General features: G+C 44.2%; 5 protein-coding genes and 4 long non-coding RNA genes across 18 annotated transcripts; 4 read left to right on the forward strand and 5 right to left on the reverse strand.

Annotated features, from left to right (window-relative positions):
• The first annotated feature begins 7,503 nt into the window (after positions 1-7,503).
• On the forward strand, positions 7,504-41,844 carry Nrde2 (NRDE-2, necessary for RNA interference, domain containing). Its single transcript, XM_048449430.3, has 14 exons — positions 7,504-7,720; positions 13,170-13,278; positions 14,230-14,463; positions 18,904-19,059; positions 23,625-24,075; positions 25,720-26,125; positions 27,948-28,081; positions 30,071-30,191; positions 31,281-31,456; positions 32,798-33,184; positions 34,098-35,023; positions 35,971-36,109; positions 41,087-41,158; positions 41,574-41,844. Exons 1-14 carry the CDS (start codon positions 7,657-7,659, stop codon positions 41,697-41,699), a joined length of 3,501 nt encoding a protein of 1,166 aa, XP_048305387.2. The 5' UTR covers positions 7,504-7,656; the 3' UTR covers positions 41,700-41,844.
• Positions 41,845-44,059: 2,215 nt separating this feature from the next.
• Positions 44,060-58,056, reverse strand: Psmc1 (proteasome 26S subunit, ATPase 1). The gene is made up of 11 exons (XM_048449429.3): positions 57,979-58,056; positions 54,629-54,682; positions 53,773-53,869; positions 52,404-52,528; positions 51,759-51,944; positions 51,461-51,589; positions 50,536-50,632; positions 47,960-48,149; positions 47,080-47,231; positions 46,110-46,264; positions 44,060-44,402 (listed from the first exon to the last, which is right to left on the reverse strand). Exons 1-11 carry the CDS (start codon positions 57,979-57,981, stop codon positions 44,268-44,270), a joined length of 1,323 nt encoding a protein of 440 aa, XP_048305386.1. The 5' UTR covers positions 57,982-58,056; the 3' UTR covers positions 44,060-44,267.
• A 52,126-nt stretch (positions 58,057-110,182) lies between these two features.
• Positions 110,183-214,435, reverse strand: Kcnk13 (potassium two pore domain channel subfamily K member 13). Its single transcript, XM_048449425.3, has 2 exons — positions 214,102-214,435; positions 110,183-111,841 (listed from the first exon to the last, which is right to left on the reverse strand). Exons 1-2 carry the CDS (start codon positions 214,433-214,435, stop codon positions 110,958-110,960), a joined length of 1,218 nt encoding a protein of 405 aa, XP_048305382.3. The 3' UTR covers positions 110,183-110,957.
• On the reverse strand, positions 121,133-140,569 carry LOC125410077 (uncharacterized). The gene is made up of 2 exons (XR_007234975.3): positions 140,430-140,569; positions 121,133-123,780 (listed from the first exon to the last, which is right to left on the reverse strand). It is a non-coding gene; the product is annotated as an uncharacterized LOC125410077 (long non-coding RNA).
• A 1,361-nt stretch (positions 214,436-215,796) lies between the features above and the next one.
• On the forward strand, positions 215,797-228,557 carry LOC125410076 (uncharacterized). Its single transcript, XR_007234972.3, has 4 exons — positions 215,797-216,198; positions 217,685-217,770; positions 220,240-220,432; positions 226,160-228,557. It is a non-coding gene; the product is annotated as an uncharacterized LOC125410076 (long non-coding RNA).
• On the reverse strand, positions 217,925-223,812 carry LOC148120467 (uncharacterized). Its single transcript, XR_015739210.1, has 2 exons — positions 221,782-223,812; positions 217,925-220,830 (listed from the first exon to the last, which is right to left on the reverse strand). It is a non-coding gene; the product is annotated as an uncharacterized LOC148120467 (long non-coding RNA).
• Tdp1 (tyrosyl-DNA phosphodiesterase 1) lies at positions 223,956-296,071 on the reverse strand. Of its 8 annotated transcripts, none has more exons than XM_087911579.1 (17): positions 290,364-290,518; positions 288,300-288,865; positions 286,052-286,095; positions 284,532-284,587; positions 281,352-281,448; positions 277,362-277,396; positions 273,973-274,065; positions 273,102-273,269; positions 272,615-272,693; positions 270,750-270,935; positions 270,134-270,182; positions 268,322-268,388; positions 266,900-267,007; positions 245,305-245,407; positions 233,394-233,502; positions 225,527-225,606; positions 223,956-224,064 (listed from the first exon to the last, which is right to left on the reverse strand). In XM_087911579.1, the coding sequence occupies exons 1-16, from the start codon at positions 290,453-290,455 to the stop codon at positions 225,533-225,535; spliced, it is 1,926 nt and encodes a 641-aa protein (XP_087767705.1). In that variant the 5' UTR covers positions 290,456-290,518; the 3' UTR covers positions 223,956-224,064; positions 225,527-225,532. The 8 variants fall into 8 exon arrangements, with proteins under 8 accessions (XP_087767705.1, XP_087767704.1, XP_085553953.1 ...); XM_087911578.1 differs by lacking the exon at positions 223,956-224,064 and adding an exon at positions 224,075-224,401; XM_085697827.2 differs by lacking the exons at positions 223,956-224,064; positions 290,364-290,518 and adding an exon at positions 293,435-293,475 and having other exon boundaries at positions 225,297-225,606.
• A 982-nt stretch (positions 296,072-297,053) lies between these two features.
• Positions 297,054-463,906, forward strand: Efcab11 (EF-hand calcium binding domain 11). Its single transcript, XM_048449426.3, has 6 exons — positions 297,054-297,243; positions 297,699-297,794; positions 301,732-301,777; positions 320,957-321,058; positions 321,867-321,957; positions 462,566-463,906. The coding sequence occupies exons 1-6, from the start codon at positions 297,169-297,171 to the stop codon at positions 462,642-462,644; spliced, it is 489 nt and encodes a 162-aa protein (XP_048305383.3). The 5' UTR covers positions 297,054-297,168; the 3' UTR covers positions 462,645-463,906.
• A 68,606-nt stretch (positions 463,907-532,512) lies between these two features.
• On the forward strand, positions 532,513-537,288 carry LOC125410072 (uncharacterized). 3 transcript variants are annotated; one of them, XR_015004358.2, is made up of 4 exons: positions 532,514-532,625; positions 534,933-535,081; positions 536,450-536,602; positions 536,750-537,288. It is a non-coding gene; the product is annotated as an uncharacterized LOC125410072 (long non-coding RNA). The 3 variants fall into 3 exon arrangements; XR_015004357.2 differs by having other exon boundaries at positions 532,513-532,625; positions 534,948-535,081; positions 536,450-537,288; XR_007234968.3 differs by having other exon boundaries at positions 536,450-537,288.
• The last annotated feature ends 39,428 nt before the right edge of the window (positions 537,289-576,716 follow it).

Consider the following 576,716-nt stretch of genomic DNA (forward strand, 5'->3'; position numbering starts at 1 on the left):
ATCTCTGTGTTATGTGAACTCAAACCATGGAGCCCAGAGCAGGGTTAAGAGCCCTTCAGGGCTTAATTAAATAGTCAGAGACAGTGTCTGCCAGGCCACACAGTCTTAGTGTGGAGACTTAGAGTCATTCTGACAGTTCTAGAAGCCTGCAAGGAGACATGATAAGACAGAGCTTCCAAAACCCCAGTTGCCTCTGGCCAGGGCTTAGGAACCTAAAGAGTCTTGCTTTCTAGCTCCATGGATGATGGTGGTACCAGGTCTTCAGTTACTCAAGGGCAGGAGGCTAGGTTTTCCTTGGATACATTCCTACATTGCAAGCTTTCACAAGCCCACTGTCATGGACCCCGGTGAAGCTGGCTGGCATATTAGAGATACTGATTCAATATTTTATTATCGTTACGTGATACCATTCAAAAGAAAATCTGCCCGGTACATTTCTGACTTCACTGGGTTCTCACAGTACAATGTATGGAGTTTTATAGCAATTTAAAACATAATGGGTGCCTTTAATCCCAGCACATGGGAGGCAGGGACAGGCAGATCTCTGTGTGTTTGAGGCCAGTCTGGTTCTACAGAGTATGTTCTAGAACAGCCAGGGCTACACAGAGAAACCTTGCTTTGAAAAACCAAAAAAAAAAAAAAAAAAGGAAAAAAGAAAAGATAATGGGTAACACCCAAGACAGTAAATAAATGACTGAACTCATTAATTCATAGCAAAAATGTCAATTCATAGAACATGATACCATGCTGTAAAATGACATTAGCCAGCAGCTTAAGAATGAGGTGAAAATTAATTTTATTCTAATTTTTAATATACTTTTGACTGCTCAAAAAATATATTAAAGATTAACATAATGTAATGTGTACGTTGGCATTTATTAAGCCACTGATTTGGGAGCAAAATAAGCGATGTATATGTTTAAAGTATTAAAGATTCAGTAGTGATAATTAACTGGAAGGTCACGGAGGAAGCCATGATCAGCGTCTCCCGCAGAAGCCCCCACAGCCTATGCAGTCATATGCTGCAGGAGTGGCGGAAGCTGAGATCGGCAGCTCAGCATTCATAGGAGACACTGAAAACCGGCTCGGATGAATCAGTTAGCTAAACAGCTGAGGCTTGTGAGCAAGCAACAGACTTCCATCTTCCACGCAGCCTTTTAATCTACCCAGGAAAGGTCTGACTCTTCCGGCACAAGTCAATTAAGCTGCACGATGAAGGTTCTATGACTTCAGCATCACTGATGAGGCTGAGGATTGCTTTTCTGTTGGAATGACAGTCACTACCATATGACTCTTCACTGCTGAGGTCTTTGAATTTGAAAGCCCTGACTTGAATTCTTTCTTTTTTTTTTTCTTCTGTTCTCTTTCTTTCTTCCTTCATTTTTTTTTAAAAAGAACTTGTAAATCAAGGGCTGTAGAGATGGCTCAGAGGTTGAGTGAAGGACCTAGGCTCAGTTCCCAGTACCTATACCAGGTGGCTGAGGACCGCCTGGAAAACTCCGCCAACACCTGTACTCACGCGCACATTCCCCACACAGATGCAGACACATACGTGTGTGTAGATAGTTGGCTACAAATTTGGGACTCCTCACAACGGTCTCGGACTCAATAATTTGCTAGCGGGACTTGCAAGACTCGGGAGTGGGCTCTGAAGATGGCTGTCTGTGTCCTAGAGATGTGAGGAATCTAGGGGGGACTCCAAGACTGCAAGAGGTTGTGTGTGGATTGTGCAGCTTGTGCGGAAATGGCATGTATGTCGTTTTATAAAAAGGAACCCAGGGATTTTTGTATTCATGGAGAGTCTGGAACCAATCTCCCGTGCATATTCATGATTGTACTTCCTATTACAGTTTTATAATATGTTAGACATCAGGATCGGCCAAAGTGAGAAGACACCTGGGCTGAGGACTAACAGGGTCCCAAACATGGAGCTTGTGTGCCCTCTTCCTGTGGAATTGAGATGTGGCACTCCTGGCACAGGACTTCCTGCCCAGGAAGCTCACTCAGTCTCGTTGTGGGGTTTTTTTGGTTCTTGCTTTTTTCATTATCCAGACATGGTTGGATTCAGTCTCCAGTCTCTCTCCAGTGAAAGGCCATGGCATAGCCCCCTGGCTTTCCTGGCATAGCCTCCTCCCTCAGAGGATGCTGTTAGCTTGAACTAACTATAATGAAGGCCTACCTATTCTCCTATCACATTACTTGGGGGAAAATCAATTTAATTAAGATTATTTTTTTTTTTCAGGAGAACTGCCAGAGAAAGAAAAGCCAGCAAGATGGAGATTTTAAATGGAACCTGGGACCGACTCACTTCTTAAAATGTCACTTTCCTAGGACTGGAGAGATGGCTCATCAGTTAAGAGCACTGGCTGCTCTTTCAGAGAACCCACATGGTGGCTCCCATTATCTGTAAGATTAATCCCAAGGGATCTGATGTCCTCTTCTGGCCTCCGTAGACACCAGACACAAGTGGTGTTAGACACACAGGGAGACAAAATACCCATACAAATAAAAATAAATAGAAAAATTCAGCTCTGGTTGTCCTGGAACTCACTTTGTAGACCAACCTGGCACCCAACTCGCAGAGATCTTCCTGCCTCTGCCTCTCAAGTGCTGGGATTAAAGGTGTGTGACACCACCACCCGGCAAATAAAGACTTTTAAAATGTTTCAAAATGCACTTTTCTATTCAAAGAAAGGCAGTCTGAATAGCGACGATTCAACTCAGCATTGTCAACCAAAACCAAACTACATATTGTTTTGGGAAGAACAATAGTTTAAGAGTGATCTACCCGGGGCTGGAGACATGGCTCAGCAGGTTCGGTTCTTTGTATTTCTGGGGGTTTCTCAAAACCTTTTGCATTTTAGACAGACTGTAGACTATGTGAATTGTAAACTATGTATATAAACAGGCTGTTTTAACCAAAGAATGATCCTTGGGATTGTCTGGTCACGAAAACCTTTCTGGGCTGGAAAGATTGCTCAGTGGATTTTTGTTGTTGTTGTTGTTGCTGTTTTTTTGGGGGGGGGATTTATTTCTTAGCATCTAGAACAGGTACTCATAACCAGTAGATTTAATGCTCTCTTCTGGAGAGAGCTCTCAACTGCATACGTGTGGTACACATACAGACACATACATACAAAAAAAAAATAAATCTTGATGAAACCAAAAAACAACTTTTCAACCTGAGGACCCCCCCACTGCAATACCCCCACACCACCACCTCCACCCCCATCCCCACTCTCTCCCCATCCCCAACCCCACCCCACAGTGTGAAGCAGATCTGGATCTTGCTGTTGAGTGCTGGTTTCCCAAGGGCACATTTTCCTTTACTTCATAGGGACTAACAGAAAATTCCTGAAGATTGAGTGGGTTGATAGACCCGTTTCTCCGGTTTCCCTGAGTTAGTGTGAATTCTTCCTCCAGAGAGATGAAAGGGAGTTTGACTTCGACCTATTCTGGGTAGAGCAGTTTAGAAGTCTCTCATCCCTCAAACTAACTGGGAACAGATCCAGGTTCTGGGATCATGATTCTGAGTGTGGAAATTCACGCATTCATTTCGTATTATCTAAGACACTTGGGTTCCAGAGGCAACAAATGAGCTGGAATTTGATTACCAAAATGGGAAAAATGTGGGGGGAAAGTATTTGGCTGTTTCCTAGAGCATAGAAATGCAGGTGGGTTTCAAGGACAAGAAGAAGCAGTTCTTGGAGACCCCTGGGACTCCAGCTCCCATCTGGCCTTTCTTCTCTGCTTGGCTGGTATGTTTCAGCTGAGCGCTTACAGTCTGGTTGCACACTGAGTGACCCGCTTTTTGTTTGTTCAGTTCTGGTTTGAAATCCACGGGAAAGCTTGGGCATGCTAACACGTACCAAGCTGAGGCAGGAGGGTATTAAGTTGAAGGCTAGCCTTGGCTATGGAGTGAGACCCTGTCTATTTTTAATTAAAGAAATTAAAAATAAATAATACAAATCAAGCAAATTACAGGGAGAAACCTTGGCTTGGGCCTGGCTTGAGTCAGAGCAGGGCGGGACACCTATCTGCTGAAGACTTAGCTGCGCTGGGCCGTGCACTTATCATGACATCACAGGTGACAGGGCTGGATAATGAGGCCATATCGTATCGACGTGGGCTTCTTGATAAAAACATTTCCTTCCGGAAGGAAATAGGAGTTATGCGGGGCGGTGGTGGCGCACACCTTTAATCCCAGCACTCAGGCAGTGGCAGGTGGATCTCTGTGAGTGAGTTCGAGGCCAGCCTGGTCTACAGAGCACGTTTCAGGACTGACTCCATGGATACTGGCAAACCCTGTCTTGAAAGAAAAAAAGAAAAAGAAAAAAAATAAAAACGGAGAAAAGAAAAGAAATGTAGGCATCGTTTTGCTAACAGACAAGCACTGAGTCGCTCCTTATTTCTGTGTCTGTCTCTTAGTGATTTTCCTGTTCATATCCTGTCCTCTTATACTTGGAAAGGAGAGGGGGGGCTTTACAATTTTTATTAACTATTTGATCAACTAGTTAATCTATTGTGAGTGTATGTCTGGACTTGTGTGTGTCACAGTGTGTGTGTGTGTGTGTGTAGGTCAGAGGACAATGTGTGGATGTTGTTTCTCTTCTTTCACCATGTAAATTCCAGGGATAGAACTCAGGTTATCAGTCTTGGTGGCTAGCACCCTTATCCACTAAGCCATCTCATTGGTCCCAAAGGCTGCTTCTGATGACTTTCATCTGATGCTTGCCTACCTCTTTCTCATTCCTCACAGCCACAGTGGCTGTCCCTTCTCTAAATTCCAGCCTGTCTGTCTGTCTTCTAAGCCCTCTGCAATGAACTGGAACCTTCTGCTCCCCCTATCTTCTTCCAGCTTCAGAGATGTTCAGGGGCAACCAGACAAACACAAGCTATTGAGACGAGGCCAGAGTGCCAAACAGATGCCAGGACAGAAGCGTGCCAGGTTAGTGTGAGTTTTTGTTCCCTGCCTCCAACCACAGAGATGCTTAAGAAGTGGCTGAGCAGTTCACCCTCTGCCTTTGGCCATGGTACCTACAAAGCCAAGTGGTGATTTGAAACCGTTTCTGGCTTATGTTGAGAAATCCCTGTCACATGCACTGGAAATACCCAGAATAACAACCAGAGCTTTGTTCTCACACGCTTTGCGGTGGTTTCTGAACGAAGAAAAGACTATTTAGGAGCTGGGGAGATGGCTCAGCAGTTAAGAACACTGACGGCTCTTCCAGAAGACCTGGGTTCAATCCCCAGCACCCACATAGTAGCTTAAAGCGTCTGTAACTCCAGTTCCAGGAAATTCGGTTCCAGGGGATGTGACATCTTCACAAGTAAATGCAGGCAAAACACCAATGCACATAAAATAAAAATAAATAAAGTTTTAAAAAAGAATATTTAAAACTTACTGGGGAAAGTTAGGGGCTGGAGAGATGGCTCAGGGGTTAATGGCACTGGCTGCTCTTCCAGAGGTCCTGAGTTCAATTCCCAGCAACCACATGGTGGCTCACAACTATATGTAATAAGACATGGTGCCCTCTTTGAGCCTGCAGGGATACAGGCAGGCAGAACACTGTATACATAATTAATAAGTAAATCTTTAGAAAAAAGTCCTTTTTAAATTTTTTTTTCTTTTGGACGGGGTTTCCCTGTGTAGCCCTGGCTATCCTAGAACTCCCCCTGTAGACCAGATTGTCCTGGAACTCAGAGATCTATTCGTCTCTGCCTCTGAGTGCTGGGTTTAAAGGCGTGCCATGCCCAGCTCAAAACTTCACTTTTAGTTTAACAGATGAGTAAATTTTGCAAAGGTCTAGCAGATACAACTATGGGAAATTAGGCCACCGCCAACTTGTGTGGTTCATGTAGCTTTCACCCTTATAAATGTTAAAAAATAGAAATAATAATATTTCATAGCATTTGGATTCTTTTTTGAGACAGGGACTCTTTATGAGCCACCAGACCTGGCTCATTTTTTAAAAAGTGTTTTTTTTTGAATGTGAAAAATCATTTTTAATCAGGTATAAACACCATTTTCAAGAAAACGATAGTAAAATGATAACAAGTTACATGTTTGTAAATACACAAATACCCACTATACCAAGATTTCTTATTACCAATACATTATCATGGGTTTTAAAAACAATTCTGGCCAGGCGGTGATGGCTACAGAGGTAGTTCCAGGACAGGCTCCAAAGCTACAGAGAAACACTCTCTCAAAAATACAAAACAAAACAAAACAAAACAACCCAATTCTGAAGTCTTTTATATTTAGTTCTTATTTTTCTGAGCAGAAAGAGATGAAGTGATGGCAAAAGACCGTTCCCATTGCCAGTTACTGGAAGTGAAAGCAGACACCGTCCTAACCAAAGGCTATTGTACTGCCTGAGATTTGGCTGGACTTGAGAGGCACAGTTGCAGACAACTAACTCTATGGGGGGGATTCTACTACCTTTCCTTTCCCAAGTGCCTTTAGGAACCTGCAAACTTAAAGGGAATTCATCTTGGACACACACAATCTAAATATTATGAAGGGTGCTACTTTGAAAGATATCCACCTGTCTTCTGGTTAGATGATGAGAGACACATCTCTGGGGTTAAAATGTTTTACCTTATTGCTATTGTGGGGCATGCGCACACAACCCTGCACACTTGGAGGTCAGAGGACAACTTGTGTGAGTCTGGTTGGAACTCAGGTAGCCATGCTTGCTTGGCAAGTGACTTTATCATATGTGCCGTCTTGTTGACCCTTTCCCCTCCAACTTTTTTTTTAAAAAGGGAAATGTCAAAAAAAATACTTTATAAATACATAATTATACATATAACATAAAATAAAAATAAATAAATAGGCAAGTACATGTATTTACTATAACAAGACCTTTGTTGGAATCTTGAGCTACTCTGTATTCCGAGAGCATTAATTACTATTATTAATATTATTTATTATTATTATTATTCCCGAGACAGGGCTACTCTGTGTAACAGCCCAGACTACACTGGAACTTGCTTAAGTAGACCAGGATGGCCTTGAATTCAGAGATCCGTCTGCCTCCCAAGCTTAAAGGTATGCATCACCACTACACAGCCCCAGCATTCTGCGGTATTTAAAATGGCAGCTTAAATTTGGGTAGCTCATATTTTGCCATGGAGTTTATTAAATGTCACAGAAAAGCTAACTTTTCTTTTCGTTCTAGCTCTCCCTTTCCTCTTCTCTCTTTGTCTCTCTCTCTTCCCTCCCTCCCCACTTCTCTTGGAGACAGGCTCTCAATTTAATTCTGGCTGTCTTGGAACTCACTATGTAGACCAGATTAGCCTTGAACTCATGGAGATTCACTGTCTCCACTTTTACACACACAGTGGCAGTATGAGTTTAGGGGTTCTTTTTTTTTTCCTCTGAACTTCCGCTTCCGGTTTCTGCTTTTCCAGCTTTCACTGAAGGCTTGGGCACTAACTACCCGGAAACTGTCCTTCCCCGTCCTCACCCTTCCCCTTCCTTCCCTCTCCACCCGGCGGGTCTCTGGCCCGCCTTGCCCAGGGGTGAAGCTCCGGTGGAGTTCAGGAAAGACTACATTTCCCAGAGTGCATCGCGGGACAGAGTCCTCCAACCAGAGCGCTCCAACCGGCGCCATATCTGTGGAGGGAGTGGTGGTGCGGCCTGTGAACATGGCGCTGTTCCCGGCCTTTGCGGACGTAAATGAGGCCTCCGGTGGTGGGGCATCCAGGAAAGGTAAGCAGCCAAAGAGAATCGAACGAGACAACCGATGATATTAATGGCAGTTTTCCCGGGCCCTGGCCTTTGACCGGTGTCTTGGATTTGTTTATCCATTTGTGTCCCAGAGTTCTTCGCGGCGCTGCAAAGCCTTCTGGGTCTTGTCCGAAGTGTGGAGCCAATGGCTCTTTTAGGCACTAAGGTGGTCAAGTTAGGGAAGGGTTAACCGAGACTATGGGGTTTATCATATTTTTGGACCTCATTCTCCTAGAAGCTGCAATGATACAACCCCATTGCACAGAGAAACCCACTTCAAACACTTGTAATTGTGGCTAGTGTAATTCTGGTTTCTCTTTCCTAAATTGTAACCCCCAACAAAGTCCGAGTCTGTCTGTTCGTTGTAGCACTCTTACTTGTCAGCACAGGTCCAAAATATAGATGTGTTCAGAGTGTACAGAATGTGTGTACGGATAATGCAACGTGTTGCATAAATGAAGCAAAAACTACACAGTATAAGGTTGAATGCTGCAAATGTCATAGATGAGCCACAATTAGCAACATCATAGAGTGGAACGTTCCAAGGTTTTGTAAGCGTTGATTTTGGAATGGGTAGGATTCGAACAGATAAGAGCATTCAGGGACCTTCAAAGGCCTGTGGAAGAGAAACAATACTTATTTAGATAAATGTAAACCCAGCTATCATAATGAAATTAACTGGTGTTTAGGTGCATAAAATATATTTAATACTGAAGTGTAAGATCCAGTTTGAAGGGCTGAGGGAGGTGGCACACGCCTTTGATCCCAGCGTTTGGGAGGCAGAGGCAGGTGGATTACTTTGTGTTCAAGGCCTGCTTAGTATACATGGAGAGTTCCAGGTAGCTGGGGTTATATATAGCGAACTCTCTTAAAAGCCAAAAACAACAAGAAAATTAACTATATTGATACATCATATAGCTACAAGTCTATACAAGTTTAGCTTTTCCAGGTTTGTCTCAACTTTTTACAGTTGATTTGCTTGTGAGGATCCAAAAGAAGTCAGAATCCTCATTGTATTTTTCTTTTCTAGACAGGGCGTCAGTTTGTAGCCCTGGCTGGCCTGGAACTCACAGAGATCTGCCTCCTTAGTGTTGGGATTAAAGGCCAGTGCCACCATGCCAGGCACACTGCATTTTCCTCGTGTAACCCTTTGTTCTCTTTCATTCAAAAACAGTTCACGCTCTCGTATTTTCTCAGGCGATTTATTTGTTGAGGAAACTGGTTGTTTGTCCTGAGGATGTTTCCCACCAAATCTTTATGTAACATGCTTCTTTATCCCATTTCCTACAAACTAATGATTAGATCTCAAGAACTGAAGAAATTTAGGTATAATTTTTTGTCGTTGAAGATAGCATGTTTGGAGTGCTGCATGGATGATAGGAAATCATTTTAGGAGGATCCAGTCTTTGATTTCAATGCCATTAAGATTGCCCAGTGAATTCATATGTTCCCAACTCATATCTCTTGGAAAGTTGCCCACCAATCAAACTTTTTAAGTTTTTTTATTTGTCTGCATATATATCTGTACCATGTTCATGCCTAGTGCTCTCGGAGGCAATATGAGGACACCAGCTCCCCTTGGACTGATGTTATAGATGGCTGTGTCTCCATGGGGGTGCTGGAAATTAAACCTGGGTCCTCTGAAGAACAGCCAGTGCTCTTAACCACTGAGCCATCTCTCCAGCCTCTCCCTCGCACTTTTATCTAATGATTTTGTGGTAAAGATGTTTTTTATTTTCCAGGGACTCACGGTGGGACCCAGACTAGCCTCCAACTCGTAATCGTCTTAAATGAACAAAAGAAGGAACATAGGTTCTCCTGATTCTAGGACTTGCATTATGAACTGTATTTTTTTTTTTTATTGCAGTGCTGGGGGTATTGTAATTTAAACATTATCTTTGCAGTTGCTGGGCTGCGTCATAGGGTAGGTCAATTCCCAGGAAAGCGTCTACTGTGGCCATCTTGCGTGCCATTCTCAGCTCTGTTTGCTGATATTTTTTTGTATAAGCGAGTTTGTGCTCCCAGCTTCTTTGCTGGAAAGTGGGGGCTCTAGAGCAAACGAAGGGCTTGGCTTATTCTTAAAAGAGTAAACATCTTAATATCCGTGCTAATGTATTTGTATCATCCACCCTAGAAATGCTGTTTGAAAGGTCACCCTGGAAGGGTGGCCACTCACCTCTGGAGGCCACTCAGACAGATTAGAAGCCAGTGCTACTTTGCAGAAATGGATGTTGAACTTGGATATGTTATCCAGTTGCAACTGAAGACCTATTCTTAAAGCTCAAGCTTATTCATGTCGGTTTGCTCCTCTGCCTGTGGTGGAACTGAGCAAAGGCATTTCCGGTAGTGATGGAGAAGTAGGTGCCATGGTAAACACTCCTCAGAGGCATGTCAGTGTTGAGTGCTTGCTGATGGACCGTCACCTTGCTTCTGTCAGGTTTCCCTGAAGGGGTAGGGCCCGAGGGTCCCAGCAGCAGGTAGGTGGAAGGCAGGAGTGGTTTTTGTGTGGGATATTTCCCTCTCTTTCTTTCTTACCTGTGTGTATATGCGAGTATGGTGCCAGGCTCTCAGCAAGTTCTAACCTGAGATGTCTGTGTCGAGGCTTGTGTTTCTTTACATTTCTTCCCCTGCCATCCCTGTTAGAGTGTTGGTGGTATGAAGGTCCACCGGATGCTCTGAGACCATCTCTCCTGCACAGTTTGTTCCGTCTTTCCCACTTTTCCTTTGTTTATGATGGAATCTGATCGCTGTGGAAATGTTCTGATCTCAGTGAGCAACGAGGACTATTTTTACCTAGCTCGTGCCAGGAATGAGGCCCAAGGGAAAGGAACCAGTCTCAGAAAGGACATGGAGACAGGAGGAGAAACAGCGTGAGCCGTTGGTTAGCAGTAGGTAGGACCTTACAGAGGACTTACTCCCTTCAAGCACTATTTCCACAAAAATACTGTTATAGTACTTCCCTAGAGCTGGCCTGTTGAGATTTGAAAGATGGAAAGGCCGTATGTGCTTGTCCTGGTGTTGACGTACTCTGGGCACTTCCATTAGTTTCTCCTTCCTTGTTTCCTGTGCTTTTTAATATTCCCTTTCTTCTTTGGAATCTTCCAGTCCTCATTCCTCTCTTTCCTACAAATATTTGTTGAACACCTGCTATATGCCAAGTATTGCCGTAGCTGCTGGAAATAGGGCAGTAAGTTAGGCAAAGCACACATCTTCTGTAAGCTTGCATGCTGCCTGTCTCTTTTTATTACATGTTTACATGAGGGACTAGATTCCAGAATATATAAAGAACCTGTGGAACTCAATATTAAGAGGACCCAATTTAAAGATGGGTAAAGAATTTGAATAGCTGTTTCTTCAGAGATGATCCATAAATGACCAATATGTAAGTGAAGAGGTGTTGATGTTATTGTCATAAGGAAAGTGGAGACAAAGCCACAGTGAAATAATCCACCTGCTAGGCTAATTGGAAAACCAGCGGAAGTGTTGGTTAGATGCCTAGAAATGGACTCTTTGTGTGCTGCTAATGGGAACTGGATGATGCAGCTATTTGGTAAAGTACATAGTCTGGCAGTTCCTCGGAATGCTAACATGGCTTTATGATCTGATCTAGCAATTGTCTAAATATCCACTCAGGAAGAAATGAAAGCACTCATGGAGAACCTGTACACATATGCTCTTAGAAGCATGGTTGAAATAGCCACAGAAAAGAAATAACTCAAGTATCTGCCGGCTGATGAATAGACACGAGTGAGTTGCATCACCAGATGCCATATATTTGGCAATAAAAAGAACGATGTAATGATACATGACTGTAGTTTGAATGAACCTTGCAAACCAGAAAGTGGAAAAAGCCAGTTACAAAGCGCCACATTGCACATGAACTTTTCATATAAAATCTGTACTACACAGGCAGATGAGTTGAGGCAGAAAGTAGACAAGTGATGATATAAGGCTGAGGAGGGAAAGAGGGGCATGGTGGGGGCAGTGAAGGAATAGGAGATAACACAGACGTTTCTGAGGATTCTTCTGTATGCCATCCATGCTTTTTTCCTTCCTTCACAGTTATGATTTAGAAAGTTAGAAGGGACTCTGTGGAGGTATAAATTAGGGAATGTAGGAACAGTTCCTAAGAAGTTAGAGGGACAAAGAGATGGCTATACTGGTGAAGGCGTTTGTCGCCAGGTCTAATGACCAGAGTCCAATCTCCTGGCCCTCCATGTTGGAAAGAACTGACTCATATAAAAGCTGACCCTTCTACTAAATATATAATGCAATAAAGATTATTTTAAAAGAAGTGGGGATCTGGAGAGATGGCTCAGTGGTTAAGAGCACTGATTGCTTTCCCAGAAGATCCAGGTTCAATTCCCAGCACCCACGTGGCAGCTCACAGTTGTCCGTAACTCCAGCTCCAGAGGATTTGACACCCTCACACAGACATACATACAGGCAAGATGCCAATGCACATAAAATAAATAAATCATTAAAAAAAGAAGTTAGAAATTGTAGCTAAGCCAAAGTTTTTAAACATTTAATCATTCTACTCAGATGTAATCATTATTAATGTTTATATATTTTACTATTAAAGTTTGACATTTTATGGGCTTTTTTTTTTTTTTTTTTGAGACAGGGTTTCTTTGTAGTTCTGGCTGTTGTGGAACTGACTCTGTAGACCAGGCTGGCCTCGAACTCTCAGAGATCCCATTGCCTCTGTCTCCTGAGTATTGGGATTAAAGGTGTATGCCATCACTCCTGGCCCTTTTATTTTTATTTCCAAAGAATATTGCTGTAAGAAGAAGTTTGCTCTTGACTACACTAGTGTAGAACATGGAGCGTTTCTTGAGTGGTACATTCTCTCCCCTCCTGGTAAGCGTGTGGACTTTTCCTGTTTTGGAAACAGGATCTTGCCATGTTACAGAGCTGGGCTGCACACTGTAGCTCAGGCTGGACTTGAGCTCATGGCCCTTGTTTCTGCCTCCCACATGTCATGCTGGGTTACAGGCATGTGCTGCCATGGACGGCTGGCTTTCTAGTTTTTAGGAGTTTCCAAATAAAATTTGAGGGCTGGAGAGATGGTGCAGCAGGTTCGATTCCTAGGACCCAGGTCCCGAGACCAGCTGTGTTGACATGTTCAGACCCATTAGACGGCGGGTAGAGTGCATGAGCTCTTGCTATCTTTTAGGCCACGTTGGGTGTGTGGTTTTTGTTTAAGCCACAGCCCAATATTGCAATATCAATCTTAAATATTTTAGAATGTGTTAAAGCGTGCTCTGTGAAATAAAAATTTTATGGATTCTACTCGGTTCTGTGGACTGCCCAAGATTCTGGCTGATGATGGCTGTGATTACGGATGCAGGGTAGGATGGGCGGTTTCCTGGTCTAGAAGGTCTATGGCACTAATGTCATTCATCTTTTCTCTCTCTTGCATGTGCAGAATTAGACTGGCTGAGCAACCCAAGCTTTTGTGTTGGGAATCTAACGTCTCTGAGCCAACGGACTGAAGAGGTCACAGCCCTTGCTGCTGAAGGGTCACCACTGACAAGGTATTGTTTGACAGGTGGACTTAGCCTTGTGAACTGTTCATAGCCCCAGTGGTGCTCCCGAGAAAACCCTGAGATGGAAGAACTGGTAGAGTTCGTCTTTTTGCTCAGTGTCCAGGGAACCCGTGACCGTCTTCCCTCACGCCCCACCCCCGCCTTTGTATGGCAGTGACAGAAGTATGTGACACAGTTAGTGCCTGTAATTAGGCCAGGAGGGAAATGGCATCGTTGTGACTCTCCAGTACCTTCATTGACCTCATTAGTGACCTTAAGAATATTGTTAATTTGGGTATTTCTTTAGTTTCATTTTCAACATTTAGATAAAAATAGCTGATATAAGGTAACAGAGGCTAAAGTCTCCTAGGCTCATTGGGGATCTCGATGACACACATCTTCCCTGGCTGTGAAGGCAGGCTTTGTGTATCGTTGAACTGAGAAATGTGCGTTCGCAGTTAGAGACTAGATGGCCTCATTAACATGGTGAAGACCTCATTCATACTCCGTATACACAGTAAGCCCCTGGAAATGATGGGTGATGACCAGGATGGAGTTTGTAATTGGTACAGTTCTGAGGAAGAAGAGCTGTTGTCACCTTTACAAAGAAGGACCACAGTTAAACCTTTTTTCCTCTAGGATGTCCACTGGGGTAGTAACAATCTCTAGTAATGCTGCCAGACAGTTTGCTGGAGGGACTAGTAGGTCACTTTTTCCATGAAAGCCGTGGACACAGGAAAGCACAGGTGTAGAGTGTTAGGATGGTGTCCTCACCTGTTTTGACTCTGGGTTCCGTCCTAAAGTCTCTAAGGTGAGTTTAACTCAGGAAGGTATTGTGTAGTGTACGGGTTAGTAGTGAGCATGTGTCAGCATTTGTGCTGCTTTGCACATTCTTTACTTATGTGTGATTTCCTCCTTCTTCTCTTTTGAAAGTCATCCCAAAGTTGATCTTTCCAACAGGAGTCCTCTGAGGTCAGAACTCTCCGGTGAGAGTGACACTAGCAAAACAGCCCCCCAGGTTAGCAGAAAAAAGAAGAAAGAGAAGAAGAAAAAGAGGAAACATCAGCACCGCAAGAAAACTAAGAGGAGACACGAGCAGTCGAGCAGCGGTGGGTCTGAGTCAGACACAGATTCTGGGAAGGACGGATCTTCCAGAAGCATCAAGGACAGTCGGAAGGAATCTGAGAAACCCAGGTGGGCGCTGCTTTCAGATACAGTGGTCTTTTAATTGTGATAGTTCTTTCTTGATTATTGCCACAGTTAGACATTTGAATGACTCTTTAATCAGTTGATCCAAAGAGAGGCCTACTGTGGAGCAGAGACCAGCCTTGAACTCCTGATCCGACTGTTTCTCTCAAGTGGTGGGATTATTGGCAGGTGCTACCAAACCTGGCTTGATTCTGGGACGTGGCATATGTGCCATGCATTGGTGTACGGCCCGTGGAGTGGTAAGTTCCACACTTAGAGAGGGGCAGAGAAGTTCTGCGTCCCTCCCCTGGGTGTGTTCAGTCATTCCTGTGTACACACATGTACTACTTTGTTTTTGGTTAAAGTTAACCCAGTTTTTAAATTGTTCTTTTCCTTTTTGTACTTCATGTTTCTCTGGAAGCTCTGTTCATGACTACATTATTCCCTTCCGTATGGCCTTTATTTATCTCCATTCCCTTCTCTGCTTTCTACCTTGAGCAAGGTGTTCAAGTCCTACCTGGAACAGCGTGAGTGCTCAGCATAGCTTTCCCTGTGCTTAGGTGGATATCCTCCTCCATCGAGATGGATATTAGGTGGTATGTGTGAAGGCACCTGGATCAGGTGCTGGCTTGTTAAGATAAAATACCCTAACCAAGCAACTAAAGGAGGAACAGTTTATTCCTGCCCACAGTCTAGAGTGTAGCCCATGGTGGCCGGGAGGTCACGGCAACAGGAGCTGAGGCGGTAAGTCAGGTTGCATCAGAAGGAAGAGGGAGATGCCTGCTGCTGCTTGGCTCTCTTGTTCCCTTTCCTTCGGTCCAGGGCTCAGGCCATGGTTCAGTTTTTGGGTGAATCTTCCCACCTCAGTGAACCTGGTCAAGAAAATGGCTACCAGGTGTTCCTAGAGGCTACCCAGATCATCTAGATGATTCCGTACAGTTGTCTGACTTGACAATCAGTGTTAACTATCACACTCCCTGATTTATTACTCATTTAACCTTTTCTTCTTGTGTGTTTTATAAGAGAGACATGACAGTTTTTTCCTCAATGGCACACATTAAGAATGTAATGCCATTGAGATTTTTGCATCTCTTTGGGGATTGTTTGCTTTTGTTATGTGCTTGGGAGTCCTGATAATGTTAGAGAGCCAGGTTTCTTTTTAATTTTATGTGTAGGAGTGTTTTGCCTGCATTTCTGTATTTATGCCACATGTGTGCCTGATACCTGTGGAGGTCAGAAGAGGGTGATAGGTCCCTTGGAACTGGAGTTACAGATGGTTGTGAGCTGCCATGTGGGTGCTGGGGACCAAACCCAGGTCTTCTGCAAGAGCAGCCAGTGCTCTTAACCATTGAGCAGGTTGAGCTACTGTGTTGTAGCTTCCGGAAACTTTCATTTCTCTCTCTTTCCTAGAGCTGGGGAAAAGCGATTCTAACAGATTTCCTAAGACCATGCAGCTGCCATGAGAACTTGAAGGGTGGTTAGTTTCAGCCTTTGATGGACCATGTCCAAGGAAGTCTCTACAGCATGTTTGTTGTTGTAGTTGGTAATTTTTGAGACTTGGTCTCATGTAGCCCAGGCTGAAATGAACTCTTGCCCCCATCTGCTAAGCCGAATCTCACAGGTGTGCACACCACATCCAGCTTCAGATCCTGATAACATTGCTGCTGTTCTTGTGTGAGAAGGCTAGAGGTCCATGTTGGGTTTCCTGTTTGATCGCTGTCCACTTTATCCTTCGAGAGAGGTCTCTCCCAGAACCTGGAGCTCATTGACCAGCTGGACTGTCTGACCAGTGAGCTTCAGGGAACTGTCTGTGTCCCAGCACTGAGGTTAGAGGAGTGTGCAGTTGTAACCAGTGTTTTTTGTGGGTGCTGGGGACCTGCAATTGGGTTTCATGTGTTTGCAGCAAGCATTTTACTCAATGGGCTATCTACCCATTTCCCTGGTATATTTCTTTTAGATCATTTTATTGAATAATTTTATTAAGATAAAAGATTGTTCTAATCTTATGCTTTTGTTTTCTTATCAACTTCTTTAGTTTGGTTCTGGAAAAGCTGAGTTGGAGAAGTGTTTGTTTCCATACAGTAAGGACTAAGATATTAGTGAGTTGTGAATGACTTTCCATGATGTCAGGAAAGTGGGTTCATGGAGGGTGGCACACCATGCGGGACTCTACTTCAGGGGATCGAGGGACAAATTCCCCAGAGGTGACAACCACTAATTGACCTTTGTTTCCTGGGGTGAGCTCTTTAGCACTGTGTGGAGGCAGCACGTGTGCACAGCTGAAACCACACCCCTCATCCCTCTTCCCAGCTCCGATCCTCCCTAGGGAGAGCAGGGTGCTTACTTCCTCCCTCGGGGTGGCTGTTACCGCCCTTTGTGTGTCCTCTGTGGGTTAATGTTCCTTCTTTTGTATATATATTTGCTTGTTTCCAACAGGCTTGCCCTCCTTTTATTGCCCCTTAGGGTTTTGTAGAGAAACCCCACAGCTGTCCTGCAGGCAGTTGTAATTTCCTACACTATGCGTTTTAACCCAAGTTTGCCATTCAACAGTTATTTAGTGAGTAGTTATTTTATGTCCCTAAATTACCATTCCCTTATATTGCCTGCCTTGAAGGACCTAGGAATCTTCAAAATCTTTCACTGTGTCTGGGCAGAGCTACAAAAGGTGGTGTTGCACGCCTTTAATTGCAGCACTTGGGAGGCAGAGGAGAGGCAGGTGGATCTCTGTGAGTTCGAGGCCAGACTGCGCTACAAAAGCTAGTTCCAAGACAGGCTCCAAAAGCTACAGCGAAACCCTGTCAAAAAAAAAAAAAAACCAAAAAAAGAAAAAAACAAAACTTGTAGCCTTATGAATTCATTTCTGCAGAGGAAAAAGGATGTTAGAGGCCAGAAAACCTTCCTTTCTGCTCTTCACTCCTCGGAGGTACTGCGTTCATTTGTGTCAGTTCAAGAGACAATCAGGGTCTTATCTTACCGGGAACTCTCACCATTCTGCTCTTTCTGTAGAAGGCCCAGATGTACACAACACTTAGATGAAGAATCTGAGACCATGCCACAGCGATACTGGAGATGCAGCAAGTCAGGGTTATGGCATGTCTTAGTTAGGGTTTCTATTGCTGTGAAGAGACATCATGCCCACAGCAGCTCTTATAAAGAAGACATTTAATTGGTACTGGCTTATAGTGTGAGAGGTTTAATTCATTATCATCATAGTGGGACATGGTGGCATGCAGGCAGACATGGTGCTGGAGAAGGAGCTAAGGGTTTACATCTTGATCTGCGGGCAACAGGAAGTGAACTGGGTGTGGCTGGAGCAGCATATATGAGACCTCAAAGTCCACCCCCATAGTGACACACTTTCTTCCACAAGGCCACACCTCCTAATGGTGTCACTCCCTATGGCCAAGCATTCAAACACAAAAGTCAGTGGGGGGCCATTCCTATTAATACCACCACTTGGCATTTTTTAAAAGTATTCACTTGTAACAAAATTCACTTAAAATAAAATAAAGACTTTTAAAATAAGTTAGGTGCGGTAAGGGCAGTGCACTCTAAAGTCTTGTCACCTTTGGCCACGTGGTTGTGTCGTTTGCCTAGTGCTCTAAAGTGTTTTGGAGCAGGAATAATTTTTCCCTAAGCATGGTTAGAATGAGAATGGTCTCCACAGGCTTCTATTTACTTTGTTCCCAGTTGGTGAAATTGTTTGGGAAGGATTAGAAGGTTTGACTTGTGTCACTAGGGGAGGGCTTTGCGTTTCAAAAACCCCACCATGAACAATTAGTTCTCTTTCTCTGCCTCATGGCTGTTATCTCAAGTTGTGAAGTCTCAGCTACTGCCCCAATGCCATGCTCCCTGCCATGATAGTCGTGGACTCTAAGCCCCCAACAGACTGGTCATGGTGTCTCTTCACAACAATAGGAAAGTATCTAAGACAATAGCTATAGGCATTTAAATATTTGTATACGTTTACTTGTTTATTTCCCAGGACTTCCTGCCTAGGACCAGTAAGCTGGACCTCTTTTTTTTTTTGTATTTTTTTTGTTTTGTTTTGTTTTTGTTTTAAGACAGCATTTTACTAAGTTGCCCAGCAGGCCTAGAGCTTATGATCCTCTTTCCTCAGCCTTATGAGTAGCTCGGATTGTATAGGCCTGTGCTGCCAGATCTGGCTGACATGAAATCTTTCAAAGGAATGCCTGTATCCTTCAGGGTTCTTACTGAGATGGCTTCTCTGTTTGATCAAGTATCATTTTGTGGTTGTAGGTGTGGCCTCAGTTTTGAGCCCTTCCCATAGAGAAAGCCCTCTTCTGTTCATTGCTGGTGTGGTTATGTGTGTACCTGGGTGCGTTTGATATCATCAGGGTTTGGCAGCTTTAGCCTGCGTATTTCTGAGGATGCCAAATGTTTCCACAGTAGTTTTAAATCTCCTCTCCCTTCTTTGTCTGATAGTCAGGGAAGTGATGCTGTTGGTGCTGCTGCTGCTGCTGGACATCGCTCCATTTGGCTGGAAGACATTCAGACTCTGGCAGAAGTCTTCATGACAGATAGGAAACCAGATCCTGCCAACTGGGAGTATAAATCTCTTTACCGAGGGGATATAGCAAGGTAAGTATTGTATCCCTGGTTTGCTTGGTTGGTCTCTCTCTCTCTCTCTCTTCTCCTTTCTCCTCCTCTTCTTTTTTTTTTTCTATTAGAAGTAACATCTTTTTTCTTTGGCTGTCTCAGTACTGTCTATCTGTCTTTCTCTCACGATTCTGTTGTGTTTTGCCCATTGTCAAGTTGTAATGGCATACGTCCCTTCTGTATTTTAAAATGAATGCTTTAGCTGGAAGGTCATTTTGGGTTAATTTTATCCCTGGCACATAGCATAGTGCCTGGCCGAGTGGGTGTTCAATAAATGTTTGTTCAGGAATAAGTCTAAAAATATCTTATAATAATTAACTTCGGTAGGGTATCCAGGAACTATTTGGTCTGATCTATGTGCCATATGAGAAAGTGGCAAGATAATTTTTATTTATTTATTCAGGCCCACACATATGCCATTTAACAAATGACATTTGATGGTAATGCCTTTGTCACATTATTTCTAGCAGACACCAGCAGAGAGTCATAAAAGTAGGGGGTGGCATTTTGCTTCAGTAATGGTTAGAACTCTTTCTTGTAATCTGTCAAACATATTTGAAAAAAATATGCAGGGTGGTACATTCCTTTAATCCCAGCTTCTTGTGAGGCTAAGGCATGATTGTCAGTCTGAGGGGACTGCTGCCCCAAAAGAATAGCAACAGTGAAGCAAAATTTGAGTGTTTACTGTCTCCCTGTAGACAGTTAGGACTTTGTAGGTCTTGGTACATAAAGGACAAAGGTGCGACCCCTGCTCCGAGTTCCCAGGTCTTGAAGACTCAAGGTATTGATCCTGGGATTTAAACTCTGAGACCTTGGCATTCAGTTTTCTTTTCTTTTGTTTGATGTCTGTTTTGAATGCCCTCTAGCCCAGGCTGGCTTCACATTCAGTCTGAGGCCCAGGCTGGGTAGATTTCAGCCTCCAGTGTGTGACTGCATCTCCTGTGTACTCGTGGCTCACTCATCTTGAGGAGCCGACCCTGCCAGTGTCCTTCATTCTAATGTATAGGGCTGTGTTTGTTTACCTCTTCTTCCTACACCCTCCCCAGCTATCTATTTTATTTATTTGCTCTGGATTCATTTGAATTAATGTCATTCATTGAAATTCTTAAGTTTGTGTGTGGGTTCCAGCTTCTGGGGTCAAGGGGGGCCAGTAGGTGATTTGATAAGGATCTTATAGGAAACATACTTTCATTGGAGGGAACGTTGCCTTAATTACACAGTAAGTTCTACTCAACTCAAGATTCTTGGACAAGTGATAAATGAGATGTACTCTAATGTTGAACAGTATGGAAGTAGTTAAATTATGCTTCACCGATACAGTTTGAAGGCAATAAAAACTATATTCTTGAGTCAGTAGGTAAAGGTCCTTGCCACCAAGTCTGACAACCTGAGTTAGAGGCTCAGGACCCACATGGTGGAAGGAGAGAACCACTTCCCACAAGTTGTCCACTGACCTCCATGGGTCACTGTGGCATGTACCTCCCCACAAATGTAATTAGGGACTGGAGAGATAACTCAGCGGTTAGGTCCTGTGTTCAATTCTCTGCAACCATATGGTGGCTCACAACCATTTGTAATGGAATCTGATGCCCTCTTCTGGTGTACAGATGTGCTTGCACACAGAACACTCATACATACAACACTTACATAAATAAATGTAATTAAAAGTTGTAGTCTTTAAGGGACTGGAGAGATGGCTCAGTGGTTAAGAGTGCTGGCTGCTCTTCTGGAGGACCCAGGTTCAATTTCCAGCACCCATGAAAGAAAAAGAAAAACAATATTCTTGAAGAGTAATTGTGTTGAAGTGTATAAAAGCAGTGGGGAAGGCTCAGGCTATATGATAGCTTTTAAAAGAATGTGTATATACAGCCGTATCCAGAATTAGGTATCTGTAAACAGTGGGACTTTATTTTCCTTCATGTCTCCATTACTTTGTTATTTATTTTTAGTTTTATTCTATGTGTAAGGGTGTTTTATGTTGATGTGTATCTGTGCACCATGTGTGTGCAGCGCCCATAGAGGTTAGAAGAAGGTGTCAGATCCTCTGGTACTTGAACTACAGATGATTGTGAGCTATACCATGTGGGTGCTGGGAATCAAACTCAGGTCCTCTTGAAGAGTAGCCAGTGATCTTAACCGCTGAGCTATGTTCAGTCCCCCAACCCCCTAGTTTGTCCTTTGGAACTGAAGAGTCTGTTCCATCAGGATCTCGTCATGGCTGCTGTGGTCATGACCTTCTAGCTCTGCTGATGAAGTTGCTCTGCATGGAATTCCATGGTAATTCCGCCTTCCTATAAATCTTTTCTTTTGGATAACACTGGGCTTTTCAGTCTAATTACTTTAATACTCAAGATTTGCTATCATGGTGTTCAGACCTTGGCAAGATTTAGGAGAACTTGTGTGTTTGAGAAAATATTTCCCTGAATTGGGATTCCCACCATTGGAGCAGTGATGGAGGGACAAGGCACACAGAAAAGGCAGCTGTTGACAGTGGAGAAAGCAAGGAGGCGGGAAAGCCCAGGCTTGCCTGGGCATCTTGGAGCTGACAAGGTGGTGGCATTTCTCCCCTATCCTTTTTTCTTTCTGTGTGGCATTTTATTTTGCAGAATTTCACATACATGGCAAAAGTAGGAAGGATTTTATACTAGAATACGGCTCCAACATTCAGCCTCTGATCCGTCATGCTTGCCTCCTGACCACCTGTCCTTCAACCCATCTAAGGTTTTGATACATTTCAAAATGAGCCACAGACAGTAGTACACTGTCTCCTAAGAATGCATGTTAGTAACTAGACTTCAGTAGTTTTTTAGGGCTTTTCTTTGGTCTAAATTTACGTGCAATTAATCTCTAGTCTTGCATGTTGATGAGTACCTACACCTGTGTAACGGCGGTCTCGTGCCACCCACACAGCTCTTCGTGCGAGCAGCTCCCACCCATGGGAGGGGGAGCGGTGTTTGCTGCTGTCATGAGTCTCATCCTCTGTTGGTCTTGTCTGCCTAGAATGCTGTGAGTGGGATTACACAGCATGTACACTCCTGTGCCTGGCTTTTTTCACTCAGCATGATGTTTCTGAAATCTAGCATGTGGCATTTGTCAGAAGTTTGTCTCATGTATTATTCTATTTTATGATGTTACGACTACTTGTTATGAGTTCTTCTGTTGATGGCCACCTGGGTTCTTTCCATTGTCTAGCTGCTGAGAATATTTGAGTACAGTCTTTGTGTAGACATGTGGTTTATTTTCTTTTGGGCAAATACCTTGGAATAGAATTGCCAGGTCACGGGGTGTGTGTTTAGTTTTTATTTTGTTTTAAAGATTTATTTATTATATATTATGTATACAGTGTTCTGTCTGCATATATGCCTACAGGCCAGAAGAGGGTGCCATATTTTAGTATAGAGGGTTGTGAGCCACCATGTGGTTGCTGGGAATTGAACTCAGGACCTCTGGAACAGCAGACAGTGCTCTTAACCGCTGAGCCATCTCTCCAGCCCATGTGTTTAGCTTTTTAAGGTACTGCCATACCTTTCCCCACTCATTACTTTACATTCCCACCAGCAACAGGTGAGAGCTGTGCTCACAGCATTTGATGCTGTCCATTGTGAATGGTTCAGTCACCTGGGGTGTGTGCTGTGCCCCAGCCTGGTTTATTTGGGCATTTCCAGGAGGGCTAGTGATACTGAGTGTTTCATGCACGTTTTGCTTCTATGTCTCCTTGTGTGAGATGTTGGTTCACGCTCTTGCCCTGTTTTTAGTTGGGTCATTTGCTGACAGATGTACACAGGTTTTGTCAGTCTCTGTCTGCGTGTTCTGTAAAAACACTGTAGAGCCCAGCAACCTCTTTTCCTTTAGAGTAGAAAACAACCAAATGCTATTTCCTTTAACTCACTTAAAAAGAAAGAATCTTAAACTGTAGGCTGCCCCCCGAAGCCTGAAGCAGGGTATAGCATAGCACTGGGGAGGGGAACAATTGACCTGACAGACAGGTGCTCTGGGTTCTTGGTGTCAGGATGCTCATTTAAGAATGGGCGTCCTGTCCTCGTTAGTATAGTGGTGAAAAAAAAAAAAAAAGGAATGGGCGTCCTGGCCGGGCAGTGGTGGCGCACGCCTTTAATACCAGCACTCGGGAGGCAGAGTCAGGTGGATCTCTGTGAGTTCGAGGCCAGCCTGGTCTACAAGAGCTAGTTCCAGAATAGGCTCTAAAGCTACAGAGAAACCCTGTCTCGAAAAAACAAAAAACAAAACAAAACAAAAAAAAGAATGGGAGTCCTGCCTTGCCTGCCACATACGGCTGTGATAAGCAAGTGATACAATGTATGTGACAGGCCTTATAGAGCTTCAGAGTCTTAAATCCTTAGAGGTGTTACCAGCAGGTTGAAGAACAAGGAAAAGTCAAGCCAGGCAGAGTAAGGCTGATGGCTGATCTCTTGGAACTCTTAGTCTATTCAAGGTGAATGCATAAGAATTAGGTCTCAGGACGTTCAGCTGTACACAGGGAACAGGACACACATTTTTTTCTCAACTGCTTGTTTTCTTTTTCTAATCAGGTACAAGAGGAAAGGAGACTCCTGCCTGGGCATTAATCCTAAGAAACAGTGTATATCTTGGGAAGGGACTTCTGCAGTTAAGAAGCATGCACACAAGCACCTGGAGCGCTATTTTACCAAGAAGAATGTGGGATTAATGCGCACTGAGGGGATTGCTGTGTGTGCTAACACCGAGCCTCCCTCCTCTGAGCCAGTCACATTTATCCCAGTGAAGGACTCTGCTGATGTGGCTACTCCTGTTGCAACATGGCTGAATCCTCTGGGGATTTATGACCAGTCAACTACACAGTGGTTACAAGGACAGGGTCCACTAGAGCAAGAACCAAAGCAGCCAGACTCACAGCAGGACAGGGAGAGCGCTGTTCTGAAGGCCAGAGTGGAGGAGTTCAACAGAAAAGTGCGGGAGAATCCTCGTGATACTCAGCTGTGGATGGCCTTTGTAGCCTTCCAGGTGAGTGTCCCTGCCCTGGTTCTCTTCCTTTGAAATGGGAATTCTGATTTGGAGCTGATCTGTTTACTCTGTAGCATCCATGCATGCATGCATGCATCCACCTGGTGGTACTGTGGATTGAACCCAGGATCTTGCATATGCAAGCATTCTACCATTGACCTCCCAAGCTCTTTTTTACTTTATTTTGAGCCAAGATCTAAGTTGCCCAGGCTGACTTTGAACTTGCCATACTCCTGCCTCTGCCTCCAAAGTAGTTGGGGTTATAGGTGTGCACCACTAGGTCCTGTCCTGTAGCACTTTTTGAACTGCTCTGAAAAAGCTTGGGCCTGGCTTCTTGTTAGTTATAGCCTTTGACCTGAGCTTGCTCAAAGTTCAGTGAAGAAGCCCAGTCCTCTGAGGGATACATGCAGCGTAGAGTAGGGATGCTGTGTTATCTGGGAGAGGAGTTAACAGCCTTGTTTTCACCATGTCTCTTTATTGCTTTATGTTTTCGACTTATTTATTTATTTTTAAAGATTTATTTATTTATTTTGTTTACAGTGTTCTGTCTGTATGTATGCCTCCAGGCCAGAAGAGGGCCCCAGATTTCATTACAGATGGTTGTGAGCCACCATGGGGTTGCTGGGAATTGAACTCAGGACCTCTAGAAGAACAATCTTGACCTCTGAGCCATCTCTCCAGCCCCCAGAATATTTCTTTTTTTAGTGGGAGTTGGGGTGTGGAGTGTGGTTGGAGGGGCTGGGGATGAGCGTAGGGTTGAGTGGCTGTAGGGCTGATGCTGGGATGGCACCCAGGGCCACATAGATGAGCACTCTCTCACTGAATGGGTCTCAGCCCAGGAATGCAGTTTTGGGAGAAAAGCTGAGGACAAGGCAGCCCTGGAGTGCAGAGTACACGAGCGAGGGCAGACTGGGAGGACCGGTCTGCTCGGGATTCCTGTCTTAGAGGCTGTGCCCTGTGCCCTAGTATGCACAGCTGTGTCTTGTCATTCGTTCCGTTTTTGAGTAGTTAGTAGACTGTGTCTGTTTATTGGTAAGATTGATTCTGCCCTGTTCAGTGCCCTGTGCTAGTTATTGATGTATAAAACCATGTTAAGAACGACATGGAGGCTAAAGAGATAGCTCAGTGGTTAAGAGCACTTGCTGCTTAGTTATGAGGACCAGAATTCAGATCCAGTACCCATGTACCAAGCAAGACATCTGTGTATACCTGTGATTCATCTCTTAGATTGTGTCTGTCTACAGAGAAAAGAGGCTTGCTGGAGAGACCCTGTGTCAGGACTAAGGCAGAGTGTGATAAAGGAGGACAGCTGACAGCCTCTGCGGTCAACATGTGTACACAGGCACATGTGCCTACACACACAACATAGGAACACACATGCACATGTAGTAATAAGTCTCAAAGCCCAGAATGACAAGGGCAGACAGCTCTGTCTGGAGATATAAAGGTAGAAGACAGCAGGTGTCACAGACACCCAGGAACTGTGTGTTTACTAAAAGGACTTGTCATAAGTAAGTGGTTTGTTTATCAATGGAATCTCACTGGAAGCTGGAACCCCCTGGGAGTCCTGCAGGCTGAGCATGGTCGAACTGAGGAGCATATGCGTGTAGTTTGCATTAGTAAGCTGTCATCCTTGTTGTTTAGGATGAGGTCATGAGGAGCCCTGGCCTGTATGCCCTTGAGGACGGAGAGCAGGAGAAGCACAGGAAGTCCCTGAAGCTCCTCCTGGAGAAGAAGCTGGCCGTGCTAGAGCGGGCCATTGAGAGCAACCCAAGCAGTGTGGACCTGAAGCTCGCCAAGCTGCAGCTGTGTGCGGAGTTCTGGGAGCCCAGTGCACTGGCCAAGGAGTGGCAGAAGCTCCTCTTTCTGCACCCCAACAACACAGACCTGTGGCAGCGCTACCTCTCCTTTTGCCAGAGTCAGTTTGGCACCTTCTCTGTGTCCAAACTGCACAGTCTGTACGGCAAGTGCTTGAGTACCTTGTCTGCTGTTAAGGATGGCAGCATCTTATCCCACCCGGTACTGCCGGGCACAGAGGAGGCCATGTTTGGTAAGGAGATACACAGAAGTGGCTGTGTGGGAGGATTTTGTTTTTGTTTGGCTTTATGCTTATTTTAGGAAGGTCTAAATTATCAGAGCAGATTTTTTATTTCAAGCATTACCACTCTGGCTAACTGTGACAGGGTGGGTAGGTAGGATGCTCGGCTCATAGGGTGGGCTGGTGGGGTGTTCGTCCGGCTCACAGGGTAGGTGGGTAGATGTTAGAGCCAGCGGAGTTAGAAAAAGATGGACTAGACATCTTTTCTATTTCATCACTAAGTAAACTTACTCAGTCTTAATTGCTTTGGCTGCCAGTGGTCATATCCATTGAGACCCCAGTTACAGGGCGTCTGGCAGGGAGGGACGTGAATCCTTACTACGTACAAGTAAGTGACTAGGATTAAATGTTAATGTTTTTGGTGTGTCCCTTAAGGATCTTGGCAGCCGTGAGGTACAGCAGGCAGCATCTTATGTAGTAGGTGGAGAATGTCACTCTTCAGCTTGGGTTCTGGATTTATCCTTTATTGTGACATTGTGCAGATTCTGATCTGGGACAGTGTGCACATTTCTGAACCTGTTCGAGCTTGTTCCTTATCGGGAACAGTAGGATAACATTTGCTTTACAGGACCATTGTGAACACGAAGTGAGATAATGCATGGTGTACCTGCATATGACAAGCGCGTATTTCTTTGAAATCCCTGTTAGTAAGAATTAATTATCATTGACATTTGGAGACACATGCATTGCTCTAGAAATAATAGACATTCCCCACACTGACAGAGAGTCTTGTATTTGGGACTAGAAGGTACAGTTTCCAGGCATACGCGATCCCCTAGGTCTAATCCATAACACCAAGACTAAATAAATGACATGGAATTTTCTTTTGAAACGTATCTCATTTGATATTATTCATGATATGCTTCTATGGCTTAACGCTACTTAGAAAATGAAATTACACCACCATTAATATGAGCTGACCGTTTCAAATGTGGAGTTGTGGTCTGTTCACTCTTAGCTGAACATTTGAATGAATGGTGAATAATGCCATCTAGTGATGGACCGAGTTCAGCACTTCGCCTTCTCACAAACATGGATGCCATTCCTTTCCTGCCATTTCTCTTGTAATAGTGAACTTTGAGTATTGGATAGCTAACATTCAGGCCTACATTTTTAGCTTATTTTAGAATATATATATTATATTTTATATATATTATAGAATATATGTATTTTAGAATATATATATATATGGCTATATTTTTAAAATTTGTGTTTTGTGTAGTTTTGTACAAAGCATAGAAAAACTACACTTTAATTATAGTACTGTTACTATTTTATTTGTTTATTTAAAAAAATTTAAGCTGAACATAGTGGTGCACACCTGTAGTCATAGCACTATGGAAGCGGGGCAGGAGGATCTCTTGAGTTTGGGGCCAGTGTAGTCAATGGAGTGAGTTCGAGGACAGCAAGGGCTACACAGGGAAACCCTGTCTCAAAAACCAAAAAGAAAAAAAATGACAATTTTCAGATTTATTTTTGTGTGTGTGTGTGTCTGTGTGTATGTGCGCATGTGCACAGGTACCCGAGGAAAGCAGCATTGGGTGGCAGAGCCTCTGGAAGTGCTTTATAGGTGGTTGTGGAAGTTGTCTGACATGGGTGCGGGAACTAAGTTCAGGTCCCCTGGAAGAGCCGTCCCTCCAGCCTGTTGGTTCTTTTAAGTCAGGACCCTGAAGATATAGCAGCAGCTTGCAGGTGTTCAGTTGCATTTTGGAAAATTCCGTTTTCTCGCTGTGCCGTCAACAAAGACTTGTCCCCTTTGTGCCTCCGCTTGCAGCGCTCTTCCTGCAGCAGTGCCACTTCCTGCGGCAGGCCGGCCACTCGGAGAAGGTCGTCTCTTTGTTCCAGGCCATGGTTGACTTCACCTTCTTCAAGCCTGACAGTGTAAAAGAGCTGCCTACCAAAGTACAGGTACAACACACTCTGCCTCCCCAGAAGTACTCCAGTGACCAAGGAGAATCCCTCCATGACGCAGTGACAGCAGTGACAGCAGTGGGATGTGCTGGGTAGATGCTGGCCCCTTCCTCTCAGATACAAAGTCCACCGAGAGGGTGGCCTCCTTCCTCACCACCCTGTTTAAATGCAGCCTTGTTTCCACGGTTCTAATGCCATTTGGAGCCACATGTCTTTTACTCTGTCTTGTCTGGGTTGTGATGCTGCCTCTTCATTGCCTTAAGTCTCTACTTGTACTGTAACTGAAGTCAGACCTGGCCTTCTGTCAGCGGTCCTCTTCATCTGTGAGGTGACAGGAGACACTTTCAGTCTTCTCTCCACGTGGTAATGTAACACAGCCTAAGAGCTATGCGGTTATGGAAAACAACCACTTCTGTCTGTCCACTGAAGAAAACTCCATTTTCTGCTTTGGGAAGGGGCCTGGGGGCAGATGAAGAGAACATCTGGATTCGTGGTAGGCCCTCGGAAGAAGTTTTGAAAACTCAGGTCTCGTGTGAGCTGCCAGGAAAGACCATTTTTATCATGATGTTACATTTAGACAAACAAAATCAGGTTTAAAGAATTCCACCTGTTAATACTGGTACAACTGCTGTTTAATTAGCCTTTATATGAAGCAAGTTAAAAATGTGCTGCGATGTTTTAATTCTATGCTGTGCTTCAGAAGTGGCTCTGGGGTACTGTGGTGAGGATCTGAATCTTCCTGTCCTCACCCCTCCATGAGGCTCTCGATCTGTGATGAGAACAGTCTCTGGTGGAACAGCACTGCCCACACTAGCTAGCAGTGGTCCCTGCTGTGTTGTGTTAGAGCCCCAAGCCATGTCCGCAGATGCTAAATCTCAGCAGCACAGTTCCCTAAGCATCTGCATGCAGCTCAGGAAGGCCACCTATTCAGCAGTGTTGCACATCTGCTGTCTCACTGGGAGATGACATCACCATGACTGTAGTAGGGTAAGATAAAACAGGTAGAGGCTGTAACACTGGTCTGTTTCGGTGGAATAAACACGCTTGTTATACACACATAGCATACTCTTAAAAAATCAGCCTTTGCTTGAGTGTGCGGTTTATTTGTTTGTGGCAGTACTAGGAATTGAACCCAGACCTTTACAATTGGTAGACATTGAGTTTTTGCTTGTTTTGTTTTTAATATCACTGTCTCAAAAGCCGATCTGTAGTCTTTCCAGCCCATTTCCTGAGGGTGACTGGCACTCATTTGCTGTCCATGGCTGGTGTCAGCACACTCACCCTGCCCTGTGACCCTTGTAGGGATTGTTCCCTGAAGGCATGTCCTGCGACTGTCAGCCTACGATGTGTTTCTTCAGAAAGTTTTCATTAGAGTAGGTTTTTGGCTGCCTTAAAGTCCTGTTGCAAGTCGATAACAAGATCACTAGCAGGACCGTTCCCACCCAGTGCTACACTCACTCTGTTCTCGGGGTGACTGCCTGCCTCTAAGTTGCTGTGCATGGCAGATCCCATGTCCAGAAGACAGCAGGGCCCGACCTTCAAGTGCAGATGGCTTTGCCCCACAGGTACGTCCCTCCACACACCCGTGCCTAAGGCATATACTGAGTTCCTGCTATGTGCTGAGCTAGATGTTAGGGTTAAGGATGATGGGAGCGGACAGTGGTTAGACTGCACCAGCGGGGGCCAGAACTGGGAGACGCTTTCCTACTCAGCTGCAGACCCTTGTCACCAGACCTTGACCAACCATTCACGACCTGATCTTCGAAGTCACTTATACCAGGAGTGGAGTAATGGGTTTTGGAGGCTGCCTGCCAAAATAATTCCTTTTTCTGTTTTGCTGTGTGTATAATGAATTGACTCTAAACATCGGTCCTATGATGTTTTAGGGATCCTATGCTCCCCAGATAGCCACCAGGGCTTATTTGGCCTGATGACTTGGGAGTTTTGCTTGTGCTTGGTCTAACTTCTGTATTTAAACTTAAACAGGTAGAATTTTTTGAACCCTTCTGGGACAGCGGAGAGCCCCGTGTTGGGGAGAAGGGCGCCCGAGGCTGGCGGGCGTGGATGCACCAGCAGGAGCGTGGTGGCTGGGTGCTTGTCAATCCAGGTGAGTGCTTCCAGGAAGTTAGGGGCATGCCTTCTCTTCTGGGGTTAGGTGCCCCTTCATGACTGTTTCCCTGTAGAAGCTGCTTACCTGAGGCGGCTCTAGAGCACTGTACAAGCATCAGAATGTCAGCAGGACTTAACCAGGGCCCATGGACTGCTGGAGCCCCAACTCCCATCTCAGCGTGTAGCATTGGGAGCATCTGAGCGTTCTACAGTTGCTGTCACCATTTTGTGCCCCTCCTGCCAGGTCCAGTTTCTCCATACCCACAGCGTCACTTGTTTTCGCTGTTCATTTCTTCCTGAGCTACAGTTTGTGTACCCTTCCCTGAGAAGTCAGGCTCTTGTGTTGGCTGTGATGAGTAGGACTGCCCTGAGCACAGACACTGAGGCCGTCCGTATTTGCTTGCCTTTGTGTGCATGTGCGTGAACCTCAGTTCTCACCTTTCTGCAGCTGGGGTGGGAGCCTGGTAGTTTTATAAGATGCAGCCAAACTCTTTCTGGATGTGATCACTCTGTTTCCCAAAGCCCTTCTTTAATACTACATGAGCAGACTTAGGAAACACAGTGAAATGCAATGTCGGATACCCTAAATTAACAAACAGTTTCAAATCAAACTATAGTTATAAATCATAATTAAAGGTATAAGGCCACTGGCTAAGAATCAGATAGGTTAACCAATACAGTTATACATTTTCATTTGTTCAAACTAATTACCTCTAGCTAGCTGTTCTTAAAGTGAATTAAAATGAAATAAGATTAAGAATCCAGTGAGTCACATGTAGATGGTAGCAACATTAGCGCAGATCACGTTTTTGTCATCTCAGCAAGTTCTTTTGGGCAGTGATGTTCTAGAACTCCATTCTCCATTCTTGGTCCCCCCCCCCCCCCCATTAACCCCATCACCGTCCATCCATTATCTACTTGTTTTTCCTGGGACCCTCCCTGCTTCACGAGATTCCTTGGGCCAGGGAGGCAGCATGGTTGTTCTGTCTGTGTGCCACATGCCCAGTGTAGCTGGCACACAAGACTGGGGTGGGGGTGATGTTGGCTGTATTTTCTGCTCCAGTGAAACAGATGTTTCCTTCTCTAGATGAGGATGAGGAGGAGCCAGAAGAGGATGACCAGGAGATAAAAGATAAGACTCTGCCCAGGTGGCAGATCTGGCTTGCTGTTGAACGTTCTCGAGACCAGAGGCACTGGCGGCCCTGGCGTCCAGATAAGACCAAGAAGCAAACAGAAGAAGACTGTGAGGACCCCGAGAGACAGGCATGTACCCTTCACTACAGCAGAAAGCACTCTCTCTCTCTCTCTTTCTCTCTCTCTTTCTCTCTCTCTCTCTCTCTCTCTCTCTCTCTTTCCAGTTATGCCTGGTAGCCAGAAGAAGACATCAAGTACCCTGGCCTTCTTGTTCTCCACTATTTCTTTGAGGCAGGTCTCTTACTGTTTTGATGTCTGGAATTGATCCAGTCGTCACAAGATACCAGCTCATTGTTTGGCTTGTGATATAATGTGTGTGTATAGACTGAGATTTTTCTCAGTGGATGAGGCTGTTGTGACCCTCTCTTGAGGCCCCGCTGCTTGTCACCTGAACCTACAGGCTGTCCTGTGGCAGTGCTCAGGTAGTGAGGGTTAGTGGATGCTGAAGAGTGTCAGATGCTGGAGCCTGCAGGCCTCGGTGCTGACAGCGTTTGAGGCCAGGCTCAGAGTAGGGGTGGATCAGAAGATTAGCAGCCTCTTCTGAGACCTCAGCAGGCCTGGTGCGGGGAGCAGAGAGCCTGGGAACCCCCAGACTCCTTTGTTGGTTGAAACTTTGGGATGTTTAAAGGGAGGATCATTGTTTGGTGTTTGAGGATTTCAGAGAGTTCACAGTCGAACGGATTTCTGGAGCAGACTGTCTGAGCAACTTCCTGTCATTTTGTATTTTCTCTAAAAAATCCCAAGGAGAAAAAGCTTTCTGGTCAGTTGATGGTTCAGCTTGTTGAATCCTAGCATTCCAGTTTTATTGTGCTTGGACCTGATTTCCTTTTCCGAGTGGCAGAGAAGTCAGTCTGTGTGAAAGCGCCGTGGGCAGGGTAGTGTCCTTGGCTGTGGGTTAAGTAATGTATGAAGTCACGTGTGAACTCTTAGAGCTAGCATCGGGCTCCTAATTGCTCTTTACAGTCCTTTGCTTCTGCTGTCCCTTCCTCACATGTACCTGTGTATCTGTCTCTGAGCAGTGTTCTTTTCTGAAGCAGATTTCTAGAAAGAAACAATAAAGAGTAAGTCTTCCATCCTAAAGTTAAAGGTCTCTGTAATTCTTCTCTGCCTGTGTAGCTGCGAAGTTGTTTGCTTCTGAAGTGATCGTGGGTCTAGGTTTTCTGAGTTCAGCAGGTTGCTCTGGAAGCTGTTGACTTTAGCCTATTGGTCTTTCCCGCCTTCCCTGCGCTCCCTGGGTGTGCACAAGTTCTCATGGTACCTTCAGGCTGCGGCTTGCTGTTGTCCAGCGCTCATGTTGCCTGGGGAGGCCTCTTGATTTTTTGTTTTGCAGATAACTTAGCTGCTGATGTCTGTAAAGAGCCGTGAAGCCTGTGACAGCTCTGGTCCCATTGGCTGTGTCTTGTCTTGCAGGTGCTGTTTGATGACATTGGGCAATCTCTGATCAGACTTTCCAGCCCAGATCTTCATTTCCAACTCATTGAGGCCTTTCTGCAGTTCTTGGGTGTGCCTTCCGGTTTCCTTCCTCCAGCCTCCTGCCTTTACCTGGCCATGGACGAGAGCAGCGTCTTTGATAGTGAACTTTATGATGAAAAGCCCTTGACTTACTTCAACCCTTCATTTTCGGGTATTAGCTGTGTTGGCTACATGGAGCAGTTGGGCTGTCCTCGCTGGACCAAAGGTCACAGCCGAGAGGGCGAGGATTTTATCCGCAATGTCTTCCACCTTGTGCTGCCTTTGTTCTCAGGCAAGCAGAAGTCTCAGCTCTGCCTCTCCTGGTTGCGGTATGAGGTTGCCAAGGTAACTGCAGCTGCCTCCTCCCATTTCATGTCAGTGTCTCAGGGGATCACTGTCACAGAACTTCCTCCTTCAGTGGCTCTTGCCGTCACCACAGATGTGAAGGCACAGCAGGCAGGCAGGAGACAGTCCAGTGCGTGGTCTGTTGTCGGCGATTATCCAGGCACTTAGTGCTAAGAACCAGCGCCAGCCTAAGCAGGGTTAGAGGATCTGGGGCTTAGAGCAGGAAAATAAGCTGCTTACCCCTGTACTCTATAGCTGTCGGCCATGCAAGGTGAGGTCCCAGACTCTACTCTGCCCTCTGCTGGCCAGTATTAATACTGCCGCTCATGGATATTATGTTCTCAGTTCATTTTTAAAAAAAATACATATCCTTTGGTAATTTCATACATGTATACAATGTATTTAGATCACATCTACAGAGTTACCCCCAACTCTTCATGGAACCCCCCACCCCCACTTTATGTCTTCCATCTTTTAATATATAAGTCCTAAAACTATCTGCAGCTAACATACACCAGGTTGTATGAAAATTGTGTCTTTGAAAAGTTCCATTCACTGGATAATTGAGTCATGACAAACATGGAAGAGAGATGTGGGGTCCCAGTATATTTCATCGTTTTCAGCCCGCAGTGAGCTCTTGCCTTAGACAAAAGAACAGTGTGGCCCATCTCTTGGAGATGAATATTTGGAGTGGGTTGGGCCTGTCTGTTGGGAATTCAGGTGAAAACCAGGTTGTATGCATGCTGGCACCTGTGGTCATGGTAAACCCCAATTTCATTTCTAGTTCAGGGAGCTGGTGTTAGCCAGATTTGACAGGCAGTGTGGGACTGCTGCCTTGCCAGTGCCTCCTCAGCCTGACAGGACAAAGGAAGTGCTTGGGGGACCCAGTGTTGTTCTTTTCTTTTTGCTATAGGTCGTTTGGTGTCTACACACTAAAAAGAAGCGATTAAAGTCGCAGGGAAAAAACTGCAAAAAACTAGCCAAGAATCTCCTTAAAGAGCCAGAAAACCGCAACAACTTTTGCCTCTGGAAACAGTATGCACACCTGGAGTGGTTGCTTGGCAACATAGAGGATGCCAGAAAAGTGTTCGATACAGCACTCAGCATGGCAGGCAGCAGTGAGCTGAAGGACCGTGAACTCTGTGAACTCAGTCTGCTTTATGCCGAGCTGGAGATGGAACTGTCGCCCGACTCGCGAGGAGCTGCCACAGGCCGATCTGTCCATGTGTTAACGCGACTGACCGAGAGCAGTCCCTATGGGCCCTACACTGGGCAGGTCATGGCCACTCAGGTTCTGAAAGCCCGAAAAGCTTATGAGCGCGCTCTGCAGGACTGTCTGGGTCAGACTTGTGCCTCAGAGCCTGCTACTGCAGAGTCCTTGGACTGCCTGGGTAGCTTGGTCAAGTGCTTTATGCTTTTCCAGTATTTGACTGTCGGGATCGATGCTGCTGTGCAGATATATGGACAGGTGTTTGCCAAGCTGAAGGGCTCTGTTCTCCCGGAAGGCCCTGGCCCAGAGGACAGTGCCGAGTCCCAGAGTTTGAGCAGTGTTCTTGAGGCCGTCACCCTGATGCATACCAGTCTGCTGCGATTCCACATGAACAGTAGTGTGTACCCTCTGGCTCCACTTCGAGAGACGCTCTCAGAGGCTCTAAAGCTGTATCCAGGCAACCAGGTTCTCTGGAGGGCATATGTACAGATTCAGAATAAGTCCCACAGTGCTAACAAGACCAGGAGATTCTTGGACATAGTTACCAGGTCTGCCAAACACTTGGAGCCTTGGCTGTTTGCAATCGAAGCCGAGAAGATGAGGAAAAGACTGGTGGACTCTGTTCAGAGGTAATTATGCAGTCTCTGCATGGGCCTCACAGACCTTTAGGGATGGTTACTGTTCCCAGCCCCTTGCCAGGTCTCAGGCCTGCAGATGCAGACAGGGCACAGGCCCTGCACACCTGCGCGCTGCTCTAGATGTTTCCATTAATAGACTGAAAAGTGAGTGAGGCACTTAGGAAGTAACCACTGGTGACCGTTCCTGCGCCAGGCTTGAACCTGACCCTTGTTTCTGGTGTATCTGAGATGTAATGGGAGCACTGTGCCCTCAGCCATGGACTCTAGAGCTTAACTCCAATTCAAGTGCCCGCTCTGCCACTCGTCACCTGGGTGACTTTGGGTAAGCACTTCATCTCTTGGACAGTTTCTGCTTCTGTCACATGAGAATCATGGAAGAATTTTCCTCATGGGGTATCCTCTCAGGTCCAGTGCAGCAAGTGTGTGGCCCGAAGATGGACCCAGTGCTCTGAGCTTGTGGCAGCATTCATTGAGAATGGCGTCATGCTCCACATGCCATCTTTGACATAGCTAAACGGTCATCCTGGAAACATGTAGATTGGGAGTCATTGTTCCTTCTGGAATGTGTGCTGCTGCTTCACGTTGGGCATATGTGTTAGGATTGCTCTAAAGATACCTCATTTTGCTTGGGTTTTGTTTATTCCTTTGATTTCACTCCCTGAGTCTTGTCTACTTTAAATTGAAAGACCTTTTTCTGTCCCCAAGGAGGACTTTGCATTCTGATTACAGGGTGAGTTTGTGTACGATTGCTAGGCAGGCTCAGCATAGGGCAGGAACAGCTCTGGCCAGTGCCTTTGCTCCACTCACACCTGGGGACAGTGCCTCCCTGAGAAACTGATGGATAGGTGGTGCTGACATTTGTCGTTGCTGGTCTGTCTTCCTGCTGTGGTGCTGGGAACAGAATTTGTCTTAGAATGACCTGAGTTCTTTCCTTGCAGGGTAGGTGGTAGAGAGGTCCACGCCACCATCCCAGAGACTGGCCTTACGCATCGGATCAGGAACTTGTTTGAAAATGCAATTCGGAGTGACAAGGGCAGCCAGTGCCCCCTTCTGTGGAGGATGTATTTGAAGTTTTTGGTAAGAAAATATTTTTTGACACTCTTCCTTTTGTTTTGTCAAAGCCCTATGTCTAAATTTGTGAGTCGGACAGATGCAGCTGTCTGTAGCCACTGCCTGGAAAGGAGAGCCTGTTGTCACCTCTCACTTTGGCACTGGTTAATCTTTATTGAACCCGGATGAGTAGTGTCCTCTCCTTCAAGGTAGATATCTGGAGAATAGAATTCAGGAGTAATCACTGGGCTTTTGTTTTCTATGAAGTGACTTCTTAAAAATTGCAGCTTGGAAAATGTTCAGGGCTTTTCATTTCAAAGAAGCTGATATTCTTGCCACTCGATCATAGGATTTGCTGGTCTTTAGTTATTTAATTTTGTTATTAAACGATAAGGTTCAGTCAAGAATGTGAAGCTTTGAGTGGGGGGCATGGGGCTCCAGAGCACAGGCTCATGCAGAGGAAGGCAGGGGAAGACAATCTATCCTAGCTCTTAGAAGTCACGTGGGTGCCTTTCCGAGGGACCCAGAGGACATGCTACCTAGGACAGCTTGGAGCTGACATTCATAGGTCAGAGCTATGCCAGTCCTCATCACCAGAGGCCGTGCCTTCGTCTTCATGAAGTCTTTTGTGTCTAGATGTGTTCCCATGGTATGTGCGTGTGTTCATACGTGTTGCACATGGAGGCCAAATGTTAGCCTTGGGCGCCATTCCATTCCTCAGGTGCTGTTCACGCCCTCCCACCCTTTTATTTATTTATTTATTTATTTATTATGTATACGCCCTCCCACCCTTTTTTCTATTTATTTATTTACTATGTATACAATATTCTGTCTGTGTGTGTGTCTGCAGGCCAGAAGAGGGCACCAGACCTCATTACAGATGGTTGTGAGCCACCATGTGGTTGCTGGGAATTGAACTCAGGACCTTTGGAAGAGAAGGCAATGCTCTTAACTACTGAGTCATCTCTCCATCCCCCTGTCTCCCCCTTTTTAAAAATTGAAATAGGGTCTTTCACTTGGGTTAGAACTTGCCAAATAGACTAGGCTGGCTGTCCTGAGAGCCCCAGATCCCTGTCTCTGCCTCCCCAGTGTTGGTTTAACAAGTCTCTGCACCACACTCATTTTCTTTTTGTTTTTTTACATAATGTTCTAGGAATCATGTTCCTAGTTCACTTTACCAGCTGAACTGTGTCCCCAACACTTACAGTACTTCTTTAGAGCCAGAAGTCCAGGTTTATGGCTGACTTCCATGCGGAACAGAGGGTTATATGCAGAAATGGTATTTGTGGTGCGTCCTGATTTGACTGCCTGGCAGCCTGGCGCAGCTAGCAGGAGAATCTGGTTTTAGACAGACCCCCTCCCTGACTTGCCTGTCTCCTCTCCCTCGTCTTTCCAAGCCAAGGAAGGAGCTTTAGAGTGAACAGGGGACACTTGTGCATTCTCCAGTTTCATGTCCCCAGTGTTCAGATGAACACAGGGAAAGGTCAGTTGACAGACTTTTTACTGAGACTGCAATGAGCCAGACTTGCGTGGGTTGTATACAAAAAGCTGCTGTTGACTTGAAAGGTCTGGCCCTTAAGGAATCTATGACTTTGATGAGGTTGTGTAAAGCAAGGACTGGTGAGAGCAGTGACATTGCCTGGCCGTTCTGAGGCAGCTGGGCTCTGTTAATTAACTACAGGAAAAAGGACAAAAAAAGCTCAATTACGAGTTGCGGTCAGCAAGTGTGGGGGTTGGGAGAGACTGCTGTGACAGGCCACCGGAGGGAGGGAGGCTTGTTTGTATACTGGGGCGGGATGGTGTGTAGACATGCAGACTGTTAGTTTTTCCCTGCAGAAATATTGAGGACAATAAAGCCTACTGTTGCTTGGATATAGGAAGAAAAGGAATCAGACAGCAGCTAAGTTTTCCTACGTAAGTTGCATGTTGGCAGATGGTAGCCTCAGTTTGAGGGACATTCCAGCTGTTACTCTGTGCACATCAGCACTTTGAGCCAAGCTGCTGGTGTTGAGAAAGTGACAGTAGATAAGGCAGTCAGCCATTATGTGACAGCTGTGCCCAGTGCAGGAAGTCTCACTACGTGGAAAAGGAGCTGTGGCATTTCTGGGTTGTCCCCATTAGATTTTCTTTACCTTGCATGTAGTTTGTTGTTCATCTCTTGTCTGCCCATAGGTCTGAGGCCATTCAGAAAGGCCTTCATTTTCAAGGCTGGTGGGAGGAGAAGACTCTGCATGGCTTTCCTCCTAGCACGAAGGACGAACCCCTCCTGAGCCTCAGTCTCACCTCAGGAGGTCACACAGGCAGTACTAGAGAGAGGCGACTCTTACATCTGGGGGGAGGGGTTCGATTCCAGTTTCTGTAAATTGCTTAAAAAAATGACATAAGCAAACAGATAGTAGTTAGATGCATGTGTTTTGAGGTAAGGGTCAAATTTTGCAAAAGCCTGAAGGCTTTGTCCTTTTATTTTTTTGAGAGCTGTTGTATCCTCCGTCTGAAGGCACACATCAGCTGGGAAGGCATGAAAATGCCAAAGCAGGTGATTGTTAAACTCTAGTTAGCGTCTACAGACGGGTGACAGTTCTTGTTACTATTGTCCTGGCTGGCCTGGTGGTAGCTGCCCCTGTGGAGAGCAGAATGCACACTTGTCCGCTCTGTGCGTCACGTGGTGCCTGTGAGTGCTGGTTCCTGGGCTAGAAGGTGAGCCTCTGTGTGAGCTCTCCTTCCTCTGCACCAGGACTCAGGTACTCAGAGACGGGGGAGTGTGCCAAGCCAGATCCATCTATATTTTCCCATCCACAGTTTTTCTAAAGAGAAATTGCCCACTGAGAAGTAGACTGAGCAAGGAAATGGGAGATGCACACTTCAAATCAGCCTCCCTAGAATGGGGATTCGGGATATTCACGGGGTAAAGAAACACGGGAACATGCTGCATGGGTAAGGTGATGCATTGTCTGCACTGTGCAGTCAGACCTCACTGTTCTCCTCGGGATGCTGTTCTCAATATGCGCAAGTGTGGCCTGAGGGCTGGAGTGTTCTCAGCCTCCTGATGTCCAAGGTCACACTAATAAGACACATGAAGAGCCATGGCTGTATCAAAAATGGCCTTCGAGCCCCTAAACAGTAACTTGGCAACACATCAGAGGTGCTGTCTGTAGCTACACTAGTAGGAGACTGATAACACAGTCAGCTGTGGGACTCACAGAACTGGTGACTTAAAGCCAACTGAAAACAGGCAGCTAGAAGTGAGAAGCACTGGTGTGGCAACAGGCCAGCTGTAGTTGGTGGCAGGTTTTCATTAAAGCGGGGGTCCTGACCTCCCAGGTCTAGGAGATTGTTTGATAGCTGCGTGTCGAAGAAGGGCTCTCCCATCCTCAAAAGATGCTTTTGAGCAGCGAAACATCCACATTTACAGTAGTAAGCCCTTCCTTTAGTGAATGCCGGGCGCATGATTGTGTTCACTAGTCAAGGCTGTGGCTTTGGAGCAGCTCCCTTCTTTGTTAGCTGTACTTCCTTTGGTTTGCACAGAGGCTGTGAGTGCTCTGAGATGTCCTTGGTCTGCCTGTGGAGACATGGTTTCCTAGGCACAATACCATGGGCTAACAGGGAGTTCTGGGAAGGAGGGGTGGCCCTAGCATGTTGCAGCCCTGACAGAAATGAGCAAGGACTCGTGGACATGAAGAAGGTAGGGTCAGAAGATGCAGGTAGCATCCAGGAGAAACTGCTCTAAGAGGGGCAGGTGCATGCAAGGCCACGCCTTAGAGTGTGACATCATGGAAGGAAGACAGGCTCTCTTGGCTCTGGGTCCTTCCACACCTGATCTAGGAAGGCAGCTTCCTGTGGTGACTTAGGAAGGAAATGCCAGAGAGAGTTCCTACGTGAGGCTAGCCTCCTTGTGCCTGGGCTTACTGGGGTTCAGGATTAGCTGTCCATGACTGAGAAAGTACAGTAAAACAACATAATTTTCTTCTTCCAAAAAAAAAAAAAAAAAAAGAAAAAAACAAAGGCTTCCACCTAAGTACTTAGAGAGGTCATTGAAGTGTGTTGACTTGGGAAGGAAGGAAGGAAGGAGAGCATGTACATTAGCTGGAAAATTCAGAGTCTCACCCTCAGATCAGGAGTCTCCTGAGCCACCACACATGTGACCATGGGAGTCATAGTCTTCCTGTGACCATGAGAATCCAACTTGGAAAAAAGAGAAAGGGTGGCAGAGGCTGAAGAAATGGCTTCGTGGTTAAGGACACTTGCTGCTCTTTCAGAGAACCCAGGTTCCATTTCTAGAACATGCAGCAAGTGGCTCACATCTGCTTGTAAATCCAAGAGATCTGAAACTCTTAAACACACACACACACACACACACACACACACACACACACACACACACACATCCAGGAGATCCAATAGAGCAGCCTAGGTGAGAGCTATAGAGAGGCCAACATCAGGCTACCTCTAAGGCAGAGTGGCCTCTGGGCTCTGACAGAAACTTTTAATAAAGCAATGGGCAAATTTGCTTTTGAATCTTTATTCATTGTTTTACTTTAGATAGTCTTCTTACTTAGTCCAGGCTGGTTTAGAATTTGTCATCCTCCTGCCCCAGCCTCCCTATGTGGATGTGCCATTATCCTTGTCTTGAAGGCCTTTCAGAGAAATGACTTAAGTAGTACCCAGGGGTCCTGGTTCTTTCTCTCTGAAGGTAATTTTCACAAAATGGCAGATCATTTTCCATGCTTATGAGGTCATCAGCCTCATCTCATGGACTTGTCTCATCCTAAGCACTGTCACCAACACCCAGACACAGGGCTTCAGAAGTTAACAGTGATGAACGATCCAACACAGCCGTGGCCTAGAGCATTCTCTGGCACTTGGGAGCCATCCCACGGGTTGTCAAGATGGTGTCAGCCCACACAGACCAGCTTTGGTGTCTGAGGGCAGGTGCAGACTGCACACTATAGTCTTAGCCTCCCTGCCTCCACTGCCCGCCTTAAACGATCTCTCTCCCTAACTTAGGTTTCCTTAGGAAACAAGGAGAGAAGCAAAGGTGTCTTCTACAAGGCCCTCCAGAGCTGTCCCTGGGCAAAGGTAAGCTTTCAGTTTAAACAAAGAGCTATCTTCAGCTTCCCAAGGACCTTCCCGTGGGCCTCTGCCCAGAGGTGTTAGGGTGTGGCTTTGCAGGCCAGTGCCATAATCCAAAGGCTTTTCCTAGTGACTGTCCTGAGATGGGGCTCCATGGGGTTAGCTGCTTTCCCAATATTCCTCTGCAGTGCCCAGATGCCCATGCCCTACTCAGATGACGAGGTGTTGGGAAACCAAACTGAGGGTGAACTGTAGTGCTGCCAACCCTGCCAGCCACATAAGCGAGGGCTTCACTCTGTACCTGCTGCTGTTTGCAGTTTCCTCTGGACGTGCCGAGCTGCCTGAGAGGGCAGGGACTCACCGGGACCCTCCTTGCTCTTGCTCCATGCTTATGGCAGTGTTGGTCTTTCTCTGCTGCTAGGTGCTATACATGGATGCCATGGAGTACTTCCCGGATGAGCTGCAGGAGATCCTGGATGTGATGACTGAGAAGGAGCTCCGTGTGCGCCTGCCCCTGGAGGAGCTGGAGCTGCTGCTGGAGGACTAGTCAGCCTCCAGAGAACGGGGCCCAGCTGTGGAGGGCTTTCTCCGCCGTTTGGGTGGGGTTTGGACTTCAGTGTTTTACATATTATATATGTGACCAACTATGTACAGATGGAGCCATACCAGTGATAAACCTTTTATGGTTGGAATGTGTGCAGCTTCTTATTTCTTCTGCTCAGCCCCGTTCAGTAGACACTGGCCTGTCGCACTGCTTGTGTTTATGATCCTGGGCTAGGCCTCTGACCCCAGCTATAGGGGTTACTTGACATTGAGACCTTCTTCCTCCCCTGGGCTGGTAACCATCCAGCACAGTAGATGGTTATTTAAGCGTTTCCTGTCTGGCTCTGGTGACCAGCAGTGTTTCCAAGGCCTTTGGGTCAGCCTGACACTGCTCAGAATCTGCCTTCCACCAGAATCCAGGTGCCCATGTGCTCAGTGGGCAGGGTACCACCACCCTCTGCAGGAAGCTAGAGAAGCCTGAACTATGACCACAGCTGCTTCTAGTTCACCTTTTTTTTTCTTTTTTCCCTTTTATTGCTCAGAGAGCTCTGTAGCACAGCCTTTCCAGTGTTGGCCTGGCCAGGAGGATGGCTTGTCTGTTGCTTGGATGCCTGCAGAGTCTCTTCATGGCTTTTAAAATGGTCTCCCGCAGCCCAGGCTGACCTTGAACTCTTGCTTCTCTTGCCTTTGCCTCTATTAATAATATTGTACTTATTTTCTGTGTCTACCCTTCCATGTACACATTTCTTACCCTTGGTCTTCCACATTCTCGCCAGGTAGCACCCTCAGTGCTAAATTTTGCTGCTGTGTAGCATCTCATGGATACCCCATCTCTACACAAATAAACATATCCACTTAGGGCTACCCATGTGCAGGTATCCTTTGGTAGACAGAACTCCTCACCCCCATGATAACCACACCCTAAACCTGGAACCCATGAATAACCTATGGAGGGTTCTTCAAGGATGGTGTCAAATGCTTATAATCCAAGCGAAGGTAGAGGATCATTGAGAATTTAATGCCAACCTGGCCAACACAAGTTCAGGTCCAGCCTGGACTCCAAGTTCTTAACAAAAATAAACAGAAGAATCTCAGATAGCTGGGCAGTGTAGGTGCAGGCCTTTAATCCTAGCACTCAGGAGGCAGAGACAGGCGGGTCTCTGAGTTCAAGGCCAGTCTGGTTTGGCTACACATAGAAACCCTGTGTTGAAAACAAAACCAAGAATCCCAAATAAAGTGGGTTATCTGAGCAGGCGCAGTATGGTCTGAAAGTGAAAGCAGAAGGGGGACAGACACAGGAAGATGGACGAAGAGCCGGACTGCTGTTCTGGCTTTGAAGATGGAGAGGCCTGCGGTACAGGAGTAAGAGGCCTCTACAAGCTGCAAAAGGTCCTCGAGTGACAGCAAGTGCTGGCCTCTGCCCTGCAGCTACAAGGAGCTGAATTCTGCCAACCTGGACCTCAAGGAAACTGGTTTACTGCTTGAGCTTCCAGAAAGGAGTGCAGTGGATACCAAATTTCTAGCTTTCCGAGTGGTCTTTTGACCTGTAAACTGAGATATTTGTATTTCTTTTAGGGCTTCCCAGCCTCATAGGAACATGTATTGTCCACTATGGGGCCCTGCCGTCCACAGAGCAAAGCGGTCTCTGAAAACACAGCCACATTAACATAGCTTTTACTAGTCAAAGACTACTGGTCTTGTGGCTCTGTCTGAGGCACTGGCTTTGGAGACATGAAGTGGGGGCCAGGGCTGTGGTAGCCAATAAGCTTCCCTAGTGCAGGATCCCCGCCTCTCGTGCGGGGAGCTACAGGTGTGCAGCCAGTCCTTGCTGATGCTGACGACTTCTGTCAACCTGACAGATGCTAGAATCATTTGGAAGATACAACTTCAACCAAGGAAATGCCTCCCCCTCCATCAGACTGGACTACAAACCTGCTGGGTATTTTCTTCCTTCCTTTTTTTTTTTTTTTTTTCCCCCAAGACAGGGTTTCTCTGCGTAGCTTTGGAACCTGTCCTGGAATTCACTCTGTAGACCAGGCTGGCCTCAAACTCGCAGAGATCCACCTGTCTCTGCTTCCGAAGTTCTGGGAGGACATTTGTGCCACCACTGCCTGGCATGGGCATTTTCTTCATAAACAATTTATGTGGGAGGGCCCAGCCCACAATGAGTGGTGCCATCCCTAGGCAGGTGGTCCTGGGTGTATGAGCAAGCAGACTGGATGAGCCAAGGAGCAGCCTCTTCCAGGGCTTGCTTCAGGTCCTGTCTCCAGGTTCCTGACTTGCCATCATGGACTGTAAGCTTGAGATGAAATAAACTCTGCCCCCACCCCCAGGTTGTTTTGGTCATGGTCTTCAGCACAGCAGTAGAAAGCAAACCAGACAACCCTTTATTGAGAGCAGAGAGCACAACACGATGACCGCAGACGGAGACGCCTGATGGGTACCCTGCACAGCATCCTTCAAGACAGGTTGTCTACTAGCAAACTCACTGGGAAATGGATTCCTTGGGCAGCTTCCCATCCTCCCAGGGGTACGGGGAACTCACTAACTTCCCTGAAGGAACTGTGGGTCACTAGAGATACAGCCCCTCAGGGGTGCCTTCTTGTTTTTTATAAAGAACGTTCTCTTTAGATTTTTTGAAGTCTTCATTTGTAACTTTCATCCTGCGTTCCCGCAGGGCCATCAGGCCAGCTTCTGTACAGATTGCCTGAAAGAAAAAAGAGTATGAGCCGGGCATGGTGGGGCATGCAAGGCCTTAATCCCAGGTCAGTCTGATCTACAGAGTTCAGGATAGTCAGGGCTACACAGAGAAACCCTGTCTCAAAAAACCAAACTAAACTAAACCACGTCAAAAAAGAACAGTATGTGCAGCCTGAAATGCTTATTTTTATCTTTTGGAATTCAGAGACATATTTTGAAATAAAGTAAAAGACAGACTAAACACAAGTTGCTCATTTGGGAACAGGTTATTTTTTTTAAATGTCTCATGCATCATAATTTCTGAAAGAATCCAAGATGTATAAACTGGGAAGATTTTAAGGGAATCAACTGGCCCAGGGACCTGGGGTTCTGAGCTGTGGCTCAGGTTCTGACAGCTGTTGTGGTTTGGTAAATTCTTGTAGCTTCACTTTCATTACAGGTAGTTCTAGGAGGTGGAAAAAGTGATACGCCAAAGGCAGGGAGTAGCGTGTGTGTCTATTTCATTTACTTACAGTTGAAACACATCCCCATTAGATACATTGGTGAACAGTAATCATGCTAATGTGTTTTCTTGCCAAAAGTCAAACAAGAGCCCTTGTAACACATGCATTAAAACACTGGGCACTGGGGAGGTGGCTCAGGAGTTAAGAGTGTATGTTGCTCTCGCAGAGGACCGAGTCTGGTAGCCACTTTGGGCCCACGACTATCTGTAACTCAGCTCACCGTACCCTGATGCCCTTCTGTAGCCTCTGCAGGTACCTATGCTCCTGTGCACATTCCTCCCCCACATGATTAAAAACTTAAAAAACAAAACAACCCCCCCCCAATTCCTAAACAAACAAACTAGCAAAGTGAGAATTCCACAATCCTGGCACTGAAAGTTGTTGTGGAAATGGCCATCAGATTATTTACTTTACATGGTTCAACCAAAAAGTGGCTATGTATGAGGATAGGAAAGGTCAGCCATTTAAATTTAGGTGGCGGGCATGTAGGCATACACATACTGGTGTCACAACTTTTCTGAATGCTTGAAAATTTTTAAGAAAAGAAGTTCATGTAGTACAATTAAAAAGTATTTTTTTAATGAAAAAAAAAACCCTATTAAACTAAGCTATTTACCCTACTTTTGCAGGACTGATGCTAATGACCTCAGTGCAGGCACTGGCCCACAAAAGCACCCTGTGTGTCTCTTCTACCTAACCAAGGCACCCACAGAGGAGCCCACTCTGCTCCCACATTCATTGCTCAAAGGCCTTGATAGAATTGGGCAGCAGGAAAACTGCTATTAACTCATATTTACAACAAAATCAAAAGGTAAAATCAAATAGTCCATCAATACAAGGTGGGAGTAAGAACACAATGTGGGGGACCCTCTGCAGCTCTGGGGTGACCTTTCCCAGCATGCACTTCCCTGATAGGACTAAAGAAGTCTCACTTAAAAGATCAGGTCACTCAGGCCCGGTACAGTGAGTGGGTGATAAACTTAATGTTAGTGACTGATCCTTGTGGGTTCACAGGGGTGGGGTTATTTACTTCATGGAGTAATGTATTAAAATGGCTTCTAATAAAAAGCAGATCTTCCATCTGGATGTAGTATTAAACCCACAAACGGCTGTGATAGTAAAATCCACATATTGGCCTAACTGCCACCCCTAGAATCTGCAGTCTTTCCTAACAGGCCAATTCCCAGAGGCAAGCCCACCCAGGTACTCACCTTAATGTCGGCCCCAGAGAGGTCATCCTTTGCCATGATCAAGTCATCCAAGGTTACGTCATCAGCCAGTGTCATCCTGCTTGTGTGAATCTGAAAGATCCGCTTCTTGGTCTTCTCGTCAGGCAGGGGGAACTCGATCTTCCTGTCAATGCGGCCTGCAGGTACAGAGCTTTCAGTCGCTTCCATCCAGACCCAGACTTGGCTCCCATCAGGCCTCAGCCCACCCCCACGGGCGTCAGGTGAGTGATATCCTAACATTTACTCCTATGCTTCGTGAACATCTGTATCTGAACTCACCCCACTTGAACCCCCTGATTTGCTACCTTCAGGAATAAACATAGGGACATCTTGAATGACATCAGTGACCTACCTTAGAAACATCACAAATGATAACAGCATTTATGGCTTCCAGCGCCATCTGAATGTAAAGACTAAACCATGGCCCAGGACTCTTTTCTTTAAGGATGAAAGCAAGTGCTTGAGGCTAGAAATTCTGAGTCTGGGAAGGAGAAAACTAACAGTACAAACCTAGACTGCGAAGGGCCAAGCTGCAGAGCGTCACCCTCCTAGCCAGGATCTCCAGGACAGATTTGAACTCGTATGTGCGTGTGGAAAGGACTTCAGGACCTACCACCTTGTTTGCTGAGATCAGGGTCCCTCACTTGGAGCTTGCCAAAAGCAGTTTACTAGGCAAGGAAGCTGGCCAGTGAGCCCACTATCTGTCTCCACCTCCTCAGTGTGGGGGGTCACAGTTGCAAACCACCCACCCACCTTTATATGTGCATTCTGCAGATTAAATTCAGGCCCTCCTGCTGATAGGCATTTTTCTGATTAGGCCATCTCTCCAATCAAGGAGACATGTTTTTAGTAAATTATGGTGCACTATGGTATAACACCCCCCCACCAAGCACATTTCAATCACAAACCCATTAATTTTACACAAGGAAAAAAAAAAACAGGAAAATTTGACCTGGTCTGATAAGTGCTGGATCCAAAGTTTCTATTCGGTTTGTGGCCATGATAACTTTTACATCTCCCCTCGAATCAAATCCATCCAGCTGGTTCAGCAGCTCCAACATTGTTCGCTGAATTTCTCTCTCACCTCCAGAGTTTGAATCATATCTTTGGAAAAAAGAGAATTGAAGACCCAGCCATTCTGTTACAAGAACAGGTACAGCAAACATGCAGCATGAAACTCAACGTTCTTTTCTCGGCCCAAGGCCACTCCCTATCACTCTGGCAAAACAGTATCAGCATCCATGCTTTGGTCAAGACTTGCTTCTAAAGTTTACATCTAACAATGGCCACTGCAATGGATTAGTGATTAATGCCTTCTAAAGGGCTAGCGGGAGCTGGCATAGGCCCCTTTTCTCCACTGTTCTGTTGGATGTTGGAAGATCCCGGACAGAAGCAACCCTGAGCAGACACTGATGCTAGATCCTGGTTTTAGACGTCACGGCCCAGAACAGAGGGGAGACAAATTTTTGCCTTTTTACCCCCCGCCATGGTGTTTTGTTTGCAGCAGCACAGATGAAGACGCTTTTCAACTATTACAGATCACGAAACTGCACAGCAACTCTGTGCCTCAACTGACACCATTTTTTCTGTCTCCAGGTTGGCCCAACCTACTAACTGGAGGGCAAGGACTACCATCATTATAGCAAGTCCCTGGAGTCTGAATGGCCCTGGCTCCATCCAAGTGCTATGACATGATGGTTTCCAGCCATCGTGGGTGTTTAGGCCCATGGAGGTCAGAGAGCAAAGTATACAGAGGCCATGCACAGCAGGGACTCGCTCCACAGGAAGGCCTATCACTGTTTAGCTCACAAACAGTTCAAGGGTGAGTTTACCTTTTGGTCCCAATGGCATCGATTTCATCAATAAACACAATGGATGGTGCATGTTCTTCAGCAACTCGGAACAGCTCCCGAACGAGCTTGGGCCCGTCGCCTAGGTACTTCTGAATAAGCTCTGAGCCAACCACTCTCAAGAAAGTGGCTGAGGTTTGGTTAGCTACGGCTTTGGCCAGTAACGTTTTACCTATTTTAGAAAAGAGTAGAGCAAAGGAGAAAGCCATGTAACTGTTGCTAAGAACCCTCACTCACACCCCCAGCAGCTGTCTGGTGCTCTGCTCTCCCAATCTAACTATATACTGTGACTACTTTGAACTCTCCTGAAAGTCATGATCATGTCAGCAAATACCTTATACTTGGTTATTTTTTTCACATTTAAACTGTGTGTGTTGTGCGTGTGTGGAGCATATGCCACCGACCACATGTAGAGGAGAAGACAGCTTTGCAGAGGCCATCCCTTCTTCCACCTTCCCATGGGTTCTGATGATCAAACTCAGGCTGCCAGGCTTGTGCAGCAGGAACCTTTATCACTGAGCCGTTTCTGTGCCCTACTCGGTTATTTGTAGACTACTAAAACAGTGGCTCACCATGGGTCACACACTGGCTGTCCTGCATAGCAGATGTTTACATTATGATTCATAACAGTAGCAAAATTAAAGATATGACATAGGAACAAAATAGTTTTATGGCTGGGGGTCATCACAACATGAGGAACTGCACTAGGATCGCAGCACTAAGAAAGTTGAGAGCCATGGCCCTAAACAATCACGGTAATTACCTACAGAAAGAACAGCTCTGCACTCGCAATACAACAACCTGGGTTTTTTTTTATGAAAGGCAGCTTTTTCCTGGGTCCCTTCTAAGTTGTATATAAATTTAACACAACCAGATATGGTGGTAAAGGTCTAGAATCTGGCATTTGGGAGGTAGAGGCAGGAGGATTAGAAGCTGAATGTCATCCTGAGCTATACAGTGACTTCAAAGCCAGCTTGGCCTTTATGAAGCTCTATGTCAAAACTAATAAACGAATAAACAAAAAAACTTGACCCATCCAACCCAGTATTAAAGACCAAATAAACTCTGATGAAATCATCTGGGAAATACTCTGGGAATCCTAGGCCTGACCCTAGGACACAAAACAGCTTCCAGCACAGGCCACAGGGCCCATTACCAGCAAGGCGGTACTGGGGGAGCTTGTGAGTGGCCAAAATACTGGAAGACCAGTCAATGGAGCCCACAGACGTGAGCTGGGGAAGCTCAGGAGACTTCTCAGTCTGTGGTATGTCTTTCCCAAGGAGGGGGGCAGGGGACAGGTCCTCTCATGGATTTCAAATAGTGTTCCCAGTGTTTCTGGTCCCTGCTATTTTTCTTTCAGGACACACACACACACACACACACACACACACACACACACACACAAAACAAATGAGTTCTCAACCTTGGTTGACCGTGTACACTGAATCTACTTTGGGAGCTCTAAGCAATGTGGGTCCCAGCTCCCAAGACCAGTCACCAGAGTGCTCAATTCAAGGCTTTTAGAGCTGTTAAGACCGTGGCCTTTTGAAAGTGAGTGAGGAGGGCTGGCTGTTGGCTCAGGGTGCTGAGGCAGAATTGGTACCCTTAAGCTGCTGGAAAATGACTGAGGGCCAGGCTTTGTGACAACATGTGGTAATGACGCTCTCCTTGGTCATGGGGAGAATGGCGGGTGAGAAGTCCTAGGAGGCCAAACAGGACAGTACAGACAGGGTAGGGCCTTTCGAGAGGATGAGATCTTAGTGTCCAGAAGCAGCCAAGGAAACCTGCCAGGTTACAGGGAATCACCGAACCCCTCCACCTCCCCGGCCTGCCCACTCATGACCACAGTGTCCACATCTCACCATTACATGCTGGTGGATCAGGGTTCTGCACTGCAGCTGCAGCCCTGCACCAGCTCAATGCTCTGTGGCCCTGGACTCAACTCCAGCCTCTCTGTAGCTTTACTTTGTCATGAGATGAAGCAAAGTGGTGTCTTGTAGCTTCAGGCTTCTGGGGAAGGGACTTCTCAGTCCCTTGGTAGTTGTTTACACGGGTCAGTTAGAACTCAACGCCAGTTCTCTCAACAAATGACCACTTTTGCTCTAATGTGCAGAGAGTAACCAACTGCTAAGTATTGGTCTCCACAGCTTAGGACAACTAACTGCAATGAATTAAATGTGTATGCATGCTTATCATCATCCAACAAAAACTTACTAGCACTACAGCACTAGTATACATAGACCTGATCCAAACAGCATGGAATAACTGAGCGCCATCTCCACTGCGGGTCTGATGTTTGGCCATGTTCCAAATCAATGTGTGCATGCCTTTGAGGCCGGGACGAGCACGCTCAATCAAGGCTGAGAACTTGTTTACGTTGTGTGTAACGGGTGGTATTGGTTTGCTGGCCAGAACCTGTGGTATTTTGCATGCTAAGCACTATGTTTCACCTCTCCCTCCCACCCAGCCAGAGTTAAACTAAGGAACTGTAGTGTTGTCTATCTCGCCAGTGCTGCTGGAGATACAGTGATGTGTCTAGAGCGTCTAGCATGGCATACCTGTTCCTGGCGGACCATAGAGAATGACCCCCTTAGGGGGCTTTATTCCCATCTCCTCATAATACTCAGGATGGGTAAGAGGAAGCTCCACAGATTCCTAAAGAGAAGAAACATTTGGTAAAAATTAAAGTCTAAATGAAGTTATTAGCATGATTTGACATGAAAATAACTTGCTTTTCACAAAAATAATGAGGGACTCCCCTCTTCTGAAAGGAACTACACTTGACTGCCACTTGAGCTAGGCATGCTGAAAAGGACATGCATCTCACTTAAGTTTCTTATTGTCTCCCTTTCTGAGCCATGCTGTTTCCATTTTTCTTTTCCAGAAGTTAGCCTTAAGCATCATTTAAGTCATTCCGGAGCAAAGTTAAGACTGAAGAAAGTTAAAACTCACCCTTTCTGATTAAACTAGATTAAAAGCTAGAACCCGGAAAGACATCCCAACGGCTGTTCCCACCTACGGTATTACATTATGTGCTCAGCTCAGCTATCTGAGAGGTCAGCAGTGGACATCTGTGTAGCCCTGACTGACCTCCCTAGGGAAAGCAAACAGAGAGCTGGCCCACAGTCACGGAATAACCACCTCTCCCCAGGTTCCAAGACCACAGAGGCACAGGATTATGTCCTAGGTGCCAGTACCTATGAGAGTCTGTGTAAGTACAGACACCTCTATACAACAGCACATGTCAGCACACCTAGAACATCACACTCTCACAAAACAACACTAAATATGCAAAGTGTTACAATGCTGCAGGACTATCAGTTTACTGTGACGTCAGTTCCTAACAGTACAGAACTCACAGACTCACAGCTGAAATGAGTCAATAAAGAAAAACAAATATGCGAAACAACTCCAAAGCATCCTAGACATGACAGCTAGAAGAAACCAAGAAGTCTGGAAACCCGGAGCTGGTCCCTGCCATACCTTAATTTCCTGGATTTGGTTGTCCAGGCCCCCAATATCTGCATAGGTCTCCTGAGGGGCCTTTTCCACCTTCATCACTGTGACCAGGGGATCTGTGTCATCCATTAGCACCCCTATCACAGCATGCACCTGCAAAGGATCAAGGCGCAACGTGATCGTGAGGTCCCTTTACCCTGTTTATGACAAGCAGTATCAGTTACACTATCTTTCTCTCCTGGTGATCTACTTCTGGGACAAACAGCCAGGTCTAAAAGGAAGAACATACTCTTCTGGGTTTCCTTAAAGACCAGCAACTCACCTTGTGGTTGAGCAGGACTGAACAGCCTGGCTCCAGCAGATCCTTGTCCACAAATGACAGGATGCTGACGTAGTGTTCTGAGCCCACCGATGTGGACACAATGGCGTGATTATCATCAATGATCTCTTCCAAGGTTCCTACAGACATGGGAGTACCCCTGAGATCGTCCACTTTCGATCTTTCCTCCTACATAGTGAACCAGGAGGGAAAAGCACATTAGCTCTTAGAGCAGATGGTCCGTTTGTCTGCTAGTCACAAAGCAGCAAAGCCTGCTTCTGCATGGATTCATTCCTGTTCTGTGAATGTGCATCTGAGTGTGCAGAGACCACAGACCTTGCTGTGTGCACACACATGGCCCCAGAGGGCTCTGGGTGGTTCTCTAGCCTCTGCTGCCTAGCTTGCTGTAGGGTGCCAGGACTACAGATGCTGCTTCTCCTGGACTTTTGCCTCTTCAAGGGTAACCTGTTTTCCAGGGTGCGCAGCCAGTGCTCTTACCTGCTGTGCCACCTCCCTGGCCCAGAGCAACTGATGCTTTTAAAAGCTAGCCAGTAAGAGGCCTGCCTGCCTGGTCAACTACGTGAATCCTGGCTGCGTGAATCCCACTCACATGGTAAAGAAGACGGTCGTGGAAACTTCTTCACTCACCTCTTGCTTTTCTTCCAAAGGTTTCATCTGCTCCTGATTTCTGATGAACTCTTCCTCCATGAGAAGATAATCTTTTATTCTCTCTAACTTCAGCAGCTTCAGGCGGCACTGAGTGTGAGGCGTTACTGGAATTAAAACATAGGGCTTAATTTAAGGAGCCTAAAAATTTACAACCAAGTTTTACTTTATGCTCATCAGAAAGCCAGTAAGGACCTGAAGTGCAGGGCTGGCAGCATGGCTCAGTGGTTAGAGTGCTCACTGCTAAGCCTGAGGACCTGACTCTATCCCTCAGACTCACAGTGGAAGGACAGAACTGAGTCCTGTCAGCTGTGCTGTGACCTCCACATGCTCACAACTGCATCTGAATGTGCATGCACACACACATACACACACTCTGTGATAAAGGAGCTGAAAAGATGGCTAGCAGTTAGGAGCATCTGTTGCTTTCCCAGAGGACCTGGGTTCAGTTCTGAGTGTCCATATGGCAGCTCACACAGTGCTTGGCACACACACAGAGTGCACATATACACAGGCACGCAAAACACTCATACACACAAATCTTAAAAAAAGAAAAAACCCAAACTAATAAAGAGTAAACTTAAGTTCAGACATGACCCAAATTTCTATATTGTAATACTTCATTTTACAGAATGAAAATGTTTCTGGGACTGGATTTGTAATTTAAACTGTATTTAAATTGTGGGGCACAGTTAATCCCAGTCCCCAGGAAGCTAAGGCAAGGGGATCATGAACCTAAGGACAGCCTGGACAGCACAACAGACAGGGCCATTAGAATAGAGGCACTTGCTGTGCAAGCCCAATGACCTCCGTTCCATCCCCAGAAAAGTGACAGGAGAGAACCAACTCCCAAAAGTTGTCCTCTGATCTTTACACGCACACTGCAGCATGTGTGTGCCCCCTGTAAAATAATAAAAATCAACAAAGCAACAAATGATTTACATTTTTAATACCTCCGTGGGGCTGGCTATTTAAAGACAATGAATGGAATTTCTTTCTTTTATTTTTTGAAAAAAGGTCTCTATGTAGCCCTGGCTGGTCTGGACCTCAGTGACCTATCCACTTGTCTGTGCCTCCTGAGTGCTGAGATTAAAGGCATGTACCACAGTGCACTGTGAATGGGATCTCTTAGCATATGACAAACTCATGTAATATTGCATTTTAAGAAAAAAATATAACTTCTACACCAATGTAGTAGAAGGCTCCACATGAGCTAAGTAGAGCAGGGTCAAGAAGCCCGTGCTGATGCTTCAGTCTCCCGACACTTCATGCCCCCCCCCCCCCCACGTTCCACGCTACATGCAGAGTAGCTTCCTGGGCTGGGAAGAGAGCAGAGGAACAAGGTCATTACCCAGTGGCAGTTTGCTGGCAGCATCTGGTCCCTTTGTTTTCTTCTTCTTTTTCCCCACTCTAGTTGGGACAGGAGGTTCATATTTCTTTTTCTTATCCTTGAGTTTTTAGAAGAATAGGAAAAAGAAGTCACATGGAAATCATAAAATGCACACTACCATCTATTTCTAGGGGTAAAAATGTTTCCATCTTTTAGGATATTTAAAATAATTGTCCTTTTTATTAATACTTAAAAAAATTAAATTATATTAAATTAAATTATATTATTTCCCCCTTCTCTTTCATCCCTCCAATCCCTGTCAACCCCACACTTAAACTGATGGCCTCTTCAATTACTGTGACATACATGACTACAACCCGCTGACTCTGTAAAATCACTGTCTTTTAAAAAGCAGATCCACATTCCTGCACTCCAAGATATAGCTGCACTGAGCAAATGTAATCTCCTTAGAGAGATGGCAGTGACTCAGAAGTTTTCCAGTAAGTAGAGAGATCAGCACTGAGTTACTTGCCTGAAGTCTGAGTACGGTGAGGCCCTTCTCACACCCAGTCTGTTGCACACGCAGGTGAGGCCCTTTTCTCATACTCAGCCTGTTACACACTCAGGTGAGGCCCTTCTCACACTCAGGCAATTTACTGTAAACCTTCCACGATGTTCACACTTTAGAAATCATTACCTCAGGCTAATACGCTTCTCAAAAACAGGAAGCAGCTGATCCATTTGTATTCTGGGTTACTGAAATAACACCACATCACTTTGATTTTTAAAGTTTGTGGCTCTAGAAAGAACTCACTGAGACCTAATGGTGGCTTCCACAGCGTGATCAGATCACGTAAGTATCTTGCTTCTTATTTACCTTGTCATCCTTCTTGCCACCCCCAGGACCATGGCCACCACTCTGACTTTGACCCTGTTTAGAAAAAAAGAGAAGAAAATAGAAATTCAGAATACAATCACTTCATAAGAACACCCTACTGCTACTATGATTCTAAAACACAGCACTTCCCATTGTGACACTTGGAAGCCCATGTGCCTTGCAGCCCAGGTATGCCCTCAGTGTGGAGAGATTCTGCAAATAACCCAACTCTCAGAACCAAGAACCACTCTATGATGTGGCTGTCACTAGGGAGGCTGAACCAGGACATCCTCTAATATAAACTCCACCTCAGACTCCAGGGAAGCTGTCGCACATACTCCGCAGTCACTTATCTCCCCAGAAGACTTTCCACAGCAACTACCGTGCTCCGGTCACGACAGCCTGGCTCCTACACAAGTTTCTCTTCCCCACCTGAAAAGCTCTCACCTGAAGGTGTTACTTAACGTATGAAAAGCTCACTGGGATTTCTGATTTGAAAACTGCTTAACACAGGGCAATGACTCAAACTGAGGTACTTTAAATATCTTTGTAGAAATATCTTGTTCAGTGCACGTGTGGGTGCATGTGTGCATGCCAGAGGACACATGTGGAAGCCAGAGGACAACTTGTGGGTCCTAGAGATAAAACTCCAGTTGTCAGGCTTGACGCCAAATGCCATCCCATCAGCCCAATGATGGTGTTTTAAAGATGAGTAACAATGAAGCTACTGACCAGAGAAGCCATTCAGGCCCCAGCCAACCCCAGGCAGGCACCGCTAACTAATAAACTGGCAGTTTCATTATCAAGACACAGGGTTACTGAGCAGAATTAATGCCAAACATATCCCACCACACTCAAGGTTCTTAAATCTTTGTGTTTTACTCTGAATGTAGTTAAGGGCTGAAAAGAGATTCTGGGAGACAGTTCTGCTGAAATAGGATGTACAAGTTCGAGCCTTTAACATTTCCTTGCTTTCTAGGGAACTTTGCTCATGACTGGGCAACCAGCGCCTGGAAGGTGTCTATTATGGGCCCAACTCTGTGCTAGCTATTTTTCCTTCACGGCCATTAATTCAACACAATCTCAACATAGGTCCAAGCCTGAAAACGTGGCCTGTGGAATTTGAATTCTGGCCCCATCACTACAGACTATGTGGCTGTGGTTAAGTCAGGTTTCTCCACTGAGCTTTGGTGTCCTTAAGTGGATGACACTAGCTCCTTCCCCCTACTGCTGAAGATGAATACAGCAAATATGGCCTTAGCACTTCTATGAATTAAAGTTCTAGCGATAGACTACTGTGCCAGGAGTCTAACCAACACTGTGGCTTCACGGGTGTTGGTTCAAAGCCAACCTGGTTGCATTCCTCACACTCTGTCTCTCTCTCTACCCCATCCCCATTCTCTTCCAGTTCATGCCTTCTTATGTGGCCTTCAGCCTCCCAAGAGAGAGTTAGTACCCTTGAAAATAATCAGTTTGTTGAGGAATATTGTTCTGAGGTATTTTGTTTATGTTGCATTTGTTTAACTCTGTGAAGCTGTGTTACTCTGCCTGTCTAAAACACCCAATGATCTAATAAAGAGCTGAATGGCCATTAGCGAGGCAGGAGAGAGAAATAGGAGGGGCTGGCAGGCAGAGAGGATTAATATGAGGAGAAATCTGGGTGAGAGAGAGATCTGGGAAAGAGCGAGCAAACAGGAGGACTTCAGGGGCCAGCCACTTGGCTACACAGCCAGCCACGGAGTAAGAAGAAAAGAAAAGGTATACAGGAATGGAGAAACATAAAAGCCCCGAGGCCAAAGACAGATGGGGCAATTTAAGTTAAGAACAGCTGGAAAGCAAACAAACTAACTAAAACAAAACAAAAAATGCAAGCTAAGGCTGGGAAGACATTCAGAACTAAGAATAAGTGCCCGAGTGCGATTTATTTGGGAGCTAGGTGATGGGCCCCCCAAAAGCCCATAAAAGCAAAAACAACCGACAACAATCAGCTAATCTGTCAGTCCTCCTCAAAGGCATCAGTTGCTCTGTAATGTCCTTAGCTCAGCATGACTAGCCTTCGTCTACTTGGCTACACAGCAGCAGTCCCAGGTTCACCTCAAACCTTTCCAGTCTGGCTCCAGCGGATGACATTTTCCTCACCTCCAGGACATCTTACATGTCTCTCAGTCTCAAAGAAGAGCTACACCTTTAATAAAGCTCAGCTAAAATATGCTGGGCAGAGCGCTAAGCATTCTTGGAATATTATCTCATTTGATTTTAGGAAGATTTCTTAAAAGTGTGTGTGTGTGTGTGTGTGTGTGTGTGGTGACCTGGCATACCAGAAGATGGTGTTAGACTTCCTGGAGTTGGGGTTACTGGCGGTTGTGAGCATCCTGGCACGGGTTCTGGGAGCAGAACCTGGTCCTCTGGAAGTGCAGCAAGTGCTCTTAACCCCTTCTCCTTATAAAGAGACCAAGGTCCAGAGAGGTTAAAGGACTTACATATTGTCACAAAGCTTGTTAGATAGAAAGGCAGAAATCACACTAGGGTGTTTCTTAACTGCTCTAGAAAAGACGGGATCTGTCTTCCACCAATGGCCACTTGACTGCACTTCAGTTTCCTCACTAAAACGGGGATATTAATAATTACCTTCGGGGTTGTTCTAAGAAATAAGAACTACGGAAAAATGTCCGTCGCACGTTCAGAATACTTTCCAGGACCTTTGTGTGTTCAGATCTTGCAGCTCAGGCTGACCTCAAGGCTGTCTCAAGTTCTTGGCATTTTCTGCTCCTTCTGCCCGGCCCCTGCTTCCCTCAGATATTAGCACGGACTACTCCCCTACTCCCTCAATCTAGGCCTCTACTCAGATTTCACACCCTCGGGGGTCCTTCGCTGACACCCAACAAAAACAGCCACTTCTCACAACACAGCTCACACCGCTGGCTGGCCCTGCCCTGCCCGATCCTGCTCTCCGACGTGTTTACTGTCTCCCTCCTCTAGAATGGAAGCGCCATGGAGGCGGCGACGTCGTCAACCGTGCTTCCCCGTTACCCTCACTGCCTAGACCGGACTCCGGGTCGACAAGCCAAACGGGAGAGCGCCGAGTTGTCGGCGGATTAATTCGACGCTGGTTTCGGGGTTCAGTCACTGTCACCCGGCGTCGGCCAGGCTGCCCCGCTCGGCTCCCAGCAGGTCAGTCCCCGGGATTCCGCGAGGCGCCGTCCGTTCCGCCCGTGTCCGCCAGGGATCACGAACCGCTCCGCCCCGCCCCACGTCCCTCCGTCCGCCGTGGGGCCCAAGCGTGGGCCGCGTCGTCTCGTCCTCCCGCTTTCGGTGCCCGCGACAACCGGTCGAAACCCTTAGTCACTCACCATCTTTCCCCAGTCGTCTGAGCGGCCACCGCCGGAAGTGCATCCACCAAAAACGACCCCGTCAGAAGCGGAAGTGACTAAGGAAAACTACGGAAGCCTATAAGTACCAACTCCTTCGCAGGCGCAGTTGCGCGCGAAGGGCTGGTCCCAGTTTGGTACAGAGATTGGTTAAACACTTGTGGACCGAACTTGAAAATAGTTTACTTGAGGGAATTCTAAGTAGCTACTGTTGGGCTATTGTCAGTAACTTAAGACAATGATCTTGGCTGTCAAAAAATTAGAGCAATTTGAAAATTAAAAAAAAATATGCAAAAATTATAACCGGAAAGAAGTTTTGGCCCCAAGAACTGGAATGATAAAGTTGATGTGTACACAACATTTAAGTTCTTTTGTTTCTGGAATTTGCCAAATCTCCTGAAAATGCTGAAGTTATCTAAACTTGAGAGATATCTGCCCCCCCTCCCCCACAAGTGACGATGACTCTGGCAAATACTGTGTTAAAATTACCTTTGAGGGACTGGAGAGATGGCTCAGCAGTGGTAAGCAGGGGACACAGGTGGCAGCTGACAACCCTCTGTAACTCCAGTGCCGTGGGATCTGTCGCCCCTGTCTGGCCGCATCATGCACTGCAGGCACATGGTGCTTGTAATAAATGCAGGCAAACACTCATAAATCTTTAAAAACATTAAAAAAATTATTCATCTATCAGTATTGGGAACGTTTATTATTGATGTATCCATGGTGACATCATGAAAATGTCAACTACCCTTTCTACTTCCAGAAATTTCCATTAACAGGTACCCAAGACTGTGCATTGTGTGATTGCAGCCAAAAACAAAACAAAGTCTTTAAGCCACCAAGAGCATGAACTGAGAGCATTTAGAAAACTGTCTTCAAGACTAAGTCCTAAGAGACCAGGGTGTTTTATAATGAAAATTTTCAGAGGAGAAACACATGCCCCCCCCCCGAACATAATGTTTTTACTAATTGTTTAGGAATTTCATACATGAATCCTGATCACATTTGAGTTCCATTCCTCCCAGGTCTACCCTCCCACCCTTGTGCGCCCCCCCCCCCCCCGCAAAACACACCTCGTCAAATTTGTGTTGCCTGCATACGCATCAGAGCATGGTCAAACTCCCAGTGGCCGGCTCCTTAAAGAACACTGAGTCCTTCCGCAGCACTGCCAGAGCCAGCAGCTGTGAAGGGCTCCACTTCAGCATCTTTATCACAATTTTTAAAGACTCTCTTCAAAAGCCACATATCCGGACTGGAGAAACACGATCTTGACACTATTCCTGCACTGGCTACCAAGAACAAAGCAGGCCATTGGGGCTGGAGAGGTGGCTCAAGGGTTAGGGGCACCTGCTGCTCTTGCGAGGTTAGTCCTAACATTCATAGTGGGGTGGCTCACGGCTTCCTGTAACTCCAATTCCAGCGGATCCCGTGCCTTCTTTGGACATCGAGGGGACCTGCAAGCATGTGGTATGTAAAATAGTTAAACATTTTTAAAAAGAGATTGAGGACACTGAAAATGGACAGAGTCCCAGTGAGACTGAGGAGGGACACCCACCCGGCTTGGGACCCTGGTCAGGTGTTAAGCATTGCTATTAATTAGTGCTATTAGTATTAATGAAAAGCTCTTTAAGTTCTTAATGTAAGTGTTCCTTATGCTCTTTTTCCTAAATGAGGAGAGAGTTTGGGGGAGAGGAAATCTGACTTCCTGATTAGCAGCCATTGAACTCTGTCCTGGTGTCCTGGCTGCTTTGAACCAAAGGACTGTTAGCCAAAGAGCCAGCATCTTGGGTGTTTTGAATACCCCACACAGACACCTTGAGAAAATGATACACAATTACAGTTGATTGCCTTGGTTGTTTCAAACACTCTGTACCGGGCTTTTTGCTATTACCTCTATGAACTCCAGATGACCCTGCAATCACGTCTACCTAGGCCAGTTGGGGCTCATTTCCCCTGATGGTCTAGCGGAGGGATTGCTGTTAAGAGGGATGTTAAAGAGGCAAGATGATTGGTGCAAACACAAGTCTTCATCAGCACACGAGGTGTATTCTGCTGACCGAATCTCCTTCTCTGCCTATGCAAACCGGCTGTTCCAAGCTTGCTCACTGAGTTGACCGGTCGACCCTCCCTGTGCTGCTGCCCAGGATGTGGTAACATTAGACTCAATAAAAGGCTTCCTTTGAGTGGTCTTTTCTTGCCTGCTTTAGTGGTAAAGGAAGGAAGTTAAATGTACCCTTGAGGGGCTGGAGACGAACTGGTAACACAAAGAAAGAACAGTAGAGACAGCAGAGTTGTGGTGATGGCAAAGGCAGAGAACCCACAGTGGCAGCCACGGCTTAGATCCTGCCGTTGACAGTTGAGCAATCGGTAGGTGGCGACTGAATAGTTTGACAACAACCAGAGCTGGATGAAGAGTGATGTGAACAGAGACGCAAGGAGTGGAGAGCTGAGGCTGTGACAGGCTTGCCGGGACAGTGAAGGGAGGCTACAGCTACTGGTGGCTAGGAGAATTCCAGAGAGCTGTCACGTGCTCAGGGCCAAAGGTCTCAGATACCCCAGCTTTAAGAGTGGCTGGTGTTAAGTACTAAGGGACCCTGGTTTCTGAGGTCTACACCAGAGCTGTACTAACATGGGATGCTGTCAGCTGCTGAGCCCCAGTATGCAGGCTCACGTGGATGTTGCCACGCCAGCTGCAGCCAAAGGTTGTGGGGTTCCTGATGTCCCCAGTATACAAGAGCTATCTATGATGCTGGTGGAGCTAAGGATCTCACTATTCAAGAGCTATAGCAGGATTAGAACACTAGAGGGCACCACCTGCTGCCGCTGCCACCCCCTGTCTGCTGGGCCTCCTACGGCTGCAGTCCACTGAAGAGGACCAAGGGAAGCAAAAGCTGCCAGAAGCTAGCAAAAACTTAAAGCACTTCTTCTTGTCTATGTGTGATTTCTATCTAGGTAGAACAAAAGGACCTAATCTGGACACGGCGATAGGTTACTCCACAAAATTACATAAATAATATATACACACATATTATATATAATATATATAACATATACATATTTGTCTATATAATTATACACATAATATGCACACATTATATACATATAGTATATGTATATAAACATGTGTGTGTATATACATATGTACACATGCATACATACATATAACATTTAGAAGACTATGGCCTCCTTAGTACACAGGAAAGAAATGTGGAGTCCCCCTTGTGTCCCCTCACTCTGATGATTAAAGTTGAAGTCGTGAGTTAAAGATGAACTCGGCCAGGGCAATGACATATACCTATAATCAAATCATAGAGGCCAGAGGATTGTGAGCTGGAGGCCAGTTGGAACCTCACTGAGAAATGGATAAACAAGGACTTTTTCTTAAATAGGCAGACAGAGTTCTGTGAGTTGGAGGCCAGCCTGGTCTACACAGCAAGTTTCAGGCTAGCCAGGGCTACATAGGCCTTGTCTCAGAGGAGAAAAGACGGCCAACGGGAAAGCTTAAGGAGCTCTGCCTGTGTTAAATGTGATGTACAAGACAGGCGATTGCTGAGAGCAAGGCCAGCGCTGCCTGGGATGTGGAGGAAGGTAACCATAGTATAACTGATAGGACAGGAGGGGGTCAGTCCTAAGAGGCCAGCACACTCAAAGGACACGCAGGTCATTGACGCTTCAGACTTGCCTTCTGCGGGACATGCACGGCAGAAGTACCTCAGTCACACAGTTTCCATCTTGTCTTTTCTCCCTCTTCCCATTCTCAACTTCCAGCCTCCACAAGCATCAAGGTCCTTGTTAGCCGGGCGATGGTGGCACACACCTTTAATCCCAGTACTTGGGAGGCAGAGGCAGGCGGATCTATGTGAGTTTGAGGCCAGCTTGGTCTACAAAGGACAGCCAAGGCTATACAGAGAAACCCTGTCTTGAAAATCAAACAAAACAAGAGCAAGATTTTACTTGTCTGTTATGTAGTAAACTTAACCCTTTTTGTTCTTTCTATTTCTCTTTCCTATTTCTTGGTTTTCTCTTGAAAGAGGTGGTGTGGACACTGATCCAGGCAAGGAGAAGCTGCAAACTTTAGAAGCTCATATGGAGGTGGGGAGAAGGGAAGAGGGTAGGGGTGGGGAGAAGGGGAGAGGGTAGGGGTGGGGAGAAGGGGAGAGGGTGAGGAGAAGGGTAGAGGGTGGGAGGAGAAGGGGAGAGGATAGTGATGGGGAGAAGGGGAGAGGGTAGGGGTGGGAAGAATGGGAGAGGGTTGGGGGAGAAGGGGAGAGGGTAGGGGTGGGGAGAAGGGGAGAGGGTAGCAGTGGGGAGAAGGGAAGAGGATGGGGTGGAGAGAAGAGGAGAGGGTTGGGGGAGAAGGGGAGAGGGTAGGGGTGGGGAGAAGGGGAGAGGGCAGAGATGGGGAGAAGGGGAGAGGGTAGGGGTGGGGAGAAGGGGAGAGGGTAGGGGTGGGGATAAGGGGAGAGAGTAGAGATGGGGAGAAGGGGAGAGGGTAGTGGGGGGAGAAGGCGAGGGAGTGGGGGAGAAGGGGAGGGGGGAGAGGGTGAGGCTCACGAATAGTTGTATGTGGTGGTTTGAATGAGAATGTCTTGGCTAAAGTCACCACATTGAGACCCAAACCAGAAGAAGCTGTCACTCCCCATGCCTGGGCATCTCAGTGGTCATCTTGTGGCTTTCCCTCTGACCCATGCCAGTGTAGCACCTCTTCTGTGAATGTTGTAGCTCAGATCTCTTGATCTTACCATGATATCCATGTGGCAGCTTGTTTGTGAGCATTCGTGATACTCCAGGTTTTCCTGGGGGCAGGTGAGAATACATTAATGAGCAGGCAGAAAAAAATTTTTCCCTAATGGATTTTATAATAAACAAGCAAACAAACAAAATATATAGCATGCTGTATGATAATAAATTCAATAGAGAAAATGAAACAGGATGGTTGGGTGGTCCTGACTTTAAGTAGCCGGTGTTGATAGAAACCACTGGAATGTCTTTATCACGGGCCACTTTTTCTTCATAGGACACAGAGAATGAAAGAAAGGTAAAAAAGCCCCAAGGCAAAGCATAGATGAAGAGAAACAGGGCAAATTAAGTTCTAAGAGCTAGTGGGACAAGCATAAGATAAGATCAAAATTCATAATGAATATCAAGTCTCCGTGTCTTTATTTGGGAGCTGGTTGGTGGCCCGAAAGAAAGCCTTCTACATGTGTGCGTGTCTGTGTGTCTGTGGGTGTCTGCAGGTGTGCACATGCCACAACATGCATGTGGAGGTCCGAGGATGGCTTTCAGGACTTGGTTCTTGCCTTCTATCTTGTCAAGGCAAGGTCTCTCTTGTTTCTGCCACTGCACGGCATACAGCAGGCTAGCTAGCCCGCATGCGTACAGTGGACTCTTCTGCTCCTGTCTCCTACCTCACTATAAGAGGGCCGGGATTGCAGGCACGAGACACAGTGTCTGGGAAGGGGTCCCAGGGCAATTTTAGTTACCATGGTGTATGTTTTGCATTAAAGAATTTTGATATTTTTATTACATGCACTCTTTTAAATGTAATTTGGGTAAAATGACCTGAGATGATAATCTGGTATCCTTAGTAAACCCCAGCTTCAGAGCCCTGGCTCTACTGCGTTCTGTGAGGGAATATATTGTCCTGGTGCCTGACAGGTGCCTGCTGTTCAGATACTCATCAGCAGAGGGCGCGCTGCATCCAAATACCAACTCAGGGAAATTGCTTTCTAATGAATGCCCTGTGTGCAAGCCTTTAATCCCAGCTGTTGGAAGGGAGACAGGTGGATCTCTGAGTTTGAGGCTAGCCAGGCCTACTAGTTCCAGGTCTAGATAGTTGCAGGACAGCCAGGAGCTCCACAAAGGAAACCCTGTCTCAAACAACAACAGCAACAACAACAACATAGAGGGTTTTCTGGAATCTTCTCTGCTCTTGGGCCGCCAGGAGACCCAGGAGCTCTCTCTACCCTGGCCCACTCTTTCTCCCTGTGGCCCCAAGCCCTTTCATTCAGAGGCCTCATGTGGTGGTTTGAATCGAAATGGCTCCCATAGACTCCTGTGTTTGAATGCTTGGCTTACAGAGAGTGACACTATTGGCAGGTGTGGCCTTGTTGGAGTAGATATGGCCTGTTTAGAGAAAGTGTGTCACCATGGAGGTGTGTTTTGAGGTCTTATATGCTCAAGATGTGCCCAGTGTGGTACACAGTTCACTTCCTGCTGCCTGCAGATCAAGATGTAGAACTCTCAGCTCCTTCTCCGGCAGCATTGTCTGCCTGCGCACTGCCCTGCTTCTTGCCATGATGGTAATGGACTAAACCTCTGAACCCGTAAGCCAGCCTGAGTAAATGGTTTCCATTATAAGAGATGTGGCAGTGGTTCACAGCAATAGAAACCTTGTTGCATGAGTTCTAATTGGTCTTAATAATAAAAACCCAGAGTCAGATATTGGGGTAAATGATGAAATGTCAGAGAAGTAAAGGAGCCAACCTCTAGAGAGACCTTTTACCTCTATCGAATCCTCAGACCAAAGTGGACAAGATCCTGTCTCCATGAATCCTCAGACTAAATGGGCTGAACTCCTGTGTCCTCTGTCCTTATCTTAGTTTTAAAAAGATTTATTTATTTATTATGTATACAGCAAAGGAGAGGGCACCAGATCTCATTCCAGATGGTTGTGAGTCACCCATGTGGTTGCTGGGAATTGAACTCAGGACCTCTGGAAGAGCAGCCAGTGCTCTTAACCCCTGAGCCATCTCTCTAGCCCTCCTCTGTCCTTATAGTCCCCTCTCTGCCCAGCCATATCCCTTCCTGTCTTCACCTTCCTAGTGCTGGGATTCCAAGTACTGTGATTAAAGGTGTGAGCCACCACTGCCTGGCTCTGTCTCTGTCTTAGACGGATCAATCTTGTGTAGCCCAGGGTGGCCTTGAACTTGTAGAGATTCATCTGTCTGCCTTTGCTTCCCCAGTTCTGGGATTAAAAGTGTGTGCCATCACTGCCTGGTCTCTATGTCTACCTAATGGCTCAGCTCTGCACTCTGATCTTCAGGCAAGCCTAGTTTGTTAGATCACAAACAAAATATCACCACAAAACTCTAACTAGGACACCTGGTATTTGTCCCCTCTTATGCTCAGACCCTGTATTTGGGCTCTGCTTTCTGGAGTCGGCCCCCTTCCTCATCCTTCAGTCCTGGTTCAGGCTCTTCCTGGCTGGGGCCACTAACGCTGGACAGGTCAGACCACCCCAGTTCTGTCATCACTGTATCCCCTCATCCTCATTGTCTCTGGAAACCCCAACTCGGGCATCTGGTGTGGCCTCTCTGTATGCTCATGGAAGGATGAGTATCTTGCTCCGTGTAGATAGTTCTGTGCACCCCATGGCCTCTAATGGGCTAGGAGGCGCCCCAGAAGAGACAGTAGATTTCTATTCTCTCCACGCTGTTTGTCAAAAACCTTTATTTTCACACCAGCAGCCCCTCAGGTCTGCTAAAGTAAATTTAAATGTAGAGGAAAAAAAAAAAAAGAAACGAAAGAACACAAGCCAGCCCTTGTTCTTCCACGCTGAGAACACCGGAGTCAATTTGGTGTGTTCCTTGAAGCGTTTTCCTTCCAGTTGTATGATCAACAACTATTGCAACCCCACTGGATGGTGGCATAACCCTCCCTCTGTTTTTCCTTTTTGGGACAGACCTCATTCCACGCCCCGGGGTAGCCTTCCACGCACAGTCTGACTGCCTCAGTGTAGAGAGACTGATAGGCGTGAGCTAACATCCAGTTGCTCTCTCTGGTATGTTTTATAGGTCAGAGGTCAGCACGTTTTGTGTTGTTTCCCAGTCGATCTCCAACTTGCTTTTTTGAGACAGGGCTCCTTGACCTCGTAGCTCACTGATTGAGCCGGGCTGCTGCTAGGAGGCCCCAGGGACCCTCCTGCCCTCAGCTCCCCAGCACCGGGGTTACAGGTGTCACTGCCATGCCTGGATTTCTTTTTCGTGGATGCCAGAGTTCAATCCCAGGTCCTCATGCTTGTGCGGGAAGCACTTTCCCCACCGACCCATCTCCTCGGCCTGATTTTCTGCGTCTAACTGAAGTATCATATTACCGTAAATAGCTCCTCCATGGAGGAGCTATCAGTTGTACGTTGAAAGCCATTTATCGACAGCCCTGTCTCACTGTATGAAAAGGGAAAGGAACTTGAAAGTTGTCAGATCCAAAAACTGAATCCTTGTGCCATCTTTAACCTAAAGGAAGGTAAATACAGGAGGCACCTTAGGCATGGTGGTCTGATAGACTGTTGCCATGGCAAAGGACTCTGCCAGAGCCACGAGGCTGCGTGCAGGCCAGCTCAGCCCCACTCAAGGAATACTTGTGTCTGCCCTGTCTTAGGCAGATGCCCCGTTATAATCCTATGACCAAGGACGGCTGCTTTAAAATGCCCGCTGTAAGCTATTTCTCTCCTTCCCACCTTTAAGGCGCACCCCCGTGGCAGCCTCTTTAATCCACCAGTGGGTTATTCGCGCATATGTGTTCCATTGCAATGCTTGGGGATTCCCGAAGATGCACCTGTATTCTTTAGAGACCTGCTTTTGGGCTTTTAAAAAGATTGACCTTTAATACGTGTGTATCTGAAGTCTCTTCCATGCCAAGCACTGTTGTAGGCATGGGAGAATCCAACAATGTCACCGCCTTATAAAACCGACCTTCCAGCAGTAAGGAAACACCCCACAAAGTCCTGGTCTCCCTGTTGGGGTGGAGCCTGAGATCCCAAACCTCTGTTTATTTAGTATTTTGGATCATTCACAACCAGAATATGTGGACGTTGACTGAAGACAGGAGGATGGCTGGATCTTGCTGGATAGGAGCCTAGCTCCAGGTTCAATGAGAACCTTGCTTCAGAGGAATCAGGTGGAGAACAACAGGCTAGCAAATGTTCTTCTCTCAGCTCTGTGCACATACACACAGGTATGAACACCCTTACACATGTGCTCACACCACACACACACACACACACACACACACACCAAAACACCCCAAAGGAAAGAGAAGGGCACACACAGAAATAGCAAGTAAGTAGAAAGTTCTGGATTCCTTGCCCTATCTGCTGTTCCATAAGTGAGACTCAAGGAGAATCACCCTTAGCTACTTGGGTTCCCGTAAGAAAGGGGGCTGGTGTCTTGTTCCCCGACATAGGTTCCCAGTACAGACCAGTGTGTGCCAGACGGCAGTGCAGAGAGCTGCTGGTGGGAGCTCAAGTCAGGGACTCAGAGAGACAGAGAGTCTGCTCCCTGGCTCTCACTGCCCTGACCGTATGTGGCAGTTCACGGTGGCAGTGGGAGATGACAGCTGCTGATTTCCTGCACACCTGTCACTTGTCAGGCACAAGTGGAAACCACCCAGAGCAGCTGCTGGAGATTTCTGTGGATCCCAACCAAGAGACTTTGTTGCAGCCCTGGCAGGGAGAGGGCTGAGAGGCTGACCCTTGAGGGAGGGGCTGGTAGGGATCACGAGAGGTCATTCACACGTCATAACGTCAGAGGACAGGCCACGTGGAGGTCCCCAGTGGACTCTGTAGACAGAACCTAACGGAATTTTTGAAGAAGCAGGAACTTTGGCCAACTGAACTCAGTTAAGAGAATGCGGGAACATTTCCCCCCAAGACTTGATTCCTAAGGAAAGGTCACTTATGTAGAGTGTGTGTCAGCAGGAGGGCTGGTCTTGCTCTCAAGACATCATGGGTGTCCCTCTGAGAACAATACTTCTGCTTTTCCTCTGTCCCTCGGGCATCTGTGGCTCCACTGGAATGCTGGGGCATCAGAGGGTGTAGGGGCGGGGCAGCTGCAGGGATGTGGCAGTTTCAGGGGCGGGGCAGCTTCAGGGGCGGGGCAGGTGGGAGGAAAAGGCTCCATCTCCGCACGGTGGATTCTTGAGCCAGGGCTTGGGTCTGACTGGGGGAGGTATTTTGGAGCAGACTGGACTTCTTAGACATTCTCCCCAAACATGTGACCATTCTTACTACTGGAGATGGTCAGAAACCCTGCGTGGGAAAGGACGTGGCTCAAGGTGGGGTGAAGGAAAGCTGAGGCTGGAGCTCAAAGCCATGTCAGCTTAGAACTCTCCTGAACTATATACTGAGCCAGTGTCCATCACCTGTCCCTCAGTGTCCATCGCCTGTCCCTCAGTGTCCATCGCCCGTCCCTCAGAGTTTATGGAGCATCTATTGGGGCCAGTCTCTGGGCAGAGTGCTGAATGGCTAAGCTCCTGGGAACACATCCTTGTCCCTCAGTATCCCATGCTGTGGCCATGTTCCATGGCTGTGCTTTTGTATAGGTGGCGCCTCAGCCTGGAACCTCTGGCTCTTCAGGTCAGGCCCACTTCTGGGAATCCCTTTCATTCTCTCAGGACAATACTGGTATGCTTCAGTCACTGGCTCAGGTGTCATGTCCTCTCCAGCATAGGCTCCCTCAGTAAAAACAGCTATCAAAAGTCAGGGGTGGTGTTGCATGCATTTAGTCCCAGTGGGAAGCGGAGGCAGGCAGATTTCTAGAGAGTTCCAGGACAGCCAGAGCTACATAGTGAGGCCCTATCTCAAAAATGGATGTAATTATTAAGAATGACTCTGACATGGCCTGTGAGTTCGTTGGGAGAACCTGGCTCCTCCTTCTTGTCGTTCTCAGAGCTTCACTCTGGAAACCCTGAGTGGCCCTTGCTGCCTCTCAGATGCCATGAGGAAGAAATAGGAGAGAGCATATTAAAGGGATCCTGGGTCTGCGTGGCTCGGCACAATGGTGTCTTGGGGTAGAGGTGTTTCTAGCCAAAGTTAAATGGGTCATCATCACTTGACAAAACCTCTGATGAGCATCCTATACTCCATGAATACTTGTGGATTAACAGCTCATGGGAATGATGAGGATGGTGGTGATGATGGTGGTGATGGTGGTATTGGTGATGGTGGTGTTGGTGATGAAGGTGATGGTGGTGTTGGTGATGATGGTGATGATGGTGATGGTGGTGTTGGTGATGGTGGTGATGGTGGTGATGATGGTGATGGTGGTGTTGGTGATGGTGGTGATGATGGTGATGGTGGTGTTGGTGATGGTGGTGATGATGGTGATGGTGGTGTTGGTGATGGTGATGATGGTGGTGATGATGGTGATGGTGGTGTTGGTGGTGATGATGGTGATGGTGGTGTTGGTGATGGTGGTGATGATGATGATGGTGGTGATGGTGATGGTGGTGGTGATGATGATTGATGTGGGATTCCCCACTGTATGCTGTGATTACCATTGATCAATAAAGAAACTGCTTTGGAACTATAGCAGGACAGAACACAGGTAGATGGGGGAAACTAAACTGAATGCTGGGAGAAAGAAGGCAGAGTCAGTGAGAAACCGTGTAGCCCTGCTGGAGACAGATGCTGGAACATTACTCGATAAGCCGCAGCCTCGTGGCGATGCACAGATTAATGAAAATGGGTTAAATTTAGATGTAAGAGTTAGCCAATAAGAAGCTAGAGCTAATGGGCCAAGCAGTGATTCAATTAATACAGTTACTGTGTGATTATTTTGGGAGTCTGGGTGGCCGGGAAACAAACAAATGGACTCCTACAACAGATGATGATGGTGATGGTGGTGATGATGGTGGTGATGTTGATGATGGTGATGGTGATGATGGTGATGATGGTGGTGGTGGTGGTGGTGATGATGATGGTGGTGGTGATGGTGATGATGTAATTTGTATATATATATATGCATTACATATTACATAAATCTAAATATATATTATATATATATTTATTTTTATTTTATGTGTTTGTCTGTATGAGGGTATTGGATTTCCTGGAACTGGAGTTACAGACAGTGTAAGCTGCTATGTGGGTGCTGGAAATTGAACCCAGGTCCTCTTGAAGAACAGTTGGTGTTCTTAACCTCTGAAACATCTCTCCAGCCCATGTATTACATATCTAAATATGTAATAATTACCTCTCTATTTGCTTTTCCTATAATTCTTGCTTTTCTGTCAAATTTGAGCAACCCTTGTTTCTTACATCTATTTTGTTTCTCATTTCCCTGCTCTTATTTATATGTCTAATTCTCCCTTTAATTCTTAATTCCTACTCAAGATCTGCATCAATGCTGCATGTCACCTGATCACTCCAGAAGGCTGTGCCCCTGCCCTCGTCTTCTTTTTGGACAATTTCATACATGTATGCAATGTGTCTTGGTCATAACCACCGCACACCATCTCCTCTCCTTCCTGGAAACTTACCTCAACATGTTACTCTTGCACCGTTATACTCTCTTCATTTTATGAATTAAGCCACTGAGCTCAGTTAGTACTTTCCTCATGCACATGAGTGTGGGGCCGTTCACTGGAGCACAGGCAGTCTACCATGTGTGTACATGTGTGCCGCAGTGCACATAGGAAGGTCAGAGGGCAACCCTCTGGAGATGGTCCTCTCCTTCCGCCATGGGCTCTGGGGATAATACACAAGCCCTCAGGCGAATGGTCTCACCCATTAAGACACCCTGCTGTCCTTTATGCTATAAATTAATTACTAAGTTAGCTTACAGTTTAGTGAATTTCCAAACGGCTTTCCATATAAATCCTTAACTTTGGTTAGCCTTCTCCTAATCTCTTCCTCCCCCGTTTTCTTGCTCCCATCCCCACTAAAACCTTTATCATCCCTCTCTACTTTCAAATCACTATATATTCTACTATCCTCATTCCCTCCCCTCCTTTCATGGGCCATGTCTAGCCTCTTCACCTGCACAGATCTCTCCTCTTACCTGAAGACTTTTCCATTCATGGCTTATGGAGACAGTTGGGGGTCCCATTCTCTTTCTGAGGCTGTGCTTCTTTCTGTTTTTTCCCTGGAACCCATGAGTTTTGTGGCTCATCTGTAAAGGAAATGCAACGGGCTTCCCTGACCATGGGACAAGTCCCCAAAGGGTCTTGAGTACATCCTGGGACGGGAGCTAAGCAGCCGCCATCTGAATGGCTCTGCCCTATCCCAATCCAGGCTGGGCTTTGCCACACCAGGCCAACAGAACCACCCACTAGCACATTCCTGTGTCCCCACTGACCGCCTCCCACCCTCAGAAGATATCAGCTGTGTGCTCGGGGAAGTCCTCGTGGGGGTAAGGTTAGGTGTGATGTGTAAACAGGAGTGTTCCCCAAATGTCAAAACGTGCCACTCTAGTTGTCTTGGCAAAGGCTTCTGGACAGATTAACCTCCCTGGGGAACCTCAGCAAGCAGCGAGTCCCTGTGGTATTTTAACAGCAGAAGCACCAGCTGCTTAACGGATTCCAGGCGGCGGGAACGGAGCTGTCTATGGAATGCTGCTGGCAGTAGGCACAGGGAAGGCCCCAATTCAGGTGTGTCTGCTGGGGTAGAGCAGAGGTGCCCAGGCCTGGCTCCACTCAAGCCAAGCAAACGCTACCTTCGGCTGTGCCTAGTCTGCCCTAGCCACTCCCCAGCCACAGACCCTTTCGTCAGCTTATTGCTGTTGTTTCCTTTGAGGCTTGAGACTCGTACTATATTGGGTGCTATTATATGTTTATATGCAGTGGCACTATAGCATGAACAAGCAGAAGGGCTGTAGTTCAGTGGGAGAGCCCTTGCCTGGCGTGTGTGAGGCTCTGGGTTCAATCCCCAGCACTGCCAGAAAAGAAACAAAGAGATACAAACTTCCAGGGATTCCTTTCTTTGTATCCAGTCTTAAACGGCTCTTTAGTCACGTGGAGTCACTTGGAGTCATAACAAGGTGTGAGACTCACAGCAGGGCAGATGGCCCTTGGGACCTCCATAGGTCCTTAGGGAGTGACCAGCAGGGCTGGGAGGCTGAATATGTGTCTCTGGGTTTCACCTAGTTGTCGTAACACATTTATTGAGCCTTTATTGCGGGCACAGTACTCTGGTTCAAGAAGTAGAAAACTCAGTCCTGACATTGGGGAGGATGCTCAGTGCTGCCTTGGGGGCCTCAAACATAAAGTGGGGTCACAGTGGTGGCGTTGACAACAATGGCCTCTGTTTGATGAGTGGAGCCAGGCTCCGCGGTGAGCGGAGAGGGTACTGGGTGGGGAGGTATAGGGAAGTGGCTCAGTCAGCACAGTGCTGGATATACAGGGAGGAGGACCCAAATCTCATACCCTCAAACCCACACAAACCAGAGCCAAGCTTGGCGGCGCACACCTGTAATCCCTGCTGGGGAGGACCCTGAGGCTTGCTGGCTCCAAGTCAGTGAGAGACCTTCTCAGAAATAAGATGGGACAGAGGAGGAAACCCAAGCACGGCCTCTGACCTTCACATCATGTGCACACACATGTGTACAGACCCTCACGTGCACCCATACACCTGTAAATACACACGGTCTTCCCCCACCCCATGAATGAATGTCAGAAAGTGACCTTATTTGAAAATAGGGACATTATAGAGTTTATTCGTTCAGCTGGGTGGGTTAATATGGAATTATCATGGGGGCAAAATGACCCCTTATCCCAACACGATGGGCATCTTTAAAGAGGGCTTCCGGTTTCCAAACTGAGGGAGACCGTGTTTCTATTGTAAATCACTCTGGTGGGGATCATTTGTAAGAGCAGATTTAGGAAACAAAACCAGAGAGGTTAGGTAAGTTGCCCAGGTCACACAGCAAGAAAACAGGTCCCCTGGGATTCCCAAACAGGTTCTGACCTGATTGCTCTAACTCATCATTGAGAGATGAGCCGACACTGAGCGAGCCAGTCGTGTTAGTGTGGGAGCAGAGCAGGAGTCAAAGTGGCGCTGGCTCTATTATCACTGCCGAGGTAATTAATTATATGTCATCCCCGGGTTGATGTGGAGATCAGAGAGATAATGAGCGCCTTGTTCTCTTTCAAGGCCCAGACAAGGGCAAATTATATTATCATTAACGGTATCACCAGAGCAATGGAAGAAAGAAAAATACAGCTAACATTCCCCCCCCACCCCCACCCTCTGCAGTGTGTTTATCAAAAGCAGTAACAGTTTGTCCTGATTGGGGTGGGGGAGATGAGGAAATCAGCCACTGTGGGTCCCTGGAACTGTGGTTCATTTGTGTCACAGAGGAGAGAATGACCCTGAGCTGTCACTCTTCCTGCGGCCCCTCCTACGGCCCCACCTTCCTCCAGCTGGCTCCAGTCTGCACCAGCAGGTCCTCAGCCCTTCAGCGTTATCAGTGCTCAGGGTTGTTGCCTTTGAGGCCTGGAGAGGTTTGCTGTGTAGCAAGAGTAAACTGTCACAAATGTCACACCTCTCATCGGTATCCAGGTGTGCAGATGCTGCTGCCATCACCTGGAGCCACGACTCCAGCAGGACTCAGGATAGCGGTTCCCTTGACTCTCCAAAGGGACATGAAGGAATGGTCACACGAGCGGCATCTCACGACGACGAGACCCTTGGGCCTCTCTGGGTCCGGTTTTCATCTGTAAACATGGGAATAAGGATAGGTTCCTTTGGAAGTTCCTTTGAGCCTAGTGTGGTGGCACACCTTGTAATGCCAACACTCAGGAGGCCACGGGAAGCTAACGAGGTCCGGGCCAGCCTGACCTGTGCAGTGGGACTCTGTCTCAAGAAGCAAACAAGTCTGGCTGCTTTGAGCAGTAGAAGAAGGAACTGTGCAGCTCGGTACCCGGCATACAGGACACCAGAGTAGTGTTGGCCGCTTAGTGCGTGGGATGGCTGCAGGCCCTTTGGTGGTTGGATGCTAGCGCATAGGCTGGGCACATCTTCTTGGTTTTCAGTCCAAAGGCGGAGAGGGAAGGAGGGCTGTTTGTAGATGGTACCCAGGTGTCATTTGTTCGAGTCTTTATAGGGTCTAGGCTTCTTCCCCACTGCCTACTCTATGAGACAGGAAAAAATTCAACAACAGTTAGTTAAACGTTAGTCTGCACTGCACTAGATTCCCTACTCTGCCACAAGAGAAGGGGAGTGGCTGTAGCAAAGTTACCTCAGCCCTCCGGGCCTCTTTCCTCTCCTGCCAGATGCAGGTAGCTCTACCTTCCTCCTGGGATGGCAGTGAGGGTAAATGCTGTAGTGTATGGATGCGTGTAGTACAATGTCCCCATCGCTAACCGACGGGGCGGGTCAAGCCATTGTCTCTTTCATTTTAGTGATGCAAACAACCTCACACACCTGGACACACCTGCTGGTCCACCTGGAAGGAAGAAGGGAGATGAGCCCCGCAGAGGTGACGTTAGAATGTTTCTGGCAAATGGAGCAGCTCATCGCTTCTCTGTCTGTCCTTTTGTATCTGTCTCACTCCCTTGCTTCTTCTCCAACCTGTTAGCCTGCTGTTGCTATGGCAGTGCACCGCATTGAGTCTGTTTAGAAGAAGAAGAAGCGGGTGATTTTGCTCACAGTCTTGGAGGTCTCAGGCGATGTGACTGGCTGGCCTGCTGCTTGGGGGGTCTGTGGTGTGGTCAAACAGTGCATTACGGAGGAAGCACGGAGTAGGGGAAACTGCTTACGTCACAGTGGCCAGTAAACACCGAGGGGTGGAGTCCCAGTATCTCCTTTAAAAACATGCCTCCAGTGACCTAACTTCTTCCCACTAGGAACTTTTAAGGCTCACCTGCCTGCCACTAATATGACAGACAAGTTACCAAACCTGAAGAGGTTTTTGGGGGACACCTATGCAAACCATAGCACTGATGCTGTGACTCCTGGCCCTGAAGCTCATGACGAAGTGCAGGAACCCAGAAAAACCTAGAAATAAAAGGATGACCCTGTGACTACCATGCTCCGGGCTTGGGGCCAAGCAATGTCTCTGCGTTGACAGTCTGTGTCTTATCTTACATAGGAGGAAACCGACTGGCCTCCCATGTAGGTGTAAAGGGAGAGGTTGCTATGGCAGTGGGTAGGGCTAGGCCACGAATGGAAGATTTAACATTACATCTCATTTGGGGTAGAGGATTAGGAAGAAAGGGGTGGGGACAGAGATGGAGAGACCAGAATGACTGAGACAAGAAAAGTATACAATGGGTCCAGGAAAGCAGAATGCAGGGATAATGCTGAGGTCAGAACCCCTACTGGGATTCTGCAGCCCAGACCAGTAGAGCCCTTGATGTTGTGTGCTACTGAGACATCCGTTTAGGCTGTAGTAGTGATCACTGTAAATTATAAAGTGGCTTTTTGTTAATGACAATGATAATAATACAGTCAGATTACTGAAATTTATGAAACCTGCCACCACAGTTATCAACAAGCAGAGACAGGAATTGAAACTTTATGTTGCGTTTTATGCAGAGAACTAAGAATCAGAGAAGACCCTGGATTAACATCCTGAAAACTGGCCTTTCATCTCACCTCCAACCCCAAGGATTTTGTATATATATGGAGAGCATGCAGGGGTAGCAGGGTGGGAGTGGGTGAGAGGGAGGGCAAAGGTCATCAGTTATTTTGGAGCTCAGGGCTCAGACAAGTGTGTGTGTGTATGTGTGTGTGTGCAGTATGTGCATATGTGTATGTGTGGTATGTACACATGTGTATGCATATTTGCATGTGTGTGGGTACATGTGCATGTGTTTGTTCACGTGTGTGTGTGTGTGTGTGTGTGTGTGTGTGTGTGTGTGCATATGGAGGTCCAAGATTGCATTGTGAGTCTTCCTCCACCACTCTCCACCTTATTCACTGAGGCAGGGTCTCTCAGTTGGATTCAGAGCCTGTTGATATGGTTAGTCTGGCTAGACAGATCACTCAGGGGTGGAGTGGGTCCTCTGTCACTGCCTTCAGAGCTCTGGAATTACAGGCAGGCTGTCATCTCTACCTGGCACTTATGGGAGTTCTAGGGAACACAGACTCCTGCTGTAGAAAAAGTAATAGATGATAAAAATTAGTCACATAAAGATGGACATATACAGAGAGTCTGGATTATGTATATTATTGTGTTGTCTTCAAATCTTTTGATTGTAAAGGAGCTAAGTAACCAACATATATATTTTAAAGATATCTTGACTTCAGAATTTGGGTCTAAGGATATGTTGCTTTGGAAAAGAGGTTCTGCTTTTGTTTCCACAGAGGATGGCAACCTGTGGATTGCTTCTAGACTAATATGGTTTGATGGATCAAGACCCCCTGAAAGGTCTCTGTGAACATCCCCCAAAACTTACTTCTTCCAGTAAACAGCAGGATGCAGTTTGGAGAAGAACTACGCCTATATTTCCAAATATTGTTTATAAATGTTTATTTACATTTAAAGTGGGATATGCTATAGAGATTTGCATTGGTATGGATCTCAGTTTATTGAAACAACTTTAAGGTCAATTTTGTTATACTGTGTATATATATTTCTTCTCTTGACTAAGGTATTGTGTTTGTACAGTTCATTTGAAAATGTACTGTATAAAATTAAGAAATGTAGGTTAATAGAGAGTCATCTGTAATATTTAAGTTTGTAGTCATGTTAGTTGGGTTTTCTATATGTACAGAGATGTATCTCAAATGGATAGGCATTGTTCAACCATTTCAAAGACTACAGAATATGGCATTTAAAATGTTTAAGAATTTAGGACTTTTCATGACAGCGAGACACATTTGTTCCTAGCAGCACCAATCTACTTCAAGAGGATGATGGGCATCGAAGAGACTCCTTATGGAGTTTGTTAACCATTTTGACAAGAAACTGCTCTTGCCTGAACTATTTGGTGATATGCTGAGTGAACTGGACATTCAGGACCCACAGAGAAATGACTGCTAAACTTGCTTAATGGTGAGATGATCCTTCAGGGTTCCGACTTCATGAAAGATTCTGCTAGACATTCTGCAGGACATAGAAGAAAGTTATTGACAAACTGCCAATATAGGAAGAACTGTCTTTAAAATTTCTTACTTCATGGAAAAGTCTGCCAGAATCTATGGGCCTTTAGGCTGAAGATGGATGCCCCAATGGTACAGAAGAACTTTGGGTGACTGTCTAGGCAGCATTTTGTCTCTATCAATTCTAGAGTTTTGGAAGTTATTTACAATATACTTCTTGTTTACTTAGGTAATATTATATCCTTCTGGAGTCTTCAATGGAGTTAAAGAATTTATAGTTATAATTATAGTTTTTCTTAGTTTTGACAAAAGATAAAGTAGATATAAATATTGTAACTGTAATTCTTGCTTGATACCTGCTTTGTTATATGTAATTTTACTATGTTAAAGTTAAAACCTTCCTTTTCATGTAAACAGAAAAGGGGAGGTGATGTGGGAATTGCCTCTGTATGCTGTGAATACCATTGGTGAATAAAGAAATTGTCTTGACCTGTTGATAGCGCAAAAGAACAGACCTAGGTGGAGAAAACTAAACTGAATGCTGGGAGAAGGAAGGCAGAGTTTGAGAGAAGCCATGGAGCTGCCAGAGACAGACACACTGAAACTTTGCTGGTAGTGATGCACAGATTGATGGAGATGGGTTAAATTAAGATGTAAGAGTTAGCAAATCAGAAGCTAGGGCTAATGGGTCAAGCAGTGATTTAAATGATATGGTTTCTGTGTGATTATTTCAGGGCTGAGCAGCCGGGAACCAACAATAGGCCTCTAACAACAGACTCCTGTTCTCATTTTTGCACAGCAAGTGCCTTAATACCGAACCATCTCCTTAGCTCAAGGTCAGATGCTTCATGAATTGCTAAGTCTAGTAAGTGTCCATTGACATCAACTTTATATTCTTCCAGGGGCTTCTTGACTGGGAGGGCTTAATGCAGAATAAACAAATCATTAACAGTGTGCATGTTCTAAGCTATTAATAAAACGTTCCTGTAGATTTCTTTCTACAATATGGAGGATGAATATATCTTTATAATTCAGAATAGGAATCGCCTCCATGCATCCTGTCTTTCCCCCTAACAATAGTAGCAACCGCCTCCATGGAGCTGAGCGCTGTTGAGTCCATCTTCTTGCTCCTGTGTAATCTCACAAGGCTGTGAGAGGTCAGTGTCTCCACACCCATCTTACAGGTCTGAGGGTCTAGAAGCACAAGTGGTCGCAGACACTGAGCCTCCTGACACTCAGAAGGGTGGCAGATGGGGGTGAGAATGCGGCAGGATTATCTCCACACACCCTCCGTTTTCCTACCAGCTCTCCCTGGAGGTTCAGGCTGGGCTCCTATCAGTGCAATCTGGCTGGGGTGCCAGGCTCCTCAGGGATGGTGGCTGGGGGCTGGCAAGGATCCAGCTGGTCTTGTATTTGAGTTTAGGACCAGTGTGCACACCACCTGTGTCTACTTTTCTCAGTTACCTGCAAGGACTCCTGCCTGTTTTCTTTCTGCTGCTCTGAGATCTTTCTGTAGGCGGGCTTGAATTACTGTCATGGCCGTGTTCTAGGTTCTCTCTTGTGTGCTTATCACAAACTAAGCAATGAACATATCCACTCATCCATCAAACTGTTCATCCTTCTGAACAGTCATTCCATGTATAATTCCCTCCCTTCCCTCAATGTACATATTCATGCACCAACACATCCCATAAGTGTTTATGAAGCTTACACTATGCTGGGGACTCTGCAGGATGCCCACTCTCCCTGGGGCTCCCATTCCAGTGGGGAGCTGTAATGGAGAGATAAATCCATTACAAGATAAATCCATTACACATAATATCAAGGTCAGTGGAGGGCAGAGAAAGTCTGCTATTCCCCAGCTCCAAGCCCCCATTTCCTCTTTCCAGTGTTGGTAACAGCAGTAATGGCTGCCATCTACGATGGCTTTCTCTACACCGGGCATTTTACCTGCATTAGATTAGTGTATCAAAACAGCATATTGGGAGACTGGGTTATCATCATCTCCAATTCACGACTGCAGAAAGGCTGTGTCAGTAGCCCAGGGTCACACAGCTCGTAAGTCAGGGACTAAAAGAAACACAAACCTAGGATCTTTGTCCTCCATCTACTTCCATTTCAGCCCTTTTCCAGCCCGTGTTGCAGCTTTGAACATAGTCACACTTTGAATGCAGCCTCTGGGGGGACTACACCGTGTACAAATCCTTTCAATGCCCAGGCACTGATGTGTATGTTATTAGCATATGTGTGAAGGCCAGAGGACAATCATGGGTGTCGGGCCTTTCCTTCCACCTTGTTTTGAGATAGAGTCTTTTGCTTGTTGGCTAACTGACCCATGAGCTTCTGGGAGTGTGTCTCTACCCCCCTTCTCACCATAGGAGAGTCACACGCCACCTTTTGCAGCTACCCGGAAACAGAGTTGTCAATAACTAGAGGAAGGCTCCCATCAGGTCCTTGTGAAATGTGCCTTTCTTGGAAGGATATGGTACTATTGCATCTATTTAAAGATGTGGACCACGTTCTTATTGGTGTTACAAGTGTGCGTAAGGAGGGACCCTAGAGTGGGGACAGGAGCTCTTCTAAGTCCTCTAGGAAAGGTAGCCATCATCCTTGTAGGTGGATGAAGTTCCTCTTTCTAGCCTTCCAGGTGGGATGTCCCTGTCCTTAGGACTCTGGTCCTTAGGGCCTGGGGAGGTTTGGCCCTGGGGTACCACATTTGGGAAAGACAGTGCCACAAAGGCACCATGGCTCTGCTGCTGCTTCTCACAGCATCCCAGCCCAGCCGCTACCCAGCAGCAGAAGTAGACAACCTCTGCCAACTCCCAAGGGATGTGAGAAGGTGGGCTGTTGTGTGTAGCCCCACCTGCAGGGAACCAGTCAATCCCAGGCCTCTTAGTTGCACTCTGCTAAGGTTGGGTGGCAGCCTTGGCTCCAGGGACCCCCTGGAAGCACATTGAGAGGCTTGGGTTTGCACAGCACCCAAATAACTGCCTTGGGAACCACCTCACAGCAGCTGCCCTGCCCTGAGGAGCCACATGCAGGGCAGAGGCATCTCATGCAGGGGGCTTACTTAGCCTCCTTATGTCGGCCCTATAGTCTCACTTCCAAGACTGGAAAAGATGGAGCTCTGATACTAGCTGCCTCTTCCAAGCCCTCCTAGCTGGAAGGGGGAGTACATCTTGCTGCCTTTCTCAAAACCAATCTTCTGGCTGGAAGCTTTTCCCTTGATGGCCTAAGCTCACTGCCCAGAACACTAGAGGTTAGTGGTTTGACTGGTGGGATTAGGTGCAACCGAGAAACCTTGAGACTGTGGCCACAGTCTGCCACTGCCGTGTGCCTTCTCCTCCTTAAGGCTATTTTCTGAAGAGCATGGGAATCTGGAGACTCCAGTGATCACCCTCTTTATTGAGCCACAGGGCCAGCGTGGGGAGCCACAGAGTTCCCAGGGGCACCTGCTCAACTTAGCGGGAACCGAGCCTCTTCCTTGACGTGTGCCCTGCCTTCCATAGCCTTCCCCTTCCTAGCACCGTTAGGGGTGGAAGTTCCATTTTGGTGTGTGATGTTATATCTTCATCATCCACCCACCTCCCTTGGGACATACTAGGACCCCCAAGGATGAGGACATCCAAGTTTGTTTTATCACTATGTCCTGTTATGTGGCAGAGAGAAATAAAAAAGGATGATGCATGATCCAGGCTGTGTGTGCTGCCATTGGACCCCTCTTCTTGCTCCTGGATGGAGGGAGAATCAGGTTGATGGTGGTGGTGGAGCACAAATTCTAATTGGTCTTAATAATAAAAACTCAGAGTCAGCTATCAGGGGTGAAAGGTGAAGGGTCAGAGAAGCAGAGTGGCCAGCCACTGGAGTTCTTACCTCTACCAATACCAAAGACCAAAGGGGAGATCCTGTTTCTACTAATCTTCAGACTGCACCGCAGACTGCTGACTTAGTCTGTCTCCTCCCACCTTGTATTCCTCTCTCAGCCCAGCCATACACTCCTGTCTCCACTTCCCTAGTGCTGGGATTAAACACATGTGATCCCAAGTGCTAGGGTGACCTTTGTGTGAGCTCTCTTTCTCTATTAGACTGGATCAATTTCGTGTAGCCCAGAGTGGCCCTGAACTAATAGAGCTCCGTCTGCCTCTCTCTCCTGAGTCCTGGGATTAACTGTGTGTGCCACCACTGCCTGGCCTCTAGGGGTTTAGCCCTGCACTCTGATTTTCTGGTAAGCTTTATTTGTCAAAACACAAAGTATCACTACAGAGTGGACTTTGTGACATGGTGGCAATGAGCTAGGGACGTGTCCTCTGATACTCTGAGCCTGATGGAATTTGCGTGCTGGGAGCAGGGATTACCCTAGAAGCCACAGACTTCGGAGAGCTGTAATCCAGGTTCTGAAAGTCCAGTGGCGGTTCTAGAAATAGAATGTACCCCTGTTCCTGTGGTCATGTCTCTTACCTGGCGTGGTTTGTAGGTGGTCCTGGTCACTGTGACAGGTGGCTTAGCTCTGAGTTACAGAGTTGCCCACCATGAACCACAACTGGAAGATGTGGCCATGGGTCTCTAATCTCTCTTTACTCTGATCTTTCCTCCTCCATTATGACCCTCTGATTTCTGATCCTTTCTCTTGGCCAACTCTCTCGTCCCTGCTTTCTGCAGGCAGACTGTTGTATTGGACTTCAAACTTCATCTCATTTCTGTTAGTCTGTCCAACATTCCCCACCCCCCATTCTCATTTCCAAGGATGTGGTAGAGAGTTTCCACTTGTCGACAACTTGACCACTCGCTGTAGCTGGCTAGTAACAGAGCGTTGACGAGACACACTCTTAGATGGATTGTTCTAGCAGCCACCGAGGCAAAGAGACAAGTGGAACCATCACCAGGCTCAGGCGGAACGTGACACCTACACATGGGTGAAGACTGAAGAGGCTGCCTCTGTGACGTTCGCGAGAAATGCCGAGCTCTGGGGTCACACACTGAGATCTCCCTTCACAAGTACTTGGCTGGGGTCCTGGACTCCGGAGATGCTGTATAGGAACCCTTGCTGGTCAAGTCTAGTTACTCAGGCCTGTAACCTCCTGTGGGGAGGCTGAGGTGGGAAGATAGTGAGCTCAAGGCTTAACTGGGCTATCGAGTCAGTTACAGGCCGACTGAACAATTTAGAAAGGAGCTGTCTTCAAATGGAAATATAAAACAGCTGTGTGTGTGTGGGTACAGGTCAGTGACCCAGAGCTTGCTCTTGGTTCAATCTCTAGTAATGCGAAAATAAAAAAAAAAACAGACTTTGGCTAAGCCCTGACTAGAAACATCCCCTGATTGAGGACAAGATGTTCTCCAAAACAGGAGTTGAGCATGTAGGAGATTTGAGAAAGGAAGTGTTGTATGGTGCCAGGCTGAGGAGAACCTTCTAGAAATGTGGAAGTATGATTTACAGCTACTGTAACTTTTCTCCAGAACCATGACATGGCAAATGTGTCACCCTCTTTCCCAACAAGGGACAGGAGGAGCCTGCACGGCTGCTCCTTTTGATTTGTGTCGTGGTCATGTGACGGCGTCCTCACACAAAGTAGCTCCAGCAAGAATGGCTGATGTTAGCTCACAGCTCCGGGTTACAGTCCCTCACCGAGGGGAAGTCATAGCAGTGGGGAGGTTGAGACAGCTGGTCACCTCACAGCCAAGAGTACAGAGAGCATGAATGCATGCATGCTTCATGCCAGGCAACTTTCTATTTGGAACTAGAATCCTGATGAAACAGTCCGATGTTAAGCCAGTGTGGTGGACCCGGGCCCCATTCCTCCAGGCGACAGTGCTGATTCTGTAATCCTTGGAAGATGGCTACACCACGAGGATCCCACTTCTTTCTCTGCAAGGAAGCAGGGCTTTCTAAAGGAGAAATTGATTCCAGCATGTGTTGTGCAAAAGAGGACAAGGAGGTGGAGTCTGAGACACCAGAATGTAGGGTTTTTTGTTTTTGTTTCTTACTCTTTGTGTGTGGGGGGCTACAATCCAACTCCCAAATAAACATACAGAGATTTATTCTTATTTATGAATGCCCAGTCTTAGCTTGCCTTGTTTCTAGCCAGATTTCTTAACTTAAATTATCCCATATACCTTTCACCTCTGGACTTTTACCTTTCTCTAGTCAATATATTCCTCTTCCCTTCTTATTCCATGGCTGACTGTGTGGCTGGTTGGCTGGCCCCTGGTGTCCTCCCCTCCCCCTTCTCTTGCTCCCTCTCTTTTCTTCTCCTATTTATTCTCTCTGCATACCAGCCCCACCTATCCTCTCCCTTCTGCCTAGCTATTGGCCCTTCAGCTCCCAATCAGGTGTTATAGACAGGCAAAGTAACACAGCTTCACAGAGCTAAGCAGATGCAGCATAAAAGAGTGCAACACGCCGGGCGGTGGTGGCGCACGCCTTTAATCCCAGCACTCGGGAGGCAGAGGCGGGCGGATCTTTGTGAGTTCGAGGCCAGCCTGGTCTACAAGAGCTAGCTCCAGGACAGGCACCAAAGCTACAGAGAAACCCTGTCTCGAAAAACCAAAAGAAAAAAAAACCAAAAAAAAAGAGTGCAACACATCTTTGCATCATTAAACAAATATTCTACAGCGTAAATGAACGCCACACATTTTAAACTAATATTCCATGATACCAGAAGGCTTGGGGGATTGGCTGCCCAGGTCAGCAGCTGAGGACCACTTGTGAACACCAAGCTGAGCTATCTGTTGAGGGAACACACGGTCTAGCCCTGACTAAGATCTGTCCTGTATGCTGTGTGTGAGTGTCTAGGGTCATTTTATGGGTAGGTGTGATATCAGTGCAGTTCAAGCTACACCCCTTCCTGAAACGCCCACTGTTTACCTTCCCTGGGCCAAGTGTCTCAGAGAAGGCAAGAAGGACACAGGACTTGCCTTGATGTCAGAGCTCAGGGCTCAGGGGAGGAGACAGAGCACTCGCTGAAGAGGAAAGTACATGAACGCTTTGTCCGCAAGACCATCCTGAGGGCCAGTGCGCTGTGGGCAGGGCTCACAGAACTCACAAGAGCTGATGTGCTCACAGTTCCAACTTATTTTGGTGAAAGGAACGAGTAAAACCAGAAAACACCAAGGGAGGATATAGGTGAGGTACATACAAGAGATGCCAGATGCCAGCTTTCAGGGTCCTGTCCCAGAGGAGTCCCAGACTGATTCTCTCATCAATGAAGAGATAATCTGTGCAAAGCTGGCCAGGTGGACCTTGGCATTCAGAGGTTTACATGCAGGTTGGTTACAGGACCTGGGGCACCCATGTGACTGATGAGTTTCTCAGTCACTGGCCTCTTGGGGACTCTGGAGCATGCTGCATGGCCCAAGGCCTCCACTCCTAGTTGTATTGGCAGCATGAAGTGTCTGGATGGCCCAAGACTCCTGGTCAATGTGGACACTCTTAGTAGGCAGGGCATAGTCAGGGTTTAGAGGCTATCTCCAGGGAGCTGCTTAAAAGCCAGAGCTTTCTCTGGAACGTGTCAGCCCTTCTTATTTTCACACCAGTGCGCACCCAGACCTGGTGTCTGATTGGATGTGGGGTGCAAAGGGGAGGAGTCCAGAAGGATCCTCTGGTGGATTCTGGGTGGACTGGAATGGACATAGAGAAGGTGATGCCGAGTGGATGCCTGGCTCGTGCAAGTTTACAAATGGGCTGCTCTAGCTCCCCCTAGATCATAGGCACACAATTATTTAAAAATTATTTACAATTGAAAAATGGGGAGAAAATGACATCAATTTCCCAGTATCCTCCCCTGACCTCTCTCTTGTTTATGGAACGAGTCAATGGCTATTCCAACATCCTTAGCTCCCAGAGAGAATTCCAGATAATATTCATAGACACTGTCCCCTGAAGGGAGCAGAGGCAGTTCCTCATTCGTTATGTGTGGTGGGCCTTAAATATAACCAAGGACAGCAGCGTCTAGTCAGTAGGACAGAAGACACCCCATCCACAGTGGTCCTGTCCAAGGAGGGACTAGAACTGTTGAAAAACATCCCACTTGGGAAGCATGGATTCTTATAGGCTGCCTTTTTCAGGGCAGTGACATCAGCAACCAGGGTGCTTCCTTCAAATGGGTTTTGTTTAATATGGTACCAGAACAGGGCACTGCATGTAACTCCTGGTATACTCCGCGGCGGGAGAAGTGAGGAAGAGAATCAGGGGGTAGAAACAGAGGGTGTTGAGCACTGTCCTCCCATCTGTGAACTATTTCAAGGCAAGTCACACCCATGCTCGTATTTCCAGAACAATTCCAAACAATACATAGACATATTCTCAGGCGTAGGAAGCAGCGTTTCGTTCTCCCTCCTGGTGTGTGGGCTGGACATAGTGATGTATTCCAAGGAACACAATATGGAAAGTGAGAAACACATTTCACAGTGGACAAACACAGGGACGCTGTCTTATCCAAGGGTCAAAGTTAACATCAGCTGTGACGAAGTATATGGACGTGGTGCCTCTACGGGCTTCTTCCAAGCTTGTCGCCTCAACCTAATGGCAAGAAAGCCTCAGACCGACCCAAACAAATGTCTTTGTTAGGCTTTCCCTTGCTGTGATAAAACAGTGTGACCAAAAGCAACTTAGAGGAAAGGGTTTATTTCAGCTTATGGCTCTCAAGTCACATGAGGGAGTCAGGGCAGGAACTCAAGGTAGGAACTTAGAGGCAGGAACTGAAGCAGAAGCCATGGAAGAGTGCTGCTTACTGGTTTGCTCCTCATGGCTTGCTCATCTTCCTTCCTTCCTTCCTTCCTTCCTTCCTTCCATTTCCTTCCTTCCTTCCTTCCTTCTTTCCTTCCTTCCTTCCTTCTTCCTTCCATTTCCTTCCTACCTCCATCTCTTTCTTCCATTTTTTTTTTTTTTGAGACAAATTAACCCTGGCTGTCTTGGAACTCACTCTGTAGACCAAGCTGACCTCAAACTCACAGAGATCACCTGCTTCTGCCTCCCAAGTGCTGGGATTAAAGGCATGCACCCCCACTACCAGGCTTAGCTTGCTTTCTTGTACAACCTAGGACCACCTGCCCAGGCCTGGCACCATATCAACCACTAATTAAGAAAACGAAACCCGAAGACCAACAGGGTTGGGGGGCATTTTCTCAATTGAGGTTGCCTCTTCCTAAATGACTCCAGTTTGTGTCAAGTTGATATAAAACCAGTCAGCACACTGAAGGACATTCCACAAGAACACCTGAAAAGCTGTCTTCAAACAGATGGGGCCCAGGAAAGCAAAGAAAGAGTGAGAACCATTATAGAGCAGAGGAGACAGGAAGAAGAAATGCAATGGGTAGCCAGGAGCAGATGCTGGAATAGGGGGCAGGGAGGGAGGGAAGGAGACGGGAGGGGAGCAGAGGAAGAAAGAGATAACTTAGAACTTATCTCTGAGTTACAAGCACCAGGCAGAGAGAGGGAGAGAGGAGAGAAAGGGGACAGAGAGAGGAGAGAGCGAGAGAGAGCGAGAACAAGAGCGAGAGAGAGAGAGAGAGAGAGAGAGAGCAAGAACGAGAGCGAGAGAGAGAGAGAGAGAGAGGTTTAGTTACTAGCAATGATTCATTAACAGCTCAGTGTTGCCACTTTTAGGATGGGGAACTATGAGATGCAAGCACATAAGGAAGTAGGGCAAAGGTCTGAGGAACTCTGTGAAATGCTGCAACATCTCTGTAGCTTTTCTGTGAATTTAAAATTATTCCAAAAATAAGATATTTGTTTTAAATTTAAAATGCACTTGCTAGGTGATTTTATGGCCTCAGGAAGTTTTGCCTTTCCTAAAGGGACTGTTTGGGGTTCAGTGCTTGTTTGGTTTGTTGACTGAATCTGGGCTGCTGCTGGCTTCTTCCTAGGCCTTCATTTTTTTTTTCTTTTCTAGTTTCTCCTGTAGTTTGTTCGATTACAGTGGTTGATTTAATTAAACGGTTAAATGTGCAGAACTTTGACATCAGCCAGACCTTCCTGTGAGTGACTCTAACTTAAGGGATTGGTTTTTGTCAAGTATTTTGTCACAGGGAGGAAGACAGTGAGACAGACAGACAGACAGTCAAACATACCCCCCCCCCCCACGCGCGCACACACACACACACACACACACACACACACACACACACACAGAGAGGAAGAGAGAGAGAGAGAGAGAGAGAGAGAGAGAGAGAGAGAGAGAGAAGAGAGAGAGAGAGAGAGAACCTCTTTGCCTGGAGATTTTGGTGGTGGACATGATCGTGTAGCTCTGACAGCCCAAGCTGTTGGTGGTTAAATCGGTTCAGGTCTACAGGACACGGCAGACATGAGCTTCTGCAGTGGGAGGCAAGGTGATCAGGAAACCCAAGAGCAGGAGAGGAACTATGGAGCTTAAATTAATGAAGAAACTGGATAGTCAGGGTGGGATGTCAAGGTGATAACTCCAAAATGGGCAAGCTATGTGCCTGCCTCAACTGTGGCAAACTGTGGCAGGCGCAGGCTACTCAGGAGATGGAATGCAATCAAGTGACTGGACCAGAAGCAGCCGCCAGGCCTGCCCTCCCATGACCCCGTCACTGAGCATGGCGAGCTACTTCCCGACAGTGTCCTCTCCTCAGCCCATCCATTTCCATTCCCAGAATTATTTAAAAGAAGCTAACAGAGTGTTCTCTGAGGTGGGGCTTTCAAAATGGAACTGATTGAGGACACTCTGCTCAAACTGTCTTTGAGAATCCCTGGGTAAGAGGCGATTTCAGTCGATAAGAACAATTGCCTCCGCACTCCAGCTCAGAGAATGCGTGCTTCAAAGTTTCAACAAGCAGCTGCCTGCCTGACAGGAGTTTCAAGTTATATATATCATCAGCCCCCTTCCCTCCCCCACACTGAGCAAGGACCCAGTTAAATAAACAAAATGGGAAGTGTTTGGGATCAAAGACAATAGACAGTTGTAACGTGATGTTCCCGCCCTCAATAGCTCCATATTCGAGAAGGATGTTCGACTACAATGTATAATGACGTTCTCATGGAAAGTAATTTTAAAGAATTCTTCTCCTCTGTGAAGCTAATTAGAGATGTTTACTGGAGACAAAAGGCGTTAGGCCCACTTTTCGCTGAAGGGGTTGAATGCGAAGTGGAAGTGAACAGAACAGTGAGCAGGACAGCTATGCTACTCCACAGAGAGGGAGAACTACCGTTCCCAGAATAATCCAGGAGGTCGGTGCAAGTGAGGAGGTGAGGGAAGAGAGAGAGAACACACACACACACACACACATACACATGCATACACACGCACACACATGCGCACATGCACACACGCATGCACACACACACGCACACGCATATACACGCACACATGCACACACGCACACTCTCAAGGGAAGACACTTAGGCATCCATTAAAAGTCACCTTTTAGACCATTCAGAATCTCAGAGTCAGAGAGGATCACAAATCAATAGACCCTAGACTGGCCACACGGTCCAGTTGGCAGAGTGTTGCCCCCCTGCTCAGCATGTAAAGTCCTTGTCTTGTTCCCCGTGATCTCATGAAACAGGATGTGGAGGTATACACCTGCAATGCTAGTGCTCAGAGATAGAGACTGGGTGGAGTGTGGGGAGTTCAAAGCCATCCTCGACTACATAATAAGTTTAAGGACAGCCTGGGTTACGTAGGTCCCTGCTCACTCTTCCCAACTCCCCAGAAAAGGGCCGGCTTTTATCCTAGAACCCACAGCCACTGCAGGAGATGGACAATATCTTAGAATTCATCTAGAACACCAGTTCTCAAGCTTACCAATGCTGCGACCCTTCAATACCCTCATGTTGTGGTGACCTCCTGCCACAAAGCGTTTTTGTTGCTATCTCGTAACTGTATTTTGCTGTTATGAATCATAATGAAGGTATCTGTGTTTTCCAATAGTCTTAGGTGACCCCTGTGAAAGGATTGTTGACCCCCAAAGGGGTCTCGAGCCAAGGGTTGGAAATTGTTGATTTAGACCCTAACGGGCTAGAAATCCCTTCGTTTTTTCTTCACTTAAAAAAAATTACTTTATAAATAATACCATCCAAAATTTCCACTTCCTCCCTTCCTCCCAGTTCCCTCTAACTCCCCCACTCCTTCTCCCCCTCTCCCCCTCCTGTGCTAAGAGAGGGCAGGGTAGCCTGCCCTGTGGGAAGTCCAAGGCCCTCCTCCCTCCATTAAGGCTTAGAAAGGTGAGCATCCAAATAAAATAGGATCTCAAAAAGCCAGTACAGGCAGTAGAAACAAATCCCAGTGCCATTATTGTTGGCTTCTCAGTCTTCCCCAATTGTCAGCCACATTCAGAGGGTCCAGTTTGATCCCATGCTTGTTCAGTCCCAGTCCAGCTAAAATATGAATATGTATGTACTCACTCATTAGTGGATTCTAGCCATAAACAAAGGACATTAAGCCTATAGTTCACGATCCTAGAGAAGCTAAGTAATAAGGTGAACCCAAAGAAAAAACATATATAGATCCTCCTGGAAATTGGAAGCAGACAAGATAACCAAGCAAAAGTTGGGAGCATGGGGGTAGGGGGTGGGGGAGAGGGAGAGAGAAAAGGGAGAAGAGGAGGGTTGGGGAGAGCTTGTGGGAGTGGGAGGGTTGAGATGGAGGAAGGGCAGATATGGGAGCAAGGAAGAAGATGTCTTAATTAAGAGAGCCATTTGGGGGTTGGCAAGAGGCTTGGCTCTAGAGGGTTCCCAGGTGTCCACAGGGATGTCCCCAGCTAGAACTCTGGGTAGTGGAGGAGAGGGTGCTTGAACTGGTCTTGTAGTCAGACTGATGACTATCTTGAATATCACCATAGAATCTGTGTCTGGCGACAGATGGAGATAGAGACAGAGACCCACATCAGAGCATTGGACTGAGCTCCCAAGGTCCAGTTGAAGAGCAGAAGGAGGGAGAATATGAGCAAGGAAGTCAGGACCACGAGGAGTTGGTCCACCCACTGAGATAGTGTGCCTGAGCTAATGGGAGCTCATCAAATCCAGCTGAACTGGGACTGAACGAGCATGGGATCAAACTAGGAATCCCTTTTTTAAATCCTTCGACGTCTCCTGCAATCTTTCATATTGTGGGATAAGGGCTGAAGGATGTATGTAGTTCTCAAAGACTGGACCCTCTTTTATTCACCTTTTTGTTTCTGTTGCTGAGGGCCGCACCTTGCAAGTGGCAGGCACTTAGTAATTGTTTGCTAAATGATTGGATGATTGGGTGGACATAGCTGCTCACAGATCTCGCTCTACGTTGCTGGAAAACACTCTGGAAGCCCACCAGCAAAACCAGGAAGTTTTCACTCACATCTTTTTTTAGTCTCATTAACTTGAGTTAAAGAACTAATTTAAAATACATTTAAGTGTCTTGTTTTTGGAGCACTGGCTAGGAGACTAGTGGAGAGGGCTGATCTGGTAGGCACAATGGCACTCGGGAAGAGACAACTGCAGCATTGTCATAGGATTATAAGTGGACAGTACTAATGCCTTTAATAGCAGAGTCAAACTACCCTTTTGTGGAGACTGAGTACTCCTATGAGCCAAGATTTTCTAGTCCTTCGACAGGCTATGTATTTATATCAATATCTACATATATGTTTTGGGCTTTTTGAGACAGGTCTTGCTATATAGATCAGGCTGACCTTGAACTTGCAGCAATCCTCCTGCCTCTGCCTGCTTAGTGCTATGGTTACAGGCACCCACTGCTGTGCTTGGCCAGTCATTGTATGATTCAAGGTCTTCAACCCAGCTGCAGGGGCAGCACAATTGCTATTTTCCACTCTGGGGCCTGATCTTTTTTTTTGTTGCCGTGGTGAGGTACTTTGATAAAATTACCTTAGGGAGAGTTGCAAAAGGGACCTGACTTCTGAAGACAGGATTTTCAGGTGCAGAAATTGGCCTCAAGTTCCCCACATCTGAACCAACTAGAGTCCTTGTGACTGGAGTAGATGGTCAAATTACGTGTCCACTCTTGGGCAGTGTTGGACATGGATCTCTCTTCAGTAAAGACCAGGCTATGATTCTTGGGCTGTTGGGTACCAGGCCTGCGATGGGTGTTCTGGATGGTGTCCTGTATGAAGCTGTAAAACTGTACCCATCTTCTCCTGAACGATGTCATTGCAACAAAGAAGAGGTTGCCTTCAAAGCCCTGGATGTGATTGTCCATGCCATGGAGGGAAGGCATGGAGAGAAAAGACCAGCTGAAAGCAAATGGAAAATCTATTCAATTTTCTACACTACAGCACTAAAACACTTTAGTCTATTTTATTTTTAAATATTTCAAAATAGTAGTGAACTTCAAAGAAGCAATTAAGACCCAACCATGTGTCTGCAACTCAGAATTAATGAAAATTAGGATCTTAGTGTTTGTTTTTCCCCATTAAAAATCCCTCCACTAGATCTACAAAAGTGTTCCCCATAAGGAATGAAAACTGCAGAGAAATTCAAAAGTTAAAATTGCCCCAAATCCATCAGCTCATTAAAAACATCATTACTGTTTAGCAAATATAATTTCAAATATCATTTAAAGAGGCTGAATATAGCTTTATAAATAGGTGGGTGAGTAAATGGATGCATAGCCGGAGAGACAAAAGCTATTGCAAAACAGGATTAATCTATACATGACATTTTAAAACTTTAATTAGCTTTAATTTTACTTCAGTTCAACAGGAAAAATAACTGTCAGGAAGTAGAAGTCATTGAATTTCAAATTCGTGTTTCTTCTCTTAAGAGACAATATTTCTCAGAAGAGCCTCATGACGTTAGAGAGTTAAAAATTCCTCAGAGGCTAGCCGCAATCTCAGCTGAGGCAGGAGCATTGCTGCAAGTTTAAGGCCAGTCGGGGCTACCTAGCAGGATCCTGTCTCAAAAACCCAACAGACAGACAGACATAGCTGGAGACAGGTAGATGAGACAGATGGTGGATATACGATAGGGTTTGAGATTGTTGGTTTCTTTCTTAATTTTTTTTTTTTTTAACTAGGGAGATGACTCAGCATTTGCCTCTTAAGCATGAGGACCAGAGTTCAGATGCCAATCACACAAGTAAGAAGCCATGTCTGGTGGCACCAGCTTGTAATCCTGCCACGGCAAGATGTAAAGTAGAGACCGGCAGATTCCTGGAGCTCACTGGCCAGGAGAGACTTTGCATCAACCAAAAGGTGGAAGACACCTGAGGTCATCCTCTGACCACCACACGCACACACGCACACACACACACACACACACACACACACACATTTTATTAGATGGTTTCCTGCCATACATTGACTGACCCCAGGGTTCAAAGATAAGTGCACTGGCATTTCATGTTTTCTTTCATCCTTTCCCCAAGACTTGAGTTTTTCCAGTATCTTTCATCTTTACACTGTTCCCATCTATGACGCTCATGTTCTTTCAGGTAACCATATATTCTCACGGTCATCTTAGCATGGGAGTCATTACCCTCAGCCGTCGTCCCTGTGACATCACACCTGGTTCTTTGCTGGATTCCATAGCAGCAGAAATAGAAGTTCAGTTACTCCTATTTCCTGCCAATCGCTTCTCCCATTAAACTGAAGTAAAGTTACATTTAATACCTGTGTTCTTGAGGGCTTTTGTAGAGCCAAACATCTGCTTGCCAGCATGCTTGGGTCCTGTTGTAGTTGAGTTTTGTGTTCCTAGGAAGCACTTTTGGTCCTTTGGGGGATGGCAGACATCACCTTATCACATCTTGGCATGAGGTGCCGTGGCGAAGTTAAGTCCATCCCCTTTCTGGGCAGTTTTGTTTTTCTACATATAAAACACCCCAAGTGTCGGGTTGCCTTTCCTGAGCCTTCGTTCTCTTGTGTGTGAACTGTGCATGTAAGCGGCTGCTCTTGTTGGTATTAAATGAAATCATTATTTAAAGACTTGGCACCGTGCCTGGCTCAGAGCTAATACTTAATAATTGTGAGCTACTGGTGGTGTTATAATGAGGGCGCTGAAGTTCAAGAATCCACACAGGATTCCTCTGAGCTGGGGCTCTAGAATATCCAGTGACTAGGGCTGGCAAGGGCCTTAGGCAATTAGGGGCAATAAAAAGATTATTAAGGCAGAGCAATTAAAGTGACTAGAGAAAGGAAAGGGATAGAAAGAGTCTGAATTAAGGATAATTAAAGACCTGAAATAAGAAAACTCAAGAAATGGTCTATTTAGGATAAAATAAAGGTAAATCCTCCAAAATGTCAAAAAGAGTGAAGAAATATACTTCAGTCTAAACCAAGAACAACAAAAGATAGTGTGTGCCAGGCTTGGAAGGCTAGCAGTGTGGGAATGTGGGTTTGTGTCCCATCCTCTCTGACTCCTTCAATTGATGGCATGTGGTCCAGGGTCACTCAGTAGCCACAGGGCTAGAACATTTTTTATGCTTTTGCTTGTTCGTTTGGTTGTTTTTTTTTAGTACTAGCCATGGCCATGCTTTTTGTGAAGAGTCTTCATTTTGGTTAAACAATGTCAGTCATTGAGACTTAAAGTAATTTTGGGTCCAAGGATTAAAGTAACTTACTTTCCTAACTTTTTGGCATTCCCAACATTGCCAAACTCTTTTTAATGAGGCTACAATTACCCTGATACCCAAACCACACAAAGACATTACTAAGAAAGAGAATTACAAACCAGTCTCATTCATGAACATTGATGTGAAAATGCTAAATAAAAAAACTGGCAAATCAAATCCAAGAACACATCAGAAAAATCATTTACCATGACCAGGTAGGCTTCATCCCAGAGATTCAGGGATGGTTCAAAATACGAAAATCTGTCAATGTGATCCACCATATAAACAAACTGAAAAAAAACCACATGGTCATCTCATTAGATGTTGAAAAAGTCTTTGAACAAAAGACTACATCCTTTCATGATAAAGGTTTTGGAGAGACCAGGGATACAAGGAACACACCTAAACTTAATAAAGGACTACACAGCAAGTCAACAACAAACTAAATGGAGAGAAACTTAAAGTAATCCCACTGAAATTAGGAATAAGACAAGGTTGTCTACTCTCTCCATATCTAGTCAATATAATTCTTGAGGTCCTAGCTAGAGCAATAAGACACCAGAAGGATATCAAGGGGATACAAATTAGAAAAGAAGAAGACAAACTCTCATTATTTTCTGATGATATGATAGTTTACATAAGTGACCCCAAAAATTCTACCAAGGAACTTCTACAACTCATAAACACTTTCAGTAATGTAGCAGGATACAAGATTAACTAAAAAAATCAGTAGCCCTCCTGTACACAGATAATAAATGGGCTGAGAAAGAAATCAGAGAAGCATCACCTTTCACAATAGCTAAAAATAACATAAAGCATTTTGGAAAAACTCTAATTAAACAAGTGGAAGACTTGCATGACAAGAATGCAAGCTGGTACAGCCCCTTTGAATGTCAGTGTGGCAATTTCTCAGAAAATTAGGAAACAACTTTCCTCAAGACCCAGCAAAACCATTTTTGGGTATATATCCAAAGGATGCTCAATTGTGCCACAAGGACATGTGCTCAACTATGTTCATAGCAGCATTTTTTGTTATAGCCAGAACCTGGAAACAACCTAAATGCCCTGCGACCAAAGAATGGATAAAGAAGATGTGGAGTATTACACAGTGGAAAAAATGACATCTTAAAATTTGTGGGCAAATGGATGGGTCTAGAAAACATCATTTTGAGTGAGGTAACCGAGACCCAGAAAGACAAATATCATATGTACTTGCTCATAAGTGGCCTTTAGACATAAAGCAAAGAAAAACCAGCCTACAATTCACAATTCCAGAGAACCTAGACAACAATGAAGACACTAAGAGAGACATACATGGATCTAATCTGCATGGGAAATAGAAAAAGACAAGATACCCTGAGTAAATTGGGAGCATGGGGACCATGGGAGAGGGGAGAGGGAGAGGGAGAGGAAATATATAGCTCAATAAAAACAATTAAAGAACATTCTTGCCCTTCCTACCTTATTGACACCCCCGTAATGGCTGCCACAGAGATCCCAGACACCCGACAGTCTTTAACTTACCATTTACCTTATTATTTTCCCAGCTACCTTTGGCAACAGCCAACCTTAAGCCAAAAAGAGAGTTTTTCTTTCTCCATTTCTCTTTTCTGTTTTATAAACACCCCTCCTGTAAGCAGCCCATGGGCTTTGATCTGATGCCAGAGACCCCTCCCAGACCTCCTCCAGAATAAAGCCTTCTTTGGCACTGAGTCCTCACCCCCTTATCCTCTCTTCTGCCAGTCTTACGGTAAAGCATTCCAACTTACTTGCTATGGTTTACCGTTTCCTTGTGAAGTTCATTCTGCTGTGCTTCTTCTTTGACTTCCAGTTTAATTGATGTTGTGTTCTTTTACCAGTTTGTTCTGTGAAACAACCCTAATAACTTTGGTCCATTTCATCATCGTCTTGCTCGTTAGGTTCTCATCTCTTCTTACCCTGTGGTCCGGGTTCCTGTTTTTATCCCAGGCTGTGATGTTCTCGTTTGGATATTCCTCTCCACCTCCCTTATGAGGAGATTTTTTTCTTTTGGAGGGTTTCTAGCAAGGTAGCCTTTGATCTGTCTTCCCATCACAATGGAGGTCAATTCCTTTGTTTTTAAGCATCCGAGTCTGGTTGTGACGATTCTTGTCCTGAATACTTTGCTATGGCACGAGAACATGTGATGTTCTCGGCCCACTGTCTGGGACCCAGTTCTCTCTCTTCACTGATGTTTTCTTATGTGTCTTTTAGCCAAGATATATCTTACCTAGTTATTTTGATGTGATGCCCCTAATTATCAGCCTGGAGTCTTAAAAAGTACCCCATAGTTTATTCGGCTTGTAGCTATTTCTTTGCTCGTGTAAGAATAATAAAAGTAGTAGCACTTTTGGGTATATACCAAAGGATGCTCAATCGTGCCACAAGGACATGTGCTCAACTATGTTCATAGAAGCTTTGTTTGCCATAGTCAGAACCTGAAAACAACCTAAATGCCCCTCGACCGAAGAATGGGTAAGGAAAATGTGGTACATTTACACAATGGAGTACTACACAGCAGAAAAAAAACCCTGAGATCTTGAATTTTGTGGGCCAATGGATGGACTAGAAAACATCATTTTGAGTGAGGTAACCAAGACCCAGAAAGACAATTATCACATGTACTCACTCCTAAGTGGTTTTTAAACATAACACAAAGAAAGCTAGCCTACAAACCACAATCCCAGAGAACTTAGACAACATTGTGGACACTAAGAGAGACATACATGGATCTAATCTACATGGGTAGTAGAAAAAGACAAGATCTGCTGAATAAATTGGGAGCATGGGGTCCTCGAGAGAGGTTTGAAGGGGGGAGCGGAGGAGCAGGGAGGGGAGCATAGAAAAATGTAGAGTTCAATAAAAATCAAAAAAAAAAGAATAAAAGGGGATGAACCCTGGGTCATTTTGCTTCATCTTGGATCTACTCTTATTCCTGAGGCTCTTGGCTACATATGAGACAGATGTTCAAAAACACTGCTAGGTTAGATGCAAGAGCCAAGATCCTTGGAAGTAGGGTCATCTTTCTTCTTCTATCGCCCTACCTTTGCCTACTGCCGAAAGCTTTTCACTTCCTGTGCCCACCATCCCGACCACAGGCAACCTCTTCCCTGACTGTCTGTGAGACTCTTGACCCCTTCCCGATCACTCTGGCACCTTTTCTGGAGCCTTCCCCCAACCCTCAGTTATATAATGGGGCTGCCCCTCCTGAAGCTGGCACTCTCGGGACTTGTTCTGAACCCTCTGAGCAGCTCCTAGAGGCCGCACTGTGAGTTTCATCCAGTCTTGAGCAGAACTCACTCCCAGGAGGCTGTGGGAACTCAGTGATGAGTGGCTTGATTATACAAGGAAAGCAGGAAGGGGTGGTACCCAAGATCACACTGGTGGAGAGATTCAGGAGGCACTCATGGTCCCCTGGGGTGGGGCTGGGGACTCCTGAGGGGTTGGTGTCTTAGTGGTGATGCTCCCAGGAAAGCTACTGCATGAAGCTGACAACTGTGGTGCTCCTGGTGTCTGTGTCAACTTGTCATATTAAGTCGGGAGGCAGATCCTGCAACTTCTGTGAGGCGGTTATCTTTGTTCCCTCACTGTGTCCCACACAACTTGTGTTCTCAAAGGGTTTGCTTGGTGGGGAGAGGGGTAGGTGTGAATATGGAGATTCTCTGACTTCGCTCTAAGCCGTTTTGCATCAGAAGATTTGGGGAACACATGAACACCCTCGTCTAGAAAGATGTAACTCCTGGGGCTGAGGGCACTTGCTGCACCAGCACGAGGACCCGAGTTAGGATTTCCAGCACCCACGTGCCTGCATGCCCAGTTCTGTAGGGTGGCTGCGGCGACAGAGGCAGGAGGACCACTGGGATTTGCTGGCTGAGAACCTAGCTCCAGGGTCGGTGAGAGACCCTGTCTCAAGTGAATAAGACAGCATGACAGAGGTCACCCCATATCCTTCTCTGGCTTCTGCACTTGTGTAAATAGGAACACTCCACACCCCTTTCCCAGGATTTGTGTGCCTTTGTGTGTATGTGTGTATGTGTGTGCACACACGCGTGTGCATACATGCATGCACACATATACACATATAACTCTTGGACCTAGGCATGATGGTGCATACATTTACTCTCAACACTCAGGAGGCTGGGGCAGGAGGCTCACGAGTTCAAGATTAGCCTGGGCCACATAGCAAGACCCTATCACAGGAATAAAACAAAGCAAAACACTCACAAGAAGTGCTGAGCTGGGGGCCTGCCAGCATAGCTAGTGCAGAGGATCAGAATGTGCCACTGTGAAGTATGTTACTTGGGCATGACAGCTATTTTGAGCTGAAGTCAACTGAGAAATGATAGATGGGGGAAGAGCTGATAATCTCCCCCTTTTCTGTCTGAAAGCAGAATATAAATGTCCTATTGTCAATATGCCCCCCTCCTCTACCAAGGAGAGGAGGGGCAGTTACCACTGGAGATGACATTGACCGGAAGCTACATACACGAGCATTGCTGCAATGACATCATCCCCCTCCATTCCCCTCTACATCAGTCGGTCCCCAGAGAGCATCCAACCCTCGTTCTCCTGTCTTGTCCTCTCCACCATGTGCCCCTTCTGCTACATCAACTCTCAGGCTTAGCTGCTTCCTGTAGGCTATTCTCTTCTCCATGAACACTGTGTGGGGTAAAAAGTGCTAAGTAAGTTCTTATCAGATACCAATGCCACGCTTTGTCTTTTGTCTGCCTCTCTGTTGTCAATTTAATTTGTAGGCCCCAGGGACTGAATAGAAGCAGACAGGAGAAAAAGCTGCTTCTTTCTTTTTTTTTTATTAATTAATTTGTTTGTTCATAAAAATTTCCACTTCCTCCCCTCCTCCTCCTACCTACCCTCCCATTCTCCCCACTCCTTCTCCTCCCCCCCCACTCCCACCCCTCCTTCCTCTCCAGTCCTAAGAGCAGTCAGGGTTTCCTGCCCTGTGGGAAGTTCAAGTTCCTCCCCTCTCCCTCCAGGTCTAGGAAGGTGAGCATCCAAACAGACTAGGATCCCAGAAAGCTAGTACATGCAGACAAAACAAGACCCAGTGCCATTGACAATGGCTTCGCAGTCAGCCCCCATGTCAGTCACATTTAGAGACTCCGGTTTGATCACATGCTCGTTCAGTCCCAGTCCAGCTGGCCTTGGTGAGCTCTCATTCGATGAGTCCCCTTGTATCCGAGGGTGAACGCATCCCACACGGTTCTGAATTCCTTTCATGATCTCTCTCCTTCTGCTCCTCATTTGGACCTTGGGGGCTCAGTCCAGTGCTCCAATGTGGGTCTCCGTCTCTATCTCCATCTATCATCAGATGAAGGTTCCCTCTAGTCCTGCCTTTCTTGCTCACATTCTCCCTCCTTCTGCTTCTCATTTGGACCTAGGGAGTTAAGTCCAGTGTTCCAATGTGTGTCTCTATCTCTATCTCCATCCATCGCCCGATGAAGGATCTATGGTGATATACGAAATATTCATCAGTATGGTTATGGACCAGGGCCAGTTCAGGTACGCTCTTCTCTGCTGCCCAGGGAACAATCTGGGGACCTCTCCTTGGGCCTGGGAACCCCTCCAGAATCAAGACTCTTGCAAACCCTAAAATTGCTCCCTTAGTTGAGACATATACTTCCCTAGTCCCATATCCATCCTTCCTCCCCCCTCCCATTCCCTCAAGCCATCTCCAATCCTCCCCCTCTCCCTTCTCTCTAACCATCTCCCCTTACTTCCACCCCCACCCCACCCCCCCTGCACCCAAGTTTGCCTGGCAATCTTGTTTACTTCCAACATCCAAGAGGATAACTATAAGATTTTCTTCATGTTCACCTTCTTATTTAGCTTCTCTAGGATCACGAATTATAGGCTCAAAGACCTTTAACTATGGCTAGAATCCACTTATGAGTGAGTAGATACCATTTTCCTCTTTTTGGGTCTGGTTACCTCACTCAGTAAAGCGTTTTCTATTTCCATCCATTTGCATGCAAAATTCAAGATGTCATTGTTCTTTACCGCTGAGTAAAACTCTAATGTGTTTATGTTCCACACCTTTTTTAACCATTCTTCTATTGAGGGGCTGCTTCTTTCTTTAAGAATTTTTTTTTCATACTGTATATTCGGATTACAGCTTCCTGTTCCCAGATCATTGCAGACCCTCCCCATTCCCCTACTCACCCAAATCTACATCCCTTCCTTCTCTCTTTCATTAGAATACCAACAGGCATTATTATTAATAATATAAAATAAGCAAATACAACAGAACAAAACATACAAACAGGAAAAAAATTAAGCAATGAAAAACATACAGATGCTGAAATACAGACATTCACACACACAGAAAACCCATACAAATAAAATAGGAAGCCATAACAAAAAGATTTGGAAAGTTAAAAAAAAGTGTAGACAAGGCATTTGAGACAAAATTTTTTTTAAAAGCTGCATTGAATTAGTTTTTGTGTTGGTCGTTTACCTCTGGGCCTGGGCCTGCCCTTAAGTGTGGTTTGCATTCTCAGTGAGCCTCTGTTGGAGAAAATGAACTTTTCCTTTGTGAGAGGTTGTCAGTTGGAGGTAGCTTCTGGGCTAGGGGTGGGGTCTTGTGTCTCCTCCCTTCTTAACACTGGGACCCCACCTGGCTTAGACCTGTGCAGGCCTAACTCACAGTCATGAGTTCACGTGTTTGTCAGTCCTGCCATGTTGGAAGGCCTTGTTTTCTTGGTGTCTTCCATCCCCACTGGCTCTTGAATTTTTTTGGCTCCTATTCCAGAGGGTTCCCTGAGCCCTGAGGGGAGGGATTTGATGCTGACATCCCATTCAGAACTGAGTATTCTGAGGTCTCTCCCTCTCCGCACATTGTCTAGTTTTGGGTTTTGTGTTTGTTTTCTTATAATTCTGCTCAAGGCCAAGTAAGACCCTGATCTACGAGTATGGCAAAATGTCATTAGGATGTATGTGTTGCTTTGTTCCTTTTGCAGAGTAGTAGTTGGTTTTCCCTTAGGTCTATGGTCTATCTAGTTTTAGTCTTTTGGTCACCCAGACAGTGTTGGGAATGGGTTTCATCTCATAGAGTGGGCCTTAACTGTAATCAAACAGTGGGTTGGTTACTTTAGTCAGACAGAGTGTTGGTTACTCCAATCAGACTGTGGTTGGTTACTCCAGTCAGACAGTGGTTGGTTACCCCAGTCAGACAGTGGTTGATTACTCCAGTCAGACAATTGTTGGTTATTCCAGTCAGACAGTGGTTGGTTACCCCAGTCAGGCAGTGGTTGATTACCTCAGTCAAACAGTGGGTTGGTTACTCCAGTCAGACAATGGTTGATTACCCCAGTCAGACAGTGGTTGGTTGCTTCAGTCAGACAGTGGTTGGTTACTTCAGTCAGACAGTGGGTTGGTTACTCAAGTCAGGCAGTGGGTTGGTTACTCTAGTCAGACAGTGGTTGGTTACTCCAGTCAGACAGTGGTTGGTTACTCCAGTCAGACAGTGGTTGGTTACTCCAGTCAGACAGTGGTTGGTTACTGCAGTCAGACAGTGGTTGGTTACTGCAGTCAGACAGTGGGTTGGTTACTCCCAAAACTTTTGTGCCAGTGTTTGCACCAGTGTATCTTGCAGGTTGGTCACCATGGTAGACCACAGGTTTGCAGCTGGGTTGGTGTTTGACTTTATCCTCTGGTAGTATGCAGAGTACCTTTCAATATCATGAACACCAGTTAGTAGGGATGAAGGCTCTAGGTAGGCACCTATTTGAGTTCTCTGTGTTCAGTGATGTAGGTGCTGTCTTCAGCAATATGACCTTACCATTAATTTATAGAGAGCAACCAATAGCTTTGGCAATAGCCTGGGTTATTTGGGGGTTCCCACGGGACCCTTTTAGCCAACAACTCAATTCAGTATAACCCATTCCTGGTTATATCTGGAAGCTTCATTTGGTGATGAGAGATGTCTAGTTTGGAATCTGTCTCTTTCCTTGTTTGTTGACTTCAGTTTAGATTTCTTCCATACATGCGTCTATTTGAAAGAGCTTTACTGTACTAGGTTTCTATATAACCCTACAAGGACAGTTTTAGCTGTTCTTCCCTGTACTCTCTTCCTTTCCCGCCTCCTCTCTTCTCTTCCCATCTGATACTACCCATCCTTAACTCTCTATTTCTTCTTTCTAGGGAGACCTTTCCCTCCCAACGAGTCCTTTACTCTATATAGTACACCTGTAGTAGCTATATGAGCTTCCTTATTGAAGCCCGAACAGCTAACACCCACATGAGTAAATACATACCATATTTGTTTTTTTGGGATCTGAGTTATTTCACTCAGGATGATTTTTTTTCTAGCTCCAATTACTTACCTGTGAATTTCATGATTTCAGGACTTTTTTAAAAAAAACCATCCGAGTAATATTCCACTGTGTAAATAAATGTGCCACATTTTCTTTATCCAGTCAGCCAATGATGAATATCTAAGCTGTTTTCAATTTCTGGCTCTTATGAATAGAGCAGCAATGAAAATAGATGAGCAAGAGTCTCCTTAGTAGGATGTAGAGAGTCCTTTGGTTATATGCCCAAGATTGGTATAGCTGGATGTTGTAGGAGGGCTGTTAGTTCATTCCCACTGCTCAGCCCTGAAGTAACCATTCAGAAACTATATTAATTAAAATGCTGCTTGGCTAATAGCTTAAGTGTATTGCTAGCTAGCTCTTACATCCAGAATTAACCCGTTTCCATTATTTTATATTTTACCATGAGGTTTGTGGCCTACTGGCAAGGTTCCAGCTGGCAGTTCACGTCTTTCCCCTCTGGTGGCTACATGGCATCTTATGACTCCACCTTCTTTTTCCCAAAATTCAGTTTAGTCCCACCTCCCCCACCTAGCTCTACTCTGCCCTATCACAGGCCAAGGCAGCTTCTTTATTCATTAACCAATAAAAGTAACACATATACAGAAAGACTTCCTACACCAGCTGGATCTTGAGGTAGACTTGTTTCCAGCTTTCTGTGGAACTGCCACACTTATTTCTACAATGCCTGTATAAGTTTGTACTTCCATCAGCAGTGAATGAGGGTTCCCCTTACCTCCATGTCCTTGCCAGCATGAGCTGTCATTTGTTTTATTGACCTTGTCCATTCTAACTGATATAAGATGAAATCTCAAAGTATTTTTGGTTTGCATTTCTCTGACGGTTAAGGATGTTGAACATTTCTTTTAAGTGCTTCTCAGCCATTTGTGTTTCCTCTTTTGAGAAATCTATTCTAAATGGAATCTCTACTCCCTTTTTAACTGAGTTTTTTGTTTCCTTGAATTCTTTATATATTTTAGATACTCGTCCTTTATTGAATATTTAGTTGCTAAGCATATTTTCCCATTCTGTAGGTTGCCACTTTGTCTAAATGATGGTGTCTTTTGCCTTACAGAAGATTTTCAGTTTCATGAAGTTCTATTTATTAATAATTGCTCTTAGTGCCTGTGCTAACAGTGTTCTGTTCAGAAAGTCTTGCTGATGAGTTCAAAGCCATTCTCCACTTTCTTTTCTATCAGTCTATCTGATCTTAGGTTGAGGTCCTGGATCTGTATGGAGTAGAGTCTCATGCAGGATAACGAATACAGATCTATTTGCCTTCTTCTTCATGCAGCCATTCAGTTTGAACAGCATTTGTTGAAGATTCTGTCTCTCCCCCACCCAGTGTGTATTTCTGGCTTTTTAGTCAAAAATCAGATGTCAAAAATAGTGTGTGAACTTATGTCTGGATATTCAATTCAGTTTCATTCAATTGTTTCTGGTTGTATGCCAATGCCATGCTGTTTTCATTACTGTAGCTCTGTAGTACAGTTTGAGGTCAGGGATAATGCTGCCTCTAGCAGTTCTTTTATTATTCAAGATTGTTTAAGCTATACTGGGGTTTTTGTGTTTACATATGGAGTTAAACATTTTCCTTTCAATTTCTGTGAAGGATAGTACTGGAATTTTGATGGGGATTGCACTGAATCTGTAGATTACTTTTGATAGGGTGACCGGAAAGCTTTTTTCTTCCCTTTGTCCAGGTGCCAGGGGCTCGTTTCTTTCTGTCTGGCAGGACTGATGTCCAGAAGCACATTGCTTGATGGAATAGGGCTTTTTATTTTCCTGTCTCTACGCAGTTTTGTCTTAAAGTACAATAAATACTGAGAAAGATAATAACTGTGGCTTCTAAAATTCTAGTCTGGGTCCCTTAGATCTTTTCTTCCAAGGGTGAATAAAAGACTATTATTGATCCCTACATGGGCCAGCAGGAGAGAGATAAAGCCAAGTTATAACCTTCAAAGAGCTTGTAGATTAAAAAAAAACAAACCAAAAACAGGGCCCTAAGCTAGCAAAGAAGAATATTCTACCAGAAGTCTGGGACAGAAATGGATAAAGCATGACAAGTCTGTCGACGAGTGAGCAGGTGGCCTAGGGCACGGAGAGTCAGGACCCTCGCAGGCCAAAGAGGACCCTGTTAACGGAGGAGGTTGGTAAAGAGATGAGAGAAAGTTCTAGAAGGCTGAAAGGGGGACTCAGAGACAGTGATACCTTTAGAATTTTGGTGGAGGCTGGTTCTCAGGGCTGGGCGTCACTCCACAGTTGTCTCCTTTTAGGTGGACATTTTCAACAACAATTAGACCCTTAGTCTGCCTAGAGACAGTGGGATGGTACTGGCCTGTGAGAGGAGAAGTCTGTGCCCATGATACAATGGGGGCCATGTCTGCCTTCTTAACACATGGCTAATAAGGTAGGAATTATTTATTATTTAATTTACAGTTCTCTCTCTCTCTCTCTGCCTGTTTCTCTCTCCCTCTCTCTGTGTTGACACAAGGTCTCATGAAGTCTAGGCTAGCCTTAAAATATATAGCTGAGGCTGGCCTTGAACTCCTGACCCTCCTGCCCCAAAACAAAACAGAACACTCCCAATAAATTCAAAACAATATCCCCCACACAGGAAAAGTACATCCAAAAAAAGCATCATTTACAAAAATTAGATTTATTTTAACCAGTGACTTCCCAATTTTAGCCAACTGAAGGCTTGCCTTCAGGGCTTGCTGACACTGGAACTTGGAGTTTCTTCCTGGAATCTGAGACTTGAGACTTTGCATCTGTAACGAGCTTTGGTCACCGATGCTGCCGCCTCTGGCCTGAGAACCCGCCCCTCACCCCAGACTTGACTTCAAGCTGGTGGCCCCACCTGCAGAGGACATGAGTGTGAACTTGAGTCTCAGCTGTGAGTTCCAGTCACACCCCAGTCCAGGTGTGCCTGGCTGTGCCAGCTGCAGGAAGCCTTGTTTTGTTTCTCCTTAATTCTTTTACTTTGAGATAATTTTAGACTTATATGCAAGCTGTAAAAATAGCGCTGAGTGTTCCCGTATACTTGTTACCCAACTTCCCCTTATGGGAGCGAACATGTTACATAACCACAGAACTCTCATTCAGACTAAGGCTTCAAGCATGGGGCAATGCTTTTAACAAGACCACGCCATTTATTGGACTTCATTCTCCTTTTAGTGTTCCCTTCATACTCCATGACCCAGCCCAGGACCCTAAACTGTGTTAGTTCCAGGGCCAATACAAACGACACCATTGTGCGTTCTCCACATAGCTCATCGGTCTCCATGACGCCGAGCCTGAAGAGTCCCGATCAGTTACCGCACAGGATGCTCTTCAGTGTGGCTTCCGCTGATGTTCGCTTGTGGTCAGATGGTGGTGGCGGGCCACTGCGAACACAGGGCTCTCTGTTCAGTGTGTGTGTCAGATAACACAGACGCCACACGTCCCACCGTGAGGTTAGCTTTGTTCTCTTGAGCAACGAGGTGTCTGCCAGAATGTACCTCTGTGGTCATTGTTTTTATAACTAACAAATGGTTATCATTTTCTGGCATTGCTGGAGGTTAAAGCTGGGCCTCACATGTGCTAGGTAATCATATAATTCTATGTTTGAATTATAGTTCCAGCCCTAACTACCAAATTCTTTAATAGCCACTCCTTGAGATTGCAAATACACTATTTTTGCTTAAACTTTTATATCGTTAATTTTAATATTCATTGACGGATCTTGCCTGTGCTTATTACTAATCTTGTGTCTCTCTCACACACACACCATAGACAAAGTGTAGGATAAAAAACACAAAGAGAAAATATAAAAAAACCAGCTAGAGTCAAAAGGAACACTAAATTCTCAAGAATTAGGAAAAAGACTATAGCAACAGTCTTATTAGGTACCGCACAAACCAGAAGACAGCCGTGTGGTCATATCTGAAGGGCTAAATTATTTTCTAAAACTTGGCAGCATAGACTTCTGTCAGTCAGGATTATTTCCAAAAGTAGAGGAGAGGGCCGAGGAGACGGTGTAGCGGGTAAAGGACTGTGTGCAAGGGTGACAGCTGGAGTATGGGTCACCAGCATGCACAGAAATGCTGGGCAGGAATGTGGCCCACCTGACACCTAGTGCTTAGGAGGTAGAGAAAGACCATGCTTGGAACAAGTTCAGTAGCCGAACTAACCATATATGTGAGCTCTGGGTTCAAGTGAGAGACACAGCTTCCATATATAGGTGGAGAACAATTAGAGTCTCTGGCTTCTGTATGTACAAACATCCACATACATGTACCTACACATGTGAACACACACACTCACACAGAAACTCACACACAAATACAGAAAGAGGAGGCGAAGCAAAGACTTTCATCAGACAGAACATAACTGAATTAATTCACTGCCATCAAAGGTGCCCCAAAAGGAATGTTACAGAAACTTCCCAACCATTTGAAAATAATTCAAGATGGGAGGAGAACCATTTCTGTGTAGAAGAACTGTAACTAATATCTGTAAGTAGACTTAGAGCAATAGAGAATCGCCATCAGAACACAGAAGTAAATAATTTCCAGGCATATTCTCAAACCCCTGTCAACCCAAACCTCGGCTAACTGGCCCATAGAGCGGGCTCATTACTCTCTGTATTTCAGAAAAGGCTAAAGAGAATTTGAAAATAAGTACCTCCTACTCCACAGTATGGTATGATGTCCCGCGCTACCTTCTCGCCAGCAAGAACGACGCGGGGCACTTAGGATACTTCTGCAGTAAAGCTTTAATGCCCCTTGGGAGAGCGAGCATCAGCCAACATGGCGGAGACCCAGAATGAGGGGAACCCAGCCCTTATAAAGGAAACAGTCCTTGCTTCTGACGTGTCACTCTTGGATTGGTCCGCTGCCCATTATCCCAGGTGATGCCTCGGAAGTAGGCAGGGACGCAGCGGTAGAGAGTTACCAAGCACGTGTGCTGGGATTAAAGGCGTGTGCTACATCACCTTGAACTCACAGAGGTCTGTCTGTCTCTGTCTTCCAGGCATCGGGACCAAAGGCGTGTACTACCACGCCTTGAGGTTGCAGAGGTTAATCTGCCTCTGCCGCCCAGGCATCAGGACTAAAGGCGTGTACCGTCACACCTTGGGGTCACAGAGGTCAATCTCTACCTTCGTTCCTAGAAGCAATGGAGAATGTGGTCCGGCCCTCCACAGTATGAACGTCAAAATATTACAAATATGAATGAGTAAGCTTCAAGATCTTAAAATTGTGTGTGTGTGTGTGTGTGTGTGTGTGTGTGTGTGTGTATGAGAGAGAGAGAGAGAGAGAGAGAGAGAGAGAGAGAGAGGGAGGGAGGGAGAGAGAGAGAGAGAGAGAGAGAGAGAGAGGGAGAGAGAGAGAGAGAGAGAGAGAGAGAGAGATTGAGATTGTTTTTAAAGCATTGTATTATATCAAACGGTCTGACGAGGTCAGCAGATAAAAGAAAGCTCCTTGGACTAGACACAGGGATTTGGGGGTGGTGGGATGGAGGTGGTAACCTAAAGTAATACCATTGAACAACAGAGGAAGCACAATCGTGTAATCACTCTCAGCCTTCCTGATGCTCTGACTCTCTAATACAGTTCTTCATGCTGTGGTGACCACCAGCACAAAATTATTTTCCCTGCTACTTCGTAACTGCAGTTTTGCTAATGTTATGAACCATAATGTCAACATCTGTGCTTTCTGATGGTCTTAGGCGACCCCCCAAGAAACGGCCATTCGACCCCCAAGGGGTCTCAACCTAGAGGTCGAGAACGCCTGATTTAAATGCTATAGCAAGCAATGAGTGCCAAGTGCTGGAACCATGCCCAGTCTTCCCTGGCTGAATGTAATGTGCCTCCTCTCCTGAAAACAAGCAGGCCACTGCCCATATAGTTCCTGAGGATCCCAATGCCTTCCCCGGCCGTCACCTAATTGGATCCTCCCACCAGCTTGCAGAGGAAGCTAGCCTTCCTGGCATTTCCACAGAGATGGGGTTCAGTGAAGTAAGTGGCTGGCTCGTACACAGAGCTGCTGTTCACACGTTGGCCTGACCTCAGAAACAGTACTTTGTTATCTGTGTGTTGTTCCGGATGCGGACACCAAGGGGTACGGACAGAGTGTGAGATGACGTTAGCGGCCTTCAGGTAGGACATTCACGCAGAATCACAAGGTGAGGGTCACTTCCTTCCCAGCTCCCTTCTGGTCCCCTTGGCTTCATCGTAGAACAAGCCTGATGCAGGTGTGCCTTACCACCTCCTGATACGTTGTCTGTTGTCGCTTAAAAATGGGAAATGACAGAGGGTTTTCTTTTGGTGCAAGTGTGTGCTTGTACGTGGGTGAGTGTGGCGTGGAGGTCAGAGGACCACTTGGAGCCAGTGTTTGACTTCTACCGTATGGGTCTCGGGGATTGCACACAGGTTGTCAGGCTTGGCAGCAAGCTTTTACCCCCTGAGCTATCTCACTGCCTTTTGTTTTGGGACAGGGTCTCATGTGGTGTCGGCTGTCCTGGAACTTACGACCCAGCCAAAGATGGCCTTGGCCTCTGGATCCTCTCACCTCAGCGGTACCACCGCAGCCACCTATTCCCCATTTTTATTTTCAACAGAGAAAATCCTTCAGGCTTCGAGCCTTTGCTAGGATACAGGATCTGGATAGAACTAAATAACACAGTCTGAGCTTTCCTTCATTTCCCCTCGTTTCTGGATTTCCTAATTATAGCAAGTGCTTACAGGCTTTCATTTGGTATGACAGTCTCTCTGAAAAACAGAACGAATTATAAGCTGAGTTGACGAGAATGCCGAGGAGACGGAAGCATGGGTCCTGCCACGGTTCAGGCAAGCCACGTGGAATGACGCTCCCAAGAGAAACAGGCAGGGGTGCTGGGTCACACTCCTGGGTCTCAGAGAACCCAGGACCCTCTAGACAAAGCCTGAGATCATCATTGGTGGGGGAACCCTAAACCCTGACACAGGATCCTGGGCCACTTGCAATGCCTTCTGGGAATAGCACTTTTTCTCTCAGCCAAAGGCTTCTAGGGGGGCATAACTCCCTGAGATCACAGGGTAACAGCCTGAGGGAAGAGTCGAGAAAACGGCCAAGGAAAGCAGAAGACATGCTGGGTGGGAACAGAGGTGACCAGAGGAGGAAACTGTAAAGAAAACCATGGTTGTTGTCACCTGGAAGCAAGTTTGCTTCCTTGCTCTGTGTCCCTGCCACTCCATCAGGAGCCTCGTGGACTCGCTCCCATGATTACTGGCTAAAAGCTCTCCTCTCCTCTCCTCTCCTCTCTTCCCCTCCCCTCCCCTCCCCTCCCCTCCCTTCCCCTCTCCTCTCCTTCCCTCCCCTCCCCAACCTTCCCCAACCCTCCCCAACCCTCCCCTCCTCTCCCCTCCCCTCCACTTTTCTTCTAACATTAATTTTCCAGGATTCCCATGAGGGAATCCTCAGCCCAGACAAAAAGCAAGCTCATTCTCTGATACTCAGAGAGGAAGTTTAGGAAGCCCAAGTTCAATTTTCCTAAGCTTTATCTGACTTGGGCACGGAGGCTCACACCTGTAATCCTGGCATCTGAGAGGCTGCGACAGGAAGATCATCAGTTCATGGCCAGCTGGGGCCACGAAGCAAGAACCTGTCTCAACAAATAAGCAAACATGGCTGAAAAGCTTACGCCGGTGTTGGAGCCCACTTACAGGAATCCATGAGTTGTGATAGAACAATACTGTAAGCATCCTCTTTCAAAGTGGACCCTCTTGGAAGATGAGCCGTGATTACGGTGGGCCTCCTGGTACACGGCCGTAGTTTCTAGGGGCCAACACAGAGAAGCAAAGACCTGCGCTATGCTCGTTCTTGCACCACAGATACGGACACCAATAAACTGCTAAGGAGCAGCACCCAGTGGCTGGTGGCACAGAGCTCAGGGGCAGCTTGCTTCCTGGTGACAGGTACCTGCCAAGATATTAAAGAGCGATACAGATACAAGCGGGAAGAAAGAGAAAAGGCCTCTCTGTAGGCAGGAAAACAATTCAAAGTTGGGAGGAAGAGGGGCCAAGGGACCCACTTTCATCAGGAGACCCAAGTGCTTCTTCCAACTGCAGCCAGCTAGGCCTGAGTTACCATTCCCCAAGGAACCATTCCCTGAGTTACCTACTGCTTCCTTTGTAAAGTCAAGGAGGTGGAACAAGATGGCGCCCAGGGGTCTGCACAGCTCCCAGGCTCGGTTCGCCCTTTTCTTGACAGTCTGGTTTTCAACTGTCTTCTTTTCTGGTTCACCTAATCGCTTCTGAAAGAGCTGTGTGTACCCACTCTAATCTTGCAAAAAAATAACCCCTGAAGCTCTTTACAGGTTCTCTCTTGCATTTATGAAGGCCAGCAACCTCTATTCCCAGGACAGATATCCCATGGCCTGAGAGGTTTGCATCACTGGCCTTGGTACAGCCCCAGAAACCAGCCCTACAATGTATGAGACAAGAAAGCCACACTTCATTATGTGACCTAGATTGTTGCTGCTCCAGCCCAGACTCCAAGATGAGGCTCATATTTCTGGCTTCCTTTCCGCTGTCCACAATGATTACTCATGGCCTCTTAGTTAACAAAATGAGAATTTATTAAAATTTCAGTTCTAATAAATAGTCAGTTGCCTCTACAACAGGCTCGAAGCCCTGGTAAAATGATAGTCTGTGTAGTCATTCAAAGAGAACACATTAAGTAAGCTGAGGGCTTTAGTTACACAGGGAGCTGCTTTCCTCCCTTGACTCCCTGCTGTCACCCTACTGCGGCTTAATGTCTTGAAGATGAATTCATTTTCTTATTACATAAGATTCCCAAAGATACATTAGCCAAACAGGAAACAAAACAAACAAAAGAAAACAATAAACAAAAGACTCCTAAACCGAGAAGCGGGTATAAAGAGAAGACTTGATGCTTTTTCCCATCTATGGAACCAACAACAAATATGCGTGGGAGGCCCAGATGGGGGTTGGTGAAGTGCTGAATTCAGCCATTCACAGTTCCAGGCTAGAATTAGGCTCTTCAGGGCTTTCCTTCCCAAGTGATATCCCATCATGGGGAAATTAAAGCTGAAGGGAAACCCTTCTCCTGCAGACAATTAAAACTCTGGGGGATGGTGAGGACCTCAGCATTATAAAACTTGGAATTCAAGAGTAAAAGAAGAGCAAGGAGGCTCCAGTCCCTAACCTTGAGAGGTTGCTGTTGCCTGAGGTCAAGATCAGATTTCAAAAGCTGGACTTGAGAAGCGAATAGCAACAGCCAGGCACACAGCTCAGCTCACTGGGGGCTTGACAGTGTCTTGTCCTCCACCTGTCCCTGGGTCTCTTCATCTAGTAGCTACTCCTGGTTCCTACGTATCTCCGCTTGTCTCTGCCAACCTGTTATTCATCACTGCAAAGGCCCCCACACCCCCCGAGAACTCATCATCCCTGAAGGATGCATTGGACTGGTGGGGTCCACCATTGGCCATCTCGGACAGCTGCTTCTGCAGGATAGCCAATGAGACCTTGTTGGTGTCCTTCATGGAGATCATCTCCCCCGAGAGACGTCGCCCGTCCGTGTCACTCTCCATCATCCCATCCGTCTCTATGGAGATGTTGCCCCTGTTCCGGATGTTGCCGGGCATCACCGTATTCCTCCTGGACCGCAGGAGTCCTCTTTGACATTGTGGGAAGTACCCACTATCCAGCTTCCTCAGGATCCAGTTCACAGTCTGCTTGATCAGGATGGAGATGACATTAAACAAGGAGTAGATGCAGCAGACGCCTGTGAGGATGAAGAAGAAGTTGGCAAATCGGTAGAGTCCTTGGCTCTCATACTGAGCATTCTGGCTGCTGACCAGGTCCCCAAAGCCAATGGTGCTGAAAGCGACGAAACAGAAGTAGAGAGAGTCAAAGTAGCTCCAGCCTTCCATGGTGGCGTACAGAGCCGAGGCTCCGCAAGAGATGACCACGGATGCCAGGCATAGGATCAGCATGACATAGTACACAGAGGGCTTCCAGCCGGCCAGGCTGTCGACCTCACGCTTCTCAGGGGCCTTCATGTTGTCCTGGGTCACTACCCCACGTCTCTGCAGCTGCTGTTGGTGACAGGATCTCATGACGTAGGCGATGACTGTGATCAGCCGCTCTAGGAAGAGGTTGAAGAAGAGGATGGTGCTTGCACATCCAACGAGACCGTAGAAGATCAGAAAGATCTTCCCTCCTATTGTGGCTGGTGTTGTCATCCCAAACCCTGACGAAGACAAAAAGCAGAGGAGACAAGAGTGAGCGAGAGCTTGACTGAGAGCGGGGTTGGTGTATGGGCTTGCAGGCTGCTGAAGGGCTGGAAAAAAACAGTGTTTTAAAATCCCCTAGCCCCAACCTTTCTCAGAAAGCAGAGAACCCCCATCTCCACTGGAAGGTTGTTGTTCGGCATAGAGCTGCCTGCCACAAACCCATATGGTGCTATTGTGCAAGGCAGGAAAAGGCTCCTCTTCTCTGAGTGGATCTTGCCAGAAGAAAAAAGGCTTAGAGACGAGGATATGCCTAGGTTTCAGCCTCCTGCCCTCCTTTTGTTGGATGTCCCTTGAACACTAAAGAACATGAGCAGCCACAATCAACAGACCTTGCTCAGAGATACAAAGACTCCTACAAAAATAAAGGCTTATGCAGACTCAAAAAATTCATTCATTTTACAAACATAGGACTGAGGATAAAACCAGAGCTCCTGTCTCCCTGAATCTCTGGTTGTGCAAGACAATTGGTATAGTGTATGTTAAGTACTGGGCTTGGAAGTGGTACAGGGCTCTGTAGCAGCTGCTGCGAGGAGTACCCACCTAAGACCTAGGGTTCTAGAAAGATTACACAGAGGGTCCTTGAAACCAAGGAGGCATTGCACAGGCAGATGGTACATACAAATAGTAATGGCAGTCCTTTTCTTCCTTCTCTTGCTTGTATGTGCATGTATGTGGTATGTGTGCGCACGTGCATGTCTGTTTATGTGCAGTTGGGGACCAGAAGTTGATATTGGGTATCTTCCTAAACTGCATCCCACTTGAGTTATTAAGGCAGGGTCTTTGACGGAAAGCGGAGCTCACTGATTGCTGCCAGTTTAGCTGGTCAGCTTGCCCTGGGGATGCCCAGTCTCCCCTCCTGAGTGCTGGGATCACAGGCAGTTGCCATGCCTACCTGACCTTTTCATGAACTCTGAGGATCTAAACTCTGGTTCTCATACATTTTCCTTCATTTTCAAGTTCAGCTCTCTCATTGTGCCCATCACAATGAGAAAGCCATCATCCTTTTCTTGTAAATCCCGAAAGCCAGTCACTTTTCTTGTTGCTATGGGTCAACCAGTGGCTGCCTGTCATAGGTTCCCCTGGGAAATGGTTATATCAGATCTTTGGATGTGTGGCCTTCGGGGGTTATGAGCTCATGGTAATGAAGGGACCACTTTTCCCAGGCACCTGATCTATGCATTCATAACTATTCAATTATCCAACTACAGTCACAGTTCTCAGCATGCATGGTTCTCTGCTATGTCTAATTGGGAAACTAAAGACCTCAAGTCAAGATAATGAAGGAAAACATTGAGTTTTGCTTCTACAAAAATAGGATACAGAGAAATAGATGGGATAAGGGTAGGGAAGGAATGAGGGGCAGGGAACAATGGACTGGAGATTTTGAGGGCTAGGATCCTTAATGGTGGAGAAAAAAAATCAGGATATCATCTCTCCTTGCTTTTAAAACCCAAGCCCCCTCAGTCACCTCGCAGTGGAGGATCTTATGTATCTCCATCATGTAAAGCAATGTGTTGCTCTCTTTCTGGTTAGGATATTCATTTGTATCCCAAGCTCAGATGAGGTGGTTAGGGCTGTAGAAACCTGAGTTTGATGAGTTAAGTGCACTGAGTTTAACAAGTAGGTTTCAAATAACATTGTGTTCTATGCAGTGCAAAAGAACACCACCACCGAGTCAGCAGTGTGTCAGGCAATTAGCTCCCAATGGTCATAGGAACTTGGTGCCACTCTGATGGATTCAGTGGAGTCCCTGGACCAGGGGAGCTTGTGACTGCTTCCTGTGGAAGACAGAAAGCAGATGGCTGAGCCCACGCATTATGTGTCCAGGTCCCTGCTATGATAGGAATGGTTTATCACCCCAAATTCCCCTGCTGATCTTCACCCACAAGGTGATGGTTTTAGAAGATGAACCTTTGTGAGGTAGTTAGCCTACGGGGGCAGGACCTTCTGGGAGGGCATCCGAGTCCTTGAAAATGATACCTTGGGGGCTGGAGATGTGACTTAGTTGGTAGGGTGCTTGTCTGATAAACTAGGCATGGTAACAGGTTCCTGCAATCCAGCATGCAGGAAGACCAAATATCTTAGATAACACGGAGTTCAAAGGCAGCCAGGCCTAGACAACAGCAACTCCAACAGAAGACACCCCGGAGAATGTCACCCTTTCTGCCATGTGAGAACACAGCAAAGATTCTATGAGAGACTTGACTTTGAACTTCCAGAACTGTGAACAATCTATTTCTCCGTTTAGAAGCCAGCCTGGGGCATTTGTTACAGCATTCAGAATGAATTAAGACAGCCATCTAAGATGACTCAGATAAGCTCCTCGTGAGCTCCTTATAAGAAGTAAACAATGTCTATTTCTTGCTTATGAGGTCCCAGGGACAAATCAAAATATGATCCTGCTTAGAAAGTCCCAGTGACAAACCGGGTTATGATCCCACTGAACTTCATCCCAGGGGAAATAGAAAGTTTTCTGGGCTTACCTAAAGCACACAGGGTGAGGGGTTGCTTACACTAGAGTGGAAAGTCCTCCCCCAGCCTGGGTGGTGGTCTTCCCGTAGCCACATCAATGGAGTCCTCAATTCACCTTCTCCAGCCTAGCCACTGGAGTATCTTCTGAGACTCCGAGGCCATATGCAACTAGGGCGGAATTGCACACAAGTGGCTGAGAGGAAGCGGCGGCCTCTCAGACAAGGTCCACTAATCCACTCCACCTCTCCTTCTCTAGGGAAGGTAACTGTCACCAAGCTGCATGTGACGGTCTCCTGTAAGCAGGCACAGTTGATCTAGGGAAAATGGTGACCCTTGACCTCTGAGAGCCCACATCAAGGCTAGGACAAATGAGCTGTTCACAAGAGAAACCATGATAGGACAAGGAGTAAGTGCAAGCATAGAGTTCTCTCATCAGAGGGGGTCCGATGAAGCCTCACTCCAGGCAGTGTGACCTCGGCACCTTTGTGTACAGTGCAGTGGACACTGAGAAGCTGGGGGAATTGACTTCTCCCCAACGAACAAGGCTTTTATCGACTCAAGGGACTTGTTCCAAGAATTGAGCGTTTCTGAATTCCATCTGTTGATTTGATTTTAGAGGAGTTCTAAATTAAGGAAGAAATCGTTAAGACTTTTGGTCACCTGCTGGGCTTCCTAGATCACAGCTATCTCTTCAATTAGTCAAAGTAACAGAAAATGGTAAGAGCGGCGGCACCGTGGGCAGCTGAGCACTGAAGACTTGGGAAATAGTGCTGCGGAGAAAGTGCAGGGCCTGAGCTCAAACCCAGAACCCATGTATTAACCCAGAACCCATGCATTAAAGAGCCGGGAGCGGCATGTAACTGTAATCCCAGCACTGGAGAGGTGGACACAGGTAGATCCCTGAGGCACCCTTGCCAGGCCAGCTGTCCTACCTGGTGATTTCCAGGTCAATTAGAGACCCTGTCTAAAAACCAGTAGTGGATAACCCCAAGGAACAACACCCATGGTTGATACACACACACACACACACACACACACACACACACCACACTCAGCAAGATGTGGTCATTATGCTCTTGAAACCTTAGCATCCCTGATTCTCAGTGCAAGGGCCGCACAAGGCTAGGCCCCTTAGCATTCTGTCACAGAGTGGGGAAAGGCTCACGAGGCCCCATCCCTCCCCAAATAAATACAATTAATGGTTGCTGGGGAAGAAGAGATGTTTTCTTTACTGGTATAGCCACTGATAAGTCGCTCATGCTCCTGTAAGAAACCCTAAATTCAGGGGTCACGCTGCCCCATCCAGCTTTTACCTACTGGCCTGAGTTGCAGACAGTTTAATCATCTGGAAGAAGGATTGGCAATGTTTACACTGACCTGGAATAATTGTCCATAAATGTTAAAACAAAAGGATGACGTGGATAGTGAATAAGAGCCCCCAGGGATCTTCTTGGCAGAGGACAAGGCTACCTGCCTTGCCACCAAGGCCTTCATCATGCTTGGCTGGCTCCTTATATGGTGCCACAGGTTTGCATCGAATAGGTATGTTCCAGGGCCTTTCCGGAGAGCTCTCTCTTGCCGTCACTCCTTGCTGGTGGTCTGTGTTCCCCCTCCCCCTGTTATTGGTGTTGTCACTAGTTGCTGACACTAGCTTCTTACCAGTCCAGTGTGAAAACACTGAATCTTCTGGGCATTTAGTACCAAAGTGGGACTTCTGAGGTAACCGGCTCTGTGTGTTCTTATCTCTTCAGCATGTAAACGGCCAGTGTTGAACGACCCGGGGCAGTATCCTGTAAGCCAATCTAATAACACATTGCAAGATGTATTTATTCTGTCAGTCTGTCTCTCTGGAGAACCCTGACTACTTGGAACAACTTTGCGGAGGGCTCTTCTGCCCTGCAGCATGTGATGCCGGATGTTATTATTGCGGGAGCAGGTGTAAGAGAGAGGGAGCGATCGTGTGGCAAGACAGGAAACAGAAGCGAGGATGGTGGCCATCTTGCTTTTTTGTTTGAGACAGAGTTTCTCAGTGTAGCCTTGGTTGTCCTGGAACTCACTTTGTAGACCAGGGTAGCCTCGAACTCCGAGATCTGCCTGCCTCTACCTCCTGACTGCTGGGATTAAGACCGTGATCTTGTTTTGTTTTTTCTTCAATAGTAATTCTCTCATGAGAGCTAACTAGGGTCTCATGAGAAGAAAACTAATTTCTTATGGAGGGCAACACATCCTATGGCTTCCCACTACAAATCTCAGCAGTACTAGGGACCAAGCCTGAACACACAAACCCCTGGGGACACAGCCATCTAGACCACTCTATTTGCCAATCTACCTTCTACAGTGCAGATCCATTCCCGTGTTGTAGCTTATAGGAGATGAGAAGGAAGAAGAGAGAGAGAAGAGAGAGATACAGATGTGTGACCAAGGACTGCGGTGGACACTGGTTCTAAAGGGGGTTTCCGAGTGGGTGTCTGCTTGTGGGTTTGTGCCCCATGGTGATCAGTGTGGGTTGTACTCTAGGTTAAAAGTGACTTGTTTTAATGCAGGTCCTTGACTCTTCCTACATTTGGGTCCAAGTCCAGTTCCTCGCTTGGACGATAAGGACAGCCTTGGGGTTGAAGAATTACTGAGACGTTTCCCTTCCAAAATAGAAAAGCTGGTGATTTGGCCACGGGGGGCTTGGAATCTCATAACTGAAGTTGATCATCACAGTTGCAGCTACTCTGTGTACCAGAGAAGAGGGGCTGACTTAAAGATTTTTCTCCTTTGTTCTGTTCTGTTGGTGCAGAAATACTGACCCTCTCCAAGTCACTGAGAGGAAGGCCTCTTGACTGGCATTTCAGCTCTTAGGGGCAAAACAGCGTCACGAAGAGGAGGAGGAGGCACTGTGATGACAGATTACAAAGGCAGAGCCCGTGGCTGGAGTCAGACACTGTGTTCAGGGGTGGTGACCGGGTTTCACATGAGACTCCCTTGCCCCATCACAGTGAATAACCCTGACAGGCTGAATCCTACAACCTGCTCAGAGCCACCACACTCGTTTGGTGGCACTCTGCAATCCCGTCCCAATCATCCTTACCCTAAGTACGTCACGGCACATATCTTGTTCTGGTCTTCCCTTTGATAAAATGAGGGTGGGGGACCTAGGTGAACTCAAAGACCTGTGGAATTCAAATGTTCTGTGGTTTGGATGCTGAGGCATGGATCTGGCTCATTCTGTTTATTTGCTCAGCACAGAAAGATCAGACCTGGGCATCTGTCGGGGTCTCACCACGCCCGCCAGGCAGATCGCTTTTCTACCTGAAGACCAACTCCATCCATGACATCTCTCAAGTGAAAAAAGCATTGCAGGCTGATTGAACGTGCTCTCCAGGGTCCTCAGTGAGCCAGAGGGAAGCAGTGTCTCTCTCATCCCTCAAGCACTAACGCCCCACAGTAAACACTGCGGATGTGGATGTTACATGTCCTTTCTAAGGTTAGACGTATTTTTGGAATTTGATATTCTTAAGGTCATGACTTCTCTTTATTTTAATAACAGCAAGCCATCTTTGACAAAGGACTGGGAATTCTTTTAATAGAGTAAGCCATTTTCCAGGTAACTTCTTGATTTAAGAACTAAAGACTTTAGCGGTGAATACTTTACAAGTAAGGCTTAAATTATTGCTATTTAAGTATAAAAGCTGATAACTGGAATGTGACAAATTGGGGTTTTCTAAATCAGTTGCCTTACTATGGATTATAGTCATTTTTGTATTCAAGTTACAAAAACTGGCCTCCTGGGAACCAGAACACAGCAACTCCCAAGGAGGAATTTAAAATTTCATTTCCTCGAGAGAGACACAAGAGACAGGGGATTCTGGTTATGTGTTTCATGCTTTCGCAGACCGTTTTCCTCCTCGCAAACATTTGCTGGAATGACTGCTGAAATCGACTCTGGCGGCAATACATTCCGTCATTATTTCTGACTTCACCCTCATTTAAAACGGTGGGGTGAGGTGGGGGGAGGATCATATGATTTACTTATCTCAAGGCAGCATCCTGATTCTAGCGCTTCCTAACTTTTAAATCTTGAAAGTACTTCTTAAAAGCAAGTAGATATAATTATGTTCTCTCCTGAACTAAATTGCCCTCCCCCAGACTTGGAAGAAATGGTTCAATTAAATAGAATGTTACCAGAGTGCCTGGCACATGATGGAGGGAGGCTGCCTCTTCCTCAACTCCAGGGAGACGATCTGGCCAAGGTATCTTGAGGAGTTATCAATTCTTTATAGAAAGAAGACAGCTTTGTTCTATGGGCTGCTGGGTAAAGCCTCTGGAGCTCTGTCTGCCATTTTGAATTTTCTTCTGCATAGCATCATCATGGAAGGGTCCCCTAGATTGGTCCTTGGTACCCACAAAACTGACATCTGCTGCTGGATCTAGGATGGTCCTTACCCCACCCTGCTCAGAACCCCATATTTCCTTTCTAGAAGCCTCTTAAATGCCTTTAGGGTACTCTCATGCCCTCAGAAACCTAGCTTGAAAGCCAAAGACAAGGACAATGCTACAGAACCTACAGAACCATGAAGCTCTCTGCCCTTCATGGTTTAGTTTCCATGTGCCATCTTATAACGAGAGCAAGGATGGCTTAGGGATGCTGGGTGACACCACAGGGATGTAAGGTAGAGAATTTTGCATTTATGGAACAGGCATGCATGCAGGATTCCATGAGGAACCCGAGTCCACAGTTCCTGCGTGACCTCTTTTGATAGCCAGGGCCTTCATTGAAGCTTAGTCTCCAGCAGCATCTCTACCCCCCAGAGGATGGATCTAAGACTCAGCTGACAGCTACTACAGCAGTGTGGCCACAGATTCTGCTGTTGGGCACACACTGGCTCATACCATCATTGTGGGCTACACTGTGGGTGGGTACTCTGAGCCTAGCAGACATGGCATTGCCTACCAGGAACCCCAGGGTACAGGTTGGTGCATCCACAGCCTGGTGGTCCTTGGTTCTCAGGAGGACACAGTTCTTAGAGTGTGCCAAGAACCAGGGGGGTGTCAAGTTCCTGGGGGGGGTTCCAGTGAACTGCTGAAATAGTGCAGACATGCAAATTAGTTAGTCTAATCAAATTCAGGCGGAAGAAATGGAAAACCATCATTGAGGACATTTTGACTGCAGAGAAGTTCACAGAGATGTTGTAAGCAGGGGTTTGACATTTTGACAGGATGTCATCATGTATGAATGTGTTGTACCACCTTAATAGATATTCCTGGACATGTATGACCCTAGGGCACAGGTTGGACACATCTGGATGGAGTTTGGAGTAGGCATATGATTTGAGGCCTCTTTAGAGAAGTCAGCTGTGTGATGTTCTTATTTTATAAATTATTCAGAAGAAAGTATTTTCTTTTTTTTTTTAACTTTTGGGACAAGGTCTTACTTTATAGTTCTGGCTAGCCTGGAACTCACTAGGTAGACCTGGTTGGCCTTGAACTCAGAGATTTTCTGCTTTTACCTCTGCCTTCCCAGTGCTGAAATTATAGCGGTGTACCTTCACACCCAGCTAAAGTGTTTTTTCTTTTAAAAAGGAATTAGCAGCAAATGAGTTATCATTACACTGCCATTCAAATACTTTCCCACAATGTGGTAGTTTGAATGTAATTGGCCCCCATGAGCTCATAGGGAGTGGCACTATTGGGAGGTGTGGCTTTGTTGGAGTGGATGTAACCTTGTTGGAAGAAGTATGTCACAGTGGAGGTAGGATCTGAAGTCTCACATATGCTCAAGTCACACCCAGGGTCTCAGTTCATTTCCTGTTGTCTGTGGAACACAGATGTAGAATTCTTAGCTCCTTCTCCAGCCCCACGTCTGTCTGCATGCCCCCCTATTCCACCAAGATGATAATGGACTGAACCTCTGAACTGTAAGCCACCCAATTAAATGCTTTTCTTTAAAAGAGTTGCCATGGTCATGGCGTCTCTCCACAGTAGTAGAAACCCTAATTAAGACACACAGTCTTCCTTATTTCCTTCAAACATGAAATTTCCTGTTGCCATTCTATGACCAAGTCCATTTTATGTTCTGGGAATGTGAGGCAGACTCATGTTCACTGTGACGGTAGCTCTTGAATCAAAGTTCTTGTCAGAAAAAAATTCTTCCTTTTCCTCTCGCCTTTCCTCATTTTCTCATTCCCCCTTTTATACCTTTCTCTCAATTTCTCCCCTCCACTTCTTTGAAGGATCCTTTCACAGTACACAATGCTCCTCATTTCTTTTAGAGGTAGCAGAATGAGTCACTGCGCTGTACTCAACTGGCCTTCAAGGGAGCTGTGTTCAGACTTTCTCTTTACAATGTTTAATTTTGATAATATTAGTTTCAGAAAATAGTTATGGTTTTCTTTTGCTCAAAGCCACAAGAGAAACTATTTTAATTAAAAAACCCCCCACACTTATTTATTTTGTGTGTGCCTGTGTGTTCACAGGCACCACCGTGTAGATAGGGAGATCGGAGAACAGCTTTCTGGAATGGTTTCTCTCCTTCGGCCACAGAGGCTGCAGGGATCCTAGTCAGGTCATCAGGCTTGGAGCTGAATACCTTTACCTGCTGAGTCTGTTGCCAGCTCACGAGAAACCATGCTAAAAAGTATTATGATGTTTGTGGTACAATTGGGATCAGCCAATATAACTTAGCTGCCAGAGGGAATGTTCAAAAGTGTGATAATGCCGTGGCGTGTTAGTTACTTACAAAGAGAAAAAAGAAAAGGGTGCGGGGAGAGGGAGAGCCAGCACAAAAGAGGTATTTGCTAGGATTTATTTTAATACAAAGGGAACAAACAATGACCTCAGCCACTTCTGTGAACTTCGAGCTGGTAACATAAATGCCAGGGTTTCAAGTGAGTGACTTCAGAAGTCCAAATGTGAACCCTCTGGGGAGGAGAGATGGCACATTGTCATCCACTGAGGAATGGAAGGGATAAAATGCTGGGGGCGGGGGTGGTGGCGGTACCAGCCACAGATGCAGACAAAGGACCCGGAAGACAATGGCTGAGAGCATCTTCTGAGTGCACTGCAGTGGAGGCTCTCTGTAACCGACACAAAGACATGTTCTTCCGATGACATCATTTCTAATTCTGCTGGCAGAATAGGCTCTACCACATAACTTCACCTAACGTGCCCTCTTCCCCATAAAAACCATTCTCTACCCCCACTTTTCTCCTAACTGCATCTTGGCTGTATCTTCAGCTTGGCAGGTCGCCCGCATTCTTTATCTCCACATACCTATTCAACACGCATTCGCTGAACCTCTACCTAAGGCCAAACCTTGCCTCGCCAGGGAAGATGCGGGCACTTGCTGTGCATGACTGGACCGACCTCTGGATTTCACCTTTTCCGCCTCTGCATTTCCCACTCCAGTCCTTGTATTGTCCCTCATGTTTTGTTTCTTCTTTTGTGAGTTGTATATTTTCATCTTTAGTCCATTTCCTATGAAAACATTTATCCTTTTTATTGATTTATAGGAACCCTTCATATGTTAAGAAGGTTTAAGCTCTTCTTTTAAGAATATGCTATTTTATTTATTCTTTGAGAATTTCAGACAAGCATACAATGTATTTGGATCATATCCACTCCCATTCCTCCCAGGTCTACCCTGCCTTCCCACCCCTTTCAACTTTTATATGTATTGCAAAAAAAATTTTCCTGTGTGTGTTTGTCTTTTATTTTGACATAAATGTTTTGTAGTTAGACAGAAGTTTAATTTCCACACAAACAAATCAATTTGTTCCATTATAGCTTTTGACTTGGAGGTCATGAAAAATCCTTCCTTGCCCTGGGAATATACTTAGGGTTCTAGTATTTTAAAAATATAATATTGGACCGAAGAGATGACTCAACGGTTAAGATGCTCTTGTTCAAGTTCCAGAACCCCATGTCTACTCATAGCAATCTGATACTCCAGTTCCAGTGGATCTGATGCGCTCTTTTGGTCTCTGTAGGCACAGCGCTCATGTGGTATACATATGTACAGGCAAGACATTCACTTACATAAAATAGAATTTTTAAAAAATTTTAAAAATAATAAAGATGTTAATTTAAAATTTCAGCAGTCTAATGTTTTAAAATAGTTTATATCATTTTAATTAAAGGTTTTATTTGAGATAATTGCAGATGGACATGTATTTGTATGAAGTAACATGGGAAGGCATTATTTCCCTTTTACTCAGTTTTCTCCAATGATAATTTTTTTTTTTTTTGCAAAATGACAGTGTAATCACACCATTGGGACACTGGCATTATCCCGCCCTAGGTGTCACTCATATGCTTTTAGTAGAACTTTGTTCTGCACAATTTTGACACAAATGTAGGTCCCTCAGCACCATTTTAAAAAGTGTTCCATTTTTTGGCTAATCTCTTGAGATACAGCTTTTTATTAAAAGCAATTTTTAAAATTTGTTTCTGGATTCTATATTTCATTTTACTTTTTATTATGAGGTTGGTACCCCAAGAATAAATGGTTATTTTTTTTAATGCCAGTAAGAACCTCTCCTCTAACTCCTTCCCTGCTTCTCCTTCTTCTCCCCTCTTCCCTTTCCTTTGCCCATTTTCTTTATAGAGCTGCTCTTGCTTATTCTGTGCTTAGTATTTATGCTAGGCTGTAGAGTCGTTTGGTTTAGTGCCAAAACGATATCTGGGTTTTGACTGGGGTTGCCTTATATTTAGAGACGCATTTGTGGAGAAATGACATCCTTACCAAATTTGAGTTTTTCCACCAGGAACATAGTGTCTCCCCCTCTCTCTCCACTAATAGAACTCTTTGGGAGCCTTAGTGAAATTTTGTGATTTCTTCCTGTGGGTTCTTTCCAGATCTTGTTACACTGATTCCCTCTGAAGATGCTGTGGATGGTGGGAGTGCTCTTCCCTGCCTATACATAGTTCTTTTGCTTGGCTATTTTATTACTGTTTTTTTTTTCTCATCATGGTAAAACATACATACCAGGAGATTTACTCTATTAAGTTTTAACAGTTCACAGTGCTACGAACCGTAGCCACGATGTGTCTTTGGAACCTGTCCATCAACCCAAACGCAACCTTGTATCCATGAATTGCTTGCCTAGTAGCCTCGATTCTGTCCTCACGACTCTGTCCGCTCTAAGAACCCGCCTAAGTGGAGTTATGCAACTTCCATCCTTTGTGTCCAGCTGCTCTCCCGGAGCACTCTGCTTCCATGGTTCAGCCTGTTGCAGGATGTCTCAGAAGCCCACTCCGCGTTCTGGCTGAGTGAGAGTCTGCCCTGTGTGTGCTTGGCCCTCTGGTTCTCCACTCATTCACCAATGGACCCTCGGGCGCCCTGCTCCATCATGGGCTCTTTGCTCCTTCTGGCTTTTTGGAGAGCTTACACTTCTGTGGATGTGGGCATGCAAATATCTTCTTGAATTTTTGCTTCTCACTGTTTCAGGAATATGATAGCAAATGAATATTTTGTTCATTTTATAGCCAACTCCTGGTAGCACACAGCTGAAAGATGGTCTTAAATGACTAATTACAAAAATTTTAATATCTGTTCCCAATTAAACAAAAGAAAGGGTTTTTTTTGGATAGGGTCTCATGTAGTATAGACTGTCCTTTGGCTTGTAGCTAAGGATGGAATGACCTTGAACTTCTAATCCTCCTGCCTCCATACACGGAGTGCTGGGATTATAGGCTTGCCTCACTGCACCCAGTTTTTATACAGCTCTGGGGAGGCAAGCTCTCTACCCACAGAGCCACATTCCCAGCCACTCAAGGCTCCTTATTAAAGTCTTTTCTGCTTCCCTTTGGCTATGATTGCCCATGTCAGTAATTCACAAACTATTGTCAGTTCCTAGCCCACGAGAATAACACATTCTAGATGCTGGGACTACCTAGGTTCCACTGCTCATGAGAAATCACTTTTCTCTTTGTGCTTTTGAGTCTTCCAGATGAGGTTTTGGTTTTCTTTGCTTTTCTCTTTTCAAAGAACGGCAAAAGGAAGGGTTTGGGAGGAGGTGCAGCAGAAAGCCACTTTCAACCCTGCAGAAGCGGGCTCAGCTTGAGGCCACCTGAAGCAGGTGGGTTTATCTGAAGTGCCGCCTATTTCTGTCAATGTCTAGGTATTTAAGTGCCGGGTAATGAACTTAGAATATGTTTCTCTTCTGCTTTCTCCCCAAGAAAGGCCATTTCTCTTTCTAAATTGGGTATTCTTATGTCGCGCTGGACTGGAGAGCCTGGAATATGCTTCCTGGACAATATATCTTTGCATTCTTTGTTACCTCCTTAAAAGCAGGACATCAACCCTCAGCGTCAACCCCCCACCCCTGCAGATTTCCTGGAGTCTGGGTGGCTGTCTGGATTCATTTCTCAGTCCTGTTCCTTACCCCAAGGACACCCAGATATCGCCAGGAGGATGGATAATTTCAACCTGGGCAGTTTGGAACATAATTTTAACCTTAAAAAATTTACCCTCGCACATCTTAGTTTTGTCATCTGTAAACCAGGATGACATTAGCACCCGCACAGGACATTCGTAAAGGTTGAATAATCCAGTATAAGTGAAATTCTAAGAGGGGAGGGGTTCTAAGAGCCAGGCTTTGCATGTAATGTGTGCATGCGTGTGTGTCTCTTTGTTTGTTTCTGTGGTCTTGGGGATGGGACCCAGGGCTTTTTACACACACACGCCAGACAGGAGCTCATCCCTGAGCTATGCCCCAGCCTGAGTCAGCTCTGCCGAGAGTAGGTGCCCTGGACAACCGCCTGAGATGTCACACAGTCCTCACCCTAGAGCCATGGTGACCCTGGAAAGATCTCTTATGCAATCACACCCATGCTGTGCCACGTCTAGAAAAGTGGGTGCCAGTTATCAATAACAGACAGCACGAAAGTGAATGAATGTTGGCCCGAACTGGCTGTGTTCACCATCCTGGCAGCAGCAGGCTCTGGGGAAGAGAGGAGAATCGTGCCCGTTCGGTAGGAAGACCATGGCTGTGCTGCATGGGGGCCCTAGAGAACCTCAGACATTTACCGAGCGTGGGACCAGTGACCCCCACTGTCCAATAGGAACAACTCCCCTGCTCTGTATCACAAAGCTTTTCTTGTAGGATCTGCTCAGTGTGTTTGTCTCCCATGCGCGATGTGACAGCATTTCAGATAGGGAGAGCCCCTTACCAAGACCTTGCTCCATCCTCATCTTCCAGCCCATGGCAAGCAAAAGACCCACATGGAAAGGAAGGAGACAGGCGTAGAAGAAAATTATCTTCTCCTTCCTGCAACCTGCTCCCCACCCACTCTTGTCTCACTTGCTGGTTCTCCACCCCTCCAGAGAAGCAAGCCCCTTAATCTCCACAGTGTCCCTAGTTGGTACCAAATCCCTAGAGGGCAAAAGCCTGAAGTCATCGACTATTGCGTTTTCCCTCCCCAGTATGGGAGGCATGCTTTTCTAGTTGCTGGGAGTCAAGAACAACAAACATTAAAAATGTCTGGCAACTACTCAAAAGCGGGACTGGACCCATCATTCTTTGATGTCCCCGACTCTCTGGCCCAGCGCCTGGACTGCTGCTGGCCACGGTTTCCAGGTCAAGACTTAACTCAGATCTCACATGCTTCCTTTTAGAGAGACTCACTCACACTTTCTTTTCCATCAAGGACAGAAAATAAAACAGATAATCCCTGCTCTTCCACCTTTTTCTTAAAAGGTATCAGCCTGGAGGGCATGTCAGTCTCCAGGGCCATGCCAATGTTAGGGTGGATGGAAACCTCCCAGCCCAGATTTCAGACCGCTGTCACCCTGAGCCATGGTCACATCTGCTCTGGCTGTGATCACTTCGCCTCTGGTCCAGTCCATCTCCAGCCTGGGCATGGAACCAGACCTCAGCAGCAAGTTCTCCTGGGATAGACCACCCATGATCACTCCCGTTTGGACTTTCATAGAAATGAACGCCAACAGATTTTCCTTCGTTACAGTGAGCTTGACTCCAAAGATGAGGTACCTGTAATGTTTTAGACAAGGCCAGAACATGGGGCTGGGAGAGTGTTCGATTGGTAAAGTTTCTGCTGCTCAAGTGTGTGACTTTGCTCCCTAGGACCCATGTAACAGATGCAGTGGCGTGCATCTGTAATTCGAGCACTGGGCAGGCGGGATAAGTGGGTCTCTGGATCTTACTAACGAGCTACTCTTGCCAAGTCAGTGAGCTCCAGGTTCGGTGAGAGACTCTTTCTCAAAGAAATAGTTGGAGAGTAACAGAGGAAGATATATAACAACCACCTCTGGCTTCCACATTCGTGCATACTCATGAACACATGCAGACAGACAGACAGGCAGACAGACAGTAGATAATCAAATAGAGCCAGCATATGTATGGCAGGATAAGGTCAGATTCACGTAATATTTTTGCTAAATGGGTTATCACAATAGACACTAACACGCGATTGTCAGAGTATACCAAAATGTGCTCATCATACACATTCTTCCGGATTATATTTTAAATATTCTTGATGATCCAGATGGTAGTTCAGATTCTTGCAACACATCAAAAATCATCAAAATGAGCACACATTATTTCGCAATAGCACTGATGGGAGTGTCTGATTGCATGAAGTTTCTCCCTGCCTGAATCCCAGTGAATGTATTTGGTACATCTATTTATACAGAGAATAGACTCTGGTTTAGCCATCATACCCAGAATCAAAACATACACGTGGGATGTAGTGGGAGTAAGTATAGCAATGGTTTGGAGACCAGGCATCCCATTGCAAAGATGCCCTTGAGATGCAATGATAGCCAGAGACTGGAGGATCCAGCTGGGGAAAGGGAAAGGGAGTGTCTGATAAGTGAGACAGGAGACTGACGGGGTGAAAAGCATGGACCCACATCTTGCCTCTGCTACCATACAGAGACTGGCCTTGAACATGGACTTGAACCTCCCCATGCCTTCACCTCTTCATCTGTAAACTTGGGTGATGATAAAAATGCCTACTCCTGAGGACGGCTCATCAGCGTCAAAGAGGTGAAGGACATATTAGCAATTTCTGCTCTTCTTTGTTTTGGAACCCTACTTGGGTTCTCCAGATAGACAGAACCAATGGAGAATACACAGGGGAATGGTCCTAGGTCTTTCTGCACATACCCAAGTCTAAAGATGCTTGGGTACAAGTAGAGGACACCCTGAGTAGGTGAAGTACTAGGTAGATGTGTATTGCTGGCCTGCATACAGCCATGTATTGCTGATATGGATACAGCCATGACAAGGACCAAGGCCTTTAAACCATTCATTCCCAATCTTCCTAGTGCCATGACCCTTTAATACCGTTCCTCGTATTGTAGTGACCACCCGCCCCCATAAAATTATTTTCATTCCCACTCCATAACTGTATTTTTGTTACTGACATGAATCATAATGTAAATATCTGATATGCAAGATATCTGATTTGCGACCCCTCTGAAAAGGTTGTTCAATTCCAAGGGGGTCACGACCCCACGTGTTGAGAACCACTGATTCAGAATGAAATTCTGTCATTGTTTGCAGCAGTGTGGAGCTGGAGAGTGTCCTGTTGAATTTCATAAGTTCAGTATACAAGAGACAAATGCTGCATACTCTCACTTATTTGTATGAGCTGGAAAGTTGACCTCATAGAAACAAAAACAGAGTAGTGGTTTCCAGAGCTGGGAAAGGGAATGGAGACGGGGAAGATGAAAGGGGGAAGGGAGAAGGGTTTTCAGTGTTCCAGAGTACAGCAGAGTAACTGTGACTGATAGCAACCAACAGCTGTGTATTTTGAAATAACACCTACAGAGGTTTTTGAATACTATCAGCATGAAGAAATATGAATGTTTGAGATGTCATATATGCCAATTACTCTGATCCGGTCACATCACACACATACCACACGTTGAAATGTCACATCGTGCCTCTATAAACACGTACAGTTGTTATGTGGCAATAAAAGTAAAACCAAGCAAATGTTAGGAAACACAGATTTCATTTTCACTTGGTCATCAAAGATGTGGAAATGAGAACATTTCTATCTGTCAAATTGATGAGGATTTTTTCCATTGCCGAATTGTGTATTGACAAATAATATATTTCTAGAAAACAATTAGGCAATGTGTATACACATTGATCAAGTGTCTGAAAAACAGTCACTCCCTTGATCACTTGGCATTTGTTCTAGAAAAATGAGAAAGCCAGATAGTGATTTGAAAAAATTTACGTAAAAGTCTGGGTGCAGTGGGACCTACATATAAATCGGGAGGCAGAGGCGGGAGAATCCCTGGGGCTTCTGGCCAGCTACTCTAGTCAAATTGGTGAGTTCCAGGTTCAATGAGAGAACCTGGCTCTAAAAATAAGACTGCCAGTAACTGAGGAAGATGTTCAGTGTCAACCTCTAACCTCTGCATACATTTGCGCATGCAAGCATATGTGCCCAGCGCCAACACGCAACACATGCATACACATAGACACATATACAAGATGCCTAAAAACTCAAGAATGTTATCAACAACTTATGAGCAACAAATTCAACAGGTTGTATAAAATTTATTTAAAAGAAGCAAACTAACAAACATCACCAAGGAAACTGGCACCATAGTGTCATATATATCATATATGCCAATTACTCTGATCTGGTCCTCGTTCTAAGGAAACTGGATTTATTATTAAAAATCTTACGAGTCAGTCATGGTAGCACACCCCTTTAATTATAGCACTCAGGAGGAAGAGGGAAAAGGATTTCTGTTTGGTAGAGTCTAGCCTGATCTACACAGTGAGTTTCAGGTTAGCCAGGGCTACCAAAAATGTATCAGAAATTCCAAAGCCAAATGGCTTTATTTATGAATATTACTGGATATTTTAGGGACTGGTAATACAAATTCACAAAAACTTGCAGAACACTGAAGAGGAAGGAATACTTTTCAGTTCATCCTATGATGTCCGCCTTACTCTGCCATAATAAGCAAACTGGATACCTATTTCTCAGCTCATACGCACAGGCACTGTGTGTGTGCAGGTGCCTACAGAGACCAGAATATATGCTTGGATTCCCTGAAACTGGAGTTACAGGCAGTTGTGAACCAACATGTGGTGTAACACGAGGGCCGACTTGTTGGGGTTTCTGTCCCGCCCAGTACCCCAACAAGCCAGCAAGTCCCAAGGAAAATCACACACAAGACTCCATAAGGTTATAAACTGATTGGCCCATTAGGTCAGGCTACTTATTAGTTCTTATAACTTATCTTAACCCATTATTCTGATCTATGTTAGCCATAATGGCTCCGTACCTTTCTCATTGTGACAGCTTACATGTTGCCTCTTTGGTGGTCTGTACAGGAGTGGCTGAGGAAGCTCTGCTTCCAGAATGTTCCCAGTCTCTTTGCTCCACCCCTACTTCCTGTCTGGCTTTCCCCGCCTATACTGCCTGCCTGGCCAATCAGCGTTTTACTAAAATACATGATTGACAGAATATAGATAATTCTCCCGCACCATTTCCCTTTTTTTTTTTAAACAAAGGCAAATACCCATAGTCCATTTGTTGGGAATGTGGGCGTAGTATTTCAGGCTACTTCCTGCTGGTTGGGGGCGCTGATAATCTTATGGGGACCTAAAGAAAATTTAGAGTTATGATCAAGTCCTGACTGAAGTATCCTGTGAGTCTTGATCATCTCAGGCAGCAGTCTTGAACCTGTTCAAGAACTCAGACATCCGGATCATCTGTTCCTACCGGAGATTGCTCAGGTGGTCTCCCTTGGTCAAAGATGATTTTTCTTAACTCTGAATAAATCCAGAGCCTCTCATTTTCTGTGGAAACAAAAGCAAAATCTCTTCTCCAAAGTAACATACCTTTTGACTTCAATTTTGAAGCCAAGGTATTTTCAAAATACCTATCTTGGATTAATTCTGCAGCATTTATAAGCAAATATCTTTTAGCAGCTGTTGCTCCTTCCTCAGCATTCAAACAATTTAAAGAGAGCATAATAGCATACAGTATCAAGATTCTCTGTGTATTTTCCATCTTTACGTGGCTTTATTTTAACCTCTATTTTTTTTAATTTCTACTTTTAACTTTTGGCTTTTTGAGATAGGTTCTCTGTATATATCTTTGTCCTGGAATAACTCTGTAGACCAGGCTGTCCTTGAACTCACAGAGATTCTTCTGTCTCTGCCTCCCCAGTGCTGGGCTCAAAGGTGTATGCTACCACACCTTGAACTCACAGAGATCTGTCTGTCTCTGTCTTCCAGGCATTGGATTAAAGGCGTGTGCTACCACACCTTGAAGTCACAGAGGTCAATCTCTACCTCTGTCCCTTGAAGTTTCAGAGGTCAACGTACCTCTGCCTCCCAGGCATTGGGATTAAAGGTGTGTTCTACCACACCCAACTACTCTCTTTCTTCCCTTTTTACCCTAAGAACTTTAACCTTTAGCCTGTATATATTTTTAACACATAGTAAACCATTTAGAGGTTTTTTTCGTCTTTGAACCTCTCTTTACTGTATCTCTCTCTCTTTTTTTTTTTTTTTTGACCACATGAGTCTAAAAACCATGGCTTTGACGGCTGGATCTAGGCCATTTCTTAGCTTTCCAGCCTCATGGCAGAGGTACTGCTGAAGCCATTTTTATTGCCACAACTCTGTGGCATTTCAAGGTCCCTGCTAGCAAGCAAGCTGCAGCATTCTGCTCACAGACCACACTCAGTCGGACTGCCTGCCTGAAAGAGTCAGAGATTGCCTTGGCAGGACAGCCCAGAAAGCCGGCATTTTAAAACAGCACAGCTTTTTTCCTGCTACTGCTGAAAACCCGAAAAGCATGCGTTCAGCTTTTCACCAACACCATTTAAGTGTTTCGTGGCAGGACCTCTTAATGAGCTGCAAGGTTTTGCAGCTAAAGCTGAGTCAGGAAGCCTCTCTTAGATGAGAGCACTTGCTTGCCTCTAGCAAGCAGAGCAGACCTGAGATATTGCTGCTACCAAGAAGGCATGATTTACTCTATTCTTTCCCAAGCTTTCTCAAGCTTTCTGTGGATTCAGTTATCCACGTCTGGGCGCCATATGTAACACGAGGGCCGACTTGTTGGGGTTTCTGTCCCGCCCAGTACCCCAACAAGCCAGCAAGTCCCAAGGAAAATCACACACAAGACTCCATAAGGTTATAAACTGATTGGCCCATTAGGTCAGGCTACTTATTAGTTCTTATAACTTATCTTAACCCATTATTCTGATCTATGTTAGCCATAATGGCTCCGTACCTTTCTCATTGTGACAGCTTACATGTTGCCTCTTTGGTGGTCTGTACAGGAGTGGCTGAGGAAGCTCTGCTTCCAGAATGTTCCCAGTCTCTTTGCTCCACCCCTACTTCCTGTCTGGCTTTCCCGCCTATACTGCCTGCCTGGCCAATCAGCGTTTTATTAAAATACATGATTGACAGAATACAGATAATTCTCCCGCACCAATGTGGGTCATGAACCAAACCCAGGTCCCTTGTACCTTGTAGGCAAGTGCCCTTAACTACCACATCATCTCTCCAGCCCCAGACAATACTTCTTAGCATGGTTTTAGCAAATCAAATCACACAGCATGTAGAAAGGATACAATCATGCTGGAGTAGAGTTTATCCCTGGACTACTCAGTTGATTTAATATTTGAAAAATGGGCTTAATTTACTAGATCAACAGAATGGAAAACAAAACTACAAGATCCCTCTCTAGGTGCCAAGAAATTATTTGAGAAGATCTGGCATCTGCTTCATGGTGACAATGGTCAGAAAACTAGGACTATAAAGTCTTGTCGCTGGAAAGTAAATATGAGAATTCTACAGTAACTGAAGCTTCCCCATGATTATGAATGAGGATAGACTCTCTGACTCTCTTCTGTACAACATTGTTCTAAAGGTCCTAGGACTGACAGACATATCATAGTCACAGACAGCTCTGAAAGAAGAGGGGTGTTCTTTATTCACCAAGAAACACAATTGTCAATGAAAACACATCCAGCAGCATCTAGAAAACAAATAAGAGCTAATGTATAAGCCTAACAATCAGGCAGTATTTGGCTGTGGACAACAAGTAAGTAGACTAAGGGACTGGATGTACAGATTGATGGTCAAGTGTTTGCCTCATATGTCCAAGACCCTGGGTTCCATCCCCATTACTGTGAAAATAAAAATAAACTAAGATTGCTTGCAATGTTATAAAAGATATGAAATACTTGGGGTAAATTCCCAAAAGGCATGCAAGAACTATACATCGAAAAATCATACCATGACCAAACAGAGAGATATTCAAGATGATCTGAATGTGTGGAGGGCAGAATCATGTTCCTGGATCAGATTTGCTATTTTTGTTATGACTTTTATCCTCTTGAGATTAATCTATTAGTTTAATGAAATCCTAATTACAATTTCAGTTGCATTTCTTTTGGGGGGGTAGCAATTGACAAGCCAATTCTAAAGTCTTGTTATGCCTGGTTTCCAGACTTACAGTGAGCTGCAAAAAACACACATTTGCACTTTGTGTAAAAACATTTAGATTTCCTTTGATGATGAAGTGTAAGTCAAATAAACTCTTTCCTCCCCAACTTGTTTTTTGGTCATGGTGTTTCATCACAGCAGTGGAAACCCCAACTACGACAAATTGGTACCAGGAGTGGGGTATTTCTGTGACAGACCTGACTATGTTGTTTTGGGGAGGACTGTGGAGGGACTTGGAACTTTGGGCTAGAAAGGCCACTGAGTATTGACAGCTCCGTGCACTTTTCTGTAGGAGCTTAGCAGATAAGAACGTTGAGAGCAGTGCAAATGATGGCGGCCGGGCTTGTGAAGTTTCAAAGATTCTGCCAGCCTTTTTTTGTGAAGAATCTGTGGGTCTGGTTAGCTGGGGTAAAGAATCTGCTGTGATTGACAGAAAAACAGAACTATTGAAGTGAAGCCTTTCTTTTGTTGGGATGTTCGACGCTGGTTGGCTGGAGTTGGGAAATTAGTGGTGATTAAGAAAAGACCAGCATCACTGACGTTAAACCTTCTGGAAAGAGTTTCCTGAGAGTCAGCACATAGAAGTTGTGTTCCAGAGGTGGCCAAGGTTGTACCTTGTGCTGGCAGTTGAACTTGGTAGTGTAAGAGTCACCCAGATGGTACTGGTTTTGAAGACATGAAGGGGTCATGGAGAGCACCTGAGAGCTTGACACTGTAAGGGACCAGTTGGTTAAGATGCAGCCTCAGGAGCAGTAAAAGGCCCAGGATTGAGGGGGTGATTATCAAGATTACCATGGGGAAATTGGGTTGCTTCTCCATAATGTAGGGAAGAAAGATTATGTCTGGAGCGCAGGAGATCTGTTAGGGCATCTCTTGGTGCTCCTATGTCCTGTGATTAAAGTAAGTGGGAAGCTACAACAGCCTAATCCAGACAAGATGGCAAAGGGCATAGACCCATAAGGAAGGAATGTATGGGTCACTCCTCCAGGAAATGAGCCTAGACCCAATGAGGTTCTTGCAAAGGGTGGAGAAAATACAGAATGGGTAGAAGAGGAAGGTAGTTATAAAGATCAGCTAAGGCCATGTGACCACTTACAGAAACAAGGATTGTAGTTGACATGAATGTTTCTGTTGTAGTTGGTTAAGAATGAATTTGTACAGATGTTTGTTATTCGATGTCTTATTTCCTTCCTTCCTTCCTTCCTTCCTTCCTTCCTTCCTTCCTTCCTTCCTTCATTTCAGTTTCCAGAGACAGGATTTTTCTGTGTAACGGCTGTGAGTGTCCTGAAACTCACTTTGTAGATCAGACAGGCCTCTAACTCATAGACATATGCCTGCCTCTGCCTTCCAAGAGCTGAGATTAAAGGCATGAGCCACCATTGCCTGGTTCCTTTCAATTTCTTTATCATGTGTTGTAATATCAATTAAGAGAATATCAATGGTTATCATATTTGTTTGAGATACTAAAAGAATATTCCCAAGGGACATTGCCACCTATTCTAAATTTATAATGTGTTTGCCATCAAGGGATAGTTCTATTATGTTACATGTAATTATGACCTGGTTAAACATATAATGCATTTGAAATTGTATGTAGGATAATTATATTATGCTTAGATATTATTATGATCTGGATATTTTCTAACTTGGGACTTAATCATGACATAAGAAGATAACAATTTTGTGTCAAGTTGACAAGGGTTGCATTGTGATGGCTATACTTGGTTGTCAACTTGACTACATCTGGAATGAACTACAATCCAGAAACGAAGGGCACACCTGTGAGAGACATTTTTGCTTGGTTTGAAGTGGGTGAGTCCTTTTCTAATCTGAATCTTTGAGATAGGAAGACACAAACTTTTGGTGTGGAAGGTTCTTCTGTCTATGTGTTGCTTTTATTGGTTAATGAATAAAGAAACTGCCTTGACCTGTTGATAGGGCAGAACTTTGGTAGGCATAGGGGGGAACTAAACAGAATGCTGGGAGAAAAGAAAGGCAGAGTTAGAGGAGATGCCATGGAGCCACCACCAGAGTAAGTCATGCTGAAACTTTGCTGGTAAGCCACTATCAAGTGTCAATACACAGATTAATGGAGATGGATTAAATTAATATGTTAGCCATTAAGAAGCTAGAGCTAATGGGCCAAACAGTGATTTAAATAATACAGTTTCCGTGTGATTATTTCGGGGCTGAACAGCCAGAAACAAACAGGCAGCCTCCTTACAACAAACTTTGATCCAGATCTTGAGGCAGGAAAACCCAGAACTTTAATTCAAACCTTGTGGTTCCTCGCCTTTAATATGAGTCACACTTTCTGCTGGAAGCCTATATAAGGACATGGAAGAAGGAAGCTTTTGCTCTTCACCTGCTTGCTTTTGCCTTAATAAGAAGTCCATTTCTTCACCAGCACTAGAGCTAACTTCTTTGGGATCTAGCATCTGCTGAAGACCAGCTAAGACATCCAACATTGTGGATTGAGCAAGCTAGTAAGCAGCACCTCTCTATGACCTCTGCATCATTTCCTATTTTCTGGTTTCTGCCCTGTTTGGGTTTGTGTACTGACTTCCTTTGATGATGAACAGTGACTTGGGAAGTATATGCCAAATAAACCATTTCCTTCTTGTCTTAGTTATGGTTTCTATTGCTGTGAAGATAAACCATTTTCAAGGAAAACATTTAATTGGGGCTGCCTTTCAGTTTCAGAGGTTTAGTCCATTATCATTATAGTGGTAAGCATGGCAGTGTGCATATATACATAGTGCTGGAGAAAGAGCTGAGGGTTCTACAGCTGGATCTGCAGGCAGCAAGAGTGACTGCCATACTGGGCATGGCTTGAGCATCTGAGACTTCAAAGCCTGCCATACTTTGACTACTTCCTCCAACAAGACTACATCTACTCTAACAAGTGACATACTTCCTAAAAGTGCCACTCCCTATGGGGACCATTTTTATTCAAACCACCACACTCCCCAACTTACTTTTTGGTCATGGTGTTTCATTGAGGCACTAGAAACCCTAACCAAGACGGATCTGCAGCACTCAGAAGAGTCTAGAAGCAAACCCTCACGGACGTGGTCAGGGAAATTTTTTTAGCATAGGTGTCAAAGCATAGGCTATACCAGTCAGCTTTTCACCTCTATAACATAACACCCAAGACAGCGTAACTCGATCAAGAAAAGTTTCATTTTGCTCATCGTTTTGGAGTTCCAAGGACATAGCACTTGTACTGACTCATCTCCAGTGAGGACATTTGGCCATGTCACATCGTGGTGATTCTCGATGAAGGGACCACATGTGAAAGAAGAACATATATTTCCGAACAAGAAGCCAAAGAGAGAGGGAGACCACAGGGACCAGGCTCTTGCTTCTGTGACAGTCATCTCTGAGGAACCAACCGGAACTCAACAGACAATCTCTTATTCAAAAAGATATTATTATCCTCTCTGTCTCTGTCTCTGTCTCTGTCTCTCTGTCTCTGTCTCTCTGTGTGTGTGTGTGTGTGTGTGTGTGACTTGTGGAAGTCAGGGTCTCCTTCCACCCTGGATTCTGGGAATCGAGCTCAGGCTGCAAGCTTGTACGGCAAGTATTTTCACGCACCGAGTCATCTTGTAGGTTTTCATGAGAAAATATCTTCTGATGAGTGGTCACAGCACAGTCCCTCTGATAACCAAGATGGCGAGACACCAAGTGCATGTGTAGGTGACATATATAGGGCAGACAGACTAGAACCCAACATTCATGTTCCCACGGGGAGAGGGTGGATGCTGTGCGATTTCAGCATGCCATGCCATTTATTAAAAACAGTTTCCACTACCAATTAAATTACCTTGACTCCAAAGAGGAGTCAGCCCTCCAGCTGGCCCTATATTATCCTGACAAGAGGAAAATCCACGGGTGGGGGGAGGACAAACTAATATGAGCATCATGCTCATGTGTGGAAGCAGTGAGGGATGACCAGGACCTGGGAGCAGGGGAGAAAGAACAAAGGAAGAGGAGTTTAAGTTTCTAGGGTGCCAAATTGTGGAGCAGAAAAATACTTGGGAGACACGAGAAAGGGTGAAAGGTGTGAGTAAGGTTTATTCTGCGGATCCCTATGGCACTGTCTTTGGGTTAATATGGTGTTAATGTTGTCTCCCTTGAATAACTTTTGCCCTTCCTAGCAGAGAGAGGAAAGGAAACACTTTCACACTTATACAAATATACAGCACTCTCTCCTTTTCCATGCTTTCACCTCCTGGAATTTCAGTTCCCGACAGCTAATTAAATCCAAAAATACTGCATGGAAAGTTCTAGAAATAATTCTTCAGTTTTTAATTGTATGACATTTAAAAAATTGGATAGCCAACTGGGCAGTAGTAGCAAACACCTTTAATCCCAGCACTCTAGAGGCAGAGGCAGGTGGATCTCTGAGTTCAAGGCCAGCCTGGTCTACAGGTGAGTTCCAGGACAGCCAGGGCTGCACAGAAAAACCCCGTCTCAAAAACCAAAAGGAACAAAAAACTGGACAGCCAATACAAACACGTTATGCTTGCGACGACATAACTGAATCTGAAGATGACTAAGCTGGGTGAATGGAGTCAGTCCCTAAAGCACAGATGTGCAGTCGAACCACACATAATTCTAGAAAATGCAAATGATTCCCAGGGATCCAGAGCAGGTGGGCGGTGACTGTGATGGGGGAGGGAGGGAGTCGCCCAGCTCTTAAGGACAGCTGGGGGAGGGTGGTACCTCCCATTAGTTAAATTGCTTGGGGAATGAGTTCATGGACACACACAGGTGCATGTATTCACAGGTTCCGTGGCTGTCCATCTTCCATATGTGTGACTCCTTTTGCGTTAAGTGTAAACTGTTGAGCCATGAACAATGCCACTTCCTTATACGTGTTAATGGCAGCAAAAGGGATCCTAGGACTGTGGTCAATTTTGAATCACTTCCTGGGGAAGAGGCAGGGACTGGTAGGGAAGGGTTGGGTGGGCTGCTAGCAGAACCTGGCTCTTGTGACTTTGCACGGGGGGGGGAGCTGTAATGTCCAGAGGCCTCCTGTCTATGGGGACAGGGTAGTGAGTAGTAAAGGGATGCCCTTTGTTCTTTGTTGATAAGGAACTTCAACAGGTCGGGTTAGGAATACCTGACTGATTCTTTCCCCAGAATGAGAGCTGGTGGCCATGTGCAGAAACAGGCTCTAGTTCCGCCAGTACACGGTTGTAGTAGTCAGGGTTCTGTAGCAGAACAGAACTTATAGATGAATGTGTATGTATATCTATACACACATACACATCACACACACACACACATATAAAGGGGATTTACTAGAATGGCTTCTCTAGGGGAACAGAACTTATAGATGACTGTGTATTTATATCTACACACACACACACACACACACACACACACACACACACACACACACACAAGGAGATTTGCTAGAATGACTTACAGACTGTGTTCTAGCTAGTCCAGCAGTGACTGTCTGCCAACAGAAGGTTCAAGAATCCAGTAGTTGTTCAGTCTACAAGGTTGAATGTTTCAGCTGGTCTTCAGTATTCGCCAGAATCCTGAAGATGCTGGCTCTAATGCTGGTGAAAGAGTGGACTTGCTAGTGAGAGCGAGGGTAAAGAGAGAGAGAGAGAGAGAGAGAGAGAGAGAGAGAGAGAGAGAGAGAGGCATGTCTGTCTCCCAGTCCCTTTATCTAGGCTGCCAGCAGAAGGTGAGGTCCTGAGCACAGGTGGACCTTCCTACCTCAAAGATCTGGATTAGAAGTGGGCCTTCCCACTTCAAATGATATAATAATAATAATAATAATAATAATACCCCTCACATATGTGCCCAGCCCTTTGGGTTTTAGTTAATTCCAGATGTTGTCAAGGTGACACATAAGAATGCCATCACAATACTATTTTTAAATTGCTGTGTTTCACTTAGCTGAAGAATACCAGAGTTTGCCCCAAAGAGTCCAGAGGATCATAAAGAAACCCCCCAGCCCTGGGGGAAGGGGGACTTTGATTTATTTCTTGGATCGGAACCTAAAACCCACAGAAGTCACTGGTACACTGTCCTTGGCCCCACCCCAAGGCAATATGATTCATTAACCAAAGACCCCTCAGAGGTACAAGAGGACTGAGCAGGAACTCTATGGGTTCAGGGCTGGTGAGACAGCTGTTGTGATGGTTGGGGCTGCATAAATGTCATGACCTGAGTTTGATCCCCAGGACCCACACAGAAGCTGGGTCCTATGGTCACACTTGGATCTCAGTGCTGGGGGACGGGGAGATAGGAGGATGTCTGAGGCTAGCTGGTTGGCCAAGTAGCCCAGCCTCATTGGTCATCTAGATCAACAAGAGAGAGGCTGTGTCTCAAAAAATGAGGTGCATGACTCCTGAGGAAGAATAGCAAAGAGATTTGCCTCTGGCCTCTACATACGCATGCATTCATGAACTCTCTCTCTCTCTGCACACACACTAGAACACAGCATTCATGTTCCCAGGGGCGCCCTTTTTTTTTCCTCTCTCTCCCCCTCCCTCCCTCCCTCCCTCCCTCCTTCTCTCCTTCTCTCCCTCTCTCCCTCCCTTTCTTCCTCCCTCTCTCTCTCTCTGCACACACACTAGAACACAGCATTCAAGCATTCATGTTCCCAGTGGTCTCTCTCTCTCTCTCTCTCTCTCTCTCTCTCTCTCTCTCTCCCCCTCTCTGCACATGCAGTTAAAAACTTATGGATTAGTTCTGTAACTTTCCATGTTCTAGAATTTGGGAGAGGGAATTGGGGTATTCATTCCTCATCTGGAAACCTAAACCCCAGAGAAGCTACTGGCGTACTCTCTCCTCAGCTCTCATCCAAACTTCTTGCTCCCAGACACGCTGCATGGGATTCATTAACCTCAGGCCGTCAAGGGCTGCCTCAGGCTCTCCTGGGGAGCCCTGGGGCCTTTCCAAGGGGGTGACTTTAAAGTGAAGTGGGTTTCAGCTGGTTCTCACCAGGCCCAGGTGTGACCCTCTACAGAAGGGGTGTGCCACGGAAGGAAGAGACAACAACTCACAGCTGGGTTAAAGGACCCGAGGAGCGACTCTGCAGTGTGTGTGAACGTGTTCAAGCTCATGGTTCTGGGCCAGGCCTTCCTGGACCCTAGTGCCATGTGCTATAGTTGCCTGCTTATCTTCATAAATGCCCCAAAGCCGGGGCTTGAGCCCACCCTCCTATCTTATCGGGTAACATAACTCTTATCGGGGTAACATCACTGGTCACCCCGAGAACACTTTCTGGTCCTTGAAATCTCAAATCTTGAAGCTCTCCCACCTGCATGGCCACCCACAGATGAAGGTTGGACTCCTGCAGATCCCAAGAAATCTTCTGCTTTTCCCTTTGGCTCCTGCAGGCTGCTTCCTCCCGGGGCCCACAGGAAGCTACTTTCATACTATGAAAATGATCATCAAAGAATAGGAATCAGAACTCGTGCTGATTCCGCATAAAGTCTTCCAATGGCACCACGCCACTACGTAAAACAGGTAGCTCCAGCCCCTTGGCACGTCTTCCAGGCCTCTATGCTCTGGCTCTTTCTGTCTTCAGTCCTCAGCAGGAAGAGGCCCCTGAGCGTAGGGTGTGGAGCAATGCAGACTGGGTTTCAGCTCTTACCTGTCAGCCTGGGACCTTGGCACGACGCAAACACTATATACCACTGCCTGTGGCATCTCTGCGTAGTCATTTCTGATTTCCCACATTCGGCTCAGAGGACGGATTTTCAGCTTCCTTCCCATGAACATCTGTGCTATGACATTTGTACGTGCACTCTGGTCACCCGTGGTAAATAAGGAACGGGGATTTGAAAGTCAAACACATTTTGCTGACACATCACTAGAGAGCATTAGTGCATTACTGTGCAAAAATGAAATAAAAACATCCCACGGAATACAAAAGGTTACAATCAATCCCACTGGAAATACGAAATTGTCACATAGGTTTTATATACACAAAGGAAGCCTGGGGGAATGGACAGAATTTCTTAACAGCAATTGCTCATGGGAAGTAGGATTTATGTCAGGGCCTAACCCTTGATATGCGCCTAAATTGTTTAGCTACTTAAAAGAATTACACTTATTTACTTATCTGGTGTGTGTATGTGTGTAAGGAGCATTCCACTGAGGACTGTGCGGACTTCACAAGACAACTGATAGGAGCTGGTTTTCTCCTTTCACCATGGGTGAGATATAGAACTTCAGTATCGGGCTTGGCAGCAAGTTCTTCTACTCCCTGAGCCATCTCCTGGCCCTGTTTAGTTATTTTTACAGTGAATACCTCCTGACACTTTTGTGAACACATAATAATAATAATAATAATAATAATAATAATAATCTATCTCCATCCTGGAAAAGGCAGCACGGAATAAAAAGCTGCATAAAAGATCAAATCAATTGTTTCAAACGGCAAGTTCTCGACTCTGCCGTTGATGCCCTGCTGCGGTGCAGGGAAGTCACCCCCAGCGGCTCAGGAAGAGATGCTGTCTGTCAGCTATTAATAATCAGCACTGAAAGTCGCCCACCCTGTCACTGCCGCTGCTCGGAGGCAGAACCAACCGACTGTTTGCCCTGGGAGCTGAGCCACTTGCCAGGCTAACGGTGAAACCTACCTCTAATTATTCGGAGCCACAGGCTTTTGAAAGGCACAGTCGTGTGTGTGTGTGTGTGTGTGTGTGTGTGTGTGTGTGTGTGTGTGAGCGGCTCATTACCACTGCGCCAAACCACCGAGCAGGAAAATGAATCCTGATGCTTGCAATTGTGATAAACACACGGCTGGGAGTCAATTATACTGTTCACATTTTTACAACTCATTTATTTCCTCCATCTTTCGGAACAACTTCAAAACTAGTGGGTTTTGTTCATTGGTTCCCAGTGTGTCATATAAAAACAAGAACAGGAATACTGGCCACGAGACAGAAAGCTGTTAAAGGGAAGAAAGAAAAGCTGCCATGTTCAGAGCAGACCTTGTTATCAGAAGGTTAGGTAGTCAGGGCCCCAAGGGTAGAAGGAAGAAAATCAGGGGCCACCCAGACAGGGGAGGAGTGCATGTGGCAGAGGAGGAGTGTATGTGGCAGGGGAGGAGTGCATGCAGCAGGGGAGGAGTGCATGCGGCAGGGGAGGAGTGCATGTGGCAGGGGAGGAGTGCATGTGGCAGGGGAGGAGTGCATGCAGCAGGGGAGGAGTGCATGCAGCATGAGAGGAGTGCATGCAGCAGGGGAGGAGTGCATGCGGCAGGGGAGGAGTGCATGCGGTGGGGGTGTTTGGCGTGGCTTCTCTCCATCTGAGCCCAAATACACCAAGGAGAAATACAAATCAGAAGACCCCTAAGTCACTTGGGATCTGCAGGGCACTCTCCCTAGACACTGTCCCCACTGCCTGTGGTGTGGTAGGCGACCTTCTCTTTCCTCTTCCATTGTTCAACTTTGCCAGAGATGTACACACAAAGGTGCTAGCAGAAGTCGCCTATTGAGAACCAATTAGTGACGGCCTGTCAAGGTCCCAAATGCAAGACCAGTGGAGGGCTTGAGCCACAGTCAGTCAGCTGCTCACTGTGGCATCATGAGGACCAGAGCTCGGTCCCCAGAACCCATGGTATCATTTACTTGCAGCCTTGGCTCCGAGGCAGCCCCAGACTGTGGATCCCTGGGTCTCACTGACCTACTTGTTGACTGCCTGAGGGCTGACCTCTAAGGTTGTCCTGTGGCTTCCACACATGCATGCACACATACACACAAGGCTTAGTGGGTCTGAGAGTCCCCTGGAAGGTCGGGGCAGCAAAAGGGAACTCCTTCCCTGCCTCACCTTCCGCCATTTTAGCAAACTACCATGTCTGTCCAGCTGGGACACGGAGCCAGCGGTAATCTGCTGGGCAAGGCTTGAATCAGAGCTGGAGGGCCCACCAAAGGAGGAGCTGTTGATCACATGGGCTGGGTTTATTGGAACAGTCACCCCCAGCACTGATTATTTTATTTTCAGTAAGACCTCAGACAGTGCAGGCTTTGCTATAGCCTCCTGCTAAACTTAAATCACAGCAGACACACCCGCCTATCTCTGTTGATACACTCCCAGGGGTGTGGACAGAGAAAATATGGTACGTAGGTTCAGCGGAGTTTTGTTCAGTGATAGGGAAAAGCAAAATGTTTTCATCTGCAGAGAACTGGCTAGAACCGGAGATCATCATAGGAAATAAGACAGACTCAGAAAGACAACATTGCATTTCTTCTTTCATACGCAGGACCCGGAGTATTAAAAAGCTGTGAAAGCAGGAGGGGAAGCATTGAGGAAGAGGAGGAGGACCAGCATGGAGGAGAGGAAGGCAGCAAGACCAGGTAATGAGAGGGGCAATATGTCACAGTACATTCTGTGCCTGTACAAGAGCATCACAAGAAGTCTGTGATATTTATAGCTAATGTGCCAACAAGAAGAATGTAGGGAGAATATGGGCAGAGATGTTACAAGTCACCTGTATTTCCCTTTATGTGGGCTTTGTCCTACCTTCTCAGAGGTTTGAGAGCTCCCTCCTTTTCTGCCCTCAGGGTCTCTCTGGAGAGACCTTTCAGGCTGCCTGTCCTCAGACACCCTCCTTCTCCCAGTAGCCACCTTTACTCATGGCCCACTCCCCATGCCAAGTGATTGACAGGGCAGTGGGTCTGTGAAATACACCAGGGATCACCTGCCGGTCGACTTCATTTTGCAGCAAAGGAGGCTGAAGCAGACCAGAGGCATGGAGCACACATGTAAGGTGGACAGACTTCCTGCAGACTCCTCCCTTTCCTGTCCTCAGCTGCCCATCCTCATCCTGGTCGCTTTGCGTGGCCCTTAGGCTAACCCCACCCTTGGATGACAAATAACCATTTGTGGGTACCTTCTGAAGATCTAGTCACTGCACAGTTGCCTGGTGTTGACATTTTTGGCCAGGAATGTGTGCCTTGGTCATGGCATAATGGGGATAAAGCTGGCCTGGGACATGCTCTGGGGACTCTTAGCACCTGTGGATGGGCTCCTTTATGGAGTGGTGAAAACTGGTGTACATTCTTGTACGTTTTGCTAGTATTATACAGTTATCATGAAGGCAGGGAGGTAGTGGGTGAACGAACGCTCCTGATGAATTGTTTTAGCCTCTCTCTCTCTCTCTCTCTCTCTTTTGTGTGTGTACACACACGCACACGCACATGCATATGTGCAGAGATGCAGAGATTCACATTGGGTGTCTCCCTCAATTACTCTTGACTTTATTTTTGAGCTAGGTTCTCTCATTGAACTTGGAACACATAGACTCTGCCAGATTGGCTGGTCAGTGAGCTGCCTGTCTTTGTCTACCTGTCACTTGGGGTTACAGGTACCGCCTGCTACACCTGACTTTTTATAGAAAGACTGGGGACCCAGCGTCAGGCCTTTGCAGCAAGGGCTTTATTGATGGAGCCACCTCATCTTGACAGCCCCTGTGAAGATTCCGTTAATGCTGTGTGAAGAAGGCAAAGCCCTTGTATTCAATCAGGCATCTGAACTTACACACAGAGTCAAAAGCTTCCTCCACTTAGGGAAACCGATCAGCATGACCCAATGTTAAACAGTGTTGAATGCCCTGCCCCCACTTTCTCCACACAGAAGCTCTTCCCTCCATAGCGACACCAGGCCACACATCTATGGGTCCGTGGAAATCACCAGCCATATGGGAGGAAGGTAGAATGTTCTCAAGTTCTGACACGGGGACACAGTCATCAAGCAGAGAACAGTGGATGACCCAAGTCTTGGTGTTGGGAAAATCTGAAATGTCATTTATGGAGCCCCTTTCCTCAGCTCTGGGACTGGAGGAGGCAGTGGTGAGCCTCAGCGGCTCCTTCCCTTTGACCCCCAGGGAGACAAATGCTGACCTCAGCTCTGGGAGTGTGCCATTGTCCAAGGAGTTGCTGGTGGGCGGCTTGCTTCCTCTTTTTCTTTGCCAAGAGGTTATCCGTGTAGGGAGGTTTACTTTTTGTTCATAAAACCCACTTTATCCTTATCTTTGTTTCATTATTGAATGATTCCCAGTTGTAGAATTTAGCACAGAGTTGCATGTTTTTCTTAGAAGACCCCAGTCAGCAACTTGGAGGTGTCCCCCCGAAACGAGCCACTGGATCCATTCCTCTGCCGTTTAACAACACGCCACATCAGGTTTCTACAGATGACTTCATGAGGAAGTTTGGGGTCAAGGGGGTATCTTGGTGGTAGAATACATGCCTTGTAAGCATAAAGTCTTGGATTTGATCCCCAGACAATGAAACAAAAAAACAATGCAAGTTGAGGCGCTTCAGCAAGACTCACAACGGTAAAGGCCCCCATGGCATTATAGCCATGGTTCACAGGCCGTCTTCCACTCCCGTGACCCAGTTCAGAAGGGTAGCTCTATCTTGTGCTCTTCCCAGAAGTTTCTGCTTTTATGGTTCTTTCTGCAGCAGAGGGGATGGAACTAGGGCTTTGTGCATGGCAGGCAAGAGCTCTATCGGCGAGCCTCGCCTCCGCCCTTTCTGTCTGGTTTTAATTTGGTCTTCTATAGATCTAGGCATTGAACTCAGGCCTTAAATGTGTTAGGTAAGTGCTCTAGCATTATATACGTTCTTTGTCCCTTGTTTTGTTTTTGTTTGTTTTTGAGGTGAGATTTGGCCATGCAGTTTGGGCTGGCTTTGAACTCACAATCCCCTGCTTCCATCTCTAGAGTGCTGGCATGACAGACATCCACAACTTCTCCTTTGGTTTTGGTATCACTTATTTACAATATTTAATATGCATCATTCACATTAGCATGCTTGCTGTAGAAAATGCAGGACGAAGAGTCATGACAGCCAATTGATGCCAGCCTGCCAAGAGACCCAACGCATCTCCCTGGTTCACTCTCCCCATTCGTAAGGTGGGAGGCAGAGGACAAGAGGGTCGCATGGGTGTTAGCTGAGAGTGTGAGCAGAACCCTCAGCTTGGGGTAAAACTAAATAGAGCCAGCTGCTCCCGTTTTCACTACTTTGGCATATTTCCTTTCAGACTGTTCAAGTGTCCCAAACATCATGTCATCTGCTCTGGCTCTTTCCTAAGGAGATGTTTAATCTTTCTTAAAATTTCCATTGATGTCTAATTTCAGCTGGGTTCTGACAAATCTTCTAAGGTTATGTCCCATAGTGGGATGAAAAAAAAAAAAAAAACGGGCTGACTGATGCTTAGGGAGAGTTATAAATCATTATCTCTCAGATAGGAAAATGATGTTTGTGTCTACCGCCTGGACAGGAAATTGCAGGTGTTTTCCCACCGGCAATAATGAGCTCTCTTGAAACACACCCAGTCTCCCATTTTATCAAAGGCAGAAACTTAACCAGACAGCGAGCTGAGGTGAGGAGGGCAGTCTGCAACCACAGGAAAGAGAGCACGGAGCTGTGACCTCATAGAGATTAGACTGGCACCTTGGCTTCATTAGTGGGCACTGCTCATCGGCCAAGACCATCAACCCAGCTCTGCACACCACTATCCCATGTGGGTCAGTTCCCTTGGAGGCCGTGTGTGTGTGTGTGTGTGTGTGTGTGTGTGTGTGTGTGTGTGTGTGTGCTCGCATGTCCACTCATTCTTACAAGTGTGGATCTGCTCTCCCCCAAGCATAACAGCTATCTTTGTTGCTGAAGCAGTTGTGGCCACTTGCAAGAGCCCCCAAGATCAGGTTTATTGACTGATAACATTTCTTTATAGAGGAGGTGAGGAAGGCCACTGAACCATCACCTGAGATTCTGACCGCTCCCTCCCATGCCTCCCACTCATCTATGTTTCTGCTAATGTTATGTGTCCTTGCTGGAAGAATATGACAGCATACACAGACCGTGGGAAGAGTGCGTTCAGTCTCTGCAGCTTTGAGGAAGTTATCATCACTTAGGTGAGACTATCTGGTTGTAAGGATGTTTTGGGGTCACCCAGGCTACCATAGGTAGCCCCTTACCCATGTAAGTGAGCCCCAAAATCTTACTGGTTTCACAAGTTTAATTTTGTTGGACAGTATTTGGGTTTGTCACTGAGATAGAGGCTTGTTGGGTGTCCCTAGGGAAAGAATTCTCATAACTGCATGGGCACGTGTGTGCATGTGCACCTAGAGGCTAGAGGTTGATCTGGGATGTCATTCTTCAGATACCACCAACCTTGATTTTTAAGACAGGGTCTCGCAGCTGACCAATTAAGCTAGACTAGATGGCCAGTGAGCTCTAGGTATCTATCTATCTATCTATCTATCTATCTATCTATCTATCTATCTATCAATCTATCTCCACCTTTTCAGAACTGGCATTAAAAGCCCATACAACCACGCTCAGCTTTCAAAATGTGGATTCTGAGAATTGGACTTAGGTCCGCATGCTTATGTGGCAAACACTTTACTGACAGAGCTTTTCTCCTCGGCCTCTCAGGTGTCTTCTTCAATAACCATGTCAAAAGATGGGGAAGACACTGGAAGGCACGTGCCACTTCAACCACAGTGTCAGGTCTAAACTCCTGGGACCCACAACAGACAGGAGGCTCTGGGAATACGTGACGGAAGGCACCCGTCTCTTGGGTTCAGCAACGCACAGGGTTACACTGAGCGGTGGCACTGTGCACGGAGGAAAGTGTATCAGTGGGCTTTTTAAGCCCAGCAAAGCCTGGAAGAGGGAATATGAAGGTTGTGAGAAAATCATGGAAATCTGCAGAAGAGGCAGCTTTGAACTGATTCTCAGAAAGAGCTAAGTTTGTCTGGGGGAAAAGGGAAACAGTTACCCAGAAGTGTGGAGTCCAGCCTCAATGTACCTAGTCCATATCCCACCTCAATTGCTTGCTAGTTCTTTAATTTGTGGCAAGTTCCTTGACAGATCTATGCTATTTTGCTTTTGAGAAAATCTTTTTTTGGGGGGGGGAATTTTTTTTAATGGGGTTTAATTCATGTGCCATTAGTAGTCACATTTGGAGTACACAAATTGGTGGCCTCCAGGCTTTTAGGGTTGTGCAAGCCATTGCCACAAGCTCCACTGGAGGACACTCTGGTCTCCCTTCAAAGTAAGCTCATCCCGAGAGAGAGAAGTGGGAAAGTCAGGCAGAGCGACACACACTTGTTTGTGGAGGAGGGCTGCGAGTTCAAGGCTGCTCTGGGCTATGTAGTGAGCCCTTGTTAAAACAGAAGACAGACAGGAAGAGGGAGAGGCAATGGGGAGATAAATATGATCAAAATAAATGGTGGTGATGAGAGTAGAGATTGGGAAGGAGAAGTCGATGGGGAGGTTGAACCAGATCTAGGATACAGAAAAAGTCATGTGGAAACCTACCATGCTGTAAGCTAATTTGACAGGAGTTTGAATAGACAGACATAGCATGTTGATTGAGAAAGTGACTAACGCTGATACTAGAAGCCATGGATTATTTAACAAAAATCCCAGTATCAAGAATGGGCTATCTCCCTAGGAACTGCTTGTCAAGGAGGCGTCTTAGGCCCTTTAACCAACACAGCCCATCTGCCCACTCCTAGCTGCCCAGTAAACTATGTATTAAGCCCCCGCTGCTGAAGACACACGTGTGTTGGTTGCTGGATGCAGAGAAGCTGAGCTATAGCTGAGCTGAGAGTTTCCTCACTGCTGGCTAGCTTCCACAGTGCCGGCAGCTGCTATGCGGGGTGAGGGGAGAAAAAAATGCCCTCGGCAGTCTTATCCAGCTGTGGAACCAGTGTGCTGCACAACTGAGCTGCCAGGCGAGAACAAGACTTTCTGATAGGATTTGAGGCCCCTTCCACAAGAAAGGACTCATGCCTGCTACTATAAACCTGGTCAAACCCTTAGCGGGGAAGGCATCGGCCCTAGAGGGTAACCTGAACCTGCTGGTTTGCTAAATGGACATGTCGCACGTGTCAAACTTTCTTCTAGATTTTTATGTTTGTGCCTATGGGTTAGTGTCGTCTTGGCTGGAGAAGCAAAGTTTTGCAGAGCATGGGAGAGGGTTAAAGGGGGTGGGGAGAGGCAAGAAGGGGAGCAGAGAAAAAAATGTATAGCTCAATAAAATCAATAAAAAAGATAATCCACAAAAAACATAACACACACACACACACACACGAAGGCAGCAACAATGAGGTGAATGTGAGCAAAGTTCCTCCTATTCCTGTATGAAAAGTCATATAACAAACCCCCTACTTTATACAATTAAGATATGCTCTAACAGAAAGACACTTCATCCCCCTGAGGAGTCACCCACTGAGGACCTGATCATGCATGTGCTCAGCACTTAACATATTATGTAAACCTCAATGGCCTCATGGGGTAAGCCAGAGTCATGCAAAATGACAGAGGAAGAAACTGAGGCCCAGGAAAGACCACGTCATTTGTAGCGGTTCTTATCCTGGGAATTTGCTACTGGGATGGGATTCAGACTCAAGTCCACCTGAGATCCTTTCTGAGTGCCCTACTTCACCCCCTTCAAGTGTGGAGTAACTGTGCCGTCACCTGCACAGAGATCTGTCTCCTGTTGGAAAATCCTCGCGTCCTTCCGGCAGGTGACCAATCACACCCTATGCCTCTTACCTGTCACCACAGACCGAATTTCAACCACACCTTCCCCAAGTCTTTGTCCTTTCAAACTGAGGGGTTTTCCAAGTGAACAGCGGCGTCACGCCCCACAGAATCATGGCATCAGGACTGGGCATGTGGTAGGTGCCAGATATGAACTGACAAAAAATGGCTGTGGGTGGCTTCGGCTGTCGGGATCTATTTCATTCTATGACTGCTCGGAATGAGCCTCACGACGAAGCCATCTGCTTTCCCCGACGCTGGCAAGGGACACTCCGCAGAAGTTCTATGACTTGCTCTCTGTTTATTTTCCCTGGGAAACCTGTCAGAGTCAAGTCTTTCGTGTGTTAAGGAAACATGCCTAAAAGATGTAACATGCTCACATTCATTAAGTAAAGTACAAGACAAGCCCGTGTCTGTGTAGGAACCTGTTTCCCTGCTGCCTCAGTCATGATGAGCGTAGAGCAAGTAGATGAGCAACACCAGGGCCTGGTCAGTGTGTGTGGTTCTGACATGGGAAAATAAAATGTCACAATTACGCAGGAGATGTCATCATCATTATTAGCCCCCACCCCCCTCTCTCTCTCTCTCTTTCTCGTGTGTGTGTTTAAGCCAGAGGCCAGTATCTTGTGTCTTCCTGTCTTCCTCGGTCTCCACCTTAATTTTTGGGACAGAGCCCCTCCCTGAACCTGGAGTTTATGATGTGGTTGCCTTTCTGACCACCGAGCTTCAGGGACCTGCCTGTCTGTCCGTCCCCAGTGCTGGGATTACAGATATGTGTCACCACGCCTGACATTTAGGATAGCATTGGGGTCTGAACTCAGGTCCTTGCGTTCATACAAGAAGTGCTTTTCCGAGCCATCTCCTCAGCCCTGGACATTATGTTATTATATGGAGCATGTACATTCCTACATCCCAGTTAGTCCACTCCTAGGAATTGATTCTGGGACCGTGGCTCTCAAAAGGCCCTGCTCCAGGAATACCGCATCACCTGGCACTGTACTAGAAATGCAAATCTTTAGCCTCATCCCATGCCTACAGAATCGGGTGTAGAACACTGGACTCCCTCCTGATAATTCTGATAGCAGCTCACACTTAAGAGCCATCACACCAGAGAACACTTCAATGTGTGCACCAAGGAGACACTCTCTAAGAATGTTCACTGTAGTGTGAACATCACGAAAAGATGCAATGTTCTGCATCAAGAACAACCTGGCGAACTGTGAAATGTCCAACGACGACACATGACATCGACGCAGGAATAAATGAACACAGCACGGCCTGAACACAGTGGAAATGGATCTTGGAAGCACAGCATAATGCTGTGCAAGAAACTGGCCATTGACTAAGTTCAAATGCTTTCTATGAATGTGAAATCCCCAAATGAAACAATACATTACTTACAGTTGTACACATATGTAACTGAAGTATCAGTTTTGGAAAACTGGGGCGCAATAACCACATGAGCTTCTCTCCTGGAGTGGGCATGGGGACAGATAGGGAAGAAGAACACAGGGATATAACGGTGACAGCAGCACCCGCATCCTCGAACTGGTAGTGGGTCTATGGGTATACATCTTATGAGAAGCATTCATAGTGCACGTGTGAGATCTGGACCAAAGAGTGAGTTTTAAAAGAGGAAAACAGAAATGTTTTGACCAAGTTAGGAAAAATGTTCTGCAAGAGAGAAAATGTTCTATATGATTCTAAAGAGAACAGCTAGCCTAGACAAATGTGTGGCCTCCAAGAACAGGCAGAATGCGGAAGAAAACGAAATCATGCGAAGGATTCCCTTGTCTTGCCTTCTTGGGGGCTCCCATCTCCAGAGTGGTACATTTCCAGAGCTTCCTGCTCAGATCTCACCGCTTGTCTGAGTTATTCATTCACCCAACACTAAAGAGCCTGCGACGTGTCATTCTGTGAGCTCCTACACAGCGAGCCCATGGTGACAGGAAGCAAGATGAGAGCGAAGAGCGGCTGACCTAGGAAAGATGTCTCAGACACAACCAGAACAAAATACACAGGTGATTTCATGCTTAACTTTCTTTTTTTGTACACTATTAAATGACTTTTCTCTGGGATGAGAAGTAAATTGCCGTTTGGAAAATTGCAAAATCTTCCCCAGAATGGAAGAATGAATTTCCTTTGAAGACAGGGTACTTACCCACCTTAGGAAGAACTTCAATATTTGTGCTGAGCCTCTCGCTAAAGATTAGGTGCCGACTAGATGGATTGACACCGGTTTTAATGTTTCTTAAAGATGTATTTGTTTAGTATGTATACAGTGTCCTTCCTGCATGCATGTCTGCAGGCCATAAGAGGGCACCAGATCAAATAGTCCCACCCACCTGTCTGCAGGTTGAATTCCCAATCCCCAGTGCCTCAGAATGTGACTGACATAGAGTGTTTAGTAAGGTTATTAAGTTGAATAAGGAAGTGGCCATGTAAAAGCCAAAAAAAAAAAAAAATGCAGTCTCCGAAGGATATAGCCCTGGTGATAGCTTGCTCCAGCTCACTTTTAGTTTCCGGGTTCCAGGTTGTCAACATCTGGCACTGCAGCTGTCCAAGCTGGGAAACTTTGCCTGTCCTCTCAAACTCATCCAGATGTTGTTCACTGGGTCTGTCTGTGCTTCCTTTAAAAGAACAAACTCCTAGGCAAGGACTTGCATCTTGTTCCTCGACAGGGCAGTGCTGCATGTTAAGATATACAGCCAAAGCAACACGAACTGAGGCCACGCCCCAGCACCACCGCAGTCTGGCTTTAGTCTTGAAGCTTCATTGTGTGACTCTGGAAGAAGCCTCGTGGGACTGCTGGGAGAATGTGAGCTGAGAAGCCTGTGACTGAGAAATCTACCCAGACCTTCCCAGCACCCACCTTCCTGGCCAGGATGAGAAGGTTTCTCAAGAATGTACTGAAGGGAGAGCGATGTGGGATTCCCTTCTGTATGCTGTGAATATGTTTTTATTACCATTGGTTAATAAAGAAGCTGCTTCAGGCTGGAGAGATGGCTCAGCCATTAAAGGCTACGCTCATCAACCAAAACTATAAGAATCTTATTCAGCCTATGGCAGGGCAGAATAGATCTAGGTGGGGAAAACTAAACCGAATGCTGGAAAAAAGAAGGCAGAGTCAGACAAATGCCATGTAGCTGCTGAAGAAGACGCTGAAATTTTACTGGTAGGCCGCAGCCTCGTGGTTATACATAGATTAATAGAAATTGGTTAATTTAAGATGTAAGAGTTAGTTAATAAGAACCCTGAGCTAATGGGCCAAACAGTGCTGTAATTGATATAGTTTCTGTGTGATTATTCGGGTCTGGGCAACCGGGAACAAAAGGACAATCTACATTTACAGGCAAGCAGTACCACAGAGCAATGCCATGTATTTTTCCCTCTATCAGCTCTGCTGTGACTGTATGTGTTCACATGTGTGCCTATGTAGGTGTAGGAATGTGTGCATATCCATATACACATGCATGCACACAGAGGCCAGAGAACAAACCTTGGCTGTTATTCTTTAGAGGACATATACTTGTGGTTTTTTTTTTTTGAGGCAGGGTCTCTTACTGTAGGCCTAGAATTCACCAACTTGGTTGTCTGGTCAGCAAGCCCCATGGAGCCTCCTGTCTAACTTTCCTGGAGCTGGGATAATAAACGTGTTATAACTACCCCAGGCTTTTGAATTTTAAAAAACATGGGCTTGGGGTATCAAATTCCAGTACAATCTTTCCAAGTTACCACTATGATTTTAAAATATACATATTTTATTTTACTTGCACGTATATATGCCTGAGTGCATGCATGTACATCGTACATGTACAGGAACTTGTGGAGGTCAGAAGAGGCATCGGATCCCTAAAACTGGAGTTTAGATAGTTGTTAGATACCACATAGGTACCAGGTACTGAATCTATGTTCTCTGTGCAGCTGTGGAGCCTGTCCTGAAGTTCGCTCTTTAGACCAGGCTGACTTTGAACTCATAGCCATCCACCTGCCTCTGCCTGCTGAGTACTGGGATTAATGGTGTGTGTCATCACCGCCTAGCTAAAACAAGTGTTCTTAATTGCCTAATCATTGCTCCAGCATCTCCTGCCACACCCATGACTTTTACAAGTTACTGGTTTGTGGCTCTTCTATGTTTATTATGGCTTTAGGCAGTTGGTGGATATCTTGTTCCAAACAGAGCCCAGTGTTTCCCACACGATCCTTTAAAGGATCAATTCTCCTGCAAAGCGATGCCAAATTATGGGGGAAACATTTTAAAAACATTTATACTGCTAAGAGGTGAGTGGCACTCTACTCTCTAGGATCTCCACATTGGGACAAAACCTTGGGCCCCTCCCGCAACTCCCTCGACTTTTCTAGCCAGGCAGCAGAAGAGTTTCCAGCATGTAGGCTCCCCCAAAACCCAACTCCATCCACCAGTCCCTCCAAGATGTTAGCCCCACACTGCTCCCCAATTGCCTATCCTCCTACAACCTTGGTGGAACTCTGAAACACAGCTTGCTCCTGAGGGGACTTAAGAGACAGTCACTGCAAAGATTGGACCACGTTGCAAAGACACTTCTGGCCTCATTTGAAAGAAAAGATTGATGTAGGAGGGTCATCTGTTTATATGTTACTTTCATTGGTTAATAAAGAGACTGCCTTGGCCTTTGATAGGACAGCAGCTTAGATAGGCAGAGTAGACAGAACAGAATGCTGGGAGAAAGAAGCAGAGTCAGAAAGCTGGCTGCCATGAAGCTGCCAGGTCAGACATGCTGAATCTTTCCTGGTAAGCCACAACCTCGTGGTGGCATACAGATTATTAGAAATGGGTTGAATCAATATGTGAGAGTTAGCCAGTAAGAGGCTGGAAACAATGGGCCAGGCAGTGTTTAAAAGAATACAGTTTCTGTGTAATTATTTCGGGGTAAGCTAGCCAGGGAGCTGGGATTCTGGTGGGAATGCAGCCCACTGCTCCTTTTAAAAGATGGGTAGGCACCATTGTAAGAATTCACCCAACAACCTAAAAAGAAACATAGCAACACCAGAACCTGGTGGTCACACAACAGGAAGACTTGATAATCCTAACCCAAAAGAAGCAGAAGAAAACGACTTTAAACCTAACTTTGTGAAAATGATAGAAACCTTTAAAGAGGAAATAAAAAACTCCCTTAAAGAAATGGAGGAGAAGACAAACAAAAAATTGGAGGAAATTAATGAGTCCCTCAAAGAAATGTAAGAAAACGAAGAAAAAACAATCAAAAAGGTAAAGCAAACAGTTCAAGACTTGAAGACTGAAACACAGGCAATAAAGAAAACACAAACCAAGGGAATTCTGGATATGGAAAATCTAGGTAAATGAACAGGAACTACAGAGACATGTATAATCAACAGAAAACACGAGATAGAAGAAAGAATCTCAGGTGCTGAAGATACTATAGAGGAAATAGACTCATTAGTCAAAGAAAACATTAAACCCAACAAATTCTTCACACAAAACATCCAGGAAATCGGGGACACCATGAAAAGACCAAACCTAAGAATAATAGGGGAAGAAAGAAGGAGAACTCCAGCTCAAAAGCACAGAAAATATATTCAACAAAAAACATCTAAGTACTTTCTTTAGGACTGGGTTTGTGGATACATATTATTTAAATCTGTTTTTGTCATGGAATATCTTGTTTTCTCCATCAATGGTGATTGAAAGTTTTGCTGGGTATAGTAGTCTGGGCTTGCATCTATGGTTTCTTAGTGTCTGCAGCACATCTGTCCAGGTCCTTCTGGCTTTCATGGTTTCCACTGATAAGTCAGGTATAATTCTGATAGGTCTTTTATATGTTACTTGACATTTTTTTTCATTTGCAGTTTTTAATATTCTTTCTTTATTCTGTATGTTTTGCCTTTTGATTATTATATGGTGAGGGGATTTTTTTTATCCAGTCTATTTGGTGTTATGTACATTTCTTGTACCTTCACAGGGATATCCTTCTTTAGCTTGGGAAAATTTTATTCTATGTTTTTGTTATTTGCAGATAATATGATAGTATATATATATATATATATATATATATATATATATATATATATATATGTGACCCCCAAAACTCTACTAGAGAACTCCTACAGCTGATAAATACCTTCAGTGATGTGACAGGATACAAGACCAACTAAAAAAATCAGTAGCCCTCCTATATACAATTGATAAAGAAGATGAGAGGGAAATCAGAGAATCATTACCTTTCACAATAGCCACAAATAACATACAATATCTTGAGGTAACACTAACCAAAGCAGTGAAAGACCTATTTGACAAGAGCTTTAAGTCTTTGAAGAAAGAAATTGAAGAAGATATAAATAGAAAGATCTCCCATGCTCTTGGGTAGGTAGAATTAACATAGTAAAAATGGCAATCCAACCGAAAGCAATCTATAGAATCAATGTAATCCCCATCAAAATCCCAACACAATTCTTCACAGACCTTGAAAGAACAATAATCAGCTTCATATGGAAAAACAAAAACAAAACAAAACAAAAAAACAGGATAGCCAAAACAATCCTGTACAATAAAGGAACCTCCAGAGGCATCCCCATCCCAGACATCAAACTCTATTGCTGAGCTACAGTAATGAAAACAGCTTGGTACTGGCATAAAAACAGAAAGGCCAACCAATGGAATTGAATGAAGACCCGGATATTAATCCACACATATATGAACACCTGATTTTTACAAAGAAGCTAAAATTATACAATGGAAAAAAAATATCTTCAACAAATGGTGTGATATAACTGGATGTCAACATGTAGAAGAATTAAAATAGATCCACATCTATCTCCATGCACAAAACTCAAGTCCAAATGGATAAATCTAACCACATTGAACCTGATAGAAGAGAAAGTGGGTAGTAGTCTTCAGTGTATGGGCACAGGAGACCACTTCCTAAATATAACCACAGTTGCACAGACACTGAGAGCAACAATAAATAAATGGGACCTCCTGAAACTGAGAAGCTTCTGTAAAGCAAAGGGCACAGTCAATAAGACAAAAAGGCAGCCTACTGAATGAGAAAAGATCTTCATAAACCCCACACCAGACAAAGGATTGATCTCCAAAATATATAAAGAAATTATGTATCAAAATTCTAAATAACCCAATTAAAAATAGGGCTCTAGAGGGGTTCCCAGGTGTCCAAGGGGATTTCCCCAACTAGGTCCGTGGGCAGCAGAGGAGAGGGTACCTGAACTGGCCTTCTCCCATAGACACACTGATGAATATCTTGCATATCACCATAGAACCTTCATATGGTGAGGGATGGAGATAGAGACAGAGACCCACATTGGGGCACTAGACTGAGCTCCTAAAGCCCAGATGAAGAGCAGAAGGAGGGAGAATATAAGAAAGGAAGGCAGGACCACGAGGAGTGCATCCACCCACGGAGACTGTGGAACTGATCTAGTGGGAGCTCACCAAGGCCAGCTGGACTGGGTCTAATGAGCATGTCATCAAACCGGACTCTCTGAATGTGGCTGATAATGAGGGCGGACTGAGAAGCCAATGATAATGACAATGGATTTTGATTCTACTGCATGTACTGGCTTTTGGGAGCCTAGTTTGTTTGGATGCACACCTTTCTAGGATGGAAAGGGGGTCTTGGACTTCCCACAAGGCAGGGCACCCTGACTTCTCTTAGGACTGGAGAGCGAGAGGGAGGGGGAGTGGGGAGAGTGGGAGGGAAATGGGCAGATGGGAGAAGGTGGAAATTTTAGATAAATAAATAAAAAAGAAAGAAAAAAATAGGGTACAGAACTAAACAAAGAATTCTCAACAGAAGAATCTCAAAAGGCCAAAGGATACTTAAGGAAATGTTCAACATCCTTAGCCATCAGGGAAATGCAAACCAAAACAACTCTGAGATACCATCTTACACCTGTCAGAATGGCTAAGATAAAAAATGTCAATGATAGCTTATGCTGGAGAGGATGTGGAGTAAGGGGAACACTTATCCATCGCTGGTGGGAATGCAAACTTGTACAACCATGAATCAACCTACCCCAGGATCCAGCAATACCACTCTTGGTCATATACCCAAAAGATGCACAATCATACTACAAAGGCATTTTTCAACTATGTTCATAGCAGCATTATTTGAATAGCCAGAACCTGTAAACAACCTAGATGCCCCTCAACCAAAGAATGGATAAAAAAAAAATGTGGCACATTTACACATTAGTGTACTACTCCGCGGTAAAAAAAAAAAAATCAATGATATTTTGCATTTTGCAAGCAAATGGATGGAATTAAAAAAACACTATCTTGAATGAGGTAACCCAGACTCAAAAAGATGAATATGGTATGTACTCACTCATAGGTAGATACTAGCTATAAATGAAGGATATTGATCATGATCCTAGAGAAGCTAAGCAATAAGGTGAACCCTAATAAAAACATATATAGATCCACTTGGAAAGTGGAAACAGACAAGATCGCCTGACAAAATTGGGAGCATGGGAGTGGGGGAAAAAGGGAGGGTGGAGAGGGAGAAGGAGAGGAGAGAGGGAGGGTGAGGAGAATGAGGGAATGGGATGGTCAAGATGGAGAGGGGTGGACAGAGATGAGAGCAAGGTAAGACATATCTTGATTGAGGGAGCCATTATAGGGTTAGCAAGAAACCTGGCTCTAGAGAAATCCCCAGGAGTCCACAAGGATGACCCCAGGCTGGACTCTAAGCAATAGAGAGGGGCCCGATCTTGACTTGCCCTATAGTCAGACTGATGAATATCTTAAAATCCCCATAGAGCCTTCATCCAGCAATTGATGGAAACAGAGGCAGAGATCCACATCAAAACACTGGACTGAGCTCCCAAAGTCCAGCTGAAGAGTGGGAGGAATGAGAATATGAGCAAAGAGGTCAAGACCATGATGGGTTCACTCACTGAAACAGTTTACCTGAGCTAATAAGAGCTCACCGACTCCAGCTGGATAGGGAAGGAACAAGCATGGGACCAAACTGGTCACTCTGAATGTGGTTGACAGTTGCATGTCTGGGGCAGACTGGGGGGCCATTGGCAGTGGCACCAGGATTTATCCCTACAGGCTTTTTGGGAGCCTATTTTCTTTGGATGGATGCCTTGCTCAGCCTAGTAGTGGATGGGGGTGGAATGGGAGAGTATGTGGAGGGAGTGGGAGGAGGGAAGGGGGTGGGAACTTGGGTTGGTGTATATTATGGGAAAGGAGGGTTTGTTTTCTTTTTTAAATAATAAATAAATATAATAAAAACAAAAAGACCCCCCCAGAACATTCATACCTATGCCAGGCACAGTGATTCACACCTTTGATTCCAGCACTCAAGAAGCTAGGATGACTGGTGTTCAGGGCTATCCTGGGTACCAAGCCATCCAGGATTTCATAGTGAGGGCCTGTCTCATGCATATTGGTAAGTCTACCCACATAAATCAATTCTTCCATCAGCTCAGCTGTGGTGTGTGTGTGTTCATGCGTGTGCCGGTACATGTTTGCACACCCTAGTATTCAGAGATTTCACTTCTGCTACTAAGTTCTGGAGAGAAAATGCTTACTCCTGAAATAGCTTTACTCAGAAGCACATTACTCATAACATTCTATGTGATGGTGGGGGGCCAGCTCCAGTTTCAATGTTCCATCTGGAGAAGGGCAAAGAAATATGGCACATGCCTGTCTGTCACAGACTATGAGGGAGCCGGTAATGTGAAAGATATTTGGAGATGGTGCTTGCATTAAGAAAGACACACACATACAGGTTAGAAGTGAAGGAGAGAGCGTGAGCAAGCAGGCTGGAAGGATTCTGATTACGTGATAGTGAAGCAAAGACGTGGACAGTGAGTCAGTGGACAGAAGTCCCCCTTTCTCCTTTCACTTCTCCGAGTTCCCGGTATTGGTTCTGAAATGAACACACACATTTATTATGTGGGGAAATAAAATACAACTAGTGTAAAATAACCAATGGCAAATGGTAGAAAGAGGGCCGAGTGCTCATTTTGCTGAGGGATCCGGCTTTCCCTCCACAATACATTAAGCGATCAGATGCCATTTAATGTGACCATGGCACAGTGGCATCCTGCCCCAGGCTTTCCTGCTGTGGGGGTGAAACACATCTTTAGGAAACATCAGTGTTAACGGGAGCAAAGGGCAGACGCTGCCAAGTGTGTCTTAACAACTTGTCTCCTTCCCCTTTAGCAAAACACTCTCCTTAATTGATTTAACAGAAACTTGGTCACGAAAACCAATATTTACATAAGTCCACAGCTCTGATAATGGGCATTTACCATCCGTATACTTTCTAGCATGCTCTACGCAGAAGTTCTTGCTCTGTAGTGAGTCGGGAATCTAGGCATGAACTTGTTCCTTCTGCTTTCATCACCAAGCTAGTGCTTCAAGCCCTGTTGAGAAAGGGCTGCAAAACTCCCACATTCAGTCCAGTAATCTACAGCTAGTGTCATCACCGTCTTCCTCCAACAACTGTAACAGCTTCCAAACCAGAGCTAGCCCATCGGTCGGTCTCCATCACTGTTACAAAATACCCCAGACAATCAGTTTATAAAGTCAGAAGGTTTATTTCAGAGGTTCCAACCTATGATCAGTTGGTTCCATTGCTTTCGGTGTGTGGAAGCAGCTGGAGGAGCAAAGCCCCTTTCCCAATGGTCAGGGATCAAAGGAAACAGGTTGGAACCTCACGGTCCCCTTAGAGGTCATGCCTCTGAGGATCCATGAGCCACCAACAGGTTCCCAGGAATGAAGCTTTGAACGCTCAGGCTGTTGGGGGAGAGTCAAGATGCAGTCTTGAGCATTGTCCTTGCTTCCGAATACATCCTCCTCTCCTCATGGGAGGAGCTCCTGAAGAAGAAACCAGGCACTTGTCCACTTAGAACAAAGCCTGCATTTCCCGTTTCCTCACAATGAGGGAGGACATGTGGACTGGGGGGTCATTTCTGGGTTACCTGGGCTCTCTTCATCCCATGAAGGCTGTGGCCTCTAATTTTTTAATTAGTACCTCAATTATTAAAATCAATATTTTCCTTTTAAATTTGAAATGAACCCTGAGTTAGCATACACAATAATGAATGTAGGGCAACATTTTCACACACACACACACACAAACACACACACACACACACACACACACACACACACACACACACACATTGCTGCACCCTCCCTCCCATCTCTTCTCTGTCCTCATTGGTTCCCTCATCCCTGGAAGCAGACCCCTTTCTGTTTTCAAGTTCTATATATGTTCAGATTGTTCGTGAGAGAAAGCCTGTGATTTTTTTGTCTTTCTTTTCTCCTATTACCCTATTTTGTTCTCAATTCCCTCATTCCTTTAAGGCACTCCTTTCCCTTTACAACCCCCCTTGCATGCTTATCTTAAATTAATATTATTTGAAAATGATGAATCCAAATGTATATCTATAGGCTGCACTGTGATACATATAGTCATTGTGGGAGGGTTCAACCAAGCCGACAAATCTGCCCTTCACCTCACGTAACATTCTTTGAGGAGTTCCATCTGAAATCTTACTGTCAGTTATTCTGAATTACACGCCATCACTTGCCACAGTCTCCATGTTTGCCTGGCTCTCACAAAGTTCTTCTTCTCTGGCTGACATTTGTCTCAGACCAGGGACTCCCCATGTGGCTTCTCATCTTTGGACTAGCAGGGCACGTTTGAGCGTCAGTGGACAAGCCGTTGTATTAGAGCCAATGTCTTCTCTAACAAATACAAACACAATAACTTAAAGCAACACATTTGGAGGGCGGGTGATGATTTGGAGGTTAGAAGCCTCAAACCCAGTTTTCCTGAGCTAAAGTTAAGGGGTCAGCAGGACTGATTGTTTTGGAGGTGCTGAAGAAGGACTCTTGGTCTTTTTGCGTCTGTGGCTGGGGTGGTTTGAATGAGTGTGTCTCGTAGGCTCAGATGCTCAAATACTCAGTCTCCAGTTTGACAGTGCTGTTTGAGAGAGTTTAGGAGGTGTGGCTTTGCTGGAGGAAGTGTGTCACTGTGGGCATGGGCTTTAAGGTTTCTTCTGTTTACAATACCATCCAAAATCTCAGTTGACTTCTTGTTGTCTGCAAGATGTAGGACTCTCAGCCACTCCTCCCGTATCATGTCTGCCTGCATGCCGCCATGATCCCCACCATGATGATAATGGACCGAATCTCTGAAACTGTAAGCGAGTCACCCAATTCAATGTTTCCTTTGTAAGAGTTGCTGTGATCATGATGTCGCTTCACAGCAATAGAAACCTTCACTCAGACATGTTTTAGGGACCAGGATGCAGACTTATAAGAGGACATTATTTAGGAAGAGGGACACTCAGAAGGTACTCAATGAATTGAGTGGCATCGTTAGACAAAATCACTTTCCATCTTCATTGGCCCATTTATCTAACAAGCCTTGTTAGTTGGAAAATATGAGTAAAAGTGAACCAAAACCTAACCTCAAAAAAATAATCAGTTGATAATATATCAACTAGAAAAGTTGCAAAACTCTAGCAGGGATGTATTTTCAATGAAATTTCATTTTTCAAGTAAGTTTCCAAATATTTATGTGCTTTTGATCAATACTATCGAGTAAGGAATTGCTAAATTAAAAAGAAGTCTTTTAGAAAAAAATTAAGCCTTATAGGCACAGAAAAAATTTATGAAAGATACATTTCAACTTACACTTTTGTTCTACTGTAATTGTACCAACAACAAGCAAGTACAAAACACACTGTGTCAGCATGAATTTCTGGAGAGACGGGAGGATATCCAGGCTCAAAAAGAAAATAAGACAATATAAAATTTATGTTAAAATGTTTGTTCACATATTTTACAAGTGGTTCATAGATACCACGTGGCTTTGATAACAAAATTTTATTGGGTTCAATTAAAAGAAAGGTGTTTGTACCTAAAAATCCATTCTACCAATTATTTTCATGCTTAAATCCTGGTTGGCAACTTAAACAAAGATGTGTGTGTGTGGTGGGGGGTGAGTTTTCTAAAATTCATTAAAGAGTTACAAGAACCAAAAGCCTGACAGTTACTGCTCATGGGTTGTGATGGCCCAGAGCTGCATTGCTGCATTGCCGCAGGAGCACAGACCCCAGGGATGAAAAATTCTCTTCGGCCTTTGGACAGACACTCCCTCCAAATGGTCACTTCGGCTGCACTGAAAACAAGAAGAGCGGCTGCCCAGATGCCCCGATTTCACTTCCCACTCGCTTTCTTCCCTCTTCTGCCCAGCCAGAGCAGCTTGTGTGCAGCTAATCAGAGCCATGGGCCTCACAAGGGTGGTGAGAGGAGGATTTCCAATGACACCAAATGCTAATCCGTGTACAAAGTGCACAGGACTAAATAAAAAACCTGCCAACTCTGCTGGTGGCACCAGAAAACCAAAGTCATATTTCCCTGGCTCATCTCCAGGCCTTTTATGGAACTACTTTTATGAGCACAAGATAGATTCGATGATTATTCTGGGTAAAAAGAAGTGGCTGAAACTCAGACTGAAACTCTTGGCAATGGTCGCTTGGCTGTCTTCCCTGGGATGACACAAGTCCAAATAGCACACACACATCCACGTGAACAATAGCAGACAACTGAATTTAAAAATAGACAAAGGATATGATTAAAAAATTTCCCTCACAGAAGACGCACAGGCAGCCTACAAACATTTGAGAAGAGACGCAAAACCGTCAATGACCAGGAAATCATGTTACAACCACAGTAAGATACCATGCATACATATTAGGATGGCTATGAATTTAAGAACTGAAAACAAGTGCTACCAGGAATGTGGAGAAATTAGAACCCTGTGTGTTTCCAGATGTTGGTCTGTCAACTTAACACAACATAGAAATCACCAGAGAGAATCTTAGTGTCTCTATCTATCTATCTATCTATCTATCTATCTATCTATCTATCTATCTATCTATCTATCTATCTATCTATCTATCAGGCTGGCCTGTGGGCATGTCTCCAAGGGTTTGTCTTGATTAGTTAACTGATAGGCAAAGACACACCCTGAAAGGGGGGTGGCATCATTCCCCTGTTTAGGGCTCTGGGTTGTATAATAATAGAGAAAGCTATCTGAGTTCTAAGCAAGTATGCGTTCATTTTCTGTTCTTGACTGTGAGTATGGCCAGCAGCTTCTAAGCTCCACCTTTATTTCCATGGTGAACTATATTCTGGAATATAGTCTTGAATACTAGGTCTCTAGTTAGTGGTGCTGTTCGGGCAGTTTAGGCGGTGTGGTTTCGCTGGAGGAAGTATGTTAGGTGGGGGTGGGCTTTGAGAGTTTAAAGATTTGAGTCCTAGTTTGCTTCTTTCTGTTTAGTGCTTGTGACTTTTGCTCCTGCCTCCATGCCTCTGCTCTACCATCATGGACTCTTATCCCTCTGGAACTGTAAGCCTATGTTTCTGGAAATTTTAGAAGGCTGGAAAAGGATGAAGACTCCTCTGAGTATTTTTTTTATTTTGATCTGAGAAGTTACAAGAAAACAATGAAGAGTTTAAGCAACAGCGGCACAAATTCACCCAGTGGTGTACTTCGGATTGATATGTTTGGCTGTATATATGTCATATCGCAATAGAGATACGTTCTGGAAGGCAGGCATAGAAGAATGTGCTTGGACTCCTTCCAGTTAATGGAAATAAATCCCACAAAGAAAACAGCAAGCCTTTTGGAGCAAGCTAAACATTGCAGAGCAGGACCTTGCTCTTCAAACGACCTATGCAATGACAGGGCATGACCACAGTAGTTCTTAATCCTGGCCAATTGAAAATCACCTGAAAAGCTTTTAACAAATGCCAATGCCTGGCACCACCCACAGAGATCCTAATTTAATTGGCCTGAGCACAGGAAAACATTTCAGAGCTCCCCAAGTGATTTTTTTTTATTGGGATGAATAAACCATGGCCCATGAGCTAAGTCAGCCTGCTACCTATTTTTGTAAATCAAGTGTTTTGGGAACATAGCCATGCACATTCATCTAAGTAACTCCCCAGCTGCTCTCAGCCATGATGGCACAGTGGAGCAGCTGAAACAGGGACCATATGGGGTGCAAATCTAGAATGCTTACCAGTTGTCCCATTACATGGAAAGCCGCCCGACATCTGGGACTCTGCACCCGGGGAGTGTGTAAAACACACAAAGGATTGTCCAGTACCACCTGGACCCTCTGGCTCCAGCTCACCAGGACTGAGGTTCTAGCATGAGTTCTTTACATGCTCCACACCAACTTTCCTTGAGGGGTCCCCATTCTGAACTGGTGCTCTTACGCACTGGGGTGATGAATTACCCAAAGAAGCTCAGACACTGTTGGTAGAGGCCTGGCTGTTCCAGAATAATCCGAGGAATGTCTACAACTCAGATTCCTAGCAACCACCCTTCCTTCAGCAGCTTGGAGACTGTGGGTCTTTTGTCATGGCTGCTCTAGATCAAGCAACGCCCTGAGAGCAAACAGATGAAGCTCTCCCCTTTGCATTTGGGAACATTGCCATGGAGGAGCTGAGATGAGGCCAGTTCCGGCCTCAGTTAAAAAATACATGTGGATGTGGAGGAGCAGCCAGAGGTCAGCCTTGAGCTGAGGAACAGAGGTTGTTCCTCAGGAGCCATCTTTCTTAGTGTTTGTGACAGGGTCTCTCACACATGGAGTTTACCAGTTCAGTGAGGCTGTCTGGTCAGAGAGCCCCAGAGACTCTCCTGTCTCTGTCTCCCCAGTACTGGGATTACAAGAACACACCACCACACCAGCCATGTATGTGAGCACTGGTATTCAAACTCAGGTCCTCATTCTTGTAGGGCGAGCAGTTGACTGTGAAGCTCTCTCCCCAGCTACCAAGACTTGGTATTTTGTAGAGACGATTTCAAGTGGACACCAGTGTTCACACTGGGATGGTAGAAGCCAAGTGACTTTGATGGATGTCAAGTTTAAGCACAAACAAGAGAGGTGGCTCTGCCCCAGGGCACAAGTAGCTGCTACTTAGACAGCTTTGTTCTGCACAGGCAAGAATCTGCAGAACCATGAGGGCCACTTAGCACAAGAGAAAATCAGGCTGAGAGGTTGCTCTACAGTTGGAACTGAGACAACCAGCTAGTAGCGGGCCTCTCAGGATGGGCATCACCATCTTGTTTCCAGAAGAATCTAGTAATCCTCTCCTCTCTCTCAAGGTTGAGACACAAAGGAAATCCAGAGAAAAAGGAGCCTGTACCTCCTGGTGGAGAGATGGAGAAGTACAGGACCAAACCCCTGCCATGGACAGTGTGTACCATGCCCACCTACAGGTGCTTTAGAAAGAGGATGACTCATTGGTCCTGAGGATGGGGACTGACTGCTGCCACGGAGGCAGAGCTCTCTCGGGTCTTTCAAGGACTACCAGAAATTAGAGCTATATTGACAATGGTTCCCAAACCTTGGCTGCATTCTAGGAACACTTAGAAAGGGTTTCAGACTCCTGGAGGACACGCCAGATCATTTAAACCAGAATTTCCAAGATCCACAAGCAGTCATCAAGATTGTTGACATTTCTTTGGTGATACCAACATGCAGTGGGGTCTATATGCCTCAACTATGCCCCCTGGATGTCAAGGCTTGTGAATGAAAGCCGTCTGGGCAGGCATATGAAGAGATATGATCCTTTAAGAAACACTTGGGATTTACCTGACTCAACCAATGAATTCCATGGGGCAGGGAGACCAGCTGCTAAGAGCAATAGACATACTGCTCTTGTTTCTGATATAGGACATTTTGGAGTTGCTGTATGTTAGGGAATGGTTTTTAATCGACAGAAAAGTTGCTCAACTAGTACAGAACATTCCCAAGCAACCCTCACACCATCTCCTCCAATGTTAATATATCGTGCTACCATGACACACTTGTTACAACTGAGACACAAAGCAAAATGTTAGATTTCACCCTCGTTAGCATCAATATCACTTTTTTTTCTGCTCAGGACCAAAATAAGATAGCACACCGCATTTAGTTAAAATGTTAGCCATCGTTTTTGATTGTTCAAATCCAATTTTTTTTTCCGTCCTCGTGAATATGTATTTGAATTTGACCAACACTGAAGAAGTTTTGTTGAAAAAATATTCTCTTTGGGGAATACTGCTGCGGGAATACCTTCCGCTGCTTCAGCCAATAGTCGCTGAAGTACGAGCCCACAGTGCTGCAGGAGGGCCTTCCGCTCCGTCAGCCAATAGCTGCTGAAATACCAGCCCACTGGGGCGTGGTATATTTCTCTTTAAAAGAAGAGCGGCAAGCCTCAGCTCGGACTCTTGGTTCTGGTGCTTGGTTCCGGCTCCTGGCTCCTTTCCTGATGGTTTATGTGCATGTAAGTTTTACCCCCCAAAATAAATACCCCTTTAAAATCTAACTGGTGTGTGATTGATTCGCCATTATTTGGCGCCCAGCGTTTGGTTTAAGAACCACCCCACAGCCCCCAACCCCTGGCTCAGCTGCTGGCCTCTGGCTTGGCTGCCTGCCACCAGCTCGGCTTGACCAGCTCGGCTTGGCACAAGCCCTCCCTCAGCCATAACCTCCGCCTCCCAGGATACACAGATTCGGACAGTCTCTGCTGGCCTACTTTGCTCTGTTCTGCACAGATTTTTAAATTTTTCCTTGCAACGTGAGTCAAAGAGCTCACAACGCAAGCTCCCTTTGAAGTTCCAGCAAGCTGTTTGAAACTCCCGCCATCCGCCATAACTGATTGGGAGCGCTGTAAGCAGCTTGACCCTTAATCCCAGTACAGGGACACGGGGCCCAAAGCACTAGGCCTCTTTAGCAACAGCATAGTGGCTGTGTCACGACCCTCTGTATCGGGTTGAACAGAGCAGCCGGGCAGGAGAGCCCGGCCTGGGTAGGCCAGGCTGCCTTGTTTATTGGCCACTAGGAGCTCTCTGACCTTTTGTGCTCTGTGCCTGGCCTCTGGATTTTGTCTCTGTGTACATCTGACCTCTCAATTGACTCAGTTTCCCCAGTTTTTAAACGAATAACAGAGCAGATTTTAAAACAGGATTTGTCGTGAGGCCTACAGTGGTTCCAGTCGCAACTCGGAGACATCCCCATCTGGTGGCTGACAGGTAAAATGGCAGGTTTCTTTTTTAATGGGACTCTAGCTGTAGCTTTTGCTGCCACTTTGGTAGAAATCACAAGTGGCCTATATGCCTATGGAGGTACCTCGATTTACTGGTTATTAGGTTTTAGTTTCCTTCTTAATGTTATATCATTGTGGAAATATGTGGCATTAATTGATAGGATTAATACTATGATAGGCAAAATTGACTCCTTATCTAAGGGCACTAAGAAATTACCTGAAAGGATCCAAGCTGCTGAATTTGACTTTGAAAAGTTATCACGGAGTGTTGATAAGGTAACAGACAGAATATACCTCCAGGATGGCAATTTACATGATATTCAGGGGCAGTTCAAGGAGGAGATGTTATCTTTGAAAGAAACCATTAAGACCTTGGAATAACAAGTGAAAAATGGGGACCAAAAAAATTGATACCTTAGTGAAATCACTAGAAACACATGCAGGTCAGGAGATTCAGGATTTAAGAGAGATGATGATACAAAGATTTGAAATGATTGAAAAAATTATTGGAACTGTTGATTCGGGTGAGAAGACACAAGGGCAGGATACAATTCCACCACTACCTGTTAGAACTGGCTTACTCAGGGTTTTAGCAACATACCCTGTAATTTATTCTGACAAAGCATCAACTTCTAAAGGCTTAAAGGGAGCCAAAGAATCTAGATGGATGCCAGTAGGTATGAATGACCTAAGGGAAATTAAACAAGCCGTTGTTAATTATGGCTTGCACTCTACATTTGTTAAGGAAATGATAAGGACTTGGGCTTCTAATGTCAGGGCTATCCCCCACGATTTATCACAGTTAGCTTCAGTGGTCCTCGAAGATGGACCTTCCTTGATGTTTGGAGTTTATTTCAAGGAAGAACCCAAACATATGGAACAGCAAGGAAGAGCAAAAGGTGTAGAGGTTTCACAGGATCAAATTCTTGGCGTAGGAGCTTACGCTGATCCACAGGTTCAAGCTCTTTATGATGATGAAGTATTGTCTCTATGCCACAAGGCAGCTTTAAATGCCTGGGGTAGATTACCAGAGCCAGGAAGAAAGGTAGAGTCATATACTAAGGTTAGGCAGGGACAGGGAGAACCCTATACTGACTTTTTGCAAAGATTAATTAAGGCTCTGAACACAGGAATAACAGACCCAGAAGCTAGACAACTAATTCTTGAATCACTGGCTTTTGAAAATGCAAACTTAGACTGCAAAAAGATAATTGGACCTTTAAGGTCTAGATTAGCACCTATTGATGAATGGATCCAGCATACCATGAATTTTCAGACCTTTAATTACGATGACGAATCTTGGGTAGGAGAAGCGATTTCCAAAGTGATGAGGGGAAATCAACCTGCCAAATGTTTTAATTGTGGTAAATTTGGACATCTAAAAAGGGATTGCAGGCAAGGTGTTTCTAGGAATAGCACTTCATCTGGGAATGGCAGGAATAGGAAACCTCAGCCCTCAGGTATATGTAGGAAGTGTGGTAAAGGAAGACATTGGACGAATGAATGCAGATCAACAACAGACAGACAAGGCAACCCGATACCATTGGGAAACTCCCTGAGGGGCCTCTTGCAGGCCCCCAAGCCAAAAGTGGCCCAGTCATTCCCAGTAACCGTGGAGGACATGTCACAACAGGAAAATTAAAAACTCTAGAAACTTCTGTACAAGATCATAAGGTTCTAAATGATGCAAATTTGGAGGATAAGTCAGAAATTCAATTAGGAAATAAAAAACATGTATTTTGGCAAACTTCTATAAATGATCAGAGACCAAAGCTGAGAGTATGTATAAATGGAATTGTGATTGTTGGCTTGATAGACACAGGAGCAGATGTGAGTATCATCACTCCAGAATCTTGGCATCCAAATTGGCCTCTTCAAGAGGTATATGTTCAATTACTAGGAATTGGAACCATATCTCAAGTTAAACAAAGCACGAGATGGGTTCAGTGTATTGGGCCAGAGGGTCAAAGAGGAAAGTTAAGGCCATATGTAGCTGATATTGCAATAAATTTATGGGGCCATGACCTGCTACAACAATGGAATACCCAGATTAACATTCCTGCAGTCTCAGGAAGTCATGGTTCTGGGAAGGATGTAATAAAGTACTATGCACAAAGGTCACCAGCCATTCAGGCTGTACAAGAACATAAAACAACTAACAAACCTTTACAGGTACCTACAGCCCTACCTTTAAAATGGCTAACTGAAAAGCCAATATGGGTTAAACAATGGCCTTTAGCTGAAGATAAATTGCAGGCTTTAGAACAATTGGTACAGGAGCAATTAGATGCTCAACATATTGAGGAGTCCACTAGCCCTTGGAATTCTCCTGTGTTTGTTGTAAAAAAGAAATCTGGCAAATGGAGAATGGTGACAGATCTAAGGGCTGTCAACAAGGTAATTCAACCTATGGGCCATCTACAGTCTGGACTTCCTCTGCCTTCTCTGTTACCCAAAGGATGGCCTCTTATAGTTATTGACTTGAAGGATTGCTTCTTTACCATATCATTACAAGAAAAGGATAGAGAAAAATTTGCCTTCACAGTGCCTACTTATAATAACTCCCAGCCTACTAGGAGATACCAGTGGACTGTCCTCCCACAGGGAATGTTCAATATCCCAGCCTGTGTCAATACTTTGTAAGTCAGCCATTGGAAAGAATACGTAAGCAATTCCCTAAATCTATAATATACCATTACATGGATGACATTTTGCTATCCAATTCAAACATAGATACTTTAGGAAGAATGTTTGAGGAAGTAAAGATAATTTTGCCTAAATGGGGATTACAAATTGCTCCTGAAAAGATTCAAAGAGGAGATTCTGTTAATTACCTAGGTTACAGAATAGGTTTACAGAAAATTAGGACACAAAAGGCACAAATTAGAAGAGACCAGTTACGGACTCTTAATGATTTTCAGAGATTGTTAGGAGACATTTCCAGTCTATGACCAGCTGTTGGGATAACACCTGATCTAATAATTCATTTAAACAAAACCTTAGATGGTGACAAAGATTTGAATAGTCTCAGAGAATTAACAGCTGAAGCAGAAAAGGAACTGACGATGGTTGAGGAAAAATTACAGGAGGCACATGTAGATAGGGTGGATCCAAATCTTAGTTGTATGCTGATCATATTGCCTTCCAGAATTTCTCCTACGGGAATTTTAATGCAGAGGGAAGATACTATTTTAGAATGGATCTTTTTACCACACAAACCAAGTAAAAAATTGAAAACTTATGTAGAAAAGGTCTCCAAATTAATTATAAAAGGTAAACTGAGACTTGGTCAACTAGCAGGTATAGACCCAGCAGAAATTATAGTGCCTTTCACTACTGATGAAATAAAAAAGTTATGGGAAGACAATAAACCATGGCAAAGGGCTTGTGCTAATTTTTTGGGAGAAATTAATAGCAACTATCCAAAAAGTGGTAGACTTAACCTTATAAAGAGAACTTCTTGAATTCTTCCTCGAATTGTATGTGATGCTACAATAACTGGAGCCCGTACATTTTATACTGATGCTAATAAATCAGGGAAGGCTGGTTACAAATCAGATGAATTGAGTAAGGTGGAACAAAGCCCTTATACTTCTGTCCAGAAGGCAGAATTATATGCCATTCTTATGGTGCTAAGGGATTTTAAAGAACCTCTTAATATTGTTACAGATTCACAATATGCAGAAAGAGTTATCTTGCATATTGAAACTGCTGAATTTATACCAGATGATACAGAGTTGACTTCATTGTTTATCCAGGTACAAGACATAATCAGGAATAGGCTTTGCCCCATATACATAACACACATTCGGTCCCATACGGGTCTGCCAGGTCCTCTAGCACAAGGTAATGCAGAAATTGATCAATTATTGATTGGAAGCGTGTTGCAGGCCTCAAAATTTCATAAAAAACATCACGTCAATAGCAAAGGTTTAAAGAAAGAGTTTTCCATTACCTGGCAACAAGCTAAGGAGATTGTAAAGAGATGCCCTACTTGCTCTTTATATAACCAAACACCATTACCTGCAGGGACTAACCCGAAGGGTACTCAAAGGAATGAAATCTGGCAGATGGATGTCTTCCACTTTGCAGAATTTGAAAAATTAAAATATGTACAGCACACCATTGACACTTATTCAGGCTTTCAGTGGGCAACTGCTTTAAGCTCAGAAAAAGCTGACTCAGTAATCACACATTTATTAGAAGTTATGGCCATTATGGGTATACCTGCACAAATAAAAACAGATAATGGTCCAGCTTACGTCTCTAGGAAAATGAAACGTTTTTTTTTTTTTTTGCTTATTATAATATTAAGCATGTTACAGGTATACCATACAATCCTACAGGTCAAGCAGTCATAGAAAGATCAAATCAAACTATAAAGGATATGTTAAATAAACAGAAAGGGGTGGAAAATGCCCCCAGAAATAGATTACATAATGCCTTATTAACCTTGAATTTTCTTAACGCTAATGAGAAGGGAACAACAGCGGCAGAAAGACATTGGATAATGGAAAAGTCTGCTGAACTAAATCAACCGGTTTACATCAAGGATGTGCTGACCTCTCAATGGAAGCCAGGAGATGTGCTCTGTTGGGGAAGGGGTTTTGCTCTTGTTTCCACAGGAGAAGAAAAATTGTGGATACCATAAAAATTAATAAAGGTTAGATTTGAAGAGAAGAAACCTCTTGAAAAGGAGAAATGACAGCATCTACAATGATGATAACCATACAGGTGGTAAGAAAAACATAGAATGGGGGCAGGGTTCTGTTCTTATCTCCACAGGAAAACACTCGTCTTTGAAAATTTCAAAGGACCCTGGATATTTGAATACTGACAGATGGAAAAATAACTACCCAATATGGATTATCAAGAAAACTGAATAGGTTCTGTGAGTATGAAGCTCTGGAATATACTAAATCATATTTCTGAATTTATAGAGCTAGTTTTGGAGTTGGACTCTTCGCTCGGTCCCTCTCTAATTACAAGCCTGTTGTTAGAAGAAAAACCCAGAGTTTCTGGAGTTATTGTCTTATGTCAAGAGCCATGATATGAGACAGAAAGAAATATGAGTTTAGAAAACATCTTTGCTTTTCTTCATATCTATCATACCTTTCATTGAATATGTCTATCATACCTTTCATTGAATATATGTTTGTATATGTCTATATAATTAATGTTTAAGTTTTTCACAGTGAACAATGAGTTTTTCTGCACTGACATTTGACGTTTCCAGGAAGAAGATGGGACCCCCATAACAACAACTCCACTCGGTTGATATGACGTTATGATACTGATAGTGCTACTACAAGTCCTGTTCCGGGTATCAGCTGCACAGATGATTCCAACTTGGTTAGCTGAAATGGTGCACATCTTGTACAACATTCTGGCCAGACTTCCACAAAATACACAGAGACTGTTTGCAATTTTAAAAGACATTGATCTTGAAATTTAACCATCATTTTACTTTCACAGGATCCTCCAGAAAGAACCTTACCCCCATGACAGCTGGAAGTAATTCTAGAGGACGATGTCCCCTCTCTCAGCAAAGTTTGTCCTCAGGTTTAGGAACAATATTTAGGGATTGATTATAATTAGTATATGGTTGAAAGTTGGGAAAGGAATTTTATAAGCTCAGGGATCTTTTTGAAAAAAAAGGGGGAAAATTGGATAGATAATAATGGTATTTGTGAGTTATTGTTTATAGATAATTACATTGGCATAGATTTTTGTATATGGATACAAAGTTAAATTATATTGAATATTGTATGTATGCATTCTTCTACCTGTTTAAAACATTTTTATGTATTGATATATGTATACCATATTGCAGTGTACATTTCTACCTCTGATTAAGATACTCATATATTGTTTATGTATTGATATTTATTGTTTACATTTGGAGGTCATTGTTCTCATTTATTGCACAGTTGTTTATTCTCTTAGTCTTTAAGTTAGATACATGTTAAGAATTGTAGATCAATAGTCATCTATGTCTGTCATATTTATGGTTAGACTAATCAGGTTCTTTAGATACATAGAGATTATATATAAATAGTCTTCAACTTCTTCGAAGAGCTGTAGAAAATGACATTTAATTTAATCTTAGAGTTCTGTGTAGTGAGATACAATCACTCCTGGCAACACTGACCTATTCCCGAGAGATTGTTGAGCACCAAAGACATTCCACTTGGAGCTTGTCTTCTTGACAAAACTGGCCTCTGGGCAAGGAACTGCCCATACCTCCACTACTGACAAATACACAGTATCTGGAAATGGATAAGCAGAACTGTCAAATCTTACCAAGACAAGGTAAGATGGTTTTGGAAAATCTCTTGCCTGTTAAAATCCGGAAATGGATAAAATCTGGAAATGGATAAACAGAACTGTTAAATCTTGCCAAGACAGGGTAAGATGGTTTTGAAAAATCTCTTGCCTGTCAAAAATAATCTGTCAGTTATTCTAGGCCTTAGTCAAAGTTGGTTGCTTCAACGCTGCAAACAGGTCTTTGGTGATTGCCCAGGTAGCCAGTTGTCTCTGTGATTTGTTGTATGTTTTGGAAGTTCTTTGATTGCACTTCCTAATTACTCAGGTAACATTATTTCCCTTCTTGGATCTTCTGTGGGGTTGAAGACTAGATAAATGTAGCTACTTTCCTCTTATGACTTGGCCAAGTTATTTATTATACAAGACTTTAGCTAGTTAGAATAGGATATTTGTACTTATTGTATATAATTTTGTAGGTTTGTACTTACTATATATAATTTTGTAGTAGGCTTAGAACTCTCTTACTTAAACAAAAGGGGGAGGTACTGCAGGAGTACCTTCCGCTGCTTCAGCCAATAGTCGCTGAAGCACGAGCCCACAGTGCTGCAGGAGGGCCTTCCGCTCTGTCAGCCAATAGCCGCTGAAATACCAGCCCAATGGGGCGTGGTATATTTCTCTTTAAAAGAAGAGCAGCAAGCCTCGGCTCGGGCTCTTGGTTCCGGTGCTTGGTTCCAGCTCCTGCTCCAGTGACTAGGCTCCTTTCCTGACGGTTTATGTGCATGTAAGTTTTACCCCCCAAAATAAATACCCCTTTAAAATCTAACTGGTGTGGGATTGATTCACCATTAGAATACTAGTACAAGCTGCTTGAATTAAAAAAAACATTTTCCATTCTTTTTCAGGTAAACTGTTTATATATTTTCTCATTGAAATAGAGCTCTTGGGTTGGGTCAGGCTTGGTCGACCACTTGATTGGTATTTGCGAGGCCCACTCCTAGTTTTAATCCCTAGTTCACTCACAAAAAATGCTCCTTTCTGCAGAGGTTCTCTTACAACATAATGATACCTGACTATTTGGTTCACTGACTTTGTTTGTTCCTTTGCAGATGCTACTCATCATGAGGCTAGACAAGCGGTTCTCAACCTGTGGGTCCTGGACATTGGAAAACACATACTTCCAGTGGTCTTGGGAACTAAGAAACCACTTAGTAGCGAAATTGCAGTCATGAAGTTACAACAGAAATAAAATTTATGGTTGGGGGTTCCTAAGACCATCAGAAATATGCATTTTCTGATTTTAGCAACGCACAGGTTGAGAACCGCTGGTCTAGATGGTCTGAGTTTTCTTTGACATTTCTACAGCCCATATCCCTTTGAGCACCCTGGGAGACATGGATCTGACATTAGGAAGTTGAAATGTGACCTAGAGACTCACTTAGGGCACCATGACAAGGGTGGAGCCCTACAACTATTAGCCGGGTCCACTCATCTGAGGACAGCACAGTAGTATTTTTGCAGGCAGAAGAGTTCTCATGAGAAGAGATGTGGAAGCCCACTGCCAGAACAGAAGGACAGCGGCTTTATCGCCGTGACTCAGTCCTCTGAGGCACAGTGCCACCATGGTAAGGGAGAACGACGTTTGCATCCAGAGGCAGAGAGACTCAGCACCCCCAAATGACCTTTCCCCAAGATGTACCGGTCAAACTCTCTTTGCTTGATCCTGAGACACAAAAAAGGCCGGTTCTCTGTGTCCCTCAATTGTCCTCTCCCGCTGTCAGATTATATGAAATCAATAGAAAAAGGACCCAGCTGGGAAAGAAAAAGTAATTGGGCTGAGTAGCCGGGAATAACTCCCTTCATCCTTCCCTGAGTTAATTGACTACATCTATTGAAGCCACAGAGAAGAGAGTTTCTTGGCTGTGTGGATGTGAAATGTAACATATACTCAGCAAAGAGAATAAATGAATAGGTGGCTTGAGCATCTAAGTATCCACCATCCAATGAAGTCATAGATAAACTCCGGAACTTCAGTTACGTGATCCACTCCCCAGGCTTGGTGGAACATCACAGAATATATCGCCTGCGTTTTGAATGGAGGGCGTGGTGGCTTGAATAACGGCCCCCATAGGTTCATAGAGTGAATGCTTAGTCACCAGGGAGTGGCATTATTAGGATGTGTGGCCTTGTTGGAGGAAGTGTGTCACTGGGGTGGGCTATGAGGTTTCAAAGGCATGAGCCAGATCTAGTGGTTCTCTTCTTTCTGCTGCCTGGGGATCTGGATGTAGAATTCTCAGCCCCTCCAGCAGCATGTCTGCCTGCATGCCGCCATGCTTCTCTCCATTGCTGATAAAGGACTAAACCTCTGAAAATGTAAACAAACACCAATTAAATACTTTCTTTTTATGAGAGTTGCTATGGTTGTGGTGTCTCTTCACAGCAATAGAACACGAAAAGAGAATAACAGGACTTTGTTCCTCAAACATACTTAAGATTATGGGGGTTCTTGACTCTTGTGGGATTGACTGAGACAATGCTCAGGAAATTAAGCACTGAGACACAGATGCAATGTGCTTCTGATTTAGCCTAGGAGACCCAGCAATGCACATTTTTGACAGAGACCCAGGAGATTCATAACAGGTGGTTCTCAAAGGGACCACACTTGAGAAAGACATGAATCCTTAGACACTTGGCACAGAGACATTTGTGGAACTTCCTGTAACTCAGGGAGTGGTCCCAGATTAGCGGCAGTAACGTCACTTGGAACGTGGTGCCGGTGCCATAGCTGCCTACCCTCAGCTCCTTAGTCTGACACATTTTATATGATTTCCCAGGTGGTTTGTGCACATGCCTCTGGATTCACTAGAGACAGAGTTGTCAGTTGGGGACAGTACTGCCCCCACAAGACACTCAGAAAATTTATCTGTCAGATGGTTGGCAGTTTTAATGATTTGGCATTTAGTGGGTGGGAGCCAGAGATTTGAGATTTTTCAGGACATTAAAGAATTAACTTACATTCTGAATGACTTCCAGAAATCTGACTGGGTTTTCCAGCATCCGGAAAACCTGTTAGCACTGAGCTGAGCCTACCTAATTCTTGTTTCACAAATAAACACTCCTTTAACATATATTGACATTTCCAGGAATGCAGCTGCCAGATCAGTCAACATTTCCTGGTGGCTTTCTGTTTCCAGGGCTTCCATAGCTGAAGATTCACCCAAACTTTTAAAAAAGTATTTGGGGGAAATGTCTGTCCTGAGCATGGACAGATCTTTTTCTCATCATCACTCTCTAAGCAATACAAGTTGATGGCCAGGGGCCTGCCATGGCCACTGGACAATGGAGATGATGGAAAGTGTAAGAGAGAATGGTGTAGGTTGACTGTGATTACCGCAGCATTTCCTACAGGGGACTCTCCGGACTTCCAATGGGCCCTGGAGGACATCTGTGCTTAAAGTGTGATCAAGTGTTGTAGACTAGATGCCAGAGAACTGGCTCAGCAGAAGAGAGTGTGCGCTTCCCTTTCTGAGGACCCAAGTTGGACAATATCCACATTGGTTGGTTTCCAACTGCTTGTGAATCAAGGTCCAGGGGATCCTGTGCCTCCGGCCTCTGCAGGTACTCACACTCATAGGTATGTATGTACCCTACACAAGCAGTCACATCATTAAAAATAAAGTCTTCTAAGAAGAGAGTTGTGCACCCAGCCAGGCAATGACTGCTGCAGTGGTGTGCATAGGACACACCCATCCTCGCTTCCTGTAGGTTCCAGCTTCTGATAGCTTCACTAAAGCCAGAGCTTAGCAGTTATGCATAAGATCCATACTATTTTACTGTGAAATGTGTTATGTCGCCTCTCCTATACAAGCAAGGCAAAATGCTATCTTTTTGAAATTATATATACCTATAGTTCATTTAATCTAAAGTTGTCACTCAGGATAGTAATATTTTATTCATACTGTACATGATGGTTTCTATAGATTGTCAACACGATAGGACATAGACTCACCCAGGAGACAAGCTTCTGGGCGTACATGTGAGGGATTATCAGATTAAGCTAACTTTTGGACATGGCTATGAGGGATTATCTTTTTAATTTTTTAACATTTTTTCTCTCATGTATTACATCCCAACCACAGTTTCCCCTCTCTTCATTCCTCCCCAGTCCACTTGTCCCTCAGATCCACTCCTCCTCCCTTCAAAGACAGAGCAGGCGTCCCAGGGCTATCAGCTGAACGTGGCATAAGTTACACGAAGACTAGGTACACCCCCGCATATCAAGGTTGGATGAGGCAACCCAGTAGGAATAAAAGGGTTCCAAGAGCAGGTCAAAGAGTCAGGGACACCCCCACTCCCCCTGTTAGGAGTCCCACAAGAACACCAAGCAACACAACCATAACATACATGCAGGGGACCTAGCTCAGACCCATCCAGGGTTGGTGATTTTCACTTCAGTCTCTGTGGGCTCCTAGGAGCCCTGCTTAGTTGATTCTGTGGGCTGTTTTTTTTTTTTTTACAGTGTTCTCAAACACTCTGGCTCCTGCAATCCTTAACCCCCATGAGAAATTATCTCAATTAGGTTAATTGAGTAGGAGAAGTCCCACCCTAAATGGACTTGAGTTCAGGGTGACCTAAGAAGAAGACCAGCTGAGCATCAACACTCGTCTCTCTCTTCTTCTTGGTTACAGATGTGACTTGTGATCCACAGCTTCCAGCTCTTGATACCGTGACGACTTTCCCTCAATAGTGGACAGCGCCTCAAACTGTAATCCCACATAAACCCTTTGTCCCTTAAATTGCTTCTGTCAAGCATTTTTGCCACAGCAAGGAGACAATAAGACACTTCATGAGACATTTTTCTACCTGTAGACGTGCTTGTTAGCTATGACAGGGATTGAGAAGAAATACTCAGACCCAATCAATGAAACCCAGGGGAGGTGTAGTGTCCAAAGCTGCAGGGGAAAGGGCAATGAGGACCTCCGCCGATTCACCCCAGCTGGTGCTTGGCCTCCTTGTCTCCGTGCTGCCAGTCCAGCCTGCCTTGCTCTCTGGAGAGTTCCTTGTTGCCACAGAAAACCGTCTTCGCTCTGCTCTTGCCAAGGCCTGGACAGTTAGACCGTGATTTGTTAAGTTACACAGCCCGACAGGAAAGCACAAAACCTTTGCTTGACTCTCTCATTATATTTAACTCGGGATCTTCTTGCAGATACAGAAATCGCAAAACAAACAGAGCCTTTGTTCCTGGCTCTCTGTGGACGCAAATTACTGCTTGTCCTTGTCTGGAGTTGGATTTGAGGGACTTTACAGAAATGGCAAGAAAAACAATAATTCCCTTGGCTCTGGAATGAGTGGCTTTTGTATGTAACAAGGCAAAGCTTGGCTCTCTAACCCGCCAGGAGAGCAGATGCCCTCAGTGACAGCAATGCAGGGCCATGGGATGGGTGGTGACTAGTCTGCATACTCCGTGTCCCCACAAACTGGGTAAGCGTTTAGGTTGTTCAGATGTTGGTGGCTCTGCCACTTGTTGCATGTGGGAGGGTGCCCTGGTGCCCCTCCACCGCTTTAGCACCCATAATTTCGGGGGGGGGGGATGTCAAGTAACGGCATGGGTGCTGGAGGAAAGAGGAGTGTTCTTAGTCTTCACGTCCAGGGTGGTGCCATTTCTGAAAGAGCCCAGAGCAGAAGTTCAAAGAGTCTGAAGTGAGAAGGAACGAGGAGAATTAGGGCAGAAGTGAGAATACCGAGTGTGGAAAATGGTAACACTGGGAGCTCTAGGAGTGTGGGTAGACCCAGCTGTCCCCTGACTTATACATAGCAGCACAGAACTGAAGCAGTCAGTCCAAAATTCAAGACAATGACATCTCACCAAGGAGGAACACCCCAGCCATTCCTATCCTCTTTGCTCACTGGGTATTGGGTAGGGTGGAACTTCCCTTGGGCCTAACCTGGCCATCCCATGAAGACATGTGGGCTGGCAGAATATTATAGGATGTGTCAACCTTGCAAGCAATTCTAGAACTCAGATTATCATTTCCAAGAATGAACAAAGATCAAACTGCCAAGCAAATACAGGAGTCCCCAAACATGGGAGCCTGTGTTGTAACACACAGGATGTGCCTTGCTGCCATCTGGTTGCTTGCTGTGCCAAGAGACAGAAATCTTCAGAGAATTTGTGCTTTCAATAAGGTTTTCAGAAACTCCGAGTATAGCCTATAAAACAACACATTTTATACAATATTAAAATAATGAGTGTTATTGCAGTATATAAAAAAAAAAGGCCCCATAGAGGAACCTTGAGAATGACTCATCACTTGACACCAGAAAGAACACAAGGGGTAAATAGTCAAAAGACACGCAAAGAAGGCGGTCAGGCTTTTGTTGAGATGTCCTTGAGGGGGAACAAGATTAGGTGACTGAGCCAAGAAAGGGAAATTGATGTGGAAGGAAAATTGGGCAGGTCAGTGAGGTTTTTGAGTTGTCAGGGAGGGAAAAGATCAGAAGAGAGAAAGAAATAAACTCTAGAGAGGCTGCTCCTAAGGAGAAAAACAGGACAGGTGCAGGAGGTTCTTCTGGAAAAGCACAACACCTTTGCTTGGCCCTCTCATTACAGAAAGGCTAAACTCTGACATCTTGGTAAGGTCTGTGCTTCCTTCAAACTGGAAGACCAGAAGTCAGAGTGAACTCTGGCAAGAGATGCACCCGTAGATGCCCTGGCCCGAGAGAGGAAAGAGGAACCCTTTCTTGCAGGGTGGGTCTAGTTTCCATGTATTTCTTATCTCCTAGATATATCCTCGTTATCTTCCATACATAGGTCCTGGATAAAAAAAAACAAAAACAAAAAACAAACCAAAAAAACCCCCAAAACAAACAAACAAGCAAAAGCCCAGGTGACCAAGGATTTTGAACATTAATAGAATCTCAGTTCCCTAAATCTGATACCTCACATCTACCACTAAAGCTTCCCAATTCAGTGGGAAAGCAACAGACACTGAGATTAAACAACTCCGCTCACTTGGAAGCAAACACGAACATGTTGATTTGTAAGATTCCTGGGTAGCTTCAGTTCCCAGGGGCCATGTCTAGATAAATGGAGAACTTACACAGGCAGACATGGGAGAGAATATTCATCCAAGGGATTGAGTTCAACAACCAGGACAGGGATGGGACAGGAGGCAGCGCTGTGAATGTGGCTGGGTTGGGAGGAGTGGAGACGATGGATCCTGAAGTCTCACCATCCAGGCTTGCCTCTTGTCCTCTTCACTGGGAATTTATGCATGTGAAGGAGTCTTCATTTTTCTAAGCTTGAACTTTTATACCCACAACTGAAGACCCTCTAGTCCAGCAGTTCTTAACCTGTGGGCTGTGACCCTTCAGGGATTGAGCAATTCTTTCACAGGGGTCACATACTAGAGATACTGCATATCAGAGATTATATTACAATTCATAACAGTAACAAAATAACAGTTATGAAGTAGCCACCAAAATTATTTTATGGTTGGGGGGTCACCCCAACATGAAGAACTGTACTAAAGGTTGCAGCCTTCGGAAGGCTTAGAACCACTGGTCTAATCAATGAAAGAGCCATATACTGGGCCTGGCATACAAGTGGTATGGGAGGATTGTCTGTATTCTGTCAATCATGTTTTAAATAAAACGCTGATTGGCCAGGCAGGAGGTGTAGGTAGGAAAACCAGACAGGAAGTGGAAATGATGCAAGGAGAGCAGGAGAATTCTGGGGAGAAGGAAGTTGATTCTTCCCACTCCTGCCCAGACTACCGAAGCAGCAGGATGTGAGCTGCCCCACTGAAAAAGGTACTGAGCCACATGGCTAAAATAGATCAGAATAATGGGTTAATCAAGATGTGAGAGTTAGCTAATAAGTAGCCTGACCTAATGGGCCAATCAGCATTATAACTTACGGAGATCTATGTGTGATTATTTTCTTTGGGGTTAACAGCTGGGGGCTGGGCAGGACAGAAAACACAAACAAGCAAGCAGGCCCTTCATGTTACATACAAGGAATTCTCTGTATGTCAGCTGCACTTGCAGCTGCTTCTGTACTGTTGTTGACAAATGCTGGGACTTCTGACCGAGACTTACAGAATTTCACAGTCATTTCATCCCGGGACTAAAGAAGAAGCATATACGATATGCACACAGACAGGGTTCTGAATGCTGTTCCCATGTTGCTTTCTTTCCTCCCTTCAGCCACTGTGATGTGATTGTCACCAACCCCATATTACAGATGGAGAAACAGAGGTGCAGAGGGAGCAAAGCACCTTGTAAGGGCACTTTCCTCCATATGCCGGGGCTAAAAGAGCAAAGGGGCATCTATGGGGGTCAAATACCAAATTCTCAGAAGCAAAGAGAATTTTGAAAGGACAGTACCCCTTTAAATATTTTTCAAAATCATTTTACTCTTTCACATGGATACACCAGAGCTATAAAAATCATCATGACTCAACTGACAAAATTACTGTTTTTCTTTGTGTTTTGCATTCTGAGGCCACCTACCTCATACCCTTGGGGCTGAATAGGTCTTTGAGAGTCTATTTGTTTAGATAGGCAATCCTCTTTGCAGAAGAAAGACCCACATGTCCACTCAGAGAATGCCTTGTTCAAAGGCAAGTATCATTCTGTGGCGTCAACTTCCAATTTAGGTTTTATCAGAGCCAACACCGATGTGATGAGATGATTGGCCAATGACAAAAATGCTGGGATAGAAATTCCTGGCATGAATTTTGGAGTTTCTTGGGTGGCAAAGTGGATTCATTTCTTTGGAGCAGGTTTCCTATGTGCAGGGTTGTTCAGTCTTTCTGAATGGATCCAGTCCCTGCTTCTCTGTGTGGCTCACCTAGTCTCTGAGCCCCCAAAGTTGGCTTAACTCCAAAGATAAAGGGTTTTACTGACCCTTAGATACTTCCTAATACACACAATGCACTGTGACTTTAATATTGGGCTGGGAAGGAAAGAGAAACATGAGCCTTAGTTGCTGGTGGAACGGCAGTTGGAGAAGAATCCAGAGTGGCCTGGTTAGTCCTACGAGGGATGGGAATCTTACCGTGTATATATGTCAAAAACTACACCTGGGGTGGGGGCTGTTGATACCAAAAGCCTCCCCTGAAGGGGAAAATTACACTTGTTTGTTTTTAGTTCGGTGACTTTGTCCTTGAAGCAGATGTTCAGAACCCTTCTAAACAAGTATGGAAGTATGCTGTCCGTCTCTAGTCTATCTACCCCCTACATGGTGAGCTTTTCACCCGTGTTCCTCATGCAGGGTTCACTTTGCTCGGTGATAGCCATGGTCTCATCAATAGCCCATCAGACTTGCCTCCACCAACAGCTGCCTCCAACAGGAAACGAGATACATCCAAAGCCGACCACTGAACCCGAAGCTTCTGATAGCTTACTGTGTAGATACATCCATATTCAGTTTCTTGGAACTCTATCAATTAATATTTTTAGTTTTGAAATTTTCATACTCTCTTTTTTTTATGGAAAGGAGACCATTAACAAGAATACTGATGCCCCAGAGATTTCTTTAGGGCGTTAGCCAAGCTACTGAGAGGGTGACTTGAACTGGAGTGGGCTGGCCCTTTCTACACCTGCTCTTGTCCACAGTAAAGTCAGAGGCCATGCACCACCCAGAACATTCCTCATGCACAAAGTGAACGGCATTGGGAACCCCTTCTCACTGAGGAAGGATGCTCAGAGAGCTTAAAACCATCTCTCTGCAATTGTGCTGAAGCCCTCCATATGGTGCTTTGAAAGAAAAGGGACACATACAAAGTTGCTTAGTAGTTTTACTTATATTCAAAAGGAAACACAAAATTATTTTCTAAAGATTTGTAGGGGATCCCTCAACTGATGAGAAACCCCCAAGAGGCTTTTCTGTGGCCCAGAAAGTCTCCCTGAGGTGGCCATGCGGACCTTCAGCCTCAGTAGCCACATCCTTAGTGTGTTATAAAAACTGTAGCAGTGTAAGATCCTAACAAGTCCTCTTCCTGAGCAATGAGAGCCAGGCAATCACAGAGCACGGACTGACCATGGTGAAAATGCTTGATCTGCGTTAGATCTCTGGAACCCATGGAGAGGTAGAAGGGGAAAGCTGACTTCTCCGAGTTGTCCTTGGACCCCCACACATGAACTGTTGTATGTGTGTGCCCCCTTCATACACACACACATGCACATAATAATAAAAACAGCAAAATGAGAAATCTGACAGAAGAAATCACAGAATTTTTTTGTGGAAATTTTAAATAAATAACAAGGAAAATAAAGGGCAAAGAATTAAGCATTTAGGGGCTGGAGAGATGGCTCAGAGGTTAAGAGCATTGCCTGTTCTTCCAGAGGTCCTGAGTTCAATTCCCAGCAACCACATGGTGGCTCACAACCATCTGTAATGGGGTCTGGTGCTCTCTTCTGGCCTGCAGGCATGCACACAGACAGAACATAATAAATAAATAAATAAGAATTATGCATTTAAATAAGTGCGATATTTTCTGTGTGCTACCTAAAATGATGTGTAGCCTCAGCATGATATTTAGAGAGCCATGCAGTAGGTTCCAGATCCTCTGAGTTCATATTTTACTTTTAAATTATAAAAATGTGTGTGTGTGTGTGCGTGTGTGTGTGTGTGTGTGTGTGTGTATGCGCCTGTCTGTATGTATGCCACATGGGTGCAGATAACCTGCGGAGGCCAGAAGCGTACATCAGGTCTCTTGGAAATGGGTTTTCAGATGATTGAGTAACGCCACGTGGGTTCAGAGAACCGAACCCAGGTCCTCTGGAAAAGCAGCAAGCGCCCTTAACCGCTGAATTGAATTTGTATTTTTTTTTAAGATTTATTTATTTATTATGTATACAACTTTCTTCCACGTATGCCTGCAGGCCAGAAGAGGGCGCCAGATCTCATTATAGATGGCTGTGAGCTACCATGTGGTTGCTGGGAATTGAACTCAGGACCTCTGGAAGAACAGTCTGTGCTCTTAACCTCTGAGCCATCTCTCCAGCCCCCCTGAATTTGTATTTTTAAAAGCATTTTGGAACGCTTAAGTTAGTTATTAGTGCAGGAAGCAGTCAAGAGGCCGTGAAGAAGAAGGCCCAGAGAGAGTCCTAGAAGGTTGTCTCTGCAGCTACAGTCCACTGATGGGTCTGCTGGCTACTGAGAGAGCTGGAGTCTCATGTGTGAGTCAGTTAGAACGCCTGGATTTCAGAGTTGCCTCTCACCGTTGGCCTTTGGATACTGTCTATGCTCTATGCTAGTGGATATGAGAGATGAGATACTGGATATGAGAAAACATGGGGGCTTCCGAAACTCCATTTCTCAAGGGGTTTTCTAAAAGTCATTACTTTTTAAAGCTAACATACAAAGTGCTAGGTTTTATTTTAATATGTTCAAGAAATTGTTTTAAATAATAAATATATTTTTCAATGTTTCTGTTGATTCTGTCCTCTTGTGGTTTGCATGGGACTGCCCGTCACAGGCTCGGGTATTTGAACCTTTGTCCCCAGCTGGCGGCACTGTTTGGGGATGTTTGGAAGGTATGGCCTTGCTGGAGGAAGCATGTCTGTCACTTGGGGATGGCTTTGAGAGTTAGAACATTGAACCACTCCTAGCTTGCTCTCTCTGTTTCCTTCTTATACTGGAAGACGTGAGTTCTCAGCTGGCTACTCTGCCTCCCTCGCATGGACTCTTATTCCTTTGGAACTGAATACAAAAATAAACTCTCCCGTAAGTTAATTAGTTTTACTACAGATAACAGAAAAGTAACCAATATACTCCTTTCTCCCACACCCCCTGCTCCCCTGCCCGTCGCGGGAGTCTCCTTTCTATTCTCACATCACATGTGTTCTATTGCTTCCCACTTCCCTAATACCTCGTTGTTCCCTCTCGTGGTCCCATACCCCCCTTCCAAAGCCTCTACTCCCATTCAGAACCACACATGTACATCCACACTGAAAGCTAAGACCTGCATATGAGAGAGAGTGTGAGATTCTGTCTTTCTGAGTCTAGGCCACCTTGAGGATCCATCCCCTTTTCTGCAAATTTCATTTTCATTTACTGCCGAATAAAGTTTCATTATGTATACACCCCATGTTTTCATTATCTAGTACTTGTTGATGGACATCTAGGCGGATTTCAGTTCTTAGCTACTGTAAATGGTGTACCAATAAACACGGATGTGTAGGTATTTCTCTGGTAGTATATAGGGGGGATTTTTGTGGGATTGTTTTCTCTTCCCGTGTGGTATTCTGGTGTGTTGTAGGTAATGGACAGTCATATTCAGGATCATGAGCCTTCCTGTTGCAACTCAATAGCACGTGAAACATTCTCCATTGGGGATGCAGAGACTCGTGGCTATTGATAAATGGTTGGTCTTTATTGGGAGAGAAGTGTCTAGGTATACAGAAAGTAAGTGTTATACTTAGAGGTACAACAGAGAAGATTTAGGGATTTGGCCCTGTTTCTGCCCACAGTACTTAGTCTTGGTGGGCATGTATTTTATGTTTGATCCCAGCCCCAGGAGTCGCTTGATTGTACAAGGCCAAACAACTGACACATATTCACACACCGGATCCTCCCAGGAATGTAGACTTGGGACCAAGAAATAACAGGCAATTATTGTTAGTTGCTTCAACTGGGGAGATAAAGCTCAGTGCCCGAGGAGTGAACACCAGCACCCCAGGGTGACGAGACACGGAAAACCGAAGTCAAAATGAAGGGTTTAAAAATGACGCAGGCATGAATCGAGAGCAAAGGAAAGAGGTTGAAAAAAATGGCCGCCTATTTCTGCTGGCTGTCTGCTCGGTTGAGGGCTCCCATGAGGCTCACACGTGCTTTTCTGCCCCCCTCCTAGTTCCATGAATGACTCTGTGTCCTTAAAGTGAACTTGATAGATAATTTCAAGCCAATTAGAGTTTGCCCCTAACACCTTCGAGCAGAGAGGCCCTGACGAAGGCAACACAGAGGACGCCACCTTTTTCTGACAACACAACTCTTCCTGCATTCACCAGACAGTGCTGTGTCACAAAGCCTTAGAGTTTGCAGGGCCAGTGAAGAGAATCTCGGTGTCTCACTAGCTGAATGAGTTTGGGAACCAGTCCTCCAATTTGGTGGAAGAAGCAATTCTTTCGGGACGCTCACCCCCAAACATTTAAGACTAAGAGGGCATCACTCTCCCTGCCCTCCCTCAAAAAACAACCCAGTTAATTGGCTGGCCATGGTGTTCACTCTAAGGAAAAAGAAAAAACACAGTTGCCTAAGGAAGTTTTGGTCTTTCCCTTCTCTCTCTCTCTCTCTCTCTCTCTCTCTCTCTCTCTCTCTCTCTCTCTCTCTCTGTGTGTGTGTGTGTTACTATGTATGTAGGTATATGTGTGTGGGTATGCACGCATATAAGGGCCACAGAGTGATGCCGAGAATCATCTTCAATAGCTCTTTCTCCTTACTCATTGAGACAGGGTCTCTCAATCAAACCTAGAGCTCACTGATATTGTTAGTCTAGATAGCCAGCTTGCTCGGAGGATCCCTTGTCTCTACTTTCCTTGGCTAGAATTACAGGTGGAGCATTATGTCCACCCAGCAGCACATACATATAAGCATATACATACATATACCCCCCCACACACATACATGGGTTCTGGGGAATCCTAACTCTGCCCCCACACTCACGCCAGGCAGCTGCTTTAACCACTCTGCCATCTCACCATCTCCACAGCATATGTTTTAAATAGAGCTACCAAAGTCCTATTGAATACTAATCAAATACTCCAGTCAAATAGCCCAGACAGTTACCATTTCTGAAAGGTTTCCTAGGAGATCTTGAGATGTCCCCTTGGTCTGAGTGTAAGGGGACATCTGAGAAAAGGAAGGACTTTAGAGACAAGAGATGAGTGTGGGGACAAATAATGCTGACCACGGTTGCTCCTCTGGGGTAACAGGCAGTGATCACAGTCCTTTCTGGCTCACACAAACTCACTTTGCTGTGCATCATGAGCCCCAAACATCCCAAGGACTTTAAGCGTGAAGACATGGGGTAAGACGCGATTCATTTATGTGCTATCTCTAAAATGGGCAGGTGAAAAATGTATGAATTTCTAGGCAAAACTGTAAACCCTTCCCCCACAAAAGTCCTTAGTGATGAAGCATCTTGTCCGCAGGTGTTGGATACACCCTGCAGTGCCATGGAGTACAGACAATGGGAGGTGGGTGGGTGAGTCCCATCAGTTGATTTGAGATGAGACATTGGTTAAAAAGCAGGAAAAGGAAGCAAAGTAATCAACCTTCTCTACTCTGGTGTTTCCTCTGGTTCATGATAAGACTAGAATCAGCTTTATTATTAAGAAAAGGGACCTCAGTCTTGCTTTGCCTGTTGTAGTCCAGCTGAGCAACCACTGTGATCCCATATTACTGATTTCTCTGGCTGTTGGAGGACAGGGTTCACTGGAGAAGCCATACTGTCACTAGTGGGAGGGAGACACAACCCAGCTTTTCCAGTACCCTGAGGAGTCCCCACACATACCAGTGAATTCTGCTCCAAACCCCTCATTCCTAGATCTTCTGTGAAAATATTTCAGCCCATTAAGAAGAGGACGTCTAAAAATCTGACACCTTATGGATCCTTCAATACTCATCAAGAATGATGTTGATCTTCATGGTCCAGTCCCTGTGTGATGTTGGCATTTCTGGGCATTCAACATTTCAGGCTAGAGATCAGTCTTCCTCCAAAGCACTTGAGTATTTTCCAAAATCAACATGGACACCATCCAAGGAGACCTCAGAGATGCTATTTTTCTTGCACCACGATCTGTCATCTGCTCACTGTACAGGACTTGATGCTTTCTTAATTACTGTGCTGTTTCCTCTGAACTTGTCACTTCTCACCATTTCCGGCTGGTGGGTCCTAATTTCCCTATAGGGAAATCTTTAGCCTGCCACAGAGTTCATGATTTTCTGGATGTGTCTCACTAATTAAATACTCTAAGTAGAAAAAGCACTTGTGCCTACTGATTTGGAGGGCCAGAAGGAAACCAACAAGAATGGAATAAAATCTTCATGCATCTTATCAGGAGAGCCCTGGCCACCCTGTGATTAAACTGGAAGCAATTAGAAACAATATTATGTGGGAGGTTTACTGGGCAACCCTTTCTTGAGTTTTTGATCCAATGCCCAGTGATGAGATTGCTTGTTTTTTTTTTAATATCAAACTTAGTGCTTAGACCAAGGGACAAGAAAGAAGCCAAGCACAGGGATGAATGGCAGGTGCCATTGAGCCATGGGCAAGACCATGGGACACAGCAAGCAGCTCAAAGGGAACATCCATGGTCCCTCTTGAGTAGTTAACTTCTGCAAATTTGAGCCTGTTATGACTAGATTTCCTATTTTCTCAAGAGAAGTTGGAAGTCTGGCTTTTGATCTGGAATCGATTTCCTTAAAAAGTTTAGCACATAGTCAACTTTCCCCAAACACCGAGGCTCCTGAGAGCTGGTGATGTTCATTGCACTCTGATCTGCCTTCTGCCATCAGTGGCTTCATCTTGGAATATTTACACCATAAGAACAGCTTGGATCAGCCACATTCACTTTTCCTTTGAGATAGTTGTTAAACATTTGCCTTTTTTAAAAAAAAATAATCTAAATAACACAAATTGTCTTTGGCCTAAGACCTGTTGGTTATAAATACTATTTTAAGCATGAAGCAAGAAGTTGTGTTAAAAACCACAGAGAAGAATTGCACATTCCCAAATCAGGATTTGCAACAAAGGGCACCCGTCATAGGACAGGTCATAGGACAGGTGGTGACCAGAGGGACCCCATCACTAACTGAGGATGAAGGGCAAGTCCCAAGGGCAGCTATTGGTCTCCTGCACTATAGAGAGTTCACATAACCATAGCACATGGAGTGGTGCCACAGCCCCACTCCTCTGAAGGCTGTGGCAGCCCATACCCCAGTGGTGACCTCAAGACCTTGCAGGAGTCTGGAGTAACGTCTGAGCCATCAGAAAAGGAGGGGACGTTAACTAAGTTGAGAAACAGGCACGTCCCAATGCCTTTCCAACTGTTACAGGCAATAAACGTCCTTCAATAACCACAGACAGCAGCCACGGTGGTGAGGCAGTTCCCCCTTCCTCTTCATACCCAGTCTAGTTTCATCCAGGTTTCGATTCCTATTTCCGTTACAAAGAGCCTTGGGCAGCCAGGGCAGACCTATCTGTCAGAATTGTTTTTTTGTTTTTGTTTTTGTTTTTAAGCAAATGGGAGCCCAGGATGAACTGAGCCACCATCCGAAGTCACAGTTCCCAAACTATGGAACAAATAAGAGACACATTGTATGTGCCTCATTGCGAAAACAGAAAGACAGGTCAAGCCCAATAACTTCCATGAGTGTGAAGTGGGGGTGAGCATGAAAGATGAAGTCTCTGACACGGCTGTAAAGTGGGTGGAACAGATCTGTGATTTCCACAGGTGACAAAATGACACATGCTAGGAGCTAGGCAGAGACTGGCAACCACAAAGAGCGGACTGATATTTCTGTACAAATTCACACACACACCTTTAGCCCTATCCTTAAATGAAGAGTCCGAGAGTTAAGCTGATCACATAGTAGGGACTCAATCGATTCCAATGGAACCAAACAGAACTTTTGACACGAGGTGGGAGCTGGTTATAGGAGACAAGAAGGGACAACCCCCTGTGAGGGTTATCCAGACACTTATATCCTAGTCAAGTGTGGTGGCACATGCCTATAATCCCAGAACTTGGGAGTCTAAGGCAGGAGATTATCTCAAATTTGAGGCTAGTCTGGGTTGCACATCAAGGTTCTATCTCAAATAATAATTTGTCTACAATATCAAATGCAAATACAGTGATGGAAAGCACAAAGAAGCAGGGTCCTGGTTTTATTCCTGTTTCCTCCAAAACTTTGGCAGTCTCAGGGCCTGACTACCAGGCTCTATATATATTGGGGTGAATGAGGTTTGAGCCACAGCACCACCACTTACTAGCCACGTGACTTGGGACAACTTATCTACCAACTGTGCCTCAGTTTTCCCACACAATGGGGGCAAAGATAGTCTTCAGTCACAGGAGAAAGGATTCATTTTAAACCTTTAAAGACAGGACTTCAAGTAGCCTAGGCCAGTCTTAAACTATGGGTCGAGGATGGCCTTGAGGTTCTGAGCCTCTTGCTTCTACCTCACAGGTCCCGGACTGACAATCATATGCTACCATGCCCAGGGTAATGTGGTAGAAGTAATTGAGCCCAAGACTTTGTATAGAGTAGGTAAGAACTCAACCAGCTGAACTACAACCTTAGCCCAAGGACGCAGAACTATACAACTTGCTACAGTTCCAAAGAAGAGCAAGAATACAGCACATGCTGACTGCGAGAACAAGATCCTTTCAAGTTCAGTATGAGAATAGTACCTCAGACTTCCCTTAGTCCTGCTGCAGTCTGCCCGCAGAAGTTCCTCCTTCTAGTTCACTTCCATACCCAAGGGACTCAGGCTCTTGGTGAGATCAAGGGTCCCCCTGATAGCCCTTTTCTAGTCTTTCCTTCTAGCCAATCTTCAGTCCTTTGTGACTCTGTTGACCTGCAGAACTGTTCTCTCAGGGACCTACAGCTGCCACACTAGGTTGAAATTCAAGTAGGGGACCTTCATCTCTCTTCCTGTCTCTCATTTCAGTCTCTCCAGACTGACTCTCAGCCCTGCCGCAGCAAACCTGCCTGACACCTTCCTTCCGGTCTACCTCCATTCTCTTGAGATGAGGCCTCTTGGTGACTCAGGGACCCCCAATTATTCTTCACAGCCATCCTCAGCCTTTTCTTCAAGCCCATCTCCATTCTTTGGTGACTCCCTGATGAGCCACAGCTCATCTACCAGTGACCCCACACCCATCACTCCGCTTGGACTGGAACAGCTCTCTATCAGGGATCTACCATATCTGGCCAGGAACCAAAGTGGGTAACAACAACCAAAGAATGGACTACCCACTCAACAAAGATGGACTCAGACGTCTAGTCATAGAAACACTTCAAATGTTACCATTTAAAACACTTAGATCCCAGTGCAAAAAAAAAACCAAAAAACAAAAAACAAAAACAAAAAACAAAACAAAACAAAAAACCAACCAACCAAACAAACAAACAAACAAAAACCCAAAACATGATCAATTATGACAACATGCCTTCTCCAGAAACTGGCAACCCTAGGCCCCAAGAAAGGCAGTATAGCTGGAGTACAAGATCAAGACTTCAAAATAGCAATTATGAATATTTTTAAAGATCTTTAAGAGTTTATGAATAGATGTCATAATAAAGACCTTGAAAACACAAATGGAAGAGTAAAATAAAACAATTCTAGACACCAAAGTAGAATTTAACAAAGAAATAGAATCACTGAAGAAAACCCAAACTGAAATAAAACCAGAAATGAAAAGCTCAGAATGTCAAACAAAAACCTCAGAGGCAAACCTCACTAACAGATTAAAAGACATGAAAGAGAGAATTTCAGATCTTGAAAACAAGATAGAAGGAATGGATAGCTCAGTCAAAGGAATTATAAAACCTAAAAGTTCAAGGCGTAAAACAAGCAGGAAATCTGGGACACTATGCAAAGACCAAAGCTATGAATGCTAGGGATATAGGAAAGAGAATACACTCAAGTCAAACACTTTTAACAGAATCACAGAAACTTTCCCCAATCTAAAGAGAAAGAAATACTTATCAAGGTACAAGAGGCATATAGAACACCAGATAAAGAGACCAGAAATGAAACTCCCCATGACAAATAATAATCAAAACACTAAATGTAAAGACAAAGAAAGGATATCAAGAACTGCAAGGGAAAAGATGAAGTGACTTAAAAAGACAGGTCCACCTGACTTTTCAATGGAGACTTTGAAAGCCAGAGGACTTGGATGAATGTCCTAAAAACTCTAAGAGACCACAGATGCAAGTCCAGATTACTATTCCCAGAAAAATTTTCAATCACAATAGACAAGAGCCAGAGCAGGCCTGAGGCAGTGAATTCCATAGGAACAAGACTGAGCCAGCGACTTAGCCCAGAGCACATCTGAGGCAGTGAACTCCATAGAAGTAAGACTGAGCCAGTGACCTAGTCAGAGCAGGTCTGAGGCAGCGAACTCTAAAAGAACAGGACTGAGACAGAGACCTGTGCCGGAGTGGGCCTGGGACAGTGAACTTCATGAGAGCAGGAGCAGATCCAGATCAGGGACATTTACAGAAACAGGTCTGAGCTGACAATCTAGGCTAGAGCAGGCCTGAGACAGCAAACTCCACAGGAGCAGAGCAAAGCCCAGGAGTGCTGAGAGACCTCTGGGAACATGGAAAACCAACAGGGTAACTAGAACTATGGCACTGACTGTATGACAAGGAACAACCATCTGAGCCTTGGATTCACTGGCACCTAGAAGATTAATCACCAGAATCACAGACAGCCCCAACTACACCAATTAGAGAAAAAGATGGAAAGACAAAGTAAGAACACACGCAACACCACAAAGAGCAACACGGCACCAGTGAAATCTAGTGACCCTACAACAGCAAGACTTGAACAACCAAATATAGATGAAACAGAAGAAAATGACCTAAAATAAATTTCAGGAGAATGTTTGAGGCCCTTAAAGAGGAAATGAGAAATTATCTCAAAGAAATGGAGGAAAAGACAAACAAAAAAGTGGAAGAGATCAACAAATCCCCTAAAGAAAACCAAAAAAAAGTAATCAAACATATGAAAGAAACTATTCAAGACTTGAAAATGTAAATAGAGACAATAAAGAAATCACAAGCCAAGGGAATTATAGAAACAGAAATCATTAGAAAACAATCAGGAACCACAAATGCAAGCACGAACAGCAGAATACATGAGATGGAAGAGAGAATCTTAAGCGCTGAAGATGCAATAGAGGAAATAGACTCATCAGTTAAAGAAAACATTAACTCTAACAAAAGCTTACTTAACTCAAAATACCCAGGAAATATGGGACACCATGAAAAGACCAAACTTAAGAATAATAGATATAGAAGAAGAAATTCAACTCAAAAGCACAGAAAATATATTTAACAAAATCAAAGAAGAAAACTCTCCCAGCCTAAAGAAAGATATGCCTATGAAGATATAAGAAGCTTAAAAAACACCAAATAGAGTGAATAAAAAGAAATCCCCTTACCACATAATAATCAAAACACTAAACATACAGAATAAAGAAAGAATATTAAGAGCTGCAAAGAAAAAAAGGCCAAGTAACATACAAAGGCAGACCTATCAGAATTAATCCTAACTTCTCAATGGAGACAATGAAAGATAGAAGGTCCTGGTTAAGTGTTATGCAGACATGAAGAGACAATGGATGCCATCCCAGACTACTATACCCAGCAAAACTTTCAATAACCCTAGAAAGACAAAACAAGATATTCCATGACAAAACCAGATTTAAACAATACCTAGCCACAAATCCAACCCTATACAAAGTACTAGAAGGAAAGCTCCAAACCAAGGAAGTTGGCTATATCAACAAAAATACAAACAATTGATGATCTCACAGCAGCAAAACCCAAAGAAGGGGAAAACACACAAATTAACATCACCAACACCGAAAACTAAATTAAGCAAATTAAACAGACCTATAACTGCTAAAGAAATAAAAACAGTCATCAAAAGTCTCCCAGCCAAAAAAAGCCCAGGACCAGATGGTTTCAGCTCAGAATTCTACAAGACTTTCAAAGAAGAACTAATACCAATACTCCTCAAGTTGTCCCAAACAATAGAAATGGAAGAAACATTGCCAAACTCTTTTTATGAGGCTACAATTACCCTGATACCCAAACCAGAGAAAGACATTACTAAGAAAGAGAATTACAGACCAATCTCACTCAGAAACATTGATAGAAATTCTAAATAAAATACTGGCAAATCAAATGCAAGAACACATCCGAACCATCATCCATCATGATCAAGTTAGCTTCATCCCAGAGATGCAGGGATAGTTCAACATATGAAAATCGGTCAATGCAATCCACCATATAAACAAACTGAAAAATAAAACCACATGATCATCTCATTAGATGCCAAAAAAAAGCTTTTGACAAAATACAACATCCCTTCATGATAAAGGTGTTGGAGAGAGCAGGGATACAAGGAACATACCTAAACATAATAAAGACAATATACAACAAAACAGCTAACATCAAACTAAATGGAGAGAAACTGACAGTGATCCCACTGAAATCAGGAATAAGACAAGGTTGTCCACTCTTTCCATATCTATTTAATATAGTTCTTGAGGTCTTAGCTAGAGCAACAAAAGGAGATCAAAGTGATACAAATTGAAAAAGAAGAATTCAAACTCTCACTATTTGCTGATGATATAATAGTTTACATAAATGACCCCAAAAAATCTACCAAGGAACTTCTACAACTCATCAACACTTTCAGTATTGTAGCAGGATACAAGATTAACTCAAAGAACCAGTAGCCTTCACTTACACAGATGATAAAAGGGCTGGGAAAGAAATCAGAGAAACATCACCCTTCACAATAGCCACAAATAGCATAAAAAAACTCGGAATAACTTTAACCAAACCAGTGGAAGACTTGTATGACAAGAACTTTAACCCTTTGAAGAAAGAAATTGAAGAAGACACCAGAAAGCGGAAAGATTGCCCATGCTCTTGGTTATGTAGAATTAACACAGTAAAAATGGCAATCTTACCAAAAACAATCTACAGCTTCAATGCAATGCCCATCAAAATACCAGCAAAATTTTTCACAGACCACAAAAGAACAGTACTCAACTTCATATAGAAGGGCAAAAAAACAAGGATAGCCAAAACAATCCTGTTGTATAAAGGAACTTCTGGAATCATCACAATCCCTGACTTCAAACTCTACTACAGAGCTACAGTACTGAAAACAGCCTGGTACTGACATAAAAACAGATAGAAGGACCAATGGAACTGAATCCAAGACTTAGATATTAATCCACATACCTTTGAACACCTCAGTTTTGACAAAGAAGCAAAAAATATCAAATAGAGAAAAGAAAGCATATTTAACAAATGGTGCTGGCATAACTGGATATCAACATGTAGAAGAATGAAAATAGATCTATATCTATCACCGTACATAAAACTCAAGTCCAAGCTGGGTGGTGGTGGCACATGTCTTTAATCCCAGCACTCGGGAGGCAGAGGCAGGTGGATCTCTATGAGTTCGAGACCAGCCTGGTCTACAAGAACTAGTTCTAGGACAGGCTCCAAAACCACAGAGAAACCCTGTCTTGAGGAAAAAAACTCAAGTCCAAATGGATCAGAGACCTCAACATAAAGCCAGCCACACTGAACCTCATAGAAGAGAAAGTGGGAAGTACACTTGAACACATTGGCACAGAAGACCACTTCCTAAATATAACCCCAGCAGTACAGATACTGAGAGAAACAATAAATTAGACCTCCTGAAACTGAAAAGTTTCTGTAAAGCAAAGGACACGGTCAACAAGACAAAACAACAGTCTACCAAATGGGAAAAGATCTTTACCAACCCCACATCAGACAGAGGTCTGATATTCAAAATAAACAAAGAACTCAAGATATTGGTCATCAAAATAACAAAAAATCTAATAATAATAATTTTTAAAAGTACAGACCTAAACAAAGAGCTCTCAACAGAGGAATCTAAAACAGCTGAAAGACACTTAAGGAAATGCTCAACATCCTTAGCCATCATAGAAATGCAAATAAAAACAACTCTGAGATCCCATCTTACACCTTTAAGAATGGCCAAGATCAGAAACACTGATGACACTTATGCTGGAGAGTTTGTGGGGTAAAGCCTGCATTGTTTTCTTTAATAATTTTGGTGAATATGTTTTCTGTGACTTTGAGCTGTAATTCTTCTCCATCTTCTACTCCAATTATTCTTAGGTTTGGTCTTTTCATGTTGTCCCAGACTTCCTGGATGTTTTGTGTTAAGAATTTGTTGGATTTGCTGTTTTCTTTGATCAATGAGTTTATTTCCTCTATAGTATCTCCAGCATCTGAGATTCTTTCATCTATCTCTGGTATTCTGTTGGTTATACTTGTCTCTGTAGTTCCTGTTCATTTGCCCAGATTTTCCATATCCAGCCATCCCTTGGTTTGTGTTTTCTTTATTGCCTCCATTTCGGTCTTCAAGTCTTGAACTGTTTCCGTTACCTGTTTGATTGCTTTTTCTTGGTTTTCTTGGGTATCTTTGAGAAATTTAATAATTTCTTCTAACTTTTTGTTTGTCTTCTCATCCATTTCTTTAAAGGAGTTTTTCACATCCCATTTAAGGGCCTCTATTATATTCAGAATGTTACGTTTAAAGTCGATTTCTTCTACTTCTTCTGGAATAGGGTGTTTTCAAGTCTTCCTGTTGTGTGTTCACTGGATTCTGGTGTTGTCATGTTGCTTTTCAGGTTGTTGGAGGAATTCTTGCATTGGTACCTGCCCATCTCTTCCTTCAAATGCAGCCAGGAGAGTCTTAGCCTCTTGGTCCAATCTTTGCTGTGACTGACAGTGTGCTTGGGGGATTTTCTTGTTCTGCCCTCTCTTAGGGCCTCTCAGCACTGGAGCTGGCTGTGCTGGTGGATCTAAGAACCCTGCAAATGGAAAGGAGTGCTTGGGGGAGAGATGGGATTATTAGAGAAAGCCAGTAGCCAGGGAGACACCCCGCTGAATGGCCAGAAACGTTTAGAGAAATGAGGGGGGCTGTACTCCTTTCCTGGGACCATTCAGCCAGTCGGGCACACTCTTACCCCACCGAATGGATCTCCTCAGTACAGGAGCGGGTACTCTTGCTAGGCCAACGACCTCACAGACAAAAGGGCAGACTTGGGGGAAACAGGGTCGTGTGGAACAAAGAAGCCACTGCAGCACGAGCTGGAGGGGTCCTGTACTCCATTCCCGGAACTTTCTGGCTGAGCGGGCACACACTTACCCCACTGGATGGATCTACTCAGTGCAGGAGTAGGGTCATGTGGAACAAAGAAGTCAATCTTGGCCATTCTTACAGGTGTAAGATGGAATCTCAGAGTTGTTTTGATTTTCATTTCTTGATGAATAAGGATGCTTAACATTTCTTTAAGTGTCTTTCAGCCATTTTAGATTCCTCTATTGAGAGTTCTCTGTTTAGGTCTGTTCTCCAGTTTTTTATTGGATTATTTGTTCTTTTGATGAACAATTTCTTGAGTTATTTATATATTTTGGAGATCAGACCTCTGTGAAGATCTTTTCCCATTCTGTAGGCTGTCATTTTGTCTTGTTGACCATGTTCTTTGATTTACAGAAACTTCTCAGTTTCAGAAGGTCCCATTTATTCATTGTTTCTCTCAGTGTCCGTGCAAAAAAAAATCAAATGGAAAAAAGAAAGGATATTTAACAAATGGTGCTGGCATACCTGGATATCAACATGTAGAAGAATGAAAATAAGTCCATATCTATCATCATGCACAAAACTCAAGTCCAAATGGATCAAAGATTTCAATTTAAAGTCAGCCACACTGAACCTGATAGAAGAGAAAGTGGGAAGTAGTTTGCAACACACGGGCACAGGAGACCACTTCCTATGTATAACTCCAGTAGCACAGACAATAAGAGCAACAATGAATAAATAGGACCTCCTGAAACTGAGAAGCTTCTGTAAAGCAAAGGACACTGTCATTAAGGCAAAAAGGCAACCTACTGAATGGGAGAAGATCTTCACCAACCCCGCATCAGACAAAGGCCTAATCTCCAAAATATATAAAGAACTCAAGAAACTAGACATTAAAACTCTGAATAATCCAATTTAAAAATGGGGTACTGAACTGAACAGAGAATTCTCAACAGAAGAAGTTCAATGGCCAAAAGATACTTAAGGTCATGTTCAACTTCCTTAGCAATCAGGGAAATGCAAAACAAAACAACTTTGAGATACCATCTTACACCTGTCAGAACAGCTAAAGCCAAAAACACCAATGATAACCCATGCTGGAGAGGATGTGGAGCAAGGGGAACACTCATCCGTTGCTGGTGGAAATGCAAACTTGTGCAACTACTTTGGAAATCAGTGTGGAGGTTTCTCAGGAAACTGGGAGTCAACCTACTTCAGGATCCAGCAATTCCACTCTTGGGAATATACCCAAGAGATGCCCAATCATACTACAAAGGCATTTGTTCAACTATGTTCATAGCAACACTATTTGTAATAGCCAGAACCTGGAAACAACCTAGGTGCCCCTCAATAGAAGAATGGTTAAAAAAGGTGTGGAACATATACACATTAGAGTTTTACTCAGCGGTAAAAAACAATGACATCTTGAATTTTGCATGCAAATGGATGGAAATAGAAAACGCTTTACTGAGTGAGGTAAGCCAGACCCAAAAAGAGGAATATGGTATGTATTCACTCATATGTGGATTCTAACCATAATTAAAGGTCTTTGAGCCTATTATTTGTGATCCTAGAGAAGCTAAATAAGAAGGTGAACTGTTGAAAATCATGTAGCTATCTGCCTGGAGATTGGAAATAGACAAGAGTCCCAGGTAACCTCGGGTGCATGGGGGGTTGGGAGGGTTGCTGGAAGGGGAGAGGGTTAGAGAGAAGGGAGTAGGGGAGGAATGGGGAAAGCTCGGTGGACTGGGAAGGGGGGTATGGAGGAAGGATGGATATGGGATCAGGGAAGAATATATTTCAACTAAGGGAGTCATTTTAGGGTTTACAGGAGACTTGATTATAAATGGGATCCCAGGTCCAAGGAGAGATCCCCAGATTGTTCTCTGGACAGAAGAGAGGGTGCCTGAAACGGTCTAGGCCCATAACCATACCGATGAATATTTTCTTATCACCATAGAACCTTCATCTGGCGATGGATGGAGATAGAGACAGAGACCCACATCGGAATACTGGACTTAACTCCCTAGGTCCAAATGAGAAGCAGAAGGAAAGAGAACGTGAGCAAAGAAGGCAAGACCAGAGAGAACCTTCATCCGACGATGGATGGCGATACAGACGGAGACTCACATTGGAGCACCGGACTGAGCCCCCCAAGGTCCAAATGAGGAGCAGAAGGATGAAGAAAATGAAAAAGGAAATAAGGACTGCGAGGGATGCGATCACCCACTGATACAAGGGGACGGATCTAATGAGAGTTTACCAAGGCCAGTTGGACTGGGACTGAACGAGGACGTGATCCAACCAGATTCTCTGAATGTGGCCGGATTCTCTGAATGTGGCTGGCCCGGAGTGTTTCTGAAAAGCCATTGACAGTGACACTGGGACTTGTTTCCTCTGCATATACTGGATTTTGCGGATCCAGTCTGTCTGGACACTCACCTTCCTGGACCTGGAGGGAGGGGGGAGGAACTTGAACTTCCCACAGGGCAGGAAACCCTGACTGCTCTTAGGGATGGAGAGGGAGGAGGAGAGGGATTGGGGTGAGTGGAAGGATGTTGGGAGGAGGGGTGGAAATGGAAACTTTTATAATTTAATAAAATTACTTTAAAAAAAATAATATACTATAAAAAAATAAAAAAAAAGAACGGCCAAGATGACAACTTATGCTGGAGAGGTTGTGGGGAAAATGTGACACTTCTGCATTGCTGGTGGAAGTGCAAGCTGGTACAACCCCTTTGGATGTCAGTGTGGCAATTTCTCAGAAAATTAGAAAACAACCTTCCTCAAGACCCAGTAATACCACTTTGGGGTATATATCCAAAGGATGCTCTATCGTGCCACAAGGACATGTGCTCAACTATGTTCATAGAAGCTTTGTTTGTCATAGCCAGAACCTGGAAACAATCTAAATGCCCCTCGACTGAAGAATGGATAAGGAAAATGTGGTATATTTACACAATGGAGTACTACACAGCAGAAAAAAATAACGACAGCTTGAATTATGCAGGAAAACGGATGGAGCTAAAGAATATTATTTTGAGTGAGGTAACCCAGGCACAGAAAGACAATTATCACATGTACTCACTCATAGGTGGTTTTTAAACATAAAGCAAAGAAAGCCAGCCTACAAACCACAATCCCAGAGAACTTAGACAACAATGAGGACACTAAGAGAGACTTACATAGATCTAATCTACATGGGAAGTAGAAAGTAGAAAAAGACAAGATCTCCTGAATAAATTGGGAGCATGGGGACCTTGGAAGAGGTTTAAAGGGGGGAGTGAAGAGGCAGGGAGGGGAGCAGAGAAAAATGTAGAGCTCAATAAATATCAAAGGAAAAAAAGAAAAAAAGACAATTGAGGAATATTAAGGAGATTCACACAGGAAAGGAAGGAGTCAAAGTATCCTTATTTAAACAGATGATATGATTTTATGCATAAAAGTTCCCAAAGATTCCACCGGCAAACATCTACAGCTGAGAAACACCTTTAGTCAAGTAGAAGAATTAACATACAAAATTGAAACACAAAAATTGATAGCCTTCTTTATAACAAATGACAAACATCCTGAGAAATAAATCAAGGAAACAGTACCTTTCACAAGAGCCTAAAAACAACAACAACTTGGGATTACTCTAGCCAAGCAAACAAACAACTTGTATAGTAAAAAATCTTGTAACGGAAGAAGTTGTAGAATACATCAGAAGATGGAATGATTTCCCATACTTGTGAATTGGTAGTTATTACTAGAGCAAAAATGCCCATCCTACCAAAAGTAATCTACAGATTTAATACAATTCCCATCAAAATTTTTACAAAACTTGACAAAACAACCAATTTCATATGGAAATACAAAAATTATTCAGGATAGTAAAAAAAAAATCCTGAATAATAAAAGAACTGCTACAGGTATCACCCCATCCCATTTCAAGATGTATTAAAGAGCTCTTATAATAAAACAGCATGGCATCGGCACAACACAGACACATTGATCAATGGAATAGAATTGAAGATCCAGACAGAATTCTGCACATTTATGGACACCTGATTGTTTTTATAAAGAAGCTAAAGATACACACTGGAGAAAAAGGCATCATGTTTAACAAATGTTACTGGTCAAACTGGACAGCTTCATGTAGAAGAGGAAAAATAGATTCCTATCTATCATCGTTCACAAAACTCATCACCAGATAGACCAAGGACTTCAGCGTAAGACCAGACACCATGAATCCGATAGGAAAGAGAACAGGGAGTAGACTAGAACTCATTGGCACACACAGAAAAGGACTTTCTGAACAGGACACTGGTGGCACAGGTGCTAAAACCTACCATTAATAAATGGGATCTTATGAAGCTGAAAACTTTTGTGCCACAAAGGACACCACCATTTGAGCAAGCAGCAGCCTAAAGAGCAGAAAAGGTCTTTACCTGTTATCTATCTGATAGAGGGCTATTATCTAATGATGTATGCTGTGAACATAAAGAAACTGTCTTGGGCCTGCACAGGGAATAGAGGTAGACGAGGAAAACTAAACTGAATGCTGGGAGAAAGGAAGCAGAGTAAAAAAGAAGCCATGTAGCCCTGCCAGAGACAGATGACAGAACTTTAGCCAGTAAGCCACAGTCTCATGGTGATACACAGATTGACTGAATTGGATTAAATTAATATGTAAGAGTTAGCCAATAAGAAGCTAGAGCTAAGGGGCCAAGCAGTGATTAAGTTAACATAGTTTCTGTGTGATTATTTCACGGCTAAGCTTCAGGGAACTAACTAGCGGCCTCCTTACAACAATCTAGAATACATAAAGAACCAATGGTGGCACAAACCTTCTTCCCAGCACTCGGGAGGCAAAGGTAGGTGGATCTATGTGAATCTGAGGCTTGCCTGGTCTACAAAGCAAGTTCCAGAATAGTCAGGGCTATACATAGAAACCTGGTCTCAAAAACAAACAAAAAAGCCAAAGAACAAAAAACACAAAATAACAACAACCAGATAGAATAAAGAACCAAAAAAAACCCAAAAAACAAAACAATAAAACAAAAACCACACACAAAAAACCTTGAACATCAAGAAAATAACCCAGTTAAAAATGGGACATAGAACTATATAGAATTATCCAAAGATGAAATGCAAATCACTGAGAAATACTGAAAAAAATGTTCAATATCCTTAGTCATTAGGGAAACGTGAATTAAAACGACTTTGAGATTTCATCTTACTGCATCAGAACGGCCAAGACCAGTGAACGAAAGCACTATGACAGGAACACATCTTTGATGCTAGTGGGCACGCAAACTTGTGCAGTCACTATGGAAATCAGTGTGGCGCTTCCTCAAAAAGCTGAAAATAGTTCTACCACAAGATCCTGCTATAAAACTCTCAGACATTTACCCCAAGGAATCTACATCTTACTACAGAGATACTTGATTATCCACATTCACTGCTGCTCTGTTCATAATAGCCAGAAATTGGAAACAACCTAGATGTCTATCAACCAAGGAATGGATAATAAAAAGTGGTACATTTGTACAATGGAATATTGTTCAGCTATTAAGAAAAAAATGGAATTATAAAGTTAGTGGATAAATGGATGGAGCTAGAAACAATTATCCTGAGTGTGGTAACCCAGATCCTAAAGATCTCTTATATGTGGATTTTGACATATAAGCTCTAGATATGTGTATTTCAACCTGAATAACTGCAGATGTTAGGGAGCTTATGAGAGACCAGGGAGGAGGAGGGGATCATCCAAGGAAGGGTAGACAAGAGTATAGTGCTCAGGAGAACTGAATGGGGAGGGAGATGGGAGAGTGGAGTAAAGGAGGCAATATGGGGAGGGGCAACTAAGCATAGAGGCCTTTTACAAAGCCATATGGAAATCTACGACTGTAGAAGCTTCCTAAAATATATACATATATGAAAGGAACTAAATGGAGTCAACATATAATGAGGGAGACAGTGCCTCAACTAGGCATCTTACACCACCAAATAAAAATCTTCAGTACCAGGAATGGGTTATATCTTGTTGGGTCATGGCTAAAGGGGTCCCATGGACACCCAAACATCATAGGCTATTGCCAAGGCTATTGGTTAGTCTCAATCTGCTGGTGTTAAGACTCTTTTGCTAAAGACACTGCTTATTTAAATCATCTGGTAGTCAGCTGGAAGTTTCACCCCTATTGACTAACATTCACGGAGCTAAGAGGTACTTTTTACACTACATAAGGAGAAAAGCAATTATCAGTATCACCCAGCTGTAAACCCTCTGACCTACAACAGAGACCTGTCTGCAAAATGTGCAGATGCAATAATGGCACAGATGTTATGGGAATAACCAACCAGTCTCCTCTTAATCTAAGGTCCACTCCTTGAGTGGAACCTATACATGCCAAAGTGGCCAAGAATCTGAGACTAGATAGGGCCTGGGTCTAGGAGAAAAACCTCAGACTATTATTCTGCTAAAGTAACATAGCAATAAAACAGATCAGTGCCTCACTCATCCCTTGTCAGAGAAGCTTCTTGTGGAAGATGGGAACTAACACAGAGACACATAACTGGACAGTGTACAGAGCCTGAGAGATTTTTTGGAACACTCAGCCCTAAGTGAAATGTCTTCATCAAACCCTTCTCCTCAAGGCTCAGTGGTCTATGCTGAAGAGAAGGTGGAAAGATTCTAAGAATCAGACACGGTGGATGACTCAGGAAACAGAATCTTCCAGACACAATAGGACTGACACACATACTGAATTCACAGAGACTGTGACAGCAGGCACAAGACCTGCACAGGTTCAAACCGGACAAAGTCCTGGCACTGGGACAGGAAAGTGGACACAGTGTCCTACCTCTAACTAAGAATCTATCTGTGATGGTACCTACTGGGAAAGAAAAAATCGGTTTTCTCCAATGGAGTGTCTGTGGGTATATCATTCACACACTAGAGAAGGCCAACCATGTCCAGTAGTTTGTCAACATAAAACGACTCCATGTTTTGTCTTTTGTTATGTGTGTGTGTTGCACTTGCTACCTCTTTCTTTTCTTTTTTCTTTTTGTCTTATTGATATAAAAATATGTTGTATTTAATTTTTAAGGAAAAATTAAAGTTACAAAAATAGTCATGTCTAAATATTATAATAATGAGTAGTACCTGCATATATATTTATAATAACAATAAAATGTGACTTAGCTATTACAGTGGTAAGTAATTAGAAATTACTGGGCATTCCTACTGTGACTGTGGAACTCACTTGACCTCAGGAAGACAGAGCTATAGGAAAAACACTCTTCAACTCATGATCTAGTATTATCCAGATACCAAGACAAGACACATACATCCCAAGAAAAGAAATGTGTCTCTCTTTGGCTAGAGATGCAAAAATCCTCTCTAAAATATTAGCAGACCAAATGCCCCACCATAGAGAAGGGCTTACACATGCTGAACAAGTGGTATTTATTGTGAGAACTCAAGGGTGCCACAATCGCTCAGAGGTTGCTAATGTGATACACGATATCCATGTCCTAAAGGGGGGGGGGACTCACAAGGTCTTCTCCGCAGAGGCACAAAATAGTTCAACTACACACAAACTCCTTTTATGGTTTAAAGAAGAAGTAGAGTAGAAAGACAGCCTGGCATCCTTCGGAAGGCTCTAGAACATATAGGCCATTGATGAGAATGGTAAGAGCAAGAGCAAGAGCAAGAATAGGTAAGATTTCCTTTCTTGCCATCCCTGCCCTATGCCGTGTTCAAGACTCTAGTTAGTCAGGAAATTAAAGGTATAAAATTTTCAGACTGCAAAGAGATAATTAAAACTATATCTATCCAAAATTCTACAATCTCCGCTCTAGGAAACCCTGAGGGAACCACTAAAACGTGAAAATAGCAGGTACATGAGTACAATGAGATCGCAGGAGTCAAGGTCAAACTGAGGCAAAGTCAGTTCTGCTTCCACACATCTGCTTTAGTCAGTCCAAAGAAAACAGGAAAGGATGTTAAGTAATGTGGGGTTCCCCTCTGCATGTTATGAATATGTTTTTATTACCATTGGTTATTAAAGAAGCTGTTTTGGCCAATGGTTTAGTAGAGTAAAGCCAGGAGGGAAATCTGAACAGAGGTATAGAGAGAAAGGAGGCAAAGTCAGGGAGACACTATGTAGCTTCAGGAGGAATCGCCATGTAGTTACCGAAGGAGAAAGATGCCAGCTGCCAGCCAGAATCTTACCGGCAGGCCATAGCCTCGTGGCAATACACAGATTAATAAAAATGGGTTAATTCAGTTAGCTGGAAATATGTCTAAGCTATTGATCAAATAGTGTTGTAATTAATATAGTTTCTGTGGTGGCCAGGAAATGAATGAGCGGTCTCTGCCTACATTAAGGATAAAGTGTTTACAAAGAAATTAACCAAGAAAGTGTAAATCTCACACCCTTAAAAACTATAAAACACTGTTTTAAAAAAAATCTAAAAAAGAAGGAGGCAGCTCATGGTCATAGACTGGAAAACTTCATGTTGTTGAGTGACAGGTAATATTCCCAAGCTGGCCTACAGACTTAACACAGATTTTCTCTGCAGAAAGGGACAAGGTTATCTCATCATTCTCATGGATGTTTAAGGAACCAAGAAAAGCTAAGAATACTCTTGAAAAATAAGAACCGTGTTGGAGGACTCACCCTTCCTGATTGCATAATGTGCTACAAAGCCTCCATCCCCAAGGTCCTGGCGTAAAGAGAGACTTACAAGTTGATAGAATGGAACATGGTCCAGGAATCAACCCTGACATTTGTGCTCAACTGATTTCTGAGAGAGGTGCAGAAACAATCCTGTGTGTGTGTTGGGGGTGGGGATAGTCTTTCCAATAAATGTCACTGGAACACCTGAATGTCCACTTGTGGAGGAGGATAGACGCACATCTCATGCCCTATGCAAGTATTAACGCAGAACGGGCCAGCAACCTGAAGGCAAGAACAAATGCAAGTCGCTGGAAGAAAGCAGGCACAATTCTTTATGATGTTTTAGACAGTGACTTCTTAACCAACACGAAAAGCATATAGGACAAAAGGAAAAATTAGGGGCTGCAAAGATGGCTCTGCCATTGAGAGCACTGACTACTCTTCCGGAGAACTCAGGTCAGATTCCTAGCACCCACTAATCACGCCAGTTCTGAGGGTATAGAGTTCCCCCTTCTGGGCTCCACAGGTACTGCAATCAGATGGTGCACAAACATAAGAGAAGGCAAACAACCCACCCATACACATAAAATAAAAATAACAAAGAAAATGTTTTAAAAGAAAAAAATAGATGAATTATACCTCAGCACAATTTAAAACTTTTATGCCCCCAAGGACACCATGAAGTGAGAGAAAGACAATTGTAGGAGGAGGGCCCGCTTGTTCCTCCTGGCTGCCCGGCTAGCTTAGCCCAGAAATAACCACACAGAAATTGTATTCCTTAAATCACTGCTTGACTCACTAGCTCTAGCTTCTTACTGGCTAACTCTTACATATTAATTTAACTCATTTCTACCAATCTGTATGTCACAATGAGGTAGTGGCCTCCCAGCAAAGTCTCAGCACATCTATCTCCGGCGGCAGGTCCATGGCATCCCCTGACTCTGCTTTTTTCCTCCCAGAATTCAGTTCTGTCTTTTCTGCCTTCCTAAGTTCTGCCCTATCAGGCCAAGGCAGTTTCTTTATTCATTAACCAACACAAACAACACACAGAGAGGACTCCCACATCAGACAATCAACCTACAGGCCCTGTTTGGCAAGAGCCTTGCATCTAAAACACATGCAACACATTAACAGTTTTAGGAAAAGAACAGATGACCCAACTGAAAACAGGCAAGGGGTGTGAATAGATGCTTCTTTTGGAAAGTGCAGACGGGACTAGGTGTGGTGATACACACCTCTAACCCCAGGACATGGGAGAGGAGGCAGAAGAACTGCGAGTTCATAGCTAGCCTGGACTACACAATGCAGCCCTGTCTCAGTTCACACACACACACACACACACACACACACACACACACACACACACACACTATACAGGTGGTCACTGAAGCACAAAATGTTTCTTAGCATTGCTTCTCGTTATGGAATGCCAGTCCAATCTACAGTAAGCGTCCATCTCGATCCTCTCTGTGGTAATGAAGAAGACGGACACTGGGATTCTTGGTGATGATGCAGGGGATGAAGACAGACATGCTGCCATCCTGGTGGACTCCTGGAACTCTTGTCCAGCAATGGACCTTGGCACTTCTTGTGTTAAAGAGCACATTCCAGTGTGTCTCTGCCATTGCTGTCAGCAGCAGGCAGCTCAGTGCTGCCTGGAACTGCTTTCCCTGTCATTTGCTCTCCTTGGTAGTTACAAAGGAAAGAAACAACACCGCAGGCAATGGGAGGCAGCCATTCCCAGCCATTCCACCAGAAGCTGAGGTGCCTGTGTGGGTGGAAGCACAGGAGAGGCACTGGGCTCAGGTACGAAGGCAGCGGATACGTGTGCGGCTGTTGTCTTTTTCTCTCACTGCACTAGGTGCAAAATGGGGCATTATTTCCAGACTGCACAGGAAAAGTTACTGTCTTGAAGGTCCATTTTTCTTGCCTCTACTTTCCATTTGAAAGCAAAAGCAAAGCTTGAGATAGACCCAGTGATGCTGAGTAAAAGGCCAGGGAAGCCCACAGGTGTGGAGGCACAGGAAAGGAACTAGAGGCGAGATGGAGTTATGGAGAAAGAAAAGTTCTTGCTGGGATGGAGGGGGGTGCCTGAAGTCCCAGCACTTGAGAGACCAAGGCAGGATGTGAGTTTGAGGCTAGTTTGGAGCATGTAGTAAGTTCCAAGAGCCTGGACTACAGAGTAAGATTCTGTCTCAAAAACTAAGAAAGGAAGGAAATAAGGGATAGAGGGAAGGAAAGAGGAAGAGAGAAAGGAAGGAAGACAGGAAGGAAGAAGGAAGGAAAGGAAAGAGAAAAAGAAAGGATGAAGGAAATAAGGAAGGAAGGAAAGGATGAAGGAAATGAAGGAAGGAAGGAAGGAAGGAAGGAAGGAAGGAAGGAAGGAAGGAAGGAAGGAAGGAAGGAAGGAAAAGTCCTAGTTGGACCTGATGGCAGAAGACTATAATCCCAGCTACTCAAGAGGCTAAGGTAGGAAAACCTCAAGCTGAAGGCCAGCCTGGGCTACAGAGTTAGTTCAGGTGCAACCTGAGCAACGTAGCAAGACTATGCCTCACAATAAAGAGAAAAGAAAGGACTGGGAATACAGCTCAGTGAAAGGAAGGAGGAGGAAGGAGAGGAGGTTGGGAGAAGGAAACAGAGGAGTAATGGGGAGGAGGGTCCTCAAGAGCAGGGGGAGAATGTCAGACAAGGGTGGATGCTCAGCTATTAGAGACGAGCATACCTGGAAGGTTTGGGAATGCTCTTCCTGAAGAACGCAAGCCAGTGACTGGGAGGTTGGAAGCTCGGGGGGAGTGGTGTTAGACCCAAGGTCAAAGGTTTCTGTGTGATCCAGAAAAGGCATCTCAGCTTTACTTACAGCCATGAGGAATGGTGGTAGAGGGGGCTTTTGGCCTCAGGCAGTTGAGTTCTGTCTTGATCATACTTAGAATGACTAAAAGAACTACTCCTCTACCAGAGAAGAAAATCAACTGTGAAAGAACAAAAACCCAAAACCAAAAACAAACGAATGAACAATCAAAAAAACAAACCAGGATGGAGAGAACGAAGGAGGGCAGTAGAGAGGAGACCAAATAGTAAATGTGCAAAAATTTCATACACATGGAAAAAGTTAAAAATAAAAGTACGAAAACACGCTAAGTGGTTACTTAAATCAAGTCCACTGATGACTCCACTAGAGCAATGGTCCAAGGGTCCACAAGCATTTGCTCCTATGACACAGTATTTCCGCTCCATCTTCAGATGCTTAAGACGGCCATCAACACATAAAGCAAGAAGAGGGGAACAAAGTTAACCCTGACAAAGACAAGCGAAGTCATCAAGTGATAGAGTTGCAAAAAATCTTGATGACTTTATGTGCCCTGAAACACAGTAAAATGTTGTCTTTGGTGTGATTACGGGAACTAAAGCCTGGTTGGGCGGGGGTCAATCTTCCTTCCGGCTCCAGAAATCTGTGACACGAGTGGAAAACTGGCTCAAACACATACAGGCTCCAGGACACAAAGAAATATTCAAGGAAGAAAACAGGGAATTGTACAACATGCACACTCTCAGATCGTTATGTGATAATTTTAGCAATAAATCAAAGCATAATTATAGTGCCAACCTCACAGAAACTTTAAAAAGCAATCTTTTTGAATAACATTTGAAATGAGTTAAACAGCTACATAGAGAATGGGCGAGAATATTTATCTTAGCCATGGAAAGGATGTGAATTAGGAAAAATACCCTGTCAATCAAATTAGCATTTTTTCTACACCCCCCCCCCACAATCAAGACAGTAAGAAGGTAGTGAAATAAGATAAACATCCAACCAATTGATTTATACTCTCTCTCTCTCTCTCTCTCTCTCTCTCTCTCTCTCTCTCACACACACACACACACACACAGACACACATACACACAAGAGAGAGAGAGAGAGAGAGAGAGAGAGCAGCTTCCTGCCATCCCATCACAAAGGAAGAGAGCCCTAAGCCTTGAGGAACAACCTTAGTATAGCACAGAGTACTCCATGCGCGCCTCAGAACAGTTTGAAAACCACTTCAATGGTCAGTGGGTTGACTCAGCGTCACTGTGTTATTCAGCAGCTGCTTAATCCAAGACACAGAAAACCCGGAAACCAATGTACCAATGTGCTAAGAGCTAACAGGAAAGGTCGGGGAGTGACTTTGGAATCTGGTGGGGACAGTGGGCAGACATGGTCAACCATCATGGGCATTGGGAAGATGTTTAGTTGACAAGGACTGTGAAACATGATGCTGGGAAGCGCCAGTCTTGGTCTACGTGGTAGGTTTCACTCAAACCTTGCCTTGTACCAACGGACACTGGTGAATCATAAACCTTCCTGGAGTCTGCCAGGCAGACCGTCTGTATTATTTTAGGGCCTCTAAAAACCACCACAACTGAGGAAAAGGGGTGCAGTGTCTAACTGGGGGTCAATTCTTCCTACAAAAAGGGCTTCAAAGGAAGAAAAGGCATAGTGGACAGTTCTAAGGGTTAGCTTGCCACTTCGCCTCCAGCTGAGTAACGTTCAACCCAGCAGAGAAGCTCTCTGAGCCTCGGGACCCACCCCCTACACACACAAAGGAGCATGTAGCCAGTACTACAGGATTTCTGTAAGAGTTGAACGCAGAGATACATGCTGTGTTCAGCCCTCAGAGGACAATTAAGTGACCCCCATATTCATGGAAACAGATGGAAGTCTCAAGAAGGTGCATGGGACATCGCATTAAAGGAAAGAAAAGAAGAGAATGGTGTGTGCTCAGCGGTGAAAAAGTGTGGGGGCCAGAAGAGTTGAAAGAAGGCATCTCCCTATCTCAGGAAGAAGTGTGCGTGCAAACAGGAAATATGCCAGCCTCCGAGGTGACCGAGAATCCTGTGTGAACTCAGCTACAGTGACCTGCAGCATCAAGAGGCTGCAAAAGTAGGCAACGCTTCCCATCTTCCAATCCCAAGGGCAGGAAGCCCAGAATGCTCTCTCCTGTATCCCAAGGTCATCTGGGGCCTGTCAGTCCTCACAGCTGTCTGGTCAGCATGGTAGCATCTGAATGGTGTCCTGGGAATGCTTGTGGTAGGGTTGCTTGCTCCAGGGTCCAGTTGCCCCCCAAAGTCCTGTACCCCAAGTTATACTCATTTTTACTTGTGGTCTGATCTCTGGTCCACTAACTGCCAGTGTCCTTCATCCCCCAAGGAGAGGTGATCAATAAAAGAGAAGCAGATGTGGTCAGACATTAAGACCAAGAACCCAGAGTTTAATTAGGCATCTAAAGCCACACCCCTCGGGGGGGTTGGATGCAATGGGAGGAGTGTTGAAGACGCAGTATTAGAAAAATGTCTGACAATTCAGAAGGAAACAGGGCTGGAGTGAGGAATAGGGAAGGGGAAAACAGTGGTGGCGGGGAGGGGAGACCAGAGTGCCAGGGGAAAGGAAACATGTCCTTCTGACAGGTGCGTCTTGTCATTAGCTGGCCTGGGTGCTGGCAGTGTCCCTTCCCACAAACTGAAGAGGTCACACAGCAATCATCTTCTTTCTCTCTATGGTTTGAAGGGGCAGGACTGATGCCGGTCACCTCACAGGACTCTCCTGTGTTTTGGAGACTCCAGGTAATGGGTTTAATGAGAGTAAGTTAAAAGAACCATGAGAGTCATGTCGATTTTAATAACAGAGCAAAAAGCGACAGCAAGAGGGGACCAGCAAGGACAGAATGGCAGTAAGCTCATATATGGGAAGATCGTAGGAATGAGAAGCCCTAGAGCCACAAGGGAGAAAAGAGGGACATTTCCTTTGTTATAACAGGGCGGTTTTCCCTTAGAGAGACAAGAAAACATTGAATTTAGCAATGGAAAATTGCTATGGCTATTAGACCAGTCTTCTTCAAAAGGAGCATTACACAGGACCTCAAGAATTATTTGGGTTGCAGTCACATCAAATCCACTACTTCCCAGAGAAAAAGCATAGAAAGGAAGAGATAACAAACTAGAATTCAGAAAAAGAAGAAAAGTCACCGGATTTCTGAACTTAAAGAAGTCATTCTGATACAACCGGCTCAGGTGAACGCAGGAAATAACTGGAATGAGGGTAGTGAGATCTAGAACTATGTCCTGGACAGGACTCTGATGCCATGGCCCTGAACATTTCCAGGTAGGAAATGAGAAGCTGATGAGATCCCAGGCTTCTGCGAATGGCCAGTCTGAGCTTCCCTGTGGAATCTTAGGCAGCGCGTGTCTCAGAGGAATGAGCTGCTTGCCCTCCCTTGTGTGAGCATAGACTCTCACTGACTGCTCCCAGCTCCCATGTTCCCCACAGCTGTGGTTCCTCAGCTAGAACTCTAAGGTGCCCCTGCCACTGTTCCCACAGAAAAGCATCTTAAAGCGCAGCAGAACGGCTGTGCCGGGAAATGGACAGCTGAACCTCCCCTCGCGGGATCTGGGTGGGGAATGATGTTCTAAGCCCAGGCAGGAGGGAAGAAAGCACTCAGGAAAACCCCAAAACGTTCAACTCCAGAAATGAAAATCGTTCCTCTTTCTCAGCGTCAAACAGTGGACCTCCGGGAAGAAAGACAGAATGACAGGGACCGTTTAGCATAAGGCGCTTGAGAACAGCTGTCGGGTGTGTTAGTCAGGTGGGTCCTTTCTGCCTTGCCATTTGGTGGGCCAGCTGAACGTATACGTTCCTGGCTACTCTCCGGATGTCTTTCTTGGCTGATTAGGTCTACGGCTTGAGGCTTCAGTGTGAGGTCCTTCCCCCCCCCCCCCCCCCCCGCAGCAGAATGTGTACATAACATCTCAAGGTGGCTTGCCTGTCATCCGTGTCTCAGGCAAGCTACTCTAGAAAGTGCAGGGATCCTGGCTGCTGAGAATCCATCATGCAGCGGCTGCCCTGAGCTCCTGCAGCGACTTCTGTGCCCTTCCTTTCCTCTTCCGACCTTTCAGAGTCCCTCTTACCACACAGGCCTCTTTCCCCGGGACTTCTGCATTATTTTCTCCCAATCGTTCATTACTCAACTAGACTTCAATGTGAGCACTCTTGGGAGTGTGCCACACAAATCCATTTCCCACCTCATTCTGCAAGACAATAACAGTATCACTTGACGGTAGCCCGCCACACCGTTCTCAGAATTCGCAGCGGCTCAGCTGCCTCCTGGTAAATGCTAACTTCTTACTCGCTCCTGCTCCATCTCCTCAGTCGCCCGACCTCCCTAGCAGTCCTTCCTCTAGTTCAAGCCCAGCCAGCTCGGGGACTTCTGGATGCAAGCCGCCTATGTTCTAGAATACATTGGACGCCCCTTTAATCCCTAAACTCCATTCGACGCAAACCGGCCAGATCCAAGGTCATTTTCCTCTTGGTTCTATGAGTTCCATTTTATGCTTCTGCCTCTTCCCAATTTGGAATTCGAAGCGTCTCTCTGTAAGTTTGAAATCATGGGCTTTCCTTTGAGTAGTGGCTTGTGCATAGTCAACACTCTCGAAATGTTCCAAGCTCTCTAGCTCTGTGTAGCGCTCCCCTCACCCCCACCCCCGAATTCATGAACTCAGCCCTACCTCCTAAACCAGACTGGCTGTCTCAATTTGAGGGCCGTGCTTCCTCAATTTAAGAACTATTCAAATGCTCGGGGACTGGTTAACAAAGAGCGGCTGGTTCTGGTCTGTCCAGAGGTCTGAAGTAATTTTATAACTTCCCAGGTGACGTTGGGATCCATTCGCACCTGTTGATCAGCCTCAGAGGGTTCTTTTGGTGCAATACCAGGAGCCCGGGGGCGGGGGAGAACCCCCAAGGCTGAGATGCTCGGTCAGAGAGTAGAGTCATCTAGTGACCAGTCGGCTCACTTACCTATGGTGGACACCACAGTGCCCACGAAGTAGAAGGCTCCGGTGAAGTCCCAGCGAGGGCGCACGCTGTCTATGCGGATGCCCGCCTTGGTGGCTTCCTCATAGTGACGGAGGAAGCCTCGCAGCTCTTCGCGGCTCAGGTTGTGGCCGCGGCTGAAGTTGGCCAGGCGCTCCTCCCAGCGCTGCTTGGCCTGCAGCTCGTGAGCCAGCTCCAGCGCCGAGAATACAGCGGCGCCGCCCAGCAGGTAGAGCAGGATGAGCCCTGCGAGCAGCAGGAAGCGCGCGTTGTCCTCATTCAGGTGACCCGGGCCACAGCCACAACTGCGGCCGGCCATGGCACTGAAAGACAACCCCGCGAGGGCCACCGCCCGCGGTCTCGTGCCCACGCCCTTTACCGGTCCTTAGCCTGCTCCGCGTGCCGGCTCGCCCATGCCCTCAGCGCGCTCCCCCAGGCAGCGTGGATCTCCAGGCAGCTGCTCTACTGTCCCTGTGGCACCAGATCCGCACGTCTGCCTGGACTCGTGGTTTCGAATCCGCTTTGTACCCACCGCCTCCCAGTCCGCCCTGGAGTTCTCCTTAAGGCCGAAGATCAGAGCTTTGGGCGCAGAGTCTGCTTTGGCTCGGTAAGAGGGTGCGGGCGCCTGGGATTCACCGGGCCTCCTGATCCTGCTCAGATTGGGGAGGGGGCGTGGCGCGCCTTCAAGGCAAACTCCAGAGAACTTGAACTCATCTTGAAGAAAAGGCCGTGGGTTCAGACAGCATCGGTGGATAAGCTGTGCATCAAGGTCCGGGTTCCTTGGACCATCGCTTTCCAAGCTGTGTCCGCTGTCTTCCGTGCCTCTTCGGATGCATCTGCGGTGCGTATTAGCGACTGTCCCGCCGAGCCTCTATCCTCCTGACGCACCAGGACTTAGAGGCTGGAACCGGTTTGGACCAAGAACGGACGCAGGGACAGGGCGGAGAAGCAGACCTGCCACCGACTTGGATGTCGCCCGGGCACACAGGCTCCGCGGCAGCACGAGGGCGGACCGCTGTGGGGAGGAGAGCAGAGGGGGAGGTTGGAACAGTGAAGGAAGTTAGGAGCATCCTCCCAGGCAACCTTCCTCGACTTTCCCCTAATGAGAGCTCCCTCGACCTCTAGGCCCTTCACAGGGCGTTTTCTGTCGCCACGTGCAGGCCCTGCCAGCCCATCTTTCAGAGAACCGGCAAAGGACAGCGACCAGGAGGGTTCCATCTCTTCTACTCGGCCTTGACTCACTTGGCTCTGTAGTTCTTGCGCAGCCAAGAGCTCAGCTCCCAGAGCTCCTATCTACCGCACGCAAGACAGCAGCAAGGCTTTCTGGCGAACCGCTGGGGAACCCACCCAGAGACCCCAACTTGCAACCGGCGCAGGAGACGTCACTGCGTTCGGGTTCCCCTCCAAACGCACCTGTTCTGTGGGATAGGTTCAGAATGATCCCTGGCTCCCCTTTCTCAAGCGGCCCTGCCCTGCCCAGTGGGTCTGGGAGCAGAGGTCCGTGCCCAGTGCTGCCTTCTCTGTGGGGCGTGCTAACATTGCAACAGGTGTAGCCCTGCCGCTGTCATCCGCGGCGACACCACCCCGTGTCCGCCTCTCGGCCCCAGGGCCAGTCTCTTGCAGCGCTCGCCAGAAGCTCTGAAGGCCAACCTCGGAGCAGCGATGATGCTCACCCCCGGGTGTACAGATCCCTGGAGTGGTTGCTTCAAGAGCAAGGTCGAGAGCCTCAATGGTCTGCGTGGGTACGTCAGAGGCCAGAAGAGGGCGCTGCGTGCCCTTTAGACTCACCTGGTCCCCAGCAGGTTATTCATTAGCACACTGATATCCGCACAGGGGAGCGGATCTATCTGTGTGAAAGAATGGATTCACAGCCACCCGCGATCTAAATAGAGTTTCTCCGCCTATGGAGAGAGTGGTCCCAGGAGACCCACCCACGATACTCGCCAGAAACAGAACTAGAAAGACTTGCAGTTCTGTTGAGTAGATGCAAATGATTTTGATGAAAGTAACTCTGGCGATTGATTCATTTTGCCTGTCTCCTGGGGAGGAAGAACTTTAGAGGCGACTGAGCACACACCCAGGGTGAGTATCCCAATTACCTTTGACAGTTCAGGAAACATTTCAAGTACATCAAAATTGAATGATTTTTCATAATGACGCCACACACCAACACCTAGATTTACTAGTGACAGTTCACTAGACTTGATAGTAAACCTCTGTCCCTTTTAAGACATCAATTCATTTGGTTAGGATGTGTTTTGAAAGGTTGTAGACATCCACACACTTTCACCCCATCTCCGCCCACAGCTGGTCATTATTATGAGTTCCATACTCAGATTTTTGCTTTTGCGGTAAAATTTGCATCCAGTAACATGAAAATGTACCCTTAGACGAGTTCTGACAAATATGTACATCTTTGGGGGCCAAAACACAGTCTACCTCCTTCATCATCTAAGTGCCAGCAAAGCTCCCACAAATATCTTCCCAGCACATCCTCACCCACAGTCCTGCGGAGGTAACCACGGGTCTGATTTTTTTTTCTACCATGGATTATTTCTTCTTTATAGAACTCGGTTTTCCCTATCTGGGTCTCCAGACTCACGGGAACCGCAATCATGTGTCTTGTGTAAAGTGTGTTTCTGAAGCATATCCATGTTATATGTGACAGTGATCGTTTTATTGGCTCTTCATCGTTTGGCTATGCCAAAACTTTATTCATGCTTTGTGACAGAAACAAGGAAAGTGAGAAAATTTCATTATCATAAATGAAACTGTTAGGAAACATGAATTCAATTAAAAAATAAAACTGCTATTGACATTCCTGTCAAGGGTTTGTGGATGCTCCTCATCTTTGGGGCAAAGGCCTAGCAGTGAAGTGCCAAGCCATAGGTGAAGATGCATTTAGCTCTGTGAGAAACTGCGCTACTAACAATGCAGCGCCCATATCCCTCGAGCTGCTTGGCAGTGCCAGCCATTTTAGTTTTAAGACCACTGTATCACATAAACTTATCTCATTGAGGTTTTGTGTTTTCTGGATACCTAGTACACTGGACATTTATATCCCTTTGGTTGGAAGAGTTTTCCCACTTTAAAAAAAAAATGGTCTTGGGGCTGGGAAGATGGTCGGTCTGTAAAGTGCTCATCACACAGGCGACCAGCGTTCAGATCTCCAACACACACAGAGAAAGAAGAGCATGGTGGCCGATATGTGAAATCCCAGCACTCCTGGGCAGGTGGGGACAGGTGGCGCTGACTAGTCACCCAGTCTTCCCAGCCAGATCAGTGAGCTCCAGGTTCAGTTAAAGCCCCTGCCTCAAAACAAACAAACCAACAAACCAACAACATAAAGAGCAACTCTGACGCCCAGTGTTGAACTCTGGCTTCCACATGCACACATGTGTATACACATACAACACACATGCATGCACATACACAAAAATTGATTCCTATTTTTGAGGTGTAGTGTTTTATATATCTAGAATACTAGTCCTTTCTTAGACATGCATTTTGAATATTATGTTTTTTATCTCTGGCATGCCCATTTGATTCTGAAAACGTTTTCTGACAGAGTTTTTAGTTCTGCTAAAGTCCAGTTCTCCAGTCTGCAAGGCTTGAGACCCCTTCGTGCATTAAGGAATTATCGCTGCTTTGAAGGTTAGTATTCTGTCTCTCTCCTCCAGTGTGCACAGCTGCTCTCTGCGGTGTAGAGCTAGCTCGTTTCTTTACTATGCAAGTCAGACTTAGGTTCATCTTGTTCAAAAGGATATCCACCCTTTTCTATGCCACTTATTGAGATGGAAAGCAGGAATGCATTTACTTCAGGAATGTTTTATTTTGTCCATTACCTATTTATTCAGCCATTATGCCAGTAAAAAGCATTTAAATTGTTTTATAGGTCTTCAAGTCAGAAATGCAAGGTTTCCAACTTAGCTCTTTTTCAGTATTTCTTAGCAGGCAATAAGCTGTTTCCATTTTAAAAATCAAAGAACTATGGTTCTTGAGACAGATATGTTTAACACAGACACAGAAAAAGCCTATGTTGTCTTGATCAGTACTATGTGAACCTGTCTTGGGAAGAAGCAGTATTCTGATGATTCATGAATGAGGCCTATCTCTGCACATATATACATCTCCCTAGTTGTTACAGTACATAGATCTTGCATTATCATTTTTGGATTTATCCTAAAGCATTATTTTTGTCCTTGATTGTACTGAACACAGAAATTCAAATGTTTCATCTTTTCATGTTTGCTGTTGTATCCTGTAAGCTTGCTGTGTTCATTCATTAGTTGTAGTGGTCCTTCAGGAGTTTCTATGTACTGAAGTAGAGGTTTGCTTTCTTAACTTTAAAAAATAGATGTCTTATTGCAATATCCAAGAAATAAAAGACACAGACGAGCTGGGAGCAGGTTATTCTTGCTAGGATTTAAGAGTGAATCCTTCAGTTTATTACAGATACTGTGAGTTGTAGGGTTGTCATAGATTCCTCACCCTACCCCCAAGAAAGGGTTTCTCTATATGGCTGTCCTGGAAGATCAGGCTGGCCTTGAATTCAGAGATCCTCCTGCCTTTGCCTCCCGAGTCCTGGATTAAAGGTCTGCACCACCATTACCTGGTCATAGTTGCTTTTGGAGGGTGGAGACATTTCTCTTTATTTCTAGGGTTTTGTTTTTGTTTTCTAGTTTGTTTTTAAAAAATCAGAGATGATTGTTGAATTTTGTCAATGCTTTTTGTGTTATTTATAATAATCTTACAGCTTTTCTTTGTTCTGTTAGTACGTTGTAGTCCATCAATTTATTTTTAGTTAAGGATAAACTTTAAAAAGGATGAACATTTATAGTATGGCATTTTTGAGATGAATTCTACTTGGTTTTGTACTGCATATTTATTTTTCTACTTCTCCTTGGATTTCTCCCCCACCCCAACCACATGCTTATGGCATGTGGCAAGATTTTAGGCCTTTATTTAAAAAGGATTTTAATATTCATAGTGCATATAATGTTTGGGGCAAACCGACTCCCATTCCCTTCCTCCCCCCCCAATTTCTCCCCAATTGCTCCACTACCTTTCTCTTCCAACTTCATGTGTTCTTAAACACACACACACACACACACACACACACACACACACACACACACAGAGAGAGAGAGAGAGAGAGAGAGAGAGAGAGAGAGAGAGAGAGGCAGACAGACAGAGAAAGAATACCACGCTTGTATATGAATGGCCTGGGACCATACACTAGAGGATGAGTAGCCTCAGGACTCCATCCTGAAGAAAACCGACTTTCCTTCCCTTAGCAATTGTCAATAGCTCCTCGGAGAGGGGTGGAACTTTATGAGCCCCCTTTCATCCATGCTGGGATTCTGGCTGGCTTGGTCTTGTGCAAGTCTTGTGCACGTGGTCCCAGGTGAGACACCATGTTTGGCAAATGCTGTTTTGCTACAGACATCTTTTCCCTCTGGCTCTTGAAACCATCGTGCCCCTCTTCTGTGACGGATTCGTTCTCACTAACATTTCTTCTCCTCTAAAGCTGTGAGTTTTCCTGGTCAATGCCCCTTGCACTATAACAATTTTAGAGGAAGTTATATTTTCATAATCTCTTGCAAAAATAATTGTTTTTCTTTGGCTTGTGACTCATATACAAATATTTGCTTGATTTTCATTTTTTTTATTTCTCATGTAGTTAGAGACGTTTTAAATGATCTCGTCAGACGGAGTGAACACTAGTGAGATGCTCTGGGAAGCTCGAGCCTTCTGCAGCTGTAGGTCCTCAGGGCTCCGACTACGTCTGCCTGGTAAAAGCATCTGCAAGTGCTTTTTTAGCTCTTTTTAGTTGTTGTTCTAGCTAATTCTATGGACTGGTGAAGCAGGGGTATTTAAAGTCACCAGCTAGCCTTTGTTGTTCCAAGTATTTTGAAGCTATAAGGAAACACATACCATTTGTTCGCTATAGCCTCTTCACGTAGTGGTGTTTGGTGTGAAATGTCTGCAGCGTATACCATCTGCTTTGCAAAGGCCTTTATGTGATACCAATCCACTCACGACAGCCCTTTTATGCCTGGCATTTGCATACTATCATTTCCCATCCATTTGCTTTTATCCTGTCTCTCTTTACATATTTAGGTCCTCACCTCGACTTCTCCCCCTTCTCTAGCCACCAGCTCACTGCCACCTCTTGTCCCATGCTGACCTTAAGGAGCTTCTAAGGCTGAGCCTGGAGACGAGACGTCCCAGGCACAGAGCCCCCACTTTGGGGATGGATCCACTGCAGCAGCGGGGACTCTCAGATCTCCCTATTTTCCAGAAGCAAGCACAGGTCAGTAGTCTGGAAGCAGTGCTGAGGAAGAGCGCTGGTTTCCAGGGGGCGCGGGCTTCCTTTTCTTTGCTGGTCGTCAAGTTCTAAGGGCTCCAAAAGTTGCCTGGTCCGGGCTTGCTTACGACAGTCAGGAACAGAATCGTCACAACTTTGATGAGTTCTTGTCGCACCCAGGATACCAGTCCATCCGCTTTTGTAATCCTCCAGCTATTAGCCTTACTTTACGGACGAGAACAAGATGCAGGCATTAGGGGACTTGCCGAAGCTCTCACAGTTTGAAGGGACACAGTTAGACAACTCTAATGAGTCTCCAGGGCCTTGAAGCTGTCACCTCCAGGTGTCAACTCTCAAGCCTTAGCCGGGGTGACTGTCACTTCAGGGTGGGTGAACCAGAGAACCTAGAAAGGAATACATTTTATATGGGAATCCTGACAACACTCAGGTATATAAATAAACAACAAACTAAGTACCCAGCCTGTGCTATACATATATATATATTTTTTTTACTCCATCTCATCCAAAAGTACTGGCTGTGACTCACTGACTTGATTAAACTAACAGGGATTTCATGATTCACCATGGGTTGCGACCCCCAGTTTGAAAAATTAGTTCTAGAATGTCCAGATTATACAGGGCTCATCTATTTACGCAGCCCCCCCGCCCCTGAAAATTTGGACTTTTGAATACATCTGTAAGCTCGTACACACTCTGCAAGGAGCAGACATAAAAAGGGCCTCCAGGGCAGTGTCAGTACGTCTCCCAGACGGACGTCTTGTTTGGAATCGACTGTAATCGACCGTGCTTTCCACTGCTCCGTAGTCTCTTAGGCTCTTTCCCTCTCTACCAGGGCCACCCTGGCGTCTGGATTACATGCACCTGCAGTTTACAGAATGTCCTGGTGGCTCAAGCTGGTCCATTGGGGCACCTGGGCTTCCCTTCGGCTAGAGCTGTGTGGGGAGCAGTTTCCTTTCTCTGGAGTCTAGCTGAAGGCAGGCAGGATTCTGGGGGAATTTCAGCCTCTAGGCGGAGACAGCGTTTGTGAGAATGGCGGCCAGGTTCTAGAGCAGAGCCAAGGCCCGGACACAGTCTTCACTGCATTGCCGATCCCCTGGTTTCAGCACCCTCAGCCTTCCTTAACGTTTGCGACTAATTAACCCCATTTCTGTAACTATAGAAGGACCCTGCCTCAGGCAGCCGTTCATTAAAATACTGAAAAAAGGTTACAGAATGGCGGATAATTATATAAAGTCTCCTAAATTACAGCGGAGTCAATTATCTGAACACAAGCAGCATTCAGTTGTTATGATAATTTCTAAACCCAAGACCAGACAGCCATGCAAGGCACATACCATGACATCATCTGTGTCCTTGGGCCCAGAAAGGGATATGCGCTGGCTTGGCTGGGGCTGATCCAGCACCAGAGATGAGGCACGGCTCTTGTTCACAAGCTAGCTGGGTGACCTTGAATGTTAGGTGTTTCTCTCCAAGTGCTGAAGAGATGCTCCTGTGCCACAGTGTGGAGAGATGTATACAGTCACCTATGACCAAGCTGACCCACAGCAAATGCCTTTGCGGCCATCTTATCCCGAGCATTTTCTCACTTTGAGTATTAGAAAAGCGGTTTGGCCCAGATGCCTCCTACTTAATAAACAGCAAAAGACCTCTATGAAAACCTTGCTACAGGGTGAACGGGAGACACGGCCCCTAGCAAGTTATGCCAAATCAGTTTCAATGGGGGCGTCTCACTGTCTAAAGAGAAGAGCTGCCTTCATGCACTGCTTGGATTCTGCTTTGAGACAGACTGCTTCGAACTCTACAAGATTTGGATCATTGAGACTTAGAAAGCTTCCACCGCCATGTGCGTGTCACTGACTTTGCTAGTACCCCCCGCACCTAATTTCCTGGGCTGCCTCTTGCTCTCTCTCCAGGATCTGACCTCTGATCTAATTTTTCCTACCTTGTACTTTGGTCTAGCAGGTCGGGAGAAGCAGCAGGTGTTGGTCAGAGAATATAACAGAACAAACTCACTGGTGCAGTTTTCAGCCCTCTGCACTCTAACCCAAGCGGAGCCTGCTCGGCAGGAAGCTGGGCTGCCTTAAATTATTCAGCGACTCAGGCCTGCATACTAATGTGGCATTTAGTGTTTGGGTTTATGTGCTGCTAGCTGGTTCTGCCATGCCAACCGTCATTTGTTATTACAGTGGATGAAAGCACACGGTTTTGTATCTATAGTTACATCCCAGGTATACAAAGCCTGTTCCTGGCTGGAGCATGGGACACTCACCACAGTTGTTGCCTGGCCACAGACCAGGCATGGGACCTACATTGTCTGGGTTCAAATCCCAGCTATATGATTTTGGATGAATAATCTGCTTAGTCTTTCCGCCTACGGATGAGACTCAGAGAGCCTCTTTGATAGGGTCATTAGGGAGATTGGACAGGACACAGACAACAGTTCCTAGAAGTCAGCTCAGTGGATGGCAATGCTCAGGGGACCAGTGGGCATGCCTGGGCTGTAGGATGAGCATCTGTGCCATGCTGGGTCACTACAGGCATTTCCCAGGAGCAAACGGCTTGTGTGTGAATCTTACGTGAGTCATAATGTACTAGTCGAGAGAAACATAAAAAGAAACGGTAGTTAAGCAAGCTTCCTGTGAGTCACAGGAAGGCCTTGTCTGAAAGGAAAAACAGGCAGTTTGTAATACTCTCGCACCCGAGATTATTACTTGAAATAAGCAAGCTACTATGATAATTTCCAAACACTTCAGTATGAGTGGATCTGACCTATGCATAACATGATTTTATCATATAATCAATAGAATTTTAGATTCATCCTTATAGCACAGTTAGGCTACGTTATTCCCGTCAGTGAGTTTTTATGTAGACTTGTATCATTTTGTAATTTGTATCAATCCATCGATATAACTGCCGACCTAGAAATATAAATAAGAGTGCTTATGAAAACCTCCATTTTGAGGTACTCTTCCCTCAAAGGCATGCGTTCTCAAGTTCTTTCTTGAATTCTTAAGAAAGGGATGGTGGCAGTAATTCTTTGGTGATGAAAGAAAGTCAAATGCCCTCCTGAAATCTGACTTAAAAAAGCATCTAGAGAGATGTTTCGGGGATGAGAAGCTGACTGTTCTTGTAGAGGACTGGAGTTCAGCTCCCAGCAGCCATGTCAGGCGGCTCCCAGCCACCTGTAACTCTACCTCCAAGGGCTCCAACGTCCTCTTCTGACTTCCACAGACACATAAGAAAAAAACACCACAAAAACACCTACATCATTCAGAAATGGTTTCATAGTACGGGTGTTTTTAGCCTAGAAAATCAACTTCTGGTGAAGAAAAAAAGACATGACAAAATCAGTCCCAGATTCTTATTCTAAGCACACTAGGTCTTGCGCAGAACCCATGTTTACTTGAAAGTCATACAACATTAAATTTCTGTTCGGCAAGCATCTAACATCTACCGCAGAACAGGAAGCTAGAGCTTGCCCTGCGTGGCAGGCACGGTGTGGTGCAGGATGGATGAGCTTCCATGCGGCAGGACTGAGTCTCAAGCCCACTGCTTCATGTGGGGCATCCTGCTGCTGACTTTCTTCAAGCGTAGGCTCCTCATCTGTGGCCTGAGGGCTGACAGAGGCAAAAGTGAGTTAAGCACTGGAAATAGAGGGAACCTCAGGAAACACGACCTGTTTCTGTCACGTGGAAAAACACAGCCTCCCAAGCTGTGGTTTCTTGCTCGTTCACATGTGGGAAACTCCTCTGAGCAGTCTGCTGGCGGTTACAGAGAAGCAGAAGCTGGCTGTTTCACATTGTGCGGGGTCCTCGGCAGGTAGAAAAATGTCACTGTATGGTACTTCTGAGAGGTCTCAAAGAGTGAGAGGAGGAGGGAACAATGGACAGAGTGGGTCCCTATGCTCCACACAGGCAGAAATGGCTTCTTCAGCTGGGGCAGTTGAGCCAGAACCTGTGAATAATGAGGCACAATTTCCTCAGAAACCCTAGCAGCACAGTCTAAGAACAACAACAACAAAAGGGCCCATATAGGTAAAGGTGACCATGTGTTCTCAGTTATTCTGGGGCATTACTTCCTATGCGTGCTAGCAACTGTATCTAGAAAGCACATAGGGCCAATGCTACCTGGCTGGCCGAGCTCAGACTTGCTCTTTGCAGAGCCCGTGTCTGTGACAGTGGCACAGGATAGAAGACACTTGGAGAGCAAACCTCTCGGGGACAGATGGTCTCCGATGTTACCACTGTGGTTTCTCCCAGGCCACTCTATAGAGCCTCTATTGGGTGGGCCTTCAGGGGTCCACTGGTCTGGAGGAGTGTGACCAGGGGACCTATCTATGGCAAGCAGACAAAGCAAGGCAGGGACTTGAGGATTTAAGTCTCATACCTTTTTCAGCCTGTGCATGCTGTGCAGTTGTGACCCCAGGTGCTGGTGCGGACTCCCTGCAGCAGGACTATCATTGCTTTAGTCTTGCAGCTGGAGGGCCAATGGATAGGGATCTTAGGTATCTTGGATCAGGGACTGCCAGTGTAGAGGTTTCCCTAGCTTCCTTCCATAGCTTCCATGGGATCCAGGAAGATTGAAAATTGTCAAGGTGGAGAGAACAAAGGATCCTGTTCTTTCCCTGAGCAGGTGAAGGAAGTGCATCTCTGGCCATGGATGGTGGAAACGCCCAACACAAAGTCAAGCTGGCACCATCACTGAACCTCAAGTTCAGTATCTGGGCTCGGCTGTCTAGCCAGCAAAACTCAGAGATCCCGTCACTCACACTGGGTTCCAAGTGCACAGCCACCATGCCTGCTTTTTGCATGAGTGCTGGGGATTGGTCATTTCACTCCAGACACATACACATTTTTAAACACTATGAAGTTTAATAGCTTGATTCCAAGAACATAGAAAAGTGAATTAAGAAAATAATGCTTCTCTTTCTTCGTGAGAATGTTGACAATGACCATCAGACACACAACCAAAACTGACTTTTGCGAAGGGTTTTGTATGGGTGAAAATAAGATTTTAAGGCAGGTGAACATTCAGTACAAACAAGAACATTCAATGTTTTACACTCAAACTTCACAGCACCTTGTCTCAAGAAGGCACCCACATGTTGCCATGTGTATCAGGTGCTTTGACATAAGGAATGTTCCAAATCCATGGCCGATCTGGGGAGAAAGCACATCACATGACGTTGGTTTGGATAGTACCAAAGACCCTATCTACTGGGATCAAAGCATTTGGTGCTCAGATCTCCAAGTTGTTAAGAAAATTTTCTGACTCAGTCCCCGATGATGTCACCTACAGACAATGGCTTTGGGAAAGGCTCATATTGGAACTGAAGGTTAGATGAGCAGACCAGGGGGACAGACCAGGAGAAAGCTGGATGAAGCCATGTAGCTGCACGCTCTAGCACCTGGCACATAACAAAGACATAATGTATAGCAGTTACCTGCCCCACTCTCCTTTCCTGTGCACGTGGTGTGCAGAGGTCAAGGATTAACTTTGGGCATCTTCATTGCTACGTTTCACTTCATTTTCTGAGACAAGGTCTTATTGAATTTAGCTCACTACTGGGTGAGGAGGACTAGCCAGAAACCCCAGGGATCCTGTCACTCACACTGGGGATACGGGTACAAGCCACTACGGTCATTTTTTATAAAGTATATACAGCAAACACTTCACCCACTGAACCATCTCTTTGTCCCTTTCTTCTTTTAGGACGCTGAAGAAAAGACAGCAGCAGTTGGTACGTTTCTGCTCTCAGCTGGCCACATTTAACCAAGAGGTCTTGGGTCACACGCATAGATGCGTAAGTGACTGAAGACCAATGTCATAGAAACAACAGGTCTGGGTCTGTACTCTGGCAAGAATGCCTGCGAAGCCTCCTAGCACAACGAGGAGGTTCACTAAATGGATTTCCTCTGAACACACACACATACACACACGCACACACACGCACACACGCACGCACACACCTGAGGTTGACACTGGAAGTCTTACACAGTCATTCTCCATCTTATTCACTGAGGCAGGTTCTCCCAGTTGAACCCGGAGCTTGTCAATACAGCTATCTGACTGGCCAGCTTACTGTGGCAATCCCACCACCTTCTGACCAACAATTACAAGTGGGTCACCAGGTTCATCTGATGGTTATGTGGGTTCTGGGGGTTCAAACTCCAGTCCTCATGCTTGTATGCCCAGTGCTTTAACCACTAATAAGCCAGTCTCATTGATGTTCTAAACTAAAACTGAGACCTTCAACAAACCACTCTTACAACGTAGCGCTGTGGCTAGAGTCAGACCATTTCAAAAGAACCAGGAGACGGGCAAGGTGTAGATGCATCCCAGGTTAAAAGCAAATCCCCATCACTGACTGTCTCAGGAAGTAATACAAACCAACGGACTTTTAGGGCCACAGTGCATATTGTAAACAGATTGACACCATCCTAAGGATGGCATCCTAAGGACTGCCAGGCAGTGACCCAGCACTGCAAACCTGACTCTGGAAACCTTTCCCCTTCTCAACAGAAGTGATGGCAGCTCAGAGGTCGGTTTGTCTGTGCTGAGCCCTCTCATGCAAGCACTCCAAAAGTCACACACCGAAGGATCTGAAGGAGTTCTGAAGACGGCAGCACATTATCCTAACGTCCTTGTTGTCTTAGGCCTTGAAAGCCCAGCACCAAACCCTTTCTTGTTACCTCACCAAGCTTGTTGGAGTGTGGCAACCCCAGGGTCTGGGGGCAATGGCCTTGGACCTGACTTCCACTCTATCTGTACCCCTTTCTCTCACTGGAAACACCACCGTCTGTGCCTGGATCCGTTACACGCACATCTTTTCCACACGCTCTGGGGTGAGGCCTGGCAGGATACAGACTTGCTAACCCGCCAGCTAACCCTCCCTCAGCATCAGGCAACAGTGTAAGAAAGGCCTGGGGAGCTCCCTGTTGGTGGATGCCCTGCAGCAGACCACCAGCATCCTTGGGCGGATCATTTCCTGCTCTGGCTGACAGATCTGCTACCACCTTCAGAGACAGAGAAACAGCCACAGGGAGAGGAGGGTAGCCAGGATACTACTGTATCTTTATAACAGCGACGACCAGAAATCCACACTGATACTCGCTGGCTTAGAGATAACCTGTTTTAAACAAACCTCTAAAATCCTCTAAAAAACGTCTCAGAAGAGTGTGCCATGTAACCTACGCACACATGCATTTGGAACAGGTTCTTGAGTGCTGGCTAGGTGCCAGGGGCTTCCTAGGTGCCACAGATAGAAAGGAGGCGAGCCAGATGTGTGAGCCCATTTGGGGGAACTTACTCCCAAAGTGGGAGACAGTAAAGGAGGTGGTCGTATGTAGTTGTCACTGTGTCTATGGTTGGTTCCCTAGCCTGGTTGGTAAGAGCCTCCTTTGACAGCGTGTTAGAGTAAGATCCTTCCAGGCCCCAGAAAGCTCACCTTGGAGGGTCTGTACTGGGGACCAGCAATGTGTTCTTGGATTAAATTCCAAAGCTAACCTCAAGCCAGTTGGAGCTTAGGATCCAAGGCTGAAGGATCCTAGACTATAATGGAAACAGCAGAGGGACATAGCGGGTCTTCATGCAGGGGATGCAGAACTGCTTGTGGTTAGAGGAGAGAGACCAGGAAGATGAATAAGAAGGCAGGTCTGGAGGTGAGGAATGAGGAAGCCTATGCTTCTGCAAAGTGTAAATGCCACGAAACACCCACCACTGTGGATCTGTCCCCTGTTAATGGAGACTAAAAGCAGGATAAACGAACACAGCATGCACCCTGGGCTTTCCATTTCGCTCTAAGAAGTGTGAATGTATTTTGCCCAGGAAAAGCCGAGACTCCATCTGCAATGCTGACCCTGATAATGACATTGTGCTTGTGGAAGAAAATGCCTTTATCTTCAGGAACTATATACTGAAATATTTAGGGAAAAGATACATGTCTTCAAATTTAAACTGTGAGAAAGGATGCGAGCGGAAGAAAATACTGACTTGCTGATCCCCGGGGGGAGCACAGGGAACTCTTGTGCTGTGCTCTTCTTGTTCTTTTCTGTGAATCCACAAGGATGTCAACAATTTGAAAGAAGAATACTACATATGTTAAAAAGTACCTTGTTACTCTTTAAATAGAGAGGAATAGGAGGACACAGGTGTGTGTGATGGAGGAAAGGGGAAATACAAATACAAAGGGAGAAGCGAGGAAGGAGGGGTAATAATACTAAGGGTGTTTAACAAAGCCATAAGGAGATATATTATTTTATAAGCTTACTTAAAATTATATACATGTGTGTATAATACAATTTATGTGAAAACACACACATAGACATGAACACACACACACACACACACACACACACACGAACACACACACACAGAGTTTAAATGGAGTTACCTGGCACAGAATGATCAGAACCACAGGCTTTTTAACAACAACCCCAGTGCCAGGCAAGGGACACCATCCATTGGGTTGCCGTCAGGGGGGGTCCAAGAGTTCTCCAAAACAATATAGGCAATGGCTGAGGAGGGACCAAGGGGGTGAGGAGGGAGGGAGAATTGGTTTCTCTAGGGATGAGCCCTCCTAACAGATTTCTTAATCCTAAACAGTTATCCTTAAATATAATATACTACTAACTAGACTCAGTAGTGAGTGAGTGTGTGTAACTAATAATTACAGAAGAGGTCATGAACCTAGAGGGGCTGGGGGGAGGGGACGAAGGGAAGATTAAGGGGTGAAAATGGTTTAAATACAGTGTTTTTATATATGAATTTCTCAAAAAAGCTACTATTATAGTGAGTGTTTTAGAAGCTTCGCATGCTTACCTACCTACTCCTTAAACGCAACACAAGCCTCTTCTTACCACTGTGATTGCTTCTCTTTCTTCTTTCTCTTCTTTGTTCCTTCCAGTGCTGAGGATCCAGCCCCAGGGTCTCACACATACACTCAACATTGAACTGAGGCACATCTCTGGCTTTCAACACTTATTAGGTCAAAGTAAGACAGGCTTTTCTCCAACTTTCTCACACTTTGCTCTTTAATATATGATACAAAGAATATCTGCTTTTTTTTTTTTTAAGGAAAAACTTTAAAGGAAGTTCACAGCAGAGATGGAACGGTGACGTTTTTGCATTCTCTTCAAACTCAAGGTCAGCATGGGATAGACGGCACTACCATTTTAAGGTTTCAAGGGGTTGGTGATTTGTTCTCAAGGAGACCATGGGTTCCCTTTTACACACATCCTTGCCAGCACTTTCTATGCTACACTGCTGGTGGGAATGTAAACTATATGGACTGTAAAGAAGTGTCTCAAAAACCTACAAAGAGATCTACCGTATGACCCAGCTACACTGCTCCTGGCTGATTTCCCCAAAGGACTCCACCACACATCACAGAGACTCTTGTATACCATGACACTGCAGCACTATTCAGAGTGACTCAGTTACAGAACCAATCTGGTGTCTACCCACAGAGGAATGGTTACAGAGAATGTCACATGTATATAATAGAAACATTTAGGCCACTAACAAGAATGAAGTTATGCTGGCTTCAGGAAAAGGGAATTATGTCAACAGAATCAAGCCAGTCTCAGAAAGACAAATACGCTTTCTTTCATGTGGCTCCTAGAATTTTATATACGCATACCACACCATTTATACCAGGGAGAAAAGAAGCAATCTGGGGACACAAAAGAAACTAATGGGAGTGTGTGTGTGTGGGGGGGTGTGGGAAGATAAGAAGGGAGAAGGAATAGAAGAATAAGTTCAACAAAAAATATATATATAAACATATTTAAATATATTAAGTATATTTAAATATATATATATATATATATATAAATCTATATATGTATAAAGATTTAAAAACCTACAGAGCTGGGTATCTGCCCCACACATGCTAGCCCTGGGTTCTAACCCTGGCATGGGAAGGAAGAAATAACTTTACAAACACCATTTCTATTATTAAAACAGATTTATCTAAACACTTTTCAGAAGAGTAAGCTAAACGTGATGAGGGTGAGGACTCATCTGTCCTTTTCAGCCAGCGTTCAAGTAGTGGTGCTCGCACACAGTAGGTTTGCTATTATGTAACTGCCGACGGCCACCCAAAGCCAGGCACCCCAGGATTCGAGTGTTAACTTTCGTCATTTTCTCTGATCATTTTCTTTGTTCCAAGATAACATCTGGCCAGGTTTTCACAGTGGGATACTCCTGCACTAAGCTCTTGGTGTGAACCTCTGATTTCAAAAAAAAAAAAAAAAAAAGGAATGAGACATTGTATGTGTTGCCATGGTTCAAAAATCACTTTTAAACATGAAGTGCTTTTGAAATGGTCTTAACAACCCATTTTCCCTTGCCTCAGTAAAACACCTCTGTACGGGTCACAGCTTTGCAGAACACTGGCTGGATTTGAAAGGTAATATCTGAATTACCAGCATTATTCTACACACCGCTGAAGGAATGCAGGAGATAAAATAATACTGATAAAACAAAATGTTCCAATTTCTTTTATAAGTATCTTTCAAAGAAAAAGCCTAAGAAACAAAAAATCCAACAAATTACTGTATAAAGCATCTGCTGGCTGGTCAAATGATAGAGATCTAACTTTCTGCCGTCTAGGATAATGCCTACTACGGGCAAACTTCTGAGTTGTTAGGACTTGTTCCTAATAGAGGGGAAGGGACTTCAGGACATTTTCTGGCTCTGTGATCTCTCCCATTCTTGTTTTCCTGCTCCTCTGGAGACAAGGACTACTGGATGGGGCTGGAATCCAGCCACGGCTGGGGAAGGCAAGGCTCAGGGTCAGACTCTAGCAGGCAAGACCCAAAGCCACCGTCCTAGGCCATTCTTCTCTAGAACTCAATGACTTAAAGAGAAAAGGGAGTGGAGATGAAGAAAAGAGAAAGGAAAGACAGAAATGTAGCATGAAAGGCGCTGCTCAGGAAGGACAGGGGTGGGGGTCACACTAGCTCACTGTCCAGTGTGCACGGAAGTAGACTAACCTTGTAATAAGGGCAGTTACAATAAATCCAGCCAACGTCTACCGACTGCTAGCTGACTAGGGACCGTGCTAAGCAACTTCATCTTGGTTAGTTTTCTCAATAGCCCCGCAGGAGACATGGGCATTCCCCATTTTGCCTTTAGACACACAGGTCTAAAAGTCGACTGCCCAAGGCCACCTAGTAAGCTGGACAGTTGGCACATAAATAAGTTATTTTGAATCATGCACTCCCCTTTTAAGTTTTATTTGGGTGGAGGCTAAGGTAGTTACATTCTGTGAAATCCTGGTTAAAAATCTATGTAAACGTAACCTTGCTGTTAGGATGAATATGGATGACATACAAACTCTGCACGCTTAACAGAAGAGTCATCCTTGTAACCGTAAACAGCTAGAGAGAGGCAATGTCACCTGCAGGCTGTGGGACGGCATGCTGGAAGCAGGACACAGGTCTTTGTCCCCACATGTCAACACAATCCTGAAAAATGGGTTCACTAGATAGGGAATTTTGGTTTACCGAGAAAGTCCTAAAAGGAGATAGAGGGCGGAGAATTTGCCAGACCCAGTTGGCAGTGCTGTGGGAAGACGGGCTGCCTTGACTCCATCCAGGAACTGAAGACTGTGGACTATTGATGGAGTGATGTCATTAAAACCTTCCCACCAGAAAGTATTCCCCGCTCAGACTTAGCACAGTTGCACATTCCTGGCTGCTCACGGAGATACCTGTTTCCCAGAGAACGTAAGCTATGACTGGATAGTAAGCGCTTGGCATTTGAAGTTGGAAACTACATCTCCACGGCCCTGGACCCACCTCACAGACTAACATCCCTGGGGTGATAGCAGCTGCTCAGCAGCCTATGATGGATGCTCAGCAGCCTGGGGTGATGCCTGGCCTGGAGGAAGATGTCTGACCCTGTAGATCAGGGGTTCTCAACCTTTCTAATGCTGTGACCCTTTTCATTCCTCATGCTGTGGTAACCCAAACCATAAAATCATTTCATTGCTACTTCATAACTGCAATTTGTCACCGTTATAAATTGTAATGTACACATAATTGTAATTTTGCTTCTGTTATGAATTGTAATGTACATATCTGATATGCAGCGTATCTGATACGGGCCCTCGAGGGAGTCATGACCCACAGGTTGAGAATTGCTGCTGTAGACAGTCCTGTGCTTTTCTACTGGGAAGTATACTTGGTCATAACCTCTAGGGAAGTGAAGAGTCCAGTGCAGCAGGTTTCAAAGTATGGCCTAGTGACCTCTCTTGGGGGGTGTGGCTGTGAATCAAATTTATTTCACAGTGACATAATACCATCATGTTATCCTCACTTTTATGTTAGTGTGTAGAGCTACATACGCAGTGACATCAGGACAGACCAAATGAGGGCTCAGCAGTCAGCTGTTAAGCTGCACACTAACTAAAGATGCTCTTGAAGACATGAGATGATCCCACCCCCGTCCCTACGTGTGTCCTTTGGTTTTGGAACTGGCCACGAAACATATTACAATGGTTTATTATTTTAAAACTAATAAATCAACACCTATTTAAACATTTTCCAGCTTTGTGCTGTAGAGCAGGCTGGCCTTGAACTCACAGAGATCCACCTGCCTCTGCTTCTCGAATACTGGGATTAAAGGTGTGCACCACCACCACCCATTTTCCAGTTTTGTTTCCATTATAGGGCGCGCGCGCGCGCGCACACACACACACACACACACACACATATATACAGCTCACATAAAGCTCTTTAGGATTCTTAATAACTGAGTGCAAATGGGTTCTCAGAGAACCACATGACTCGAGAGGCCCCAGAGAGGGAAGGAAGAATCCTCTCAAGTCTGAACTTCCAGAGTTCCCGGGAGCCAGGCTCACACGGAGACCAGGGGCACCTCCTGGGTTACTTTCTGCCAGTGTGGTACACTGGCCTGTGTCCCTTCATCTGTATCTCACCTTTACTCCCATAGAGCTCTGGGGGCAGGTCATAGGGCACAGGAAAGGAGGTCATTGGCTCACAGTTGCTGGAGAAGAATTTCTGTTTCACATTGAAGGTGTCCAGGCCCTGCAGGCACACAGAGAGAGGATATGACTGATTTTTTTTCTATATCAGCTAGAAGATCCTAAGAAGTAATTTCTTTTTATGATACCCACAAGAATATTAAGTGATTCCAGAGCTATTTTCAACATTGGCTAGGCAAGAATGCTCTATAACCCTTCCCCCTAAATTATTTTCTTTTGTAAAACCAAGAGAGGCTGAACGTAAGAATGAAGTTAAAAACCTGTGAGTTTAACAAGGCACACAGGAAATAAGAGAAACAGTAACGGGTGTGAGCCGGTTTCTACCAAGTACCCCATATAATTGGCAGGGGGTTTGCAGGACTCCCTGGATGAAAACATCCCAGAATACTTTCAATATTGTAAGTGGAGACTGCTCATTCGTTTCCCTGCTGCCCAGACCCGAATAATCACACAGAAACTATATTAATTACAACACTGATTGGCCAATGGCTCAATCAGCTTAGCTAGCGTTTATATCTTAAATTAACCCATTTCCATTAATCTATGTATCACCACGAGGCTGTGGCCTTCTGGTAAGGTTCTGGCATCTTTCTCCTACATAGCATCTCTTTGACTCTACCTACTCTCTCTATCTCTGTTCTGATTTCTGTCTGGCTTTACTCTGCTAAGCTATTGGCCGAAACAGCTTTATTCATCAACCAATAAAAGCAACACATATACAGAAGGACTTCCCACACCCCAATATTGCTATAGTAATAGACTGCCTGCTCTGGAGTAAGTAGCATAGGAATATAAAAGTGAAGACCCTTCACGCCCTACCAAAATGGAAGGCTCCTTCTGAGAACGCTAGACAGAGAGTTAATCTCCACTCAAGAAGGGGAGCATCTGCTTCCAGGCTGCTGTGCACACTGCCTTTCCTTCTCACAGGCCTGGGCCTAACACATTAGAGCCGCCTCTCAGGGGATCCCTGGATCATTCTGGCGCCATGCTTTTTAGACTATTCCACTGTCCTTTATTCCTATGGTCCACCACTCAAACACATCCATATTCTAAATGCATGGCAAACAGTGCTAATGTCCTAGGAGCTGGCAAAAGAACAATGGCAGGCTCTCAGTACCCAGTGTGTGTGTGTGTGTGGGTGTGTGTGTGTGCGGTCATGTGTGTGTGTGTGTGTGTGTGTCAAAGACACTGTGGGAGGGCATGGCAGTCACACAGTGGCTTCAGACACTCTTGCATTCTAGCCTTTGTTCTGGTATTCACTAAGCCATGTGAATGACTGATATAAGCAATCATTCATTCAAAATACTGTCTCTGAAGCTGAAGCTAGGGAAGAGCTCCCGAGAGTGCATGGTAACTGCACTTAATACTTGTAACTTTGTAGCATTTCTGCTTCCTTACCCCTTCAGTGGGCTTATGTGCACAACAGGAGACTGAAAGGGAAAGTGCTGACCACAACCCCACCCAGGGAAAACAGGAAGAATGAGCGTGCACACACAACAAAGAACAGCACAGCCATGAAGCCATGATGCCACTGGCCCAGCTTCCTCCAGCATAAAGCTGGAATTGTATCCATCAGGACAAGTTCCACAACACATGTGAACATACATATGTGAACACACAATAAGCTCTGCTCCATGGTCTGCCTTTTACCTTCTCCTTGGAAATTCCCTTCCTCTATGGTGAAGTCCAGATCCCCAGATCCTACATAAGCCTATACTACTTTGTCCTTGGGGAACTTGGGAACTTTTGTTTATGTGACTGCCTAGGTCCTTTCTGTCTGATGTGAGCCTGACTTGGAGTTCCTATTGTCATCCCTCTGAGGACCCGAGGTTGACAGACTGGTACCAAGCTCTGGCTATACATAGATCAACAAATCATCATTCCTGTCCTTACGGAATGCACAGTGTGGACTGGAGGTGCTAAGCATAGATTTGTCGAGAGGTCTAACAAATGATTGTGGTAAGTGCTGTGCAGAAGTCTTGGAGTACTATTGCAAGAAAAGGGACTGCTTTCGACAGAGGGGTGATACTGTGATCTAACTGAGAGATGAGTGAGGTTTGCAGGTAAGCGTCGAAAGAACAACATTGCAGGAGGGGGAACAGCAGCTTGAGGTCTGGAGTGGCTAAGGTTTGCCATGTTCTGGGCCCTAAGAAAGATGATCAATGTGACAACATTAAGTCTCAGTTTCTTCATTGGTCAAAGGAGGTGGCCATTCTTCATATGAATGTCTGTCTTAGTTTGGTTTCTATTTTCTATAAAGACCAGGACCAGGTAACTTGAGGAAGAAAGGGTTTATTTCATCTAATAGTGCACAGTTTACCTTGAGGTGAGTCAGGGCAGGGACTTAGAGGCAGGAACTGAAGTAGAGGCCATGAGTGGATGCTGCTCACCGGCTTGTTTCTGTGGCCTCTTAGTCTGTTTTCTTATACACCCCAGGACCACCTGCCTAGGGTTTGTAGCACCCACAGTGAGCTGGGCCCTATGTCAGCAATCATTAGTTAAGAAAATGCCCCACAGACTTGCCTTTAGGCCAAACTGGTGGAGGCATTTTCTCAGTTGAGGTTCCCTCTTCCCAGATGACTCTAGCTTGTGTTAGGCTGACAACCAACCAACTTGTGCAGCATTTCAACCTTCAGTCCCCAGGACAAGTCCTGCGGCACAGTGGGTATTCAAGAAACACTGAGCTGCAGGCATGAGAGTAAAGGGCTTGCCCTGCCTGCTTTATTGGCTTCTGCAGAGCAGGAGCTGTGGTAACACACGGGAAAGTGTCTTGTGCACATTAAGAACTGCAGAAGAGAGCTGGAGATGCAGCTCAGGGGTAGACAACTTTCCTCACATGTACAATGCCCTGGGCTCAATCGTCAGCACTGCAGGAACACAAACCATAAGGGCCTGCAGGCAGGTATGAGGTTACAGCAGTGGCAGAGATGCTGATAGTGAAAGGCAGTGTACGACACAGACCTGGCAGAAATGCTACACAAAAAAGGAAGAATGACTCACGTCTGTGGCAGGCTAAGGAGAGGCTTTACAGAGAACAGTGTTTTAGCTGGGTTTTGACAAACAGCCATGCCAAGGAAGAATACCAGGGGAGAGAGCAATACATTCAAGCGTGGGTTGGAAGAGCTCAGAGACGACACATTTCAGGTGCTGAGTGTGCATGCACATGTGTGTGTGTGTGTGTGTGTGTGTGTAGGAACACTTCTCTACATGAGGGGAGATGTGGACATCTGTGCTTTGTCCCTGTTAAGCCAGGTATGTTATGTTGTTAGTAATGACTCAGGCATGAGTCAGTCTGGAGGTGTTGGGGGAGATGGAGACATCTTGTTGCTGGGAGCTCTCGTGTCCATCAGCTGGAGATGTCGGAACACTGAAGCCCTGCCTTGAAGCCAAGAGCTCACCATCTATGCTCAACCTTGTGGCTTATTCTTGTTTGAGTTGACTGCCCATCACTCATACCCAGTAGTCCCTCAGGGGTCCAGCTGGAGTCTGACTTTCTCATTAGCAGACAGTAAGGAGCTGCTGAGGGTTTGAAGGAGATGCCTCATTGGTGAGGTAGTTGGAACGGCTTAGGTTATCGACTGGAGATTGCTCGGCCAGGCGATCATGGGTTCTCCCGACAGAAGCAGGAGGTGGACTTGGTGATGGGAGACACAGTATCAGAACTGCATGAGACTGACGCAGGGCACAGGAACGAGCGAGTCTAACTGTGACAGCCGGTGTGCTCTGTGCCAGTGACCAGCTTGCACAGCTGTCCACAGCCCGTCTTTGGGATTTGAGGTCCTATGCTCTTTCCACTATGCAAAGACTCGATCTTATATTTGCCACTGAGAACCAGAAAAATGGAAACTCTTGCATTGTGTGAGAGCCTTATCTCCTAGACTCACCATCATCTCTGCCAGCCACAAAGCCGTGGGAGTCTTTATGGCCTCGACCCAGTTGTGATGCCCTACGCGTTCCAAGCCTGGCTTCCCTCTTCCAATGTCTGACCTCAGACATAAGAACATTTGAACCATCCATGTCTGACAAGAACCAATATGCTTTTTTCTTGAATGCCATTTCTGATTCAAATTCTAGGGTATTAAGAAAAAAGTACCACTTTTCCCTTCAATCTGCATGTCAAATTATTTGAGGCTGTCTTCTAATTATCATTATTTATATATCACAGTGGTATTGCTTGGCATTTTACAAAACAGAGGAAGGCACCCTCCTAGGCATAGATACTTAAGACAGCTAAGACAATGCATCTGAGAAACACCAGGTGAGAGGGTGGACATGAATCACGTATGACAAATTGCTGGCTCCCCCACCCCCTCAGCTGGGAGAACGAAAGCACTAGTTATTGCTGGGATCATTTAGGCTCAGCGGCTTGACTCAATCAGAAAGAAGTCCGCTCAGCGCACAGTCGCAGATGGGGCTTTACTGTGTTAGCGGCACGTGCTTGTATAGCAAGCTTGTATGTAAAACTACATGACACACTGTTTTTTTTTTGTTTTTGTTTTCCCTTAGAGGTGTAGTCCTGCCTGACAGAAGTTTTTATATAGACAAGGTTGGCCTTGAACGCACAGAGAGCCAAGGTACTGGGTTTTCCTGGGATAGCAGCTAAGTTTGCCAGGAGAAGCCAGGAGCAAGCCTACTTATCAGGTAGGTTAATTGGTTAAGGAAGGGAATCACAGAGAGGGAGTAGCCTTTCCTACCCCGTCCCCGAGATGCTTGCAGCCAGGGCTTGGGGAAAGCTCACGGAGTGGGCACACCAACAGGGCTCTGGTAGCTAAAGGGCTGTCGGTGAAAGTAGGTTGGGGCAAAGAGGATCCATGCAACATCATAGGATTGGCATCAAGACGGTGATCTGGCTGAAAGCCTAGAGGACTGGTCTCTGCCTTCGACTCTGAGGTTTGTGCTGCTCCCATCTCCAGCAGCAGCCTTTGCAAGTCTCGGGGGAACAAGCAGGCTTGTTTCAAACCCTTTGCAGGCTCAGCTTTGAATTCTCATGTGACTCTGAACTTGCTACTTGTGTCTCCACCACAGGACAGGCTTACGTGAGTAACTAGTGGTCTAGCCCAGCTGGCCAGCAGGGTCTCATCAGATATCAACCACTCTAAGTCCTTTCTCCATGTGGCATTTTGGCTTCTTAGATAGAGGTCCCTCAGTCTTCCAGCTTGGTGCCCTGGAGAGTTCTTTTCTTGGTTACTGGGCATTTCTACAATGCACTGTCTCAGTCCGTCTCCTTCCACATTCTTTCAGCGGGAGTGACTGGTGTGGTAGGATTTAAGAGGATCTGAGAAATGCGACATGGAGCACGTGCCCAGCTGTGGCCTCCTGGGAAACTGTGGGAGCCCATGCCACGGCTGGGCAGAGCCATGTGGGGAGGGCCAGCCCAACCACAGTCTTGGCAGCACCTACCAGACTGACAGTGAGATCGTCTGAGAAGGGATCATTTGCTTGTGCCTGTGCCATGTTTGAGAACAGCAGCAACAACATCAACAACAATAATTAAACCAGAGAAAGGAGAAAGCAGACTTGATGATCAAAGTTAAGACTTTCTGATTTGATTCTTCTTTTTTTTTTTAAATCCTTATGACAGAAAAGTGGAAACCTACTGCCTCAGAAGCAAATGAACCTGGAGCTCAGAAGAGGCTAGGATGCTTTTCTGTTCAGTCAAGGGCAAAACATGTTACCTTCATCTAGAACAGTGGTTCTCAACCTTCTTAATGTTGTGATCCTTTAATGTAATTCCTCATGTTGGGGTGACCCCCAACCATAAAGTCATTTCATTGCTACTTCATAACTATAATTTTGCTATCGTTACGAACTGTAATGTAGATATCTGATATGTGACCTCTGTGAAAGGGTAATTTGACATCCCCCAAAGGGATTATGACCCTCAAGTTGAGAACACCTGTTCTAGATCAATTCTAAAGTTGCCAGTGGGGCTGGAGAGATGGCTCAGTGATTAGAAGCACTGACTGCTCTTCCAGAGGACCTGGGTTCAATTCCCAGCACCCACATTGCTGTGGGACAATGGTCTGTACCGTCACTTGTGTTTTAAATAAACGCTGACTGGCCAGTAACCAGGCAGGAAGTGGAGGCGGGACAACAAGAATTCTGGGAAGAGGGAAGTTTCAGTCTTCAGTCGTCACCCAGACACAGAGAATGCAAGATGTGACTGCCTTGCCAAAAAATGTACCAAGCCACGTGGCTAACACAGACAAGAATTATGGGCCAATATAAGTTGTAAGAGTTAATAAGAAGCCTGAGCTAATAGACCAATCAGTTTATAATTAATGTAGACCTCTGTGTGATTTCTTTGGGACTGAATGACTGCAGGTCTGGGTAGGACAGAAACCCCTGTCAACACCACATGGCAACTCACAACCATAACTCTAGTTCCAGGGCATCTGGCACCGTCACACAAGATGTATATGCAGGCAAAATACCAATGCACATAAAATAAAAATAAATAAATTTAAAGCTGCCAATGGTATTTTTACTATACAAAAGGCATGCTGGCCCTCTGCCCACTATAGTTTTGGGGTCCTAGGAGTGCTAAGTCATATGGTCAGTTACTAATTGCTGGATGACAGGTCTTGTCACAGCTGTGGGAAAGTGAAGAACCTGTAACAACAACCTCTGCTTGTTGGACGCCACACACTCCTGTTTGTAACGCTGGTCTCAAGTCAGCAAGCAGGCTATAGGGACTGCAACGGCTCACTGGGGAAGGACAAAAGTAGCACCTCTGGGTGCTGATGACTCAGAAACCTGGGCGTATAGATATAGAGCTTTGCTCAGGAGCACAAAGGACACTGTTGGGGAGGGCAGATCTGGCTGGCGTCCAGTCAGCAGGCTGACTATAGGACTCTGGATGAGATAAATCTCCAGCAGCCATAGGATGAACTGCATTGAGGTGTGTCTCACTACCACCAAATCGGGGACACTAAGATGTAACTTCTGACCTCATTTCACAACAAGCTGTGGTCTTGGTGAACATTATAAGGTTTAGTATCAACACAGACATCCTTAGGACATTTATTAAATGAATACACAGTGATTGATAATATATTGTCCTTTACAATTATCACTGTAATTGTTGTTATTGTTGAAGTTGCACACCCATATACTTAGGGAAGTGTGTGTGTGCACGCAAACTTCAATGAGATGCTTCAAGTGAGCTCATCCACAGTTGGAACTGCTTACCAAGCTTGTGGTGACTGAAGCACACGCTGTGCACAGTGCCCGCACTAAGCTGAGACTCCACAGACACTGTGGGGCATGCTTCTGTTCTAGGTGCTCAGAAGAGCACAGACTCCAGAAGTCTAAAGGTATCAGCATCAACTAACAACCACTTTCCCAGAGTCTCCATATGCCCACAGAAGAGCAGTTCTCAGTCTAGCAAGGGAGAGATGTCAGCAACCATCCCAAGAGTGGGATATGCAGGGAGCCCAGGCTCCAGAAAGCGGTGGGTTGCAGAGAAAAGACCGTCTACAGGGGGCGGCTGCAACAGCTAGTGTTGGAGACATGAAGCTGCCTTCTGATATGGATTAGGCTTGGCTAGAGGGGAGAGCCTAGTAAGATTCATGGGTACTGCATGGTAGAAACAAGTGCCAGGAGGGGCTGGAGAGAGGGCTCAGAAGTTAAGGGCACTTGCTGCTCTCCCAGAGGACCCCAGTTTGATTTCTAGCAACCACACGAAGGCTTGCAACTGTCTGTAATTCCAGTTCCAGGGACTCTTTTCTGGCCTACATGGGCACCAGGCAAACATGTGGTGCACATACAGATATTCAGGTAGACACTCATACATATAAAATAACCAAATAACTAAATGAGTAAAAGTGCCAGAAGGAGAGGGAAGTATGGTTTGGGTAGCCAGGAGTCCTAGCCTGAAGGAAGAGAGGAAGTCAGCTAAGGAGGCGGCGCCAGCAGGCTGGTGGTCGATGGAGACCATCTGGCGACAGGACGGAGTGAAGCTTACAGATGGGCTCTGGGAGGGCGGCCTGAAGGCGGCCTCAGGGCAGGAAGCGGAGGCTGATGTAAACTGCTGGCATGCCCTGGCCACAGTGGCTGCAGGGATGACCAGGTGATATTATCAAGCAGCACCGAGTAGTTAGGAACGGCAGGAGCCAGTGATTAAAAGCTATGGAGAGAAAGAGTTGCCATGGGCATTTCTTGTGCTTCAAAGCAGGCAAGTGGGGCGACCAGTAACAGTAAGTCATTAGCAATCGGACCGTCTGGCTAGTGTCCTTTAAATGATTAAGCTGATTTTGATGACATTTGCAAATGCCACATATCCTCAAGTACCTTCTGAATAATATAAGTGATAATCTATAATTTAAAAATTACATTTTATAAGACTCAAAGGCTTAGACAATTGGCTTGTGACACAGATTGTCTTTCCACGGTTCAGGTGGGACGCAACCCTAGATCAGGATTCCAGTCTCCTAGACTACACCCCATGCTCACCTCGCTGCCCCAGCACATAGGAAACAGTAGTTTTCCTTGACTATAATATTATATTTCTCTGTAAGCTTCTGCCCAAAACTGGGCTGAGCACTTGCTTCTCAAGAACCACATGGAGGAAATCCCTCGCAGAAGCTTTCCCAGGTCCCCAGCAGAGCCCACGCTCCCGCCCGCCAGGACTCATATCTGGAAACGTTCCTGAGCATGCTTCTGATCCCATGCTGTGGAGTTGGTGTCTGTGTATCTCAATGCACCCTTGAGGTTCCTGAGAATGAGGGCCATAGCTGCTCCCACTCTTTCCCCAGGGCCCACCACAGGGGAGGCCTCGGGTGCTTGTGGACCTGAGCTGGCATTGGTGAGGTCACTCCTGGGGCATGGAATGTCCAGCTCCTAGCCTGCAATGGGCTTCGAGGAGGGAGCTGAGCACTTCCATGGCATACCTCTTTTTCAAAGATGGGCGAATTTCCTGAGTCTGCGTGCTTGCTGGCTTCCCTCAGTCAACACCACAGACAGCACTTCTGCTGCCTTTTCAGAAGCTTCTCTTCACAGTGGGCCACACGGGAACCCGGATACAGGCTCTTCCTCTACTCAGAAGCCAAACACTACATCCCATAGACTGACAAGGCCCGTGGCAGCTCACTGTCAGGTGAGGCGCTCTGAAAATCCATTTCTGGCTTTAAATTCACAGTATCCTTCTCTGGAGACAGGCCCATGACTGGAGGATGCGCCAGGAGAGCCCAGATGAGAAAAACAGACAGAAGCCTGAGAAGCAGAGAGTCATGCAGAGTGGTCTTCACTGAGTGGGAGCCCACTGGTGGCAGCAGCCAGAGAGACGGGCCCCTCCCTATCAACAAGTCTGAATTATAAGTCATTCTTTTTATTCCACGATTTTCTTCGGCATCGTTTTTGATTCCTCCCTTTTGTAGGATTAACTTTGTTTCTATAAAATGCAACACTATAAAGAACATTATAACCCGAGTTTCTGCTTACTCAGGCTGCATGCTACCCTCATGGTTTGGCCCTCAGCTCACATCTGGGACATGTATCTTTCTGACCACATACAAGGCGTCTGACTGACTTTGAGCTCCCTGGGAATGAAGGTCAAATGCTTCAGTGTATTTTTCGCAATGCTGACCTTTAACGTGTGCCCAGCCTTTTATGACTCACTGAAGGGCACCTGAAACTAACTGGATGAGATGACGCTGGGACAGGGCTGTGACTGGCTGGTCCTTACCCATTTTATAGAGAAAGCCACTGCTAAATGACGTCCCAGGTTCTAGAGATAAGCCAACAAATTGCTGGAGACCTGCGACCTTCTTAGTATGTCCCCACCCTCAAAAATATCTTTACCAGAGACATCCACATGTGGAAAGGCCACAGGAACAGCATATTCGGTCACAGGATCAGCAGAGGCTCCAAGGTCAGGGAACCACATTTCCTTTCCCTTTCCCTGTTACTCTCTTCCTCCTACTTATCTCTCTCTCTTCAGCTTTCCAGACACAAATCAACCACAAGGACAACACAGACAGAGCATGTGTAGGTAGCTGCAGACTTGTTGATCTTTCCTTGGCCAGTGCTGTAATGCTTCAGATAATCTGCTCATGGTTTGGAAAGCTAAGATCGACCTCACGCTTGCCTGTATTCAGTCGATGAGCTATACCGTCATCGTGCCCGGGGCTAGCTCCATGAAAGGAGTGGCATCCATTTTTTATGTTTGCAAGATAGTCTTCACACTTTAAACACTATCTATTTTTCTTACCTCAAATGTGCTATATGTGCCTTGCCTTGTTCTTAATAAAGTCAATTTGGGAATTTTAAATGATTATTCCTGTATTTCTTTATGACTTTCATCTAATACACAGAAAAAGAGTCTCTGCCTGGAGGACATGGGGACATTTCTGTCTTGTGAACATTCCCACGGTCAGGGATCAGCTTGAAGCAGATTTTACAAATGCCAACAACAAAAAGCAAATAAGGAATGCATAGAATGCATTCCACTATCTGAGTCAGCACCAGGGCAGTTCTTACCTAGATGGAAGCCAGTCCCCATCACCACAGCAAATATCTGAGCACTGTAGTCCAGCATCACGAACTTGCCATTGCCCAGACATGTGACAGAAGTAAAAGGTCACAAGGAGCAGGCAGAAGACGGCAACCTCAGGGCTAGACCCTAAAATAGCTGTGGGACCTCAGGGACATCATCTCTTTGTCCTTTCTGAGGCTCTGATGCTGGAACCCAGCTGTTCCAGGGGATGTTTACTCAGGAGGAAAGAGTAGCCAAAACCTTATGACAGCGGCTTAGGGTGGCAGTAGCTTAGGGTGACCAGGTAGTTACACCCTTGAAGCCCTGGGCTGGAGAAAGACTGGTAAAGACTGGTAAGCGGAGGAGAGAGGGGGCAAGAGCTGCTCTCCAGGGTGGTGGTGGTTGGGGGGAGAAAGAGAGGGTCCTGCTGGACATGCTAAGAAAGAAATGCTTTGCAGCACGCTGTGAGACTGTGCATCCATTACTGCTCGTGTGCTGACTGAAGTCTATGGCCAAGCTCATGGTGCCCCCTTAGTAAAACCTAGTCCCGCCAGAGCAGTTCACAAGGTCTATCCTAAAACTACAGCAAGCAGTAAGAAAGGAAGTGGAGAGTGGAATTAGCCACTTCCCTGTGCAGGCAATCCTGACCATATGCCATCATCAAAAGTGTGTCGAGAGAGAGAGAGAGAGAGAGAGAGAGAGAGAGAGAGAGAGAGAGAGCGTGCATGTGTGTGTGCCCACATGCGTATATGTATGTAGGTCCTGGGGCCTCAGGAAATGAGTCTCTGAAAGTATGAATCTACTGCGCATTGAAACATACGGCTTAGGCCACCTGGTCCCCACAGGCACAGCAAATACTTCATCTGGCGTTTGGCTATAGAAGCTGTTAGCCATTTCAAAGCTGCCGAGGAGCTGATGTACTGGACATCTTGAGAGACTGCTTCCAACATGGAACGTTTCTGGGAGCTCCCTGACATGTGTCCTCAGCTAAACCCAGAACTCTTTACTCCCCAGCTTTGCTACTGCCAATTCCTTTCCAGGTGTGATGTGTCTTCCAACCTCTGCCCATACTCTAAACCCTCATCAACCCCCCACCCCGTCCCTTCACCCCCATCCCCATCCCCAAAGTCCGTGCTTGGCTGGGCTTCTCCTTTGGGAACTTATCCTTTCCATCACGCTTACAGTAGTTATTTAAACATGGTTATTAACCTCACCTTTCAATCTCTAGCCATGTAGGTAACCATGGGTTTTGGATTAGAACCCTGACCCTGCTACCAGACAATGCTGGGCCCACAGTGTGACCAGAGGGAAAGAACACAGAAGACCCATTTATAACATGCATGACCAAGTAGAAGGTGACGTGTGACTCACAAATGCCGCTGGAAGGAAAAGGACTCCGAGCTCATAGGAACGTATCATCAGCTGGGTGCCATTCTTCTCCAATGCTCCCCAGGCGGCTTTGGACAGATTCGCGCTGTGGACACAAGGACAGAGAAGGGGCTGTCTCAGAGTGGCATCTCTGTGCGGGTCAGATGTACACAGCTGCGAGAGCATTGGTCAAAAAATTTATAGCCGCAATCATGTTGATTCAGTTTTGAGCAAAACTGTGATATTGAAAGGGAAATTTAAGCCCCACTGCGCTGCAATTCTCAGGATTTATCTAATTGCTAATTAGGGATCGCTTCACCCTCATTTGAACACCCCAAGGGCAGTTATTAAAATGATTATCTTCCTTATAAGTATTTTTTCCATGTCCAAACTCCCTTTCTTTTTATAATCCTGGTATTGCTATATCTTTCCGTTGTGTTGTACATAAAAGCAGCACTTAAGAAAAATCTGTGGGGCTGAAGATGCGACTTTGTGGCTAAGCATGTGAGTCAGTGAGGATCCGCAGGAGGACAAGAGTTCGGTTTCCTGTAACCCCAGGATCTAGTGCCCTCTGCTGGCCTCCAAGATCACTGCACCCATGTGCACAGACCCATACACAGACACATACACATAACTAAGAAAAACGAATCATAAAAACCAGAAACCTTTGAAATGTTAATAGTATCATATATAAGTAGCTACTTTCTGTCTTTTGGGGGAGGGACCACAAAAGCTAATTGCTACTTTCGCTTTGAAGAAAGCAGCTCTGGGGCCACCAGCCTGGTGTTTGCAGTCAGAAGATGGCTCATTTAGAATTATGTTTAATATAGGCAAAGAGCTGTGGGTACGGCTTTTAAAAAAAAAATTCCAGCACAGCAGGAGGAAGGAGACCTGGAATAGACACAAAGGAGGTGCCAAGATCACTTTGGTTCTCATTTACACATGGATGCCAAAAAGCTGACTTCACACAAAAAGCTGAATTCACAGAAGTGGAGAGGAGCACAGCAGAGAGAGAGAGAGAGAGAGAGAGAGAGAGAGAGAGAGAGTGTCACAGGTGGCAGGGCATGAGCAGGGCTTAGGGAGAGCAGAGGAAGGCCACACAATTACTGGTGTCAAAGTGAGTCCTACTGCGCTACACTCAGTGACCAGAGCTGGAAATAGCTCCTTATACATTTATTTACTTAGGAAGGCAGGCAGGCTTTCTTGTGGTTCATAGTTTGAGGGTTCAGGCTGCTATGGCTTGGCAGTGACAATGGGTATAGCTGTGGCTGCAGGACCAGAAGGCAGTTGGATACTGTGTCAAGAGTTCAGAGGCAGAGAGGGATGAATCCTGAACCATGGGAGAGCGTGGACCACATTCAAGGTGAGTCTTCCATGTTCAGCGAAACCTTTTGGAAACATCTTCACAGACATGCCCAGAGACCTGCCTTCCAAACAGTTCTAAATTTTGACAATCCAAATTGAGCGATGTACTGTGTGTATGTGTGTGTAATCTGAGGCTAGCAGGACACAGGTGCTTTGAAGAGGGGGACTAGCTGGGGAGAAGGGATGGAGGAGAGAGGGTAATACAGAAGGAGGAAAAAATGACACTAAATGTATTTGAAAAAGCTAGAGGGAAACCATTTCTTTTATAAGACATATAATCTTATACAAAAGGATGCTCCCCAGAGCCATAGACTATTATCTAACAAAAACTCCAGTGCTAGGAAGGGGATATTTCCATTTATGTTGTTGGTCAGAAGGGTCCATGATAGTCCCCCCAAAATATAGGCTATTGCTACTGCCCTTGGTTACCTCCCAGAAATTAAAACTCTGTTGCTGAAGACTATGCACTTAGGTTGGAGGACTCGGAGGACTCAATCTGGTTCTGGTCTGGAAGCCTCCTCCTTGAGGACCAGCGCTTACGGTGTCGGAAGGGGCTATGCAAGCTGCCAAGTGAAAAGCTGTCAGTCAACAGTCCTGCCCAGCTGTAGACCCTGAGAGCTTTGCACAAGCTTTAAAAAGGGCTAAATGATATGAACTGAAGAAACATGAAGACAGAGAAGGGAATTATTTTTATTTTGACTTACCACTGTACATTGCATACAGTATTACCATAGATATGTGCAACTTTAGGAAAATTGCTGTTAATTAATAAGAGTAAACCTACTGCATAATGGGAAAATCAACCAGCAGACTGAGGTGGAAGCTGTCTTCTCAAAGGTCTCCACTTTCTGGGTAACACCCTTGAATGTCAGCAACATGATACCCAAGCCAAATGTGCCCTGGGAAAGGCATCCCATTCTTCCTGCATCAACTGTGCTCCCTCACAGTCTGTGAGTTGAGGGCTTAGCCATAGCAAGGACAAACAGAGACCATGGGGACGCGTTTGCAGATGGCTCCCTCCTACCCTGCTTTTGTACTTGCCTTCTAAGAGAATTCCAAGTATCTGCAGCCTTCAGAATTCTACCCTGAACACCGGGAGACTTGAAAGACACACGTAGGTTGTCTGGGTGACAAATCAACATTTCTTGAAATGTCATCTTTAATAATTTCTTACATTATGAGTAATGCTTTGAATCACCGGCACACAGGGCAGCCGGGACGACTGGGAATGCATTTCCAAACTCTCATGCTGTCTGCTCTAGGTGTGGGTGGCGTAGAAGCCACCAGTGTCTTCTACAGGGCAAAGTGATACCCTGTGTTCCTGGAACCCCGAAGGTGCTCCAGCTGTTCTTTTCCATTCGGACCCAGTGTCCACTGCCTTCATCAGTCCTGCTTTCTCCCGCCTCCCTCTGGACCGAGCAGCCTTCTCCTGTCTGTGTAAGCTGCAATTCCTTGCTTTTGCTATACCTGAAGTGCTGTTTGAGTATTAAAAAGGGAAGGGTTACTTCATTCTTTGAGGGATAGAATTCTATAGGGTAGGATTTAGATGAGATTGGGGACATTCAGGGTGGTGTGGCTGTTGCCAAGAGTGGGATCCAAGATGTATTAAGTTTAACTGTCCACCAGAAACTGCCCAAACTAGGAATGAAATAATAGTAAAAAAAAAAAAAAAGCAATTTTTGAGGGACAGAGGCATGTCGGTTAAAGCTCAATTAGGGCTACAGAGTTGGAAGATTGTATCTAACATAGATGTATGTGCATTTTTTCCCCCTGGGAATCTGATGTTTGCAATTGTGGCAGCTGGCAAACATAGTTTTGCAAGACTGTTTATCTTTGCCCTGACACTGGAGCGGGGAGTCTGCACAGAGCAGGTGAAAACAGACAAAGTGAGAGCAATAAGCTACAACCATGAGCATGAATAGCCACGAACACAGAAACTCAGGTCAGATTTTGTGGCCTCCAGCCTGGGTTGAGTGTCTTAAGAAGGCAGACCATACATCCCAGAACTAGATAAACATATGTAGTTAGGCACCGGCTCACAGGAGCTTTGGAGGCAGTACACAGTGACACGGTAACAGACTGTGTGTTATGAAAATGACAGTTGTCTCTCATTCACCTTCCGAACACTCCAAAGAATCTCTCCTGGGTTTATCCTAATCAGAAACATACAGGGGCAGGAATTCTGAAAAACAGCGTTCTGACAAGTAAGGGTGACTCTTATTTACCAAGTGTTAATGGCTATGTTTACACTACTCCATTGAAATCCTAGCTCCCAATTTGAGAGTCTCAGGAACTGATACATGCATAGCCCTCACGAGACAACAGTGACTTTCTAAGAGATCCCAGGAACTGCCTTGGCCTCTTCCCACCAAGTGAGGGTATGCAGTTGTTAGCTATCTGAAACCTCGGAGAAGACCTGACCTCATCGTTAACCATTACTTGACATTCCAGTCTCTGGAACTGGAATTAGAGAAATACATTCTGTTGTTTAGAAGCCACATATGGTACTTACATAGCAGTCTGAGCTGAACAATACACCAAGTCAACATTGTTAAGATGACCAAGGGCAGCATCTACAAACAGCACGGCTAGTGACGATTATTCTATCACAGCTTCTCAGGTGTGGATGCTCACTATAGGCTTAGTCTCGGCCCACAACATGAAAAATTTGCATCAACTCTTTCAGAATAAATTTATACCATCTACCATAAGGACTCTAAAGGATTCTCAGGAGACTGTATGTAAGGCACATATGGAACACACAATGTCAGGTGCCTGAAGAGCAAAGGAAGGCAAACGTTGAGCAAAGAACCCCATTGCCAGAGCAGATTGCTTATCCCTACTTCCCTACTAACAGTGACTTCCTAAGCACTTCCTATTTTCCTTTGCTTGAGGCTCTTGTCTCTAGAGGAGGTATGCGTGGGGGCGGGGTGGTCTTTCAGAACAAAATACTTTCCCAGATCAGATTCTCCAAGCCACCCTCTGCACATCTACCTGGGGGCTGCCCTGTCACCCCAAAGAGAAAAATTTTTAGTTTCCACTGGGTGCCTCCTATCAAGAGCGCTTATTTGAAAGCTCATGGTATTCTGTTGCTAACAGCTACTCAAGAGAAGGGAGACCATGAAGATGGCCTCACGGTCACACCTTGCTCCATGGATCTTTCAGAATCTAAACACTGGTGATGGAGGTAGCTGCCGCGGCCAGCGCTGGCTTGAGCATCATTAGAGCTGCTGACCTGGTCCATTGCTGAGTTTTTGTTAAAGGTGATGTGCCCTCCAGGGTGACTGCTATTACAGGGGCACATGTTGGCTGATGAAGCGTTTCTTTGCTTCCTAATCACTCAACAGTCTAGGCGGCAGCAGCTGTGCAAGGAGAAGACACAGTTTACAGACTGAAGCTGGGGCCACCATACCTCTGGAGTGTCAGACGTAGGGGACTGACATCGGTACAGACAAATGTCACACAGTGTTAACAGTGAATGGTGAAGATCATACGGAGCAGCTGCAGTGAGGAGAGAGACAGACCACAGCCACTGCTGCGTCCTGCTCCCGAATGCCCCCAGGAGCATGCCTTCTGCAAACACACACAGGGGGCACATGGTGCCTTTCCTCTGCATTGGCTCTAGGCTTCTCTGTACTGCCCTTAGACTCTTTTTCTTTCTATGGACTGCAATAACATGTCACAAAAGAAGAAAAATACTCCTACTGTAAAGGAAAAGGAAGTCTCACACTGTAAATGATTCATGTTGTATTTCAGTACACATAAGACACTAAGCTTCTGAGATTGTCAGCTCCCTCTAAAGCATCTTTCCCTATGTAGATTACCACTCAAACTATACAATAGCACTCTTTTCCTGGGCCACTGAGAACACAGGGTAGCTATCTAGGACAATTCTGCATTCTAATAGACACAATACATCTTTAACTATGATTGCTCTGATTAGAAGTGGTGTTCGGCATTTCTAATCATATCTATGCTTAATTCTCTGAAATTGTGTTTTAAAATTATGCCTTTCTTCTTTTGGCCATTTTAATTTGAAGTTTCTTTTACAATGAAGCCATTTCCTGGGCTGATGGTGTTATTTTGGAGGCAATGGAAACTTCAGGAGGTGCGGTCTGGCTGAAAGAAGTCGGCCATTAGGAGCAGGTCCTTGTTTCCTCTGTCTCTTTCTATGCCTGGTCCCCCAGTGGTAACAAGCCTCTGCCACATGTTCTGCCCCACCATGGCCCTGGGGCCATGGAGTGGACCACCACCTCTGATATGGTGAACCAAAACACGATCCCTCCTGTGAGCTGCTTTTCTCAGATGCCTTTTACAGTGATAGGAGGTCTAGCAAATGCACGTAGTGCGCTTTGGTTTATTACTGCTCTAACGTGGCATAAGGTCCATGCCTTCAAATAACATATTTACTATCCTGCTCCTGGTGATGAGGAGTTCAAAACAGGTCACGCTGGGCTACAATCTAGGTAGTGGTAGGGTCTTAAACCCCACCCCTCCGGAGGTTTTATAAAAGAATTCTGACATTTCCCCTCCCTGTTTAGGAGGTCTGTCTGTCTGTCTCCCTCCCTTCACTTTTTTTAAAGACAGGGTTTCACTATGTAGTACTGGCTGGTCTAGAACTCACAGAGATCCTCCTGCCTCTGCCTTCGAAGTATTGGGATTAAAGGCCTATACCAGCATGCCTGGCCTCCCCCAGTATTTAAAGGCTGGTTGTTTCTCTGTTCCTCCATCTTTAAGGTCAGTTCCCTTCTGTCCAGGCTCATCTGTCCAGGCCCAAATATCTCCGGCACTATGGACTTATCATAGACTGCTATTTTTGGTCAGTTTTCTAAAGAAGCCCATAACATGTTTCTAGTACGGCCCCTAGTTCAGATCCTTTACCTAGAACAGAGCTCCAAATGACTGTACCTGCCTCAGGCTTTTTGTTCCATATTGATTTCCTACGCTTCTCGGAAAGCATCCTTTCCATCAAAGCCTCAAACAAATACCACAGCCTGGCATCCAAGACACCAAGAAAGGATGGGTCTACACTCTCGAGTCTTATTTCCTGTCCACCTTCCACAACTGCTTCTGACTGTATGATGCCCTCACCCACACAGATCCGCAAGCATCCTTCCTTTGCAGGATATCTTCCACTCTGCCCACTCCTTAGAAGCCAGAGCCCTCTTCTCCCCCTTAAGCCCCTTGTCTTTCAGATGCTGCCGGCTGCTACTCCAGGCCCCAGTCTTTTCCTAACACTGAGTCCTGAAGATGTCAGGAGGCGAGAAACATCTGCTTTATTCAAGAACAACGGCTGGTTAACACGGCTCAGGAGATGCAGCTGGTTAACACGGCTCAGGAGATGCAGCTGGTTAACACGGCTCAGGAGATGCAGCTGGTTAACACGGCTCAGGAGATGCGACTGGTTAGGACGTGTGGTCAGGAAACAAACACTGCGGTTAAAGCACGAGGACATCTGAAGTCAAAAGGTGCAGGGAGAGTCTGCTGGGAGGAATGCACAGAACACAGAGGAAGGCAGGATCGGCACACTCAGAACCCGGGTCGTGTGTGTCCTGACCACACTAGTGCTATCTATGCTTTCCGTCATCAGCTCCCCTAACAGCAAACACAGTGACATCTGTCTCTTAACACACAAGTGTGTAAAGTCCCTAGCACATGAATAGTGCTTCACAGATGCTTGCTCTTACAAACATCACTGCTTTGCCTATGATTCACTAACTACAGATGTTCCACAAGGCAGATCTTCTCGGGCTTCCTGGTCAGACAGTTTTGGTATAGCTAGGTCTAAACATCACTTACCAGACTGCATCACTGATGTCACAACCACAGCATGAGTCCCCAAGGTGGAAACACAACCAAGTTCTAAGGCAGGACACACATGTAAGTCCCCTGTTGTTACTACGGAAGGTGAGAAGGTGCCAGAAACATAACAGCACGGTGAAGACACGATCAAATTTTCACATATTGAACAATCGTATGAGATTAGCTGCTAATGAGGAGCTGTGGGGGCAGCTGCGCTTTGAAAGTAATATCGCCTATCTGATGGAGAACAAGGAAATTCCAGCAGGAAAGGAAGAATGAAGATCACTCTGATCTGTCTCCAGACAGACAGATCTGAGCAGAGTGCTGCAGGAACACCACACTCAGCCTGAGCCTTTGCAAGTCTATATTCTTACAAATTGCCAAGCAGATTCTCATCAATTTACCTGATCCCTGGTCATAGGCAAACCACGATCCCCTAGTAAAGTCTCCCATATACATAGTGAACTCCAAGTGGAGGCTCTGGCATTCCACAGCACATCTTTAAATGGACTCACCTATCCTTGATCCCACAGATGCAATTTTAAGGATTTCAGACGCCATCATATCAGCATCAAGGATTCAAAATGAAAAGAATTATGGTCAAAATTCCTCCTAGCTGATAGCTCAGTGAGATTTAATCCAATTAACCAACCAAGCTAAAAACAAAAGATCAAATTAATAAAACAAAAACCAAAACCAAAACCCACAATTGGGGCTGGAGAGTCAAGGCACTTGCCAAGGAGCCCGACAACCTGAGTTTGACCCCGAGATCAACATGTTAGAAGGAGAGAACTGACTCCCTAAATCATCCTTTGGCCGCACATGTGCGTACATAGTAAGTGTAATAAAGACAACATAACTGACCTCTCCAGACAAATATCATGGCCTCCTTTTAAAAACCGCTTTTCAAATTCTAGTCAGAGCTGGTATTATGGTATCATATCAAAGAATTTTAATGGGCACTGGTTCACAACCAACGTGCTAACCAAATATTTCCTAGTATTTTGTCTTCCGCTGAAGTGGCCCTTTGTTTTGGTGGACCTCTTGTGGTGGGAAAGTTACAAATGCGAGAAGCTATAACGAGTTATGCGGATTCAACACCATCTGCTCACTGGTTAAGATGGTGGATGGATGGAATCGCCTAGGCAAAGGACACTGGGAATGAGAAAGCAGGACCCAGAAGAAGCCTGGGAAAGCTCTCACTCCTCCGCAGAACACGAAATGTATCAGGATGGGTCCTAAGAAATGAAATGTTTTATATTTTTCAAGTTTCTTTCTTTCTAGGAGAACTCTTTGCTCAAAGGAAACATTTCAACAAACAAAAGACTAGAGTCTCCAGAAGCACCAGGAAGTGCTTGGGCTCCCCTCCTCCTGTCCACTGTCACAGCAGTGGCCTTGGGAAGGAGTTTTCTGAACTTACAGGCTCCAAGGAACAGTGAGCATCACAGATGGAGCCCGACCCTTGGCAGAGAGAACAGCAGGGGTTCTTTCTCTTGGCGGCCGATGGTAGGTGTTTATTTAGCCAGGAAAGACCAACAGAACCAATGTATGGTCAGCACTAGGCTAATTTACCTCACAGGCCTCATATCCTTTGATGGCCCTGAGTTTACGAAGCCTGGTACCTTGGTGTCATTTCCTTGGTCCCACAGTGGCACAGTCTGCTGGGACCCTTTCTTATACCTTTGGAGCTTTACATTAATAGCACCAAGAATTATTGTTCTAGAGGGAATACTAGGTTACCATTGAGATAGCTTGAGGAACAGCCTTCTTGGGGCTTGCTACCAGCTCACTGGGTCTGACATCTCTAACTGCCACAGAACTGTGCCCACCTTAAGGGCAATGTGTCCCTTCCTTCCTGCTCTCAGCCTGTTACCATTCTGACCGTTCTATCCTAGTCTGGCTGAATGACTTCCTCTTTTTTGTGTAGGAGGTTCTTCTTTCTATGTGTTGCTTGTATTGGTTAATGAATAAAGAAACTGCCTTGGCCTGATAGGCCAGAACTTAGGTAGGCGGAGAAGACAGAACAGAATCCTGGGAGGAAGAAGGCAGAGTGAGAGAGAGCCATGGATCCTCCGCCTGAGACAGACGCCGGTTAGAATTTTTGCCGGTAAGCCACTGCCACATGGCAATATACAGATTAATAGAAATGGGTTAAATTAATATGTAAGAGTTAGCCAATAAGAAGTTAGAGCTAATGGGCCAAGCAGTGATTTAATGAATACAATTTCTGTGTGGTTATTTCGGGGCTAAGCTAGCTGAGCCGCTGGGACGAACAAGCAGCCTTCCTGTTAAATCTTTTCCTGCTCTCCACAGTCACATATGGTCCCATGCTTACCAGGCTGTATCAGTGTCTCACGAGAACTTCCTGCCTCCATGTTTTATTCTTCTTAGTCTATCCACAGACAGACTCCAGACAGGATGTAGAGGAAACAAAAGACAGACCCAAGATCCAGTTCGACCATTTATCAAGTGAGGAGCTTAAACCTTGCACCTTTTTCTATATCCACAGACAGCTATGACATCACCTGGGCCACTTAGAGCTCAGAAAACTGACAGTGTTATTGATCACGAATGGTATGCAGCTACAATAGACATTCTCAGTGATATTAACAGAGTACTGGGATCGCCTGGCTCCCTTGTCCCAAAACCTTCAGCGACTCCCAACCCGAAAGTCTAAAGTCTCTCACCAGTGTCCAAAGCTGTCCACAACTTCCTAGCTGTTTTCCCATGCCTTGCTATATATACAACACTCTATGCCAGCTCATAGTTCTCTCCCTACCAACCTAGTGCTTTCCCATGGCTCCTGATACAACATTCTATGCCAGCTCTTAGTTCTCTCCCCTCCTCACAAGGCCCAGGACCTTGGGGTTCATGACTTCCTCCACGTAAAGAATCCCAAGGTCTGTCACTAGTCACATTCAGGTCATTAATTTACAGAGAAACCTGCTGTCCTTCAGGTTCTGGGTGTACTGTCTCTGTTCTGTGCCAGGCTTTGCTGGGGTGTGAGGCCAAGAACTTCAGAGTTCTCTTAAAACACTTCAGCACGCTCACTCAATGTCCATTCTCCAGTCACATCCTGGAAGCTGACAATATTTCCTGGGTATCGAAGTTCCTTGGCTTCTAACCATCCAGTCTGTTCACACCAAACTCAGCCACACCAGGCAAAAGCAAATGCCACCTACGGCCTGAGTCATTGGCTGGCTCTCCTGTCCAACACTGCGTACTGTCCTATGACTGCTCAGTCTCTTATTCATCTCCTCTGCCACTTGCAAGCATACTTTCCGAACCTACTCGGGCTGTCACGCTGGGTGTGTGGGCCTTGGGATGGGATATTGGTAGCTGATCTGTGACTACTGATGATCAGATCAGGCTGTAGGGGAGTTTCAGGGTGTGTACTTATGCTATAGCAGTTGGCGGCCTCCACGGGGTACTGACTGACAGCAGCAGGGAGGACACTTAGGGGAGAAGGGGGCCAGTCCCACAGGGAAAAGCTGCATGCATCTTCAGGAAGTGGTATCTTTCATTTAACAGAAAGGATTTGATAAGTAGCACAGTTTGGCAACTGTGCCCCAAACGTCAGTGTGCTAAGGATTTGGGAGGTAGGAGTCACATGGGGTCTTCAGGTCACTGGAGGCAGGCCCTTGCGGGAGATTCTCTTCCTCGCTTTGCTTCCTGGACATGACAGAAGTGGTTTGGCTGCTCTAAGCACTTGCTATTCTCAGGTGCTATTTCACCACAGGCCTAAAGACTTCACTGCGCTGCCGCCTGGCTCGCTTAGCAAAGACCATTAGCTACAGCCATGGTGGGAGCATTTGGGGGCGGTGGTACTGGAGACAGAACCTAAGGCCACACACACATAAGGCACGGAACTATATCCCCAGCCTTCTTCTCAGTTTTCACTTTGAGAAAGGGTTTCACTAAGTTGCCCAGATCGTCCTTGAACCTGTGATCTTTCTGTTTCAGCCTCCTGAGTAGCTGGGATGAGAGGCCTGTGTCTGGCTGGGCCAGAAATGAAAATCAAGCTAGGCAGGAAGCCAGGAAACACTGGGCAGTGGGCCTGGAGAGAGGTCAGTGGGGTCTGGTCCAGGAGCAGTACCTACCAGCCGGGAGGAAAACTGGGCCCCTGTGGCTCACCAGGCAAGGGGGCTGTAGGAGCCTATGGGCTGTGCTCACCCCAGGGCTCCTATCAGCAGTGCCATTCTCAGAACACAGGTCAAAGGGATGACATGGACTAGATCCCAAGTCCCTGGGTACAGGGGCCACACCTGCACTATTAAATCCATAACCAAAGTTTAAGTACAAAATATTTACAATGGACTATCAGGAGCTGAATTTCAGAGCTCCTTACCAAACACACTGTATCATTTGGCACACACTATTTAAGTTCTCTGTGCTTTTTTTTTACAGCCCTAGAATGAGGATAAGACCAGTACCCAGCTCCTAGAGGAGGGGTGCTTATCCAGCACATAGTAAACACTATACAAGGTACAGCTAACATATGTATGGTTTTCCTCTGGAGGCCAGTCCTTGGAGGGGGGCTACACAGCATCTCTTCTCACGCCACAAGCACACCTCACGACTATGAGTGTCAGCACACAAAGGGCTTCCAGGCCCTAGGGGAGGGTCTCAAACATTTTCCCACCAGGGACAGTGTTTCTGGAGGCTGGTTCACGTGGGCATGAACAAAGAAATGCTGTCTTTGCTCGGCTTGTACCAAAATGCAAGAAAGCGAAGGTGGTCAGTGGCCTCAAATCATCTCTACAGTACAAAAGAAATCATTTACAGACTGTAGGGTAGGGCAGACAGCATTATTTGTAACAAAGTATGCAAGGCGTACCAAAGAATCCTGGTTATCTTGGGGGCGCCAGGCAACCAGGTCTACTAAATAACATCTACAAGTATTCTTTTGTGTGATCCGATTTGATTTCCTCCAAAAATTACAGACAAAGGAAGGGGAAAACCCCCGCTGTTTCACACTCTAAGGAGCAGACAGCAGGGAGGCAGAATTACAGAGTGATACAGCGACGCAGAGGAGGGAATGTCTTTTATAGTCCTCCAAAAAGCCAACAGCGATTTTGTAGTCAAGCACTTGTCTCTCTTTCTCTGAGTGGCAGCACCAGCATTTCTGCTCATCTCTATCAAACAGTGCCTGTCCGTTGCTAGGCAACCATAACAGTGCTCCAGCTAGTGTTAGTAACCATCTTATTTCTTGCCTCCCACAATGCATAGCTTCCATAATTGTTCTCAACGGGTTTGCCAGCTACATCTAGGCCCAATCTTCTTAGTCAACGTTTCTTCCTAAAGCTCGGTTTCTTGCTTACTTTATGCTGCAGTAAAAATCTGACAATTGTATTTGTTGTCATGTACTGGAAATTTCCGTATCAACAGGATGCACATCAAACAAGGGATGATTTCATGGTAGGATCAAAACAGATGGAAAGAAAAATCTTATTAAAACCATAAAGAACTTGCCATAGAAGCAAACAGTCAGACAAAGGAGGAAATAGCCAACCTCTTGTCAAACTAGCTAAACTCGTAGCTATAAGTTCCTGAAATACAGGCATCTGGCTAGAAGTACCTGTTGAGACAGGGTTCTCTGTGTAGCCTTGTCTTGAAACTCGCTCTGTAGACCAGGCTAGATGCAATTCTGAGATTTGCCTGCCTCTGCCTCCTGAATGCTTGCATTAAAGGCATTCAGGAAGTGCTCATCTTCAAGTTGGATAATTCTCATCAATTATCAAATTAGCCTCAGATTGCGTTTTTTTTAAAATGTAATTCATAGACAAGTCTTAAAAAAACAAACAAGTATTTGTGTGTGTGAGCATGCGCGCATGTATACTCATGCACATGCCATGCATGTACAAAAATCCACGGGAGGCTCAGAGGTGGTGGTGCACACCTTTAATCCCAGCACTTCAGAGGCAGAGACAGGTGGATCTCTGTGAGTTCGAGGTCTGGTCTACAGAGCAAGTTCCAGGATAGGCATGAAAGCTACAGAGAAACCCTATCTTGGAAAAAAAAAAAAAAGACCCATGGGAGGCCCGAAGAGTGTGCTGGATCCCCTGGGACTGGAGTTCCTGGTAACTGTGAGCCACCTGAGTAGGCTGGACACTGAGCTCTGGTACTCTGCAAGAGCAACAAGCAGTCTTTACCACTGAGCTCTCTCCAGCCCCCACAGATGAGCCTTTCAGCACATACTGTATGTTAGTGTGTGAGATATACAAACCAGATAAAGGTTTTAGACACTGATTTCATGAATCGAAAGAGCCTAACTGATTAGTGATATATGTACATATATATATGTATATATATCTATATATCTATATCTCATAGATATATATATATATATCTCATATGGCACAATGTGGCAAGATTCTCATATATTTTCTATCATTAGCTTCAGAACATTCCATTAAATCAGATGAAAAACCCACATTAGAAATGGTTTTTTTCAAAATTTAAATGACAAGGCTAGTAAATGATAATCCAAGTTGGGACTCGGATCTTGTTTCGGGTCATCTCTTCAAATAATATGGTCAGTTAGCATCCCATCCCAAGGGCACGAGGCTTGGAGAGGATCTTGGAGTTATTAAAGCTAATAAAAACCCAGGCCAACCAATGGTGATGGTTTCAAGCTGACAAAAATATTGACTAGGGTGCAGGAACAGGAATGCAGGGAAATCTACATACTGCCCACCCCCTTTCTTTTTTATACTGTGTACGTATATTACCAACTTGAAAAAGGACAGTTTTTAAAGGGTTCTTGTTCAACACTGGCATTTCAGTAAACACAGACATCACGCATGAGAGGGACCCATAATGGTACAGTAGAGCCCTCAAACCCCTATTGTCTAATGCTAGTACAGTCATGAGAGTTGACAGTGATGCTGGCGTAAATGAACCCAATACATTGCCAGCTACAGTTTTTAGTACATACAAAGATATACTGTAGACAATAACTGACAACAGTAACAAGTGGTTATGTCACTGGTGTGTGTGTGTGTGTGTGTGTGTGTGTGTGTACACACTATACAGTTTACCCATGGAGTATACTGCTCATTAAAAACAGGAATATGCTGTGTTAAGCCATAGTAGCCTCCATCAAGAGCCCAGGTTGAGCCTGGGCATGGTGGTACATGCTCTTACTCCTAGCTATTCAAAGGCTGAGATGAGAACACTGAAACGTCAAGTCCAACTTGGATAACTTAGTGAGACCCTATCTCAAACTAAAATACATTCTAAAAAAGGGGCTGGAGAGATGGCTTAGCAGTAAAGAGCACTGGCTGCCTCCAGAGAACCCTGGCTGAACTAGTATCCTCAGGGCAACTCACAACCCTCTCATTCCAGTTCCGGGACATCTGATGCCCTCATCTGGTCTGCAGAGGTACTACATGCATGCGGCACACAAACTTACATCCAGGCAAATACCCATTTACATAAAATAATACTTTTTAAAGGGAAGGGAATGTGTAGCTTGATTTTAAAACCCTTTGTTTTATAGAAAACAAAATCCTCAAGGCCAGGAAGTCAATGTCCTCACAGGTGGTTGGGAGAGAACATGTAATAAGAATGGGCAGTGAATACCACATGCAAAGAACACCCCTAAGGAGATAGATTTTTGTGTGTTAGAAACTCAGATCTTTTCAGTTCATGTAAATCTTTTATAAGACTATCATTTTTTATTAATTCTATACACCTCAACAAATACTCTGAATACGTACCAATAGTGCTCTGTTGAGAAACACACCATTTTTGTATAAACTCAAGTTGAGTACATTAAAACTCTATCTTATTCTAAAGTCCCGAATAAAGTACTTTTTTTTTTCCAAAAAACAAAAGTTTTAGTTTTAATTGTGTGTATGGTGGGGGAGTTATGGGCACTTAAGCGCAGTTACTCAGAGAGTCCAGAAGAGGGCGTTTGATTCCCTGAAGCTAGAGTTACAGGTGGCTGTGAGCCACCCAATGTGGATGCTGAGAAGCAGTACACGCTGTTAGCCACCAAGTCATCTCTCCAGCCTCAAATAAACCTTCTAAAAGTAAATACGGATTCTGGCCACTTCAAAGAATATAATTCACTGATGCTGTGCTGTGAAACAATCTTTGTACACTGTAAATATGCATTGCTTTCATTGGTTAAGAACAGCTGACTTGTCTATAGCTGGGCAGGAAGAGGTTGGGTGGGAGAGCCAGACTAGGAGGATGCTGAGAAGAAGAGCGGAGTCTGAGAAGTTGCCAGCCAGACTCGGAAGACACAACATGGAAGGTACAGAGATGAGCTAAACAAACAAGCCTTGGGGCGGCACCTAGATCTATGAATCTATCTATTCCTAGATGAATAGAAATGGGCTAATTTAAGTTATAAGAGCTAGCTAAAAACAAGTCTAACCTATTGGATGAGCATTTATAATAAATAATAAGTCTGTGGTTATCTGGGAACTGGCTGGTGGGACAGAAAGATCTGCCTACAAGCCCATGACTAATAAAGCCTCAAGAACTCTAGATTTCCCTGGCAATTCTGCCCTTAACACAGAAAAAGACTCAGCAGCACCTACCTAGGTCCACACCATGCTATACACACTGGCTCAGAATATGGGTGATGGAGCCCACTGCTTGGCCTTCCATGTACCCTGCTTAACTTCTCTGTGCTTACTGACTGTCAGGCTGTAAGGAATACAAACCAACTTAAACAAACAAGCAATGTAAGCCAACTTGCGAGAAAAGTCTTTTCTTGATTCATTTAATCTGACAGCAAAGCTTGATCTTCTTACTCACTGAGCAGCAAATGCTGAAGGGCCTGTGGCCAGTCTGAGCATGGTGAGCATGGCTCTGGCAGGCCTTGCCCTTCTCCCCATTCCCTCTGCCTTGCTAAAAACCATTAGATGACATCCCTAAAGCTAGTCACCATGGTCTATTTCCTTATTGGCCACTTCTTCCTCCTGAGGCTGACTACCAAAGTCCAGCAATCAGAAGCCCCTTTTGACTCACCTAATTAGCATGCCCAATTAGAATTAAACACCTCATCCCAACATGCGGTTTCCCCCTCTACCTTCATAAACCGCCATTTGCCTATATGCCATGTCTGTCTCCCTTCTATCCAGAGGCAGTACTTTATACCTCTGGGACAAATAAACCTTCCCCTTTCCTTGTCTCCCTCCCATCTCCTTCACCACCTCACCCTAGCCTACTCTAACACAGAACTCTCCGTTTCCTCCTCTTAAAAATGACACCTGCAAGGTCATTTGCTGGTATTTTCTGCCTGAGAAAGAACCACTTTAACTTTTCTTCCTGTGTAATAAAGGATCTCTGTGAAAAAAGGTGCTCAGGGGGATTTGTGCCTGATCTGGGGTCCCGAAGCAAGCCTCTATTGTTCGGGGGTCTCCTTCAAAAGCTGCCAGTTCCAAACAATTCCCATGGGATACGGCGCCAGACACCATCAGGGCAATTAAAGGACTGCATGCGAATTATGTGATCTTCCTGAACTTCATATGAGGGTCAGCGCATATAATCACGGTTCTGCTTTGCTTTTCTCTGTCGTACCCGTCCCCGTTTGACTATGTGCATATAACCTGTTTGCTTTTATGTAACTCCCACCACCAGAACCAGGCCAATGGTTGTTTATCACTAGATTCCCAGCACTTAGCAAAGTGCTGGTATTTAGTAAGTGCTCAATATAGCAACAGATACACTGAATAACTGCTAAGAATGATGTCCACAATGAATGGATAATTAGTCCTTTTAATGTAGAAGGAAAATTATTACACATGGCCAGTGGCCCTTCAACCAGAACAGATGGCTTACTTGGCAATGGAACATATTAAAAACCTCACCTCTGGCTTGATATGGGGTCTTGCCTTAATGCCCAGGCTGGCCTTGATCTCAGTTATCCTCCTGCTTCAGGTCCAGAGGACTGAATTAGAAGTATGTGCCAGTGTGCCTGGCAGTGAGAAGTCCTCTTGATGTGCATTTCCTGGGTGTTCCTCAGCCCCAGGAAGCAGCCTGCTCTGCTTGCTCCCAGAAAAGTCATGAAGACTTACGGTATCGGTGATGAGCATGAGGGGGAACTAAGAAACAAAACCAAAACCTTGCCCAAAATAACCACAATAAAAACCTCAAACCTCCGTGGAGAACAGTCCCGCTTGGAGGCCTCACCACAGTAAGTGTGCAATTAGGGCTATTTCTGTGTGCACTCAGGGTGAGCCCAGGACCTCACATGTGCTCTACAAGGACTTTTTCAGTGAGCTAGGCCAGAGATCAAATTCGCCATCCTCCTGCAGCTGTCTCCTCATTTCTGCAGTGTCTACACTGATGTCAACAACGAACCCCATCTACCTCCCAGCCATATTCCGGGGGTCATCTCGGAGGCGTTTCTCCTCTTACACCAAGTCTAGAAAGACCTTCCGTCATTACCACCTCAACTCTGCCTTCATTAATCAACCTTGATAAGAAATCTGTACTGAGCACCTCCTGCATGTCAGGCTCCCTGCCAGTGCTGGGCTATGCTGAACAAGAAAGATACAGGCTTGGTCTCAGAGCCTACAGGGGAAGCCAGTAATCACATAAACAACCATACAGAAGGGAAAGGCATGTTGATGATGTACAAGTCCAGAAGACTGCAGAATCCAACTGGCGGAGGAAGCCATGCTTAACTCCAAGTTCAGGCCCCACTGGGGAATCAGAATGCACAAGAGTTTCTGACTCTGTGCACAAGAGTCAGAAAAGCATCACAGGATCAAACACACAAGTGACACGCCTGGTTCCATCAACCTCCTTCATTTAACTGTAAATTCCACGGAGCAAGAAGCTCGACTTAGCTTTCCTCCATTCCCCCTGCACCATGCAGGCAATGCGTTTTTGCTGAGTGGCGGGTGAAGTTGCCTCAACTGTACACACGGCCTTACTTCTTGTCTAGGAGGCGCCCATGCCATCTCACAGAACTCTGAGATGACCAAAAGAGACCAGTGAGGCTGCATAGTGGGAGTCAGTTCTCTCTCCCGCCCCTTCCCTCACACACCTGCAGAGCAGAAACACAGTTGTTTCTTCCCTGCTGGTTAGGGCTTGTCATTTTGATAGTGACCACCCAGGTGACCAAGGGGCTGGACCAGGGATCTGATGATGGGTTCTGAGTTACTCCAGTTCTGGCCATCATTGTGAATTTACAGACTGAGTGGCTACTGTCAAGAGGGATTACCAGTCTGACGAACGGCAGCTGCTGGCTTACATGCTTACAATGAGATATTTATCGTAAGCACTGTTACCTACAGCCATGGCTGCTACTCACTCTGGCTCCCTTAGGGAAGTGTCCTCTGCTGAGTCGCCGGTGGCGAGTGCTTGTAGAACTTGTCTCTCCACCAGACGGCCTGTGTGCTTTTGTGCCTTGCCTTTGTGTTTCAGGAAATGTGTCTGGCAAGGCTCAGTCATTCACGGATTCTAAGAGGTGGAGCTCAAGACTGGGCTTGGTTCTGCTTAGCTCTACATTGTGTGTATCCTGCCATTTCAAGCCGCTCCCTTGCCGGAGGTCTTGAAGTACACTCTACAGAGTCTTCCCCACCCCGGGGAGCTTGGTTCTACCAGCTCTTCCCCATCACCAGCACAGACCTGGAGGCTGCCAACCTCTGCTGCCCACGTCTCCCCCTCCTAACCACCCACTCTCCATGCAGCGGCCTGACCTAGCTTTCAACACACCTAGCAGATGATGCCACTGCCATTCGGGGCCCCTGTTGTAACATGAAGGGAAGGCTTGTTGGGGTTTCTGTCCTGCCCGACCCCCAGTTGTTTAGTCCCAGAGAAAAATCACACAAAGGACTCCGTAAGTTATAAAGCTGATTGGTCCTTTAGGTCAGGCTACTTATTAGCTAACTCTCACATCTTGATTAACCCATTTATCTGATCTATGTTAGCCATGTGGCTCAGTACCTTTTTCAGTGGAGCAGCTCACATCCTGCTGCTTCAGTAATCTGGGCAGGAGTGGGAAGAATCAACTTCCTTCTCCCCAGAATTCTCCTGCTCTCCTTGCATCATTTCCACTTCTTGTCTGGTTTCCCTGCCTACACCTCCTGCCTGGCCAATCAGCATTTATTTAAAACATGACTGACAGAATACAGACAATTCTCCCGCACCCTGTTATCTGGATCAGCTCTGTATATCAGCACAGGAAGAGCTCGGCCTTCCACACTTTCTCCAGCTTGAGAGCTGTTTTGGAGCTGTCCCTCTGACCAGTGTGCTCTTCCCTTGGGCTGCAGCATTCTCCTCCATCAGTGTCAGCTTAAACACTGCCTCCTAGGGCCACCTTCTCTGCTCCCTTAAGTAACGCTCCAAACATCTCTGCATTTGCTGTAGACCTCATCTGATCTCTCTCTCTCTCTCTCTCTCTCTCTCTCTCTCTCTCTCTCTCTCTCTCAAACAGACTACTGGTCTTAAATGAAAACTCATACTAGAGTAGGTATTTTATTTTTTGCCTTCCTTGAAATACAGATAGTACCTAAAACAGAGAGAACAGTTAGCATCTGATGATTATGAGATCTTGATGGGCACATGATTCATCATCTCAACAAGCAAGCAGGCAGTGAAAATATAGAAAGAATAGGGCATTACTTAGTGCCTTTTATGAACAACAGGGACCATGCTTTATTTGACTATCAACCACAGCCACTCACATAGATCCTACAAACAGAGCTCACTAGACTTCCTAAATGAAGAAATGATGTGGTCTGTGTCTTACCACCAACTGGAATACATGTTGAGCAGGACTTGATCGTTCCCTTTAATCCCAGCACCCAGGAGACAGAGGTAGGTGAATCTCTGAGTTTGTGACCAATCTGGCTTACATAGCTAGATACAGGCCAGCCAGAGGTACACAGTGAGACCTTGTTTAATGTTTTTGTGTGCACCGCTCAAACACGCAAGCATGTACACATGTACTCACACACGTACATGAGCACTGAGCCAGGCCTGGTGGTTCATGCATTCAGTCCAAGCTCTAGGGAGGATGAAGCAGGATTACCATCGTTTAAGGCAAGTCTGAGCTACATTATGAGACCTTTTTCAACAAAATAACAACATAAAAGAAAAGAAACACATGTATACTGCGAAATATTAAAGAGGACGACTTGGCCTCTCCACAGATTTAAGAGTTACTGAAGGTGGGGATACCCTTACAAGGGTAGAAAGCTGCTTAATGATGGTCAACTATTAGGAGGAAGATCAGACATTCTTTAGTGGAAAACAATCTAATGTGTGTGAGCATTCTGCCTGCATGCATGTCTGTTCTCTGCATACGGCCACTGCCACCATGCACTGAGGACCTGTTCTATTCCAGGTACCCAGTTCTGACACCTCATTGACTGCTCACAGTAGTCCCAATGCAGCCATTACCTCTTCCCTTTTACAGACGAGGAAACAAACACAGATTAAATAAATTGCCCAAGTTTATATAGCTACCAAATGACAGAAAAGCATCCTGAATGTTTATTTTTAGAACTCAAAAGTATGTTTTTCCATTATGTTCTGAGGCTGCAAAAGCCTTTAGGATGTCCCTCTGTCATTGTGTTCATCAACTGTATTTTTGAGTGAGTATTCTTTACCTGAACCAGGCACAAATGTTAGCCACAAAAAGTGATGACTTTTTTTGTTTAGAAGTATGTCCTTGGTACCGTTTCAGTCTTAAAGCATCGATCCCACTCAGTGATAGTGTAATTAGTTGTGATTGGCATCAATTAGGTTACTGAATCCCAGAGAAGCCCAGTGTTTGGGTTCTGACTAGGAGCGAGGCACTAATGTTCTAGTCACAGGTCTGTTTTTCAAAGGGCAAAGCAATTTATCTTTTTTTTAAAAAAAGGAAACAAAAATGTCAGTGGGTAGGGAGTTCCTTTTAGGGGTGATTAAAATATTCTAAAATTAGATTATGGTGATGGTTGTACAATTCTGTGAACATGTTAGACTGTTCAAGTGTAGACTTTAATGCGCAGATTTTATGGTATATGAATTGTATCATAATAAAGATGTTTTTCAAATGGCACATGAGAGATTTGATTGCTCAAGTTTTAATTATCTAAAGAGACACTAATAGAATAAAAATAGAATCATTTTAACATTTTATGTTTTTTTTCTGTATTTACCCTAAATGCTAAATGTCAGTTTGCTTAATCACTACATATGTATATATAAGTATACATATATTAATTACACTATATATGACAGCATATAAAAAGAAGTAAATCCAAAGTTCATGCAAAACTTATAGACATCTAGACAGACGTGTAAAACCAGGCGACAATCACACATTCAATAGGACATTAGTCACAGGCCTTCTTTAAGGTTCAGTGACAGAAGTGGCTGAGAACTAACGACACTCCACAGAACACTTTCCAGGACTCCATTCAACTTCAGAGCGGAAGTTACAAGCCCTCCCGTGAGACATATAAGGTCCCTTTACCTTGTAACAAGAAACCAAGCCAGTTTACTGAAGTCTGATGAAGGCCTCATGTACGTCTTAATATGTGGCATGGCGTTGCTTCGGCCAGATGTCTCTGCTGACCACTTGCTAGTGACAGGAGAGACGTAAACCACTATTAGAAAATAATTCAAGATAGACAAAATTCTTATATACTATCGAACTGCATGAAAAGCAACATCCTATCTAAGGAGACAGTAGAGCATGGCCCGTGACCTGTGGTGGCTGATGGAACTTTTTAGATGACAGAAGAATATACAATCATTCTGAAAAATAAGGATGTCAAAAAAGGAAATTTAGCATGAGTCACAAAAGCATCAAACCCTGGGGCATGGAGTTTCTTGTCCTTTCACAAGCTAACTAGCACACATGTGTACACAGTCTCTGGCTGTGAGCTCTTGGAAGCAGGAAGCCTACAGTGCCCTATAAGGCAAACTACTGAGTAGCGGCTCCCACAGAGGTTACCCAAAGGAACAAAGTGAGTGAAATACAATATATCACAGGGGAGAGCTAAAAAGGCAGGAAGATCACTCACAAATGCTTCAGTTTTGGCTTTGAGTATAACTCTTACACTTCCAACATTTGAGGACTAGGGTTCTAAGGCAATATGGTCTTCGTCATGAGGCCATGATTCTGGCTTGGAAGAGAATAATCCCTCAAGCTAACAGGCAGTATGCCAGCATAGAATCAGGACTACAAGGGCCCCCATTTTCTTCATCAGAGGGAACCTAGGAGTTTGAAACTGAAAGGAACACACTACAGCCTGCTCTGCAAGGACAACTCTCCTTTTGGGGAGAACATGACAGAAATGCAGCTGGCCAACAGGAGTGTCAGCAGAAAGCGATGGAAATGGACTCCCCACCCCCCATTTCTGGCTGCCCAGCTGCAAAAGCCCCTACTAAAGTGAATAAGACATTGGGGTTGGTCTAGAACATTCGGGAAGGCAAGTGCTGTCGATGGAAGAGGAGAAGGACAAGCCTTTCCTTCCCTTCCCAACCATCACCTCTTTCACCAAACACCGTCTTTCTCCCGGAGACAGAGGCATGGACTCTACCCTCGGTGAGCGTGGCACATGGCCTACATATATAGCTGAGATGGTTATACTTCACGCTTCAGCAAAGTGAACGAAACGCTGCTTATGTAAACCATAAACTACAGGATCTCTTATTTATCTTTTTCTTTGCCTGCCAATATTTAAATAGAAACCTCACAGAGATAAATTTTACTCTGGTATTAAAAACCTATTCCAAAAGTTTTCAAACCCTTGTTTTAAATTATTTCTATCACTAACATATGTAGATGAAAGAATAGCCGTGTTACATAAGGTGCTTTTTAAAAGAACAGACCGACACAACACTCTTGGTCCTGACGAAGTGAGAGCAGCATTGAGAACCAACTACTTACTGAAAGTAGGTATGCAGCCAATTCTGTTTTTCAGCTGTCTGGATGCTATAGGGAAGGGAGCCCCCAGCTTTTAAAAGAAGGAAAAGAAAGCAAATAAAAATAGTGAAATATAATTTGAGGCATGCCATTAAGAAGATCTCTCTAAACCGCCTTCCATTATTTCATCTCAAGTCATAGTTGACTGAAAGAAAATGTCCACGCTTTCACCAGACACGTCCCCTCTCTGTCTGTCTGTCTTTCTGTCTTTGTACTCCCACAGGCCAGGCAAGGCCCTGCTACTGAGCTATATCCCCTGCGCTCTTTATGGTCTCACAAAGTTGCCTCGGCTGGCCTGGATCTCACTCTGTAGGCCATGGTGGCCTTGAATTTGTGATCCTGCCTCAGCCTCCAGAGTAGCTGGGATCAAAGGTCTATACTACCAGCACCTAAATTAGGGACAATCTCTTTGTGGCTTCCTTTCTCTGGAAGGGGAGACACATAAACAGTTTACTGTCTGAGAAAAAAAGGTATCAGTTAGCTACACAGACTTGAAGCATTAGAAAAGACCACAGGGAGAACCTGGGCCTGCTTTACAACCACAGGGAGGTATGAAACACAGTGCTAGGTTTTTGTCCTCAGTAGGACATCTGGGAAGGTGGTGAGTGACAGAATCCAGTGCTGTCTACACTCTCTTTACACTGCATTTCCAAACAGGCAGGCAGGGAGGGCCTCAGAACTGGAAGATATGACAAAATCCACTGTAGATTCACCAGTGATTTTCCAAACACACCTCAGGATGTCTCCACAGTAATCTATGTGCAGAGAGGGCCTTAGACAATTCCAGGGTTCAGTAAGGTATGTCTTATCTCCTACTGCAAATACCTAAAAACATATTCCACTGCAGAACCACTTATAAAAATGCTTCCTTGAGAATGCCACGTTCTCCCCTTTAAAATTGCACTTTGAATAGACCTAGGCTATTAGAAGCACAGAAAGAAAAACTACCCATGTCTCAGAGTCAAAGTGAAGTAATTTTATTTTGTCATTAAAAGGAAACAAATGACAAATAAACTCTGAACCTTATTGAGATTCTTTTGGCAAGGTCACATCTAATTTCATAAGCAATAAATGGGCAAAATTAGTTTTAATTTAGTGCACTCTGCTACCAGCCAGTCCTGAATGCCAATCAGACTTGGTTTCTTTCAGAGGCATACTCTCTGGGGTTTTTGTTAATAACCTGGTGGCATTATAGAGGATGCTTCTGTTTAAAAGTTCAGTCTCAGTAGTGGAAAAAGAGAAGAATGAAGTTGAGAGATTTTTTTTTTCTCCTAAGAAAATAAGACTAGGCATTTGCAGGCGAGGCCCCTGAAAAATGACAGATCAACGAAGTTATACAAAAGGTAATAATAATCACTAGCTCTAGGCCTGAAATGTAACTGTATCTTGGAAAGTAAATTTGGAAGGGCTATGTGGAACCTCTGACACAGGCAGAGGGGAGGATGCTGGCCAAGCTGTCAAGGCAGCAGGGAGTGCCAGGGGAGCTCAGTTCGGCCAGACATCTTGTCTCGACAATCAACACGTTGGATTACTTCTAAATAAGCATCAGTAAAACTGAGGGGCGGCATCTGTGGGAGTCACTATGACAGCGGTGCAGCGAGCCTAAACTGGCCTGCTCTGGAACATGCTGGGCTCAACAACACCTGCCTCGTTAGCTTTATCTGGATGAGGGAAAACCATTTCCACATTGCTAACCAACTCTGATTAAAAAATAAAGAAAACAAAACATGCCCCAAGGCATTTCAGAGATATCCAGAGAAACCACCACCCAGTTACCAGGGTATCCTTCTAGGCTGGTCCGCACGTTTTCCACAGAAGGATAGATCTAAAAATAAGCAAGAAAAGAGAAAAACAATAAACCTTGGCATGAATCAGGTTGAAAGAAAGGAATGTTGACTTGTTCTTCTTTAAAAATGGAAATGTTAATGAAAAATATTTAACAAAAAAACTTAGAAAGAAATTACATCTTAAATTAAAAGAAAATAATCCCCATCTTACCAGAAAACTAAACGAGTAATAACTAATCTACAGGAAGCATGTATCTAACTTATGAAAAATTATACTTTAATTTAAATGTTTTTCTCTCTGAAATGACAATTAATATTGAATTGAATGCAAAATTAATCATCAATTCACAGGTCTCTACACAACGAACAGAGCATATAATCCTTTGCAGTGGTAAACCTGGCATTTCTCCCCTTGGCTTGACAACTTGAAAGAAGAATGAAGAAAACACAGGGAGTCCGTGTCTGTACCGAGGCTCCTGAACACGCCAGAAGCCCTCGCCCTGGGTGGCACTAGGCCCACAGATGGTGTTCCCTCCCCACCCCAGATTAACGCACTGTGATAAGGAAGGCTGCTTCTTAGTTCTTTTGGACCACAGAGGGCTCACCAGATGAAGAGGGACTGCACTTTTCCCTGGAGTTCTGCCATCTTCTCTCAGTGACAGCAAGCTCTCTTTAAACTCTGAGCACAGCCACTTGGACTCATCAGGCCCCAGAGAACCAATGCTTGAAAACTGACCCACGATGGGCCAGCACTCATCTTTAGGCACAGATGGGGCATGCGCTTGCAGAACCTGCTCCAAAATAAAAATGAGTGCAACAGTCACAGCAGCAGCAATAGGAACTGAAGTGCCCTGAACACATGGAGCGTGTTTTTGGAATGACCAATTTACAAGGAAACCCTGAAGATACTAGGAGTCAGCAGCATGCACATAGATGCTTTCTTCTTTGGGAACTAAGTTTAAATACCAAAAGTATGTGTCCCCTCCACATCCCACTATGCTGTGGTAGTCTGAATATAATTGGCCCCCATCATCTTGTCGGGACTGTTAGGGGGTGTGGCTTTGTTGGTGGAAGTATGTCACTGTGCGGGCAGGCTTTGAGGTTTCCTATGCTCAGGATACCACCCAGTGTGTTAGTCAACTTCCTGTTGCCTGCAAGATGTAGGACTCTCTGCACACTGCCATGCTCCCCACCACAATGATAATGAACTGAACCTCTGTAACTACAGGCGAGCCACCACAATGTTTTACTTTAAAAGAGCTGCCATGGCCATGGGGTCTTCACAGCGATAGAAACCCTAACTAAGACATATGGACTTTTAAAATTCTTTGATTTGCACTAAAAACAAAAGCAGAATAAAACATTTTCAAAGACCCATCTTAGCAGAAATATGAAGATAAACATACTCTGAAATCACACCTGTCTAATATACCTAAACTAAACCGACATGAGTAACCATTGTCCATTCCGGCCCGCTCCCTTTCTAGCTCTCACCTGAGCACTGTGCTCCAGGGTTGGGGTGCAGCTGCAGAGTGGTAGGTAGGCTTAGCCTAGCATATGCAAGGGCCTGAGGGGTGTGGGGTGGGGGAGCACAGACAAATCCTTGGCCTCCAGGGTGGCTGCCTAATATGAAAGGGATATTTACACACGGATATGAACCACCTACAGCACAGCAGACAACTGATCTGCATTTCCTGCCTTGACACTTATGCAAACCTGAAGGAATAACTGAGCAAGTATTTAGAAATTTTATCCACTTAAACATGTACTACCTAGAGGCGGCAGACAGCAAGAAGAATGTGGACAGCTCCTGCCCTAGAGGAACTCATATTCTGACTGACATTTTGTTGAATTAATATGTATTACCTTTTCGTATTATCTTCCTTTCCATGGCTCAGGCAATAATATTCACACATGCGTGTGCATGCATCACACACACACACACACACACACACACACACATGCACACGCACACACACCTCTCAGTTTCCATGTACTGCAGCATGCTGTAAGAAACAGAACTGAACTGACAACTCTCAGACCCAGTATCCATCATGGGCTCAGCTCCTGAAAAACTCCAAATCCCGGGGAAAGCACCATTAGACTCACTCCTGTCTCAGCGCATATATTCTGATTTGCCTGCTTGCTCTGGAACTAAGCTACGGCACAGCATGAGCTGTGAGGAGAAGTGTCTTGAACACTGCAGATGTTGCTCAACCTGCAGGATTTGTGAGCACACAAGTGCATTCTGTTACCTAGGCTGGACACCAAGTGCCAGCCCCCAAGCCCCTGGACACCCGCTACTCAACACAGTTCTGTCCATTTCACAGCCGACAAGAGGCAGGCTGAGGAAGAAGACCACAAGGCGTGTATAGCACAGGCTGGGATTTGAACCACCATCACAAATGAAAAGGGAGAAAGAATACACATTACATTATTTTAAATGTTAAAACAGGAAAAGTTTTATTACCTTCCTAAGCCTAAAATGTCCCCAGTTATCTTTATGACTTCCTTGAAAGCGTCCAGGGGTTGAACCGACAAGGTAAACACTAAATAAAGTAAAATACAATGAAGTAACGTGCAAGTTGTGCTATGATGCCACAAACCCACAGAAAACACATAAGGACTAACACAATGGAAGAGGTCAAGGGGCCAGTTCATTCTAGGGCCACGCCTCCTCAGCAGGCACTGCTGCTCTGAAGCTCCTTGTTAGCTAAACCAGTTAATAAGGTGCCAGGCAAAGAACTCAGAAATGCTACCAGTACCCAAGCGGGAGGCATAAAACCCACTGCCACCTTAATGCCCGTGAACCAGAGCCATGGAGTGGTCGGATCTGCTCTCATCCCCTCACCCTCCCATGCAGTACAGTCAAATACCACTCCTCCCCTTCCCCAGGCCCCGGCCTTCCAGACTTTTATGGCAACTTCAGCTTCCCATACTGGTAAGGGGACACATACTTGGTTTCAGAGAGATCGTGTTCTTGAATGGCGTCTATCCACTCCTGGAGAGGGGGAACATTGTACGCCCTCAAATAACTGATGAGGTCAGCTTTAAAGTGGGTGCTTGACTCTCCGGATGTGTGGTTTTCCTGGTCAACTCGTGGGTACAAAGGGCTCAACCATATTCTAGAATGAAAAAAATATACCCTTTAATTAACATCAGGAGCTTTCATTGTAACAATGCCTCTGTAATGATTATGCATTCACCCAAAGTGAGAGGCGAATTCCTGCCACTGTCTTTACATGGTGACTAAGTGACTTCTGGCAGGAGGAAACAGATTTGATCACATTGATCCAATGACTCCTCTTACAGAATTATTTCTCTTTATGTAAAACCAGGTCCTTATCAGTGTAGCTCTTTAGCCAAACTAAGAATCAAAAGCTATCCATACCAAAAAAAGTATATGCAAGTTTATTTTCAGCAAGAATCTATTTTTTTAAAAAATATAATGTACATTCTATAGTGGTTTGAGATATTTTCATGTCTTATAGATTCTGTGCCTGGAATGAATACATAACACATTTAACATTAGCTTCGAACTGCTAAGCATTTAACAGTGATAAGGCATTAGATGACTTTCATCTCAGAAATAATCATACACCCAAAAGATACAATAGAATATGATATAAGTAGATTACAAAAACAGTAAGGCTTTGTGCCTCTAGAATTAGATGTTCTTCAATGCAAAACCAGATTAGGAGTTCTGCCCTTTCTACGCACATGCCTATCACTTGCACAAGAAGAAAAGCAAAAAGAAGAAGGAATGCAAATAACATTTGCCTTTGCCCTTTCCCAGCATAAAGGCCTGCCACGCAGGGCCCTACCGACCCTTGGGTTTTCTGGTGCCAGTCTTCCCGGATGAGGTTGGAGGTGTGGATGACAACTCGGAGGCCTTCTTCGTAGAGCAAGAGCATCATTTTCCTTCAAAAAGGGGGAGGTGAACAAAAGCATGAACAGAATTTTCCAAATAAACAGGTTTCTAACAAGAATGCAAGAAACAGCTGGAGGGATTCTTAACCTTCTATATTATTATAAATTTAAATTATTATAAACCCCCCTTCTATAGAAAGCCATCCTCCAAAAAGGATCAGAATATCTGGGGGTCATGAACTCACATCCCTTCACTAGTCCCTTAGAGTCCACGGTTATCATTTCATTATGATGGACCACAGGGCCATGCCCTGTGCAGGAGGACATCCTGCAGGCAAGGTAGGAGAACCTCCTGCTGTAACAGGCTAGCCTGCTTCCAACAACTGACGCATGTATGACACGGGTTTAATGTATCTGTTCAGGAGCCTGTTTCAGCCGGTGGCTGTGTGCACACATGCAGTGTACTGAGAATGTAAAATGTATTTCTTACTAATGCTGCAGTTGGAAGATTGCGAGATGCCCTGTCCTCGTCAGACATGTGTTCCATGTGCCATACTTGTCACCACTGTGTACCTGAGCTTAAAGCAAGTCTCTTTCCTCCTCCATGAACTCAAGGGAGACCGGACTGAGCCCTCTCCTTCCCGTGGGGCGTCTTGCATCACTAACATATTTTTCTTAACTTTACTTTCAGTGAGAGAGGACAGGAGATATACACAAGAGCTCTCAATGTGAACTCTAAAGACAGGAGCGTGTCCTTTAGAAGCCACAGGAGCTTTGGCGAACCATTCAGTATGCCTGAGCCTCCTCTTTTCACGTGGACCATGAAGGGTCAACCCCGACTTGGGACTGATGACGATGAAATCAAAGCCCACAATGGAAAGGTTAAATAAACACTTGGGCATTCATTCCTGTTGGGTGCCCTGCTTTATTTTGTAACTCAGTGTTGGGTGACTTTTATCTCCAGAGTGTACCCAGTCACTAAGGGACTTCAGTCTTCTCTCCAGAACTACAATGTCACTTCTCAAGGCTGTAATGCTTGTCTTAGCTTTTTTTTTTTTAATGGTTTCCTCTGAGGCCAAATGCTACTTCTTACTAGCCTATGTACCTCAGTAGACACATGTGACAACAACAAGCCTGTTTCTCCCCAAATGAGCCACTCCACCAGTTGAAGCTACACTGGAGGAGGCATATAAAGGTGAAGGGAAAGGCCAGGCATGGTGGCACATGCCTGTAACTCTAGCAACTTGGGAAGCTGTGGCAGGATTGTGCCTGTGATGAGTTCTGGGCTAGCCTGGTAGGTTTTGGACCTTGTGTGACTGTGCTCTGGTGTGACTAAGGTCCTGCCTCTTGAAAAAGATAACCAAGTAGGGGAAAGGCAGGATCAGAAGAGAGAATGAGATATTTAATTCTTAGCAAAAGGAGAAAATAATTCAAGCGGGCAGACAATAAATTAATGCAAGGCTCAAGAAATGACAGCTGCTGAGCTATCTGCTCTGTAGTTATGAAATGCGGTCCCTGAAATCTGGACAAATTGACACACACAGTTGCCACATTAGCAGCTGATTATAATTAAGGATAAGCTAGCTAGGGTCTCATGATAGAAGCTTTACAAATATTTCCATTAATCAAGGCATCAATTACGAAGAAATCATGTATCAATGTCAGTGAATCCTATCAAACAGAATTAAGAATTAATTTAAGGGGAGACATATTAATCTTTTCATTGACAACATTATGTGTGTTAGTAAGGTCACAGTTAAAAATATAGGGAGATAAGGAATGAAGTCTCCCCCAAAAGGTGGACCCACAGTACTGGCCCTAAGCAGTGGGGTAGCAAAAGGACTGCTTCCTAAATGTGAAGGTGTGCTGTGAAGAAGGGAGGATATGCACGCCAGGTGCCTCCATTCCAGGCACTGTTTTAGGATGCTCTAGCATGTGTCAAGACAATGCCAAGAAGAAGCAATTCTCATTTAACAACTGCAGAATCTGCGGCTGGGGGAAGCGATATTATCTAGGTCACCAAATGAGCCTGTAGAAGAAGGCTGAACTCACCCACGCCCACAAACCAGGGCACTGTGTGTAGGGCACACAGCCAGAGGTGAGACGGTGAACATTTTATGCTACTAGAAAATGAATGGGAGAAGCGGGCTTGATGAGAAGGGTGGCCAGCTGGAGAAGTTGGCGGGGAGCAATAAGCCCCAGCAGGCTGTGGCTGGGCCATGCTTAGATGAGGACATGGTCTATTCAGTAGCTTTGGCTTTGTTCCCCAACTCTGGGGAAACCAAAAAGTTTTCCCATTCTAAAGTACCAAGTAACACACTGTGCCTGGGACTGCCGTGCGCCCTATGGGCTCTGCACAGGGTACCCATGGCCTGGTCAATGCAGGCTTGCTCAGGCGTGTTGTCATCCCAGGATGCACCACAGCCACTGTTGTCAGCTCCAGACTGTGAAGACGGTGTCTATCTCCTCGCCACAGCCGGGCTTTCTCTTTTTCTACCTCACATGCTATGGTCGGTGCGCTCACTAAAGATGGAAAGTTGTGAGGACAAAATGACGTCCTCCAGACGTGACACTCAAAAACATTATAGATATTGATGAATACTTTTTGTCACTTTTTGGTGAGACGGGGATCTCATGTAGACTGGTCTTGAACTCCTGACCCCTGTCTCAGCCTCCCAGGAGGTAGGATTACAGGCATATGTGTGCTGTCTCCCCTGGACTGACGAACAATTCTTAAAGTAACAAACGACCCAAATCTCCAGACACGAGTTCGTCCTTTATAAGACACTCCCTAGCTTGGAGTGGACCTACTCCAGTAACTCCTCCGAACTGAGAATGGCTGGATTTAACCTACAAAATGCACAGGTGTGAGCTGCTCTGAGGAGCAAGGGCTGAAAGAGGCAGAGCAGATACAAAGTCAGTTGTAGCAGTGGGCAAACAAAGAACACATTAGAAACTAAAGTTAAAAGGGAGTCCAATTCCTATTTTCATCCCCAAGGAAAATCAACTCATTTATTCTGAGCCTGAGTTTTCTGGCCTATGATATTAAAAGGATCAATAACTAATACCAGACTAGTCAATAGAACTCATTTTTGCTAAATCACAGAACTTTTGAGAAGCAGGGATGTCGTAAGTACTGACTTGAGTACACAGAATCACCTATGATCACAAGGGCCACGCTTGTAACTCTGTGCTCCCAAGCAGCCACACCAAGTGAAAGGCAGAGACCCCTGAGTCACAGATTCACGCTTCTATGCTGAATCTTGGGATCAGCCCGCAAAGCTCCTTGCTCGTATCCTGTGGCCAATTAAAATCATACCTTCCCCCAATTCATCAAAGTTGCTTACGTGTGGTGTGTTCCAAATGCAATATCCAACTTTGCCTAGGACAGAAAGAAATAATTGATTTTAAAAGTCTCACTTAATATTTACTATTTCTATTCGTGGCTACTGGAAATTAAGGGGAAGGGACCCAAGACAACTTAAGAAAAAAACTGTTTTACTGCCCTCTATTGGACAAACAAAAGACAGCTTTTTTGTTTACTTTTGCTTGTTTTGTTTTTGTGGGGTTTTTTAAGACAGGGTTTTTCTGTGTAGCCTTGGCTGTATTGGAACTCACTCTGTAGACCAGGCTGATCCACCTGCCTCTGCCTCCCATGTGCTGGGATTGAAGGTGTGCACCACCATCTGGCAGAAGACAGCTTTTATTTTAGCACCCACTAAGGCTCATTTAAAACACTTTTTTTGTTATCCCACATGATTTAATAAATACCACATTTTAAACTACAGTAATTATGAGTGAGAAGCCTAATTTCTTTAGCTGCCAAAAACCTAATAAAATAAGTATGATTCTAAACAAAATTTTAAATGAGATATTTTGCTTCTGTTGAAAAATTAAGGTGAATAGTTTTAAGAATACTTTTAAAACAGCATCAAACGTGAAGGCAACATAGAGACATCATGATGCTAAATTAAAAGAGAATGTTTCATACAAAGCTAGCACACGCTGGAAGGAAATGATGCCAAAGCCACCTTGTACTCTGGAATGACATCTTTACAAGGAAGTGTAGGTGTGTTGAGAATAAACATTTTATCTACCATCTTGCACAACAAGACATCGGTCAACAGAATATGCCGGAAAGAACAGGTTATGGGATAAACAAGCAGCTGAGTGATCAGTTTAGGAATATATGACCTGGGCTCGCATCTTGCCTCATATTTGCCTGACTTTGGGAAAAACTTTCACTCTCTGCTTTGCTCTTGCGTCTTTAAAATAGGCTATTGCTATGAGACTCGGAGTTGCTGGGAGAGGATGGGAAAGGACACACGAGTGCTTAGGAAAGAGGCATGTCTGCTGTAAGCAAGACAGACATGTGAACATTCAGGGAGCCCTCCCCACCACATGGTGGAAGGACAGGGCTGGTTGCTAGGGACAGAAATGGAAGACTGTTTATATGCAAGCAGGTACAACACAGTTTGCAGGCGCTCCTGAAGGTCCGTGCAGCTTGGGGGACATGGGTAGACCAGCATGTGTCTGTGCTTTTTGGCCAGAGAAGAAAGCTATAAACTGTGCTTCATGTCTTTACAATCAGAGAATTACTCTATCATCTTTTTCACTGAGAGGGAACAGTGGTTAGGAGAGCTGGCTTCTAAATTTAGTTTGGTCACACGCTCCATGCTTTTAGGCACAAACAACGGACCGAAAGTAACTTCAATAGATACTCTTTAATGCGTGCTTTTTTGGGCTAATGCACCAGCTCTTTCAAACGCTGTAATGAATGCCATTAGCAATCCATTTTATACATGGACAAATTAGAGTTAAACAAATGGAAAGTGACAAGGCCAGAGTGAGCATCGTGGAAGGAACCTTCATGCCATGCCCATCCTCCAACTCACAGTCAAAGCTGAAACCCACGTGGGTCCGGGCTAGTGAGAGGGACATGACGGTGGTAAGTAAAATCAAAGTCATGGGAAATGGGGGGAGGGGACCCGATACAGTCAGTGTCCTCGTAGATACCAGAGAGCTAGTCCACCCCCACCTCTCTCTGCCATATGAGGATACCATGAGAATACAGCCATCTACACGGCAAGCAGGAGGAACCTTTATCAGGAACCGGAGTGACCTGCACTAGGACTCAAATTCTCAGCTCCCTAGATATCCGTTATTTAAGCTGCCCAATATCAAAATAAAAATGTTTTCTATCTAGGAATGTTGTACAGATGCCCAGGCATAGCCGAGAGGCGGAACTCAGGCCAAGTGACCCTTTGCTACCACCATCACCTCAATTTCCAACCCTTGCACCAAATCTATGCCCAATTGATTCCTTGATGAATGCTATTACCAGAAAAATTCAAGATGGAAAGGTACTTCAGTATGAAAGGCCATGATTCTCCGGTCTCCCTCTAGACCAGAGGCGCTCCAGTAGGGTTCCTTGCACAGGATTGTGCAAAGCGTGTCTTTGCGCCCTCTAGTGGCCATCCTACTCTCAGGTAGCAGGCTCCCTAAACCTGGTGTTGGGTAGAGGCTGTGTGAAGACTATTCCACCACGGGCTTTGAGGATTCCTGGGTTAGTTTACTTTTCGTTTACTTTCCACCTCTTCTGTTGGTGGAAATCAAAGCAAACAACAGAATTTTAGGCAACTTCTAAACAAAGGCATAAAGTTCCCTCTGTGCATCAGATGAACCACAAATACTTGTTGTGGGAGAGGATTTTCTTAGTGATATTGAGGTTAGAACCCAGGGCCTTGTGGACGCTAGGCAAGCGCTCTAGCACTGAGCCACAGTCACAGTCCAGAAGACACGATTTGAAGCCATAGTGACATGATGGAAAATGGGTTAAACCAGAGAAAAATGCTGTGGGGTATTTAAAAGTGACCTAATGCCTTCTGTTTAAAACAAAATCATTGATGTCATTTAGAGCTGGGAGAAGCGTAATCAAATGTGAATTAAAACTCTCCCACTGTGAATGAGAAAGAGACCCTAGAAGGAAAATTACAAGGAAAGGGACCCAGATATCATGTCTCTACTTTTAGAGCAAAAACCTTGGTGTGTATACATGTGTGCAGGAAGCACGTTGTATCCAGTGAGCTGTCTCCTTGAGCTCACTTTACCGCAGTGAGGACAAGGAGGAAGAACTGTAGCCATGGCCCACTGTGGTTCCTCGGGGATGGTGGTAAACATGTTGACAGAGGCAGGAAATTGTGGATGTTCTACCTGTTACTTCACAGTTACCATTTCCACAGAAAGGAACGCTTTCCGAAAAAAAATCCCCTGAACTCCTCTTCCCATTTTTGCTTGCTTGTTGCTCAAAATAACACATGAATAGGTCCTTCTAGAGGCAGTGTATAAAGTAACTGCTGTAACAAAAGCCCAAGGCTTATCGCCACACTAAAGGCTGACTGCCGAGCACAGGACAAAATTATGGAAGAGTCCGAGAAACTGGACAACGGCTTCTGTTGTCCCATCTTCCTCTCTGCTTTGGTTCCAGTATGTGACCACTCAATGTTCCTTCACTGCGTTGGGATCTCGTGCCATGTATGACTCCCTTCAGTTTTCTAACAGGCTGTTAATCTACGATCTCTCTGTTTCTCTGGCTGATGTGGAAAGAATTTAGGACAATTAGAGAGTCAGTGGTGGCTAACAGAAGCCAAAAGTGTCACGGAAGCAGTTACCAGCTACATTCAAAGAGATCCAAAGCCACTGGGCTGCATCTGGGAGACGGGTCGCATGCTGAAATCCAGGTTACAAGAAGCACAAGATGAACTAAGCACAACCAAGCGCTAGCTGGTCTGAGCAGAGATGCACACTGTACTGAACACAGACAACAGAAGAGGGAGCTCAGCCCTGAGCTGACCTCAAATATAGAAATCTCTGTATGAAGTCAGGTGGTGATGCCACACACCTTTAATCCCAGCACTCGGGAGGTAAAGACAGGCAGGTCTCTGTGAATTTGAGGCCAGCCTGGTCTACAAGAGCTAGTTCCAGGACAGGCACCAAAGTTACAGAAAACTCTGTCTTGAAAAAACAAAAAACAAAAACAAAACAAAACAAAAAGTCTCTGCACAAGCCAGGAAGACATACATCTGTGTTATTCCAGAGACCAGGAAATCTGGATCAACATATAGCAGTCACTAGGAGATTTCAAGCCAAGCTAAAGAAAAAGGTCTTTCTGATCACGGGAGTCCCTGTTAGTGAAGTGAGTTACTTCAGGAGTATTTAAGCCAGAATTAGACAAGGATCTGCTGGTAAAGCTAATGGGGGGGGGGGGGCTTGCTGCCCACAGTGGGAGGATGGACTCACTTAACTTGGAGCCTGAGGTCAAGGCAAGAGCAGCTTACCTGGCAGAGGGAAACGTTTGCATAGGGCTTTGCCTGGGCTTCCAAGTGTGCCTTGGCTTCTCTCTTATCTCCGTGCACAAGCAGGATCGGTTTCTTCCTGAAAAGAGATCGGAAATGTTTAAAATGCATTGTTCACAAAGCTGGCTTCTTGCTTCATTGAGGAACAAAAGCTGCCTAGAACCTGCCGTCTGTTTCGGACCTTTGTGGCGAACATCATGTGACTGTCGGTGCTCACGCTGAGTTCCCAAGCCTGGTCCACTGTGATACAGGTGAGTGACAGCTCAAAATTCCTGAGTATTGGTTTTCCTTGGTTCAAAAGAGCACAGAGGGCCCTGTGCTCTTGTTTCAGATGGTGCCTACTAAAGATATGGACTGGCGAGATGGGTCAGAGGGCAAAGGTGCTGCCGACAAGGCTGATGACCTCAACTTGATGCCCTGGAACCCACATGGTGGACGGAGAGAACCAACTTCTACAACTTGTCCTCGAAACACAAGGGTATTTTGCCATGTGAATATCCACGCATATACATACTCACAGACACAAAATACATAAATAAATAAGTGAGAATTAGTAAAAAAAAAAAGACAATTTTCCTATATAGTGATGTTGATGCCTCCTTTTCTCCTTGTCATAAACCAATAATAGTCTTATATTTCCCCCCTGCACCTATTCGCCAAGCATTTATTACATGCTCTATGTACTGTGCAAGATCTAGGACTCAAAAGTGAACAGTCCCAAGCCCCCAGCAAGGTGCAAACTTGCTAACGGGCAATTATGGCAAATTCTAAAGACTATAAAATGTTCTTTAGGAACACATTAAGAAGGCCTTTTCTGCTTAGGTATTTTGAGACAGGGTCTTGAGATGTACTGCAGGGGACTAAGGAAGAACCTGGGCCAGCTGACTCTGGCTTCAGGGGCCTCAAGCATTGCTTGGCTTACAGATGACATTCTCCTTGTGAATGCAGTCTTCCCTGTCGCTGTGTCCAACCACTTCCTTTTCATAAGGTGCCAGCATGTTGGATTAGTGGCCACCCAGAGAACTCATTTCAATGTGACTAATGATTTCTGGGACGACCCGACCTATACATGTAGTTACTGTGGAGGTATCGAGACGTAGAAATCCAAAAGATCAAGGCACTAAAGACATGATAGCCCACACCTGGTCAACACCATGGGAAGGTGACATTTGATTTCAAGATTCTTGAGAAGCAAAGGGAAAAAGACCAGAAAGCAACAGTGTGAGGTTTAGGGACCGCTGCCAAGAAGGGCTGGAGGCAAGCACCAAAGTACTCCCATACAGCCAGTCTCTCTTTTCTGAGCGAAACTCTGATTTCAAGGTGGACTCAGTTAGAAGACTACATATACAGCCTTAGACATGGCTCGTGTCACGTGACTGAGCTCTGTTCCACAAAACAGAAGTGACTTGGAAGCAGCCAGATTGGCGCAGAGTGGCACACATGGAATATGAGCTCCCTCTTTTTTATCCTCCTTCCTGCTACCTGGAAAACGGACAAGTGGACTGGATCTTAGGTTGTCATCCGGGACCAGGAGGTGACTCTGGAGACTGAAGTCAAACCCCAGGAGGGTGGGACAGAATGACAGAAAAGGTCACAGAAAAAACCCGGGCGCTCTCTATCCACGTCACAGACAACCACTATTTGGAGTTTAGACTGCAAAGAATTTATTTTAGCTTATTTTTTTTTAATTTTAGCTACTGTTATTTTGAGTTTTCTGTTAATATGCAATCACAGCAAATGTTCTTTTCTCCAACCAAATACAAGGCCTTGAGTGGCAAAGCTGATGGAGAAATCTCCACATTTTACACAACGCCAGGGGTTTCTGCGATTCTGCGATGACGCATTAAATGCACCGAGGTCTTGAAGATGGCATTCATTCTTGTTGTGTCTTCCTCCATCCTACTTACTGCTAGGGGATTCTGCGCAAATCTGTGTTATAGACACAAATGTGTCACATGCAGGGCTACATTTGCTTGGTCTGTATTGCTTCACAGGAGGCTGAAGAATTGCCAGAGGCAGCAATGAAAGCCTACCAGCACCACAGCTTGGGTCAGGGACGGTCATGGTCCCCTTTCTTAACTTCACATACAGTTCTTGAAGAATCATTTGGGTTGGCACAAAAAGACCATTAGAAAAGAACAGCTCTGATGTGCTGAGCCAAGCATGCATGGCATGCGGGCAATGTCTGGGCATACGAACATATCTAGATATCACACAGAGATGACTGTTTCCTTCACATTAACACTGCCCATGAAGTCCTGTTACTTGAGTTGGAATTTGTCCTTTTCTACTTCTGGAAAGAGAAAAGTGGAAAATGCTAAGTCTATGAAAAGAATGTGTATGATGAAATAGGTAAAAAGTGTTTTCAAGCAGAGGCAGTAACTCATTTGATAAGTGTAAACATGAAGGCCCGAGTTGGATTTCCAGAACCTGTGTAAAAAATGCCATGATGTGGGATTCCCCTCTGTATGCTGTGAATATGTTTATCACCATTGGTTAATAAAGAAGCTACTTTGGCCTGTGGCAGGGCAAAATAGAGCAAGGCAGGAAAACTAAACTGAATGCTGGGAGAAAGAAGGCAGAGACACCATGTAGCTGCCAAAGGAGACAGAGACCAGTAAACCATGAGTAGCGTGGCAATACATAGAATAATAGAAATGGGTTAATTTAAGATGTAAGAGTTAGTTAAAAAGAAGCCTAAGCTAATAGACCAAGCAGTGTTGAAATTAATATAGCTTCTGTGTGATTATTTTGGGTCTGGACAGCAGGGAAATGAACAAGCAGTCCCAGCCTACAATGCCAGGCATAGTGGTGCACACACTTGTAATCTACAGTTGGGGAGGTGGATATAGATAGGTCCCTGGGGCTGGGATAGAAAAACAAAACAAAACAAAACAAAACAAAACAAACAAACAAAAAAACTCTCAAAAAACAGAATAAAATATAAAAGAGAGGAGAAGATGGCCCTTGAAGATAAATACTGAAGCCGACACACACACCCTCATCCCCCAAAACTAAATGAATAAAATGCTTTTCTTACAAAATAAATGTTTTCTGTTCACAACAACATAAAGTGAAATATGGGGAGATGGGTGCCTAGTCCGAGAACTCCAAGTCTCGCATCCTACCGTACTATTTGCACTCTGGCATCAAGGGACTCACCTGAATTCTGGTGGGTACTGCTTTATGAGCCAGTCCACGTCAAAGCAGTAGTTAAACTAGAAGGGGCGAAAAAGAAAAGTAAGCACAGGTGTGTTCATAAGAACTGTTATCAAACAGTTTCTAAAGCAACCACATGCTACAGTGTTCATAGATCTAGACAGTTATGCTGCAATATGTAAAAGTAACCCCAAATTTCACCTTGAAGAACACTTGGTTAAAGGAATCTGCATAAATGAAGCCAAATGCCCAAAATATGTTCTACAGATATTATCTGCGCGTACTTCGGCAACATTTCTATTTGTCAGAGACAAAGATACCAGGACTTTTAGGAAGGCCATTTCCTCCTAGCACAACTGTAACATGACGGCCTGCTTGTTGGGGTTTCTGTCCCACCCGGTACCCCACAGCTGGCAAGTCCCAAAGAAAATCACATGGAGTCTACATTAGGTTATAAACAAGTCCCAAAGAAAATCACACACAGGACTCCATAAGATTAGAAACTGATTGGCCCATTAGGTCAGGCTTCTTATTAGTTCTTGTAACTTATATTAATCCATTATCATTATCTATGTTAGCCACACGGCTCAGTACCTTTCTCAGTGTGACAGCTCACATGTTGCCTCTTCGGTGGTCTAGGCAGGAATGGCGGAGGGAGCTTCCTGCTTCCCAGAATACACCCAGTCTCTTTGCTCCACCCCTACTTCCTGTCTGGCTTTCCCACCTATACTGCCTGCCTGGCCAATCACCGTTTTATTAAAATATGATTGACAGAATACAGACAATTCTCCCACACCACACAACTTATCAGTTAACCTGGTACACTCTAACTTGTTTGTAACTAGTACCTACTGAGCACAACTCCATAAGCGTTATATTTATGAGGAAGCCTCCTCTTTATGCCTGGCCAATCCTGGGCCCAGGACCTCAAGTCTAGCTGAGAGAGAATGCACGGACACACCTCATTTGGTTCTATTTAGAGATCAGGACCACATCATACAGGAAGGTGGCACCTCTGCTTGCTTCAGGAATAAGATCCCCCCCCCTTTTTTCTGACTACTCCTTGAACTTTTGAACCATTAGGATAACTTGTCAGTACCAACGGACCAGCTCAGTGAGGCAAGAGCCCTGAACATGCAGAAGTAGTCACAAATTCTACTGACTGTTTTTTGGTCAGTACAGAACATTCATTTTTCTGAGGCAACTCAAACTTGACTTGGTCTTCACCATGTCACCCCAGGGAGCTGCACCAGCAAACCATGAGGGAGGAGATATTTCTCTCTTTCAGGTAGGAATATGAGTGACATTTTGGACAGACCTTGTGGCCGGGTCAAGAGTCAGGTATTTTCCTTTGAGCGGCCTCTGTGCTCTGTGCTGATGGGGCTTAAGTGAGAAACGCCACGCATGGATTCCCAGGCTCTAGGCAGATGCCAGCTTAGGGGCCACTGTACAGGACCGAGAAACCCATCTCCCGTCACATATCTCTCCTCACCCAAAGAAAAGACACTTTACCATAAACTCACCTGAGCTGAAGAGACAAGTGTTCCAAACAGAGGAGATAAAATATCTACAAAGACAAAACAAATGGATTCTCAGGTAAAAACCCTCTATACAGCCACCACGTTTAGCAGCCAGTGACAATCAAGAAAAGAGTAAACTAAAAAGCTAATACAAGGCTAGGTTGTAATATTCTGTAAAACCCATGAAAATATTTTTATACGACTTAATATTTATTACATTCTTTGAGAAAGTAGAATGTAAAAGTAAAATCTAAAACTTAAGTCCTGGATGACTGCCTAATTTGGGGCTCTGTTGATGCGTCATTCATGACTCCCATTCTTCCTGGACCTCTGAATCTTTACCTCCCTCCGTACCATCTACGCCCACAATGGTGTTCCCTTGTAGTCAGAGAGTACTTGCTTCCCAAAACAGGACACATCCTTGGTACCGTAAGTCACCTCTGGGACATCCCATGTGGTTCCCCCCTCAAGACTGACTCTGGACAGATTAGAAAGGGCGCTGTTCATTAACTACACCACAATCACCACCATCTTGCACCTGTATAGGACTTCTGAGGGGACAGACACCATTCTTAGCATTGAATGAATGAACTCAATCCTCCCAGGAGTTTTGAGGTCAAGTGTTACTCTTCCTTTTTGGATAAGGAATATCTCAGAAAGATGCTGTATATGACCATCCAGCTGCAAGAGTCAGAGAGCTAAGGTTTGACCCAGGGTGTCTGGCTCTAGGTTGCTGGTACCTACTGAGTTGCTTCTGAGAAGGAAGTGGACTAGTTCACTTATTTGACAGTCACTGGGTGCTTCCTGTTCTCTAGACTTTGGGCCAGATGTAGGGGTACAAAGAGTTTGAAAGAACAAACTAACTAGCAGGAAAGCTCCTCCTTATTTTGAGACCAGCAGAGTTAGGAGATAAGTTGCAAAACCGTCTTCCAGCTGCCCCCCTCCCCCTATCTGCACCTCCAGCTTTTTAAACTTCGCTCATTTCCAGGATCCACTGGAAGGCCCCTGTCCTCCATGAGATTTAAGGGAACCTACAGTTATGGCTAGTGTTAGCAGGATACATCAAACAGCATGGATTTAGATACAAGAAGAACTGGATTCAAGTGTGGTTCTACCACTTAGCAGCTCTGTGACCTTCTGAACTTCAGGTCTGTCACATGTCCAAGGACATCTGATCATCTTATTAGGCTGCTCTGACAATTAGAATATATGTAAAGCCCTCGTGACGGCATCTCCCCCTCCTTAAATCTTGCTGTTGAGAGCAAGTTGTTACTATTGTATTTCATACAGTAGTCTTTCCATACTACTCCATCGTTTCCACCGGCCACTATCTTACATATCTCAGGGTACCCACAGAAGAGATGCTCAAAAATTTGTAGAGCTGGACTCACTACTATAAAATTAAGCCCACCAACATGTACACATCACACAGGAGAATATAGGGTACTAGCATGCATTTGATAAGAACAACTACATTGAGAATAAACAATCTATGCTGTGAGTATGAGCCAGGAGAAACACTGATCTAACAGGAGGCTTATATTGTTCATCTGCCATAAGAATACGGGAGCTGCTCACGTCACGTACCTACTCTACTCTGGACCCTCATCCCACACTGTCTGACCCGTAGCATGGATGAGTGGCCAAAAGGGATGTGCCCCTTGAGTCCACACCTTCCGCTATTCCTCCGTGGAATACAGAAAACCACTAGCGGCCATTCTCTGCCTCATACCTGAAGCATCCACCTGCATACGACAGGGCTCATTTCTGCTTCTTTATCCTAAGAACCCAAACCAACTTTCAAGGCTCTCAAACACCACCAGGCACTGTGAGTCCCTGGAGGCTTAGAGAAAGCATAGGTGGCAGGCCCAGACCCCCAAGAGTTTGACTTGATGAATCTAAGATAGAGTTGAGAACTGGCATTTCCAAGGTCCAGGTGATTCTGATGCTGCTGGCCCAGGGACCATACGGAGCCACCACGAAGCTTGTGACACTTAGCAGCGCCACCAGGCAAGTTTAGTCCGCACTTGAAAGTTAAACAATTCTAAGCACTGTACCTAGTGTTACTAGGGGCTGGGCTACGGGGGCCTTGAGAAGGACTCTTGGATCGCCACCTGTCTGCACTCAGGGTGAACATCCCTCCCCACCAGTTAAGTAGTTAGATGGGTTCTTCGAGGCCATTCTAAGCTGTGCTTCCTTGCTTTACCAAGAGGGAAATGGCTCACCAGCTCCTGAGAGCCTTCGTCCTTACCCTTGATGTGGAGGGCTTTGGAGTTGTACTTTGCCTTAATCCCTGAGACTCTGGTGAGGTAAAATTGGAAGGGGTTCCTTGTATCCAGCATGTCCCAGATGTCCTGGCCTTCCCCTGAGGTCTCGTACTCATCCTCAGCCCTCTGGGGCCCATGGCTGGCAGGAGGGCTGCGATGGACAGCTTGCTGGGCGGTAGGCATGTTGGGCGAGGAGGAACGTTTTTCCTCTTGGACCACCGTGTCCTTAGGCTGGTCGCGCTGTGTCTCTGGCTGCGGCTCGTCATCGCTGCTGGACAGACACCAGCCGAGACCTTCTGTGGCCTCACTCTTCTGCCTTTTGGCGGGTAATGTTGAGTCTGTGCTGCTGAACTTCACAGGGGAGAGCTTTCTCTTGTGTGCAACCTTGCGGGCCTCTGAGCAGGTGTACACAGGCCCCTTCACTGCTCCCTGCCCAGCCTGGGGGACAGACGATGTTGACGCCTTGTCAGGTCTGGGCTTTTCATCCTCACTTTCATCACTACTGGATATTGTCCACCTCCCATAGCTGCTTTCCTGGGTCATTATACTTCTGAAAAGGAATGATGGAAACATTATTTTCTATTCAATGGTCAACTGGCAATGTAACTTTACTGCTCTTAAATTCCCGGTCAGAGGAGAGACACACAGGACTTCTGTCCCCAGAGGCTGAGCTTCTTTCTCTAGCACCCGGATCTCTTACGTGGGGCTGATAGACGAAAGGGCGCATCCTGGGCACCTTCTTCCTGCTGCCTTTCTAGCTAGACCTTGGTCTTAGAAACCCTGGGAAGGGAGTTAAGGTTAAGGCCATCTTAAGAAACTTTTAAGAATAATTCTGACCATGCTCATTTTTCTTTTTATTTTTTTTGGGGGGGGGGTACTAAACTTAGGGCTTTGCGCTTGCTAGGCAAGCTCACCATTAATTTAAAACAATTACTCTACTTGCTATATGTTTGGGGGAGTGGTATGGTGTCTTGTGATGTGGAGGTCAAAGAACAACTTGCAGGAGTCTGTTCTCTCCTGCCACACGGAATCCAGGGATCAGACTCGGGACATCAGGGTTGGTGACAAGCACCTTTACCCAATGAATCAATTCACTGGCTCAAATATAAATATGCATTTACTGGGGGAGGAGAGTGCAAATGGAGTCAGCAAACAACTTAAGGCACAACTTCATCTCTCTCCCATGAGGGTCCCAGAGATTGAACACACCAAGTCAAGCCTGGCACCTTTATACACTGTGCCAGCTCACTGGCACACATTCCAATTTTTAAAGTAAAAGTGGAATTTACACATTCATCTTCATGTGTGTACAGGTACCCACAGAATTCCATTTCCAAAGCCAGGGGCCTACATTAGCTTCGGCGAGCCTCCGCGAGGAATGCCGAGTGACCACTTCTGCGTGTGCAATTTCTACACACTGAGGACCCAGCTCATTTCGGATTGTCATCTTACTGGCCGCGCTGTGACTCAAATGACTGAAACCTGCAGACTGAGACTTGAACTGAAGCCAAACACTTTTCAGTTTCCAAATTGCACAGTTGGTCTAATTCATACTCTCTTGCTCTCAGAAGAGCAAAATATAGGATAGATGGACTTTTGGTGTTGGCGACAAAATGCATTCAAGCTACGCAGCAAAGAGCTAAGTGGGTTTTCCCGCAGTTCCCTCACGTGATGCCAGAACTCAGAGAAAACTAAATAAATGTTCAGAAATATGTGCTCCTGGGGCCTGGGCATCTGCAAGGTTTGTTTCACAGCTGAAGAGGATGCCTCATGGGTGGGGTAACCCAAACAACAAGAAGCAGTTCTCCAAGGAACTTGATTTGTAACCCCCACCCACTAAAAACAAAAACTAAAAAAAAACCCCACCTCCCCCAAACAAAACAACACAACACAACAACAACAACAAAAAGAAACATCCAACAAAGTCTCAGAAGTAGAAAAGCGTGCTCTTCCGGCAGGTTTTCAAGTGACATACATGCACATTTCAAGCTAAACAAACAAAAAAACAGTTTTAAGGTATCCATCACATTTCACAATTTCTCCCTTACCCAGCTTCAGTCAGCTCCATTGATTCACACAGGTTTCTTCTGGAGTTACTTTCCCAGGAGCTCTTATACAGAGAACACAAGACATCCTTCATAACTCACCGTTACACTTAACTCCAACAGTCCAGGGCAGCACACACAGCCAAAGTGTGGGGGCTGCAGAATGGGTGGGGTGACCCGCCCCTGCAGTAAAAGATGACCCCAGGCTCACATGTGTTCTGAACTCGAATCTGCTTTCTAAAAGGTTTGCTAGTTTCTATTCTAGAGACTGAGAGCACTCAGGTTAGTAGGGTTTTTCCTAAACAGTTTCTGATCTAAGCGGGTTAAGAAACCAGCGGTGGCAGGTGTACTGTGCCCAGGGCAACAGGAGACTTTACTGAAATCTCACACCCCTTATTCTAGACTCTAGAGGTTGGTGGACAGAACCCCTTAAGCAGACTGATTTGCTCTGAAGGGACTACTACTATGTATTTAAAAGGACCACATAAAGAAAAACTCTGGGTGAGAGTTCTAGCTTCCTTGAGCTCTAAACCAGTGTAGCAAGTGAAAGGAATTTGCTCAGGTCACTCCCAGACCAAGTTCTCAGCACAAAGGAGATTTCATTTGTCCCTCAGGGACAAAGTACTACCTCTGGCTAGAGAGGAGACAGAAGTGGCCCATAGATAAATGGTGGTTATAAAGGGGGAAAAGGAAAGCCCTTGTAAGGATGAGTTAGTTTGATTTGATTGGGCATGTTAATTAAGGTAACCAAAAGGGGGCTTTTGATTACTGGACTTCAATACTTTGATAGCTGGACCTTGGTGGTCAGACACAGGAGGAGGAGGAGGAGGAGGTGGCAAATAAGGGAACAAACCTTGGTGGCTAGCTTTAGGAATGTAATCTAACAGCTTTGCAAAACAGGGAATGGCGGAAGGGCAATGCCTGCCAGAGCCACATTTGCCACATTAGGGCCTGCTAGATCCCTTCAGCAAGGAATTTAGTAAGAGAATCTTCAATTAAGAGTTCTCAGGCTGGGTGTGTATAGTCTCAAATCTGTGGCAAAAGGATCTTGAGTGTGTGGCTAGCTTGGGCAATGTAGCAACAGTGAGGCTAGCAAGAGCTACACAGAAAGACTGTTTCAAAACTAAGTCAACAGAATTCTTTTTTAAAAAATTATGTGAATGCCTGTGTCTACAATGAGTGTAGGTACCCTCAGGCAGGTGGAAGAGAGCCTTGGATCCCTCTAGAGTCAGTTATAAGGTTATAGGTGGTTGTAAATTACCCTGATGTGGATGCTGGGAACCGAGGTCAGGTCTCTAAAGAGCAGTACATACTCTTGACTGCTGAGCCATTCCTCTAGTAACCCTCCTGCCCCCTTTTAATCTGAGTGGTTGTTAGATGCATCTATTTCAGTGGCAGAGACTGGAGATTGCAAGGGCAGTCATAGCAGATAGCTGGGGGTCAGCGGCTAGCCAGTTTAGCCTCGCTGGTGAGTATCAAGCCAGTGAAACCAACCAGCCAAAAACCAAGAACTACAAACACGAGCCACCTGTATCTGCTGCTTTATTAACAATAGTAAGGTAATGGAACCAGCTTAGACACCAATTCGTCGGTGAACGGCTAAGGAGAGTGTGGCACATATACTCACTGAAATTTTACTCAGCTGTAAAGAAAAATGAAATTATGAAAATTTCAGGACAATGGACTGTAGTGATATTTCATTTGTATTTTAATAAATAAAGCTTGCCTGAAGACCAGAATGCAAAACAGCCATAGAGGCCAAGCAGTGGTGGTGCACACCTTTAATCCCAGCACTAGGGAGGAATATAAGGTGGGACAAGACAGAAACTCTCTCTCTTTCAGCCTGAAGATTTCACAGAGGTAAGAGCTCTCTAGTGGCTTGGCTGCTTTGCTTTTCTGATCTTCAGGTTGAACCTCAATATCCTTCTCTGGGTTTTTATTATGTGTGCTACAATGGACAGATCTGGAAAATGTTATATTAAATGAGGTGACTCAAACTCTGAAAAGTAAAAAAAAACGTGTTCTTTCATGTGAATGTAGGTTTTGTGTACGTGTGTGTGTGTGTGTATAAATGGATGCAAATGTCAGTGAAACCTAAACACCTAGAAAGGATATGAAGAGATGGTAAAGATGCTGAGGAAACATGGAGGGGGACACACATGCCACCTGAAATCAAAGAGGAGACAGGAACAGAACAGGAAAGGATGGGGCGGGGCAGATCTACTAAAAACACACTTCTTAAATGACATGATACTTTGTACGCTAATTTAAAGGTCTTAATTAAAATTCAAAAACCCCAAACAAATAAAGGCAGCCGGGTAATGAGGTTGTCTTTTGGCCTCCACATGCACACATGCACCACCCACAGACACAAGAATACATACCCAAACGCATACACACACACAACTAAAAACAAAACAGACCCTTCAAAGTACTCAGAATGAGCTACAGACTCCATTCCCAGGGTGTTAAAAATAAAAACACGAAGGAAATTAAGTACTGGGACTTGTTCTCTCTACATTTATTCTCCATTCTAAAGCAAAGAGCAGGTCTCAGAATTTGGGGTGAAAAGTTGTTCTCCTTCCAACCAGAGAAAGAAGCTGTTTGTAGACTTTTGTTTGCTTCCCTCCCACCCCCCACCCCCGTCTTGTCCAGATCTGCTGTGAACACCCTGGGATTTGAGGTGTGCACCACCAAATCCAGTCTTCCCCCCTTTCCAATATATGAAATATTTCACAATTTGTATCATCCTTGTGCAGATGCCATGCTGATCCTATCATTCACATGTTGGCTGCTGCAAGGAGCACAGTTTGCAGAGATGCTCATCGACTCTTCCCCGGGTGGATCAATAAATCGGAATCCTGGAACTTGAGCACTCTGAGGAAAGCATCTCTAGTGACACTGAACTCTTTAGACAATTTCTCGAGGGTTACCTACATTTTCTAGAGCCACACGGGGGGCATCCCTACCAATAACATAGAACAAGCTGGTAAAATGAAAACAAACAAACAAATCTCTGAAAAGACATTTCTCGAAAACCAAATCCCTTTGTGTGGTCCAGGCTTTACACATACCGTTGAAGTTTGGAGATTGCTGACATTCAAAACTTTGCCGGAGGGCTGATTACTAGGAAGACAAATAGACTCTGTGACATACTAATGAAATTGTACCTTGTCATTCTGACCACCAGGTCACCAACCTCATTATCAAAACAAGTTCTGCTGAAGAGAGGCTGCTGGGATGCAAATGTCAAGATCATGCAGGAAATGACTTCTAATTTGGAGGACTGGATCTGGTCAGCATCACATTTTACCGCTCCCTCACATTGGACCAGCTTCCTTTTGAAACCTCTCAAAAGCTCCCGAGGCCCAGCTTGACAAGGACATACTACCAACGACTTTGTTTCAGTGGTTTAGTAGGCAGTGCTCAGTACAACAGAAGCCCAAAGTCGCAGCTGTGGTAGGTGACATCAAAAGAACGACAGTTAGAATACAGGTACACCCCCTGCCCCCCCCCCCCAAGTGCCAGCCTGGATTCAGAGCAGTGGAGACACCCGGGACCCGGCACTCACTGACCACACTGATAGCACTCCCTTTCCATTCCACTTCAGTCAAGGGGAGAGCTGTAGTGGGGAAAGATGTTTTGCATTGGCTTCTGAGCTACACTGGTGGACCCTGGACTCTTCTACACACACCTGTAACCCCTGTTTCCCTGTCAGCAGAACACAGCTTGTGCTTCCACGATGGCTATACCGGCAAAAGAAAATCTACTTTGTAAGATACAGTACTTACATAGGAGCAGATTCAAATAGATATTAAGCAAATCATAGCATATGTGTAAAGAGAATAAATAAGAACGAGGAACCCAGTTGAGGCAATTTGGCAAACATGGCACCAAGATGAAAAAAAAAAATCATGAAATCCTTTCACTAGACAGCAAAACAGAATGTGTTTGGAGGTTTTTATTAAGGCCTTGACAAAAAAATGCCCACGGATGGGCTGGAGATATGTCTCAGCAGTCAAGAGCACTGGCTGCTCTTCCAGAAGTTCTGAGTTCAATTCCCAGCAACCACATAGTGGCTCACAACAATCCATGAGATCTGGTGCCCTCTTCTGGTCAGTAGGCATACATACAGACAGAACACTGCATACATAATAAATAAATAAATCTTTTTTAAAAAAGTCCATCCATGGAGGGTTAGAGATTTGGCTCAGTAGGTAAGAGGGTTTGCAATCCGCATTACCCCATCCCCACCACCCACTTAAAAGCCCAGCATGATTCCTATACCTGTAACCTCAACATTGTGGTAGAGACAAGCAAGTCTCAAGAATTCAATGGCCAGGGTAGAAATTGCCATCTCCCTTTCAGTGAGAGACCCTGAATCACAATAGGGTAGAGAGCAATAGAGGGAGACACTCCACAACTGCATACCCATACATACACACACACACACACACACACACACACACACACACACACATGAACACACAGTTGATGCAGTAAAGCACTCCATTTAGAATTTTGCCTCCTCCCTCCCTCCCCCACCCCCGCAGCTAAGCAGACCCTGCAGGATATTTCTGCTACATTTACACTGCTGTACCGACCTTTGAGACCTCTGCACCAAACTCCCACATGGATTGTTCTTCCCCTGACCCCAGTAGTAAGCAGAATTAAGAACGGTGAATGAAGAGTTAACAACATACAGCTTCTATCTAGGCAAGTTTAATTTCGAGGCGAAAGGCACAAATTAACACATAAGAAGTCTAAAAGTCAAGATGATTAGATGCTCATTACATTTTACAGGGATAACCTTTCTTTGAAATCATTTCTGGAGCAGCATGTGAGACCCGGGAGGGAAAAGGATTCAGCAGGCTAAAGGACAGGTGAACAGCATTACAGACAGACGGAACTCGACTTGCAAATGGCCACGAGGTGGTAACAAGGTTCTAACTGTAACATAGGATTGGCCCAGAAAGAAGGGGGTGGGAGAAGTAAGGTAGGTTAAAAGGCGAATTTTATTCTAAAAACAATGGAACTCCCACTCCGTGTTTTAATTAACCAGAGTGCCTTGGCCCGTTTAACCTTTTAAACTGAATATATCCGGTACATCTCTTTGAACAAAGAGGCTTCTTCTGCAGGGGCTGGGGTACAGGGTGCTTAAGATGGCCATGGAGAAGTGGGTAATTTGAGGGTACACTAAGCAAATCGTGAAGCTGTCAACTTTCCGGGGCGCTCAGCTCTGCCCACAATTCCAAGGGTACAGTCTCATTTCACCCTTAAGACAATCCCTATTTCACAGCCGTCCCCCCGATGTGGAAACTGAGGGCAGAGCGGCTCAGAGCCTACCCCGTGGGGTGCCCCTCGCCTTTGCAGAGCGCCCCAGGGGGCAAGGGCTGCAGGATCCCGGGCTCGGGGAGGAGGGGACCGTGCCCAAGGACCGCGACCTCGCGGTCCGCCCAAGCCCTGTAGGCCTTCCAACTATCACCTCGGATCGCAGCGGCGAGCGCGCCGCCATCAGGAGGGCGGGCGCAGAGTTACCGCCGCAGCCAGAGACCGCCCCGAGCCGGCGCCCGCAGCCGCAGACACCTACCTGACCCGCCAGTCCTCCGTCGCCGAGATCCCGCCCCTCGGCGCGCCCGCGCAGGCGCGTGATTCAAACCTGCGGGCGCCGCCGGCCAGCAAGCTGCTTCCACTTCCGGATGCTCGCCGCTGGGTCCTAAAGCCCGCCGTATTCGCGGGAGACCTAGAAAAGGGATGCTTGGGCGCCTCGGTAAACCTAGTGTCCCTCCCCTCAACTCTCTCAACGCTGGTTTCCTGTTGGCTCATTAAAACAGAAAGCTGCCCGCTAGCTTCTCGCCTAGTTAATTAGCAAACTACACCCCGCTCTCTGGGACTGCTCTCAGGCAGCCTCAGGCTCCCTGGGCTGAGACAGCCGCCTGCTTTCGAAGATGTGTGGGCCGAAGTAAAAGGCAGCTGCTGCAGATTTTAACATCTACTGCAGGATGGAAAGTTAAACGAGTTCCCATAAAATACAGAACCTCGAATGACTCTCCTTTGAAACGGGCGTGCCCGTCAATCTCACCGATCTGCCGCAAGGGTAGATACGTCTAGTATAAGCCTGTCTTTGAACCGCCGGTCCAGTGCATTATTCCTCGTCGTGTATAAAGATGTCTGCTGTGGGATTCTTGTTTTATTCCTTGAGTCAGTCTCGTTGCTTCCCACGGGGTTGACTAATTCTGTGTAAACACTCTAACGGGTCATTTCGTTTAATTGTCCTAGACAGTATTAAGTGCTGGGGTTACCAAGAGGGCGAAAATAAACATAGTAGCTGCCCTAAGAACGTCGTGCAGTGGCTTGGTTAAAAAATGAAACCTGGAGTTAATTTTTATATGTGTATGCTTTCTTCACATTCTTCTTTTGTCTTCTACAAAGTCTATCGCAAGTTTGGTAGAAAGCCTGAAAGCAATCAAAACACGTCAAAAAAAAGAATCTATATTCACCTGACGTCCCTCAGCGGCGTTCAAGGAGTCAAGAAAGCCGAGAAGGGGCGGGACTAAGAGCCTGGGGGCGTGCCTTGGAGCCCCTCCCCGTTGTTAAACTTGCCCCTTTGACCAATGATACTACGAAATCAACGCCAGTGGCTCGGAGGCTGGCCAATGGGAGGAGGCGTTGGAGTTGCGCGGCGAAGTTGAGGCTCAGCGGAGGTGGGCGTGGCCGCGGTGTGAAGTTAGCTTTCCCTCGGGAGAAGTTGAGGTGCCGGGTTGCCTGGGCGGTGTCTGTGTCGGTGTCCGCATCCGTGTTAGTGGCGATGTTCCCGTCAGAGGCAGGCGCCAGGCCGCGGGCATGCGAAACCAGCGCCTCGGAACGCAGGAAATGGGTGGAAGTAGGTGCAGGAACGCGCCCCGAGCTCGGATTCAGCTTGACCAGGGCCACTTCTGTCCTTACTCCTGGGCCTCCCTTAGCGAGGTTCTAATCGGCCTTGAAAAGAACTGTGTTTAAAACCAAGTTACAGCTGCAGGACTCTGATTTACCTGCCCACCACACCCCTACCTGCATTAGCATCTCTCTTCCCCTTTGCGTCATCTTCCGAATCCCAGGACTGAACTTTTGTGTGGTTTATTTCAGTGATTTAGATGAGTTGATTTGTCAGTCTAGAGATCCAGACGCTTAAACTTTGCGGGTGGAGGCCAGAGAGATGATCTTAACTCAGCGTTTCTATTGCTTGAGAATTAAAACTGGGGTAATGAAACCGCATTTTAAAAGCCCCACAACCAGATGGGGTTCTACATGTTTGTGTTTCTGGCTTCTGGCTAATTGTAGATGTCTAATATTCCTTAGGTGTTTAAAGCATGTGATGAAGACAACAAAGGCCACCTAAGCCGAGAGGACTTTAAGATTGCGATTGTAATGCTGTTTGGATACAAACCCTCCAAGGTTAGAACTTAGTTTCTCCTCCCTTCTGCTGCTGCTCTCTCGTCTTCTTGCCTCTTTTGCTCCCATCTTTGGATAGAGTAGATAATGCTATAGAAACGTGTCATAAGAAAATAGACCAGTACTTCTTTCTGGTATCTATAGAGCAAATTTATAAGCTGATTTTTAAGCCATTCCTAAAATGTCACCCTCCCCCACAAAGGTCTAACTCAGGCACGAATTAAATATTTATACCAGTGAAGCCAACAAAACATCCCCTAAAATTTCTAAGAAATATAGGGTGTTAGAGAGAGTATGCTGGGTGGTGAGGTGGCGTTGTAATAGGCAGAATTCGCTTACTAGCTGATATGTATAATAGAATTTCTGGGCGTCTTTCTTTAATTGATAAAAGTAATACATTCATACAGTGCACAAAATTCCTTCTCTTTCCACTATACTAGGGCCCCACTTACCATGAAGTAGCCAGTTTCTTCTGTATTGTTCTACATACATTTGTAGTCAGAGTCTTCTGAAAATATTAGATGCATACTCTTATTTTAACATTCATTTAACGTGTCACATTAGCAACAACTCCAAAGCACACACCATTAAGAACTTAAAAAAATAGGTGTATAGTATTCTCTTTAGTCCATTTTCCTTTGGTTGTTGCTTGAATTAATTTTAGTTCCCGCAAGCATTGTTGCATTCTTGACTTGAGCATCCTTTTATGTCTAAACACACACACAGGTTATGTCTTTGTGGCTATATATATATATATTATATTCTCATGAGCCTTACCCCCTTCCCTTGCAGAGTGTTAACAGAACCAATCATGTACAGGTATCGCAGGTGTTATCAATTCAAGAGTACAGAAGCCATGTCTTGCCCAGAAATCGGTATTGCATCTCTGGTTCCTTCGCTTCTTTCTATACTGCTTCTTCCACAGTGGAGGCTGCATTTGAAACACTGTGGCTGTTACTTTCCCATAAGCACTGCACGCTTCCCCGGTAATTAGACCACAGCTAAACCCCCAATGAACCTTCTATTTCAGTAGAGTTTCCTGCTTACCCTGTCTTTGTGCTGTTCTGCTTGCCTGTTATAAGCAGTCTAGAGAGGGATCCATTTTTGTTAAGCTGCTGAACTGGAACTAAGCAGAGTTAAGACACTGTCCAGATTCAAAAGAGTAAACTCCAAACATCAAGCAGAAGCAGCACTCGTCCGCCTAGAATGCCCTCCGCTTTCCCAGAACTGACAGCTAGGGCTCCCCTGCTCCTCCAGTCAGTGTAGCCAGGGACTCGGTGATATCCCATTTCTGTACCCTTCCGTGCGCTTGAGTGCACCACAGCTCATATATTCTGACCTCCCCGCCACACACACACGTAAGTTTTGCAGACAGCTTGCAGGATTCCGAAGGTCAGAGATGCTCAGCTCCTGAGAGGCCAGTTAAGAGTTCAGAGTGCGAGCCTGGACTGGCTCTGAAATTGCAGCAGCCCTGCTAACCTGCAATCATTTCACACCGGAGCCCCAAGGCATCAGATGGCCTGAAAAGGCTGAATGTTTTAAAGCATTGTAGTTAGCCCGGGCTCACCTGGAAAGATAGCTTATTTCCTTTTGCTTTTTATGCCCCGTGAGTCTGTTTTAGCTGTTGACTGGGTGAAGGATTAAATGACAGGTACAGCAGTGTGGTCATGTACATACACTTGACAAAATTTGACAGCTTTTACTTTGCATACTGGATTGAGTTAAAAAAATAATGTAAGTTAAAAACAGATTATTTGTGTAGATGGGTGTATATTGGGTAGTTTGTGGAGGTCAGAGAACAGTTTATGGGAGTGTGTTCTTTCCTTCGACTGTGTGAGTCCCTGGGGTAGCTCAGGTTACTAGGCATAATAGAAAGTGCTTCCTGAGACACCTTACTGGCCCTCACATTTTATTTTTAGGAAAATGACATATATAACTGGTTACAGGTCAGTCAACAATCAAGCAAGATCATAGCAAAGCACCTAAACACCTGCCAGCCATGTATACAATAAACTTTTTTCAGAAAGGAAACATTCAGTTATTTTTGTTTTATATACATTGGTATTTTACTTACATGTATGTCTGTATGAGGGTGTCAGATCCCCTGGAACTGGAATTACAGACAGTTGAGCTGCCATGTGGGTACTGGGAATTGAACCTGGGTCCTCTGGAAGAGCAGCCAGTGCTCTTAACCACTGAGCCATCCTTCCAGACCCCAATGTATACCTTCTTGTATTTTAAATTTTATATGAGATTAAGTGCTAGAGTTGAATTCTTAATGCCATGTTTGATTAAATAAAATACTTATTTTAACTCAGCAAATTAAATGAGACATATAAAAATCCCTAACATAGAGAATGTGATTTTTGAAGAATTAACTGTGAATTGTTATTTTAGACAGACATCACACTACAATAGCATTTCATAAAGGACTTCTATAGTAAATCATTTATACATTGATGTTTGCAGAATGAGTTTATTAAGTCTATTTAATCAGAGCTGTACCTAGTAGTTGCTGGGAATATAAAGATGAATAGACACAGTTTCTGCTTTGAAGCATTTTTGTATAGAGCTTAGAAAGCAGATAGACATCCAGATAGATATTTTATAAATAGGAAGGAGGCTAAGGTCGGTGGCAGCGATAATAGGTGTCGTTTAGACTAGAGAAGCTCGGCTAATGTTCTGCGAAGCATCCAGGAGCCGTTTGTGGTGGCGAGATACTCTATGCCCTTGTGTTTGCTCAGAGAGAACATGCTGGCAGTGAGAGTAGTGGCACTGCCAAGCAGGAGTGAATTCAGACGGAAGTGGGTTCACAGGAGTCAGGTGGGTTGAGGTGTTCCCTGTACATTTGATTGTTAGATACTCTGGGGTTTTGAGGTTTTACCTCTTACATATGGGAACCTCATTTGAGTAGAGAGATGGGGCCATAGATAGGTTTGGGGCTATATGTTTATAAGGGACAGCTCAAATTGTAAGACTGAATGGCATTCTAGAGGAAGTTTCTGCAGGGTGTGAATGGCACCATTCCAAGGAAAGAGCTTTGGGGACGCCTGCATTTAAAGATAGGCAGGGAATTCATGACAAAGATGGAGTGGGAACCACCGGGAAGGGACACAAGGAAGCCAGGGAAATGTGGGGACTCAGATTATGGAAGATTCAAGACAGGCACCAGAAAAAAAAAAATGTCAGTTACCATCATGGCTCGGTTTCCTTAGTGTTTACAAATAAAGCCCCTGTCACCAATGGGAGGGAAATGCTTCTGTGTTAACATTTACTTAAAGCAGGCCCCAGAACTTCACATATAGTGTGTTCTCAAATGGTTTGTATTGCTTAGGCAAAAACAAGCAAAAGGGTAGATAGACCAAACTGTTGACTGTGGTATCCACTGAATTTTAAAATGTCTTCTTTGTAATGTATGCTCTTCTTGTTTCTGCACTGATCATGTATTATTGTTTTATTATATTACCTTCTTTTATTGGTAGGGTTTTACTGTGTAGCTCATGCAGGCTTCAGTCTCTCCCTTCCTGCCACGGTCTCAGAAGTGCTGGAAACAACCACACCTGACTTGGGGTACTTTTAGTCTCCGGAAAATGGAAGGATAAAACTATTGTAACAATTGCTTTTTTTAAAAAAAAATAAAACAGAAAGATTATATTTTAGGTTGTAATCTATATAAGACAGCCAAATTGATTTCATATATTTAAGCTATTGGCCAATGGAGTGAAGTTTGGGGGGGCATTATGGTAGATTATTATCTCTTGTGGATGTTAATGAACAAGAAAAATGACGATCATAATGTCGAGTGAGGTTATTGTCTACTAGGTTCAGTAGAATTGGTTTTACATAAAATACGTGCCTTCCCATACCCTGGGAACTCAGAACTAGTATTTTGAAACATCTGATAAAATTTCACATCCTCTCAATCTTTCCTCTCTTCTAGATAGAAGCGGACTCTCTGATGTCTTCAGTAAATTCCAACACTTCTGGTAATGTGAAAGTTAATATTTTTAGTAGACATTCACAGAACTAAAATTAAGAACAATGTAATTAAGACAGATTGTACACTGTATTTAAACGTCTTTGCTTCTTATTATTCAAAAGAAAAGCTTTAGATTTTAAGAAAATTTTTTAATTTAATGCACAGGTTAATGGGTTTCATTCTAGTGTGTATTTCCATGCATACTTTTTCCTCCTCGTCTCTCCTGTCCCCTCTTTGTGGTCCGCTCCGCACCTCGCAGCCCTATCTGCTTTTATGTAACATGTGTTCTTTAGCTTTCTCTTTTCTTCCTCTCCTCTGTGCTTGAGATTTCTTCATTCCTTCTCATTGTCCCCTTTCCAATTCCATGCCCTGTGTGTAGCCCCCACCCTCACATCAAAAGCCCAATTCCCATATTTGAGAATATTTGTTGTTCTGAGTTTGGCATATTTCACTTAGCATGCAGTTCCATTCATTCCTGCAAATGCCATGATTTCATTTTTCTCTTCAACTAAATAAAATTCCATTGTGTGTTAAATCTTCTTTATGAATTTATCTTATGATGGACTTCTAGGCTGGTTCCATTTCTTAAGTATGAATAGTGCAGCAGTAAATGTGGATGTGTATGCATCTCTGGGAGGACCCAGGAGTTATATAGCCCAGTCATAGGGTAATTCTGGTTTTGGGTTTTAAGAAATTTATACTTCTTTCTATGGTGGCTGCACCAGTTTGCATTCTCACCAGCAGTGACAAAGGCGTCCTCTTTCCCTCTATCCTTGCTACTATTGTGCTTTTTTATGTCTTCCTTTTTGTTATCGGTGTAGATTCATCATACATCATGCTGGGTTTCAACCATATTTGCTGTCTTTCGACCATATTTACTGTCTTTCCAGTCCTTTCCTGCAGCTCTGCTTCTGACAACCTCACCTTAATCTCCTTCCTTTTCTCGGTGTTCTTTTTGCCTTTATGCTGTATGCAAGTGTGGACTTGTCCTCTCTCTGTCTGTCTCTCTCTGTCTCTCCTTCTCTCCCTCCCTCCCCTCCTCCTCCTCCTTCTTCCTCTCTCTCTCTCTCTCTCTCTCTCTCTCTCTCTTTCTCTCGCTCTCTTGCTCTCTCTGTGTGTGTTGGGAGTTTGTGTATCTATAAAGAATTCTAGGTCCTCTGAATAAGAGAAAATCAGTCTTCCTATGTCTTACTTATTTCATGTAATGGATGGTCTCCAGTTGCGCCCATTTTCCAGCAAACAGCGTAATTTTATCCTTTTCATAGCAGAATAAAACTGTATTGTAGAAGTTGAGCATCAAGTCCTGCATTGAGACATTTGTTTATCATATTTTAAGGAAGCTAATCCAACAAGGGCTAAGTCTAAGAATCTAGAAGTTGCTCAGTCCACAGGGCAGGATGTCTCAGCTGGTTTTCAGTAGATACTGGAATCCTGAAGAAGTAGGCGCTAATGCCAGTGAAGGAATGGACTTGCTAGCAAGGGAGGGCAAGCAGGCAAAGAGTAAAAGCTTCCTTCTTCCATGTTCTTATATAGATTTCCAGCAGAAGGTGTGGCCCGGATTAAGGACATGTCTTCCTGCCTCAATACCAGATTAAAGGCATGTGTATCCTCCTTAAGATCTGGATTAGAAGTAGATCTTCCTACTTCCAAATAAGCAGAAATCCCTCACAGGTGTGCCCTTCATTTTTTTTTTTTATTTTAGTTAACTCCAGATGTAGTCAAGTTGACAACCAAGAGTAGCCATCATGTGTAGGGATGTTACCATAGAGTCCTTTAGGGATATACCTCTACTCTTATTCAGCATGGTCCTTTAAATCTTGAGGACTAACACAAGACAGAGAACTGGAAGGGATACAAGTAAGAAAGAAATCCACTTATGCTAATTTGTAGATGATAAGAGGCCCTACAGAATCCATCAGAAAACCCTTAAAAGTGACAATATTCAGTAGGATATAAAATCAAAAGACAAGAATCAGTAGCTTTTCTATATATAAATAATGAATGTTCAGAAAGAAATCAAGAAAGCAATCTCATTCATACTAGCTTCAAAACCAAGCCCAAACAAAACAAAACGAAAAGGCCCAACCAAAAATCCAGGGGTAAATCTGACCAAGGACACAAAATATCTCTGCAGTACAAATTTTAAAACCCTGAAGAAACTGAAGATGGAACTAAAAGGCAGAAATATCTCACATACTCATGGGTTGGCAGAATCAACATAGTGAAAATGGGTGTACCGGCAATGACAGTGGCACATTTAGTGTAGACCCATTTCAGTATCTCCACTGGACTGGAGGTCCAGCTCAGTAGTTAAGACCACTAAGTGTTCAGGGCACCAGACACAATCTGTGTGGTGTTCCAAGAGTAGAATACTGTCTTCGGAAGCAGCTACAGCTGATGGAGATGGAAAGGCCCAGTGTAGAGATACAGCAACAGTCAATTTAAAAAGTCACCCCTTCGATGTAAAGTGGGAGTGAAGAATCCCAGGCAGCACTGTGTGCACTAAGACGTTAGTTTCTTCAGGTATGGATGTAAGCAAGCAGGAACAGATATAACGATTTGACGGGACTCCGTGTTAATGTGGTTCAGCAACAGCTGCGCTGGGGAACTGTTTGGGAAATAGGTTAACTGTTAACAGTGCTTAATTTTTTTAAAGCTAAAGTATTAGTAATTAAGTGGTAAAATGAGAGTTGGAAAGGGGAATGAGAGAATAAAGCATGAGGAGAGGGAACGTGTTAACGCATGGACTAGAGCTGGAAGAATGTTAGTGTGTGAGTAGAAGCGTGAGGAATAGCAAAGGAACTGTAGACTAGGTACAGACAGAGAAGGGGTGTTCAGGAAAGCTGTATGGTGAGCCATGGAGGTTATGTTCAGACAAGGTGTAAGCCAAAACAGAACAAGTGTGATGGTTTTAATTATCAACCTGACACTGCCTAGAACCTCCTGGGAAGAGACTCTCACTGAGAGACTGCTTAAATCAGATTAGCATGTGGGCATGTCTAGGGAGCATTGTCTTGTCTGTACTGAGGTGGAAGTGGAGAGTGAGCTGAGCACAGGGAACCCAGGCTTTTGTTCTCTCTGTTCTTGACTGTGCCTGCTGCTTCAAGTTCTTGCCTTTTCCCAGAGTGATGGATCATGACCTGGATTTGCAAGCTAAATAAGCCCCTTTTCCCTTAACATTCTGTCTGTCAGCTTATTTTTTTTTTGATCATAGCAACAGAAAGGAAACTAGAGTAGGTGAAGTAGAAAAATACCAATAAAGCTAGAAGTAAAAGAGAGAAAATGCAGGAGGTGCTTTAACCTCAGCTAGTATGTCTTCCAACTTGGGTGGATGTGGTTTCTTTCTCCTCCTCGCTTGAATGTTTTCTCGTGGTAATCTCTGCTGATGTGGTGAGGGCTGCTAATTCCAGTTGTTCACGTGGTTTAAGTCATTGTTCCTTCCAGAATTTTCTGCTCTGAGCCCCACACCCCTCATTTCTGGTGTTTGGGGACTCACACTTTCCATGTGGAATTCTGTGTAACTGGGGTTCTGAAGGCCTGGCTGGTTGGATTTACCTCTGTGACTAAGTGTTTATTCCTGGCTGCCCGATTTACTCATGCCTGCCAGGGCAACTGTTGAGTATACTTCTTATGTTCTCTGATACTGGGCATGCCTCTGAGGCATCTTTCTTAATTGGGTTAATGGAGAAGGGAAGATGCATGCTGAACATGGACAGCACCATTGTTCTCTGAACTGTGTGAGGAGAGCGAGCTAGCTGAGCACCAAGCAGGAATGCATTCATTTCTTTCTGTTTTTTTTTCTTTTTTAAAGATTTATTTATTATTTGTACTGTGTTCTGCCTGAATGTACGCCTGCACACCAGAAGAGGGCGCTAGATCTCATTACAGATGGCTGTGAGCCACTATGTGGTTGCTGGGAATTGAACTCAGGACCTTGGAAGAGCAGCCAGTGCTCTTAACCTCTGAGCCATCTCTCCAGCCCCCTCTGTCTGGTCTAGACAGTGAATGAGCAAGTCTGTCGCTGCAGCTTTCCCAAAGTGATGAACTGTGGCCTGGAATTCTGAGCTATAATAAACCTCGTCTCCCCCAGATTGCTTACTGTCAGGGGGTGTCTTATCGTGACAACATAAATGAAACTAAGACATCAACTGTCTTATCAAGAAGTTCTTTTCATTTTGATTTAGTTAATTTACAAGCATGATGAGTTTCTAGTAGAAAATTTTAAGCTATTCAAAGTATGAAGACAAAAATGTCACTTTTAATACCCATCGATACTTCTGTTTTAGTGTGTGTGTGTGTGTGTGTGTGTGTGTGTGTGTTGAGACAGTTACTTGTCCTGTTATTGTGCTAAAATGCCTGACAAACTCAAGTTATGGAGGCACGGGTATGTCTTGGTCGGTAGTTCCAGGGTACAGCCCTTCATAGCAGAAAGTCGTGGTGAAGGGAGTTTGAGGTGGCTGGTCACATTTCCTCCACAGCCAGAAATATCAACAAATATTTACACTCAACTTCCTCTCTCCTTTATTTATCTCAAGCCGAAGCAAAGGGATATTACCTCACATTAGGGTGGGCCTTCCGCCTCAGTTCAGCCAACTGAGATGCTCCATCACAGACAAGGCGAGTTTCTGTGGTGACTCTGAGTTAACAATCCAGACCAGCTCTTGTTCTGTAGCCGACACTGGCTACCTAGTTTTGATCTCCTGTCTCAGCCTTCTGCGTTATGGGAACACAGGCGTCCGCTGACCCACTGTGTCTGGCGCTGATGCTGTTTTCTGAGCTGAGCAGCTGGAGGACAGAGTATTGCTGGAACAGGAGGAATGGGAATGACTGAGGCTAGGGAGAACGAGAGTTCTTTTTTTTTAGGATGTTAAATTTCAGAAGTCTCAATCCATATGTCAGCTCAATTAAGTGCGTATGGAACTCGGGAGTTCTGGGGTGAGGAAATAAAATTGGGAATATTAGCGTGTAGATGATTTTTTTAAAAAATCTTGGATGGGATGAAACTATGTGGACAGAGATAAGTGGATAACTTAGGAACTATAATTAATAGAGTCGGGTAAAGGGTATGGAAAGCGTAAAGGAGACTTGGGAATGACAGAAGGAAAACCATAAATGTTGGTTGAAAAGCCAGAGGAAGCAGAGAGTGGCCAGCATTACTAAATGCTGCTCACGGGCCAGGTAGCAGAGTGAGGAGTAGCCACTGGAGCTGGCAGCCTGGAAGTATGTGTGACTCTGGCAAGTGGATTAGAGCGTGTGATGAAGTCACCAGCCTGCTAAAGCAGCATGGAGATACAAGTGTAAGAGTGAAGCGACAAATTTACGGTGTGCGCAGATGTGCGTCTCAGCAAGTCTGGAGTGGCCTCGGGTCAGGGGATGTTTGGTTTGTTTTGTTTGTTGTTATTTTTTGAGACAGGGTTTCTCTGTAGCTTTGGACCTGTCCTGGAACTAGCTCTAGTAGACCAGACTGGCCTTGAACTCACAGAGATCCACCTGCCTCTGCCTCCTGAGTGCTGGGGTTAAAAGTGTGCATCATCACTGCCTAGCTCTCCCCCCCTCCCCTTAAGATGGAAGAACCTCTTTCTGTGCTTAACAAAATGGTCTGATAAAGGAGAAAGGATTTGGGGAGGCAGCTCGAGCCAACTAGTGAGTAGGCAAACACTGTTTTGTTTGAGGAGCTGGGATCCAGATTATGATGGGTTGATTTTTCAAAACCGTGCCTTTTTTTGGGAAATAATTTAAAACGTACAAAAGCCACAAAACAAAAGTAGTAAGAACACAGCTTTATGTCCTTTATCCGAATTCATTTCTTGCTAATAGCTTCCCATTTGCCTTATCATCTGTTCCCTTATACTGTGTCTTTCTCCCCCAGTACATTGCTTGTTATCTGATTTACCACCTCTGTTCTATTTTACCAGTTGATCTAGTAATGTACTTAATAGCTTCTCTCCCTTTTGCTACAGAACTAGTTTTTGGTGTTAGAGCTCTATAATCAGGAATGTCTCTGCAACATTTTGGTAATATTGATAACATCAGTGAATAGAGAGTTCTCCTCACTTTATGGTTTATTTTTAAGCGTCTACTTTAATTATAGAGGCACAGTTAAGAGGATTAAAACCTATAGTAGTAACATAGATGGGGAGAAAACTAGCTAAGGTAAAGTAGACTTCTCAAGTAGACTTGAGAAGGAATGACACAGGACAAACATGGGCGTTTGAGAGTTGCAGGAGTCAGTCCATCAAGAACACTAAACAGTGTTGGACATTTACATCACCATTCAAAATTCTGAGTAGACGAAAGGAAAGACAGATGAAACGGAGGAGAGAAACAGTAAGTCTTCAATGTGGTTGGCGTTTCTACATTCCTGTGGATAATAGAGCAAGTAGACTCCAGTCAGTGAGGCTAAAGAAGACCTGCAACACCATCAACCACCAGCTTGACCCCGCTGTCATCTGGAGAGTTCTCCCCTCAGGAACTGCCAGGCAAGTTCCTCACAAGTCTTCACAGCACATTCATACAGTAGATTACATTTTACAGTATATTTACTCTTTGTGGTTGAATTATAATCAATAACAGGGCCTGTTCAGGAAAAGTTACAGCTATTTGGAAACTAAGCAGCATGCTTATAAGTAACTCATAAGTCAAATAAAATCAAAAAGAAGAGTTAGAAAATATTTCTACTTTAAGGAAACGTCTCACATCTTTATGAGATGCATTGAAAATAGTACTTCGAAAGTAGTACTAAATTTCTGTCTCATGAAAAAGAAAACCAGCCTTAAATTGGTGACCTTACCTTTGACATTTAACTACAAAAGGAACAGCTGGTCTGGCTATATGTGCCTGTATTTATATGTATAATGCAGATGAGGCCACAAATAAATGGAAGGAAGAAATGACAAAGATTAAAGTGGAAATCAGTGAGACTACGAAGAGAAAGACAAAGGAATTAAGAACTAACTTATTTATGCTATTAGTGAATCAATAAAACTGTGAAGCACATAGGTGGGGCACCCAAATTACCATGAATGACAGTGGTAGATCCCATAGTTATTTAAAGGATACTTAGGATATACAACTTTGTATCAACAGCTTAGCAGCTTAGATGAAAACACTAGATTTCCTGAAAGACGACCTGCTAGAAAGCCCAGAAGGAGATAACGGGAGCAGCTCTGCCTCTGTTAAAGAAACTGAATTCTGAGTGAAAACCCTCCCTGTAAAGAAAGGTCTAGGTAGGCCTGGATGGTTTCGGTGGTGAAGTCTACAAAATAGCAAAAAAAGACTATTAAGCAGTAGGATTTACAGTCTATGCCTGCTTTCTTCCAAACATTTATTAAATCATAGTCATATTTTTCTGGGCATGTGCTGTATTTTTCCTCTCTACTTTCGCACATTGTGAAATTTTACATTTGAAATTTTAGAAAATGTGAAGAAAAGCAAGTGAATCTTTTCTGTACACATTTGTAGTAGCTAATGAGTAATTCTCAATAGTCTTACTCAGGCTCTTGGATTTGTTTGCAATTGCAGGTCTTGTTGCTGCAAATCTTGTGTAAGTATCAGTTCCACAGACACCATTCCTGATGTCTCCATCAGGACTACTGAAAGCTCATCGCCATTCTTGTCTCTTCACACATTGACCTTTCCACTGACCAAGTCTAAACCCTTCTTTACTGTTAGTGATACTAGGGGTTGAATCCATGGCCTCGTACACCCTCGTCAGTTGCTGACCTGAGAGTGAGCTATAGCCCTAGCCTTCCAATACCATTTTTATATTGCAGGAAGCACAGTGCCATGAAATTTTTAATCGTTAATTATACTTTATTATACTATATTATATGGTAAGATACATTTTAAAGATTTATTTTATTTTATGTGTGTGGGTATTTTGCCTGCATGTATGCATGCACACCATGTGAGTGCCTGGGATCTGTGGAGGTCAGAAGAGGAGTTTGGATCGCCTGAAACTAGTGTTACAGATGGTTGTGCATCACCATGTGGGTGTTGGGAGCCAAGCCCAGGTCTTATGCAAGAGCAATAGTATCTTACCTGCAGAGCCTATCCAGTGCTATTGTAACATATCTTCATGATACTTAGATAGAAAACACATTTACTTATTCATATTTTTATTGGATGCATATGTGTCTGATTTTCTCTATATGCACTATGTATGTATAGGTGCCGACCCCTGAAACTGGAGTGTCAGTCATGTGTGAGCTGTTCACTATGGGTGATGGGAACCAAACTCAGGTCCTCTGCAAAAGCAACAAGTGTTCTTACCTCTGAACTAACTCTCCAACTCATGTACACACGCACCCACACCCGTGTGTGTGTGTGAGCGCGCACACACATGCGTACTTACTTAGATACCTTATATAAAGTATGGTTTTTAGAACATTATTTTCAGAAGAACAGATGTTTTACCTAATCCCTAACTTAATATAGTTTTCCCAGGCTTTTAATTTCCTGTTGAAATTTTCACGCTTTCAAAATATTTAAAATACTGTTTCTTTGATGCTCAGTTAGTTGTAATGTCTTGATGAAACTTTTCCTGCATTTTTTTCCTCTTAAGGTTTCTGTGTTTATAATCCAGTCTACAAAGAGTTCTGTCTTTTGGCCAGAGGCCTTCCTGCTTCTTTAGTGCTGATTGGGTTTCTCTATCCCAAGAGTCCCCTGATAGTCAATAGTCCCAATAGTCAATGGACTATTCTGCCTGGACAAAGGTCTTCCCCTTGCTCATTATTTTTTGTGCCTTATCCCTGTCCTTTCAGGGATAACTTTCAGGGTAACTTTCTCTGTGCTCAGTATTGTCTTAGGGCTCCTCCTAGTAAACGCTCTCTCACAGTTAGTGAGATATGACTGCATTAAATGTTCCCATTTAACTTCAATTCATAGGGTTTCACCCCAGTGCAAAAAGTGTAGTGTTATTGAAGGATGAATTCTGGCGTAAGGTTTCCTTCCTTCATTCCAGAAGCATTTCCTCTGTGTGTGTGCTCTGTAGTGAAGCTAATGGCTGCTTCATGGTATGCTGCCTCTACTTCCCTCTTCTTTTTGTTTGCTTAGGTCTGATGTCAGAGAGGTTTGACTTGTGGTAGAAGATAACTTATGTCATGAAGTCACCGTCCTTGATAACTTCCTAGTGGTTGCATGCTGCCTTCATTCAGAGTGCCTGTCATTTGCAGCAGTTGGGGAGCTTCCTTTGGACAGTTTTAATGTGCAGACACAAGTATTCCACAGTCAGTCCAGTGGCACGGTCTCTGCTCTGCCTGGTTTCTGTGTGTAATGAAGACTGCCTTATTCGGGTCCATTTTCTCAGATTCAGTATGGTCATATTGCTTCACCTTGAGTTTTCCAGAACTGAAAACAGACTTAGGGGTCTCCAACTTTGATAATATGCTCGGGGACTTACTCCAGTGTGTGTATCCTTGCATTCGGTATCAAAGAATGACTCACACAACCATTTCTCGACCAAATCATTAGGATGCTTCTCTTCATTATTTACTGTTAAAGGATATTTCAAAAGATCACTAAGTAAATTAGATATCAGAAAAGTTCGGGGGGGGGGGGGGAGTAGCAGCAGAAGGATTAGTTTGTAAGGTTGAGATCAAATGTAGGTGCTTTGTGTCTTGTTCCAAAATTGACTGTGAAGACCTGCTTTCGTCTCCAAGCTTCTAGCATTTTCCCTTCTCCCAGTCTTGAGATCAATATCAAATTATCTTTCTCAGAGCATCCCTTTCTTCGGGATTAAAGGAATAGATTTATAACTTGGGCACCAATTCTCCCTCCCTATCCAGCTTTAGTTCGTGTTTACTTGACTGCTGTGACTCCAGGCCACAAACATCTAAGAGAAACAGTTAAATAGCTATTCCGCAAGAAGTAACCATCGAACTCCGCCGCTAACAGGAATTCATTCTATTAGAACTGCCAATCCTAAACCAATTTCACACCATCAACTCTTTTTCTTCCCAGTAGATCACAAGGGTCACATTTGCCACCTGGCATTTCTCTTGAAAGAAGTGGATTATGTAGAGATTAAATGTCTTCAAGTATGTTGTCTCTCTCCATAGTGTGTTTTTCACATTTATTTTATTTTTATGTTTATGTATGTTTTTCCTGCATGTACATGTGTGCCTGGTGGTAGTGAGCTACCATGTGGATGAGAGCTGAACCTGTGTCCTCTGTAAGGACAGCAGGGGCTGTTAACCTCTGAACTCTCTCCAGAATCTCTCCATAGTGATTTTACATTGAAGGAGTTAAGTGTTGGCCCTTTAGCTTTCTGAAATGTGCCTATTTTGATAATCCATTTCCCAAAGTTCTTCTGGGTATTTGTGATTGGGAATTCTCTTTCTGCTACCCAAAGGATTTTTTTTTAAAGACAGAATCTCATGAGGCCCAGGCTAGCTTCATCCTTTCTACATAATCAAGGATGACTCTGAACTCATGCCTACACCTCCTAAGTATTGACATTATAGACCTTTATCACCATACATGTTCTTCAAGTCAAGGTCATAGCAGGTGTCTATGCAGGGTTCTTTGACTCTAGAGCTTGCTAGATGAGGTCTAGACACATGTCCTGGATTCTCCTTGACTCTGTTGGTCCTAAATAAGAACAGTGTTCTGAAGATGCACCTCACTCCAGTTTGGGACAGTACCTGGATGCCCAGGACTTGTCTTACAAGGACTTGTAGTCCTCTTTGAAGATGGTCATGTCTGTTAGAAGTCTCTTATGAAAATGAAGAAAAATGCAAAGTTGAATCAACGCTGTTAGTAATAGGTATAGGATAGCTGGAAGAAAAGTACTTTCTGGGAGAATCTGGGGGGATTCCTCGGTGAGTAGCAAAAAGGTAGTACTGATTTTTACTTCTGTCACCCAATGGACAAGTGGGTTTAAATATCAACCAACTAGAGTAAGACAAAGGACTTGAGAAAAGAAAAGTCAAGCCGTCTAGTTAAAGAAGTGACAGGTGACTGGCGAGATCAGTGTCAGTAGACAAGCTTCCTCACTCAGAGGGTTTTGCTCACAGCTTGTCTTACATTGTTGAAAGAAACTGGAGCTAGGAGAAACCTAGAAACATTCACCTGTGCACTATTTTAAGATGAGGAGACTGGTACAGAAAAGAGGTAAGAGAACATACACCTGGCATTTGTACAAGTCTTTAGAGAAGACTTGCATGTGCTACATCATTTATTATTTTATAGACAATAATTACAGGTGTCATTTCCTGACAATTATGTGCAGATCTGTGACAAGCACATTGTGGTAGCTATTTAATCAACTTTATGATTTTTATCAATTGCTCCCCCCTTTGAGACATTAAAAATATGAAGCTTAGAGTAGTTAAATCGTTTGCCCAGAATGCCACATCTGACTAGGAACTTGCTCTCAAGGCCGCCTGATAAACTCTTCCCTTGATTTTCAATAGTGCCATGGGTCATGTTTATGGTCACAGCAGGACTAAGGCTGATATTCACTCCCCTAAGGAACAGGATAGTTGAAATCAGGAACGTTGTCAGGTTACAAATGGCAAATCAACAGGTTCGATATCAGCAGTCACAGTTTCAGACTTCCTTCTGAATCCTAGCATCCAGAGCAAATAGAGAAACAAGCAGGTACAGCAGTCAGTGCCCACACAGGAAACACCTTCTAGACAGCCAGTCCCTGGCCTGGGGCATTTCGTCCATGCTCTCTTACGGGAAGAGGCTACTGAGTGAATATCCAAGCCGATAGACAGTTCAGTACATACAGTGGTGAGTCAGCTGTCCCTTAAGTTTTCTTTAGGGTAGGTTCATGTTTAATGCCAGGATATGTCAGCATTTCTCTATGAAAGTCAAAGACCATGTGCCCTGCATATGAGACTTCCAGATGATATGCCGCCATTGTAGGGTAAACCGTAGAGCATTGTCCGAATAGCAGCATGTCAATTTTATGGTGCTTTTGCCTGTTCACTGTATGCTGAACAAGCACTACAGATAAGAACCTAGTGAGCATGCTCAGCCAAGTCTTCACACAGTTTTCTTCATTTTTATCCCAGTGCTTTATAGAATATGAGGTCTGGGGGCAAGGTGGAGATGGGAAGAGCCTGGATAAAGTACCTCGGAAGTTGGATTTTGTTTGAAGGCTACATTGCGAATTTTTTTGTTTCCTTATATCATAGCCTACTTAAAAATAATCTTTTACTTTCATACTTACACAGGCAAAGTCTTTCCTGGAAGTTAATTTTAACCTTCAGATTTGAATGATGGGAAAATCAAAGGGATTGATTCATCATCATGATAATTATGGGCTGTTTGACTCAGTCATGCTATCCAGTGTAAGTTCAATTGAAAAATAATTTGTAGATGATTAGGTTAATGGTCAGTTGGCTTGTGTGCCTTGTCTATTACTGTCTTGTCTGATTTGTTAGCTGAGTAAATATATTTTTCTAAATTTAAATTTCCATTTCTAGTCTTTTAGGTCCTGTACTTGTGTGTGTCTTGAGATATCAGGCTCCTATTTGAGAACAAATGTCAAAAGATAGCAGGAGTGGAGCCTTCCATATTTTATTGAACTTCATAGTTCTTTCTATATGTCAGAAGTCACGTACAGAGTGGAGTTGCTGTATCTTGAAATCATAATCTGAAGACCAGTTGTGTTGCCCACATATATACATTCATAAGTTTATTTCATTCTCCGTTTAGAGAATGGGAAATATCTTCCTTGTAGGGAAAGGAGAGAATTAGGAGACAGACCCTGACCTAAGGGAAGTTCTGGGAAAGATTATTGCCTCTTCCTCTGTGACTGGATGTTGTGCTAATACTGTAGACACTTGAGAAGAAGGGAACTTCCTTCCTGGAAGCAGACATTGAAGACAGATAGGATTTGGTAATGGGTGGAGCCAGGAGGAGACTGCAGTAAATGAATGTAGAGTTGCCAACAGCTCTCCTGGCGCTCCCGTGGACCCCTCTGCTCTGCTAGGCCTAACTCAGCCTAGACTCAGACTTCCCCGTGCACCCCACTCCCATAGAAGCCCCAGATGTCTTAGTGACTTTGCTGGGGTGTTGGTCACTGCTACTCTACAGCTGGGCTGTGGAGAAGGCAGGTTAGGCTGTCTGCTCTCCAGGCCCCTCCCTCACACCTCTCATGGATTCTTTCCCCCATGGCGTTTACTCTCAGGTCTCTGTTTCTCTTCTTGTAGCAATGCTGTCCCAACACTCTCCTCTTAGATCTGGACACCCTGATCTGCCATGTCTCAAGCTACTAAGAAATTATCCTTCCCAAATCAGAGTTGGTTGGACTCCTGCTACCTCCTGCCCCACAAGGAGTATAGCACATGGGTGGAAATGACCCCCATTCTGCCCCGTTCACTGGCCTCCTGCAGCTGAGAGCCGGGAAGGAGGTTAAGGGCCAGTTTGCTGAGAAGGCTGAGACTTTAAATTGCTGAATGAGGCAGGACTTGGCACTCTTAGCACTAAGCACCTTTGATGCTTTATGGTCAGGAGACATGCATAATGAAAATGTAACGACTCCTGTCTGTGTTCATAGGAATAAGATCTCTATGCTGCTGTAACCCGTCTCTGTCCCAGTGATAGAGAAAAGCTTGATTTCTTCTAGCAATATAGATTCCCTTCTTTTTATCCTCCTTTTCTGCAGGCGGTTGGAAGAGAACATCAGTCCTCTGAATTTCCTTATCCCTTGCTCTGACAACTCAGCACGTTGGTGTCACTTTTGTCCTCGTCCTTACAGTCTTTTTATACAGACACAGTGCACCGCCCCCATCATGGCTTTCAAATAATCTGAATTTTATTCCTCAAACTAGAAAAGCCTTACATTATGTCCTTTTTATTTAAAAAAAAAAAAAAAGGCCACTTCTTCCTTTGAAGGCCTTGGTTTTAGGCATTTCAGTTGGGAAAATTAATGTTTGGTCTAGTGAGCATGAACTTTGCCTTCTTCGGCAGCCCTAGGACCAGCCTCTCAGCCAAATCACCTGGCATTTTTATTGTTTTCTCCTTCACTCTCCCTGGGTTTATTGCAGTTTCTAATTTGAGCTCCCTATGATAGCCAGACACCAGACTGCTTCATTCTCAAGAGGATTTCTCTGCGTGCACTGACCCTGAAGCTTAGAACTGTGACCCACAAAAAGATATACATAATGGAACTTTCAAAGAAAAAAATTTGATAGTTTTATTCGATTTTTGAATACATTCACCCCTGTGGTGAAGGCTGATTACCCTCCTAGGAAACAGCTTTTCAAAAAGTAGGAAAAACTCACCTTCGTGGTCTCTTGCTATATGGCGTATCTGTATCACACATATTAAGTAGTCCGGGAATCGTCATTACAGAACATGAAAAGCATTCATTTTGCCTTGGATAGGTTACAAGACAGAAGGACGTATTTTCCAGTTGTGTAGAAAATGCCTAGACTTACGGAATCAGGAAGGATTTGTAAAAAGTGTTGGACTTCACGATGTTCTTCAAAGACTGTGTCTTCACAGCTGGGTCACCAACCTGTGATGATCCTTAGTGGTGGTGGGGGGCCTTTAGAGAGCAGGGCCCAGTCCCAGGAAACTAGCTGTGCCTTTGAAGGGGCTATTGGGGCTCTCTTTCTTTTTAAATATCTGATACCACCAAAAGGACAGTTTCTCCCATCATACACTCCAACCATGATAATAGTACCTAGGGGTCATTGACTGAACTCTCTGAAACCAGAGGCAAGAATAAACCCCTGCTTCCTTTGGATTATCTGTCTTATATTTGTCAGCACGGCAGGAAGCTAACAGTTCCTAAGCTGTGAGCCTCAGTTTGGCATCTTGTGAGCCCCACCCTCCACCATTGACACGGCTGCACAAGGAAATGTGGGGACTATCTTGTCATTAGAAAAGATCTTGCTAACAGAAAAAAAGTCTACAAAGCACCATTAGAATCCAGGTCCACTGGCAGGTTCTGAACACCTCTGTAGACATGTTGGAGAGCACAAACAGCCAGACCCTGCAACACTTGGTGTGACCTGTGTCATGAGCCTGATTTGTAACTCCAGTGTGTGTGTGTGTGTGTGTGTGTGTGTGTGTGTGTAGACAACTGTTTAAGTGGAACAGTGTACATAGAGAACTCAATGTTGTGTCTGAGTTTAGAATTTTCTAGAACATACTCTTTTACTTTGTGGTGGGGGGCACAGATAATGCATTTGGTATGAAATCTGACATAAATGGAGTTATTGAGAGTCTTTTTGAAGTGGTAATTTTCGGTTTGAATATTGCGGCAGCAGGTGGAGCTAGTAGCAGGAATTCTATTCCTGGGCCATTTAAAAGGCAGCAAGATCTACAAGCCTTACATCACCGTGTTTGCTGCAAAGCTTTAGAATAGTAAATTCTTAGGTGTTCGCTTTGGAAAGCGATTGTAGTATTACAGCAAGAAAGCGGTGCTAAATGCAAACTTAGTCTTCAGAAAAGAGACTTGGTTGAGATGTGTGTGGCCCTGGGAAACAACCTGAGAGCGTGCTGTGGACCATGTGTTTACAGAGTTCTAAGTGTGGCTGTGCCTCGGACCTCCCACTGTTTAAAATTGGAGTATATGACTGTGGGGAAAACAGTATGAAAAGACATGATTATTCATAATAGTGTTATTTGTGTTATTAGATTTTCATTTTAAGTGGTAGTAAACATACAATTTAAATACTTTTTCTATTAAAAACCAAAGGACATTTGCTTTTTATACTATACAGTTGTGAAATGATGACATATATACTTTATAACTCCAAATATGGCTGTGTTATGTGAATATGTAATTAAGAAGACCACAGCATTCATGTGCTCTCTTTCCTTATGAATCACACAGCGACCTATGCCCCTCATTTCTCTGAGTGAGCTGCAGTGATCAGAGCAGACCTTCAGCACGCATGTGTTTCTTTTCTCTCTGAATCCTATTTTTTTTTTCTTAAAGTGATAGTTTATTTTACTGGCCATGTAATTTTAAAAAAGACTCACTTTCTGTCATTACTCTCTGGAGTTAAAGATGGTTCAAAACACATATCTTAATGTTTTTGGTTTTTTTGCTCAGGATTAGAAATGATATCTCTATAATCATTCTTATTTATTCAGTACATGTTACTTACCTGGCAAACATGTAATGAATGCTTGTTGCACACAGGCTTCATGCTGAACACTGGGAATGAAGTTTTAAACAGCACATGATCCTTTTCCCTAGCATCTCTCAGCTAAACATGTGGTCAGGCCACTGCCATAGAGCCCAAGCAATTCCTTGAGTGTGTTGTGACCTCTGGACTGCTGGTTGCAGCAAAGGGACTCAGCTGAGCAACATCAGAGAGCCTTTAAAGTGACGGTGATACTTCAGTAGCATCTGGAAGGAGATGTGTGATAAAAATTCACTAGGAGAAGTAAAGCAAAAGGTGCTTTCAGGCAGTGTGCTCACATGAGCCAGGGCACTAGGTGCAAAGAGTCTGTGGAGGCAAGAAGCACCAGGATGCTTGCTAGAGGGGCTGGACCACGGGCTGAGGTAAGATGCTGATAGATCTTACAGAATGCGCACCGCCCGTGAAAACATTATTCAGGAATTTCAGCAACTCTGGGTGTGATTTAATTTATTAGCTTTTGGAGTTCATGAAACTAAAGTTATGGATATGATCTTTGGGAACATGCATGGCTAGACTTAATTTCAACCTCAGCTAGCATTTTAAAATATGTTCTCTGGTCACAGGGTGATTAGATGGGAATGGAGCCGCATCAATCTCTGTCCTTAGCAACTACAGGGAAAAAATGCTGCATATGCTAATTCAGTGCAGTGCAGTCTCCCCTCTGCATCCAAAGTTGCCACACTTCAACCAACTACAATGGAAAGTATTTAAAAAAAAAACTCCTCTGAACTGAACACCTGTGTAAATTTTCTTCATCATTATTGCCCAAACAATGCAGTCCAATTACATAGTGATTATGTTACATTAGCGACTACAAGTGATCTGGAGATGACTTAAGTTTATAGGAGAGTTGTGTAGGATTACACTCAAAACACTACATCATTTTGTATAAAGGAGTTTTGCATCCTCCAGTTTTGATATCTTCTGAGAGAATCCTGAACGTGCATCCTCCTTGGACACCAGTAGACCTGGATGACTGTATTTATTGACTCTCTGCTGGACAATGTAGCTGGGAGATAATGCCTGCTCCCTTAAGAGTAAGGCTTCCTGGGTTATTTTTCCTCTTAGCTGTCTTCAAAGTGTCATACAGTAAACACATCTAAACCACAGCACTTTATCTGTCCCCTGGTCCTGCTTTACCCCCTGGGCCTTTCATCCCTTTAACTGACACCTCACACCACCGGGTACTCAGTACAGAACCTCTGTGTTATATCTGACCTTTCACCTGCCACATCTAACTCATCATCAAGTTGTGCCATTTCTGCTCTAAAGCATGGCCTTCCACCCCTGTCCCTTTCACTGCTCGTTCCCATAGTTGCTTTTACTCCCAATCCCTTTTTACAAAAACAATAACATGAAACGGCTTTCTAAAGTCTAAATCAGATCATATCAATTCTCAATGAAAACCTTCTACTGACTTCCTATCGCAACTTCAGTAATGCCCAGTTATTTCCTACAACCCCCAAGGACTGAGAGGTTAGGCCCTGTGTCCATCGCCAGCTCTGTGTTGTATTTCTTCCTCTCTTTTTGAAGCCGTTCTAGTTGCGTGGTCTTTTGTTTCCTACCCCATGGCCTTGGCATATGCTGTTCCCCTGCCTGGAATGCTCCTCTTCTCATTCTGTAGCCACTACTGTATTTCCATGGTTTGGGTCTTAGCTTAAATATCTCCCTCACTAAGAGCCAGTCTATGCCACAAGGACTCCTGGATCCACTTGTACAACCTTCCACCATCTTCCCCATCATTGCACATGCCGCAGTTTTCAGGGATGTGTGCACTTGCAGTCAAATTGCGTAATGGCCACCTCCCATAGTACACTGTTTCCCTGGGAACTGGAATCAGGTTCTTTTGCACCTTCTACCTCCAGCATTTATTATAGTGACTGGAACATGGTGGGTCTTTAAAAATTGTAAAATAGTCATTTAAAAACCTAAAGCTACATGATTTTTTAAAGCTTATAAATCATTAATCTCAAATAAGAAAAAAGAAAAATTAAGAAACTTATTTATTTATTTTAATGTGCATTGGTGTTTTTGCCTCAGGTTTTGGATGCTCTGGAGTTACAGACAGTTGTGAGCTTCCATATGGGTGTTGGGAATTGAACCTGGTTCCTCTGAAAGAGCAGCCTGGGCCCTTAACCACTGAGCCATCTCTCTAGCCCCAAGAAAATTGTTTTGGCATTGCAAACTCTTGAAGTTGTTTTGGCAAAGGCATATGGTTCAATGTTATTAGTTATGCCGCCCAAACGATAGAGTTACACATACTTATTATATAGTTTGGGACTGTTTTTAAAACAAAATGATAACTTTTTAATGGAAATCCTACATTATGCAAATGAATTGCTTTTTCTATATATTTCAGGCTCAGTTCACTAAAATGTCTAAATTCTTGGCTCCGCTCCTTAAACCTGCTACAAAGATCACATTAGAATTCTTTTTAATAGACACTGTAAGCACAGTACCCAACCTCATAACATCACGCTGGGTTCTTTTATTATGAGAGTCGCGGGAAGCTGAGCCCGAGGCTGCTGAACACGTTGTGGGGTGTATCCAGGCTGGGGATGGTGCCAGCTCTATTGTTTATGTAATATTCTCTCCACCTTTATCTGTGGCATACAATTGGTGTTGACTTTTGAGAAACTACTTCTCTGACCCTATCTCCCAGTTGGGGGACAAAAACCTGCTGAAATGACATCTGGCTAGGGGGAAAAGGTATTAAAGCAGCATACTGGAGGCAAATTATGTGAGTTTCTTTAATAAATGGTTCTGTGCCTGCCTTTTGGACCCATCAGAGGGAGAGTGTTAAACTTTTTCAAGGTCATGGCTCCTCGTTCCCTGAGAAGCTCAGTGAACTTGCATGTCTCTGGTTTTCACCATTGGCTGCTAGGGTTGTACTTGCTTAGCATGTAGCACAACACAGTGTCTTTCTGATTGTGTTTATGAGTAAATACCCTTTGTGAAAGATAAAACTGAAATGTTTTGTGATATTTATCACTGTTCGTGCCTGGCTTATTCTCGAAGAGGAATGTAGTCATCTTTGGCAAATTGTTTTTCTCCCCCACAACTTCTAGGCATATCCCTGGAGGGGTTTCTGCATGTCGTACAGAGAAAGAAAGAAGCACAGCTCTATCGGAATGAGATAAGGCACATCTTCACAGCTTTCGACGTGCACTGTAAGTGTCCGTAAAGTACTTTCCTGGAGAATTGCTGCTGAGGAAGTGGGAATGGGAATGTATCCCCAGTGGTGCACTAAACATGGGCCATCCCTACCACACTGGGGCCACAGCTGTTGGTGGGCATCTTTTCCTACGTAGGGATGCTCAGTTTCTGGACCTGCATGAAATATTTATCATTATTAACTGGATTTGTGTGCTTGCCTATTGTACCAGTATTGTAGTGGGTGATAACCAAAGGACTGGCCATATAGGGGGTACAAGCCACAAGCCAGCCATGGGTATGTGGGAGACACTTCTGCAACTCTCACTTTGACCCATACCTGACTGAAAGAATCATTTTCCATGCTAGATGTGACTTCCAAGATTCACGCACTGGCTACAGTTGTAATTTCCTCTACATATTAATATATAATAAGTCTTATGCCAAGCTGGAAAGCGATGAATTTGGAAGCCTGAAATGTTTTGGCCGATCACAGAGATGCGAAGCCCAGTGCATTGTTACAGTCCTGTCTAAGTAACTCTTTCCCTAGGACTTAGAGTCCCGGAAAGTGCAAAGCTGCCAGTGGCCTTTCATTTTATGTAGGACTGCACCAAAGGGCAGGTATCACTGCTACTTTCTGAAATTCTTCCAGGGAGATGTGTTCACTGGGTGTATAATGGCCTATGTAAGATAACTGTAAATTACTGCTTTTTTAAAATTTTAATAATATGTTAAATTTTAACTTCCCATAACAGCTATGACTGAAGTCATAGTTCACAGGGTTTATAGGAGTAAGTGAATGCTTAATATTTTGTTTTCATATAGATCGTGGATTTTTAACTCTAGAAGATTTCAAAAGGGCATTTAGTCGAGTGGCTCCCAAGCTACCAGCGAGGACAGTGCTGGAAGTGTTCAGGTACGGCGCTACGGTTGCTGCATCCATCCGTTTACCCTTGTATTTACCACCTGCTCACAGGGATTTTCACTTTAACAGAGACCGCTTATTTATGCTGACTTTTCACTTTTGGACATTTCCTCTTACAACATAGTTTTATGGTCCAGGAGAGAAATCCGTAGTTAAACTGTGAGTCTAGCTACTTCTTTGGCAGGTGCTTATAAGGAGAGGAGAAGGAGACCTGTGTGAGTTCATGTGTCACGATAAAGCTTTATTGGTATTTGACACAGTCTGCACTGGTCAGCAAGGCACAGTGGCGGCCCCTCATTCATTTGCTTTCCAAGCTGCCGCTGTCAGTTCAGTTGGGGTTTACACCTTAAGTGCATCTCTTCAAAACGAGCAAGTAGCCTCAAGGCAGTGTGTGTTGGGAACCTGCAGACTGTGATGTTAGTGGTGCTAGCTTCAGCGCATGCAAACCTGAGAGAGTAGCCCAGCTGCCTCGCTTGAGCCCATCGTCCACTGTTACCAGGTCTGTTAAATAGTTTAGTCACTAGCAACATCCAGGAAAACCCAAATATTGAAAGATCATAAGAGATATTCTTGCATTCCTTTCCAATAAATGTCGGCAAGCCTAGCCTGAATGATAACAGCATAGTTAGGGTGGCCTGGGTTCTCCACTTCTTGTTCCTCTGGTACCTTTAACTCCTGGCTGCTACTTGCTCTGGGGCAGCTGTTGAAATTTCAGCCACCTTATCTAAATGCCGGCAGTTGAGAGGATAGGACAGAAGCCCTGACTCTTCTTCTGAGGTTCTATACCAACCCTTACACTCCAGTGACCAACACATAGGTTCAAGACTGCTTGTACCTGCAGGGGAGGGCGAGGGGCTTTGCACAATCTTGTGCCTGCTTCATAGAGGTTCTGATACTGAAGAAGAAAGAGAGGGAATGGGTATTGGGGGACATCTGGCAGAGACTCCCTTTTGGGAGAAAAGTAATTGAATGGAATCTGGCCTGAAGCCAGCCCTGCTCAATAGAAATTATCAAGCAGGTTATTTGAATAAGGATTGTGCGCATTATCATTAACAGTGACATATATGAAATTCATTTGCTGCCTTGCTCACAAACAAGCCATTGAGCAGGCTATTGAAGGGGAACATGTATCCTGATGCATACAAAGTGAATGTGGAGAATGTAGGTGATTTTGTAAAAGCAGGTTCTTAAAGTATATTAACATCTGTTTATGTGCTATCAATGTATTTCTACCTTATAGTGGTAGATTTGGAGAGGAATTAAAAATTCTCAGAGAACTGAAGAAAAATGGATTTTTTTCCTGGTTCCTTAAACCCAGGCCTCTTGTGTGCTGCACAGGTGCCCTATCCCTGAGTTATAAGCCCAGCTCCCTTTTTGTTTTTATTATAGGCAGAACCTCACGGGGTTGTCCATGCTGGCCTGAAACTCATTCTGGGTGTAGCCCAGGCAAGGTTGTAAAATTGTGTTATCCTACCTCAGCCACCCGAGTAGCTGGGATTGCATGTCTGAACCACCAGGCCAAGCTTGGGAAAAATACTTTATTATAGCTCTTTGAGACAGAGACAATGTTTAACCATGAGCCAAAAAGCTAACAGCTTCCAGTTCAAACTCTACTCTACCACCTTGTAGACAGCATTTTTGCAAACATGTTTGTAAATAAGACTTTATTTTACAAAATCATGTGTGTTGCCTATTAAACCTCTTTATACCTGTGTTTGATAAGTTGAAAAATGAAATGTCCTGACATGGCTACAAAATATCTTGCAGTTTTCGTAATTTTATTTTTTTTCAAGTGTAACAGTATGTATGGCATACATACTTCCTGAGGAGCTGTTGGTAATGAATGGCAGCTAGGGAAGGGACAGATGTCTGCCTTCAGGAGTGTGGCCACTGGTAATTAATCCCACAGTCATCTCATGCACATTCTTAGACTCAGTGGGTCATTAAAGTCATGAGAGTAAGAAGGGGATGTGCTGGAAGCAGAAGGATTCCAGAGGGAGTGAGAGGGGAATAGAGGAGGGGATGGGGAGTGGATATGGTCAGAATACCTCATATACATGTACAACATTGTCAGAGAATAAATTAAAGTTTATTTTTGTAAAACCGATACCTAAATACATTTTCAAAACCTACATGTGATAGCAGAGAAGGTAGATATATATTTCTGAATTTCAGTCAGCAGTAGCAAAAAATATTAATTAAGCAAATTCAAAACTGGCTAAACCTTTTCATTATCAGTGGATGGAACTACAAGCTGAAGGTGTCAGGGCCATGATCACCTGTTCTCACTTAGAGCTGTATAATTTAATGAGGTATCCATGATAGCTCTTAGAGCCAAGTCTCGAAACAAATTGAACTTTAAATTACTCAGTCAGAAAGGATTAAGTGAAGATGTTCCAAAATAATAAAGTAAATTAAACCACATTGTTATTAAATATTATGAATAATTTCTAGTGATAGCGCAGTTCTTTGCCATTAATAATAAAATCTACATATTAAATCACTTAGCTATTTTCTATTATATTTTTATGATAACATAATAATACAGTAGCACATGCTGTAAATGCATATACTTCTACTGTAGATTTTGTGCTATCAAATTGTGTACTATTTACTAGTGTTGTATGTCCAAAGCAATTTGGAGACCACCATAGTATATAGCCAAAGCAAAGCATACCAATTGGTTGAGCCTGACTTGTTAGTCCATTATATTGGGCTGGAAAATGACTCAGCAGTTATGGTTGTTTGCTGTTCTTGCAGAGGCAGCACACACACTGGGTGATTCACAGCCACCTGTAGCCTCAGCTCCAGAGGATCTGACACTGTCCTGGTTCCAAGGAAACCTCAATACACGTGCATATACACATAAAAGTGAATTCTTTTAAAAATTAGTTTATTATAAACACCATCATCTATAAACTAAAAATAAAAGAATATGACCATAAACAATTACTGGATTCAAAGGGGAAAGAAAAATATTTCCTCTCTGGGCAGATTGAAATAGACCAAAGAAATGGAGTTGTCTGAGACACCATAAGCAAAAGCATCCCCGTGTCAGTGCTCCAAATGGTTTTCAGGCACAGGAAAATGAAAGTGAGCTGCTTGGACTGTTCACAATGTACAATGCTGTGACTTTTCCAAGAGAGAAAGTGGAGGAATTTCAACAGGATAAGAGTTCCTTGTGCATTGAATGACTTGAGGGGCGGGAATCAATCTTTCAATCTAATGGCTACTGGGTTCTTCCTGGAGAAATTTCTAGAGACCAAGAGTAGCCATTTTCCGAAGTGGCTGCCCTTCTCATACTCTCATTCTGTAAACCAAATCAGACTACAGTGTAAAGCCAAATAAGCAAATGACAGAAGCCAAACCTCCTTGGACATGATGCAGCAAAGAGTTACTTTGACTTCTAACTTGATAAGAACACTGGCATGTTCATGGGAAATTCAGAGTGCTGCAAGAACAAAACAGGATTTTTATAATGTTGGCGAATAGTTGGCCATTCTGTTGATGTTAGTGATTGTAGCATAAGTAAAAGCCATGTAGATTTCAATAGATATGTTTATTTCTAAAATTCACATTCTGGTTATTCTGTAGCGATTACCACTTCCTTTACTGTCATGTTAGTCTTACAGTTGGATGGATTCAAAGCTCATCTCTGAGTCATGTTCTATAGCTTTTGCTTCTAAGGATTGCAAGAACCATTTTTCTGATTGCCTTTTATATTCAGAAATACTTACCCGGAACATTGTAACTGAATAAAATTATATAGTGGGTCAATGCTAAAATTTTTATAGTAAACTTCTTTTTCTTTGAAATGCTAGTTTATTCTTATGTTGGAAGTCCTTTTTAAAGTTTTTTGTTTTAATTTTTTGTAGGCATGTGTGTCTATGTGAGGGTTTATGCTGTGAGTGCATTTGTCTACAGAGGCCAGTAGAGGCATTAGGCTCCCTGGAGCTGGAGTTTCAGACAGTTGCAAACTGCCTGACATTGGTGCAGGGTACTGAATTCGGGTCCTTTGCAAGAGTTGTGTGTGTTCTTGACAGCTGAGTCTTCTTACTGTATCTCCTCATACGTTTCCTGTGATGTCTGTTTTCATCTGTGACCTGGCCATTGTGACCTTTTATTTTCTCATTAGTTTTCTTCTTCTCTTTCTTTGTTGAGCTGTATCTGTTGTCCTCTTTGTGACTCTGCTGTACTGTTACTTTACAGTATCTCCTCGATGCCGTTTATGTATATTTTCAGTCTTGTTGTAGAGATATGTTTGCTTTACCGGGGCAGCAGTAATTAGAGATTTTATTGTTAGGCAGGATATGATGACACTCACCTATAATCTCAGCATTTGGGAGGCCAACACAGGAGGTTCAAGAGTTCAACACTTGCCTCAACCAGATAATGAGTCCTGTCCTAGCCTGGATGACCCTGTTTCAAAACAAATAGAAACGTGGGGTGGGGGTGGGGGGGGAAACTGCTTTCAATATTTGAAACTTGGCAGCTTTTCTTTCCTCTTGGAGCTGGTAGTTATACTTTGTGTATTTATGTATTAAAGTCACCGAGGCTGCATCCAAGATAATGTTGTATTCAGAAGTTCTCAGTTAATTCTTTTCTTGATCTCTCTCACACACAGTAAAAAGTGACGAGAGTTGTGATGAGTTGACTAGCATCGTGTGTTACTGTGGAGTAGAAGTCACTTCCCAGGCTGCTTCAGACACTTGGGGATCAAAACAAGCATCACGTTTCCTCTTAAACACTAATCGAAACTACTGGAAACTTCACAGTACTGTCTTCTTTATGTTCAAAAAGATCTTTGTGAGTCTACTGAGTACAGTTAAAACTCTTTAACCTAGCTCTTCAGCATCTGGCCCCCTTTCCAACATCTGGTTCCTTTCCAGGCTTGGCTTTCACTTGTCTTGAATTTCTATTTTCCTGGCATGCTGTTTGTGCTGTTGATTGTGTGATGTGCATTCTCAGTTCATTCTCCTTCCCTTGCATGGCACGGACTTGCTCTGCTCCCGGCTTGCCCAGATTTGAACTATCTTCTGCAGCACTGCTCAGTAGACCCTGTTTATCCAGCTGTGTCTCCTTTCTTAAACTTGGATAGAATTTATTGTTATACGTTAATCAGTTATGCACTAAACAAACATGCAGTGTTTATGATTATCTCCATAAAGTACTTCAAGCTCCTTGAGTTTATGGATTTATCTCCCATCATTTTGATCACGGACATGTTGCCTTGTGGTTAATAAATGATTGTTGGTCTATTTGTCACTAATTTGAAACATCCAGTGCTGGCAAAAAATCTCATTTCTAGTTTTCTTCATGGCTTATTTCCCACAAACTAGGGAAGAGTACTTTAAGCTTAAGGCTGGATCCTGATGGCTGCATGTAGCCTTGTTTTCAACCTTCTCTTCCTGCGTGTGATTTTTATGAATTAATCTCTTGACTGCTTCTAACCTCAGTTGTCATCAGGGAGTGTGTATGTTTACTTCTCCATCTTATTGTAAGTGATGGTATTTGTTGGTTTTTGTACATACCACCTGCCAACTGGTAAAGAGCTCTAGCAAGTCTCCTCTGCTTCCCAGCTATTAAATGAAAAGTGTGTGTTCAAAAGGCCAGTATCTTGACAAGGATCCTGAGTGCACAGCCAGATGGCAACAGACCAGTGTGCAGTGGAAACACTGAGCCACCAAAGTGCCCTCCAGCCATGCATGGAGACATTCAAGTTATAAATGATATTTTTGATGTCAGAATCCCCTTCAGATTACTTGGAGGAAGTTCAAAGTACATAAACCATCTAACTCTTTGGATGGGACATTAAAATTGTTTGTAAATAAGAACATCATGTCATATTAAATACTACATGATCAATGTCTGAGTGTTGTTAGGAGGCTGAAGTTTAGGGATGCAATTTTCAAAGGGAGCGATGCATGTTCTCTTGACAAAAAAATTAGCTATGCTTCGTGTCACAGCTGTAATAGATGGAAGGATTGTCCTGAGCTGGGGTAAAATGGTCCAACAGATGTCTCTGTTTTTGGGTTTTTTTTTTCAGAGTCGGTGGGCCTGAAGGACAATGATTTAAGATGACGTTTGTTTCTTCAGAGCATTTGCATCCCTTGAAATGTTATTCCACACTGTGTTCTTTGGCTGCCCCCATGCCCTGCAGGGAGCAACCAGTTTGTTGTGCATCATTTTCTTGAGCCAACTCTAGTAGAATTGCTTCCCTGGTTTTACTTTGTATATCAGAATGTGACTCAAGTATAGTCACATGACCTGGATAAGTCGGAGTTCTTATAGTCAGTACCTACTCTGGTGAGTGTGGTTGTTTATCTGTAATTATTTGCATGGTTCTGTATAGGAAAATGTTAAAGACTTGAAATTATTTTTCATTATTCATAGCCATACAGAGGCAGAAGTCACTAGCTATATCTATGTGTCCTGCCCAAACAGGTAGTTTTCTGAAATATCATGCCATTCCCCAGAAAAAATATGATTATTATATATCAATCAGAATTGAAAAGTACAAAATCCATCTACATAAATAGTTCTGTGCTAGTCATTTCTAGTACTAGCTTTATTTCAGAGGCCCCATTGACATAAGTCATTTCTTTCTACTTGAAGAACATTATTCTGCCAGTACAAAGTTTAGAACTGGTGACTCAAAATTTAAATAAAGTCCAGGGACTAGAAGAGAAAGTGAATAGAGAAGAGTGATGACCTCGTCACACAGAGTTGTATTAGAGTCTGTTATTTTCATTTCTTTAGCTTACCTAACTAATTTCCCATCATCAAAGATACATGATTTGATTTTAGGATTCCTAGATTCTGTATTTTTCTCATGTTAAAGACCATACAGACACAAATTTCAATCTTCTTTTAAGTCCCAGAGAGTAAGGTATTTCCAGCCTTGAAAGCTGGTTTTTACCCTGTACTCTGCCCATGTGTTCTCCATCCCCTAACAAGGAAATTGTCTGAACTTCCTGATTTAAGCTGCTAGCCCTGCATGAACTTTGTCTTTGTGCTCTTGCATAGTTATTTGTATACACACATTCTTTCCTGCATCAGAACATGTGCTTAGCATGAGCCAGCATGGTAGAATATTTATCACCACACTCCACACGGCTCACTGCTCAGTTGTTTACTACAATTGGCTATGTTGGAAATGAGTGGCCTGTGCAGAGAATGTGGGTTTCACTGCACTTTGTTGTTGCTCGCTTGCTTGCTTTATTTCTCAAGTGCAACGCTGGTGCCATGGAAGGGCCATGGAGGTCAGTGAAGCTTCTGGTTAGGGATTAGCAGACGTGAGTTCTAGTCCCAGCTCTCCCACTCACCAGTCTTACCACCAATCACTGAACCTTTTCATCTGGACTCTCTTTGTTTCCACAGTAAGGGGGGGGGGGCTGCCAGGCTTCTTCCAACTCAGAAATGCACTGTGGAGTTATTTATCATGGAGAGTAGCGTTGCAGACTTTTATTTTCTCTGTGTACCACAGATATTCTGAAGCCTCCACAGTATGAATACAGATGTGGTCTGTCAGTGTAACAAAGGCTGTTCTCAAGAGGAAATTACTCAGCTTGACAGCCATCCAATCCTAGGTTTAGTTTGGAGATGTCACTGTAGCAAGTGTTTTGGCCACTGTCTCTAGCTCCTCATCTACATATGTGGCTGACTAGCACAACTGTCATGTAAGAAACTACTTAGATATGTCATATAACTGTCTGTAATTCAACTGTCATATCAGTGACTACTACCATGGTTTCTTTCTGTGACCAAATGTTGCTAACTCGTTCAGTCATCCTTGGTGTTATTAATAGCCACACATCATGAATGTTTTCATGCCTCTTTCCTTTAAAGCAAAAGGAATCAATTATTTGTTTTTTCCCTTTGTAGTAGATAGTGAACTTTAGGGTGTGAATTTTAACATATTGTATGTTGTATTTATCAAATAAAAAGCATACATTTGTGAAAAGAACTTTATATTTTATGAGATATTTAAAACATTATTTTGCTTCTTTTTTTTTCAAGGTAGAGTCTTATTCTGCAGCCCAGATTGGTCTGTCATATACTATGTAGGCTGAGCTGAACTTGAACTCAAAGCCATTCTTCTATCTCTGCCTCAAAATTGTGTTTTAATATTATAGAAAATGGGTTCAGAATTAAGAAATATGTCAAAATTGTTATCCTAAAATCAGATTGAAGGTTTCCAGGACTAGATTTTTATCTCTGACTTAGAAGCCTATGTGTTTGCTCCCTGAAGTTTTGACATCTTGTCTACCTTCCTCTTACTCATCCATTCTTTTCCATTAAACTACATTGAATAACTATATCCTTATTTTGCAGTGAGCTCTAGAGACAGGTATTAGTGCAGGGACTTATTGGCAATGCTAATCTCAGCCCCACTGAATTGCCTGTATTTACTTTAATATGATCCCTTCATGATTGATATTCATATTAAACTTTGAAAATCACTGTCTACCTTTCTAGTTAAATTTAGACTAATGAGAGTAAATTATCATTACATTTTAATGTTGCCTTCTTACTTCAATAGCTTCTCATTGCTTATCATAGAAAAATCTAGATTCTTTAGTTTAACATGCAAACCTGACAGACAAACAGAAACTCGGATGCCTTTTTGGACATTTCTTGTACATTTCCCAGGTTAAACACCATTCTAATCCACTCACCATGTTGGTCCTATCCACATTTTCACTAATGCCAGGTTCACTGCTCTTCTCTCCTGTGTCCCTACCTGCTTATCTAAATGGTATCCCTTGCTATCCCAGCCCACAAAACACCCTTCATGTTCTCTAGAACTGCTGAGGCACGATGCCGTGTTAGCATAATCAGTAACTGTAACTGCTGTTGCCTGAGGGTTTGCTCTGCGCCAGTGACTACTGTATGGAAGCTCATGGGCTGTACTGTCTTTGCCCACTTTACAAATGAGGAAATGGCCTGGAGAGGTCAAAGCATTTGCTCCAGACCACCAGATAGTAATGGAACCGAGATTCGGACTCAGGCTAACTCTGCAACTTATACTCTCAATTCAATCACTTACTTTTTTTTTTTTTCAGCACTATCAACATTCTGCAGGCAGGGCTATGCCTTTGTATCTCCACAACACGAGAAAGGCAGGCATGTTGCCCAAAAAGTATTCTTGATAAACCGGTTGCATAATTATGTAGCTCTTCCCTGTTCCTGTGAATTGGTTTGGTTTGGTTTTGATTGTTGAGATTTCGTTTGATTATCTGCAATATAAACAAAAGGCACTGTTTACAGAAATACACACAAAGGAAGCTGAAACAGCATTTTATCAAGCGAAAACCTGCAAGCACTCAGGTTCAGGTTGCTTTGATAGGAAAGTGTGTGTTACACATCTTTCCTGGGGGATTATAGCACAACACCAAAATATCTGCCAAGTACACTGTTAAAAAAAAAAAAACCAAGTATGTAAAGCTGGTGAATGGAGGTATATTTTTGACTGGGGTGAATATGCTAACCTAACTGTTTATTTTCTGTCTTCATAAGGCTGGGTTGTGCTTTGATTCATTAGATTTTTTTACTCAGTTACAGTGAGTTCAGTGTTGTGGCTTCTAATTTCTACCTTGCTTGCATTCTCTGTCCTTTTCCCTTCTTGCTTGAAACCAGCTGCTGGAGAAAATCAGAAAGAACTAGTAATTAACTCCTCTGTAGACTTGAAGTGAAGCCCTGCCTTGCATGCTCTTTCCCTTGGCTTCTGCCTGTGTGACCCTTGAGCCTACTGATGGTTCATTGAAGATTTGAGTACCCCAGGCCCCAAGACAACCGCCAGCGACACAGAACAGTTGCATTGTAATCTCGCTACCTTTACTGTCTCCCCCATCTTGTCTCCTCATCCCTCAATTCTACCCTCCTCACCTGAGGAACCTAGAATTGTATAGCCTCAGAACAGGTTTCTGGTGGCCAGACATGCATCCTGTTGCTTCTCCTCATCCCTCTGTCTCCCCATCTCTTTCTTCTCAGCAGCTAATAATCCCCAGGACTATTATTACTTTCTCTTTGTTATTTTCACTTAGGCCCACCATTGGTTCTGATCTCAGCTACAGGTTCTAAGCTTTTAAGTGGGCACTGGTACACCTACCTACTTGGTTTTTGTCGGTCTGCAGGCTGAGTTTACTGTCCGCTTGCCTTGATTCTCCCCAAGACACAGCACCCATCCTGTTGTCAATTAATTTGTGTATGTGTGTGTCTTATCCAGTGGGAACTCTGCTACCATCTTCATGGATCATTTTGCACACACAACCCCCCCCCCAAGCCTGCCTTGACCCCTGTGTGACCCCATGGAGGGGTCACATTCACATTCATATACAGATTATAATCTTTATTTCACCAAAGTCAAGTTTGGATTAGCCAACTCCTTCTTCTGCACTTAGTTAACTGATCCCAGGCCTGGATAGTTGGAACACTTTCTTTTCCCAACCATGGCCTGATGTTGGAACCTCAGGTCATGACATATCCCATTGCTACACAGAAGAACTTGAATTCAGCTGTCTTCAATTCCCTGCTACAGGAATTTTCTGGCAAATTGTTGACCCCTCCTGTCAACACCGTATTCTTGGTATAACACTGTATGCCAAGTCAGCCCTCTGTAATGCTTATTCTCTGATGGTTATAGTTCTTTCCCACTATGCCACACAGAGGTAGTCAGCCTTGTGGAGAGCATCTCAGATTCTGTTTAAGTTCCATGGCTATCTCCTGTTAAATTCCAGTCTTCCGTGTTCCCCTCCAGTCTTCTGTGTTCATCTTCAATCTTCCGTGTTCCCCTCCAGTCTTCTCTGTTCCCCTCTAGTCTTCCGTGTTCCCCTCTAGTCTTCCGTGTTCCCCTCCAGTCTTCTCTGTTCCCCTCTAGTCTTCCGTGTTCCCCTCCAGTCTTCCGTGTTCCCCTCCAGGCTTCTGTGTTCATCTTCAATCTTCCGTGTTCACCTCCAGTGTTTCTTCTGTTGTTTTTTTAAGGGAGAAGGACAACTACAATCTCTTGTTTCTCTTTAGTTTTCACCAGTTCTCCTCTGTGCTGGCCTCATTCCCCACCCATTCTGAAGGGAGACATGTTTCTTTAGCAACCATTCTCTCTCCTGTTATAACTTCTTTCCCAGCTACAGACCCACTCAGTTCCCCCAGTCTGGAAAACTGCTTGCCCCTTCTCTTTCTGTCTCTCTTCTCTGTCCTTTCTGAGTTTATTGTCTTCTTCCCATGGCATTTAATCTAGAAACCCTATTTTTGTTTCTTCCTCTTCTCTAGATTTCTTCCTTCCTTCCTTTTCTTTCTTTTTCTCTTCTCTTCTCTCTCTCTCTCTCTCTCTCTCTCTCTCTCTCTCTCTCTCTCTCTCTCTCTTTTTGAGCCTGTTTTGGAATTAGCTTTGTAGACCTGGCTTGTCTCGAGCTCACAGAAATCCGCCTGCCTTTGCCTCCTGAATTAAAGGCATGAGCCACCACTGTCCAGCATCTCCAGCTTTCTTAGCATCATGATTCTCTTTCATTCTGCACCATCTATATATTAACTTCTAAGTCCTCATGACATCTTCCATATCAACTGTAAAACCTGCCTGTTTTCTAGACTCCTTTCTTGCTAGTTCAAGCCAAGCCCTAGTTACTTCTCGATTACTTTATATGGTCAAAGAAAATAAAAGTTATAGAAAACTAATAAACAATCCAGAAATGTTAATTTATATGGCATAGTGCTATTCTAATTATGGTCAAGTACTTTTGTTATATCTCAAAATTTATCTCTTGATTTATACAATTCTGATAATAATTGGGGAATAGATTTAACTCACAGTTAAAATATCAACATCAATAGACATGTTAATACATAAAGGGAAATCTCATGAGGTCCACGCCTAGACAAAGAGCTTCGGGCAACTAATGACTACTGAGAGAGGGATAATTAGTCTTTCCCAGGGATGAGCCCCAGAATTGGGTATGTAATACAAAATGATCAGCCCTGAATCAATCACACACAAGCAAGACTAAATAGATTCAGCAGGTTTTATTTATGTATTTGTGTGTGTGTGTAAGTGTGTGTAACAATTATAATCAAGAAGAGGCCATCAATTTGAAGGAGAGCATGGAAAGGGTTGGAGGGGAAAAAGGGGAAAAGGAAAAATGATATTTTAATTAAATGTTTTTAAACATTTAAGAATCTATGGTCCCATGTTCACTGCAGTCTTATTCACAATAGCCAAGATAGAGACAACCTACATGCCCATCAGTGGATAGATGGATAAAATGATTATGGTATGTAGCCATACATACATTTTATGCCATATAAAGTAAAATGCTGTTCCTTAATAGAAAAGGAAGTCTGCATGTGCCAGTTTGTAGAATTTTATACTAAAAGAAATAACTGGCAAAGAAGGACAGATATTACATGGTATTACTCCTGTGGACTCTAAAAATCATCCGATTGACAGAAATGGTAGAACGGTGGCTGCCAGAGTCCAATAATGGGGAGGGGTTACTGGTTAAAAGGACAACTGGTACTTATACAGTGACTACATCCTAGTGAGCTATATGATAACTGTAATTAAAGGTACTGTATTTTTTTTTACCATAGTTCCTGAAAACTCTTAGTAGATACAAACACGAAGCAACTATGTCAGAAGATGAGTCTATTTACTAGCTTGATTGTGGAAATTGTTACATCAATGCAGCATATTGTATGCTGTAAACATACAATTTTTGTCATTATATGTCAGAAAAAAGTCTATCAGTGCAAACTAAAGTATTGTTCCAGGGACATACTACAGGATACATAGAAACAAAAACAAAACTGACAAAATGCTTTCCTTTTTTAAAAAAAGATTTTTAAAACTGTAATTACTATTTTTTAAATTTTATGTGTGTGGGTGTATTGCCTGCATGTGTCTGTGTAGCACATGTGTGGCTGACTGTGGGGGCCAGAAGAGGAAGTTGGTACAATACTTTTGTATCTTAAGTATCTTACTTAAGATGCCTGGTCGCGGAGATGACATAGCAGCACCCACTGAAGAAGAGGGAAGGCAAAGGAAGCAGCTCACTCATGCTCCATGTTCAAGGAATTTATCTGGCCTCGCTGGAGAGAGCATCTAGTGAATATGTAACTGAATGAATAAATGAAGTAAACAAAAAAAAAAGCCAAGAAAAAGAGTAAGTCTGCTTGTTCAGTGTTCCCATGACAAAATCACCTGTTAACTTGGAGAGAGCAGCTATTGGCCTTTCATTTTATATTTTCCTATTACAAATTGTCTTATTCATTCATTTTTCTTGATTGTGTGTGGGGGTGGTATCATATGTGTGATGTGTTTGTGCATGTGTGTGTGTGTGTGTGTGATGTGTGGGATACATAAATGTGAGTATGTGTGTATGTGATGTGTGTAAGGTACAAGAACGTGAGTGTGTGTATGTGTGTTGCAAGAATGTGAGTGTGCATGTGTGATGTGGGGGTGTGTGTGTGAATGTGGGTGTGAGGGGCAGGGAATGAATGTGTATGCAGAGAAAAGGATGTTAAACTTCTTTCTCTCTTGGGCTCCATTTCATTCTCTTTAGAAAGGCTCTCCCTTGAAACTAGAAAGTTCTCTGTTTGATTGGCCATCAATCTCCCAGGATCCACTTTTTTCCACCCACGAATGCTGGGGTTATAGGCACTTGCAGCCACGCACAGCCTTTGACGTGAGTGTCGGGTCCCATGCTTGCACAAGCAGGTGCTCCTACCCAGCCCCCACTCGTCCTCTTTGCTGGGCTTTCAGTTGTTGATTTCTACATAGAGACTCGGCACACATTTGCAGCCTCTGTTTTCCTGTCTGCCCATTGTCTAGTAGAGAAGTCTCCAGTGACTAGATTTGCCATATTGCTGTTGTTACTCATGCTCCAGGCTACAATTTGTCCTCACCACAGATAACTAGATGTGCTTTTTATAGAAGGCAAGTGTCCACACATCTTGCCTTCAGTTAAGCTGGACTTAACTTATTTGGGGATGGTGGTTTTATAGATTGTTTTATAACGTAGAGATCATATCTTCACCCTAAGGGCTCACCTTGACTCTGTTTGACACCCATAGCCAGGCGTGTTTCCTTAACTAGGAAGTCAAAATCAATGGTGGCATATATTCACATGCTAAATCAAGAATCTTGGACAAGTTCAAAAAATATATTTAAACGTGAATTACATCCTCAGTCACTGTTAATTCCAGCTAAACTGATGTCTGCTGTAAAGACTGTAGACTAACATGATATGTGTTCCATAAAACTTTCCCTTTTTTAGTTTCTAATTGTTATTGCAGCCTTAAGTCTTTGTTTTTGAGTCTGAGTTTATAGTGGAATAAATCAAATTAGCTCTATTAGGTAGATTTGGTTTACTCTAAAGACTTCATCTAGCCAAAATATGCCTCCCTATGTGAAAAAAAACCATTGTGAATAATCTTTAATTTGGCTGACAAAAGAGGCATTTTAAATGTTATTTGATGAATGAAATAAATTAGTTTATCATAAATTAAATGTGAAATAAACGTATGATCTATTCTCAAAGAACAAAACAAATTGAATGCTTAGCATATGTATAGTAGATGTAGTAGATCTCTTTGTCCAGTTGGTGGTGCTAAGTACTCTTGATTGAAAACACACACACACACAGACACACACACACACACACACACACACACACACACAGACACACTAACAGGCAGGAGAAGCAGTTAAACCTGGAGCTTTTCTTAATAAATGTTATTTTATTAGGTTTTGAAAATTTAGCATAAAATGTGTATGCTCAAATTATGTATTTCTAGGGTTAATAATGGACCAAATTTCTTGGATGGCCAGCAGAATACATTTGTAGTAAATTTCTGTGTGGATATAATTGGCCCATGTTAATGCCCACGCATGGGAAATTACAGGGTTTTATAACATCTAACTCCATCCTGCTATAGCCTTTTGAGCCTGCTCATCTGGAGGAGAGGGGTGTGGCCAGTAATGGATGCTAGAGAAGTGGAGTGGTATTCCTGGTCATATGTGTGAGCCAAATTTAGATTTACAAATGCTGACTCGTGCTGTTACTACCAGGGCTTTTTTTTCTTCTATGGATGTATCCCTGTGACAGCAGGCACATTGCTTTTTGTGGGGTGAGGTTTATTTGTTTAACCCTTTAAGCCATTGCTTAAAGCTCTGATGAGGTCCAAATAGAGCAATAGCATGCCACACAGGCTGACCCCGCTTTGAATTTCCTGCACAATTCTGTTCTGTCTGTCAGTTCCTCAGTTTCTTTACAGCCTACCTTCCCCAGAGGTGGCATAAACATTCCCTGAGATCAGGAGCATACGGACCGGGAGCACCTTTGCTGTTGTCCACTTTGATGTGGCTGGATGCAGAGACTCCATTCCTCTGGTATCCTTAGTAAACCCTGAGGACTTAGCAAGGGCCAGGAAGCCTTCCTCATGTTAGGGACAGATCCTGCTCCACACTGAGAGTGATTTATTTTAATGTCAAAAAGTTTCATAAAACTGCTAGAGAAATTTACCCCCTCCAAACACTAACATGATTTTATCTTGATTCCAGACATTTTTCTGTCAATCACAGGGATGTCTGTATGTCTATGTGAAGGTGTTTATGTTTGGAGAAGGAAGTGCCCATTTATTACAGGGACAGCTGAGGGGTCACAAAGATTTTGTTCATCTCCCCAGTTATTTTCCACAAAATTTTATTGAGCATTGCTGGGCCTTGGTCTTACAAAGATAAACTCCAGAAGAACCTGAACACATCTAAGTTTGTGGGCTTGAGGAAACAGGGTGCATGACTGGTGATGTAGTTCAGTGGTAGAGTGCTTGCCTGGCGTGCGTGAAGCCTTGGATTCAAGCCTCAGTCACCACAAAAGACGTAAAGAAGCTGCAAGATGCTTCCACCATGTGGAGATCAATAGGTAGTCCAGTTGCCTAGATTGAAATATTTATTATAAATTTATAAAGATAGGTTATAAGATTATTTGTCATTTAATTGAATTGATAGTTTTAGTAAATTTTCTGTGTTTTGGGTTTGGAAAGTTGAAACAAATCAAATGATAATCATGAAACAGCGCCAGCCTGGCACTTTTGCCAGTGGAGACTTAAAAACACAAGAGTCAGGCACGCTCTTCTGAGGACTAGCGCAGCTGATGTCTTTGTTGTGATAGATTGAGATCTTTGAGTTTTGGTCTTTGCAGCACCTTGGAGTTGGATGGTGGAGATGCCTAAGAATTATATACACCACAGCTCAGAACTTACTTCACAGCTGAGAACATGGAGGCTGAACTGACATTTATGTCTACCCAAGGTCGAACAGACGTGCACCCTAACTGGGATCAACCGACTTCCAATTCCATAACACTGTGCTATTTTTCTGTCCTGACTTTCACACGGTGAGCCATTTTCTGTGTAAATAAAACAACTGTGTATTGTTCCACCTCAGTAAACGTCTATACTGAATATAAAGTGCATTCCTGCTCAATTACCACAATGCAAACTCGGACTGCTCCTGAGGCAGGTAATTAGGGAGCTCCTATGTTGGAGAAGTCCAGCTAGGGGAAGCAGGGCACACCAGTCTCCGTGTGTGCAGTTCGCAGCCAGAACCAGGGAGCGACGGGACTGTCTCCATGAAGCAGACAGGCTTTCATTTGCCGGCTTTCATTTGCTTCTTGTTCTTGCTAGATGAATGGCATCATATGCCGCAGGTATATTAGTAATTTCTGAGTTTGTTCCCCACTAAAAATGACCTCATTGCTTTCTGCTGCTTTTCCGTAATTATACAGTAACAGGAAAATAAACCCACCCTGAGTACAGTCCGAAGCAGAAATCTTGTGTTCTTTATGCAAGTTTGATTTATAGACGTGAACTGCAGAGCAGAGTAACTAGGAAACATTCATCTTCCCGTTGCTAGTTGCCATGGAAATGGAGTACACAGAGTAGTGTCATTTCAGTCCTGGTGATGTCTGCAGTAGTTTATTCCTTTGTTGTTCTCGTTTCTTAAGCAACTGCCTAGCGTTCTTCCATCATTACAATTAATCATGCATACAAGTTTTTATCTTTCATCGCACATAGAAAGTACTAAAAAATGCATGACAGAAATAGGGAGAATTTAAATATTCGTGTGGCTTTAAACATGCATTTGTAATTTCCCCTCTCAGTCCCATTGGAAAAATAGGTCATGTAAAAAAGAAAAGCTTGTATTAATGTACAAGGCGTTTCAATAAGGAGAGCAGCTCAAACCTTTGAGGAAGAAGCTAGGGGAAGCTGAAGGGATGTCACATTCTGGGGCCCCCAGAGTGCCCATCTAAATAAGTTCACATTTGAGTAATGTTCCTCCCCCCATAAAAAGCTCCCGCAGAACAGATAAGCAGCTTCTGTGTCTCTAGTCTCTTGAGTTGTCTGCACAGCCTCACTGTTTGCTAGGTAGACACGGCAGACCTGAACGAGTAGGGGTCTTTTCTTTAAAGGCTCGTAAAGTTCAAGAATCCATCATAACGCAAGTAAAACAAGTCTCATTGTTCTTCCTTCTCTTCTTTTTCATCTTTTGCATGAGACAGGGTCTCATTATATAGCTCAGGCTAGCCCGGGGCTCCTAAGATCTTCCTCCTTCCACTCACTAAGTCCTGAGAGTACAATTGTGTCACCGTGCCCAGACTTCCTACTTCTTTCATATAAAATAAATTTACTCTAATTGTGTCTCATATAGTTCAGGGTAGATACCGTGTCTACTAATAAACGGATGTTGGTTATCCTCTGCCTTTTGTTGAGGCTTTGGACATTTTGTTGCTTGAAAGAGTCTGAGGTCACTAGGTCTAAATCCCTGGCCCATTGGGTTTTAGCTATGAGATCTTTTAAAAAGAACCTCAACTTGCCTTGGTTCCCCATGCAGAATGAACAGCTGTAAAACTAAGTAATACATTGTTTGGACAATTCATGCCATGGACTCAGCTCTTGGCTAGCACAGGATAAGTGCTCAGTTGGCAGGGACTGTTGTCTTGGTGGTGTGGCTACTATTGCTATGACTACCAACAGCCAAAGCCTGAGGAATAAGACTCAGTCAATCTGCTTCAGCTCTACCCCAGAGATACAGACCTGTTCTCAGACTGACTTCCACTCAACAGCCAGCAATTGCCATAACTCCTCAGCTAAGGATGGAACTTCCTGACCATCATTCATCCCTCTTCATGCTAATGTCTTGCCTAGCTTGACCTTGTGCAGTCATGATGTGGATTTGCTTCTCTTTTTTGAAAAAAAGTTTTGATTTTATGTATACGGTTTTGCCTGTGTGTAACCTGTAATCTGTGAACCATGTGTGTTACAATGCATACAGAGGCCAGAAGAGGGCATAAGATCCCCTGGTACTAGAATTACAGGCAGTTGTAACTGCTGTGTGGGTGCTGGGAAACAAATCAAGGTCCTCTGCAAGGAAGACAGTGGTCTTCACAACTGAGTTGTGTCTCAGCTTCATGGATTTGATCCTTTTAAGGCGCTGCAGGTAGACAACAGTGGAGCGGTAGCTTGCCCACATGGGTCCTGGGGAAGGTTCTAGTGCTGTCTGCAGTGTCAGAAATAGCTTTGCTGCCCGCTCTCTCTACACCACCCCCTTTCCAGCATCAGCGGAAGACTCACTGCTTCATCTTTTCTGAGCTGGTGGCAGAGCATTCTTTGTTGAAACTCACGCTCCTTGGCAGCCCTCCAGGGCACACGGCAATTCTTATTTATTTGATTTAGCTTTTGTTTGGTTAGGCTTGTATTTTGTCTGTTTTGCTTTGTGGAGTTCTTTTCTCCCCAAATTTTCATGTTTAAGCCCCTTGGACTTCATTTCTATTTATTTTACCAGCTTGCTTCATAGTATTGCTAAAAAGTTGTTTGCTTTAAGCTATAACAAAATAAAAAGTCTTGGATTAATTTGTCTCCCCCCACCCAAGTCTGATCTAGCTGCAGCTTTGTGGATGATTAAAACAAAATAGCCTGTACTTTAGCTTGTCCTTTCTTTTTATTATTGTGCTTCTGGTTTTCTTTGTTGATAGAGGTCTTTTGTTCTCTCTCTCTCTCTCTCTCTCTCTCTCTCTCTCTCTCTCTCTCTCCAAAAAGGTCTCATGTATGTAGTGTGTAGTCTCATGTATGTAGTCCTGGCTGTCCTAGAACTTCAAGAGATCTGCCTGCCTCTGTCTCCTGAGATCTGGAATTAACGGAGCATGCTGGCCAGCCTGCCTCACCCTGCCATTTAATTGGTAGTCCATGCCAATTCTAAGCAGAGGTAGTCAGCATTCTCTGCAGCCTTTGCATCCTCCTGCTCTGTCAGCCTACCTACTTTGTCTTCGTATCCCAGATACTTCACAACTGGTCCCACAAGGTAAGAATGAGCCCAACTTGCATGTCTCTTGGTGGTTTGAGATGTTTTAAGTAACTCCAGTATTTTATAGACACCTGTTATTTTGTGGCTACACAAGACAGTGACTGAAATTTAAACCTTTGGAGGCATTTCCAAATGCTCCTAAGAGCCTCATTGTCTGTGTGTTCTTCAGTCAGTATTGTGGCCAGCATGCACTCGGTCTTCTGTGAGAGGTCTTCACCACGAGCTCCTCTACCCTCAGGTTTTTATTTTCCTTTGTTTTGGAAACATCTCCTTGACTGTAGGCACTGGGACTATATGAAAGGAAACTGGGCAGATACTGGCCTGCCCTCCAGAGACTCTCAGTTGAGGAGATAGAAGGGGTTCGTGTCCAGGGTATGTAATCCTGAAAGGGGACTGCAAGCCACTGAGGGAAAAGGTGGAGAATGAAGACTGTTGCAGAGGGTGCCAACAAGCCAGGGTCCTATAACCCCCATCCCACATTGCTGATTCTTTGATGAGACTATTAGATGTATGGTTTTACCCACTACTGTCTCATCTCCAAGAATCTCCTGCAAGATCATCTAATAAATTATACATCTTTCATCAGAAAACATTCCTGCTCTGGCAAATAGCTGCTGCTGCTGCTGCTGCTGCTGCTGCTGCTGCTGCTGCTGCTGCTGCTGCTGCTGCTGCTGCTTCTTCTTCTTCTTCTTCTTCTTCTTCTTCTTCTTCTTCTTCTTCTTCTTCTTCTTCTTCTTCTTCTTCTTCTCCTCTTCTTCTTCTTCTTCTTCTTCCTCTTCCTCTTCCTCTTCCTCTTCCTCCTCTTCTCCTTCTCTCAATAGAAGAATCTTGGAGAAATTCTACTCTTTGGGGGCTCAATGTTTTAATAGTCCAGTAGCCAAAGAGAGGGGTGCAAATGTCTTGTTGGCAGGCAGGCCAGTTTCAGGAGATGAAAGCAAGGCTGACATCAGAGGAAGTTCTGGTCAGTGTGAGACCCGCAGGGTGGAATTACCTGATTTGGAGGTGGGTGGGCATGCGTTCTGAGTAGAGGTCAGCCGGATCACGTGTATAAATACCAGGATTTTGTTGTAACTACTCTGGCCTGGAATACACATGTTTCTGTTTGTATCAATGGGATGAAAGATGAATGTAGACCAAGCAGACTGGAGAGGTAGGCAGGGGCCAGACCGTGAAGGGCATTCTAAAAGCTGTCAAGACATAGACCTTATCTGAGGACACTAGGAAGCCACATGCAAGTTCTAAGTGGTGAGATAAGGTGATCAGACTAGAGATGGCTATGGTCTCTCTCTCTCTCTCTCTCTCTCTCTCTCTCTCTCTCTCTCTCTCTCTCTCTGTGTGTGTGTGTGTGTGTGTGTGTGTGTGTGTATGTGTGTGTGTGTGTGTATGTGTGTGTGTGTGTGTGTAGAATGTTTTCAGACGTGGTGACCACAGCTTGTTCGGGTGGATCTCAGGGAACCCCTTTCCGGATTCACCCTTTGTTTTTACTTGTGATGTTTGTCCACCTCTGGCATTTTCCTGATAAGATTGAGACCTTGTTCCAAACTTAGCTCCCCTTGCCTAGTTTCTTGTCTTGAAGATGAGAACTCTCCCTGGCCAAGCTATGAGCTTGCTTTAAAATGAAGATATTGCCGAGAGCGCCCACTGGATCCCCATTTAATCATCCCTTGCCTTGCCTTCTAGCTTAGATCCACTAGGATTTTGGTGCCAGCCTGGATCTAGGCAGAGTTCAATAATCTCTTTTGACTTTGACATTCAGTACAGTTAACACGGTTGGCTTCTCCTGCTTAAGCCTGAATCTGGTGGAATTTTCTAGTCCCCTTCTTTCTGCTACATTTGAAAATATTCCAGATACTTTACCGTCCATCTGTATTGAGAAGGTGGACTGAAATAGGATGAGTTCAACCAGTTTATAGATTTTAGACAAGTTAGTTAGCCTCTCCATGCCTTAGTTTCCTCATCTATAAAATGTAATACTGAGAAAGTCATTTTGAAGAATGTGAGTGAATTACATCTATAAACACAATATCTAGTTTACAGTAGACATTCACTGAGCCTTGCTTCTGTTAATGTGTCTAGACTGTGTCCTAGAGCAGCTGCCGGAAGATATAGAGGAAAGTCCAAAGACTGGTCACAGTCAAATGAGTATTCATCTTGAAAGATCCACTCCTTCTCCAGACTGAATAATGGAGAGATGTTGGTAATATCACACTTTGCCCATCTGGAGGACTTTTACTGTAGAAGCTATTGAAAAATAATAATAATAAATACTGACATATATAAATTGCTTACTATAAACCAATTCCTGTTCAAAATGCTTTATTTGTATCAATTCATTTTGTCCTCACAACAGAGCATGTGAGGTGTTACTGTGACTACTTCTGTTTTACATGTGAGGAAACTAAGGTACGGAGAGCTGAGTAGCCCGGCTAAGATCGCATTTGCTGATGGAGTGTCTTGGGCCCAACAGCAAGGGAAGGGCTTCACCACCTTCCCCAGGTGTAACCTTGAAAAGGGATTTTTGAATCTCTTTTATCAATCAACTCTATTACAGTCCACAGATTTAAGGGCCTTTTCCAGTTCAATTTCAATAGAATAAAGATCTTGACAGCATATAAATTTTCCTAGCAAAAACTAGAGCTATATAATCTATAGCCATATCCCTTTTCACAGACTAAGGTTATGAATCTATGAGCTAAATTGTACATTCTTTCTATAAAACTCCCCAATTTCTGACAATTTGGTCATAAAATCTTTTGATAAAAATATCAAAACCCTCCTATCACAGATAAAATATAACTATTGATGGGGAAAAACTGTATCAGATTTGTCATGATCTGTTTAAATCTCATAAGGGGAAACATTTATGTCTTAAATAATTGAAGTCCACATTTCTCAGAATCCACCTACTGATAATCAACCTTTGTTAGCCCTTCAAACAAATCACAGAATCAACTGCCTTGAGTTTCCTGTAATTTTATTCTCCATGATGGGATATGTGCAGGGCTTTTGATCAAGTATGAAAAGATAGGGCCCCATAAACTCAGGGAACTGACTAAGGCAGGTCTGTCACCCCACCTACAACTTTCTGTCACTGCTGAAGGACTTCTAGCTTTAAACAGCTGAACCTTAATTCAGTGTCTCTGCCCTTTGTTTACATCGTAAAGAATAGTATAATTGGCTGTAGTCATGCTTTGTGGATGTTGTGGGTTCAGTTTCAGACCAAATACCATCATAAAGCAAGTAGCAAGATGTTTGCTAGCACATGGGGAAGCTGCTCTCCTGCTGTACCACTGTCATCTGTTGGGTGTGTGGTACCTTGTGTCTCTAAGAACAATGCATAGAACCTTAATTTAAACGTATTTGATTACTTCGTCTGAGTCTTCAACAAGTCCTGATTGTTTTGCTAACCTCGATGTCAGTGTCTGTCAACTGATGAGGGTGGTGGTGCCTCGAAGTTGGGTGGCTATAGCAATTCCTTACAATAAGAGAACCGTGATACTTGCTGCATGAACTGTCTCTTCCTTACAGAGACAGGTTCTCTGTTTGGTAGTGTTCTAGCCGTAGGAGAACTTCCTTCAGAGGTGAAGTCAGTTCTCTCAAACTCGGCTGCTGCTTACTGCCTAAGATTCTGTGATAGTCTGAACCCTGTGATGTTGACAGAGGTTTCTGTCCTGCCCAGTTCCCGCAGTTGTTAAGTCCCAAAGAAATCACACAGAGGTCTACATTAATTATAAATTGATTGGCCTAGTATCTCAGGCTTCGTATTAACTCTTATAACTTTTATTAGCCCATAATTCTTATCTGCGTTAGCCACGTGGCTCGGTACCTTTTCAACAAGGCAGTCACATCTTGCTTGCCTTGTGTCTGTGTTCCTCTCTATCTGGGTGATGATTGCAGACTGAAACTTCCCTCTTCCCAGAATTCTCATTGTCCCACCTCTACTTCCTTCCTGGCTACTGCCCAATTAGTGTTTATTTAAAATACAAGTGACAGGGTGGGACCGTTGTCCCACAGTGCTGTGATGTCAGCTTAGCAGTATTCACAGCATCTATAACAGCAGATGCCATCTCCAGAAACCCCCTTTTTCTTAATTAAATTGTTTTCATTTATTTTACATAACAACCACAGTTTCCCTTTCTTCCTCTCCTCCCATTCTCACTCCTCCCTCACCTCCCATCTTCCCCCCTTCCTATACACTCCTTCTCAGTTGTTTCTGTTCAGAAAGGGGCAGGCCCCTCATGGGTGTGAACAAACCATGGCACATCAAATTGAGGCAGGACCAAGCTCCTCCCCCTGCATCAAGGTTGGGCAAGATAATCTAGCATGGGGAAGAGGTTCCCAACAAGCCAGCTAAGCATGCTGGGACAGGTGATGATCTCACTGCTAGGAATCTCATAGTTAAACCAAGCTACACAGCTGTCAAACACATGCAGAGAGCCTAGGTTGGTCCCATGCAGGCTCCCAGAGTCTATGAACTCCCACGAGCTCAGGTCAGCTGTCTCTGGAAACCACTTTTTTTGTTCACACGTGAAACTCAACGTTTTATCATAAGGCTGCAAAAGTTATACATTCATATCTTTAGGCTCTGCTTCAAATTCTAGCTCCTTCTATTTCCACCACAACGATAGTTCCTTCTGCTAAAGTCTTGAACCCCTCAGCATCATCCATGAGACTTGAAAGCCACTCCTTCCAAACTCCAGTATTGGTATTTGCTATCTTTCCAGGATTTACAAATGTTTTCAAGAACATCTAGGATGGTAAATCTTTTCCAGAGGATTTTCGGTTTGAGTTGTATAAGTTCATCAGAGGAATCACTACCTGGGGCAGCTGTATTCTTTGTTTCTTAAATAATAAGACTTGAAAATTAAAGTTGTCCCTGACCTCAGAGCCTGCATAGTGGATGTTGTATTAGCAGTTGTGACAACATTAATCTATTATACCTCTCTATCAGAGTTCTGGGGTAACCAAGTACATTATCGAAGGGCAGCAATATTTTGAAATCTTTTTTCCTAAGCAGTAGGTCTCAACAGTAAGCTATTGACTAAAGCATGTTGTAAACAGGCTCTGCCATCCAGCCACTGCCACTCCACGTATGGAGCACAGGCAGAGCAGAATTACTGTAGTTCTTTTTTTTTTTTTTTCCTCCCCGAGACATGGTTTCTCTGTGTAGTCCTGATTGTCCTGCAACTTACTCTGTAGACCAGGCTACCCTTGAACTCATGGGGATCCATCTGCTTCTGCCTCCCAAGTGCTGAGATTAAAGGTGTGCGCCCCAACCACCTGGCTGAATTACTGTAGTTCTGAAGGGCCTGGGACTTTGCGAACAGCAAATGAGCATCTACACTGGGAATCTGTTATTCAGCGCACTGTCTTCGTCATGAGCTCTGCTGCATGGACTGGATGCTTTGCTGCGTGTCACATCAGCACCCGCTGCGGCGTCACATCAGCACCTGCTGTGACAGCTATGCTTTCATACAGAGATGGCCACTAACAGACCCCTCCCTCAAACTTTTCTTCTGCCGCCATCTTGCTTCTCTCGGCCTTCACAGAATCGAGGTGATGGAGCATCGCTCTGGATTCGATTTTGGCTTGAGGGGGTATTATGGCAGGTTTGCTCCACTGTCCAGGTCTCCTTTCTCTGTATCAGCAGCAAAGCTGTCTTGCTTTCTTATCATCCATATCTTTACTGAAGTTGCACTTTTAATGCCTTTCAAGAGCCTCCCCTTTGTAGTCACAGCTTTGCTAACTGGCTCAAGAGGCTGCTGTCTTCTGGCCGGGGTTGGCTTTTGACACACCCTTCATCACTAACCTTAAGCATTTCTAGCTTTTGATTTAAAGTGAGGAGCAAGACCCATTTCTTATTTCTTAGGTGCTATTGTAGGATTATTAATCTGCCTCATTCCATTACTGCCATGTCTCAAGACATGAGGAGAGGGTCAGAGATGGAGGAACGGCTTGTCAGTGGAGCAATCAGAACACACAATATTAAGTCACCATCCTGTATAAGCATAGTTGGTGATACTCCAAAACAATTTTGATAGCACTTCCAAAGATGAAAGGTCTTAAATCAGCGTAACAGGTATAAAAATAATAACAAAGTTTGAAATACCGTGACAGTTACCAAAACACGACATTGAGTACTTGCTGTTGGGAAAATGGCACCAGTAGACATGCTGTATTCAAGATCGTCACATTCAGTTTGCAAAACACACAATATAGGGCTTAGTAAGTAAACCACTATCCATGCAAGAATGAGAACGAGGGTTCAGATCCCCAGAACCCACGTGGATGTCTGGTAACCATGGAAGCCAGACTGTAGCTCTAGACTTGGAAGTTAATTCCAGAGCAAGCTAGCTAGCAAGACTGTCATATAGGCAAGCTTTGACTGATGGAGAGACCCTGTCACAGTGAAGAGAGATGGGAGAACGATCGAGGATGATTACCAGCATCAACTTTAGCCTTTCACATGCATGCATACCCACACATCTGCCCACACACATGCATGCCATACACACACACACACACACACACACACACACACACACACACACACGAAAATGGAAACAAAAAATACAATAAGTATGAAGCACATAAGTAAAGTGAAACTCAATAAAGCAAGAATGATTGCATAATCTAATGGCAAGAAATATAACAAAACCCTAATGATTTGGTTTTATCAATTTCAGCACTTAAAGAAGTCTTTATTAAGCACCTACTATGTACACTGTGAAAATTTGTTTTAGTGCCCAGAATTATGAACAATTGCAGTATTAAATTCTAAGACTTCCTTGGGGTTTACTTTTATTCATCTTCCTTCCTTCTTCTTTCCTTTCTTCCTTCTTTCCTTCCCCCCTTTCTTCTTTGTTCTTTTGTGTATGTGTGCTTTGAGACAGCGTTTCTCTTTGTAACAGCCCTAGCTGCCCTAGAACTCACTCTGTAGATTAGGCTGCCCAAAATTTACAGAGATCTACCTGCCTCTGCCTCCTAAATGCTGGGATTAAAGGTGCACCCCCTACCCATTTCAGCCTCTTTCTTTATAATATTCATTTATTGGCTACAGTTTTACCATAAAATTTCGTGTTCTTTAGTCTTACTTTCTGATATTCCACACAAGCAAAGCCCCCGGTCTCAAATGTAATTCTTAACATGTTGCAAATTAGATCACGCACAATAATTCTCTTTTAATTTTTCAGTGTCCAGAAGTCCATGCGAGGTAATGCTTCTTAGGAAAAAAAGGAATCATAGCCATGAAATGTTCAATTCTAATACACATGGGTCAACTGACATGCTAGTTTTAATGAGTTGCAATAATGAATTTGTCATAAAATCTGAGCCTTCCCCAGGTTATAAATTTCCCAGACTCAAATACTGTAGAAAATTTATAAGGTCTGCCATTACAATAGACTATTTCCAATTATCTCAGTTGTATTGAGCTAAAAGTAAACCTGATAAAGGAATATCATGTAGTCACGAGGCAAAATGATGGAAAAGGAATTATTAGGCTATTTGTCAAATGATAAACCCAGTAAAGATGTTGGCAAAAGTTGCCTGCCATTTTTTAAGGCTTTAATGAATGTCAGGATTTGTCATTATTTCATTTAATTCTCATGTCTAGTGGGTTGTACACTATTTCTGTTTTATAAGTAAGAAAACTGAGCTTATAATGGGATATTCAATCTAAAAAAAGAAAGGGGGAAGTGAAGTTGAAGGCATGGGAGGATTTGGAAGGTGGGGATCTTAGGGTTTCTTTTGCTGTGAAGAGACACCATGACCACTGCAAGTCTTATAAAGGAAAACATTTCATTGTGCCTGGCTTACAGTTTAGAGGTTTAGTCTATTATCATAGAAAGAATGTGGCTGTGCACAGGCAGACATGGTGCTGGAGAAGGAGCTGAGAGTTTTACATCTGGATCTTCAGGCAGCAGGAAGAGAAAATGAGCCTGCTGGGCCTGACTTGGTGAGCTTCTGAAACTTCAAAGCCCAACCCCAGTGGCATACTTCCTCCAACAAGGCCACACTTACTCTAACAAGGCCACATGCCCTAATTCTTTCAAATAATGCCACTCCATGTAAACCGATGGGGGCCATTTTCATTCAAACTCCCTGGCATTCATAGGCTTGTAGCCATATCACAATGCAAAAAGCATTCAGGCCAACTTCAAAGGTCTCCATATTCTATCTCAATATCTGAACTGTTTAAAAGTTCAAAGTCTAAAATCTCTTCTGAGGTTCATGGTAATCTCTTAACTGTAATCCTCTATAAGATCAAAATAAAAAGCAAATTATATACTTTTAACATACAATGGAACAGAATATATATACATTACCAGTCCTAAAGGGAGGAAGGGGATCATAGTGAGCAAATACTGGACCAATGCAAGACCAAAAACTAGCTGAATAAACTCCAAACTCTGCATCTCCATGTCTGATGCCAAAGTGCCCTTCAGATCTCCAACTCATTTCAGCTTTGTTTGTTTATTTGTTTGTTGTTGACTACAACACACTTCTTTCTCATTGGGTGGTTCCTTTCCCGGTAAGCAGCTTTCTTCAGTGGGTATCCCATGACTCTGATATCTCCAACATCTTGGGGTCTCCAAGCAATCCAGGCTTCTCACAGCTTCACACAATGGCCTCTCTAGGCCTCCATGCAGGGGCACCCCTGACATATACCTGGCCTCGGTGACTTTCCTTAGTCATGGGGGGAGACTCCATAACCCCTTTCTTGTATCCTTGACTCTGAAGCCAGAACTATGCGACTGAAGCTGCCACGTTCTGCTGTTTTCTGGGACTGGAGCATGACCCACTCATTCAACTACATTCTCAACAGCCTTTTGTTTTTGATGGTTTCCTCCACTGCCTAAGCCTGGCTGTCCTGTAGCTGGATCTGTAGACCAGGCTGGCCTTAAACTCAGAGATCTGCCTGCCTCTGCCTTCTGAGTGCTGGGATTAAAGGCTGTGCCACCACACATGACCCAAAACTTTTCTCTAATTCCTTTTCACAAACTGGAAGCTTAGCTGGGTGGGGTCTACCCTGGGGTCACCACCTACTTTATTCCATTTAGTGTCAGCTTGTCCTTTAAACTTTTGATCTCCATGAGCGCTGGACTTGACTTCTCATATTTCCTGGTGCTCTTTTTCTCCTCAAACTGTACATTCTGTATTTTTCCTTGCTTAGCTTGCTTCTTTCTGTTATAGATCTGCACGAGCGTGGCCATGAATAACCACAGCACAATCGATACTTGACTGGAAATCTCTACCAAAGCTGTTTGTCCATAACTCTTCAGTTTAGTCTCAGGAAGAATTTTTTGGACAAGAGCAAAAGGCAACCACATTCTTTGCCAGAAAACCCACAAGAATCGTCTCTAGGTCACACGCTAATATTCTTCTCTTACATTTCCTGAGCCAGGCTCGCACAGTTGAAAGCACCCTCAGCACCGCTGTCTTCCGTGTTTCTGCTAGTATGGCCCATTAAACCCCAGTTAAAGTATTCAATTGCTTTCCTAATCCAAAGTCTCAAAGTCCATATTCCTCCAAACAAAAGCACATCCAGGCCTCTCACAGCAATACCAATACCTGTTACTAACTTCTGTCGTAGGATTTTTATTGCTGTGAAGAGACACCATGACCATGGCAACTCTTTTTTTAAAAATTGTATTTATTTATTTATTATGTATACAATATTCTGTCTGTGTGTATGCCTGCAGGCCAGAAGAGGGCACCAGACCCCATTACAGATGGTTGTGAGCCACCATGTGGTTACTGGGAATTGAACTCAGGACCTTTGGAAGAGCAGGCAATGCTCTTAACCACTGAGCCATCTCTCCAGCCCCCATGGCAACTCTTATAAAAGAAAACATTTAATTGGGGTTTTCCTATAGGTTTAGAGGTTTAGCTCTTTGTCATCATGGTGGGAAGCCGGAAGACATGTTACTGGCAAGTTAGCTGAGAGTTTTACAGTTTTACATCCAGATCCACAGCACCAACAAGACAGAGATACTGGGCCTGGCTTGAACTTCTGAAGCCTCAAAGCCCAACCCTCAGTGACACATTTCCTTCAACAGGGCTACACCTACTCTAACAAGGCCACATGTCTTAATCTTTTCAAATAATACCACTCCCTATAAACCTACAGGGTAAGTGGGGGTGGGTGCATCTTCATTCAAACCACCACAGTGGGTATGATCAAAATGCTTGGTGTGCATGTATAATATTGCCAAAGAATAAATATTATAAAGAAATAAATTAGGAAACAGAAATTGATTTTTTTAAAATGTATAATTTGTGTTGGGCCTTTGGGCCTTCTTTTCTAAATAATATTTTAGCACATACACGTCTGAATAAACAAATTTGTCATGCTTACTTTTTAAAAAAAAATACCTAAGAGGAAAAATAAAACTGAACTCAGAGAAGTTAGTGTTCCTCAGTCACACACTTTTGGGTTGTCTTCCTCCTGTTGGTTTACACTAAGCATAAGCTGTTTGCCTGGTATTTCTGTGTTACTCTTTGTGGATCCCATCTGTCTGTCAGTGGTAGACAGAGTTGTATAGATCTCCCCTCACCATCTGTAGCGTTGTCAGCTGCCTTGACCATGTGTCCTCATGCCTCCACATGCCTGTGTGAGGGTGGGAATTTTAATGCTAGCTGTCTTCATCTCATAGTATGAGCTGCTTGGGTTAGGAAATGCCAGTGATCCACCAGTCATCCTTCTGAGACCTGTTTCCACAAGAAAGAACTGCATACCTCCACAGGCTGCAGCAATAGCTTATTGCCCATCAGTGACTCCCCCTTCCTGGCCCAGATCCCACTTTGCAGTGACATCTCTCCTTCTGTGGAGAGGTAGAATGAAACCTCCACTCCCTGGAAGCTACTTGGACCAAGAACTATAACAAAAAGTAGCATGTCATTAAATCCAGCAGTGTTTGGAGGAAGCCCCCACAACTACCCCACTGAGGATCCCATCTGAAGTTAGGCTGTTGCCCCACCTGCCCTAGAGTGTTATCCCACTGTGTGTGTGTGTAGTGGATGTGCTTTGAGATACTACTTTAACCAAGATTGTAATGCATTTCAAATTTCTATACTTCCATAAAGTCATCTCGAAGGTCAATAAGAAATTCTGATTTTGAGTGACATCTTACAAGAGCTGCACCCCTGGAGCTCCCTGCACCGTTTACAGGCAGCTCAGCTGGTCAGAATGTCTCTTCCCTCCAGTGACTGTAACTGCTTAGAGAGCCTTGGGGCGGAGCCTTTTGAATCTTCTTTCAGGGGCTTCATGATGTTTCATGTTTGGTTTATTGCCTGGGTATTGTAAGTTTCATTTGCTTCTTGAGTCTTAAGCAACCTCCCTCCACAACTGTGAGGACCTGAGTTTAAATCCCTAGGACCTACACAGAAGCTGAATGTGATGCACAGTCATCCATGGTACTGACCTATGTACCATGGGAACTATGGGTGAAGCACATCTTTCCTCCAGAAAGCTATGGGAAGGAGACAGAAGCATCCCCCAGTGATCTGTGGTCCAGGGTTCCTCCAGGGAGCTATGGGTGAAGCATAGGTCCAGTGCTCCTACAGGTAGCTATGAGATGGAAACAGAAGCATCCTTCAGAGGCTCATTGCCCAACAAACTTGGCACAGATGGCAGGAAAACAGTAGAGAGCCTGTTGCTAACAAGATGAAGGTCAAGGACCAACACCCAATTTTGCCCTCTGATTTCTTCAACTACTTGGTGACATACGTGTGCCCAATTATTCTCTCTGTCTCTGACTTTCTGTCTCTGTCTCTGTCTCTGTCTCTCTCTAATATACAGCAAATAAATAAATAAATAAAAACATATACATACAAAATAAAATAAATTGCATTTATTTAACAGCAAAAAAATTTCTGATTATTTTCATACTCTCCTATCAGACAGTCTTATTCTCATCTCATAATTTCTTGGGCATAATCTAAAGCTAACATTGATTGTTTTTAATTAATTTTTTTAAAACAATCTTTTCTCGTTTTACATACCAATTCCAGTTCCCGCTCTCTCCTCTCCTCCTGCTTCCCTCTACCTTCTCCCCACTCTACCTTCCCCCCTCCACTTCTCAGAGAGGGTGAGGCTTCCCAAGGGGAGTCAACAAAGTCTAGCATATCACCTTGAGGCAGAACCAAGGTCCTCCCCCCTATATTTAAGCTGAACAAGGTTTCCCTCAAAAGAAAATGGGTTCCAAACAGCCAGTTCAAGCACTAGGGATAAATCCTGGTCCCACTGCCAGTGGCTCCGCAGAGTGCCCTCGCCACACAACTGTCATTCACATTCAGAGGGCCTAATTTGGTCCTATGCAGGTTTCCCTGCTGTCAGGCCTGAGTCTGTGAGCTCTCATTAGCTCAGGTCAACTGTTTCAGAGGGTGTCCCATCATGGTCTTGATCGGTTTGCTCATATGATCGCTCCTCCCTCTCTTTGACTGGACTCTGGGAGCTCAGCCCAGTGCTAGCTGTGGATCTCCGCCTCTGCTTCCATCAGCTGCTGGATGGATGCCGATATTTCACAGTTTTGTTTTTAGAGCCTTGCACTCTTGTGTACTTGGTGTATGAGCACCCAGGCTTCCCTCCACCCTCCCCTGGCCACCACCTCCCTCCTACCATTATGTGGGAAGAAGCTCTGTGTTTGCTAAATGGCAAAACAGCCTTTACTTGACAATGTACACTACAGTTCTGCGCTGAGCCTTTATCCCAGGAACATTTTCTTTCATGGAAAATGATCATTTCTTCCAGGAGTATATAATTTTTTCAAGAACATGAAGTTTTAAAAATGAAACCACATATCACACAAAATGATCTTTGGTTTTATAAGAGTGGGATTTTTTTTATAGTCTATGGCTGTTCATTATCTTAAAACCTATTAGTTATAACAGGTAAGCCTGAAGAATGAGGAGGTTTAAATTTAACCTAGACAAAATATCTCACTACAGTTAGGGTTTGAAACTGTGCCAGTGAATTTGTGTTTGAATGAATCTTGAGCTCATGTTTGAAGGAAAAGCTTTCCACTTTAACTGTGTAAAACAGTTATTCAAATTCCAGTAGACATGTGTAAGAGCCAGGTTCCACATAACATAGTTGTGGCATTTTGGTGGTGCTAGGCGGGGCTTTTGATTCCTAATGGCTGACCTAATGTGCAGTGTTTTCTTCTTCCAGCTGAGGGAAGGAAACTCATTTTCTAAGAATTTCATTCAGCAATATGCTCACACTGTGCTTCGCTTACAGCTGTCTCTCCTGCAACAGGAGTGCCAGGGATCTACCAACTAGATGGTTGCTATCATTGCTAAAAAGTACAAGCTAACTTGGGTAGAAAATAATGTAATAGCTTTAGTAATAGACTATAATTACAGTAATGCCTAGCGTCAAAACAGTGGAAGGAATTACTTTTAATTTTTAATGGGTCAGATCAGCATAATTAAAATATACAAACTAAATGGCAGCATTCACCTCAGGTGTTCTTGACGACGTCTGGTCTCTCAGATCTAAGTATTAAAAGTCATCCAGTCACAGGTGTTCTACTTTGCTCCATTTCTGATTTAGAAATTTGAAGACGATACAGCAGAAGAAGGTATTTGTTTTAGTCTTAGAAGCCTTGAGATGAAGAGGTTTTAAGTCAGACCAATGTAAATTCACAAATTCCCTCAGGAAATGGTTCCTGAGCACTGTGGTGTGCCAGGTACCTTTCTGGGTGCTGTTAGTTAGCATCCAAACAAACAAGGACCCTGGTCTCCAGGAGTTCCTAGTTTTCCTGCGACAAGACAGGCGGCAGCTCAGTACGGTGACAGTTTCAGGTAGAGCTGAAGCAAACGAGTGATGGGATGAGGACATCAGAGAAGGTCTCTGTGGCAGTTGACAGTTAACTGAGCCCTAAATGACAGAAAACCACCTGCCGTCTAGAAGAGCCACTGCGAGAGAGGAAACACAGTTGCAGACAGAGGCTCGGAAGTGGGCTGTGCTTGACAGGACTGAGAGAAAAGAGGGGCAGAGTGGTTAGATCGCAGTGAGTGAGCTGTGACCAGGTCCAAGTGAAACCTCAAAGGCAGACATGGCTAGACGATGTGTTATTCATGCCTGTGTTAACATGTTAAAAATCACATATTGTGTGCACTGTGCTGTGTCATTGTCCAACACGATATTGTACATTTCTGTTGTGTTTTATCTTCACGTTTCTCTACGAAGACAGCCAAAGAAGGAACATTGGCATCCTCGGGTGTGCAGGGTGTCTGCTGTTCCTAGGAGCTCCACATGGGTACATTGCAGTGCCCTTTGCTGAATCCCCAACACCTTCCAGTGCTCTTTTTGAATATCTCTTAAAGGACTGAAAAGATGTCTCAGTTGACATCATACTTGCCAAAAGAGCATGAAGGCCTGAGGTCGGGTCCACAGAACCCATGTAAATACTCAGGTATGGTGATATATACCTGTAATCTCAGCACTGGGGAGGATGATCCTTGGAGATCGCTGACCAGCAGGTCTACCTAAATGAGTGAACTCCAGGTTCTGTGATATACCCCATCTCAGAACATTAGGCAGAGAGTGTTTTTTTTAATGTACTACTATATTTTTATTTACTGCTGAATAATATTCCATTGTTTGACTATAGAAAATTTATGTGTCAACTTAGTCATTAAGGAGCATTTGACTTAGTTTTTTTCTTTTGTTCCATTACAAACAATTTAACTTAAAATCTGCCTAAGATTTTATGAGAACAGAAGCACCTGGTGTGGACCCCTGGCCTCCACATGCATGTGCATGCATATACAGCCACACCTACAAGTTTATATGCACAAACACACAGATTGTGAGAGATACACACACATCTGCTTAAGTTCAGTTCAACACATACCTTCTAGGCACATACTAGCCATGAGAAGCTGATGCATTCCCTGGGCTGCTGTAGACAAAGGCAGCTACGGACGTGGATTCGGGAACTCTGATTAGGGGTAACAAGGGAATGAAAAGAGACTCCAGAGACGCGTCCTGGAGAGCTGGGATCAGGGTGGGGTCTGCTACTGGCAGCACACTGAAATGTCAGTGTATTTATTGTGCACAGGGGAAGGGGTTATCTAGTTCCAGTAGGAGGTCTCTAAGTGAGCACTTTCAGGTTGTAAACATCTGGGAACAGGAAGCTGCAGTTGCTAGTCTTTGTACACACTGATCTCGTATTCCCACTGGGGCTCCCAAAGAAAGCTTTACCATACCTTTGAACCTCACCCGGGAAAAACTTTGTCACCCCCGTGGGGCTGAGCGTTGGAGTCCTTGATGTGGTTGTACCCATGTCAACAGCACACATTCACTCTGGGCTTCTCCTCTCTACGGGTAGAAAATTTGATAGGCATTTGTGTAAAGCAGCTTTCCTGGATTCTATCTAGAATTTCAATCACAGAGTACCTACCTTTTGTGCCAGCTAATTTATCCCTAGATTGTAAATCACAACATGATGCTAAGAGCCAGATGCTTAATCCAGGTGTCAGTAATTCATATGAACATAATCTTCATCTCTTTCTCTGAGTGTAGAACATGGAGAAATAGTTGAGTCCTGCACATGCATCAGGTAAAAAAAAAATGAGTTATTTAATTATTCCTTGTGGGAGGAAAGAATAGGAGAAGTTTTTTTACATTAGTGATTTAACAAAATTTATGAAAGTTTAAAAATACATATTCTTTCCAGTGGACCGTTATGATTCTTGTGACTCAAGGAGGTTGGATTTTTACACAAAGAATCAGGAGATAATAGACTGTTTCCTTTGCGTATGTCTTCAAACCATACAAATAGAGTCAAAATATAGTCACCTGAAGTTTCCCTGAATTTATCTTTCCTGTGACTGTAAGACCTTGAGCCACGTTACCAAGAACAGGCGTTGAATCTTCCTATGGAGATAATTAACAGAGACTTTCATGTTGAAACAGAAACAACACAGTAGTTTAGATTTCGTTATGGCAGATCGACAGTTCGGTGTCTTTTCTTGCTGATAGTAATTCCACCACTTCTGGCTTTGCTGTTTTCTTTCTAATTCTATGGCTCTTTGATTCCATAGATTGTCCTCCTGTCTAGTATGAACTGGTCCCCACATTAGTATCTCTTTCCAGGCGTGGCCAATCCCAGGTTTCCGGTCAGTTCTGGGAAAGAGCTGACAAAGCCTGACTCTGGCAGGGCAGGGTGCTTTGGGCAGCTCTCAGAGCCTTTCCACTGTGCTAACTGTTTATCACACTGAATATGTGGCCTGCAAGTGTGCGTGCATGTACACATGAACGATTTCAGTCACAGAACAGCCCATATAGTCCTCTTGGGTTTAGAAACATAACACCCATTTCTTCTGTGGCCGAGGTTCCCTGGGTAGCCCTGCTAGATTGCATTTCCATTCCTCTGTCTCAGAGCCAAGCCATACTTTGAACTTTTTACAGTCACCCATGTGTGCCCTTATGTTTTATGACAAAATGTATGCATCTTAAATAATTTGTGCTGTTGTGTCACTTAGTTTTAACTTAGTAAGTGTACATTGATTTTTCTCTTATATTTTTAGGACTTGCACCTGCATTGACACATACATCTTTCTCTTATTCCTTCTGATTAATAGTTTTATATTGGGAATCAAGAGGGCACAATAGCCAGCAGCCTCTTTTACCGTCATCCTCCATCAAATAAGAAATAGACTCCAAGTGCAGGCGAGTACCAGATGAAACATCCATTTTGTTAGAGAGAGTGTTCTGTTAGAGGGCTGGATTTGAGATTCCCTCTGCAGTGGCCGGCTGTGTGTATCCGGGGCTCCCTACAGGAAGGCCTGCTCTGCTGGCCCTGTCTGTGCCTCCACCTGCTCTAAGGCAATGCTTCTAGGGAAAAGGAAGGGAGACCAATTAAGCAAGTCCCTTGTTTAGGAGGAGTGAGTGAAGAGGCAAAGAGGTAGGCAGAAATGTCTCCAGAAGACATTCTTCTACACACGCGTATAAAAACAGGGAAAGGAAAGTTTTCCCAGGGTACCATAATTTATATTTTTTCTCCTATCAGAGGACTTGTTTCTTGCTACAAGCCTCACTGATAAGTTTCTCCTTGTCCTCCCTCCCATGATAGAGAATCTGTGGGTTGTGTGCTTGGGAGTGGAAGGCAGTCATAGCCTCTGCACATGGGTGTCTCGATTTGTTCCCAAGTGGCTGTGCCAGTGCAGATTCCCACCAGCAATGCAGTTGGCACCCTCCTCCCATCCTCACCAGCACATGTTACTGAATGTTCTTACTACTCTCATGTATGTGAAGGTACATTCTTATTGTAATATTGTAATTTTGATTTCCCTTACTACAAGTAAAATTTATCATGTCTCCTAACTCTCATGACTGGCCTCAAGTCACTATTATTGCCCAGGATGACCTTGGGGTTCTGATCCTCCTGCCTCCCACATACTGAGATTATGGGAATGGACTGCCATAGCCAGCACAGGTTATATATTTTTTTTCAGGTTATATATTTTATATATTTATAAATTTAGAGATTCTCTGTGTGTTCTGGGTGGTATTTTTTTAATTTTAATTTATGAGGAACATAGATTATCAGTTATTGGTGACCTGACTCACGTTTTGAGGGAAGAAGAATACCTTTTGATATTTATCAAGGGTATGTATTTTTCTAAACATATTAGAGAGAACCTGGGGAAAAGGGAGGAAGCATAAGACTATTTGACATGTTCAGACTCTAGGATTACCTGAAGTATGTGTAGTGTCTCTTGAATGTACCAATAGAATCCACCTCAGGATTTTCTGCGCATTGAAGCACTTACATTATCTTTGAACAATTACTAATCATTTCCCTTACATTAGCCCATTTGAGCAATGCTTCTTCAGGCTTGACATAAAGTTCCTATCCTTTTCCAATATAGGATTTAAGTTTTGGCACTTAAGTGATAGTTTCTGTCTTAATATTGTTGCGTGAAAAGACTGATTCACAGAATACTTTCAACCAAAAACTAATCTGTCTACTTTTTGGGTACCATGCAACATACATTTTCTCAGTTAACCAATCCCATGGCAGTACTGTGCTGTGACTTGTCGGGATATAGATTGACCGATACAGGTTCATGCATTGAAAACTGTTTTTCAGTGCAGGGTTGTTACGGTGGTAGAACTGTTAAGACGAGGGGCCTAATGAAAGTTGATCAAACTGTGGAGGTATCACTTTCATGAATGAATTGATGCTGTTCTTTTAAATTGGATTGGGTTTCACAGATGTGAATTCATTCTTGAAGGAACAGGTTGTTTTAAAGCAAGGTCATCTGACAGGCTGGTTCTTCTGTAGCTATTTCCCTTCCTGATTTGTCATGATATAACACAGCAGACATCCCTCACTAGGATGTCAGTGCTGTTTGAACTCCATGGGCACTTGAAACTCCAACCAGATAACCTTCTTAATAAGTTTCCTAGCCTCACATATTTTGTTACAGCAACTCTAAGTGAAGTACGGCATGCTGTATGAACATTTCAGTCTCTCCTCAGAGCCTGTGACATTATCATCTCTAAGTCCATATCAGTACAGAACTGCCTAAGATGGTGCTTCTAGGAGGAGATTGTACCACAATTGTAGTACTTCTTAAGGCTTTCTTTCAGGTTCATAGACCTCCACCAATAAAAAGACCCTTAGAGAACTATATATACCTCTTATTTTATGTGTGTGAGATTAAATGGTCCATTGGAGATCTCATGTATTCTAGTTTGCTTTCTGTACTTGCGATAAAGACTATGACCAAAAGCAACTTTAGAAGAAACGACTTATTTGGATTACACATCCTGACTAAAGTCCAGTCCATGAACCAAAACACACACACACACACACACACACACACACACACACACACACACACACACACACACACAGAGGAATACTACTGGCTGATCTGCTCTCCATGGCTTGCTCAGTTTGTTTTCTTATACTACCCATGACCAGAGTAGATGACTCTTTCACATCAACCATTAATCAAGAAAATGCCCCCCATACATGCCCATAGGCAATCTGATGGAGGAAATTCTTCAGTTGAGAACCCTCTTCCCAGATGTGTCTAGGTTTGTGTCAAATTGGCAGAAACTAACCACAATACATACTTTGAGGGACTAGGACACAAGTGTTGCTCAGCCTCAGCATACAATGTGTTTTCCATTGTAATAGATTGCAGAAGTATAGCTTAATTCTGTCTCCTTGGAGTTGGGGTAAATTACTGCACTTAGATTATTTTTTACTGGAAGCATTGAGTGCATTTAGCTTTTGGTTTATGGAATGATTTTGCTCTTAGTACTAACACAACTGTTTATGATACTTTCCTAAATTAGCATTATGGAAATAATGTATACTGCTTTCCTTCCTTACATTCGACTGTATTTACATGCTAGTCTTTCCAACAGGTTGTATAAATAAGTTAAATGTTATGATAAATTATTCCAAAGTGGCACACTAACAGTTTGCATAAATTAAAACTATGGTGCAACACTTTGAATCAGATTGCAACTAAATGTAAATTTGTAAATGTGTGTGGTTAATTTTTAAATATAATGTTCCACGCATGGCTGTTTGTATTTAAGTTAGTGAAGTTAACAATAAAATTAGCATCTTTAACCCAGGAACTAAAATAAGAAGACCATTAACTCACATACACCCACACACTCCTCCATCCACTCTCCTACCTCCCTGCATAGAAACTGCTCCCCTAAACTGAATATTTGCTATCCTGTGAGGGCAGCCATGTATACATGATATAATATATACCTGTATATTTTCCTAACGGTTAAGCTTCCTGGCTTTAAAACTTGATAAAAAGAAATCAAATGTATGTAGTCTTGTTAGAAGCCTTTTTTTCCAATTGATGTTCCCAGTATTGATATTTGTTTTATATATAATTTTTTAACCATTTTATATGTATATAGCACCTCAACATATAAATATATCCTCATTTGTCTTATCTGGTGTTGATAGGTGTTTAGTATTTTCTTCCAATTTGGTTTGCTTGTGCAAGAACCAATGATACTATATGAATGTATTGTCTTGGTACACACCTGCAAACATCACTCTTAGATGTATACTTAGGAGTAAAATTGTTGTGTTATAAGTTGTGTAAATGCTTACGTAGGTAATGCCAGAGTGTTACAACAGCTAATGCCATTTCCAGTCATTGACATACATTGTGTACAGCCACCAAGAGTTCTAGAGATTCCGCTGACCCACATCCTCTCCAACTCTTCCTGTTGTCAGAACCCCCTGTTAATGTCCGATCTCAGGTGGATTTGATTTGCTTTTTCTGAGCAATGGCGTTCTCTATCTATGTTTGCCCATCTCTTCTGGGGAGGAGCCTAGCCATGGCTCTTACTCATTGGCTTTCTGTGGATATGAACGTGTTACTTACATAACATAACATAATCTGTGCTGCTGATTGTTTTTACTTAGCAGATACCTTCTCCTAGTTCCTGCCTTAGTTTTTCACTTTCTTCAGAAATCCTTTGAGACATAAGTAAAAATATGGCTGAGGCTGTAAGGAGGAGTTCGCCCCATGGTTGGAGTGATTTGTCTTGCTAGAGATCAGGGAGATGTTGCCTATATTTTTAATAAAATTTAAAATTTTAGGGGCTGGACAGATGGCTCAGCGGTTAAGAGCATTGCCTGCTCTTCCGAAGGTCCTGAGTTCAGTTCCCAGCAACCACATGGTGGCTCACAACCATCTGTAATGAGGTCTGGTGCCCTCTTCTGGACTACAGGCATACATGCAGACAGAATATTGTATACATGATAAAATAAATAAATATTTAAAAAAAATTGAAAATTTTATACTTAACTCTTCTAGGATTATTTTTTGATTACAGGATGATACATAGTAATCTGACTTTACTTTTTCTCATGTGAATGACCAATATTTTTAGTTGTTTTTATTGAGAAAGCAGGCAGTCTGTCTTTTGTCTGCTATCCGGTCATTTTGCCTCTGTTCCCGTGTTTCCTATTCTGTTCCATTTGTCATTAGTGTCACTGTTCCAGTAGAATTTTCTTGTCAACATGGCAAGTCTCCCTCCTTAGTTTTCTGCTTAAGCAGTTGGTTGGTCGCCTCCTTCCAGCTCTTTGCATTTCCACATAAACACTAGATAACTTGTTAAGAACTCAAAGGACAAGGCCGAGTCCCCCTTCAGTCCTAGCACTGGGCGGGGATAGAACCTGAAACTTCATTCACTTTGATTACTATTGCTTTTCTACTCACTGTTTAGAGAATTGACATCTTAGTGATGCGGTCTTCCTCTCTCATTAGTTGGTTTGGTATCCATTTAAGCTGGTGTTGTAAATCCCTCTGAGATGCTCCTACAGTGGGCCCCGCCCTCCCCCAAACTCTATCACCTTCATAGTCCCTGTGGCTTCCCCATCATTTTCTCTGTCTGCTAGGCCACACTCTCCTCTTTTACACCCAGGCTTTGCAGTGAGCTAGTTGGGAGGATCCATTATTATTAGATACCACATACAGGAAACTGAGGTGTGGAAAGGCTGATTGACTCACTGAAAGTCAAACAATTAGCAAGCAGCAGAGGCAGGATTTTAACCCAAGGTACCTAGAGATTGAGTCCATACTTTTAGTTGTAACTCCATATTCAAGACAGAATTCTCACCCCCACCCCCACACATCTTTTGTTGGGTTTAATTCCTACATGTTATATCTTAGTTGTTGTAAAATGGTAGCATTTAGAAATTAATGCTTTTAAAATTCCTTGTAATTTTACATAAAAGTAAAATTGATTTTGTATATTGATTTAATATCTAACAACCTTGCTATTTTATCTGTAGATTGCTAAAATTATTTCTGCAAAGATAATGTCCATATAAATAGTAACCATTTTCTCTTTTGAAAATATTATTTTATTTTATGTATATGGAATTTTGTCTGAGTGGTTGTCTGTGTACCACATGCCAGTAGTGCCCTTGGAGGCCAGAGGAAGGAGTCATATCCCTGGAACTGGAGTTACAGGATATTGTGAGCTGCCATGTGGGTACTGGTAATGGAGCCAGGGTCCTCTGGAAGAGTAGCCAGTGATCTTTACTGCTGAGCCATCTCTCCAGCCCCAGTAGTAACTTTTTGTTCTTCATTCCCATTCCTATGTTTTAGATTTCTTTTTCTTGACTTATTGCACAATCTAGACCAGTGTGGTTCTTAACCTGTGGGTCATGACCCTTTTTGGAATCACATATCAGATATCCTGCATATTGGATATTTACATTAAGATTTATAACAGTAGCAAAATTACATTTATGACATAGCAACCACAGTGTGAGGAACTGTATTAAAGGTTGCAGCATTACAAAGGTTGAGAATCACTGGTTCGGACCTAGCAGTGATAGTAGTGTCTTGTTTTAAAATGTGGGGAAAGATTTAAACATCTTGTCACTTAATTTTATCATAGCTATAGGTATATCAAAGAAGTTATTCTCTGTGGCCAGAAGATATCGTGTCTTTACTTAGGGGTAAAGACAATTTCTACCAAGTCTGACCTGAGTTCAGTCCCCAGGACCCAATTGTGAGAAGAGAACCAATCTGACCTCCACACACATGTGTGCCACAAGCACACATGCACATAGAGTTTGAAATGCTGTGAAGGAATTTAGTGTTTCCTAAAACAGCAGTATACTGTGCATTTTAAAAGCAAACTGTTTCTGGTTTCATGTGCTTACAATTCAAAAGTTATAAAATTTTCAAGGTAATATTTTAAATTAAAATAAAGTTTCATAAAATAAAGGAACTTCGCTAATTTACTATATGTGAGGCCATTATAATCCTTTTACCAAAACAGACAAGGACAATGAAAGAACAAAAAAGAAAGAGAAGTATCGCTCCATCTTCTTGACAGAAATGACATGCACATGCGTGCACACATGCACACAAGTAGCCTAAGCAAACAGTAACAGAATAAATATTACTAAATATAAAAAAATAATAGTGTGGCCAACTAGGTTTCTACAAAAACATAAAAGGGAGTTGATATTAATGAATTGATGTTAACAGATTAAAGAAAAGATATTTCAACAGCTATAGAAAAGCATATAATAAAATTTAATGCCTTCTCTTGGTTAAAATGCTGATCACTAGACTAGATGAAACTTTTTTTAATTTTTGGATCATTTTAATAAAATAAATGACAATACAGAAATTTTTTATTGTGTGTGTGTGTGTCTCTGTTTCTCTTTTTCTGTCTGTCTGTCTGTCTCTGTGTGTGTGTGTGTGTGTGTGTGTGTGTGTGTGTAGCCTCGACTGACTTTAAACTTGGTGTCTTCTGCCCCTGCATTCCAAAGCACTGAGACTATAGGTCTGCCACACCATCAGATTCTGCAGTGTTTTAAGAATTAAAAGTACAAAGGTTTTTACTAAAGTCACATTTTATGGTTTCTTCATCCTTTAAGGCATTTGAAGCTATTTTTTAACATGTTTTTAAACATGGAAATTCTACTTGAAGTCTACTTTGGTCTGTTTTTTCTGGCTTTTGCTCATGGCAACCTGTCTCCTTGTAGACTTTATTCTACATTTACCACTCCCTGGCCTTGAGCAGTCACTTATGGAGACTCCCAAGGGCCCAGGGTAAAGGATTTCCCCTCAGGGTGACCATTTTTCGCACGACCAGTGGGAACACTGTCAGAACGGTACCCTGCTGAAGCAGGTGCACAGACCCAGTGCTGGTCCTCTTAGGTCTGCTTAGATCCTGAGGACCCATCTCACAGGGTCACCCAACACTTGCCTCCTCTGAGGGAAACCATCTTGTTTTGTGGTTTTCCTGCTTTTTTTTTTTTTTTTAGCAATAGGAAAACTTTCATGTAACCCTTTAGGGTTCAGTTTAATGTGGGAAACTCTGTCCTACAAAATAGGCCATCTAGACAAGCCCTGGATCTGAACTGTTGGCCAAATGAAAGCTCAGACACATGCTACAGACCAGTGCACACATGCTACAGGCCAGGGCTTCCAGTACAGAAGTGGGCTAGCATCAACGTGCTAACCCCTCTGGGCTCTGTCTGCTCTGAGAATTTGGCCTGGTCATGCCCACTGTCTTTTTGACTCCTAGGGGTTTTGAATTGGCTTTTGATTGAGTGTCTTAGCCTGAAGTTTTTGTTTTTTAGTGAAAGAATTTATCTGAATATCCAAAACTAGAAAGTCACACAGTTATTAATTTTTTATTTACACTTTTTTCCTTCCAAAGATTCTAATTTTCAAATATTGATTTATTTGGGTAGACTAATATTTTCCAATTTTTAATATGTCTAATAGTCACTTAATATTTAGGAGATGTAGGAAATATATAAAATAAATAAAGTTCAGTAATTCTGACTTTAATTTGAGTTGTACTTTTTATTGCTATTTAAAGGATCTGAAGAAAAACAAATAGTTTTAGCCACTTAGTATGCTTATGCAGCATATTATTTAGAAGATGTAAGCTAAATATTAATCTTTATAAAAATAAAAGCAGAATAGCAGGAAATAATGATATAATTTAGGGAATGTGTTATTGGACCACAACTTCATTGCTGTTTCTTATAAACAGCATGTGCCATCATGGAATGTTTGTGTCATCAAGTTATTATACATAAGGGCCTCCTTGTGTAACTGAGGCAGCACTTCATATAACTGCAGTTGTATCCAATGCACAGTAGTTGATTTTCTGTGTCCAAGTGGATTGATGGGTTCCCAAACCATCACTTCTTGATTATTGATTTGGGGAATTCCCGGGACCCAGCACATGATTGTCCTCATGATTTACTACGGTAGAGGCCGCTTAGTTCCTTAGCTTAAGTTATGACAACACACTGGGATGTTACTAAGAGCAGCTCACTGGAGGCTCAGTGCCCAGAGTTTGTATTATGGGCCACCCTAAAGGAATCGTAAGTATAACATGTACCACCCTAGCCTCCCAGAAGGAAAGCAAGTCTCCAGTACAGCCCCAGTTTGCACAGACAGTAAAGAGCATGGTGACCCATTCTTGTGAGTGAGTGGTGGAAAACCTCCCTAAAAACCAAATGCCCAGGTGCCATTCAAAGCCAGTCTTGTGAGCAGGGTGCTAGTAGGGCCTAGTAGACGCCCTTTACACATGGGTGAGGGCTAAAACTTTTGTTAACTGAAGAGAGATTTTTTTTTTCATACAATATAGTCTGAGTATGATTCCTGTCCCCATCTCCTTCCAGATTTTCTCCCTTCCCCATCCATCCAAATCCTTTCTTTTTTCTTTCATAGAAAACAAATAGGTATCTAAAATATGATGATGATGATGATATAATAATAATAATAATAATAATAATAATAATAATAATAATAAATAAAAACTAGAAAGAGGGTTAAAGTTTTCAGTGCATGTACGACATGCCAAGCGCTGCTCAAGCCCTTACCAGTCTTCGACACAGCCGGTTCACAAATGAAATGAGGCCCAGAGACACTAGAAAACTCAGCCAAGGTTTGACAACTAACAAAAAGTAAAACAGGATTAAAACTCAGTCTGCCTTCAGAATCCATTATTTTATCAAATGCTTTATTGGTTTTGTAAAGAATTATTTTCATGTTGTCTTACCTCATGGATAATATGCTTTATACATTTGTACAAAAAAAAATGATTAGAGGAAATTGACTTCCTTTAGCCTCTTTTAATCTTCGGTGTTGTTTCATGGCTATTAATTTTCAGATTTGGAAAATCATCCTCATTATCCTATGCAAACCCTGCCTGATCTCAGAGGCTTTCCTCAGCCTTTGTGTTTCTAGGTTAGAGTCAGCATTTGTTTCCCTGCAGAACAGTTGTCTGTTCTGCACTTCCTTTCGGCTTTTCTCTGAAATGTAGCCATTATAACTGCACCGAGAAGGTCTCCTGGCACCATGGTTTATCACAAGAAGATAAGATCTGCTATCTCTATATATTTAGGCTACTGGAATAAAAAAAAGTGTCATAAACTGGGATAAGGCTGTAGCTCGGTTGATAGAATGCTTGCTCTGCATACATAAAGCCCTGAGTTTGATCCCCAGCACCACATAAGGTGGGCACGGTGACTCATTGCATATTCCCACCACTCAGGAGATGGAAACAGGAAGATCTGGAGTTCAAGGTCATCCTTGGCCACACAGTGAATATGAGACTATGGTGGTATATATGAGACCAGGTCTCAAAAATAACCTCGCCTAGCATTTGCCATAAACTGAGCAGTGTAGCAGCAACAGAGATTGTTTCCTCACCCTTGAAAGGCTGTAGCTAAGAGCAAAAGTCTGCAATTCCTGGACCTACAGAAGGACAACCTTTCTGCATAGCTTCCCAAGTTTGTCCTTACTTGGATGAAGGTGAGAACTTTGCTGTCTGCAGCCCCTTCTGGGCACTCAGATGCCCAATGACCTAATGGCTTCTCAAAGGTCTGCCTTCTTTCAATACTGTCGCTCTAGCGGTCTTTCAACATAAGACTTTCGGAGAGAGAGAAACATTTAGTCCCCAGCTGGAGCCTTTTCTATTTCATTTCCTTCCTTGTAATCCTAATCGTTGCATTGGTTGAGTCATCTACCCCACTGTATAGGACGGTGACCTCGGGGAGTGTAGTGTTTCTGTGCTCCCACAGCATCTGGGATGCAACTTCTAAGGAAGAGCTCGCCCGCTCTGTGAGTGTGGGCCTTTTCCCCCACTGAAATGAAAGGATCCACTAGGTAGTGTATCCATTCCCAAGAAAATACATTACAGCTTCAAGAAAAGTTGGAGCTTTAACACATGTGCTGAAATATGATACAGATGTTTAATGTCTTGCCGTAATAATATTTTGCCATTCATAGTCACCTGCTTTTTTGATCCCTGCCTGTTTGCTTTCTTTATTCCCTAGCACCTGTTCCCAAGGATATATTTACAGTCTGTTGTCTTTTCTAAATGGTTGATACATATGTTAGGAAAGACTGATTTTTTTTCTGATGTCTTTCAGCAGATTCCTTAAGGATTCCTTGCTATTGTATTGTTTCCCTTTCTTTGTTCTTTCGCTTCAATAAAATACCTTAGTACCAATTTTTCTTAGCTACCCCATAGTATGTGACTTTAAGTAGAAAAAGTTGCTTCTCTTCTTAACTTTATAAAACTAATTCTCAAGTGTCAAATTAGCACAAGGTGGTGAATGTCCCCTATCTGTGTAGGCTTTGAGAGCTTGTGTACATATTGTGTATGTGTGATGTACATATTGGGTGCGTCTAGGTGAGACACTTGCTGCCTCTTATTTCCTGCAGATTTCTACACCATATCACCTTCCCCATCCAGTGCCTTCGCCCGACTCCCGCCCCCCACAGTTCTCTGCTGCAGTTTTCTGTCATTGGTAACACCTAGCAAATCCTACAGAGACTGTTTGTTGTCTGCCTCTCCTTGTTGACTATAAAGATGCATGAGAGGAGCAGACTTGCCTGCCTTCTAGTGATGGCCTCTGAGTGCCTGGGTTAGCAAAAAAATACATGGCCATTTAGTTATTGTTGAGTTAATGCACCAAGTTGCAGAAAAAGAGGCCGCTGACGTTAGAAAGAGATTTGATGTTTATTCATTCGTGTCGAGATTTTCCTCAGATTGAGACTAGAAGGGAGTAAATTTATCTTCACTTTAGTCTCTGGTCAACTAACTAAAAAGTTAACAGTGGGTCTACTCAATTTCTAAGCTTACACTTTTTGATTCTTTAGACTTTCTACCTGTTGTATATTGCCGTAAATGATCAAAGCTGCCGCAAATCACAGGTCCCACTAAATTTCAGCAGACCTGGATCTTTCATTTTTGTTGTAAATCCTTTAAGCACAGAAAAATGCCCATTGTGACACTGGACTCTGCCTTCCACCTTCACCTAGCATTTGCTGCATTAACACCGCAGTCTTAGGAAAATAAAACAGTACACACAAGTTTATAAATCCTTCTTTTTATTTTTGATTGCTTTTCCCCTTTGTACAGAAAATGTTTGGTTCATATTGTCATATTTATCAATCGTGTGGATGTTTTAGTCCTCCTGTATTGGTATTTATTCACAAAGTCCATTGTCATCCTTGGAGTGTGACCATGTGTGACATATATGGTAGTGCTTTGAATATCACGAAGCTTGAGTTTTCTCACTCAGCATTGCATTTTGAGGTTCTTCCATCTGTGTGCATGTAGCCCTTATAGTCTGTTCCTTTTTTCTGCTATACACAGCTTCACTGGAAGGTAATTCCAAATTTATTTAGTCTCCTGGGGAGGTGGATTCAGTCATTCAACATAGTGCTCCTGCCGCAGTAATATTTCCTGTGTAGGACTTCAGCTTGCATGGTATTTCACAGTCTTCCACCTTGGGACACTCACAGACAGTTGAGATTATTTATAAAAGCACATTTGTGTGGTAGGCAGATTACTCTTAGCTGAAGGGACCTAGCCTGTCTGCATGAATGTTAGTCTGCCTGACTCAGATACTGGAGTGGAGAGAGTCCAGCCATACTGTAAGCCAGCACTGGCTCAGGTCTGGACGCTGTGCCTGGGAATAGTGGTCTTTGTATTCCCTGGGAAGGAGTCTTATACACTGTGTGCTTCCACAAGTGTTTTTACATGAATAACTAAAACTTTTCAAAGTAGGTTTAAATATACTTTCAGTATAGTATAAATACTGACCTTTAAAATGAAATATCAAGTTGTATGTTTATCTAGTAGAATCCAAACACCGTAGTGATTTGATACTCATAATTTTTCTTGAGAAATGTAGGAAAGCTGTAAGATTCTTAAACAATGTGAAATTTTACATTCTTAGTTGAACTCGCATTTCTATTATTCTACCATAATTTTTAAAGCAATTTTCGGCTTTTAGCGCTATTGTTTTAGAACTAAGTTTATGAGGTATACTCTGCATGTGATGGGAGACTCCATTAGCAGGTGTCAAATACTGCGTGGGTTTGATAGATGTATCCAGCTGTGTATCCAGGGTCACTATGTCCCTCTGTCCCTCTGTCCCCCCCCCCACACCTGCTCTCCCAGCTTCTGGCATCACTGTTCAGTGTTGTCCCTAGGCGGTAGCCCTTCCCAGAATGTCCTGAGTCACATGACACAGTCGTCATCCTTTGAATCAGGCTTCTGTCAGTGCATGTGGGGCTCATCTGTATGGTCATGTGGGTAGTTCCTTCCCATTACTGAGCAATGTTTGTTGTGGGATGGATGGATGGACAGTCATAGTTTTTACAATAACTAACTGATAAACATTCAAGTCATTATCAGTTTGGGTCAGTTGTAAATAAGGCGCTATCAATAATTTGTTCAGGTTTTTGTATTCATATTCATTTTCATTTCTATTGTGTTGAGTGAGATATGTGTTTCATGTAAACCAGATAGGACACCTAATCTATCGTTTGTTTGTTTCATTTTTTAGTATTTTCTTTTATTTTTTTACTTTATTTTAAAGACAAAGGGACTTTTACAATGAAATTCAACTTAGCATTTTTTAAATGATTAGTACTTTTTTTAAGTCTTATGTTAGAAGTCTTTACCTAACATAAATATGATGACTTTCACCCTTACATATCAGCTTGGCTAGGCCATGTGGTCTCAATTTTTGGTTAAAATTTGGTGTAGACCTTGTTGTGAAGATATTTTAAAGACGTGGGGCTCCTCTCATGGGGATGGCACATGAGTCCTCTCATGGGGTGACGTGGGGTTCCTCTCATGGGGATGACACATGGGTCCTCTCATGGGGTGATATGGGGCTCCTCTCATGGGGGTGACATTGGTCCTCTCATGGGGGTGACATGGGGCTCCTCTCAGGGGAAGTGGGGTTTCCCTTATAGGGTACCATGGGGCTTTCTCATGGGGGTGAAATTGGGCTCCTCTAACTGTTGGATGTTTTAAGAAAAAAGACATCTCCCAAGAAGGACTTCAGCCTCTACACTGGCTCCAGGTTGGAGCCTGCAGCACTAGCTCTTTTATGGACTCTGTTATAATTTATTGATGTGTTTATACCATATTCTTAATTACATAAGTAGATCTTGATATCTGATAACTTAGCAGCATTTTTAAACCATTATACTTTTTTATGTTTCCACCAAAAAAAAATGGAACTCAAAACAAATTTTCTGTGGATTTGTTGAATTTATATTTAACCCCTAATGTACACCAACTTAAATTTTGAGTATTCCTGTTGGTGAGGTATGTGCTTCTACTTAAAAGGTTCTCTTTATTGTTCTTGCTGAATTGTTGCTTTAATGTAAGTTTTTCTGCATGGTTTGTCACACAACTATATATTAATGTTTATATTGTTATGATAAATAAATAAATAAATACATAAATTCTTTAAATTTCCTACTAGTTTATATCCCTGGCTGGTTTTTATATGCTAGTTTTCTACCAGCAGCATTGCAGAGTGTCTTAGTCGGCTCTGACTGCTGTAACAAGCACCTAAGCCTGGGTGGCTTCAACAGGGTGTGTGTGCATCTTGTCTAGTTCTTGGGCTGGAAGGTTTAAGATCTGTTGCCTGAACAGTCCACTTCTCTTCCTGGCTCCAAGATGGCTGCCTTCCTGCTGAGGGCCCTTTCTTGGTATGTATGTGCTCATGGGGAGAGGATCCCTTTCATCCCTGGAGGCCACACCATCATTACCTAATTACTTCCCAAAGGCCTTACTCCAGATGCTCTCCCACTGCCTGGGAGTGTCAGCATAAAGATGGAGGAGACATTTAGTGCATAATGCTAAATTGGTTTACCAATTCTAATTTTATCTTAGTAGTTGTGACGGTTTGTGCTTTTTAGACATACAGTGATGTCCTCTTTGAACAGTAGCTTTGTCTACCAGTCCTCACGTCATTGAGCTGCTCTTCTCGGGGCACTGGCTGGAACCTCCTGTGCCAGGATTAGTAGATGTGCTGTCTGACTTCTTGTTGTTTTCCTGCCTTGGCAGGGGAGAAGCAGTCAGTATTTCACATTGATGTGATGTTTATAGTTGTGGTCTGTGCTTTGTTTCATTTTTTTCAGAAAAGGGAGGGGCAGATAGATAATCTTCATCAGATTCAGGGAGCTCCTATGAGTACATACTAACATGATGGGACGCCCCTCCTGCGCATGCTGGGATGATCATATGGTTTCCCCCTTTTATTGCTATGGTAGATGTAGTAGGTGTTAATGGCAAGAATTGAAAAGGTATTGCACCATTAACTAATGTAAGGCTCAGAAAATTTGTAATTGTTTAATGGGTTTTTGCTAAGGGGATTGCTTATAGTAGAATACACAGTGTAACCCTCTTGAATGTCTCTGTTAATATGTAACAGGTACTCAGTAGGAATAAATCATGGCATAGAAAAGTAGTTTTAAAGTGACAGATAGACTGAAAAATAAGCATATTTCTCTCTCTGTCTCTCTCTCCCTCCCCCTGTGTGTATAGTGTAGTTTATGTACATGCAGGTGGAGGTCAGAGGTCAATTCTTACATGTCTTCCTCAATTATTCGCCACCTTGTTTTTGAGGCAGGGTCCCTTTTCCTGAGCCTGAGCTCTCTGTTTCCTAGAGTGGCTAGCAAGTGACCCCCTGAGCCCTCAGGGCCCCCATGACCCCCAGGACCCACTCCTCTCCCCAACCTGACTCTGCTTTGACATGCATGCATGCTACATGTAGATCCAGGTGCTCATGCTTGCTCAGCAGCGACTTCACCAATTAAACCATCCCCTCTCCACTCTTCTCTTGACAAAGGTTAATGAAAATGTTTCTCTTGTGTCTCAACAGATTTTGAGGAAACTATAAAACGTTTGTGTGATATGAGCTCCTTTTATTCAAAGGTGTTCTGCGCTGCGCCCTGATTTCATTAAGACAGCTATTGAACATTTTCCTCCACTTCCTCGCAGTCACGTGTTAGATGTAACGGAGCCTGAGAGAGGTGAGGATGAGACTATTTACCACCTGTCTCATTCGGAAGAAGAGTGGAAAGGCACAGAGGCCGCATTCCGAGCCACACTGGTGTTTCCCGCCAGCCCACTTTTAAGATGATATGGATGGATGCATAGTTGGGTGGGCAGACGGATGGGTCAGTGGAGAAAGCATACATCACCCTGATAAGCCACCACAGAAAATTTCTAACTATAGTCTCTTTGACTACTTGCTTTTGTGATTCTTTCTCTCAGAGCCATGCATTCTTTCAAAGGAAGCAAGAGTCAAGGTTACCACATAAAAAATTACCATCATCTTGGAGCGTTTTATTTTTGTGTGTTGTCTCATCCCATGTGCCTTGTCTGGGTAGTCTTTTGTTTGTTTTAGACCTTACAGATGTTTTGCTTATATATTATAGTTTCTGGTTTTGTGCTTGTATGGGATTTCTGTGTGTGCAACTGTGCCTCTATGTGTATCCTGTGCCTTTCTTTTAGTCTTTTTTTTTTTTAAATCTATTCTGGTTTGTTTGTTTTCTTATTTTTTCCTAGATGTCTGTTTGTTCTGTAATGAAGAAGAGAAAAGGTGTGTGGATTTGGGTGGGTGGAGAGCTTGAAGGATCTGGAAGGAGTTGCGGGAAGTGAAAATTAATCAGAATATATTGTATGGTAAAAATCGTTTCCAGTTAGAGAAAAGTCACCATCTGGGGCTAGAAAGATGACTCAGCAGTTAAGAGCACTGGCTGCTCTTCCAGAGGACCCAGGTTTGACTCCCAGCACACAATCTCTAGCTCACAACTGTCTGGTACTCTAGCTCCAGGGGCTCTGATGCCTTCTTCTGGTCTCTGGGGTCACTTCACGTGTGCACTACACAGACACACATGAAGACGAAACATCCATACACATAAAATAAAAATAAAGGTTAGAAAAAAATCACTACCCTCCTCAGCATCCATGAATGCAGAACATCTTACCATGTGCCCCCTAGACTCTTCTCCCTTAACAGAAAAAAAACAAAACAAGACAGTAAGGTGGGGGTTGCTTCAACTTTTCAGTGAACAGTTTATAGTACACTGCTTCATGAATGCCATGTTTTATTGTTCCCCGGGCACCCAGAAAGTTGTTAAACACCCAGGAAACACATACATGCAAAATGAATCCAGGGAAAGAAATGTGCCTCTCTCTGTAGAGTTGAAGAAAGGCGTGTGCAGGGGATGTGAGGTCAAGAAACCAGGGTGGGCCTCACGAGTGTGTTCTTAAACACACCGCTTCTTTTAGAACGTAAATACGAGTTGAAGTTCTGGTGACTGGCTGTTTTTTAGAATCTTATGTTTGGTTGCCAATCCTTTAAAAAAAAATAAGACTCAGAAATCTATTTCAAACATTTCAAGTTGGAATATTTTGCTTTCTGGTTTTGAGAAACTCTCAGCTTATGGGGGTGTTTGAATGGGGTGTGTTCTTGGGTTTCTTGGGTTTTTTTTGTTGTGTTTTGGTTTTGCACATCTCTTGATGTCCTCATTTCATGTTTCCTGATGTGATTTAAAAAAAATACCATGACTAGAAGCAATTAGGGAAGAAAGGGTTTATTTCACTTTAAGATCCCAAGTTCTAGCCCGCCATTTTAGGAAAGCCAAAGTAGGAACTTAAGCAGCAGGAACTTAGTCACATCTCATCCACAGTCAAGAGCAAAGAGGAATGAATGGACCGATGTCCCTGTGTTCTTGTGCTGAACTATGCTTCTGTCTATATGTCAAGGTCCTTGCTTAGGGAATGATGCTGCCCACCATGGGCTAGATCATCCCATGTCAATCAACAATCAAGACAACCCTCCACAGACATGCCCCTTTATTAACCTGATAAAAACAGTTGTTGAAATGGTATTATTTTTCTCCCAGGTTATTCTAAGTTGTGGCAAGTTGATATTTAAAAGTATCCATCACATTCAAACTGTATGTTTCCTTTGGCTTTTAGATGTTGCACCTTTAATTACTGTGATATTTGTATTTATATGTTTTTGAAAGTCATAAATGTTATTATAAAATAAAAGCATCGCCCCCCCCCCACCAAAGCAGCGATGGGTAGTGACTTCATACAGGACTCTGGTGGAGACCACAGGAAAGAGTGGTGTGTGCTGTGGGATCTGTGGAGACCCCCGGCAATAGTTCTCATGGACCGTGGGACTGACCCTTGAGCAAATGTTATGAAAGGCGTTATATACTCAGAAGAAGGTACCTCTGTGGCTAAGGAGCAAGAGAGGTTCTGGAATAGTTCCTCCCTACCCAGTGAATAAAATCTATTTTGCCTGTTTGCAAAGGAGGTAAGTGAGGTGTGGATGCTCCAGCCATGTGTAGCTTGCTGTGGAAGTGGTCAAGTAAGGATCAAACCCAGGTGTCTAACTTGAGAACTTCCCTCGCTGCCGTGGTCCGCTGTCCTGCAAGCCACGCCGGCTTTCTTTTTAATGAACTGCCTCTGGGAGGAAATAGACCTACTCCAAAGACTGAGCTCTCACCAGCTGATCTTCCCCTGCGCTGAAGAGTTTGTGAGCGTGGTAGCTGGCCTGTTTGTACCATTTGTTTTCTACTTAAGTAATTCATTTTTTCCATTTTGGTATTTAGTTTTCATTATTTTCCAACTAATTAAAAACCACCTCCAATTGGAATCAATTAGGATCGGTTTGAAAGATGATTTAAAATACTTTAATGAGCATCAGTTCATTTGTCTCCCTTTGTCTGGCCACGCAGTCCAGTTCTCAAGAGAAAGGATTCTGCCGTAAGCAGTCCCCGCTGCTAGATGGAAACCCCATAGACTGATGGGATAGAAACTGAGGTCTCACTGTTCTGGAAGCTAGGAAGTTGAAGGTCAGGGCACTGCAGATCCAGTCTGGTGAGGGCCTACAGTTTTGGTTCTTGCTGTTTGCTAACATGACAAAGCCTGAGTTACAAGGCCACCAATCCTGTCACAGGGCCTGTCTGCGTGAAGCCCCATCTCCTAATTCCTCACCATCACATGGGTGTTTAGATTTCAAATATGAATGAAGGGAGCATGAATATTTGAAAAAGCAGAGTCTTATAATAAGGAAGGTTTACATGCAACATTAAAAATAAATGAAAATATATTAAATAAATTTATATTGAGCTAAAGTTTAATAGTCTAAATCGGAGGAGGAGATACACTATTAGCACTGACAGCTGTGCACGTACCTGACATTTCTGATAGAACAACTTTGTCTTACAGAGTTTAGACAGAATGAATTTTGCCTGGAGTTTTCTGTGAGTCTGTAACATCTTGTGTTATAATAGGAAAGAAAGCGCCACTTTCTCTCTGTATAACTCGAAAAAAATCCAAGACCTTAGAAGGTTATTGCAGAGTGATAGAAGCTGTCAGAGTCCTGAAGCTTAGATCCTTCAGCTCCTTTCTTCTTGAAAATCTTTTTCTCCACTGATAAAAAAAAAAAAATGGAAACAAAAGTCTGTGTGCACCTGCTGTGCTAGTTAGCTCACAAATGAATTCACTCTGACAAAAGCCAAGCATGACCTCGGTATTCTTCAGAAATATGTATCTGGACATATATGAAAGACGACAACAGCCTATGTTTGTGAGCCATTGGGCTGTTTGGGTTCTGCCTTGTGGCTGACTTCTTGGGGACACTTTGGAATAACTTATCGTAGCTAAACAAGTTAAATGCCTGTGACAGTGAAAAATACCCACAGTGTAACTCATTGAAACATTTTAATTGACTAAAGAATGCTATTTTATAGGAATCTACCATAGTTGATATTACTACATAAATAAGAGGCATCAGGGGGAGAGTGAGCCCTGAGCTATGGAAGGAGCCGACATCTGGATCAGCAAGTGATCAAAGGGAATGAATAGGAAGTAGCCTAAGGTCACAGCGAGGGGTCTCTATCTAATGTGTTTAGATATAATTGAATGAAGACACAGAAAAGAGGCCAAAGAGAAAATGGTCATGTGATATGAGTCTGTTCACCAGAGCTTAACAAAAACAGTAAAGAATAGAAGAATCTAGGTTAAATACAATAGCTCCTCATCCAGGACTGAAAGATGGGAGAGTATGTTTTAGCCAAAACAAGGTCAAAAGAAGCCAAAAATTGCAGTTTAGGTCAGTTCAAATCTGGGCAAAGAAGTAGAAAGAAATAATGCCCAATTGATGATGTTCAAAAATGGAAAATGTATATCACATTGTTTTGTGCATTGCTTAGCAACAAAAAAACCTTTTAAAAAAATGAAAAGGGAAGCACAAAAGACAAAGGAGGAAGAGACACATGCCTGTGAAGCCATCTGACGCCTTGTAAAAACATGAAAAGCCAGGATGGAAGATGAATTAAGATCGCAGAGGAGTTAAAATAAATGATGACATTTATTATTGCCACCTAGGCAAGTTCCTTTAAGAGTTAGACATTGAATTATAATCACCATTAAAATTACTACCCAAAGTAAAGTTACTGATTGGTATGTAAAATATACTTCATATTCTTTTCATAAAGCAGTAGAAATATACTTATATAGTTATGTGATCTGATGTTTTTAAATACACATGTATTTCAATACAATATATGAAAAATGTTGAAATTACTAAAATATGGTTTAGGGTGACATTTGGCATCGATTTTTATTCCATATTTTGGATAGAAATTGTTTTGCCTTATTTTAAATATTTGGACAGTGGTTAGTACACAACCTGCTTGTAAAGTTCAAAAGTACCTTTATATAAATAAAAGCTTCTAAAGGCCAGTAGATGCATTTAAAAATAAGTAAATTAATTCATCCCATATGCATCAGTTAAGACAGAATGCATTTCCAATGTACGAACTTAGATTTGACCTTGTAAAAACTGAAAGCAGTACAAACCCCACATTCCACAGCTACCACAGGGTTCCTCTAATAAAAGGATTGCTGTCTTAAACATTCCTCAGAACCATCTTTTTGTATGCTCTGTTTGCAGAGTAGAATGTTTCTTGGTAAATGTTTTAAAATACTAGAAGCCCAGTTCCCACTTGTTTGGGGAAGTGAGCAGCATTCTTTAGTGGTAGAGAAGAGGCATAGACTTACTGACAAATACAGAAACAGTTTGGTGACAGTGATAATAATCAGGCCCTCCATGCCGACTCTTTAGACTTAAATGTCATGACTGGCTGGAGAGATGTCTTAGTGGTCAAGCACTGACTGTGCAAGTGAGAGGATCTGAGTTCAAATTCCCAGGATCCACATAAAGCCAGAAATGGTAGCAGAGGTGTCTGTTCCTAAGGAGAAGAGAGCTGAAGACAGGAACATCTCTAGAATCTGAGCTGTCTTCAGCCCCCGCTGAAAGGGGGGTACATGCTATCTATCGCCCCTGCAAACCTCAGCTCTGGATACCCTGTATTGTCTTTACCTCAGACCTGCTGGTCCTTTCTTTTACAACAATGGCTCCCAACCTGTGGTGTGTGGCCCCTTAGGGGTCACCTACCTCCCCTATGGGAAAATATCGACATTTACATTATGATTCATAACAGTAGCAAAATTCCAGTTAAGAAGTAACAATGTAAATAATTTTATGCTTGGGGGTCACGACAGCATGAGGCACTTTAGTCAAGGGTCTCAGCGTTAGGAAGGTTAATGATATCACTGTCTATCATTTATCAGCTCCGGGAACCTTTAGAAATTAGCTTCTTATCTTGACCACTGGTAGCCACCTGGTCACTGAGTTGCATCTAATCTCTGTCTCTCTGTCCACGATACACTGGCTCACAGACTGCGTGGTTTGAGCATTAGTGTTTATTTTCTCAGAGTTCTTGAGTCTAGAAGTCTGAGATAAAGTGTCAGTCAGGGTTACTCCTCTGAAGCCACGGCCCTTGCCTTGTAGATGACTCTCTGTGTGTCTTCATGTGATTCATGTGATCTTCCTTCTGGATGTGTCTGTGTCCTAACTCTAGGTCTGACTCCTTCCACAGTGGCTCATGTGGTGGGAGGAGAAGGGATTCTCAAAAGCTGTCATCTGACTTCCACTCTGGAATGTACCCTGCCCCCCCCACACACACAAGTGTTAAAGAGAAAAAAAAATTGCTTTGCTTTGTCATCAGGTCATCTAGAGCCCATCCCATCCCACTGAGTGCTTCTTCACTTTCCCACACCAAGAACTTGTCCATGGTCCTCCTTACAGCCTGCTGCATGACCACGCCCTACCTCCAGAGCTCTCAGTCTCTACTCTCTCACGCTAGATACGTAGTATCAGTGCAACTTCCCCCAGCTTGTCTAAAGGGGAAAGAATGAGTGCAAACTATCATAAGAGTATGCAAATTGTGAGCACTGGTACATTCGTAGTGACATGGGAAATCCGAGGGAGTAGGGGAAAGGTATAAATTGCAGGATAATATCCAGGGGAGGTCAGTGTGTTAGTAATGCAGGGAATATGATGGGTGTAAAGAAAGGGTCTGAATTACAGGGTAATGGAGGGGGAGGCCAGTGCATTAGCAACATAGGGAAACTGACCATATAGGAAAAGGTGCAAGCTATGGGATAATGTATAGTAGGGCTTCACTGCCCAGAGCCTCCCACACACCAGGAAGGCTCGCTTGCCCTACGGACACTGGCTACAGCTGTCAGTGTTTCTGTAGTTTTCTCACAGCAGGCCTTTGTCTTTTACAACTGTTAATTAAATTTCAAACTATTGTTACAGGGAAAAGTTACTGTGCTTGCTTAAAGGAACTCTGAGGCAGGAAGATTCCCCGAAATGCTCTTACCACTTGAACTATGAGCCTTGTGTGTGGGCTGATCAGCAGGAATCTGCTGGGGGAACCTGTATACACACAGGCATACATTCCTTTCACAGGCTCTGGAAAGATGGCCGCTATTTCCTTGTTGAAGAAAGAATTTTAAATAGTCATGCTATTTTTAAAATGAATCCTTTTAAGCATAACATACCAGGGGACTAGGCTTCATGGGACTCTTTTGTGTGGCTGCTGTGGGCGTCAGGCACTGACTGCACATGGGATTTCTTCTCAGTGATGGGTGTGTATATACAGCCTTGGGACATGGAGGTGGTATCCACCTCTTCCGAAGGTGCTGTTGTTTCTCTCTCAAAGATTCATACGTTGGAGACTTAGTCACTAGAATGATACCAAAAGGTGAGTCGAGCATAGGAACCTACAGAGTCTGAACCAACAGCCAGGGAAACTGCATGGGACTGACCTAGGCTCTCTACATACATGTGACAGTTTTGTAGCTTGATCGACTTGTGGGACTCCTAGCAGTAGGAGCAGGGGCTGTCCCTAATTCTCTGGCTGCCTTCTGAGAGCCTATCCCTCATATTGAATTGCCTTGCCCAGACTTAATACAAGGGGAGTTGCTTAATCTTCCCACAACTTGATAAGTCATGCTTTGGGAGACCTGCCCCCTTCTGAACAGAAACAGAAGAGAAGTGGATTGAGGGGTAGGAGTGGAGGAGAGGGGAAGGAATGGGAGGAGAGAAAGGAAGGGAAACTGGTTGAGTTATAAAATAAATAAATAATTTTTTAAAGAAAGGTGAGCTGAGGGCTAGAGAGATGGTTTAGCACTTAAGAACACTGGCTGCTCTTCCCAAGAACCCAGGTTCAATTCCCAGTATCCACTTGGTACTCACAGGTGCTTGTAACTCCGGTTCCAAGGAATCCAGTACCTTCTTCTGGACTCCACAGGTACCAGGCATTCATGGAGATACTTGCAGGTGAAACAGTCGTATAAAATGAATTTTTTAAAAAGGTGAGCCTAGTGTGCGATGGGTGCCAGCCCAGCCCTCCAGTCTGATTAGCTGGCTACCTCATGCATCTCTCCCTTTCATTCATGCTTCTGCCATTATTCCGACTGGTGCAGTCAGCAGAGCTCTCTTGCCAGAGTTGGTAGCTTTCACAAATATGAGCTAAGTTAATTTATTTATATTATTAATTAATAATAAATACATAAATATACAATAATGTTTATTAGTATTATTAGGTATGTATATGTATGGTAGGGGTGAGTTTACTTCCCACAGCACCCACGTGAAAGTCAGAGGACAGCTTTGTGGAGTTGCTTCTCTCCTTCCACCTCTGCCTGACTTTCTGGTACTGAACTTAGATTACCAGGTCTGCACTGCAAATGCTTCGACTCTGAACCACTGGCTTAAACCTGTTCTTTTAAAAACTAAGTTATGGGGCCCAAGATATTGTGTTATAGTAACATAAAGCATAACAGTAATGTATTGATTACTTAAAGTCTCTAGGTTCTCTAGAACCTTCTAGCCAGAAGGTTCTTCTGTGATGCTGCTCTTTACATGTGGAGTCATTTATCTGGACCCATCTGTGGCGAGGATCCTAATTGTTCTTAATAATAAAATCCCAGAGTCAGCTCTCCGGGGTGAAAGCTGGAGATCAGAGAAGCAGAGCGGCCAGAGTTCTTACCTCTGCCAGTGCTCAGACCAAAGGGGCGATCCTGCCCTCAGACTGCCTCCTCAGACTGCATCCTCAGACTGATAACTGCAACCTCAGATTGACTGTTGCCCAGACTACTTGCTCAGACTGCTCCCTGGACTGACTGCTTCAGACTGCAATGAGCTCCTGTCTCCTCCTGCCTTCTATTCCTCTCTCGGCCCAGGTATATCACTCCTGTCTCCATCTGGGATTAAACACATGTGATCCCAAGTGCTAGGGTCACCTTTGTGTGAGCTCTCTTTCTCTATTAGACTGGATCAATTTCCTGTAACCTAGGGTGGCCTTGAACTAACAGAGATCCATCTGCCTCTGTCTCCTGTGTCCTGGTATTAAAGGTGTGTGCCACCACTGCTTGACCCTGATGGCTAACAAGTGGCTTAGCTTTGCACTCCATTCTTCAGGCAAGCTTTATTTGTTAGATCACAAACAAAATATCTGCATCACTGCATGGAATTCAGAGCCAATGAGAACCCACAAGTCATTTATCTGAGCCCATCTGCATTACCACATAGAATTCAGGGCTAATGAGAACCTACATAAATGTGCTCACACTCATGTTGCTTTGCTCAGTAGCATGGCCCTCTGTAGCTGGCCTGTAGACCTGGGTCCTCTGCTCCCATGTGTGAGCCTGTGGTATATGGTGTCTTGGAAGGAGACTGAGTTCTCAGGTCCTTCAAATCCTTTTAAGTTTTTTTCAAAAGAAACAAGGCTTTCTTGAAGAAAAATAAGGAAAGCGGGATCCTTAATAGGACTTAACGAAAGTTCATGGAATTAGCAAACACGTTGACTTCACTAATGTCTAATTAGGCCATATGGGTCATGTGTTTGTTCCTTGTGAATGCAGATGAAGGGGGGGGCAGTAGTTGCAGTACATTTACTGACAGTTGTTGGCTTGTGCTGTTTCCTTCTCTCCTTCCTGCCCTCCCTCCTTTTCTCTTGGCTTCTCAGCTGCCCTGAGGTGGGCAGCCTCCTCTCCACACACTCTAGCCATGATGCACTGGCTACATCTGGGCTACAGCTGGGCTACCCCAAGCAATGGACTCGAGATGTCTTGAGCTGCGAGTCAGACTGAATCTGCCCCTTTTAGGTCAGTTATCACGGGTATTTGGGCACAGCACCGGGACGCTGACTCCCAGTCTTATCTACTATCTAATCTGGAGGAGAAAGGCTCTTCACAACTCTTAAGGATTTGGAGCTTCTTGTGGCCCTTGAGAATGATTACAACTAGATGACAGCTTAGCTTAAAAGAAGGCCTGCGGACTTGCTATGCCATGGCTGGTTGATAGTGATGGGAAGCCTGCCCTTCTCTGAAGAGAGATGGAAGAGGAGAAAATGGGAGGGCAGAGGCGCAGGATGGGGCGGGGGCGGGGTGTGAACTGGGAGAAAAAGAGGGGGGGGGAAACTGCAGTTGGGATGTAAAACAACAGCAAAAAACCAAATTAATTAATTAATTAATTAAAAAAGAAGGTCTTCCACGACTCTCCACTATCATCACTGTGGGGGTGTCTTAGGGCGTCTGTTGCTGTGCAGAGACACCACGACGACGGCAACTTTAATAAAGGAAAACATTTAACTGGGGCCAGCTTACAGGTTCAGAGGTTTAATCCATTATCATCATGGTGGGCCACGGCAGCAGACATGGTGCTGGAGGAGGAGCTGAGAGTTCTACATCTTGATGCTCAGACAGCAGGAGGATACTGCCACACTGAGTGTGATTTGAGCATCTAAGACCTCAAAGTTCACCCCCAGTGACACACTTCCTCCAAGAAGGCCACACATCCTAATAGTGCCACTCCCTATGGGCCAAAAATGGGGGCCATTTTTGTTCAAACCATCACAGGAGGTGTGATTGCTTGTTGTTCTTCAGGGCGCTGCAAGTAAGACACTAGCCGTGTCGTTGTCCACAATACTAGCTTAGCTGTTTTCCATGTGTTATCTACTCATGCTGTTCCCACTACCTCCATGCTATCACCACCCCCATGCTGTTCCCACCCCCTCCCATGCTACTACTACCGCTCCTGCTGCTACCACCCCCATGCTGACGCCACCACCCCATGCCGTTACCACCACCCCCTTGTGCGTTTAAGAAGCAGGGACTCGGACAGCGATGGAGTGACTTTTCATGGTTTCTTAGACAGCAAACAGACTCAAGATTCTAAAATTCATGCTTTTAACTATGCCAGGCCCAGACCATTTAGCCTTTTAATCTAGTAGGATCAATGCAGGCTTGTAGAATTGTCTTTCTTTAGCTTCATGGAAGTCAGGGTACCACACAGTCATGATCAGAAGTTACAGAGTAAAAGGACAGGAGGAAAACCACTCTTGAAGTCATTTAGATCTTGTCTCTTAAAGACTGTATCCCAGAGAGATGGGTCATACTCCTCTACAAGCTGGATTTAACATTCCAAAGTGTGGTGAGGAGGGCACAGAATATCAGAGATAGCTTAATGTTGCCAGTCATATTTACATTTCTTTAGCATATGATTGGAGTGAGACCTGATGTACTCACTCATATTTATTTCTGTAAGAAGCAGGCAGCATTTCTCCAAGGCTTTGGTCTCTGAGAGGCTCATGAAGGGTATGAATGCCATTTTCCTCCTGGTTTATAATTGGTCCCTATGAGGGAAGTCAATTACTTTATGTTGAAATGGGCTTCAAAGGAATGAAGAGTATTTAGCCCTGGCTTGCAGTTTTGTCTTTATTTGACTACAGAAAAAAATTAACCTGGCTTCCAGAGCACTCAGAATAAGGGAATACAGTGAAGAGCAGCAGGAGCTCCCCTCAGGATGCCCAGGCTGGCAGTGCACTCAGTGCTGGGGAGAGCTGGGGACCACCACTGTTGAAGAGAGTGGCTTCCAGAGGATCATCTGCTGCTGTATCTGCAAGGACGTTTGACCTTGCTGTGCACTTGTAAATGCTGTGGCACACTCACTTATGGGCTGGTTCAAATGTCTGCCATTTGATAGAAACAGAGGAAGTGTAATCTCTGACAAAGGATAGATTGCTTTCCAGGTGCTTGGGAGGTTGACTCTAAAATCTGGAGGCACCATCCAACAATGCCATAAATGGTATCTAAACTTCCCAGGCTGGCACACAAGGCAATGCTAAGCTTTTGTGTGCCTCACTTATAAGCTATGGCTTCTATTACTGTTAAAGTAAAGAGAGAAAAGGAGAGGTACTTTTCTCGTCTTGTCTAGACCAAGATCAGTCTTTGGGGGGAATGGGGAGTCCTCCTCCAGATGTTTCTAGTGTCTTTGCAGAGCATTACTGCAGAGTTACTGGCCATTTTTCCCCTTTCTCCAACCTGTCAAGTCTGTCATTCCTCAGGGTAGCTGGTCTCAGTATTTGGATTTATCTTTCATCCTGCCACATAAACAAACAGTTCCTCAGTCCTACCAGACACATGTGCATTCCTGAAATAAAATTCTTAATCACAGCAAGAGTGAAATCAAAGAAGGGAAACTGAGCACAGATTCCCCTGGTCCCAGCACTCAAGTGATAGACAAGAGGATCACAAGTTTGAAGTCAGCTTAGGCTAGATAGTGAGACCCCCATCTCAAAGAAAACAGACCAGGCAAGGGAAGTCCTCTTGGAGCCATGGGGTAACTGTTGGCCAAAAGCACTGCCAGTAAGCCTGCTCCCTTGAGAGTCCTCAGCCAGCTCTCCCTTCGTGCTCTTTATAAACCTGTATGTTCCAGAAGAGGCCATGAGTCAGCATCATATTAGCACCACACTGGCAACAGTTTGGCTCCTGATGGGAGCCCAGTCTCTGTGTAAGTCAGAGAGAAACAAAGGTGGATGCTGTCTGTTGAAGTCACAAACTGGCCTCAAGGAGAAAGCCGAGGCAAGGCACCAAGTGGAACAGAAATCTAGGGATCATTCAGCAATTCAAAGCCCCATAAATTGGTGATAAAAGCAAGTAGAGCCGATCCCCATTTCACAGCCTGGGTGGGAAATTGACCGGGAATGAGTAGGGACACTAAAACGAATCATTACAAACCTCTCTACTCTGCCAGCCCACAAAACATCCAATGTCACGATGAGCAAACCAGGAGGGCTGTGATTGGTGTACCTTCTCTGAGGAAACCATAGTTCCACACTGAACTGGGCCTGCTGAGGTCTTCCAAGACACATGAATGCTGTGAGACCCTGGGGACAGAACCATCTTTCCTCTGCCTTCAGGGAATTGCTGATAAGGCTTGAAGAAGAGACCTATATGTACAGGTGGGATACCTAGACAACTGTCCAGAAGTCCTCATAGGCCACTACAAGGCTTTATCCCCAAAGTTGGGGTTTGAATTTAAGAATCTTATACTGGAGAGGGACAGATTAGACTGTGTTGCCCTGACCACTGGAGTAACTGGGGTTTAGATCTGGGAAATCTCTTCATGAGGGTGATTAAGATCTGAAGGAGGCAGTGTCATTTGGGGTGTGCCCTACTTCAAATAGATTTCTGGTTATCACTGACACCATGAGTGAACTTCTATGATTAAAAACTCCATCTCCTTTAAAAACTCATGCTTTCTAACAGCCTGTCAAGATTGCAGCCTGGGTAACATTTTGAAAAGCCTTCCTTTTCAAATGAAGCATTCCTTCCCTTTCTCCATGCCTTGGTCTCCAATCAGACTACTAGATGGCTCATCTGTCATTCTATAACAGCACCCAATTTCAAGGAAGGCTCTGTCCAATATGAGCTGCATGAACCTGATGTAATTTTGAGCCAGTCTGTCACCTTTCTGAATATAACATGTGGCCAGTTTAACCTTCCTTGCCTTAAGTGAGGAAAAGAGTTTGTTGACTCTGTCTTCTGAGCCATCTGGAGGTGGGACTAGCTTTGGCTGTACTTCCGCAGGACTTCTTTCTTTCAGCCTTAGCCTCACTGTGTGTCAGCTGCGATCTTGGCCTAAGTCTTCTGAGGCTGTCACAGTGCCTGCCGTAGATCCAAGCTCGAAACCTCACTAACCCAAGCTAAGAGTGTTTGCTTGGCTTGAGGGCCAGAAGTTATGGGTTCTAATATGAGTAACCCCTAAGTCAATGCTTAGAACTGGGGTGCCTGATCATCTGGACAATGGTCCCCAGTAAGGCACATGGCATCTTTGCTGAGTGGCAGAGCTCAGCCCTGGAGTTTTGGGTACAGTCTACCTCCAGAATCACAGAAATCCTGGAGGCAAGAATAGGGCAAGCCCCCTGGGTTCTAAGGCTTCCCCAGGCACTTCTGGTGGCAGCAGACTTCAGAGTCTCAACCGTGTGACTCTTTGTCTAATGCTAAAGAAAATGAGCATCAGCTTTCACAGGCCCATGTTCCAGCCACTTGGGAGGCTGGGGTAATGAGATCAGAAGTTCAAGGTCAGCCTGGACAGTTTAGTGACATTCTGTCTCAAAATCAAAAGAAGACAGGGTCTATGGCTCAGCGGTGGAGTGCTAGTCTAGTCTGAATAAGGCATTAAATTCTGACCTAGTACCAGGCAGGGAGGGAATTTGTTGTTTTGGGATGAACAGTGGGACCACTTAGCCATCTCCAAAATGTGGTCCCCTCTGTTGGTCTTGTCGATATTTTTCTTCTGGCAGTCTCCTGTGTCGTGGGGAGGGCCGTGGAAGCTGGGAGTACAGGACACTTGAGATTGACTGGGAGGTAGGAGGGCAGGGGGCAAGGACAGAAATTCTCTACACATTGTTTGGAGCTAGTTATATGGAGTAATCTTTGAAACTAACAGGTTAGCGGGCTTTCTTTTACACTGAGTTGTTGGATTATCATCCCCTTAAACACATTTCGGATCAAGCCCACAGCTTTCCTTCTTGTGCTGGCCCTTCCCTTTTGTCACGTCCTGTCTTTGGCTCTTCCTTTCTCCTCCAAGGCTGTGCACTTCTTCTGCACAGGGCTCATTTAGTCTCCAGATCTTTAGACACACAGAGAAGGTCCACTGGATGCTCATGGAGGAATGGAAACACTTCCCAGTTCAAAAGAAAGCCACAAGGAGAGGGAGTTAGATACAGGTGTCCATGGACACAGTTAAGTTTCGCATGTAAGATTGCACAGTATCTCAGATATCAACTCCCTGCTGGCTTTACCTACCTAGCCAACCTTGGTGTGGAGAAGAGAGACTAATAATCCAGGGGAGTGCTCTGACACAGCAGCTGACCGGTGTGCTGTCTGGGACACCCTAGCACAGTCCCATGATGCAGACTTTTAAACCCTAGAAGATTCGTGCTCGTTCCTTTTCTGTGTAATTAAGTTCTTCCCAGAACCACTTTCATATTGTAGATTCCACGGGTATATTTCCACAAGTCCACATCACCACAATTTGATCATGATTACTAGCTTTTCAAAGCCTCCCTTCATTTCCCAGCAGGCAGCTTCCTGTCAGGATTCATTTCCCATTTAGAAAATACCTCTCTGACCCACAGCTTTCTGGACACAATTCATCTTTCACATATTTGAGCCTTCCCATTGTCATCAATCCTTAGCTCCTCAGATGCCAAAAAAACCTGTTTATATTCAGAGCGATAAGATCTATCCAAACCACTGAAGGACAGAAAACTAACAAGAATATTTAAGCGATTCCATTCTGTGATTTTTCTAATTCAAGGAAAAATGCTTTTAGTATCCGTTTCTGTTATTACTGTTTGAGAAATCAAAGTAATAACTATTGCAGTGGAAATGAGATGTACATTCCATTTTCCCTGCACTCTCTATATAGTTAAAATTAAACTTGGGCCGAGCAGCAGGATAATTCATTTCTATTTGGCAGATGTTCATGGAGCTCCTCCTGCCAGTCCTCCATCATCGTGGCCTCTGTTAGAGATGCTGTGATCCAGACAAGACTTCAAGGAGTCACTGTATAAAGGGAGCAGACCAGGAAGGCATTAACCAAGAGAGAACCATGTTGAATCTTGGAGTATTAGCGTGGCTTGTAAAATGTCATTCCAGGCAGGAGGAACTGGGGTTAGACTCTGAGCAACCAGGAAGGTCTCCATCGGGTTGCAGGCTGCAGGATGTAGCAGGGAATGAAGAGACTGGTCCATGGATGAGGTCTTGTTGCCAGGGTAAAGGTTAAAAACATGTGACAGGAAGGACGCAGAAGAGTCAGAAATTCACTGAGGTTGATGGAAAACAATGTGATGAGAGCTGTCAGGGTCATTTCCAAGAATGGTATCCTAGACCAGCCAAAGAGTCTGGGTACCATGTTAGTGTAAATGCATGGGTAGAAAGAGAAGGATAAGAGGCAGGACCTTTAGATGATGCCAATGTGAGGAGGGAGGTAGAGAAAAAATGGCCTAGGAGCGCCATGAACTTCCAGGTTTACAGAAATATTGAAGATGGTATTCCAGAATGACAGGGATAATTAAAAAATTATGACATTTGAATGTAGTGTTGCATAAGAGTTGGACAAAATGTTGACCTTTGAGGAATTTCGGAGCAGTGGAAACCAGGGGCAGATGGGAGAATGTGGTATTGTAGGACTGTAACACTAAATCCCCAGTCACCTCAATAAGCCCCGCTAAAGGAAATTCACTCCTAGATTGACTAGCATTATGTAACAAAATGCCAGTGTATTATTAATACCTGTAGGTTTAAAATGTACTTATTTCTACATTGCAGCCCCGAAACATTATTTTTACAAACCATTTGGAAATAATATTTTGATGTTCTCTGATTTCACTCTTTCAAAATTTCACTTATCCCTCTCTGGGATTTATTTCTAGGTCATTGATTCAGATTCCAAAGCTGGTGTTTTCTGCAAGCTGATTTTATGCCTACTAGAGTTTAAACTCAAACATTTTCCAGCAGCAGCAGCAAGTGAAATAGCTTCAAAGTCATTTTTCATTTTTCACCTCTACCTCCCTTTTTCTCGGTTGATTATATCTTTTCACAAAGCCCCAGACTGATGGTGCCTGAGTAGCGGCCTGTACTAACAACACTGCTTTTTAGAGTTGATTGAGAAATATGCTCTGGCCTTGTCCTCCTTCTTGGAGACATCTTTTAATCCTAAGAGGAGCCATCCAAGGGAGAAAAAAAAATGTACTTTAGAGCAAGATCCTCAGGACCTTGGTTCTCTCCCCTTCTTTATTGCTCGGCCTTGTGGGAGGTCAACCTGAGAGTCTGAGCTGAGAAGATTGTATGAGGGGTCAGCTGGGTCTATCTCAAATACATCCAAAAGCTCAGACTCCATAACTCCATCCTTCCTTCTCGTGTTTACTGATAAAGCCTGTCATATCACAAGACTCCATGGTTAGAGTTGCGATTCGGGTGTCTTTCACATGGCGCCTCTCCCTTTTCCCTAGAGGGGGCGTAGTAACTGTGCAGCCAGAACAGCCTCGCCTCTCTCTACCTTCAGCTGACTCTCATCCTTCGAACCTCATTACCTTATTTTGGATGTGGAGTGGTATCCTCAGCAGCGCCCATCTCTTCCCTGGGGACAAGTAAACATTCAGACAGTATCCTTATTACAGGCTATATTGTTGTCTGCCTTGATGGATCTCCATGCCAACTGAACAGCAGGCTCATGGAGAGCCAAGTCCCAACCCACCTCCCTTGATATTTGAATTTCTAGAAAATGTCTTTCCATATTTATTTTAAATGTACCCACAGGCCATGCTTATGTGAGAAGCTCTGGCTACCCTCTAAACAACCCCAAATGCAGTTTCTGTCATCTTATTCATAGCCTCTAGGCCATTTCTGGCAGAAATTAGATGTACTTGAAGTGTTTATAAATAAATGAATATAACTTTTCAGCAAAACAATAAATAATAAATGAGAATAAAATGCCCTTCTATTTGAAGATATAACACCTCAGACTTGAAAGACAAATCCATTTTATCCATATAAAATTTTATTTACATAAATGAAATAAGTTATATAAACTAGTACATATAAACCATACAACTAGTTCTGGTAAAACTTAAAACTCATCGTTGCTTAATAGTCATGGCTAGCACTGCCTTGCGATTACCTAATTGTTACACTTTTTCAGCTGTTACTTGCTTTTGTTATTGCCATCTTGCTGTTGGCCATATTTTAAACTGTTTCGTAAGAAATCACAAGCCACTGTTTTGTTTCCCTCCTATAATTCTAGCATTATCCTGAAGGTGGGGGAGGGAAAGCAGCAGAATAATGTGGACTGAGCATCACCCCGGTGTTGTCTCCCACCCACGCTCTGTACAATACGCTTTTGTGCTACAAGGACAGAATTAGGAGAACTGTTTTTAATTGAGAAAATCATGCTCCCCAGAATACAAAAACCTTAGCCATGACAGCGTACTGGCTTGCTTTTTGTCTATTGCTGAGTAACAAGATGCCCTGACACTTACCTAACAAAATAAAATAAATAAATAAACTTTTCATATACTTTTGGTCTCTGGGAAAAGGGCCCTGAGAGCGCTAAGCTGGGCCATCCTGGCGTGTAAGGCTGCCTTTAAGACACTGGGCATTTAAGGGGTTCCGGAGGCTAGTCTGCTGGCTCCCACAATAGCTCAGTCAGGTGCAGCTAAGCTGATTGTTTACCACTTGACCTCCTCAGTAGGTTGCTTGAGAGGCTTCAAGGTCTTCAAGACCTGGTGAGTGACTCCCGAAAAGTAAGTGATCCCAGAGAGGTGGAAGCTGGGAGAAAGCTCCCAAGTGTATGTCCTGTCCTCCCTCCTCCCACCCCCACCCCCACCCCCCACTCCCCCGCCATTTGAGAGATGGTGATTAGGCTCCACCTTAAAGAGTTTGAAGAGGTAGAGCTGCTACCCCCTCAGTGTTGACCACCACCCACTGCCTTAATGTCCACTACCACCTCAGCGTCCACACCTCAGTGTCCACGACCTCAGTGTCCACGACCTCACTGTCCACACCTCAGTGTCCACACCTCAGTGTCCACCACCTCAGTGTCTACCACCTCAGCGTCCACCACCCCAGCATCTACCACCTCAGCGTCCACACCTCAGCGTCCACACCTCAGCGTCCACCACCTCAGCGTCCACACCTCAGCGTCCACCACCTCAGTGTCCACCACCTCAGCGTCCACCACCTCAGCGTCCACACCTCAGCGTCCACACCTCAGCGTCCACCACCTCAGCGTCCACACCTCAGCGTCCACCACCTCAGTGTCCACACCTCAGTGTCCACACCTCAGTGTCCACCACCTCAGTGTCCACACCTCAGTGTCCACCACCTCAGTGTCCACCACCTCAGTGTCCACACCTCAGTGTCCACACCTCAGTGTCCACCACCTCAGTGTCCACACCTCAGTGTCCACCACCTCAGTGTCCACCACCTCAGTGTCCACGACCTCACTGTCCACACCTCAGTGTCCACCACCTCAGTGTCCACGACCTCACTGTCCACCCCTCAGTGTCCACCACCTCAGTGTCCACACCTCAGTGTCCACACCTCAGTGTCCACCACCTCAGTGTCCACACCTCAGTGTCCACCACCTCAGTGTCCACCACCTCAGTGTCCACCACCTCAGTGTCCACACCTCAGTGTCCACGACCTCACTGTCCACACCTCAGTGTCTACCACCAACAACTGAGCTGCTTGGGCTAAGGCAGGATCTGAAAGTATGTATGTACTAAGTCACTGCCTTGGTTTCTTTCCATGAAAAGAAGGCATATGACCGAGTTCCTTGTTTTCACTTTGTTCCTTCTTGTTTAATATATATGTGTGTGTGTGTGTGTGTGTGTGTGTGTGTGTATAAAATTTTTTAAAATGTTATTTTTCTTCTTGTTTACAAAAAATTTAAGTGTAAAATTTTTTAAAAATATGTTATTTTTCTGCCTGCATTCCAGAGTACAAACTTTTTCTATCCAGAAAAAAAAAAAAAAATTCAGGACTTACCTTCCTGAGAAGTCTTACTGGAGATGAGAGGGAAAACTTGAGAAACTTGTCTACTTCTAGATGAGGCTACAGCCAGGACTGTGTGGCATTCGTGTACAATTCCTAGAGCAGCTGCCCAGAAGATGGAACTTTTAAAGTTCTCACCCTTCCTAAATGCTGTGACCCTTTAACACAGTTCTTCAGTGACCCCCAACCATAAAATTATTTTGTTGCTGAATCAAAACTGTAATTTTGCTACTGTTATGAACCATAATGCAAATATCTGGTGTGCTGAATATCTGATATGGGCCCCTGTGATAGGATCATTCAATCCCCCCAAAGAAATTGTGACACATGGGTTGAGAACTGCTGATCTAGTAAAACTGGAGCTTCCTGCAAAGTGGAACCAGGAGATTTTGTTGTAAAAGATGAGCTTTTAGGGACACACAAGAAAAACAAGATCATTAATAGCTATGAGCCTACATCGGAAGGAATACACACACACACACACACACACACACACACACACAATACCAATCTGGAGGCAAGTTTTTTAGGTGAGCCAAAAGGCAGGCATTGAGTTTTTCCATTTTTTTTCTCATTCTAAACTGGCTCAGTTGACTCTTCGCTGTTGCCTATAGTCTAGTCAGCCTGTTCTACTGTCTGAGTGTGGTCATAGCCCAGATCTTGACATTTGGTATAGTTTTTACCTTGTCTGCCAGTTAAGTATCTGCTTCATGGAATGTGTCTCTTCTTCATGGTGTGCATGCATGTATACATGCATTTGTGTGTGTGTGTGTGTTATTTAAAGCCCAAAACAAAACAAAGAAAACAATGGGCCTATGTTTTCAGCTACAGAAGAATTTCTGGTATTATCTGATGGTCTTCATTCTCTAAAAAGCGTGCTAAAAATTTCTCACACAGAAAATGCTAAGGAAAAACCCTTCTGTTTCATCTGTCCGAGGTCTCTATACTGATAGATATAGGCCCGAGTATAGTATTAGCAGAGGAAGTAGAAGCTCAATAAATGACAGTGGTCCTTACGACCAGACTGCCGATACCACAGTCACCTCAGAGAAGTCCTGTTACACACAAAGCTCATGTTATAAGATCAGAGCTACTCAAAGGAGGCTTTGTGTCCTAATCCACTGAACTGTGGTGACGGGAAGTGTGGTGGAAAGACATGGAGGGGATGAGTGAGCTTCTAAACCTCTGGCCGGTGAATTCATGGTGTGGGACAATGGTCTATATTATGTCAATTATATTTTAAATAAATGCCAATTGGCTGGTAGCCAGGCAGGAAGTATAGGCAGGACAATAAGACAGGAAGTAGAGGCAAGTCAATGAGAACAGGAGAATTCTGGAAAGAAGGAAGTCCTAGTCTGCAGTCCTGACCCAGCCACAGAGCAAGCAAGATGTAACTGCCTCACCGAAAAAGGTGCCAAACCACGTGGCTAACATAGACAAGAATAATTATAAGAGTTAATAAGAAGCCTGAGCTAATGGGCCCATCAGTTTATAGTTAATGTAGACCTCTGTGTGATTTCTTTGGGACTTAATGACTGTGGGAACTTGGCAGGACAGAAAACTCAGACAACAAGTTCATGGTGCCCGTTCAGTGTGACAGGAGACATCAAATTGAGGTGTGTTTTTAAGTATGTAGAGCATGAGTGGAGAAGCCAGGGAAGGTGTTCTTTCTAGAAATGGATGCTGAGGTCAGAAGTTTCCATAAAAGAAGAGATCTCTCTAGGAGATCCCTTCTACCTGGCTCCCAGGCCTGTGCCTTCCCAAAAGGTTTATGTTTTGAGGCTTATACCACAGCTGGTAGATCCAGCCATTGGGAAGTCACTGGATGGCAGAATCTCTGATTTAATGAATGAATTATTCATTGCTGAGCTCAGAATTGAATGGACTTTTGGAAGATAGTGCCTGGTTTAAGGAAAAGGTCACTGCGGCTGTGACTTTGAAGGGTAACTTGTCTGTGTTCTTCCTTCTGATTGCTGGCCATCATGAGATAAGCAGTTTGCACCACTATGCCTTCCCTTCCGTGATGCTGTTCCCCACTCTGACCTAGAAGTGGAACCAGCCAGCCATGGGCTGTAACTCAGAGCCAGAAATAAGTATTTTTCTTCCTTTTGAATTTTGTGTGTGTGTCAGGTATTTATTACACTAATGAAAAGTTTGCCTAGCCCAGCCTGTGTCTGATGAGGTCAGTTCACAGCTTGTTGGTGGAGAGAGGGCTGGATGATGTAGTGCAGGATGCTCTGTTGGGATTCTCTCCTGCTGTTCTTTATCTCCAAGAGCTGGATGAAAAGAATGCAGTGGTCCTAATAATGGGGTGGTGGGGAGGAAGCTACTATGTAGTCTGTAGTCCTGTAGGATGAGGGCCCTTCTCTCTGTGGCTCCTTCAGGCTCTTCTGTGGAAGTTGATTCTATTTGCTAATGATTTGGCAGTCTTGATACTTGCTTTTAAAAAGTGTTATAGACATCTCTTTTAGATACTATTCATCTTTAATAGATAACCACAAATGTGCCCTTTATTTTCTAGGGAAAATACCTCTAATAAAGCTGTGACTTGACATTTACATATGTGTTGCCACAGATGGTTGTCGTGAAACCTCTCTGATTAGTCCTTGCTGTCTGATCTGAATTGCTCTAAATGGGGTCGCTCTCTGCTCTCCGTATCCCAAGATGTAACAGTTAGCTTTTATTAAGTTGTTGGGTTTTTTGTAGCTTACTCTTTTGTGCTCATCTGAGAGCATAATTAAGATGTCTGACTTCAGTTGTTCCTTACAAATATTGTCCCACTCCTCTGTCTTTAATTAGCTGAAATAATTCTTGTATAAACAAATAACAGTTGCAGACTACACTGCTTGCACTCATTTCTTCCGAGAATTTAAGTGCATCTCTGGTTTGTTGGGCTCATCTTTTGAGAGGAAAACTAGTCGTGGCATATTTTGTCATGTCGTAGGATGCCATTAGAAAACAAAGACTCACCTCTGTATTTTCGTTCTCATTACACCTTTTATTTAAATTCACTTTAGAATACAGTGTGGCAGGAGGACAAGTTTTGGAGTCACATTGATTGAAAATCTCAGCCTACCTCCTTCTTCATGGTGTGACTTCAGATAAACTGTCTAAATCCTTTTCTTTTCCCAAGGTCCCTGCATAATAAAATGAAGATGACAGGGTGGGAGCAATAGCTCCTGTCTATCGTCTCAACTGCTCGGAAGGCTGGAAGTAGATTGCTTGAGCCCAAGAGCTCGAGATGAGCCTGTGCAATGTAGCTAGACTTCATGTTTTTAAGAAGATGATGGTAACATTTGCATCTTGGGATTGTGGATATTATGCAAATTATATGATTAACATATTGCATGGTAGCATAGTAAGTGCTCATTAAATGCTAATAATTTTATGCTAGAAGAAACTTTTTTAACCAGTTCATCAGATTAAAAGAAGCTTGCCCAACTGTACAGAAGGTACCCATATCATATTGAATACTTGCAACTGGTTTCTTTTTTAAATATTTATTATTTGGTGTGTGTGTGTGTGTGTGTGTGTGTGTGTGTGTGTGTGTGTCTCCATAGAAGTCAGAAGAGAGCATTGAATGATTCTCCTGGAACTGGAGCTACAGGCTGTTGTGAGCTGCCATGTGGGTTCTGGGAATTGAACCTTGGTCCTCTGGAAGAACAGCCAGTGCTCTTAACCACTGAGCCATGCCTCCAGCCCTACAATTGGTTTCTTACATCATTTATGCATGATAAATAATACATATTGATCTTGAACTGGTTTACAGAGACAAGGGCTTTGGCACAGATCAAAATACTAGGGAATAAATGTCTAATTTATTTTAAGTTTTCAATTAAATACTTATCTTGTACAAGTGTTCAGCCTGGGGGATACTGATAGAACGCATTTGCACTTGTTCTCCTATTGCACGGACATTGCATGTCAACTACCCTCCAAGGAAGAGGGATTAACTATCAGGAGCAAGGCCATAGCCTTTGGCTAAGGAGGGCCCCACCTGTAAACCAGCAGATGATCTTTCCAGTTGCTGGGAGACCTGAGGAACACAGCACAAGCTCTATAACTACGTGACAACTTTTGGTGTATTTCCCCCTTATTAACAGACTTTTAAAAATTGACAGCTGACTCATGGTCCAGATAGCTTCTGACAGAGCATCATCAGTGTTTATGCACAGTCTTCTAAAGGTACCATTGTGTTTAATCTTTGCATACAACAGTTGGCCCCCATTTGTGATACTTAAGACTGTCCTTACCAGTCGTACAACTTAATCAGCCACTAAATGTGGTTATGTGTCTGGAGCCCAAGTAATAGATGACATTTGCCTATGCTAAATACTTCCCAGTATCTATTTGGAGAACCATGAGAATAACCTCTGTGTTTTGCTTCTTTAACAGCCAAAAATCTTTGATAAGATACTTTGGCAAACTCTCCATCTTGTGCCCTGTGGCCTGTAGCTCTCTGTCTGCAGGTTCTTTACTCACTCTTCTGCCGTAGGTTAGTACTGCCTGCCCTTAAACCTCTTAGACTGGCCTTTGCCTTATTTTCATATCTCTTGATCCTGATGCCCAGGCTCTCCACTTGAACAGCAGCCGATCTCCAAGACACCAAAATTTCATTTTTAGGTTGATTCCAAGTCTTAAAACAGGAGCCCTGCTTATATAGTTGCATTTCTTCATTGTGAAATGCAAATGCATTTTTATTTCTATCAGATTGTTTTGCATTAGATTTTAAATGCTAAAGAGAATCCTGAATCCCTTTGCAAGTCTGTCCATAACTCCGACACTACAGTAACCACGGTTGTTCCAGTGTGTTTTTTCTGGAACATTTTAGCATGTGGTGACCTTTTGGTAGGAATGTTATTGCCTCATTTATACCTAGTCCTTCATTTAGCCAAGTTCTGTTGTTTCCTTGGTTTCAAATTTTATCTCTTTATGTGAACTGGGAACTGAAGCCTTTCATTTGACTTGTGATCTTGCACTTTCTGGAAGCTTATACATTCAATCATGGAACAAATAAAGCAGCTGGAAGAAACATTTCCTGAATAAAACCCAAGTGGGGCATTTGAGTGTGAGCCAAGATTTCAGCAGCCATACAGGGAGGTGTAAAAGGCTGCCGGTATCATAGGGCCGACAAATCACTCCCGGCCAAAGAGGCATGTCCTTCAGGCAAGGATCAGAGAGTAGAGACTTTTGCACATTTAATTGTCAGAGCACCAGATAAAGTGTTCACTGTGCCCTTCTAGGTCTCTACCCCAAGTTCATCTCCGTTCTGTAACTGCAGGTTGCAGCATGGCGGCTCAGCAGACTAAGCAACAGATTGACATCCTGAGGCCATTCAAGCCAAAGCTGGGTCTCCCACTAAGCTGTTCTGAGGACTTAGACGAGAAGCTAGGGAGCCTTGCATTTGCTACGCCTGTTTTTTTTTTTAATCCCCAATTAAGAGTTATGATGCAAATTCGGTTAAGAATACCCAAGATAGCTACCTTATAATAACGGAGCCCTGTCCAGTAAAACCTTTTTTTAAACCAATGTCCAAGAAAGATTGCTTTTTATAGCCAATTCATGTTGTTATTTGTATTTACACATTTAAAGCACAGTTTAAACTGGAGCTGGATGTTTTAAAACATTGTGTCTTGGGTTTATAATCATTTGTCGCTCCATTGACACCCTGCTAGCAGTTGCCTGGAATGATGCTATTTAAAATGAAGGTGCCTAAGAGACATCTAGAAGATTTTTAAATTATCCTTCCTGGACCCCATCTCTGGGAGCATTACTTTTGTAGGTATTGTGGTAGGGCCTGAAAACTAAGTCTTAAGTGATGATACTACTGGTTGCAAAACGCAATAGATAGCACAGTCTGAGACTCTTAGAACATAGGAAATCATGTCCACCAGGCAGGCAGGCTTAATGTTAATCTTACCAATCAACTAGCTGGAATCTTTGCTCTACCAAAATCGAAATGCTGAGTAGGCAGGGAGAAGCCATTCAGAGGATTTTGGCAGCCTTTGTGTTCCTTTGTGCTGTTATCAACAGCAGGACCCACCTAATGTTCCAGTGTTGTGCAGGCCTTGGGTATTGGCACCCTGACCCTACAAGAGTTCTTCTGGAGTAGGTCTGGGACATTGTTGGTCCTTTGTCCTTTGACAGTAGCGGGTATAGTTTCCAGGCAAGCCTCTGTGTTCCTCATTTCTATTCTGTAGGTCTAGGAGTCAGGAGTCTTCACCTCTTGGCTACAACTTGCATTGCAGCTTCTCAGCAGACCTAGGTATTGAGATTTCTCAGCCCTTAATACCAAGCACTATTACAGCTCCCTCCCTGGGCTCAGGTTTCTGAGATCCTTGGCCCTAAAGGCTCAACAGTTCTCCTGAACTCTTCTAGCAACCAGGGACAGAAGTTTCTCTTCTCTGACTTTCGTTTTCATCCACCCTCAGTCTCAGCTCTCCCTCCTCTGAACTCTTGTTGTCCCACCCCACTGTGCCTCCCCTAGCCACTCTGTTGAACTGTTCAGCTGCCTCTTCCCTAGCTCTCCAGCAGCTAGCCCCCCAGCCCCTTTTACAGCCCAGCCTATAGGCTGTTTGACTGTTGCTGCTGCCGCTGCCGCTGCTGCTGCTGCTGCTGCTGCTGCTGCTGCTGCTGCTGCTGCTGCTGCTGCTTCTACTGCTATCTGTACTGCCTCTCAGCCAGCTCAGCCTCATAGCCCACTTATATAGCCTGAGAAGGGGCATCAAACCAGTCACAGCACAATTCATAAATGTAAACCATGGCCTTGTCTTTTTAACCCTAGCCGCAGTACTTCCTCTACTAAGCCACCAACAGAAGTGCTCCCTTTTTGGCCTAAGTAGGCATGATTGCAGGTCATCTCCAGTCCAGTGGTTTATGACCCCCATATTGGGGGATCACATGACTGAGCGTGAGGGCTGTGAAAATGTTGGCAATAGTGAAATGATTCTGCAATGATGAGAAATTAACTCAGAAATCAAATGTGCAATGAGTCTAAGGTGTTCCTGACAATGCTTGCTCACGTCACACTGCACGACTTCAGAGCAGCCCTGGTTCTAAACTCACAACATGTGTACTTGGCACTGTGTCTGCTGTCTTGCCGTGCCAGCCAACAAATCCCACCTGAACATTTCAGTTCAGATCCGAAACCGTTGTATGTTGTGAACTGCAATGTTATTACTGTGCATACAAAGTTTTCTGCCTGTATAGAAATATAATAATTCAATTATGGAACACATAGACTTCTAATATTTTCTAGCTGGTCTTTTCTCAGCGTGTATCAAATTAATGTACCTTTGGATTGTACTGTAAGAATGTTTGACATTAAAATTACTATTTGAGTTGCTTGAATTTCATTAAAAAATCATTGAATGATTATGAGTAGGACATAATTTTCAACTTTTTTTAGTGATCATAAGAATACTTTTTTCATTTTGTAGTACATATTTATGCAAAGGCGTTCTTGGCATTGATAATAATAAGATCAAAATGTCAGCCAACTCTGAAAAATATTGAAGATGAAGATGCTGTGTATCCTATAGTATCAAATATTCAGCCACGTTTTAATTCTTTTTAAACGTTTTATTGATTTTCTTGTGTGTTTTTTCGAAACTTTGCCTCTATGTATGTCTGTGCACCATGTACATGCAGGGCCCATGAAGACCAAAAAAGAGGGCAGTAGATCCTCCATGTCCAGACTTACAGGTTGTTGTGAGCCACCGTGTAAGTACTTAGAATCAAACCTAGGTCTTCTGGAAGAACAGCCAGTACTAACTGCTAAACAATCCCTCCAGCCTTGTTTCAATTATTTATATACAAATAAATATATACATTCCTCTTACTAGTGTGCAAAATTGCTTTCATCTTTAATAGTAACATTCAAGGGGTACCAAATAATTGCTTAAATTTTTTCTTTATGATTTATTGTCAGTAACATTTGATTTGTATATCTGTGGTATACATCCTACACCCAAAGTTGTGTAAAAAATTTCTATAATAGAAAGGGGTTTGTGGACCCAGGGCAGCCTGGCCACTCATGGGGCCCAGGCCGCACAGCTGCCACAGTAGGCAGCACCAGGTTCCAGGAAAAGCCATAAGCTGGTGCCACCCAGGAGCAGACCATCAAAACATCAAAATTCCTAACATTTCAACCATTGTAGATAGGATCACCTGCCAGCACACACCCATCGCTTTTCACCGGGACACCCTTAGACAAATGTCAGCTAATCAGGGGCCCTAAACCTTAGAAATCCCTCACCCCCACTTTTGCTACTATACAAACACAACCCCAACTCAGCTCAGTTCTCTCTGATCACTTCAATATGGTGAACACATGGGAAGTCTGAGTTTGCTAGCTTGTGTAAAAATAAAGTTTCTTTGCTTTTCTATCAGGACTTGGTCTTCTAGTTGGTTTTAGGGGGACTCCATGAGCTAGGCATTACAGGGTTGTGGGTGCAAAAGTTTAAGAAGCCCTGATCTTGACGTAATTGAGACTGATGATAACAAAAAGTCTGGTACAAACTAGTTGAAAAAGCCCTGGGTTGGCTTTTTTGAGAAATGTGCAGAATCAGCCTTAATCCTTCTGTGGTTTTCTCAGTTTCCTTGGAACATTTAAAGTAGCTGGTACTGTCAGGAGGGTAGTTCAGCTGGCTATTTGAGAGTCTGTGTGTGTGTGTGTGTGTGTGTGTGTGTGTGTGTGTGTATGCATATTCTTATGGAAGTGTATGTGTGCTCATGCATGTTTATACACGTGTGTACAAGCCAGAGGACAGCCCCAGGTATCATTTCTTAGGAGTGGTCTGGTTTTTGAGATAGGGTCCTATTGGTCTGGAGCTCACTGATTAGGATAGACTAGCTGGCCAGGAGTCCCAAGAATCTGCCTGTCTCTGTCTCCGTGGCACTAGAATTACAACTAGTTTTTAACATGGGTCCCAGGAATTGAACTCTAGTCCTCATGGCTTAAGCACTTTACTGAATAATCTGCCTCCTGGGCTCCAAGTGACATTTGTTTTATTCAGAGCAGCCAGGACACCTCAATCCCCCAGTATCTTTTTTTGTTTACAAGAAGATGAACATCAGTAGGAGTGCTTTCAAGAAGAGTTTAGAGAACTCATCTCTAATACTCACTTGAACAGACATTGACCGTGCTTTAACACTGGTCCAGTGTGCCCAGGAGAGATGGGGCTCCCTCCTCTGGCTCATTGCTGTGGCAAAATGTGATGCTATGACCACACCATAGTACTGTGAGTGTGCATGCACATGTATGTGTTATAAGACATCTCAGAGAGCGCAGCACGTACAAATGCATGGGAAACCCCAACATGAGACACCCGCAGGATCCCCGAGTTGCTGGAAGGGAGTGGAAGGAACTGGTGGTGTTAAGAAGAAGGGAGCCTGTGGCAGGAGGGTCTCTGGGAACCAAATAAGGAATTATGATAAGTAAAGGCCTTGCATATTCTAAGAGACGTGACCGTTCTCCTGACCCTGGTGACAAAGAGAATAGAAAGGGAATTACAAGGTAGCTGAAGGAGAGTCAGTACTCACATAGTAGTTTGCCAAATATAATGTAATGTGCCAAATAATCTGACTGAAGTAACACTAGTTGAAAGTTAATCAAGAGATTAGCCCAAGAGGGTGTCTGGTTTCTTCAGTTCTAGTAATTTTTGTACAACGCATGGTGAGTTACTTCTGGAATATTACCTGTGTCATTATTTTTCAGGTTCTCTTTTGCTCCCAGTAATTAGTCAGCTAGTCATCCTAGTCCAAAGTTGATTACAATGATAAACTGTCGTGATATAAAGATATTAACAATAAAAGCATCTTACCTAAATAAGTATTTGTCATTGCAAAAGCAGTCCTTACTTATTCTAAGTTACAGACAAGCAAGCAGACATCACATGGTCCTACCGTATTTCAAAAGTCATTGCTAAAACCCTAGAGCCACTTCTCAGACCCCTTTCTATGTAGATGAGCGTTCGGAGACAGAGTCTCATCAACCTGGACTAGCATTGAGCTCACTAGTTAGCCATGGATGGCTCTAAACTTCTGATCACAGGTGTGTGCCACCATGCCCAGAGAGTCCTCCTTAAGGGACCGGGATATACCACATGAGTTACGAAAACTCAGCTCTGTCCATATGAACAGGCTGTCACTCACCGGACATTTGAACTATTCTAACTTAATTCCTACTGTTTGATATTTTATCAGTTCCCAGGAACCCCGATGCCTGATACCCATACAGAAAGTTGAGAATAGGAGTCGACCAGACAAAGATGGTGAAATGGAGGGGTGGTAGGGTGGTCACTTGAGGCTAAAGGAACTGCCCATGCATTGCACAGAAAGAGTAGAGTGTGGCTGTTTGGGGAATAGAAGGGTGTACAGCCAGGTTGGGACATACAGAGTGAAGGGTGACAGAGCAGTGGAGGGCATAAGAAGACACGTACCATAATGGCCTCCAGTTGGATGTCCTGGGGCATAATTTACCAAATTTGCCAGGTAAAGCTGAAGAAAAAAGATAAAGGATGCTTCTGAAATCTATCATCAAACAGCTTGCACTCCCACCAGCAATGCAGGAGTGTTCGCTTTACCCCACATCCTCTCCAGCATAAGTTGTCATCAGTGTTTCTGATCTTGGCCATTCTTATAGGTGTAAGATGGAATCTCAGAGTTGTTTTGATTTGCATTTCTCTGATGGCTAAGGATGTTGGGCATTTCCTTAAGTGTCTTTCAGCCATTTTAGATTCCTCTGTTGAGAGTTCTCTGTTTAGGTCTGTACTCTTTTTTTTTTTTTTAACTAGATTGTTTGTTATTTTGATGACCAATGTCTTGAGTTCTTAGTTTATTTTGAAGATCAGACCTCTGTCTGATGTGGGGTTGGTAAAGATCTTTTCCCATTTGGTAGGCTGTTGTTTTGTCTTGTTGACCGTGTCCTTTGCTTTACAGAAGCTTTTCAGTTTCAGGAGATCCCATTTATTAATTGTTTCTCTCAGTATCTGTACTGCTGGTGTTATATTTAGGAAGTGGTCTCCTGTGCCTATGTGTTCAAGTGTACTTTCCACTTTCTCTTCTATGAGGTTCACTGTGGCTGGCTTTATGTTGAGGTCTTTGATTCATTTGAACTTGAGTTTTTGGTTTTTTTTCCAAGACAGAGTTTCTCTGTGGCTTTAGAGTCTGTCCTGGAACTAGCTTTTGTAGACCAGGCTGGCATCGAACTCATAGATCCACCTGCCTCCTGAGTGCTGGGATTAAAGGCATGTGCCACCACCGCCTGGCTTGGACTTGAGTTTTGTGCATGGTGATAGATATAGATCATTTTCATTTTCTACATGTTGATATCCAGTTATGCCAGAACCATTTGTTAAATATGCTTTCTTTTTTCCATTTGATATTTTTTTTGCTTCTTTGTCAAAACTGTTTGAAGGTATGTGGATTAAAATCTAAGTCTTTGATTCAGTTTCATTGGTCCTCCTGTCTGTTTTTATGCCAGTCCCAGGCTGTTTTCAGTACTGTAGCTCTGTAGTAGAGTTTGAAGTCAGGGATTGTGATGCCTCCAGAAGTTCCTTTATATAACAGGATTGTTTTGGCTCTCCTCGTTTTTTTGCCCTTCTATATGAAGTTGAATACTGTTCTTTTGAAGTCTGTGAAGAATTTTGCTGGGATTTTGATGGGCATTGCATTGAATCTGTAGATTGTTTTTGGTAAGATTGCCATTTTTACTGTGTTAATTCTACATAACCAAGAGCATGGGCAATCTTTCCACTTTTTGGTGTCTTCTTCAAGTTTTTTCTTCGAAGGATTAAAGTTCTTGTCATACAAGTCTTCCACTTGTTTGGTTAGAGTTATTCCGAGATATTTTATGCTATTTGTGGCTATTGTGAAGGGTGATGTTTCTCTGATTTCTTTCCAAGCCTTTTTATCATCTGTGTACGTGAAGGCTACTGAGTTTTTAAGTTAATCTTGTATCTTGCTACAATACTGAAAGTGTTTATGAGTTGTAGAAGTTCCTGGGTAAAGAACATGAAAAAGGAAATCAGGACTGCGAGGAATGCTCTCACCCACTGATACAAGGGGACGGATCTAATGAGAGTTTACCAAGGCCAGTTGGACTGGGACTGAACGAGGACGTGATCTAACCAGATTCTCGGAATTTGGCCGGATTCTCTGAATGTGGCTGGCCCGGAGTCTTTCTGAAAAGCCATTGACAATGACACTGGGACTTGTTTCCTCTGCATATACTGGATTTTGGGGATCCAGTCTGTTTGGATACTCACCTTCCTGGACCTGGAGGGAGGGGGGAGGAACTTGAACTTCCCACAGGGCAGGAAACCCTGACTGCCCTAAGGGATGAAGAGGGAGGAGGAGAGGGAGTGGGGGGAGTGGGGGGGGTGTTGGGAAGAGGGGCGGAAATGGAAACTTTTATAATTTAATAAAATTACTTTCAAAAAAAAAAAAAAAGAAGTTCCTGGGTAGAATTTTTGGGGTCATTTATGTAAACTATTATATCATCAGCAAATAGTGAGAGTTTGAATTATTCTTTTCCAAAGAATTCTTCTTTCTTCGATCTCCTTTTGTTGCAATAGCTAGGACCTCAAGAACTATATTAAATAGATATGGAAAGAGTGAGCAACCTTGTCTTATTCCTGATTTCAGTGGGATCACTGTGAGTTTCTCTACATTTAGTTTGATGTTAGCTGTTTTGTTGTATATTGCCTTTATTATGTTTAGGTATGTTCCTTGTATCCCTGCTCTCTCCAAGACCTTTATCATGAAGGGATGTTGTATTTTGTCAAAAACTTTTTTTTTTTTTGGCATCTAGTGAGATGATCATGTGGTTTTATGTTTCAGTTTGTTTATGTGGTGGATTGCATTGACCAATTTTCATATGTTGAACTATCCCTGCATCTCTGGGATGAAGCTGACTTGATCATGATGGATGACGGTTCTTGATGTGTTCTTGCATTCGATTTGCCAGTATTTTATTTAGAATTTTTATCAATGTTCCTGAGTGAGATTGGTCTGTAATTCTCTTTCTTAGTAATGTCTTTCTCTGGTTTGGGTATCAGGGTAATTGTAGCCTCATAAAAAGAGTTTGGCAATGTTTCTTCCATTTCTATTGTTTGGAACAACTTGAGGAGTTTTGGTATTAGTTCTTCTTTGAAAGTCTTGTAGAGTTCTGAGCTGAAATCATCTGGTCCTGGGCTTTTTTTGATTGGGAGACTTTTGATGACTGTTTTTATATCTTTATCAGTTATAGGTCTGTTTAATTTGCTTATCTGGTCTTGATTTAATTTTGGTAAGTGATATTTATCCAGAAAGTTGTCCATTTCCTTTAAGTTTTCCAATTTTGTGGAGTACAGGTTTTCGAAATATGACCTGATGATTCTCTGGATTTCCTCTGTGTCTGTTGTTATGTCCCCCTTTTAATTTCTGATTTTGTTAATTTGGATATTCTCTCTCTGCCTTTTGGTTAGTTTGGATAAAAGTTTGTCTATTTTGTTGATTTTCTCAAAAAACCAGCTCTTTGACTCATTGATTCTTTGTTATTGTTTTCTTTGTTTCTATTTTGTTGATTTCAGCTCTCAATTTAATTATTTCCTGCCATCTAGTTCTCTTGGGTGTGTTTGTTTTTTTTTGTTCTAAAGTTTTCAAATGTTCTGTTAATTCACCAGTGTGGGATTTTTTTCAGGTTCTTTATGTAGGCATTTAGTGCTATGAACTTACTTTTTAGCACAGCTTTCATAGTGTCCCATAAATTTGGATATGATGTGTGGTCATATTCATTGAATTTTAAGAAGTCTATAATTTCTCCCCCTTTATTTCATCCTTGACCCATTAATTATTCAGTTGAGCATTGTTTAATTTCTATGTGTTTGTGAGCTTTTTGGAATTAGTGTTGCTGTTGAATTCTAGTTTTAAGCCATGGTGATCTGATCAGATACATGGGGTTATTCCAATTTTTTTGTATTTGTTGAGGTTTGTTTTGTTACCGAGTATGTGGTCAATTTTTGAGATGGTTGCATGAGGTCCTGAGAAAAAGGTACATTCTTTTATGTTTGGATGGAATATTCTATAGATATCTGTTAAGTCCATTTGAGTCATAACATCTGTTAGTTCCCTTATTTCTCTGTTCATTTTTTATTTGAGTGACCTGTCCAGTGGTGATAGTGGAGTGTTGAAGTCTCCCACTATTAGTGTGTGGGGTTTAATGTATGATATAAGCTTTAGAAATGTTTCTTTTACATATGAGCGTTCCTTTGTATTGGGGGCATAGATGTTCAGTATTGAAATTTCCTCTTGATGGATTTTTCCTGTGACTAATATGAAATGTCCTTCTTTGTCTCTTTTGATTGATTTTAGTTTGAAGTCTATTTTGTTAGGTATTAGGATAGCTACTACACCAGCTTGTTTCTTAGGCCCATTTGATTGGAAAATTTTTCCACCCCTTTACTCTGAGATGATGTCTGTATTTGAGGTGGAGGTGTGTTTCTTGTATGCAGCAGAAGGATGGATTCTGTTTTTGTGTCCAATCTGCTACCCTGGTTTTTTTTATAGGTAATTGAGTTCATTTATATTAAAGTATATTAATGACCTGTGATTGCTATTTTCTGTTAATTTAGTTTTCAGTGTTGGTGGTGTTAATTTGTGTGTTTTTCCCTTCTTTGGGTTTTGCTGCTGTGAGATCATCAATTGTCTATGTTTTTGTTGATGTAGCAAACTTCCTTGGGTTGGAGCTTTCCTTCTAGTACTTTGTGTCTAGGTATTGGTTAAATATGGTTTTGTCATGGAATATCTTGTTTTGTCTTTCTATGGTTACTGAAAGTTTTGCTGGGTATAATAGTCTGGGCTGGCATCCATTGTCTCTTAATGTCTGCATAACGCTTGACCAGAACCTTCTGGCTTTCATTATTTCTATTGAGAAGTCAGGTGTAATTCTGATAGGTCTGCCTTTATATGTTACTTGGCCTTTTTTCTTTGCAGCTCTTAATATTCTTCCTTTATTCTGTATGTTTAGTGTTTTGATTATTATGTGGCAAGGGGATTTTTTTTTATTCAGCCTATTTGGTGTTTTTAAGCTTCTTATATCTTCATAGGCATATCTTTCTTTAGGTTGGAAAAGTTTTCTTCTTTGATTTTGTTAAATATATTTTCTGTGCTTTTGAGTTGAATTTCTTCTTCTATACCTATTATTCTTAGGTTTGGTCTTTTCATGGTGTCCCATATTTCCTGGGTATTTTGAGTTAAGCTTTTGTTAGATTTAACTTTTTTCTTTGGCTGATGAGTCTATTTCCTCTATTGCATCTTTAGCTCTTGAGATTCTCTCTTCCATTTCATGTATACTGCTATTTATGCTTGCATTTGTGGTTCCTGATTGTTTTCTAATGATTTCTGTTTCTATAATTCCCTTGGCTTGTGTTTTCTTTATTGTCTCTATTTACATTTTCAAGTCTTGAATAGTTTATTTCATGTGCTTGATTTCTTTTATTTGGTTTTCTTTAAGGGATTTGTTGATGTCTTCCAATTTTTTGTTTGTTTTTTCCCCCATTTCTTTGAGGGAATTTCTCATTTCCTCTTTAAAGGCCTCAAACATTCTCCTGAAATTTTTTTTAGGTCATTTTCTTTTGCTTCATCTATGTTTGGCTGTTCAAGTCTTGCTGTTGTAGGGTCACTAGATTTCACTGGTGTCATGTTGCTCTTTGTGGTGTTGAACATGTTCTTACCTTGTCTACCCATCTTTTCCTCTAATTGGTGTAGTCGGGGCTGTCTGTTACTCTGGTGATTAATCTTCAAGGTGCCGGTGAATCCAAGGCTCTGATGGTTGCTCCTTGTGGTGCAGTCAGTGCCATGGTTTCAGTTATTCCGTTGGTCACTCTGTGTTCTGGAGGTCACTCAGCACTCTTAGGGTTTGCTCCACTACCGTAGATTTTGCTGTCTCAGGCCTGCTCTGGCCTAGGTTTCTGGCTCAGACCTGTTTCTGTAAATGTCCCTGGTCTGGATCTGCTCCTGTGGAGGTGTGTGGTTTGGGTTTGGTCCCTCAAAGGTCTCTGGTTCCTATCTACTCCCTCAGAGGTCCCAGTCTCGGATGCACCTGGACCTGCAGAGGTTAGGCTCATGCCTAACCCCTGGGAGGACCCATACTGACACCTGGACCTGCAGAGGTCTCCTATGACTCCCTCATAGGTCCCAGACTCATGCCTGAACCTGCAGAGGTCTCTGGCTCCAGCCCATTTCCTCAGTGGTTGCTCCCCTGTACCTGCTCCTGTGGAGTTCACTGTCTCAGGTTTGTTCCGGCCAAGGCTTAGTCCTGTTTTCACAGATGTCCCTGGTCTGGATCCACTCCTGTTCCTATAGAGCTCACCTTCTCTAGCCTGCTCTGGCCTAGGTCACTGGCTCAGTCCCATTCTTATGGAGTTCACTGTCTCAAGCCTGCTCCTGCATAGGTGGCTGACCCAGTCCTCCTTCCGCAAATATCTGTGGTCTGGATCCCCTCCTGCTTTCGTGCAATTCAGTGTCCCAGGCCTGCTCTGGCCCAGGTCGCTGGCTCAGTCCTGCTTCTGTGGAGTTGGCAGCCTAAGGCCTGCTCTGGCCTAGGTTGCTCATGAAAGACTTCTTGAATTTGACCATGTGAAAAACATTGGTAGGCTTAAGGGAAACAGTTTGGATAAAATGATGGAGGCAGAGGTCAAATTGATTGAGCTAAGAAAAATTGATAAGGAAGTAGAAATAACTGGCGTGAGCTGTTATATAGAAGGATAGAAGTAGCTTGAAATATGGGGAGATAGTTAAGGAGAAAATATATGTGTGTGTGTGTGTGTGTGTGTGTGTGTGTGTTGGGACGAAATAGTTAAAGCTGAAGGTACAGGAATGACTAAAGGAACCAAGTTCTTAAGGAAGCAGGAGGGGTGGGATGAAAGCCTGGTAGAATGATAACCAGCTGCTCTCAGGTTGTGTGGAGGCCAGGCAGCAGAGAACTGGAACTAGCTACTGCAGGACTGAGGTTGTACCCTTTCCCTCTCCTGAGCTCACTCCATAGAGTGTAACCCCAGCACACCCAAGACTTGGACTACTCAGCACAACTTAGTAGGACTAAAGCCAAAGCACTCTAGGCTCTAGATATGTCGAAGATAGATAAACCAGGAGGCCGTTCACAGACTGAGAGGGTGCAGAGTGGGCAGGGGGCCGGGGGTCTCAAGAGTGTTGAGGGAAGTGGTGACTAAGTGAATAGGATTGTGAGAGTAGGAGGTTGCCATAGCAGCCTGATGCTAGAGTCTCCACATGAAACAGTTCAGACGCAGAGAATCCTGGGTACTTGGCAAAAAAGCCTTGGTGCTGCGATTGAAGGTCTGGTTTTGAAGCAGATTAGAAGTGAAAATTATCATCACCAGGGCATCAAGGGATTCAGAGCATAGAACTGGGGCTGAGACCTCACACAGACATCTTTTTCAGTTTGCTTCTAACAAGACTAGATCATTTTTGTAACAGCTGGTTAATAATTTATGTCCAAAGAGTTCTCTGCCAATTATTGCAGAAACATCCTTGCCTAATGACTTGTGTCTGCTCGCTTCCTGTGTGTATATATGTAGCCGGAAGTCAGCTTTGGGTGCCATTCCACAGGTGCTGTCTGTCTTGCCTATTGAGAGAGGATCTCTTATTGTTCTGGAGTTCACCAATTAGGCCGGGCTGGATTGATGAGTCCCAGGGATGTGCCTGTCTGTCTCCCCATCACTGGCATTACAAACTTGTGCCACGATACCTGGCTTTCAGATGTTTTAGTTAGTACCTCAGAAATCTATTCTTTATTTATTTTTTTCTTCTTTTGAGACAGGTCATATGATGTAGTCCTGGCTGGCCTAGAACTTGCTATGTAGACCAGGCTGTCCTGGAGCTGATTGAGACCCACTGCCTCTGCCTCTTGAGTGCTGGGATTAAAGGTGTGAGCCACCTTGCTGTCCTGATTACCTTTCCTACGTGATTCTCTTTTTGAGATTGGTGGGGGAAACATATAAAAGGTTCATTTCTTCACCTTTCTGGGGCTGGACAGCTTACATGTATAGAAGTATGTTAGTCATAGTTGCTGACACTTGTTAAGACTTGCCACCTGTCAGCCACTGTGTTAAATATTTTATATAGATTAGTCCCATTTCCTGTCTCTGTTTTATAGATGAGAAGTCTGAAGATTTGAGACATTAGGTCCCTCGCCCAAGGTCACTCAGCCTTTAAGTGATGGAACCAATATTGAAATCCATGCAGCATGCTTCTAGAACACAAGATGCTAACTGTGAAAAACTGCCTCATGTCAGAGACCAGTGTGTTCATGTTAGTTAACGAAAGAGTAGCTTCTCTCCCGATCCCTTGCCCAGAGACTCATCACTAGAACGGGGCTGCCATCTTCCCATTGCTCATCATCGGCCTGCACCTCCCAAGCAGAGTCCAAGTGTTCCCGAGCACGCTGTCACTTTTCACAGCGCTGTGTTCCCAGGACAGTGCCCTTCACTGCTGGGGCATAGGACATCTTCCCAAAAGTGAGCACTGAGGAAGGCACACAGGCATTTCATTTCTTCCCTGGCCCTTGGGCCTTTGGGAGGTCAGTCACACACAGCCCTGTGGTGGAGCTTTCAGGCCCTTGTGTGGGGGAGGTAGGCTGATGGGCAAATCTTCATTCTAGATGTCCAGGAAAGTAGTGTAGGATTGGTATATAAGGAAAAAGCAGCATTTCTTTTGAATGGTAAAAATGAGTTACCCAGTAAGGAGCTTGAAAATCATGTTACTTTGGTTCTAAATTAACTTATTTGCTGGAAGCTGTTTTCAGGAAGCGATATTCTTCACTTACCTTGTGCTTGCCCTGCTCCACCTTCCGTCTTTAAACAGCAGCAGGTTAACTGAGGTTCCATTCCTGGTGGCCTGCTGCATACGCAGAAGATGCTCATGAGAGGAAACAGATGTGCAGAGGTTTAACAAATGCATGGTGGGAATTTCATTCTGTTTATGGACCAAATGAAAGCTGACTTTTTTTTTTAGCCTTTTCTGCAACAGTGAAAGACTGTTGCACCTTTTCTTGCAAGATTAAGACAACAAAACCGTTGTGGCTACACCATATGTTATATATTCCTGAACAGTATCCATTTATATCAAGTCCCTTGCCCTTAGCCCTCCTTCTTCACTGCCTGCTCCCACACCCCCATACCCCCACACAATTGCAGGATGCTCACTTGACAAGTTACCTTGCAGTGGCCAATCAAAATACTGGAAAGAGTTTACCTTACTCTTGAGAAAGAGGTGGTTTGAGGCCACAGGGCTGACAGCCAAGCACAGGTCCCAAAAGTAATTTAAATGGAGCCAGGAAGTTGTTTTCTGACCACGTTTTTTGTTGAGGCCTAGGTGTTAGCACCTAGGTTGAGCCAAAACCAAGTGTTGGGTGCGGGAGGGAGAGGAGAATTGAATGCAACGGGCCAGGGAATCGAGCATGGGTTTCAATCTGGAAGGCTTGTGTCTCAGGCAGTGTTATCACAGACACCCAAGCTCAGTATCCATTCATCTCCCTAGAATTTCTCTCCATGTGGTCTCCTGGAGCCCCAACAGGATGTGCAATCAAAACTGTCTTCACAGTCTAGGGCACTGTCTGCCTTGCTCCCTCTGTTGCCAGCAGGTGCATGAACGACCGAGAATCAGCACCAGGCATAGTGGATCATCACATTTCTCACCATCTTTGCCAGAAGTTTGTTTCACATAAAATATGCTGATGAAGCAACACAAATTATTTTATTAAATTTCAGTCCTCACTGCACATCTTTCCAATATTCTGGGAAATGTCCATAAGCCATTTCCATCACATACAAAACCTGATTGTAGAGTGGGTTGTGTAGTTCGGAGCTGGCCACTATTTTAATGGAACATTGGTTTTATTTGAAAGAATGACTGACATACAAACTACTGTTATTCTGAGTGTGGTATTTGGTCGGCATTTTCTCAGAAATGATTGAAGCTAACCTGTCATTTCAACAAAAACAACTGGCGGTGTTTGTTGCCAATGATGGAATTTGAGCCTTCAAGTGAAAATGAGAATTTGGGAACTTTGTGCACACCCTTGAGAGTTTGACAGTTTCTCCATAGACTTTTGTGATGAGTTCAGTGCTGCTATTAACAGATATGATTTTTATATTGTATAATGGAATGTGTTAACATTTCCAAGAGCTATATGTCAGTAAATTAATATTTTTGATGGCCAGTGTTGCATGCTTAGGTGAAGGAATCATTGAGAGCCTTAGATACACCAGTGTGTTTTACTGCACTAAAAACATTGATTAATTCATACTGATCAAAATGCTACATTGTGGCTGACTTTTAAGAAAATACCACCTGTTGAGTTACAGTGTACTATAAACTTGTGTGTGTGTGTGTGTGTGTGTGTGTGTGTGTGTGTGCGTGCATGCAAATGTCATGCAAACGTGTTCAGATGACAAAGAAGGATGTCAGGCATGCTGCTCTGTCACTCTCTCCCTTATTCCTTTGAGACAGGGTCTTTCGATGACCACGGAGCAAGCCCCAGTGATCTTCCTGTCTCCACACCCTCCCTCCACCACTGGGGTGCTTGGCCATGCTCAGCTATTTACTTGGGTGCTAGGGATCTTGAACTCATATTTTATGCTTGCATGGCAAACACTTCATCCACTCAGCCACCTGCTCAGTTCTAGTGCACAGTAATTTTAGAAGGAATGACTTTGATCAGCTGACATGACTGTTGCGATTGTTCCTCTCTTTTTCACCCCCCTAACAGTGGGAAGCCAAACTTTCCTTTATATCCCGAATCATAGCTCCTCGATGGGAATTCAAAAGGAGCCGTGCAAGCCAAACTATAAGTGATTATGCAATATGTTTCAAAGACTTGCAAAAGTATAAAATCATGATAGGTTTTTCACTATTGCTGTGTGGTTGAAATAAGTTTTCATAAAAGTATGTCAAAATGTAGTGGATTTACTGTTGTTATTTTTAAATAAATTAATTTTTAAACATTTTCTCAGTTTTAGTAATTGTTTCTAGCATGGTATTAATAGGTATGACCTACATCAACAAAAGCTTATTAGGTTTTTAACTTTTAAGAGCATAAAGGAATCCCAAAGGCACAATTTGAGAACCACTGCTTTAGAGAGTGCCCAGCATGCACTGGGCCTGAGACAGGGCACAGCATGGGATATTGATCAGTTGTGGGTCTTGCCCATGTAGCCAGGGGTTACGCAGAGTCAAATGGGTGGAGAGAAGGCTCGATGGCTCGAAGCACTAGCCGCTCTTCCAGAGGACCTGACATCAGTGCCTAGCTGCCTGTCGGGCAGCTGGCAAACACCTGTAACTCCGGCTCCCGGGGACCTGACACCCTTTTCTGGCCTCCAGCAGCACCAACATACTTGTAACCCCACACAAATAAAAATAAAAGCAAATCTTTTTTGAAAAATGAAGCAGTTAATTTCCACAGAGTTTGAGGACTTCTGGGACAGACACACAGGCGATTGCAGGGCACCTGGCCCAATAGAGGCGAGATTTCTAAGCAGAGCTGATGACTCTGCTGACTCTTGGAGGATGAATAAGAGTTTATCCAGGCAGAGAATAAAGAATTATCACTCTGGGTATATTGGAAAAGTGTATGCCGAGTGTCCATGTGAGCTGTCTTCTCTAAATACATCTCCTTTGCAGAAGTCAGACATTGAGTGTAGCAAGGGTATAGGGTGAAGCGGGAATGGTGTGACCTGAAGCTGGATGACAGCAGCGAATCAGGAAGAGCCTAATGAGTTCGGAAGCTAGAACCTCTTTGAGATGGGTATGTTAAGGCAAGAGAGGGGCGTTTGCTCTCATTTTAGACACTTCTCTATAGCTGCACGGATGGGAGACAGATCAGATAGAATCCATTACAACAAACTGATACAGAGAATAGAACTTAAACTATGGTGTGACTAAAGAATTGGAGAGACGTGGGTTGACTCCAAAGATACTGATGTAGGGAAATGTGTAGATTCATGTCCTAAGGTTGAGAGTGGTTAAAGAGGGAATTGTGGAACTAGGTTCAAACAAGGTTGAACCTAGATTCCAGGTTTAGCACCAGCAGTGATGTTATGTTCACTGACAGAAAGAGCCCAGAGGTGCAGACTTAGAGAGCAGGAGACAGAATGTCTCTTCCTATAGTCTGCCCAAGAGAACCCGCCCACTTGTCATTGGCATGTGTGGTTTTGAAGTTAAGAAGGATCACCTGTATTGGAGCGTTGAGAGTCTTCAGCATATAAATCATAACTGAGGCCACGGACCTAAGGAGCTGAACAATGAGAGCCATGGAGGAAGTCATGGCAGTTGCAGCGTTTAAGGAATAAACAACGAAACGATGCTGTGCTCATTTTATGTGCGCTTTAAGAAAGCCCGGAGACCATGCGGTCTTTGAACAGCGGTAACAGTGTCCAGAAGGGAAGAGATCAGTGACGAAGGGAGCTGTTGAGTCAATACAATGAAAATTCAGAAGAAGGCAATTGTTGACTCATTAATTGTCTCCACATAGTGGAGTGGAGTGATCAACTCCAGCAGCTGAAAGAGTGAGGCAGGGAGAGGGGGGAAATGACAAGAGAGAGTCAGCAAAGAGAGATAGGAGGCTGGTTTGAGAGTACTATAATTCTGTAGGAAAGACAAGTGTGTATATGTGTGTGGGTGTGGGTAGGTGGGTGGATGGGTGGGTGGAGAGAGAGAGAGAGAGAGAGAGAGAGAGAGAGAGAGAGAGAGAGAATGAGAACCTTAAAGTGAGTTGTTCCAGAAAAGTTAGATAAGAGAGAACTCAGGGGAGGTGAAGGAGGCCATGACTTCAACCAAGTTCTAGTCAAGGAAGACATGAGGAGAAAGTAGTTTTAGCAGAAGTTGAGGTATACTAGTGTTTAACTAGAAAGGAAAGCATCTTGCTAGTGAGATGACTCAGTCAGTAAAACTTTTGCCAAGACAGCCTATTGACCCAAGTTTGATCCCTGGAACCCACATACAGAAGGTTGTCCTCTGACCTGTGGTTCATCAGAGGGACCAAACACCGTGGTGTACAGGGAGACACTGGTATGTATAGAGAACCGTATCTTTAGATATTGATGATATAACTACAACAATCCAGTCTCTTTACAAAATTATGCATTTCCATCATGAACTAAAATTCATCCTCAACAACGGTAATTCTTTTTTTTTTCTTTCAACAAAAACATCATTTTCTGACCAGTGAAAACTATCCTTATATGTTTCTATTGTTTGCTTTTCTGTTCAGCAGGTTAAGTCTTCTATTACGCTACCCCCATTAAGTTTTCGATGTAGAAAAATCTATTCATTATGAACACATTTATTGCTTCATTGACTTGCCTGTTTAAAATGCAAAGAACCACAAATTAAATGTAGTGCTTTTCCATTTTGAAAAAAGGCAGATGAACGAACACTATTTCCTTGAGTATTTGTCTCACAGAACTGACAGTCCACACTCAAAGGCTAGCAGATTCAGTCTCTGCTTGTTTGACACTTGTTCCTCAGCAGTCAATATTGGAAGGGATGTCTCCTGAGATTCAGCATGCTGTGTTCTGCAGTTCTGGAACAGAGGCAACAAGGCAGACACAATGGATTGCTTTAGGGAAGCAGATAACTGTCCTCCAAAATCCATTACTGTGAGGGTAAATTAAAGAGGTAATAAAACAAGTTCTTGTAAAATTCTCAAGTAGCTTTGTTACAAGGCTAATCCATTAGGGAATTCTGGATTTGAATTTATAGCCTTTGATAAATACTTATTGTATCTAAGACTTTAGCATTTGTTTCAGACACATACTTTAATGCCATATAAGTATTTCCCTAGATACTTAACTCTGATCCGTTTTAATATTCCTGTAGTGACTACATACAAGTGTAGACCACAGTACGGTACAGTGTACTAGCAATTAAAGGAGAAGCCCATAGGTGATAGGTCAGCCTACAGGTGATGGGTAAGTCTACAGGTGCTGGATCACCCTACAGGTGGTGGGTCAGCTACAAGTGCTGGGTCAGCTATAGGTGGTAGGTCAGCCTACAGGTCATAGGTCAGCCTACAGGTGGTGGGTCAGTTTACAGGTGCTGGGTCATACAGGTACTGGGTCATGGATCTAAGTTAGTAGTAGACCTGACTTTCCCTTTTGAGGCCCTGCAAGCTACCTTGGAATCTCACATTTTTCCTCTCATCCCAATCTTTTAAGTCTTGTCTTTACTCTTCCCTTTATGTTATTAATGAGAACTCTGTTCCATTTCTTTTTTAATGTAACCTTTTTTCTAATTAGTTGAGAATGTCATGCTTGCATACAATGTATTTTGATGCATTTACCCCCTACTCTTCCCTATAACTTCTCTCAGATCTACTTTGAATTCTATTTCTTAACATGTATGTGATAGATTCTTCTAGACACTGAGACTTGTCCTCAGTGCAACAAATGCCGTCAGGCTCATAGCTCTATTGTCTCTGTTCAAACAAACGACAACAAAGCAGAAACCCCTGCATTCTCTGGTTATCTGTTTCTCATTCCACTTTGATGGGATAACCACTATTCTCTCAGGCTCTCTGAGGACACCCCTGGAATCCCTGTTCTATGTTAAGGTAACTCTTCTGCACCTGGACCTGAATGGCAGAACGTTGACCCTTCCTTCAGTTGGATTCAGCAGGTCCCTGAAAGCTTTTCCGAAGCTCAACAAGCCCAGTGGTGTTGAGCACGGTCATCTCCACACCCCACCATTCTCGTAGACTCTGCTCCTAGATCTTTCTCCATCTGACAGATCTAGCCCTTTAGTCTCTTGTCATCCTCTGACCTCCTGGTTATCTGTCTTACTGCCTCCTTCAAAACTGTCTGCCTCCACCAAAGCTTCCTGCTACTCTGGATTTTCAGTTCTTAATCTTTCTCAATTCTAGCAATTTTTACCGTTTCTTCTTATAATCTGTTCTCTTAAACTACAAGTCATTCTTAGGAAATGTACCGTCTGAGAATTACTGTGTTCACATAATTTTTCCCAATGAGTCAGGACCTCTAATACAATATTGAGGACTAGGCCTGGTGATGACTATCTGCACTGCTTAGGTTTTGTTTGTTTGTCTGCTTTTGTTTTATTTTATTTTATTTTATTTTGTTAACCAGACACAAGCTAGAGTTGTCTGAGAAGAGGGAACCTCAATTGAGAAAATTCCTTCATCAGACTGGCCTGAAGGCAAGTCTGAGGTATTTTCTTGATTGATGATTTATGAGCGAGAATCCAACCCTTGCTGTGGGTATGGTCCTTCTTGGATAGGTGCCCTAGGTTGTTTATGAAAGCATGCTGAGCAAGCCATCTTTCCTTGCTTACTTTTAGTAGTAAAAAATCTAATGTGGTATCACAAAGAAAAGAAGAGCTTTTTCCTGTATTTTATCTCTATGTAGTGTATCTCGAAATATTTTCTCAGTTCTGCTTTCCAGATCATTAAACTTACCTTCATCACTGTCAGGCCACCAAATTCTGTTTTTTGTTTTTTGTTTTTTCTTTTCAAGATTGTAATTGGTTCCTTTTCATTTTTGCCTTTGATAAACTTTGGTTTTATATTTTTGTTGATGGCTAAAGACCCCTCATTTTTGACCTGGGAGATTGTTATAGTCTTTTCAGAAGTGTTCTATGCATGTCCTCAGATATGAATGATGGTCCCATTCATTAGACTGAATTTAATCATGCTGCATATAATTTAGAATTTTCGTTTTATCAAAAATTTAACTTCACTGTGGATTTTTGCTTCATAAGAATTCTTCTTGAACATTTAAGGAAATGCTCAACATCCTTAGCCATCAGAGAAATGCAAATCAAAACAACTCTGAGATTCCATCTTACAACCATCAGACTGGCCAAGATCAAAAACACTGATGACAGCTTATGCTGGAGAGGATGTGGGGTAAAGGGAACACTCCTTCATTGCTGGTAGCGGTGCAAACTTGTACAGCCACTTTGGAAATCAGTATGGCGATTTCTTAGAAAATTAGGAAACAACCTTCCTCAAGACCCACCAATACCACTTTTTGGTGTATACTCTAAGGATGCTTAATCATACCACAAGGGCATGTGCTAAATTATGTTAATAGCATCATTATTTCTAATAGCCAGAACCTTGAAACAACCTAAATGTTCCTCAACCAAAGAATGGATAAAGAGGATGTGGTACATTCACACCACAGAGTACTACACAGAGGGGAAAAAATAATGACATCTTGAAATTTGCAGACAAATGGATGGATCTAGAAAACAACATATTGAGTAAGGTAACCCAGACCTAGAAAGACAAATATATGTACTCACTTATAAGTGGATTTTAGCCATAAAGCAAAGGAAAACCAACCTACAATTCCCAACCCAAGAGAACCTAGACAACAATGACCACCCTAAGAGAGACATTCATCTACATGGGAAGTAGGAAAAGACAAGATCTTCTGAGTAAATTGAGAGCTTGTGGATAATGGGAGAGGGTAGAAGGGAAGGGAGGAGAAAAGGAGGGAAGTAGAGAAAAATATATAACTCAATAAAAACAATTTTTAAAAAAGAATTCTCCTTAAAGAGTTTGAGGGTTGTCTCAGGAATTTCTTAGCTTTGAAATAAGTCATAAGTTAAAAAGCACCTGGAGTGGGGCATGACGGTGTCTACCTTTACTCCCATTTAGGATTTACTTGGACAGCAGAAAGAGAAGGATCTCTGTGAGTTTGAGGCCAGCCTGGTCTACATAGGAAGTTCCAAGCTATCCAGGGCTACATAGTAAAACCATACCTGAACAACAACCCCTGCCCATACATTTTAAAAACAAAAAGCTCTTGGAGCTGGGAAGATTGCTCAGCTCAGCATCTATGAGCACTTGCTGTTCTACAGAGGACTCAAGTCTGGTTCCCAGTCACCTGCAATTCTAGTTTCAGGGACTCTGACACCTTCTTCTGGCCCCCATGAGCACACACATGCGTATGGCATATACACACAGAGACACACACACATACATGTAAATAGAAATCTTCGAAAAGAAAGGTTTGGCAAACGTACTATGGAGAGGTGCGTTCTGTTCACATAAACATACACGGCATCTTATCTTCATTTCTTTTGAAATTTTATGGTATTAATTATTGTTACTGATATTATTACTACTACTTTTGTGTGTGTGTGTGTGTGTGTGAGAGAGAGAGAGAGAGAGAGAGAGAGAGAGAGAGAGAGAGAGCATTCAATATGTGCAAGTGCAGATGCCCCTCAGGAAGAGTAAGTTTAGGCAGTAAAAGAATGGATACAGAGCTGTTTAAGAAGGCAATTCTGGAGTTCCAGGGTTCAGAATGTCTCCAAAAGGTAGGATGTACAAGATATAGATGACCATAGGCCCTGATCCTCGACTCTTTGCTCTATAGAGAGGGGTACTGTAGCCAAAGTGCTGCTAGAGTGAATTCAAAAATGCAAGCCCCAAGCATGGTTCCCATAAACTAATGCTTATCCTGTAATACTTACCTTCAACTTCACGAATTTTACCACAGCCTCCAGTCCTTTGTCCCTACTCTGCTTTTCTTGCCCTGTAAACCTCTATGGGGTTCCCTTTTTTCTGTATAGACCTGTGCTAGGATCATCATACTTATAGCAATGACCTCAGCTTCCTGGCCATTGAACACTTCCATCGCTGTAGCAGCCTGGCTCCCCATCTTCTTGCTTTTGACTTCTGGTCCTCATTTTCTTACTGTACAATTGGTTTCTGAGTGCCTGCAGTATAAATAGTGTGGAACACATCATCCCAGCTGGATCTGCATACTGCCAGGACTCATTCTGTATTCTCTCAGGCAGCATTTTCCCTGAAACACTCTCAAACCTTGGCCCGTGTTCTCAGGCCCCTGTCGCACTGTTTTCTCTCCTGCTCCCAGCAAATGACCTTGCCTACATGGAAACAGTCAGTGCCTCTCACTGCCTGCTTCCCCCTCTTGGGTCACCCCATGGATGTACTGTCTGTTGCTTAGTATGATTGAGAGTGATGGAGGCTTTCAGCAGCACTGACCACTGACCCGCCACGTCCTTCCAGTCACCATGGCAACCGTCTTCCACACCGACTCCCAGTCTCAAACAAATCTTCCCTCCATAGCTTTGTTCTGCCCCTTTCTGCTGCCTCTGGACCTAACCATGTCAATTATCTTCTTTGTCTAAAGCTGAGCATCTAAGAAGCCGTCACTCCACTACTTAGATCCAAATCCCTTTCAATCCACTCTGATCTTGTTGCTTCTCTGGTAAACTCTGCAGAAACCGCTCTGGCCTGACTTGACTAGGACTTCTTTCTGCTAAAGCCAATGGGCTCTTCAGCCCTTCTCTCTCATCCTTCCCATTGTGGAGCCTGCCATCTGAATGTGGTTGGTACCCTTGACACCTCTGCCCTTCCTGCTCTCCTGGCCTGCCTGCAAGTCCTCCTTCCTCTCAGTGTTGTTTTCTTGCACTTCTCCCCTAGGCTGCTTCTCGTCTTTCTCATTAAATTCCCAGTGCCTTGCCCGTGGATGGCACTCAATCAATATCAAATTAAGCATGCAAATCCAGCTGTTGGTTTCCAGTTCAAGCAGTGGACTCTGAAGTCTTTAAAAGTTTAAGCAAGAAGGAGCCAACTTTTTTGAGGGCTACACATTTCCCATTACGTGTGATAAATTGCTTGTTGCAACTGGAGCCCACTGGGGGTGGGAGCCATAAGAGCTTATTTGAGAACTAATGTTTCTCTGTGTTAGCCACAGAGCCTATGTAGCCATCTTATGAGAAATACAATGGAGAGATTACTTAGCAGCTGTCTCCCCACACTCTCGTTTCATTTCACTCCGTAGTTCTTGGCAGAGAATCCGGAAAAGAAAAACATAATAATAATTAAACCACACTGTTCTCCTAGACTAAATGATGTCTGCTGTTCTGAGAAACAAATCTTAAGAGGCAGTGTGTGCTCCATGACGGTTGAAAATAGAACATTTTCAAAAGTTTTTCTCCTGGAGGTTTTTGATTAAGTATTACAGCCTTTCCCCTTTCACATCACATAGTAAAGCTCCATTTAGCTCCATGTAACCACACGGCGAATGGCAGCACCAAGCCCCAGCTAGGTCAGATTTTAAATCCCATTTTGGGGAAGAAAAAAAAAAAGAACTCAAAAGAGAACTATTTAAGGCTCTTTCCATTGAGATGAAAAGGTGCCCCCTGTGGTCCATTCAGTTGTTTAGTCCCCTCATCCTTCCAACAAGCCATTCTATCACTTTAGAGTAGATACTGTTTGCTGTGCGGATAGACTCCTGCCCAAAGAGCAACAGAAATTACACGCTACTTTATTTAGTCTTGACCTGCTAAGGTTTCTTTTCCTAACCTTCAGACTCTGTCAATCATGCCCCCACTTTACTCAGTCATGGGTTTCAGTGAGCATTGTTGTGGTCACATCTGTCCTTGACACAGCCCCCTTACCAGCCATCTTCATCGGGTTGCCTTTAGCAGCCACTGCGCACTTGAGCAGAGTCTGGAAGGCTCATCACAGTTGATTCAAGCCAAGCCCCACTGCTACCCATCTGTAACCCATCTGTAGCATTTCTGTTTTTAACAAAGAACTTAAGAGTCATCTTATAGACACGTTTGCTTTTACTAGTGACCAGTAAAATGGAATGGTGAAGGGCAAACATACAACATATGTAGATTGCATGAAGAAAATTCTGTTTATCTTAACCTTCTTTTGTGTCCTGTGTACCCAAGACAGTCTATGGAGAGTCAGCCCCAGTGTCCTAGCTGGTTGAAATTGTCAACGTGACAGATTGGGACTTAGCAAGTAGACAAACCTCTGGGCACACCTTGAGCTGTTGTTTAGATTATCTTAGCTTCTGTGTGTGTCTGTGAGGCATTGTCAGGACTAGATTACGTGAAGTGGGAAGGGCCACCCTAATAGTGGGCTGTGCTAGTCCTTGGGGCTTCAGTCTAGCAAGAAAGCAGGCTGAATACAAGAATTGGTCTGTCTACTTCCCCACTGGATGAAATGTGAGCATCTGCCTCAAGCACCCACCGTGATGGGCTATACACTCCTACTGTGAGCAATATAAGCCCTCCCTGCTGTAAGTTGCATTTGTCAGGGTATATTATCACAGCAACAGAATATTACAGAGACAACACCTAAGCCAGAATGGAGATTCAATACAGTGGGGGCTGTGAAAGTCACTGCTGACAGCCAAGCATGGTGTTGCATACCTGTAATCCCAACACCGGAGAGGTTGAGGCAGGAGGATCATGAGTCTGAGGTCAACCTGGGCAACATAGCAAGTTCAAAGCCAGCCCAGATACACAGTGAAGGCCTTCCTGAAAGAAAAAAAGTTGTAACAATGAGCTTCTGGGTTTCCTGAAAACGTCCATGTTTAAAGTTTTAAAAATATTGAACTAGCCAAACACAACCTGGGTAGGGATGCAGTACTGCCCTGAGACTAAGTTTCAGGGCTCCAAGTTATGTCTGACTTTGCCTTGTTTCCTTTCTGTGTACCCTGTACCCTCTCATCTCCTCATTGCCAACTCCCCCATAACACACACACATACACACACACACACACACAGAGAGAGAGAGAGAGAGAGAGAGAGAGAGAGAGAGAGAGCACGCAAAGCTTCCATACGAACTGCTGCTTCATTTTAGAGAAACACATTATCAAACCTATTAGTTCTTGAGAGTTTGTATATGAACCCAACATCATTTCAAAGGCTTAAAAAGTTCTCCATCCTTGTCAGGGTTTGCAGGGTACATGCAATGCAGGTGCTTGGTTTAAAACTTCTAGCAAACATCATGAAGATGCTAGTGATTTCCAGTATGCCTTCATCTCAGGCTACTCCCTATGTTCCAGATCCATGCACACACACCACATCCACTTGGGTGACTCATAAGTGTGCAGGACTCAACTTACCCATGAGTGCTCTGCTCTTTATCAGCAAGTGGTGCACCACCCTCCACTGTGCAAGCTAAAAACTGCCCTAAGCTCTTCCTTGTTACCTGCTTCCTTTATTCTCCCTGTTGTGGGATCTGGAATGTCCACCCCTCAAGCCATGTATAAAAGGCTTATTCCCCAGCTTAGGGGAATGAGGAAAATGCTCAAAACTAGTGGGAAGATTTAGGTCATGGAAGGTGTGCCTTCAGAAGATGCTGCAGGACTCTGGCCTCTCTTTTGTTCCTTCCTTTCGTTGCACTGACAAAGAGAGTAGCATTGCTAACTTGCTCACCGTGATAGGCTGCATTGGTACAGACGCAGAAGCAGAAGTGTGGCAGGATGGGCATGTGGAAATCATCCTGAGAACCAAGATTCAAAGAATTCATGTGGTTTCCTCAGCGCTGTGGTCCCTGACATGCTGGGTTCAGTTTATAGCTGTAATGGATGTTGATATCTTAAAATCAGTGTTTAATAATTTATGGAGACATTTGTGGTGGCCATGAAGCAGTATAACCATCAAAAAAAATCACACGTTATTTACTTACAAACATTAAGTTTAAAACCACAAAATCTTTCTGAAAAGAAAGAATATTGGGTTAGAAAACTGATAGCAGCAGATGTTTTATATCCCACATATAAACACGAAGGCTTTGCATGCGTCTTTCTGTGTACCATTCCAGCCTGCCAAGACTGAGGTCCATGCACAGTAGAGACATTAAAAGACTCTGTTGAAGGCATCAACAGCAGAGGAGGGAGCTCGAGGCCTTGTCTCCCCGGCCTCCATCACTCAACATATTCTCGGGCCAGATAATGAAGCGGAAGACTGACTCAGAGAGCAGTTAAAGCTGGCAGCGTCTTTTTCCTTCCAACATGATAACTCCACTCATGTTCCTGTCCGTGTGCCATCCGGCCGGGATGAGAAGGTAGAGCTTTCAGTTTAGTGACAAACATCACCATGAAGGATGATGCTGTCAGCAGTGCATTTGGAGTTGAAGCACTGTGTGGGAGGCAGTTCTGGCTGTACAGAAAACATGCTGGAGCAGTTACCCAGAGGAGCTCAGACTGGGATATAAGTCAGCATGCTGTCTCTCGTAAGGAAGTCCCGCTAGGATAAAGACCGTTAGCAGAAATAAACAGTGGGCTTAGTGTTCTACTGAAGACTGAGAGTTAGGTAAAGGCTCGTGTGTTCAGTTCTAGATGATTCTCTGGTGTCGTATGCTCCTACGGCAGCAGATCATAAACAGCTGTTGTTGAATGCTGAGGTCTGATGAGAGTCAGGGACAGAGTGTTGAAGATGTTGCAAGTTCAGAACAGTTCTCAGTGTTTCTGCCTAAGGAGACTACAGTGTGGGGGCTGGAGGTGCTGCACAATGACAGAGCCCTAGTTCAAGCCCCCATTGCTTCAGAAGTTAAAAAATAAAAGCTTTTCAGAAAATGGTGTGGCCCCAATTTCTTGGCTATACAAACTGGGCAAGCAGGATTGCTTGATGTTTTAGGATTATGATTGTTTAGGATTATGATTGCTAATCATGACCACAGCAACACTCATAAAGGAAAACAGTTCTTTGTGGTGACCCACTTGCAGTTTAGAGGTTTAGTCCATTATCATCATGGTGGGGAAAAAAGACATACATGGTGCTGGAAAAGAAGCTGAGAGTTCTTACATCTTGACTCATAGGTGACAGGAAGTGAACTGAGACTCTGGGTGTGGCTTGAACGTATATGAGACCTCAAAGCCGCCTCCATAGTAACACACTTCCTCCAAAAAGGCCATACCTACTCCAACAAAACCACACTTCCTAATAGTGCCATTCCCTTTGGGGGTCATTTGATAGCTAGTATTTATTAAAATATCATATATATATATATATATATATATATATATATATATATAATATAGTGTGTATGTGTGTGTGTGTGTGTGTGTGTGGTGTGTGTGCACATGCATAGCATTGAGCATATGTGGAGGTCAGAGGACAGCTTTTGGGACTCAATTCTCTCTTTGTACCATATGCACCATATGGGTGGTCAGTCTTGGTGACAAGCACCCCAAGCCATGTCACCGTGATGGTCTTTATACTGCCGTGTACTGAAGAAGAGCGGCATGCTTTTTCAAGGACAGTCAAGAAGGAAGAGCAAGCATAAGTGGGTGCTTGTAAGGGCCATTTGTGCTGCTTTTTCTGATGTGTACTCTAAAACCTGCCGATCACCGGTGGTGATTGGGATGATCTTGATACAGCCAGCCCTGAACACTTTAGGTTTGAGAAAGCTCCCCACATTCCTCTTTCATTAAATGAAATTTATGCTTTTAACATCCAAGGGCATTTGGATTGCATTATTTTCTTGGGAAGGTAATTCACCCTAACTGTTAACTTGTAGGGTGGATTGCTGGGTTCAGATCCTGCTGAGGTCTGAGACGTAGGAAGTGCACTTGTTCTAGTTTAGGTAATTAAAAAACTGACTGATATTGCTCTAGAATCCTTTCCGCTCCAAACTCCCTTCTGTTCTGTGAGACTCATTCATTTCATATTGTTATTAAGGTAAAGCATGGAAACAGTTTAGATATGTACTCTCCCTCACAAGGAATCTTATTGGCAATCTTAGCTAGACTCATTAAAGTGTTGAGCAGAAAGCAAGTCAATTTGTCATATTAAAAACTTTAAATCGTACTGTGCTTGTTCAAGGCCATCTAGGCATTTCATATGAGGACTGGCTTTTCAAAACCCTTAAGATGGAAATACCTGGAAAATATTATAAAAAGTCCATATATTATTGCCTAAATGGACAAAATAATATGTAGTTCCATATTTATATTTTCCCTACATTATTCTTATCCTTAAAGTATTCGTTTATTCTCCTCATCACATTTATTGCAATACAATTCCCTGGTTATTAAACTAATACTATAAAATCACAACTCTTAATGTATTCTTCATCTTCACTTCATTTTTTTTTCTTAGTGGCACATTTATATTAATTTTTTCATAGTATCAGCAATGGATTGGAAATGTCTGAAAAGGGATCCTCTTCCACAGCATTTAAAGAGTGTTGCCTCATAGGACTCAGTGTCAACTGAGGCTTTTCCTCAAACCCATCTGTCTTCCAAGGATCTGACATAATCCAGTAACTTCGTTTCAAACAGGAAAATAGTCATTGAGCCTGAAACAGTCTCAGTCAAGAAATCTGAATGTTCATACACATCCCCTGATAAAATGAACCCCAAGTAAGACTTTTAGCACACATCTTCCTCTTGTACCTAGTGTTAGAAATTCACCATTTCAATTTTTTCTTTAAAAGCACATCACGAGGGCTGGTTATACACCAAAGATCACAAATAGACACCTCAAGTTAAAATTTATTTATTTTGAAGTGTGGTCTCATTTAGCCCAGACCAGCCCCTAGCTGAATATGGCTTCGGATTTGTGATTCTTCTGCTCCCACCATCTAAGTTCTGGGATTACAGGGGCACACTACCATCTCCAGTTTATGAAATGCTGGGCATCAAACCTAGGTAGGCCTTGTGCGTACTGGACAACCACCCTATCAATGGAGCTACATCCTCAGGCCCTGGAGTGGAAGTTTTTCTTTAAAACCACTGTTGTTTTATACACATAGCTCTGAACTGGCTTAAATTCCTTTCGCTTCGCTATACCAAGACAGTAGAGACTGGGGTGCCATGGAAGAAAATTTTGTTTGGGCTTGTGGTTTGGAGCTTGTAAAGGGCAATCTTAGGCAGCCAGATCTGTCAGGCGACTCAGATGATGTGAACTTACCAGAGCTGCAAGTTACATGCCTCAGGCTATAGAACTGGTCAAACTTCTTTGACTCCAGAGGTCACAGGAAGCCGCTACTGCTGTTTTGCCAAATGGACGTGTAATTAAGCTACCTTTTGAATATTATGTTTATGCCTGTAGACTAGCACAGCTCTCAGGCATAGCTAGAGAAGCCTTGGGGACACATAACTGACCAATGTACTGGGAATAAGTGACGGATTGAGTGCTCAGCTCCAAAAGAGACATCTGTGTCACCCCTTCCCAGGTCCAAGAAACAATGCAGGAGAGGGAATCGAGGACTGTGGAGACCAAAACTGGGAGGAGTGTGGTAGGAGAAGTGTGGTAGGAGGAGTGTGGTAGGAGGAGTGTGGTAGGAGGAGTGTGGTAGGAGGAGTGTGGTGGGAGGAGTATGGTAGGAGGAGTGTGGTAGGAGGAATGTGATAGGAGCACCATCTTCAGGGCAGGAAATGACTGATGCAATCTTACATAGCAGCTGTGATTGCCTGCACGGGGCCTGAAAAGAAGAGGGAGGGAGAGAAGACAGAGGATGGGAGGGAGAGAAGACAGAGCATGGGAGGGAGGGAGGCAGGGAAGGAAGGAGGGACGGATGGACTAACAGACGGAAGGAGAAGAGGATATGAGGGTAGGAAAGGGCCCATTGGAAAGAAGTAGACTGGTGGGAATGAGAAGGGAAAAGGTCCCTGGGGCTGGGGTGAATGTTATCACACTGCATTGTTTAAGTGAATAATATTGTCAATTAAAGAATAATAATACCATGATAATGAGAACTGCTCTTCTCTATTTGGGGAACATACCACACCCAAGCCACAGAAGTGGCTTTTGGCAAACCAAACAAACAAATTCTCATTTCAATCCGCACATGAAGACATACTCTGGAAACGAGTCCGCGTGTTGGAAAGTAGCTCCAGTGCTCACATGAGCATTTAATGACAGTTTGTGCCAAGCGTCCCTACTGCGGCTTCAGGAAACAGGGCATGGAGAAAGCAGCTGGGTGGGTTATTAAGTGTCGCTGTTCAGATCCAGACCACCTCGTACTCCACGAGACTGGGGCATGTTCTCAGAACACATCTCTCCTCTGCTAGAGCCTTCACATTAGGTTACCTCTCCCTGAGGTGCAGCTCCAGGCAACAGGAGGAGGGAGACACAGTTGGCCCTTCCAGTCCACTTGCCCTTCTCTGAGGGTCCCCATGGTACAGCGGTCCTTCACTCTGCTCCTCTGCCGCTGGCTTCTAGTTTCTCATTTTTCTCCAGTATGTTGTATTCCTTTGATAATAAACAGCTCCAGCTTCAAGCCCATTGCCCAAAGCTCAGCTCCAGCCTCCCAGGATCCCTTGCAGCCTTACATGTCCTCATAACCTCATTCACTTCCCTTTGTTTCTTCGGTCCTAAAGATGATGGAGGCTTCGTGAATCAAGTTACTACTTTCTTGAAAAACTAACTGCAGAATTCACGTTTTGCCTTTTTATCCCCCTGATGTCTATCTATCTAGCCCATTTCTTACATAAAATTTCTTCTCTTAAATTAGCTGTGATTTCCAGCTGATAAAATCAGTGGCACCATGGGGGTCCCAGGTGGTCTGGGAATGGTGTCCCAAATGCCACGCTCAGCAGCCTCTCGCCTGCCCAAGACGGAATGTTAGTAATCTGTGTCACGCAGTGACATCATGATTAATCACACCATCCCCTGTGGTTGATCGTGATGAAGTGCCTGGAGCAAGTAACTCGCTGGACCAGGTGGCTGCCGCGGTTAACTGTTGCAATAGTAATAGTGATGTCCAAGAGAGGGGCATGAGATGGCTCGTTCTAACACTGTTCACATTCTATAGAAAAACCATGATAAGCTCAAATCTGAACTCACAGTAGAGGTCAGATGTGACAACTCTCAAATGTCACCACTCTTCATCCCCACTGCTCCCGTTCTCTTCTCTCACATGCAAGACAGGGTTTCTCTGTAGCTTTGGAGCCTGTCCTGGAGCTAAATCTTGTAGACCAGGCTGGCCTTGAACTCACAAAGATCTGCCTGCTCTCACATGCAATTTTATAGCATCTTCCCAGGTCCAGTTTGCCCAGCTTATAATCCATTTTTATACAGTGACCAAAGAACCTTAAAGCCAGAACCTGTGCCCAAAACCTCCAGTGATGTCCTACTGCATTTTCAATAAAATTAACCCCGTTGACCTTGTCTCAAGCGGTTTCCCTCCTCTCTATAGCCTTGTCTGTCTAGGTGTCTCTGCCCTGGGGCTCCCTTCTAATATAAATCTCTTTTCTTAGGACTCGCTTCCTTTTCTGTATATGACTGTTTCTCGCCATTCATCTATACACATACGTGTGTGTGTGTGTATGTGTGTGTGTGTGTGTGTGTTGTAATCTGTGTACTTATTTGTCTATCTTCACTGAACTGTACTCTGTTAAGACGCATGTCTTTCTCTTAGCCACTGTGTTTTCAGGCCCCGGTACCATTTCATGATTGGCATCATATTTGGCTTCAGCTGACAACCTGATGCAGATCTGTGTCATGTGAGAAGAGAGACTCAACTGAAGGACTGCCCAGATTAGATTGGCCCATGACCATGTTTGGGGAGTGTTTTTTTAGCTGCTAATTGATGTAGGAGGGTACATCCCACTGTGGGCCGTACCACCCCTAGGCAGATGAGCCTGGGCTATAGGCAGAGTTTCTCCATGGTCTCTGCCTCAGGCCCCTGTCTTGAATGCCTTCCTTCCCAAGATGCTTTTGGTCAGACCATTTATCACAGCAACAGCAAAACAAACTATAGCAATCAGTAATATTGAATGAATAATCCTAGGAAATAATTTTTCTTTCATTAGCTTTCAGTTTCAATTATGAGCACTTTAAGCATGCAGAAGGTAAAATACGTAGACACCTGGCCAACCTCATTTAACATGTTTTGACATTTTACCCTACTTAAGTCATATTGCACTTTCTTAAGAAGTAAAATATAAAATAGAATTTTCCACTTCACCTAAGTTCAGAATTTTAGTATAAATTATATACTTTCCTTCCTAGTGTTTTAATAAGTTTTAAAAAATTATTTTATTATTTTATGTACATGAGTGTTTTGTCTGGATGGATGGATTGCACTATGCATAGGCCTGGTGCCTGAGGAGTTCAGAAGAGGACCCCAGATCCCCTCAGGACTGGAGTTACAGATGGTTGTGAGCCACCATATGGGTGCTGGGAGTCAAACCCTGGTCATCTGCAATAGCAGCAAGTGCTCTTAACCTTTGAAGCAACTTTCTGGTGTCCTACTGACATTTTTAATCACTCTAGGATCTGCCTGGTCTTCCTGCCTCCACCTTCTGGGCGCTGGGGTGACAGGCTTGTCCCACCACTCCTGTCTTGTATGGTGCTTGGGTTGAACACAGGACTGCATGCATGCTAGGAAGGCACTCTGCAGCCGACCTACATCTCCAGCCCCTGAGTTGCTTTCAGTCTTAGTACAGATGTGTTATTCTCTCCCCTGGTGTAGCTAGATAATGGCGAATCAATCCCACACCAGTTAGGTTTTAAAGGGGTATTTATTTGGGGGGGGGGGGTAAAACTTACATACACATAAACCGTCAGGAAAGGAGCCTAGTCGCTGGAGCAGGAGCCGGAACCAAGCTCCGGAACCAAGAGACCGAGCCGAGGCTTGCAGTTCTTCTTTTAAAGAGAAATATACCACGCCCCGGTGGGCTGGTATTTCAGCGGCTATTGGCTGACAGAGCGGAAGGCGCTCCCGCAGCACTGTGGGCTCGTACTTCAGTGACTATTGGCTGAAGCAGCAGAAGGTACTCCCGCAGCAGCTAAAGATTTATCAATTTCACTGATCCTTTAGAAGAACCGTCATCCTGTTTCATTTATTTTCTCTGTTAGTTTTCTACTTTCTGTTTCATTGATTTGTCTGCTATTATTCCTTTGTACTTATTTTTATTTACTTGTTCACATGCTTTTTTGTCTTCTAATGGCTGTTTTAACCATTGATTTTAATCTTTTTATTTTTCTCTATTTCTTTCAGAACTATTCAGTATACATATATATTTTCATATATATTTATATTTATCTCTGTTAGTCGGCTTTTCATCAGTTGACAAAGGAACCTTAAGAAGAAAAAATTAGCTTAAGGGAGGAAAGCTTTGTATTTGTCTCACAGTTTGAGCCTTCCATCCATGGCCATGTGGTCACAAAGAATCAGAACAACATGTCAGGGAGCATGGCAAACCAAATGCTTTCACCTCAGCATGGAGAGGAAGCAGGGTGAGGTTCGTGAGACAGGATGCACCATTCCTGGGCATGCTCCTCCCCCAGCTGCTTCTCCAAGTGACTCACCTCCTGGTTTCTGCCACCTCCAGATCCATTCAGCTGTAAGCGTAGAGCAATCCATGGCTGACATCAGAGCCTGATGATGCCGCCACTCCCCCAAAGCCTGGCCATGAATGTCGCTGCGCTGAGCCCCGGGCCTTCTTCAGCTCCTGAGTCTTTGAGGGACATTTCAGACCCAAGTGCTCTTTTACCCACATGCTACAGATTTTCATGTATTGTATTTTCATTGTCATTTAGTTCAGAAGACTTTATAGTGTTCTATGTGCTTTCTTCTTTGACCCGCAGGTTGCTGTGAAATATCTTGTGGAGGGCCGAGGGTGTTATTTCCCTCGCATGGACAAAACCAGGGTTCAGCCCCTTCCCACGTCTGCAATACACTCGCAATGTTTTCTGGGTTATAAATAGCAAGTCTAAATGCCCACTTCATACAAGTGTATTTTTCTCCTAATTTTGAGAACTCTAACGTTAAAATTTTTGGCTCTGATTTCTATTTTTATTTTGTGATGTAAAAATAAGGGAGGTTTCTGTTTCTGATCATTGTTTAGGAACGCATCAGACATAATAGCACATGCCTGTAATCCCAGCTCTCGAAGACTTGAGGCAAGAGGCTGGTGCATTCGAGGCCGTCCTGGGCTGCGTAAACGCAACAGTGCTTTTCACCTTGAGTTTTCATGTATTAAACCTTTATATTACTCACGGATCTGTTTCTAAATTCTCTGCTTTGTCCCATCCATAGGGTTTTGAAGCCTCCACATGCTTTTCATGTGGGTTGCTTTGTGACTCATTCTGGCATCTCCTACAACAAGTTCTTGCTTGTTCTCTGCATTAATTGCTGATATGGAGTCCAGAGTTTTCTATGTAATAAAATATGATGTTAAATTACTTAAATTTGTTAAATGTGGAAATTAACTTAAAAATTATGTAATAGAAATGTGTTAATGTACTTATAGTTCATCATCCTCTAGCTTCAAAATGAAAATTTTAACAGTTGTTACAGAAACACATTTTTTTTTACTTTTATAATATGTTTTCTATTTCTGAATTCTGAAGTTCCAAAAATTCTATGTAGATCAGTATTTCTAGGCAGTCACTTGGGACTGCATTTCACAACCAACATCATCAATGATCTTTCCTTGTGCTGATTTTTCTTAATCTAAAGTGAGTTCCTGCTGATCATAATGGCAAGATCTCCTAAAAATTCATCAAAGAAAGCTCGGGATAAGAGTATCTGCCATCCCAGACACTTAGGAGGCCGAAGCAGGACAATCAAAAGTTCGTGTCCTACCTGGGCTTGATCAGCGAGAACAGCCAACAAGGCCCTGTCTCAGGGCACATAGTAAAGAAGGGGCTGCAGATCTGTCTCAGAGGTAGTTATCCACCCAGATTAGATGAGGACCTGTGATCACACTGGGAAGTAAGGCTGTTTTGTACTTAGCTGTTACGCCACTGTTATCTGCCTACATTAAGAGTAGTGTTGGCTTTCTGCTTTACCAGGTGTATTTTGTTTGCTTCTCGGAAACTGAAAGTCTGGAATGTATGCTTTATTCCCTCCCTACCCCCTCCCCTCATGTGAAAGTCAAAGACTGATGTGGGAATATCTTACTCAATTACTTCTTCACCTTGTTTCCTGAGGCAGAGTCTCTCACTAAACCTTACAGATTCAGCCAGACTGGCTAGCCAGCAAGACCCCAAGATCTACATGTCCCCATCCCAAAGTGTTGGGACTGTAGGCACACATGCTTTCTTTAAGTTGTTAAACTTTTAATAATATAAAACACTTCCCAACAAACAAATTTCTTTAAATCATGTGGGTAAAACTTAAAACTACATTGGTTTTTGAAATAAATAAATTTAATATAGGTTATATTTTATCATTTTATAGCTCTAAAAACATAATTTTGCTTTCTACTTGATGAAGTATTTATGAGATAATTATTTTTTCTATTTCCTCTATATTTCATTTTTTAAATTAATTAATTTATTTTACATACCAACCACAGTTTCCCCTCCCTCCTCTGCTGAGAGCTACTGGTAGCAATGGCTTTACCAGAGGCTGACAGTATACAATGGATGACAACTAATATTTTACAGGTCAACCCACCAGACAAATAATTCTCTGATGGGGAGTTACACTTGGCAAAGACATTGAGGTCACTGACTGTAAATAACTGGTTGCTTCTGTCTGTAATTTTTCTTATGGGTCAAAAAATTCTTTCCCTAATAACAGCTATGGGAAATTTTCACACTGCTTATGTGTTTATCTCATGAAAATATTCCACCCTACTGGGTACACATATAGCTGTGGATGGTCAGGAAGATGATTTCTGCTTAACTGTGTAATTCTTATGAACAGAAATAATACTAGAAATAATACTAGGGTATTTTTCTGTACTCAGATAAACATAAGAAATGTAATAGTATTCTCAGTCACAAAGACAGCTAGTTTTAGACTTTCGAACAAATTTAAAACAAACTGATTGTCCCTAGAAATGAATACACAAGGACAAATTCCCAGGTGTTTATTGCTGATTCAAGATCAGACATGAAGAAACTTTGGTAGCCATAACTCCCTGCAGTAATGGACTTTCTGCATGCACTCTTTACCTCAAGGTTGAGCCAGCTGTTTATTGTTTAAGTCTTGAATTTCAATGTCACTTTCTGTTTGTAAACCCTGACCTCTCAGAGCTGTGTGCTTGCTTTACTCATCATGCCCGGCCAGAACAACCTCCCCAGCCTGAGAGAGACTGTGTGACTAGTATGGCTCTGTTTCTTATTGTTTACTCAAGAAGTGCTGTGTGACCCTGGAAAAGTGATTCATATTCATCCAGAGGCTTTGCTGTAATAGGAGAGCAATGGGAGGTGTGTATGTGTGTGTGTGCACATCCAGCTACATCACTATTTACACACACACACACACACACACACAGAGAGAGAGAGAGAGAGAGAGAGAGAGAGAGAGAGAGAGAGAGAGAAGTGTAAAGAGATGTAGTGGAGTGGGTAGAAAGATAGAAGATGCAGCTGTAAAGAAGAGGGGCATATATGTAGGAGAGATGTATGTGAAGGAAGAAGTGTATGGCTGTGTAGAGAATGTAGCTGTGTAGAGAGATATAACTATGTAAAGATGAAGAATTGTGGAGATATGTTGCTGTATGGAGAATATATGGAAAATGTATGAAGAATATAACTCTGAAAATAGATGTACCTATGTATAGAGATGTATGACTGTGTAGAATAGAGATACATGTATGTAAAGAGTGATATGAGCTGTATGTAAAGGGATATAACTATGTGGAGACAGAGATTTTCAGAAAAAACTTTTAAAGATGAAGTAAAAGAGAAAGTTAACATCATAAAAAGCATGTCCTTGTTCCCTTTTTTTAAAGTTATTATCAGAGAGTGTGTGTATTTCCTTATTTACCCTCAGATAGAAAAGTCTAGCCCTCACTTCACATACAGAAGAATTTTTTCTAAGTCCTGAAGGCATTATTTTTGCTACCCTGGGTGAAGTCTTGGAAGCTAATTTTCCAGGCTGTGGTACTCCTCTCCTCCCATTCCCTTCACCCACCTTTCCTCCCCCCCACCCATCCACTCCTCCTCCATGTCCATTCAGAAGGGGTAAGGCCTCCCATAGAAGTCAACAAAACATGGCATATCAAGTTGAGACAGAACTAACCTCCTCCCCCTTGCAGCAATACTGGGCAAGGCATCCCACCATAGGGAATATGTTCCACAGAACCAGTTCATGCATCAGGGACAGGTCCTGGTCCCACTGCTAGGGGGCTAAGCTACACAACTACTACCCAGATGCAGAGGACCTAAGTGAGTCCCATGCTGGCTCCCTAGGTCCAGAGTCTGTGAGCTCCCACAAGCTCAGATCAGATGTCTCTGTGGGCATCCCCATCATGATCTTGATACCCTTTTGTAACATGAGGGGCCAGCTTGTTGGGGTTTCTGTCCCGCCCGGTACCCCACAGCCAGCAAGTCCCAGAGAAAATCACACAGAGATCTCCATAAGTTATAAAACTGATTGGCCCATTAATTCAGGCTACTTATTAGTTCTTGTAGCTTATATTAACCCATTATTCTTATCTATGTTAGCCACATGACTCGGTACCTTTCTCAGTCGGGCAGATTACATCTTGCTTACAGACTGGGCAGGACTGCAGAGGGAGCTTCCTGCTTCCCAGAATGCTCCTGTTCTCATTGCACCACCTCTACTTCCTGTCTGGTTGACCCACCTATACTTCCTGCCTGGCCAATCAGTATTCATTTAAAACATGATTGACATAATACAGACAATTCTCCTGCACCACCCTTTGCTCATATAATCCCTCCTTCCTCTCTTCAACTGGATTCCTGGAGCTCATCTGAGTGCTGGGCTATTGATCTCAGCATTTGTTTCCATTAGTTACTGGATTAAGGATCTATAATGACAATTAGGGTAGTCACCAATCTGATTATAGGGGAAGGTCAGTTCAAGCACCCTCTCCACTATTGCTAGGAGTCTTACTTGTGGTCATCATTGTGGGTTCCTGGGAGTATCCCTAGCACCAAGTTTCTCCCTAACCCCTTAATGGCTCTCTTTATAAAGATATCTCTTTCATTACTTTCCCCTTCCATCCTACCCCCAATTTGACCATCCTGATTCCTCATATTCCCATCCCCCATCACTTCCCCTTTACCCCATACCTCCAGTTTACTCAAGACATCTCATCTATTTCCACTTCCCAGGGAGCTCCATATGTCCCTCTTAGGGTCCTCCTTACTACCTAGCGTCTCTGGGGCTGTGGATTGCAGGCTAGTGATCCTTTGCTTTACATCTAATATCCACTTACGAGTGAGTACATAATGTGTTTGCTTTCTGGGTCTGAGTTACATCACTCTAGTTCCATCCATTTGCCTGCAAATTTCATGATGTCATTGTTTTTTTTTCTACTGAGGAATATTCCACTGTGTAAATGTACCACATTTTCTTTATCTGTCTTTCAGTTGAGGGGCATCTAGGTTGTTTGCAGGTTCTGGCAATTAAAAATAATGCTGCTATGAACATATTTGAGCAAGTGTCCTCTTGGTATGACTGAGCATCCTTTGGGTATATGCCTAAGAGTAGTATTGCTGGGTCTTGAGGTGATTGATTCACATTTTTCTGAGAAACTGCCATACTGATTTCCAAAGCATCTGTACAAGTTTTTACTCCCACCAGTAGTGGAGGAGTGATTCTCTTACTTCACATCCTCTCCAACATAGGCTGTCTTTATCGATTTTGATGGGTTTAAGATGGTATCTAGAGTTGTTTTGATTAGTATTTCCCTGATGGCTAAGAATGTCAAGCAATTCTTTAAGTGTATTGCAGCTATTTGAGAGTCTTCTGTTGAGAATTCTCTGTTTAAATCTGTACCCCTTTTTAAAATGGGATTATTTGGTATTTTGATATCTAGTTTCTTAAGTTCTTTATATATTTTGGATATCAGTCCTCTATAGATGGGAGGTTAGTGACGTTCATTTCCCATTCTGTAGGCTGCCGTTTTGTCTTATTGACAGTGTCCTTTGCCTTACAGAAGTTTTTCAGTTTCAGGAGGTCCCATTTATTAAATGTTGTTCTCAGGGTCTGTGATACTGGAGTTATAGTTAGGAAATTGTCTCCTGTGCCAATGCGTTAAAGGCTACTTCTTCCCACTTTCTCTTCTATCAGTTTCAGTATGACTGGACTTATGTTAAGGTCTTTGATTGACCCAGTTGGACTTGAGTTTTGTGCATGGTGATAGATATGAATCTATTTGCATTCTTCTACATGCCGTCATCCAGTTATATCAGCAACATTTTTTTTCTACTACCACTGAATCAGGAAAACCTCTCTTAAAGGAGCTGTCGCACGCCACCAGCAAACAGTAAGAAGCTGTGTTAACGTCTATATTTTTGTGTCTAGAATTCCTTTTCAAGCCCTCTCAGGTTTGTTATTGTTGTTTTGTTTTGTTTTGTTTTGTTTTTATTCAAGACAGGGTTTCTCTGTAGCCTTGGAGCCTGTCCTGGAACTAGCTCTTGTAGACTGGGCTAGCCTCGAGCTCCCGAGTACTGGGATTAAAGGTGTCCACCACCACCACCCGGTGACTGCCCTCTCAGGTTTTAAGTGAATTTTAGTTAACCATGTTGGCACTGATTTGTTGAAGGGGGCCATTCATTTGTTCCATGCTGCTCAGCCCCAAAATAATCACACAAAACTATATTATTTAAATCACTGCTTTGTCCATTAGCTCTAGCTTCTTATTGGCTAACTCTTACATCTTAATTTAACCCATCTCCAATTCTCCTCTGTATGCTGTGAATACCATTGGTTAATAAAGAAGCTGCTTTGGGCCTATTGCAGTGCAGAATGCAACAAAACAGGAATTCCAAGCAGATAGAGTAGGAGAGATTAGTCAGAGTCAAAGAGACACCATGTAGCTATCACAGGAGACAAATGCCGGACAAAAACTTACTGGTAGGTCACAACCACATAGCGATACACTGATTAATAGAAATGGGTTAATTTAAGATATAAGAGCTAGCTAGAAATATGTATAAGCTAATAAATAAGCCAAGCAATGTTTCATTAATACACTTTCTGTGTGATTATTTTGGGTCTGGGTAGTCAGAAAACGAACATGCATTCTCCACCTACAACCAGTGATCGTTAATTCCGATTAATTTTGGGGTTTGGTGGTGGTAGTGGTGATAGTGTGTGTGTTTCCCTTCTTTGGGTTTTGCCGTTTTCAGATTATCTATTTCCTGTGTTTTCATGAATGTGCCTGAGTTCCTTGGGTTGGAGTTTTACGTTTAGTACTTTCTATATGCTGGATTTAGGGATAGGTATCATTTAAATCTTGTTTTCTCATGAAATATCTTGTTTTCACCATCTATGGTGATTAAAAGTTTTGCTGGGTATAGTATGGGCTGGCATCTATGATCTGTTTTGTCTGTAAAATGTCTGTCCAGGACCTTCTCTGACTTTTAGAGTCTCCATTGAGAAGTTGGGTATAATTCTGATAGGTCTGCCTTTATATGTTACTTGGCCTTTTTCTTTTGCAGCTTTTAAAATTCTTTCTTTATTCTGTATGTTTAGTGTTTTGATTATTATGTGGTAAGAGGACTTTGTTTGTAATAGAGCCTATTTGGTGTTCTGTAAGCTTCTTGTGCCTTAATGGGAAGTTTTCTCCTATGATTTTGTTGAATATGTTTTTTGTGCCTTTGATCTGGAATTCTTTCTCTATCCCTATTATTTTTATGTTTTGTCTTTTCATGGTGTCCCAGATATTCTGGATGTTTTGTGTTAGGAATTTATAGCATTTAACATTTTTCTTCGATCAATAAATCTATTCCCTCTATTGTATCTTCAATACCTGAGCTTCTCTCTTCTATCTCTTGTTTTCTGTTGGTGAGGCTTGCATGTGTAGTTCCTGTTCACTTACCCAGATTTTCCATTTCCAAAATTCTCTTGGTTTGTGTTTTCTTTATTGTTTCTATTTCAATTTGCAAGTCTTGAGCCATTTCCTTCACCTTCTAGTGTCTTTTTTAAATTTTCTTTGCTTTCTTTAACAGATTTATTGATTTCTTCCATTTTTGTTTGTCTTTTCCTCAATTTTTGATGAGAATTTTTCATCTTCTCTTTAAGAGCCTCTATCATCTTCGTAAAGTAATTTTTAAGTTTGTTTTCTTGCATTTCAGCTGCATTGGAATGTTCGGACTTTGCTGTTGTATATCACTGGGTTCTGATGGTGCCATATTTCTCTTTTGGTTGTTGAATGTATTCTTACACCAGTGTTTACTCATCTATTCTTCCAACTGGTACACCTATTGCCAGTGTCTGTTCTTCCAAGTGGTGTGGTTTGCACCTGTGCCTATTCAGTCTACTGGAGTTGCAGGGGAGGGCTGACCATCGAGAGGGTGTTCAGGTGCCTTCTTGCCAGCGTCTGGGGACTGCACCAGAGCAGTGGAGTTCCATGAGAGGCGAAGGCAGGACCCCGCTGTCTTGCTGGTTCTGGGATGGGAGAGGGAGGATCACGGAGCACATGGTGTGCCCTGGGGTTTAGTTAGGGTCTGGACTTTGGGGTAGTCCAGCTGAGTGGCAGATCATTCATCGGTTTTTCCAACTGGTGTGGTTTACACTTGTGCCTGTGTAATCTGCTGGGGTTGCGGGAAAAGGCTGGCCACGGCGAGAATGTTCAAGTGTATGGAATTGGGTGGCAGAGTGGGTCTTGGAGGGACAGAGTCCAGTGGGTAGTAGGGGTAGAGTGATGCGGGAGAATTGTCTGTATTCTGTCAGTCATATTTTAATAAAATGCTGATTGGCCAGGCAGGCAGTATAGGCAGGAAAGCCAGACAGGAAGTAGGAGTGGAGCAAAGAGACTGGGAGTATTCTGGAAGCAGAGCTCCCTCAGCACTCCTGCGCAGAACACCGAAGAGGCAACATGTAAGCTGTCACATTGAGAAAGGTACTGAGCCCATGTGGCTAACATAGATCAGAATAATGGGTTAAGATAAGTTATAAGAGTTAACAAGAAGCCTGACCTAATGAGCCAATCAGCTTTATAACTTATAGAGATCTCTGTGTGGTTGATTTTCCTTGGGGTATGCCAGCTCTGGGGTACCGGGCGGGACGGAAACCCCAACAAGCTGGCCCTCATGTTACATATGGCGCCCAGACGTGGATAGGTGAGTCCACGGAAGGCCTGGGAGAGTTTGGGAAAGAGTAGAGTGGGGTATGTTTTCTTGGTGGCAGCAGTTTTTCGGTTCTGCTCTGCTTGCTAGAGGCGGGCTAGTGCTCTCATCTAGGAGAGGCTTCTTGACTCAGCCTTGGCTGCAAAACCTTGCAGCTCATTAAGAGGTCCTGCCATGAAACACTTAAATGCTGTTGGTGAAAAACTGAACACATGCTTTTCGGTTTTCAGTCGTAGCAGGAAAAAAGCTGTGCTGTTTTAAAATGCCGGCTTTCTGGGCTGTCCTGCCAGAGCAAACTCTGACTCTTTCAGGCAGGCAGTCCGACTGAGTGTGGTCTGTGAGCAGAATGCTGCAGCTTGCTTGCTGGCAAGGACTTTGAAACGCCATAGAGTTGTGGCAGGGAACACAGCTCTGGCTGGTACCTCAGCCTTGAGGCTGAAAAGCTAAGGAATGAGCTGGATCTAGCCGTCAAAGCCACAGCTCTCCATATTGCTTAGTAAATTAAAGACTCATATGGTCAGAAAAAGAAAAATATACAGTAAAGAGAGATTCAAAGAGGAAGAAAACCTCTAAATGGTTTACAGTGTGTATATGCAGGCTAAAAGTTAAAGTTCTTAAAGTTAAAAGGAAAGAAAGAGAGTAGTTGGGTGTGGTGGTACACACCTTTAATCCCAATGCCTGGGAGGCAGAGGCATATTGACCTCTGTGACTTCAAGGGGTAGAGGTAGATTGACCTCTGTGACCTCAAGGTGTGGTAGTACACGCCTTTAATCCCAATGCCTGGGAGGCAGAGACAGATCTCTGTGAGTTCAAGGTGTGGTAGCATACACCTTTAATCCCAGCACTGGGGAGGCAGAGACAGGAGGATCTCTGTGAGTTCAAAGACAGCCTGGTCTACAGTGTTATTCCAGGACAAAGATATACAAAGATCCTGTCTCAAAAAGTAAAAGTAAAAATAAAAGAAATAGAGGCTAAAATAAAGTCACATAAAGATGGAAAATGCACAGAGAATCTTCATACTGTATGCTATTATGCTCTCTTTAAATTGTTTGATTGCTGAGGAAGGAACAACAACTGCTAAAAGACTTTTGTTTATAAATGCTGCTGAACAAACCCAAGATAGGAATTTTGAAAATACCTTGGCTTCAAAACTGAAGTCAAAAGGTATGTTACTTTGGAGAAGAGATTTTGCTTTTGTTTCCACAGAAAATGAGAGACTCTGGATTTATTCAGAGTTAAGAATAATCACCTTTGACCAAGGGAGGCCACCTGAAAAATCTTCAACAGGAACAGATGGCCTGGATGTCTGAATTCTACATCCAGAACATATTCAAGACTGCTGCCTGAGATGATCAAGACTCACAGGATACTCCAGTCAGGACTTGATTATAACTCTAAATTTTCTTTAGGTCCCCATAAGATCATCAGCACCCCCAACCAGCAGGAAGTAGCCTGAAATACTACGCCCATATTCCCAACAAATGGACTATGGGTATTTTCCTTTGTTAAAAAAAAAAAAAAAAAAGAGGGAAATGATGCGGGAGAATTGTCTGTATTCTGTCAGTCATATTTTAATAAAATGCTGATTGGCCAGGCAGGCAGTATAGGCAGGAAAGCCAGACAGGAAGTAGGAGTGGAGCAAAGAGACTGGGAGTATTCTGGAAGCAGAGCTCCCTCAGCACTCCTGCGCAGAACACCGAAGAGGCAACATGTAAGCTGTCACATTGAGAAAGGTACTGAGCCCATGTGGCTAACATAGATCAGAATAATGGGTTAAGATAAGTTATAAGAGTTAACAAGAAGCCTGACCTAATGAGCCAATCAGCTTTATAACTTATAGAGATCTCTGTGTGGTTGATTTTCCTTGGGGTATGCCAGCTCTGGGGTACCGGGCGGGACGGAAACCCCAACAAGCTGGCCCTCATGTTACAGTAGAGGGTGCAGCCTGGAGCAGTTCTCTCACCCGCTTGTCAGCTGGTAGGGACTCCACATGTGGCTTTTTAACTTGGGTGCTGAAATCTGAACTCAAGTCTTCAGCAATCACTGTACCCGCTGGGCCATCTCTCCAGCCCAGAACTTGCATTGAATCCTTTTAACACGCCAAGAATTATTGCAAGCACTCATCAAGCATACGAAGAGCAACCACTTCACGTGAAGACCGTGTTTCTTCTTTGGTTACTTTCCACTTTGACGCACACTTTTTTATCTTTTGTCCCAAACTTTAACAGATTCCCCATTGGAGTGAATGGTTGCACCCATGGCCCCCGAGCTCTTGCAGACTTTGTGTTCTCTCCTATCCGCTCCATCTCAAACCTGCTCATTCTCATCTTGCCTTTGTTCTGCCTTTTCTTGGATTCTGTTTTTCTAATTAAACCACCAAATCAGTCAGAACTGTAATCTTCAGAAGGTTGCAAGAACATAGTTCATTTCCTCACCCTTGCTCCCGACTCTGATTTATAGCTGTCTATGTAGTATTAATTAAGACAGATTTCATAATGAAATTCCTCTCATTATGATATCAGCACTCCTTGTAAACTCGAGTCTGGCTAAGGGCTCTTTTCTTAAGCACGATTCTGCATCTGTGAGGGAAAAACATAATTAAGACCTCTAATGGAAAGTTTTCAAATGCACACTTGCTACGTAGTTTTCAAGCACTGTTTTGAAATGTTTTGTGCTTTCTTTTCCCTCCCCCGGGTTATGAGGAAGCTTCCCTGTGCTGTTCTGTGGTGCTCTGGGGAGAACATGTGATGTGATGTAGGGATTGCCAAGTTCAGGGCCGAGATCATCGTGACTCACTCAGCCCAGAATTCTGCATGGCGATGGAAAAAGCTTTGGGATGGCTGCTCAATAAAATGATCCTAACTCCAGATTTGCGCTCTGTCCCCACTTCAGCTCCGAATGGCCAAGAAATTGGGAAGGGGGTGTGAGGGTCCTCCCTCATTTCTAGCACCCGGGCAGATATGTTCACAGCTTTCAAATGACCAGCACTGTTCTACAGCATCGCTTGTCTTTCTGTGTAAAGTGGGACCAAGATGGATTTTTGACGTGGGTCTTAAGCTCTCTGAAAGGCCATAATTAGTATCTGGGAAGAATGCTGGGATCTAGTTTCCTGTCCTAGTTGGGAAAGTAGCTTTGTGCCTCTGAGACTAGCTTCGTTTGTAAACTGCAGAGTGGGCTGGGCTATTCTCTAAGGTCCCTTGAAGAAAATGATGGTGAATCTTTGTCCCAGGGAGAGGGCAGGAATTTGAAAGCAGAATAGGCATGTTAGGAGGGGCCTTTCTCCCCGTATAGCAGACCTTGGGGTGCTAGCAGGTGTGAAGCACTGGCACAGCCCCCTTTTGGGTAGTAGAAGGTGGGCACAACACAGTACCAGAGACAGTCTTATCTCAGGGCATTTGTGCCCTCCCCTCTTTGCTAGTAAAGACTCCTGGTGAGTCACGTAGTCGGGCTACGCAGTCTATGGAGGAAACTGGCACAGAAGGATGAACACAGACCTTCTCTGTCAGATGTTCCTGTCACAGTTGTGTCCGGAGAATCTGATCTTCCATCCCATCTTTATAAACCCGTACCATGTAATGCCACTGAGTGCTAACTGCCTTCCCTTTGTTGTCCATCGCGCTCAGGATGATTTTTACCAATATGAGAATGTCACCTGTAGACACTCAGCCATCCCCTGGAGACACTGAGCTCACAAAATGTGTGTGTATGCTGTAACAAGTGCTCCTTGGGGAATATTCTGGAACTAGGGAAAAACCTGAAGAAAAAAAAAGTTCTTGCCCAACCGAAGGTGATGATTGTTCACGTTCTGGCTCTTTCTTCTTTTTTGTGTCCAAGTTCTTTATTGTTAAATAGGCTAGAGTTCTGGGCTCTGTGCCTTTCAATCCTATGTCGGCTTTGCTGTACAAATAGCCCTGCAATGAACATATGTTTCTGTATTTTCTGATTGTTTTCACAGAAGTTTCTTGATGTTGACATACAGCATTAGAGAGCTGGGCTTACTTTCTCTTCGGTCCGGTTCTGACGCTTCTTGCTCGGTGACCTGACTAATGGATCCCACTGCCCTAGACCCACAGTGTGCGCCTCTCACCATGCTCTTACCAAGCATCAGCCCGATTTATTTTTCAGATCTTTCCTAACTTAATGGGAAAACATTGTTTCTATTTTGTGTTTTATTTTACTGATTATGGGTGATAGTAAAAGTCTCCACATGCCTACTAGCTCTTTCCCTTCCCTTTAGTCTAAATTCTCTTTTTGCATCTTCTGCCCATTTCTCTCCCTTAGTAGAATATTTACATTTATATCTTTAAATTTTTATTCATTGAGAACTTCATACAATATGTCTTGATTGTATCCACCCCCTCCCAGATCCACACCCCACCTCACCCCCCACTTTGCATCCTTTTTATTTGATCTTAGAGAGACTCTTACAGTGGATGTCATGGTCCTCCGGCACTGACAGTCTTTCCACCCCCCAGCCTTAACTGCAACACTGCAGTCAGATGTCCTCTACATTCTGAGCAGCTATAGACCTCTGGAGTAGTCTCTGCTACCAAAGGAAGCTCTGTGGGTGAAGGGTGAGAACTCTACGTATCTATAGCTAGAAGGAAAAGTATTAAGATTGCGGTTAGAGAGTTTCCCAGTATTAAAGTGGCAATAATAGGTTCTCCATTAGGTTCCATAGCTCACCAGCCACAGCTAATTTACAGTCCTAGGCATAAACTTCCTCTCACTGAGTGGGGTTTAAGTCCAGTTAGGGGGCTGTTGCTTATCCCCAATATATACGTGCTGCTATTTCACCTTTAGAACTATCTCTTCGTACCGGGCATTGCTGTGGTTTATAGCTGTTGCAGTTGAATAGGACTATCAATTGCTTTGTCCCCTTGGGAGGTCACACAGCTCCTTCCGGTGCTATGAGTGTTAGTCCTCAGAACCAGCTCAGACTCACACCGGTTCCTCCAAGTCACATAGCCCAGGTCTGTGGTGTTGCCAGACACAGGTTCTCACCTTCTTGTCTGGAAGGCAACAAGAGCAACAACAGTAGCCTAAACTGTTAGGGATCCCTTGGGCTCCCCTGTCCAACTTTAAAGGAGGTTTCCCACGGCATTGGATAGCCTATATTTGGGAGGAAGGAGCAATGTGTGTGTGTGTGTGCGCGCGCACACATGCACACGCACATATATGTGTATTATATGTAATTTTAAGTAAAAATAAAATAGTACAATTCCCTGTGGCTTTTTGAATGTCCTTAGTGTTATTTATCTCTCTTCCCTCTTCCTTCTTGGTGCCCTTCTGCCTCCCTCCCCAAGTAAGTCTCTGCCACTGGTTTTTCCCACTTCCCACTTCCCAGCAACTGTGCCTTACTGTCCCTTGGTCCCTTCTTCCTGCTTCTGTTTTTATTACAACTACCTATCTAGTTTATTGTTTTCATCTCATTTTTACAATGGCTTCTTGATGTGCAGACACTTTACTTTTTGATTTTATTATACTGTTGTTCATTTTAGTTTTGTGTATGTGGGGGGGGGGACATACTTGTGCTATAGTGTGTAAGTGGGGGGGACATACTTGTGCTATAGTGTGTAAGTGGGGGGGACATACTTGTGCTATAGTGTGTAAGTGGGGGGGACATACTTGTGCTATAGTGTGTAAGTGGGGGGGACATACTTGTGCTATAGTGTGTAAGTGGGGGGGACATACTTGTGCTATAGTGTGTAAGTGGAAGTCAGTAGATAACTTGCAGGAATTGATTCTCTCCTTCCACCATGTGGGCCCCAGGAACAGAACTTAGGTAGTCGGGCTCGACACTAAGCCACACCGTCTTACCAGGCCCATTTTAACTTTTTGTTTGTTCAACTTCGTACTTTTTTCTTTCACAGTTCATTCTGTCACATTCATACTAGGAAAGGTTTCCTCGCCTAAAGACTGGGTTGAAATCCATTTCCCTTTTCTTGGTTAGTATGAATTTTAAAACTGTTTTGCACTTTTATGTATTTGAAATTTATTTGGTACTTAGTGTGGGGCAAAGTGTGTGTGTGTGTGTGTGTGTGTGTGTGTATCTTATGTGCTATATTGAGTTGACTTTGTTTATTTCTTTGTTTTGGTTTTGGGTTGTTGTCCAAAGCAGGGCCAGCCTGTGTTTTGCATTCAGTTCTTCTGCAGGCGCGGGGACCTGCCCAGGTATTTTGCCCCTTGCACTGTATTCCTGCTCCAGAAGCACACACCTTCCCAGCTCATTTCTTAGGACATATTCTAAAACCTAATTCTTTATTGGTTCTAAGTTGCCTTTCGGCTCTGTTTACTTGCTTGTTTGTTTTCCAGATGAATGGTAGAATCACTTTTTTGTGACGTTCCGAGCTCCTTTGGGGTTTTGATGAAAATTACATTCAGCCTACAAATTACCTGGGAAGATGCTGGCATGTTTCCAGGGTCCAGTCCTCCCGTCCAGGTACACACGCTGCACGTCCCTCCACATTCTCAAATACCCCTTTATGTGTCTCCACGGAATTCTGTAGTTTTCTTTCTGCAGGTTCAACACGTTTCTTATTAAGGTATTCCCAGATTCTTTTATTTTGAACTCTTTTGAAAAAAATGGAACCTTTTCTTCTTTTGTACAGATCACTATTTTTAATATCACTTTGTCCTCGGTGTTTGCCAAGTCCTGGCAGGTATGAAACAGGAAAGCGTTTCTTCCTTCCCCAGCTCATAAGTGCTGAGCTTTAAAACGAACCAGGCTCAAATGTTTTTTCCTTTTATAGATAATAAAACTGAGGTCATGACAGGTAAAGTGATGTTTAAGGATCATCTAACGTGTTAGGTGATTGACTATAGGTGAATATTTCCAAATGTCTGTAATCTCTGCATCAGTGTCTTGACAAACGTAAAATTACCCAGAACTATATCCATTCTCTTCCTTGTGTTTTGCTGTGTGGTTATGATAAATTACCGCAGACTTGAAGGCTCGAAACAATGCCGATTGTCACCTGTTGTGAGTGAGTGACGGCACCAGTAGACCACCAAGCTGCTGTCGCTCAGCCAGTCCCATGGGCTCCACTTCACCACCTATTTCTGACTTGCCTTGACTTTCTGTCCACAGCAAGCACAAGCTCTTTGTCCTGTTCCAAGTTCTGTTACTAATACTCTGACCTCCAGTGACACATCGTGCTTCCCAGGATTACAACGAGGTGGGGAAGGGCAGAGAGATACAGTCCGTGCAGGATGTCAGACCCTGGCTTCACCGGTCAGCGGCAGAGGTGTTCAGATGAACTGTTTGGAGAGCATGAAGTGGGCACTGTTAGCGGGAGCACACTGAGTCTGGGGTCTGCTGAGGCTTTACTGTTGGTCATCTCCTGAGCAAAAGCCATGACTCGTACACCAGGGTGGCCTATGACAAAGGAATAGTTAAGTGTTCCACACTGTGGACTGATGTGAATACATCCTGTGTGTCGTTGGTCTGGTTTGTTAAGTTATTGAAGTTCAGCATGTCCAACATAGGGTGTTAATACTGTCTCATTTTACCATGTTCTGCATATATTGTGGGAATTTGGTCCACTAGCCAGTTGTATGGAATGGCTTGGCCCAATGGGCAAAGTCTTCTCTGAAGATATATGACCCTATAAAACCAGGGGGAAAGGGTCTCACACTCTCTTGGACTGTGGAGGGCTTACTTAAGCCACAGCTCGGTGACCTTCTCCGCACCTTCCTCATCTCTTTGGAAACAAAGAGGCAGTGACACCTGGACCAGCAGGTTCGTCACTGGTTTCATTTCTGTATCGTCTGTGCACTGTATTAAATAAACCTGACTTTATCCCAGACCTCCTTTCACGCATTAGCTATGTGTCTTGATAACTGTGGAAAAGTCTAGGTCTTAATTCACTCCCAATGTCTGGGGTTGATTATTTGTATGAAGTGCGGAGTCCTTCCATCTTGACAATGTTATTCAAGATGGAGTCACTCGGGGCAAGGCCCAGCCTGCTCTGTACCCTCCTCTGATAGTTCTCTGTCTGTAAGGGTTGTTTGCACTAGGTTAGCTGAGATCAGAAGGCCTGCCAGAACACAATAGTCACTGTTCTATGGGGTCCAAAGGAGAAAGGGAGCTGAGCAGCAGCATTTATCTCTCTGCATCTCAACTGTGGGTACCATCTGACCAGTGCCACAGGCTCCTGACACCACACCTGTCCCGCTCCCCTCAAACCCTGAGCCATACTAACCATTCTTTGAATAGCCACTGTAAGGGTTGGCCGTGGCAACATGCATGGAAAGTTATGTTTCTCTCCCATCTACATAGACTGCGTAGACTCTTCTATGCATCCATTCATGTGGTCAACACATATTCATTAAACAGCACTGTGGACCAGATGCTGAGACCAGACACTGGGCTGAGTCCTGGGCACAGCACAGCGGGCAAGGTTTCTGTGTTCCTGCCCATTGTGTGTTCCATAGGCTGCGGGGAAGAACACTACCAACCACAGAGATGGGCCAGCCCTCACGGACTGCTGCTTCTTGAAGAAGCCTGGGTTCCTTTGTCTGCATACCATAGGATGAGAAAACCACTCTGCCGAGCACATTCATAATGATTCTGGCACTAATAATATGGAGTGTGGGGAAACAGAAAGGCGTCTCCATTTCCTGTATTTCTTCAGTTTTGAAGATTTCCTGAAATCCTCCCAGTCTTCCTCATCGTATTGCTAGTTAACACATTGTCTCTAGAAGGAAAATGTCTGGAGACAGGGCACACTAGGAGGCAGGTGACTATGAGGACCTACCCAATTCAGACTCTTCACCAAACATTTGGAGGGTCCCCTGCCTCCTTGTCTAGGAAAGCAAGCAAGCTGGCTTTTCTCACACACAGTCTCCTGGTTTTGTTTTCTGATACCCTCATACTCAATTGCTGTGCCTCTGTGCTTGAGCATAATGTAAATACTTAATTTGTTTAATAAATATCCTGAAATGGCCTCTTGGAGTTGTTACTAGAAGGGCACGAACCTTTTAAGTCACTTAGCCAGCACAGATCAACACTTAATGTCCTTAATGATGAGCGTGATCTTTTTTAGTGGCTGAAACGCTCCGTAATCAATGATGTGGCCCTGCCTGGAGGCAGGAGAAACTAGATAATGGGCAGAAAATGTCATGCTGGATTAGGCCAGTAATTTGAATCCCTGAAATCGGTATTAGTGTGGCAATTTATGGGAGAGCAGTTTCTTCCCAAGGCTAGGAAGAGCCCCCCAACATCTCTAATGTCCCTTCGTGATTTACACATTATTGAAACCCCTGGTGAGCCAGTGTCTGTTCTCAGCCCAAAGCCTCAGAGAGCCATCTCCTCCTCTCTCTCTCTCTCTCTCTCTAAGGCAAGTGCTCTGCCAGCCTCAGCAGGAAGCTCAGTGCTAGGCTGCAGGGGAGAAGCCTATCTAGCTGGGGTGCGGGGATGTCATCTGCATCTGTGGGACTGCCCTCCCTGTAGTTCCTTTTCTTCCTCCCCCTCCACGCTGGCCTTGAGAATTACTGCAGGGGTAAAAAACAAGCCTGTGCCTGGAATGTCAGCATTTAGGAGATTAAAGGAAAAAGAGCTTGCATTCAAGGCCAACCTGGTGTCAAAACAAACAAAGGGCTAGTGCCATGGCTTGGTGGTGAGACACAAGCTTAGCAGTTCCTGGCCCTAGTTCAGCTGTAGGGAAGGAGGGGGGTTCTCTAGGTATTAAATTCAGAAGCATGTCCAGGGGCCAGTCTTTGAATGTCCCCTCTTGCGCTTTGACCAGGGCCCCTCAATTTTGTCGTGGGATGTATTGGACCGTATCACATTCCCTATGTGTGTCATAATTTTCTAAATGCCTGTCATGCCTTCTGAACTCTTGCCTCTCCGGATCGAAATCATGTTCAAGCCTGTGGTCCCATTTGATGTGACTTCTTGCTGACCGGGAGCCTTCATTAATAGAATATTTCTGATAATTTGAGGGAATTATTTCATTATGAAATATGATTCCATTTCATGTTGTTTATTACTGTCGGCAGGCCCAGAACTTCTAAATGCTAGGAGCATGCTATAAATGAAACATAAATAATGCATTATAATTATGCTGAAGTAAAGCCAGACCTCCTGTCAGCCCACTGATGCACAGCCTTAAGAAATGGGCCCAAGTGTAAAATCTATTTTCCCAAGTGGATTATTTAAAACTAAAAATTTTTATATTCTCCTTTACTTGGTGGGGGGGAAGCAGATAAAACCTAATTTCTCATAGTTTTACAATAAATTTTCTATAATCAAGCTATGTGGAGCAAATCACTTGAACTTCCAGAGAGTCTTTGCTGACCCTGGATGAGGGTGCCTTTCAGAATCTGGCCACGCCACAGTCCCTGGGGGTTGATGATGGCCTAGACCCTTGGACACATGCTATTCTAGTTGTGTCGTATTGCGGGGTCTGCTGGGATTCTCAGGGCTGGAAATGTAGCCCCACTGCCATACTGTAGAGAGGAAAGGAGAATTTTGCTGGCAAGGAGGCTAGCGTGAGTTTCCCACTATGCAGCCGGTTACCGAAGCTTCTGCCCTTACAGCCATTTTCATCCTGGCGCCTCCAAGTGTCTCATGTGATCTTTGCTAAATCTATGTATCATATTTCAGAATTTGCTTAGTGCTTGCCGATTCAGAATGATCAGACTGTTTTAATTACTGAGGACTCATATTTTTGGTTCAACATCATTTTTTTTTTTAGTTCTGAATCTTATGGGATATTTGTTTTTCCAGATGAATTTTAGATTTGATTCGTTGAATTTCTTTAAAAAGAACAACTAAACAAATTTCTACTATTTTTCTGTTGCATCTTATTAAAAATATATTCTACTCCAAAACATCCATCTCAGAGAAAATAAGCATTGTTTGACAATCAGGTCTTTTTCTGACTCCGAGGCAGTGCGGTTTTGCAAGACAAGCTTACCAGCAAACAGTGGCCAACAGTGTTATTAGCAGGGCACCTACAAATGGCTCCGTGTTGGTAGTTCACATTTCAACTTCAACTCTATGTGCTGCATTAGCAAAATCAAGCTCATTAAAGCTGTATTCTTTGAGCCCGTCTCCACGAGCCCCTGAACCCACGCACACTTGGCACTCTCGTCTGGCACTGTGTAATCTTTCCTGCATTACACTTGAAAGTTCAGCTCATTCCGAAACCTCCAGTCAAGGATGTGAACTTGTTGCTTTCAGGGAGGCCGCATCTGTGCACTGAGCCATTACGCCATCTGTTAAAGTGGTCAGAGTTCGTTTGATTGCCTCCTTTGTGGACAGACTTGTACCGTAAGAGCATGTGTTATTGAAAACATAATTTTCCTCATCATTATGCGTTCTTTCTAGCCAGATCACAACCTGCTAGAAATCTATTGAACGTGGAGTGAAAAGCTCTCCAGAATAGCTGTTCTTAAGAGATTAAATGATTGCCATCTCTGTCCCATTTCTTTTATCTCATAATCAAGTTCAAGATGACACTGGATATCTCAGCTGAAGTGATTATTTGAAATAGAAATGGCTCTATCCCCTTCGCACTTCCCACTGCTGAATGCCGGGTCTTTTCTCTTTTCATTTGCATTTTTGTTTGTGTTTGGTTCCTTAGGGCCGTGGCCAGGGTCAAAGACTAGCTTCTGTTTTTAAATGACTAACTGAAGTTGGGCTGCGTTTTAAATTTTCTGTATTCAAAGACACTCGTTGTACAACAGAGCTCATCACGTTTTAGAGCTAACTCAGACTTTATCGTCTAGTGCAGTCGTTCAGATTGACAAGTGAAGAGCTAGGAATTTGAACTGCTAAGAGATTTTCCAATGGACACAAAGCCTTCCCCATGGTTACAAAGTCCTGGGGCAGCCCAGCGGAGACAGGAGTGCCTATCTGGGCAGTTTCTACTGCAGCATTGAGGACAGAGAGAGCTAGTGACCCATAAGTACAAGGTGCCTTTTTTTTTTTTTTAGTGATTAGTTCAAGATGCTGTGTCGACTCTTCTCCCCATCCTTGGGGCTGCCTGGTCTCTGCTGTTTTCTTCCATCACAGTTTCTCTTCCAGAGAACTGAACTGAAAGAACAAGATAGCATCAATGTTTGTTAGCGACTCTGCTAAAGCACTTGCTACAGAAGAAGTATCAGACTGCCAGATGTGGGAGTTGGGCCACATAATGATTGCATTTATCCCCAGGCCTACAGGTGGTCAATAATTAGACATCTAAACTTACATTCTTTTCTTCTTCTAAAATGTCTAACTTTCTGACTCCTTATTCTTAAAATGTCGTATCTGGGAGAAAGTGAGTCTTTCAGGATAAATCACTCTCCCAAACATGCTTGTATTTCCCACCCACTTTTCTCTTTGCTTGGGCTGGTCTACTTTGTCAGCTCTAGAAGGCAGAGCTGCATATTAAGAATAATATTTATGGTCTGGGGAAATGGCTCATTAAGTAAGAGTACTTAGGCAATCATGAGGTCCTGAGTTCAAGTCCCCAGAACCTACGTAAAAAGCCAGGGATAATCCCAGCACTGTTAGGGGTGGAGATGCAGTGGGGAAAGTATCAGTGGGGCTTGCTATCTGTCAGCCTAGTTCCAGGTTCATCAAGAGACTCAGTACTCAAGAGAATAGTGAGTGATAGAACAAAATATACCCAATGTTCCCCTCTCACTTCTGTGCCTAGACACGCACATGTGTGTACACACTACACACACACACACATATGCACACAGACACCACAGATAAAGTCTCCATAGATAAAGTCTCCATTCAGCTGAGTATGTAGTCTTCTTAATAGACTGCCTATTTAGTATGCACAATGCCCTGAGTTCCATGCCGATCAGCACCATGTAAAAATCCAGGCATAGTAGCCCATGACTATAGTTCTAGAACTTGGGAAGCAGATGCAAGAAACTTAGAGGTTCAAGGTTATCCTTGGCTGCATACTGAATTGAAGTCCAGCCTGGACTATATAAGACTCTGTCTCTAAATAGATTCATAAACAGAAATTATAATAGGGGCAACCAGCAAGTTGGTTCTTTAAATTACAGAACTAAAGAAAATAGTCAAGAATATTATGACAACATCTGAGGAGAAATTAGAATGAGAAACTATTTTCCCCCCAAACTATGGTAGTCCCCTTATCCCCTTATAGGTAGTTCTATCTAAGGAAAGGTTTTACTTCCCTTAGATACAATTATTCAGAACCTCGGCCCAGAAATATTAAGTGGAAAGTTGAGAAATAAATACTTCACAGGTTTTAGATGGTGCATTCCTCTACCAGCAGGGCCTCTTACTCACCCTGTGGCACGGAGTCGTTTTCTTGTCCTGCATCGCCACATTGTGCGCTCTAGCTGCCTGTAGTTGCTCACTATCCTTCTTGTGTGTGGAGGGGGCTATTTTGCTTTTGTTCACACCTGTCCCCACCTCTTAGCTCATAGAAGGCAGTAACTGGGTGTTGAATAAATGAATTTGTGGAATAAATTAACAGTGGCCCCAACATGTGGCAGTCATAGTGGTAGCAATTTCATCATGATGTATCCTTATCAGTGTACTATTGTGCTGCTCATTGCTGTTGTCAATTCTCTTACAGTGTCTAATTAGACATGGCCACAGGTACTCATGTGTAGCAAAAATATGGTAGACGGAGGGCTAGATGCTGTCCATGGTTTCAGTCATCCACTGGGAGCCTGAGAAAACAAAGGGGCGGCTACTGTGTATTTATTGTCTCGTCTACCTGGGTTTAGAAAGGATTGAAAGCAGGATAGTGGGCACATTAGGGTGGTTTCTCTTGCAAATGGCAAGGAGTCTTTTACAAAAGGCCTGAAATACCAGGGGATTTAGGGTCAGTGACTAAGAATCTTCAATAGGACAAGTTTCAGGTATGTTTTGATAAAACTCTAGCACCCTTAGCTCTTCTGAGCCCTCCCATCCATGTAGATAGCTCCAGCTGTTAATCAACACTGGGGTGCCTGTGCACAAACCATCAGATCTCTGTGCCACTGGATGCCAGGGCTCTGTGCAGACGTGCATCCGTATGGAAGGAAAATGCTGTCCTAAGACCGGACCACCCTTTCACATCCCAGATGTCCACACTGGAAGAACCTCTTCAGCTTGCAGACTCTCCAGATGTTATCACATGTGGATCAACTTTTACCAATCACTGGTGGCAGGGAAGAAATGCCAGATATCAGCTGACATAAGCCAATCAATTCTTAACAAGCACTGTGCTAAGGGGAGGTAAGATTACTATGATTGACTTAGACCAGTCCAGTCCTATGTCTAGAACTTGAGGTTGGGATCTGTCCCTCTTAGGTAATAGCTGTTACCTAGTAGAGTGGGTAGCTTGGATATGGGTAACTAATGGCAACCACTTTGTTATTGTTCCTAACTGCACTTGGTGCTAACGAGGCCCAGGGCTCCATGGCTTCTGAAAGTCTTTATTCTTGGCCTAGTCTGGGCACCCTTTTATCATTCATAGCTCATGTAACAGACCCATGTAAGCCTGTTCAGTCACTCTACCTTCCCAGTCGTCCTGTAAGGAACTTATATTCAGTGGTGTGTTTTCTGTACAATGATGGGCTACTTAAAGGCTTAATATTGCTACTTGTTGTTGGCAGACTAAATATTATTGAACAGATATGCATGCGACAGTGGTGAGCAGTCTGCTGTACGGTTTCCTAGAACTGTCATTTCACTTGTCCACAACTTCAGACTTCATCTGTCTTTGTAAAGGCATGTTTAATTTGGTCTAAAAAGCATTTTGAAAATAGCTGAAGATGGATGTGTTGCAAGTCCTGAGATCCCTTTCAACTAAATGAGACTCTGAAGTGACGTGCTCTGGCTGACGGCAATTTAAATGCGCCATTCAAATGGACTGCATCTCCCAAAAGAAACCTTCTGCTGTCTGAGCCTGGATTCCTGCTGAAAACATAGCCTGCCAGGAAGATTTGAGTGCCCGTTATTGTGATACAGAGAGTGAGAGGGAGAAACAACACCAGTGTCTGTTACTGAGTTCAGTACCACAATGGGAGACATTGGAACTGCACAAACCCAAGAAAAGACCTCAGAGTTGGCTGTCCAAGAGACAAAGGTTAATAGTTTATCCCATTTTATCCACTGAATCCCCTGTAGGGCCATAAAGCCTTCTGTTCCTGTGTCTTATGCTTGTGTGTGCACATGTGCACACATGCCAGCTGTCTGAGCAGTCCCAGGCAAACGGCTAGATACCCGCAGGGCATGACCAAGGCAGTGTCCCCCAACAGTGGGAGTAAAGTGGGTGCAGGGTGCAAGGTGAGCACAGAGGGGTCAAATGTGCAGTGAAGAGGTTGCCAGTCACGTGGAAGTCCAGGAAAGACCAGAAATCACCCCATTTCTTGTTCATCTTCCCTGAGCATCTGAGTGATTTTCCTTAACATGTGTCTTTAAAAGGTAAAATTAATAAACACATTACCAACGCAGTTGCGGCAGAGCCCTGCAGGACTCTCATCAACAAAGAGTCGAGCTCGCCAGTGGAGGGAAGCGGCAGGGTCCTCACAAGAGAAGTCTGCTGTGGGGAAAGCTGTCATTACTGCATCTTCAATTGGCGGGTCCTCTCTTCCCCAGCGGGGGCTCCTTGCTTGCTGGATAATTTTTACTCTTCCTGTTCTGTCAATATGACAGTTTTGTCCCTAATAGAATGGCAGTTTTGACTTTCATTGAAATTATTCCACAGAGAACCGAAAAGAAATGCGCTCTCTCCCCATTTCCTCTTTTCCAAAACTGCCCTCCATAAAAAAACTTTTCTCATTTAAATTTTTGCTTCCACACTGAATTTCTCATTCATGTTTCAAGGAAATCAAATACGGTGTCAGCTTTCAAAAGCCATGCTTGATGATGGCAGTGACTCACATAATTACTGACTGTCAGTGTGTTTGCTAGGAACACAGGGATGTCTGGCAGCCCTGCTCCCACCAGCAGGAGCCCCTCAGTGTTGGTCTTCACTGGGCTGCTTTTCATCTCAAGTCTAGCGGTGGCCAGACACAGAACTGGGCCGTGGTCTGCACCATCCATTCAGAAAGCACGCGCCTCAGGGGACACTCAAAGTATTTGTTGAAGAAAGGTCTTTAAGACAATTGCTTTTTTAACCTCGGTGTGTATGTGTGTGTATGCCGCCTGTATGTATGATGTATATTGTGTGTGTGTGTATGTGTTTGTATGTAGCATGTGTGTGCCTGTGAGCACATGTGTGCTATAGTATACACGTGTAGGTCAGAGGACAGTCTTCAGTGTGTGTCTTCACCTTCCACCTTGTTTGAGACAGGCTCTCCTTTCTGGTGCTGTTCATCAGTGCATGTACCAGGCGAGCTGGCTATCCATGGGTTCTGGGGATTCAAACTCAGGTCCCTGTGCGCCTGTGTCAAGTGTGTTATCCACTGGGCCATCCCCCAACCAAAGCCATTATTTTAGTACATGTTGATTTAGCAAGAACATTCCCAGTGGTTGCCTCAAACTGTGGTTCCTTTAGCTCAGTAGTTCTCAATCAAGGAGGACTTGGTCTTTCCTTCTGCCACCATCACCCCAGGAACACTTGCAGTTTGGGGGGTATCATGTGGATAGAGGGCAGAGATCCCGCTGAGCACCCACAGTGTATAGTCATGCTCTGTTGTAATAAAACTCTCTCCGCTGAGGTCGAAAACCCCTGCTCTAGCTGCTAAGGATCTGCACACTAGGAAATAGGCTGTTTGGGATACTCAGACTAAAGAGAGAATATGCAATACTAAGGAACACTTTGGTTCTTTGCCTTTTTGTGTATGCAGGCACGCGCATGGAAGCCAGAAGTCTTAGGCCTCAGTCCTCACCTTCTACCTTGTTTGAGGCAGGATCTGTTTGTCATTTGCTGCTGACCCACGAGATCCCTGCAGCTCTCCACTCTCTGCTTCCATTTCGCTGTAAGAACACTGTGATTACAGATGTGTGCTGCTGTGTCTGGCGTCGTGCGGGTTCTGGGAATCTGAACTCTGGCCTTCATGCTTGCACAGCAGGTGGTTACCCACTGAACCATCTCCTCAACCCCCTTAAGTAATACTTTAAGGTGGAATTGGTCATCACTCCGTCATCTTTCTCCTATTTAGCGTATAACCTCTGGCTTCCACTCAAATGAATATAGATATTTATGGGGTTGCAATTGTAACAAAGATACTAGCTTGCATTCTTGTTCATAGTTTAAAATGTCATTTTCATAGTCTTTATGTCATTTTTAATGAAGAACATTGCATTATTTTAATGTAGTACCATCTATAAGCCTTTTTCTCTTGGTTTCGCTTTTCTTTTTCCCTTAAGTAACTTTGGAAACGTCGGTATTCCCGTCTGAAATCTCCTTTGGAGACCTGCCAAGAGCTACTCTGAAATGATTTTACAACAAAAACAACTTTTCAAGAAACAAGTATTTTCAGGGCATTCTAAGAAGTTATGTTTAAAATGTTTGTATAAGAAACAGTTACTACTTAAGAGAAACACTCACTATTTACATATTTTTTATTAAAGTAAGAACTCTTGGGGTTCGGTACACGGCTCAGTTAATTGGGTGCTAGCCTTGCAAGCACAAGGACCTGAGTTCGATCCCCAGAACCCACATAAAAAATTTAAAAACAAAACAAAACTGGGCTTGATGGCACACGTTTGTAATCCAGGCACCAGGGAGAAGGAGACAAGTGGGTTCTTGCTGCATGGATTGTTAGCCTAGCTCAAGTGTCAGTTTCCAGGTCAGTGAGCCCCTCTGCCTCAAATAGAAAGGTGGGCGGCACCTGAGAAACAACACCCCCGGCTATCCTCTGGACCCCACATGAACTAGCACACACATGTGCTCTCATGCATATGTGAACACACACACACATAACCTTGTGTGTCCCCTCAGAAATCAGTAGGCAATACTGTGGCCTGCCTTGTGAGAGATCACAGTGGGAAACCCTGGTTCCCCAAGACTCAGACCTCATAGCCTCTGGTTATGAGGAAGTAGGGAAGTGCCAGCTCTGCCTACCAAAGTCTACACAACATCACCACGAGACAGCTTTGATTAACCAATTAGGATGTGCACAAGAGAAAACATTGAGTCTTATATTCATGAAAGTAACTGCACATTACTTCCTACTGTAATATAGTGTATGGAAGAATGTTTGTTTTAGAAAAGTGAAAACCTTAGAGTTCAGCTGGTGGTCTCCAGTCCTGCCTGAAGGTCTTCCCGCACTCCTGAGTCCAGAGAAGGTTGCACAGAACCCCATCCCATACCCTGTAGGAACCTAAACACTTCTCAGGATTCCTCCAAATTTCCAGAGAGCATCTGGCCCTCAACTCTCCCATCTGGGAATTAGTTCAGTTGATGGACCACATTACCACAGCCCATTTGCCTTCCTCCTCCCTCTGCTTCTGCTCAGACAGCTCTCTCCTTGGTCCTCTCAGCCCCTGACTCCAGACTCAAGCTCCTCATAGTGTGTGCATCTATCACAATCCTCGATGGCAGTCAGGAAGAGGTTATATTAAACACCATAGATGCTCCTTGTGAACATGGCAGCTCACTGGAGCGCTTTTAAACACTGCTCCATCCCCTTGTGTGGTGTGCACCCTTTGTCCTGCACCTTCTCTTCCTGCATCTCTCTTCCTGTACCTCTCTTCCTATTCCTCTCTTCCTGCACCTCTCTTCCTATTCCTCTCTTCATGTACCTCTGTTCCTGCACCCCTCTTTCTGTTCCCCTCTTCCTGTACCTCTCTTCCTGCACCTTTCTTCCTCTACTTCTCTTCCTGCACCCCTCTTCCTGCACCTCTCTTCCTGTACCTCTCTTCCTGCACCTCTCTTTTCTTGTTTCTCTTTTTTTTTCTCCCAAAGGGTCCTCAATTTTTCATCAGAAGCCATACAGAGCAGCGAGCTCTCTTGAGTCCCTGCTGCCAAAAGCAATTCCAGGCAGGTCTCTATTATGCATCTTAAAAACAAATCAAAAGGACCTTTAATGTCATTGGACTTATTTTTTAGAAAACACTTGTTATTGTTAATAGCAACTTATTTTCCTCTCATGCATCTCTGTAAGCTCAATTCCTTTCAACAGTCCATTCTAAGCCTCGAGCTTAGATAGGTGACAACATCTCTGTCTGTGTGTCAAACCAGAGAGCAATTTCCTCACTGGCTTCACCATGGCAAAGTAGACTCGCGCATGTCCAGGGTTCAGCTTTGCTTCACAGTCCCCTACCTTTTGATACTGTGACATAGCATTGTCATCTATGAAGGTCATCCTTGAGGCCCACATAATCAAGTCTCTCTCTCTCTCTCTCTCTCTCTCTCTCTCTCTCTCTCTCTCTCTCACACACACACACACACACACACACACACACACTCTGTCTGTCTGTCTCTCTCTCTCTAAGCAAGTTTTACGATTTTATGTTGAGCCACATTCACAGCTGCCCTGGGCCTTGGGTTGGATACATCTACCTATCCTGCCCAGTGTTCCAGGGAATCTTCCTTCATCCTTCATCATGCTCAGCAGCCTGCTTTCCCGAAGCCCATCTCCTCTGTGTTTTTTCCCATGCTCACCCTGTGTTTCCCGAATGCAGCTGAGCACAGAGACGATAATGGACTCACTCGTGAATCTCTGGGTGGTATTTGGAGGTGGCTTCTTCCCCGTGCTTTATTTCACTGGCTGCTCTCGCAACAGTGGACAGTAGTAGGACAGTCTCTTTATTCGATCCCAACACCTCCTGGGAGGTAATACGTTGTCCATAATATTGTCGCCAGTTTCCTCGGCTCCATTTCCTCCACAAATTCATTTATTCAGCACAGAGTCGTTGCCTGCTATGAGCTAAGAGGTGGGGACAGCTGTGGGCGAAAGCTCTTGCGCTCCTGGAGATTGTTTCTAGAAGCAGTGAGAGGTACTGAAATATTTGGGGGCTGAGCATTTTCAGGTGGCACTAAAGCAGTGTGTTCCTGTTTCAGAACCGGGGTTGAAGGCTTTCTTTCCCACAAACAGAAATGAGGTTCCTTTTTACCTACTGGCAGTCCTCCCCTCTCCACGTCTCCAGCTCTCCCACCAGCCCGCCTGTTCGTGTCACACTGTGATTGAGTGTGGGTGTTCCAGTCTCCCACAGAATGCTTGTGTTGGTACTAAGAATTAAACTTTGAACCCTTAAGCTTCGGTTTCCTCTTTGTTCAAGTCGAAAGGACCAGACCGTTCATGTGTGTGAAACGTCAGCCAGCATCAGCTAGTGTACTGTGTCTCGTTCCAAACATAAACAGGAGATACCAGATGTCCCTCCATTTGATATGGGAATACAGTGCCCTCTCTAAGCCATATTAATGGACTTTCCTCTTTCCCATCCGTGGTGACAGTGGACCCACCTTCTGTGGAAAGCTGTGGCAAAGACAACAAGAATAATTCAATGTTAATATGATAACAACAGGTTGTTTACAGGAGAAAAGTGGGCAGAGAGATTTGCTTTCTACAGCCTTTCTAGTGTCCCGATAAATGAGTGAAAAGACACTCAAAATATCACCAGAAGCAGTTGATCCTGCTGGTTCTCCCCTGCGTTATTCGCCCTGTGAGATTTTAGTTCAGACATACCAGCTCGGAATAGAAAGGGGAAGAAGACTGTTTCTCTAATCAAATACTTAGGCAATGTGAAGGATCTTCAATTATCTAATTTTATTGAAGGGATGGTTTATATCCCGTAGCCAGTGATGTGCAATCCTGTGATTGTTTTAAATCCCTTAGAAGAGATCTGACATTATGCTCCGCATGCTGTACAGCGTGAAATCACCATGTATATTTCACCAAGAGATATAACAAGAAGAATAGCCTCCGTGGTACGCAGTCATTTTATCCCAATACGCTGCAACATGGTTTTTGCCCTGGGGCAGAGAAGTAGGATTTTTTTTTTCTCTACTTCAAAAGAAAGAAAAATTATCATCACTCCATCTAGAACCATTATAGACTTCAGAGACTTTGGCATGAAATATTCAGAAAGTTTATTTTAGAATTCAATATTTTAAAAGCCTGCTTTAAAACTATTACAGTGATTAGTGGCTTTCTTGCTTAGGCCAGTCTTTGCTTTTAAAAGCCCTGTGTTGTGGTTGGTACCGTTGTTTTCTGTAGAATGTCATTTGCATCAACCACCCGTGCTCCGAAGGAAGAAGGCGTACCCTGCCTTGTTTCAGGATGTCCCCAAGGGAACCTGGGACCATGCTCCTGCGTTCCCCTTGCAGATGTGCTCTTTAGTAGGCGCGTCTTTTCCTGCTGGTCCAGCCGAGGAGCTGCTGCTGGCCGTTTTGTGTTCTGGCTGTGCCTTACCTTAACCACCTAGAAAATGTGTCCCTCTCTGCTGCCCGTTCAGGGAGCAGAGCCACGTCTCTGAGGTTCCGAGGACACCCCCTCAGAGGCTTCCCGCACCCTTAGTCAAGGGCTCACATCTCCGCCACTCCTCATAGGAATTTGAAAAGCTTAGTACGCCTGTTGTGTGGATTTAACAGTGATCCCACGAATGCGAGTGAAGCCAGGAAGGAACCGCGGAATCGTGCTTAGCCATGCAGGAACTCCCTGTGTGGCGTTGATTATATAGGGTGGCAATGGCAGGAGGCGGTGGAGCCCTGACTTCAGAGTTTCACGGGCCTTGATTGAGTTGAATTTTAGCTGCTCTCTATCAGTGTGATCCGTAGAAAACTTTCAGGCCTCCTTAAGGCTCAGTAGCTCTGTATATAAACTGGGTCAACCCCAGAATTGGTGTTAAGATTCTGCCGTCTTGGGGTATAAAGGCAGAGGTGGGTAAGACATCAAACTTAGTTACCATCACTGTTGGCTGCTAAAACAGTTTTCTCTTATTTATTCATCTCACATTTTTGTTATAGGATGTGTTTGTGTATATATTATGTATATAAATGTAATATATATGGGATCACTAGAACAATAATTTTTCCTACTTTTGTTTGAGACAGGTTCTCATATAGCCCAGGCTAGCCTCACACTCACTATGTAGATGAAGAGGACCCTGATCTTTTGATCCTCCTGCCTCCAGCTCCCTAGTGATAGATTATAGGTGTTGTACCTCTGTTCCCAGTTTTCTGCAGTGCGAGGGTGAAACTCAGGGCTCCGCACATGCTTGTCAAACACTGTCGCCCCAGCTGCAGCGTATTCCTCCCTTTCTTGAGTAACATACGCATTTAGATCCATCCCTCAGAAGCATTCCATTGTGTTACTGTGGGTTTTCATAAATCCCCCTTCTTTCCTCTGTACTTTAGGTGTTAGTAGTGCCAGAGAGGGAAGCACAGGCATCAGCCTAGGTCTTCAGATAGGGTTGGCTCCTCCCTCATGCTTCATGCAGAGAAGGGAAGGTTCCAGAATGCTCTTGATACAGAGGTGCTGACAGGAATAATGTGTAAGTAACTTTCCATGTTGTTTTCCAGGGAAGCAGATCAAGACTCAGACGGTCACGTCAGCTTCCGAGACTTTGAGTATGCCATGAACTATGGACAGGAAAAATGAAGCCGGATGCTTGTGGAAAGGCAGTTCTGGACAGACCAGTGAATTGTAATCTAGGTGAAGGTCACACAGAGCTCACTCTTTTGCCGTGCTGTCTGCTTATGAGTAAACTCTTCGTCACAGTTTTTGAATGCTGATATTGGACCTAGAGGTAGGAATCTCTTTCCATGTGTCTAAGAGCCCTGAGTCAGGCTGCCGTTGCTGGCCCCTCCACCCAGTGGTTTTTCCTTTCCACTCCTGTGAGCTCTCCATTCTTCATACTGTGAACTGGAGACTGTTCATTCCACTCTTTGCCTGCTTGGGTCCCTAGCTCTTATCAGCTCTGGGGAGGGTTAGCTTTGGCCTGCTAGTGGTGTCATCATCCTTCATTTGCTCAACATTGGTGGAATGTCAAGCTTACTGCCATCTAAGCAATGAACAAAAAACAAAGGCTTCTCTTATATAAAGTCCCTGGAGCGCACATCAGGGGGTATACAGAACACAGGAATCGGCTGAGACCAGGCGGCCAGCCATTCTTTATGCAGAGAAAACCAGAATGCAATTGGGGTCTTAATGGACAAAAGGGTGTGATTTGGGGTTCTTTTAAGTAACCTGAACCTGGGCTTCCTGCTTTGGAGACACTCGCCTGAGCTGGCCAACAACCCTCTGCTGCATACTTCTGGCTCAAGGAAGTTTAGCTGTGCTCTGCTCTTGAAGTTCAACCGTCCCAAAGTTAGGAGTCTCCACACCCTACCACATCCCTGGGATCCAGTGACTGCTTTCCTGGAGCAAACTGAGACACTGAGCATATAGCATAGCATCTATTAAAAATAATTCATAAATACTGATCTTGCCATTTTAAGTGTTCAGATTTCAGAACATTAACATTTGTAAAAGAAATTAATGTAATTTGTTTTTAAAGTGCTAAACATTAAAAGATAAAGTAAAAATATAAATTTGTGTAGCAAGCATTAAACAAGCTTCATGCTCATATAAATTATTAGCAGATAGCCTTAAGAAAAATAAAGCTTTTAGCTGTGATAAACCAAAGAAACCTAAGGATATGGGATGACTAAATGTGATTTGTTCCTCTAGATGGGCCCCTAGGAACATACAGTAGAGATGAATGAAGCTCAGGCTTTTTCTGCTGCTTGTAACAGTGTGGGAGACTAGGTGAGGGCCATGCAGGAACACCACTGTTTCCATGATTCTTCTGTAAATCTAAAATGATCCCAAAACGGAGTTTGTTAAAAATTAAAGGCTTGTTCAAACATTCATAAACTAAATGAAGAAGCAATGAAAATCATTTCTCAACATGAATGAAATATTACTCAAAGACAGAAATGGTTACGGTATCATTGAGATGTGTGTATGATTTTGTTCACAGTATTCCAGTTTGACTTTTCTCAGCAAGTGTTCCCATCATAGTAGACAGACTGAGCGAGTCATTGATCCTGGTCTCAAAACATAAAGGAGAGATTTTAGATTTCTTAACTACAAAAATCAACAAACAAAAAACCCACTAATACGATTTATTAACAAAGCCATTCTTTCAGTAATGGCCAGAGTCCCAAACTTCTGTTTGGTGCTCCTATCTGTCATCTGTCTGTCCTGAACAAGATGACAAGGGAAAAAAAGGAGTTACTTCCATGGATGTAGGAAGCAAGAGGTGAGTCTGGGAATGTCTATTGAGCAACTCCCGTGATTCTAGATTAACCAAGACATTTTATCTCAATGACAGAAAACTACCCAATGAGAATTTACTTTGAAAAAGGAAAAAGAAAAGAAAATCACTGAATTAACTTTCTGAGACCTAAGAGAGGGAGGATGGGGTGCAGCTGGGCCTCAGGATCCACACTAGCACCTCCAGAGTCCTCCCTTCTTCCGTAGTTACCAACAGCTTTACACCATCTTCACGAAGAACTGGTCCGTGATCCAACCAGATCCAAGTTCAGAGCATCTAGGAATAGGCTCTGACTGACCCCACTCAACTCTGGTTCATCCAGAGGGTATGGGCAAGTCCCCTGTGGGTACTCAAGTGCATGCGGCCAGGGCTGGTCATAGAGGAAGGTAACAACCTAGGCAGCCTTTCTGGTTGGGACCTTCTAAGAAGGTTCACATCCCTGAGTTTGCTACTCAGGAGCATCCAGGCTCTCTGAGGAAAGAACAAAGAAAGGGTGACAGAGAAGCTGCCCTTACCCCTCGCTTTTAGGATCCATCCTCTTCCTTGTCTGGGAGGAGCTTTCCCCATCCTCTCACTTCCAGAACCCAGCCCCCACACTGCTGCCGGTGCAGTGTGACCTTGCTGGTCTTACCCCAGCTGGGTGACCTCACATAGGCATCTATTCAAGCTGACGAACTCAGTCTCAGCTCTTGGAGGACATCGAGACTGTGCCTGCATTTAGGTGATCCTCTGCATGCCTGAGCAAGGGACATGACTCAAGAGTGGGGGGCAGCCATGCTTTCAGTCACGTGGTCTGGAAAATCCGAGCAGCTGGTTTGCAGTGAGCAGAGAGGGGCTTAAAAATAGACAGCGGAGGGAGCAGTGAGAGAGAAGCAGCCCTGCGGTGCTTGGTTTCTGGTTAGAGCTTATGTGCGAGACTCAGTCACAGCCCTTTGGGTCCTGTGAGGTAACTGCATCCTTCCAATAAATCTTTCCGCTCCAGCCAGCTGGAGTGACTTTCTGTTATTTGAAACCCAGAGAGCCTTCACTTTTGTGAGCTTCCAGCCAAGGACAGAGTCCTGGGTGACATTAGCATTTGTAGGGCAGAAAAAAAAAATAATAAAAGCCCAGCAGTTGAAGATGGGATTGATAGTCCCGTCATCCCATCCCAGCCTTTGAGCCCTTCGCTGGTCCAGCTCCGGGTGTCCCCGCTACTGCAGCCTTCAGAGCAGTCGCACCAGTTCCTCTCAGACCTCAGCTCAGATCCATTCTCTTGGGTCTGAGGTCGTGGCGCAGCCTTTGGAGTCCTCTTGCAACCTCCACGACAGGGTCGTCTTGATCCTTCTGTACTGACCTTTCCAGTTGCCTGTCCCAGAACCAGTCTATAAGTGAGAGGATTTTCCCAAGTCCCGTAGCTGGCCAGTCGTTCTTCATCAACATTCTCCAAGGATGATTTCAGCCACTGCCAGGAGTCCGGTTATCGCCTTGATTGATACGACTCCATAAACAAGGCTTTATCTTTGATCGTGACCTCTGCTCAACTCCAGGCCTGGTTTCCCTCCCCAGTCAGACGTCCCCACCTCGGTGCAGACTCGCTGAACTAAAATCAGACGCATTGTTCCCCCAATTTTCAAAATTGTTCTCCTAGCCTGTGTTTTCTATTTCTGTTGATGACAGCCTCCCTGCCCATCCCCCACCCAAGCTGTCATCCAAGCCAGCTGCCTCAGAGTCTCCCTTTCTCCCCATCTTGCTTGGCTCTGACAGTCAGTCACCAGATCCTGTGGACCATGTCCTTGTAAATTCTTCCTGATTTTTTTTTTCCATTCCATCCTGATCTTTCTGCCCAGGTCCTTAATCCCGGCCAGCTCTTCCATCCAGTGACGTGTTCTTTTGTTTATCCGTGTAAAGATGAGCGCAGGGTACACAAATACTGCTGTCAAGGAATTTTAGTCTGGCATGTCAGGGACATTCCTAAAGCACAAACAAAATGACCTTCTTCTACTCAGGAGCTTCCAGGGGCTCTCTTTTCTGTTGGACAGTGCCTAACCCTGTTGAAAATGCCCACTCAAAGCCTTCTATATTAGGTATCACTTTATGTTTTCAGTTTTGCTGTCCATGACTCCCCCTGCCACATCACCCAGCAACCACAGAGACACAAGCACAGTCCCGTCACCTAAAAACACAAAAATTGCAGCAAATATTTACTCGAAGAAGAACAGTAATAATCTCAGGATTAATATCTGATGAGATAAGAAAGTGAAACAATAAAAAAATAAAACTTAGGGCCTTGGAAGATAGCTCTGTCTGTGCCCACAAGCATGAGGACCTAAGTTTGATCCCCGGAACGTACCTTTAAAAGACCAGCACTAAAGAGACAGGATGATCCCCAGAGCTTACTTGCCAGTCAGCCTGGCCTAACCAGTGAACTTAAGGAATGATAGACCCTGTCTCAGAAAACAATGTTTCCTGAGGAACAAGACTAGAGGTTGACCTCTGGCTTCTATGGCCCCCACACATGTGCACACATACCTATATGAACACACACTCACAAATGCACTTATATGTACCCCCAAAAAAGTAAGAAAGAAAAGAAAGCAGCCCAGGTATGGTAGCACAAGTCTTTAATGCAGCATTTGGGAAGAAAAGAAGCAGAATTGCTTTGTGCTTGAATCTAGTATGGTCAGCATACTAAATTCCAGGCCAGCCTGGGTTACTTAGGGAGATTCTGTCTCAATAAATAAATGAATAAATAAATAAAATTTCATTTTTAAAAATACATTGAAAAGTTGAGTGTGGTGGTCCATGCTTGTAATCTCAACACTTGGGAGGTACAGTCAGGAGGACCACGGGTTCAAGACCAGTTACATAGCTGGGCTAAAGCTAAACAAGGCTACATGAGACCCTTTTCTCAAAAAAAAGAAAAAGAAAAGGAATATAAACACTAACTATTGGTTCACCTACATCCTAAGGAACATTTTTTTCTTTAGTTGTCTTTTTATAAGAGACTAATGCTGGGTATTTTATTTCATTTTATTCTATTACTAAAATTGTTGAAGTAAATACCCGCCCCCGCCCCCGCTGCTCCCTCTAGTAAATAAGGAAGCAGTCTCAGAAAGCAGCTCAGGCCAAGTTATAGGCGTACGTGGAGAGAGTAAAGGTAAGGTAAGTATTCTAGCTGATCAGCTTACAACAGACAAACTATCTCACTTGGCTGTAACAGAAGCCCATGTTCTATAGTCACGCTTCATTTGCAACCCAAATGCGGTGACCCAGGTTCATTCAGTCCATTCAAGGGTTTCACGTGGAAGGTGTTCAGAATCAGTTCCCATCTTGTGTACCACTAAAGAAGTAACCACAGTTACAGTCAATTAACAACCAAACTCAGCTATAGAGACCATGGATGGAAGGTACTCTAGACCCTGGAGCCATTATTCAAAGGAAAGTTCTAGAAATGCTCTGTACAACAGAAGCATCTTCACATGGGTATGCATTCCTGCTAAGCAACACTTCTCTGGCATATAAAGAATAAATAATACATATCCCTAGTCGTCGTACTTGGTATTCATAGTATAATTCATACATCTAAGACTAATAAAAATGAGCTTTGTTACTTTTCTTGACATCTAACTTTTGAAAAATTTGACAATATGGCATTAGACAATCTCTTTCTGCACACACACAGATTGAAATTCAGAGGCTTTGGTGAAAGTGATCAGTGGGTAGAATGCTTTCCATACAAGCATGAAGCCCTGAGTTCAGTCCCTAGGACCTGTGTGGAAAGCCAGTGTGACGATGTGTACCTGTAACCTCAACACTGGGGAGAGGGAGTCAAGAACACCCCCAGGGCTTGCTGGCCAGCTAGTCCAGCAAAGTCAGTGAGCACTGGGTTCAGTAAGAGATACTGCTTCAAAAACTAAGGTGCAGAGCAGTTAAGAAAGCATCTAATGGCAACCTCTGACCTCTACACACACACACACACATACACACACACATACACACACACCTGCACATACACGTACATGGACATGAACACGTGCACAAAATAAATAAAGAAAAATGATAATTTTTAAAAAGAAATCCATTGTCATTAAGCAGCTCAGAGTGACTTTTCTTTTGTAAAACAAATTTAGCTTGGGTTGGCTGTCAGAATTGAAAATAGCCCATAAACAATCTACCACAATAAAATATAGTATCTCATCTGAATTCTCTTATGTTAAATTGATAAAGTAGTTAGAAACATGAATAAAGTAGAACATTGTTCTAACTTCAGAGAAAAGTACAGATTAGTCTCTATGAAAATATGAGCTAAAATTGAGCTACGGCTCCTACTCTATGCTTTACCAATTCTTAAAGACTCAACTGAGAGCAAAACAGTTAAGCTTTCTAAAATATATCACTTCAAAAGGAGTCATTCCAATAATATTGAATTTATAGAAAAAAAATTGACCAAGGGACTGGAAATATATTAAACATATTGTCATAGCAACAGTCATTGGGAGGCAGAAGTCAGATCTGGACATCTTTCTTATTTTGAATAAAAAAGGCAAGCTTGATTTCAAATGACTTTTCTAAGGTCAGATGTCTTGGAGATGTTACTTGAGTCAACTTCTTTAACAAGCTTTCCCTATTGCCACTGACTGGTATTGGGCTCCTCCCTTCCTCTCTCTCTTTCCTTTCCTTCCTCCCTTCTTCCCTCCCTCCCTCTCCCTTCCTGTTCTCTCACATAATCATAAATAGAATTGCATTCATTGGGCACTTAAGATTCAGCCTGATCCATGTTTTAGCTAATACCCAGACATATATCAGCAGAATTTCTTCTTTGTATCATCAGAAAACGGGACTCCTTATGCTTTTTATCACATGGAAACCTCTTGGCCGTTATCTCTGCAAATGTTTCTTTCACTGCCCAGTCTTAAAGAGAGTGTCCTATCAGACTCCAGTTGCGTAAGCTCTATGTGAATGGCTTATCTCACGCGTCTCTTGTTCTCTATTCCCTCCTCTTCTTGTGCACGTTCTTCCCCTCTTCTCTCTCTATTTTAGTTGATTAATATCTAGTCCATTCAATGCCAAGAGTGACTGCAAAATGGTATAGCCCTTTTAGAAGACAGTCTCAGAAAGCTGAACACGGGCTTATCACATGATCCAGAGATCAAGTTCCCAGATAGTTTACCCAAACGGTTTGAGAACACATACCCAAACAGAATATTTATATCAGCTTTATTCATAATTTAAAAAAAACATAAATAACCAAGATGGGCCCTCTAAGAACTGAGTGGGTAGTCTGTAAGCACCTGTACCATGCTCTTCAAAACTCTCAAGGTAAGGACGCCTGAGAAAACTCCAGCGTTGCCTAAGAAACCTCTAGAACTGCATAAGAAGCCATTTGACCAAATATGATAGGCTGAATGGAATTCTGGGACAGAAAGGGACCATGAGATGAAAACACAGGGAAGCTGAATGAAGTATGGGCGTTAGTTAGTCAGAATGTACCTGTCGGAGTTCAGTGATTGCAGCGAGCACCTCTTCCAAAGCCAGAAGCACAGTGTCAGGGACACAGGACCTGCCCATGCTGTCTTTGTAGTTTTTCTCTAAGTATAAAGCTGTTCTCAGAGTAAGTAAATTTGTTAACAGCTCAGATCTTGATATGTGGTAGGCATCAGATCCCTTGCCACTATTTAAGTTTACAGTTAAGAATATTAATAAAGCATGCAAAGGTGGTATATAACAACTCAAAAATAACGTTAAAGGATATATTAGCAAAACCAAGCAAAACTGGCAAGGGCTGATGAGATGGCTCAGTGGGCAAAAGTGCTTGCCATCCAAAGTGGAAGGAGGGTACAGTCTCCAAAAGTTGTCTTCTGACCTCTACATGAGTAGTACCATGACTCGCATGCACGTATGCACACGCACACACACCCCTACACCCTACATCATACACATACATGATAATAATAATGTTAGGCCACAACGATTGCAATTTTACAGGCCTATGTGTGGGACTTGCTAAGGCCAAACTTGTGGGCTCAGATCTTCGGTGTAGAGAAGTATGTTCTCAGACTGTTGTGTGATTTCGATTGGTCTCTGACAAAGGAGATAATGTGTGTATTTTAAAGTACCTACTTCAGATTACACTTGCAGATTACTGAAGAAACAGAGAGTCCCCGCCACTCTATCATATACTTCCAACATACATTTCAAGGACAGTATTGAGAAAGCCATAAGGAGCAAGACACCCATATGGCATAATTCCTAGATAGCCTTGAGGCAGATCAGAAAGGCACATTCACAGTGGACCACCCCAGCTTACCACTGTTCTGTCTGCCCTCCTAGTAACACTTCAGCTTGTCCCAGAGTTACAGCCTCGAAACCCAGCATAGCCATGGAAGATAGCTACAGAACAAATTGTCTCACAGAGCTAATTTGTCTTTCGTGAAAAGTGGGGTGGGGGTATGGGTGTGTGGTGTATATGTGGTTTTTTTCTGTGCACATATACATGCACTGTGTGCGTTTGCAAGTCAGAGATCAGTTGGGTGTCTTCCCTAGTCTCTCTTCACCTTTTTGAGTTAGGGCTCTAGCTGTACCTGAAGCTTGCCTGTTCAGCTAGACTGACTGCCAGTGAGCCCAGGGCCTTTCGTCTCTTCCTTCTGGGCACTGGGATTGCAAATATGCAGCATGTTCAGCTTGCACATGGATGCTGGGGATGGAACTTACGTCCTTGTACTGCAAGCAGAGAATCAGTATTGTCAGATTGCTCAGCCACAAATGGGGCATCTGTCTCACAGCCCGTCCCCAGAGGCTCAGGGACTATCACAGAACAAGAAAGACGGTATGGGCAGGGATGCAGGAGGATGTGAATGGAATAGTGGCTTCTGGGCCCGCTAGGACTACCTCCACTCCTAAACCCAGAGCAGCTGCCGTTACCTGCACCAGCCCTGCTCCTACACCCTCCAGCCAGCATTTCCGCATGAAGGGGCTTACGACACCCATTCATAGCTGAGGAGCTATTGACATTTGATGACTTTCAAAAAATCCCGAGTTTTCTTTAAAGACATGGCCCTTTTATGTCCACCACACTCCAGTGGGTGACTCCACCCATATGAGTATATGGGTAGCATATACTGGACTCAATGGGTTAGATCTTCATTTAAAAAGATGTGAAGTTGGGAAGGGGTAGGAGATGAAGACAGGATCTGGGGGGAATTGGGTGGAAGAGTTGGGGTCGATATGATCAAAACACATATTATATGCATTTATGAAATTCTCAAAGAAATAATAAAATATATTCAAAACATAAATCAAAAATCAGTGCCTTATTGTATAGCCATATAGCATGACTATCATTTTCAGTGTCCAATAGGAGCCACTGTGGCTTGTAGCTTCAATATGGAACAGTGTAGAACAGAACATCACCATCATTGCTGCAAGCTTTGTCCACCACCCTATCCTGGACAGTTCCATAGCCGCTCTGGGATCCTCTGCCCATCCTGGTTCTGTCATCTCCCACCAGCTCTTTTGCCAGTATGATGAACCATGCAAACGTTACCCCATTCCAAGACTCTGTGTGAGCTCCTTGGAAGGGGATTGAGAGGGGTGAACATCTGCAGCAGACTTCCTGGTTGCTCTTCTTGCTCTCATTCTCCTACAACAGAACCCCGGAGACTGTGGCTCTTTCACACAGAATGGAGACTTACTTGCAATAGATCTGAAGGTTGGGAGTCCAAGGTCAAAGACTGGCTTTATTGCTGTGTTATTTCATCCGAGTGGGCAAGAGGAGGAGAGCGAATGATTGAGTCTGAACTCACCCTCTGTTCACGAGCCCACTTTCCTGTCCATTAGTCCGCTCGTGAGAAGAGAGCCATCATGGACTGCTCACCTCTTAAAGGTGACTCTTAAAGGGCATCACAGTGACACGCAAATTTCAACATTAATTTTGCAGGTAACAAGCGTTAAAGTCATAGCAGCCTTCCAGGCCCCGTGACCACACCTCTTCTCATAAGCCAACCTTCCTAACTGCTTTAGAGGGCAGTCACTGCCTCAGAACTTCAACGTTCTCTGTGTCTTGAAGTGTGATCGGTACACTGCCCTGTCTGTGAGCTGAAGGCTGGAAGTATACACCTGCACCGCAACCGATCTAGACACAAGCCTTGGGGCACAGATGACGCAGAGGGAAACTGTTCTGTTATTCCATGTCATTTGGAGCTCAGAACTGGTCCCAATTTCTTGTGTTCTTCAGCAAGACCACCCCTTTTCTTGTGCCTCAGTTTCCTCTTCTTCATCAATTCAAGGAAGAAGACTGGTTCTCAGCTTTTTGTCTGACTTCCTTCAAACTGCTATAACAAAATGGCTGTACTGTGGGTTTAAATAGCATCCATTTCTTAAAGTTCTGGCGACTAGAGAGTGTAAAATCAATGTTCCTTCAGATGTGGTATCTTGGGAAGGCTTGCTCTTTGGTTCATAGGTGAATTTCTAACTGTATCTTCATAGAAGGGGCAAGAGAGCTAGCTCTTGGGTCCACACGGGGACTAACCCCATTCGTGAGGGCTCCACTCAGGTAATCTCAGCACCACCAAATGGTAAGCATTAGACAGGATAATGGACAAAGCCTCTGCAACTGTAAGCAAACCCCAAATTAAATGCTTTCTTTTAGGAGTTGCCTTGGTCGTGGTGTCTCTTCACAGCAATAGAACAGTGACCAAGACATTGGCCAAAAATAATAAATGGCATTTTTAACTTAGGAATTCATAGAATTTTTTTAAAATGAGCAAGTCTATTATGGCACTCCGAAAACCAGAGTGAAATATACAAAGCTTGTAAGACTTACTTGAAGTGCCAGAGCGGCAGGGTTGGGGAGGTGGGATCTACCCTGAGCACTGGCCAGTTCACTGTCTACAGGATCGTCCAGCCCATGTTTTAATGATTTGGATGCAGGGTTCCTGACATGGGTCATGGTGTAACTGAGCTCGCAGAAGCACACACTTGACACTCCCTCACTTTCTTCCACTCCCGCCCCACCCACAAGAAGAAACTGGAACAACTCTACTTAAAATGCTGATCACAGGGACAGAGTCCAGGCGCATTTACCTTTGCCCTCCAATAATGAAGTTACATCACTGCCAATCTAAAGAGCCGCTGCTTTGAAAATCAAAACGTACAAAAGAATTCTTTTTACTTTAATTCGAAATTGATTTTTTTTCCAGTTCTTCTATGTTTCTTTCACGATATCATGGGTATCGTCGTTGTTTAATATATCTCACTGGAGCCATAACAATATACCAGGCTTTTACACCCAAGGATTCTTAAAGCGGCAGCAGATTATTAATGCTATGTTAATAAGGAACCAATAATGAGATGTTACACAGAGTTCTTATTCCATACATTATTAATGAAGGCCTATTGTGTTTTGGTGGGTCTGACACTACAATGTGGTTGCTGAATAGATTAGAAAACGCTTTTGCCTTCTCAGCAGAAAGCCTCCAGATCAGGGTGCGTGAGGAGAAAATATTTGCAACAGGTAACAAAAACAGCCGTGAGGCCTTGTGAGGGAAGAGGCGGTAAACATATTTTATTCTGAAGTACCAGGAATAGCAATGTTCTTGCTATTAAGAGAAAAACCAATCTTGCTATTCGCTGCTTTGGAATAAGAGAGGAAGAGGTACAGGCATCCTTCCCGGCTGACTTCTGGGATGCGGTGAATTAGCACATGCATCGAAGCCACTAGCATTGATGTTAAAGTCCCATGCTCTCTTCAGCCCTTCCCAGACTCTGTTGCATTTTCCTCTGGAGGCCTCAGGAAGAAGATGCACAGACAATGTCTCTGGAGAAGGAATAGGGCTGTTAATGGCAAAAAGCAGGCTGACCCTGAGCCCACCCACCTAGTGGAGACCCCTGGCCTTTCTGGACTGGGCTTGTGGAAACACTGAAAGTCTCGAGCTGATCCTGAAGAGCTTTGACTATTTCTTGGATTGAAAATCAGGGCCTCTCTGGGGTGGTGGTTTCCTAGGAAGATGTCGGTCATGACAGATGGGACATGGGAATAATGGTGTAGACGTGTCTCTCAAGTTGAGTTGGCTACAGTCACACGTTGATCTAAAAGGTCACTTTGCTCTTCATAAGGTAAGTACCACCAGGGAAATGGGGCCTGTGAACGGTCAAGCCCCTTTCCTATCACCCTCCGACATGCGTCCTCCATCCCAGTGGCCAGCTTGTACTACCCCTGATGACAGAGTGTCTCTCTGAACCGCCATAGGAAGCTGACCTCCTCTGTCCTCAGACATTGCACCTTTTTAAAAAATTATGATTTATTTATCTTTATTTTATGTGCATTGGTGTGAAGGTGTCAGATCCCCTGGAACTGGATTCCCAGACAGTTGTGAGCTGTCATGTGGGTGCTGGGAATTGAACCGGGTCCTCTGGAAGATCAGTCAGTGCTCTTAACCGCTGAGCCATTTCTCCAGCCCCCAGACATTGCCCTTTTAAAGGGTTTGGGTGGCATGTTTACCCCCTCAGGATGCCAGTCCAACCTGTAGGATAGGCCAGAGGTCCAGGAAGAGGAGTCTTGCAACCCAGGAGTATCCAGCTCCAACACGGATATGTCACCTGGGGCTCCAGGCGCCAGACACGTGAGAAACTTAAAAAGTGCACCACCATTTTCTCATCTCTTTTGATTCAGAAGATGGAAGAAATGGTACTGAATTGAGTTAGCCAGAAATGATACAAAGTCGACTTAACCTAAACCAGAGTTCAGCAGAGCCACGATTCAAATGCCAGCGTTATCTCCTTAGTTTTCCGGGATTTTTGTTTGTCTCTGCAGCGGCAGTCAAGAGGGTGACTCAAAGCTGATTCATCCCAGGGTTTTTCTTTTGGAAATGAACATGCTGGCACGGCTTTAATTGGGTTTTAGTTGTTGTTTGAATTCTCACGGCGATGGCTCCGCTCTGTCTTTGGGGAATGCGGAGGGACCTGGCATCTGGTGTTTGAGGATTCTGGGGAGTTACACCATATTTATGTGTAATAACTATACAGTAAATAAACAAAATGAATAATTAAGTGAATAATGAGCTCCTCAGAAAGGAGGCGTCCTCTGAAGACTGCAGCAGGAACCCTCCCAGGTCTTCTGGCCTCCATTTGATATGGCGCATCTACAGCGCTCTCGCTATGTCTGCACCCATGGTAACCAGCAAGGACGTCTTCCAGCCTAACATCAAGCACACGGTTCATCAGATGAGGACAGTTCTCCTGCTTGTATTCTCTTTCAACTGCAGTAATGTTGGATTTATAGTTCTAGTAATATTTTTTTTTCTTAGCCCTAGAGATCCATACTTGACTCTTTAAAAATAAAATCTGTGAGATTAAATTTGAGCGAATAGGGTTTCTCCGAGGAACCAGAAACTTGGACTTCTAGACATTTGCAGTGTTTAGTGAATGGCATAAATTCCCACGGATGCCTGCACCAGCCAGTACAGAGTGCCCTAGCTTCTGAATGCAAGTCAGGCCTACAGTGAGTCTTCTCAGAGGGAAATCCCATAAGTGCTACTTGCTCATCTGTTTCCTCAAATGGTTTTACCTGTCTGCATCTCCATTGGGGGGATATTTACAGAGCGCCAACTTGGTTCGTATCAGGCACTCATACCCCACTCTGGGGCCACCTGGCTGGGTGAAACCAGTCCCAGACGGCTGGGTGAGCTCTGCCCTCTCAGAGCTCACCTATCAGGGATCTAGCCACTAGAACAAAGCAGACTGTGATGACCACAGGCTTCTATGGAGGAGTGTCTTACTCAGGTCAGGCTACTGCCACAAGCACCCAGCACTGCCCCACACATTAAGATGTATTTCCTACGGTCCTGGAAAGCAGGAAACCCACGTTAGAATGGCAGCTGTCTTCTCTTCCTCTGGAGCTCTTCTGTTGATTTGCAGGTGGTCCTCTTCCTGAAGTGTCAGCAGGCATGTGCGCATCTACAATGTGGTGGCCTAGGAGCATGCCTCAGATAGCCTGAGTTCAGGAGGAAGGGCGGGAGAGAAAAGAGCAGGCTTGAAAGATCTGCACCAGCAACTGATCAGCTGGAACATGGCGCTGGGACACAAGAGTTAGAGATGTATTGGATATGAGAGATAGTGATGTATTTAATGTGTGTTGGGCACTGGTTGGGGAAGGAAATGGCAAATTATTTGGATTTTTGACTTCTGTAACTGAGCAAATGAAGGCCTAGTCAGTGAGCCAACCACAGCAGCATTGACTCATGTGTGACTTGAGATTTGATCATATTGGTATCAGAAACTACTAAAGTCGCTACCTTGTTACAGTTAAAATTACATGATTTGAGGGCTAGAGAGATGGATCAGCAGTGAAGACCACTGACTGCTCTTCCAGAGGATCCAGGTTCAATCCCAGTACCTATATAGTGGCTTGCAATCTTCTAACTCCAGTTCCAGGGACTCCAATGCCCTCCTCTGGCCTTCATGGGCACTACACACATGGTACACAGGCTTGCATGTAGGCAAACATCTATGGAGAGAAAATAAAAATAAATCAGTATAAAATACATAAGTTATGATATAATTGTTGAAATTCCATCCCTCCAACTAGAATATAAAAGTGATGAAAGTTAAGACACAGCAGATTACAGTACAATATACCTGTGACTCTGCAGCCAGACTTACTGGATTCAAATCTTGATTTCCCGACTTGAAAAAGTTGTCATTTTGGAAAGGTATTTAGTCTTTCTATACCTCAATTGCCTTGCATGTAATACTTGAATTATAGCAATGTTTCATAGACTTTGGAGACTATTGAATTAGCATAACATATAACAGTGTAAGGCTAAGGCTCACAGTAGCTATGATCTCTGATTATCACTGTGCCTCTGATGACTGCTTGAGAGAAGATGATCACATGAATGGATTCATGACAAGTGGATTGAAGAAGCAGGAGCAGAAGTAAAAGTAATGGAAAATGAAGTGCACTCTCCATGCAGAGTGAACATGGTGGAATGGAAAGAAAGCCCACCCGAATGGGTGTATGAAAGACAAAGGGCTTGGACCATATAGTTCGTGTCAATGAGTCCCTTTCAAATAAACATCTGTATGGTTTCTTTCAGGCAGAGCATGTGAAAATATTCAGAAAGACTTCAATGATCATCCAAGTTACTTGTTTCTCAACTTCAGTAGAGAAAACTGTAAGCTCACAACCACCCACCGTCCCCTTCTCAATCACACGGACAAGACACCCTCCAGCCCAGCTCCTGGGAAGAAAGATGCAATCAAAAACAATAAGTTTGATCCAATTTAAACAATAAGTTCATTCAATCATTCTGTGTGTCCCCCTCCCACCAAAACACATGAAACTTCTACTATGTGAGGGATAAACAGTGGCTGGTTACAAAACCAACTAAAATACCATCACTGTCATCAAGGACCTTAAGAATCTAAATCCAAAAAAATACTTATGATAGGTCTGTGTCATCAACACAAAACAGAGAGGATAAGTCTGGACCCCCGTCTATGTCTCCATTCCACCCCTGACCCTGCCTGCTGTCAATGGCAGGCTGAAGCTGCCCGTCCTGCTAGAGATATCTCAATGGCTGCCACTCTGCTTATGAAGGCAACTCGCGTCGACATTTCCGTTTTGCCCAAAGGATTTTTTTTCCCTGTAAATTATTACAGAATTCCAGGCCATTTCACTACAAGGAATGCTCCCTGTCATTGTTCTAACAAGTCCCAATGTCTTCGTTCAGTTTGGAAACTGACAGTCTGAAGACTATTTTTAGCTTGGTCATGTGAGATTGTTTCCTGATGATGAGAAGTTTTTCCTTCAGACTAGTTAACGTGAATTTTATGCTCACTTATGTCACATGCTCCGATTCAATTTATTTTAAAGTGGATTCTTTGGGGGAAACAGTAAAGCTAATTTGAATTGATCCTTCAGAGATTTCGTTTTAAATGAAGTGCTATAAAAATTGGCAGACAAAGTGAAAAAAATGAAATTGAATTTTCTTCTTTGGCTACACACTGGATTCAGGAATCTTGCTTTTTGACACTGCCAGGGGTTTTGATATGATGTTTTATGCAATTTTTATAACATTTGTCTTAAACTCCACTGCCTTTGGTTGGGTTGTTCAGCTGCAAAATGCGTTCCTGATGTTTTTTTGTTTAAAAAAAACAAAAAAGAAGCACAGTCCTTGCCTAAGGGATAAATTTTGCTTTGCCACACAGTTTGACCATCTATGGTGACACCTGTCAGATGGCTCACCTAGAACAGACTTCGCAGTTCTGGAGAGACCAGACTTGTCATGTGCAGTAAGCCCCATGTGTGACTCTCCACCATTTTACCCGGTTTATCCTGCGTGTCTCTGTTGTATGGACAGCTTGGGGAAAGTGTAGCAATGAAGGCAAAATGGCCGATGGCTAATTTCCTGTCCCTCACACACCCCAAGAAGTAGAGGTTGTTCTTCAGGACACCAGGCTCCTGGCTAATCAGAAACAGCAGGCGCCAGTAGGCACCGGTGCCTGGACTGGACCCGTCTGATTCCACAGGTGATTTACGTCCCATCAACCATCTGATGGAAAATACATAGAAACCACATGGCTACAATTTCATTTAGGGACGCACTTTTTCTTTGATGTGTTTTTCAGGGGGAGTTTTCTTCCACGCTTACCTTTTCCTCTGGATTCTCTATGTAGCAGCTGTCTTTGTTCATTTTCTATCACTGTGTCAGAATAGCCCAGACTGGGAGAGTCATAAACCATAGCCGTTTATTTGGCTCTCTTGAGAAGTACAAGACCAGGGGAGACTGCATCTGGTGTAGGCCTTCTTGCTGAATTATGGCATGGCTGGGAAGGGAGGGGGAGGGGAAACAAATATCCTTTGATCAGGAGCCTACCCCTCTGATAAATAACCTACCATGATAACAGCGTTGGTTTATCCACAGGGGCAGAGCACTCATGACCTAACCACCTTTTAAAAGTGTCTCTCTACTGTCATGCAAATAAAGCTCAATGTGAGTTTTGGAAGGGACGGTCAAGTCATGGCAGCAGACTTCATTCCCACCGACCCAGTTGCCAGGCTGAGAGCAGACTCTCACGAGGGAGAGCTCCCCTCAAGGAAAGTCTTCACTCGGTTTAGCTCCGCCGCGGCTGTGCATCATACCAAATTCTTGGTGTGATTCCTATAAATGCAATCTTAAAAGAAGCCAAGAATGACTGTTTGTGTTTATAAAGAAAGTAATTGTCCAGCATGGTAGTACATACTTCAAGAGGCAGAGGCAGGAGGATGTCACAGTTAATTCCAGGCCAGCCAAGGCTTCATAATGAGACCCCTCGTATTTCAAAAAATACCAAAACCAGAAACAAAAACAAAAACTCAGGACGAACATGATAAAAAAAAAAAACAAAACAAAAACCAACACAAACAATATGATATGAATATACCTGTCATTTGGTTTTGGTAAAAGGCACATTGCCAGAGCCGACTTGTTCACAAGGCACACAGTATTCATATTGTTCAGGCTTCCAGAAGCTTCAGTGAGAGCAATAATGAACACAATAATCCAATTTAGATAATATTTATTTTTATACCAATAGCTATAAATTGCAATTTTAAAATGTTTAGTGTTTGGAAAGTCCATGAAGGTAAAGTTTCTTGGTCCGCAGAAGTCGTAATTCCTTCTGAGCTGATCCACTGTGAGTCACATGGAATAAGGTTGGATTAGGCTGCTGTGGTCATGGAAGCTGAAGAAAAGCCTCCTCAGGGCTGCTGGGCCCCGCCATGTGAAGATGCAGAAAGCCGGACAGCAAGGAAGCAGAGGAAAATACTGTCTGAACCACAAGCAATTTTGTTCCCTTCCAAGATTGTCGATTCTTGGAGCCATCTTGTCGACCTGGAGCCCTATTGGGTTGGATTGGGTTCATGAAGATTTGGATGAGGCTGTTCCTCATGTCTCATGAGTTGAGGAGTTGATGATTCACAGATATTGCTGAATTTCCTGTCTTGCACAGGAAAACCCACCACACACACAGATTCATGTGGCCCAAAGCACCAACAGTGCTGAAGATAAGAAACCCTCAATGAACCAGGGTGCTCATGGACCCTATCCCTACCCCCATGATCCCCTGCCATTCACAGGGATGTTGCAGGTTAACCTTGGCAATGTATACATTGCCTCTTTTTGCTTTTATTTGTACAGTTAGAACTATAAAATTTGTTTTGAGCTTTATAACTTTGCAGCATTTTACATAAGGTTGTGTTTGCACTTATGTAAAGTGAAATGACTATGTTGAATGAACCCAGGGTTAGTAGGCGAATTGAAAAAAACCAAAGAAATCCTCACATGATAAATAGCTGTAGACTGTGAGGTCAACTGGGAGCCCACACCTGTCCCTCAATACCTCCATCATCTGGGATGGAGCTGATCTACAGAAGAACTGACGCCCTTTGCTATGGAACTGCACCTGCTCCTTGGAAGATCTGAAGACACTGGAGAGGGGGTACTGGGCACATGCCAAGGAGTGGTAGGATGCTACCTATGCAATCAGGGGAGTCAGTGGATCGGCCATAGTGCCCAAGGGCAGTAACGTGCTGTTCACACCCTGTGCAGAGAGTTAAGGCTACTTCTTCATTTCTGTCTTCTGTCTCAAGCTAATCTCTCCCATGATCAATCCTACCTTAGATCCTACCTTAGCAGAGAAAGGGATTCTAAAAAAAACACAATTTCACCTTGGCAAGGTGACTTGGAATAGGCTATCTCTCTGGGCCATGTGTTGCTCTGCTCCATACAGGTTTTCTACACATGAAGTAGAATTTTCTTCACCTCCCCACCAGTCTTGCATACATTTCAGTTGTATCTGGTATTTACTAGTTTGGATACGTGACCCCAAAAGGCCCAGATATCACCAGCCTGTAGTCTTACTGGGAGACCATGGAGCCTTTAGTATGTGGAACCTACAGAAGTTAGGTCATTAGAGGCATCATGTCCTTAAAGGAGATATCGGACCCCTTCTCTCTCCTGACAGTCACGAGAAAGCAACTTCTGCCACACACTCCCAGCATGACGCTCTGCCTTACCACAGATCTAGAGGCAACAGGGCAAGAGGCTGTGGACTGAAATTCTGAAATCGTAAACAAAATATCCTTCCCTCTTTACAACTTGACTAGACCAGGTATTGTCTCACAATGATGGAATGGTGGCCAATACAATATTTTAAAATTTCAAGCTAGAAACACCTAGTGTGACTCAGGCTACCTAGTGTGCATCCAGGTGTACAGCTGCCCAGATAGACTACATCCAAGTCCTGGCCTGCTGTGCATTAGATATGCCGTGTCGTTGACTGTCTCCTCCACACACGGGTATGAACAGACATACCAGCTCCAGTATTCCTTCTCATGCACACTCCTCAGCTTTCTACCAACCGAAACCCAAACATGAGCCATCCGAACTTTGACACACAACGGCAACAGCGGAGTCCCAAGCCTGAAAGATCCTAGGGGTGTTACCATAAGAAACCTTCCCAGGGTGTTCTTGTTTCTTCAGGATTTCCAAGGGAGCTTAGTGATCCCTGAGGTTGAGATGATAAAAATCAATCATCAGAAAACAGAATGGATTGGCTAGCACGATCAAGAGGACTGGGGTAAGAGCTGCAGGTGTAGCTGAACTGAGGGATGCATCTGTGGCTTCTCTATCTCTTGACTCACAGGCGAACAATAGCTTCTGATTCCCCATGGTCCCCGTGGGGCTGTAGGCTTAACCCAGGACCAAATGGGAAGGCACCTGGGACCATCAGTGGCCATTCTGATCCATCTAAAAAGTAACCAACTCTATGAGAGGACATTTAAAAAGGTGGCGAAGCCAGGAAGGTTGATTCAGGGATCAGACCAAGGAAAGCAGCTCTCAACTGGGAAAGCTAAGGAAACATCTCACATGGAGGTGGGATCTGAGCTCAGGCAATATAGGGAGCAGAGTATAATAACAACTAAAGAAGAAAACATTTGAGTTTCATTCTTGGCTCTTTCGGAGGCTGCAGCAGGCTCAGCAGCCCAGGGGATGTAAAGATCATGTGGTTTTTCTTCCCGGGGCCATTGCTCCAGGATGACAAGTGTTTCTCTGGGCACCGAATCCTTCATGAGAATGACAGATGCAGAGAGATGTGACCAAGAGCACCAAAATCTCCAAGTGGGCAAGAAAGACCCATGGCACTTCTCCCCTACCTGAAAGGCTGGCGAGAGTGAATGGCAGTTCCTCTAATCAGTCCAGAAAGGCCTGTTACGTAAGTAAATGATTCAAATGGGAAGTGACATACCTTAGCAAGCGTGTGTGACTCCTTTTCATTTTTATGTTCCTGGAATTGTTTCTTTCAGGGTTGGGGGTAGGGTGGCTTGTAATTTTAATATGTTTCCATTAATCCTAAAGTTGTCTAGTGTTGAATTTTAGGACTGCATTTTTATGAGCATTCAGAAAGTCTCATAATTTTGCAGCCAGTCAGACTCCTAGAGCCTGAAGCTCACAATCCAGGACAGAGACTTTCTGTCCCTTTGGCCAGCCAGGGGGCTATTGGCCATGCCTAAGAGGATGACTGCTGCCTTGGCCTTTGAAAGTGGTGGAGGTAACGGTGGAAACCATGTTGTTCCTGCTGCTGCTGCTGCTGCTGCTGCTGCTGCTGATGATGATGATGATGATGATGATGATGATGATGATGGTGGTGGTGGTGGTGATGATGATGACAATGATGACTACAATGATCACAGCACCTACTGGTCTCACAGGCGACGCAGCTAAGACAGAAAACACACCTTGTTCTGAGGACTCAATACACTTACCTAAAAACTTAAGGTTTGGGCTTATGGGCTGTGACTTGCCTATAATGCATGTAGCCCTGGATTTAAACCCTAGCCCTCCCGCAAACCAGTGTGTGGTGTGCATGAGTGTGTGTGTGTGTGTGTGTGTGTGTGTGTGTGTGTGTGTGTGTGTGTTGCTTGATTACTAGAAGAACATTTGGGACTTACTTCTTTTTCTCATTGTCTATTTGGAACACAGAGATTTTTCTTAACCTGCAAGCTTCCCCGTCGAAGAGGTAGACCTATGTTTGCTTTAAGCAGAGTGTCTGCACTCCGTTGTTCTTAGGGCACATGGGACAACATTCACTCCACCCCGTATCACCGGTTCTCTGGGGAATCAGGAGAGATCACATCCCTCTGCGGACCACAGTGAATCATGCTGTGGGGATCCTGACTTCTGCTGGGTGGATATGCACAGCCTGCTCTTCTCAACTGGGTTAACTTAAACTGGTAGAGAAGCTCATGTTGTACATGATCCATTTCAGTTTCAATTACTGTCCATCAGCAGGTAGGACTTGTGATTTGCAGGGTCTCTTCTGGGAAGGATATATGTTGACCCCGCCGATACTGGACCTAGTAACATAACCTGACCACTGAGATGTGAGCTGAAGAGACATAGTTGAGTGGAGGCTACAGAAAGCCTCTCTCACTCTTGTTCATTCCTTCCCATCTACCACAAGAATGCCTTTTCCAGAAGGCTCTCACCTTCCACTGCCACCCGTGAGTAAGAAATATGTACTGGTTTGTATGCCACTGAGAAGTTCGGCTCATCTGTTACAACTGAGTGATACAAATGGTTGCTAATTGTCATGAACAGGCAAAAAATGGCCCAACTCTAGTATATGTGGATATTGATTGAGTTGGTAAGAAATCAAGAGGGGGGTATAGGAGGAGGGTTGGAAGGAGGAGAAGGAGGTAGGAAATGATGTAATTATATTTTAATTTCAAAATTAAAATAATAAAAACAGAAACTAGTCCTAAATATAAGAAAATTATGTTCTTCAGTCAGATTGTACCAACAGTAATAAAACCCCAGTTTGAATTAGGAAATGTCCCTACCAGATTGACCTGTGGGCAAACTTGTGGTCAGTTTTCTTGTTTGATGATTGATGTAAGGAAAACCTAGCTCACTGTGGGCAGTACTACCCCTGGACTGATGATCTGGGAGCTATAAGACCATCAGCTGAGCAGGCCATGGAGAAAACCAGTATGTATCACTCCTCCATGGCCTCTGCATCAGCTCCCGTCTCTAGGTTCCTGCCTTGGTTTTCTGCCCTGACTTCTCTTGATGATGGACCATAGCTATAAGGAGAGCACACCTGCTCCTCTCAGGTTGCTGTCGGCCATGCTGGCCATGGTGTTTATCACAGCCACATAAACAATAAGATATGAAGTTTTATCTAAAGATGTTTATAGCAGCATGACTCATAATTGCGGAACTCAGAAGCGATGGAAATGTCCAGAAAGTGGGGATCTTTTAGATAAATAGAGCCATTTAAATGTGATATACAAATATACAGTGGACATGAAGAGATTTAGTCACATTGGGTGAAAAACAGCTTACATTAAAAACTGAACTGTCATTTGTACTTGTTAGGAGAGGGAAAATCAGTTTTCTCCAATGGAGGAGTACTGGGTATATCAACTCCAGGGAAGGCCTCATTTCCAGGAGTAGTTGGCCAGCATATAATGAACTCCACAGATTTTGGTGTGCTTTTATTTGGTTACAGTTTGGTTTTGTTGACATTGTTAGTGTTTCTGGGTTTTTGGGGGAGTGTTTTTTTTTTACTTTTTTCTTGGTTTGGGAAGTTTTGCTGTTGTAATGGATTTTTGTTTTCTGAGAAAAAACAAAGTTGGGTGTGTAGGGAGGGTGAAGGGATCTGGAAGGACTTGGGGGGGGAAGAATATGATAAAAATAAATTTAAAGTTGTTTTCAATAACAAAGATATAATCACAAATTACATATATATGTATATTTATACACATATATATATAGAGAGAGAGAGACAGAGAGAGACAGAGAGAGAGAGAGACACAGAGAGAGAGAAACACAGAGAGAGAGCTCACAACATATCTTTGTCCAATACTACAACCACTAGCCACAGGAGAACTCAACATATGGTTAGGCCAAATTGAGATGTGCCTAAATGACAGCCTAACATAGCAAAGACAAAGGAATGTGAAGTGCCTCATTAATAATTTTCATTGATTGCAAGGTAGAAATGATACTTTAGACATGTTAAAATGAATGTCCCCTGCTTCTTTATGCTTTTTTAAAATGTGGATAAGTGAATAATTAAAGTTTCATCTATGGCACTAATTTATTTTGGGCTTTGTGGCAACATAGGATCTCTGACAATTACTCATTGGCTCCTCTTCACTGAGCCATCTCAGCCTGTTCCGTGGGACCCTTTCCCTGCCTTCTCTCTGTTGTTCTCCTGAGGGCTTCTTGGTGACAACCCTCTTCACCGAGGCTGGCTTCCACGTCTGTAGCTCCATCTCACATCCCTTTTCTGAGCCCCAAAGCCCAGTATCCCATTGATGACTGGACAGTTCCGCCCTGTTACCCAAGTAGAGGGAGTCTTCTATTGCCCCGGCCCTTCATCCCTTTTCCTTTGCTTTATTGAATGGCACTAGTCACACATTCCTACTCAGTCACACAGTTTAGAAGGCCAGGAATCTGTCACTTCCATTTCCCTCCTTCCTCCAACAGTCACTCTGTCACAGTGAAGCCACTCTCTGACAGCTTACTGTCAGATGTCCTCAATCATCTTCTCCACGGTTGCTGTAATGGTCTCCTGCCATCTTCCTGGCTTAACCATGTCCTGTTTCAACACATGCTTTGACCAAAGGAATCATTTTGATGCAAAGATATGACCACATCAACCTGCTACTTCAAACCCTCCTGCCCTTCCCATGGACTCCCACGTCTAAACTTAGAAAGGTTCACCAGGCCATAATAGCTCAGCCTTCCCCTCCTCTCTAATTTCAGCACCTGCTGCAGCCAACAGATGTCCTGTGAGTCTCTCCACATTGCCCCCACCAACCTGCATCTTCCTGCCTTCCCATCAACTGCCTGCCATTCACAATTCAAACTCATGCCCGGAGTTTACCTTTCCAGTCCCCCTCCTCCTCCTCAGTGCCTGCTCCAGAACCTAGAAAACAACGAGTGTCCGTGGCGTGGGTGAATCAATAGTGCCACGCAGTGTGGAGCGGGATTTACCATTGCCACGTGAAGAAAGTGCGAAAGAGAATCACAACTCATTTCTAGCTCTCAAATGCATGGACTTTAAGGGGAGGCTTTCCCTGGGGAGTTGCATGGAGGCCTCTTGGCTATTTTGAACAGAGTATTCTTGTTTCACCTGTTTGTCATGTTGTCCTGAAGATCTAGTGTAAGTAGGGTGTTTTGTGGCTAGGAAATATTTGAGAACTAATTATCTAAATTGTTCAAACGGCTAAGGTGAGTACGATACCTGAACAGATCTCCCAGAACAACAGAAGTCTCCATTTGCCTCCTCTTAGGCAAATTAGGGGACCTCCCACGCACCACCACCGATTTTCCTATCCAAACAGCAAGTTTGTTTGTTAGTTTGGGGTTTTTACTTGCTTGTTCCCCACCCAACTTGCATGCTTTTCCTTTTTAAGAAATTATTACTTCGGGTGAGTAATAAAACCTAGGGTGGGAAGAAGTTGAGAGATGCTGAGGAAATTGATCATATAGCCTCTCCCCGAGCACCTGCCTCCATCCTATAGAGAATGACTCGGTGGCTGGCTTCAGCTCGTGATTCTAGGCATTTTTATGTAGGGACTATTGCTCTGGAAGACAGGAAGGAGAGTCCCTTGTTGGAGACAAAGAAGTCAGTTCAGAGACCTCAGAAGACGCCAGACCCTGCTATCTGGTGACTGTCAGGGAAAATGTCTTAAGGACAACTCTTCCAATATCAAACCAGACCTTGGCAGACACCCCCAGATTTTTTTAGCTCCTTTCTAAATATCCATTTAGGTCAACTTGTTTACTTACCTAGCAGTATATTTCTTTTCTAATACATTGAAGTTATTCACCACAGGAAAACATACTACTTAAAATGAGATGTTCTTGGGAGGGGAAGGGGGACACTGAATTTTTTTTTTAATGACTGAAGTAAGTATTCGATATTTCAGTAAATATTGGGCCAATTTGCCTTCACAGAGAAAAGAGAAGAAAGAAAACGACTACGTTTTTCCATCATAGAAATGAAGATCTAAATGAGAAAAAAATATTCTAAAGCTATTAGAGGAAATGATAAGACAACACCTTCATGAATTTTTGGAAAGAAAAGATTTGCTTTAAGGCAGCATTAAAAAAAGCAAACTATTAATAGAGCTGTGTCTGATTATACCTAATTAAAACCCTTTGTTAAATGAACAAGATTAAGAGACAAGCTGTAGTCCGGGCAAAGGTATTCACAGAATGTCTAGCAGGCAGGATTATTACCAAGCAAGTATGGAATCCCTACAGATCAGGTAGGAAAAAGCTCTTCAACACAAAGGAAAAATAAGCAAAGGCTGTGAACCAAAAATTTATAGAAAGCGAGTATGAACAGAGAAATGTATTCAAATATTTGACTTCATACGTAATTAGGGAAGTGCAGTTAAAACAATAAGGGCTTTTTGTTTCCAATCATACCGGCAGAAATTTTTAAGTTTCAAAATATCAAATGTTGGCAAGGTTGTGAGGAAACTGCTGCTTCATTCCCTGCGTTTGAGGATGGGACTCGATATGGAGGTGTTGGGAGCATTTGGCAGCATCTCGTAAACTTGAATATGTGCGTCCCAATGATACAACAGGTTTCTTGTGTGAGTATTACCCCAGGGATCGTCTCCCACACGTGCACGGGAGCCATGTGCACAGATGCATCTGTGTGCGTGCTTCTCATCCAAATGCTCACAAATACTCTGGTATTTGACGTCTGTGGCATGAATAGCTGCCTGTGGTAGTTTTCTGGGGTTTGTTGTAACAAGTTACCATGACCCAAGAGGCTTAAAGAACAGGGGTCACTCTCCTCACCATTCTGAAGTCTAGAATCCTAGGCAAAGGGTTAGCAGGGTGGATTCTTCTGAGGCCATGGGAACTTGTCGATGGCCACCCTGTGCCTTCACAAGTCTTTCTCTGTGCCTGCTATGTCCTAATGTCCCATTCTTATACATAGACCAGCTAGCTTAGGGCCTATCCTGGTAACCTTTTAACCAAACCACCTCTTAAAAAACAACAACAACAGAAAAAAAAAAAACCCTATCTCCAAATTGTGAGGTATTAGGGCAGTAGTTCTCAACCTGTGGGACCCAAAGCTTTTGGTAAACCTCTATCTCCAAAATTATTTACATTGCAATTCATAGCAGTAGCAAAATTACAGTTATAAAGTAGCAATGAAAATAATTTTATAGTTGGGCATCACCACAATATGAGGAACTGTATTAAAGGGTCACAGCATTAGGAAGCTTGAGAACCACTGTACTGGGGTTAAGACTTAAATATGCAAATTTGGTGGGGGCCGCTTATCTCCTAACACTCCTCTTCTAGTGAGTGGGCTCCATGAAAAACCATGGTCTCCATCTTGGAAAGCAAAGCTGTGTTGAGTGGGCACAACACACAAAGGTTTATACCCAGCTTCTCAAACTGGTTATAACCCTATATGGCCTCATGTCACGAAAGGTGGAGACAGGGTCAGAAAAAATTATAATAGTAAAAAGTGTGTGAATGTGAAATGACAAAAAAGTAATTTAAAATAAACATGTAGTGAGTCTGAAGTGTTCGCTTATATGGGGTCATAGGACTTCATCGCAGCCTCTGTTCTGGATGCACAGTGTGCACACTTTGTATTGTGAATACCATCCTGCCACACACCAGCCAACAGTGTCAGAAACACTTTAGCTCAGACTCGAGGCTACTGTGTGTGATAAAGTGTAACATTTATACTGTAAGACAAAGGTTTCTACTCTTACTGAAACATAATGGCTTAATCATGAAAAACAAAGACATCATGCCATAGCACGTAAGTATCAAGTTGATAGATTTTTTTGGATTGCCTTAGAATATTTGATTTTTAAAAATCTCGGAATGAGCTACTGACTTGACTTTCGCTAGAAGTTGCTGGAAGGACTTGTGCTTGAATTAGACCAGAATCTCCAGTCACTCTGCAATGGTGCTGGTTAGAGTTCTGCCTTTTTGAACTGGATGTTTATGAAAAATAACATTCTCAGCATGATGGTTATAAAATCAAAATATCACGTCTCCCTGAAAAATCCTGAAAGTGCTCTTTGACGTGTAGTATCAGATTTTCAGCCTAGATTTCAATTCTTTGTGTGAAAATAAACAGAAATGTCTATCTCGTTAGTGTACAAATTTGATTTTACCATTAGTAAATGGTAAAAATCATATATATGAACTATTAATTGCTAATATTTTATTATTTTTTATCTCTGCGCGTATGGGATATGTGTGTATGAGGTGCCTGCAGAGGTAAGAAGGGGAACTTGGGTGCTGTGGAACTGGAGGTACAAGCAGATGTGAGCCACACAAAGTGAGTGCTGGGAACAAAATTTGGGTCCTCTGAAAGAGCAGCAGGCATTTTGAACCTCTGAGCTATCGCTTCAGCTCCCCAGGGGTTTTATTTTAGAGATAAATTTTAAAATAAATTTCTCTATGATTCATATGCAGTAAATGTTTGGTTGCACGTCTATGTCATGTTCTGATGTGCCAGGGGTCCCACACAATTTTCTTATGCAAATAGGGGCTGTAGGTGAAAAACTTTCCTGCCATGTGATATCACTTACTGCTAATGGGCATGAAGCACACATTCAGACCCACATGGATGTTTTATATAGGTATGAAAACATAAATGTTCTAGAAGGATCAGTTAAAACTGGTTAGCGCTTGCCTCTTTGTAGGCTAGGTCAACATGACTAAATTAGTATTTTATTTATTTTTAAAAATATTGAAGATCTGGCATTGTATCTAAGTGGTTTTACTTGACCAGAATGTCTGAAGCCCAAGGTTCAGTCCTCAGTACTCAATATTAAAATATTGGAAATGGCACCTCCTGGAACTTTCTCCAAAACTGACCACATACTTGGATGCAAAGCGAGTCTCAACATGTACGAGAAAAATGAAAAATCACCCTGCATCCTATCTGATCACCATGGATTAAAATTGGAAACAAACAAAACAGAAATCTTACAAATTCATGAAAATTGAACGACTCACTACTGAATGAAAGCGTGTCAAGACAGAAATTATGAAAGAATGAAAAAACTTCCTAGACTTGAATGAAAATGAATACACAGCATACCCAAACTTCTGGGACACAATGAAGGCAGTTCTAAAAGCGAATTCATAGCACTAAGTATATACTTAAGAAATTGGAGAGATTTCATACTAGTAACTTAACAGTATACCTAAAAGCTCTAGGTCAAAAAGGAAATCACACCCAAAAGGAGTAGATATGAAGAAATAATCACACTTGGGGCTGAAATCAATAAAATAAAAACAAAAATTTAAAAAATACAAAGAATCAAAGAAACAGATTTGATTCTTTGAGAAAAATTAATAAGATTTACAAACCTTTATCCATATTAACTAAAAGGCAGAGAAAATAATATCCAAATTAACAAAATTAGAACTGAAAAGAGGGACATTAGAAACAAACACCAAGGAATTGCAAAGAATCACAAAGACGTAGTTTAAAAACCTGTCTCCAAAAAGTTAGAAAATCTAAACAACACAGATAATTTTCTTGATATGTGTTGGGAAGTTCTACTTCGGTTTCACCCCTCCCATTCCAGACCCTGCCCCTCAGAAAGCCTCCCATTGGCAGCTCCTCCAAGGGAACTGCTCAAGACCACCTACAGGCTACTATAGACCTGGTCTCCAGACCTGCCTTATGCTCTCCCTCCTGCCTTCCTGCTGAGTCCTCTGGGAACTGCTTCAACCTACTCTGTTTATTAAATCTAGATTTATTAATTCGTTTTGATTTGGCTTATTGTTCCAGCAGAGAAACCCAATAATCAGGGATCAAATACTTACCAACTTGGTTCTGAAACCTTGATACCCAAACCATAAAGACCCAACAAAGAAAGAGAATTATGAACCAGTTTCCCATATGAACATATATGCAAAAGTTCTCAATAAAAATTTTTCAGTCTAAACCCAAGAACACATCAAAAATATCATCTATCATGAACAAGTAGGATTCTTCCCAGAGATGCAGGGATGGTTCAACATAATCAAATCAGTCATGCAATCTACCATATAAGCAAACTAAAAGACAAACACCTGTAATAGTCTCATTAGATGCTGAAAAGGCTGTTGATGAAATCCAACACCCATTTATGTTAAAAATCCTGGAAAGAATAGGGATACATGGGACATGCCTCAGCACAATGCAGGTAGTTTACAGCAAGCCCATAGCCAACATCAACTTCATAGGGAGAAACTTAAAGCAATTCCACTGAAATCAGGAACAAGACAAGACTGTCCATTCTCTCCATGCCTATTCAATGTAGTCCTTGAAATCTTTGCTAGATCAATAAGAAGATCAAGGAGATCAAGGGAATAAAATTGGAAATGAAGATGTCAAAGTATCTTTATTTGCAGATGATATGATAAATATGCATAAATGACCCTAAAAATTCCATGGAGAAACACCTAAAGCTGATAAACACTTTCAGGAAAGTAGCTGGATACAAAATTAAATCTCAAAAATCAGTAGCATCCTATATATAAATGACAAATGGGCTGAGAAAGAAATCAGGGGAAGAAACGCCTTTCACAAAAGCATCAAATAATAGAAAATATCTTGGTGTAGTTGTAACCAAGCAAGTGAAAGACTTGTCTGATAAAATCTTCAAGATGTTGAAGAAAGACATTGAAGAAGAGATCAGAATAGGCAAAGTTTTCCCATGCTGATGGGATCAGTGGGATTATTAATACAGTAAAAAATGGTTCTTCTCCTAGAAGCACTCTACATATTCAATGCCATCCTCATCGAAACTCCAACATAATTCTTTACAGATCTTGAAAGGACAAATTTTAGTTTCATATGAAGAAAACAGGATAGCAAAAAAAAAAAGAAAGAAAAAGAAACCAATCCTGAATAAGAAAAGAACTGCTGTAGGTATCTTCATCCTTGACTTTACATTGTGCTACAGAGTTATAGTAATAAAAAAACAGCGTGATATTGGCACAAAAACAGACATGTTGACCAGTAGAATAAAATTGAAGAGCCAGAAACAAATCCACCACCTATAGTCACCCCACTTTTTATAAAGACGCCAGAAGTACACCCTGGAAAACAGATACTCTTCAACAAAAGGTGCAGGTCAAACTGGATCACTGCATGAAGAATGAAAATTGATCCATACTTGTCATCCTGAAAAACAAACAAACAAACAAAAACTCAACTTCAAATGGGTCAAAGACCTCAACATAACTAGATACAGTGAACCTGATAGAGGAGAAAGTGGGGAATAGTTTTGAACTTGTTGGCACAGGAAAAGACTTTCTGAACAGGACACTATTAGCACTAATAATGACTATTAATAAATGGGACCTCATGAAACTGAAAAACTTCTGTAAAGCAAAGGACATCATTGTTCTGAAAAAGCATCAGACAACAGAATGGGAAAAGATTTTTACCAACTATACATCCAATAGAGATCTAATATCCAAAATACATAACTCAAAAAAGTAGACTTCAAGAGAACCCAATTTTAAAAATGGGGTACAGATCTAAACAAAGAATTCTCCATAGAAGAAATTTAAATGACTGAGAAAAGCTTAAAGAAATGTTCTACATCCTTAGTCATCAGGGAAATACAAATCAAACTGCTTTGAGATTTTATCTTATACCTGTCAGAATGGCTAAGATCAATAAAAAACAAGTGACAGCTCATGTTGCCAAGGATATGGAGCAAGGGGAATGTTCCCCCATTGCTGGTAGGAATGCAAGCTTCTGTAGTCACTTTGGAAATAAGTGTAGTGGTTCACCAGAAAGATGGGAATTGATCTACTTTCAGATCCAGCTACACCACCTTTGGGCATATTCCCAAAGGATGCTTCATGCTATCACAGAGACACTTATTCAACCATGTTCATTGCTGCTCCATTCATAATAACCAGAAGCTGGGAATGACCTAGATGTTCCTCAACAGCAGAGTAGATAAAGAAATGAGGCACATCTACACAATGGAGTGTTACTCGGCTGTTAAAAATAATGAAACTTAAAATTCCCAGGTAAATGGGTGGAACTAGGGGAAAAAATCATCCTGAGTGAGGTAACCCAGACCCATAAAGACAAATGGTACCAGTATTCACTTATGTGTGGACATTAGCTAGGGGAGAAGTATAAACCCAAACCCAGCCACAAATCCTTTGATTTGTCCTGTCTGCAAGACATGCTAGTGCAATAGTGGCACAGAGTGCATGGGTGTAACCAACCAACACCTGATTTGATTTAAGGACCACTCCATAGGATGGAAGTAATACCTAACACTACTTGGGTGGCCAAGAACCTGAGGCTAGATAGTTCAGGGATCTGGGGTAAAACTAAATACTATTATTCTAAAACAACAACAAAAACATAGCACTAAAATGACTCATGGTGACATTCTGCAATACTCAAAGATCAGTGTCTTGCTCAGCCATCACCAGAGAAGCTTCTTTCTGCAGCAGGTGCAAACAAATGCAGAGACCCAGACACTATGTATAGTGGTATATTATCTATATTTTAATAAATAAAGCTTACCTGAAGATGAGAGGGCAAAACAGCCACACTAGTCAGCCATGCAGGCCAGGCAGTAGTGGCACACACCTTTAATCCCAGCAGCCACACTAGTTAGTCATAAGGGAGGCTGGTCAGGGTGGTGCACGCCTTTAATCCCAGCACTAGAGAGAAATATAAGACAGGAGGAGACAGGTCTCAGGCTCAGTCTTGTAGAAGGAGTGGTGGGCTGTGTTCCCGCCTGGATCCTGGCTAACTTACCCCAGAAATAATTACACGGAAACTGTATTCATTTAAGCACTACCTGGCCCATTATCTGTAGCCTCTTATTGGCTAACTCTCACATCTTGATTAACTCATTTCTAATAATCTGTGTAGCACCACGAGGTGGTGACTTACCGGGAAGGATCTTAACCTGCGTCCATCTTGGAGAGAAGAGCTATAGCATCTGCCTCATTGCCTTCTTCCCAGCATTCTGTTCTGTCTACTCCACCCACCTATGTTCTGACCTATCAAGCCAAGCAGTTTCTTTATTAATTAGCCAATGAAAGCAACACATAGAAACAAGATGCACCTACATCATTTCCCCTTTTTCTGTTTAAACAAAAAGGAAGGCTTTAACTTTAACACAGTAAAATTACATATAGCAAAACAGTTATAAAGCAAGAATTACAGTTACAATAGTTATATCTACTTTATCTTTTATCATAACTAAGGAAAGCTATAACTATCTATTTATTCTTCAACTCCATCAAAGACTCCAGAAGGATATAATATTACCTAAGTAAACAAGAAATAAGCAACTTCCAAACTCTAGAAATGACCGAGACATCTCGCTGCCTGCACAGTCACCCAAATTTCCTATGTACCGTTGGGGCATCCATCTTCAGCCTTCAAGCCCATAGTATTCAGCAGACATTTCCATGAAGCAGGAAATTTCAAAGACAGTTCAGTCATTATCTGCTGTGTCCTGCAGAATGTCTTGCAGACTCTTTCATGAGTCAGGAACCCCAAAGAATCATCTTACCTTTAGGCAAGTTTAGTAGTCCTCTTTCTGCGGGTTCTCTGTGTCCATTTTATGCAACAGTCCAGGCAAGAGCAGTTTCTTGCCCAAATGGCTAACCAACTCCATAAGGAGCCTCTTCGATGCCCATCTTCCTCTTGAAGTAGCTGGTGCTGCCAGGAGCAGACGTGCCTCATTGTCATGAAAAGCCCTAAGTTATTAAAACATTAAATGCCATATTCTGTAGTCTTTGAAAGATATGAAGAATGTCTATCTGAAATATATCTATGCACATCTAGAAAATCTAACTAACATGACTACAAGCTTGACTATTACTGATGATTATCCATTAACAACCTATATTTCTTAATTATATATTACATTTTTAAATGAATTACACAATCATAACATCTTAATCAAGAGCATAAATACATATACATATAACAAAATTGACCTTAAAATTCATACCAATGCAAATTATTCATATCTATATCATATCCCCCTTTAAATGTAAAAGAATATGTATAAGCAATATTTGGGAATATGAGCGCAGTTATTTCTCTCCAAACTGCTTTGTGCTGAATGGGGGCGCTGTTATTCAGGTCTTTCATGGTATAATCTGTGGGCTAGATTCATCTCAGTCAGCAGTTGAGCAAAGTAATTCTTGAGGGTTTTTACAGCAACCACTCAGGAGGACGTGGTCTATCATACCATATTGGGATAGAAGCAATCCACAGGGTTTCATCCTCTGTGAAAACAAAAGAAGAACCTCCTTTCCAAAGCATCATATTCTTAGACCCAAATCCTGAAGTCAAGATACCTTTAGAACATATATGTTGGATCAGCTTAGCAGCCCACATAATGAAATGTCTCTCTGTATTTAGTTCCTTCACAGTCAAAAATTTTAAAGAAAACACAATAAAATACATAATCCAGACTCTCTGAATTTTCCATTTTTATGTAGCTCATTTTTATTTATTTCATTTAATCTATAACTATCTGTACTCTGTCTCTTTAAAGACTTTACCCTCTTTTTTTAAAGAGTTTGCGAGACATTCTTCAGGACACAGCAAAAAGTGACTGAACTGTCTTTGAAATTTCCTGCTTCATGGAAATGTCTCTGGATACTATGGGCCTGTAGGCTGAAGATGGATGCCCCAACAGTACAAAAGAACTTTGGGTGACTGTCCAGGCAGCAAGATGTCTCTGTCATTTCTAGAGTTTGGAAGTTGCTTATTTCTTGTTTACTTAGGTAATATTATATCCTTCTGGAGTCTTTGATGGAATTGAAGAATGGATAGTTATAATTTTCCTTAGTTATGATAAAAGATAAAATAGATAGTGTGACTGTAATTCTTGCTTTATAACTGTTTTGCTATATATAATTTTACTATGTTAAAATGAAAGCCTTTCTTTTTTTGTTTTGAACAGAAAAAGGGGAAATGATGTAGGAGAGTCTTATGTATTTCTGTTGCTTTCATTGGCTAATTAATAAAGAAACTGCTTGGCCTGATAGGTCAGAACATAGGTGGGTGGAGTAGACAGAACAGAATGCTGGGAAGAAGGGAAGTGAGGTAGTCACCATGACTCTCCTCTCTGAGACAGCTGCAGGTTAGAATCCTCCTGGTAAGCCACCACCTCATGGTGCTACATACATTATTAAAAATGGGTTAGATCAATATGTAAGAGTTAGCCAATAAGAGGCTACAGATAATGGGCCAGGCAGTGATTAAAAGAATACAGTTTCCGTGTAATTATTTCGGGTAAAGCTAGCCGGGGTGGCGGGTGGGAACACAGCCCTCAGCTCACTTTACACAGTCTTTAGTCTAAGGATTCGTGGAGACAGGATCTTGCCCCTTTTGGTCTAAGGTTGAGGTTAAGCCGATGACTGGCTGCTTTGCTTTTCTGATCTTCAGCTTGAACCCCAATATCTGTCTCTGGGCTTTATTATTTGTACTACAAATATGCAAAGAGTAAAAGAGAGAACTTGGAACACTCAACTCTAACTAGGATGTCTCTATCAAATCCCTCCGCTCAGAGCCCGGGAAACGACACAGAAGAGAGGCAGAAAAAGTGTAAGAGCCAGAGGAGATGGAGAACACCAAGAAAACAAAACTTTTTAAATCAACATGGTTGGTGCACATGTGCACTCACAGGTGCATGCATGCACAGGGTCTACACAGATGCACAGGGTCTGCACAGATGGGATCCTAGAGCTGAAAGAGGTGAACACACGCCCCCATTTCTTACACAGACACTGTCTCCAATTGATAACCACTTGGAAATGAAAAATTAATTTTCTTCAAGGGAATGTCACTGGGGAAACAAATTACTTTTAAGAATATGTTGCATGCCCAGCAGTAGGTGCTCCACAGAAAATGAACTGAATGCCTCTCTAAAGGTTCCTTGTCTCATAATGTTATGTCAGATCTTTTCCTGTTTTAAGAAAATAATTATCTTACTATAGTTTATTTTTATTTTATTTATCTATAGTTTTATTCTCTCTTTTACCCTATAGATCTTTTGTGTATATATTATGGCTTCCAGTTTACTGTTTTTATTGGATTCCTGAGTGTGTGAAAAAGTAGATATCTGTTTCTTGTGCCTTCTCTTGGGCGCCTTTCTTTCTGTTTATTTGGTTTGTCCTTTTCCGATTTGTTAGTTTTTGTTTTGCCTTATTCTGTTTTATTATATCTTATCATCAACTCTTGAGAAGGCTAAGGGAAGAACTAGAGGAATAGAAGGAGAAGAAACCATACCATAAGCAGAATATATTATGGGAGAAAAAAATTATTTTTGATAAAAGGAAAAAATACTTGAAACAAATGTAGTGAGATATAAATGGTTTCTTGGTAATAGTAATAGTCTTTGTATTTTCTATATATCTCTAATTTTGAAAGAAGTTTAAAGAGTTTAAAGGACGGCCAACTCATCCATATGTAAGGGAACTTTACATTTTTGTTGCAGTGAAGTTAAAGTATAAAAGCACTGCAGAGGATTTCATTTCATCTTGACCTTTCTAGAATGATACCACTTCTGACTGAACTTTGGGTTTGTGCAGCTATAGGATGTTCACTGGGATCAACCCTATGAGCATATTTTTTTGAGATGAGATCTTACTATGTAGCCATGACTGGCCTAGAATCAATATGTAGATCAAGCTGGCCCCAGACTCATAAAGATCCAGCTACCTCTGCCGCCCAGTGCCTTGACCTTTTGTGTTTGTTGTAAAAATGCAGTCAGTGTCTGTTTCTACTACTTATACCCTTTCTCCCATGCCAGCACTGGTTTCTTATGAAGATATTTTTATAAGCTTCCTAGAATCCTTTCAGAAGAAGAGGAAATATAAATACATGAAGGGATACCGCACCCAACATAATCAACATTTTTTCTGCAAGCAAGTAGCAGGATCCTATGTTATAAGGCTAAAAACAACTTGTTCTGACCACTAGTGTGTGGGTCCTCTGTCAGGGTCAAGACAGCTGTCACCTGAGTTTTAATTTTCATAACCTCAGAAGACAGGTTATATAGAATCTAAGTTACTCTTTCAAAGTTACATAGATTAAGCTGAACTACCTTCAAGCTAGCATAAAACGTTGGAGGATGAAAATACTTGGAAAGCCATTGGATTTTATAATTATGCAGGGAAGGAAAGAGCAAAGTCATAGGGATTTAGCTCAGAATCCACTTTCAGTGCAGCAATGTCATGGATAAATATTCTCTATTTCAGTTTAGAAATATGGAGACCAAAGCCCAGGAAAATGTATGTCTGGAGCCTCTGGAGCCTCTGCCCTCAGCTTGTAGATGACCACTCTCTTTTGTGTCTTTCCTGTGGCCTTTCCCTATCCGTATCTGTGTCTCAGTTTTCTCTTCCAATAAGAGCCCTATCTGAATTTGTTTAGATCCCATCCTAGAGACCCCATTCTCACCTCTTCAAACATCCCATTTCCAAAATCAGCTAAATGCTAAGGTATGGGAAGGTTAGGTCTACAGTATAACCACAGAGGGTAAGATCCTTCTGTGCTCAACCTGCTCCCGAGGACCTTGCCTGTTTTTATGAGTCTTCTATGGACAAGAAAGGTCAAACCCCAAATGAATCCCAAATCGGTCCCTCGTTGTGGTTCTCAACCTTCCTAACAATGCTCATGTGATGGTTACCCCCAACCATACCATTATTTTCTACTACTTTATAGCTGCAATTTTCCTTCTGTTATGAATCATAAAACATACATCTGTTTAGCAGGATATCTGATATATGACCCTGGAGAGGTCATGGCCACGGCTCTAGAGGAGGGAGAGGGAGAAAAACTACCTTTCCACCATGAAGAATTCTTCATGAGCTTGTCTTCATTTCAGGGGACTCGGGTTTCACCTTTTTATCCCACTGAAGATGCCTTCACTCGGAGCTTAGAATCCAGCTGGTTTCTTTTTGGTGCGATTGGAGGTTTGCCGTATCCAGGTGAGAGCCTCCTGGGCTTCCTCCCAAATTTGACTCCAGCCTTGGAAAGGAAAAGCTGGTGTCAGCTTGAAATGGTGATTCTCTTAATATTATTTGCTGCAGCGATCTCTCTACAGGGAAGAGGTCTTCTCCAAACTAAAAGGATTGGCTTCCCACATCCTTGGGATACAAATCTTACAGAAAAGCCATCTATCTTGCTCAACATTCTGACAATTCAGAGTGTCTGCAGAGGGCTTGAAGCTCCTTGAAAATGGTTTATGGTCTGGTTTTGAAATCATTGAGCAGGGGAAAAAAATCATGCCTCCACAACTTAAAAAAAAAAATCTCTTTCAGAAGTAACATGTGGCCAGGGACACTGTTGTTCTGCGTTTTTATTGACTTTCTCTCTTGGCACGTATTGAGTCTCACAGCTTTAATTATCACTTATATACAGATGATATTCAAATTTACACATTTCCAGCCCTTTCAGATGATGTCACCCTTCGCCTTGCCCCAAATTTGGCTCCCGTCTTGTCTTGGATGAGCCACAGTTTTCTCTGATTGAATATGGATGAGATGGAGGCTTTGCCATTTGGTTGTAAATAAACCCCAAAACCATGAGAGTTCATTTACCCCATTGATAGCCTGGGCCGCCAGCGAAGGGCAGGGCTGCTCAATGACTGAATTATCCCCCACCATTCCACTCAGCCAAGGAATTAATCTCCACAAAACATCCAAAGACACTTGACAGTTGCCATCATTCCCATTTTTGGCCAGAATTCTGTTTATCTCATGGCTGAAACTCTGCCATGATCCTTGGCAGACTCCCAGTAAGCCCCATGTTTACGGTGCACTAGGAGAATGACTGCCCTTTGACCTTGCATCGTGTCCACAGCCCCAGGACACATCCTTCAGGCAACTGGGCTAGTTTTCCATGCACTGAAATGTGGTGTGTGAATGCTTGGCCAGGTTCTCCGCCTTCACATAAGCTCGCTTTTCAAAGGGCTTAGAACAGCATTGTCTCCCTTTGAAGAGGCCGTTTCTAGTCTGTGCCACCACTCAGTCGGAGATGTGTTCCGCGTGGCTCCTCCACACAGACAGAACATGTGACCTTACGCAACAACGTGTATCTGAAAACCCTGGGGTGACCTCCTCCCAGGCGTTAGTCCACGACAGCCGGGGCTTTAATAAGCAGCCAGCCCTCCACAAATACTCACTGGGCTAAAGCCTGAGAGAATGAATTTGTAATCCTTTGACCCACTTGTGGGTTTTGCTGCTGTTGTTATTTATATATTTTTTTATCTACCTCTTAGATTATTATGTAACTGTGTCTGTGTAATTATTATTTCAAGCAGAACATATTGGAAAGCTCCATTAACATAACTGAGGGGTATAAAATGGAGTGTTTGGGGCTGTCAATTAGCCGATTTGTCATGTGTTGCTTTTCTTCATTATTTCCCAGCAGCTAACGGTTCATTCAGCACATTTTAATTAAAAACAAACATATGTGGGTCTGCTAAGAACTCCAGTGTCTAGTGGTGTAGTCAGACAGGGGCGGCAAGTGTTCCTGGCTGTGGCCATCTGATACCTTCCATCCATCTCGGTCATAATCCTCCAGATCTAATTATGGGGGGACGGCAGCTGCACTCGGTTAGGCTTTTCTTGATTTTTACAGAGATGTAGTTTTTCAGCCCATTATGTTGGAGAAAATCGTCTGCCGCCGGGTCCTTTCCAAGTCGAAGTCTCGGGAGCTTTCTCCCAGTTATTTTCCTCCGAGCCCCGCCCCTTGGTTCTAGCCTTGTGCTTCCCGCGCGGGGATGTTCAGAGGAAGCACCACCACACCTTTCTTATTGTGACTTTAAAGTGTGAGCACTGAGTTCTTAGGAACCGCATTACCTGCTCAGGTCACCCAGCATCAGGGGCTGCCCTGCAGCCCAGCGCACTCAGAGGCTGGATCCCAGCAGGGTCAGGTGTCTTAACCAAGGACAGGGAGGAGAATGAGCTCCGTTAACTAGTAATAACTACTCACTCACGCGGAAGGGCCCTGTAGTAACTGAGGAGGGGTCTGGAGGCAGACCACTGGGCGTCATGCCCACAACAGTGTTGATTTAACAGTGTGTCAGGTAAACTTAAGGGCAGGCGTGCAGAATCTCCAACTGTTAGGTCAGAGAAAAAGGGAGAAGATGAGAGATCTCGCAGGCCTGAGCTCTGTCCTAACATCCAAGGCCTTCCACAATCAGACTCCAGGTTTGTCTCCAAACTCCTCTCTTGGTAGCTACGGTGGAACAGCTCAGCCAACAACAACAGCAAAGCCACCAACTTCTTCCTCACTTTAGACTTTGTTAATTTAAGAAATTTGAAATAAAATGAAAGAAAAATGGAAAACTTTTCACATAAACACCCATGAGTAATTTCAGAGTAGTCCTCTCAGCCCCTGTTCCTGAACCAGTCCCTCCACTGAGTACAAAGGCTTCCAGCAGGGTTGGGGACATCATGGCTTGGTTGGGACATGGCTTGGTTGGGAGAGTACTTGCTGACTTTATCCCCTGCAGCTATATAAAAAGTGGGTCACAGGGCACAGGCCTGGGCTCATTGTCTAGTCTCGCTGACTCAGAAAGCTCCAAGTACAGTAAGCGACCCCGCCTCACAAGTGTAAAGTGGAGAACACTTGAGGAAGGCATCAACATCCTCTGGCTTCCACGGGCACGCACCTACAGTGCGTGTGCAGCCGTCACCTACATCACCATAGATACATATGCACAGAAGAGTGCCGCAGCTGTCACCCACACCAACATACATACACACAGAAGAGTGCCGCAGTGTCATGTGCGTAATCCACAATGCCCCTTTGCCTTCTGGCTGGCTACACTGTGGTCAAGTCCCTGGGCGGTCGGAAGCTACGTGTGACGGCAGGACTCCAGCAGCCTCAGTCCTGAATGGTACGGAGGATGTTGTTGCCAGGTAAACGGGATTTTTCCGTCACATACACATGTGGAAGGACTAAATTTTCCACGCAGTGAGCCTTTGACCTTTGGGATTTGTTTGCTTGGGAAACTGACTCTTTAGACATATTATATTGTCTACCTTAGCCAATATGGTCAGTTGCTATAAAGAAATGGGAAAAGCTGTCGGTCTCCGACTGGACACAACCTACCACCCTCGTAAAAGCTAGGATGGCACACATCAGAAGGATGAATTCCTGCACTGCTCTATAAGATTTAAGATGAGTCTACTATTTAGTGACTATGTAATCACAGACATGTGTTATCAGGAAGGATATATTTATTTGTATATTTCTATATATATTTATTTATATATTTCTCTATATAAATTATGTATAGCATATATAAATTAAATACCTGTAAGCCTTATAAATACATTAAGTAAATAATATGCATATGTTTTAAGTTTTTATATATATATATACAAAGATATAAAGCATATAGTAAATAATAAAATAAAATAAAAAACTCTTCCTTGGTATATATCTCTATCTCTATCTATCTATCTATCTATCTATCTATCTATCTATCTATCTATCTATCTATCTATGGTTCAGTTAGATCCCTGGGACCCATATGGTAGTAGCAGAGAACTGGCTGCCACCAGTTGTCCTCTGATCTCCACAAGCATGCCATGGTGTGCAAGTACACACGTGCACACACACACACAAAATGTTGAAAGAATTGGGTCACCCAATTGTTGGGCTTAGTAAGTCTAAAATCTGATCGGCCAGGGCAGCGTTGGGAGGCTGAAGACCCAGAAAGCAGTTGCGGCTGAAGCTGGAAGTCAGGCTTCTGTCGAGCCGAGCCAGGAAGAGCCAGTGCTGCTGAGCGAGTTCTGAAGACGGAACCCCCTCTTCTTCGGGGGCGGGTGATCCTCTTGTTCTAGTCAAGCACTCCGCTAACTGCAAGAAGCCCACCCACTCTACGGAAAGTCGTCTGCTTTGCTCAAAAGCCTACTCATTTATGTATACATTTTCCTTTCTTTGGAGGGAGGGGGCAGGGTCTTGCTTTGGTTGGCCAGGCACTAGCTCGATAGCCCATGCTGCCCTTGTACTCAAAGCAATCCTCCTGCCTCAGTCCCCTGAGTGCTGGAAATCCAGGAACCCCCAAATCTTCTTTGTAGAGAAACAACCCAGGGGCCTGGGAATACGATGCAGTGGATGAGTGTGAGACCCTGACTTCATATCCTGGTATCCACATCAAAAGCGGGGTGTGGCTGCCTGTACCTGTCATTGTAGCATTGAGTGGGGCCGATGACAAAAGGCTCGCTGGGCTTGCTGGCTGCTAGCATAGCTCCGGGTTCACTGAGAGACCCTGTCTAAAGGTAAGACGGGGGAAAGGGTTAGGGCAGGGAACACGGACCTCCTCAGGCCTCTGCACATGCATGTCAGTGTGGACAATCACACACACACACACACACACACACACACACACACACACACACACACACCTTTGCAGAAACATCCAAATGTTCAAAAACATCCTCAGAAATATCTGAGAGTTGGGCCAACCAAGCTGACATCACATGAAGTTATTCCGTCCCCTAGCACTTTGGTCCTGACCCTTAAGATGGAGAAAATACAAGCACACGTCGAGCGGATAAGTTCATGTGTGTAGGGCAAAGTCGGCACATAACTGCCAATATTTATTCTTTATTATTATTATCGCAGGATTGGCTCTATGTTTCGCCCTTGTGAAAGGGCTATGGACAAGTTCAATCAGGACCACGAGGAATAATGGCTGTTTGGTTGGGAATGCCACTAATCTGATGTGAAACCTCATACATTAGAATTCTAAATGCAGCAAGTGGAGACCCATGTACCAGTGTTTGCAGACCACGCTGGCCAGCACTCCATCCATTTGTGGCTATTTTTGCCTCGTTATTCCATGAATAAATTTTAATATATTCCATTTTCCCCATAAGCTGTTTATTTACTGCTCACATTAATGCAATATGGCAAAACCATTTACATGACTGGAGTCCTCTGCAGCCGACAAGAGCATTTCTTTTGCTTTGCTTTCTCTTCATTCCTCGTGATAAAAATCATTTCGCTGTACATGCTTTTGAATTAACTGGCACTTCTCGGGAATATAACCTCAGCATAAATCAAGCGACTGACGTAGAGTCGAGTGATTAAGAACCTGGCCAGCTCCTTGGCTGCTTGAGGATCTGCTACCATCGTGAATGACACAGTAACAATCTGGACCAGAGAGTTCACACACAACTGTTTACTTCAGAAGAAACAAATGGTTGGCGATGTCTTTCACCAGAGGAAGACAACAGCGCCTAAGACAGGATTTTGGTGGTGGAGGGGGGGGGGGGTAGGTGTTGTGTACGACCACACCAGATACCATCTTGTATTTGGTTTCAGAACTGTCTTTGGTGGTAGCAGGACAACTGGATTTGGCATGGCTTTGAATTATGCAAAGAAAACCAAGTCCAAACACAGGCTTGCAAGATGTGGGCCATCTGAGAAGAAAAAGAGGGCAAGAAGTCATTGGATCTGTGAAGTGGGATGCATGGCTGAGGGGGAGCTGCAAAATCGCTGTTCCAGTTTCGTTTCTGTGGCTGTGATAAAACGTTCTGACCATAAGCAACTTAAGGAAGGAAAGGGTTAATTTCAGCTCACTATTCCATATGGCAGCCCACCTTTGAGAGATGGCACTCATCACCGAGGCAGGAACTCAAGGCAGAAGGCAGAAGGCAGGCCTGCGTGCTCGCCCCCATAGCATCTGCTCGAATGAAGGAACTCACTTCACAGCCAAAGCAGGACAGCAGACACCACTGAGGTTGACTACTTGCTGCTTGGTTCACAGCTGGCTTATACTCAACTTGTGCCTTTATGGAGTTCAGGACCACTTACCTAGGGAATGGTACCACCCATGGTGAGCTGAGCCCTCATGCGTTACTAAGCAGTCAAGACAACCCCTCACAGACTTGCCCAGTGAGTATTGGTTTCATGGGGCAAGAAGTTCATTTCTTTATTGAATTTTGTCTTTGGTTCCCACAGCACGAGCCTAACAGAATAAAAATTATAGTTTATTTGGGGACAATCCTTAGTTTTGTTTTGTTCTTTTTTTAACCTAATTTCTATATAGGAGTTGGCATCTAGTCTTCAATGTCCTTTTCTGATGGAAATATTCTTATTTCAGTTTGATATTTTATTACTGGAATTTTCATTCAGTCTTGTTTTGTTTTGCTTTTCCGTGTGTGTATGCATTCAAATGTGTGATGTATATGTCCAGATGTGTGTATGCATGTATATATGCATGTTTTCAGGTGTGTGTGTATATATAATAAGTGTGTGTGATGCTTTCAGATATATATATATGGACTCATGTATGTATTGTGTTCAGGTGTTACATGTTCTGGTGTGTGTGTGTATGGGTATGTGTTCAGGTGTGTGTGTGTGTGTGTGTGTGTTCAGGTATGTAGGAGCATGGCAGACAGTGGCATTGAGGGTGCCTGTGGGTGCCTGGTTCTAAAGGTTTCACAGGAGAACATTAATATGTGGCCTAGAGATCTTGTTCTTGTGATATTTTGGCAAAGAATATGACTGCTTTTTGCCCTTGTCCAAAAATTCTGCCTGAAGCTAAATTGAAGAGGTATAGATTAACAGCTTTGATAGAGGCCTGTAACTTCATGTGGTAACTTGAATGTAATTGGCCCCCATAAACTCATTAGGAGTGCACTATTTGAAGGTGTGGCCTGTTGGAATAGGTATGGCCTTTTTGGAGGCGGGCTTTGAGATCTCCTATATGATCAAGACACACCCAGTGTCTCAGTTCACTTCCGGTTCCCTGCAGATTAAAGATGTAAAATTCTCAGCACCCCATCTGCCTGCATGTCTCTGTGTCCCTTCATGATGATAATGGACTGAACCTCTGAACTCTAAGCTACCCCAATTAAATGATTTTCCTTTATAAGAGTTGCCGAGGTCATGGTGTCTCTTCATAGCAATAGAAACCCTAACTAAGATACGCCAGTTCCAAGGAATCCCAACATGCATCTGGCCTCTGTAAGCACCTATATACACATGGCAAACTTACATACATACATACATATATACATACATACATACATACATACATATATACATATATACATACATACATACATACATATATACATACATATATACATACATACATACACATTAAAAGAAAGTTTGTCGAACTTGATTTCTATTGCTGTGGTTTGGATATATGAGAGAATGTCCCTCAAGTTCACATACTGAATCCTCAGTCTTTAGCATGGGAGTGTTGAGAGGTGGTTTGGATGTGTAATGGGCCTGACCTGGTGGGGAGAACCTTAAGTTCTGGGGCACCTTCCCTCGGAAGAGGTGACAAGCTTCTGGGACTCAAAGTAAGTTTTGGGAGAGCATTTGTTATATAGCATTGGTTGTGACCTCTGAATTACTCCCCAGTCTCCTATGTGGTCTCTGTCTCCCCATGACCCCTCCTTTCATTATATCCTCATGAGAGGCCACTTAGTGTGGGACATCAGGCTCAAAATCCTTGAACTAAGTAAATAAAGCTCCTTTCTATATCAAGTTCAGCCATCTTGGGTTTCTCATTATAGTAATGAAAAATGGACTAATACGTACACAGCAAAAAGTAGCCTTCAAAAATGGACAATAATGCCACATTCATCCAGAAACTTCTACCAGAAGAATGTTTTCTTAAAGAGAAATGATAGCAGGTTGAAACTTGGACCTACACTGGATAACACTAAAAATGATGAAGTAAATTATAAAATTATTAAAATACTAAATTAAACTTTTTATTTAGTAAGATGGAGACAGGAGGATCAGAAGGTCAAAGTCATCCTTGGCTACATAGCAGATCTGAGGATATCCTGGGCTACATGATACCCTGTCTCAAAAAACAGAAAAGCAGAATTATGTAATGAATAATTATTTATAGAAAAGATAATGGTGTATTATGGGGTGTGTTATATATGAAGAAATAAAAAGTATGACAATTGCATAAAGGGCTCATGAGGAGAAAGGAAAAGACACTATTGTAAAATTAAGTTACAGCTGGAGATACAGCTCAGTCGGTGGAGTGCTTGCCCAACACACACTAGCCAGAGGCTCGATCCCAGCACTATAGAAACCAGGTGTGGTGGCACACATCTGTAATCCCAGAAATTGGGCATTCTTGGCTACACGGTGAGTTTGAGGCCAGCCTGGGCTGCATGAGACCCTGCTTCAAAAAAAAGAAGGACCCAGGAGATGTCCTATGACCTCTACATATGTGCCATGCGCGCACACACACACACACACACACACACCAGAAGAAAAAAGAGAAGAAAAGAGAAGAGAAGAAAGGTAATAACAGATGACCAAGTAGAAAACAAAAGAGTAAGAAGGTAGACTCCAATCCCACCACGCCACCACGGCAGTAACCACATGCTATAAAAAAACTTTCATTAAAAGCCAGAGAGTGTCCGCATAAGAAAGCAAGATTCAACTAGATCTTATTGACAAGAAAGTCAATATAATGAGCAGGTTAAAATAAGGAAATGGAGGAGGATTGTCCCAATATTAATAACAATAAGAAAATTGAAGAGGCTGGTTTATACCAAAGGGTACTTCCTAACCAAGACAAACAGCAGAGATGGTAAGGGCCAATTCCCAATGGTGAAAGGATTGAGTTGTGTGTGTGTGTGTGTGTGTGTGTGTGTGTGTGTGTGTGTGTGAGAGAGAGAGAGAGAGAGAGAGAGAGAGAGAGAGAGAGAGAGAGACAGAGAGACAGAGACAGAGAGCCACAGACTCTGACCAGGGGATCAGAGAAGCTGACTGCAGAGCTCCACCTCTCCCCCAGATTCAATGCCCCAGTCTCAGCACTGTGGTGGACCATCCCTCTCCGCCCCTCCCTCTAGTGCATCACTCAGATCTCCCCTCCAATCTTCCTTCCCGGACTCGGACTCATCACTGTACTGCAGCTCTCAAACCCATCGGGCATTCCCCGGTAACCTGCAGACACTCCAGCCGGGTAAGCAGGTAGGCAAACTGCAGACCTTTCCCTCTCCCTCACCAAACCAAATCCTCAGGCTCATCACAGCTCTGCCCCAGACCACCAGTTGTGGCCTCTCCTCACTCTCTGCTCCCTCTCCCAGGGAACTGAGCAAATACTGGTAGAACACCCTGCTTTCTTCCAACCTGCGGGCCCCTTCGGCATCACCCCCAGCCCTTACCTATTCCTAAGTGTCATCTCCCAATACCTAGAAACACATTTACCTAAAACCCCAGTGACCATACAGGCAACATACGACCACTGCACCCTCCTAAGAACCAGAGATGGCCACAGAAACTGAGGACCAAAGCACCCAGTCAACAAAGAGAAGACTGGACATCAGCACCTAGAACTACACTATTCACAAACCCAGATGCTTAAACACCAGCACAAAAACAAGGTCAATAACAGCCAGGACAATGTGTTCACCAGAGCTCAGCAAAGCTACCACAGCAGGCCCTGGGGATTGTAACACGGCTGACAGACAAGACAAAGACCTTAAAATAGCCTCTATGGATATGATAGATGTCCCTAAGAAAGAAATTAATAAACCCCTTTAAAATCCTATGGAAACATTAATAAGCAACGAAAGGAAATGAATAAAACAATTCAAGACCTGAAAGTGGAAATAGAATCAATTAAAAAAAACCCAAAGTGATATAAATCTGAAAATGAAAACATTAAAAATTAGAGCAGAAATTTTAGTAGCAACCCTCACCAACAGAATATGAGAGGTGTAAGAGAGAATCTTAGGCATTGAAGACATGATAGAAGACATGGATATCTCAATCAATGAAAATGTTAATTTTTTAAAATCATGGCACATAACATCCAGGAAATCTGGACCACTCTGAAAAGATCAAATCTAAGAATAATAGAAATAGAGGAAGTAGGAGAAACCTAGGTCAAAGGCACAGAAAATATTTTCAAAAAATCATAAAAGAAAATTTCCCTAACCTAAAGAAGGAGATACCTATGAAGGTACAAAAAGCTTACAGAACACCATATGGGATGTGCAAAAAAAAGAAACTCCTTCCAGATCATAACAATGAAAGCACCAAATATACAGAACAAATTTAGAATATTAAAAGCTGCCAGAGGAAAAACAACATAAAAAGCAAGGTTATTATTATTAATATTATTATTAAATGCCAGAGGACCTGGATGTTCTACAGAATCTACGAGACTGCAGACGCCAGCCCTGACTACTATACCAGGCAAAAATTCAATCACAATAGATGGAGAAAGTAAGGCATTTCATACTAAAATAAAATGTAAACAATATCAGTCTACAAATCCAACCTACAGAGGGTTTGGGAAGGAAAACTCCAACCTAAAGAAATTGCCCCCACACAAGAAAATAGTAGGAACAAATAATCCCAGATCAGCAATTCAAAATAAAAGCAAACACACACACACACACACACACACACACACACACACACACACCACCACCACCACCACCACAACCCACTACCACCAACTACTACTACTAAATAACAGGGATCAACAAACACAACTCATTGATATCTCTCAATATCAACAATCTCAATTCCCCAACAAAAAGACACAGATGGAGCAGAAATGGATGCAAAAACAGGATCCACCCTTTTGTTGTACCCAAGAAACACACCTTAACATTAAGGACAGGTATCACCTAAGGATAAAATGATGGAAAAAGATAGTCCAAGAAAATAGATCTAAGAAACACGACATTTTAAGATCTGACAAAATAGACTTCAACCCAAATGAATCAGAAGAGACAGCGTATACTACATACCCCCCCCCAAAGGAAAAGATCCATCTCTCTGCAGTTCTTAGCATCTATGCACCAAACCCAAGGGCACCCAAGTTTGTAAAAGAAATGCTACAACAGCTAAAATTACGTGTTGGCCCTCACGAAATGATAGTGAGGGACTTCAATACTCAACTCTTGGCAACAGACAAGTCATCTAGAAAAAAGTCAAACAGAGGAATGCTGGAGCTAACTGACATTAAAAACTGAATGAACCTAACAGATATTTACAGAACATTTCACCCAAAACCAGAATATACCTTCTTCTCAGCACTTCATGGAACCTTCTCCAAAACTGACCATATATTTAGACACAAAGCAAGTCTCAACAGATACAAAGAAATTGAAAAATTACCCTGCATTCTATCTGGCCACCATGGATTAAAACTGGATATCAGAAACAGTAGAAAGCTTACAGACTCATGGAAACTCAACAATTCACTACTGAATAAAAACTGGGTCAAGAAAGAAAGGCTTTCTAGAATTGAATGAAAATGAATGCACATCGTATCCAAACTTATGGGGCACAATGAAAGCTGTGCTAAGAGGCAAGTTCACAGTACTAAGTGCCCCCACACACACACACACACAAAAAAAAGAGAAATAAAATCCTAGCAACTTAACAGCACATCTGAAAGCTCTAGAACAAAAAGGAGAAATCACACCCAAGAGGAGTAGATGGCAAGAAAAAATCAAAATCAAGGTTGAAGTCAATAAAATACAAACAAACAATATAAAAATCAAACATATTTGGCTCTTGAGAAAAAAGCAGTAAGATTGACAAGTGCTTACCAAATTAATTAAAATACACAGAGAGAATATCTAGGCTAATGAGGGATGAAAAGAGGGCATAACAACAGACACCAAGGAAATCCAGAGAATCGTGAAGACATACTTTAAAAACCTGTAAATCACCAATTTGGAAAATCTGAAAGAAATGGCTAATTTCCTTGAAGCATACCATCTGCAGAGTTAAATCAAGATCAGATAAGCAATATAAACAGACCTATAATTCCTAGTGAAATAGAAGCAGTCACTAAAAGTCTCCCAAACAAAACAAAAAAACAGGGCCAGATGGTTTTAGCATGGAATTCTACCAGACTCTCAAAGAAGAGTTAATGCCAATACTCCTCAAATTATCACACAAAATAGAAACAGAAGGAACATGGCCAATTTGTTTTATGAGGCCACGATTACCCTGATACCCAAACCCATAAAGACTCAACAAAGAAAGAGAATTACAGACTAATTTACCTTATGAACATAGATGCAAAAATTCTTAATAAAATACTCACAGTCCAAATCCAAGAACACATCAAAAGATCATCCAGCGTGATCACATAGACTTCTTCCCAGAGACGCAGACATGTTTCAGTATTTATCTATATTTTCTTCTCTCTTTTTACCCTTCCGGTCCTTTGTGGACATATTGTGCCTTCCAGTTCAGTGTTTTCATAGGATTCCCGCGTGTGTGAAACAGTGGGTCTCTGTTTCTATGTCAGTTCCTGTGTATACATATATATGTACATAGAGTATAAACATACATGTCTATAGTGTGTATGTATGTATATGTATGTATACATGCACACACATATATACATACATATACTATCCTGTAGTAGTTGGGGTTTTTTTCTAATGAGAGACAGAAAGGGTGTAGATCAAGATGGGAGGGGAGGTGACCAGGAAATGGGAGGAATAGAGAGAGAGAAAAGAAACTGTAATCAGAATATATTATGTGAGGAAAAAAATCTATTTTCAATAAAAAGCAGGTGGGGGGGGCACTGGTCCTAAATGTGTGCACTTAGTCACTCGCTTTCAGCACACATGAAGCAAACACTGAAAGAGCTGGGAAGGAGCGGTTTAAGTCCGTAGCTGCAGGGGAGCATCCCTCCCCAAGCCTTGCAAATGGTACTTGGAAAACTGTTTGTCCACACACAAAAAAAGTTGGATCCTTCTGTTTCTTGTATGTAAAAGTCACTCAAAAGAGCTGAAACTATAAATGTCTTAGAAGAAAATAAGGAAGAAGCCCTCATGATGTTTCCTTTGGTCATAACTTCTTGGCTGTGGCAGCAAAAGCATAGGCAACAAAAGAAAACTGGACTATATCAGAATGTCAGACCTCTGCCAAGCATGGTGGCTCTCTTCTGTATTGTACTGCCGGCACTGAGAAGTTGAGGCAGGAGAAGCAGACGCTGAAGCCAGCCTTGTCTTAGAAGAAGAATACGGGCTGGAGAGATGGCCCCACAGTTAAGAGTTTTAGCTCTTTCCCAGGACTTGGGTTCTATTCCCAGCACCTACATGGCAACGCAGTCACCTCTCCTCCGGTTCCAGGGATCTGACGTCCTCTCCTGTTCTCAGAGGTCACCAACCATACATAATGAGGTGAGCATACATATATGCAGGCCAAACACTCATGCACAAAATGAATACATCTCGTAATTTGATATAATTAATTAATTAAAGCTCTGGAAATGAAAGAACACTGCACAGTGAAAAAGCAACTCTTGGAACAAGAGAAAATATGGTAAAATATCTATTCAACAACTTAATAAAACACTAAACAGTTTGTAAAAAGAACAAAAGGCTCCAGAGATGGTTCAGCGGTTACTGCCCTTGTGGAGGCCTAAGTTCCGTTCCCAGCAGAGGTGTTGGGTAGCTCATTGCTGCCTATAACTCCAGCTCCATGGGAGATCTAATACCCCCTTATGGTCTCCATAGGCACTGTACTTACACACGCACACACACACACGCACGCACGCACACGCACGCACACACACATGCACACACACACACACGCACACACAATGGGTGGATGAGTGCTGCTCACATCTCCAATGGTCTAAGGACCGCTAGATCCCATTTCCCAAAGGTTACACAACTTTCCACGAGGCCACTGTAGGGACCAAGCCTCTGACTACAGTAGGATTTGGGGAACACTCAACCCTTGAAAAAACTATCATCTAGGTTTCTGTCAACAGATGAATGGACAAAGGAAAGGGTTACTATACACAACAGAGTGTTATTTGGTGTAGAAAGGAAGGAATTGTTTGACAAACATGGAAGGCTTCAGGCTGTTGAACAGGTCAGTCATGGACTATCTAATGCTGTAGAATTTCTTCGCTGTCAGCTTCTTAGACCCACCAAATCCACAGACAGGGAGAACAAAATGGTGGTTGTCATTCTGGGTGGTTTTTATAGGTATGGTGTTCCAACTGGAGACAATGGAAAACTTGTGGAAATGGTTAATGGCAATAATATATATTCGGTACCATTCATATATATGCTAAAACCTGATTACAGTAGCAAATTCTATGTCATCTTTTACCACAGTGGAAAATGGGGGTGGAGGAGGAAGTGAAGGAGAAAGGGGTTTAAAGGGGAAAGGCTCAGAGTGTCTCTGAAGGAAGTTAAACTTATTGCCCTCCCGCCCTGCCCTTTTCCATACCAGGAGAGTCTTACATTGCAGTTTGGTCCAGTTCCCTGGTTTCCCTCTTAGAAAACTCCATGGGAATCTCTGACCAAGTGGGCCTGTGTATCTGACTCTGGCATGTGAACCAGATTTCTCCACTTCCCTGTTTAATACAGGGGTAGGAGCTTCGCTGAAGCGCTTAAACAGGAAGCAGAAATTACCAACACTGCTATTTTCTCTCACCAGCCTTAAGATTGGAGCTAAAGCCGCCATTATCCTTCTCCTTCCAGTCCTAAAAATACTCAGCTCCCTAGTGAAGGAAACTTTGCTTCTGCAAGTGCAGGCAGGACCCAGGGCCCCGGGAGCTTTCTGTAAGAAGGGATATCGTCTCTCCCACCCCAGAGTCTCTGCTTTATCCACCATTGCTGCTGCCTAGAATTCAGCTGTCATGCCCGAACTGACTCTTGTCTACGGGTTTCCTTTTTAAACACAGAATAAAGAATCAGTTTATCCGATGATGAACAGAAATAATTATTGGTGACATTTCACCTTGGTTCCAATGTGAAGCTGGTGCCTCTGTAGCACCCTCATGTAGAGCAACAAAACCCTGGCTTTGAAACCAGGTCTGTTGGCCCGTCTTGTGAACCCAGTGCTGGGGAGGCAGACAGGCAGATCCCTGGAGCTCACTGTCCAGCTAACCTGACCTTCTTGGTGAGTTCTAGTCCAGTGAGGACCCTGTCTCAAAATAACTAGGCGACCAGCAATTGAGGAAGGAGCCTTGAGGTTGTCCTCAGGCCTCCGCATTCAAGTCCACACATATGCACGTGATCAGCACATATACATAGGCACTCACACGAACTCACAGGCATACCCGGGCACACAAAGAACTCCAGCCTTGGCATAAGTAGTGGATAACAATTGAGTCTGTTTTCATGTGTTGGCTTATTTAATTCTCTCAGTAACACCCTAAGTCAGGTTTGAACGATTATTCCCATCTTAGAGATTTGGAGACTCCGGTACACAGAGGCAAGGTAGCTTTTCCAGTTGTGGGGTTGTGCACAGATCTCTACTTCTTTTTATCAACAGCTACTTTCATCGTGTACTGAGATACAAGCTAAAGGGACGCTTGCTCCGCATTGCTCGGTCATTCAAATCACTCTGCAGCACACTGTGCCAGATCAGCTGATGCCGGCTGAAGCAAGGGTGTGATGGTGGTGTGACTAACAGGATCAAGAGGCTTGGGTTGCAGGTACAGCTGTACCCAAGAGACAAAATGCTGTGTCCCTTCCACTTACACGCACGCATGCACGCGCACACACATACACACACACACACACACACACCCTAGAGTTGGCTTACATCTCTGCTAACATGTTTAGCAGAGTAGCATGAGGCTTATAACTCAAAGTCTAATATCTGGAAAGAGAGGGCTCCCTCCACTAAGTCCCATATGAGCCCTGGCACTGAATTCTTAGTGCGCCTGTCTTGGATCAATCACTGTGGTCAAATGGAGAGGTATCATGGACTGACTTAGCCTGTGCTGTTTGTCCCTCTTTGTTCTTGAGGATAGGAAGGGGGTCAGCTCCACCTTCGCTATGTGAGCCAAGAGTGTAGAAAGGAAAATTGAAGTGTCGCTACCTGAAGGAGGGGGCAACATGCTGGGCAGACACGTTAGATAACAGATATCACTTTAGGGTGGAGGTAAAGTGTCTCTGAATTGTTGGGTTGGACATCTATGAACCAGGTCCTCCAACCCCATATTTCAAACCTTGCTGACCAAAGCCCTCTTAAAGATTTTAACAGCTTCAAATTCACTGCTCCTAGACCACTGGAGAAATGGAGCTACTGGTGTTAGCCTTCTGGAAAGTTGCCACAGGGTTACTTTAATTTGATATTCACTTCTTCATTAATGAAACACTAACCTTGTGGAAGGACTTTGCAATAAGGGTCACAGTCAAGGTCACAGCCCTAGCTCAGGCTCCTATGAGAGGGGCTCACCACCCACATTAATGTAGCCTTGCTTGACTGGGTCCATCACAAGCACCTTTTGCATATAATGCTGGATTTTTATGTAATACCAAGCTAGAACTTCGGATAGTGGCAGTCAGTCAATACGCATTTGCCAGTATATCCCATAACAGAGAAACCCCACCCTCTAGTACCATTATTCATTTTACTCTATTGTTTATCTGCTGCCTGAATAATCGGTTTGTGAGTGATGGAATCTTCCAGCTGCATTTCCAAGGACAGTGACATCAGTGCTCCTCCCCGTGGGGATTAGGAATGAAAGTTCTTCTCCTGCCGCTAGTCATTTGCATGGTCTTATCAATACGTAGGAACAAGAAGCCACACAGCGGTCTTTTTTTCTTTTTCCCTCCTGTAATTTTGCTACCTTTGATCTGGAATTTTAATCTTATTTGGTTAAATTATTGCTAGTAAGGTGTTCAAAGACTTTCAAGTGTCTCTGCTTTTTAACATCAGCATCTTTTTGGTGTGTTTTTCTATAATTATTCTGAAAATAATATAATGGCCATGAAAGCAGGGGAGGTGAGAAAAAAGCACATTTTCTCTTCTTGAATTGATTTCATATTCACGGCTTCCCCAAAGTGCCTCTCTAGTTATTAGGTTCATTTGAATGTAGTTTATGAGGTGCCCGACAGTTCTCAACCATTCAGTGTCTTACTGTCCAACTAGAGAAAGAGTTGCTTCATTTAACCTAAACACAGGACCTCAATATCTGTGTGCCTCTGCTTCTCAAAGAGCTCACTGTAGTCTTGAGAGCTGAGCTACAGGTTATCATTCTGCGTGTGAGAGCCATTTCGATTTAGTAATTTGTAATCGGATACTTATTGAGCACCTATTGCGCGTCAAGACCTTGATTTGTAGAGGGGAAACAAGATACTGACGGTAGAAAGAAATAGGTCCACATTACCAGGTGCTGTGAACAGACATAAAGCCGAGTATGGCGTGGGGTCAAGGCTGAGATGCCGTCTCAGAATAACAGACTGTGTGGCTTAACCACAGAAACCTATTGCCTCACAGGTCTGGAGACTGCAAGTCCAAGACGGAAGTGTCTGCTTTGGTTCCTTCAAAGGCCCATCTCCTTGCAATACGGTTGCCTTCTCATTGTGGGTTCACTTGACCATGCCTGTGTGCATGCATGCACGTGTGTGTGTGTGTGTGTGTGTGTGTGTGTGTGTGCGCGCGCGCGCATCTTTGTGTGTGTATGTGTGCACCCCAATTCCAATGAACTCTAGTGAATAACCTCTCTAAATAGCCTATCTCCAAATATAGCCACATCTTAAGGTGCAGGGGTTAAGACCTCAGCACATGAACTGCGAGAGCCTCAGTCCAGCTTCTGACCGGAGATCAGAGGACCTTTGAGGAAGTGACATTAGCAGAGTCTGTCTAGATAAGGGAATGGTTGAACTGGGGTGAATCAGCTGAGAAACGGTGTTCACTGCAGCAGGTAGGGGTGGGGGAGCCAGCGGTGAGCACCAGGGCAGAGACAAGCAGGCGTGGACAAGGATGCCACACGGGGCCCACCTGGGGATGAACCTCATCAGCACTGTGAAGGCTGCCCTTCCGAACGCTACTGGAAGTCACTGTAATGTTTCCAGCCTGACAGAGACGTGGATCTCACATATAATTCACATTTTTTAATTCACAACAGATTTTTTTTTTCTGTAGTCTCCCAAGAATTCCTGAATTGGCTGAGATCCTAGCCAATGATCTTAAGGAGGTTTCAACAAACTGAGAAATTAATGCAGACCCTACAGGTCGCTCTGTTGCTTTGGGGGGAAATCCTTTCCCACAGGAGGCATGTATAAAGATCTCAATCAGAAAGTATCTGGAATGCTGGGTGGCTGCTAAAGCCTACTGTACTGTATGTAGCTAGTGATGCCTGGTTTACAAGCAGGAGAATTCATGGTTCCATTTGTATATTAAGAAGACCCTCCTTTTCCTGAAGAAAAGCCTTGGCTCTGATGATCTGGCCTCTTATCTGTAAGAGTGAAATTAAACTGACATACTCGGGACAATGTGAGTTGAGGCAAATCCAGGATTCTTTCCATCTTTGACAAACGCTGTCTTAGGGGTAATGAGAGAACAGGCAGCAATCACTCTGGCTATTCTGAGAAACATGTTTCAAAAATAGCAATCAGTCAAGCTTTCGTCTTACCTGATTTTGAAACACAAAGTCTGTTTTTATGAAGGAGGAAATGCTGGCTAGACAGCAATTTCAAGTAGGCATCACTGGGACGTCACCAGAACCAGCTCTAAGATCTGTAAAAGGCCCCTCACAAACCTCACCTCCAGACTCCATTCCCAACTAGCCAGAGAGGCTCACCTCCAGGAGGCCTGTGTGTGTGCATATGTATGTGTGCATGCATGCGTGTGTGTGTGTGTGTGTGTGTGTGTGTGTATGTTACTGGAGACTGAACTTACGACACACTAGGCAAGCTCTCCAACACTGGGCTGTATTCCCAGCACCATACATAAATGTGAAACAGGGTCTCGTGCAACCCAAACTGGCCTTGGACTTGATCTGTTACTAAAGATGACCTTGAACTACTCCTCAGTTGCTATGATTACATACTGGTTTATGCCATGCTGGGAACTGAACCCAAACGCTGTATATACCGGGCAAGCACTCTACCAGCTGAGTTGTATAACCAGTCCCCCACTAATATATTTTTAGATCAAAATTATTTTGTTCTGTTTTACAGAGTGTTTATGCTGTGTTCAGACAAAAGCATTATACCCAACAGATAACACTTCACTGAGAGACTTGTGGGCATTTTTTTTTGTAAACTGTATGCAAGCTGTCAATCTTCTATCTATATTTCTACTTAGTTTTGTAATTGAGAGTTGTCTTCTAAGGTCTGTAAAATGTTTCATTATACAGAAAGCTAATATATAGAGAGGGAGGAGGAAGGGAAGGTGTGGGAAGAGAGAGAGAGAGAGAGAGAGAGAGAGAGAGAGAGAGAGAAAGACAGATTTCAACTGAACTATCATGATCGCCATGAAGGATTGAACCCTTTGCCACCATTAATCTAAAAAAATATTGTTTACCCTTTAAAAATTTTCTAATCAGAGTTAGTGAAATTTTAAGGGTGACCCTTCACAGTTCACAAATAGCAGTAAGCTATTTTAAATTTTCTTTTTAAGAGACAGTTAAGTGTTTTCATGCATAAGAAAATAGTCAATTGAAAATGAAGTTCAACTAGTATTTGCAATGGAGATCACTTCAGCATCATTAGAAAAACTTTAATATGAGTATTAAAAGCTCCCCTTGCCCACGAGAGGAATATATAAGTGCCCACAATATTTACCTGCCCAGACAAATAACTAGAATTGTTATTTATCTGAATAGCACACGCTCACACATACATACCAGATAAATAACTATAATATGTGTGGACAAAGTCATAAGAAAACCAAATAATCAAATATGGATTTTAGAAATCCACATATCTCGAATGCGTTTAGAATATTTCCTGAAAAAGAGTCCCCAGAATCCTGAAGAAATCAAACGTCTGAGAAAGGACAGAACACAGACTGTCAAGCAGAGAGCCGCAGAGAGATTCTCGGGCAGCTGAGCCTACCCTTGGTGACTGTGTCCAAAGGACAGTGCCCTGTTGGAGCAATGTGGTGACATCTGCTTTAATAAGCAAAACTGGAGATCATCAGGGATGACCCAGTCCCCAGTGGAATGTGTCCCTTTGCATTCAGAAAGCCTCATTTCGAGTCTTCCAATGAAAGTCTTGCTGGGAAGGGGTGGCAAGTGTTATTATGTGATTAGATTAGCCAGCTTCTGCTGTGTTTTCCCTTTAAGCCAAAGCACTTTTACAGCTGAGCTGTAATGCTCTGAAAATGCCTACATAACAAGGTCCAGACTCAGGGTTGAATCCCAAATGGTCAACGGCCAACAGCATTTAGACGCAGTTACTTCTGCAACCACAGCAAGTAAACGCGAAAGAGGCACTGTGGAAACCCAGACTCAGAGAGGAAGCCACGGCTGGAAAGCTTGGCCCAGAAGAGGGATGTCTTTCTCCAGGGTGGGAAGGTAGTCTTTCTCTGCAGGAGACTAGCACGGACTCTGACCTTCTCTTAAAAATGGTCCTGTATCACATTACCGTATCGGTGATTAAATTTTACAGAGTCCATGCTTGGAACAATGTCAAGGAGTCTCATTTACCCGACTGACCAGCTGGGACCTGCTGTATACTTGAGTAAACAGAAGGCTTCCTAATAAACTGCCTTGCTTAGACGTCTGGAGTACCAAAACCCTTGAACTGGAGAAAACTCCAAGATCTCAGAGAGACAGGAAAGGGATTGAGTTGCAAACAATAGAGCTAGGAAAAAAAAAAAAAACCTCATATGAACCCCAGGGCAGGTAGCTAAAGGAATCTGGGAAATTACATTTCAGGTGCGAATTTGAACTCTTGTTTGCAAAAGTACCTGGACCTGTGAATGGGGTGAAGCTTGCACAAGATCTATTTGCCTGGCTTGAATCAAAGTCTTCTGTGCCTTTCATTTCCCCATGAGGGATGAATTCGACAGGTTTGTTCTAGCCCTGTTCTGAGCACCGTGTACAAATGAAAACCCATGTTCTCAGGCCTCTGGCTTGGCGCGGTGAAACAGGGAACACACATCACACGTGCATGCGCACGCACACACACACACACACAAACACACACGCGCGCGCACGTGTGTGCGCAGCAGCAGCAGCAGCAGCAGCAGCAGGAAAGAGAACAAGGTGCTGAGATTATCAGGAAAGGTTTTAATGAAGTAGATAGAGTTGGTGGCTTACGACCTGAGAAGGAAAGAAATACTTTCCTTTGCTTAGCTACTAAAGAGAGTCAGTAAGAAGGGGTTGGGGGAGGGGGACCATGTGCAGAGCATTCTTGAGCTACCACACCGAGAACACAGCCTCTAGACAGATGACTGGAACCTTCTTGTGAGAAGGTTGACAATAGCAGTGCTTGGGAAGAGCGCAAAGGATGACATTTAATTTGTAATCTCTGGGGCTAGAGAGATGATTCAAAGGTTAAGAACACATCCTGCTCTTGAAGGAGATCAGAGTTCGAGTCCCGGCTCCCCCACTGGAAAGCTAATAACCACATTTAGCTACAGCTCTAGGGGGACCTGATTCCTCTGGCCTAGGAGGGCAGTTGCTTTCACATGCACATACTGTCACCCCCACACAGATACACACACAGCAACATAATTAATCTTTTTTCTTTCCTTTTTTATTGATTTTTATTGAGTTCTACATTTTTCTCTGTTCCCTTCCCTGACTCTCCCCTCCCCTTCAACCCTCCCCCAGGTTGCCATGCTCCCAATTTACGCAGGAGATTTTGTCTTTTTCTACTTCCCATGTAGATTAGATCTATGTATGTCTCTCTTAGTGTCTGCATTGTTGTCTATGGGATTGTGGTTTGTAGGCTGGCTTTCTTTGCTTTATGTTTAAAAACCACCTATGAGTGAGTACTTGTGATAATTGTCTTTCTGGGTCTGGGTTACCTCACTCAAAATGATGTTTTCTAGACCCATCCATTTGCCTGCAAAATTCAAGATGTCATTATTTTTTCTGCTGTGTAGTACTCCATTGTGTAAATGTACCACATTTTCCTTCCTTATCCACTCTTTAGTCGAGGGGCATTTAAGGTTCTTTCCGGGTTCTGGCTATAACAAACAAAGCTGCTATGAACATAGTTGAGCACATGTCTTTGTGGTATGATTGAGCATCCTTTGGATATACACCCAAAAGTGGTATTACTGGGTCTTGGGGAAGGTTGTTTCCTAATTTTCTGAGAAATCACCACACTGACACCCAAAGGGGCTGTACCAGCTTGCATTCCCACCAGCAATGCAGAAGTGTTCCCTTTACCCCACAACCTCTCCAGCATAAGTTGTCATCAGTGTTTTTGATCTTGGCCATTCTTACAGGTGTAAGATGGAATCTCAGAGTTGTTTTGATTTGCATTTCTCTAATGACTAAGGATGTTGAACATTTCCTTTAGTGTCTTTCAGCCATTTTAGATTCCTCTGTTGAGAGTTCTCTGTTTAGGTCTGTACTCCATTTTTTTTTATTGGATTATGTGTTCTTTTGGTGACCAATCTTTAAGTCAATCTTAAAAAGAAATGTCTGACTGTGTGCCTTTTATCACATTACCTGATAACTATCAGGTGGCCTTTAACGAGATAGTATGTACATTTGGACTTAAAATGTGGACTTTAGGCTGTGGAGATGGCTCGTTAGTTAAAAGGCTTGCCACACAAGCAAGAAACCAGAGTTGGGCATCTCCAGATTCCACTTAAATCATGGCATCCCACCTGTAACACCAGCCTTAGAAAGCTGAGATGGAGTCCCCAGAGCATGCTGTCTAGCAAGACTCTCTGTATCTGCGAGCTCTGAGTTTGATTGAGAGGCCTTACCTCAAATGAATAAAAAGGAAGAGAGGCAAGGAAGATACCTAACATCAGCCTATAGCATTACACAGAGACATGTGCCCATACATATGCACATATGCACTCACACATACAACATACATAAGGAAAAAATAGAAATATATAGACTTTTAAAATGAGCCTAAAATATGAGTTCTTACCAATGAAGAGACGCTCTATGCATTTTCTTGCATCAGATTTTCCCGGAACAGAACCTGTAGGTGCGGCCACTTATGCAAGGAGTTCCTAAGGGCCTGCTCTAGGGAAATCAGTGTGAATGGGAGAGGAAGAGGAAGGAAAAGCTGGATGGGGAAGACAAACCCCCAATCACGAGATTGGCCAAAGGGAGTCTTGTTTGGAGTCCATGTGGCACCTCAGGCTTTATCTCAATTTTGGGGAGCGCTGGGTTTACATATGTTCGGACCACTTAGTTATTGAGCATAAATCCCCATGGAGAACAAAGATTCCCAGGTGCTTCTGGCTGCAGTGTCCTGTGACCAGTCACAGACATCAACCCTGGGAGTGAACTGAAGTCAAGAAGGGACGGACACCCAAGAGTAGGAAAAGGACTTTGCAGGGGCAGCGGAGTTCTGGTGCTGTAACAAGAAAAACCTGTGTGCGGGGGCGAGGAGATGTGGGCCCTACAAAGCGCTTGCCTTTGAAGCACTAGAATCCATGTCGAAAAAGCTGGCTGCCGTGGTGTATACCTGTGATTCCAGCATGGGGGAGGCAGGGAGAGGCAGAACCCTGGGGCTTACTGGTCATCTAGCCTAGACGGCCTGGTGAGTTCCAGAACAGTGAGGGAGTTTGTTGAGTCACACTGTTGAGTATCTACCTAAAATACCTATAATACACATAAAATACATGCTCTCTCTGTCTCTGTCTCTGTCTGTCTCTCTTTCTCTCTCTCTCTGTCTCTCTGTGTGTGTGTGTCTGTCTATCTGTTTGTCTGTCTGTCTGTCTGCTCTCTCTCTGCCCCCCCACACACACAAACACATTTTTAAATGAAATGTTCTCATTTGGGCTGGCAATATTCCCTTCAAGAGCCGTAGACCACCTAATAAAACCCTCAACACTATGCATGAGAAGCCCTCTTTTCAAATGCTAGTCAGGGTTATCCATGGAACTTCTAAAACATAATAGGATTGCTATTGCCCGTGCTTGCCCCCTAGATATGGAAGGTAAGTTCCATTGATGAAGAAGCCATGCATTTCAGACATTTCCTTTAGGTGGAGCTGACCTGAATGCTTCCTCCATAAGGACTTCCATGGTACCAGAAGGTACCATACAAGTATCCAGAGGAGGGAAGCCACCAACAGTTCTACCCAGCTGTGATACCTGTGAACCAGAACCATGGCCAGTATGACATAACTCTAAGGGTGCAGCAGTGGCGTGCATGCCTTGGTGGTGCAAATGGCTCTCTAATTGGCCTTAAAACCCACTCGACAAGATGGAAACCGTGCCTGGTACTGGAAACCTAGTCAGCTACCTAGAGCTAGTGAAGTCATGCATCTCGGAGGTGAATGTTAGCTATTTCTCTTAAGCCGAACCTCTCTGCCGACGCGATTAATTCCAAATTAAACCGAATAAGAGATGCCATGTTTAAAGCAATGCTCCCGGGTAGCCCCAGAAAAGCATGGAGAGGGAAACAAAAAGAAGGGGAGACCATGGAAAACCTAGAGACCTCGTGTTCATTCTCTGGGGGGCAGTTTAAATAGCCTGGGGGAGTAGTCTTGACCTTCCCTGGGGAGGGGCCACCATTTGGCATGCTTTCTTGACCCTCCCTGGGGAAGGGTCTTATGCCAGGGGCTGGGATGAAGCCCCCAGGCAAACAATCCAGACTTTTTGTGTAAAGGGCTGTTAGGGAGCTGGGGTGATGCTTCCGACCGAACAGTAAACCTACAATCATCCCTTTACTAAGCCAGCATAATCCCTAACCACTTTCTATATATTTGTCTTATAACCACAGGTAAGTGTAGTCCTTACCCGACATCAAGGAAACTTCCTCTTTGCAACAGATGGAGACCACGGCAGAAAACCACAACCAATCAAAATGCAGTTATGGAGCCCGGTCCCAGTTGCTAAGGGATAACCCTTCTGTGCAATGTATGCTGTTCTCACTGGTTGATAATAAAAACTGCTTTGGCCTATAGCAAGGCAGAATATAGCTAGGCGGGAAAGCCAAACTGACTACAGGGAGAAAGAAGGGCGGAGTCAAGAGAGGCACGAGCCAGCTGCCCAAGAAACAAGATGCCAGTTAGACTGATAAAAGCCAAAGCCACAGCCACGTGGCAATACACAGATTAATATAAATGGGTTAATTTAAATGTAAGAAGAAGTTAGTAATAAGCCTGAACTACAGGCCAAACATTCTGTAATTAATATTAAGCCTTTGAGTGATTATTTAGAAGCAGCTACAAAATGGGGTAGGACAGAAAAACCTCCATTTTACACCCAGTGGATACATCTAACGTTCACAAGGCACCAACCTTAGACAAACTAAGTATGAGAAACTAAGGAATGAGTAGGAGAAACAGTCTTCCCCGAAGAAGAGCACACCGATTGGTGATTCAGTGCCAAATGGGCAGCCCTGGAAACATACACATACAAGTCACATTATCCAGACTAAGCAGGCTGCATTTGGGTGTTTGTGTGCGCACACCCATGTGGGGCAACAAGGAATGAAAAAAGAGGACATGAATTTGAAGAAGAGCAAGGAAGAGAATATGGGAAGGGTTAGAAGGAGGAAAGGGAAGGGAGAAATGATGTGATTATATTACAATCTCAATGAATCTAAATAATGCTTTTAAGAAGTGATAACACCCGAGTAATAATACCATCTCTGCCCCCCAACACACACACACACACACACACACACACACAGAGCCTGAAGAGAGAATAAGAAACAGGCATCTCAGACACAAGTCTAAAATTCTGAGGACAGACTCTTTGAGTTGCTGCCGAGTGACAGCCCAGCACAGCTCACCCAGGCCAGCCTGTCCGGTGGTGGGAGAACCTTCACGCAGTAATAATGCTACGCCTTGGCTGGGCCTCCCAGTACCAGGGGGACAGCTTCTGGGTACTCTAGGTACTTGCTGAGTGCAATGAGGAAAGTGGATGGGACCCTGCTTTACCCCAAAACAGCCAGCGAGCCTCTTTACCCCACCTGCGTCTGCACCCCTTTTCGGTTTGACTGACAAACCACCCAGAGGGTTTTAATTAGGACTTGGGGAGCCCTGGAAAGTTTCAGGAGGCAATGAAACTTCATTTTGACCTTGAACATCAGTAGAACTCAGAGACATAGAAGAGGGAAGTGAGGACCCTGGGGCAGATGGGGACAAAGGGACTTTGAAAGGCACAGAGGTGAAACCTGGCCCTACTTCTCTGACTCCGCAGAAGCCTGGCTGAGGGGAAGTGAAGAATCATAGCCCAAACAGCTGGCTGTTGGTCACCCTGACTCTCAAAATTGGGTCATGGTCTTCAGCGTCACCCCCATGCTGTTCCCATCAGGGCTCTCTGTGTCTTTCTTTGCCCAGTTCCTTATTCAGCCTTGCTCTCCATCACACTGCCTCATGCTCCGAACCATCCTCCTAATGAATACGTGCCAGGTCCGGGAAGCTGACAAACTTCCGTACAAAGAAACAAATAATACAAGCAGGGTGAAGAGCCGAACAAAATAAAGATAGTAGGGGGTGTGTTTGAGTGAACGGCACTGTGGACGGGCACATTTCAGAGACATTTTGGAAAGGGGAAACCTGATGTGTTAATTAGGAGTCTATTTCCATAATGAGACTGCGCGGGGGAAGGTAATAAAAGAAACAAATGGGCAGTGGAGGGGACCGTGAGAGCCGAGTGGAGTGTTCCGTAGCAGAGAGGAGGGGTTGGTTATTCTCTCTTGTTTTATGTGTGTCTGTGGTCTGTTGGCTCCCTAAGACAGGGGACTGCCCCTTTTGTGTTTTGTAATCGCCGTGAATAAAGAGCTTCGGGTATAAATAACACTGTGGTTTCTGCCCCCAACAGGAAGTACAGCAGCCCTACCAGCTCCAGCCGCTGGTGGGGTTTGGCTTTTCAGGGCAGTTTCAAGGGAACTGTGTCATGTTGAGAAGGGACCAGCATGGTGAGTTAAAAACAAGAGGAAGTCTCCAGAGGTGAGAGGTGCAGAGCAGCCAGTAAGAAGAAAGGGGGCTTGCTGGGGGAGGGGGTGCTGGGGGAGGGAGCAAAAGCACTTCCTCAGCTTTAGATGGTCAGGCTTGGGGGACTCCATATACAGCCAGGCTCCACTCTGCCACTTGCTGGAGCCGTGGTCAGGTCTTCCACTGGGTACTGGTGGGCTGAGAAAAGACAGTCTCTCTTCCAGACTGCAGCCAGATTAATTTTCCAAAAGCACAGCTTTGAACATGCCTGTTTCAAACATACTGTTTCGAACTGGCAATGGCCTCCAGCTGCCTGGCAAAGCGGTTGCTGTGGGATTGGTGGAGATTGGGACTCTGCGGAGCTTCAAGTGAGTCTGCAATGAACCTTCTCAACCACACTTCCATCTCATGGAGGAAGGGCGCTACCGGTTGCTGTGTTGCTGGGCTTCTCAGAATGTCCACAGAAGTCACTTGGGAAAGAGCTCTCTGTGAATGCCGATTTTCCAGACTGTTAAAGAGCCGGTTGAGTGGAAAGCTCTCCACTTTCTGACTGTGCTGTGTTGATCATATTTCTTAATTTTTGTAGGACGCAGATGCCTGCCTGTAATACAGAGCATTGTGGTATCTGCTGTATCTTGACCAGTAGTTGGTGCCTGGTTATTTTTATTCTTGTATTATGATATCACTGTCATCAGCACTTAAATCTAGGAAAGAAAAGAAATTAACTTGAGAATATGATTACTGAGTGCCAGAAGTTACTCTGGAGTCTAGTGTGGAGGAACGCACGTACACACGCACGCATGCACACACACACACACACACACACACACACACACACACACACACACACCACTCCACTCCACAGAGGCTTCTGCCCCGTTAAATGGGTTATGCACAGGGAGGAAGGGCCTTTAGAACCTGAGAGTACTTGTAACATCTAGCTGTCTTCTCCTAGACTGTCTGGACCCAACACTGGGCACCTGTCCAGCTCAGGCCAGCTGGAGAGGGTGGATAAATCTTCCCAGTTCAGCCAGTGGTCAGCGTGATGATTTTGAGAAGAATTTGTGCTCTCATGAGGCCAGTGGCAATAGCGTAGGAGCAGGAGGCATAGCAGGAGGCATACCTCCACAGTGCCACCCAGCAATCTGAATTCTTTTCAGAATTCTCTCTCTCTCTCTCTCTCTCTCTCTCTCTCTCTCTCTCTCTCTCTCTCTCTCTGTGTGTGTGTGTATGTGTGTGTGTGTGAATCTGTAATTTTTTTAAAAAAAGATTATTTTTTAACTTACGTATATGTTTGTTGTGTCGATGTATGTTTGTGCACCACATGCCTGCAGTGCCCAGAGAGGCCAGAAGAGGGCATCAGAGCCCCTAGGACTAGTGTTACAGATGATGATTCGCTACATTGTGGGTGCTGGGACTCAAACCCTGGTCCTCTGAAGAGCATCCAGTGCTCTGAACTCCTGAGCCATTTCTCCAGCCCAGAAGCTGAGATTCATAAATTCGCTGCAGGAAATAACTTCAGAATGTGTTGTTACCAGGGCGATTGAGGTTTCCTTTTGGGTTCTTAGTCTTAATAAAAGAATTGAGAAAGAGACTCTGAAGGAATCTTATGGTCAATTTTATTAGAATCTGGAAGAAAAACAACAGAGCAGGTAAGCTGTAGGTTTTGGTAGCTGCTGGGAGAAGGAGGAGGAGGAGGAAGAAGAAGAAGAAGAGGAAGAAGGAGGAGGAGGAGGAGGAAAGTCATGCCTCCTTGAATCAGGGTCCAAGAGAGAGTGTGGGCAGCGATGGAGGTCATCAGCAAGCAGCTGCAAGGCTGAGGGTGGGGCTTCAGAGAGCAAATGAGACACACAAAACCCAATGATGAACAGCATCTCCGGTGAGACCATAATAGAGATCCAATCAGCCTGCCAGGAGGGATGGTGGTGTCCAGACTGGAGTTTGGGTCACTCCCTCAGCTACAGTTCCCCAGGAGGCGTGGTCATTTAGTGAAAGGTGAGAGCACAGGACGTCAGCACTCTCTTCTGGCAGGCCAGGCCGCCAGTCAGGACAGAACCAAGGACATTTCCAGGCCTAGAATTAGAGCTACTCAGCCAAGCACGGTGGTTCACTGAATAGCAGTATAACGACTGCTTATTGGCTTATGCATTAAGAGGTTGGCCAAGAAACAGACAGCAGGACTCCTGGTGTACCAGGGATCCATGTACAAGACTTTACAGCAACCGCCTGTAGAAATAGAAAACTTCCACCTTGTAAAGGCAATGTCTTGAGTTTCAAATCCACCTCTGTGTGGCAGTGAATGAACCCGGTGCCCTTTGGGGTGTCCCTCTTTATAGCTTCCAACATGAAGAGGTTCTGCTTGATGATCTATGAGGTGCCTTCTGGGTCTCACACCTGAATTTAGCAAATGTACAAACTTAGCAATAACGAAAGGCCCTGAATGCTTGTATCTCTCCCGGGCTCACGTGTTGAAACTGAATCACCACTGTGTTGGCAGCACAAGAGCTAGGAGTCATAAGAGCCAATGGGCGATGTAGTTGTCCTTATGACAGAATCCCCAGAAACCTGCCTTGTCCTTTCTGCCTTGAGAGAACACAATGAGAAAGAGGGCATCTACGAGCTAGGAAGAGCTCGTAGTCTCCCAGTGCAGCAATTGCTTCTATGAGCAAAAGATTTTAACTGGGATGTGGTGTGATCTGCTCTGTGTGTCATAGGCAAGGTGACAGCAGAAGAGGGGAGAACGGCAAAGGCGAGGCCCTGAGAATGAGCCGAAGGGACTGGAGACATCTCTCCAGCTGAGTGCTTGTAGCTCCTGCAGAGAACCTGAGTTCCGTTCCCAACAGCTCACAGCGCCCTCTTCTGGCCTCTATGGGCATCTGCATAGACATGTGTTTATAAACAGACACATACAGAGAGACACATAGATAAAAATAAAATAAATCTTAAAAACAAAGAGAGAGAATAAAGTTGAGCTATATCATATCTTCTTAGAGGGCAAAATAAATGTACAGCCTAGTGTCTGAGTTTACTTTCATTAAAAGATGACTGGCCTGGTCATTTATTAGTGGGATTCTATCATATAAACATGGTCTTTTAAAAAGCCAGAATGAGACCAGTTATGGTGGCACACCTTTAAGCCTAATACTCCAAAGGCAGAGGCAGGAAGATCTCTGTGAGTTTGAGACCAACCTGGTCTATCTAGGGTTTTCAGATCAGTGCTATATATTGAGAACCTCTCAAAAGAAAAAAATAATAGGACAGGGTCAGCAAGGTAGCTCAGTGGGAAAAACACTTGGTGCGCAAACCTGATAACCTGAGTTCAACCCCCAGAACCCAAAGAAGGAAAGAACGGACTGACTCCACAATGGTGTCTCTTGGCCTCCGCAAATCATACAGCACGCATGTGTATCAGCACACTCCTGCCCACACATGCACATATTCTACGCACAATAAAATTATTCTAAACTTCCAAAAAATCTTACCATAAGAGCCATTAACAAATCAAACCAGTATGCTGACTCTAGTTCCCAAAATATGACCCGAATGAGGAGACAGGCTTCGTCCCTTACTCTGAACAGAGAAGGGAGCTGTGATGTAGCTGAAGGTACTTGGCACTCGGGACCAGAAGAAGCCATCATTCATATAACAGGCGAGCCTAATGAAGGACCGTCTGAAACCAAATTCCATCAATGTATGGTGTCAAGCAACTTGTTATTTTAAGTGGTTTAGACAGACATTTGCATACACAGGCGAGCACATTCCTTGACTAAAGCCCATTATATAGCCCCACTTATCCCTGGAGGCGATAAACAGTGACAGATGCAGAACTGGGTTCGTCAAGGGTTCTCAGTGTGTGCACCTATATACAGACCAAGAAGAAAAGACACACTCGTTAGGGATAATGACTGCCCTTCCACTCCACTTACCTCTTATGAATTATTTCAGCACTCGACTCGAAATCAAGAAAAGCATATCATATTTCCTAACTCAGGCTATCAGTAAGTACCAGGAGAGCTAATATTCATGGTGACTATGCCGATGTGCTGGGGCCAAGGAGCTGCTCTGCTGCAGTAATAGAAGCAAAAGATTCTATTTGCTCTCCCACACCTGTTAAAGACATTTCATCCATCTATCCATCCATCCAGTCAGTCAGTCAGTAAAGAATTTGTTTGTTTGTTTGTTTGGTGGGGGAAGTGAATGGCAGTGTGGTGTATGTACCTGTGTGTATCCGAGTGTGATCACCCAAGAGGACCATCAGGGGTCTTCCTCTAAAATCCCCCTATCTCATTCCCTTGAGAAGGGGGTTTCTTGCTGAACCTGGAGCAAGACTGGAAGCTAGTGAACCCCGGCTATCCTCCTGATTCTGTCTACCACAACACTGGGTTTACAGACACATACGCCATTTCTGACTTTTTACAGGAGTGCTTGAAATCTGAACTTGGGTATTGTAAGCAAGGGCTCTTATCTTCTGAGCCATCTCTCCAGCCCTCGGCCAACATTTTAAAGCTCCATCCATGCCTATGTTTTGAATATCAACAGTGGGGTTTAGTGTGAAGTATAATCTTATCCTCCAGTGGCTCACAAGTAGCTGAGACGTTGGACGTTTTTTTTCAAGACGGTTTTTATGTGTAGCCCTAGCTGTCCTGGAACTTACTTTGCAGACCAGGCTGGCCTTGAACTCACATATTTATGCCTGCCTTTGCCTCCTGATTGCTGAGGCTAAAGATGTGTGCCACCAACCCCCACTAAAAACTTGAACTTCTCAATGATGCTTTAACAAAAAAAAAAAAAGAAAAAAAAAAAAAGAAAAATCTCATTTGCATTGCATTGATCTCCATCTCTTCTCAGTTCTAAGGGACAGTGGAAACTCTGAAGCCAAAATGTGCAGGCCTTAAATACCAGTTGGGCCATGCCAAGTGTCAACCCTTGGCAAGTTATCTTTGACTAGAAGAAGCCCCAAGTTTCTTGTCAAGTTAAAATCCCAAACGAACCCACCTCATGTCACTGTCGTGAATAGTAAATAGTTTGTGAAGGGCCTGGATTAAACCCTCCAGATGTGAAGGGCTCCATCGGTTTTTATTTTTCTTGTCATAAATGCCTAATTGTTAAGCTTAGGGATCGTGTTTTTCCATGCTGACATGGGCAGGGAAACACTCTCAGTGATAGAGATTCGCAGGTAGATATAGTCTACCAGGTTGGTAGGAGCTGAATATAGAGATAAACTATAAGCAAACTGATACTCTGCAGTCTACAGTCCAACTGTAGGAAGTCTACCAGCTTCCTACGGTCACATAGCACAGTTTCACTCATAGGCTGGACCAGGATGCATCTGTTACTCGCAGTTCATGTGGATTAGGGATCAGAGTGTGATTTAGCTATGGCCTGTGCCTTGGGTTGCTCACAGGCTACAATTGTAGCATTTTGGATATGGTAGCCAAAGAGACTACATCACCTATTTTTGTTTCCTATTCTGGTTCTCCTATCCCCTTAGCCAAGTTTGCCTAGCTTGCATGGTAAACTATAGGAACACAAAAACTCTATTTAAAGTCTGTCTCAGGGGCCCCACCCACAACAGATAATGCCATATGTCACTAGGAATCTGACTTTAAAGAAGAAATTCAAGATTTTGCTTATTTGCTAACAAAGAGGTAATAGGATCCATCCCTGGTAGTTGGTGGAATTTTGTAGCTTTTTAAAAAAAATTATTAGAAGTATGTCTTATCTTTATTTTATATAAAAGTTTTACATAATAACCTAATTTTCCTAAATATAAAAACATATATGGCAATATTTGATTAGTACTATAAGATAAAACATCAGCAAAGGAGTCTTTGCACACGCCACTGGCATTCTTTATCTGTCTCATTAGTTACTAGAACTTCCATGCTTCGAAGGCTGAATTAGTAGAGACTGGAGAGATGGCTCAACAGTTAAGAGCACTCACTGCTCTTGAAGAGAACAGGAGTTCAGTCCCCAGCACCCATATCAGGGTGCCCACAACGGCCTGTAACTCCAGTTCCAGGGGATGTGATGTCCTCTTCTGGCCTCTGTGGGCACTGCATGCATGTAGTCCATGTACCTTCCTTCAAGCATTCATACATGCGCATACATATAAAGAATAAATGCATTTTAAGAATGTCTTAGGGTACAAATGGAACGGGACACTGGCCTTTGAGGATACAAAGACTGTCACTGAGCAGAGGTACAGGCCCAGAGCATCACATATCCTGCATCAAGGTCTGTCATCTCCCAGCTAGCTAGACACCCTCACCTGGTCACTGCTGTCACTCACAGGGAACGCTAGGGCAAGCAATGAGAATGCATCTCAGGCTGGGCACTGAAATCAGTTAGCTTGCTATTTTGGTGCAAACTGAAAATGGGTTGCTTCCAGATCGCGACCCCCTGGTAGGTAATCACCGAGACCAACGAAAGGAAATCATTTCAACAGAGCTTCAGGCTTGGCCCAACCACCCACTTTGTGTGCAGAAGGGAGCGATCCAGGTAAGACAATGGAGAGACTCGGGGGTAGGGGTAGGTGACTGCACGGGTCTGTCCTGGGACCAGAAGGAAGATGGAGAAACGAGATGCATATGGGGAAATACCCATAGGAGTGAGCACAAGGGAAGTGGTAGACACCGCATGGTAATCCCTGCCCAAGAGTGTTCATCACACAAAGATGCTCAGTAATTGGTAGGATGGCTCTGCTGAGAAGGGCTGGCTTCCTCAGTGACTCCGCACACGACCCAGCAGTAGCAGCTACAGTGATAGAAATGGAGACAGTGCCTAAACACACAACATGAGCTTCTTCTTGCCACACCGATTCAGATACTATCCTGCTGAATACCAGTACCCAAACTACTAACAGAAGCTACCTCTAATCTGTAGTGTAGTGCCATACCTTGATGAAAAACAAACAGAAACTTAGTAGCGGGTTGATTATATACGACCCCATTCACTCCAGAAAGGGGTGCATTTTTCTGACTGGACTGAACCAACTCTACATTTAGATAGACCTTTTCTCCTCCAGCATCTTGATTAGGTCCCTGATAACAGGCCTCAGCGTTTCTAACAGATATAGGATCTTGTCACTTTTAGCCCATTTTTGCTGAGTTATGAGTGGCATGAGAATTTGCGATTCCCTGGTCATACAATATACCATACGACTTGGCAGCTTCTAGACTAATAGATCGTGGCCACAATCTATTACCATGTATGGAGGTACAGATGCCAAGTTAGAAATGACACACAATGACAGTGGGCATATGGAAAAGTTTGGAGTCATAGCTGAGCTGGAGAAAGCCTATAATCCTCTGAGGAGAACTTAGTGGGACATTCTAATAAGAATTTGGAAGATCAGAATGCTGAGATCAATGCAGATAGCATAAGCCTGGCCCATGAGGTTTCAGAGGGAAACAAGGACTCTTTGGGAACTGAACTAGAGGTGACTTATTTTACATTCTGGCAAAGAACCCAGCTGCACTCTACCTGTGACCTGAAAACTTGAAAGGAACTGAATTCAAAGGCAGTGAAAGAAGAAAATGTGAGACAGCCTAGCATCAGGCTGTGGCATGGCTACTGGTCACAGCATTTATCCATATTTTCAAGGGCAGAGAGCAGCCAAATAGGTCAGATATAAAATGCCATTTGGTGAGGAAGGGAGTATGAATAGGTTTAAAGGTACAGTCAAGGAGTCCTCAGAGGAAGTAAACATAATTGTTTAAGAGAAACCCTCAGGGTATAAGATAATAGAGAGAAGACACTAAGGACAGGACCCCATAGAAAGTGCCAACCTTAGGCAAAGCAGACTTATTTGAAAAGAAGGAATGTGGAATGAGAATGTACCAATGTGGCTTCCCGCTTGAAATAATTGCCTAAGGAGACATTTTCCAAGATCAACTTCCAAGGTGCTGTAGGCAACTTTAACTGTGGTAGAAGGGGGCTAAGCTACAGTTACTGGGGTCTAGAGGCTTGTACCAAGGTTCTAGACGGCTGTTACGGCCAAGTAATACATTTCAGGCCTGGATCTTCTACAAAGAAACCTCTAGAGACCACTGCATAAGTTGTGAAGGTGAAGTTTAAGTTGCAATGGAGAACCTAACATGCTCAAGATGTCAGGACAGTCGGATGTCTGCCCAGAAAGGTTGCAGGCATGGAGTGTAACTGGCCTGAGAGAGGTTGTATGTGATGCAGACAGTACAACTGGAGGGATGGGCTGGTCAGACTCATTAGACCCCAGATAATGCTGCCAAGAGTCCCAGATGCTGGACATGGAGCTGCAGGATTTGATGTTTTCTTTGTTGGTTTTCAGTCTTGCTTTTGGCCGACCTTTACTTACGGTGCCCTCCTTCCTTCCTTCTGGAATGTGAATGTTTATGCTCTGTCATTCTGTGTCAAAAGAATGGAACTTTTAAAAAAGTTTTTTTTTCATTTTTATTTTGTAGGATCTCATAGTTAAGATTGTTTTGTGTCTAAGAAGAGACTCTGGCTTTTTTTTTTAAGGGTCTCACTATGTAACCCTGGCTAGCCTGAAAATTACGATGTAGACTAGGCTGGCCTGACCTAGAACTCATACAGATTTACTACCTGTCTTCGCCTCCAAAGTATAGGTATTAAAGGAGGATCTCCACTCTAGACCAAGAGGATGAAACTGTTAAGACTATAGAGACTGTGACGGTGGAATTACTGTATTTAGAATTTTGAGATGGTCATGAGCCTACAGGAGCTAGGGATGGGATATTATGGGCTATATTATCAATGTGTTTGGGTGTTGACAGGGTTGTAATTGTGATATTTAATCTTCATTGTCAGCCTGATTGTATTTAGACTCATCTCGTAGACACATCTCTGGGCTTGTCTGCAAGTGTACTTCCAGGGAGATTTAACTGAGCAAAACACATCCCGAATGTACGTGGCACCATCACATGGCCTAGAATCTCAGATAGAATCTCAGGAGGAAGGTGAGCATCTCTCTCTGCTCTCTGACTGCAAAGGCAATGTGGCTGCTGCTGCAGGCTCCCACTGCTCTGCCTTCCCCACCATGACCTGTCAAATCCCAAGTCTCAGGAAACCCTTCCTCCTTTATGTAAACAGAGGGTGGAGCTTTCATGTCCTGAACTAACTTCAAACTGTTTGGTCCATAGTTCAGGTTTATTACTAACTAGCTCTTACACTTAAATTAACCCATTTCTACTCATCTATGTATTGCCACATGGCCATGACTTTTACCACTGTGCTGGCATGTGTCTTGGGCAGCTACCTGAACCTCTCTCAACTCCATCCTTCCTCATCTGAGTCCTCTGTTTTATTGTTCCACCAAACCCTATCCTTCCTGCCTGGCTATTGGTCAAATAGCTTTATTATTAACCAATGGAAACAACACATAACTAATATGGTAGTTACAGACTAGGTGGTAGACTAGAGTGATGGTAGTTATCAGTTATTGCTTTGGTAGTAATAACTAATATGGTAGTTATAGACTAGGTGGTAGACTAGAGAGATGGTAGATATTGGTTATTGCTTTGGACTAGCTGTCGCATCAATGGCTATGGTTTATCTCACAAGATCTGTCACCAGTTAGAAACTTGAAGAAGTGGTGGCAATGTGGAGTGGACTTACCACAAGAAGAAGCATGTGGGGTGGGGGTAGATTGTAATGAGTGCTGTTGGTAGTCTGTCCCCATACTGCCAAGTGCCCCACCTCACCCTGCATGCTTTACTTTTCATGGCTCAGACTTCCAACTTCCGATAGAGAACTTCCTTTCTTTCTTTTATGAGAGTCACTTCATCCTGGCCCAGCCACGATCCCAAGATATCTATGCTCCCAACCTTCTCCAGGTAGGATGCAGCCAAAGAGCTTCAGGGATGGAGGTGGGGTTGGGGGTGGTAGAACTAACAGTGTCTGTGCACCAAGGGATACCCTTGCTGTGAAATTTATGCTTTGGATCAAGCTGCGGCTAGATCTTCACCTTAATAAATAGCTTGCACACACACATCCATGGCGACCCAACAGTCAGGTCCCTAGCAAAAAAAATAAATAAATAAAAATGAACGAATGAATGACTAAACAAACTTCGCGGACAGACATGGTTTGGTAGAAAACATTTTTTATATCCCACATAGTGTCTACCTCAGCATGGGATAACTACAGCAAGTCAGTGTTGGGTTTCAATTTTCTTTCTTTCCTAAGAAGTCAGATTTTCTTCTGGTTCTAGTAGTATTTTACAGACAGGGACATCTGCAAATTATCAGTGATACATCACAGTGTAAACCGCTTGTCCAAAGGTATTTTGGACCGTTCTGATTTCAAGTTCTCAATCCCCTTGTCAGACTTTGTTCCAGGCAGCATGTCCCAGTTGGTGTGAGGTATGCACGCATGGACAGCGGAGGAAATGGGGTCTAGCCAAGAAGCAGCCTGCGGAGGAAATCTGAGCAGTATAAAAAGGCAGAGACCTTGATGTGAAGCAAGACTGAACCTCTTGAGTATCCTTGCTCGTCCCACACAGCTGTTGGACCGTTGCAACCTTTATGTTAAAATGAGTTAACTAGCCTCTATATCACAGGATTTCCCCTGCCTCCTTTGGCTTTTCAAGACAGGGTTTCTCTGTGTAACATCCTTAACTGTGCTAGAACTAGCTCTTGTAGGCCAGGCTGGTTTTGAACTCACAGAGATCCGCCTCTCTCTCTGCCTCTCTGGTGCTGAGATTAAAGGAGTGCACCACCACCGCCCGCTCTATATCACAGGACTTTAAAACCTGAGAAGATGTATAGAAAGTGCTTTGCAAGGCTCCTGGTTGATGTCAAGACATGGATCCTTCTAGACCGGAAAGAACAGTGGGTTAAGGAGCCTGCCAGGGACTTTAAGGGACTTCTAGATCAAGCGAGGACAGGGGAGGAAGGAGGCTATTGAAACAATGGCGAAGTGTTTCCTCCCTGGGCACCGGCCACAATGCTCACGGGTCAAGGGGAGGTTGGACCTCACGTAGGCCGCGAGCGGGGTACCCCCGAATGAGAGAAGGAGCCCTGAGACCCTGGGCCACCACGTGGCCGCCCAGCCTTCCCCCAACCTCTTCTCTCCGCCAGGCTGAAGTAGGTGAAGGGTGGAAGCCCGGAGACCGCACCGCGGAGGCGGACGCCCGCTGCCGGTCTCCTAGCAACTCCAGCCCCGCCCCGCCCGGCCTGGAGCGCCGGCGCCTGGAAGCGGACCGGCAGGCCGCGGTTGCCATGGCAGCGCAGCCGCCGCGCCTGATGCTGGCGGCGTCTACGGGAAGCGCGGGCCCTGAGCCCCGCGTGGGCGGTCCGGTGGCGTCCCCAGCTCGCCTTGACCGGTGCAGCCACCGAATAGCCCTCGGGCATAGCCGGATCTTGCTAGTCTTGGCCCCTTCTTGTGTCCTCGCCGACGGGGGCGGGTCATGGCTTGGAGACTTTCCAGTTCGTGGGGACCGAGTTGGTCGTCCCGGCAAGGTCTGAACTAGGCAGACATGTGCACGCGCGCTCTCTCACACGCACACACCAGAGGCCTGAAGTCGTGCTTCTTTTCCGCCTAAATCTAAGAAAGAGGATATGCTTCCAAACGGAGAGGCTGTCTTCTAAAACAACGTTGAGACCGATGCTGCATTTCTTAAAGGCCGTTTTAAATCGAAAATGTTCGTGTCTGGAAGGGCGTGCTGGATTCTGAATCCGAATTGGCAATCTACAGTGGGCTTCACCTAGAGGATCCGGTTGTAGGGCTTTAAATTTAATACGTTTACACCATCCCCACCCCCTGTTAGGGCAGTGGTCTCATTAGGAGAGAAGAAACCTCTCGCCGATACAAAGCTCATTCTCTGGCGTGAGAGTATTTTTAACTGAGGCGGAGTCTGTCACGTGTTTGTGATTTTAATCAAATTGACAAGAGCTCTGAACAGGGAAAGCTTGCTGTCTAATTCGAAGACAACATTAGGGACATAGCGAAGCACACTCTCTGGTCTTGTTTGAATCAGAGTTTTTCACGTCTAATGTTCTGCATATATTTTCCTCGATCCACTGCAACTGGAAAATTTAAATCAAACCCTATTTCTTATATTCATTTTTATGGTAAATGTCTCTGGGCTGAGATTATGCATATTCTCGATCAACAAGAAACCGGAGCGGCAATCACCATGAATTGAGCACCTTGCTGATTGAGCAGCACTTGAACCTGGAGGCATGAACAGCCATAATCTGAGTGAAAATCCTTCGCAGTGGATTTCAAAAGCGTATTTACAGCTAACCTTTTCCACTCCAAAGGATCGTTCAGTTGCTACCTTCTTATCCTTCGCTTTGTCAGAGTGATCTCTTTTAAAAACTTCTTCCATACACTTGTTAGTTTGTGGTTGGAGAGATGACCATGTAAAGGTATTTCTAGGGAGGCAGATGAAAGGACTCAACTGGTCAAGACAGCTGGCTGAGCAAGTCTGACAGCTTAGTAGGACCCCAGGAACCGTGTGAATGTGAGAGGAGTACATCCTGGCACACAGTGCCCACACACAATGGTGAAGCCGGCTGACTTTTTAAAGTATTATAGCCAGACATGGTGGACGGTGCCTGTAATCGGAGCACTGGAGGGGCAGAGGCAGGAAGACCACTGCAGACTGGAGGTCAGTCTGGTCTATACAGTGAGACAACATCTTAAAACAACAACAACAAAAAAAAAAAAAACAGCCAAAAGAGCAAATGTGTTAATGAATAAGCTCTCTGTGGGTCTCACTTTGTGTGACTCATGTAGCCTAGGCTGGCTTTGAACTCCTGATTTTCCTTCTTACTCCACAGGAATGCACCAAGTCGAACTATGAATCTGGGGAGACATCCATAGCTATTATCTTGGTCATTTCCTCCTCTCAGTATCAAAAACAGAACCTTATAATTTACGTGGTGGAGAGGAGAGGCTAAATTCTGAAAGTGAAACCAAGTATCTAAAAATAAGAATCTCATGTTTATCTAGTAGTGGGGAAGAAAAACAAAGAACCTATAATACTATATGTACTTAAATTTTCCACTGAAAGGGCCAATCTCTGAATCGACTTCGAATTTGATAGTTTACATGTGATGATAGCAGAAAAGACAGTGAATTTTATCATTAAGTTAGTGCTTATGGAATGTTTTGTATTTGGTAATTCTCGTCGCCTCTCTGATATTCATTTCATTTTCACGAAGGTTATTCATTAGTATAAGCCCAGACCAACTTGGACTGCAGGCTATTGGAAAGGGTCCACAAGCGTTTGGTAAATAGAATTGCCCAGATCAGCTCTTTAACGGCCAGTCTTTTTTGTCCCCCGCCCCCCAGACGAAAGCTGTTATGCACATGAGTTAGACCACCCGTCAGTTCAAGCAAACCCACAGGATGTATGCATGTCCTACTTTATTAATAATACCGGGATTCAGAGGACCTCAGTAGATTCCCCACATAATTTCCTGATGTGGAGACTATCTCCTCCCAGCTGTTGCAGTTCGGTTTCCAGGATTGCGAGGGTTTTGCCTTATCATTTGTGGTTATTGTTTCCTTGGGAACCTGCTATTTATCAAACACTAGATCCATTTCCAAGCTCACCTTTCCTCTTTTCAAATCACCAGTGACCTTCCGTGCTAAGTATCTTATCCTTATTGCAGCCTACCTGCCTCTTATCTAATCCCGTTTTCAACTAGCTGGACAAGTTATCTACCCCGCTTTCATCTTTTAGCAGCTTATCCTAATATGAACTGCTTAATCTTTCTCCATTTTCCAGATTTCCCTACATTGGTGCATTTGCCTATATCCTTTTTTCTATGCTTCCCGTTCCATTTCTTTTTCTTTTTTCTTCATTTCTTATATAGTGCAATGACATAAAGCAAAATGCTTATCTTGTCGCCTCGGAAATGCATGTGTTCCCACAACATGTGCAGTATTCTCGGTCGCAGCAAAATGCAGATGTTTCTGTCGCTATAAGACTCTCCCATCCTGTAGCGTTCCTCCTTGTCAGATATAAAGTCACGCAGAGGTCTCAACATACCCTGTGTCCTTTGAAGAGGTGTTTAGTGTGCTAATCAATTCGACTCTAGACTCAAACATGATTTCAACACTCTCTGTGTGCATTTGTAGTTTGTGACCTCTTCCTTTGCTGTGACAAAGATACCTGGCACAGACAACTTGAAAGAAGGAATGAGGTTCATGGTCCGAGAGCTTTGGTCCATGGTCAGCAGCTCCACGGCATTTGAATTCATGGAGAAGCAGAGTAGAATAGTGGCTGGGCGGGGGTGGAACAAAGCTGCAGGAAAGAGTCAAAAGAAATGACCTACCCTCGATGACCCACTTCCTCTATCCAGGTCCCATCTTCTGATGTCATCAGATTATCACTCCATCAATGGATTAACTCACTGGCTTAAGTCACAACCTTTTCATCTAGTCACTGTTAGTCCTTAGTCCTACCTCTGAACACTGATGCATTGACAACCAGGCTCTGTACATTTAAACCTTTCGGGCTACGTCACCTCTTAGCTATAACACTTCTTTAGGCTTCGGGCTGCTCATCAGCAAAATGATGCTTAGCTCATTAACTTTGGGGACTTGGAAAGATTAAATGAGACTGACTTTGTGAGGTGCTTGGCACGCAGTCAACGTGTCAGCAATGACTGTCATCACCTTCATCATTAAAACACCTTAAACGCTGTTGCCAATTGGTGGTGCATTCCTGAAAGCCGAGCACTTGGGCGGCTGAGGCAGGAGGATCCCCATGAGTTTGAGCCCCACCCCCACGGACACGTAGTGAGAATATATCTCAAAATAAAAAACCAAACCACTGTCCTCGTTATCCCCAACTGAACTCACCTGAATCAGTGCTAGACCGTCCACAGAGAAATGGAATTTTGACCAGACGTAAGGCAGACCCTTTGAGTAAAGGGGTTTGTGGGGGCTGGGAGTACAAGCAGAAAGAGAAAGTCCAAATCTCAGAGCGGTGCTCAAGGGCTTGGTACACAGGTGTCTTGGAAGGTTAGGGCACGGTGAGGTGCCTGAGACGGAAAGTGGGGTGGGAACAACAGCTCGTCATAGACTAACGTTCATGAGATTAGCGATAGCAGAATGGGAGAAGGCCTGGAAAGAAGAGCTCTCTGAACACACACTCAGAGAGGTTATGAGGCCTGCCATACAGGGAAAAGAGGGAAAAATGGAAAACATGGAGAACCCTGATGACACCTGAGGATCAGACCAGGACGCGGTCTTGGGGGTGGGGGGGTTCCCTGCTAGAGTTTAGAATCCACTCTAAGGAGTTTAAGCAAAAGAAATGTGTGAGTGAGTGATTAGTGGCTACGTGCTTGTTTGGGTTGAGGAAATACTCTGGGCTGAGCTTCAGGAATAACTGTTCAAACTACAGTCATCACAGGAGTCCCCAGCTACAGTGCACACGAGCCCCCAGCTACAGCCCACACAAGTCCCCAGCTACAATCCACACGAGTCCCAACTACAATCCACAGGAGCCCCCAGCTACAGTGCGTAGGAGCCCCCAGCTACAGTGCTTAGGAACCCCCAGCTACGGTCCACATGAGTCCCCACCTACAGTCCACAGGATCCCCCACCTACAGTCCACACAAGTCCCCATCTGTTTGTGCAGCAGGAAAACTGGTTTTACAGCTCCTAGCTTGGAATCCACACCTTGACAGTCACAGTCAGAAACTGGACCCTGTCAGGACATCGCTGACCTCAGGGAGCAGCATGGACAGGGAATCCCTATGCCGGGGCCAGCTTCAGAACCATGGCATCCTTATGAAATCTCACCAGCAAAACAGATGACCCAACCCTATTTGACGCCTACAAAGTCGGCCATTACACACTGGGGCCTCTGTTAACCTGGGGGAAGAAATGTTCGATGACTCTCAGAGCAAGCCTGCCAACAGAAACGGCAGAAGTCAAGCTGGAAGCAAGCAAGCAACCCGAGAAACTGATTTATATTTAGAACTCTGCTTCAAGGAACTCTGAAAATGAGTTTGTGTTGTTCCTCTCTGCAACCGATGAACACATAGGAAGAGAGGGTTGGGACGACTCCTAGGCACTCTGCCCACTAGAGACCAGGCCTTAGTTGTTGAATGTCTCTGTACACTGTCCCCTAAATTGACACTTCTGACCAATCATGAAGAAAAATGACCAGTCCTCACTGCCTCACAAATGTAATGCCAGCTTTTCAGAGTTGCCAGCACTTCCTGTACCCATCTCTAGGTGATGTTTTTTCCTCCCCTTTAACCTTGTCACCTCATCATGTCTTACAACCTGTAGACCAGAAGTTCTCAACGTGTGGGTCGAGAGCCCTTTAGGGATCAGATATTTACGTTACAACTCATTGCCGTGGCCAAATTAGAGTTAGGAAGTAACAACAAAATAATTTTATGGTTGGGGTCACCACAACATGAAAAACTGTGGTAAAGAATGGCAGCATTAGGAGGCATGAGGTCCCCTGCTGTAGACTAGAGGATAGTCAGTCACAACCAACAGTCCTTTATAGGGGACAATGAGGAAGGATGAAAAGGAAGTCTGCTAATATATGTAAGAAATGCATATAGAAGAAGGCAAAATAAAAGCGCTACTACGTCCTTCATTTTTTCTATCTGTCCCAAGTCCCAGTTGGTATGTATGACCTTCCTGTGTTGCCCAGTCCATACATCCTGTGATTCCAGTTTGCCAGGGGACCAGACTTCTTTTGTCCTCGTGGCATTGACCTAAGCTTTCATTACTGAGGGCTCCATGTTCTAGGGTTGCCGAAGCCGTCTCTAACCTTTGCCTCTGCCTTTTGCAGTAGCAAGTGGCAGTTCAGAGGATGCACTGGCCTTAGCAATTGCCGTCGATTTTCAAGAGGCTCCACATGCATCCCAGTCTCAATCTTAACCCATGGAACCGAGTGTTCCCCCTGATAAAACCGCGTCTATTGAGTCCAGCAACCCCTAAGTCAACCCAAACCTCAAAGTTGACATCACATGAGAATGGTCCCTCTGGGCTCTTATGTTTGAATACTTGGTCCCCAGTTGGCAGAACTGTTGGAGAAGAGTCAGGCAGTGTGACATTGATGGAGGAGGTGTGTTAATGGCAGGCGTGAGGTTTCAAAAGACTCAGAACCATACCAAATTCTCCTTCTACTCCCTACTTCCAGATCAAGATGTGAGCTCTTGGGTGTTCCTGCTGCAAAGCCTTTGCTCTTCCACCTCACAATCTGTAACCATAAAGTCCAACTGAATGCTTCCTTTTGGAAGCTGTCTCAAACACGGTGTTTTTTCGCGGTAACAGAGCAGTAACTAATCCAAGCATCAAATCATTTAAGAGGATCAGTTGTGTGACTTGCATGTTTTATGTGAAGAAAGACTCTTCATGTTTTCAACTTTTTTGCTTGAGAATGTGTAACATTAGGGTCGACTTGTTGGGGGTTTCCGTCCTGCCCAGTTCCCACAGCCGGTAAGTCCCAAAGAAATTACACAGAGAGTATACAGGCTTCTTATTTACTCTTATAACTTATATAGCCCATTATTCCTATCTATGTTAGCCACATGGCTCAGTACCTTTTTCAGCAGGACAGGTCACATCCTGCTTCTTCGGTGATCTGGGCAGGACTGGGGAGGAACTGACTTCCTCCTTCCTAGAAGTCTCCTGTTCTCATTGCCCTGCCTCTACTTCCTGTCTGGTTGACCCACCTATACTTCCTGCTTGGCCAATCAGCGTTAATTTAAAACATGATTGACATAATCAAGTCTCCCACACCAAGAATGTAGCATTTTATTTAAACAGGCCAGTTTTATTGTTCTAAATAAGAAATATGATTGATTCAAGTTCATGATTTCTAAATGGCAACCTTCCCACATGTGTGCAAAATATTAGAACATTTAAGCCTGCTTAAAGTAGCATACTTATAAAATTATGTAGTTATAAGTCAAATATATCTGTAGTTACAAGATTCAACAAGGCTTTAGTAGATTTATAAGAATAGTACAAATGCTTGGAAACTTTTTGGTTAAAATAGGCATGAGTTAATGCTAAAAAGAAATCTAATACACCAAATACATAAATTTACTTTAAAAATATTTCACAGAGTTTTAACTGAGTTTATTAAAAAGCCTCCTCCCAAGTGACTATAAAAATTTACTTACTTTACAAAGAATAAAATGTGTAAGTTAAAGCTGAGATAGAAGTTGGTGAACCTTTTTTATAAACAGCGAGATAGTAACTATCTCGGGTTTTGTGGGCTCTGTTGCAGCTACTCTGCTTTAACAGCACAAAACAACCATGAACAATACATAAATAAGTACATGTGGCTGTGTTCCAGTAAAACTTTATTTATATAAGTGGATAACCAGACTCAGACTGCATGGTGGAGTTTGCCAGTCTCAAGTCTAAAAGACTGAGGATTTTTAAACTTACATTTACAATTTACAGCTTTGCTATGTCAAATGTTAACTATAAAAAAACAAACATAACCTTTTCAGTCCGCACAAATCACCCTCAAAGATATCTAAAAACCCAAATTTAAAGGTGCTATATAATTTTGGAGATAATGACATGAATCTCAAAGAAGTGATTTTGAAGTTTGAGACTTGGTTTCTGTGTCTGTCTCACTGTCTCAAGCAGCTACGCGATTGGTGAAAATCATTTAACTTCTGGTCATTGTAAAGCAAAATCAGTAACTGGAGCTATGCATAGATCCTTAAAATAGTCAAATGAGGCATTATGTAAGATTGTTTTCAAAGTCTCTTTGAAAACAGAATGCTGCTGTCCCGACCAAAATATAAATGCATTTGCACAAAGTCCACTCACAGAACTAACAAGAGTTTGGAGTAAGTTTTACCATGCTTAGCACTCGAATATTGATATCTTGGTGGTCACTCATCTATAATGTCCTGCCAGTCAGATTTTGAACTAATGTAATACTCTGAAATCTGTGCCTTTAATATACAAATTTAGCTTAGGCATCTTATAATTTTAATAGGTTCAAGATCTTTACCTGGAAAATTGAACTTGTAAGATTTCTTTTTGCTATAGTTTGTGGAATTATTATAAGATTAGGAGCAGAAATGAAGACTCCAAGAAAGCTGATAGACGAAGCAACGTGATGAAGAACACATTTTTAGGAAAGTATGGAAAGTCTGGACAGTCTAATTAGATCCCAAATGAAAGTTAAAGACAGTAGTGATGGACGCCCCGCCTTGTATCTGTAGACCTGTTTGGTCTGTATATCCCAAACCTCACACAACGTACATCCTCAGAATGCAGCCTCTGGTCTTCTCCAAGGCTCAGAGGGAAGAGTTTGGAACCATATCTTAGAGAAAATGATTACATGCTCCTTTGGGCTCTACATTTTTCTCATCTGTGCTATAATTCTTTGCAGGCTTCCCGGGATATATTGAGAGAAGGCAGATAACAAATCAGAGTTCACGTTCCCTTCTCAGCATTTGTCCGTTGAGGGTTTGCCTGTCTTGTTTACTGCTTTATTTTATTTAGTCTAATCGGCCCTCTGTAAGAAACACTGTGGAGGAAGAGTGTCTAAGGTATATGTTTTCACGCTGCCATTGAAAAGCATTAATAGAAATTAAATATGGAAATCCCAACATACTGAGATAAATTTACAACTACAAAAAAAAAATGTAATTTCCGTTCAGATCCTTTCCAACCTGGAGGGTTGAGAATGGCTGGTTAAACACAAATATTTATATAGTTGTGATAGTATCAGAAAAACAAACTTATTTCCATTCTTCCTGTTCCTCTTAATCTTGTTACAGAGTTTACAACAGAAACCACTGAACTCTGGGCTCTCTTCCATTGAAGAAGCGGTGATGTTACACATGCTTGTATGATTAGCATGAAGTTACACATGCTTATAGGACTAGCATGCAGTCATATGGAGTTCTTTCCTTCCTGACTCCATGCATTATTTCCTGGTTCTATAGAATGGATGCATGCATGTGTTTTATTGCAAAATCAGCTTTACATCTATATACTGGTGACCTGCTTTTTCATTTAATATGGATTCTCCCCCACAAAGAAGACTGAGTGCTCCATTGCAGTATGACATTTAACAGCCATAGTATATTTCATCAGCCCATCAACCATCACTGATTTACCCATCTGACTGTCGGGAATCTGTGTTTGTGACTTTTCGGCACTATAAATGTTGTTTTGGTGGTTGCATATACAGACAGCTTGGTGCCTAGCTCTGACCATTTCTGTAAGATAAACTGCTGAACCTGAAATTGCAGAGACAGCACATGAGGGTATTTGTAAAACGTCTTAATGACCACGCGAGTACCATTTACTGGACTCCGTGCAGCTGACCATTCCATCCCTGGGCTCCTTGTTCTGCTCTCCCTCCCTAGCCGAGCAGCTGGCATCTTCAGGAGTTCAGCTGTGCCTGTGTACAAACACTTGTCCCAGCTGCTCTTGTTGACTCTGACGACAATTCCTTCATAGAAAGAGGAGGTGGGATGGGTCACCAGAATTGTATGCAGTTCTGACCTAATTGCATGTGACTTCATGTTTCTGTGATGGGCCAGGGTATATAGACTGAGCGTAACTACTGGCAGGGGCTCTTCTATGTTTATGGGGAAGCCGCCATCCACATTGGAGTGAGGACCTTCCACACAGCTGCTCTGACATCACCCGCCCTCTCCTGTTGGTGGCCACATCCCACATTGAGTCAGCTCAGTACACTCATTGCTTCAGTTTCCCGGGAGGAACTTTGACAGAATCAAATTTTGGTTTGTCATTAAGGTCATATGAGGAGGTGGTGGATAGTGTCTCTCTGTCACACCCACAAGAAAATTCTTGAAACGGTACTTTATAAACATACTTTCATTTAAACCTCACAAGTTAGCAAGTTCGATTAATATCAACATTTATTAGAGGAAACTGAAGCTTGTGCCTAGACATAAGCTAATAACTGACCTAAGTTTATCTGACTTTAAGGCACACACACACACATGTACATACACACACACACAATGCCTGTGCATGCGTGATTTGAAGTCAGTTCTCTCTTTCTAACCTTATGCCTTCCAGAACTCAAACTCCAGGCTGTGTGGCAAGTGCGTTTACTCAATGAGCCACCTCGCCTGCCTAAGACTGATATTTTCAATCCCTGGACTCCATTGTCATTTCTGTTGAACCGTCTTCAGAAACCAAACCAAAACCAATCTTCCCATCCAGAGTTCTCCCTGCGATACAGGTGTGTGTTGTTTTCCTGTACTATTGGGCATTGCTTGATTACCCACGGAGTCGAACAGATTTTTTTCCCTCATTGTTGGCCACTGGTACCTCCTTCGTGGATTCTCTATTTCTGTCTCTTGCATAGAATTTGTATCTGAAATGTTTCCTTTCGAGATGGAGTCGGATGATCTGAATTCTAATCACAGCCCTGTCCCTAATTAGCTATGCCAGGGCAGGAAAAAAAAAAACATTGCTGAGGATTCTGCGTCTTCGGTTCATTTTATGGAAAATGAGATGGTTAAATTAAATCATCCCATCTCTAAGATTCTGTCACTCCAGTCTGCTCATTCTCAACCCTCGTCACTGGCAAAGGTCACCTGTGCATCTGTCTTCCTTTAAGTATTTAGAGGGCCTGGGAGAGGCTTCAGCCAATCGTGTGTCTCCCAAACAAGCATGAAGACCCTCTCCCTCAAGTTTCTCGTGCTTGCTGGAAGGGTTTCACGCCTTCCTTCCCCGGGCTTTGCTCCTACTAAGATCACTTCTCAAGTTCATCTTTCTCCCTGGGCCCCAAACGTCAGGGTTCTCCAGAATTACCCACGGCACACTGTCCTTTCCATCTGATCAGGAGCAAAATCCCGAGGATCTGGCAGCCCCATCCCACCCCTGCCTCCACAGCTAGACTCGGCCACCCATCCCAGTACACTCGCTGGATGGGACTCGTGAGAAGCAGAAACATCTCTTCAATGTCACCATTTGGGGAGGCGGAAGAGATAGAAGGGTCCAGTGACACCCCCTCCATCTTTGGGGTGCCGACACAGAGAGAAGGCAAGGTTAGAAAGACATGGCGTGAGCGCTCGTCATCCTAACTTGTAGACAGAGGCAAAGGAGACAGGAAATGGAGGCAGGGATGCCTGGCTTTTATGCTGCTTCCAGTTAGCTTGTGGGCCCAGCAAGGGGCAGTACTATTTCAGCAAAAGCATCATCTAAGTGCCTGTTTCAGCATAGCATTCTGGGCGTTCACTGGTTCATCTGAATCAATTTACCAAGTGTCTGGGACATCATTGGCTCTCAGCAGCCTTTGGTCCAGGGAAGACATAAGTCACACTGCTGAACCTTTAGGAGGTGCTTGTGATAGCTGCTTTTCTCTGGTACTCCTACCACACTTTGGTTTTTGTTTGTTTGTTTCTTTGTTATTATTATTGGTGGTTTTGGTGGTGGTTTTTCTAAGCCGTCAGGAAGCCCTGTCAGGAATCGCTTTCCTATGAATTCTGAGGAGACAAAATTAGTTATATTAAATAATATATTCAAGAATAAGAGGTTGAAGTCAAGAGTGGTGACTCTTGCACATAATCATAGCATTTAGGAGTCCAGGACAGGAGGATCCTAGAGAGTTCAAGGCCAGTCTGGGTTACCTGGTGAATTCCAGGACAACCTGGACTACAAAGTAAGACCCTGTCTTTAGCTGGGCAGTGGTGGTTCATGCCTTTAATCCCAGCACTCGGATCTCTGTGAGTTCGAGGCCAGCCTGATCTACAAAAGCTAGTTCCAGGACAGGCTCCAAAGCTACAGAGAAACCCTGTCTGGTGTGTGTGTGGTGGTGGGAGACCCTGTCTTCAAAAATTCCAAACAATAGAAACAAGGTCTGGGGGTGTAGTTCAATTAGTGGGGTGCTTTCCTGGTGTGCATGAAGCCCCAGTTTCCAATGCCACATAAAGCCAGGTGTATTATTGCATGCCTCTGACTCCAGAACTCTTGCAATTCCAGCACTCAGAAGCTGGCTGCTGGGGGATTCGAAGTTCAAAGTCATCATTGGTTACGTAGTGTGATGGAAGACAGCCTGGGCTACATGTCTTAAAAAAAATGGGGCACAAGAATATCTATACAAGAGAAATAAAATGTCATGAAGAAGAAGAACAGACCACAATACAGACAAGTTTCTCTTTGTGCCTTCTTGTGGATGCTCTTTGTTGACATCCTGACCCGTGGGCTTCTCTCCCTGATTCCAGAGGTAGCTTCGGCTGGTGGGCTACTCCTCACAGTCAGGTTTTGGGATGAGCGATGCCCACGGTGACTTCTTTGTCCCCACATGTCCCCCATATGACCTCTAAGAGCACCTGAGCATTGCAGTATCTCTAAGCAGATGCCATCACTGCAATCAAAACAGAGCAGACGGATTTGGAGAATGGACTTCCTGGGAAGGTGGCAGGAGGCCAGAGCCAAGCAAGTGAGGCAAAGATGGCATGGGAAGAGGAAGGCTTCGGGCTTATTGAAAATTGAGATGTCTTAGGGGGCAGGAAAATCAATACAGGCTATGAATCTTTTAGTACGGGCTGACGGCAAAAAGCATCACAGTGGGGCTGTTGGTATGGGTTTTTTTGTTTTAAGGTTTTAAAAATAATTATCCATGTACATTAGCTGGTGTTTCTTTAAAGAAAAACATAACCCACATAAGTACTATATTTCAGAACGATTTTAAATACTGAAGTTGCCTCGCACAGTGAATCGATGCCTGGTCACTCCCTAAAGTGCTGTCTATGTTGAGCATCCGTTCCCAGAGCCCGAGACTCAAGGCTTTTTCTCATTAAGATCAACTCTGGTTCTCACTAATAGTAAATGCCTAGTCAGAGGGACAGAAATATCGCTAGCCTGCCCTCCACAACCGTGGTGTGAACTTCTGCTACTGGGAAACAGGTTCCTCTTTGGGGGAGTTCTTGAACTCATTAATAAGAGAAGTTTAAAACAGACTCAGAAGAAAGTTACAGTTTACAGTTGTTGTTGTTATTGTTTTAGACTTTGAGAGAGAAACAACAGTTGGGGTAGCTGAAACTTCTGGCGGCTGCCAGGAGGAGGGGAGATAGGGGAAAAGTCATGCCTTTTACATTAGCCGTGGAGGTTGTGAGAAAGTGTCAAGTGTTGGGGAAAGTGTGTTTAGAGCATGCCCGGACTCTGAGTTCAGAGGTCACCTGACTCCAAGATCTTCCGTCCCAGGAGAAAGGAACCCACAGGAGCACACAGTCAGAGATAGGGAGGAAAGCACCCCCAAGGAAGAAAGTGAGCTAGTGGGCCGAGGAAAGAGCCCACAGTGCACCCAGACAAGTGGTATCTGGCCTTTTATAGGCTCTTCACAGTCCCCAACTCTAGTTTATATTTTCAGGGCCAAGCTCACCCTTGCACATGCTCTGTTAGATGAATTCAGATAGGGAAGGCCTTCCAATCTTCCTCCGCACCACTGACTTCTTTCATACTTGATATTTTAATTCAGTTCTGTCTTACTCTCTCTCAGGGCGGGGGTGGGGGTGGTATCAGCACACACTTAACTCCCTGGACCACCCACCCACCGTAGGGTATCATGATGACAGATCCAAGAATGGGCTAGCCCACCAAGTCTAACCTGGAGAACCAGTGCATTTACCGAGCTTATTTACAGAGCATGGTGATAGTGATGGATTACTTGAAAGCATGGGGGTGACCCCAAAGCTCTATCACTCTGGCATAGATACACAGATGGAATCCCTTCCATCAACCTCCCACGTATACTCTAGCTCCTCCGGAGACGGCGAGGGCTCACGCAGAAGTTCTTAAGGCTGCCCCCGAAGTGCAGGGCAGCATGAATGAGGCCTCCTATAGGAGTCCCGTCCCTCTTCCTTCTATGAGGGGATGTCAGATCCATCCCCTATGGGGTAACAACTACTCAGAGAAAGGCAGTAAGGATTATTATGCTTAGCAGACAGCGATTGCAACCCTCCTAATGTCAAGAAACTTATCGCTCAGGCTGGCCTCAAACTTGAATCCTCCTGCCTCTGCTGCCTGAGTGCTGGGACTCTGAGCACATGCCACCACACCCAACCCAACTAATGTTTTTAAGAATACCGTCAGAGCACGGGTGTTATTGAACCGGTCTAGGCAAATACATTTTTACTTAGCCATTGCCTTCTTCTCTTGCCGTTCCTACTAGGTCTTCAGTGTTAGTGACCTTCCAAAACTACATGTCATTAGGCATTTCCTCCAAGCAGGACAAGTCCATTGCCATCCTGAAGCAGAGTTGCTGTGGTGACCTCCAGTGGTCACCAGTCTTGGCAAGGAAATAAACAGAACAACGCAGCTGGTAGGTCTGCCTAATGGTGATGACGGTGCAGCTAATAACACTCCTTGTGTGAGGAGCAGAGAGGCTCACCGGAGCCCATCTGGGATTCCAGTGACCCCTCCCTCCTGCCCCAGATAGACATGGAGGGTGCTAGAGTACAGGCTGAGTCAGCTGGGACACCTTCAAAAGTTCCTGTAGTATGGAAAAAAGTGGTTTGCTTTGGAGCATAGTGCAAACTTTCTCGGCTCTTGGCAGTCATAGCTGGAGGGGTTCTGGAGTCTCAGAAAACTTGATTTCCACCAAAGCTGCCTGAGCCGGTGCCTTTCCAGTTCTGGTCTCAAGAATTCAAAGAATGAAATTCATAGACAAGAAGGGGGCGTTGGGGGAGTTTATTTGGGAGCTTGAGTGGGAGAGGGGAGGATTCCTACGCAGCAGGAGAGGGTCCCAGGAAATAAGGTACCATTGAGTTGCTAGTCTAGGACTTTTTTTAAAGAGCTATGACAGAAACAGGGGTGAGGCATGGGTTGGGGGACAAACTGGTGCCTCCTCAGTTTTGGTCATGTCCTCAGATATAGCTGTCAAGCCAACAAACCAGGAACCAGAGCTCTCTTCTGGCATTCCTGGCCTCAGCAAGGAAATTTTTTTTTATTTATTATATATACAATATTTTGTCTGTGTATATGCCTGCAGGCCAGAAGAGGGCACCAGACCCCATTACAGATGGTTGTGAGCCACCATGTGGTTGCTGGGACTTGAACTCAGGACCTTTGGAAGAGCAGGCAATGCTCTTAACCTCTGAGCCATCTCTCCAGCCCAACAAGGAGATTTTCAAAACTGCTGCCTTGGGGTCCCTGTGCTACCCAAGCAGTTTCTGTCTTCTGTTCTCATTGTTTGTGTCCCTAAACAAGGAACTGGACAGAGACATGATGATGTTTACCAAATCGTGAGAATTAGGAAAGAGTACATTCCCAAAAGAGGAAATGAGTCGAGCTGAGAAACATTTAGACTGAAGCTCAACAGGTCATACCTTAGAAAGGATGGGAGCTTTTGTCACGTTTCAAGGGCTTTGAGGACCATCTGCATAGGGCAGCCTATCTTACCCATGCTCTGCCTGTCACATGTGGTAGGACAGACAACTTGATGCATCCCATCTCTCATTATTAGCATCTTACATCTCCACCCAGATGGGTGGGCTTTGGTATTATAATGAGCCACAGGATGCCATCAGGTACTCTGTGCCAGTACAAGTGGCTCAGAACAGTTCCGTTTTGTCATGGCCAGGGCTGGGACTGAGGGTTCCAGACTCCCTCCTTGCTGACAAGTTTCCTGAAGAGAGTGAAGCCTCTTGGACCTCCCCCTCTGCCCTCCTCTCCTGTATCAGGTGGAGATTGAGATTCTTCCGTGGACTTCCCTGAGAGCTGACACCGCTAGGGATAGGAATTTTCAGGGCTGCAGCTGCTCTAAGTCACTCGTGTTTCCCTGTAAGTGACCCCAACAAACTCGTTGGCCCACGCACACGGAATTAGGTAGAATTTTCTTGGGCCTGTTGGTGCCCTCTTCATCTGGTTTGGTTCATTATGCATTCCCAGGAACACTCCTGTAAGAAGGACCTTTAAATGATTAACATATTCATAGAAGATGAAAGAGAATATGGTAGCAGATATTTATGGGGTGGAGGTGGGGCTGGAGATGGGCCAGGTTCTTGGTCATGCTAACCTTTTGCTCAACCATTGAGCGACATTCCCATCCCCATGTTCGAGATTGGAAGATTAAAGCTCACAGACAGATCCGGGACCCATTCACGATACAGAAAGACATAATTCAAAGCTGGATGTGGTAGCACACATTTTTATTTGTAGGATTAGGAACTCAAAGTCATCTTTGGCTACATAGCAAGCTCCAGAGCCACCCTGGCTTCTATGACTCTGCTGCCTGTTTTAAAAGGTGGCGGGTGGGGGCCGCGGGTAAGACTACCAAGAGGACTGGCCCTCTTTCACCTTTACCCAGAGTCCTCCCTGACTTTTTGAGTGTCTCCTTAATCCCAAAACCAAGCTCAAGCAACAGGCTCTCTGACACCTGGGACACCCCCGGAGCTCCTACAGCCACCTCTATTCTTCCCCTACACCCTTCCCTCCTTCATAGCTCTTGACAGCCAGTCTGGTGTCTTTGTCAGCTCCACCCCCAGTTCCTGGCATGCAGCGCACCTAGCCAGTCTGTTAAATGAACAACCCAAGGGAGGAAAATCAAGTATGCAAAGTAAAAGGTGTGTTTCCCAGAAACTCACCCCAGAAAAGAGTTTGAGGAAATAGATAGAAATAGAAACTTCTGCTGTGTTGAAATGTCTGTCTTCGCGTGTTCACGCAAGCTCATGTGGAAGCAAGCAGGTCAGTGTAACAGCAGAAAAGGCTGAAGTGCCAAGAGCACAGGCTGACATGCCTGCTTAGGGACTGAGAGACCAAATGTTCTTCTTCCTAGAAGTGTTTCCTCCTCCGTTCCCTCTTCCAGAACTTAGAATACACTTTCTCACAAAGCCAGTTGTTGGAGGTGGTTATTACGTTTCTAGGAACTATTCAGTTCAGCTGAAGTTCATTTAAACTAACCGTCTTAGCTGTGAGGTAGAGACACACATATGGTCATTAGAATGCCTGTTTCAAAGGGTCTGGCTTTTGGTTCCTTAAACCTCAGTATATCACGAGCCAGATTAATGAAGAGCAGGTATGTTTGTGGGAAAAACGGTGTATAATGGTTGGGTACCTTCCCTTTCATGATAACTGTGATTTCTCCAGAATGTGGAGCTGATTTTGTGACACCCCAGGCAGGTGTTTTTGAGAATTCTTTGTCTCCTACATAATACATATTAAATTCTTTAAAGTAATAGGTATTCACCTGCCTTATCCAAGCAGGATATGGTACCTCCCCTACCCTACATTGGCCCGACCATGTACTTCAGATGCAAATTCTCTCAAGCTTTTGAACCAAGACTAGAGGTTAGAGAACACACTGGTTGATTGAATCTCTTCTTTCAAAATCCAAAAGAGGGGCTGGGCAGATAGCTCAGTCAGTAAAATGCTTGGTGCACAAGCATGTGGACCTGAATTCAGACCTGCAGCAGCCATGTGAAAGCCCAACTTGTCCATACATGCCTGTAACCCCAGGTCTGGGTTGACACAGGCAGAGACAATGGAGTCTTGGAGCTTGGTGGAGCTTGCTGGATGGCTGGAATAACTGAGTCTGTGAGCTTCAGGTTCAGTGAGAGACACAATCTCAAAAAATAAGGTGGAGAATGACCAAGGGAGATTGGTCAAGGGTGGAGACCAAGGCATTGACCTCTGGCCTCCATGTATACAGACTCTCTCTGTCTCTCTGTCTCTGTCTCCACTCCCCCTCCCTCTCACATACATACACACTCGGATACAAACACATCACACACATATACTCACTTCCAATGTGATAGCAAAATCTGTTCAATAATGAAAAGGCCGTGGCTTCTCTCTATACACAAAACAGTGTGTGAGCAGGTATCTGGTGGACTAAGGTGTGTTACGTGTGTCATGTGATCTATGGACGCACAACAATGCACTAGTATCCCCACCCACCTCCCTCGGTGTGTGCCGCAGCATCCTCAGCAGACATTTGACAGGGTGAACACCAAGCCCACTGTTTAGAACATTGCTGGTCACGGCTCTCACTGCCTCATGTTGTCTGTAGCACATTCCTGGAAGTGTAAGTATGTCCACAGGAGATTCGCTGCCCCTCTCACGTCTGTGTTGAAATACACCGATGTGTCAAGAGCTTTCCGAGTACCTTGCCTATGGTTTCTCAGACCTCAGTTCTCAAAATCTAGTCTTTCAGCGGAGACTTTATAAACTCTCATTAACATACTCTCATAGTATGTTCCTTCTTTTTGTTGTTCATAATTCATGACAAACCCCAGGAGGCGCTGAAGCTGTGGGTTCCGACCTCCAGGACATTGGGACAATGGAGTTGCTGATGCTTTAACTACTAGATGTGTGTGTGTGTGTGTGTGTGTGTGTGTTTTCATGTGTGTGCATGTGTTGGTTGTCTTCCTCAACCTAAGGTTTTGAGACACTGTTTAAGTGAGACTTGCTGACCAGCAAACCCTAGTGATCTCCTGTCTCAGCCTCCCCAGTGCTGGGGTATAGGCACATGACATCACATCCTGCTTATTCACATGGGTACTGGGAATCCACCCAGGTCCTCATCCTTGCACAGCCATCGCCTTAGCGAGCCGAGCATCTCCTCAGCCTGCTGTTGGATGTTTCTTGCCCAGTGTATGCAGGTCACGCTGACAGACTTCCAAAGCCCACGTGTGACTCTTGCTGTTATCCCATCCCATCTCCAGTCACCTTCCTCTCTATCCAGCTGCCTTGAGCGCTACCCCACCAGAGCGCTTGCAGCCCTGCGCCCATGTCTGCAGTGACAGACACTGTTAAAAGCTTATTATGCACCATCTGCTTTCAGGAAAGGCTGCATGGGGTCGGTTTAGATTTAGTTACATTTTAACGGTATTGCCAAATGTGTTGGTGACCTTCAGTGGGTCTTTCAGCTTCACCTTTGAGAGATTCCATTTCCTGACAAAGAAAGGAAGGAAGGAAGGAAGGAAGAAAGACAGGAAGGAAGGAAGGAAGGAAGGAAGGAAGGAAGGAAGGAAGGAAGGAAGGAAGGAAGGAAGGAAAAAAGATCTATAGCTACCTCATGGTATTGGCATAATACTAATACATGTGTGTTTCATGGATTATTTCTTCCTCCTTATGCAATTTCCTCTGTCCTCCACCTGTCAAAATCCTACACAGCCAGGGAAAACACCTTTCTCAGAAACCTCCCCAGATCTCAAAGGTCAATTTCCCCTGGGTCCCCAAAGCTCCTATTTATGTCTTACAACCTAGGCTTTTTTTTTTCAAAGCATGCACACATGGAACTTTCACAGCCACAAAACAGTCATAACTGGCTTCTGTCCAGTCCTGACACGTGATTATAAGGACGTCTGCACGTGGCTTCCTTTGCCCAGCTGCTTCTCAAGCCTGGGAAACATTTCATGACCCGCCCGACTCCTCCAGTGTTAACTGCGGCGCCCGACAGTACTTTCCCTTCCTGCGCAGCACTTACCCAACGGACTTATCATTTATGCAAATAATTGGTTTGCCCAAGCGGAACGAAGCCACTTGAGTCTGACTGGTTGATCACTGTGTCCCAGCGTTTACAGCAGTGCCCGGTGCTTAGACGACGCCCAGAAAAGACAGGCATAAAAGAACACCAGGCCTGGGAAGAGACCTGGGTTTGCTCATCAGTCTTAAGCCCTGTGCCCCGCTGTCTCTTACCTCCCTCCTGCTGTCTAGCCTCTCAGGATGCCCTCCGATTGCTGGTATCCACCAAGAGAAGTCTGGGGTGTCATTGAGGATCACAATGGCCAGCACACGGTGTCCCCCTCATTTGTCTTCTCTGATCCAACTTATCTCTGGTCTGCCCAGTTACCTAAAACACCATCAGTACCCTGTCATATGGGCTCCAAAATTAGCCCTACTTGGAAACAAATGATGTGACCTTGGGTGCTGGCTGTGCCATGGACAATCGACTGGTGGGAGGATCTTGTCCATTGGGACTTTTCTTTTAAGACTCAGAGATGTGGCTGGAGGCCATGTTGTCCTCAGCCTGTCTACTCTGAGGCTGCACAGTCTTGCCACTGTCTCCTCTTAAGCTTGCATTTCCCAGAAGACACCTGGACTTGGAGCAGGCAGACAGTACTGGCCCTCCCGGCCTTCTGACACCTTTCTCTCCTGGGCCGTCAGCTGTCTTTGAATCACAGGATCCTAACACTCGATTCTTTCTGTACTTTTTGACAATGGACCTTTTTCTACATGCCTAGATTTCATGCTTTTTTTTTTTTTTTAAAGGATTTTTTTTTTCTCTTTCCCTTCCCCCCCAGCTCAGGTCTTGCACATAACAATTGTTTAATATTTGTTGTCTGGTTTCAGTAGAGAAATGATTATCAAGCGGGAAAATTTTCCACACAGACCCGAGGGTCTGATCGACCCTTGGGAGGAGACACAGGATGGGGTGGGTGAGGATCAGAGGCGGCCCCCTTTCTCCTGACCGTTTCTTAGAGTGTTTTTCTCATTCCCTTTATTACTGGGGATGAAAAGGAAGGAAGGAGGTGGTGGGGCTGTGCCTTACAGGGCTTCTGCAAAAATCGATACTTTCTGTTTACAGATTATTTCCTTTCCATTTTTGGAGAGTTCTTACAAAGGAAAAAAAGGGGAAGTAAAGAGAGCAGTAACCCGAGACTCACAGCTGGGGAGAAGTCAATGTGAATTAAGTGAATTTGTTGACCAGATCTTTGGACTAGCTAGTACTGCTCTGTGTTTCCCCAATATCAGTTTCTTTTTTTAACTTTGCTCATGTGAGCCCACCTGTCTTATTAAACAAAGCAAACAAGCAAACAAGCGAATGTCAGTACACTTGTCTGGGACGGTAGCTATTTCTGAGCTGCGCCGCGTGTTTGCGTGGCGTCACGTGGCCCGAGTAGATGCAGTTTACCACCATTATGCAATAAGTCTTTCGCTTCTTCAGAAACACGGAGTCTATTTTTGCAGTTCCCACTCCCTGTGCTGAATGTAGAAGCCCCAGAAGGAGTGTGTTAAAGGAAGGATTTCGGCACCGGGCACACTACCTCCCAGGGCTGCACAGTGCACTTCCTTCTGCACGGGTCTGCAGGTGGCAGGGGTGGTGGAAGCTGCTTGAACTTATGCTTGGCTTGGCTTTCCTAATTAGAACATGCTCTCTGCCTCCTTGACCCAAGGGACATCAAAGAAGGGCACCTTGAAGGTTCGATGGTTTGAATTCCTGTGGAATAGGAAAACATCCATTTCTCCCTCCTTTTTCTCTGTCCTCCATTTCCTGAGGGTGAAAATCAAACTTACTTTTCTTCCACCAGCTGCACTGGTTTTTCTCAATGAGGCAGTTGCATATGTGTGCGTGTACATGTACATGTTTGTGGGGTGAGGGTAGACATGGATATGTATGTATACATATGGAGGCCAGAGGTTGGCATCGGGTGTATCAGGTGTCTTCTTTAGCCACCATTTCCCTTCATTTCTGACACAGATCTGTCAGTAAGCCTAAAGTTTCATCAGTTAAACTAGACACGCTGGAGCGGGCCCCAGCTTCATCGTGTCTCTGCTGCCCTGGCATTGCTATTATATTATATTATATTATATTATATTATATATTATATTATATTATATTATTATATGTGCATGCTGCCACACCCAGATTCCTACATGGATTCTTGGGACCCAGACCCTGGTCTTCATGCTTGCACAAAAGCACTTCACTGAGATATTTCTCCAACCTCTCATTGAGATGTTTTTGATTGATGACAGATTCAGAAACTGAGCCGCTGAGCCTATTTCTTAAAAAAAAAAAAAAAAAAAGGCAATTTTTTGACAAGTGTTTCTACGTTTCTACATTGTGTTTCTTCAAACCTCCTTAAGAAATCTGAAGGCCTGAGATTAAAATAATGAAGACACCGTCCTTCTATGGTTTCCACCATCCTTCTGACTTATGCAAGGGCTTAAAACCTTAGCCTATGCCTTATGAGTCTCCATCTAGATAAAAGATAGTGCTGGATTTTCAAGAAGGTTGTGACCTGACATAAATTCCCAAGCACGGGACTGTTCTTTGTCTTCCTGAGGTTAGAAAGAAGACATTGATTTGGGGAGCAGGAGTGTACACCTGACCATGACCCCTGGCTGTGGCCCTTTGTGGGCAGCCACAGTACCATCTCCGTGTTCAAATCCTGTTTTGCAGTTTCAAATGTCTGGGTGTGTTGCTCTGCATCCATGCGGCATGCTGGCCACTGGCTAGGCATGTTCTGAGCATTCTGGCAGTTCTCAAAGAGGAGGCTGCAATACAAATTGTGTCTCTTTGCGTCTCCTAATCTAGCTTTGCTTGTCTGTTGTCATTTCCAGACTCTTTCCCTCCCCTAGTGCCTGTTCAGAATGTGCCACATATGTCGCTTAAAAGATGTCAATAGGTGCAACCCACACATTCATGAGAAACAGGTTAAACTGAGTTTAATTGTTAATGACATATCCATTTTGACGGTGATCAATATAAACACATTAGTGTAACGTTTCTGTTTCCTTCTTCATGCTCTGTCTTGGAAACCCAGTGTCTCGTCTACTCTTGCGGCACGTCTCAGTTCAGGCCAGTCGCACTTCAGGAGCTGGGTGCAGGGAGCACCTACCTCATTGGCAGCATTTGCTCGAGTCTGGGGTGTGAACGCTCATATCATGGCCAGTGTGAAGTCTCCTAACACAGAAGTGGGAAGAGAGCCCTCAGTCTCTTAGGAGATGGCACCAACTCACTGCTGGAGCAAAATGGGGAAATACATGTGAACTTCACTTTTCCATTTTCAGGAACAGACAAACTCTGCCGTCCGATATCCTTCAAATGCACAGGAGAAAAATCTGGAGGTCTAGGTGTATTCCATAACAGCGTCATGATAGACAGACAAATTCAGTAAGAAAGCTCACAGTTACGCTTAAAGGCAATATAAATGATAATAAACATATTATTCTTACAGTCTACATCCATAATTAAAAAGACAAAGCTAATCAATGTTATCCTGTTTAAATATAGCTGAAAATGAGATCAGCTTTCATGACCACCTCTTCTTCTGGTCAGTTGACAATTGCAAAAAGAAATTGTAAAAAAGAAAGAGAGAGAGAGACAGACAGAGAGAGAGAGACAGAGGAAGGGGAAGGGAGGAAGGGAGAAAGGAATATCTAATATACAAATGGCTTGAAAATACATCTGAATTTTACATTGGCCCATGTGTAGTATAGGCCACCACAAATGTGAAACAGAGTGTGGACCGTAAGCTATGAGGTTTACCCTACCACAGGATCCTGGGTAAACTTCTATAACTACATTCAGAAAAGGGGTCGTACCAACCACACACTACATGCTGGCCACTGGCAGGCCAGACAAGATGGGTTCAATGATTCCATAGTGGAAAGTGTGTTATGGGAACAACCAACTGCTTCTGATTGGATCTGGTCCCAGACAGGAAAGAATTCACGTCTGGCACCATAATCGTGGTCAGAAGGGAGGTTGGGGGCCCTAGCGGGAAGTTGCTGCTCTTGGTTTGCTAAATGGAGCTGTTATATTCCACACACTGCTGTATCTATGCACATAGTTTAGTGGGTTTTTTTCCTTTTTCTTTTTCATTTTTGTTTTTGTTTTTCAAGACAGGATTTCACTGTGTAGCCCTGGCTGTTCTGTAACTATCTCTGTAGACCAGGCTGGCCTCGAACTCACAGAGATCCACCTGCCTCTGCCTCCCTAGTACTGCCATTAAAGGCGTGAGCCACCACCGCCCTGCTCCTTGTGTTTGTTTTAAGACAAAGCGCTATACAAGCATAACTGTGGCGTTACCTGGCACACGTGCTCCTCCTGCATCTTATCCTATGTAACAGGTATCTTAGAAGTGTAGGGCAAGGTGACCTCCGTGGGTGCCACAGCGCGGTGCCTCCGAAAGCTTTCATTATGGCAGCCAGGCTAGTGCTCCCTGTGGAAATTTCAGGATTGATACACCTTGCGGTGATACTTGTCAATCAAGATGAGTGAAACTAATGGATCATCTAGCCAGACTGATTCGTGGGTCTCTCATTACAGCTCAACTTGGCTTGAGACTTCTATTCTGAAATTGTACTCGCTCCTGGAACGTGCTTACTCGTCAGGCGGCGGGAAGATCTGATCAAAAATTTAAATGAACGCATTCTGCATATAATATTTTGTCTCTGACGACTAAGTGTGGTAAATAGGTTGAAATCTGCATATAAATCAGTTGTATTTGTCTAGTTGTCTCTCTGGGGTTGCTGGGAAGGTGCTTCGGGTTCTACGTGAAATTTTGAAGAGATTGCTGAGCCTAAAAGAGGATATGGAATTATTTTATTATTTTTTTACAGAAACAAGTTCAAGCATTAGAGAGTAGGTCTTTCTTAATGTGGCTTAAATAATTTCAACCAGATGAACCGTTGTCAATAATTTACATTTAGAACATAATTAATTATGTTCGGAGGCTTGCTATTATACCAGGAAATTAAGATACCATACATGTGGATAATAGGGAATTTCTCAATTGTCTTTTTTAATCCACTAGAGAGCCTGCACATCTATTTCCACCCAAGGAAAGAAAAACACTGTGCTCTGCTGAAGTAATGCCAGTCTTTGCTAGGATTAGAGTCTGGGGATGGTTTGTGGGATTTATGATTTCTCTTCTCAAATGAAAACCAGATGGGCTAAACCAACAGCAACAACAGTTGGGGGTGGGGTGGGGGGGAAATGGTAAGGAAAGCCACACTCAGTAATTAAATTTGTTGTTACACCTTCTCTTATTTGATGAGATAGGCGAGATAGTCAGAAACTTGATTTGCAAGATAATGTAACTCCCTGGCCCTGATCTAACCCAATAAACGTTCTCACTCTATTTTGTTCTGAAATAATTAGGTAACAATATGATAATCAGGTAGGTCTTTTATTAGAAACAGAAAAGTCTTGCCCCTCCCCCCCCCTCCAGAAAAGCTTCCCTGAAACGCGCATACTGTTGCTCATTTCAGGGCAGCCATACTGACTTTATGTATACACTTGTGCAGAAACAAAGTTAGCGTCTGCCCTTTCCCGTAAGCATATTAGCAATCTCTGCGCAATCACTGATTATACATCTTAGTCATATTTGGTATTTTAGCACAAACACAAGGAATTAATTTACATCTTCCGATCTAGAGACTAGATACAGTTATGTTAATCACGCGGTGCTTTAGGAGTACGGTATAAAAGAACTCCATGAAGGCCGTTCGCCTGGAGTCCGAGATGCACTGTCCGACGGCATTCCTGAGGGCTGTGAGGTAGGCTTTGCGCTCAGCTCTCTGCAAGTGTTTTGTCCACCTCTCCAGACACAGAGGCAGCGACGAACCACGTGTCCAGGTTTGCATAGGCCAAAGTGGTTCAGAGTGAGGTTTGGACACAGACACCGGCACAGCATTCCCTGGAGTGCCTGGGCGAGTTGCCGGGGACCAGAGGATGATGTCGAGTTTATGGAGCTTATGGAGCCAAGGACTTAGGACCTTAAGGATAAAGAATTGGGAGACATCGTGGACACTGGCCAAACTCTTTCATTACAGATAAGGAAACAGTGACCCAAAGAACTAAGTGCCTTATCTTCTGTGTGTAGGGAAGATAAGAATCTAGATAAAAATGATGAATTGGCCGTTTAAAGTCCTGATAGTGTTATTTAATTATGATAGTGTTTTCTAGCTGAATATAAACACACCAGTACTTAGGTCTGGTTCTTTTCTCAAGTGGGGTAAGAAAATGCGTAGGTGTCAGTGAGCATCATAGCCATGGCTACAGTGGGGATTGGGAATGTAATTCTAGCTAATTTCATTCAACACATACTAATCTAGGGTCTGTGAGCTAGCTGCAGAGATAAGTGCTGGGGGAACAGTGACACTCCGAAAGGAGGGAGTCCTTGACCTCAGGGCCATTATCAGGTTGTGGAAGAGACCCATAAATGCCAGATTTCCACAATGGGAGGACTATCAGGTACTGGTCACACAAGAGGGCTCCCAGTGGAAGGGCCATCCGAGTTGGATTTTGGGGAGATGTCAGAAGGAGGAAAATGATCACAATAAAAGGAAGTTCCTGAGCCAAGCCCCACCCTCTGCTAGCATCTGGAACTATGTACGTGGGTGTAACAGAGTCCTTCCACTCTCTCTACCTTCTTCCCTGGTCTTTCCCATCCGTGGAAGGCTTCCTGGCAGAGGGATGCATTGATGGGCCGCCTCCCTATGGCTGTCATTTGGCTTCAGCCAATGAGAACCCAAGGAAGAGAGATGGAGGGGAAGACACGGCGGGTCCACGTCCTTGTCAACTGATTTCCATTAGCTGGTGGTGGTCTAGGTCGTCTCTCCACCCAGATCTCTCTTCTAGTGTCCTTACAATGGCTTCATCCCTTGAGTGATCACAGCTCATTGTCCTTGTTGTTCCCTGTTCTCCCACCACTTCTTTGTGCCAAGATCCTTTAAATCAGGCCTTCCTCGAATTTTCCCAATTTCTTGCGTAAGGATCCCCAAAGAGAAAGACACTATGAGTGGGGTTGATGAGAATGGAGAGGCGGATGGAGAGAGAAGCAGGAAGGGGTTGAAAAATCTAGACTAGATGAATCTTGTAGGCATGGAAGGACTTGGGTCTTATTCTTCAGAGGGGCATGTCAGGAGGGAAGTGGCAAGATCTGATTTAGGTTTTTCAAGGATCCTCTGGCTGGGTGGAGGAGAGACTGTGAGAAGCAAGGGCAAGCACCGCCCCTTAGCTCTGATGTGAGACCGGAAGGCTATAGAGGAAGGAAAGAGCAAGAAAAGGGTTTCCGGGGTGACCGACCCCTTGAGGGATGCTGATGTGGCAATGAAGAGATCTTCAGATGCGATGCAGCAAAGAATAAGAGCTGTGTTGGGGAAGTGGGCTCTTTGTGGGGATATTACCGGTGGGAATGATGCTGTGTGGGGAGACACCCCCAGGGAGCAGGAGCATGGAGTAGACATGGGAAGGTTTTCTCAGGAATACTTTACCACCAGCATTGTTCTTAGACTTCAAAAAAAAAAAAAAAAAAAAAAAAAGGAAGACCCTGCTTCAACATTTCTTCCTAGAACTATTTTCCCTCCTAGTAAGAGTTCTCTTTAGATAATCACATTTCCTTTCTTCCTAGTTCACAATGCAGTGCTTTCATTGAAGCATCTAGGTCTTTTGGAAGACAGTATTGTTTTGTGATTCCCATCACCATAAAATATGTCCCCCATCAAGACGATGTACACTCTAAACAGGAGCCAATGAACCTGGAGTTTTGCAGGGTAACTCAAACTTTAAAGGTGATATTAACTTAAGTTAGAAAAGGGGGGGAAATCAGGTTCATTGTACCCCAGAGATCTCAGTCTTTCCCCTCTCAGTGCATAAAAGCAATGCATTGCTCAGTTACTCTCATACGGTCATTAGTATGGCTGTTGAGCATGTGTGTGTATATAATTAAGTACCCCCCTGTGACTATTAAAGGACTCCAGGTTTCCACAGGGTATGTGTTTGGAACTTGAGTCATGAGACCCTGAAAGAATCCCAGTATGTTTAACCTCTGTGGTGTGCTGGATGTAAGTGTGTGGCATCAGCTCACGGACCGTTCAAAGCACAGGTAGAGCAGATATGGACTCTGGCCAAAACCAGCCCACTACCTGTTTTGTAAATAAAGTTTTATTGGCACACAGCCATGGCCATTTATTTGCGGCGTGTCTATGGCTGTGTTAGCCCTGAAACAAAAGCTGAGTCGTGGCAGCCGAGATTGCAAACAGGCCACAATGTCTGACATATCCATTGTCTTGCTCTTTATGGAAAGCGCTCTGCTACCTCTTGATACAAAGGCAAACATTTATTCCATGATGTAGACTATGTACATAATTATACATTGGAAAAAAATTACATTAAATTCATCAAAGATTGTTTCAAGGCACAATAACTATATCACACAGCATGCTGAGGCTCTTGGAGTCACTTGACCTACTTAGGAATGTAATTCTTTTCCTTTCATACCCTACACCTGGTATCTTAAGCTCTTACTATTATTTAATTTCTTCAAGAAGTAAAATAAATAAATAAATCCAATAGCCACAAGTTTTATAAGCCCTCCTGAAACACAATGTCTCCTGTTCCCCTTCTGGCTCTGCAGCAGCTGTTAACTATCAAATACTATTTCTAGAACCATGCTGACATCAGTCGATGATCATACACAAAGCTGTTTGGCATGATACACACTGTGAAAGTCGAGGCTGTTAAAATGAAACAGCTCTGTTCAAATTAACTCTATTCACATCACAGGGAAAATATCTCTGTGCGCCAAATCAATTCCTCCCTATAGCAGCGGGGGAGAAAAAAAAAAAAACGCTTCCCACCCTCGACAAAAAGGTGATTCAGACACAGGAGGGGAAAAAAGATCATGGAGAAGGGGGAAAAAAACCATCAAAATTAAAATGATAAAACAAAAATCTGCTCGACAGCAGAAGCGCTTCCAAACGGATGAAACTGGACTAAAACCTGAGCCTGCCACAAATGTAACAGAATGGGAAGTCTGCATTCGGGGCTTGGTTTTGTTATTAGTGCTAATATGCCTTTATTTTTGTTCTGTTGTTCTGATGGCAAGAGGATAAATGCCCATAAAATATCTCCACCCATCGGAAGCCCTGACGGTGGTTCGTATGCAAACACGCAGTATTTACGTGGAAGGACCATTTACAGCAAGAGGCCATTTCAGATCCAGGTATAGCTTTGAAATAGAATTTCTTAAAACCATTGCATGGAACGTAAAAACACAACACAAAACAAAACCAAAAACAACAGCTCCTTTATGAAATTTAAAATTCTAAGGATGTAATTTTTTCCAAGCTGATAAGTGTTTTCCCTACATGATTTTTAAGTGGTACTTCTTTAAAACGAACAATTACTCTCTCTACATCCTTTATAATCAGTGGATGAAGTTTATATTCAGGACAACCACATCCTGCATAAGGTGGGGGTTTTTTTGTTGTTGTTTGTTTGTTTTTCTGTCTGCTCACATTACCCTAAAATCAGTCCTTAAAGTCTCCTTCCCAGAGCCCAAGTCACAGTAGGAGAAAGACACAGTCAAAAAGGAGGATGAGTTACAGATAGTGTCCCAGAGTATCTGACCATCCCCATTTCCAAAGCTGAGGATGGAAGCCCTGTAATTGTTTGCCATCGGAGGGGCCAAGTCTGGAGTCAGGAGTTCAAGCCAGCAAGTCAGTTGGTTCCTCTAGGCAGCAATTGGGCTTTGCAGGAGGCGAGCATAAGGTTAGAAACTCCAGCCAGCCAGTAACAGCAGGAACTACAAAACAGGACTATCATCTTTATGGGCTAATACTTCTCGTGTTTGTTCTGTGTGCATGCGTATGTGCACATAGGTTTGAATGCACATATGCACAAGCATGTGGAAAACAGGTCCCTTCTTTTGGGGACAGGCTCTCTCACTGGCCTGGAATTGGCTAAGTTGTCTAGGTTGGCTGGCCTGCGAGTCCCAGGGATCCACGAGTTTCCATCTTCCACCTCCCCAGTGCACCTCCATGTCTGGCTTTTTTTTATTTTTAACATGAGCTCTGGGAATTGAACTCTGTAAGGCCAACACTTACTGAATGATTCCCAGGACTGCTTTGTGCTCCCTTCTAAGGGTCTTGTTTATATTCCTCTGTGATCATGCACAAAACGGTACTCACAGCTTCCTTGGGAGGGAAGCTACTCTATGTAAGCCATGATCCATGCTGAAGCCCGCCTTTAATTACAAGAAAACTCTCACAGACCTTGGTAAATCAGTTATTATTTAAATAGCAACAGATCCTGTGATCTGGAGCTTATACTTATTTCAAAGTCTCCCTCCACTTGCATTCTTCCTTCCTTCCTTCCTTCCTTCCTTCCTTCCTTCCTTCCTTCCTTCTTTTCTCTCTTTTTTCCTTCCTTTTTTCCCTCTCTCCCTTTTTTCCTCCCTCTCTTTCTTCCTCCCTCCCTCCCCCTCTCTCCCTTTCTTTCTCCCTTTCTTTCTTTCTTTCTTTCTTTCTTTCTTTCTTTCTTTCTTTCTTTCTTTCTTTCTTTCTTTACAGTGCTGTCTATAGCAGACAAAATTCTAAGGTAATCCCCAAGACCCCCATTCCTGGGCATGCTTGCCCCATATCCCCCTTGAGTGTGAGTAGAGTCGGTCAATGTACTTGGATTTGGCTAACCCATGAGTCATCTTTGAAAGGAGTTTATCCTGGGTCATAGCTAATGAGTCATCAAACCAAATAAGACTCATGTAGGATCCAATAATAAGATGGCAGACTGTATGCAATGTGCTTATGTAAATAAATACCTCTTTTCAGTTGCATCTATCTAGGAGATGATGATAAACCAACAATGCCAAGCTCAGGGCATAAAGTCCACTTACAATTTTGTATTACATCTATCTATCTATCTATCTATCTATCTATCTATCTATCTATCTATCTACCTACCTATTTACCTACTATCTTGCAAGTGTATGTATGTATGTATGTATATGTGCTCATAAGAGCATGCACACTTGAAACTCACCTATTTGACATAGCACATGTGTGGAGGTCAGAGGACACCATGTGGGAGCTGGTTCTCACATTCTACCACACGGGTCATGGAGAGCGAACTGAGGTCGTCAGGTTTGGTGACAGGCATCTTTACTCGCCAAGCCGTCTCTCCAGTCCCAAAACTCACTTTTCACCTGCAGTCACATCTGGGGGCTTTATGGATGGTCTTTTTTTCTCCTTACCACTTAGATTCTGTGCAGAATCTAAAAATAATTCAAAGCCCTTCTATATTTTGTTACCATAACCCAGTAGATTGTTCTCTATGGGGTCTCTGAGTGATGTTTATGGAAAGTGTTTAGAAAAGCTTTCTAACATGCTGATGTCCTTGTTTCGCTGTTGTACCTCCGGGGTGAATGTGGAGCCATCTTCAGTTTCCACTGAACCACACGCAATTTCTGAGACAAAGGCAAGATTTTGGTTTATTGTCTACCTTATTAGTCCTAGTTTCTAATGATAACTTTGCATGTGTCTTTACCTTCATACTAAGTGTGTGTGTGTGTGTGTGTGTGAGAGAGAGAGAGAGAGAGAGAGAGAGAGACTTTTAATCAAGATCAGGAATAGTGGCTGGCAGTTAACAGATTGCTTTCTTTGCTGCAAGCACGATCTTGAACTCTGAGTCACTGGCAACAACCTAATCCTAGGGGTGTGAGCCAGCAGATGCAGGGTTTCTGTCTTAGAGATGGTGTCAACAAAAAGTCATTCATTTGCTATTTATACTGAGTCTAAAGCAAGCAGAAATGCTGATTCAGCACTGACAATGGTCTAGAGCAGGAGACATTAAACATGGATGACTATATGGGTGTCTTCACAGGGCACACAGGCAGTGGGTGAGGCAGCCCGGGACACACAAATGGCTTGCATAAACTCAGATACACACTCTGGGATACACATGAAGTCAGTGGGAACGTGAAAGACAGATGGCTTGATTTTGTCTGAAGGGCACTCTGGGAAATGGAGGTGATGCTTCAACTTAAGACAGTAGAAAAGTGGTGGATGATAGGCAAACCAGGGAGGCAACAAAACTTAAAAAAAAAATCATCAGGATCCAGACTCTGAAGGACCTGCATTGTTATATTAAGAAATCTGGGGATCGGGAGAGGTGGTTCAGCAATTACAAATAATAGTTTTCCTTTCAGATGATTGGAATTTGGTTCCCAGCACCCATGTCAAGCAGCTCACAACTGCTTGTCACTCCAACTCTAGAAGTTCTGATGCCCTCTTCTGGCCTCAGAAGACACTGCACTCATGTGTACATACACATGCACACACAAACACATAATAAAAATAAAATCTTAAAAAAGAAACCAAAGTTTTTGTTCAAAGGCAGTGGTTTTCAAAGTTGGGCCCCTGGATTATCACAACCCCATGCAATGTTGTTAGAAATGTAAATGTGGGTCCTCACCCCTAGGTTCAGTGAGGCAGCATCCTGGGCGACAGAGCCTGTGGGCATCAGATTGTTCCCCTGCTGTGACAACAACAGAAACTATTTCTAGGAGGAAATACACACAGTTTCAGGGATTATTCTTTGTTTTCTAGGCTTGTCATAAGAAAGATGGGGAAGATAGAATTGCTCATGTCACGGAAGTGGCCTGACACTACATCTGTCTTTGCAGAGCACACTCCAGTGACCTGCTTCCTCCAATGAGGCCCCATCTCCGAGTTTTCTGCCACCCCCCTGACAACACCATCACACCATGAATCACGTGGGTGCTGGGAACCGAACTCAGGTCCTCTGGAAGAGCAGCAAGCACTGAGCCATTTTTCCAGCCCTAACTTCTAGCTTCTCAGCCACTTTTTCCTCAACAATTTGTCCTCCATTCTATAGAGTCTTCCATTAAGCTTGGAAATATTATAAGGAAGTCCTTATCCTTGAAAACGTTCAAGACCATTGAGCTTTGAACTCTTGCTGCTTGGTTATCCTGACCATTACCGCTGGTGGCGGCAGGGGGCTCAGCGCTGTCGCTGACCCTCATCCAGATGTGGACGTGTTAACATTGTTCTGGTCCCCTGACCCTTTCCTCTGTTCAAGGGGTCGAGGCTGTGAGCTCAGCCCTGTTTGTTCAGTTTCTGTTAGCACTGTACATACGATCAGGGTACCGCTGCCGAACAGTGACAATTCTCACATCAGGATTTTAGAGGCTTTCTTTAAAAAAACCCAGATCTCCCAAAGGTATGATGAGCAGAAAGATTAATTTATTTTACAACCTAATTATAATTTCTTTTACAAAGGAGAGATCTCTTTATTAAAACAGATGACAAACATTAAAAGCAAAGGAGATAGCCCCACAGAGCAAATTACTAAAGAAAACATATACCTAGCTGTATTAGCTACATTTCTTACCCATCCTAGGTCTCTGCGATCATTGTTCAGTTTCTCTTCTAGTCTTGAAGCTCGGTAGGTAATTTCCATTTGGAATCTTTCTTCTTCCAGCCCAGGCCTCTGGCTGCCTTTTGACAAGTGCTGTATTTTCTTCATGTCTGGTTTTCAGATCCTAGGAGCAGTTGTGCTTGCCTGCCTGGCAGCATCTGTGGGAGAAGAACTCTCTGGTGCAGGTGGCGCCTCTGCTCTCCTAAGGCATGGCTCATCAGGTCCTTCCCTTGTTTTGCTTAAAATCAAAAACCCATCTTGATCCGCCTTCGATGGGAGGCCTCTTTTTGTTGTTGTTGTTGTTGTTTTTGTTTTTTGAGACAGGGTTTCTCTGTAGCTTTGGAACCTGTCCTGGAACTAGCTCTTGTAGACCAGGCTGGCCTCAAACTCACAGAGATCCGCCTGCCTCTGCCTCCTGAGTGCTGGGATTAAAGCTATGCGCCACCACCACCCGGCGATGGGAGGCCTCTTACAAGGGAAACCCACCCATGACTGATCTTCTTCATTTACCAGAAGCCTTCCTTGTCCTCAAGTTTTGATTGCAGCAGTTTTTCTCCAAGTTAACAGTGACTAGGGGAAAAAGTTGTAAATATATAAAATGGGTTTTTATCAGTAGAAGTATGACATGATACTATATTGTATTATGTTGATGTTAGACTGTTCTAGGAAAACAGAACCAACAGCATGTTGCATACACACACATGCACGCACACACACACACACACACACACACACACTCCCATTGTGTATAAATGAAACACAATGACCTTTTCTCCCAAAGACAAAACAGAGTCCTTGGGTGCGGTCTACCTTCCTTCTTGCTCTGCTGTAACGTAAAGGGCCTTAGCTATTCATACCTGCTTTCCTGGTAGGCTGACCCAATTTCCGTCCCTGAACGATCCCGGCTATTACTAGCATAGCTTGAATGGGGTCACTATAGTTTTCTACTGACTTTAATCACAGGTTTGGTGTGAAGGTACCCAGTGGATCTCCCATATGCTTGACAAAACTCTTCCACGCCTCTGTTATTGAGGAGCAGCCCGTTGTCCTCTTAGCGGCCAGCATCCCAGCCGGCGTAGAACCTCCCTTTGGTTTGGTTGATTCAGGAGCGGAAGAATCCAAAGCAGTCAGGTAGAGTCTTACTGGGCTCATCACTGTACCTTCTAGAAAGCCACTCCTCCCTTTGGCACTAAGACTAGAAGCCAGCAGGTCGTGGCAGAGCAGGAAAGGAAAGCAGGTTTTTAGCGGGCTTCTCTAGGGACACTAGGGATCGGTGTCCCTCGCTATTTCCACACTTCAAAGAGCAGCAAGTGTCGGGTGTGGGTTCAGGCACATACTGCATCCTGGGAAACCTTGCCCAGTCCTGCCAGACATTTACCTGATGTGGAAACTGAGTGTTCAAAAGGCCATTCCAGAGCCAGGATGGTTGGTCAATGCCGCTAATCCCAGCATTTGAGAGGTGAAAGAAGGAGGATCGAGAATTCAGGATAGGCCTTATCTACACAGTGAAGTTGAGGCCACACTGGGCTATCTGAGATTTGGTCTGAAAAGACCAAGAACAAAAGCCAATCCACTGTTCTATAAAGCCAGCTAGTGCAGGATGGTGGAAAACGGAATGAGACTAGCGAATTCTCTAACATTTCATTCGCTGCAGTGTGAGTTCCTCCATCAGAAAGAGTGCTGTATGAAATACTATCATGATAAATGATGATTCTGCAGTTTGGGCAAAAGTATTGCACGCAGGGAAGTCACACCGGTATCCAGACTAATTTCCTGGTCTGATAAAGAGGCAATCCTCTGCCACTTCTATGGTAGTAGCCAAATGTACCCAACTTGGCAGTAGATGTCTGTCTGATCCCCCTGGGGATGGTACCACATAGAGAATTCAGCATAGATCTCTACTGTTGGAAGACTGGGCACTTGGTAGAACCTGTGACCAGACCAACTCTGAGGATGCAAGTCCTTGTCAATGAGCCTGTGTATGACTTCCATGCCTGCCACTGCAATCACTTAGTTTATGGTCCCATTGGTGATGACATCAGTAGCTATGGAAACTGAGTGGTACCCACATAGTGGCCACCCTTTCCTTTTGATTTTTAAACTCTTCTACCAAACTCATTCTTTAATGAGAACTCACACTCCCTGGCCCCCATCTCTTTCTCTCTCTATTTCTCCCTCCCTTCCTCCTCTAACTCAAGCTGGCCTCAAAATTGTTACATACCTAAGAATAAATTTGAACTCAGGATTCTCCTGCCTCTAGCTCCTGAATACTGGAATTCCAAGGAGACATGTACCTCCATGCTTGGTTTATGCCATACTGGGGATCAAACCCAGGATTTTGTTTTTGCATGCTAGGCAAGTGTCCTTCCAGCTGAGCTACACCTCGGTCCTACCTCTCATTTTCTCCCTGTGCAGAGAAGTTCATCCACATACCACTTCCCCAACTTTTTTGCAACCAACTTTCCAGCCATATTCTTCCCAAGTCCCTGACCTGCCAGCCAACTGCTGGATACAGCCTGTGAGCCAGTAGATAATTGTCTATCTAGCTGTTTCCCTCCACAGCTCAGTAAACAACAGTGCTCAGCGTGGAGATCGCTGAGAGATTTCTCTTCAGCACTGCCCTTCCGGGAGGATCCAGAAGTGGCTGGAGCTCTGTAGCCATCCACTTCTAGCTGGTCTTCCTCTAAATGTGCATCATGCAGAACCGTCAAGAACCGGGCCCAGGTTTTCTCTTCCTCCCCTCACCAAAGAGTCTACAGACAGGAGAAACAGACAGGTGGTGGGGGAAGAGCGTAAACCAGAGAAGAGCTACGGCTGCCTCTGGACCCCACAGGCAGTCAGAGGGGTCGTTCTCTAGCAGAGGTTAGTGTCCCTCTGTTAAGGGTTTGGGCTTATAATCTCACTTACTCACTGACTTCTAATTGAAGTGTTAATCTAACCTAAAACAAAAAAATCATTCATAGAAATATATAGAATAATGTGTGACTAAATATCTGGATACTATGGTGTAGTCATGTTGACCCATAAAATTAGCCATCACAGTATTCTGTGCTAATAGGGAGAAGTCTATCCTTTCCTCTACCCCTCCTTCCTTTTATCCTTCCTTCTTCCTCTCTTCTTTCTACACATATTTCCAGAGATCCCTGTAGATTCCCAACCCGAGAAGGCTATTGATGAAGTTGAGCGGTCTCCTTGGTAACCATTTCTAACTCAGAGCGGAATACAAACTGTTTTCTGAAGCCGACTGTCTTCCTTAAAGGGTACATCTTTCCCTGTGCAATTTAAACCTCAACTTAAGAGAACAAAATTTTGTTATCTCTTAACCAAAATAATGATGATGATGATGATGATGATGATAATAATAATAATTTAATGAAGCGATTAATGACAGGTGCTGAAGTGTAGCTGGCGGGGCTCTCATTTAGATGGTGCTGATTTAGAATTTGTCATGATGTGGCCAGAAATCAGCTCAGAGATTACTTTGTTACGACAAGGTTTGTCATGGAAATAAATGGTTTGAAAAATATTCACAGAAAAAGATTAAGCTCACTTTAGAAAATAAACTATTTTCAAGATATTTAGATAGCTGACTATATAATGAACGAAACATGTCAGGTTCTACTGCATCTAAGAATAGATTTTGGGGGCTGGAGAATTGGCTCAGCAGATAAGAGCAATTATTACTCTTGCTGAGGACCCGGGTTCAGCTCCCAGTATCTACATGGCAGCTTACAACTGTCCTTAAGTCTAGTTTCATAAGACTGGATGCCCTCTTCTGACCTTGGAGGGCACCAGGCATGCACTTGGTACACGTCCATACATGCAAGCAAAACACTCATGCCCATACAATAAAATAAATACATTTAAAACATAGATTTGCTGAAGTGGGCCCAAGGGCCAGATGTGGTGGTTTGCATCTGTAACCCGAGAGCTGGGGAGGTTGAGGAAGGAGGGTGGAGTTCAAGGTCAGCCTGAGTTATATAGTAAGACCCTATTAAAAACAAACAAGCTAAAGAGGGGCTGGAAAGGTGACTCAGAAGTTAAGATCATATACTGCTTTTGCAAAGGATCGGATTTCATTTCCCAGCACCCTTGTTGGGTGGCTCACAGTCACCTATAACTCTAGTTCGGGGGTTGGGGGGGGGTCCATCACCTCTGACCTCCACAGGCTCTGGTTATACATACATAACCACAGAGAGATCCACACACACATACATAATTAATAAAAATAAATCCTTAGAACTGCAAAGCAAAGCCACAAAGAGTTTTCATTTGTCAAAATAAACTTGAAAATATCTAGTCTGAATTATTGTATTGCACATAAACTAAGTTACAGGACCACAATTCAATCGAGTACTCTGAGAGCCGAGGAAAGTCCCATTCCTGTGGCATTGTTCCCTCAGGATCACACACGGCTCTGTTGTCAGCCTTGCACAGGTTGGATTTTCTTGCCCTGGAGCACAGACACACGTGGTGCCTCCACAGTCCCCAAAGAGTCCTGCTTCACCCACTCACTGGTTGATTTCTAGTTTTGTTTTGTTTTCTCTGATGTGTCTCTGAACCATTGTCATCTTATAGTCAAGACCCCTCTTGTTACCCTCTGCTTGAAATCCAGTCCCGTCCTCTCCCCGGTATCCTTTCAAGTCAACAAGACAAAGCTATTGACCAGGACACAAAACAAATGTCAAGTAAAGAAGCCAGGGGTCAAAGAGATGCTCATGGGTGCAGCACTGGCTTCCTAAGCATGAGGGCCTGAGGTCAGTCAAAGCTAAACACAGTAACGTGCGCCTCTCATGCTAAAGTGTTCCTACAGCCGGGTGATGGTGGCGAGTGCCTTTAATCCCAGCACACGGGAGGCAGAGGCAGGCGGATCTCTGTGAATTTGAGGCCAGCCTGGTCTACAGAGCAAGTTCCAGGACAGGCTTCAAAACTACACAGAGAAACCCTGTCTCGGAAAAACAACGACAGCAACAAAAGTACTCCCACAGTGAGATGGGGGGTAGAGACTGAAGAAGACTCAGAATCCCGGGGGCCAGCTCTCCTGGCAGAAGCCACGGTAGACAATGGAGAAGGTGAGTACTGACGCCCAAGGCTGCCCTCTGGCCACCACACAGGTGCCATAGCACCCGCATGCCTGCACTCACCCATGAATGCCCACTTCCCATACACACACACACACGTCATACCCCTACACATAGAATCGGAAAGAGAAAAGAGAGATGCCATCAGACACCATAAACAACACACTGTAGAAGCCACTTAACACAGCAGAGCGCTGATCGATTGGATGAGAGTGTGTGTTTTAGTGCCTCAACGCTCATTAGTGGAAAGCAACAACACTCTGTCATGTGCGCGCATTGGCCGAAAGCACGTGATTTTGGAGCATCGGCTTCTCAGACGCGGAGCATATTGAAATGGATTGTTATAAACAGAGTATTACCCACCCCCCCACAGTATAAATATTTAATACCTTCAGACATGGAGCGCTTTATTCCATATTGGTGCTTTGCAGGGGCTACAGTATGAAGTTGAAGACTTATTTTGTATTAAAACTTAGCATTTTTAGTGGTCTTCATGATTTCGGATTTAGCATGTCTCCTAATTGCTAAATAAGAAAGCAAGCTTTCTGAACAAGAGCTGATGGTCTGGGTAGCTTTCTACCTTACGGAGTGTTACTGTGAACTTAGAAATTCCTAGTGGGAGGGGCTGGCGAGATGGGTCAGCGGGTAAAGCAACTTGCAAAGACTGGTGGCCTGAGTTTGGTCCCCAGGACTCTCATGAAGGTAGAAAGGGAGAACAGACTCTATAGGTTGTCTCCTGACCTCCACACAAGGGTACATGCGTGTGCACACACTCACATACATACACACACCAGCAATAAAATATTTTTAATTTATATTTAATTCTATTTATATTTAACTAAATATATTTTATTTAATACTTAGAGGCTGGCTACGTGGCTGTCAGACATTGCGAATCAAGTTTTACAGGATCACAGCCAAACCCTTGTTCTTGGCTTCACAACATAGTGATAGCCGCAACAAAGACCATTTTCCGCCCAAAGCCTGAAGTCCTTTCTATCTTATCCCAGCTGGGGAGAAGACGTGGCCCTCCTCTACCTTCACTATAGACACTCAAAACATTTTTGCTCTTCTAAATCGAACAAGGATTCTCTGACTCACCGTGTGAATGAGCATCAGTTACTCAGCTCCAACTCTGAATCTGCATAAATAAACACCACCACCATCCAGTGGACTGTTTCAGGCTAACAACAGGCTGTGCTAACCTATGTACATGCAGGATAGACCCCCCAGGACGTTCTCTCCCGCTAGCAAGGCCTTTCTTACTATGGAGCCACGCCGGCCTGGAACTGTCTGTGCTCCTACCTCGGCACCCCTAGTGCCGGCAGTAACACAGCCGTGTCGCCGTAGCCAGAGCCACTTATGCAATTTAAAATTGTCTACTAGCCGCAATTTTTTTAAGAAGGTAAGATGAATGATTGGCAATGTATCTTTTTTAACCCACTATATCCCAAAGTAAAATTATTTCCACATATGGTCAGCAATAGGCAATGATATATTTTACATTCTCTTTTTCATAGGCCCTCAGAGCCATGCCTGTTTTGCAATTGCACCCAAGAGTATTTGACACTCACAGTACGCCTTCATTCATCCAACCTGCATTGCAAGTGTCCAGCAGCCTCTTGCGGCAGCGGCTTACCTGTTTATTATACAGCACACGGCTAAAGGCTA

Source organism: Myodes glareolus, chromosome 11 (assembly GCF_982192425.1).
Source record: "Myodes glareolus chromosome 11, mMyoGla1.1, whole genome shotgun sequence".
NCBI lineage: Eukaryota > Metazoa > Chordata > Mammalia > Rodentia > Cricetidae > Myodes > Myodes glareolus.

Bases quoted from the DNA above. Each gene is read 5' to 3' on its own strand.
- Tdp1 (XM_048449422.3), bottom strand. From the start codon at position 290,455: ATGAAGGATGTCTTGTGTTCTCTGTATAAGAGCTCCTGGGAAAGTAAC. The intron at 286,096-288,299 runs GTAAGGACGAAG...TTGTCTTTGTAG, and splicing joins CAAAGCCCTCCACATCAAGG to ATATTTTATCTCCTCTGTTT. The intron at 268,389-270,133 runs GTAACTGGGTGG...TTCTTTTAAAAG, and splicing joins CAGCCTAGAAGGATACCCTG to CTGGGGGCTCCCTTCCCTAT.
- Nrde2 (XM_048449430.3), top strand. From the start codon at position 7,657: ATGGCGCTGTTCCCGGCCTTTGCGGACGTAAATGAGGCCTCCGGTGGT. The intron at 13,279-14,229 runs GTATTGTTTGAC...TCTTTCCAACAG, and splicing joins GAAGGGTCACCACTGACAAG to GAGTCCTCTGAGGTCAGAAC. The intron at 33,185-34,097 runs GTAACTGCAGCT...TTTTTGCTATAG, and splicing joins TGCGGTATGAGGTTGCCAAG to GTCGTTTGGTGTCTACACAC.
- Efcab11 (XM_048449426.3), top strand. From the start codon at position 297,169: ATGTTCCCGTCAGAGGCAGGCGCCAGGCCGCGGGCATGCGAAACCAGC. The intron at 301,778-320,956 runs GTAATGTGAAAG...CACAACTTCTAG, and splicing joins AGTAAATTCCAACACTTCTG to GCATATCCCTGGAGGGGTTT. The intron at 321,958-462,565 runs GTACGGCGCTAC...GTTGTTTTCCAG, and splicing joins ACAGTGCTGGAAGTGTTCAG to GGAAGCAGATCAAGACTCAG.
- Kcnk13 (XM_048449425.3), bottom strand. From the start codon at position 214,435: ATGGCCGGCCGCAGTTGTGGCTGTGGCCCGGGTCACCTGAATGAGGAC. The intron at 111,842-214,101 runs GTAAGTGAGCCG...TGTCTTCGTCAG, and splicing joins CACTGTGGTGTCCACCATAG to GGTTTGGGATGACAACACCA.
- Psmc1 (XM_048449429.3), bottom strand. The intron at 52,529-53,772 runs GTAATGACCTTG...TTTTAATTCCAG, and splicing joins TGCCAGCAAACTGCCACTGG to TAACGCCTCACACTCAGTGC. The intron at 50,633-51,460 runs GTATGGCAGGGA...TCTTCTCTTTAG, and splicing joins ACCAAATCCAGGAAATTAAG to GAATCTGTGGAGCTTCCTCT.